The sequence below is a fragment of the Pelophylax lessonae genome (genome assembly GCF_965119305.1).
Source record: "Pelophylax lessonae genome assembly, chromosome: 11".
In the NCBI taxonomy this organism is placed as follows: domain Eukaryota; kingdom Metazoa; phylum Chordata; class Amphibia; order Anura; family Ranidae; genus Pelophylax; species Pelophylax lessonae.
The window spans coordinates 212,923,954-213,491,453 of NC_138778.1; the positions used below are offsets into that span (position 1 = coordinate 212,923,954).

Below are 567,500 nucleotides of genomic sequence, written 5' to 3' on the forward strand. Positions count from 1 at the left end.
CAAAATGCAGTCTGGGGATGTGTGTTTTGTGAATGGTCAGTAGGAGTGGGGGCAAAGACACAATCTAATGCTGGGGTCTATGAGACCTCTGTAGCGCTTACACCCAAGCGGCCTGGATGTATATCTAGAGCTGTACTAATCCTGCCATGTGAACTAGTAGATTTGCCTAACATATAAGAAAGCCTGCATTAGGAGAGTTGCTTTTCAGGGAAAGGAAAGGCTGCAGCTCACAGTAGGGATCCGGTGCATCCCTGTTCACCGATTCAGGTGAGAATCAGGTTCAAAATTGCCTAAATTTGCACCTGAAACGGAGCCAAAGACGCACAGGACCCTTTTCCAGTGCGGACTGCGACTGTCCCAGAGCTGTGTGAACAGGCTCCATTGAAAGTCTGTCATGCGAATTGGATGCGGGGAAACTCGCATCAGTGTGAACCCAGCTTAAGGCTGGGTTCACACTAATGTGATTGCAGACATCGCAGTTTGTATAGCTGAAATCGCATTCGCACCAAAATGGGGAAGAACCCTTTTTCTTGGTCCGCACTGGAATCAGATCGCAAGAGGGCACACAGGAGTCTGGGCAGCATGGGGAAACCTATGGTGCACAGGGAGGGTGATTGGTGCGACAGAGGGGCTATTACTGGAATTGATCCCTTGTGTGGCTCTCTCTGCAGCAGCTGAAAGCAGGGCCATCTTACCGAATGGGCACGCTGTGCAGTTGCCCGGGGGCCCCACTTGCCCGGGGGGCCCCACCTGCCCAGCAACCCAGCCCCAGCCAAGCATTAATCCTGATTCCCGTGTGTATCCCGCCACCGAACTTAGCAGATGGCAAGTGCCTGTCGGCCCTGCGCTGCTCCCAGGCCACTTGGGCCGTGGAGGGGGAGCTCACAACCGCAGGAATGCCTGTCTGCCTCCACAGGAACAGGTACACACAGGACAGTCAAGTCTGACTCCTGTCCATGTGTGTATTCACCGGACCCAGCCGTCGAACTTTGAAGCGGTCATTAACATGGCACTGCTGTACCAATAAATATCGCCTTATCGATAATTTGCATATTTATTCTCGTGGGTGATTGTGTAGGCCGGGCCACAGTGCAATGTATTGCCCGGGGCCCTTTAATGCTCTTAAGATGCCCCCCCCCCCCTGCACTTACTGCACCGATCACCCTCCCTGTTCACATCTGATTTACCCTGCTGCCTGGGCCCCCATGCTGCCCCGGGCCCCAAACAGGAGGACCAGTGGTACCCCCTTATCCACAGCCCTGGGCATGGTAACCCAAATTTTTCATACCTCCTGCTCTACAAATTCCATATACGTGATACTGTAGGAATCAGTGATGTTCTGGTTTGGTATGTGTCACAGCCCCATGCTGTCTGCATCTATTCATATCGTATTCGTGTAAAGTGCCATAATGCATTGCTTCACTAACTGTTCACGTGTTCAGAAGCACTTAGGGATAGATCATGGAAAATAAAGAAAGTATAGAGGAGGTGGAGAAGTGTAATAATCTGCATAGTGCATCCGGAAAGTATTCACAGCGCTTCACTTTTTCCACATTTTGTCACCAGGTACATGGCGCTGCGGGAAGTGCAAATTTTGCGAATGGATCTACGAAAACCAATCATTATATCTACCTAATGGACAACTTCATTCTATAAAACATTATGTTGATTGTCAAACAATAGGCATAGTATATATTATGTTCTGCGACTGTGGCGCATACTATATAGGAAAAACAAAACGAAATTTCTGGCGCCGTATCAAGGATCATATAGGATACGGAAAAAATAATCTTTTGTCTACACCCATTGGAAGACATCTGGGGGTGTATCACAAAAATAATACAAAAGTAGTGAAATTCGCAGCCTTAGAACGTATATTGGAAAACCCGAGAGGGGGGGAATTTGATAAAATTATACTACAACGCGAAGCACGTTGGATTTATTTGTTAAAAGCTACAATAAGTCCAGGACTAAATGAGGCACTAAGTTTCAAACCTTTCCTTTGAGGGGCTTCTCTAGAAGGGCCCCCCTGAGGAAATAATAATAAACCCCCCCCCCCCCCCCCCCCCCCTCATATGCGGAATCCTTCTTCACAGATAAAATAAAATAAGCCCCCCAAAAAAACAACTTTTTTTTAAAATGATTTTTGGGGTGATAAGAGACATAATAATTATGATGTTATCCAATCTCTTTTATTTCCCTCTTTCTCCTTTCCTCTCATTGTTTTTTATTATACGATGTATTTGTAGCAATGATTTTCTCCTTGACTTCCTGTAAAGAGTCCTAGATACAAGCCATATCCATAATGTAAAAATACCTTTCAAAGAATATTAATTCAAATGTTGATATATGATGTATATGCAAGTTATAACTAAAAGTACTATAATACGCCTCAGAATAAACAAATATAAAATGTTCTCTCAATAGAGTGGATATATAGATTATAATATGCATTAAAAGTGCAAATGACATAATGATAATTTGACCCCTCTCTTTTATGCAGAAGCCGTTGTTATACTGGTCACAGCGATCTTATTTTGCATTCTGAGCCAGTAAGGACCTATCTGCCTTTAGTGACAGGGCGGCGATGACCCACCCTCTTACGAGGTTGTTGGTGAGCGCACGTCACTTCCGCAGATCTTTCCTGGCTTCATTGACGCTTCCGGCGGGTGTTCTTCCGCCGAGCGTCATGACCGGATGTAAACAAAGGACGCACTTCCGGTTGCGTCCTAAGGTAAGAGACAATGGCGGGAAAGTGACGCACTTCCGGTGCGCGGAGATAACAAACAAACACCAGATCACAATTCATTAGGTAATGATCAGGTATATATGTGACACATGCACACACCTAGGATATGGCGGGATACGAACAGGCTGATGGAGGCTCTTGGCGCAGTAAGTTTTTTGAGCTTTTTTAAAACTATCTACCTCAATCTTGGCAATATAGTCCAACTAATCTAGACATGCTCTTCTATTGAAATTGTCTTAGGTCGCCCCCTTTTGAACCAGATGATTATACCTTTTCTATCCCTGGGAACTATATTCACAAGCAATTTCAGCTGCAATATTCATAATACCATTGTTTTACACTGGAATATACTCTACTATGTAAGTAATAAAATATATGTATATATGAATATATACACCAACATAAGGGATTTAAATTGAGATATATACCCCCTTTTTGTGAATATAATCTACTATTATCTGATTACACCCTAGCGGATACACTACAAATCTGGGGGGAACTTTTCCATCTAACGTCACAAGACACCAATATCTACTGCTATAAGGGGACTGGGTCCCAATATGGTCTAAGATTAGACAGAAGGATACAAAGGTAAAATGAATTAATTTGGAGATATATTTATAAGTATAGAACCTTGTGGTTTTATGTTTTTGTCTCTCCATTTCTATTGAATGGATGAGATGGAAACAAATAAATATATACACTACTTCTTTTACTAGACCTTCATGTGATACAGCCAATAGCAGCCTCCATATCACTACTCTGATCCCGACCTGAATCCTCGATAGATTCCAGTGTGGGAATTTGAGGTAAATACAACATAAATCATTACTAATATTTGAGGATATTGAAATACCTTTTTGAGATTTATATGTTTTCCCCTTTGCCCCATATATATAGGTGGCCCATTCCACCAGTTTTTGGGCCTTTTTTTCTCCCTCTTCACTTCCCGCCTATTTTTACTACTCTATGATCAATATGATATACTGATACTGATGACCATGGATCACACGGTTTTTCTGCATTTTGAGAGGTGTGTTGTTTTGATTAACAAATTAATAAAAGATATAGGAATAAAATGTAACATAAAATGCTTTGTACTAATTGCATGTTTTCTGTTTCTACTAAAAGAGATAAAATTGTATATTAGCGTCTGAGGTCCAGAAGAAGCTAAGGCGAAACGCGTCGACCTCTTCAGACCACGATCCTAATACTCACAAAGTGTAACTACTACAATATCTGTGTATCTAATATTTTGACCTATAGATATGATGAATGTTCTTATTTCAAATAATATGTATGTCATTGTATAGTTTTGCTTCTCGAACTTTTGTTCTATTTTTTTTAAAAAAAACTTTGGTTAAATAAAAGAATATATGTTTTTTATACTTATGGTAGTCTTTTGCCTACTTAATATGTGCCTTTAAAGTCCACTAAACCTTTATCTCCCTGAGCAAACTTGTTTTGTATCATGGAGTTCCTTTTTCTCTAATTAATAGGATTATGGCACACAAGGGTCAGCTCAACCAAAAACCCCCCTCTTTTCTATAGTAGATATAGGGTGTTACCCACCCATTTTTTCAAGAGCTTTCCCACTTATTTCAACTCTGTCTCTTTTTTGACAAGAACGGAGAAGACCTTTGTTGTAAAAAAGATATATTGTGAAGAAATCTCAAAAAGTATATATATAGATATATACATATTCTATATATGCGTGTGTAAACTATATACACACGCATATATAATGGCGGACTATCTAGGCACATCTTGGGAAGGACTGATGCAAAAGGCACAAAAAGGTACTAAGGAGGAAGGCCTGAGTAATATAGACATCAATGACTTCTTTTTCAAACTAAAAAAATACTTGATCAAAAAATCAAACCTCCACTGGCACATCAAATATTTTGAGCGCTATAATGAGGAGGGATTAAACCCCATAGGCTTAAGAGTGCAGATCTTTCCAAACCTTAGAATAATATCACCTGAATTTAGACAAAACTGGGAAAATACCCTCAAATTATGTTCAAAACAGATGATTACCCAATTATTGGAACAATATAGGGCTGAAATGCTAGAGTTAAATGATGAAATTAAAACGATCTATTCCAAAAACCAGGATATTCGGTCACTCCCAGAATATTTGGTGCGCAATAATGCGCTCCAGACTTTCTTGGAGAAATATAATGGAGAGATTGTAGATAGAAAGGAACAAAAGTATCTCCGGGACAAACTAGCCTTTAACAACAACATAGCATATAGGTGGCCAGTAGGGGGTTTTAGACGGCCTAGGACGTTTAAACAAAACATAAGAAATAGAGATTTTGAAAAAGGAGGCCATGAATCTGACTCATCAAACACGTCTAATATGTCTCACAATTCACATTTTTCGCACGGTAACCACTGGAAATATCGACAGACACGTAAACGCTCAAAATCGGGTGATGGCAACACACAAGGCGGCGGTAAAAAACGCACTATTGAACATGCAAATAAAAAAGCTACACCTATTTCACAAAATGCACAAATTCCATCTACCTTAATGCACGTATTTCACGGGGATGGGTCAGTACGCCCCAAAACGATGTCCACTACACCCAATACACACAATCACACAGCCGAACCACTAGAGGATGATGGTTTTTTAGATCTAATGAACAGTCAATTGGATCTATCCAAACCACAAACAGATCTCACATTAAACCAAAGCACGATAGACAGATTCACAATCAAACTGAACCAACTACAGGCCTAGATATAATAAATATATCATCTTATGTCCTTACGAAAAATGAAAAGGAAGTTCTTTCCTTAGGTCTTACTTTCTGCCCAATTCAGGAGATGAACCTCTTTGAAATTGTCAAAGATCTAAACCTTTTTGGAAGGAAATTAACTTACAAATATTTATTTGATGAGGAAAGAAAAAAGAGGAAACAGGACCACATATTAAAAGAACAGTGGAAGGATTTCAAAGTAAGGGACTTCAGGGCTCTCAAAGACCTCATGGATCTCCTTGAGGAAAATGAGACCGCTGATTTGTCCTCACAAGCAAGTGGAATAGAACTCTCTAATATGAGAACATCTAATGACAATACAACAGAGACACCTACCCTAAGAGGAAAAGATTTGCCAATTCACAAAGTGAAAAAGAAATCAGAAAAATTCCCCTCTCTACAGACGAATCCCAATATTGCAGCATTCATAACGCAGGTGACAAAACAAATTGAGGCTATTCAGATACCAAAAAATAGTAAAAACAATCTTACCCAACAGCAAAAACAAGCCCTGTTGTCCCTGAGTACCAACGACAAAATTGTGGTGAAACCTGCCGACAAAGGCGGCAACATTGTCGTAATGGATGTGGAACAGTACAGAGACATGTGCTTAAATATTCTAAATAACAGGGAATGGTACAGGCTGATAGAATCAGAAATGATAAATACACTACAAAAAGATTTTGCTCAGTTACTCTTCAGAGCACAATTTGGAGGCCTTATAGATAAGGATACTTACCAGGCGATATATGTTAAAAATCCTAAAGTTCCAACTTTCTATGCGCTACCGAAAACGCATAAAAATTTAAGATCACCCCCGGGTAGACCGATAATATCAGGAATAGGATCATACACAGAGCCAACCAGCCAGTACATAGATTTAATTCTTAGAGAACATGTTACCTCTCTGCCATCATACATAAAAGATACTCCGGACCTTCTCAAACGTTTAGAAGGCCTAGTGGTACCACCGGGCACGGTCTTGGTGGCCGTTGATATCGAGGCCTTATATAGTAGCATACCGCATACCAGGGGTCTGTCTGTGATAGAGGAATTTCTGTATGAACGTCCCCTCAAACAGAGGGGCTATATTGATTTCATTCTGGAGGCCTTGGCCTTTATTTTGACAGGGAACGCCTTCGTCTTTGATCGCTCCCACTACCTCCAGGTGCAGGGGGTGGCGATGGGGACCTCCTGTGCCCCATCGTATGCCAACCTGTACCTGGGGGGGTGGGAGCGAACCCTCTTCTCAGACGAAGGCCTAGCCCAATTTTTTCCGCATGTCCTCCTCTGGCTCCGCTACATAGATGACGTGTTCATGTTGTGGTCGGGGCCGGAGGAGGACCTGCGGAAATTCCTCAAATCTTTAAACAATAACCAATTCAACTTGAAATTTACTAATCAATGGAGTCACAAATCTATTCCCTTTCTTGATATCACAATATCCATCACAGAAACAGGAAAAGTAGAGACAACTCTGTACCGTAAACCAACAGCTGGAAACACTGTGCTCCATGCACATAGCTTCCATCCAAAATCACTGGTACAAAGTATACCGTACTCGCAGTACCTGCGACTTCGACGAATATGCTCAAATGATGATCAGTTTCGTCTGGAAGCAAACAAACTTAGAAATAGGTTGCGAGCAAGGGGATATACAACCACAACATTACGAAAAGCGTATAACAGGGCATTCCAAAAAACGAGAGAGGAAACTCTCTTTTACAAAAAAGATAAAAATCAAGAGGGAAGGGTACGTATTATCACTCCATATCATCGTCAACATCACCTAGTTCGCAATATCCTACAGCAACATTGGTACCTGCTCAAAAATGATAGTATTTTAAGTAAATATGTGAACGATTACCCAGAGATTACTTTTAAAAAAGTTAAGTCAATCAGGGATAGAGTCATCAGAAGCCATTTTGATGATAAAAGAGATAAACCAGTCGAGGATATACCAGGTACATGGCGCTGCGGGAAGTGCAAATTTTGCGAATGGATCTACGAAAACCAATCATTATATCTACCTAATGGACAACTTCATTCTATAAAACATTATGTTGATTGTCAAACAATAGGCATAGTATATATTATGTTCTGCGACTGTGGCGCATACTATATAGGAAAAACAAAACGAAATTTCTGGCGCCGTATCAAGGATCATATAGGATACGGAAAAAATAATCTTTTGTCTACACCCATTGGAAGACATCTGGGGGTGTATCACAAAAATAATACAAAAGTAGTGAAATTCGCAGCCTTAGAACGTATATTGGAAAACCCGAGAGGGGGGGAATTTGATAAAATTATACTACAACGCGAAGCACGTTGGATTTATTTGTTAAAAGCTACAATAAGTCCAGGACTAAATGAGGCACTAAGTTTCAAACCTTTCCTTTGAGGGGCTTCTCTAGAAGGGCCCCCCTGAGGAAATAATAATAAACCCCCCCCCCCCCCCTCATATGCGGAATCCTTCTTCACAGATAAAATAAAATAAGCCCCCCAAAAAAACAACTTTTTTTTAAAATGATTTTTGGGGTGATAAGAGACATAATAATTATGATGTTATCCAATCTCTTTTATTTCCCTCTTTCTCCTTTCCTCTCATTGTTTTTTATTATACGATGTATTTGTAGCAATGATTTTCTCCTTGACTTCCTGTAAAGAGTCCTAGATACAAGCCATATCCATAATGTAAAAATACCTTTCAAAGAATATTAATTCAAATGTTGATATATGATGTATATGCAAGTTATAACTAAAAGTACTATAATACGCCTCAGAATAAACAAATATAAAATGTTCTCTCAATAGAGTGGATATATAGATTATAATATGCATTAAAAGTGCAAATGACATAATGATAATTTGACCCCTCTCTTTTATGCAGAAGCCGTTGTTATACTGGTCACAGCGATCTTATTTTGCATTCTGAGCCAGTAAGGACCTATCTGCCTTTAGTGACAGGGCGGCGATGACCCACCCTCTTACGAGGTTGTTGGTGAGCGCACGTCACTTCCGCAGATCTTTCCTGGCTTCATTGACGCTTCCGGCGGGTGTTCTTCCGCCGAGCGTCATGACCGGATGTAAACAAAGGACGCACTTCCGGTTGCGTCCTAAGGTAAGAGACAATGGCGGGAAAGTGACGCACTTCCGGTGCGCGGAGATAACAAACAAACACCAGATCACAATTCATTAGGTAATGATCAGGTATATATGTGACACATGCACACACCTAGGATATGGCGGGATACGAACAGGCTGATGGAGGCTCTTGGCGCAGTAAGTTTTTTGAGCTTTTTTAAAACTATCTACCTCAATCTTGGCAATATAGTCCAACTAATCTAGACATGCTCTTCTATTGAAATTGTCTTAGGTCGCCCCCTTTTGAACCAATTTCAGCTGCAATATTCATAATACCATTGTTTTACACTGGAATATACTCTACTATGTAAGTAATAAAATATATGTATATATGAATATATACACCAACATAAGGGATTTAAATTGAGATATATACCCCCTTTTTGTGAATATAATCTACTATTATCTGATTACACCCTAGCGGATACACTACAAATCTGGGGGGAACTTTTCCATCTAACGTCACAAGACACCAATATCTACTGCTATAAGGGGACTGGGTCCCAATATGGTCTAAGATTAGACAGAAGGATACAAAGGTAAAATGAATTAATTTGGAGATATATTTATAAGTATAGAACCTTGTGGTTTTATGTTTTTGTCTCTCCATTTCTATTGAATGGATGAGATGGAAACAAATAAATATATACACTACTTCTTTTACTAGACCTTCATGTGATACAGCCAATAGCAGCCTCCATATCACTACTCTGATCCCGACCTGAATCCTCGATAGATTCCAGTGTGGGAATTTGAGGTAAATACAACATAAATCATTACTAATATTTGAGGATATTGAAATACCTTTTTGAGATTTATATGTTTTCCCCTTTGCCCCATATATATAGGTGGCCCATTCCACCAGTTTTTGGGCCTTTTTTTCTCCCTCTTCACTTCCCGCCTATTTTTACTACTCTATGATCAATATGATATACTGATACTGATGACCATGGATCACACGGTTTTTCTGCATTTTGAGAGGTGTGTTGTTTTGATTAACAAATTAATAAAAGATATAGGAATAAAATGTAACATAAAATGCTTTGTACTAATTGCATGTTTTCTGTTTCTACTAAAAGAGATAAAATTGTATATTAGCGTCTGAGGTCCAGAAGAAGCTAAGGCGAAACGCGTCGACCTCTTCAGACCACGATCCTAATACTCACAAAGTGTAACTACTACAATATCTGTGTATCTAATATTTTGACCTATAGATATGATGAATGTTCTTATTTCAAATAATATGTATGTCATTGTATAGTTTTGCTTCTCGAACTTTTGTTCTATTTTTTTTAAAAAAAACTTTGGTTAAATAAAAGAATATATGTTTTTTATACTTATGGTAGTCTTTTGCCTACTTAATATGTGCCTTTAAAGTCCACTAAACCTTTATCTCCCTGAGCAAACTTGTTTTGTATCATGGAGTTCCTTTTTCTCTAATTAATAGGATTATGGCACACAAGGGTCAGCTCAACCAAAAACCCCCCTCTTTTCCTGCATTAGGAGAGTTGCTTTTCAGGGAAAGGAAAGGCTGCAGCTCACAGTAGGGATCCGGTGCATCCCTGTTCACCGATTCAGGTGAGAATCAGGTTCAAAATTGCCTAAATTTGCACCTGAAACGGAGCCAAAGACGCACAGGACCCTTTTCCAGTGCGGACTGCGACTGTCCCAGAGCTGTGTGAACAGGCTCCATTGAAAGTCTGTCATGCGAATTGGATGCGGGGAAACTCGCATCAGTGTGAACCCAGCTTAAGGCTGGGTTCACACTAATGTGATTGCAGACATCGCAGTTTGTATAGCTGAAATCGCATTCGCACCAAAATGGGGAAGAACCCTTTTTCTTGGTCCGCACTGGAATCAGATCGCAAGAGGGCACACAGGAGTCTGGGCAGCATGGGGAAACCTATGGTGCACAGGGAGGGTGATTGGTGCGACAGAGGGGCTATTACTGGAATTGATCCCTTGTGTGGCTCTCTCTGCAGCAGCTGAAAGCAGGGCCATCTTACCGAATGGGCACGCTGTGCAGTTGCCCGGGGGCCCCACTTGCCCGGGGGGCCCCACCTGCCCAGCAACCCAGCCCCAGCCAAGCATTAATCCTGATTCCCGTGTGTATCCCGCCACCGAACTTAGCAGATGGCAAGTGCCTGTCGGCCCTGCGCTGCTCCCAGGCCACTTGGGCCGTGGAGGGGGAGCTCACAACCGCAGGAATGCCTGTCTGCCTCCACAGGAACAGGTACACACAGGACAGTCAAGTCTGACTCCTGTCCATGTGTGTATTCACCGGACCCAGCCGTCGAACTTTGAAGCGGTCATTAACATGGCACTGCTGTACCAATAAATATCGCCTTATCGATAATTTGCATATTTATTCTCGTGGGTGATTGTGTAGGCCGGGCCACAGTGCAATGTATTGCCCGGGGCCCTTTAATGCTCTTAAGATGCCCCCCCCCCCCTGCACTTACTGCACCGATCACCCTCCCTGTTCACATCTGATTTACCCTGCTGCCTGGGCCCCCATGCTGCCCCGGGCCCCAAACAGGAGGACCAGTGGTACCCCCTTATCCACAGCCCTGGGCATGGTAACCCAAATTTTTCATACCTCCTGCTCTACAAATTCCATATACGTGATACTGTAGGAATCAGTGATGTTCTGGTTTGGTATGTGTCACAGCCCCATGCTGTCTGCATCTATTCATATCGTATTCGTGTAAAGTGCCATAATGCATTGCTTCACTAACTGTTCACGTGTTCAGAAGCACTTAGGGATAGATCATGGAAAATAAAGAAAGTATAGAGGAGGTGGAGAAGTGTAATAATCTGCATAGTGCATCCGGAAAGTATTCACAGCGCTTCACTTTTTCCACATTTTGTCACAGTCTTATTCCATAAAGGATTGAATTCATTCTTTTCCTCAAAATTCCACAAACAATATACCATAATGACAACGTGAAAGAAGTTTGTTTGAAATCTTTGCAAATTTATTAAAAATAAAAAAACAAAACAATCCCATGTACATAAGGCTACATTCACATGTGGGCACAGCGGATCACGGGCAGAATCACCGCGATTCTGCCCGCGATCCGGAATCATTGCAAATCGCGGGACGCCTGTGTGATGCCCGTGATTTGCAATGGCACCCCAAACGCTGTGCGATGTTGCCGCGATTTCCTCCTGCCGAATCCCGGTAACATCGGGCAAACAGAATCTGCCCAAAAAGGTACAGGAGCTTCTTTTGTGCGTCATGCATCCCGCGATTCTGTTTGCGCGATGTTACCGCGATTCGGCAGGCAGAAATCGCAGCAACATCGCACAGTGTTTGGGGTGTCATTGCAAATCACGGGCATCGCACAGGTGTCCCGCGATTTGCAATGATTCCGGATCTCGGACAGAATCACGGTGATTCTGCCCGCGATCCTCTACGCCCACATGTGAACGTAGCCTAAGTATTCACAGCCTTTGCTTAATACTTTGTTGAAGCACCGTTGGCACCAATTACAGCCTCAAGTCTTTTTGTGTATGACGCTACAAGCTTGGCACACCTATTTTTGTGTCGTTTCTTCCAGTCATCTTTGCAGGACCTCTCAAGATCCATCAGGTTGGATGGGGAGTGTCGGTGCACAGCCAGATTTCAGATCTCTCCAGAGATGTTCAATCGGGTTCAAGTCTAGGGCTCTGGCTGGGCCACTCCAGGACATTCACAGAGTTGTCCTGTAGCCATTCCTTTGTTATCTTGGCTGTGTGCTTAGAGTCGTTGTCCTGTTGGAAGATGAACCTTCACCCCAGTCTGAGGTCCAGAGCACTCTGGAGCAGGTTTTCATCAAGGATGTCTCTGTACATTGCTGCATTCATCTTTCACTTGATGACTAGTCTCCCAGTTCCTGCTGCTGAAAAACATCCCCACAGCATGAGGCTGACACCACCATGCTTCACTGTAGGGATGGTATTAGCCAGATGATGAGCGGTGCCTGATTTCCTCCAGACATGACGCTTGCCACTCAGGCCAAAGAGTTCAATCTTTGTTTCATCAGACCAGAGAATTTTGTTTCTCATGGTCTGAGAGTCCCTCAGGTGCCTCCAAACTCCAGACGGGCTGTCATGTGCCTTTTACTGAGGAGCGTCTTCCGTCTGACCACTCTACCATACAGGCCTAAATGGTGGAGTGCTGCAGAGATGGTTGTTCTTCTGGAAGGTTCTCCTCCCTCCACAGAGAAATTCTGGAGCTCTGTCAGAGTGACCATTGGGTTCTTGGTCACCTCCCTGACTAAGGCTCTTCTTCCCCAATCGCTCAGTTTGGCTGGACGCCTCGCCCTAGTAAGAGTCCTGTTGGTTCCAAACTTCTTCCATTTATGGATGATGGAGGCCACTGTGCTTTTTGGGACCTTCAATGCTGCAGAAATGTTTCTGTACCCATCCCCAGATCTGTGCCTCCATACAATCCAGTCTCGGAGGTCTACAGACAATTCCTTGGACTTCATGGCTTATTTGTGCTCTGACGTGCACTGTTAACTGTGGGACCTTATAAAGACAGGTGTGTGCCTTTCCAAATCACATCCAATCAACTGAATTTACCATACATGGACTCCAATCAAGTTGTAGAAACATCTTAAAGAGGTTGTAAACCCTCTCTTATAACTTGTACCTATTGGTAAGCCTTTAATACTTTAATAATAGCCTATAGGTACTGTAAATATCTTCTAAACCTGCACCGTTCATCGGCGCATGCGCTCTAAAGGAATGGCCACCCGTGCTGGCCAATCAGATGGCCGGGGGACGCGAACCAGAAAGCAGGACGGCCGAACATGTTGGCCATGTCACCGCTGAGCAGGCAGCATTTCGGGGGCTTCGTTCTAAGGTATTTCATAATGAGCTAGTATGCAATGCATGTCTTACAGGGTTTTTTTTTTGGGGGGGTTTACAACCTCTTTAAGGCTGATCAGTGGAAACAAGATGCACCTGAGCTCAATTTTGGGTGTCATGGCAAAGGCTTTGAATACTTATGTACATGTGATTTTTAAATTTTTTTTTATTTTTAATAAATTTGCAAAGATTTCACACAAACTTTTTTCACGTTGTCATTATGGGGTATTATATAAAAATAAATACTCGCGCTATGGTGAAAATAAAGTGAAAAGGGAATTATTAGCAGCAGCTGTGCACCAAGCGTTAATCACTTGTAAAAATGAAAAAAAAAAAAAAAAACTATATATATATACAGTGGGTACGGAAAGTATTCAGACCCCCTTAAATTTTTCACTCTTTGTTATATTGCAGCCATTTGCTAAAATCATTTAAGTTCATTCTTCTTCCTCATGAATGTACACATAGCTCCCCATACTGACAGAAAAACACAGAATTGTTGACATTGTTGCAGATTTATTAAAAAAGAAAAACTAAAATATCACATGGTCCTAAGTATGCAGACCCTTTGCTCAGTATTTAGTAGAAGCCCCCTTTTGATCTAATACAGCCAGGAGTCTTTTTGGGAAAGATGCAACAAGTCTTTCACACCTGGATTTGGGGATCCTCTGCCATTCCTCCTTGCAGATCCTCTCCAGTTCTGTCAGGTTGGATGGTAAACGTTGGTGGACAGACATTTTTAGGTCTCTCCAGAGATGCTCAATTGGGTTTAAGTCAGGGCTCTGGCTGGGCCATTCAAGAACAGTCATGGAGTTGTTGTGAAGCCACTCCTTCGTTATTTTAGCTGTGTGCTTAGGGTCATTGTCTTCTTGGAAGGTAAACCTTCGGCCCAGTCTGAGGTTTTTCTCCAGGATATCCCTGTACTTGGCCGCATTCATCTTTCCCTCGATTGCAACCAGTCGTCCTGTCCCTGCAGCTGAAAAACACCCCCACAGCATGATGCTGCCACCACCATGCTTGACTGTTGGGACTGTATTGGACAGGTGATGAGCAGTGCCTGGTTTTCTCCACACATACCGCTTAGAATTAAGGCCAAAAAGTTCTATTTTGGTCTCATCAGACCAGAGAATCTTATTTCTCACCATCTTGGAGTCCTTCAGGTGTTTTTTAGCAAACTCCATGGGGGTTTTCATGTGTCTTACACTGAGGAGAGGCTTCCGTCGGGCCACTCTGCCATAAAGCCCCGACTGGTGGAGGGCTGCAGTGATGGTTGACTTTCTACAACTTTCTCCCATCTCCTGACTGCATCTCTGGAGCTCAGCCACAGTGATCTTTGGGTTCTTCTTTACCTCTCTCACCAAGGCTCTTCTCCCCCGATAGCTCAGTTTGGCCGGATGGCCAGCTCTAGGAAGGGTTCTGGTCATCCCAAACGTCTTCCACTTGAGGATTATGGAGGCCACTGTGCTCTTAGGAACCTTAAGTGCAGCAGAAATCTTTTTGTAACCTTGGCCAGATCTGTGCCTTGCCACAATTCTGTCTCTGAGCTCTTCAGGCAGTTCCTTTGACCTCATGATTCTCATTTGCTCTGACATGCATTGTGATCTGGAAGGTCTTATATAGACAGGTGTGTGGCTTTCCTAATCAAGTCCAATCAGTATAATTAAACACAGCTGGACTCAAATGAAGGTGTAGAACCATCTCAAGGATGATCAGAAGAAATGGAAAGCACCTGAGTTAAATATATGAGTGTCACAGCAAAGGGTCTGAATACTTAGGACCATGTGATATTTCAGTTTTTCTTTTTTAATAAATCTGCAACAATGTCAACAATTCTGTGTTTTTCTGTCAGTATGGGGTGCTATGTGTACATTCATGAGGAAGAAGAATGAACCTAAATGAATTTAGCAAATGGCTGCAATATAACAAAGAGTGAAAAATTTAAGGGGGTCTGAATACTTTTCGTACCCACTGTATATATATATATGACCGCGCTAGCATCATATAGACATATATATATATATATATATATATATATATAAGAGAAAAAAAAGTGATATAATCAATATCAAGTGCTCTTGTGCTCCAATTTTCTTAAAAGTCCTGAAGTGCTCCACATATATTCATTCTGTGATGTGACACACACACCCTTTTGTGTCCCCTACTTACTAGAAACAATGGACCCCCCAGTCTATTAGTCTGGGAGCAGGCTTGATTAAAATAAGACGGATGGGTCACAATTAACTGATCAAGAACTCCCCAGTAGCCTCTAAGATGTTCCAGTGATTCTCAAGTGCGGAACAAAAAGAAGGAGCGAATAGTGAAGTACCGTAGGGTTGCAGTTTAATAGCGCAATAAAAACATTCTTACAAAATGGTAGTAATAAAACAGCATGTAAACAGCAATATGCTTCCGCGAACGCCGTAACCACCATGTGTCCCATGACAACTGGAAGGGACATCGTTACAACTCTATACCAGAAATTACGTCAACGCGTTTTGCCCTCCTACATGGCGTCATCAAGGTCTATATGAATATATGTGGAGCACTTTAGCACTTTTAAGAATATTGGAGCACTTTAGCACTGTACATTGATTATACCACTTTATCTGGACTTTTATATATATGTTTTTATGAGGCTAGTGCTGTTTTATTTTATATATATATATATATACTAACAAAATTATAACCGCAACACTTGTTGTTGCCCCCATTTTTCATGAGCTAAACTCAAACATCTAAGAAAACTCAGATTCATCCGTGAAGAGAACACCTCTCCAAAGTGCCAGACACCATATGTGAGCATTTGCCCACTCAAGTTGGTTAGGACGATGAACTGCAGTCAGGTGGAGACCCCGATGAGGATGACGAGCATGCAGATGAGCTTCCCTGAGACGGTTTCTGACAGTTTGTGCAGAAATTCTTTGGTTATGCAAACCGATTGTTGCAGCAGCTGTCCGGGTGGCTGGTCTCAGACGATCTTGGAGGTGAAGATGCTGGATGTGGAGGTCCTGGGCTGGTGTGGTTACATGTGGTCTGCGGTTGTGAGGCCGGTTGGATGTACTGCCAAATTCTCTGAAACGCCTTTAGAGACGACTTATGGTAAAGAAATGAACATTCAATTCACGGGCAACAGCTCTGGTGGACATTCCTGCAGTCAGCATGCCAATTGCACGCTCCCTCAAAACTTGGGACATCTGTGGCACTGTGCTGTGTGATAAAACTGCACATTTTAGAGTGGCCTTTTATTGTGGCCAGCCTAAAGCACACCTGTGCAATAATCATGCTGTCTAATCGTCATCTTGATATGCCACACCTGTGAGGTGGATGGATTATCTCTGCAAAGGAGAAGCGCTCACTAACGCCTCGTAGACACGATCAGAGAATCGGACGACTTGTTGCATGATACTAGTATCTAATTCTACAATGCGTACTAAACGTATGATTTTTTTCGCACGATTCTGGAAAAGCTTCCTGGTTGCATAGCTACGTATCCGATAATGCAAAAAAAAAAAAAAAAAAAAAAAAAAAATGGCAGCCAGGCTTTTTCCGGGTTATCTTCACGTTTCTGATCTGGTCTTTGTTTTTTGGATTTTTAGCGAACACATATACTTATTAAACGATTGTCGTTCGCTAGGCTATCGTACGACAAAAGTTTCCATGTTTGTCCCTTCAGATTTTGTTGGACGAAATGTTGTGATTGGGTGTCGAAAGCTGTGTACTAGCAATCAGATTATTGTGCGATTAATTCGAAAGCAATTTTTTTGTCTCATTATTCGATTGTGTGTACGAGGCATTACACAGATTTAGACAAATTTGTGAACAATATTTGAGAGAAATATGCCTTTTGTGTACATAGAAAAAGTCTTAGATCTTTGAGTTCAGCTCATGAAAAATGGGGACAAAAACAAGTGTTGCGTTTATATTTTGGTCAGTATATATATATATATATATATATATATATATATTTTTTTTTTTTTTTTTTTTCCATTATGGGGTATTGTATGAAAAATGGGGACAAAAACAAAAGTGCTGCATTTATATTTTGGTCAGTGTGTGTATATATATATATATATATATATTTTTTTTTTTTTTTTTTTCCCCATTATGGGGTATTGTTTGTAGAATTTTGAGGAAAAAAAAAAAAGAATTTAATCAATTTTGGAACAGTGGTTGTAACATAACAAAATGTGGAAAAAGGGAAGCGCTGTGAATACTTTCCAGATGCACTGTACATAAACAATAATTAAGAAAAAGAGATAATCAAAAATGACAAGATTTTTTTGGAAACAGAAATTCGTAAAAATATATCCTTAGTTTGCTTTTGTTTTTTATGCAAAGTTGTCCCTGAAGCATTATGCAGGTGAAAATGGTGATCAGGGGTGCCCAGTTTAATTTTAATCACTCAGGGGCATTTCTTTACGCAGCTCTGCAGATGTCATGAGCTGGCAGAGGAGTGAGGGACGGAGTTTGGCAATGGCTGACTACTACTGGGCAGGCACGGTTTTGGTCTGCTGCCATATCTCCAGCAGGTCTCCCTTCCTCTTCATCACTCACCTTCTACAGATACTTCCCGGCTGCGGACGAGGTCTGTCTTATTCCCGACTAGGATGATTGGAATGTTTTCATACTGACGTGTCCGTCTCAGCTGGATCCGTAATTCCGAGGCGCTTTCGAAGCTGGAGCGGTCGGTGACCGAGTAGACGATGATGTAAGCGTGACCTACACACATGGCAGCGCTGTCACATCCCCCTTCAGATTTCTAAAAATAAGGAGGAAAAAAGAAAGTTAACGCTGGCTGAGAAGGCGTAGTGTGATACATTGTGTCATAGAAATGGTTGTGGTGTGACTGGCAACTCCGCCAGTACTTGTGATGGGTGCATCAGGCGCATTCCCACGCGCATGAGCACTGGCAGAAGATTGGCGAATGGGCGTATGCTGGTTCGCCACGCATTACACCATAGAAGCGTCCATTTGCTGGCCTATATAAGACTTCTGCTCAGCCCATCAAGTTGCTGGATTGTCTTCAGCTTTCCCTGTGTCCTGAGAATTCGCTACCTTCTTTGGATTTCCAGTTGTGACCCGGCTTGTTCCTGACCTGTCTGCTCTCCTCTCCTGGTTTGACCCTTGGCTTCGTCTCACCTTCCTTGCTCCAGTTTTGGCTCTTCAATATTTGGCCCACAGACTTGCTATCTATCTGCCTGCCCACCGATACTTGACCTTGGCTTGCTTAACAGACTTTGCCTATGCCTTCTTCCTGCCCTCTTGTTGTGACCTTGGCTAAGTTCCTGTTGCCACTACCTGCCTGAGCCCCTGGACTGCTTCACCGTGTTTGACCCTCTGCTAGTCTCTTCACCTGCTGCCTGGTTGCCCAGTTGTCAAGTCCATCTGAAGACTCCAAGAGGACTACTGCCCAGCATCCTTCTGGAGACCACCGGTCTACTCCTGGGACCCTGTTGGCAACCAGTGCTTCTGTGGGCGCTACATCTTCTGTTCCAACCTCAGGGGTGTACCGCACTCAGCCGCAAGGGGAGCCCTCTCTTCATCTCGGCCTCGGATAAGGTACATGATACATTGTTACACTGTTTACCTTGTTCGTACATTGAGAGCCGGTGTTCTAAAATTTTGTCGGACCCGTGAAAATTCCGGGCCTCGTCACTTCCGGGGACGCTACGTCATAACCCAGCTGGTGCGAGCCCCGGTTGCGCATGCGCACAAGACAGTTTTCAAGGTCCGATGAAATTCTAAGACTTAGGGAATAGCTGACTCAGAGGAGGAGGGGCTGAGGTGGGACGCAAACACCGCTGCGGGAACATTTTAAAACACGTGAGGCGGAAAGGAAGTGAATATATACTTCCTTCCCCCTCCTCTAAGTCAGCTCTGCAACGTGTTTTAAAATTTTCCCGCGGCGGTGTTTGCGTCCCACCTCAGCCCCTCCTCCTCTGAGTCAGCTGTTCGATAAGTCTTAGAATTTCATCGGACCTTGAAAACTGTCTTGTGCGCATGCGCACCAGGGCTCGCACCAGCTGGGTTAAGACGTAGCGTCACCGGAAGTGACGAGGTCCGGGAATTTTCACGGGTCCGACAAAATTTTAAGCAAAAATAAACAAAGTGAAAAGTGAAGGTGTTTTTATATTTTATTTATTTATTTTTGCTCTTTTGAAGTAGAGGCATCTACCTATGTTATTTTAGTCTTAGCGCGAGAGATTTGCATTATCTCTTGTTTGTACATTATTGAAATGTCACAAAATGACATTTCATTCAGCTCTATACACCGCAGCGTTTGCGTTGTGATGTAGTGCATCGCAATGCGCCATAATACATAAAAATGTAACCTGTCATCCATTTTTTTTTTTTAGCGCATGTCAACGCAGCACAGCTGTGTGAGCTGAGACAACAGAACATAAGGCGAATTGCCTTGTCTATGTTTTGGGACTACGTGCACAAATTTGGGAGATTACCGGAGTGAAAACCCCCCAGTACCCTACAATGACGGCCACAAAAAAGGAGACATGTTGAATAAAATCATAACATTTTTATTATTAGACCAGTTTAAAATATTTCGAAAAAAAAGTTGTAACATTCCAGCAGGGGAAAAGATATCATACAAAAAATATATACATAATAAAATCAATATATAAATAATACAATCCATACAGTGGTATTATATGGGGTTGTCTGCAGGGCTGCTGTTAGAAATCATGGGGGCCCCATATAGCCTACCTGGCAGGCACCCCCGAATATATCAAGACAATTCTTTCACTAAAAATACACTAAAATCATTATTAGCGGACACAAACATAACAGAGAAACTGTGTGAATTAGCCGTTTTTAATTGTTTTTTAAATTTTTATTTTAAAAATGTAGAACTTTTTTTTTTAAATGTTAAAAATGTTTACAATTATTTTATTTTACAATTTTTAAAAAATTGTACAGGACAGGGAAGCTATCAGCGATGCGGTGGTGGTGTTACATTGAAAGGGGGGCACATGGAAGCGGGGGTCAGAAGCAGACAGAACAGGGACGGTGATCGGTGTCAGAGAAGCAATTACGGGAATGATGCCCTGTGTCTGTGTCTCTTCCGGCAGCAGGTGAAAGTTGGCAGGAGGGGGAGAAACTGGCTTTCAGCTGCTGCATAGAGCCACACAGGGCTTCATTCTGTAGCTTAGCCTCTGCTCCGACCGCACGGTTCCCCGTGCTGTTAGGGCCCCCCCTTGTGCCCGGACACCCTACAGGAGGACTGGTGGCCCCCCCTACCGTATCAGCGGCCCTGGTTGTCTATGCAGTCTGTCTGTGTGGTCAACGTTTCGCCACTAACTTGGCTTTTAAAGAGGTTGTAAATCCACTCTTATAACGTGTACCTATAGGTAAACCTTTAATAAGGCTTACCTATAAGTAATGTAAATATCTGCTAAACTTGCACCGTTTAGGAGATATTTACTTTTAATGCAGCCGATGAGGTCATCGGCAGATGCGCTCTAAAGGAACGGCCACCCATGCCATTCCTTCAGAGCCCTTTGCCGCGAATGCGCGGGTGTGATGTCATCGCCTCCAGCCAATCAGATGGCCGGAGGACACGAACCAGAAAGCAGGACGGCCATGTCACTGCTGAGCGGGCGGCATTTCGGGGGCTTCGTTCTAAGGTATTTCATAATGAACTAGTTTGCGATGCATGTCTTACAGGGGTTTTTATTTTTAATTTTTTTTTTGGGGGGGGGTTACAACCTCTTTAAGGATGATCAGTGGAAACAAGATGCATCTGAGCTCAATTTTGGGTGTCATGGCAAAGGCTTTGAATACTTATGTACATTTTTTTGTTTTTTATTTTTAATAAATTTGCAAAGATTTCAAACAAACTTTTTTCACGTTGTCATTATGGGGTATTATATAAAAATAAATACTCGCGCTATGGTGAAAATAAAGTGAAAAGGGAATTATTAGCACCAGCTGTGCACCAAGCGTTAACCACTTGCCGACCGCCGCAAGTACATATACTGTGGCGGTCAGCCCCTCCTGAGCAAAGTGACGTATCGGTACGTCACTCGCCCGCGAGCCAATAGGGGGCGAGCGCGCGCCGCCGGAGGCGCGTTCCAGCTCGTTCACTACCATCACCGCGCGAGTGACAGGCGGCTCCCTTGACAGTTAGAAGCACGCCCCTAGGGACACACTTAACCCCTGGATCTCTAATAAAGTTAACCCCTTCCCTGCCAGTGTCATTTTTACAGTAACAGTGCATATGTATAGCACTGATTACTGTAGTAATGTCACTGGTACCCCCAAAAGTGTCACAAATGTCTGTCAAGGGTCCGATCTGTCCAGCGCAAAGTCGCAGTCCCACAAAAAAAAAAAACGCAGATCGCCACAATTACTAGTTAAAAAAAAACAATCAAAATACGCGTATTGCAATTTTTTTTCACCATAAATATGTAGCAGAAAACAAGTTGGCCTAAAATGTTAAAACATTTTCATTTTTTACATTTTTTGGGGGGAATTTCATATAAAAAAATGTGAAAATATATATATATATGTGTATCAGGGTTTTCTTCTTTCATTTTTAAAAGCGATTAACCACCTAAGCCCCGGAGGATTTGGCTGCTCAAAGACCAGGGCCTATTTTGCGATTCGGCACTGCGTGACTTTAACGGACAATTGTGCGGTTGTGCGCCGCTGTACCCAAATAAAATTGACGTCCTTTTTTTCCCACAAACAGAGCTTTCTTTTGGTGGTATTTGATCACCTGTGCGATTTTTACTTTTTGCGCTATAAACAAAAAGTGAGTACACCCCTAAGTGAAAAATTACCAAATTGGGCCCAAAGTGTCAATATTTTGTGTGGCCACCATTATTTTCCAGCACTGCCTTAATCCTCTTGGGCATGGAGTTCACCAGAGCTTCACAGGTTGCCACTGGAGTCCTCTTCCACTCCTCCATGATGACATCACGGAGCTGGTGGAGGTTAGAGACCTTGCGCTCCTCCACCTTTTGAGGATGCCCCACAGATGCTCAATAGGGTTTAGGTCTGGAGACATGCTTGGCCAGTCCATCACCTTTACACTCATCTTCTTTAGCAAAGCAGTGGTCATCTTGGAGGTGTGTTTGGGATCGTTATGTTGGAATACTGCCCTGCAGCCCAGTCTCCGAGGGGAGGGGATCATGCTCTGCTTCAGTATGTCACAGTACATGTTGGCTGTACAAGCTGTACACTCACTACTTTACATTGTAGCAAAGTGTCATATGTAGCGCACTCATTAACCCTGCACTCTGTACACAACACATCCCTGAGCTCTGCACTCTGTACATGGGGCACCCCTAAACTCTGCACATAATGTACTCTTGGTATTTATTGCGCCATTAAGATACACCCACTGTTCCGCTTATAGTGGATCATCGGGGGGAGGAAGTGGTTGAGTTCCTGCACCTATTCTATCAGACAAAAAGCCTTGGGTAAATTGATATAGTCTTACACATTCAACTGGCCCTTTAAGGGCAACCATAATGCTGGTGCGGCCCTTGATAAAACTGAGTTTGACACCCCTGCCATAGATGGTTCCATTTTTTTTTTCATTAAATCTGTGGATGGGGGAATCACTGCTGCTAAGCTATTGTGTTCTGAGAGTGGGGAGACTTTACCACCATCAGAATGCACTGATCAGCTCTTCCGGCTATAGACGACAGCACCGGTTGAAACGGCATTCATCCAACAGCCTGGTAGACTGGTAGATCAATCTGTACAATCACTGTCTCCTACATGGATCATAATTCAGCAGGTTCCTGCTGAAAAGGCTGAATTTCGATCCATGTATAGCTGGCTTACGTTGTGTGTCAGACATGAGTAGCTGCGACTTTGCTGTGTATGCCGGTGTCTGTTCTTGCTGAGCCACCTGAGAGGCTGGACAGCTCCCTGAACTATTCCTTGAACAATCTTGCCTTGAACCTTGTTTCTCTTAAACCTTGAAGCCTTTGCTCCTCCCATGAACTTCCTATTTTAGCCATGCCTTGGCACTTCCTGTTTGCCAGTATATTCTGTCACGGTCAGGGGTCAGGCTCAGAGACCAGTAGCTACAGCAGTAGAAAGGCTCCCACCGACCGGCTGGATAAGTGCAGCAGCAGGTCACCCTGGTGAATGACACAGGCTCATCGAGGTGTGGAGTCTAAGCACTAACTGGTGTTCACCACCAGAGCTCCTGATAGTGGAAATGGGTTTTTCTGTGTGTTAGTACCAGGTCACTGTTCCCAGGGTCACTCCACCAGAAGGTGAGCAGGCCTGGGTCCAGAAGCTGATATAGCAGGTTCGGTTCAAGCAGAAGTGTAGTCTGTAAACAAGCCAAAGGTTGGTAACAATTGGTTGCAAGTGGGGATCAAGCAGAAGAGTAGTCAAGGAACAAGCAAAAGGTAGCTAATGAGTGGAAGCGGAGATATGGACAGCAGCAGGAGTGACAAGAGCGACATATTGGCTGGAGAGAGCACAATAATCTGGCAAACAGGCAGCACAAAGGCATGGCTAAAAGTGGAAGTTCATGGAAGCAGCAAAGGGTTCAAGGTTCAAGAGAAACAAGAATCAAGGCAAGATCTTTAAGGAATTGTTCAGGATGCTGTCCAGCATCCAAGGTGGCTCATCAAGAAGAGACACCACCAGACATAGCAGAAGTCCTAACCAGGGTTGGCCCTATCATGGGTCCTGCTGGGCCCATTGGACCCAGGCAGAACTTTGAGAGGGGCAGCAAATTGATGCCCAAGATTTTTTTGCAGCAGTTTTGTGTGTCCTAAGTTTGCAGGGCATTTCCCCATCTCATACTGCCACCCGTAGTGCAAACTGATGAGTATGAGGAAGCAGAGCATCTCCTCTGGAGAACGTCTCTCACGTGATTGCATTGTGCACAATGATGTCAGACATCAGCGCACTCCATCTCAAGCAAGGCAGGCTGGGATTCCTAGGGTGGTGGCCGCGGCAGACAAAGGAGCAACAGGAGGACTGAGTACAGACAGTGGGTGTTTGGTGGACCCGTCTGGTAGTTATGTAAGAAAACACTATGTATAATATTTTCATATTTTCTAAACTATTACACACTATTACACACACAATGCAGCCCCTTACAAATTTTGCATATAGACAAGGTGCTGTTGCATGCAAATCTGACTTCCTGATAAATGTAATTTTAGTTTTAGTTATCATGATATCAAATAATGGATGTGGGGGCCTTTTGGTCAGTGTGATTTTTTTTTTTTGGGGGGGGGGGGGCATTTCATTCTTTGCCCCAGGCAGCACAATGTCTTGGGCCAGCCCTGGTCCTAACACAAATGCTCCCTCAGACCTAGAAATAGTAGATATTTGCTCTAGGTTGGTAGCACTGATCAGAGCGATGTAGGAGCAAAGGAAATCTAAGTCTGAATGCTGCTGGGAAATGGAACGTGTAAAAGCAAAGCACTTATTGGCAGGCTGATCAAAGTTAAGGTTTACGGATGTATAACAGGAAGCAGCTTTGATGAAGCTGGTTGGGTTGCAGCAGAGAATAGGAAGTTCTCCAACATTTGAAACTCACTATGTGATCTATCCACAAGCAACAGCCTCCTCCATTGCTCCTCACCGAAGTTGTATTGTGTATACATTCCATACATACGCAATAGACAAAAAGCAGTAAAAGTGCCAAGTGAGTTTGCCAAACCTTGAGACTTATATGAAATCCAAAGAGATAGGATGTTCTGTTCAGAAGTCAGAACTAAGTGGCTTACCTGAACTTCACAGATGTCCATCAAGAGAAGGCTGGTGTCCTCGCCATCCACGCTCAGCGTGCACTTGTAGAACTCTGAATGAAAGGGTTATGTGTTATCGAAGAGGCAGAAAGCAACGTGTTATTATAGGCCATACCAATAAAAACACAACATTGTTTTGCTGATATTGTTTTTATGTTCTTCTTATAAAATACCTTGTATCCCTTCTGTGCTTTACTCCAGCGATGACGGGTTCAGGCACCTAGGACCCCTTCATCAGGCCCCTATTACATGCCTGACGAAGGGGTCCTGCGTGACTCAGAATCTTTGCACTTTTCCTGATGTGATGTGATCCCTTTGCAATAAAAAGTTTCTTTTGACTGCTGTGCAACATCCATGATGTGCTGGCAAACATGTATGTTTATCTGTGATAGATCCAGTGTCCAGCTGGTGATCGCTGTAGCACCCACAACAGATGTGCCTATACCTAGGAAGGTGTGCAATGGGAATATGAACTTTTCGGGTTCAGGCACCTGTCACAGTTGCGTCCGTACCGCCGATATCTCTGCTGCCAATATTGAGGCAACCCTCTTCAGTGGTTGGGTGGTCACTGATAATGTAACTCCTGCACATCATCCCCAGAACTTGGCCCAGTGAGTCGAGTTTACTGCACTGCCCCTGTGCTGTACAGTGTACACAGGAAATAAAATATTGCTAGGGGAAGGAGGAAGAAGTTTTCTTGGCAGAAAATATCTTGCTCATCCATCTGATCTGCAGATGAATGAAACCGAGTAAACACAAAGTAGCAATAATGTTGCTTTGTATCTCTAAGGCCACTTTCACACAGGCGATCCGATCCACCTGTCAGTTTTTCAGGCGGACCTGATCAGATGCTCCATGCATCCTTATGGAGCAGGAGATGTCAGCGTAGACATGTCTGCTGACACCCGCTGCTATCCGATCCTGTCCGTGAAATCCGGACGGATGGAAACCCTATTTTCCATCCATCCAGCGGATCGGATGAGAACGGACAGGCGGACCATTCTCATCCGATCTCCCCATAGAGGACAGCGGGGAATCTGACAGCTCCGTCTCCGCACACAGAGCGGAGATGGAGCTGTCATACACCTGCTCAGCGGGGATCGGCAGATAGATCCCCCCGCTGAGCAGAACGGACTCCGTCGACAGAACGGACCGTGTGAAAGGACCCTAAAGCTAGCCATTCATTACACAATTTTTTCATCTATTTCAATTTATTTACCTTCAACTATGTAGCGCAATGGCCTGCCTGATTGCATACAAATAGAAAGTGTTTAGGTTTCACCTCATAAATGGTTTTGGTAAATCTAAAGGACAATTGTGCAAGAAAGCTGTATAATGTATAGCCAGCCTGAGTCTGCACAGTGTTTATTAACAAGGTACATTATTGACCACAGTGCCTAGAGCTGGCTGCTGTATTTACACAGCAAGTCCTGGTTGTCATTTTGACAGCCGGGCATTGCTAGGTCAAGTGGCAGGGGGAGCAGCAGCGGGGGGGGGGGAAGGAGAGGGCATGCTACATAAATACTGTATACTTTAGAGAAGTTATTTTTGGTCGTACGTTGCATGCCTAAGGTACAAGAGTGGTTGAAAGTATAATAATAAAACGCATAAAAATGCACACTATCAGGGTGTTGTGCTCCTCACAACCTTAAAAGAGAAGTATGGATTTTTGTTTTTTTTATGAACCATATTTACCTAGGGGGATGCGGCATTGGTCAGGTGCTGCATCTGTCCCCCGCCAACTCTAACACTGAGAACCGAGTGGTCAAACACCACCAATCACTCAGTTTTCAGAACTTCCCGAGCAGAGAACTGGTGGCTGTCAGTCAGCGCTGTCCGTTCTAGCCCCCCCGCACTCACTGGAGGGCTGGGCTGTGGAGCAGGCGGGAGTGGCCGGCTCAGGCGCTCAGCGGCTTACTGAGAGGCTGAGCCAGGTGTCAGTCCAGGCATGTGGGGGGATCCCGACCATATGGTCGCCAACTTGCCTGAGTCTAGCCCGCTGTCTGCTGGAAAGGGGTCACAGGAGATGCAGAACGAACTGCACTCCTGTGATTCATGGGAGAAGTACAGCCAAAAGAGCTTTGCCTATACTTCTCCTTTAATGTTTTGTGGCAAGAAAATCTTGATATTGTGTATTGCACTTTTGGAGTGGTAAAATGATGGGTGTAGCCTGGTAGGTGTGCAGCGTAATAGAGCAATGGCAATACATCAGAGCAAGCACTTACTGTATATAAGTCAATGAACATTTCTCAAAAGTAAACCATATTTACCTAGGGATATGCAGCATTGGTCGGATGCTGCATCTGTCCCCTGGCAGCTCTAACACTGAGAGCAAAGTGATCAAACATCCCCCTCTGATCGATCGGTTCTCAGTGCTTCCCTAGCAGAGAGCTGGTGGCTGTCAAGTTACCGCTGTCCGCTCTGCCCTCCCTGCACTCGCTGGAGCGCTAGGCTCTGTAGCGGGCGGGAGCAGCAGGCTCAGGCTCTCAGCGGCTCAATGGGAGGCTGAGCCGGGTGTCAGTAAAGGCATGCAGGGGGTTCCTGACCATATGGTCGCCAACTTGCCTGAGTCTAGGACGCTGTCTGCTGGAAACAGGTCACATTAGTGAAGAACGTACTGCACTCCTGTGATTCATGGGAGAAGTACAGTCAAAAGAGCTTTGCCTATACTTCTCCTTTAATGTTTTGTGGCAAGAAAATCTTGATATTGTGTACTGCACTTTTGGAGCGGTAAAATGATGGATGTAGCCTGGTAGGTGTGCAGCGTTATTGAGCAACGGCAATACATCAGAGCAAACACTTACTGTATGTAAGTCAATTAACATTTCTCAAAAGTTAATCATTTTTTTCACTGTTGTTTAAAGTGGACCTGTTAATAGCTGTACAAGTTTGCATGAATAAATTCCTAAAATGTCCAATATACCATAACATTATTTTCCAAACAATCTCCAGCTTTTATTATTAAAAAGCATTGCCTAGGCTGAAATGATCTCATCGGTCTGCTGCAGGTAGGAGGAAGCATTACCTGTTTTCTCTCCCCCCAGTAATCAGACTTGCAACATTGTAAAAAGTCAAAAGGTGAGAGGCTGCAGCAAGGTCTGATCTGTGTCGGGCAATTTGTGAACACAGCCAAGAGCTGTACAAGCACCAGAATTTACATGATTGTGTCATTTCTGTCCCAGTCCAGGAAGTAGATGGAGGCCCTGGATGAAACCTAAACAGACATGTGTTGTCCTTCTTGAGAGAAAAGCAAGTGCAACACTGACATTACATAGCATGGATGTACATAACATGAAAAATAGATCTTATGCTAGGTTCACTTTAACCCACAAGAGCACTGCTCCAGTACTGGAAAATGAGTGCTCTTGTCCTTACCTTGTTGCTGATCTGGTGTTTCTCTGTCCTGCTCTCTTCTGAAAATTCCCACCAAGCTGGTCTTTCCAACCCCTGGGTCTCCCAGAAGAACCACCCTGAAGATGCCATCCCCTGTTCCATTGGTACTTTCGGATCCAGCTGATTCACTGCTGCACGCGTCAGGCGTAGGCTGAGAAGGTGGTGGTGCACGTACCTCCATTATAGGGTTACTGTTCTGTGAGCGGATCTGATGGGCACAGGGCAGGGGCGTGCTGGCTCTTCTCCGGAGGGGGGCACGAGCGGCACACATCTGAACCCGTATAAAGAGAAATAATTTGTTATCCCGCTAGCTGCTACAGTTGCTAGACAACCAACAGATAGATATTAAAGGATTGCCCCATTTTCTACATTGCTCTGGGGTCTTCAGTCCTGCCCCTACAGCCCCGACCAATAGATTGCAACCTTGGAAGCCTGACTGCCAACTGGGGCATTTGGGTGGGCTTCCCCTTTGCAACTGGAGAAGGAAAATGTACTGGAAGGAGGTCAGTGACTGGAGGCTGCAGGTCATGAATGGCCAGCACATAAGGGATGCACAATCTACTGCAAAATTCGAAAGCAATCCACAGGCCTATTTATAAGTGTTCACAGTCAATATATTGATTCCAACTCTTGCTCCTATTTATAAAGCTGCTCTGGGCAATGTATTCATGCAGCCTGGCTGTGTATGTTGTTTAATGGTGCACAATAATCCAACAAAATCTAATTATATATAGAATTTGACAGTTTAGACGCGCTATCTGCCCATTTTGTAACAAAGTGCTTTTGTGTAAATTAAATTGGCTATGGCCACTCCTCACACTAACCTTTACCAAAACCAAAACCTCCACCAACATACCTGTAAACCCAAACTGTACACTAACCTCCCAATAACACCAAACTACACACTAACCCCCAACTCTCACCGTAATCTCTTTGTAAACCCAACCAGCACACCAGCCTTCCTTCTAACCCCAACTAGCACACTAAATTCTATGTAGACCCAACCTGCACACCAACCACCGTGTACCACCAAACTACACAGCAACCTCGCTCTAACCCTCGTGTAACATCAATCCACGTACAAACCTCCATTTAACCTATACCTGTACACTAACCTCAATGTAACTCCAATCTACGCACTAACCTCCATGTAACTCCAATATACACACTAACCTCCATGTAACTCCAATCTATGCCCCGATCTTCATGTAACTCCAATCTAGGCACTAACCTCCATGTAACTCTAGTCCACGCACTAACCTCCATGTAACTCCAATCTACGCACTAACTTCCATGTAACTATAATCTACGCACTTACTTCCATGTAACTATAATCTATGCACTAATTTCCATGTAACTATAATCTACGCGGTAACTTCCATGTAACTCCAATCTACGCACTAACCTCCATGTGATTCCAATCTAGGCACTAACCTCCATGTAATTCCAATCTAGGCACTAACCTCCATGTAACTATCTAGGCACTAACCTCTATGTAACTCCAATCTACGCACTAACCTCCATGTAACTCCAATCTACGCACTAACCTCCATGAAACTATAATCTACGCACTAACTTCCATGTAACTATAATCTACGCACTAACTTCCATGTAACTATAATCTATGCACTAACTTCCATGTAACTATAATCTACGCGCTAACTTCCATGTAACTCCAATCTACGCACTAACTTCCATGTAACTCCAATCTACGCACTAACCTCCATGTAACTATAATCTACACACCAACTTCCATGTAACTCCAATCTACGCACTAACTTCCATGTAACTCCAATCTACGCACTAACCTCCATGTAACTATAATCTACGCACTAACTTCCATGTAACTCCAATCTACGCCCTGACCTTCATGTAACTATAATCTACACACCAACTTCCATGTAACTCCAATCTACGCACTAACTTCCATGTAACTCCAATCTATGCACTAACCTCCATGTAACTATAATCTACACACCAACTTCCATGTAACTCCAATCTACGCACTAACTTCCATGTAACTCCAATCTACGCACTAACCTCCATGTAACTATAATCTTCGCACTAACTTCCATGTAACTCCAATCTACGCCCTGACCTTCATGTAACTATAATCTACACACCAACTTCCATGTAACTCCAATCTACGCACTAACTTCCATGTAACTCCAATCTATGCACTAATCTCCATGTAACTTTAATTAACACACTAACCTCCAGGTAACTATAATCTACGCACCAACTTCCATGTAACTCCAATCTACGCACTAACTTCCATGTAACTCCAATCTACGCCCTGACCTTCATGTAACAATAATCTACACACCAACTTCCATGTAACTCCAATCTACGCACTAACTTCCATGTAACTCCAATCTATGCACTAACCTCCATGTAACTATAATCTACACACCAACTTCCATGTAACTCCAATCTACGCACTAACTTCCATGTAACTCCAATCTATGCACTAATCTCCATGTAACTTTAATTAACACACTAACCTCCAGGTAACTATAATCTACGCACTAACTTCCATATAACTCCAATCTACGCATTAACCTCCATGTAACTCCAATCTACGCACTAACTTCCATGTAACTCCAATCTACGCACTAACCTCCATGTAACTATAATCTACGCACTAACCTCCATGTAACTTTAATTAATGCACTAACCTCCAGGTAACTATAATCTACGCACTAACCTCCATATAACCCCAATCTACACATTAACCTCCCTGTAACCCTCATAGAAGGTCAATCCACACATTAACCTCCATGCAACCCAAACTTGTACACTAACCTCCATGTAACATCAATCCACACACTAACCTCCATGTAACGTCAATCTACACACTTACCTCCCTGCAACCCTCATAACATCAATCCACACACTAATCTCCATATAACCCAAACCTGTACACTAACCTCCATGTAACTCCAATCTATGCACTAACATCCATGTAACCCTGACACTCACAGTAATCTCCCTGTAAACCTAACCCAACCAGCACACCAGCTCCCCTTTAAACCCCAACTAGCACACTAATTTCTATGTAGACCCATCCCGCACACCAACCAAAATGAACCCCCAAACCGCACAGCAACCTCGCTCTAACCCTCACGTAACATCAATCCACATGCAAACCTCCATGTAACCCAAACCTGTACACTAACCTCCATGTAACTCCAATCTATGCAGTAACCTTCATGTAACTCCAATCTACGCACTAACCTCCATGTGACCCCGACCCTCACAGTAATCTCCCTGTATACGGAACAGGTAAACTACCCTCCTTGTAGCCACAACTGACACACTGGCCCCCATGTAACCCCAATCTACACACTAGCCTCCCAGTAACCCTCATATGACGTCAATCCACACACTAACCTCCATGTAACCCAAACTTGTACGGTAACCTCCATATAACATCAATCCACACACTAACCTCCCTGTAATCCTCGCATAACGTCAATCCACACACTAATCTCCAAGTAACTCCAATTCACACTCTAATCTCTAAGTAACCCAAACCTATAAACTAACCTTCATGTAGCTCCAATCTATGCACCAACATCCAGGTAACCCTGACCCTCACAGTAATCTTCCTGTAAACCCAACCAGCACACCAGCCCTCCTTCTAACCTCCCTTTAATCTCCATGTAACGTAAATTCACATACTAACCTCCATTTAACCCCAGTTTTCACACCAATTTCCATGTAACTCCAATCTACACACTAACCCCCCCTGTAACCCTCATACACGAACCTTCATGTAATGCAAATTTGTACACTAACCACCACGTAACATCAATCCACACACTAATCTCCATGCAACTCCAATTTACACACTAATCTCCATGTAACCCAAGCCTATACACTAACCTCCATGTAACTCCGACCCTTGCACTACTCTCCCTGTAAACCAAAAACAGCACACCGGCCTTCCTTTTAACCCCAACTAGCACACTAACGTCTTTGTAGATCCAATCTGCACACTAACCACCATGTACCCCCAAACTACACAGCAACCTCGCTCCAACCCTCATATAACCTCAATCCACATGCAAACCTCCATGTAACCCAAATATGTACACTAACCTCCATGTAACTTCAATATATGCACTAACCTCCATGTAACTCTAATCTACGCACTAACCTTCATGGAACTCCAATCTATGCACTAACCTTCATTTAACCCCGACCCTCACAGTATTCTCCCTGTAAACCCAACAGCTAAACTATCCCTCCTTGTAACCACAACTGGCACACTGGCCCCTATTTACCTCCAATCTAGACACTAACCTCCCTTTAATCTTTATGTAACGTAAATTCACACACTAACCTCCACCGAACCCCAGTCTACACACCAATTTCCATGTAATTCCAATCTACACACTAACCTCCCTGTAACCCTCATATAACCTCAATCCACACACTAACCTCCATGTAACCGAAATTTGTACACTAACCTCCATGTAGTGTCAATCCACACACTAATCTCAATGTAACCCAAACATGTACTCTATCCTCCTTGTAACTCCAATCTATCCACTAACGTCCATGTAACCCTGACCCTCACAGTAATCTCCCTGTAAACCCAAACAACACACCAACCCGCACACTAACCACCATGTACTCCCAATCTACACACTAACCTCACTCTAACCCTGACCTATACACTAACCTCCATGTAACCCCAATCCACACGCTAACATCCATGTAACCCCAATCCACACACTAACCTCCAGGTAACCCAAACTTGTATACTAACATCCATGTGACCCCAATCCACACACTAACTTCCATGTCACTTCAACCCACACACTAACCACAAAGTACCTTCAAACTACACACTAACCTCTCTCTAAGCCACGTGTAACCTCAATCCACCTTTTAACCTCCATGTAACCCCAAAGCTCACAGTAATTTCCCTGCAAACCTAACCATTACACTAGCCCTCCTTGTAACTCCAACCCCCACACGAACCACCATGTAACCCCCAATCTACACAGTAACCTCCCTCTAATCCTAATCTTTAAATTAACCTCCACGTAGCGTCAATCCACACACTAGCCTCCATGTACCTCAATTTACACACTAACCTCCATGTAACCAAAACCTGTACTCTAACCTCCATGTAACCCAAACCAAATCTGTTATCTAACCTCCGTGTTAATCGAAACCAAACCTGTACACTAACCTCCCTGTAACCCAAACCAAACCTGTATTCTAACCTCCATGTAACCCAAACCAAATCTGTTATCTAACCTCCATGTTAATAAAAACCAAACCTGTACACTAACCTCCATGTAACCCAAACCAAACCTGTATTCTAACCTCTGTGTAACCTAAACCAAACCTGTACACTACCCTCCATGTAACCCAAACCAAACCTGTATTCTAACCTACGTTTAACCCAAACCAAACCTGTACACTAACCTCCATGTAACCCAAACCAAACCTGTACACTAACCTCCATGTAACCCAAACCAAACCTGTATTCTAACCTCCATGTAACCCAAACCAAACCTGTATTCTAACCTCCGTGTAACCTAAACCAAACCTGTACACTAACCTCCATGTAACCCAAACCAAACCTGTACACTAACCTCCATGTAACCCAAACCAAACCTGTATTCTAACCTCCATGTAACCCAAACCAAACCTGTATTCTAACCTCCGTGTAACCTAAACCAAACCTGTACACTAACCTCCATGTAACCCAAACTAAACCTGTATTCTAACCTACGTTTAACCCAAACCAAACCTGTATTCTAACCTACGTTTAACCCAAACCAAACCTGTATTCTAACCTACGTGTAACCCAAACCAAACCTATATTCTAACCTCTGTGTAACCCAAACCTGTACACTAACATTCATACAACCTAAATCAAAACTGTACTCTAACCTCCATGTAACCCAAACCAAACCTGTATTCTAAACTCCGTGTAACCTAAACCAAACCTGTACACTAACCTCCATGTAACCCAAACCAAACCTGCACACTAACCTCCATGTAACCTAAACCAAACCTGTATTCTAACCCAGTGTTTCTCAACTCCGGGCCTCGGGGCACACTAACAGGCCAGGTTTGCAAGAAAACTGAAATACATCACAGGTGATATCATTTGCTGCTCAGTGATTGCAGTATTCTAGTCTGCATCTCCCCAAGGTAATACTTAAAATCTGGCCTGTTAGTGTGCCCCGAGGACCGGAGTTGAGAAACACTGTTCTAACCTACGTTTAACCCAAACCAAACCTGTACACTAACCTCCATGTAACCCAAACCAAACCTGTACACTAACCTCCATGTAACCCAAACCAAACCTGTATTCTAACCTCCATGTAACCCAAACCAAACCTGTATTCTAACCTCCGTGTAACCTAAACCAAACCTGTACACTAACCTCCATGTAACCCAAACCAAACCTGTACACTAACCTCCATGTAACCCAAACCAAACCTGTATTCTAACCTCCGTGTAACCTAAACCAAACCTGTACACTAACCTCCATGTAACCCAAACTAAACCTGTATTCTAACCTACGTTTAACCCAAACCAAACCTGTATTCTAACCTACGTTTAACCCAAACCAAACCTGTATTCTAACCTACGTGTAACCCAAACCAAACCTATATTCTAACCTCTGTGTAACCCAAACCTGTACACTAACATTCATACAACCTAAATCAAACCTGTACTCTAACCTCCATGTAACCCAAACCAAACCTGTATTCTAAACTCCGTGTAACCTAAACCAAACCTGTACACTAACCTCCATGTAACCCAAACCAAACCTGCACACTAACCTCCATGTAACCTAAACCAAACCTGTATTTCAACCTCCGTGTAACCCAAACCTGTACACTAACCCCCATGTAACCTAAACCAAATCAGTACACTAACCTCCTTGTAACCCAAACCAAATCAGTACACTAACCTCCATGTAACCCAAACCAAACCCGTATTCTAACCTCCGTGTAACCTAAATCAAACCTGTACATTAACCTCCATGTAACCTAAACCAAACCTGTATTCTAACCTCCGTGTAACCTAAACCAAACCTGTACACTACCCTCCATGTAACCCAAACCAAACCTGTATTCTAACCTACGTTTAACCCAAACCAAACCTGTACACTAACCTCCATGTAACCCAAACCAAACCTGTACACTAACCTCCATGTAACCCAAACCAAACCTGTATTCTAACCTCCATGTAACCCAAACCAAACCTGTATTCTAACCTCCGTGTAACCTAAACCAAACCTGTACACTAACCTCCATGTAACCCAAACTAAACCTGTATTCTAACCTACGTTTAACCCAAACCAAACCTGTATTCTAACCTACGTTTAACCCAAACCAAACCTGTATTCTAACCTACGTGTAACCCAAACCAAACCTATATTCTAACCTCTGTGTAACCCAAACCTGTACACTAACATTCATACAACCTAAATCAAACCTGTACTCTAACCTCCATGTAACCCAAACCAAACCTGTATTCTAAACTCCGTGTAACCTAAACCAAACCTGTACACTAACCTCCATGTAACCCGAACCAAACCTGCACACTAACCTCCATGTAACCTAAACCAAACCTGTATTTCAACCTCCGTGTAACCCAAACCTGTACACTAACCCCCATGTAACCTAAACCAAATCAGTACACTAACCTCCATGTAACCCAAACCAAATCAGTACACTAACCTCCATGTAACCCAAACCAAACCCGTATTCTAACCTCCGTGTAACCTAAATCAAACCTGTACATTAACCTCCATGTAACCTAAACCAAACCTGTATTCTAACCTCCGTGTAACCCAAACCTGTACACTAACCTCCATGTAACCCAAACCAAACCTGTACACTAACCTCCATTAACCCAAACCAAACCTGTACACTAACCTCCGTGTAACCCAAACCAAACCAGTATTCTAACCTCCATGTAATCTAAACCAAATCAGTACTCTAACATCCATGTAACCCAAAAATTAGAGTACTCTAACCTCCATGTAACCTAAACCAAATCAGTACTCTAACCTCCATGTAACCCAAACCAAATCAGTACTCTAACCTCCATGTAACCTAAACTAAATCAGTACTCTAACCTCCATGTAACCTAAACCAAATCAGTACTCTAACCTCCATGTAACCTAAACCAAATCAGTACTCTAACCTCCATGTAACCTCAAACAGCAAACTAAGCCATCCAACCCATAACCCCAACCCCTGCACTTACCTCTGCCCCACAGCTGACTCAACAACAATGCCCTCTGTATTTTGCAAGCAATCTCCTCTCACCGAACTGCTCCTAGTTCTGTTTTGTTGAAATGAGTTTCTGGGTATCTTCAATAATTTACTCTTCTGTTGGAAAATAATATCTTGTGAAACTGCAAAATCCAAGACTGGTCCTTGTGTTCAAACTGACAGTCCCTGTAGTCCAGTAGTCGCTGTACGCTCATTCAAATGTCTCCAAAATCCACTTGATGGTTCTTGTTTTCAGAGTCCAAGTGTGTTCACAGAAACCGCAGCAATATCTCAGTTTTTGTGTTCTCTGTGCTCTCAGAAACAGTCCTTGAGTACCCAGAGTTGGTTGTCTTTTTTTTATAACTCCATGCTCCTTTTGCTCTTGAACTCCCTTGAGAGTCCTTGCGCTTTGAAACTTTTGTTCTCACAGAACTGTTCTCATGGACTGTCCGCCCGTCCTTGCAGTCCTGTGGTTTTCACAGTCAAGTCCGATAATACCGCAGCCTTTGTCTCTGTCCCTAAATTCTCACTTAGTCCTGCTCTTCAGGCTGTGCTCTGAAAAACAGTCCCTAAGTTCCCACCAACAGTCCTTGTAATATCACAGTCCTTGTGTCCTCTTTGGTACTGTTTGAATAGACTGAAAAGCCCACGGTTTCCAATGCAAAGTTCTTGTAGTAATACGGTTCTTTTGTTTTCCTGGACAGTCCCTGTTTTCTCACAAGGAATCCCACACTTAAAGCTGTTCTACATCTGGCAGTTCCTTCATTATTCCTGCTGACAGGCCCTGTCCTTCTATTGGTTCATGAGTTGTCTCTGCATTTCAGATGTTCTACTCACTCAGCATCTGGCTCCGGAGCTGACAAATGAATCCTGAGCAATCATCCAGCTGTGTTTTATAAGACAGGCTCTCAGTGGTGCGGTCCCTCCCCCTGAACACAACAGTGACCACTCTACAGAAGTTGGCTGTGCAACCAAAGCTACAGCAATCATTAGACAACTGCTTTGCAGGGACAAAATGAAAATGTCGTTGATATTATTATAAAGTGCCGTATGTAATCATATTTAACCACTTTACCACCGGAGGATTTTGCTGTCTTACGTCCAGGCCACTTTTTGCGATTCGGCACTGTGCGAATTTAACTGACAATTGCGCGGTCATGCAACGCCGTACCCAAACGAAATTTACGTCCTTTTTTTCCCACAAACAGAGCTTTCTTTTGGTGGTATTTGATCACCTGTGCGATTTTTACTTTTTGCGCTATAAACAAAAAAATAGCGAAAATTTTGAAAAAATAATATTTTTCACATTTTTTTATATGAAATTCCCCCCAAAAAAATGTAAAAATCAAAAATTTTTATCATTTTTGGCCAATTTGTTTTCTGCTACATATTTTTGGTAAAAAAAAAAAAAATTGCAATCGTATTTTGATTGGTTTGCGCAAAAGTTATTGCGTTTACTAACTAAGGGAAAGATTTCTGTCATTTTTGGTGTTTTTTTTTAACGAGTAATGGCGGCGATCTGCGATTTTTTTTGCGGGACTGTGACATTGTGGCGGACAGATCGGACCCCTGACTGACATTTTTGACACTTTTGGGGGTACCAGTGACATTACTACAGTAATCAGTGCTATAAATATGCACTGTTACTGTAAAAATGACACTGGCAGGGAAGGGGTTCATTTGGTGCTTACTGACATGTGTGGGGGGAGGTGACAGTGACACAGGGACAGATTGCAGGTTCAGCTATGCTGAACCCTGCAATCTGACCCTGCCTGTCACTTAGGAGATCCGCCTGCTCTGTTTACACAAGCGGGCGGATCTCCACACTCGATTCCCCGACGATCGGGGAAGAGCAGCGGCGATCGCCGCTGCTCCTCCCCTGGCCCAACTCCTGCTGTGAATGAATACAGCGGGAGCGAGCGCGTTTCGAGGCTTAGCCTCTTCCTACAAAGGCTCTGAGGAAGAGGCTATGCCTCGAAACGTGTAAGCCTTTCCAGCTTCAGAGGACAACACACCCTTTGATCTTGATGCTGATGGCAACATACCTATTTGATATGCTTGTACCAAGGAACTCGTTTGTGAGTGTTTTTATACCTTTTATTAAAAAAAACTTTTTTAGAGGATAATGCACTAGGCCGGTGCGCCCTTGTGCTTGTTTTGTTACATAAGTGTCACAGCCTTTGCTCAATACTTTGTTGAAGCACTTTTGGCACCAATTACAGCCTGAAAGTCTTTTGGAGTATGATGCTACAAGCTTGGCACGCCTATTTTTGGGCAGTTTCTCCCGTTCTTCTTTGCAGGACCTTCTCAAGCTCCATCAGGTTGGATGGGAAGCGTCGGTGCACAGCCATTGTCAGATCTTTTTAGTAGTGTTTAATCAGGTTCAAGTCTGGGCCACTCAAGAACATTCACAGAGTTGTCCTGTAGCCACTCCTTTGTTATATTTTCTGTGTGCTTAGGGTCGTTGCCCTGTTGGAAGATGAACCTTCGCCCCAGTCTGAGGTCCAGAGCGCTCTGGAGCAGGTTTTCATCAAGGATGTCTCTGTACATTGCTGCATTAATCTTTCCCTCAATCCTGACTAGTCTCCCAGTTCCCCCTGCTGAAAAACGTCCCCACAGCATGATGCTGCCTCCACCATGCTTCACTGTAGGAATGATATTGGCCAGGTGATGAGCGGTGCCTGGTTGCCCCCAGACATGACGCTTGCCATTCAGGCCAAAGAGTTCAAAATTTGTTTAATTGGACCAGAGAATTTTGTTTATTATTGTCTGAGATTCTTTTTAGGTGTCTTTTGGCAAACTCCATGCCTGGCCACTCTACCATACAGGCCTGACTGGTGGAGTGCTGCAGAGATGGTTGTTCTCCTGGAAGGTTCTCCTCTCTCCACAGAGAAATGCTGGAGCTCTGTCAAGAGTTACCATCGGGTTCTTGATCACCTCCCTGACTGAGACCCTTCTCCCCCGGGCGGCCCGCTCTAGGAAGAGTTCTAGTGGTTTCACTTCCATTTATGGATGATGGAGGCCACTGTGCTCACTGGGACCTTCAATGCTGTTAAAAAATTTCTGGACCCTTCCTCAGATCTGCGCCTCGATAAAATGTTTCGGAGGTCTACAGACGATTCCTTGGACTTAACGGCTTGGTTTGTGCTCTGACATGCATTGTTAACTGTGGGACCTTCTATAGACAGGTGTGTGTCTTTCCAAATCACATCCAATCAACTGAATTTACCACAGGTGGACTCCAATCAAGTTGTAGAAACATCTCAAGGATGATCAGTGGAAACAGGATATACCTGAGCTCAATTTTGAGTGTCATGTACATTAAATTTTTTTGTTTTTTTTATTTTTAATAAATGTGCAAAGATTTCAAACTTCTTTCACGTTGTCATTATGGGGTATTGTTTGTACAATTTTTAAGGATATTACACATATAATTTCCTAACAACTCATCATACTTTTGGCCAGCACTAGGACAATGGAAACGCCAACAAAATAACCCCATTTTGGAAAGCAAACACCCCAACACATAATCTAGGAGGCATTCTTTTGAAAAAGGTCATTTTTTTCCACAAGTTTTTGGAAAATGTGGAAAGCAAATGAAAACGCATTTATTTGTTTTTTTACACAAAGTTGTCCTTTTATAAGATATTTCTAACACATAGCACGTACATAGCATTTCTTTTTGTGGTATTTAAACACATCTGCATTTATTTTTTGCACTATAAACAAAAAAATACCGACAATTTTGAAAAAAAAAACTAATTTTTTTTATTTTCTGCTTTAAAACACATCCAATAAAAAAAAAAAAAAAAAATCAAATGTTTTTATCAATTTAGGCCAATATGTATTCTGCTACATATTTGTGTTAAAAAAATCCCAATAAGCGTATATTGATTGGTTTATGCAAAAGTTATAGCATCTACAAACTAGGGGATATATACTGGAATTTATTTTTCTTACTGGTAATGGCGGCAATCAGTGGCTTATAGCGGGACTACAATGTTGCGGTGGACAATTGGAAACTAACTGGCACTTTGTGGGAACCAGTGACACTGAACCAGAGTCACTGTACTAATAACGCCCTATATAAGCAGCAAAGATGGCTGACAGTAAAGTAAACCTATTGTTTGCCCAGAATAGGTAAAATACTGGTGCCTTTTAAGAAACATTCGGTATGATTTTTTTGTTGTTTGCATGACCAAGGTCACATTACGCATCTTGAAGGTCGTGTCCTTTGATGGTTGTTCTAGGCCTCTCCCAGGAGCTATACAGGCATTTTCTGGCTGTGGGGGATATTGAGAACCATATCTTCATCAGGAGAGCAACTGAAAAGAGGAAAAAGCCTACTAATTAGACCTACATTTACAGTGCTAGATATTCAGTTGTCCTTGGACCGCTGACACTCACATGGAAAATCGACAGATACGAGTAATACTAAATACATTAAAGTAATTGTAAACCCTTCATTAATAAAACATATTATACTTACCTGCTCTGTGCAATAGTTTTGCACAGAGCAGCCCCCGATCCTCCTACTCTCGGGTCCCCGGCCGGCGATCCTGGCTCCTCCCCCTGCTGAGTGCCCACCATGGCAAGCCGCTTGGTATGGGGGCACTCGTGCAAGGTTGCTCCATGACACACAGAGAGCTTCTCTGGCCAACCGCCCACTCCCTCCTCACTGGCTGTGAATGACAGCAGTGGAAGACAATGGTTCCCGCTTCCGTCTCTGAGCCTTTGAGGAGAGAGAGAGCCACAGGATCGAGATTGGGCTCAAGTAAGTATAAGGTAAGGTAGAAAAAATAAAAATATTAAAGTAGCATGGATCTAGTGCCAGGAAAATCTAATGCCTCATACACACGCAACGATTATCGGCCGACCGATCGTCCGACTTTTGTCCAGAGTGGTGTTTTGTTGGTTGGAATGTGCCTAGACTGCACACGAATTTTCTCGGCCAACAAAAATCTACTTCAGAAGTGATGTCATGTGCTGGTTAACTTTCCGTGTGTTTTTTCTTGCCCAGTCTTGCTCATTAGATTTTTCCCTGTCGAAATCTGTACTGACTGATGGAAAATCGGCCGTTCTGTTGACGGCCAACAAAAATTTTATAGCATGCACACCAGATTTTTTTTCGGCCGAAAAGTCGGAGTCGGTTGTCGGAAGCATCATACTAACAAGCCAAAAAACGGCCGATCGGACGTTGGCCGAAAATTCCCGGCCAATAATCGATGCGTGTGTACGGGGCTTAAGGCTGTCTTGAGAGCAAAAAAGTGTAAAAAAAAAAAAAAAACCTGCAGCCTTTAGAACCACTTTAGGACAGGTAAATATACAAGTATAGGCAGTCACAGTAATTCAACACTAATTCTTGCATAGGCTACCAATCAGGGATGCTCAAACTACGGCCCTCCAGCTGTTGCAGAACTACACATCCCATGAGGCATTGTAAAACTCTGACATTCAGACATGACTAGGCATGATGGGAATAGTAGTTTCTGAACAACTGGAGGGCCATAGTTTAAAGACCTCTGGGCTACCTAATATGATGGAGATATACTGTATACAACAATAAGTATAACATCAGATACGTGCTCACCTAGGTTTGCCAAGAAGAAGGTCTCTGCAAAATCTGTCTTTCTCCTCCTTCCAAGACTTACACAGGGAGTCTCCTGATTCCTGCAGATTTAACACCTCATCTTGCAGCATCACCACCATCTGTAGTAAGATTTTAGAACTTAAAGTGTATTTCTGGTCAAAAACTAAAATGACTTACTGTATATACTGTAAATGTCCAAAGATATTACAGTGTTTTCAGTTTACATTTATAGCATGAAAATACCCATCACTCTTTCCATAGAAAGCTACTTCCTGCAACAGTGGCTACTCTCTACCAGGTTGTCTAAATATTTGACCAGTGTAGCCACCCTATAAATTGTTTCTCCCTACATAATATACTACTCCTGCTGACGTTGCCTTATCACTTTCTGCCCCGCTCTTCTCCCACAACATCCCAGTAGACCATGGGTGTCCAACCTTTTGGATTCTCTAGGCCACATTTAGTGTAGAGACATTTTCTCGGGCCGCATATAAAATATATACTATAGTTAAGGTATATAATTAATAAAATGCCGCCGTGCCCTTCCCGCGCGGCCGCACCCCCCCACACTAATTTAACACAACTAGAGGATGATCAAATGAAATGGAATCAGTATACGGAGGTTTACTTCTTCTGAGAGATATTAAAGGAACACTCTAACCACCATTACCACTTCAGTGATTTGAAGTGGTCATGGCGGTAGGAGTCAGAAACTCTGCACATGCTCACCTCCCCCCCCCTCCCCTCCGAGGCAGCCTCTGCCTACGTTAGTTGGAAGCCGCTGTGGCCATGCCCCCAACCCGACTTCCTTCCTCCCCAGCAAAAAAAAAAAATTGTCAGGGGGCAGTGGGCCGCATTGCCTGGAGTTCCGGGCCGCATGTGGCCCCCCCGGGCCGCAGGTTGGACATGCCAGTAAAGCTCTAGCTCCAACTTTTACACCACGGAGACTGACTGGAAGAGGCATCTCCCATTACCACAATGCATATAGAGATTTTAATACCCCATCTGATGCTGCAACAGTGATGCTGGCACTTTAGGGCCAAAATGAGAGGAAAGCAGTGGCTGTAAGCACATGCAGAAATAATTTCTACTAAACATAGGTATATCAGGAGCTGTAAATTCTATTGATTACCTTACATGTCTCATGTGTTTTAAAAAAAGAAAACATGATGTTTGAGAAAGTATGGGAGCCATGGAACAGATATCCAACTGGTGACTCTTAGCTTTGTGGCCGGCGGCCTGGGTTCTGGGACTGTGGGGTTCGGAGTGTAGAGTCTGGTCCAATTCATTTTCTCTCTTCTTTCATCTTTACTCTTTTCCTTTTCTTTTTTTTCTCTACTCTAAAACTCTGAGGTTATCATTACTGGGTTCTCCCAATTGTCAAGCTTGCATGTGGAAGTGATGCCTGTCCTTAGGGATGGGGTCATGACACGCATTGATATCATTTTGTTTTCTTGTTCAGCAACGAAAGTTTGGTGTGCCTTATTGTATTCTATACAAACATAAACAGAGAGCCGGTTCACATTACCGCAACCAGAAAGTCGTCCCATGAAGGAGCGACTTTTTAGCGTGACTTTGAAGAGACTTTTGAAGAGACTTTGAAGAGACTTTGAAGAGACTTTGAAGAGACTTAAATGATAGGTGACTTTGTCTGTGGGGAATGCCTGGGTAATCTTTTTCTTCTTCCTGGAAAGTCTGATCACAGTCGCTTGAAAATAGATAAGGATCCGACTTAGAGGCGACTCCCATTGAAGTCTATGTGCACAAGTCGGATAGAGGTCGCCTTGAAGTAGTACAGGAACCTTTTCTGAAGTCGGAGTGACTTCAGTAGTGCATATTAAGACGGTTCTCATTCATTTACATTGAATTTGTAATGACAAGCGACTTGGGGCGACTTGAGGTCGCACAAGTCACGCCCCAAGTCGGAGTACTGTGAACCGGGTCTTACTCAGAATAGAAGATAGCCCACAAGGGTGGAATGTTCCATACAGTTTGGGAAAATTTTCATTGCCTCAAGAAGATTTCTTGGCATAAACTGGTGGGCTTTTGATATATGTTAGACAATTGGGGAAGACATGTTCTTTTTATTATCTCCTTGTACTTTCTTTGTTATTGTGAAATACTTTAATAAAAACATTGAAACAGGAAAAAAAAGAAAACATGTCTCTCTCCACCATAGACTCCACCGTTGTTTCCGATCTTGGGCAACCCCAACTTTACCTGAGGCCTCCAGAATCTACTGTTTCAAAAACTACGTAAGCTAGGACATTTCCAAGCCTCCCACTTTCTTACAGCAGGAGAATGGCAATCGATCGATCAGCTGATGGAGGAGCAAGGCCCCTTTAAGCTAACTTTCTGGGGTGCTCTCTCCAAATTCACCACTTCCTACATTCCCTTCCCAATCAGGGGGGATATGAACGCAACCTCGCAACTATTAAGGAACTCTGCTCAGAGGCCGTAAGGGCGCGCTCTCTAAAACGTACAACCTCCTGATTATGCCGGAGGAGGGATTCCAGCTGCCCTGGCTGAGAAAGTGAGAGGCAGACTTAAACTCTACATTCACACCCGCCCAACAACAAAACATCATCACACTCTCACTCACATCTTCTACTTGTACGAAAATGCAGGAAACAAACTACAAAATCCTGACAAGATGGTACCGCACACCCCAAACACTGCATAAAATTTTATCCCGACCAATGCTGGAGATGCCAGGAAGAGACAGGTACTATACTACATATATTCTGGTCTTGCCCTAAACTTTGGAGAGAGGTTGGGGAAATTCTCAAGGAATTCACTGACAATGAAATCTCATATGATCCAGCCTTTTTCCTTCTACATGCAAGGAAAATTAAGACACTATAAGCGATCCATTATTTGCCACCTTCTAAATGCAGCTAAGTCCTGTATTCTGTTATACTGGAAAAAACAACAACCCTCAACAGTTAAGGACTAGATACATAGAGTAGAAGACTGTAACGGAACCTCAACCCACACTGTACTTGTGGTCTTCAGTCAGTATACAGCTTCCTTGCAGTCATGAACATAGATTTAAAATCCTAGCCGCCCCCATACAAAGCTAGCCAACAACTTAGCTTGTACTGGAATCTCTCTTTATTGAACAGTCACACAGAATTTATATACAGCATGGACCCCCCCCCCGATCAGATTACCACACACAGGTCAGGGGTTGCCTGATTACATTATCATATGCAGATTAAATTGTATACAGAAATAGAATGAACATATCTAAAGAACAACCAACACAAACAGTATACTATTTCCACTCAGCAACTAACAGAGGACAATGATTCAATCAACTTGAGCCAATTAACTAGCAGGCTTTCCGTCCTCGCGCTCCTGAAATACAATACACATTATCTCAATACACAAACAATAGGGAAAGCCTGTCTCTGACATTGAAGGGCATAGAACAGAAGCCAATGTAATTATCTCTTTCAATGAACATGTTCAGAATCAAACAGGAAAAGTCCTCACATATTTCTCGAGATACATGGCTAACAAATATTACTGTCCCACTTGAAGCAAACTAAACCATTAAGTATCTGTCTTTCACTCCCAGTGATGGTGAGTACCGTCACAAAGACATCAACAAAATGGAAGACCTCATGCTAACAGCCCAACACAAAAGAGAAAAATACAAGACCTGGAATGAGTTTGTCCTCTCGGAAAGGGGGAAAAAACCTTGTTGGCCCACTGACGTAAGGAACCATAAGAATATACTAAAGTGCCCCTGGCAAGCCCTGCTAATCAATCTTGTGACCATCCCGACCTATCCCCCCCCCCTTTTCTTTTTTTCTTCTCTCTTCCCCCTGCTCCCACCTCCCCCTCTAACCTTCACCCCTCTACTTTACCCACCTTCCTACTCCTTTTTTTGTAATTCATAATACTAACCCTTCTGGAAAAGAGGACGAATGGGTAATGTTGCCTCACATACGACACCTACTATTATCTCTTAATAAACTATTATATAAAACAGTACCATTAAGACGACACAATATGTTACAATATACTGGATACTGTGCGAAATATGTGAAGCTGTCTGTGTATATTCTTTCTTCTTCTCATTACTATATGACCATTCTTGTATTGTTGTTGCATTGCCTGTTTGTACCTCAAAAAAAATATATAATTTGAAAAAAAAAGAATAAGAAAAAATGTGGTTTATGACTTTAGATATCCTGGAAATTAGATGTAAACCCTTGTAGGGCATCAATAATACCACTTTTTGCGACTCTTGGCTGCATCCATCAGTTGTGGGTGGAGTGCCCCAAACAGGGCCTGTCTTCTACCCAAAATGCTCATGCAGTACAAGTATAGGCTGCATAACAAATCCTATTTTTCCAAGTTGGCTACATCTCCTGCCACATGACAACCAAAAAACTAAGCATGGATCAGTTAGGCCCCTTTCACATTTGTGCGACTTGTCATGCAATTTGGGACTGCAAAATCTCATGACAAGTCATTCTCCATTATTTCCAATTAGTACCATTCATATCTGTGCGACTTGAAGTCGCACCGACTTCAAAGTAGTCACTGCACTACTTTGGCACGATTTTGAAGCGTCTTAAGGCCAAAGACATTCAAGCCCAGTCAAACTCGCATCAAAATCGCGGCAACAAAGTCGCGGCAAAATCGCGGTAAAATTGTGCGACTTTGAAGTGAAAGGGGCCTTATTGGTAGAAATTTGTTTTTATTTCAGATATTAAAAAAAAAAAACATGAACCAGTTAGACAAGTCCCACTGACCTGCTGATAGGCCTGAATTTCTTGCTTCATCTCCTGGTTCTGCAGACACATTCGTCTCAGAGACAAAGGCAGACACTCTATGTGTTGCTGTTGGAAAAAGTTAAAGTCCAGACATAAGTAACAGGCACAAATTAATGCAGCTCTCTACACACTTGGGCGACTTTTCCTGCGATTTGGGACTGCAAAGTCGCATGACAAGTCGTACTCCATGATTTCCAATAAGTACCGTTCATATCTGTGCGACTTCAAGTTGCAACGACTTCAAAGTAGTCCCTGCATTACTTTGGTCCAACTTTGATGCGTTTTGAGGTTCATAGACATAAGCATTGCTTCAAGGCCAGTCAAAATGGTAAAATTGCTTCAAAATTGCATGACTTTTAGGTCACACAAGTGTGAAAGGGGCCTAAAAACATCATTAAATGTATTTTAAAAATGCAAGTTGTGTAAGTAGCTATAAAAATTGACCTGGTATTAGCCTGCTGAAGTCGTCTGTATAGAAAGCGCAGACTGAGAGGGGAAGAAGCAGCTCAATGAGCCAATCAGTTGTGCTTCAGGGCTAATGTTCCGGCAAGGAACATGACAAAAGCAGAAAAGAGCACAGCGACTGATGGGCTTATCATTCTGCTGCCTTCATTTCATTGTCCTGTCACAGGTTGAGGTAAGAACAAGACCTGAAAAATGTTACTCTAAAGCGGAGTTCCACCCAAAAGTGGAAGCTCCGCTTTACTGCTTCCTCCCCCCCTCCGGGCACCAAATTCTTTTTTGCTAGAAAATTACTTAGAACCCCCAAACATTATATATACTGTATATATATATATATATATATATATTTTTTTTTTTTAGCAGAGACCCTAGAGAATATAATGGAGATCGTTGCAATATTTTTTATCACACCGTATTTGCGCAGCGGTCTTACAAACGCATTTTTTTCTGGAAAAAAATAAGAAAACAGTAAAGTAAGCCCAATTTTGTTCTATAATGTGAAAGATAATGTTACGCTGAGTAACCAGATACCTAACATGTCATGCTTCAAAATTGAGCAAGCTCGTTGAATGGTGACAAACATTGGTACTTAACCACTACATGGCCGCCCACCGCAGATCTACTGCGGCAGGCAGCCGCTCCTGGGCAAACCGACGTAGCACTATGTCGCTCGCTCAGGTGACTCTAGGGGGCGAGCGCGCTCGTCAGCCAGGGAGCCAGTGCGTGTGACAGGCGGCTCCGATGGCCGCCGGCCACTCGCGATCTCCCGCCGCTGAGAGAGAAGGACAGACGGCTGATGTAAACACAGCCCTCTGTCATTCTCCCTGAAGTGATCACAGAGGCTATGTGATCCTGCTATGTAGGATCAAATGTCTCTGTTAGGACATTACAAGCCACGCCCCCTGACAGATAGAATCACACCCCTAGGGACACATTTAACCCCTTGATCACCCATACTGTTAACCCCTTCCCTGCCAGTGTCATTATTACAGTAACAGTGCATATTTTTAGAACTGATTACTGTAGTAATGTCACTGGTACCCCCAAAAGTGTCAAAAATGTCAGTTAGGGGTCCGATCTGTCCGCCGCAATGTCGCAGTCCCGCCAAAAATCGCAGATTGCCGCCATTACTAGTAAAAAAAAAAAAAAAAACACAATAAAAATGACATAAATCTTTCCCGTAGTTAGTAAACGCAATAAGTTTTGCGCAAACCAATCAAAATACGCTTATTGCGATTTTTTTTTACCAAAAGTATGTAGCAAAAATTGGCCTAAAATGGTAAAAAATTTTGATTTTTAATTTTTTTTGAGAATGTCATATAGCAGAATGTGAAAAATAGTTTTTTTTTTCCATAATTGTCGCTCTAATTTTGTTTATAGCGCAAAAGATAAAAATTACAAAGGCGATCAAATACCACCAAAAGAAAGCTCTGTTTGTGGGAAAAAAAGGACATCAATTTTATTTGGGTACGGCATTGCACCACCGCGCAATTGTCCGTTAAAATAACGCAGTGCCGAATCGCAAAATAGGACCTGGTCATTATGGGGGCAAATCCTTCTGGTCCAGAAGTGATTGTAAAGTAATTTTTTTTTTAATAATAAACATGTTATACTTACCTGCTCTATACAATGGTTTTGCACAGAGCAGCCCCGATCCTCCTCTTCAGGGGTCCCCTGTCGTTACTCTGGGCTCCTCCTCTATGCCGTGTGCCACCACAGGAAGCCGCTTCCTATGGCAGCTCACATGCTGCGGGTTGTGACATGGCGGATCATTAGCTATAGTGGTAGATGCCTTTTTACGTGAGTTCACGTCAGTCAGGAACTACCCTCACCGGCCACTTTATTAGGTACACCTGTTCAATTGCTTGCTAACACAAATTGCTAATCAACCAATCGCATGGCAGCAACTCAATACATTTAGGCATCTAGACGTGGTGAAGAGGACTTGCTGAATTCAAAACCAAGAATCAGAATGGGTGAGAAAGAGGATTTAAGGGACTTTGATCGCGGGATGGTTGTTGGTGGCAGACGGGCAGGTCTGAGTATTTCTGGGATTGTCACACACAACCATCTCTCGGGTTTACAGAGAATGGTGGGAAAAAGAGAAAATATCCAGTGAGCGGCAGTTTTGTGGAGGAAAATGCCTTGTTGGTGTCAGAGGCCAGAATGAGAATGGGCAGACTGGATCAAGATGATAAAAAAGCAACAGTAACTCAAATAGCCACTCGTTCTATCCAAGGTATGCAGAATAACATCTCTGAACCCACAACAAATCAAACCTTGAAGCAGATGGGGTACAGCAACAGAATACCACACCGGGTGCCACTCCTGTCAGCTAAGAACAGGAAACTGAGGCTACAATTCACACAGGATCACCAAAATTGGACTATAAAAGATTGGAAATTGTTGCCTGGTCTGATGAGTCTCGGTTTCAGCTGCAACATTCAGATGGTAGGGTCAGAATTTGGCATAAACAACGTGAAAGGATGGATCCATCCTGCCTTGTATCAACGGTTCAGGGTGGTGGTGGTCCTGGTGGTCATCGTAGTGGTCAGCACAGTGGTGTAGTGGTTAGCACTTTTGCCTAGCACCAAAAGGGTTGCTGGTTCTAATCTCCACAATGACACCACCTGCATGGCGCTTGCATGCCCTCCCTGTGCCTGCAATGGATTACTCCCAGTACTCCAGTTTCCTCCCACACTCCAAAGACATGCTGGTAGGCTAGTTGGCTCCTGTCTAAATTGGCCCTAGTATGTGTATGTATGAATGTGAGTTTGGGACCTTAGGGTTGTAAGCTCCTTGAGGGTAGGGACTGATGTGAATGTACAATCTAAAGCGTTGCATAAATTGATGGCACTATATAAGTACCTGAAATAAATAAAATATTTTCTTGGCACACTTTGGGCCCCTTAGTACCAATCCAGCATTGTTTAATCACCATGGCCTATCTGAGTATTGTTGCTGACCATGTCCATCCCTTTCTGACTACAGTGTCCCCATCTTCTGATGGCTCCTTCCAGCAGGATAATACACCATGTCACAAAGCTCCAATCATCACACCACTGGTTTCTTCACCATGACAATGAGGTCACTGTACTCCAATGGCCTCCACACTCACCAGAGGTCACCGTACTCCAATGGCCTCCACACTCACCAGAGGTCACCATACTCCAATAGCCTCCACACTCACCAGAGGTCACGGTACTCCAATGGCCTCCACACTCACCAAAGGTCACGGTACTCCAATGGCCTCCACACTCACCAGAGTTTACCGTACTCCAATGGCCTCCACACTCACCAGAGGTCACCGTACTCCAATGGCCTCCACACTCACCAGAGGTCACCGTACTCCAATGGCCTCCACACTCACCAGAGGTCACCGTACTCCATTGGCCTCCACACTCACCAGAGGTCAGCGTACTCCAATGGCCTCCACACTCACCAGAGGTCAGCGTACTCCAATGGCCTCCACACTCACCAGAGGTCAGCGTACTCCAATGGCCTCCACACTCACCAGAGGTCACCGTACTCCATTGGCCTCCACACTCACCAGAGGTCAGCGTACTCCAATGGCCTCCACACTCACCAGAGGTCAGCGTACTCCAATGGCCTCCACACTCACCAGAGGTCACCGTACTCCAATGGCCTCCACACTCACCAGAGGTCACCGTACTCCAATGGCCTCCACACTCACCAGAGGTCACCGTACTCCATTGGCCTCCACACTCACCAGAGGTCACCGTACTCCATTGGCCTCCACACTCACCAGAGGTCAGCGTACTCCAATGGCCTCCACACTCACCAGAGGTCAGCGTACTCCAATGGCCTCCACACTCACCAGAGGTCAGCGTACTCCAATGGCCTCCACACTCACCAGAGGTCAGCGTACTCCAATGGCCTCCACACTCACCAGAGGTCACCGTACTCCATTGGCCTCCACACTCACCAGAGGTCAGCGTACTCCAATGGCCTCCACACTCACCAGAGGTCAGCGTACTCCAATGGCCTCCACACTCACCAGAGGTCACCGTACTCCAATGGCCTCCACACTCACCAGAGGTCACCGTACTCCAATGGCCTCCACACTCACCAGAGGTCACCGTACTCCATTGGCCTCCACACTCACCAGAGGTCACCGTACTCCATTGGCCTCCACACTCACCAGAGGTCAGCGTACTCCAATGGCCTCCACACTCACCAGAGGTCAGCGTACTCCAATGGCCTCCACACTCACCAGAGGTCACCGTACTCCATTGGCCTCCACACTCACCAGAGGTCAGCGTACTCCAATGGCCTCCACACTCACCAGAGGTCAGCGTACTCCAATGGCCTCCACACTCACCAGAGGTCAGCGTACTCCAATGGCCTCCACACTCACCAGAGGTCAGCGTACTCCAATGGCCTCCACACTCACCACATCTCATCCAATAGAGCACCTTTTGGGATGTGGTGGATCTGGAGATTCCCATCATGGATGTGCAGCCGACAAATCTGCAGCAACTGCGTGATGCTATCATGTCACTATGGAGCAAAATCTCTGAGGAATGTTTCCAACACCTTGTTGAATCTATGCCATGAAGAATGAAGGCAAAAAGGGTCCAACCCGGTACTAGCAAGGTGTACCTAATAAAGTGACCAGAGTGTATATTTAGGGGTCTGGCAGCCCATGTTTTAAAAAAAAAAAAAAAAGCAAAAACAAAACAAAGTCCAACATAAGCTTTCCTGCACAGGGGTTCTTCTCCAGCAAAATACACAAAATCCTTAACCACTTGCCGACTGCCTAAGGACGATTTACGTCAGCAGTCAGCCCCTCACAGGCAAAGCGACGTAGTACTACGTCGCTAGCCTGTGAGGCTCTAGGGAGCGGGCGCGCTCCGGCTCCCGCACGGACCCCCCCCCGCACGTGTGCCCGGTGGACCCGATGTCGCGATTGTCCGTTACAGCGGGAGAAAGTCAGGCGGCTAATGTAAACAAGCCGCCTGTCATTCTCCCCTGTGTAAGAATGGTGATCAGACGGTTCTGCTATGTAGGACCGTTGATCTCTGTTCTTACACCTCAAGCCACATCCAATCACAGTTAGAATCACGCCCCTAGGGACACATATAACCCCTCCCTCTCAAAAAAAAGTTAACCCCTTCACTGCCAGTGTCATTTTTACAGTGCATATGCATAGCACTGATTACTGTAGCAATGTCACTGGTAACCCCAAAAGTGTCAAAAATGTCAGTCAAGGGTCCGATCTGTCCGCTGCAATGTCGCAGTCCCGCAAAAAAAAAAAAAAAAAAAATCGCAGATCGCCGCCATTACTCGTTAAAAAAAAAAAAAAAACAATAAAAATGACAAAAATCTTTCCCTTAGTTAGTAAACTCAATAACTTTTGCGTAAACCAATCAAAATACGCTTTTTGCGATTTTTTTTACCAAACATATGGTAAAAAAAAAAATTGGCCTAAAATATTAAAAAATTTTGATTTTTACATTTTTTTTTTTTAAGAATTTCATATAAAAAAAATGTGAAAAATATTGTTATTTTTGCAAAATTGACGCTTTTTTTTTTGTTTATAGCTCATGATCAAAAAAAAGTCACTGGTGATCAAATACCACCAAAAGAAAGCTCTGTTTGTGGGAAAAAAAAGGACGTCAAATTCGTTTAGGTACAGCGTCGCACGACCGCGCAATTGTCCGTTAAAAGTCACGCAGTGCCAAATCGCAAAATAGGCCCTGGTTAGGAAGGGGGTAAAATCTTCCGGGGCTTAAGTGGTTAATGTGCACAGCCTCAGTGTCCTCAATCCGGGGACTGTCCCTGGAAACCGAGGACGTCTGGTCACCCTATCTTACAGCCACCAGCAATTCTTCCTCCATCAACCATGGGCATTTGTCTTACCGTCCCTTAGCACTTTCTTTTATGAAGATCTAAACAGAGAGGGTGACCTAGAAACATCCATGTGGCTGAGGCCTCACCTGACCTTGTCTGTATTGGCTCCCACAGATTTCTGGTCTGATTTATCAAATGCTGGACAGAGCCGGTTTCTTTTGTCAACTTCTGTCACATACCTTGATAAACGCGGTTTGGAATTAAGATAGGTGCTTCCAAATATTGGTCAGTGGATTTAAGTCCTTTTTTGGAGTGCTGCTGGAAGATTTACTGCAGGGAAGAATGCAGCTTATAGAAGAGGCTCAGCAAGGATCCTGTATGGAACATGCCAGACATAACTTCATGAAGAAAGGAGATCCCCTGATAACACAGCCTTCCCAGCACAGATATGGGAGACAAAGGAGCTCTTCTACATAACTATAGAAGCTTCATCATTTGTTTTTTTATTATCAATAGAACACCCACGATGTTATCCTTAACATAAAAGTATATAAGGAGATGTGGAATGCTGGATGTGTTATTAAAGTTCAGCTTTCCAGTTCTTGGATGAGGTATCTGAACAGAGGCGGAACTAGAACCTTCAGGGTCCCTGGTGCAAGACACCATGGAAGGCCCCCTAGACCCCTGGCCGGGGCCCTTCCCTTCAAACCCGGGGCTCTTCCCAATGATCCAGGGGGCCTTTACTCGCGTTGGGGCCCTTTATTACTGTCCCGAAGCGGAACCCTTTTACAAGTTCTGCAGTGGGCCCCACTTCTTGCCATCTTGGGGCCTCCCCACGATAGTGGAATGCCAGGGCCCGGTCGCAAGTGTGACCTTTGCGATCCTTGAAGTTCACCCACTGGTGTCAGTAGTTTTTATTTTTTGGTATTTTAATTGTATTATTTTTTATCATTTTATTTAATTTTTTTACAATGTCACTGACTATGACTCTGTCCATTCAGAAAAGGAAGGAGCTGGTAAATTACATATTTACTGACCCCTTCCTGGTTCTCTATTGTGACACATCCCCTGCAGCAGCCGGCAGGAGAGGGGAGGGAGGGGGTCCAGGGGAGCACACAGGGGCCCAGAGACAGCAGAACACAAGTAAACTGGATAGGAGGAGAGATAGGGGCAGCATTCAGAGGAACTAATCTCCTCCATTTTCTTCCTGCAGCTACAGGAGGGAAAAGGACAGTGATTTCTCTACATGCTGCCCCCGCCCCTCCTATCCAGGTGTACAGGGGAGCCGCAGAGGCCCCCTGAAACATGGGGCCCGGTTGCAATTGCACCCCCTGCAACCCCTGTAGTTACGCCCCCGTATCTGAATTAATTTTCCTTCCTCTTTTCCTTTCGCCTGGCCTTTCTGCCAGCACTTCCTTTCCTACCTGGAAGTGGAAGTAATGATTTTAGGCCGCGTTCATATGGGGTGTATTACAGGATACGCCCGTCCCTACAAGGGCCATGTTTACCCGCATAGGGATGCCCAGTTGTTCCATGCATCCCCATGCAGTCAGTCCCATTGATGTCAACTAGTCTGCAGCGGCTGCACCGACACAGCCGCTGCTCTCAATTTGATATCTGTGGGCCCCGTGTGAACAAGGCTTTTGTCTACATCAACTTTTCTCAACCTGTTAAACATTGTTAACCCTTGAAATAATGTGTAGGTCTCAAGGAGACGCTAGTAAAATTATTATATCTACAGCTCTTGCTACATTAGCATGATCTGCGAATTGTATATATAGGAAAAACAGCTCAAGGTTTTTTACCTTCATGCATTCTATGTGCAGCAGCACCCCCAGGCCCTCCTAATACTTACCTGAGCCCCATTACGATCCAGCGATGTGCACGAGAGCCTCGACTTTCCGAGGACTCTCCCACCCGCAGTTGTCAACCACAGCCAGTGAGCCAATGAGGAGAGGGGGGCAGGGCCAAGCCGTTGCTTTGTGTGTGAATGGACACGCAGAGAAGGCTTGGAAGCGAGTCTGCTATGGTGCCCCCATTGCAAGCTGGGGGCACTCGGCAGGAGGATAGGGCCAGGAGCACTGGCAGGGGACCCAAGAAGAGGAGAACAGGGGCCGCTTTGTGCAAAACCACTACACATAGCAGGTAAGTATAAAATGTTTGTCATTTTTAAAAAATTGCCTTTAATATTACCTTAAAGAATAGAGAATGTGGTGTTTACTTGGCATGTTGGGTCAATTCTTAACACCCCTTGTGCTATACAACAAAATTATTGGTATAAATATTGGTCAGAAATTAAACTCAAGACAATGAAAAAAATTGCAGTGGTACTTTACATGGTGGTAAGTAGAAAAAAGCCCCCCTAATATGTTGGTCAGTGAAAAAGTGCCCCCTTACTTTGGCTGTGTGAGGGAAGGTTTGCCCATAGTACAAATGGTGTTCCAAGGCGCATACGTTTATACAGGCAACTATGCCGGTGTGCACAGACGTGTGCATATGCACACGCGCATGCCCGGGTGTGCACAAGCCCGTCACTAATACTGGTGCCAAATTAACTGTTTAAAACCGGGCTGCTGCACTAGCTCACTGCTGTCTGATCTACACCATTCCCGTGTAACCTGCTACTTGCTTCTGTACTTAACACATTGTTGCTGACCCGGCTTGCCTTTGACTACATCTGAACAGTGAACACCATCCCACCCTGACCCCGGCTTGTCTCTGGATTCTGACTCTGCCTTCTGCTTTAATTGATCTGCTCCACTGTTGCTGACCTTGGCCTGGGATCCAACTACTCGTTTGACTGCTGTTATCCTTTATCTGCTCATCTGTTTCTGAGCAGGCTTGTCTGATCCTGCATCCTGCTTTACTCTGTCTGTCAAGTGCCTGATGACTGGTCCTCTTCTTACTCGGTCCTCTCCTGCCTGCCAAGCATCCGCCAGCCTTCTGTCCTCCAGCCCCGGTCTGCTAGCGTCTACCTGCTACCTGCTGTCTTTACCACCTGGCACCTGCTGTCTTTACCACCAGGAAGCACAAACTACCTACCTGCACAGATCTTTGAACAAAATACAGGGACTTATGCTCTCGTGGCCACTGTCTCACTACCAGGGGCCCCTGAGCCAAAGCTGTAAGCCCTGGTTCACACCGAATGAGGCTTTGAAATCGAGCTACTTCAGTGCAATTTAAAGCCGCCGGTCGGTGCAATTTCATGTGCGGCTTGCTGAAATCTGTGGGACTTCATACACAGATGTCAGTACAAGTCACACATAAAATTACAAAAAATAGTGCAGGAACCTTTTCAAAGTCACACCAGTTTGAATGGTTCCACAGCCAAAAATAGGGTGCGACTTGTCACGTGACCTCGATCTGTAAAATCGCATGACAAGTTGCACCAGGGTGAACGAGGGCTAAGAGAGGCCTACCTCTTCACATCAGGCTCTACCACCACGTACATGAAAGGCTGTCAGTAGAAAAGTGCCCCTGTACAATGGGGGAGGGGGAAGGGGGGTCAGGGGGTGAAGGTCCACCTTATATTAGTGGACAACAGGAGGAGGACACATGCACATTAGTGATAAGGAATAATTGTTCTGTTACATTTGTTTTTAGGGTAAGGAATGCCCTGTTACATTAATGCTCTGTGTAATGCCCCCCCCCCCCCCCTTATGCTCAAAAATACGAGTGCTGGAGTCCACACATATTTTGCAGATTTCATTTATTAAAAATTCAAGTGGTCCAGTCTACAGAAGAAAGCCAACGTGTTTCGGCTTACAAGGCCTTACTCCTAGTGTCCTCTTATGATCTTATGGGTCCCAAGCCTCTAGCTCGGCCAAGTTAGCACCAGAACTGTAAAGGCAGAAGACTGATCCATTAATGCCCACAGCTCAAGAAACTCCTAGAAACCTCTGGAGGAACCCTAGGACTCCACCGAACCCTGGTTGAGAAAGGCTGGTCTACATGTACACAGCTCAAGAAACTCCTAGAAACCTCCGGAGGAACCCTAGGACTCCACCGAACCCCTGGTTGAGAAAGGCTGGTCTACATGTACACAGCTCAAGAAACTCCTAGAAACCTCTGGAGGAACCCTAGGACTCCACCGAACCCTGGTTGAGAAAGGCTGGTCTACATGTACACAGCTCAAGAAACTCCTAGAAACCTCTGGAGGAACCCTAGAACTCCACCGAACCCTGGTTGAGAAAGGCTGGTCTACATGTACACAGCTCAAGAAACTCCTAGAAACCTCTGGAGGAACCCTAGGACTCCACCGAACCCTGGTTGAGAAAGGCTGGTCTACATGTACACAGCTCAAGAAACTCCTAGAAACCTCTGGAGGAACCCTAGGACTCCACCGAACCCTGGTTGAGAAAGGCTGGTCTACATGTACACAGCTCAAGAAACTCCTAGAAACCTCTGGAGGAACCCTAGAACTCCACCGAACCCTGGTTGAGAAAGGCTGGTCTACATGTACACAGCTCAAGAAACTCCTAGAAACCTCTGGAGGAACCCTAGGACTCCACCGAACCCTGGTTGAGAAAGGCTGGTCTACATGTACTGTTAAGCCTGGTAATGCGGCCACAACCAATCCCTACTGCACTGCCATGGTAGCATATGAACAGTATGAAAGCACACAAGGTAACAGTTGTGCGATTATTTCCAAAATACAGTGACTACCTTTCCTAACACTGCAAAACACACACTGGTGTGTGTTACATGAAATCATACTGAAGGGAATATAAAGACTTCCACTGCTGTTGTCCTGAAAATGCTGTGGCTTCAAGAATTTCTCATTACAGGACCTGAAACAAGCCAGGAGCCAGAACTCCTGGTCTGTATATTGTTTCTCGTCAGCCCTGAAGCCATGGGATAATCATGAAGGCCAGGAAGCTAGCATTGTGACCTAGGGTGCCGCTCCAAGCAAGTGTGTAATATGATGTGGTTCCCTACGGGTGCTCAAGAAAGAGGGTGCTGTCATCCAGTTTCACACATCCAGTCGGTAAGAAAGGTATAGGATGCCGTTCAACCAACCTGATCCAGGTTAGGTGTGAATGATGGCCTCAGCCAGCGCTGCTCCCCTGATCACATATCTGACGCATTTTGTCCTGCCCGCCGTGGTCATAGAGGAAGCTAGCATTATCAGAAAAGATCAAACCCCATTTCCTTACCTCAATTACAGCCTGTAGAGCATCCTCCATCACTTTCTGTTGATCCTCAAGCAATTTCTGAAGCTCTGTTTGGGCTAAACCTTCCACATCAACTGCCTGGTCCTGTGTAAAATCAAAGCAAGACAAAAAGTTATCAATGTGGCCATACAGAGGGCAATGACTGACCATTATAGTTCCAGCTCAGCACCTCGGATGACTATTCTTGCTAGTTCATTGGATTACTCACATAGTGTATAGACATGTCTACCACAACAGAAGAGCTGAGGAAAAAATGAGCATCACTGTCCAGAATATGAGTATATTCGCAGTAAAGTAACATAATAAAATCGGTCTGTTGCAAAGCAAACCACCTCTGTAAAACTCTCAGATGGAAGCTGCTATGCTAGTTCTGGGATAGCAACGTCACATCCAGAGAACATGAAAGCATTCGGTTTCACTGCCAAGTGGCCTGAAGTCAAGGCACCAGGACTGCTGTTAGATATAATGGAGCGCCGTACAGCATACCTGGCAGGGCCCCCTCTCCCGAATTTATCAAGACAATATTTTTACTAAAAATACACTAAAATTATTATTAGCGGACACAAACATAACAGAGAATGTAAAGAAAAAAAATTATTACGGTATTTTGTTTTTTAAATGTTAACAATTTTATTTTATTTTACAAATTTTTTAAATTATCTATTACAATGTTTAAAGATTATTATTTTCTTTTTTACAGGACAGGGAAGCCTGCAGCGCTGCAGGGAGGGGGGGGGCATCACAGTGAAAATGGGGCACACGGGGAGCAGGGATCTGAAGCAGGCAGAACAGGGAGGGGGATCGGTGTCGGAGAAGCAATTACAGGAATGATGCCCTGTGTCAGTGTCTCTCCCTGCAGCAGCTGAAAGCTGGCAGGAGGCGGAGAATCTGGCTTTCAGATGCTGCAGAGAGCCGCACAGGGCTTCCTTCTGTAATTGCCCCTGTGCTCGACCGCACCGATTCGCTGTGCTGTTGGGGCCCCCCTGTGTGCCCAGGCCCCCTACAGAAGGACTGGTGGTTCCCCCCCTATCAGCGGCCCTGCAAGGCACCATTGACACTTTACGTAGAGGGAACTTGCGTTCCTGCTCACGACTTTGTGTGAGCGATTTTCACGTGATTCCAGGTGTCACGCATAGCGCAGCCCATTCACTTCAATGGGCTGCCCTATGCGCGTCTGTTGCCCAAAAGAAGCTCCTGCTCCTCTTTGGGCAACAAGCGTCACACCCCCTTATGTCCCTTTTGCCGCAATTACAGGAGGATGCTGTCGTGCAACAATATCGCACCACATCACATCCACCCGCCAGTCCAAATTGCCAAATGTGAATAGGGCCTAAGACTCGGTTCACACCTATGCAGTTTGCTTCTGATAGTTTCTGCAGTGCTTTTTGCTGTGCGTTTTTGCACACGCAATTTTACAGCAATTTGCGTTTTGCATTTTTTAAGCTTTTTTTGGGCCAATTTTTTGGATAGATTAAAAAAGGCAAAACGCAAATTGCAGCAAAAAATGCATTACATGCTTTTCTGCAGCTTCTCCATTGAAGTCTATTGAACCAAAAAAGCCCCAAAAAAAAAAAAAAAAAAGCACCGTTTTGCATTTAATAAAGTCCCTGACCCTTTCCAAAAACTCAGTGGCTGAAAAAAGCATAGATGTGAACGTGTCCCATAGGAAACCATGTTAAATGCAAAAAAAGCACCAAAAAAACGCATAAGTGTGAACCTAGCATAAAGCAGCAACTATATGATGCTTTTACCATGGGAATTTTGCTTTGTGACCAAATTGTGATTGCTATGGGGGAATGATAGATATATTTCACTTGCGCCAATGGATATAGTATAGTCAATAAATAAATAAGTAAATACTAAAGTGTGATAAAAGCAGCTGCTATGAACCAAAATTTAAATAGATGATAACAGTGCGTATGCCTATTGCACCCTTCCCATGGCGCTTGCTACTAGTGCTTGTGGTACAAATCAATTAACACATAATGATTGATAAAAACTATTGTGCAATAGGTTTTAAAAATTCCTTCAAGTGACATAAAGTGCATACATAAAAAAAATTAAATAAATAACATCAAAAAATTAATAAATTCATAAATGTGGTATAAAGTGCATAAATGGTATATGGATATAAATTTAAATAAATAGCTGTGTGTATAGCAGTAAAAAAGCTGAGTAAAAGTCCATCACACTCAATTAAAGTGCTAAAACATATAAAGTGCTCCGTGATAGTAGAACTGAGGGAATCTTATAGACCATCCACCAAACAGTCCTTCTAGTGGGTATATGGATGATAGCGAGAGGATGAGGACGTCACTTCTTGTGACGAAACGCGTAAGTTTGGAACGCACACGGTGACGTCAGTAAACGTGGTTGGAACGCATACCGGAAGGGTCTTGCGTTCCTGCTTTCAGCCCTACAGTTCCCGGGATAGCAGTGAGACGCTACACAGATCCTATTTTTGATATTGCCTGATCTTTTACGTTGCATCCTATTCAATTTTAACCCGGAATTGGGAAATAAACCGTTGCGGAATTCACTATGAGGAGTCCAGTCTCCTTTTTTTTCCCATTTGTCTAGCCAAGGAGTCACCGATCTAAGAAATCAGGAAGCAGCAGGATTTCCTTCCCGGGGGACGTTCAATTTTGGTCACGGTGACCACACAAGCTCATGTGTGATCTTACTATCTGGTGAGTAGGCAATTTACCTATCTCACTAGCACCTATGGGGGAATGCATGCAGTTTTATCCCCCCCCCCCCCCATATTTTACGCATCAGCTTCATGCCTGTTTAATTTCATTCCTTCCATGTCTGTCCCCACCTCCTCTCACCTGATGGGTCTCACTGAGTATACGCAGCTGTCTCTCCAGGTCTGCAGCCTGCAAGACTGCCACAGAATGCCCACGGTCCCTGTACTCCCGCAGCTGCTGCACATGCTTCTGGGCCTCCTGTACCTTCTCCTCACAGGCCTGTAGCTGCACATTGAGAACTGTAAATGGAAGGCAGACAGTAAGGGTCAAACACAGCCAGTTTAAAGAGAACCAGTTAGGCATCCCATACATAAGTCAATAAGCGGGTTCATCAAAAAAAATTAAAAAATGGACCCGATTTCCCCATCAACACTTCATATGGATGGGGAAATCCTCCTGCTGAGTATTCTGACAACAGGGAGTCCGAATTACTGACCACAGCTGCAAAGTTTTCTATTTTTGGTTTAAGCTGCTGAACACATAACTGTTTTACTAATCTATACTGAACAAAATTATAAAAACGCAACACTTGGTTTTGCCCCCATTTTTCATGAGCTGAACTCAAAGATCTAAGAAAACCGGGATTCATCCGTGAAGAGAACACCTCTCCAAAGTGCCAGATGCCATAGAATGTGAGCATTTGCCCACTCAATTCGGTTACGACGAAGAACTGCAGTCAGGTTGAGACCCCCATGAGGATGACGAGCATGCAGATGAGCTTCCCTGAGACGGTTTCTGACAGTTTGTACAGAAATTCTTTGGTTATGCAAACCGATTGTTGCAGCAGCTGTCTGGTTGGCTGGTCTCGGAGATCTTGGAGGTGAAGATGCTGGATGTGGAGGTTCTGGGCTGATGTGATTACACGTGCTCTGCGGTTGTGAGGCCGGTTGGTTGTACTGCCAAATTCTCTGAAACGCCTTTGGAGACGGCTTATGGTAGAGAAAGGAACATTCAATTCACGGGCAACAGCTCTGGTGGACATTCCTGCAGTCATCATGCCACTTGCACGCTCCCTCAAAACTTACGACATCTGTGACATTGTGCTGTGTGATAAAACTGCACATTTTAGAGTGGCCTTTTATTGTGGCCATCCTATGGGCTCTTTCACATGGTCCGTGCTGCTCAGCGGGGATCGATCCGCCGATCACCGCTGAGCCGGCGGATGACAGCTCCGTCTCCGCTTGCAGTGCGGACAGGGAGGTGTCACAGCTCCCGCTGCTCTCTATGGGGGATCGGATGAGAGTGGACCGCCTGTCCACTCTCATTCGATCCGATCCCTGAACGGATGGAAAAATAGGGTTTCCATCCGTCCAGATTTCACAGACAGGATCGGATACGGATGGCAGCGGGTGTCAGCGGAGGTGTCTCCGCTGACATCCGCTGGCCCATAGAGCTGCATGGAGGATCCGATCAGATCCACCTAAAAAATCGGATCTGATCAGATCGCCCGTGTGAAAGTGCACTAAGGCACACATGTGCAATAATCATTCTGTCTAATCAGCATCTTGATATGCCACACCTGTGAGGTGGATGGATTATCTCCGCAAAGGAGAAGCGCTCACTAACACAGATTTAGGCCCCTTTGACACAGTGGAGTCCGTCAGCAGACTCAGTTTTTCTCAGTGGGGGATCGATCCGCCGATCCCCCACTGAGCAAGCGGATGGTAGCTCTGTCTCCGCGCTGTGTGCGAAACAGAGCTGTCAGGTCCCCGCTGTTCTCTATGGGGGAATCGGATGAGAACGGACCGTCTGTCCGTTCTCATCCAAACCGATCCGCCAGACGGATGGAAAATAGGGTTTCCATCCGTCCAGATTTGACGGATCGGATGTCAGCGGACATGTCTCCGCTGACATCTGATGCCCCATAGAGATGCATGGGACATCCGTTCAGATTCGCCTGAAAAACGGACAGGCGGATCTGAACGTTCCGCATGTGTGAAAGGGGCCTTAGACAGATTTGTGAACAATATATAAGGGAAATCGGCTTTTTGTGTACATAGAAAAAGTCTTAGATCTTTGAGATCAGCTCAAGAAAAATGGGGGCAAAAACAAAAAAAAGTGTTGCGTTTAGAATGTTGTTCAGTATATAAGCGTTATGTATTGACAATGAACTGCGTTCAGATCCGTAAAAAAAGACAGTGTATGTGTAGTAACTGCGGGTATAAACTGTACCATTTTATCAGACAGGAGGTCGGCCAGTGTTGCCCACAGTGAATCACTAATGCCTCGTACACACGCAATGATTATCGGCCGACCGATCATCCGTCTTTTGTCCAGAGTGGTGTTTTGTTGGTTGGAATGTGCCTAGACTGCACACGATTTTTCTCGGCCAACAAAAATCTACTTCAGAAGTGATGTCATGTGCTGGTTTACTTTCCGTGTGTTTTTTCTTCTCTGAGCATGCCCAGTCTTGCTCATCAGATTTTTGTCTGCCGAAATCTGTACTGACTGACGGAAAATCAGCCGTTGTGGTGACGGCCAACAAAAAATTTATAGCCTGCACACCAGATTTTATTCGGCCGAAAAGTCGGAGTCGGTTGTCGAAAGCATCATACCAACAAGCCGAAAATCGGCCGATCGGACGTTGGCCGAAAATTCCCGGCCAATAATCGATGAGTGTGTACGGGGCATTAGGCTGCATTCACATCTAGGCGTTTTGAATCGCGGGCAGTTTTGTCACAATTCTATAGCGCCAAGGTGTAAATGATAAATCGCAGAAAGCACATTTGAGATGCTATTCATTTAAATGGCAGTGCGGTTCTGCCGCGATTGTCATGCTGCAATCACGGCAACCCACAACGTGTGAAGCTCGTTGCCCAAAAAAAGTTCAGAAGCTACTTTTGGGCAACATGCTTCACACGATGCGGGTTGCCGCGAATACAGCGTGATCTATCACGCCAGAACCGCACGCCGATTTTAGGTGCCATTCATATGAATGGCATCTCAAATGTGCTTTCTTCGGTTTGACATTCACTCCTTGGCGCTTTGCGATTCACGGGCAGAATTACGGCAAATGTGAATGCAGCTTTAGGATGCTCTTTACTTGTAGGTAAAATCAAACCGGATAAAAAGCAGAAAATAAATAATTAAAGCACATCTCTGGAAACAGAAAATGAAGCAGTAAGGAATTAAGCAGCTCAAATTACCTGTCATTTGCCAAGAAATAATTCTGTCTGCTGACTTCTTAAACCCGTATTTGTCTGAGCTATTATGTTTCTTCTTAACAGTTGCAGAACGAGTTCAGTGAAATAAATAGAACAAGAAAATCACTAGTCTCTCCGACCAGGATTAGATCTGCCAAGGAGCTTTCAATAGCAGAAGTCCTTATATAAATCTATATAAAAAAGTATGTTGGGTTGGAGTGAGCTTATTTCCTAACATTGCGCCCATCTGCTACTACATGCAATATGCGATTTTTATGTGAATTGCCTGTTCATACATGAAAAACGTAAGTTGTTTACTTTTGCATAAATTCATTTTTTTGGATGGTATCCCACTATGTGCAGCATTTTTGTTTTTTTGGAGCACTTTAACCTCCCTGGCGGTGACTCGGGGTGGATTTTTTAGTCTAGGATCGGTATCCCCGAGTCACGCTCGGGGTAGATGTGCAGAGATCGCAGCGGTGTCTCTTACCTTCTCCTGGCGATCCAGCGATGATCTCTCATTGCTGTGACCGCCAGCCGAGAGTCCCGCCGCTCTCCGTCGGTGTGATGACTTCCTAGTTCCATTCCCTGCAGCAGCAATGCTGCATGGGAGCGGAACTGGGAGGGAAATTCAAACGTTGCACCAAACACAAACACAGAACACACTTATATTATATATATGTGTATATATGTGTGTGTGTGTTCATGTGACTCTATGGTAACAACATTGGAGTCCATCATCTCCACACCTTAAAGCGGAGTTCCGGCCTCGGGGGTCAATTTGAGCTAAAAATACCCCCGGTACAGTCAGGGTTAGTACATTCCATAATGGATAGCCTCTGTACTGTCCCGGGTCGCACTTACCTGTAAGAAGAAATACTTACCTTGAAAATTTCTTCTCCAGCGCTGCCATCTCAGGTGTGGGCAGCTGAAGCCGCAGCGTCCCTCTTCGTGTCCTCTTCGTGACGTCGGAGTCCCACAATGCACTGCACCGGCCCCGCTCGTCAGTTCCGGTGCAGGCGTGGCATCCCTGCACAGCTTCTGGGCATGCCATGTTTAGCAGGGAATTCCGCGCCTGCACCGGAAGTGACAAGCGGGGCCGGTGAAGGCACATTGATACCTGGGAGCGATGACGTTCAGCTCCCAGAAATCATCGCAAACCAGAAGTGACGGCGCGGGCCGCGGCCGCAGAGGGAGGAAGTGGAAGGAAGGTGAGTATATTTTCTTCTATAATAAGGTAAGTGAACAAAAAAAAAATCTCCAGTATCCATTTCTTTTTCAGGTTCCCCTTAGCAAGTGGATGGCCCAAAATCGATTTTACCCCCTTCCTGCCCAGACCAATTTTCAGCTTTCATCGCTGTCATATTTTAAATGAAAATTGCGCGGTCATGCTACACTGTACCCATATGAAATTTTTTTCACACAAAATACAGCTTTCTTTTGGTGGTATTTAATCACCTCTGGGTTTTTTTTCTTACAAAAAAAAAGTTTTTCTTATTTTCTGTGAGTAAATCTTGAAAATAAGTATTTTTTCTCCTTGATGTGCACTGATAGGCTGCACTGATGGGCACTGTTGAGGTGGCACTTATGGGCACTGATGAGGAGGTACTAATATGCCGCACTGATGGGCACTGATAGGTGGCACTAATTAACACTGACGGGCGGCACTGATGGACACTGATGGGCAGCACAGATGAGCAGGCACTGACTGGCAACGCTATGGGCACTGATGGTGGGCACTGTTTTTGAGTTTTTCTACTAATTTCCGTTATTAAAGGCACTGATGATCAGTACCCCGATTACCTTTTCTTGGTTCCCTTTTGAGGAGGAGCCACTGATCGGCTCTCCTCGCCACACACTCTGACAGTGACAGTGACTCTGACATCCCTCCTGAGGACTGACGACCAGAACTGGACAAAATACTACAGATGCGGTCGGACCAGAGTTTTATAAAGTGGAAGGATTATAGTTTTATCTCTGGAATACATCCCTTTCTTTATGCATGCTAATATTCTGCTGGCTTTGGCAGCTGCAGCTTGACATTGCATGCTATTGCCTAATAAAGTGTATTGTGCTTTTATGTTTTTAGTCCCCAAGTGCTAAACCTTACACTTCTCCACATTAAACCTCATTTGCCATGTCGTTGCCCACTCTGTTATTTTGTTCAGGTCATTGTTATTTTAAAAAAAAAAAAATCCTTTAAAATTGGCATTGGCAATGCATATGTTTACATTAAAATCCTTTTTATTATCATCTGGCAAGGACATTTATATGCCTCGTACTAGGTATCGACCGATTATCGGCAAAGCCAATATATCGAGGGCCGATATGCACTTTCCCCGATATATTGGAATCGGCCCCGGAGGTTACCGATATTTCGGAAAGTGCTGTACCGGAGTGTTACCTGCAGCCCAAGGCATCACCCCGGTACTGGCGTCCATAGCCGACGGTCGACTGTCTTGTAATGACAACTGATGCGGCTTAGAAGCCGTTCGGCTGTCATTACAAGGAGCGGGAGGGGACATCTCTTCCGCGGCTCGCTCGGGAGACCCGGGCAACCAGCCTGCACGGCCACCGAAGACCCGATCACATCACTTCTGGGTACTCGGCACCAGATTTAAAAAAATGACAACATTCAAAACAGCCAAACTTGGCGTTTTGAATGCTTTTAAGTGCAGAGGAGGGGTTTGGGGTCTTTTAGAACCCCAGCTCCCTCCACAAGAGTACCTGTCAAGTGAAAAAATATATATATATTTTTTTTAATATACGAAAATATCGGCCCATATCGGCTGATACCGATACGCAATGACCAAAATATCGGTATCGGCAATCAAAAAACGATATTGTTCAATCATTACCTCGTACACACGATCAGATAATCGTAATAAAAAAATCGCTTTCTAATTGATCGCACGATAATCTTATCGTTAGTATACAATTTTCCACAGCCGATCACGACATTTCATTCAACAAAATCCAAAGGGACAAACACGAAAACTTTTGTGGTAAGATATCCTAGTGAACGACAATCGTTTAATCAGTCCAGTATGCGTCCAATAAAAATCAATAGACAAAGACCACGCATGATCAGAAACACTAAAATAACCCTGAAGAAGCCTGGCCGCCATTGTTTTTGTTTTGCACTATCCAATACGTAGCTATGCAACCAGGAAGCTTTTCCAGAATCGTACAAAAAAAAAAAAAAAATCATACGTTTAGTAGGCATTGTTGAATTCGATATTCGTATCAGGCAACAAAATGCTATCGATAAGTCGTCCCATTATCTGAAAAAGGACTGGAACCTCCAAAAAAATTTATTGTTGGATTCCCCCCCCCCCCCCCGTTAAGACCTCCTTTGCCAGTTCCAGGGAAAGTTTATTAATCAGGGTGTAACAGAAATCAATAGAAATCTGGACATGGCCGCCTCGTCAAAAAGATAGGGAAGCGTAAATCTCCTGCACAGGATTACTGGAAGTCTTGCTACTGCTGCTGAACTCTGGGGATTACCATTCTGCTGTCAGATCTCTTCTTGATAAATTGTATTGCCATAGGTACAATTGTAAGCATGCAGTGATAACATTTCACACAAGCACTCATTCCTCCGATATTCTCACCAGTTAAACGTTCCTGTCTTTCTGCTCTGGTCTTCTCCACATCTTGTTGAGCATCCCGAATCTGGCGGTCAGCCCAAAGTTGAACCGCTAGGACATTACTCTGAGGGAAGACAGACAGACAGAAACTGCTAGGACATTCTTTTGAGGAAAGGAGGACAGATCAAGCCACTAGGACTAGGCTATAGATCAGTGATGGCGAACCTTGGCACTCCAGATGTTTTGGAACTACATTTCACATGATGCTGAACTACACTGCAGAGTTCACGAGCATCATGGGAAATGTAGTTCCAAAACATCTGGGGTGGCAAGGTTCACCATCACTGCTATAGATACCATCTTAGCAGGACTCACCCCAGCTCTGTCATACTGCAGCAAGCGCTGGGTGGCGCTCTTCATGCTCCCATCTTCCATATCAGTAATAGTTTTCAGCAGTGCGGCATTGTCCTGCTCTAGGCGCTGGCAGCGGGCATGCAGCGTAGACATTGATGTTTCATTATAGGGCTAGATAAAGTAGAGGGCGGAAAAAACTGAAATTAGCTATGGAGAATAACAAAAGAAAACTCACAGCAACTATTTAGACTCCAATTCGTACCAATGAAATGTCAAATATAATTGGCTTCTATGGGTTACTGCGTGCTGTTTTCATAAAATAATGCTTTCTCTAAGGCCTTCTCCAAATAGATCCAGAAAATTCCAGGATTAAGCAGCCAACTCATATTATGTACCACACAGAGGCGTAACTAGAACCTACCCCAATGCATGAAACCATGAAGGGCCCCCGGACCCCTGGTCGGAACCCTTCCCTTCAAGCCTGGGGCTCTTCCCACTGATCCTGGGGCCCTTTACTCTCGTTGCGGGGTCCTTTTGTTACAGTCCCGCAGCGGGACCCTTTCACAAGTTCTGTAGTGCGCCCCCTTCCTGCCAACTTGCGGCCTCCCCATGGTGGTGGAATGCCAGGGCCCGGTTGCAAGTGTGACCTTTGCAATCCTGGAAGTTCACCCACTGGTGACAGTAGTTTTTATTTTTTGGTATTTTAATTGTATTTTTTGTTATCATTTCATTTTATTTTTTTACAATGTCACTGACTATGACTCTGTCCATTTAGAAAAGGAAGGAGCTAGTAAATTACATATTTACTGACCCCTTCCTGGTTCTCTATTGTGACACATCCCCTGCAGCAGCCAGCAGGAGAGGGAAGGGAGCACAGTGGGGGGGGGGGGGGACTGGGGGAGCACACAGGGGCCCAGAGTAAGGAGAACACAAGTGAACTGGATAGAAGGAGTGGCGGGGACCAGGGGAGCACACAGGGGCCCAGAGACCGCAGAACACAAGTGAACTGGATAGAAGGAGTGGCGGGGGGGGGGGGGTGCCAGGGGAGCACACAGGGGCCCAGAGTAAGGAGAACACAGGTAAACTGGATAGGAGGAGAGATAGGGGAAGCATACAGAGGAACCGATCTCCTCCATTTTCCTCCTGCAGCTACAGGAGGAAAAAGGAGGACAGTGATTTCTCTACATGCTGCCCCCACCGCCCCTCCTATCCACAGGGGAGCTGCACAGGCCCCCTGGAGCATGGGGCCCGGTTGCAATTGCAACCCCTGCAACCCCTGTAGTTACGCCACTGGTGCCACACATTACAATACTGCTAACATCGCTTGTACTCCATTTATACCCATTATATACAGTCAGGCCTGCTGATAGGGGGACCACCAGGCACAAGGGGGAGCCCCCAAAAGCACGGGAAATCGTGCAGTCGGGCAATTACAGAAGGAAGCCCTGTGCGGCTCTCTTCAGCAGCTGAAAGTCAGTTTCTTCCCCATCTGCCAACTTTAACCTACTGCGGGGAGAGACACAGACACAGGGCATCGTTCCTGTAATTGCTTCTCCAACACCGATCCCCCTCTCTGTTCTGCCTGCTTCTGACCCCCCCCCCTTCCCGTGTGCCCCCCCTTTCACTGTGCCCCTCCCCCCCACCATGCCAGTGCTGCTAGCTTCCCTGTTCTGTAAACACTTTTGTAAGCTGGGTATCTTTGGGGATCTGTCCATCCCTTCTAGTGCTAAGAGATTCCTCCGTATTCTTTAGTTTTAGGCAAAGAAGTCCCTACTAATATCATGGAAGGGATCGATATTTTTAACCACTTGCCGACCAGTCACTGGGACTGTACTGCGGCAAAGTGGCTCGATTCCGTCCAGCTGGACTCCTCCCCCTGTAGGCGTCGCTCGCGTGCCGCCGGAGGCTCGCTCCCGCTGTTTTCAGTCACAGCGGGAGTCGGGCCAGGGGAGGAGCGGCGGCGATCGCCGCTACTCTTCCCCGATCGTCGGGGAATCAAGTTTGGAGATCCATCCGCTTGTGTAAACAGGAGCGGCGGCGATCGCCGCTACTCTTCCCCGATCGTCGGGGAATCAAGTTTGGAGATCCGTCCGCTTGTGTAAACAGAGCGGGCGGATCTCCTAAGTGACAAGGAGTGACAGATTGCAGGGTTCAGCATAGCTGAATCTGCGATCTGTCCCTGTGTCACTCAGTCACCTCCCCCCACACACGTTAGTAAGCACCAGGCATACATTAACCCCTCCCTCTCCAATAAAGTTAACCCCTTCCCTGCCAGTGTAATTTTTACAGTAACAGTGCATATTTATAGCACTGATTACTGCAGTAATGTCACTGGTATCCCCAAAAGTGTCAAAAATGTCAGTCAGGGGTCCGATCTGTCCGCCGCAATGTCGCAGTCCCGCAAAAAAAAAAAAAAAAAAAAACGCAGATCGCCGCCATTACGCGTTAAAATAAAAAACAAACACCAAAAATGACAGAAATCTTTCCCTTAGTTAGTAAACGCAATAACTTTTGCGCAAACCAATCAAAATACGCTTATTGTGATTTTTTTTTACCAAAGATAGGTAGCAGAAAACAAATTGGCCAAAAATTTTAAAAAATTTTGATTTTTACATTTTTTTGGGGGGAATTTCATATAAAAAAAATGTTAAAAATATTATTTTTTTTAACACTCTTTTTTTGTTTATAGCGCAAAAAGTAAAAATCGCACAGGTGATCAAATACCACCAAAAGAAAGCTCTGTTTGTGGGGAAAAAAGGACATAAATTTCGTTTGGGTACGGCGTCGCACGACCGCGCAATTGTCAGTTAAAGTCGCACAGCGCTGAATCACAAAAAGTGGCCTGGACGTAAGACAGCAAAATCCTCCGGTGGTAAAGTGGTTAACAAGATCTCTGTGGTTAAAACTGGTCAATGACTCACTTCTGCTATATAAGCTTACCTTTGAGAATAGGAAAATAAATAAAAAACATTTCACAAAATATGGGATTGGTGGATTGCCTGTCCTCTGACCCTAAAGCCCCGTACACACGTACTGATTGTCGGGCGAACGATCGGCCGTCTTTTGTCCGGTGCTGTCGTGTCTGTTGAAAACTGCTAAAGACTGCACACGAATTTTGTTGGCCAACAACAGCCGACTGCAGAAGTGATGTCATGTGATGGTTAACTTTCAGTGTGTTTTTTCTTTTCTGAGCATGCCCAGTCTTGCTAATCTGCTCTTTGTCGGCCGAAATCTGTACTGACTGGGAAACAATCGGACGTTCTGGTGACGGCCAACAAATATTTTAAAGTCTGCACGACAGATTCTGTTCGGCCGAAAATGCGCTGTCGGTTGTCGGAACCATCATACTAACAAGCCTACAATCGGCCGATCGGTTGGCGGCCGAATATTTACGGCCGACAATCGGTACGTGTGTACGGGGCTTTACTCCTGAATTGCCACGAGTATAAAAATGTCTTTATATATCACTACCTATACGTCACACTTTGAAAAATGGCGTACTTGCTTATGGTGAAACTGTAGGTGAAGTTGTGTACATTCTATGTAATCACTGACTGTAAATTTTACATGTAAAAAATTATTAAAAAGGGTTAGTTCACACAGGTTCTGTTATGTTTGTGTCTGCTAATATTGATTTTAGTGTATTTTTTGTGGAAATATTGTCTTGATAAATTCAGGGGGGGGGGGGGGGGCTGCTAGCTAGGCTGTACGGGGCCTCGTGATTTCTAAAAGCAGCCCTGTATACAGTATGAAGCAATGCTTCTAAGTAGCAAGAACAGTGGACTTTGGTCACTGTTATAGTAGATAATATATTTATTGTACATTGCTGACATCTAGTGGTCATTGCAAGAACTCCATTTAGAGTATAATATGGTCTAATTCTCTGTAAGATTTCGAAAAACCAGGTTTAGGTTTATTGAAAAAACTAAAGTAAATCCAGGGCTTTTTTTCAGCGGGAACACGGGGGAACGCAGTTCCGGAACCTCCAGTCTGAATGTATGCAATGGCAAAGGGGTGCTGGGGCCAATGGGGTGTGCTGAAGGGCCTACTGATGCTGGCTGCTGGGGGATCTATTGTTGCTGGGATGAATCTATTGTTGCTGGCCGGAATTATGTTGTGGGTGGGGCTTTTTTTGCACTGGAGGATTTTTTGTTGCTTGGGGGAACTATTGTTGCTGGGGTGAGCCCATGACATCCTGAGCTCAGAGGAAGTGGGGTGAGCCGATGACAGCCTGAGCTCAGAGGAAGTGGGGTGAGCCAATGACAGCCTGAGCTCAGAGGAAGTGGGGTGAGCCCATGACATCCAAAGCTCAGAGGAAGTGGGGTGAGCCCATGACATCCAGAGCTCAGAGGAAGTGGGGTGAGCCCATGACATCCAGAGCTCAGAGGAAGTGGGGTGAACCCATGACATCCAGAGCTCAGAGGAAGTGAGGTGAGCCCATGACATCCTAAGCTTAGAGGAAGTGAGGTGAGCCCATGACATCCTGAGCTCAGACGAAGTGGGGTGAGCCCATGACATCCTGAGCTCAGACGAAGTGGGGTGAGCCCATGACATCCTGAGCTCAGAGGAAGTGGGGTGAGCCCATGACATCCTGAGCTCAGAGGAAGTGGGGTGAGCCCATGACATCCTGAGCTCAGACGAAGTGGGGTGAGCCCATGACATCCTGAGATCAGAGGAAGTGGGGTGAGCCCATGACATCCTGAGCTCAGAGGAAGTGGGTGAGCCCATGACATCCAAAGCTCAGAGGAAGTGGGGTGAGCCCATGACAGCCTGAGCTCAGAGGAAGTGGGGTGAGCCCATGACAGCCTGAGCTCAGAGGAAGTGGGGTGAGCCCATGACATCTAGAGCTCAGAGGAAGTGGGGTGAGCCCATGACATCCAGAGCTCAGAGGAAGTGGGGTGAGCCCATGACATCTAGAGCTCAGAGGAAGTGGGGTGAGCCCATGACATCTAGAGCTCAGAGGAAGTGGGGTGAGCCCATGACATCCTGAGCTCAGAGGAAGTGGGGTGAGCCTATGACATTCTGAGCTTAGAGGAAGTGGGGAGAGCCCATGACATTCAGAGCTCAGAGGAAGTGGGATGAGCCCATGACATCCAAAGCTCAGAGGAAGTGGGGTGAGCCCATGACATTCAGAGCTCGGAGGAAGTGGGGTGAGCCCATGACATCCTGAGCTCAGAGGAAGTGGGGTGAGCCCATGACATCCTGAGCTCAGAGGAAGTGGGGTGAGTCCATGACATCTTGAGCTCAGAGGAAGTGGGGTGAGCCCATGACATCCTGAGCTCAGAAGAAGGGGGTGAGCCCATGACATCCTGAGCTCAGAAGAAGGGGGTGAGCCCATGACATCCTGAGCTCAGAGGAAGTGGGGTGAGCCCATGACATCCTGAGCTCAGAGGAAGTGGGGTGAGCCCATGACATCCTGAGCTCAGAGGAAGTGGAGTGAGCCCATGACAGCCTGAGCTCAGAGGAAGTGGGGTGAGCCCATGACATCCTGAGCTCAGAAGAAGGGGGGTGAGCCCATGACAGCCTGAGCTCAGAGGAAGTGGGGTGAGCCCATGACATCCTGAGCTCAGAGGAAGTGGGGTGAGCCCATGACAGCCTGAGCTCAGAAGAAGGGGGGTGAGCCCATGACAGCCTGAGCTCAGAGGAAGTGGAGTGAGCCCATGACAGCCTGAGCTCAGAGGAAGTGGGGTGAGCCCATGACATCCTGAGCTCAGAAGAAGGGGGGTGAGCCCATGACATCCTGAGCTCAGAGGAAGTGGGGTGAGCCCATGACATCCTGAGCTCAGAAGAAGGGGGGTGAGCCCATGACAGCCTGAGCTCAGAGGAAGTGGAGTGAGCCCATGACAGCCTGAGCTCAGAGGAAGTGGGGTGAGCCCATGACATCCTGAGCTCAGAGGAAGTGGGGTGAGCCCATGACATCCTGAGCTCAGAAGAAGGGGGGTGAGCCCATGACAGCCTGAGCTCAGAGGAAGTGGGGTGAGCCCATGACATCCTGAGCTCAGAGGAAGTGGGGTGAGCCCATGACATCCTGAGCTCAGAGGAAGTGGGGTGAGCCCACGACAGCCTGAGCTCAGAGGAAGTGGGGTGAATAATGTCGGCAGTCATGCACTCTGGAAGACTGAGGACATCTTGTGGTGGAAAAGAAGTACTGTATTCTGAGCTTAACAGCACAAAGAGGGTCCTTAGCACATTTTGTGCTCTGGACTAAAGGGGACTATTGCAGCAAATTTGTTTTTTTTTATTTTTAGTTCTAATGATCCGTTTTTCTTTTGGGCCTCACCCTTTTGGGATGTTCTGTGTGAGGGATCAGCAAGAAAATTGGACAACTTTTTCAGAAGCCAGCACTGAAATATTTCTCAGATTACAGGGTAACTTTAAAGGAATACAAGTAATACCTACTAGCAGAAAGTGACTGCTACGCGTGTCTCTTGTCCTATGATGTTTCTTGTCTAATCGCCGGTCTGTTGTTGCGCCTGGAGGTTTGCCCCTTGTCCTTTTTGGACTGTCAGTTCCGATACGTAGAAAACCTAATAAATACATACATTAAGACTTATAGGGGGAGATTTACCAAAACTGGTGCACACAGAACCTGGTGCAGCTGTGCCTAATAACCAATCAGCTTCTAAAACGTCAGCTTGTTGAAATAAGTTTTGAGAATAAAACCTGGAAGCTGATTGGTTACTATGCACAACTGCACCAGATTCATTGGGCACCAGATTTAGTAAATATCCCCATAGTGAATAAACAAAGCAATAACTAAAGGATCTGAACTCCAGGTATTTTTTTATTGCATAGTTACATTGGTTCAGCTTGGACCAAATGTAAGTAAACACATTCCATATATGTGGGACTGTTGTGGAAGCGCTGAATCATGTTGCCACTACTACAGTGATAGCCTCGGTCTTCTGAATCCTGTTCCGGACTGCCATTTATTATTTTTTTAATACAAGGAGTTTTCCGATTGGATGAGGTTGAGATTGTGACATCACCACTCTGCTTCTCCATGATGTCCAATCAGAGAACACCTTATATTCTTTAAAAAAATACAGGGCGTTTTGTATATTCCTTTCTCAACTCTAACAGTGCCTCTCTATCCTACGTGCTTAAGTGGGAGTAAGACCTGTCCCCTATTGACCTTGCAGACTGGAGCACGGACCTGGTCCAGCATAGCAAAGTGCTCCTTTAACCACTTGCCCTCCCTTCCATTTTTTGTGATATGGCACTATTACTTTAACCACTTCCGGACCGCCCACCACATATATACTGCGGCAGGGCGGCCCGGCTGCGCAAAATCATGTATAGGTACGTGATTTTGTGCAGGGGCTCTCGGGGGCGCGCGCGCTGCCGAAGCACTGCTCCCACTGTGATCAGATACAGAGGGAGCCAATCAGCGGGAGCCACGATGGCCGACGACAACCCGCGATCGTGCAGAGGAATGACAGAATACCTTGCAAACAAGGCAGACGGCTGTCCTGTCACAGAGGCAGAGAGAGATCTTGTGTTGCAATTTACCTGAAACACAGATCTCTATTTTCCTCTAGCACATCCTTGGCACCCCAGATGTTTTGGAACTACATTTCCCATGATGCTCAACTACACTGCAGAGTACATGAGCATCATGGGAAATGTAGTTCCAAAACATCTGAAGTGCCAAGGTTCGCCATTATTGGCCTAGGAGCACACTTAACCCCTTGATCACCCCTAGTGTTAACCCCTTCTCTGCCAGTGTCATTTATACAGTAACAGTGCATATTATATAGTACTGATCACTGTACTGGTGTCACTGGTCCCCATTAAGTGTCACTAAGTGTCAAGATTTTTCCACCGCAATGTCGCAGTCCCGTTAAAATTCGCTGATCGCTGCCATTACTAGTAAAAACAATTAAAAAAAAAAAATTCCAAAAATCTATCCCATAGTTTGTAGATGCTATAACTTTTGCGCAAACCAATCAAAGCACAATTATTAAGATTTTTTTTAACCAAAAATATGTAGCAGAATACATATTGGCCAAAAACTGATGAAAAAATTCAATTTTTTAAATCTTTTTTTTATTAGGGATGTTTTATAGCAGAAAGTAAAAAATATTTTTTTATTTTATTTAAAATTGTAGGCTTTTTTCTGTTTATAGCGTAATAAATAAAAACCGAAGAAGTGATCAATACCACCAAAAGAAAGCTCTATTTGTGGGGTAAAAAAAGACATCCATTTTATTTGAGTACAGCGCTGCACGACCGCGCAGAAAATGGCCTGGTCATTAAGGGGGTAAAACCTTCTGGAGCTAAAGTGGTTAACTAACAATTGTCCGGTCGTGCGACGCTGTACCCAAATAAAATTGATGCCCTTTTTTCCCTACAGATAGAGCTTTCTTTTGGTGGTATTTGATCACCTCTGCAGTTTTTATTTTTTGCGCTATAAACAAAGAAAAGACCGACAATTTTGGAGAAAAAAAATATTTCTTACTTCTGCTATAAAACAAATTCAATAATAAAATGTAAAAAAAAAAAAATCAAATGTCTTCATCAATTTAGGCCAATATGTATTCTGCTACAAAAAATCCCAATAAGCGTATATTTATTGGTTTGCGCAAATTTATTGCGTCTACAAACTATGGGATAGATTTAGTGACTTTTTAAAATATTTTTTGCTAGCAGTGGCGGCGATCAAACTACAAAAACATACATTTTTTTTTATTGTTACAAGTAATGGTGGCAATCAGCAACTTCTAGTGGGACTGCGACATTGCGGCAGACAAAACGGACACCAAATGACACCTTTTGGGGACCAGGGACACTAATACAGTCATCAGTGCTAAAAATATGCACTGTCACTGTACTAATGACACTGACAGGAAAGGGGTTAACATCAGGGGTGATCAAAGGGTTAAATGTGTCCCTAGGGAGTGCTTTCTAACTGTGTGGAAGTTGCTTGTACTGTGGAAAGGCAGAGATCCGTGTTCCTGCTTTGCAGAAGCACAGGGTCACTACCTTCCTTTCTCACAGAACGGCAATCTGTCTTGTTTACATAGGCAGACCGCCGTTCTTTCTCTCTCGGGAACGATCAGCGGGTCCTGGCGGATATCGCGTCCACCGGAGCCGCTGAGTCCAATCACAGCAGGAGCATGTCAACGGCAGTGCGTGTGTGCACCCCAGACCTAGAGGTGCAAGATCATGTACAGGTCCTGCGTAGAGGAGCTGCTTTGCCGCTGTATGTATATAAATATATCATTGAAGTCAATGCAGGTCGCTCCGGGTCGCCCCAAAGAAGCTCCGGACCCTTTTTCTAAGTCGGAGCGACTTGTGTCGCTCCTATTAGAACGGGTCCACAGCTTCTCTATGGCAGGCGACCTACGGCGACCTGTCAGGCGACCAGGTCGCCTGACAGGTCGCCCCAGTGTGAACGGGGTCTTAAGTTCATTGACGGACACAGCTCCTGATGCATATCAGTAGGGTTATGCTGCCCCCTACAGGAGTAGGACACTAGACAGAAAAAATGTTCTGGCTATGCCTATGGGCACTCCCGGAGGGTACACCCTCTATCTTCCTGCAAAGGATGTCAGTTTTGTATCAAAGCAGTGTCAGAGAAGTACCACCAACCCAACTCAAAATAGAGGGGCGGGTACTGCGTCCGTCAATGAACTTAAGAGAAAAGGATTTTACGGTAAGTCAAAGTTCCAGTTTTCTCTATCGTTCATTGACGGACGCAGTTCTCTCTGATCCATATCAGTAGGGACGTCCCAAAGCAGTGCCATAAAATGAGGGGTGGGAACAGAAGAAAAGAACAAGTCCCAAAGGCTAAACATAGCCAACCAGGCAACCTAGGACTCATCAGAACAAAAGATGAGGCCCACCTGAAACAGTAAACACCCTCAAGGAAGGCCAAAAAGCCCTCCAGACGGCAGCCAGCAAAAACTTTGCGGCCAAAAGAGGCATCTGCAGATGCCAGCTCATCCACCTTATAAAATGGTATGGCAGGGCCAAAGATCCCAGCAATGAACTAGGTCCTTACTCCTAACTAGGCAGATTAAAACTGACATCCTATGCAGGAAGAGAGAGGGTGTACCCTCTGGGACTGCCATAGGCGTAGCCAGAACTTTTTTTCTGCCTAGTGTCCTACTCCTGTAGGGGGCAGTATAACCCTACTGATATGCATCAGGAACTGCGTCCGTCAATCAACAATAGAGAAAAATGAATGCATCTATTTGCCATTTAAATGCTTCATCTTTTTCTAGCTGGGAAAATGTCAGTTGTAGCCTAACTGGTTGCTTGCTATACATAGCATATACAGTTTCACTTTCTGCCACCTCTAGAATATATAAATGTTACCTATAGGAGGCAGGCTTCTTGCAGTGGTCTCTATCACACCCTTATGGTGCTGGACACATGGGCCCTTTGAGGTCTTGCAGGCGGCACAGCTGTGTCCATTCATTGTTCTCCTCTGCCACTTGCTGTAATCCTGGCGGACAAAAAAAAAACGGAATTTTTGTAAAATCTTACCGTAAAATTCCTTTCTCTGAGTCCTCCGACAGTCGCCGCCCACTCACAAGTCTTCACCAATGGGTATTGACCTTTGCTCCGCAGGAGTAGCTAGGCAACAAGAATTGTTAATAACAAAAGCTTTAGGCATAGACACACCCCTAGGGGCTGTCCCCTCAGTCAATACCTCCCTGCACCAGCATTCCCAACTCAGTTTGGTAGCATAGCAGTAAGAGTACATAAAAACCCCAAAAGAGGGGCGGGGGGCGGCGACTGTCGGAGGACTCAGAGAAAGGAATTTTACGGTAAGATTTTACAAAAATTAAGTTTTCTCTTACGTCCACCGACAGTCGCCGCACACTCACAAGTCTTCACCAATGGGATGTCCGAAAGCAGTGTAGACATGAGGGGTGGGAGACGCAACCGTAGAAAAGGCAACGCAGTACCCACATCAGAGAAAGGAACCTTACCACAGTAAGAGAACCAACTGGGCAACAGGAAAACATGCTCAACAGGAACAACAACCCAGGAAAACAAGTAACCCAGGGGTAAAACACCCCAAAAACCAAGGGCCCAAAAAAACAAGGGTCCCTAAGAAACTGCCGCACTGAGAACTTTACGGCCAAAGGAGGCATCGGCCGATGCCTGAACATCCACCTTATAAAATTTAGAGAAGGTGTGAACGGACGACCAAGTCGCCGCCTTACACACCTGGGCCACAGACGCCTGATGTCGGTAAGCCCAAGACGTACTCAAAGATCTGGTAGAGTGCGCCTTCACAGGGAAGGGAGGAACCTTCCCCTTCAAAGCATAGGCTTGCTCAATGGTCTGTCTGATCCATTTGGCGATGGTCGCAGCCGACGCCGCCATGCCCTTCCGTGGTCCCTAAGGAAGGACAAAGAGGGAATCCGACTTGCGAAAAGATTTAGTGGACGACAGGTAAACCCTGATAGCCCGGACAACATCCAAGGAATGCAAGGCAACCTCCTTCGGATGCTTAGGCTTCGCGCAGAGCGAAGGCAAGACAATGTCTTCATTAAGGTGAAACTCTGAGATCCTTTTCGGAAGAAAAGAGGGGTTAGGTCGCAAGACCACCTTATCCTTGTGAATCACCAGGTAGGGAGAGCTGCAGGACAAAGCCGCCAGCTCCGACACCCTGCGAGCCGAAGTGATCGCCACCAAAAAGGCAACCTTTTTGGACAATAGAGACAACGAGATCTCCCTGATCTTTTCAAAGGGAGCCTGTTGCAACACGGACAGAACCAAGTTCAAGTCCCATGGAGGCAAAGGTTCCCTCCTAGGAGGGACCAAATGTCGCACCCCCTGAACAAAGGTGCGAATCAATGAATTAGACGCCACAGGGCGTTGAAAAAGAACGGCCAGCGCAGAAATCTGACCCTTAATCGTGGCCAGCGCCAAACGCTGGTCCACTCCAGTTTGAAGGAAAGCCAACACTCTCAACACCGAGTATGAGCGAGGGGAATACCCCCTGGACTCACACCAGGCAAAGTACGCTTTCCAAGTACGGTAGTAAATTTTTCCCGAAGAGGCTTTTCTAGCCTTGATCAAAGTGGGAATGACCTCAGGGGAGAGACCCCTATCCTTCAGGACCTGGCTTTCAACAGCCAGGCCGTTAAAGCCAGCGATTGTAAAGCAGGATGGAATATCGGTCCTTGAGACAGAAGGTCTTCCCGAAGCGGCAGGTGCCACGGAGCGTCGACTGCCAGATTGACGAGGTCTGCGTACCAAGACCGGCGAGGCCAGTCCGGTGCCACCAGAATCACCGTATGCGGTTCCGAGGTTAACCTGCGAAGGAGCCTGGACAACAGCTGAATCGGTGGAAAGGCATACATCAGACGATACTGATGCCAGGGCGCCACTACCGCGTCCGAGGCGTCCGCCCGCGGATCGCGCGTTCTTGCCACGAACCTTCCCACCTTGTTGTTTAGACGAGACGCGAACAGGTCCACATATGGGGAACCCCAGTTCGCGCACAACATCTGGAAGACATCCGGGTGAAGGGACCATTCCCCCTGGTCCAGGGACTGGCGACTCAGATAGTCCGTCTGCCAGTTCTCCACCCCCGGTATGTGAACTGCCGTTATCGCCGGGACGTGCGTCTCGGCCCAAGACAGAATGTCGGCCACTTCCCGAGCCGCCCGGGCACTCCTGGTGCCCCCTTGATGGTTGATATAGGCCACCGCGGTGGCATTGTCCGTCTGAACCCGAACTGGACGGCCCCCGAAGCCGGTCCGTCCATCGCAGAAGACAAAGCTTTATCGCCCTCAATTGCAGAATGTTGATCGGAAGGGAGGACTCCTCCTCCGACCAAGTTCCCTGGGCGGACAGAACGCCCAGAACACCACCCCAGCCCGACAGGCTGGCATCCGTGGTGATCACCGTCCATAATAATGGACGAAAAGACTTGCCCCCCGACACCGCCGGGGACTGGAGCCACCACAGAAGATCCCTTCTGGTGCGTTGGCTCAACGAGACCCGCAGATCCAGGGATTGCGGCCGCCCGTCCCACACGGCAAGAATCTCCGCTTGGAGACCCCGCGTGTGAAACTGGGCAAAGGGGATCGCCTCGAAAGCCAAGACCATTAAACCTAGACATCTCATGCATGTCCGGAGAGACGAGCGTCGGTAGTCCCTGAGGGACCTGACCTCGACCTGAAGTGTCCGGAGCTTGTCTTCCGGTAGGAAGACCTTCGCTTGAACAGAGTCCAGAATCATTCCCAGGTAGGGAAGACGAACCGAAGGACACAGAGTCGACTTCGGAATGTTTATGGTCCAACCGAACTCCTGCAGTGTCCGCATCGTGGTGGACAGGTCGGTCACCAGGCTCTGACTGTCATTTGACCTTATCAGGATATCGTCCAGATACCCCAAGACAGCAATGCCCTGTGCTCGTAACAGGGCCAGAACCGGCGCCAGCACCTTGGTAAAAACCCGCGGAGCCGAAGCGAGACCGAAAGGCAACGCAGCGAATTGGTAGCGATCCTCCGCAATGGCGAATCGAAGGTACCTCTGGTGACCCTCGAAAATGGGGATGTGTAGGTACGCATCCTTCAGATCGATGGAGGCCATGAATTCCCCCGGACTCAGGGCAGCCACCACCGAGCGCAGGGATTCCATGCGGAACTTGCGAACCCGCACGAAGCGGTTCAGAGCTTTCAAGTCCAGAATCGGACGCACCTTGCCCTCCTTTCTGGGCACAGTGAACAGATTGGAGTAAAACCCCCGAAATCTGTCCCGATGAGGCACCGGAACAACCACCCCTTGGGCCCGCAGGTCCCGCACCGCCAGGTGCAGATCCTGCAAGCGCTCCGGAGACAGCTGAAGATTTGAGGGAAAAAATCTGCCCGCCGGCCGAGAGACAAATTCGATCTTGTAACCAGATCGAACGATTTCCTGAACCCATCTGTGGGTCAGCCAAGGTTGTAGGAAACCGCGCAGACGTCCCCCCACCCCAGAAACGGGTGAGGGCGCCCCTTCAGGCGGAATTGGCGTGGGAAGTCGAACCGGCTGGCCGGACTTCTGCTTACCCGCCCACGGCTTCTTCTGGGAGCCTTGGCCTTTGAAGGGCTTGCCCTTGGATTGCGACCGAAAGGCACGAAAGGACCCCTGAGAGGGCCCAAACGAGGAACTCAGTTTTCCACGGAAGGACTTATGCTTGTGAGACTGGGGCAAAAGAGTACTCTTGCCCCCGGTAACTCCTTTAATCAGAGTGTCCAAAGCCTCGCCAAAAAGGCGAGATCCCGCGTAGGGAAAATCCGCCAGCGTCTTGTGAGAAGATTTTCAGCCATATCAGACGACGGTTCAGTATCGCCACGTTGGACAGTCGCGCAGCCAAGGGAGCTAAATTCAAGTCCGCATCACACAAGTACATGACACCTTGATGGATTTGATCCACCATAGCCAACGTGGTAGGCGGAGCCGAATCAGCCACCAGGGTGCGCCTGAGCACCTTCGTCCAATCTGCCACAGCCTGGGCCACCATAATGGAAGCAAAAATCGGCTTCAGCATAGAACCAGCAACCATATAGGCATGACGGGCAAGAGACTCCAGCCTCCTGTCCGTAGGGTCCCGGAAAACCGGGGTATCCTCAGAAGGAACCGCAGTAGCCTTGTTCAAAATGGCCACCGCGTGATCCACCTGAGGCGCCACACACCAACGCTCGTCGGTGGAGGGCGCAAACGGATAAAGCAGTTTACACCTTTTTCGGCACTGTAAATGGTTTCTTTAAATTGCGCCACTGCTCATTAACAGTATGATGAAATTCTGCAGGGCAGGGAAAAACCTGCGCTGATTTGCAGGTTCTCTGCGTTCCAAAGGAGGACACCCTAGCAGGAGGAGTAGGCTCATCCTCTAGGTGCAGTGTCTCCTTGATAGAAGTAATCAGCTCATCCATGAGTGCAAGCTCTTCAGGCGAGCCAGGGGGAGAAACATCAACCCCCTCCACCTCTGCCTCCCCCTCAGACCCCATAAGGTCCAGAGATGAGCGAGACCCCGAGAAGGGTACGCCAGCCACAGCAGCCAAATCGCCCTCTGAATCAGAGGAAATGGATAACCTGGCCCTTTTTGCGAATCGATCAGCCATCAGCATCTGCACCTGAGAAACCAAGGACACCACTACCGTGGCCAGATCAGCCCCCTCGGGGTGTGCAGCAGCCCCCAGGTCCCCCACCAGGGCGGGGGGAAACTTGCTATCCTGAGAATCCATGCCCCAGCAATGAAGGGAAAAAAAGGCACTGGCCCTTTAACACCACGGCGAGCGCAGCCCACCGAACACTACTGTATGTACTGATCCCGCAGGGATAGAGAACACTGAGCCAGGAATGACAGGACAATGAAGGTAAAAACCTGGAGAGAGCACAAACAGGCTGCTGCCACCGATCGCTGTTCCCAGAGAAAGAGGAAGTGATGCAATAGCTGGCTGACTGATATAGCCTATGAAGGCTCCGGCAAAATGGCCGCTCGGCTGAGGGATGAGGCTACAGGAAAATGGCGCCGACATGTGCCCGAACTAGCGCGGCCCGCCAAAATGGCGGCGAATGGCGCCAAAACACGGCGCTGTACAGGGACAGGGCCGGTCACAGCATATATGCAAAAAAATGGCGGATCGCAGCAGCGGCCACCGCACAACACATGTCTGTACCTATATCTGCACCCAGAGCAGAACTCACAGCAGAGCAGGATGGCCCCCCCTCGCAGCCCACAGGCAATGCATCCATACAGGGATCTGACAGGGAGCCCGCATTTACACAGACATGGGGGTTCTACACAGCCACAGACTGACACCCACACAGAAGGTCCCCACACAGAAGGTGCTTACCGTACCAGATGGCGTGGGGAGCCGTCTCCAGCGACAAACCGCTATCAAGGCAGACAGGGAGTGCTGCAGCCAGGACGCTTGTGGACCGCAGCCATAGACCGCAGCATGGCGTCCAGTGAGGTAGCCACCTCACAGGCAGCATCCCTGCAGCGAACAGGGATGGGTCGTTCAATGTGCCAGGGCAAACCTAAGCTGAACCCTCGATAGCAGGCTGGGGATCCATCTGGCTCTCAGCCCTGGGATCCAGGGCGGCCAGTCCGAGACCCAGCTCCGCATGAACATCTTCATCCGAAGAACCCTAAACTAAAGCTGACAAAATAACAGCTAGTGAAAGGAAAGAAAAATACTTTGAAATAAAATAAAAAAAAAGGGTAGAAGGCTGAGACTGAAGCCCCAGCACAGGAAAGCCTGCTACTCCTAAGCTAGGCAAGATCAAACTGAGTTGGGAATGCTGGTGCAGGGAGGTATTGACTGAGGGGACAGCCCCTAGGGGTGTGTCTATGCTAAAAGCTTTTGTTATTAACAATTCTTGTTGCCTAGCTACTCCTGCGGAGCAAAGGTCAATACCCATTGGTAAAGACTTGTGAGTGGGCGGCGACTGTCGGAGGACGTAAGAGAAAAGAGAACATTAACAAGTTTTATCTGGAGCAAGAAGTTTACACAATCTAGCCGAGGGTTCTATAAAACAAAGTATAAAATAGAGTGCCAGCAGGTAGGATAACAAGTAAAATATTTTTTTAGCCATCATATGAAGCTCCTAATTATAAACTCTTACATACCCCCAGTGAAGTCACTGGCCTCAGGTGATACACAGAGATGACATAAATCCTCCTACATAAGTTGTACCCGTTTATCTGAGGCCCTTTTGTAACGTAACCGCAACCCACACTGTGCTTGTGGACTTCCATCAGCATACCGCTTCCTCCCAGGCTTGAACATAGATTTTAAATCCTAGCCGCCCCCATACAAAGCTATCCGACAACTTAGATTGTACAAGTTAAGGAACCTTCCCCTTTATTGAACAACTCCCACAGTTTATATAAAGCAAGGCCATCCCCCCTCCTGATCAGATTACCCCACACAGGTCCGGGGTTGCCTGATTACATTATCATATGCAGATGAACCAGGCACACCGTTTTCCTCCCACACTCCAAAGACATGCTGGTAGGTTAATTGGATCCTGTATAAAAATAATGGCCCTACTGTGTATGTATGCGAGTTAGGGACCTTAGATTGTAAGCTCCTTGAGGGCAGGGACTGATGTGAATGTGCAATGTATATGTAAAGCGCTGCATAAAATTGAAAGCGCTATATAAGTACCTGAAATAAATAAATAAATGAAATTGTATACAGAAATGCAATTAACCTGAACTAATTATCTAGCCATCTGGACAGAAACAATATGTGAGTTCATTAACAATTAACAATGGGACAGACAGGCTTAACAGAATCCACATCACACCTCAATACACAGACAATAGGAGGGACCACCAGTGACAGACTGTCTGTCTCTGACATTTGAAGTACAATACACATTATCAGAAGTGTAAACACAGAACACCCAGTAGATAACAGATGACTATATCAGCATATTCAACGACGTGTGGAAAATAGGTGGTTGAACTGATATTAGCATCTGTTATAAGTCTGATTGTGTGAAGCACTCTTCACATGTTTCTTGAGATAAATATCCCTGTCCCATTTGAAATAATCCAAACCATATTCTCAGTGTCCATTAAGTACCTGTCTTTCACTCCCAGTGACGGTGAGTACCATCAAACCTTTCTTCTCCAGAGCCGTTCAAAGTACAGAAATAACAAAGCATTTCTGAGTTCCAGAGGCAGGAGGTGAGATCTGATATCACACTTTTCATAGCACAGAGCTGAGTGTAAGGGAAAGGATACCCCCTCTACACAGTCTCATCTAGAAACATGCACAGCTGAGGCTGGCAATCACCTGTTGTGTAACGAAAGGGGGGTTGGGCCGTCCCTGGGATTCCTTGGTGCCAGCGTAAACTGTCAGAAGTGACTTATGCTGATAGCATAGGAAGGAGACAGCAACCACTAGGATTGAGGCAAGTATACACTATACAAGGATATACTTTGTTCATTTTTCATTTCAAAGGTTTACAACCACCTTAACTGGTGCTCCCGTCTATTCTCATGACCCCTTTTTTCAAGTGCCAACTGTTCTCTTTCCATTAAAGTGGAACTCTGGGAAAAATTTTAAAAAAGACAAATATAATGCAGGTTGTCAATAGAAGTTGTTATTTTGTGTCCCTGTATAATGCAACCTAATCTAACATCTGGGTACAGGAATTCAGTCACGTAAACTATCAAACACAAGACCCACGGGCTGAATCCGGCCCACCAGGCCATTTTATGTGGCCCTCATACCTCTCCTGCAGCACCCCCTTGTCTCTGCCCTCACCTTTTCTCAGCAGTCGGCAGCAGAGAGGAGGACAGAACTCCTCCACCAAATCCTGCACTTCTCTGTGCAGTTATGGAAAGACTCGTCTCTGCCACCTCCATCTAAGCAATCGGCAGGAGCGAGAAGGACAGAACTACTCCTACAGATCCTGTGCAACCACAGCACCCCCTTGTCTCCACCTCCTCTGGTCTTAGCATTCAGCAGACTCCGGCAGTGGACTCCAATCCTCCTCCAAACGCTGCACTTTCTGCTTCCCAGCTGCGCCTCCAGCTTCTTCCCAGCATCACCACAAGGTAAAGCGGTACACTTTGATGTAAGGGAGGGTGGGGGACTCTTGACTTCTGATGGTGGGGGGCACTTGACACAGACGTCATCTGTGTCATGAGAGGGCGGGGCCTCCCGATGAGGTAATCGGGAGGCCACGCCCCTAATGGCTATATAACAAGCTGCAGAGACGGGAGACCGGCATAATCACCGGGGACAGTGTTGGAGGAGGACCGGAGGAAGAAGAAGAGCCGAGGGCAAAAGAGCAGAAGATTGGATAGCAGAAGAGCGGACAGCAAAAGAACAGAAGACAAGAAGAGCGGAGAGGGAGAAGACCAGAGCGGAGAAGTCCGGATGAAGATTTTTAATAAACTTTCCAAAACGTCTCCTGTCGTTATTTACATACACTGCCTTTTATGAGGTGAATGGGTAGGGGTACAGTGTACCCCATACCCATTTACATAGGGGGGGGTCCGGGATCTGGGGGGTTAAAGGGGGTTTCCAGATTCCGATGAGCCCCCTGCCCGCAGACCCCCACAACCACCGGCCAGGTTTGTGGGGATGAGGCCCTTGTCCCCATCAACATGGGGGCAAGGTGCTTTGAGGTGGGGGGGGGGGTGCAGAGCTCCCCCTGCCCCAAAGCACCAACACCCCCCCATGTTGAGGGCATGTGGTCTGGTATGGTCCAGGGGGGGTGGGGCCGCTCACTTGCCCCCTCCCCTTTCCTGCCCTACCGGGCTGCGTGCTCTGATAAGGGTCTGGTATGGATTTTGGGGGGGACCCCACGCCGTTTTTTCGGCATGGGGCTACCCTCAAATTCCATACCAGACCCGAAAGGGCCTTCACGTAACGTACTTCATCACGTTCGGTTGCGTTCAGTCCCGTCTTTGCGTTTGAAACGCCGGGAAACACACGTTTGAACGCAAACAATTGCGTTCCAAAAAACGTCCCTGAACTCAACTGCCTGCAAATGACTGTAAACGACCCTGTGTACATGAACAGATAAGATAACATGCAGGTGGGTTCAGGGGCTTCTGAAAAAAAACACCCAACTGCTCCTAAACGGCCATTTACAACGTCCCGTGTACATGGAGCCTTAGATGATGATCAGATCACATTTGAAGAGCGTCTGCAATCGCTTGATTTATTCTCCCTGGAGAAGAGACGCCTGAGAGGGGACATGATAGCAATTTATAAATATCTCAATAGTGATCTCAGCATAGAAAAAAAGCTATTCAGTCGAAAGGATTGCATGAGGACTCGAGGGCAGACAATGCAATTAGAGGAGAAGCATTTTAACCTCAGGCAACGTGGGGGGGGGGGTTCTTTACTGTTAGGGCTACAAGATTGTGGAATTCTCTACCACAAGAGGTGGTTTCTGCGGGAAGTATGGTGGCTTTCAAAAGACTCTAATGCCCCATACACACGTGCAGATTATCTGCAGACTTTTGTCTGCAGACTTACCAAAACCATATAATATGAGGTCAAACCTTAACACTTTCAATTTGTATGCAATCCGGCAGGCCCTTGCACTACATAGAAAAGGTAAGTCTGCAGACAAATGTCTGCAGATAATCTGCACGTGTGTATGGGGCATTAGACGTACATGTCAATGATCAGAACATTCAGGGCTATGCGAGATGATTACAGCCACACACACCTACACAGGTTGAACTGGATGGACTATTGTCTTTATTCAACCTCACCTACTATGTAACTATTTATGACCGATTTGTGCAGAAATCCATATCATTCCAAAGGGTTCACATACTTTTTCTTGCAGCTGTAAATGATCCTCAAATCTTGTCCAAAGGTTTTTATTGCAGAAAAGATCACATCAGAAGAGCAAGTGCAACGTTTCAGAGCCTCTGAGGACCCTATCTTCAGGCATGTGATGACGAAGGGGTCCTGCGAGGCTCCAAAATGTTGCATCTGCTCGTGTGATGTGATCTTTTCTGCAATAAACACCTTTGGATACCATTTGAGGATCCTTAAGCCTCGTACACACGCAACGATTATTGGCCGATCGATTGGCCGTCTTTTGTCCAGTGTTGTTGTGTTGGTTGGAATGTGCCTAGACTGCACACAAATTTTCTCGGCCAACACCAACCAACTTCAGAAGTGATGTCATGTGATGGTTAACTTTCCGTGTGTTTTTTCTTCTCTGAGCATGCCCAGTCTTGCTCATCTGATTTTTGTCGGCCGAATTCTGTACTGACTGACGGAAAATCGGCCGTTGTGTTGACGGCCAACAAACATTTTATAGCCTGCACACCAGATTTTTTTCGGCCGAAAAGTCGCAGTCGGTTGTCGGAAGCATCATACTAACAAGCCGAAAATCGGCCGATCGGACGTTGGCTGAAAATTCACGGCCAACAATCGATGCGTGTGTACGAGGCATTAGTACCGTATATACTCGAGTATAAGTCGACCCGAGTATAAGCCGAGGCCCCTACTTTTACCACAAAAAGATGGGAAAAAAGATTGACTCGAGTATAAGCCTAGGGTGAGAATACATGGCGGCGGGCATGGTACAGGAGAATGCAGGGCGGCGGGCATGGTGTACAGGAGAATGCAGGGTGGCAGGCATGGTACAGGAGAATGCAGGGCGGCGGGCATGGTGTACAGGAGAATGCAGGGTGGCGGGCATGGTACAGGAGAATGCAGGGTGGCAGGCATGGTACAGGAGAATGCAGGGTGGCAGGCATGGTACAGGAGAATGCAGGGTGGCAGGCATGGTACAGGAGAATGCAGGGTGGCAGGCATGGTACAGGAGAATGCAGGGTGGCTGGCATGGTACAGGAGAATGAAGGGTGGCTGGCATGGTACAGGAGAAGAGAATGCAGGGTGACTGGCATGGTACAGGAGAATGCAGGGTGACTGGCATGGTACAGGAGAATGCAGGGTGGCTGGCATGGTACAGGAGAACGCAGAGTGGCTGGCATGGTACAGGAGAACGCAGAGTGGCTGGCATGGTACAGGAGAACGCAGGGTGGCTAGCATGGTACAGGAGAATGCAGGGTGACTGGCATGGTACAGGAGAACGCAGGGTGACTGGCATGGTACAGGAGAATGCAGGGTGACTGGCATGGTACAGGAGAACGCAGGGTGACTGGCATGGTACAAGAGGATCCGGGTTGTGGGCATACTAAAGGAGATGCAGTGCTGTTGGCATGGTACAGGTGGACCATGCCCGCAGCACTGCATCCCTTGTAGTATGCCCGCAGCCCTGCATAATGGCAGGTAGTGCAGCTGTTTCACTTACCTGTTCCAGAGGCGCCTTCATTTTAAAAATGGTGCCGCCCGGCGCCGACACGTCATTGCGCACGCTCGTATACGTTCGGCTATTCCCGGCCAGTCCCAATCGGCGGCGGCGGCATTTTTAAAGCTTAAGCACGTCGGAGCGGCCAGGGACTTTTTTTTTTTTCCTTGACTCGAGTATAAGCCAAGGGGGACGTTTTCAGCACAAAAAAATGTGCTGAAAAACTCGGCTTATACTCGAGTATATACAGTATGTGCATTTATCGGTCACATGACCACAACGCCTATGCTTTTAGAAACACAACTTGAACCGTAGTAAATCTGAAGCAGCAACTTCTCCAGAAAAAGTAAAAAATCCAAGTAATTCAATTACTCTGCATATATATGCATATCAGCGAGACGGAATATTTAAAGTGGATGAGTCGCGACGACCATTAAAACCATCTGCTCCCTGCAAGCCAAGGGGCTCGCAAATGTGCTAAGCAATGGCAGATTTAATAAAACTGAATGCATAAATAACATTTATTCCGCTACCCCGCTAAGTATGGGGCGCACAAAGACGCGAAGGGATAATAGATGGAGGGGGCTGCAGACCTTCAGGCGAGGTAATTATTTCCCTGCTGACATGTGCATGGCTGGCAGCTAACACAATCTAAAGTTCTGCAGTGTTACATAATTTAGTTATGTTTCAGACTGTCTGTACAAAATGTTCTTACTACTGTATTCCTCCAATCGCCGACACCATCTTGTGGAGATGGATGGTACTGAGAATTCCCGACTCCTCCACTAAATGGCTGGAGGGAAAAGCTGCTCCGCTCGGATGTGATAAGACTTTATCATCAAATAAAAAGTGATATAAAAAGATCTCTGCAACCAGAATGAGATCACAGGGAGACGTCCTTGTATCTTACCATAAACAAGGCTGTCAGCCTCAGAGCCGCTCTTTGTGTCTGTGGGATGACTTTGGCCGGTGTTTAGACTGCCGCTCCGGAATGCAATCAGGAAAGTGCAGCTCTCTGTGATAGCCTGTTAGTAAAGATACAGAACTTTATATTTATAGATCCAACAGTGAGTCTCCGGAGATACAGTCTTCTACATCTCCAGATCTGACAGTGTGTCTCCAGAGTCACAGTCTTCTACATCTCCAGATCTGACAGTGTGTCTCCGGAGTCACAGTCCTCTACATCCCCAGATCTGATAAAGTGTCTCCGGAGTCACATTCCTCTATATCTCCAGATCTGACAGAGTGTCTCCGGAGTCACAGTCCTCTACATCTCCAGATCTGACAGTGTGTCTCCGGAGTCACCGTCCTCTACATCTCCAGATCTGACAATGTGTCTCCGGAGTCACAGTCCTCTACATCTCCAGATCTGACAGAATGTCTCCGGAGTCACAGTCCTCTACATCTCCAGATCTGACAGTGTGTCTCCAGAGTCACAGTCCTCTACATCTCCAGATCTGACAGTGTGTCTCCGGAGTCACAGTCCTCTACATCTCCAGATCTGACAGTGTGTCTCCGGAGTCACCGTCCTCTACATCTCCAGATCTGACATTGTGTCTCCGGAGTCACAGTCCTCTACATCTCCAGATCTGACAATGTGTCTCCGGAGTCACAGTCCTCTACATCTCCAGATCTGATAATGTGTCTCCGGAGTCACAGTCCTCTACATCTCCAGATCTGACAGTGTGTCTCCGGAGTCACAGTCCTCTACATCTCCAGATCTGACATTGTGTCTCCGGAGTCACAGTCCTCTACATCTCCAGATCTGACATTGTGTCTCCGGAGTCACAGTCCTCTACATCTCCAGATCTGACATTGTGTCTCCGGAGTCACAGTCCTCTACATCTCCAGATCTGACATTGTGTCTCCGGAGTCACAGTCCTCTACATCTCCAGATCTGACAATGTGTCTCCGGAGTCACAGTCCTCTACATCTCCAGATCTGACAGAGTGTCTCCGGAGTCACAGTCCTCTACATCTCCAGATCTGACAGAGTGTCTCCGGAGTCACAGTCCTCTACATCTCCAGATCTGACAGTATGTCTCCGGAGTCACAGTCCTCTACATCTCCAGATCTGACAATGTGTCTCCGGAGTCACACTCCTCTACATCTCCAGATCTGACAGTGTGTCTCCGGAGTCACAGTCCTCTACATCCCCAGATCTGACAATGTGTCTCCAGATCTGACATTGTGTCTCCGGAGTCACAGTCCTCTACATCCCCAGATCTGATAATGTGTCTCCGGAGTCACAGTCCTTTACATCTCCAAATCTGACAGTGTGTCTCAGTAGTCAGTCCTCTACATCTCCAGATCTGACAGAGTGTCTCCGGAGTCTCAGTCCTCTACATCTCCAGATCTGACAGAGTGTCTCCGGAGTCACAGTCCTCTACATCTCCAGATCTGACAGTGTGTCTCCGGAGTCACCGTCCTCTACATCTCCAGATCTGACATTGTGTCTCCGGAGTCACAGTCCTCTACATCTCCAGATCTGACAATGTGTCTCCGGAGTCACAGTCCTCTACATCTCCAGATCTGATAATGTGTCTCCGGAGTCACAGTCCTCTACATCTCCAGATCTGACAGTGTGTCTCCGGAGTCACAGTCCTCTACATCTCCAGATCTGACATTGTGTCTCCGGGAGTCACAGTCCTCTACATCTCCAGATCTGACATTGTGTCTCCGGAGTCACAGTCCTCTACATCTCCAGATCTGACATTGTGTCTCCGGAGTCACAGTCCTCTACATCTCCAGATCTGACAATGTGTCTCCGGAGTCACAGTCCTCTACATCTCCAGATCTGACAGAGTGTCTCCGGAGTCACAGTCCTCTACATCTCCAGATCTGACAGAGTGTCTCCGGAGTCACAGTCCTCTACATCTCCAGATCTGACAGTATGTCTCCGGAGTCACAGTCCTCTACATCTCCAGATCTGACAATGTGTCTCCGGAGTCACACTCCTCTACATCTCCAGATCTGACAGTGTGTCTCCGGAGTCACAGTCCTCTACATCCCCAGATCTGACAATGTGTCTCCAGATCTGACATTGTGTCTCCGGAGTCACAGTCCTCTACATCCCCAGATCTGATAATGTGTCTCCGGAGTCACAGTCCTTTACATCTCCAAATCTGACAGTGTGTCTCAGTAGTCAGTCCTCTACATCTCCAGATCTGACAGAGTGTCTCCGGAGTCTCAGTCCTCTACATCTCCAGATCTGACAGAGTGTCTCCGGAGTCACAGTCCTCTACATCCCCAGATCTGACAATGTGTCTCCGGAGTCACAGTCTTCTACATCTCCAGATCTGACAATGTGTCTCCGGAGTCACAGTCCTCTACATCTCCAGATCTGACAATGTGTCTCCGGAGTCACAGTCCTCTACATCTCCAGATCTGACAGAGTGTCTCCGGAGTCACAGTCCTCTACATCTCCAGATCTGACAGTGTGTCTCCGGAGTCACAGTCCTCTACATCTCCAGATCTGACAGTGTGTCTCCGGAGTCACACTCCTCTACATCTCCAGATCTGACAGTGTGTCTCCGGAGTCACACTCCTCTACATCTCCAGATCTGACAATGTGTCTCCGGAGTCACAGTCCTCTACATCTCCAGATCTGACAGTATGTCTCCGGAGTCACAGTCCTCTACATCTCCAGATCTGACAATGTGTCTCCGGAGTCACAGTCCTCTACATCTCCAAATCTGACAGTGTGTCTCCGGAGTCACAGTCCTCTACATCTCCAGATCTGACAATGTGTCTCCGGAGTCACAGTCCTCTACATCTACAGATCTGACAGAGTGTCTCCGGAGTCACAGTCCTCTACATCTCCAGATCTGACAGTATGTCTCCGGAGTCACAGTCCTCTACATCTCCAGATCTGACAGTGTGTCTCCAGAGTCACAGTCCTCTACATATCCAGATCTGACAGTGTGTCTCCGGAGTCACCGTCCTCTACATCTCCAGATCTGACAATGTGTCTCCGGAGTTGCAGTCCTCTACATCTCCAGATCTGACAGAATGTCTCCGGAGTCACAGTCCTCTATATCTCCAGATCTGACAGTGTGTCTCCGTAGTCAGTCCTCTACATCTCCAGATCTGACAGAGTGTCTCCGGAGTCTCAGTCCTCTACATCTTCAGATCTGACAGAGTGTCTCCGGAGTCACACTCCTCTACATCCCCAGATCTGACAATGTGTCTCCGGGGTCACAGTCCTCTACATCTCCAGATCTGACAGAATGTCTCCGGAGTCACAGTCCTCTACATCTCCAGATCTGACAATGTGTCTCCGGAGTCACAGTCCTCTACATCTCCAGATCTGACAGAGTGTCTCCGGAGTCACAGTCCTCTACATCTCCAGATCTGACAGTGTGTCTCCGGAGTCACAGTCCTCTACATCTACAGATCTGACAGAGTGTCTCCGGAGTCACAGTCCTATACATCTCCAGATCTGACAATGTATCTCCGGAGTCTCAGTCCTCTACATCTCCAGATCTGACAATGTGTCTCCGGAGATACAGTCCTCTACATCTCCAGATCTGACAGTGTGTCTCCGGAGTCACACTCCTCTACATCTCCAGATCTGACAGTGTGTCTCCGGAAGTCACAGTCCTCTACATCTCCAGATCTGACAGTATGTCTCCGGAGTCACAGTCCTTTACATCTCCAGATCTGACAATGTGTCTACGGAGTCACACTCCTTTACATCTCCAGATCTGAAAGTGTGTCTCCGGAGTCACAGTCCTCTACATCTCCAGATCTGACAGAGTGTCTCCGGAGTCACAGTTCTCTACATCTCCAGATCTGACAGTATGTCTCCGGAGTCACAGTCCTCTACATCTCCAGATCTGACAGAGTGTCTCTGGAGTCACAGTCCTCTACATCTCCAGATCTGACAGAGTGTCTCCGGAGTCACAGTCCTCTACATCTCCAGATCTGACAATGTGTCTCCGGAGTCACAGTCCTCTACATCTCCAGATCTGACAATGTGTATCCGGAGTCACAGTCCTCTACATCTCCAGATCTGACAGTATGTCTCCGGAGTCACAGTCCTCTACATCTCCAGATCTGACAGAGTGTCTCCGGAGTCACAGTCCTCTACATCTCCAGATCTGACAGAGTGTCTCCGGAGTCACAGTCCTCTACATCTCCAGATCTGACAATGTGTCTCCGGAGTCACAGTCCTCTACATCTCCAGATCTGACAATGTGTCTCCGGAGTCACAGTCCTCTACATCTCCAGATCTAACAATGTGTCTCCGGAGTCACAGTCCTCTACATCTCCAGATCTGACAGTATGTCTCCGGAGTCACAGTCCTCTACATCTCCAGATCTGACAGTGTCTCTGGAGTCACAGTCCTCTACATCTCCAGATCTGACAGAGTGTCTCCGGAGTCACAGTCCTCTACATCTCCAGATCTGACAATGTGTCTCCGGAGTCACAGTCCTCTACATCTCCAGATCTGACAATGTGTCTCCGGAGTCACAGTCCTCTACATCTCCAGATCTGACAGTATGTCTCCGGAGTCACAGTCCTCTACATCTCCAGATCTGACAGAGTGTCTCCGGAGTCACAGTCCTCTACATCTCCAGATCTGACAATGTGTCTCCGGAGTCACAGTCCTCTACATCTCCAGATCTAACAAAGTGTCTCCGGAGTCACAGTCCTCTACATCTCCAGATCTGACAATGTGTCTCCAGAGTCACAGTCTTCTACATCTCCAGATCTGACAGTGTGTCTCCGGAGTCACAGTCCTCTACATCCCCAGATCTGATAAAGTGTCTCCGGAGTCACATTCCTCTATATCTCCAGATCTGACAGAGTGTCTCCGGAGTCACAGTCCTCTACATCTCCAGATCTGACAGTGTGTCTCCGGAGTCACCGTCCTCTACATCTCCAGATCTGACATTGTGTCTCCGGAGTCACATTCCTCTATATCTCCAGATCTGACAGAGTGTCTCCGGAGTCACAGTCCTCTACATCTCCAGATCTGACAGTGTGTCTCCGGAGTCACCGTCCTCTACATCTCCAGATCTGACATTGTGTCTCCGGAGTCACAGTCCTCTACATCTCCAGATCTGACATTGTGTCTCCGGAGTCACAGTCCTCTACATCTCCAGATCTGACAATGTGTCTCCGGAGTCACAGTCCTCTACATCTCCAGATCTGACAGAGTGTCTCCGGAGTCACAGTCCTCTACATCTCCAGATCTGACAAAGTGTCTCCGGAGTCACAGTCCTCTACATCTCCAGATCTGACAGTGTGTCTCCGGAGTCACAGTCCTCTACATCTCCAGATCTGACAATGTGTCTCCGGAGTCACACTCCTCTACATCTCCAGATCTGACAGTGTGTCTCCGGAGTCACAGTCCTCTACATCCCCAGATCTGATAATGTGTCTCCGGAGTCACAGTCCTTTACATCTCCAAATCTGACAGTGTGTCTCCGTAGTCAGTCCTCTACATCTCCAGATCTGACAGAGTGTCTCCGGAGTCTCAGTCCTCTACATCTCCAGATCTGACAGAGTGTCTCCGGAGTCACAGTCCTCTACATCTCCAGATCTGACAGTGTGTCTCCGGAGTCACAGTCCTCTACATCTCCAGATCTGACAGTGTGTCTCCGGAGTCACACTCCTCTACATCTCCAGATCTGACAGTGTGTCTCCGGAGTCACACTCCTCTACATCTCCAGATCTGACAATGTGTCTCCGGAGTCACAGTCCTCTACATCTCCAGATCTGACAGTATGTCTCCGGAGTCACAGTCCTCTACATCTCCAGATCTGACAATGTGTCTCCGGAGTCACAGTCCTCTACATCTCCAAATCTGACAGTGTGTCTCCGGAGTCACAGTCCTCTACATCTCCAGATCTGACAATGTGTCTCCGGAGTCACAGTCTTATACGTCAACTTCAGGGACAACAAGTTCACTTGCTGCCTTATATATCCCATCCACTTTCAGCTGCTATTGTAACTAGATATTCAAGTTATTCACTTTACCTCTCCGTGGTCAAATTGTTATGGCTGATCGGTGTATTTGTACCTCTATGTCACCAGAGCTGACAGTCATACAGAACTCCCCATTCATGGCTCTGCTGGGAGGCAAAAGGAAATTATTATTCTTACGAGAGTTTCCTCACATAAACAAACTCCATGTCTGTCTGTCTGTCTGTCTCTGGGAGGCTGTCTGTCTGTCTCTGGAAGGCTGTCTGTCTGTCTCTGGAAGGCTGTCTGTCTGTCTCTGGAAGGCTGCCTGTCTGGCTGTCTGTCTGTCCGTCTCTGGGAGGCTGGCTGTCTGTCTCTGGGAGGCTGTCTGTCTGTCTCTGGAAGGCTGTCTGTCTGTCTCTGGAAGGCTGTCTGTCTGTCTCTGGGAGGCTGTCTGTCTGTCTCTGGGAGGCTGTCTGTCTCTGGGAGGCTATCTGTCTCTGGGAGGCTGTCTGTCTGTCTCTGGGAGGCTGTCTGTCTGTCTCTGGGAGGCTGTCTGTCTGTCTCTGGGAGGCTGTCTGTCTGTCTGTCTCTGGGAGGCTGCCTGTCTGTCTGTCTGTCTCTGGGAGGCTGTCTGTCTGTCTCTGGGAGGCTGGCTGTCTCTGGCTGTCTGTCTGTCTCTGGGAGGCTGTCTGTCTGTCTCTGAGAGGCTGTCTGTCTGTCTGTCTGTCTCTGGGAGGCTGTCTGTCTGTCTCTGAGAGGCTGCCTGTCTGTCTGTCTGTCTCTGGGAGGCTGGCTGTCTGTCTCTGAGAGGCTGTCTGTCTGTCTGTCTGTCTCTGGGAGGCTGTCTGTCTCTGAGAGGCTGTCTGTCTGTCTCTGAGAGGCTGCCTGTCTGTCTGTCTGTCTCTGGGAGGCTGGCTGTCTGTCTCTGGGAGGCTGTCTGTCTCTGGGAGGCTGTCTGTCTGTCTATGGGAGGCTGGCTGTCTCTGGCTGTCTGTCTGTCTCTGGGAGGCTGTCTGTCTGTCTCTGGGAGGCTGTCTGTCTGTCTCTGGGAGGCTGTCTGTCTGTCTCTGGGAGGCTGTCTGTCTGTCTGTCTCTGGGAGGCTGCCTGTCTGTCTGTCTCTGGGAGGCTGTCTGTCTCTGATAGGCTGCCTGTCTGTCTGTCTCTGGGAGGCTGTCTGTCTCTGATAGGCTGCCTGTCTGTCTGTCTCTGGGAGGCTGTCTGTCTCTGATAGGCTGCCTGTCTGTCTGTCTGTCTCTGGGAGGCTGGCTGTCTGTCTCTGGGAGGCTGTCTGTCTCTGGGAGGCTGTCTGTCTCTGGGAGGCTGTCTGTCTGTCTCTGGGAGGCTGTCTGTCTGTCTCTGGGAGGCTGTCTGTCTGTCTCTGGGAGGCTGTCTGTCTGTCTCTGGGAGGCTGTCTGTCTGTCTCTGAGAGGCTGCCTGTCTGTCTCTGAGAGGCTGCCTGTCTGGCTGTCTGTCTGTCTGTCTCTGGGAGGCTGGCTGTCTCTGGCTGTCTGTCTGTCTCTGGGAGGCTGTCTGTCTGTCTCTGAGAGGCTGCCTGTCTGTCTGTCTGTCTCTGGGAGGCTGTCTGTCTCTGGGAGGCTGTCTGTCTCTGGGAGGCTGCCTGTCTGTCTGTCTGTCTCTGGGAGGCTGTCTGTCTGTCTCTGGGAGGCTGTCTGTCTGTCTCTGTGAGGCTGTCTGTCTGTCTCTGAGAGGCTGCCTATCTGTCTGTCTGTCTCTGGGAGGCTGTCTGTCTGTCTCTGGGAGGCTGTCTGTCTGTCTCTGGGAGGCTGGCTGTCTGTCTCTGGGAGGCTGGCTGTCTCTGTCTGTCTGTCTGTCTCTGGGAGGCTGTCTGTCTCTGATAGGCTGCCTGTCTGTCTGTCTGTCTCTGGGAGGCTGGCTGTCTGTCTCTGGGAGGCTGTCTGTCTCTGAGAGGCTGTCTGTCTGTCTCTGGGAGGCTGTCTGTCTGTCTCTGGGAGGCTGTCTGTCTGTCTCTGGAAGGCTGTCTGTCTGTCTCTGGAAGGCTGTCTGTCTGTCTCTGAGAGGCTGCCTGTCTGTCTGTCTGTCTGTCCGTCTCTGGGAGGCTGGCTGTCTGTCTCTGGGAGGCTATCTGTCTCTGGGAGGCTGTCTGTCTGTCTCTGGCAGGCTGTCTGTCTGTCTGTCTCTGGGAGGCTGTCTGTCTGTCTCTGGGAGGCTGTCTGTCTGTCTCTGGGAGGCTGGCTGTCTCTGGCTGTCTGTCTGTCTCTGGGAGGCTGTCTGTCTGTCTCTGAGAGGCTGCCTGTCTGTCTGTCTGTCTTTGGGAGGCTGTCTGTCTGTCTCTGGGAGGCTGTCTGTCTCTGGGAGGCTGCCTGTCTGTCTGTCTCTGGGAGGCTGTCTGTCTGTCTCTGGGAGGCTGTCTGTCTGTCTCTGAGAGGCTGCCTGTCTGTCTGTCTGTCTCTGGGAGGCTGTCTGTCTCTGGGAGGCTGTCTGTCTGTCTCTGGGAGGCTGGCTGTCTCTGGCTGTCTGTCTGTCTCTGAGAGGCTGCCTGTCTGTCTGTCTCTGGGAGGCTGCCTGTCTGTCTGTCTGTCTCTGGGAGGCTGTCTGTCTGTCTCTGGGAGGCGGTCTGTCTGTCTCTGGGAGGCGGTCTGTCTGTCTCTGGGAGGCGGTCTGTCTGTCTCTGGGAGGCGGTCTGTCTGTCTCTGGGAGGCGGTCTGTCTGTCTCTGGGAGGCGGTCTGTCTGTCTCTGGGAGGCTGTCTGTCTCTGGGAGGCTGTCTGTCTCTGGGAGGCTGTCTGTCTGTCTCTGGGAGGCTGTCTGTCTCTGGGAGGCTGGCTGTCTCTGGCTGTCTGTCTGTCTCTGGGAGGCTGTCTGGCTGTCAGTCTCTGGGAGGTCTCTCAGTCTTTCTGTATATGGACCTCACATTCGTCTTCTCCGGTCTCTCTCCAGGAGTTCTCACTCTCACACGTGTTGTAATCCGTTCCCCTGGCAACAAGGTCCCAAGACGCCCCCAGCCGCCATCTTACCACACCCAGCCGTCCCAATATGGCGGCCCGTCCTAACCTTAGTGAGGTTTAGGCCATGGCCAGAAGAGGGAGCCCGCATGCAGCGCCGAGCTCTGGTCACGTGGTGCTGAGCGCGAGGCTCGTGTGAGGTGAGGCGTGAAGGCGCGCGGTGCGGGGGTGTGTTCTGTCGAGGGGCGGGGAGAGTCTGGGGTGTCCCGGTGTACCTCACCATGGCAACAAGAAAGAGGAAACTTGTCCTAACACAGAGTTCTCTCCAATCACAGGAGTATTCAGTGTCAGAGGAAAGGAAGGGCTGACATTTATCACCCTTGTGGGGATTTCACCTTATTAAGGTAATTATGGCTGACAGGAGAAAGTGACGGTGAGGTGACAGTCTGATGGAACTTCCACACACACACACAGGGGATATTTCTGGATGAGAGCCTGAGGTGTAATGTTCCTGTATATACATGATATCAGAGACCCCGCCCACCTCTATTCATACAGGGAAGAGTCATGTCTGTCAGATTTCATTGCTGTCCATGGCCCCATTGTAGATTCACACTCACTTCCTGTCATGAAGGGAGATTTCCTGTCATTACTGGAGATTAGACCTCACTCCCTGTTATGACGGTGGAGATTCACACTCACTTCCTATCATGACGGGAGATTTGCACTCACTTCCTGGGATGACAGGAGATTCGCCCTCACTGTCATTAAAGTGAAGATTCGCCCTCACTTCCTATCATGACGGGAGATTAGACCTCACTTCCTGTCATTAAAGGAGATTAGACATCACTTTATTCATGACGGTAGATTTGCACTCACTTCCTGTCATGACGGGAGATTCGCCCTCACTTCCTGTCATGACGGGAGATCAGACCTCACTTCCTGTCATTAAAGTGAAGATTTGCCCTCACTTCCTGTCATGACGGGAGATTAGACCTCACTTTATTCATGACGGTAGATTTGCACTCACTTCCTGTCATGACAGGAGATTCGCCCTCACTTGCTGTCATGACGGTGGAGATTCACACTCACTTCCTGTCATTAAAGTGAAGATTGGCCCTCTCTTCCTGTCATGACTGGATATTGGCCCTCACTTCCCGTCATGACGGGAGATTCGCCCTCACTTCCTGTCACGACACGGGAGATTCGCCCTCACTTCCTGTCACGACACGGGAGATTCGCCCTCACTTCCTGTCATGACGGGATATTGGCCCTCACTTCCTGTTATGACGGGATATTGGCCCTCACTTCCTGTCATATCGGGACCTCTATCCCAAAAGCAACTGCCTACAAAATATTAGCTGAAGTTTGGCTTCAATTTGCTAGTGTATCTAAATCTGCTAGTACATCCAAAACCCCCCCCCCCCCCCCGCCAGACTGACAATGCTGATGTCCAAAAGTGCCCCCTGTGCTCCTTCATCCAGAGTGGGGGGGGGCTCTAAATACAGGAGGTGTGTTACTGGCCAGATCACCAGGTGAAAACAGAGGGGGGGGGGGGGGAGACTAAAAAAATAAAATGAATGCAGCCGCTGTTCTATCAGATTCTGACGTACGGACTAGAACAATGGACTGCGCATGCGCCATGCATTCCAACATGGCCGCTGTGCATTGCAATACTTTTCCTAATGTGACAGAACACAAAGCAGAGGACATCTTCCTACACCCACACAAGTCCTGAATTCTACATTTATTTTAGCAATAAACTCTCCTTATAGACTGACATAGACACCGCGACCGAGTCAAATACCCCATTCTACTCTGCACAATCTCCAGGCACCCCATTCTATTCTGCACAATCTCCAGGCACCCCATTCTACTCTGCACAATCTCCAGGCACCCCATTCTATTCTGCACAATCTCGAGGCACCCCATTCTATTCTGCACAATCTCGAGGCACCCCATTCTATTCTGCACAATCTCCAGGCACCCCATTCTATTCTGCACAATCTCCAGGCACCCCATTCTATTCTACACAATCTCCAGGCACCCCATTCTATTCTACACAATCTCCAGGCCCCCCATTCTATTCTGCACAATCTCCAGGCACCCCATTCTATTCTGCACAATCTCCAGGCACCCCATTCTATTCTGCACAATCTCCAGGCACCCCATTCTATTCTGCACAATCTCCAGGCCCCCCATTCTATTCTGCACAATCTCGAGGCACCCCATTCTATTCTGCACAATCTCCAGGCACCCCATTCTATTCTGCACACTCTCCAGGCCCCCCATTCTATTCTGCACAATCTCCAGGCACCCCATTCTATTCTGCACAATCTCCAGGCACCCCATTCTATTCTGCACAATCTCCAGGCCCCCCATTCTATTCTGCACAATCTCGAGGCACCCCATTCTATTCTACACAATCTCCAGGCACCCCATTCTATTCTGCACAATCTCGAGGCACCCCATTCTATTCTGCACAATCTCCAGGCACCCCATTCTATTCTGCACAATCTCCAGGCACCCCATTCTATTCTGCACAATCTCCAGGCACCCCATTCTATTCTGCACAATCTCCAGGCACCCCATTCTATTCTGCACAATCTCGAGGCACCCCATTCTATTCTGCACAATCTCGAGGCACCCCATTCTATTCTGCACAATCTCCAGGCACCCCATTCTATTCTGCACAATCTCCAGGCCCCCCATTCTATTCTGCACAATCTCGAGGCACCCCATTCTATTCTGCACAATCTCCAGGCACCCCATTCTATTCTGCACAATCTCCAGGCACCCCATTCTATTCTGCACAATCTCCAGGCACCCCATTCTATTCTGCACAATCTCCAGGCACCCCATTCTATTTTGCACAATCTCCAGGCCCCCCATTCTATTCTGCACAATCTCGGGGCACCCCATTCTATTCTGCACAATCTCCAGGCCCCCCATTCTATTCTACACAATCTCCAGGCACTCCATTCTACTCTGCACAATCTCGATGCACCTCATTCTATTCTGAAATATCTCCAGGCACCCCATTCTATTCTGCACAATCTCCAGGCACCCCATTCTATTCTGCACAATCTCCAGGCACCCCATTCTATTCTGCACAATCTCCAGGCACCCCATTCTATTCTGCACAATCTCGAGGCACCCCATTCTATTCTGCACAATCTCCAGGCTCCCCATTCTATTCTGCACAATCTCGAGGCACCCCATTCTATTCTGCACAATCTCGAGGCACCCCATTCTATTCTGCACAATCTCTTCTTCTACTTGCTAATGTGACCCCAGTGCTGATGGAGAGGGGAAGAGGAGGAGCAAAACAAGGATTTGATGCAAGCACCTGTCATTCTTCTTATCAACCAGTGATGTCATTGATTGTCAGGATGCCATTGGCTTGACCCACATGGTGCCCAGGATTGTAATGCTGCAATGTTAAAACCTGTTTCAATTTGTTGCAATTTTTAGGCATTTTGCCAAGGTACCCCTGAAGAACCCAGCAGGCACGCCTGGGCCACCGCCGCACCCTGGTTGAAAAAGGCTGGTATACCGTATGACATTTTTGGCTTTGGGTTGGATACCGCTTTAATAATTATACCAGCCTTTATCAACCTTTTCAACACAGAGGAAGCCTAGAAATACATTTCTGGTCTCGGGGAACTTCTTGCTAAAAATGAAAAATCTACAACTCATGAGAGACAGACGTTGCCCATTGCTCAAGGAACCCCCAGCAACCTCAGGAGGAACCCTAGGCTTCCATGGAACCCTGGTTAACAAACCCTGACTTATACCATTATTTGAGGTTCTCACTTGCACTTGTTTGAATTTTTATGCATTGTATGTGTAGCACTACTCCCTTGGGAGCTGCTTGAAGTGGGTTCCCCTGAGTTACCCATAGCAGCAACATGCACATCCTTAGTACTTTAGGTTCTTGGCTCAGTCAGAAAACAGTCCACAGGAATTCATTTTTTTGTTGTTTATTGTAGAACTTGGGATAGGAGAAGGGATGAGTGGGATACTCCAACTAGATGAACTATGCACAACTTGAGGACTTCTAGCAATGATGAATGCGGCAAGGCCGCTGCTACACCTTGCCACAGTAGTGAAGTATGAGATAAGCAAACTATACAGTGAATCACTCTTCAGGGCCCCGCTTGGTACCCCCTGTGACAGAACCCACTGTCACTGTGTGTTTTGGAGGGGACTGTGCGCAAGCCTCCTACCGACAGACTATGGGCCAGAAGATACTGGAGACCTGGGGACATGCTGGCATTGAGTTAATGTAATGTAATGCTACAGCCCTTCTCCCCCACCCCGCCCCCTCCTCCTGTTTCTGTGTCTAATTGTGTGGATTCATGACACATAGACAATGGTCTGGACTGGAGACATCTCTCTGCAGGGGGTGTGTATTGAGAGACTGCCTGTTTACCATAAGCTCATTAGGTTATCTGTAGCCTGTTTCAATGTACAAATGTTCAGTTCCCATTGGTTGTTCCTTGTCCCCTTCCCCCCTTTGGCAAGGCTAAGGGGAGTGTACCATAACTGTGTGTAAAACTGTATGTCTTGGAATTTAATAAACAGTTTTTAAGCTCTGCATGGTTAACCCTCAACACCTGTGTGGATTGTCTCGTGATTGAGGGGTTAAGGGCTGGGTATGGCTTCTCCGCAGGCTGTGGGTGCGTTTGGCGGACAGGAGACACAGGTCCGGCGGATGTGCCCACCTGGGGTACTAAGATCCGTTACACCCCCTTTGTCCTTACTCTTCAGGGTCACGTTTGGCACCCCCTTTTACTCTTGCTAACCATGTGAGCTGACTGTCTATCCTCTGACTTCCCTGGAGCGGTCCCCTCGGCAAGCCCCCTGGTACTCACGGACAGTGTTTTTCCCAGAGGACTCTGCCTGCAACTCCACCATCAGCTTTCCAGGATCCTTCTGGCTCAGCTCCACACCTGGCTCACCAGGCCGATTGCCTGTGACCACCTTCCTCAGACAGCAGGAGGAGAGACAGCCGTCTTCCTCCTCCTGGGACTCTGCTTCCCGCCAAAGACGCCCTGTCACATGTGCCCTTGGCTTTTATGGTCAATCCCAGGATGCACTGCAATGGTGCCTTCCCACTGGGACTGCCACAAAAGCCCTTTTGCCACTGGCCAGGTTTCCTCCACTGTCCAACAGGCTCCCCTATTGGATACAGTGGGGACACTCCCTCAGACCAAATGACTCACACCTGGACACATATAACAGGCATAACTAACAGATCAGGCTCCCCTGATAAGCAGATGGAGCATAACAATGCTTTTAACCTAGCACCTATCTAGGAGGGTGCTACATATAGGTAGGACACTGTAGCAAATTCTATTTTCGGGAAAAGGGAGAAACTGGGAATAGGTCACTGACCAGGAGTCCGCAGGAGACTTAGGAAGTAATAGGGTGGGCGTCCGCCTATTACCAAGATATCTGTTCTACGTAAATACATAAATCTTTTTTTTCCTTTTTTTTTTTTTTAACTACTTCCTGCCCGCGCTATAGCCGAAGTACGGCTACAGCGCGGGCTCTAATTTCCGGGAGGCAGTCTTTATACGGCCTCCCAGTAACAGGCTCCCCACGAGCGCGCATCGGGGAAAATCTGTGTCGGCCGTGTCCCTTGGACACAGCCAATCACAGATCGTGGTGAATGGCCAATCACAGCAGCCATTTACCATGTGATCGGACCGTGCAATGAGAGATGATCTCAAATGTAAACATATGAGATCATCTCTCATCGCCAGCTCTCCTTCCTCACACAGAGACTTCAGTGTGAGGAAGAGGAGAGCGATTCAGCGGTAAGGGGACACAGAGGAATGTAATCAGGGCACTGATCACCAGTGCCCTGATTACAGAAAAGGGGAAAAAAATCCCAAAACTGCCCACAGTGCCCGCCATCAGTGCCCACAGTCAGTGCCCATAGTGCTGCCAGTCAGTGCCCATCAGTGCCTGCTCATCGAGGCACTGATGGGCACTGACTAGCAGCACTATGGGCACTGAGTGTGGGCACTGATGGTGCTGCCCATCAGTGCTGAATAGTGCCACCCGTCAGTATCCATCAGTGCCACCCATCATTGTCACCCATCAGTGCAGCCTCTCAGTGCCCATCAGTGCCGCCTCTCAGTGCCCATCAGTGCCGCCTCTCAGTGCCCATCAGTGCCGCCTCATCAGCGCACATCAGTGAAGGAGAAAAATTTATTTTCAAAATAAGAAAAACTTTTTTTTTTTCAAAATTTTCTGTCTTTTTTCTTTTTTTTTTGTAAGAAATAAAAAACCCAGAGATGATTAAATACCACCAAAAGAAAGCTCTATTTGTGTGAAAAAAATGATAATAATTTCACATGGGTACAGTGTAGCATGACCGCGCAATTGTCATTCAAATCGTGAGAGCGCTGAAAGCTGAAAATTGGCCTGGGCAGGAAGGGGGTGAAAGGGCCTGGTAGGCAAGTGGTTAAATAAGATCTTACATTGAATACCAACTGATACATAAGACTGTTAAATAATTTTTATTATTCTAAACGCCACATATAATATTTTCTGTGCTCAGACTTCTGCAGAGGGATGTTGGACCAGGCGCAGTGATGGCGAACCTTGGCACCCCAGATGTTTCGGAACTACATTTCCCATGATGCTCAACTACACTGCAAGGTGCATGAGCATTATGGGAAATGTAGTTCCAAATATGTGCTCATGGTGCTTCCTTGTATACAGGTAAAGGAACCTTTCCAGAGAGAGAAGGACGCTGCCATTGCTGCCTTCACAGTCTGCAATTGCTAGTTGCCTGGCGCTCCAAGAAGGCGGACATGTACTAGCAATTCAACCAGAGGAAGGTCAGAGGTGTTAGCATTATATATTTCTCAGAAAAGGTTTGCTTCAGCAGTGTAGGTTCTGGTCTTCTGGGCACAGACTCGTATGGTCAGACGCAGTGTTTCCCAACCTGTGCAATGTTTCTTCTAAGAGGAGTCTGTACACAATCTAGCTCAGTAGTGGTCAATATATTAGACTTTCTGGAGCATCAGTTGTGGCCCTTGACATCCTAAGGGGGCAGTTTAGGACTCAGGATCCAAGAGCTAGTACCAAAGGGCATCAAGGTTGAGGAGTCCTCATACCTTCTAAACACAGTCCCTAAGATTTTAGGGGGGCTGTTGTGTTGCCAGTGGGATTAATAAATAACTCAGGCTTAGTGAAAATAAGACAAAAATGACCTAGCACCTGTGGTCAGTGTAAGGAATAATGCCCCATTGTTGGTGTCAACATTGGTGTCAGTGGAAGGAATAGTGCCCCATCATTGGTGTCAACATTGGTGTCAGTGGAAGGAATAGTGCCCCATCATTGGTGTCAGTGGAAGGAATAGTGCGCCATCATTGGTATCAGTGGAAGGAATAGTACCCCATCATTGGTGTCAGTGAGAGGAATAGTGCCCCATCATTGGTGTCAGTGAGAGGAATAGTACCCCATCATTGGTGTCAGTGAGAGGAATAGTGCCCCATCATTGGTATCAGTGGGAGGAATAGTGCCCCATCATTGGAGTCAGTGTGAGGAATAGTGGCCCATCATTGGTGTCATTGGAAGGGATAGTGTCCCATCATTGGTATTAGTGGGAGAAATGGAGCCCCATCATTGGAGTCAGTGTGAGGAATATTGCCCCATCATTGGTGTCATTGGAAGGGATAGTGCCCCATCTTTGGTATCAGTGGGAGGAATAGTGTCCCATCTTTGGTGTCAGTTGGAGGAATAGTGGCCCATCATTGGTGTCATTGGAAGGGATAGTGCCCCATCATTGGTATCAGTGAGAGGAATAGTGCCCCATCATTGGTATCAGTGAGAGGAATAGTGCCCCATCATTGGTATCAGTGGGAGGAATAGTGCCCCATCATTGGTATCAGTGGGAGGAATAGTGTCCCATCTTTGGTGTCAGTTGGAGGAATAGTGCCCCATCATTGGTGTCAGTGGGAGGAATAGTGCCCCATCATTGGTATCAGTGGGAGGAATAGTGCCCCATCATTGGTATCAGTGGGAGGAATAGTGCCCCATCATTGGTGTCAGTGGAAGGAATAGTACCCCATCATTTGTGTCAGTGAGAGGAATAGTGCCCCATCATTGGTGTCAGTGGGAGGAATAGTGCCCCATCATTGGTATCAGTGGGAGGAATAGTGCCCCATCATTGGTATCAGTGAGAGGAATAGTGCCCCATCATTGGTGTCAGTGGGAGGAATAGTGCCCCATCATTGGTATCAGTGGGAGGAATAGTGCCCCATCATTGGTATCAGTGAGAGGAATAGTGCCCCATCATTGGTGTCAGTGGAAGGAATAGTGCCCCATCATTGGTGTCAGTGGAAGGAATAGTGCCCCATCGTTGGTATCAGTGGGAGGAATAGTGCGCCATCATTGGTATCAGTGGAAGGAATAGTGCCCCATCGTTGGTATCAGTGGAAGGAATAGTGCCCCATCATTGGTGTCAGTGAGAGGAATAGTGCCCCATCATTGGTGTCAGTGATAGGAATAGTGCCCCATCATTGGTGTCAGTGGGAGGAATAGTGCCCCATCATTGGTGTCAGTGGGAGGAATAGTGCCCCATCATTGGTGTCAGTGGAAGGAATAGTGCCCCATCATTGGTATCAGTGGAAGGAATAGTGCCCCATCGTTGGTATCAGTGGAAGGAATAGTGCCCCATCATTGGTGTCAGTGGAAGGAATAGTGCCCCATCATTGGTGTCAGTGAGAGGAATAGTGCCCCATCATTGGTGTCAGTGATAGGAATAGTGCCCCATCATTGGTGTCAGTGGGAGGAATAGTGCCCCATCATTGGTGTCAGTGGGAGGAATAGTGCCTCATCATTGGTATCAGTGGGAGGAATAGTGCTCAATCAGTGGGGGGTAATTGTGCTCCATCACTGGTATTAGTGGGAGGAATAGTTCACCATTTCCGATGTCATTGGAAAAATTGGTGCCCCAACGGCTGGATAATTACAGGTTAGGGGCTGCAGTTTGGGGATCACTGGTCTCTGTGGTAAATAGAAGTTCTTGCTGTCATTCAAGCAGGCCTGATGCCTAGGCTTAACCTAAACTTGTCTCTGGGACAGGAAATGATGCATAATCTTCTCATGGGGACACAAAAAAAAAAAGGAACCTGATGGAGCTTCCAATCCTTCTATTTTAAGCACAGAGAGTTTTGTTGTTGGTATATGACCGATCTAAAGTTTGGGAAACACAGGTCTACCATTATAGCCAGCACTGGATTGGAGGAGTAGCCAGCTCTTGTACAGCACATCGCCTTATGCTGGCTCCTGTTTGTCGTCTTCTTTGAAGTCAATACTTTTCACCATCTCAGTAATTAGCTCTTGCAGGACTTTTGATCTTTGCTTTCCCACTTCCAGGACGCTTGTGTGATCCACCGACTCCACCATCTCATACGCCTGGGCCACGCGGTTCGTGATCAGAGAGAGGCCAAACACTCGCATCCCACAATGCTTTGCAACCACCACCTCGGGGGCTGTGCTCATACCTGCAAACAAGAGGTAATTTTTACTGAAACATTCATCATAGCAAGTCAGTTGCTTAAAGGGGATCTTTGTGGGGGAGTTCTTATCTTGGACTACAAAATGATTAAAGTTTATGATGTGGAGATCTGAGACTGGAATTAGTTTAGCAAAAAATAAAAAAACTGGGCAGGGCTGACACCATTTAAATAAAAACTGTGTGTTGTCAGAAGATCAAAAGTCATTTCCCTGTATTTGCAGCGTCTTTAACCGGTTGCCGACCGCCGCAAGTACATATACTGCGGTCGTCAGCCCCGGCCAGGCAAAGTGACGTACCGGTACTTCACTAGCCTGGAAGCCAATAGCGGGTGGGCGCATGCCGCTGGAGGTGCGCTCCCGCCTCGGCTCGTTCACGGACACCTCCGTGCGTGTGACCGGCGGACCCGATGTCCGCCGGTCACTGGTGATCGTCTGCTGTGAAGGGAGAAAGGCAGGCGGCTAATGTAAACAAAGCCACCTGTCATTCTCCCCTGTGTAAAAGCACAGATCATACGGTCCTGCTATGTAGGGCACGCCCCTAGGGACACACTTAACCCCTCCCTCTCAAATAAAGTTAACCCCTTCTCTGCCAGTGTCATTTTAACAGTAACAGTGCATATGTATAGCACTGATTACTGTAGTAATGTCACTGGTAACCCCAAAAGTGTCAAAAATGTCAGTCAAGGGTCCGATCTGTCCGCCGCAATGTCGCAGTCCCGCAAAAAAAAATCGCAGATCGCCGCCATTACTCGTTAAAAAAAAACAACAAAAATCTTTCCCTTTGTTAGTAAACGCAATAACTTTTGCGCAAACCAATCAAAATACGCTTATTGCAATTTTTTTTTTTTTACCAAACATATGTAGCATAAAACAAATTGGCCAAAAATGTAAAAAAAATTTGATTTTTACATTTTTTTGGGAATTTCATATAAAAAAAGTGAAAAATATTGTTATTTTTGCAAAATTGACGCTCTTTTTTTTGTTTATAGCGCATGATCAAAAAATCGCACAGGTGATCAAATACCACCAAAACAAAGCTCTGTTTGTGGGGAAAAAAAGGACGTCAAATTTGTTTAGGTACAGCGTCGCTCGACCGCGCAATTGTCCGTTAAAGTCACGCAGTGCCAAATCGCAAAATAGGCCCTGGTCAGGAAGGGGGTAAAATCTTCCGGGGCTTAAGTGGTTAAAGGATAAAACTAGGGAAAAGGTGCATGCATTGCAGAGATGCACTGTATGTGTTTTTATTTTGCCCTGACATACACAATCTCCTGTCTTTTCATGGAATACTGTCTATTTAAATTGTGACCATGATCCTCCTATGGCAGCTGCTCCTCTTTCAAAATATATAGGGGGCATTGACCATTTCAGGTGCGCAATGTTTATAAAGTTCAGCCTTGACAGGTATCTGTCTGAGCAAAATGACCATAGATGTGTCACAACAGACACAAGACTACGGCCGGCCGCTGATCTCACTGATACCGCTATCTGTGGATCCTGTGATAGGACAGGGAAGAATACCTTATTCCACTATTATGGTTTCTCCTGAAATAAGTCGGTACCAGAGCCATCCGCATTATGTCTTCCTTGCCCCTCTGCAGGGGCTAAACAGGAGCAATCAGTCAAGCTGAGCATTTGTGTTCAGAGGCAGGCCAGCAAACACTGGGGCCTGAGGGTGGAAAGGCCGTGCCTGCAGGGCCCTATTGTGTCTACGGGCACCTTTTCAGGGTAGTTGAGCACAAATTGACTACAGGCGGTCCTCAGGTTACAAACAAGAAAGGGGTCTTTAGACTTGTTTTTAACCACTTAAGCCCCGGAGGATTTTCCTGCTCAAAGACCAAGCCCTATTTTGCGATTCGGCACTGCGTGACTTTAACGGACAATTGCGCGGTCGTGCGACGCTGTACCCAAATAAAATTTACGTCCTTTTTTCCCCACAAACAGAGCTTTCTTTTGGTGGTATTTGATCACCTGTGCAATTTTTATTTTTTTGCGCTATAAACAAAAAAAAGTGTAAATTTTGAAAAAATAACAATATTTTTCACATTTTTTTATATGAAATTCCCCCAAAAAATGTAAAAATCAAAATTTTTTAACATTTTAGGCTAATTTGTTTTCTGCTACATATTTTTGGTAAAAAAAAAAAAAAATCGCAATAAGCGTATTTTGATTGGTTTGCACAAAAGTTATTGCGTTAACCACTTAAGCCCCAGAAGATTTTACCCCCTTCCTGACCAGGGGGTATTTTGCGATTCGGCACTGCGTGACTTTAACGGACAATTGCGCGGTCGTGCGACGCTGTATCTAAATGAATTTGGCATCCTTTTTTTTCCCCACAAACAGAGCTTTCTTTTGGTGGTATTTGATCACCTGTGCGATTTTTATTATTTTTGCGCTATAAACAAAAAAAGAGCGTAAATTTTGCAAAAATAGCAATATTTTTCACATTTTTTTATATGAAATTCCCCCCAAAAAAATGTAAAAATCTAAATGTTTTAACATTTTCGGCCAATTTGTTTTATGCTACATATGTTTGGTAAAAAAAAAAATCGCAAAAAGCGTATTTTGATTGGTTTGCGCAAAAGTTATCGCGTTTACTAACAAAGGGCAAGATTTTTGTCATTTTTGTTGTTTTTTTTTTTTTAACGCGTAATGGCGGCGATCTGCGATTTTTTTTGCGGTACTGCGACATTGCGGCGGACAAATCGGACCCTTGACTGACATTTTTGACACTTTTGGGGTTACTGCAGTAATCAGTGCTATACATATGCACTGTTACTGCAAAATTACACTGGCAGTGAAGGGGTTAACTTTATTTGAGAGGGAGGGGCTGTGTGTGTCCCTAGGGGCGTGATTCTAACTGTGATTGGCTGTCTGTTGAGCTGTAGAAACAGTGATCAACGGTTCTACATAGTAGAATCGTGTGATCACAGTTTCTACACAGGGGAGAATGACAGGCGGCTTGTTTACACAAGCTGCCTGACTTTCTCCCTCTGCAGCGGCGATCGCAGAGTGACCGGCAGACATCGGGTCCGCCGGTCACATGCGCGGGGGGGTCCGAGACCACGTCGCTTTGCCGAGCCCTACGTCGCTTTGCCTGTGAGGGGCTGACTGCCGACGTAGATAGTCGTGCGGCGGTCGGCAAGTGGTTAAAGAGGTTGTAAACTTAAAAAAAAAATTTATAAAAAAGAGAAAAACCTGAAAGACAAAGGCATAATGAGCTAGTGTGCATTGCATACTAGCTCATTACGAAATACTTACCTTAGAACGAAGCCCCTGCAGTGCCGCCCGCTCACCGGTAACACGGCAGACATGTCCGGCTGTCCTGCTTCCTAGTTCGCGTCTTCCGGCCATCTGATTGGCTGGAGGTGCGATGACATCACTCCTGCGCATGCGTGCGGGAGCCGCCGTTCACGATGGACACAGCAGGAGCCAATCAGCAGGTCTGGCGGACATGATATCCGCCGGGACCCACCAACCTTTCAGGAGAAAGGCAGACCGCCGTTCTGTGGGAGGGGAATGTGGTTATCCTGTGTTCCTGCTAAGCAGGAACATAGATCTTTACACTCCCCCAAAGCACATCTCCCACAGTTAGTAATCACTCCCAGGGAACACAGTTACCCCTTTGATCGCCCCTGATGTTACCCCTTCCCTGCCAGTGTCATTAGTACAGCAACAGTGCATATTTTTAGCACTGATAACTGTATTGGTGTCACTCGTCCCCATAAAGTGTCAAAAGTACCAGTTAGGTGTCCAGTTAGCAGTCCCACTATAAGTCGCTGATCGCTGCCATTACTAGTAAAAAAATAAATAAAAATATACCATAGTTTGTAGGTGCTATAACTTTTGCGAAAACCAATCAATATACACGTATTGGGATTTTTTTTTACCAAAAATATGTAGCAGAATACATATTGGCCTAAATTGATAAAGAAATTTGATTTTTTAAATTTTTTTATTGGGAATGTTTTATAGCAGAAAGTAAAACATTGTTTTTTTTTCTTTCAAAATGTTCGGTCTTTTTTGTATATAGCACAAAAAATAAAAACTGCATAGGTTCCGCGCAATTGTCAGTTAAAGTAATGCAGAGCCGTATAGCAAAAAAATGGCCTGGTCATGAAGGGGGGTAAATCTTTCGGAGCTGAAGTAGTTAATGTCTGCTGTAATCCAAACTCACCCACAGCATCAGCGCCCAGCCGCTGCAAGAATCTGGCTTCTGCGACCGACTCAAAGTTTGGTCCCCCTACCATGCAATACACCCCTTCATGGGTGAACTCTGCGTGGCCGAGGCGGCGACTGATTTCCAAGGCTGTGGAGCGCAGGCCCTGATCGTATGTGTCCCAGAGGGAAGGAAAGCGAGGACCGAACCTGCAACACAAAAAAGGAATATTACTTCTTTTCATTTATTAAATGCAGAACATTCCAGATCCAGACATGTTCTATAAAAAAACAGACATCAGAAAGTCCCCTTAACCACTCCTGTACTGGAAGGTTTTACCCCCTTAATGACCAGGCCATTTTTTGCGATTCGGCACTGCGTTACTTTAACAGACAATTGCGCGGTCGTGCGACGCTGTACCCAAATACAATTGATTTTCTTTTTTTTCCCACAAACAGAGCTTTCTTTTGGTGGTATTTGATCACCTCTGTGATTTTTATTTTTTGCACTACAGAATAAGAAGAGATACTGAGAATAACACCCAGCATACAGGACAGGAGAAGTGGTACTGTGCAGAGTCTATACATACAGAATGAGAAGAGATACTGAGAATAACACCCAGCATACAGGAGAAGAGAAGTGGTACTGTGCAGAGTCCATACATACAGAATGAGAAGAGATACTGAGAATTACACCCAGTATACAGGACAAGAGAAGTGGTACTGTGCAGAGTCCATACATACAGAATAAGAACAGATACTGAGAATTACACCCAATATACAGGACAAGAGAAGTGGTACTGTGCAGAGTCTATAAATACAGAATAAGGACAGATACTGAGAATAACACCCAGCATACAGGAGAAGAGAAGTGGTACTGTGCAGAGTCCATACATACAGAATGAGAAGAGATACTGAGAATTACACCCAGCATACAGGAGAAGAGAAGTGGTACTGTGCATAGTCCATGCATACAGAATAAGAAGAGATACTGAGAATTACACCCAGCATACAGGAGAAGAGAAGTGGTACTGTGCAGAGTCCATACATACAGAATGAGAAGAGATACTGAGAATTACACCCAGCATACAGGACAAGAGAAGTGGTACTGTGCAGAGTCCATACATACAGAATGAGAAGAGATACTGAGAATTACACCCAGCATACAGGAGAAGAGAAGTGGTACTGTGCAGAGTCCATACATACAGAATAAGGACAGATACTGAGAATTACACCCAATATACAGGACAAGAGAAGTGGTACTGTGCAGAGTCTATAAATACAGAATAAGGACAGATACTGAGAATAACACCCAGCATACAGGAGAAGAGAAGTGGTACTGTGCAGAGTCCATACATACAGAATGAGAAGAGATACTGAGAATTACACCCGGCATATAGGAGAAGAGAAGTGGTACTGTGCAGAGTCCATACATACAGAATGAGAAGAGATACTGAGAATTACACCCAGCATACAGGACAAGAGAAGTGGTACTGTGCAGAATCCATACATACAGAATAAGGACAGATACTGAGAATTACACCCAGCATACAGGAGAAGAGAAGTGGTACTGTGCAGAGTCCATACATACAGAATGAGAACAGATACTGAGAATTACACCCAGCATACAAGAGAAGAGAAGTGGTACTGTGCAGAGTCCATACATACAGAATGAGAACAGATACTGAGAATTACACCCAGCATACAAGAGAAGAGAAGTGGTACTGTGCAGAGTCCATACATACAGAATAAGAACAGATACTGAGAATTACACCCAGCATAAAGGAGAAGAGAAGTGGTACTGTGCAGAGTCCATACATACAGAATGAGAAGAGATACTGAGAATTACACCCGGCATACAGGATAACAGAAGTGGTACTGTGCAGAGTCCATACATACAGAATGAGAACAGATACTGAGAATTACACCCAGCATACAAGAGAAGAGAAGTGGTACTGTGCAGAATCCATACATACAGAATAAGGACAGATACTGAGAATTACACCCAGCACACAGGAGAAGAGAAGTGGTACTGTGCAGAATCCATACATACAGAATAAGAACAGATACTGAGAATTACACCCAGCATACAGGAGGAGAGAAGTAGTACTGTGCACAGTCCATACATACAGAATGAGAAGAAATACTAAGAAGTACACCCGACATACAGAAAACTACAGCGGCCGAAGATTAAAAAGGAAAGGTAATTTGTAATAACATTCAATAACAATATGACTTGTTTTGCAATTGTATACACTATATTGTTTTTTCGTTATTTGCTATTTTTTTCCCCCATGAAAGTGGAGTTACCCTTTAACCACTTGCCGACCGCCCGCCGCAAATTAACTACGGCAGGATGGCTCGGTTGCACGAACTGACGTATGGGTACGTTGGTTTGCGGGGAGCGCCGCCCCCACTAGGCAGCGGGGATTCCTATCCACAGGGCCGGCGGCAATCGTGACACCCGTGATCGCTCCCCGATGAGAAGGACGGTCTGCTGTTGTAAACACAGCTAACCGTTGTTCGCTCTGAAATGATTACAGAGCGCCTGTGATCCTCCTATTTCGGCTCACAGGTCTCTATGATCATTTCACAAGTCCCTCCCCCATACAGTTAGAAAACACTCCCCTAGACTCACACTTAACCCTTTGATCACCCCTGGGTTAACCCCTTTCCTGCCAATGTTAATATTAAAGTAACAGTGCATATTTTTAGCACTGATTACTGTAGTAATGTCACTGGTCCCCCCAAAAGTGTCAAAAATGTCAGTTAGGGGTCCGATCTGTCTGCCACAATGTCGCAGTCCCGCTAAAAATCGCTGATCGCCGCCATTACTAGTAAAAATAAAATTTTAAAAAATGACAAATCTTTCCCCTAGTTTGTAGACTCGATAACTTTTGCGCAAACCAATCAAAATACGCTTATTGGGATTTTTTTTACCAAAAATACGTAGCAGAATACAAATTGGCCTCAAAGGATGAAAAAATTTAGATTTTCACATTTTTTTTTTGGGAATGTTATATAGCAGAATGTGAAAAATATTGTTTTTTTTTTTTTCAGAATTGTCGCTCTTTTTTTTGTTTATAGCTCAATAAATAAAAGTGTGAAAGGGGCCTTAGTGTTCATTCACCCTAGTCCGACTTGTCAGGCGACTTGGTAAGCCTGACAAGTCACGCACTGTCGCGGTCCATTGACTGGTACAGGAGCCATTCTAATAGGAGCGACACAAGTCGCTCCGACTTATAAAAAGGTTCCTGTACTACTTCGGGGCGACCTGGAGGCGACTTGCATAGACATTCATTTTATGAAGTCCGTGCAAGTCGCGCCGAAGTCGCGCTGCACGCGACTTCCCAGGTCGCCCCCTAAGTCGGAGCAACGTAGTGTGAACCGAGCCTTACACTCCCTGAGACTAAATAGTTTATTTTGTATGCTGGGATCACCATTGAGGTATTTGTAAATTGCTATCATGTCCCCTCTCAGGCGTCTCTTCTCCAGGGAGAATAAATTTAGTGCTTGTAGTCGCTCCTCCAATCCCCTCATTCATTTAGTTGCCTTTCTTTGGACTCTCTCCAGCTGCAGCACATCCCTCCTGAGGACTGACGACCAGAACTGGACAGAATACTCCAGATGTGGCCGGACCAGAGTTTTATAAAGTGGTAGGATTATAGATTTATCTCTGGTGTATATCCCCTTTTTTATGCATGCCAATATTTACGCAGCGCTTTACATATAAATTGCACATTCACATCAGATAAGAAATATAAACTATTACACTACATACAAAGTATCATCCACTGCCCAATGCATTTATAATGGAAGCAAAACAGCCCTTCTCTCTAGAATATTCCTCACCTCTCGTCGTTTGGCCCTCTCAGGGGGTTTAGGGCAGCCAATCCCGGCATATTGATGTGATCTCGGATAATCATGAGGTCCCCTGGGCTGTACGTCTCACATAGTGACCCCGCAGCGTTTGTCACCATCAGGACCTTGACCCCCAGAAGCTTAAACACTCGGATGGGGAGAGTAACCTGAAAAGACATTGTCAGAATGACGGCGACCAATGGGGTAAAAGGTGTGCCGTCCAAGGCTGTACATCCTATACAAAACACAGATAAGAGTTAGCCTTGCGTTCATGAACTGGAGTGAGCCATTACAGGAATCCCATACACTATACAGGACCAGAGACTGCCCAGTACTGACCCTTCATAAATGCTGGAGTTCTAATATACAGAAAAAGAGATCTGATACTGTGCAAAATTACATAATCTCTATGTTCATTTATATAGAACAGGAAGAAAAACAGACCAAGCAAACAGAGCAAGAGAAGTGGTACTGTGCAGAGTCCATACATAGAGAATAAGAACAGATACTGAGAATTACACCCAGCATACAGGAGAAGAGAAGTGGTACTGTGCATAGTCCATGCATACAGAATAAGAAGAGATACTGAGAATTACACCCAGCATACAGGAGAAGAGAAGTGGTACTGTGCAGAGTCCATACATACAGAATGAGAACAGATACTGAGAATTACACCCAGCATACAGGAGGAGAGAAGTAGTACTGTGCAGAGTCCATACATGCAGATATTGAGAATCACACCCAGCACACAGGAAAAGAGAAGTGGTACTGGGAATTACAACCAGCATACAGGAGGAGAGAAGTGGTACTGTGCAGAGTCCATACATACAGAATGAGAACAGATACTGAGAATTACACCCAGCATACAGGAGGAGAGAAGGAAGTGGTACTGTGCAGAATCCATACATACAGATATTGAGAATCACACCCAGCACACAGGAGAAGAGAAGAGGTACTGTGCAGAGTCCATGCATACAGAATAAGGACAGATACAGAGAATTACAACCAGCATACAGGAGGAGAAAAGTGGTACTGTGCAGTGTCCATGCATACAGATATTGAGAATTACACCCAGCATACAGGAGAAGAGAAGTGGTACTGTGCAGAGTCCATACATACAGAATGAGAACAGATACTGAGAATTACACCCAGCATACAGGAGAAGAGAAGTGGTACTGTGCAGAGTCCATACATACAGAATAAGAACAGATACTGAGAATTACATCCACAGGGTCGGTCACACTGTGGCTGATGGTACACTGCTCTCTAGGCACTGACAGTTAGGAACTTTGTAGCAGTGCAGTTGGTATTGAAGTAAGAAGTAGGCGGCACAGTACAAGGGATGTAATTCTCAGATAGAATATCCAGGGTCAGTTATTCTCCTGTCACATGTGTACATCCCAAACTCTTACTTTCCACAGCGGATATCCTTCGTAGACATGGAAGCGGCCTTTCATAACAACGCATGATTTGCCTTGAAGGATTCCAAACACCAGCTGTCCTGAATGCCCAACCACTGGAATGACAGAGAATACAGAATAATAAGAGGTCTTAGTAAATAAGAGGCAGTGACACAGGTCAAATGAAGAATTGGAGGAAGTGGCCATTTTATTTGGAGAATGAGCAGAGAATGTCCATTTTTGTGAAGCTTTCAAAGCAACCATTGGGGGAGATTTACTAAAACTTGAGCACTGTGCATGGTAGCCAATCAGCTTCTAACGTCGAAGAACAGAGAGGACTAGCCGCTCAGGTGAAGGAGCTCCAACAATCAGAGGTGTCAGATCCGGAATCTCAGTATAGCAACACACACACAGGGCGAAGGCCCGCATTCCGATTTGAAAAAATGAATTAATATTTCTTCACATCTGGTGGTTCCATAAGACAGACACATGACATCCAGGAGACAGATCACAAAGGTTGAAGCCTTTCACGAAATTATATTTGCTTAATCATAACCATAATGGTTTAAGCGATTAAGCGAATATAATTTCATCCTGTATGTGTGCAGCTTCTAACGCCAGCTTGTTCAATTAAGCTTTGACAATAAAACCTGGAAGCTGATTGGTTTCAGCAGAGCAGCACCATTGTGTGCAGTGAATTGGTGGAAGCTGACATTTTTTTATGGACTATTTTAACCACTTGCCGTCTGCTCACGTTGAGCCTACTGCGGCAAAGTGGTTCGTTATCGTCTGGCGACGTAGACCTACATCGCCAGACACTCCCCTTTCTCGGCGGCGCGCGCGCCGCCAGAGCCTCACTCCCGCTGTGTTTAGTCACAGCGGGAGTCGGGCCAGGGGAGGAGCAGCGGCGATCGCCTCTGCTCTTCCCTGATCGCCAGGCAATCGAGTGTGGAGATCCGCCTGCTTGTGTAAACACAAGCGGGCGGATCTCCTAAGTGACAAGGAGGGTCAGATTGCAGGGTTCAGCATAGTTGAACCCTCGATCTGTTCTTGTGTCACTCAGTCACCTCCCCCCACACACGTCAGTAAGCAGCAGGCATACATTAACCCCTCCCTCTCCAATAAAATTAACCCCTTCCCTGCCAGTGTCATTTTTACAGTAACAGTGCATATATATAGCACTGATTACTGCAGTAATGTCACTGGTACCCCCAAAAGTGTCAAAAATGTCAGTCAAGGGTCCGATCTGTCCGCCGCAATGTCGCAGTCCCGCAAAAAAATCGCAGATCGCCGCCATTACGCGTTAAAAAAAAAAACACCAAAAATGACATAAATCTTTCCCTTTGTTAGTAAACGCAATAACTTTTGCGCAAACCAATCAAAATACGCTTATTGTGATTTTTTTTAAAAAATTTGATTTTTACATTTTTTTGGGGGGAATTTCATATAAAAAAATGTTAAAAATATTGTTATTTTTTCAAAATAAACGCTCTTTTTTTTGTTTATAGCGCAAAAAGTAAAAATCGCACAGGTGATCAAATACCACCAAAACGCACGACCGCGCAATTGTCAGTTAAATTCGCACAGTGCCGAATCGCAAAAAGTGGCCCAGACGCAAGACAGCAAAATCCTCCGGTGGTAAAGTGGTTAAAAAGCAGCCATTTTTTTGTGGAGAATTTTACAAGCGGCCATTCTCTGTAGAGATTTTTATAATTTGGTCATATTGTAGAAGCCCCCACATACCTGTGCTCGTAGGGAAGTGTGGGATTTGGCTGTAGTCGAAGGTCTTTGCATCAGTCAATGTATCAGCGAGAAGCCCCAGACCGGAGCCGCAGATGATGGCCATCACGGGAGGGGACTGCACACGGTCCAAGAGCCAACGAGCTGTCTCCTCGCAGTCCTCATACCTGTCCGAGTAATGGAAACTACTGTGAGTCAGACAATGTTTTTTGGGGGTTTTAAGCTAAAAAGATACATACAGTACATGGTCAACCACAGGGGAGGACTGGGCCAGGGGGCAGGGGGGCAATTGCCCTGTAAAAAGGCTGCACTGCTTCTGCCACAGACATGCCTAAAGGATTCCTGGTGAAGAGAAGTAAAAAATCTCTGCCACTGACCTACTGAGTGCGGGATGAAGACAAGGCCTCCCCCCCAGCATGGATGGTGTAAACTGTGTTTGAGCAGAGGCCGGTTCCATGCCCCACTTGAGACTCTTCTACCCTGGCCAGCCCCAACCGAGCTGTCCCAGCCCCCTCTTGGTTAGGTTGGGAACCCAGATTCAGCCGGTAAGTAGAGAATACCTGGAGCAGGGTTTTAGCCTGGAATGGGGGTCAGAAGGAAGACGGGAAGAGGGAGAGTGGGAGGGGGATCGAGTCGCTGCACCATGGGCCTCTGGTTTGTACTTGTCCCTTGGGCTTAGGGTTGCCAGTCTGCCCCTGGTCAACCAGTAGGGCAAAGGATTCCAATGGTTTGTAACAACAACATTGCAGAAATACACACAGCAGTGCGAATGGTTGGTTCTGGGATGGAAGAGAGAGGTTGAGGGAGGCTAGGCAGAGGAATTGACATTGTGAGGGGAAGGTCAAGGTGAAACCTAAGGTGTTAGGTGGGAGTATATAGAAGGATTGGGAGTTTCTGAAGTAGGGATCCCAGGGGATTGCTAGAACCATTGGGGTAAGGGGAGGAAGCAGGGGCAAGAAAGTGGGGGGGGGGGGTTGGTGGCTAGAAGTAAAGTAGGGATAAGAAGGGGTGTTAAAGGAAGGAGAGAGGGTACCTAGGAAGGAGGGGGAAAGGGGAGGAGAGAGAAAGGAAGAGTTAGGTGTGAGAACTTGGGAGTCACCCAGTACGTAGACTGAAAGTAAAGAACATTGGCAATTGGTAAGTCTAGAACAGTGGTCCTCAAACTGCTGCCATGGGGCCCGATGCAGCCCTTTGCTTGCCTTTTATCGGCCCTTGAGACATTATTTCTACCACTGACAGTGGGGCACTATTCCCGCCACTGACACCAACAATGGGGCACTATTCCATCCACTGACACCAGCGATGGGACACTACTTCACCCACTGACACCAGCGATGGGACACTATTCCACCCACTGACACCAACGATGGGACACTACTTCACCCACTGACACCAGCGATGGTACACTATTTCATCCACTGACACCAACGATGGGACACTACTTCACCCACTGACACCAGCGATAGGACACTATTCCACCCACTGACACCAGCGATGGGACACTATTCCACCCACTGACACCAGCGATGGGACTCTATTCCACCCACTGACACCAGCGATAGGACACTATTCCACCCACTGACATCAGCGATGGGACACTATTCCACCTACTGACACCAGCGATGGGATACTATTCCTCCCACTGACACCAACGATGGGATACTATTCCACCCACTGACACCAACGATGGGACACTATTCCACCCACTGACACCAGCGATGGCACAAACTGTTTCTCCCCCTAATACCAAAGACTGGGCATTGTTTACTCCCACTGGGCACAGTCCGTCCCCCCTAAAGTCTGAAGGACAGTAAACTGGCCCTTTCTTCAGAAAATTTGGAGACCCCTGGTCTAGTATATGACATCCAGGGGTGTGTATAAGATAGAAGTCAGTTTCCCATTGACCATTGTGCCATTGATCCACCCCAAAGCCCACAGAGGGAGTGCTCCAAACCCTAGCGATGGTCATTTTGGGTCTTTTCGGGCTGGAAAAAGGACAGGATATATTTTTTAGGCAGTGCTTCCCGTGGGTTTTTATGAAAGTTCAAATAGAGTTGTGAGCAAATGAGGTTATAAACTCTTGTCCATAGTCTACTTACACAGCGACAAATCCACTGGGTATGTGCCATTTTACCTGGCTCAGTGCAACCCCTAAAGCATGATGTAGATGTATTTGGCCAGGCATTGGAATGCAATAACATTTGTAAAGAACTTTATAAGAATTTAACGATGAGTGGAAAAGCAGAAAGGTACGGCTTACTGTAAACTTCCAGTTCCTTAGCATCTCCTATACTCCATGCCTAGTATGAGCATACTATGTACTCTGCATGCCATGTATGTGTATATCATACCAGCAAGTCACAGCTTTATTTTCATTTGAGGATAGGATTAGTTGCTTCGGCTCTTCCTCCATTGTACAGATAACTTCTGGGCATAGGCTTGCGCAGGGGGTGTGTCAGGTGTGCCTGGGCACATCCTAATCACTCTGTTCAGTGTCGATTTCCCTTACTGCCCCCCGTGTTGCGCCCCTCTACTACAGTGCTGCCAGCTTACCTCCGAGTGCTGCAGGGGTTCAGGAGGGAGAGCGGGGAAAGGGGCTAATCAATAAGTTATTTACTGGCCCCTAAATGAACACACACACTCACTGTGTTCAATCATAACTGAAGCATAGTAAACTGTGTTTACTATGCTTCCGCTTGTGATTGAACAGGAAGCCGCTCAGCACAGAGCACTTCCCATTCATTCACTGTCTGGTGAAGCTGAGGCTGCAGAAAAAGGCATGTGTGTTTGAGCTTTGGGTTGCACACCCTGATGCAATAGGCTGCTCACACCTAAGCCTCTTTCACACTTGTGCGACCTAAAAGTTACCGCAATTTTGACTGCACTTGAAGCAATGCTTGTGTAATCTTCAGGTCTATGGACCTCAAAACGCATCAAAGTCAGACCAAAGTAGCGCAGGGACTACTTTGAAGTTGTTGCAACTTGAAGTCGCACAGATATGAACGGCACTCATTGGAAATCATGGAGTACGTCTTGTCATGCGACTCTGCAGTCCCAAGTCACAGGACAAGTCGCACAAGCATTAGTACTGCAATCTCTGCAAAAGGTAATAAATACCTGGAAGTGTAACACATGTTACTTTGTAAGCATGCACTTGAAAATTTAAAATCAGTTAAATTGGTTCAGTAACCAATGGGGACCTCTACACTACTAAAAATGACATATCGGGTCCAATGTCAGTACAGGTTGCTGTACTTATAATTGTTCTTTGCCCTCTTTTAGGCCCTTTTCCCACTTGTGCCACTTATCCTGCGATTTGAGACTGCAAAGTCGCATGACAAGTCATACTCCATTATTTGCAATGAGTAACATTCATATCTGTGCGACTTCAAGTTCCAACTTCAAAGTAGTCCCTGCACTACTTTGGGCTAATTTTAATGCGTTTTGAGGTCCAAAGACATAGGCATTGCTTCAAGTCCAGTCAAAATCGTGGCAAAATCTCGCGACTTTTAGGTCGCACAAGTGTGAAAGGGGCCTTACTGGGGAAAAAAAAAATAATCTGACAGCTTTCAGATACAAGGGGGTAAACTTACTAAAACTGGAGAGTGCAAAATCTGGTGCAGCTGTGAATGGTAGCCAATCAGATTCTAACTTCAACCTACCGCCCCCCAAGTTCACACCTGAGCGATTTTCAGCTCGTAAAACGCTCAGCTCTGAAGCTCCAAACGCCCAACAAGCAAAATCCCATTCATTTCAATGGCCCCTGTTCACATTTGAGCGTTCTGTCGCCTGAAGCAAAAACGCCAGAAGCTCAAAAAAGTACATGAGCTTCTTTCTGGCAGATTACAGGCGTTTTTGGTCTCAAAGACTTCAATAGAAACGCCTGACTTGAGCAGAAAAAATGCTCGTAACCCTCAAATAGCAGCTCTCCACCCCTAATTTCCTCTCCCCTTCCTCCCCCTAGTGCTTTCTAACAACGCCTGAAGCTGTAAAATGCATGTAATACACTTCTAAAATGCTTTCAAAAAAAGCTGCAAAAAAGCTGCAAAAAAGCTTTAAAAAAAAAAGCCCCGAAAAACGCCAGTAAATCGCTACGCTCAGGTGTGAATGGAGCCTAAAGCTGGATACACACTATACAACTTTTGTTGGCAGATTTCCTTTGAATTTGCCTTCAGCTATGCAGTGCAAGGGCCCGCCTGATTGCATACACATTGAAAGTGTTTAGATTTGATGTAATATTATACGGTTTTGGTAAATTGAAAGGAAAAAAATCTAAAGACAATTGTATAGTGTGTATGGCCCATTAGGCCCCTTTCACATGGGCTTTCCGATCTGATCCGCCTGTCAGTTTTTTAGGCGGACCTGATTGGATGCTCCATGCACCCCTATGGAGCAGCAGATGACACCCGCTGCTATCCGATTCCGATCCTGTCTGTGAAATCCAGACGGATGGAAACCCTATTTATTTTATTTCATTTATTTATTTCAGGTACTTATATAGCGCTGTCAATTTACGCAGCACTTTACATATACATTGTACATTCACATCAGTCACTGCCCTCAAGGAGCTTACAATCTAAGGTATCCATCTGTCTGGAGGATCAGATCGGATGAAAACGGATTTCATCCGATCTCCCATAGAGGAGAGTGGAGCTCTGACAGCTCCGTCTCTACAAAGTAAGCGGAAACTGAGCTGTCATCCGCCTGCTTAGCGGATCGATCCCCCACTGAGCAAAACTGAGTCCCCCAGGCGGAAAGGCCGTGTGAAAGGACCCTAAAGCTTTGACAAAACAAATCCTGGAAGCTGATTGGTTTCTATGCAGAGCTGCACCAGATTTTGCACTCTCCAGGTTTAGTAAATCAAGCGCTGTATGTCAGACAAATGCACACACAGAGCGGCTAGTTTTAGGAGGACAGGCCAAGTACTGGATTTGCTCCCAGTAAGTAATATCCACTCACCTGAGATCTTCTTTGCTCTGCATGGTCTTCTTGTCTCCCATCTGTCAGCTGCTGTTGAAATGTGATGTGGACCAGATATATAAGGATGTCTTGTATTGCCTGGGGCTGCAGTTAATGATTTGCACGGGACAGCCGGCGGTTGAGGGGGGGGGGGGGGGGGGTCAGTGGGCGTTGTGGTGTCTTCTCCCATCAGTCAGTCATGAGGTATGAGGCTGGAATTACTTCCTAGACTTGCAGTAACTGGTAACTATACTACATACCTGATAGGTTAAATACCAAGCTGGTGATGATGACCAGCATGGGATAGCAGTGCTGGAACAAGGTTCTTTATCACCTGAGACAAAAAGGTAAAATTGAACCCTATTCCCCCAAGAACCTCTGAACTACCTTAGCAGCAAAGGTCGCAGGTCCTGCCTTTTTTTGCACCATCTTCTCTTCTTTTGAAGCACCCAAAGTGGCCTCCTCTTCTTTCCACCCTTCAACTCAGACCTGTCTGATGACCTTGCAGTGAGGATTTGTTGCCTTGCTTCCGAATACTCAAGATGGACCTAAATTATTTAAGTAAAGCCCCGTACACACGTACCGAATGTCGGCTGAACGATCGGCCGTCTTTTGTCCGTTGCTGTCCTGTCGGTTGAAAAGTGCTAAAGACTGCACACGAATTTTGTCGACCAACAACAGCCGACTGCAGAAGTGATGTCATGTGATGGTTAACTTTCCGTGTGTTTTTTCTTCACTGAGCATGCCCAGTCTTGCTCATCTGCTGTTAGTCGGCCGAATTCTGTACTGACTGGCGAACAATCGGCCGTTCTGGTGACGGCCAACAAAAATTTTATAGCCTGCACACCCGATTCTGTTCGGCCGAAAAGTCGGAGTCGGTTGTCGGAAGCATCATACTAACAAGCCGACAATCGGCCGATCGTTCGGTGGCCGAATATTTACGGCCGACAATCGCTACGTGTGTACGGGCCTTTAAGCTGGATACACACTATACAATTGTCTTTAGATTTTTTCCTTTAGATTTACCAAAACCATATAATATGAGGTCAGATCTAAACACTTTCAATGTGTGTGCAATCAGGCAGGCCTTTGCACTACTGGATACTGTGTATCCAGCTTAAGGGTCCTTTCACACTGGCTTTCCGCACGGCGGACTCCTTTTTACTCAGCGGGGGATCGATCCGCCGATCCCCGCTGAGCAGGCGGATGACAGCTCCGTCTCCGCTTACTTTGTAGAGATGGATCTGTCGGAGCCCCGCTCTCCTCTATGGGGGGATCGGATGAAGATGGACCGCCTGTCCGTTTTCATCCGAACCGATCCTCCGGATGGATGGAAAATAGGGTCACCATCCGTCCGGATTTCACAGACCGGATCGGATCGGATAGCAGCGGGTGTCATTGGACATGTCAACGCTGACATCCACCGCTCCATAGGAGTGCATGGAGCATCTGATCAGCTCCGCCTGAAAAACTGACAGGGACCTGACCGGAAAGCCTGTGTGAAAGGGGCCAAAGAATAAATCGGCACATATATGAGGTGCGGGAAATGCAGTGATACCTGAGCGTTTCCCATACCTCATTCAAATCACACACCATTCATTCATTCACCATTCATTCATGCGATCTGCCACCAGTGTCAATGTGTGGGAGTAACGTGTGCGTTGGCATTTGCGCAAAAGCACGCGGGGATGGGGGTGCTTTAAATTTTTTGAATTTTATTTTATACACATTTTTTTTTTTTTTACACTTTTTTTTTTTTTGGATTAACTTCCCCTGTGACAGCATGGGCCATGACAGGTCCCCTTTTTAGGCTGCATTTAAATGTCAGCGTATGATCGCGGGCAGAACCGCCGCGGTTCCGCCCGCGATTCGGAGATTTATTGCAAATCGCGGGACGCCTAGCGTTGCCCGTTGATTTGCAATAGCCCCCCAAACGCCGAGCGATGTTGCCGCGATTTACGCCCGCCGAATCGCGGCAACATCGCGCAAACAAAATCACGGGACGCAATACGCTCCAAAGAAGCTCTTGTACTTTTTTGGAGCGTATTGCGTCGCGCGATTTTGTTTGCGCGATGTTGCCGCGATTCGGGGGGCGTAAATCGCGGCAACATCGCTCGGTGTTTGGGGGGCTATTGCAAATCAACGGGCAACGCTAGGCGTCCCGCGATTTGCAATAAATCTCCGAATCGCGGGCGGAACCGCGGCGGTTCTGCCCGCGATCATACGCTAACATGTGAATGCAGCCTTAGAGAAGTGAAAATGATTTGGTGCGCTACAATGTGTTAAGATGTTTAAATAAACAATAAACTTGTAAGGAACATTTACATATAAACAATGCAATTGTTGTGAAGTCCACCAAGTGAAAAAAAATCCAAACAAGTGCTGAGCAAAAAAGTGATAAATGTCCGTACAAATGCTGAACAAAAGAATATTAATGTCCAAACAGGTGCTGAACAAATTTCTGATTTTTTTCCAAAGAAAATTCAGGTGTAAAAAATGTGACAAATTAAACTGGTGATGAAGTGATTTCAGCAAGATTGTGACAGTTTCCCACCATCTCTTGAATATACTTCTTACCAGAGTGAAAGATAAAAAGGGCATAAATGTAATAATCGTTCCAAAGAAACCTCTGATGACACCTCAAAAACTCAGGGTGAATCAGTTATACCTTCACCGCCCACCGACCGCCGCACGAATATATACTGCGGCAGTCAGCCCCGGCCAGGCAGAGTGACGTACCGGTACGTCACTTGCCTGTCACTTCCTTGTGAGCCAATAGCGGGCGAGCGCGCGCCCGCCGCGGCTCGTTCACAGGGAAGTTAGTGCGTGTGACCGGCGGACCCGATGTCCGCCGGCCATTTGCCGATCGTCGGTACAGAGGGAGAAAGTCAGGCGGCTGATGTAAACAAGCCGCCTGTCATTCTCCCCTGTGTAGAAACAGTGATCACACGGTTCTACTATGTAGGACCGTTGATCAGTGTTCCTACACTAGTAGCCACAGCCAATCACAGTAGAAAGCACGCCCCTAGGGACACACTTAACCCCTCCCTCCCCAATAAAGTTAACCCCTTCCCTCCCAGTGTCATTTTGCAGTAACAGTGCATATGTATAGCAATGATTACTGCAGTAATGTCACTGGTACCCCCAAAAATGTCAGTCAAGGGTCCGATCTGTCCGCCGCAATGTCGCAGTACCGCAAAAAAAACCGCAGATCGCCGCCATTACGCGTTAAAAAAAACACCAAAAATGACAGAAATCTTTCCCTTAGTTAGTAAACGCAATAACTTTTGCGCAAACCAATCAAAATACACTTTTTGCAATTTTCTTTTACCAAACATATGTAGCAGAAAACAAATTGCCCAAAAATTTTAAAAAATTTTGATTTTTACATTTTTTTTGGGGGGAATTTCATATAAAAAAATGTGAAAAATATTGTTATTTTTGCAAAATTTACGCTGTTTTTTTGTTTATAGCGCAAAAGGTAAAAATCGCACAGGTGATCAAATACAGCCAAAAGAAAGCTCTGTTTGTGGGAAAAAAAGGACGTCAAATTAGTTTAGGTACAGCGTCGCATGACCGTGCAATTGTCCGTTAAAATCACGCAGTAAAAAATCGCAAAAAACCCCCTGGTCGGAATGGGGGTAAAATCTTCCGGGGCTTAAGTGGTTAACAGGTGGCCTCTTACCGGATATAAAGAAATGAAGAGCGTTTTAAATCATTCCTTTCTCCCTGTACTTGTAGTGATGGAAAGGTTTCTCCTGACACTTGCACTCGGTTTAGCATCCATAGCAATTCCACATATGAGAAAAGAGCCAGGAAGGCCACAAATAGTGCATTATCCGCAAGTAAATTTATTGTATAAGGTAAATACACTTACATTAATCTTGAAAAAAAGTGCCTGTAACAATATCGGTATCCACGGATTGTCTGCAGTACAATACCAGCGGTGTAATGAGTGGCGGCGCGGCTCCTCCTTCTTCTGACGCGGCGTTTCTCCCCAATAGGCTTCCTGTCTCCGTGGAAGCCTATTGGGGAGAAACGTCGCGTCAGAAGAAGGAGGAGCCGCGGTGGTGCAAGATGGCGGCGCAAGGGGATCTAAAGCCTGGTGAAGGATTGGCTCCAGTGAAGCTGGCAGTGCTGATCACTGTTTGAACACTCACCATCAGCCTGTCATTGCATTGTTTGGACTGAGCAGCCGCACACCTGTCATTCTAGCTGCAGCAGTCCGCAGATTCTTGCTGCTGTAATACACAGTGTGTGCTAATCGCCCATGTAAATGCACCCTAACTGAATGACATTTAGTTTGCTCCAGCACTGTGCATCATAAACATATATTCGTTTTTAAATATAAAATACCTCTTTTTATCAATCACTAATATAGGGTGACCAGATGTGACGGTACTCACCGTCACTGGGAGTGAAAGACAGATACTTAATGGTTTGAATTACTTCAAGTGGGACAGTAATATTTGTCAGCCATGTATCTCGAGAAATATGTGAGGATTATTCCTGTTTGATTCTGATCATTGAAAGAGTTAATCACATTGGCTTCTGTTCCATGTCCTTTAATGTCAGAGACAGGTTTCCCTTTTGTTTGTGTATTAAGATAATGTGTATTCCATGTACTTTAATGTAGGAGACAGACAGACTGTCATTGGCAGTCTTGTCCTATTGTCTATCTATTGAGGTATGATGTGGATTGTGTTAAGTCTGCCTGCCCCATTGTTAAATGTTAATGATCTCACTTTGTTCTGTCCAGATGGTTAGATAATTAGTTCAGGTTATTTCTGTTTCTGTATACAATTTCATCTGCATATGATAATGTAATCAGGCAGAGGGGAGTGATTGTGTACACTGTATGGGAGTGACTCTGTTTTTATTGGATAGTGAATTTCATGTCCTTTTCCCCACAAGGTCCACCTGGATGGAAACCTTGTGGGGGAAAACTGTATAAAAGAACAGCTGTACCATTAAACCTAGAGTTCTACTTCACCCTCAATCTAGAGTCCTGTCTCTTATTGGGGGGATCTGCTACAAGGGATTGCTATGCTCTTCATACTTACTTGAATAATCACTTAGCTCTTATAAGAGATTGTTCCTGTTCCTGCTTCACTCTCTGCAGAAAGAGAGGTTCACCTACTGGAACCTGGAGCCTTGTCGTAGGTCCAGGGTGGGTAGGAGACGGTGAGACCCAACCAAACTGCAGCGGTTCGTGGGGTCTGCGGTGGTTATGGTGTCTGGTGGAGTGCTTGGTGCTTCTTCCGGACCACCCGCCGCAGATATACTGCGGCAGACAGCCCCTCCTGCACGAACCAAAGTAGTCCTACGTCGGTCGCGCGCCTCCTGCTAGGGGGCGAGCGCGCGCCGCCAGTGGTGCGCTCCCACTTGGCAGCGGGGACTGCGATGCACAGGGCCAGCGGCTCCGATCGCCCCCGGCCACCCACGATCACTCCCTGCTGAGAAAGAACGGTTGTAAACACAGCTGACTGTTCTTCTCTCTGGAATGATCACAGAGTGCCTGTGATCCATTTTATATAGGATCACACGTCTCTATGATCATTTCAAAAGCCCCTCCCCCCACAGTTAGAAACACTCCCCTAGGCTTACATTTAACCCTTTGATCACCCCTGGGTTAACCCCCTTCTCTGCGAGTGTCATTATTACAGTAACAGGGCGTATTTATAGCACTGATTACTGTAGAAATGTCACTGGTCCCCCCAAAAGTGTCAAAAATGTCAGTTAGGGGTTCGATCTGTCGCAGTCCCGCTAAAAATCGCAGATCGCCGCCATTACTAGTAAAAAAAAACCAATAAAAATGACATAAATCTTTCCCGTAGTTAGTAGATGCGATAACTTTTGTGCAAACCAATAAAATATACACATATTACATTTTTTTTTTTTACCAAAAATATGTAGCAGAAAACAAATTGGCCTAAAATGTTAAAAAATATTGATTTTTAATTTTTTTTTTTTTTTTTTTTCAACAGAAACATTTTTATTGATTTTAAGAACAAGTCACAAACAAAGATACAGTGCTGTGTTCACAGTAGACAATATCATAGGCAAGCAAAAAGGCAAGGTACAACATACGCAAACAGTAACAGAAGATCTCCTGCACGGGCAACAGAGGCACAATACAGTTTGAAGGACTCCCTCCACCTCCTCACCCAGGCAGCCACACCCCCCCCAGACAGGGCCATCCACCCCCCGGAGGAACCAACAGCCATTAACAACACCAGCTAGAGGGACACAAAGTGAAGGATGACACCACCCAGTAAAGGGACCACAATCAAGAGAGAAAAGGAGGAAGGGGAAGAGAGAGGGGGGAGGAGGAGAAAGGAGAGGGGGGGGGGGAAGGGGGGAGAAAAAGGCCGAGCATATAGCAGAATGTGAAAAATATTGTTTTTTTGTTTTTTTTATGAATTGTCGCTCTTTTTTTGTGTATAGCGCGAAAAATAAAAATTGCACAGGTGATCAAATACCACCAAAAGAAAGCTCTGTTTGTCGGGAAAAAAGGACTTCAATTTAGTTTGGGTACAGCGTCGCACGACTGCGCAATTGCCTGTTAAAGTCAAGCAGTGCCAGTTAAAAAAAAAGTGGCCTGGTCATTAAGGGGCAAATCCTTCCGGTCTTAAAGTGGTTAAGGGAGATTGTACAAAGACTGTACAGTCACGTGTGTGGTGAGTTTTATACAGAAGTGCTGATGTTACCGGGAGCAGGGGTGGACTGACAACTCATGAGGCCCCCTGGGCAATCAGAGCTCATGGGCCCCCCTGTGTCCACACTCAAGCCACACAAAGCCCCACCTACAAATTGCAGCTCAGCCACATAGAGTGGGCATTTAAATATCTACCACAGCATAGCCTGCATGGAAGTTCCTGGTTTTTTTCTGTAGTGTGTAGCCTCTCATGGGACCCCCTACTGACCCTGGGCCCTCGGGCAGTGCCCTAATCCCCAAATGGTCAGTCCGCCCCTGACCGGGAGTATTAAACATTAGAGCTCTCATCAATAAGAATCCTCCATAAATATGAGTGTAAAACCCATTCTAGATAAAGAATTCAGCTTCTAATTGCTCCAGCTCTCTTCCAGAATGATCCTGTGCTCTGATTTAATTTATTTATTAAACTTCAGCTCCCACTGCGTTCCTCGTCAGGAAGGAGAAGGAGCTTGTGCCTCCAATTATAAAACACTGGCTGGATTGTTGTGTGTGCAACTTCTATTAAAGCCATACTCCAGTAAATATCCGCTTCCACGTTATAAGCGTATAATGTAATTTTGCACCTACAAGTATACAACAGGAGACGGGTTAAAGACCGTCGGCATGCTACAAGAGATGGTAAGGGAATGGGAACATGTTATAGGAGTTGTTGTAGACATGCTACATGAGGCAATCATTAGCTGGGGACACATTACATAGAATGCCAGAAATCACTGCTATTACAACCCCTTTATAAATCAATACTTCCACATTTGTGCTTCCTGTAGACTCCCTTAAACATGGCTTGTGCCACATCCTCTCCGCAAGATCAGAAAAGAAAAACATAAGGAGAAAGGGGATGGATGGCACAGAAAAAGGTAAGATTGTGTCATTTGTGTTCTATTTTCACGAATATAATATATTTCCTTCATTATCTTGAGTAAGCAGACTACTACCTGCAATGGACGCATACAGCCCCCAGCCTGCAATTTGGGCACCAGGAGCGCCTTTTTTCAGGGGATGGACAGTGGTTCCAAACCATTTAGGGGAACCCCTTAATGGTTTTACTATAGAGCCCTATCACACATTATTACGGCTGGGCTCACACATTTGCCTTAAAGTGGAGTTCCGATCTATTTTGCAACTTTAGTGATTCCTGGAGTGCTCGCTATGCTGATCAACAATTGGGCATTTTCAATTTTTTTCGGGGGTCCCTTACCTTGTTTTCAGGGCATTTTTTATTGTACTTCCTCCTCCTCCCCCCTCTGTGGCCATGGCCACCGATATCACTTCTGCCTTTGCATTGCATCCTGGGAGCTGTTTGTCATCACTCCCAGGAGGCTGGAATCAGGAAGAACTCACAGAACACTCCCTGGAATCAGGAAGAAGGACACAGCAGATTACACTGTGGCTTCAGATGCCAACATCCAAGATGGCCGCGCCCAGACAGCGTTTTTAAAAGTAAGATTTTGACTAAAATCCAATACTGTACACCTTGTAAGTATGAGAATAGCGGTTCTGTAAAGGGCGATGGATTATAGGGGTATTTTTAGTTAAAAAAGGTATTTGAGGCTGGAACTCCGCTTTAAAGCGTAACTCCACTTTTTTTTTGTTCCATAGGTTTTTATTAGTAAAAGAAAAAAAGATTACAAAACAACTTATGCCTCGTTTCCACTGAGCGGAACGGTTCGGGTCGGTACAGTTTGGGAGAGTTAGAATGGTCCGGCCTATTCGGGTGAGCGTTTCCACTGCAAGTCGGACCGCCAGGGGCCATGCAGGGTTCACACCAAACGTGGTGTTTGTTTTGTGCTTTCGTTTGACATGAGCATTGACATTTTCCTGTCCACCAACCAGTGGAATGTATCGTGTGACGCCAGTAGCTCCGCCCTAACCGTACCGTACTATTTCCTATGGCCCTACATCTGAAGGAGGACCAGGAATGGTGCGGTTCGGTTCGGTTGTATGGGCCACTTTCATAATGGAAACACTTAAATAGCGTACCGTACCGAACCGACCCGAACCGATCCGCTCAGTGGAAACGAGGCATTAGTCTTCAAACATTAGTAGAACACAACATATTCGTCGAGTATATACAAATTACATTGAAAAAGATAGGTCGCGTGTACATAACCAGGGGAGGACTGGGCCATGGGGGCAATTGCCCCCTGGGCCGCTCTGATGCCCCATAAAAAAGGCTGCACCGTTTCTGCCACAGACATGCCTAAAGGATTCCTGAGTGCGGGTTGAAGACAAGGACGGAGCGCAGCCCCCCCCCCCAGCATTGATGGTGTAAACTGTGTCTGAGCAGAGGCCAGTTCCATGCCCCACTGGAGACTCTTCTTTCCCAACCGAGCTGTCCTAGCTCCCCCCAACTTCCCCCTGCTGGCCAGGGCAGCCGGTAAGTAGAGAGTATCTGGAGCAGGGCTTCAGCTTGGAATTGGGGTCAGGAGGAGGATTGGGAGAGTGGGAAGGGGGGGTGAAGGAGAATGTGAGAGGGGGCGAGTCGCTGCACCATGGGCCTCTCGTTTGTATTTGCCCCCTGGGCCAAAAGTTGCCAGTCAGCCCCTGTACATAATCAATCAAGAACATATAAGTGGGCTTTCAACCGATATGTTAAATCCTGCAAAAAGTGTAACTCCACTTTTGTTGGAAAAAACACATTCCCCTCTGGGTGATCTCTGTACATTGCAAGGATTATAACAAACTTTGTTGCAGATTTCTACCTTTTGTTATTCTGAAGAAATCATTGTTTGTTCCTCTGTGCTGAGTGGGTCTAATCGGAGTGGTTTCATAATTATCAATCAGCTGTGGCAGCTGCAGGGCTCCAATGAGGAATTCTGCTGGGCCTGCATCCCTTTAGACGTGTTCCTATTGGGAGGATCTCACCAAAAATTACATTTGTGTTGCAGGGGATGCCAGAAATCTGACTTGTATCTTAGTGCAGACTTCTGGGAAAATTGGTGAGCCAATCACACAAGCAGGAACTGATGTTTCTGGGGGTGTGGTCAGTATACATTCTGTGTACAGAACAGCTCCAGGCGGCCATATTGCATTTTCAGAAAAATACAACAGCTGCAGATAGAAAAGGAAAGTTCATTTTAAATAACATTCAATTACAATTTGATTTGTGTCGCAATTGTATACGCTCTATTGTTTTTTCTTTATGTGCTGATTTTTTTCCAAAAGGTGAAGCTCCACTTATCTGCCCCCCCCCCCGGTACCACATTTGGCACCTTTTGGGGGGGGGGGGCGGCTACCTGGTTTTGACAGGTACCCGCTTCCATTGCCAGTCAGATGTTCCTCAGCAGTCTTTGGCCCCCCTCCTCCTTCCTCTGCCTCCAGGCCATTCGCGCATGGGCGGTAGGGAACCGGCTGTGAAGGCTTCATTGGCGGTTTCCCTCAGAGGCAATGGTGGTGGCAGCACGCAAGAGCCAATGGAAAAATCTGCTTGGGTGAAAGCACCGCAGGATCCCTCGACAGGTAAGTGTCTTAATATTAAAAGTTTAATTTTTTTCTGAAGGAGCCTCTTTAAAGGGTAAAATAAACTTTCTTAAGCGCTATTCATTTGAATGGACCTTGTTTGACGGGTATAATTTCTGCCATGGCTGCAAAGCCTAGCCACTGTCTCAGTTCCTAAAGGGGGTAGTGGTTGGTGGGCAGTAAAAACGCAGCTCAACCATGGGGGTTTTACCATCGCCAACCTCGTGAACTTGTGAATGAGCCCTAAGGATTGATTTCAGTGTATTTTTAGCGAAAATATAATTTGACCCAGGCAGAACTTGGAAAGGGGCAGCAAAATTTACATCTCAAGCTTTTTTTTTCCAGCAGTTTTGTGTGTCATCAGTTTGCGGCGCATTATGGGCGGCATTTCCCCATCTCATACTGCCGCCCGTAGTGCAAACTGATGAGTATGAGGGGGTGGAGCGTCTCCTCTGGGGAATGTCCCTCGCGTGATTGCGGTGTGCGCAATGACGTCAGACATCAGCGCACTCCATCTCATGCTGGGCAGGCTGGGTCTTCCAGGGCGGTGGGCACGGCAGACACAGGAGTGACAGGAGGACTGAGGACAGACAGCGGGTGTTTAGTGGACCCGTCTGGTGGTGAGTTATGGAAGAAGATAACAGTATACATAATATTTTCTAAAGGTTATATTTATATAAAATAATAGATGTGGGGGGCTTTTGTTGGGTGTGATTTTTTATTTTTTTTTTGGGGGGGGGGGGCAGCATTTTATTCTTGGACCCAGGCAGCACAATGTCTTGGGCCAGCCCTGCCTTGGCCCCATAGACTGCTATGGGGCTGGTAGATGGATTGGCTCCTATCTTCCTCTCCTATAACAGACTTTGGAGCAAGAAACCAACAGAGGAATGAAAACAATGCTTCTGTCCTAAAATCAGGATCTTGGTAAGTATATTGAGAGGGCTAATCCCTCATAGGGGGTGATAACATGAGTAAGGGAAATTTGTGTGAAAGCCGGTGTTCCGTGAGAATTACCTACCCATGAGATAAACCTACCCCACGTCACTTCCGGTGCACGGCACTGTATGTAATGCAGTGGTTACATTAAAACCGCTGTGCTGCAATACGAGTGATCTCCGCTCCTGTCCCGGTCACTTCCCTGATCTCGGCTAGTAAATATAAAAGCGGCGGCGGCTGTATGAAAACATAAATCACGGAGCCGAGACCCGCTTTTATATTTACTTGCCGAGAGCAGGGAAGTGACAGGGACAGGAGCGGAGATGACTCGTATTGCAGCACAGTTGTTTTATGTAACCGCCGCGTGGGTAGGTTTTTTTCATGGTACACCGTGATCTCTTCATACTAGTGCGCATGCGCACTAGTAAGCTCCTCAGTTGTTCCTTTAGGTATCCGGGGCTGTGAGCATGCGCACTGCTGCGCTGCTCAGCTGTTCCTGGCCGGAAGTGACGAGGGTAGGTTTTTCTCACGGGGTAGGTAATTCTCACGTTACACCGGACCAATGAATTATGAATAGTTGCTATAGTTAGTATTTTGCAGTGCACTTTACATGCCACTGTCTTTACCCATTCTTCTTTATTTGGTACAGCAATGGTAAGCACTTAGGTGATGTGTAATAGCAGGTAGCAGCCAATCAGTTTTCATATTTCTTTAGCAAGATTAGGTAAAGTGTTTGTTACGCTAGCATTTCATATTGCTAATATGTAACTGCTGTACCATGTACTTGTATGAGAGAGTCTCCTGTTCTCTTTGTATTGCTTTGTTTGTTTGCAATTCCTGCTGTTCCTGCCAGTCCCTCTGTTTTTCTATTAAAAACTGACCACACTAAACACAAGAGCACAGCATGGTCATTTCTCTAGCTATTCTGGGAACTCAGTGTACTCTCCTCCAATGATCAGACATGTATGGATACGCCTCCGCTGCACAGCCAATCACTGGGAAGCTCAGTGTGATGCTGCTTCTCCTTCCCTAGAAATGCTTTCATTTCTATTTTTAAACTGAATGGGTTGTTTTACAAGGTGATCATTTACAATCACTTTAACCTCTTAGTCCCGGTTCACACTTGTGCGATGCGGGAAGGCTGCGAATTCGCAGCCTGTTCCCGCATCGCAAACGCACATCTGGCAGTTCACACTGCCATATGCGATATGCTGGGGGTGTCAATTAAATGTTAACGACACCCCCAGTTTGATCGCATATCGCAGTGCGATCTGACAGTTCACACAGGATCGGATCGCACAAATGTGAACCTCTGTGCGATCCGATCCTGATGCGGCTGGAAAAAAGGGTCCTGTGCGAGTTTGGTGCGGATACAGTGAGAATTCAGCCATACAAAGTGTATGTCTGAATTTGCATCCGCACATCCGAGCGCATGTAATGAAGGAGCAGTGCGCTCCGATATTACATGCGATCGCCGCACTCGCAATAATGTCAACCGGCCCTTAGTGCCGGTGGCTCCCGGTGCTTTAACCACATAAGCCCCGGAAGATTTTACCCCCTTCCTGACCAGGCCCTATTTTGTGATTCGGCACTGCGTGAATTTAACGGACAATTGCGCGGTCGTGTGACACTGTACCCAAATGAAATTGACATCCTTTTTTCCCCACAAACAGAGCTTTCTTTTGGTGGTATTTGATCACCTGTGCGATTTTTACTTTTTGCGCTATACAAAAAAAGAGCGACAATTTTGAAAAAATAACAATATTTTTCACATTTTTTTTATATGAAATTCCCAAAAAAAAAAAAATGTAAAAATCAAAATTTTTTAACATTTTAGGCCAATTTGTTTTCTGCTACATATATTTGGTTAAAAAAAAATCACAATAAGCGTATTTTGATTGGTTTGCGCAAAAGTTATTGCGTTTACTAACTACGGGAAAGATTTCTGTCATTTTTGGTGTTTTTTATTTTAATGAGTAATGGCGGCGATCTGCGATTTTTTGCGGGACTGCGACATTGCGGCGGACAGATCAGACCCTTGACTGACATTTTTGACACTTTTTGGGTTACCAGTGACATTACTACAGTAATCAGTGCTATACATATGCACTGTTACTGTAAAAATGACACTGGCAGGGAAGGGGTTAACTTTTTTGGTGATGCAGGGGTTAAATGTGTCCCTAGGGGCGTGCTTCTAACTGTAAAGGGATGTGGCTAGTGATGTAAGCACAGAGACATACGATCCTACATAGCAGGATCGTATGATCTCTGTTCTTACACCAGGGAGAATGACAGGTGGCTTTGTTTACATCAGCCGCCTGCCTTTCTCCCTCTCCACGGGGAGATCGCGAGTGGCCGGCGGACATCGGGTCCACTGGTCACACACGCGGACTTCTTAGGGAACGAGCGGGGGCGGGAGCGCGCCTCCAGCGGCGCGCGCTCGCCCCCTAGAGGCTCACAGGCTAGCGACGTAGCCCTACATCACTTTGCCTGTACGGGGCTGACCGCCACAGTAAATAGTCGTGCGACAGTCGGCAAGCGGTTAAAGGATTATGGCGCCAAAAGGTGGGGTAGGGCTTAAGATTACGTGACCGCTGTGATTGGCTGTCACGTGGTCCGAAAACTCCAGATCTAAACGAGCGATCGGGACATTTCGGTTAGGGGGGGCGGTAATTGTGCAGGGCGCACGCTCTCAGCACCGGTGTATACACAGCAATTCACACAAATATGCGTCCCCTCGGCGCTAAGGACTAGGCACCAAGAGGCCACATATATGCGTATGGCCGGTGCCAAGGAGTTAAAATGATTGTAAAGCTTTAATTTTTTTCATTAAAATAACAAACATGTTCTACTGTACTTACTAGTGATCGACCGATGTCGGTTTTTCGTTACCGATACCGATATTTTGGCCAATGCATATCAGTATCGGATGCTATTTTTGTACATTTTAAAAAAAAAAAATGTTTTTTTTTTTTTTTGACATTTTAAAATTGAATGCTGTCATGTTTTTTAATCTTGTGCCAGACAGTACCCGGAAGTGATGTCACTCATGACATCACTTCCAGGTTTTTGCATAGAGACCTGATCAGAGCCGAATGCGGCTTTTATCGGGTCTTCGGGGGCCGTGCAGGCTGGTTACCTGGGTCTCCCGGTGGGACGGGAGACCCGGGCAAGCCTCAGAAGGCGGCGGGAGGGGGGGGGGGGGCGTCCCCTCCCGCTCCTTGTAATGACAGCTGAGCAGCTTCTCAGCCGCATCGGTTGTCATTACAAGACAGCCGACCATCGGCTATGGATACTGGTACCGGGGTGATGGCTCTAGCTGCAGGCATCACTCCGGTACAGCACTTTCCGAAATATCGGCAATATCGGTAACCTCAGGGGCCGATTCCGATACATCGGGAAAAGTGCATATCGGCCCTCGATATATTGGCTTTGCCTTTAATCGGTCGATCCCTAGTACTTACCTGCTGTGTGTAGTGGTTTTGCACAGAATGGCCCAGATCCTCCTCTTCTCAGGTCCCACACCAGCACTCCTGTCTCTTCCCTCCTGTGGGGTGCCCCCACAGCAAGCAGCTTACTATGGGGGCACCTGAGCCGCTGCTCTGTGTGTCTATTCACACATAGAGCTAAGGCTTGGCCCGCCCCCCTCATCTCCTGATTGGCTCACTGGCTGTGATTGACAGCAGTGAAAGCCAATGGCTCACGCTGCTGCCAATAGCCAATCAGGAGTGCATGTCCCTGGAGAGGCAAGGCTCTTGGGGACATCACTGGATTGAGAGGGTGCTCAGGTAAGTATGAGCCGCTGCACACAGGAGGTTTTTACCTTCATGCATAGAATGCATAAAGGTAAAACACCTTGTGCCTTTACAACCACTTGCGATTTTTGATTGGTCCTATCAAACCAAAGCCAAATCATTGGAATATACAGTATCTCACAAAAGTGAGAACACCCCTCACATTTTTGTAAATATTTTATTATATCTTTTCATGTGACCACACTGAAGAAATGACACTTTGCTACAATGTAAAGTAGTGAGTGTACAGATTGTATAACAGTGTAAATTTGCTGTCCCCTCAAAATAACTCAACATACAGCCATTAATGTCTAAACCTCTTGCAACAAAAATGAGTACACCCCTAAATCAAAATGTCCAAATTGGGCCCAATTAGCCATTTTCTCTCCCCCATGTCATGTGACTCGTTAGTGTTTCAAGGTCTCAGGTGTGAATGGGGAGCAGATTAATGTTAAAATTATGTTATGAAAATGTTAAATTTGGTGTTTCGCTCTCACTCTCTCATACTGGTCACTGGAAGTTCAACATGGCACCTCATGGCAAAGATGGCCTAGGCTATAAGAAGATTGCCAAGATCCTGAAACTGAGCTGCAGCATGGTGGCCAAGACCATACAGAGGTGTAACAGGACAGGTTCCACTCAGAACAGGTCTCACCATGGTCGACCAAAGAAGCTCAGCATCATATCCAGAGGTTGTCTTTGGGAAATAGACGTATGAGTGGTGCCAGGATTGCTGCAGAGGTTGAAGGGGTGGTGGGGTCAGCCTGTCAGTGCTCAGACCATACAGCACATACTGCATCAAATTGGTCTGCATGGCTGTCGTCCCAGAAGGAAGCCTCTTCTAAAGATGATGCACAAGAAAGACTGCAAACAGTTTGCTGAAGACAAGCAGACTAAGGACATGGATTAGTGGAACCATGTCCTATGGTCTGATGAGACCAAGATAAACTTATTTGGTTCAGATGGTGTCAAGTGTGTGTGGTGGCAACCAGGTGAGGAGTACAAAGACAAGTGTGTCTTGCCTACAGTCAAGCATGGTGGTGGGAATGTCATGGTCTGGGGCTACATGAGTGCTGCCGGCACTGGGAAGCTACATTTTATTGGGGGAACCATGAATGCCAACATGTACTGTGACATACTGAAGCAGAGCATGATCCCCTCCCCTCGGAGACTGAGCTGCAGGGCAGTATTCCAACATGATAACGACCCCAAACACACCTCCAAGACGAGCACTGCCTTGCTAAAGAAGCTGAGGGTAAAGGTGATGGAATGGCCAAGCATGTCTCCAGACCTAAACCCTATTGAGCATCTGTGGGGCATCCTCAAACAGAAGGTGGAGGAGCGCAAGGTCTCTAACATCCACCAGCTCCGTGATGTCATCATGGAGGAGTGGAAGAGGACTCCAGTGGCAACCTGTGAAGCTCTGGTGACCTCCATGCCCAAGAGGGTTAAGGCAGTGCTGGAAAATAATGGTGGTCACACAAAATATTGACACTTTGGACCCAATTTAGACATTTTTACTTAGGGGTGTACTCACTTTTGTTGCCAGCGGTTTAGACATTAATGGCTGTGTGTTGAGTTATTTTGAGGGGACAGCAAATTTACACTGTTAGAGCCGGTCCACACTAGCGCGAGTTGTCAGCCTGACAAGTCGCGCTCCCTCGCGGTCCATTGACTGCTACAGGACCCGTTCTAATAGGAGTGACACAAGTCTCTCCGACTTAGAAAAAGGGTCCTGTACTACTTCGGGGCGACCTCGGAAAGACTTGCATAGACTTCCATTATGTGAAGTCCCTGCAAGTCGCTCCGAAGTCGTGGTGCATGGGAATGCACAAGTCGCCCCCGAAGTAGTAAGGAGTCGTGTCGCCTTAGTGTGAACCGGCTCTTATACAAGCTGTACACTCACTACTTTACATTGTAGCAAAGTGTCATTTCTTGAGGACCGGTTCACACTGGGGCAACTTGTTAGCGCTCCATTCGCTCAGTATTGTCACATGAAAAGATATAATAAAATATTTACAATAATGTGAGGGGTGTACTCACTTTCGTGAGACACTGTATCCATTTGTTTTGCATGGGATTTTAGGCTGTGACTTTTTTCATATTTTGCATTACCTTCCAACCAAATCCAATCCGATGATAACTACTATGTATGTATGAATGTGAGTTAGGGACCTTAGATTGTAAGCTCCTTGAGGGCAGGGACTGATGTGAATGTGCAATGTATATCTGCGTAAATTGACAGCGCTATATAAGAACCTGAAATAAATAAATAAAAAATAAATTAGGAATTTCAACAGCCTTGATTATTATTTTTAATAATCATAATCTTGGAAAAATTTGACTGCCTGGAAAAAACAAAAAAAGAATGTAGCATTGATGAATGTGTGGCTAGCATAAAGGCATCATGCAGCTATAAGAAGCAGGACCTTGCTGGGTCTTTTAGTTCCTTTGCACGTAGCAGGCATTGTGCATGCCATCATCCAGGAGTGACACACCGCAGGTGACCGTCCCCTCCCACCCGCGACATGACACGTGCTGGCAGTCCCCTCCACCACACACAGTCTCTGGGCTGTAGCTGTCTGAGCTGCTCCCCTCTCTTGGCTCATTAACGAGCTGGTGCAGACTTAGAACCGCCCAGCAACCAATAGCTGCTCAGGAGAAGAATATGGTTATGGAAGGGGGGGAGATGCAGACTTGTGTTTACACCGACCCCCCCAGACTGAAGTGGGGAGACAGGCAGTGAGGCAGCGTCTGGGACACAGCAAAGGATGAGAGAGAGAGAGCAGAGCAGAGCTATAGACAAAGGAAGGGAAGAGGAGAAGAAACACTGAAAACTCCTGGGCACTGATTGGGACTTATGACCTTCTCCTGCTGTGCCAGCTTCCAGTGCCAGAATTCTGCTGCCCTGCTTCCTGTCTGCAGGTATTTCTCTGCTAACCCTTTCATAACCTCCTGACTCTGCTCTGCATCTTCTGTATTGCCCTCTGCAGCATCCTTCCACCTCTGTGCCCTCCTCACCACCCACGTGCCCATCCTGCCTTCCAGACAGTCTAGTGATGCCACTGTGCAGCACCTTCTCCTAGGAAAACTCAGCATGGTTCAACATAAATCTGTTGGGGGCAACCCAAAAAGCCAAGATGCTGCCCCTGGGGGCCCCAGCTGGTGCAAGACCCCCAGCGGGCATATCAAGCGTCCGATGAATGCCTTCATGGTGTGGTCTCAGATCGAGAGGAGGAAGCTGATGTCTCTGTGCCCCAACATGCACAACGCTGACATCTCTCGCAGTCTCGGCCAACGGTGGAAGTTACTGGAGGACACAGATAAGATCCCTTACGTCCGTGAAGCTGAGCGCTTACGGCTCAAGCACATGGCCGACTACCCCAACTACAAATACCGGCCACGCAGGCGCACACGGGATCCGGCGGGCAGGACACGCGCTAGGCTGCCCCGGACCACATCAAGGTGCCAACCTGCTTCCTCTCCGTGCCAGTCGGAAGTGAATCTGGGATCCAGAATGCACTGGGGGGAGGAAAGCTCCGAATGGGGGGGGCAGAAAGTCGGCCAATCAGAGGAGACGCCGAATCAGGAGTCGTCAGAACGCAGCCCGGAGGTGCCCCCCTACTCTTCTGCCCAGCCCCCCCATGCCCGCTCCCTGCCATCTTCACCAGAGCCAGTGGAGGAAGATGAGGGACTGGACGAAAGTCTGCCCGGGCTTTGCTCTGGGTCGCTCTACATCCCATCGGACAGGGACCTCCTGCCCAGCAGCGGGTCTCACTTCGAGTTTCCTGATCACTGCACTCCGGAGGTGGTGGAGATGATCTCCGATAGCGGTCTTCTCGGAAGTGTCTCTGACCTGGTGTTCTCCTTCTAGAGCGATTTTGAGAGGACCCCGGCAGCAGGCAACACCTTGTTGAACTGTATACAGACTTTTTTTTTTTTTTTTTCCGAGCAACGAGAAAAAAGGTGAATTCGCATGGAACGTTCTCTCTCCGCAAGTCTCTCAGCACTATCCGTCTTAACTGTCTCTCTTCGAACACTCATAATCCAGTTTCTCAGGGTGCTCTCTGCTGTCTGCCTAAGCTTTCTGACTCTCCAAGCTGTAACTTGACGTTGCCATCTGATTTTCCTGGCTGTCTCTTTTTCAAGCACTCTCATGCTGTCTCTCTCAGTGCAAACTCACTAAGCTGCCCCTCAGAACGAGCTGTCACTGTGGTGGGAGCGCTCTCTGTTGTGCTGACCTCCTCTCCGCCTAATACTAATACAGACAGACAGACATACTGTGCACACTTCTGTTAGCTCTATGCATGCATCAGTGTCTGTCTGTCCATCTCGCTGTCTCTGATTCTGGGAGTCCAGCCCGGTGCAGACCCCCCCGCCATCCGAGCCGGGGTCACCCCAGCCAGGTAAGGACATGCATACCTCTGTGTATGTGTGTGTATGTGGGCCTTTAATGGACCGATATCTGTCTGTCTATGTGTATCTCTATCTATCTCTATCTATCTATCTATCTATCTATCTATCTATCTATCTATCTATCTATCTATCTATGTCTATCTATCTCATATTACTGTATTGAGTCTGTCTATCTATCTATCTATCTATCTATCTATCTATCTATCTATCTATCTATGTCTATCTATCTATGTCTGTCTATCTCATATTACTGTATTGAGTCTGTCTATCTATCTATCTAATCATCTACGTATCTATCTATCTACAGTATCTATCTATCTATCTATCTATCTATCTATCTATCTATCTATCTATCTATCTATCTATCTATCTATCTATCTATCTATCTATCTATCTATCTATCTATCTATCTATCTATCTATCTATCCTCAGGACAGTTGCCACTCCCTCCTCTATACAGCGATAAACCTCAGGACATATCTCAGGACACCTGCCCTGTATTCCAGGGTCTCCGACACCTTCAATAAAGAGCCTCAGGACCCCCCCTGTGCACAGAAACCCCTCCCCTTATGTCTCAGTTTATCCTCAGAAGCTCTCAGGAACCAAATGACCTCAGATTCCCTCCTCTAGAAAGGGGGGCTACCAGCCACTCTCCACCTCCCCACAGCCTCAGCAATGTCTGAATGTGTGTGTCTGCCTTCTCTGACGTGTCTGCGCAGATGAGCGTTTGCTTTCTTTCTGTGAATCTCTGAATGTATGGCACTCAGCATACGTCTGAGCTGCACTTCACCCACACAGCACACTCGCAGCCTTTTTCTTCAGGCCCCTTCGCCTACTCAGTCTTTATATAATTACACAGCGGACTAGAAGGTCAGCTCAGCAGAGAGTGCTACTGAAGGGCACCGATGCATTCCGCTGGGTGGGGGGGGGGGGGGGGGGATTGGGAGATGTATTCCTAAAAGGAGAGCTCCAGTCAAAGAAAAAAAAAATAGATAGGCCCATTCTTAAGCCATAATAATATCCACCTCCTGCCTGTACAATTTTTTCTTTAGGCTGAGCAGTCAGATTCCGCCTCCTTCCTTTGTACTTCCATTTACTGAACCTGCTCGTTTGTCAGCGATACTTACTGAAGAAAGAACAGACTGCCTAGAGGATTCGGTTTTTGAAGAGGTTCTCAAGGAAAAAAAAAAAAAGGAAACTCCTTCCACTTATCCGCAAAGGGATTCACATCCTTCAGCTTGTTCATTTCCATAGTACTTGGCTTTACTGTGAAAGCTGAGGGCTGCGTGAAACCTGGACATATCTGAAATCAAAGACTATCTAGAGGTGCTGGAGTAGATCAATAATCAGCCTCTACGTTCAGAGAGTTTAAAGGATAGACAACCTTTGATATAGAAAAGCAATACCTTATATAATATATGCAGGTAAAGGAAAGCACATTCGTGAACATGACCTTTTATCTTACCCTTAGTGGTCTTCAAAAGCCCAGTTCAGGTTTTCTTATTAAGCCCCGTACACACGATAAGAAATTCGGCCGGGAAATTTCGTCCGACGACCAATCTGACGATTTTCGGCTTGTTAGTATGGTGCTTCCGACAGCCGACTCCGACTTTTCGGCCGAAAAAATTCTGGTGTGCAAGCTATATAATTTTTGTCGTCCGTCAACGCACGTCCAATTTTCGTCTTATTAATACAGATTTCTACGGGGGAAAAATCTTATGAGCAAGACTAGGCATGCTCAGAGATGAAAGAACACATAGAAAGCAATCCAACACATGACATCACTTCTAAAATAGAATTCTGTCGTACGGGAAATTTTTTGTGCAGTCTAGAGCACATTCCAACCAACAGACACGCACTCTGGACAAAAGACGGACGACCGGTCGGCGGAAATTCGTTGCGTGTGTACGAGGCTTTAGTCTTCAGACATACTTGAGGTAGGTTTGAAGGCATTTTTTGAACATGACCTTTTATCTTACCCTTCGTGGTCTTCAGATGCCCAGTTCAGGTTTTCTTATTAGTCTTCAGATATACTTGAGGTAGGTTTGAAGGCATTTTTTGAACATGACCTTTTATCTTACCCTTCGTGGTCTTCAAAAGCCCAGTTCAGGTTTTATTATTAGTCTTCAGACATACTTGAGGTAGGTGTGAAGGCATTTTTTGAACATGACCTTTTATGTTACCCTTCGTGGTCTTCAAAAGCCCAGTTCAGGTTTTCTTATTAGTCTTCAGACATACTTGAGGTAGGTTTGAAGGCATTTTTTGAACCTGACCTTTTATCTTACCCTTGGTGGTCTTCAGAGGCCCAGTTCAGGTTTTCTTATTAGTCTTCAGACATACTTGAGGTAGGTTTGAAGGCATTTTTTGAATACTAGGTAGCCCACAAGTGACAGGCGAAGATTTGCCAACAGGAAAGCAAGGCCATATTGCTGCTGGAAGTGGTTTTCTTTTTTCGGGAAGGTGGGAGGTCATTTCATTTCAAAATTCTCTGCTTCCTACTGCTGCCCATTGGTGCCATGAAACCATGGCTCCTTGAATTGACTTTGTGAAGAGTATAACGAAAAATATGACAGGTGCTCATGATAGGCCTTGTTCACACACAGGGTATACTAAAGCATTTGCCCCTGGAGGGCCGTGTTTACCCACACACCGTGTGCGTTTGGGGACATGCACCTGCACCCACACAGTTGTCAAATTGGGTCCATGCAGCTGCTGCTTCCCAATTTATTTTAATGGGACTACCTACACAGGGAGGCACGGAACACCTGTGCATCCATGTATGGGTAAACACAGCCCTCCATAGGACTATGCATTCGTAAGGTAACACAGCCTCAAAGTTGAACTCCCTGCAAACTGCTAAACACATATTGGGGTTGATTTACTAAAACTTGAGAGTGCAAAATATAGTGCAGCTCTGCATAGAAACCAATCAGCTTCCAGGTTTTTGTTGTCAAACCTTAACCACTTCCAGACCGCCCACCGCATTTTTACGTCGGTACTTTGAAATGAAATACCAGTGTTATGGCAGCAGATAGCTGCCATATCCCCGGTATTTTCGTACAGGGCGGGCGGTCCTCTTTCACATAATAGTGGTCCCAGCAGCGGATTTGCCACGGGATCATTTTATGGGCGGTGGGAGAGGTGACCCCGCCGCTTTCCAGTCGCTTTCCCTGATTACCAGAGCCGTCGGTAGCGGGGGAAACTGATCCAGTCCTCTTAGGTGCTGTGCAGGAAGTTGAGTGAGGGCAAGATGGCCCCCACTCGACTCTATGGCCTTGGAGGACCGGAACAATGCCATACGTCGCTTCCTCTCAGCCGCCTTAAAGAGCCCATTTTTCTTCTTGCTTTTAAGTGTAGATGTGAGATCTGAGGTCTTTTTGACCCCAGATCTCACAATAAAGAGGACCTGTCTTGCTTATTTCTATTACAAGGGATTTTTACATTCCTTTTAATAGGTATAAAAGCTTCTGTGCTCGCGCGCCCATATTTGTAAACGGTGTTCAAACCACACATGTGAGGTATCGCCACCATTGTTAGAGCGAGAGCAATAATTCTAGCCTTAGACCTCCTCTGTAACTCTAAGCTGGTAACCTCTAAAGCATTGCCTATGGAAATTTTTTAAGTACAAATGTTTGTCGCCATTCCACGAGTGTGAGCAATTTTGAAGCATGACATGTTGGGTATCTATTTTACTCAGCATAACATTATCTTTCACATTATTGAAAGAAATTGGGCTAACTTTATGGTTTTCTTATTTTTTTAATTAAAAAAACAGTTTTTCCCCAAAAATTGCGTTTTGTAAGACCGCTGCACAAATACGGTGGGACATAAAGTATTGCAACGATCTTCATAGGATCTCTGCTAAAAAAAAAATATATTTATATATATATATATATATACATACATACATATATGATGTTTGGGGGTTCATAGTAATTTTTCAGTAAAAAATACTGATTTTACCTTGTAAACAAGTGTCAGAAATAAACCTGGTCCTTAAGTGGTTAAAATATAACCAAAGGCAAAACTTTTTTTAGTTTTGGAGTGGGGTTAGACCACCTGACATTTTTTATTGTAGTCTGTCCCCATTAGGGAGATTCACCCTTTCTATTTGTCCTCTTTACCATTATCATTGAAAGTGAAAGAAAATCCCAAATTTTGGGTTGTCCCCAGAAAAGTAATAGTTGGGAAATGCTCTAATGGGGCACTAGTTATGGTAAATTGGGGTCCCTAAGGAATTCCCTTAATTTGCAGGGATTTCCACTCACTTCCTGTTTTGGCTATGGGACAGGAAGTAAAGGGAAATATCCCCTATGGGATACAGATGGCAAAAAATAACCTGGCAGGGGTTATGCCCCACCTTTACTTTATCCAAAATGAAAAAAAAAAAGTTTTGCCTATAGTTCTACTTTATTGGATCAAGCTGAAGTTAGAAGCGGATTGGCTACCATGCACAGCTGCACCAGATTTTGCACTCTCTAGTTTTAGTAAACCAACCCCATAGTTATACTAGTAATTGGGGCCCATTCACCATTATTTGTTGTGGCATTGCGCGATTAAATACACGCATAATGTACATTGCCACAGCATATATCATCACACCTTTGAGCAGTGCGTTGCAGTGCCATTCATTGGGAATGGTTCCCCAATGCACTGTACATTAGAGTGAAACTTTCAGTAGTACACCACAACACACATACCATGCGTTTTGGTTGTGCTGCATTTTGAAAAAAGGATCATGCATGTTTTTTTCATCCATTGTGGCGCATTGGCAGCCCATTCATATTGATTGGGCAGCGTTAACATGTGCCCTAACTTGTGTGTGTTAATACACTGCAATGGTGCAAATGGGTCCTAAAATTCAAATGTGTGTTTAGCCGCCTGCCTGGGGTTCTTCTTTAAAGCTGAACTGAAAGCGGAGCTCCAGTCGTTTTTGTGTTTATTAAAAGTCAGCACCTACAAAAAGCGTAGCTGCTGACTTTTAATAAACACACACTCACCTGTCCTAGGGTCCAGCGATGTGGTCGCCCAAACCTTCGCTTCTCTCCCTCTCCATGCGCTGGCATAACTCTGGGCACCCGGCTGTGAAGCTACAAGCTGTGTGCTGCGCCTCCTGATTGGTCGGGCAATCTTCTGAGACCAGTGATGTGTCCTAGAAGATTGCAGGGGGGAGAACTAAGTTGAGGTGGGTACCTCTCACAACTTGGTACCCGCTCTCCCCCCCAAAAACAAATGCCAAATGTGGCATGGGGGGGGGGGGGTGTGCTTAAAGTGAAATGTCCCCTTTTGGGCGGAGCAACAAACAATATATGCCATTAAATAATAATAATTAATTTTAAATAGCCAAAGTAAGCTCACCCATCCACCCATGTCTCCATCTGTGGCTTTATTTTGTTGAGAAATCACTTTGAATAACACCTCCCTAGCGTTTATAGCTGTGGCCATCTTTAATAAGGGCAGATGATTCATGTAGCATTTACTTACTGGAATCCATTTGCCTTTAGCTCAGGCATGCAGGCAGATGGGGTGCTTAGCTGAGAAAGCCCCTCCTCCCCTTTTTTAGATAAAAAAAAAAACTCCATAAAGACTTCTGGGATGCATAACATCATTTTAGCCTAGGCCAGAAACCAGGAAGCAACTGAAGAAATGTAAAAAAAAAAAAAAAAGTTTAAAACAAGTAAATATATTATACCTTTCTATTTATTTACTAATGCTAGCTGCATACGTTTTTATAGCTGTGGCCATATTTATTAAGGGCAGATGATTCATGTAGCATTTACTTCCTGGCATCTATTTGCCCTTAGCTCAGGCATGCAGGCAGATGGGTGTGCTTAGCTGAGAAAGCCCCTCCTCCCCTCTTTTATATAAAAAAAAACTCCCATGAAGACTTCTGGGATGTATGACATGACAAAACAACTCCCATGAAGACTTCTGGGATGCATGAAATCATTTTGGCCTAGGGCAGAAACCAGGAAGCAACTGAAGAAATATAAAAAAAAAGTTTAAAACAAGTAAATACGTTATACCTTCCTATTTATTTACTAATGCTAGCTGCATAAGTTTATAGCTGTGACCATCACATGGCACCACAAACAGAATATGCCATTAAATAATAATAATTTGCTGGCAGATGATTCATGTAGCATTTACTTCCTGGAATCCATTTGCCCCTAGCGCAGGCATGCAGGCAGATGGGTGCACTTAGCTGAGAAAGCCCCTCCTCCCCTCTTTTAGATAAAAAAAACAAAAAAATTCCCATGAAGACTTCAGGGATGTATGACATGACAAAAACAACTCCCATGTAGACTCCTGGGATGTATGACATGACAAAAACAACTCCCATGAAGACTTCTGGGATGTATGACATGACAAAAACAACTCCCATGTAGACTCCTGGGATGTATGACATGACAAAAACAACTCCCATGAAGACTTCTGGGATGTATGACATGACAAAAACAACTCCCATGTAGACTCCTGGGATGTATGACATGACAAAAACAACTCCCATGTAGACTCCTGGGATGTATGACATGACAAAAACAACTCCCATGAAGACTTCTGGGATGTATGACATGACAAAAACAACTCCAATGTAGACTCCTGGGATGTATGACATGACAAAAACAACTCCCATGTAGACTCCTGGGATGTATAACATGACGAAAACAACTCCCATGAAGACTTCTGGGATGTATGACATGATAAAAACAACTCCCATGTAGACTCCTGGGATGTATGACATGACGAAAACAACTCCCATAAAGACTTCTGGGATGTATGACATAACAAAAACAACTCCCATGGAGACTCCTGGGATGTATGACATGAAAAAACAACTCCCATGTAGACTCCTGGGATGTATGACATGACAAAAACAACTCCCATGGAGACTCCTGGGATGTATGACATGACAAAATCAACTCCCATGTAGACTCCTGGGATGTATGACATGATAAAAACAACTCCCATGTAGACTCCTGGGATGTATGACATGACAAAAACAACTCCCATGTAGACTCCTGGGATGTATGACATAACAAAAACAACTCCCATGGAGACTCCTGGGATGTATGACATGACAAAAACAACTCCCATGTAGACTCCTGGGATGTATGACATGACAAAAACAACTCCCATGAAGACTCCTGGGATGTATGACATGACAAAAACAACTCCCATGTAGACTCCTGGGATGTATGACATGACAAAAACAACTCCCATGGAGACTCCTGGGATGTATGACATGACAAAAACAACTCCCATGTAGACTCCTGGGATGTATGACATGACAAAAACAACTCCCATGGAGACTCCTGGGATGTATGACATGACAAAAACAACTCCCATGGAGACTCCTGGGATGTATGACATGACAAAAACAATTCCCATGAAGACTTCTGGGATGTATGACATAATTTTGGCCTAGGCCAGAAACCAGGAAGCAACTAAAGAAATGAAAAAAAAAATAAATAAAAAAAAAAAAGGTTTAATACAAGTAAATATATTATACCTTCCTATGTATTTACTAATGCTAGCTGCATAAGGATAAAAAAAAATAGTTAATATTCATTGATAGAGTTTAATTCCGCTTTAACTGTCTGGAGAACATCTTCAATCGCTACTTTTTTTACTTTAATTTTTATTAATTTTCAAATAATTTTACAACATAATCACACACTAAAAAAGAAACAACATATTTATATGATATACCCTCTCCTTACTAATAACCCTCCCCAAAAAAAGAAGAAAAAAAAACCCTTATTTAACTTCAATCAAGCAGACAGTGGGAGTGACCACGTTGGAGAGGAGGAAGAGAGCAGTAGTGATTGAAGATCCTCCCCATCCAATAGGATCTTCAATCACTATTGCTCTCTTCCTCCTCTCCAATGTGGTCACTCCCACTGTCTGCTTGATTTGAAGTTTCATCTGATGTGCAGCAAACAAAGCCACTGTTTTCTCTGTGAAAGTCTTACCTCTTCTGGGCTATCTAACAACCAGTGCACACCAGTGCATAAAGTAGATGAAGACCAGCTGCTGGTTGCAGGGACTGAGGGTATCCATTGTCTCAGTCACTCCTGTTCTTTGCCTTCTCATTTTACCAGTGCAGACGTTGGAACCAGTGTGTAAAAGATGCTGTTGCTGATTGGACGACACCCAGCACTTCGTAGTTTTCAGTCACTAAAGATATGGATCAAATGGAGTATTCTTTTTTTTTTTTTTTAATTGCCTGGAGTTCTCCTTTACTGGTGGGGGGAGGGTGATGTATTTTTTGGGGGTGGGGGGGAGGGGGGTGGGAGTCCAAGCTGGGGTTCTCTCTTTGATGCTGGGGTATGCCTCTTGGGGGTAGGGTATTTTTATCTCTTTTTTGACCCCTCCCTCTTGGGAAACTCTCAGACTTGCTCAGGAACTGAAGATTTTAGTGCAGGGAATTCCTATTTGATTGTAAGGACCATGGGCGTCGGGTGACATTGACCAAAACTGACAAAACGAAAGCTTGTGTTCCAATGATGCCAGCAGGGCGGAGACACTGAGCAGTTGGACTTCCATCAGGTGTGGGGCTTTTTTCGGGGGTTCGGGTTACCAGCGAACAGTGTTATAATGTCCCCCCCTGGGATCACGCTATTTGCACATTTTTTGGGGTTTACTTGGAATGGAGCCAAGTGGTGACTTTTTACGGGCCAACTTCCCTGAGCCCTTGACCTTGTATGCCGGCCAAGCAGTAAAGGGAACGGGAATGGGTGGGGAGGGGAGGGGGGGGAATAAGGGCAAGTGATTGGGTGGGAGGGATATACGGGTTTGATCTCACGTTGGATAATGAACATTATGTGGAAAATAAAATGCAAACATCAAATTGTGTTTTGTGTCTTTCTTACAGTACATGTCAGGGATTGTGGAAGCCGAAGGAAAACCTAATATAGCCCATTAATTCCTGCGTCTGTGGTGCCATGACACTGGGGCAGGAAGAAGGGGTAAAATTCCACAAATGGGGACACAGACAGCAATGAAACATTGACAGATACAGTCTCCTGCACTCCAGTGCTGTGTTAAAGGGACGGATGTTTTGTTGGCTTCTAGGATCTTGCTGCCCTCTCAGGATGATGGGTATCCATATAGACCAGGGGTCTTCAAACTATGGCCCTCCAGTTGTTAAGGAACTACAATTCCCATCATGCCTAGTCATGGCTGTGAATGTCAGAGTTTTACAATGCCTCACGGGATGTGTAGTTCCGCAACAGCTGGAGGACCGTAGTTTGAGGATCCCTGATATAGACTGAAAACATAGAAAACAAGAGAAGGGCCCACCGACCTTGTGCAATATCACAAGACATTTATTGAGAGATTAAAAGACATGCCATACATTATTCTCACAAACGTATGCTAAAGGTAAGCATAAGAAAGGTTTCTTTTTGCAATCCGGAGACCAGAAAAATAGTGCTTTTCTGTAAAACAGGAGGACTGGAAGGCGTCCGGGGTGATGGGGCTGACACGTTTCAAGGGAGAACCCTCTTCATCATGAAACAGGAGGACTGGAAGGCATCCGTGGTGATGGGGCTGACACGTTTCAATGGAGAGCTCTCTTCATCAGAGCCCTCATGATGAAGAGGGTTCTCCCTTGAAGGAGGACTGGAAGGCATCCGTGGTGATGGGGCTGACAGGTTTCAAGGGAGAACCCTTTTCATCAGAGCGCTCATGATGAAGAGGGTTCTCCCTTGAAACGCGTCAGCCCCATCACCACAGACGCCTTCCAGACCTCCTATTTTACAGAAAAGCACTTTTGTTCTTGAGGTCTCCCGATTGCAAAAAGAAATCTTTCTTATGCTTACCTTTAGCATACGTTTGTGAGTATAATGTATGGCATGTCTTTTAATCTCTCAATAAATGTCTTGTGATATTGCACTAGGTCGGTGCGCCCCTTTTCTTGTTTTCTATGTTTTCAGCAATGAAACATTGACAGAGGTTATAACCCTTCTCCACCCTTTACAAAAGAAGTTTGGCTGTTTATTTTCCCATTCACAGGTGACTTCTATCAATGTCTAGTTAAAAGAGGGGGAGGAGTTTTCATTCTCCCCCAATTGTCCAAGGAGGATGCAGGGCCCCTGACCCCCTTGTCTTGACAGTGCTGATTGGCCCTGTGCTGATCACATGCACTCTCCCAAGAAGAAAAAAAAAAAACTCTAGCAATACACACGAAACTGAGCATTGGCAGCTCGCCCCCAAGGCTCTGTTCTATCAGGAAATTGTTTGGGGACAGTTGAAGAAGGGGAGGATCCGAGAAGCAATTATTTTAGTAAGTGCAAACTGCTAAATACTTTTTCACATCAGCAGTGTATAGCAGTCCTGTGACTTCTATTAGTGCCTGGTTAAAGCTTGTAGGAGGAGTTTTCATACTGCACAGGCTGTCCTATGAGGCTGCAAGCGCCCTGACCCTCTGTCTAGACAGTGCTGATTGGCCCTGTGCTGATCACATGCCTTCTCTAGTAATAAACACCAAACTGAGCATGTTCAGTCTGACTCCAGTAAGTCTGTTTTATCTGCACATGTTATGGGGACAATGCAGGAAGAGGAGGATCTGTGCATACAGGATCAAACAGCCTTTTTACACAATGCAGAGGTTAAACCTGTTCCACAGTGAGTATAACAAGCATGCTTTACTGCATATACACACTGATTTCACTGTTGTGGGTTTAGTAACACTGTTAACATTTGAATAGAATTGGCCCCTTTTGCCCCTGTCACCCCCCCCCCCCCCCTAAAAAAACACACCCATTGATACCATGCAAACTGTTGGCACTATATAAATCCTGTATAATTATATTAATAATAATACTCACCTTCATTTGTCTATTGGAGGGTTGGAGTCTTTGGAAATGCCTGTTACTTTGGGGTATGACGCAACACAAGACAATTTTGTAGTACAGTTTATTGAGGCCCCCACTAGAATTGATGCTCTGTTGGACCTGGTAATCTCAAACCATGCAGAGCTTATTAATAATGTTCATATAAAAGAACATCTGGGTAGCAGTGACCATAATATGATTTCATTTAATGTTAGCTGTAAGCAAAAAAGCGCATACAGGAAATACAAAAACACTTAACTTTAAGAGAGCAAATTTTCCAAGGATGAGGGCTGCTCTCCAGGATTTAGACTGGGAGGGAATATTGGCATTGATGAGCACAGAGCAGAAATTTTTCAAAAAAGACTTTATGCAAACTCACTGCAAAGTATATTCCCATGGGTAATAAGTTTAAAAGGCTAAAAATAAAACCTATGTGGCTCACGGCCAAAGTTAAAAAAGCTATAAATAATAAGAAAAGAGCTTTTAAAAAATAAAAAAATTAAGGAACACTATCATTGTTTAATTGTTACAAAGAATATAACAGAATATGTAAAAAGGAAATCAAGGTTGCAAAAATTCAAAATGAACGACAGATTGTAAAAGATAGTAGGACAAACCCCCAAAAACTCTTAAAATATAATAATAGTAAAAAGGTCAGATATGAGCATGTAGGCCCTTTACAAAATAATCAGGAGTGGGTGACTGGGGACAAAGAGAAGGCAAAATTATTAAATACTTTCTTCAGCTCTGTATATACAAAGGAGCATGGGGGAGCGCATGACCATAATGAGGATGGTATTGACACAGCCCCAAATGATCCACAATGGCTCAAAAGTGAATTGATCCAGAAATATTGAGACAGAATAAGGGTGGATAAAGCGCCTGGACCAGATGGCATCCGCCCACGCATCCTAAAATAATTGAGCGCTGTAATTTCTAAGCCTTTGTTTCTAATTTTTAGGGACTCGTTAAGGACTGGAATAGTACCACTGGATTGGCGTAGGGCCAATGTGGTGCCTATGTTTAAAAAGGGATCAAAGTCTTTGCCAAGTAACTATAGACCTGTTAGTTTAACTTCTATAGTCGGGAAGATATTGGAGAGTTTAATAAAAGACCACATAGATGAGTTCTTGCTGGAAAAAAATATTTTGAGTAACAGACAGCATGGATTCATTGGAGACAGAAGTTGTCAAACAAACCTGATTTCTTTTTATGAGGAGGTAAGTAAAACCGTGGACAGAGGGGTGGCTGTGGACGTGGTATACTTGGATTTTGCAAAAGTGTTTGACACAGTTTCCCACACATGGCTAATGTGTAAGGTAAAGTCTACAGGCTTGGAAAGATCGGTTTGTAAATGGATAGAAAACTGGCTAAAAGAATTCAGAGAGTAGTGGTTAATGATTCTTACTCTGAATGGTCTAAGGTTATCAGTGGTGTACCCCAAGGTTCAGTGTTGGGACCCTTACTTTTTAATATCTTTATAAATTATATTGGGTCTGGGATTAAAAGTACCATTTCAGTCTTTGCAGATGGCACCAAGCTTTGCAGTGGAATAACTTCCTTACAGGATGTCTCCAATTTACAAGCTGACCTCGATGCACTGTTTCATTGGGCAACTATGTGGAAAATGAGGTTTAATTTTGATAAATGCAAAGTTATGCACTTGGGGGCTAAGAATATACATGCATCGTACATACTAGGTGGAGTAGAACTGGGGGAATCCATAGCAGAGAAGGATCTGTGTGTTCTGGTAGATCATAAGCTTAATAATAGCATGCCATGCCAAGCTGCGGTTTCCAAAGCAAGCAAAGTCATTTCTTGTATTAGGAGAGGCATGGACTCCAGAGAGAGAGATATCATTTTGCCCCTGTACAGATCATTAGTAAGACCTCATCTGGAATATGCAGTTCTAATTTGGGCACCAGTTCTTTAAAAGGATATCGGGGAACTGGAGAAAGCGCAGAGAAGGGCAACCAAACTGATAAGAGGAAAGGAGGAGGAACTGAATTTATTCTCTCTTGAGAAGAGGAGATTAAGGGGGGATATGATCACCATGTATAAATACATAAGGGGTCCATATAGTGAACTTGGTGTTGAGTTATTCACTTTAAGGTCATCACAGAGGACAAGGGGGCACTCTTTACGTCTAGAAGAAAACAGATTTAGTCTCCAAATACGTAAAGGTTTCTTCACCGTAAGAGCTGTGAAGATGTGGAATAGACTCCCTCCAGAGGTGGTTCTGGCCAGCTCACTAGACTGCTTTAAAAAATGCCTGGATTCTTTCCTGGGTGTATATAATATAAATCGGTACTAACATTTATAGGTAGAATTGATCCAGGGAATATCCGATTGCCTCTCGGAGGATCATGAAGGAATTTTTTTCCCCTGCTGTAGCAAATTGGATCATGCTTTCCTGGGGTTTTTTCGCCTTCCTCTGGATCAGCTGCGGGTATAGGATTGTGTATTGGGGTTGTATGTTTGGGTTTTCAATACTGTTTTTTTTTTTGTTTTTTATTGGTTAACCTCCCTGGCGGTATGATTATGTCAGGAATTACATACCAAAAGCGGTACAATTCTTTTCATGGAAATTTGGCGTTATGTATTAAAGGCCTACAATTCTTAGTAATTACTGACTTAAACCTGACCAAAACAAGAGTCTAGTAGACATCCCAGATGTGATAAATTTGAAACACAAACACGTGAATTATAATCTAATCAATAATATAATTTTATTATTTAATATATAATATATATAATAAAATTATATTATTGATTAGATTATAATTCATGCATTATATATTATATATAGATATATGTGTGTGTGCATATATATATATATATATATATATATATATACATATATATATATATATGCATATATATATATACCGGTGTGTATATATATATATATATATATATATATATATATATATATGCGCATATACATATATATATATATATATGCATATATATATATATATATATATATATATGCATATATATATAATATAAAATGTGTTTTATGTTTTGTGCAACGTTTTTTTTTTTTTGAATTTCCCTCCCTAGTTCCGCTCCCATGCAGCATTGCTGCTGCAGGGAACGGAACTAGGAAGTGATCAGAGCGACGGAGACCGACGGAGGAGCGGCGGGACTCTCGGCTGGCGGTCACAGCAATGAGAGATCATCGCTGGATCGCCAGGATAAGGTAAGAGAACACCGCTGCGCTCTCTGCAATCCACCCTGAGCGTGACTCGGGGTTACCGCTCCTGATATGAAAAACCAACCCCGAGTCACTCTCGGGATTACCGCTAAGGAGGTTAAGCCAGATGGACTTTTGGTGTCTTTTTTCAACCTGACTAACTATGTAACTATGTGACTATGTGACCTTCTTCCCTTCCTCCCAGGATGCACAGCTCTGGCCTGAGAAGTCAAAAGCCAGGACAGAACTCTGTCACATGGTGGAGAGAGGAAGGTCTCTTTTATTTTCCTGAGGCCTCCAGTGCAGTGCAGTGAAGGTTAGTGTCAGTGGGTGAGTGGTGGCCTTATAAGAATATCTGTCACTTTGTCCCGAATGGTGAAAGTGACAGATTTTTCTCAAGTACAGGTCAACTGTAAAGGCTCATTCACACCATATTTGTTGAGTTGCATTATTCTGCATTAAACAACGCAAGGGGACATAGAAAACAACTGTTTCCTGTGTGCCATGTTGACACCACGCATTAATGTGTCAAACACATGCTAACTCATTTCAAGGGTGAACCCCCTTCCTCAGGGCCTTGGGGAAAAGGGTTCAACCCATTAAAATACATCGGCACTCTGCACTTGTGTGTCAGTGACTGTGTTGTTAGAGGGGCTTACCAGCTGGTCATCTGTATCCAGTGCATTGAGGGAGCTCTGAGGCTCCATTCACACTCGTACGACTCCAAAGTTGCACTGACTTTTCAGTACAACTTTGATGTGATTTTGGATGGGTGCAACCTGGATACGACTTTGGCTTTGACCAGCGATAATGGACAACTGTTGCACCACTGTTGAATTGTATAACATTCAGGAATGACTTTTATGCAAATTTTGAGAGTTAGCATTGAAGTCTATGACCCTCAAGTTGCATGAAAGTCGGCCCAAAGTAGTACATTAACTACATTGAAATCGCTGCAACTTTAAAGTGATTCTAAATCCTCGGTTTTTTTTTTCTTTAAATAACAAACATCCCCAAACTTACCTGCTTGGTGTAATGGTTTTGTACAGAGTAGCCCCCATCCTCTTCTTCTGGGGTCCCCCGCTGGCGCTCCAGGCCCCTCCTCTTCATCGGGTGCCCCCACAGAGTCCCTCTGCTGTGTCAATTGATTCAGACAGTGGTACTCAACCACTGCCCCTGCTCCCATGTCTATCACAGCTTTTGATTGCCAATGGCTCCTGCTGCTATCAATCTGTCCAATGAGGAGGTCAACAGCGGCTGGAGCTGCTGCGCTTGTGCACATCGTTGGATTGGATTGGGCTCAGATAAGGAAAAGGGGGGGGGGGGAGCCGCAGCACAGAACGTTTTTCACTTTAATGCATAGAATGCATTAAGGTGAAAAACTTTAAGGCTTTACAACCACTTTAAGTCACACATATATACAGTATTTAACAAAAGTGAGTACACCCCTCACATTTCTGTAAATATTTTACTCTATCTTTTCATGTGACAACACTGAAGAAATTACACTTTGCTACAATGTAAAGTAGTGAGTGTACAGCTTGTATAACAGTGTCAATTTGCTGTCCCCTCAAAATAACTCAACACACAGCCATTAATATTAAAAAAGAATAGCGCAACCATGCAAAAGAAATGACTATCAAATATGGAGACCATCCATAAATAAAAATGGGGATTTAGTTCCACCATATGGCCATATCATGCTCAAGCCCACCACTGCGTCAAAGTACCCCATTATCGGTGGGTCCTACACTATCCATAAAAAAGGGGTGAATCCAGCCTCTCTTACCCTTGGAGACAACGCTCCTTGCTGGGAAGGTGTGCTAATGCACTGCAGGGGACTCCTCCTATATCTACTTGATAGAGGGTACCAATAGAGTACAGGTGTGTGTGGGGGATGGGATGCTCAACCCCATAAGTCTGGTCAGACCGAATACATAATAAACAAGCAAAAAATTGGGGGAGCAAACCCTGAACATGTATATCTAAAGCCGGTGCAGCTATGGACCAAGCAACATGTATATTAAAAAAGAATAGCGCAACCATGCAAAAGAAATGACTATCAAATATGGAGACCATCCATAAATAAAAATGGGGATTTAGTTCCACCATATGGCCATATCGTGCTCAAGCCCACCACTGCGTCAAAGTACCCCATTATCGGTGGGTCCTACACTATCCATAAAAAAGGGGTGAATCCAGCCTCTCTTACCCTTGGAGACAACGCTCCTTGCTGGGAAGGTGTGCTAATGCACTGCAGGGGACTCCTCCTATATCTACTTGATAGAGGGTACCAATAGAGTACAGGTGTGTGTGGGGGATGGGATGCTCAACCTCATAAGTCTGGTCAGACCGAATACATAATAAACAAGCAAAAAATTGGGGGAGCAAACCCTGAACATGTATATCTAAAGCCGGTGCAGCTATGGACCAAGCAACATGTATATTAAAAAAGAATAGCGCAACCATGCAAAAGAAATGACTATCAAATATGGAGACCATCCATAAATAAAAATGGCCATTAATGTCTAAACCGCCATTAATGTCTAAACCGCTGGCAACAAAAGCGAGTACACCCCTAAGTGAAAAATGTCAAAATTGGGCCCAATTAGCCATTTTCCCTCCCCAGCTGTTGCGGAACTACACTTCCCATGAGACACTGTAAAACTCTGATATTCACAGACATAACGAGGCATGATGGGATTTGTAGTTCCTGAATAACTGGAGGGCCATAGTTTGAAGACCCCTGATATAGAAGATATTCACTGTACTAACAGGTATGTCTTCTTAAAGGCTTACCTGTAGATACAAGTGAAAAAGCAGAGTTTACTACCACTTTAAAGTGACTGTAAAGTCTCATTTTTTTTCTATTAAAATAACAAACTTAAGATAAAAAACATTCTGTGTGCAGCAGTCCCCTCAGCCCCCCCCCCCCCCATACTTACCTGAGCCCCAGAAATGTCCACGAGTGCCTCGGCCATCCGGGACTCTCCCTCCTGATTGGCTGGGACACAGCAGTGGAACCATTGGCTCCAGCTGCTGTCATTCAAACTCAGTTAGCCAATGAGGAGAGAGAGGAGGCGGGATACACGGAGCTGCGGTTTAGCTCGAGACTTTACAATCACTTTAGGGTTAGGATTAGTAGTTGGGGTTAGGGCTATTTATTTATTAGGGGTTAGGACCTCAGTGATGGCGTACCTTGGCACCCCAGATGTTTTGGAACTACATTTACCATGATGCTCTACTACACTGCAGAGTGCATGAGCATCATGGGAAATGTAGTTCTAAAACATCTGGGGTGCCAAGGTTCGCGATCACTGTGTGGTCAGAGTGCTAATAATATTACTACTACTAATAATTATAATTATAATAAATAAAGGAATAAATAAATGTCAAATAAGTACACAAAAAAATAAAAATATTCATAAATAAATAATAAATACATTCAATAAGTGAACACTAAGAGGTAGATTTAATAAAACTGATGCACTTCGAATCCGGTGCACCTGTGCATGGTAGCCAATCAGCTTCTAACTTCAGCTTGTTCAATTAAGCTTTGGCAATAAATCCTAGAAACTGATTGGTTACTATGCAGAGCTGCACCAGATTTTGCACTCTCCAGCTTTAGTAAATAACCCCCTAAGTAATAATAAATAAATAATTAGCCCCTAACCCTTAAAAAAAATAATAAAGAGCTAAACACCCTAACCCTAACACAAAATAAATAAATAATTTATTACTATTATTATTGATAGTATTTTTTTTGTTCAGGTTTGAGTGTTTATGCATTATTAATAACAATATTCATTTATGTAATAATTTTTAGGTTAGGGATTAATTCTTATTAATTTATGTATTAGTACTTATTATTAAATAATTGTATTTATGACGATTTTTAGTCATTTGTGTATTTCATTTACATTTATTTATTCATATATTTTTACTATTTAAATATAAACTTTTTCCATTTCAGCTGAAAATCGTGCAAAAGCACACAACAAAACACGCGAATGCGCACAAAAATGCTTAAACTGCACATTTCCATTTATTTCTATGGGACTAAAAACGTGCCTGAAACGCTCACATCCACCCCGATTCAAGCTACAAAAAAAAGCTCCAGAACTTTTTTGAGCTTCTGGCGTTTGGCTCCAGGCAGCCTGGAGTGGAGATGTGAACCGTCTCCATAGAGAATAATTGATTTTTTCTCCTCCAGCGTTTTGGAGCTTCGAGCTTCCAGCTACAAAACGCTGAGGTGTGAATGAGGCCTGATAGAGTTTGACAAGCAGCAGGCAAGCAGTGCCCACAACTAAACGCTGGAGCCTTATGTACCAGGCTCATTACCCAGTGTGCATTGGGTCTTGGATGGGTCATTTATAATTTGGCAATGCCTGTTACAATGTAAGACTGCCTTCTGTTGCTTAAGTTTGGCCTACAGCACCAATGTATAAGGGAATCATTTTAAAAAAACTTGCAAAGTGCAGTGACCCATTGCAGCCAATTATCTTTTGTTTCTCATGGTTATGTTTTTCGGGAGAGACAACTACTCTATTCATCTTCCAGTACAAGCAAAAATAGGCTCTGAAAGATTTCTTTGAAAGATTTTGCAAGATCATATGGAACATCTGAAGCAGAAATGTTTCTGCAGTAAGACTGCAGGCCTTCCAGGAGAGAGTTATGTGTAATGTAATGAATCAGCTTCCGTCTCCTGCCTGTCTTGCTGTGATCAAAGTGCGGCGTCCTTATGTCAAGATCATGCAGTATTATTCCGCAGTCTCTTTTCAGAGACCTGAGCACAAAGGCATTAATGTCTGCACTGTCATTGCTGCATTAGCTAAGAAGGAGCAGTGCTGAAGGTGGAGGGGGAAGGAGGGGAGCAGGGTGAATCTAGGACCTTAAAGGGAACTTGTCAGGACAACTGCTAGCTGTCCAATCCAGTGCTGGAGAGTGACGCTGTCTGATTCCTGGAAACAGTGCTAATTCTGGGGCAGAGCACGTCACTCCATGTAATGTGGCAGACGGTCGTCTGCCTGTGTACTAACACTACGTATCGGAGTGAGACAATGGCAGCTGGGGAATTTTTATATATAATATTTTTTTTTTAATTGTTTTCTTGCTTTTTTATATACGTGTGAATTTCATCAGCTTAACGACGAACTCTCCTTTGCTGTTAAAAAAGAACTCTGCTAATCATAAAACATAAATGCAGGCCCATACATTTACGTTTAAATACCTGTATTGGTTCTCGGTTAAACAGAATTGGAATGTGACCAAAATGCCTTCTTTTTACCTTGCTTTCCAGATTCTCTGCTCCTCCCTTGATAGAAGCCCAATTTGTGGTGATAATGAAACCTGAGCTCAGCTGCTACTGCCCCCTGTTCAGTGAGTTAGCCTGGGCGAGGGGGCATGTTGGCTAAAGGGCTTCTGCCCGTTTTCTCAGTACCTCCCCCTCTTGCCAGGATGCCTTCTTTTTACCTTGCTTTCCAGATTCTCTGCTCCTCCCTTGATAGAAGCCCAATTTGTGGTGATAATGAAACCTGAGCTCAGCTGCTACTGCCCCCTGTTCAGTGAGTGAGCCTGGGGTAGGGGGCATGTTGGCTAAAGGGCTTTTGTCCATTTTCTCAGTACCTCCCACTCTTGCTAGGAAGCCTTCTTTTTACCTTGCTTTCCAGATTCTTTGCTCCTCCCTTGATAGAAGCCCAGTTTGTGGTGATAATGAAACCTGAGCTCAGCTGATACTGCCCCCTGTTCAGGGAGTGAGCCTTCGGGAGGGGGCATGTTGACTAAAGGGCTTCTGCCCATTTTCTCAGTACCTCCACCTCTTGCCAGGATGCAGGCACCAGGCTACCTAGGATCCTTGGTTGCTAGGATGCAGGAGGCCCCTGCTGCCTGTCATCCCTGGTTGCTAGAACATAGGCAGCTCCTGAATCCTAGAGCTGCCTTTGCCTTTCATTGTAAAATTTCATCAGCTTAAAGACAAACTCTCCTTTACTGTTAAAAAATAACTCTCATAATCATAAAATATAAATAAATGCAAGCCCATACATTTACGTTTAAATACCTGTATTGGTTCTCGGTTAAACAGAATTGGAATGTGACGAAAATACCTTTTTTTTACCTTGCTTTCCAGATTCTCTGCTCCTCCCTTGATAGAAGCCCAATTTGTGGTGATAATGAAACCTGAGCTCAGCTGCTACTGCCCCCTGTTCAATGAGTGAGTCTGGGGGAGGGGGCATGTTGGCTAAAGGGCTTCTGCCCATTTTCTCAGTACCTCCCCCTCTTGCCAGGTTGCAAGTACCAGGCTACCTAGGATCCTTGGTTGCTAGGATGCAGGAGGCCCCTGCTGCCTGTCATCCCTGGTTGCTAGAACATAGGCAGCTCCTGAAGCCTAGAGCTGCCTTTGCCTTTCATTGTCAAATTTCAGCTTAAAGACGAACTCTCCTTTACTGTTAAAAAATAACTCTCATAATCATGAATCATAAAAAAAATGCAAGCCCATACATTTATGTTTAGATACCAGTATTGGTTCTCGGTTAAACAGAATTGGAATGTGAAGAAAATGCCTTATTTTTACCTTGCTTTCCAGATTCTCTGCTCCTCCCTTGATAGAAGCCCAATTTGTGGTGAATATGAAACCTGAGCTCCGCTGATACTGCTCCCTGTTCAGTGAGTGAGCCTGGGGGAGGGGGCATGTTGGCTAAAGGGCTTCTGCCCATTTTCTCAGTACCTCCCCCATTTGCCAGGATGCAGGCACCAGGCTACATAGGATCCTTGGTTGCTAGGATGCAGGTGGCCCCTGCTGCCTGTCGTCGTTTTTTAGCGGGACTGTGACATTGTGGTGGACAGATCGGACACCTAACTGACATTTTTGACACTTTTGGGGGGACCAGTGACATTACTACTGTAATCAGTGCTAAAAATATGCACTGTTACTGTACTAATGACACTGGCAGAGAAGGGGTTAACCAAGGGGTGATCAAAGGGTTAAGTGTGAGCCTAGGGGGTGTTTTCTAACTGTATGGGGGAGGGACTTGTGGAATCAACACAGAGACCTGTGATCCTAAATTGGAGGATCACAGGCTCTCTGTGTTTATTCCAGTGAGAACAATGGTCTGCTGTGTTTACAACGGCAGTCCATCGTTCTCTCTCAGCGGAGAGCGATCGCAGGTGCCCGGCCGCAATCGTGGCCGCCGGCCCCGTGGATCGGCGAATGAAAGTGAAAGGGAATCCCGATTTTTGGGTTGTCCCCAGAAAATTAATAGAGGGGAAATCTTCCAATAGGGACACTAGTTCTGGTGACCTGGGGGGCCCCCAAGGAATTCCCTTAATTTGCAGGGATTTCCTCTCATCTCCTGTTTGGCTATGGGACAGGAAGTGAAGAGAAATCTCCAAATTGGGACACAGATGGTGAAAAAAAAAAAATCGGACAGGGGTTATAACCCTCCTTTTCTGTATCCAAAATGAAAAAGATTCTACTTTATCTGAACAAGGTAAGGAAAGAAGATTATTGGTTGCCATGCACAACTGCTCCAGTCTCTCTGCTTCAGTTTTGATAAATGTCCCCCCTAGTGTCCTAGGTTTTTAGGACGCAGACCAGTCCTGACGCCTAGCTTTCTTGGTTGCTAGGACGCAGGTGGCCGGGGTGCAATGGGGTTGATTTACTAAAACTGGAGAGTGCAAAATCTAGTGTACCTGTTCATGGTAGCCAAACAGCTTCCAGGTTGTTGTTTTTTTTTTTTTAATCAAAGCTTAATTAACCACTTCCTGCCCACTGTATAGACAAATGACAGCGGGCAGGGTACTCTCTTGCTCATATGATGTCGTCCCACTCTTGCCGCACTGGCGCTTAGTGACGAACCCCGGACATGGTGCATCGCCGATCTCGGTAAAGGGACAATGACGTGGCACTTTACCCATGTGATCAGCTGTGTCCAATTACAGCTGATCACATGTAAACCATGAAATGGCGGTTATCCGCTTTCCTCTCCTCAAACTGACAGCGTATGAGGGGAGGAGAGTCGATCAGCAGCATTTCCTCACAGGGGAGACCTGCACAGATAATAAGGACACTGATCATCAGTGCCATGAATATCAGCCCCAGTGGTGCCTATCAGTGCTGCCTATCAGTGCTGCATATTAGTGCCTCCTCATCAGTGCCCCTTCAGTGCCGTCTCATCAGTGCCCATCAGTGCTGCCTATCAGTGCTCATCAGTGCTGCATATTAGTGCCTCCCCATCAGTGCCCCTTCAGTGCCATCTCATCAGTGCTGCCTATCAGTGCTGCATATTAGTGCCTCCCCATCAGTGCCCCTTCAGTGCCATCTCATTAGTGACCATCAGTGCTGCATATTAGTGCCTGCCCATCAGTGCCCCTTCAGTGCCGTCTCATCAGTGCCCATCGTGCTGCCTATCAGTGCTGCATATTAGTGCCTTCCCATCACTGCCCCTACCAGCGCCATCTCATCAGTGCCCATCAGTCCTCATCCGCGCCCATCAGTAAAGGAGAAAAATTACTTATTTACAAAATTTTCTAACAGAAACTAAAAACAACTTTTTTTTCTTCAAAATTGTGTCTTTTTTTTTTTTTTTTTAAGCAATGAGCAGTAACCAATAAATAGACAGAGGGGGTAGAACAGGGAAATTGACCTAGTGATGTCGCTTGTCTCAGGGAAGCACCTAGTTCCTGAGAAAAGCACTGTCAGTCATAGATAAACCTTTTTGCTCCTTGCTAGATGCGTGGTCGGAAAGCAGTGGAGGGGGTGGGGCGCTGTGGACCAGCAATGACACAAGCTCCTTGAGGGCAGTGACTGATGTGAATGTACAATGTATGTGTAAAGCGCTGCGTAAATTGACAGCGCTATATAAGTACCTGAAATAAATAATAATAAGCTTGAGAGATAAGATAAAGCGCTACATGTGCTTTGCTGCCTAGGGATAGGAGCAAAAAAGTGTAGTCAAGCTTCAGTGCAATTCTTCACCCAATCTACGTTCTTACTGCCTTGTGTCTGTGTTTAGTTTACAAATACATACCGTAGGTACATACACTCACCGGCCACTTTATTAGGTACACCTTGCTAGTACCGGGTTGGGCCCCCTTTTGCCTTTAGAACTGCCTTCATTCTTCGTGGCATAGATACAACAAGGTGTTGGAAACATCCCTCAGAGATTTTGGTCCACAGTGACATGATAACATAATGCAGTTGCTGCAGATTTGTCGGCTGCACATCCATGATGCCAATCTCTCATTCCACCACATCCCAAAGGTGCCCTATTGGATGAGATGTGGTGACTGTGGAGGCCATTGGAGTACAGTGACCTCATTGTCATGGTGAAGAAACCAGTGGTGAGATGATTGGAGCTTTGTGACATGGTGCATTATCCTGCTGGAAGGAGCCATCAGAAGATGGGGACACTGTAATCATAAAAAGGGATGGACATGGTCAGCAACAATACTCAGGTAGGCCGTGGTGATTAAACGATGATCAGTTGATACTAAGGGGACCAAAGTGTGCCAAGAAAATATCCCCCCCCACCATTACACCACCAGCCTGAGCCGGTGATACAAGGCAGGATGGATCCATGTTTTCATGTTATTTATGCCAAATTCTGACCCTACCATCTGAATGTCGCAGCTAAAATCGACTCTCATCAGACCAGGCAATGTTTTTCCAATCTTCAATTGTCCAATTTTGGTGACCTGTGCAAATTGTAGCTTCAGTTTCCTGTTCTTAGCTGACAGGAGTGGCACTCCGATGTGGTCTTCTGCTGCTGTAGCCCATCTGCTTTAAAGAGGAAGTAAACCCAGTGTGTTCCCCCCCCCCTGAAAAGTAAATGCATAATGTGCTAGTATGCATAGCACACTACCACATTATGTGACACTTACCTCCAAACAAAGCCCTCATCGTCCCCACTGGGGGGCCGCATCCATTTTAAGCCATCTTCCTTCCTGGTCTGTGGACTCCGGCTATGCTACTGGCCGGGAGGTGCATGACGTCACTCCCGCGCATGTGCATGGAAGCCGCCGGTCACGGCACAGGGCTCTGAAGAAACGGCACGGGCAGCCGTTTCTTTAGAGCGCATGCGCCAATGACGTCATTGGCTGCATGCAATGTAAATATTTCCTAAACTGTGCAAGTTTAGGAGATATTTACAGTACCTTATTATAGGCTTACCTATAGGTATAACTTACAGAGGGGGGTTTACAACCACTTTAAGGTTCGATGTGTTGTGTGTTCAGAGATAGTATTCTGCATACCTTGGTTGTAACGAGTGGTTATTTGAGTTATTGTTGCCATTAGTCTGCCCATTCTCCTCTGACATCAACAAGGCATTTTCCTGCTCACAACTGCCGCTCACTGGATATTTACTCTTTTTCCCACCATTCTCTGTAAACCCGAGAGATGGTTGTGTGTGAAAATCCCAGTAGATCAGCAGTTTTTGAAATACTCAGACCAGCCCGTCTGGCACCAACAACCATGCCACCTTCAAAGTCACTTAAACCCCCTTTCTTTTTCATACCTATTCTGATGCTCAGCTTGAACTTTAGCAAATCGTCTTTGCCATGTCTAGATGCCTGAATGCATTGAGTTGCTGTCATGTGATTGGTTGATTAGCAATTTGTGTTACCAAGCAATTGAACAGGTGTACCTAATAAAGTGGCCGGTGAGTGTGGTTGTTTATTGTGTACTGATCCCGGGTTTTAATTGATTTTTCTGACTTCAGGGCTCAGGGGCTGACTGGCAACTTTCGGCCCAGGGGGCAAGTACAAACTAGAGGCCCATGGTGCAGCAACTCGGCCCTCCTCCCACTCTCCCTCTTCCTGGCCTCCTCCTGACCCTCATTCCAGGCTGAAGCTCCACTCCAGGTACTCTCTACTCACTGACTGAATCTGGCCAGCAGGGGGCATTTGGGGGGAGCTGGGACAGCTCGGTAGGGGCTGGCTGGGGGATGAGAGTCTCCAGTGCGGCATGGAACCGGCCTTTGCTCAGACACAGTTTATACCATAGGTGTCCAACCTTTTGGCTTCTCTGGGCCACATTGAGTGTAGAGAAATTTTCACGGGCCGCATATAAAATATATACTATAGTTAAGGTATATAAGTAGTAAAATGCCGCCGCGCCCTTTCAGTACCACCGCGCCCCCCCACACTAATTTAACACAACTAGAGGATGATCAAATGAAATGGAATCAGTATACAGAGGTTTACTTCTTCTGAGAGATATTAAAGGAACACTCTAACCACCATGACCACTTCAGTGATTTGAAGAAGTGGTCATGGTGGTAGGAGTCAGAAACACTGCACATGCTCGCCTCCCCCCCCCCCTCCGAGGCAGCCTCGGCCTACCGTTAGTTGGAAGCCGATGTGGCCATGCCCCCGACCCGACTTCCTTCCTCCCCAGCAAAAAAAAATTGTCAGGGGGCAGTGGGCCGCATTGCCTGGGGTTCCGGGCCGCATGTGGCCCCCGGGCCACAGGTTGGATATGCCTGGTTTATACCATCCATGCTGGTGGGGGGGGGGGGGGGCTGTGCTCTGTCCTTGTCTTCAACCCAGACTCAGTAGGTCAGCGGTGGGGGACTTTTTACTTCTCTTCACCAGGGATCCTTTAGTCATGTCTGTGGCCTTTTTACGGGGCATCAGAGCAGCCCAGGGGGCAGTTGTCCCCCTGCCCCCTCGGCCAGTCCTCCCCTGTCAGGGCTGAGCCCACCTCCAGCTCCAGTTCTGTAAGAGTGCTTTAGTGATCAATAAGGGCACGCTTGCTGGACAAGGGGGAGGCAGTATGATAAGGCTTAATGTTGAAGTCAGACCCCAAGGGACAAAGTGGTAACGATTTCATAGGGGTTGTGTGCTGGTTTATTCTTTGGCAGGACTTGTACATGTTGAAAATGATGGACGGGATCACTTCAAAGCTGCCGTGGCATAGTTACGTACCTTGGAAGGGCCTGTGCATCCTGGCTTGCTTTTGTAGTTACTGACCCAGAACAAACATGCAGCTGGAGTAATGCCAGCACTCCTGATGTGCACAATATTCTGGCCAGCAAATCACCAAGCAAGGAGTCTGACAACCTTGGAGCCGAACTTTCTAACCACTTTTAGGTGCTCATTTAGCAAACCAAAATATTGCAGGCATTCAGCATTTTGTAGCCCCTTGACAGTTGCATGTATTTATTCTAGGGTTACTGCAGACGTCATACCATTCAAAAATAAACATATGTAGCTGCCAGAGGCTTATTCATTTTGCACACATTTACAGCTCCTTGAAAAAGTATTCATACCCTTTGAAATTTCCACATTACAACCAAAAACGTAAATGTATTTTATTGGGATGTTATGTAATAGACCAACACAAAGAGGCACATAATTGTGAAGTGGAAGGAAAATGTATTTTTAATATATAATATAATATAATTTGTCTCCCACCACGTGCCCCTTCCCCTGATCGCTCTGGCACAACTATCAGCCCATCCCCACATGCCAAGGTCCTAGCTGTAGTCCTGGACTCTGAACTCTCCTTCAAGCCCCACATCCAATCACTGTCCAAATCTTGCCGCCTCAACCTCCGCAACATCTCCAAAATACGCCCCTTTCTAACCAATGATGACACAACAAAGCTCCTAGTTCACTCCCAGGTCATCTTGCGCCTCAACTACTGCAATTCCCTTCTCATTGGCTTACCTCTACACAAGCGTCTTTGAGTTAGGACTGTGAAAATTTGTGGCACAGTACATTAAAAACTTACATGGAAGTAAGTACATGCACGTGATCCGGTGTCCGGGGTCTGCAAGGGGCCACTTCTTGGGTCGGCTGTACTCGCTCGTCTCGAGTTCCTGTCTGGCAGGAAGTGGTGATGATGTAAGAAGATGAGTCCGAGGCCTGGATGAACTGCAGCGTCTGCCATCTGGGAACCACTGGCATGCTAGCGACGCGTTTTGGAACATGTGCACTGCGGTGGAATACCAGCACGCACTCCTTCGTCAAGCTCCGAAACGCGTCGCGAGCACGCTGGTGGTTCCCAGAGGGCAGATGCTGCGGCTCATCTTGCAGTCCAGGTCTCAGTCTCATCTTCCTACGTCATCACTACTTCCTGCCGGCCAGGAACTCGAGATGAGCGAGTACAGCCGATCCAAGAAGTGGCCCCTTGCAGACCCCGGATCCCCTGTGCACCTGCATTTACTTACTTCCATGTGAGCTTTTAATGTACTTTGCCACCATACATTTGCACAGTCCTAACTCAGAGGCGCCGGTCTTTTCTCTGTTTTCTTACATGTTTGGAGACTGCTTCCACTCCCCACTAGGCTGGCCCTGAGCTAAAAGACTGTTCCCCACATACAACAAGGGCAACAAAGGTAGTCTCTATGACTTCCCTATGGACATTTCTCAGGTTCCTTACACCTTTTTGCTTGCGCCACTATGTATATCTTTTTTTTTTTACCTCTACATAGGCTAACCCCCCTTCAGTCCATCATGATTGCTGCCGCCAGATTCATCCACCTTACCAATCCCTCAGTGTCCGCTACTCCTCCCTGTCAATCCCTCCACTCGAAAAATTCTAACAACTTACAAAGCCATCCACAATTTAGCCCCCAGCTACATCACTAGCCTAGTCTCAAAATACCAGTGAAAAAATGAAACAGTCCACTTACAATGTGGCATAGAGTGTATACAACCAACACAATAAGAGCCGGTTCACATAGGTGCGACCCGACTTGCCGGGGCGACCTGTGAAGTCGCGGTGCACAGCTCGCACCGCGACCTCGGAGCGGCATGCACGGACTTCATATCATTGAAGTCAATGCAGGTCGCTCCAGGTCGCCCCAAAGAAGCTCAAGACCCTTTTTCTAAGTCGGAGCGACTTGTGTCGCTCCTATTAGAACGGGTCCTGTGCTACTCTATGGCAGGCAACCCACGGCGACAGGTCACCTGACAAGTCGCCCCAGTGTGAACGGGGTCTAAATCATATAGTGATACTGAACCACACAGTGGTGATAAAAAACATAAAAAAATAAATGCATCAAAAGTCCATTTAAAAAAGCAATCTCTCAAAAGAATGCATAAGCGTGATAACACACAAAGAGTCTTTTAAAGAAAGAAGTGTCTTCCAATTGGACCGATGTGAGACGACAAATCGGTGACACAAACGTGAATAAGATGGCCCCTTACCGACTGGTAACAAGAGCCAGGTGCAATGAAATATAACCTCCACTCATGCACAAAACTTGTCTGGTGTCACCCAAGTGGTATGCGTGGCTTCTTACCAGAATTCTAAAGAGGGTAGGCCTGGAACCTCTGTTGGTATATGGGTAGTGTGGACAGTATCCAAAGTCAGCTTCCGACCATAAGGAATAGGTGTCTATCCCTTCCCAGGGGCATATCACTCTCCTTTAAGGACCGAGGCTGGATATAGCTGTCTCAAATAAAGCTCCCCCAAAGTGGAAAAGAAAAATGGCCAATAGTGCGTTACCCTTATTAAAACACTTTATTTAAGTGTGATATTGCACTTACATGGCATCAAATGGATAAGACAATAGGTTCCTGTAGCAGAACGTGGCCGACTGCAGCGCGGTCCACGTGGCGTGATGGCGTGGCGGCTCCCTCCGACTAGTCTCTCCTTACTAGGCGTCAGCTGGGACTGGAGCAGAATACCAACCTAATCGCTCTCTTCGTTCCTATCAAAACCTCCTGCTCTCTAGTTCCCTCATCACCTCCTCCCATATTCACCTCCAGGACTTTTCCAGAGCCTCTCCAATCCTATGGAACTCCTTACCCCAATCTGTCCGATTATATCCTACTCTATTAGCTTTTAGACGATCCCTGAAAACCCTCCTCTTCAGAGAAGCCTATCCCACCCACACCTAACAACTATACTTCCATTTTCTCTATCAGCCCATCCCCCACAGTTATTGCCTTCTGTTTCACTTGACCCTCCCTTCTAGATTGTAAACTCTAACGAGCAGGGCCCTCTAATTCCTCCTGTATTGAATTATATTGTAACTGTATTATCTTCCCTCATATTGTAAAGCGCTGCACAAATAATAATAATAATAATGTTTACAAATAAATCTGTGAAAAGTGTGGCGTGCATTTGTATTCAGGCCCCTTTACTCTGATACCCCATAACTAAAATCTAGTGGAACCTATTGCCTTCAGAATTCACCTAATTAGTAAATAGAGTCCATCTGTGTGTAATTTAATCTCAGTATAAATACAGCTGTTCTGTGAAGCCCCCAGAGGTTTGTTAGAGAACCTTATGCCTCGTTTTCACTGATCGGTACGGTTCAGTTCCGTACAGTTCAGTTCGGTACAGTACACCTTGATCAGGCTTGCGTTTTCACCACCAACAGTACTTTAGCTCAACAGTACCTCAACAGTGTAGCTCCACCCTGTTGGTACGGTACTAATGTGCTTGGTACCCCAATGAAATGGTACCAAAAAAGTGGTACAGCACGGTTCGGAACTAGGATACCGTTCACAACTTTTGACAATGGAAATGGCAAAAATTGCTTACCCTACCAAACCGAACCATACCGCTCAGTGGAAACGAGGCATTAGTGAACAAACAGCATCATGAAGGCCAAGGAACACACCAGACAGGTCAGGGATAAAGTTGTGGAGAAGTGTAAAGTAGGGTTAGGTTTGAAGGGGAAAAGGGAACAGCCATTTTATTTATCAAACATTTATTTATGATTATCAAACATGTATTTATGATTAAGCAGATATATTGGCTGTACTGTATATGTTGTTAGAAGTCATATTGTATAACGGCTGTTGTGTTCAAAAGCCATTTTCAACTCCAGCTGTATAGATTGCTATCAATGCTTTTGAAGACCTTTTCCTCCAAGGAGCCAAACTACTGGAAGTGACAAGTCTATGTGAACAACTATTCCGCATTTCCATCAGGATGTGACTTCAAAGAAACTTTAGATAGATAGGTCCCACCCTTTGTAAAACACATAAATTGTATTAGCCAGATAGAGCAATTGTTTTTAAACCAACACAATGTAATGTGACTGAATTGCTCTCCAAACATGTCTTTATACCTACACATTTGTAAAATAAACACATTTTTCAATCTGGCTTCAATAGTCAAAATGTTACTGAAACCCATGAGTTTTGGGGTTTCCTGTACAGGTTATAAAAAAAATATCCCAAGCTTTAAATATCTCAGGGAGCGCTGTTCAATCCATCATCAGAAAATGGAAAGAGTATGACACAACTGCAAACCTACCAAGACATGGCCGTCCACCGAAACTGACCGGCGGGGCAAGGAGAGCATTCATCAGAGAAGCAGCCAAGAGGCCCATGGGAACTCTGGAGGAACTGCAGAGATCCACAGCTCAGGTGGGAGAATCTGTCCACAGGACAACTATTAGTCGTGCACTCCACAAATCTGCCCTTTATGGAAGAGTGACAAGAAGAAAGCCATTGGTGAAAGAAAGCCAAAAGAAGTCCCGATTGCAGTTTGTGAGAAGCCATGTGGGGGGAACAGCAAACATGTGGATTGTGGAAGAAGGTGCTCTGGTCAGATGAGACCAAAATTGAACTTTTTGGCTTAAAAGCAAAACGCTATGTGTGGCGGAAAATTAACACTGCACATCACCCTGAATACACCACCCCCACTGTGAAACATGGTGGTGGCAGCATCATGTTGTGGGGATGCTTTTCTTCAGCATGGACAGGGAAGCTGGTCAGAGTTGAGAAGATGGATGGAGCCAAATACAGGGCAATCTTAGAAGAAAACCTGTTAGAGTCTGCAAAAGACTTGAGACTGGGGTGGAGACTCACCTTCCAGCAGGACAACGACCAGAAACATAAAACCAGAGCTACAATGGAATGGTTTACATCAAAGCATATTCATGTGTTAGAATGGCCCAGTCACAGTCCAGACCTAAATCCAATTGAGAATCTGTGGCAAGACTTGAAAATTGCTGTTCACAGACGCTCTCCATCCAATCTGACAGAGCTTGAGATATTTTGCTAAGAAGAATGGGCAGAAATGTCCCTCTCTAGATGTGCAAAGCTGGTAGAGACATCCCCAAAAAGACTTGCAGCTGTAATTGGAGGAAAAGGCGGTTCTACAAAGTAATGACTCAGGGGGTTGAATACAAATGCATGCCACACTTTTCACATATTTATCTGAATAAATGTTAAAAACAATTTATCATTTTCCTTCCACTTCACAATTATGTGCCACTTTGTGTTGATCTATCACAAAAATCGTTTACGTTTTTGGTTGTAACATGAAAAAGATTGAAAAATGTCAAGGGGTATGAATACTTTTTCAAGGCACTGTAAGAGGCTAAACACATTATCATGAATATTTATTTATTTTATATATATAGCTCTTTGCTGCTGACGTAATCTGCTTGCATTAGAATGGTGACCTACATAGGGCTGCAGTGATCTTAGTCTCCCACTAGGTGGCACAAGAGCTTCTATAGATTGGACTGCTATGGAAGATATATGTTCTGCTGTCTGAACAGCCCAAAACAGCTTACATAACTGGCTGTCTAGCACGTGTTAACCCATCAGTGCACTTCAGCGTATGCTAAGGAGAAATCAATCATCTTGTTTTTGTTTTTACAAACCTGAACACCACCCACATGCCTAATAATCTACCATAGGTTAGGCCTTTCAATCAGTTGTTCAGCACAAGGAGAAAAATTGATTTGGTCAAATAAACTCGACTCTCTGCCAAGATGATCCTTCCTTTTCCGATGAAAGCGATCCTGTTGATTTAGCAAATAAGGATATGATTTTTTCATGTAGCACTGCCCCCTTAAGGACTGCTGGATTTTCACACTTTCCGGTCCCCCTGGGTTACCATTAGCAACAATGACATTACAGTCTATCACTTTACTTCTTGGCTCAGTCAATAATTAATCCAGGGGTATGTTGTTGTTTTATTTTATTTAATTAGGGATGGGAGAAGGGAATAGTGGGATACTCCAGTTTAACTAGGCACAAAGTTTGGAGGACATCTATCTGTTGATACAGCCAGGCTGTTGATCAACCTTGCCACTTAGGTGGATTTAGGATCATCATCAGATGACTTGATGAACTAAAGTTATCTTCAGGACACTCTCCTAGTATCCTCTTTCTTGACCACTGACACCCGTCCACTGACTATATTACTCCGAGGTGGCCTCCCCTCAGGTCAGGCCCCCCGACACGATCCCCTGTACTCCCGATACTGTTTTCCAGGGTCTCCAGTGTATCCCACTCAGTCAGCCTTTCTGGACCTCTGGGTTCAGCTCCGTTCCTCTGGCCATAGGTGTGCGCAGCCTATAGCATTAGGGTGTGCACCCCAAAGCTCAAACACACTTGGGTGTGTGTCTACATATATATGACCCTGGCACATAGATCTCCCTGCCGGCACAGTAAAAGAGAAATGCGTAAACACTTCTCTTATGGCAGAGCTGATAAGAGGGAGATCTTTCCCATCTTCCTACCGGCACACAGAACAATACTACTAATGCGCATGGGGTGATTAAGGTGTGCCCAGGCACACCCTGCACACCCTGTGCGCACGCCTATACCTCTGGCCCTTAGGACGACCTCCTGATGCCACGTACCACTGCTACAGAGGATAGATTCCCCCAGTAAAAGTCTTTGGAGACGAAAGGTACGTCGGGTTAAGGGTTACAGTGAACCTACCACCCTATTGAGTTTGTACCAACTGATTGTGATCACTATGCATTGCCGTTTTTCTTCTTCTACACTGTAAGTTTTCTACTTTTAATAAATATACTTATCCATACGTTATTACACCATGTGGAGGCTTTCTTTTGTTTTCTGAGCACCTGAGTCCTGGGGAAAGGACGCATATTTGAGTGAATTGGTCTACCAGGAGAAGGTTATCAGTGATGGTCGTTTTCTACGAGACCTTTAACCTATTGCTTGCATGACTCTGTGCCAAAGGCATAAAGAGTCCACATGTTCCGGTAAGTGCTCCTGAGTCTATTGTGGTGGCAGCTACACTGGTGGAGGTTTACCTGCTCTTCCACTTGGAATTACACTTGGTGTATTTGGTGGACATACACTAGGAGATCAACATTCCCACTCTTTGGACACTTTTTCTTCACTAAGTTGACTTTACAATTGCACCTTAAAGTGGAGTTCCGGCCTATTTTGCAACTTTAGTGATTTCTGGAGTGCTTGCTTTGCTGATCAACAATTGGGCATTTTCAATTTTTTTCGGGGGTCCCTTACCTTATTTTCAGGGCATTTTTGATTGTACTTCCTCCTTCTCCCCCCTCTGAGGCCACGGCCACTGACATCACTTCCGCCTTTGCGTTGCACCCTGGGAGTTGTTTGTCATCACTCCCAGGAGGCTGGAATCAGTAAGAACTCCCAGAACACTCCCTGGATTTAGAAAGAAGGACACAGCAGATTACACTGTGGCTTCAGATGCCCACATCCAAGATGGCCGCACCCAGACAGCGTTTTTAAAAGTAAGATTTTTACTAAAATCCAATACTGTACACCTTGTAAGTATGAGAATAGCGGTTCTGTAAAGGGCGATAGATTAGTATTATAGGGGTATTTTTAGTTAAAAAAGGTATTTGAGGCTGGAAGTCCGCTTTAATATAAGTTTTTAATTTGTTTTGGTGGAATATCACATTTATACTGTTTTTGTGCGAGCTGTCTCCAAATTGTGGAGGTGGTCACTACTCATTGAGAGGTACAGTGACCCCCACATTGGATAGGACATTGATACCTTGATGACTTTGCACATTAATATTTTTTTTTTTGCACAGTATGCACTAAGCCCTTTTCTATTCTGTTTACTAACCAATTATCTTTAACCACATAACGATGCCAACCGCAGATTTACTGCGGCAGGCAGTCGCTCCTGGGCAAACCGATGTAGTACAACGTCGCCCCCTCAGGAGACTCTAGGGGGCGAGCGCGCGCCGGCGGCCGCACGCTCGCGCTCGTCAGCCAGGGAGCCAGTGCGTGTGACCGGCGGCTCCGATGGCCGCCGGCCACTCGCGATCTCCCGCAGCTGAGAGAGAAGGACAGATGACTGATGTAAACACAGCCATCTGTCATTCTCCCTGAAGTGATCACAGAGGCTATGCGATCCTGCTATATAGGATCGCATGTCTCTGTGGTTACTTCACAAGCCACGCCCCCTGACAGTTAGAATCACACCTCTAGGGACACATTTAACCCCTTGATCACCCATACTGTTAACCCCTTCCCTGCCAGTGTCATTATTACAGTAACAGTGCATATTTTTAGCACTGATTACTGTAGTAATGTCACTGGTACCCCCAAAAAGTGTCTAAAATGTCAGTTAGGGGTCCGATCTGTCCGCCGCAATGTCGCAGTCCCACAAAAAAACGCAGATTGCCGCCATTACTAGTAAACAAAAAACAAAAATGACATAAATCTTTTCAGTAGTTAGTAAACGCAATAACTTTTGCGCAAACCAATCAAAATACGCTTATTGCGATTTTTTTTACCAAAAATATGTAGCAGAAAAAAAATTGGCCTAAAATGTTAAAAAATTTTGATTTTTACTTTTCTTTTTTTTTGAGAATTTCATATAAAAGAATGTGAAAAATATTATTTTTTTCAAAATTGTCGCTCTTTTTTTGTTTATAGCGCAAAAAATAAAAATCGCACAGGTGATCAAATACCACCAAAAGAAAGCTCTGTTTCTGGGGAAAAAAGGACATCAATTTCGTTTGGGTACAGTGTTGTTAAAGTAACGCAGTGCCGAATCGCAAAATAGGGCCTGGTCTTTGAGCAGCCAAATCCTCCGGGGCTTAAGTGGTTAAGGGGGTAAAACCTTCCAGAGCTGAAGTGGTCAAAGAGAGGTTCTCTTTAAAACGCATACTTTTGATACATAGCAATAGGGAATAGGCACATGTGATGGGAGGTGAGAAGTACAGCTCCACAATTTTTACCCCAGAGTAAAAATATTCTTCATATGCTCATACATTTCAGGTAAGCTGAGCTTTTATCATTTGAATCCATTTGATGATTTAGGATCTGCAATTTTTCTGTGATCGGGATCTGATCCTTCAGCCCAAAGCAGAACCAGTTTCTCAAGAGTGCCCTCTAGTGACAGTTGGGAGCACCTTCAGCACAACAGAAGACTGTAAACACAAGCTGAATACAGAGCACACACACTGATCTAAGTAAGATGTGCTTTTATATTAAAGGCTATTACTGACAATTTTTTTTTTTTTTTAAATCCTAATTTTTATTTAAAATTTTTTGTTTTTTATAAACAAGGTCAATACATGTTCATACAATAATCGTTAGCAAACATCGAATGAGATACAGTGGAGTGTGATAAATCTGATGAAGCTTGGAATACATACATTATATGGATCTTTATTGAGCATATTGTGTCTGGAGGAAAACAGATTTCGTCTACAAATACGGAAAGGTTTCTTCACAGTAAGAGCTGTGAAAATGTGGAATAGACTCCCTCCAGAGGTGGTTCTGGCCAGCTCACTAGATTGCTTTTAAAAGGGCCTTGATTCTTTCCTGGGTGTACATAATAGAAATGGGTACTAATATTTATATTAGTTGATCCAGGGAATATCTAATTCCCACTCGGGGGATCAGGAAGGAATTTTGGAAATTTTTATATTGTGTATATGGGAATGTATGATTTTTTTTTTTTTCTCTTTTATTGGTTGAACTACAGTGCATCTGGAAAGTATTCACAGCGCTACACTTTTTCCAGGTTTTGTTAAGTTACAGCCTTATTCCATAATGTATTAAATTCATTATTTTCCTCAAAATTCTACAAATAATACTCCATAATGACAAAAGTGAAAGAAAAAGTGAAAAAAGTGAAAAGAAGTTTGTTTAAAATATTTGCAAATTTATTAAAAATAAAAACCAAAATCCTGTGTACATAAGCCTTTGCCATGACACTCAAAATTGAGCTCAGGTGCATCCTGTTTCCAATGATCATGCTTGAGATGTTTCTGCAACTTGATTGGAGTCCACCTGTGATAAATTCAGTTGATTGGACGTGATTTGGAAAGGTACACACCTGTCTATATAAGGTCCCACAGTTAGCAGTGCATGTCAGAGCACAAACCAAGCCATGATGTCCAAGGAATTGTCTGTAGACCTCCGAGACAGGATTATATTGAGGCACAGATCTAGTGGGAAAGAGTACAGAAAAGTTTCTGCAGCATTGAAGGTCGCAATGAGCACAGTGGCCTCCATCCCCTGTAAATGGAAGAAGTTTGGATCCACCAGGACTCTTCCTAGAGTGGGCCACCCAGCCAAACTGAGTAATCAAAGGAGAAAGGCCTTAGTCAGGGAGGTGATCAAGAACCCGATGGTCACTCTGACCATCTCTGCAGCACTCCACCACTGTGGAGGGAGGAGAACCTTGCAGAGAAACAGCCATCTCTGCAGCACTCCACCAATTAGGCCTGTATGGCCAGATGGAAGCCACTCCTCAGTAAAAGGCACATGACAGCCTGCCTGGAGTTTACCAAAAGGCACCTGAAGGACTCTCAGACCATGAAAAACAAAATTCTCTGGTCTGATGAAATAAAGATTGAACTCTTTGGCCTGAAACATCATGTCTGGGGGAAACCAGGCACGGCTCATCACCTGACCAATACCATCCCTACAGTGAAGCATGGTGGTGGCAGCATCATGGTGTGGGAAATTTTTTCAGAGACAGGAACTGGGAGACTAGTCAGGATTGAGGGAAAGATGAATGCAGCAATGTACAGAGACATCCTTGATAAAAACCTGCTCCAGAGCGCTCTGGACCTCAGACTGGGATGAAGGTTCATCTTCCAACAGGACAACGACCCTAAGCACACAGCCAAGATAACAAATGTGGCCCAGCCAGAGCCCAGACTTGAACCCGATTGAACATCTCTGGAGCTGTGTCCGTCAGTGAACCTCAGAGAAAAGGATATTACGATAAGACAAAAATCCAATTTTTACATGTAGGAGAGGAATGCCAGAATTGGCCAGGTATGGAAGTGGTTAAGGTGAAGAAAAAAAGAGGGGGGGGGGGGGAAATGCACTGGAAAGCATCAAATACGCACTGGAAACGCATCAAAAAAACATAAAAAATGCACTGGAAACGCATCAAAAATGTGCATACAGAATTGCATCTGGAACGCATTCGGACTGCATTTCTATGGCGTGAACTGGCCCTTAAAAAGAAAACGAATGCAGCCACCACATCTAATGAATGGCAAGCTGCATTATATGACATTTTTGGGTCTGGGTGTAATACCGCTTTAACCCACCAGGATGTCTTAGCAGTGCTAGAAGAAAGCATTGTAACTGGAGGAACCCAAGGCAAGCACAGGGAGAACATGCAGACTTCATACAGATGGTGTCCTGATCTGTGTAAGATGTGTAGAGCTTTCAGTAGATTGGACAGGCTGCAGGGACAAGATTAAGTTACCCTTTAATATATGACTGGAGGGTGTTTTTGCCTTCATAGATAGAGAGGCATTTAGTCTTCAGGATAACAGAATGTTCCATCACACAGATTAGCAAAGTGAATGAAGTCACTTGGATTTGGAGAAGCAGGTACAGTATACGGCCTTGTATGACCTCTTTAAAGGGGATCTATAATTAAACATTGACATGGACCAGTCTGTAATATCAGCATTACAAAATATACACTGATCAGCCATAACATTATGACCATTGTGGGGTTTGAATGACTTTGACATGGGCCAAGTTGTACTGGCTGGATTTCTGGGTCAGAACAACTTTAAAACTACAGCTCTTGTGAGATGTTCCCGGTCTGCAGTGGTCAGGACCAACCAAAAGTGGTCTAAAGAAGGAAAACTGGAGCAGCAGAGTCATTGTGTCAGGAAAGGTTTTACCTGTCAGTGGAACTGTGGCTCCCAGATCTATGGGCTGCAGTTCTGATGTCCACCAGCGGGTGTCCCTCAGCAGTCAGAAGCTCACATCATCTCATGCAATCAGTCATCACCTGATGCTGGTTGCAGGACGTGTATTTAAACCCTGTCCATGCTCTTCATTCCTGCCTTGGTGTTCTGTCTCCATGTGCCCCTGACCTGCATTTCAGGGTTTCTGTGTTCCTGCAACCTGCTTCCTGGACCCTGTCCCAACCCTGCAGCCTAATCCCTTTCCAAGGACTGACTGGCAACTTTCGGCCCAGGGGGCAAGTACAAGCCAGAGGCCCATGGTGCAGCAAATCAACCCCCCTCCCACTCTCCCTCTTTCTGGCCTCCTTCTGACCCCCATTCCAGGCTGAAAATCTGCTCCAGGTGCTCTCTACTCACCGACCGAATCCGGTTCCTGACCTGGCCAGCAGGGGGTGGTTTGGGGGAGCTGGGACAGCTCGGCTGGTGCTTGCTGAGGGAGGAAAGTCTCCAGTAGGGCATGGAACCGGCCTCTGCTCAGACACATATTACACCATCAATGCTGGGGGAGGCCTACGCTCTGTCCTTATCTTCAACCCACACTCAATAGGTCAGCAGCAGGGACTTCTTACAGCCTTTTTATAGGGCATCAGAGAAGCCCAGGGGGGGAAATTGTCCTCCCCTGTCCCTTCCCACCTGTTTTCTGCGTCTCCTGTTACCCTCTCCCTGTCCTACGTTGCTCCCACCTCCCTCTGCTTGATCTCCCATGTTTGACCCTGGCTTGTTATGACTAAGCTTTGCAATCGGTACTTGCTGTATATATTTGGTCTATGCAGTTGGTCATTGTGTGTCACTGTTGGTTTGGTTCTCTGGTTTGTTTTACACAGTGTGATATATTGGAGGTGCGTTTTACATTTATGTTGTTCACTTATTTTTTAATATATTACATTAGTTTACACTGTGCTTGTGTCTGGTATTCTTTGTGGCAGTCCACACATTTCTGGTCACACTGGGTCCTGACAACACCAAGGCCAGTCCTGTCCAGAAATGGCTGCATAGGGAAGCCATCTTGTTTTTTTGTGGCAAGATGCATCCTGAGGAGGTTATATACTTTTCTTCGCTAGTGACAGAGGAAAGAAAATACTGCTGCCAGATATTGACGAAGTGGGCCAGTGACCAGCTGTTTGATTGTATTCCCTAGTTGATCAGGGCAGGATGTTGTTTGGTGACGTTCAGCCATTGATTCAAGTTTGTGCAGAATTGGCTTTGTCAAGTACTCCTAAAGGCAGTGATGACCTTTCTCCCCCTTCAGTATGGTTTAAGTAGAATCACTGGTATGGTTATTGGAGGATGACTCTGCTTTTTTCTTTGAGCACTATTCAGCAAGTTCCCAACAGTTGCTAGTAGAGTGTATTAACGCAGTGCAGTCTCTTGTCAGACAAGCAAAGTGTAAGCTGAATTTTGTTCAACCATTACTACAAGCATGGTCAGATATATTACACTCAGCCTCAGTCAGTTTGCAACAATCCATTCCTGCTGTTAGACACCCGCCTTCTCAATTATCTCTCTCTCTGTCACCCACAGCAACCACAATTGCAGCCCAGTATACCCTACTACCAACTATATGTCAGTACCCTGTTTCCACTCGCTGCACCTACCCTGCCTTTAACCCCTTGAAGATTACTTCTTCTCTGCCTACGGCAATTCCTCAGAAATCCTCCTTAGCAACTGCTCCCTCTTTTTCACCATTCCTCAGCTCTTCTCTTCTATCTGCTTCTCCCCCTACTCACACAGCCCTGCGTTCACATGCAGAACCTCAGAAGAAACAAAAGTTTTTTCCAACTCGTACAAGCTTGCCACTATCCAATCCTACCTCCACGCCAGCCGATCTTCTCCAGTCTGCCTCCACGCCAGCCGATCTGCTCCAGTCTGCCTCCACGCCAGTCGATCTTCTCCAGTCTGCCTCCACGCCAGCCGATCAGCTCCAGTCTGCCTCCACTCCAGCCGATCAGCTCCGGTCTGCCTCCACGCCAGCCTATCTTCTCCAGTCTGCCTCCACGCCAGCCGATCTTCTCCAGTCTGCCTCCACGCCAGCCGATCTTTTCCAGTCTGCCTCCACACCAGCCGATCTTCTCCAGTCTGCCTCCATCCCCCGCTGAGAAAAACGGAGTCCGCCGACGGACTCTAAAGCCCCGTACACATGATTAGATTATCGAAAGATCTGTCGTCCGTTTTTTGTGACATGCTAGTCTGATGTAGAAAGTAAAGAGGTTTTTTTCATACAAATTTTCCCGTACGACAGAATTCTACTTCAGAAGTGATGTCATGTGTTGGATTGCTTTGTATGTGTTCTTTCATCTCTGAGCATGCCTAGCAGTGGCGGCTGGTGCTCAAAATTTTTAGGGGGGCGCAAAAAGAAAAATGTAATAGGTATTGCTTTGCGGCAAAAAACGCGGTAAAAAAATTGCGTGACTTTGAGGTCATGGCACAGGCATGGCACATGCATGGCACAGGTGATGGTATAGGCATGGCACAGATGATGGTACAGGCATGGCACAGGTGATGGTATAGACATGGCACAGGTGATGGTATAGGCATGGCACAGGTGATGGTACAGGCATGGCACAGGTGATGGTATAGGCATGGCACAGGTGATGGTATAGGCATGGCACAGGTGATGGCACAGGTGATGGCACAGGTGATGGCACAGGCATGGCACAGGTGATGGCACAGGTGATGGTATAGGCATGGCACAGGTGATGGTATAGGCATGGCACAGGTGAGGGCACAGGTCGGCTTCAATCACTTACCTTCTGACGGCGGCGGGATGGCGGGATTCCGGGAACCGTCCACGGCGCTGCTCGTCTCCCCCCATTGCGACGTCAGTGATCGGATGTCCTGGATGATGATTGGTCCAGGCTGGAGATTGGACCAATCACAGCCAGGATATCACGAAGGTGGGGGTGGCCCAGCGCTCTTTCCTGCGCCTAGGTTACGCCCCAAGAAGGCAGCCAATCGGCGCCTCTTCTGGGTCGTAAACCCCACCCCCCCTTTAGCCACCACATAGGCCGGCGAACGCGATTTTTTTTTTCAAAACTTTATTGTTCTTTTTGTCATTTTTTTTCCCCTTTTTTTAGGGGGGCGGCGCCCTGGCGCCCCCTATGCACGGGCCGCCACTGATGCCTAATCTTGCACTTTTTTTTTTTTCCGTTGAAATCTGTACTAATGAGACGAAAATCGGACGTTGTATTACGGATAACAAAAATTTTATAGCCTGCACATCAGGATTTTGTCAGCCAAAAAGTCGGAGTCGGCTGTCGAAAGCACCATACTAACAATCCGAAAATCGGCAGATCGGTCGTCGGACGAAATTTCCCTTCAGAATTTCTTATCGTGTGTATGGGCCTTAAGTGTAAAAGGGGCCTAAGGGTTAAGGTTAGGTTTTAATATTAGTGTTAGGGTTTAAAATTAGAGGTAGGGGTTTATATTAGGGTTTAGGATTAGGATTAAAGTGGTTCTAAAGCCTTAAAGCGGAGTTCCACCCAAAAGTGGAACTTCCTCTTCAAGGCCTCCTGACCCCCTAACATGTCACATTTGACATGTCATTTTTTTTTTTTTGGAGTGGGGGGGCGGGTACCTAGATTTGACAGGTAACCGCTCCCACTTCCGCTGGGGATGCCTAGGCTGCTTGAGCGGAAGTTCTCCTCTCCCCCTCCCCCCCTGAAATTGCCTGGCCATCCACGATGCGCAGGGCGACTCGGCAAAGCACAGTGGGCACCCGGCTGTGAAGCCGCAAGCTGTTACAGCCGGACGCCCACACTAAAGATGCCGGCGCTGCTGAGAGGAGAGGGTGAGGAGCGACGCTGGATCGTGGGACAGGTGAGTGTGTGTTTATTAAAAGTCAGCAACTACACTTTTTGTAGCTGCTGACTTTTAATAAACACAAAAATGGCTGGAACTCCGCTTTAAAGAGGAAGTAAACTTCCTCTGCGAACATTTACCTTTAGGTAAGCCCAGGGCTGGACTGGCCTACCGGGATAGCGGTAAAAATCCCGGTAGGCTGCTTGCCCTGGGGCCGCCTTGAGCTGTGGCTGCGACCGTTTCATATTTTGGAGACACTGGCGATCTGCCTCTAGAGGTCTAACAGCGGCCTGCAGTGTTTGGGTATTGCCACCATTTTGTTGTAGTCGCCGGCTCACTGTACAGAAGAAACTCACGGCGGCAGCACGGCATGGCATGGCGAGGATCTTCAGAGGACTGAAGTGCTTGCGGGATGCGGTGCAGGAGTGTGGGGGACTCTGGTTAAGGGCTCATTTCCCAGGCAGGTATGCGGAGCACTCGGTTTATGAAACCAGCTTTGAAAGTAGTGACTATGCCCCCTTCTGGGAAATTCAAAAAAGCATGAAATCCAAACTCAAATTGATTCTTTCAAATCAGTAAAGAGACATTTTTCTAGGAGGATTAAAGAAATGAAAAAAAAAGCAGACATCATCTCCTAGAATGCTACCAGATGTCCTTACCTACCCTAGGAAGAATAACTAAAGAAGCTTTAACTTTATGTACTTTAAATGCTTAGCCACTTGAAAAATTAAAATAAATGCATATTAACATAAATAGTACAAAATGGGTATGTACCTATGACCACCTCTTGTACCATGTCCGCACAGCCCCTGACATCTCCTGTACCATGTCCGCAAAGCCTCTGACATCTCCTGTACCATGTCCGCACAGCCTCTGACACCTCCTGTACCATGTCCGCACAGCCTCTGACACCTCCTGTACCATGTCCGCACAGCCTATGACATCCCCTGTACCATGTCCGCACAGCCTCTGACCTCCTCCTTTACCATGTCCGCACAGCCTCTGACCTCCTCCTGTACCCTGTCAGCACAGCCTCTGACCTCCTCCTGTACCATGTCCGCACAGCCTCTGACATCTCCTGTATCATGTCCGCACAGCCTCTGACACCTCCTGTACCATGTCCGCACAGCCTCTGACACCTCCTGTACCATGTCCGCACAGCCTCTGACATCTCCTGTACCATGTCCGCAAAGCCTCTGACATCTCCTGTACCATGTCCGCACAGCCTCTGACACCTCCTGTACCATGTCCACACAGCCTATGACCACCTCCTGTACTATGTCCGCACAGCCCCTGACATCTCCTGTACCATGTCCGCACAGCCCCTGACATCTCTTGTACCATGTCCGCACAGCCTATGACCACCTCCTGTACTATGTCCGCACAGCCTCTGACATCTCCTGTACCATGTCCGCACAGCACCTGACATCTCCTGTACCATGTCCGCACAGCCCCTCACATCTCCTGTACCATGTCCGCACAGCCCCTCACATCTCCTGTACCATGTCCGCACAGCCTATGACATCTCCTGTACCATGCCTACACAGCCTATGACATCTCCTGTACCATGTCTGCACAGCCTATGACATCTCCTGTACCATGTCTACACAGCCTATGACATCTCCTGTACCATGTCCGCACAGCCTCTGACACCTCCTGCACCATGCCCGCACTTTTACCATTTTTAACCTGAATTTGCTCTTACATATATAAAGCCCTATGTGTTTTCGTATCTGTCTTATTTATATATAATACACTCTTCACGTGTGCTCTAAAATGCATGGTTTTCCCTTTTATGAAGAAGAAATAATGGCGTTATGCCATTGGGCTGATATAATAATGCTATGGGGCTGATATGAAATTATTTCCAGGGCTGGTTTTTATTCCCAGTCCAGCCCTGGGTAAGCCTATAATAAGGCTTACCCATTGGTAGTGTAAATATCTCCTAAACGTGTACCGTTTAGGAGATATTTACATGGTATGCAGCCAGTGACATCAGTGAACGGCGGCTCCCGCGCTATGATTGGCCAGAGCCACAATGACGTCACCCGGAAGAAAGTACGGGGAAAATGACAGATGTGACAGCGGTGTGCGGGGCTGCTGGAACAGCTTCATTCTAAGGTAAGTATTACATAATGAGCTAGTACGCGATGTATACTAGCTCATTATGCCTTTGTCGTACAGGGTTTTTTTTTTATTTTTTTATTACAACCTCTTTAAGGTTTTTCACCTTATTGCATTCTATGTATAAAGGTGAAAAACCTTCTGTGCTGCAGTTCCCGCCCAGACACGCCCCCCCCCCCTTTTTTTCTTACTTGAGCCCAATCTTATCCAGCGATGTGCACCAGCACAGCGGCTCCAGCCGCTGTTGCCCTCCTCATTGGAAAGATATACAGCAGCGGGAGCAATCAAAAGCTGTGATACGGGAGCAAGGGGCGGGGTTGAGTCCCGCTGTCTGTGCTAATGGACGCAGCAGCGGGAGTTGGGAGCGATCCCACACAGATGTCCCCAAGGAAAGCGGCTTTCTGTGGGAGCACCCGATGAAAAGAACGGGCCTGGAGCGCCAGCGGGGGGGGGGGGACCCCAGAAGAAAAGGATTGGGGCTGCTCTGTGCAAAACCGTTACAGAGCAGGTAAGTATACCATGTTTTTTTTTTTTAATAAAATTGAACGTTTACAACCACTTGAAGTTTTTCATTTATTTAATTATTTTTATCATTTATTTATTTTATTTGCTATTTATGCATTTTATATTTATTTATTATTGTTGTCATTAATGTATTATTTATTTTCATTTAATTATTGCATTTGAGCAGAAAAACGCGCAACAAAACACTAAAGCGCTCAAGCGTTTCCATGCATTTCTATGGAACAAAAAAACGATTAAAAAAGCACCAATCTGCCCAATTTGAGCTACAAAAAAAGCTTGAGAACTTTTTTAAGCTTCAGGCATTTGGCTTCAGGCGACTTGGAGTGGAGATGTAAACCGTCTCCATAGAGAATAATTTAATTTTTTACTCCTCCAGCGTTTTAGAGCTTCAAGCTACAAAACAAAACGGTGAGGTGTGAATGGGGTCCAAGTCTGGCAGGATCCATGTCCTAAAAGCAGAACTCCAACTGAAAAATAAAATTAGCCTTTTCTGAAATACTCACTGTTAACCACTTGCCAACCGCGGAAGCGGTGCTGGGTGCGAGCGCTCCCTCTAGGCAGCGAGGATGCTGATCCACGGGGCCGGTGGCCGCGATTGCTGCCGGGCACCTGCGATCGGTCCCCACTGAGAGAGAACACCGGTCAGCTGTTGTAAACTCTGAAATGATCACAGAGCGCCTGTTATCCTTCTATATAGAATCACAGGTTTCTGTGGTCATTTCACAAGTCCCTCCCGATTGAGGCAGAAGGGATTCCAGCCATCTTAGTGGCCCCCGGACTGGCCTCGTCGAGCTTAGTACACCAATCTAGTGTGGCTGGTCACCGCCGTTCCTTGGAAGCTTCCTCTCAGGGAGGATCTGCTATCCCAAGGTCCAATCTTCCATCCTCTTCACAGTCGCTGGCTTTGACAGCTTGACTGTTGAATGCCAGGTGCTGATGGATAGAGTTTTGTCTGAGTCAGTGATTCCAATGCTGTTAAAAGTTAGGAAGATCTACTATCGTACGTGGAAGACGTACATTGCGTGGTGAGCCTATTGGGGTTCATCCTTGCTCTTTTTTGGTGGCTCGGATCTTGACCTTCCTTCAATGGGGGGTTGAGCAGAAACTGGCCTTGAGTACTATCAAGGGTCAGGTGTCGGCTTTAGCAGTCTTCTTTCAGTGGTCCTTGGCCACATACTCCCTGGTACGTACTTTTCTTCAGGGAGTTAGGCACTTGACCTCTCCAGTGCAGTCTCTGTTGCTGCCTTGGGACCTTGATTTGGTGCTCTCGGTTTTCCAGAAGCCTCCTTTTGAGAATCTTCGGGAGATTCCCCTGCTTATGCTGTCTCAGAAGGTGGCCTTTTTGGTGGCTATCACCTCTGCGCACAGGGTGTCGGAATTGGCGGCGTTATCCTGTCGTTCACCTTTCTTGGTGGTTCACAGATATAAGGTGGTTCCTGGCCCCGTCCGTTGTTCCTGTCTCAGGTTGTCTCTGATTTACATTTGAATGAAGACCTTGTGTTGCCTTCCCTGTGTCCCAGGCCATAACATTTGAAGGTAATTGCTTTGCATGCCTTGTATGTGGTCCTAGCAATTAGGTTGTACGTGGCAGCTACGGAGTCTTTTACGAAGTCAGACTCACTATTTGTGCTCACAGATGGGCCTCGGAAAGGGTTGTCTGCTTCCTCTGCAACCATTTCCACATGGATCAGACATACGGCGGTTCAGGTCTATTCCGTCAAGGGTCAGGTTCTTCCTTTCCCGGTCAAGGCACATTCTACTCAGGGGCTCAGTGCCTCCTGGGCCTTGCGTCATCAGGTGTCAGTGACGCAGGTTTGCAAGGCGGCCTCCTGGTCCTCGGTGCACACTTTCACAAAGTTCTATAAAGTGGATGTGTTGGCATCTGCCGCAAAGTTTTACAGGCTGCTGTTTAGGGGACCTGGTCCTCATGGAGGGTGTATTTTGTTTTTCAGTTGAGCTCCAGTTGTTTTGGTTTGAGCTCCTGTTTACCTGGTTGTCTATAGTTAGCCTTGGGAGTTTCTTTTTCGCTGTTCCCACTCCTCATCCTTTGGGACGTCCCAATGCTTAAGAAGATCAGGAGCTGTGTCCGTCACTGAACGAAAGAGAAAATGGGATTTTTGACTTACCGTAAAATCCATTTCTCTGATGTTCATTGATGGACAGCACCCACCCCTCTGTGGAGTTGTAATTCTTCTGACACTACTTGTAACAAAACTGAGTACCTATAGCAGAGAGAGGGAGTATACCTCCTGGGAAGGCCCATAGGCGTAGACAGACATTTTTTCTGCCTAGTGTCCTACTCCTGTAGGGGCAGTATAACCCAATGGTTACGAAGATCAGGAGCTGTGTCCGTCAATGAACATCAAAAATCAAATTTTTCCGTCCGTCTGGAGGAACGGATCAGATGAAAACGGACAGGCGGTCCGTTTTCATCCAATCTCCCATATAGGAGAGCAGGACTCTGACAGGTCTGTCTCTGCAAAGGAAGCTGAGCCGGATACTGTCTTCCCGCCTGCTCAGCAGGGATCGGCAGATCGATCCCCGCTGGGGAAAACAGAGTCCGCCGGGCGGAACGCCATGTGTAGGGACCCTTAGTGCAGTGGTGTATTTAGGTTTTGTGCTGCCATAGGCTTGACTAAACATCTGCACCCCCTAATTTAAATATGACCCACCCCTTCCTGTAAAGGTCACACCCTTTCCTGTTTATGACCCACCCTGTCACCTGTAAACCACAGACCATAACCACAGTCTGTCAGTGCCTATCAGCATAGCTTTATCAGTTCCCATAAGTTCAGCCTCATCAGTGCAGCCTTATCAGTGCCGCCTCTTTACTGCACATCAGTGCAGCATATCAGTGTGGCCTAATCAGTGGTCACCAGTGCAGCCCCATCAGTGGCCATCAGTGCAGCCTTATCAGTGCCCATTAGTACAGCCTTATGTCATGGGATTAGTAAGATTACTCTTTTAGGATATTTGGACTTGTGTTTGCTGCCACTGATTGTAATTATAGGATTATTTCACTTATTTGTATAATAAATAGGAAGTCCATAGTCATTATACAAATAATGAAATATTTTTTCTTTTGCTGCCCCCCTCCAAAGTGCTGCCCTAGGCCTGGGCCTTGTTGGCCTAGGCCAGGATACAGCACTGCCTTAGTGGCACAGAGGTGAAGCTGAAAAAGTGATTTCCATGGATTCCCCCAAACCCACGCTTAAGAGCATTGATGGAGGAATCTCCCCTGCCAGCTCTTTTGTCGATACGACAGTCACATTGCCAGTCGATGTGACTATCAAAATGCCTAATGGCCAATGTCAAAATGGCTGCTCAGCTGAGAATTTCTGGACAAGTCCTTTCTTTTTCAGAAGGAAGTTTGTCTAGCTGGGTGGTGCCGACAGGGCCACACAAGGTAGGAATTTGGCAGATTCAGCAGGAATCAGCTGAAATTGGAGCCCTGCTGCTATTTCTTTGGATTAGATAACAGCTGAGACTGAGGAAACAGAAGAAGCACAAAACAAAAACTTGTGTGCAGTTTACTGCTTCCCTCTACACAGCTCATACAGCCATCGTGGTCATGGCAGAGAGTTTCATATATACTTCTAGAAAATGTAATAAACCATTTCTGAATGGGGGCTTGCATAGGATTATCACAAATATTTATCATTTCTATTGCTGTCACAATGCTGATGGTATAAAATGAAAATGTATGCTGTCACTATAGGTCTCCTTTAAAGTGGAAGTAAAGTGAGAATTTCAAAATACGCCAACAGGCAGGGTTTGTATAACAGAAGAGACCCTAGAGGTCTCTTCTGTCGGAAATCTCTCTCCTTTCTTGCCAGCGATAATGTGATCTGAGCTTGCACATGCGCAGCTCAGACCACATTTACGACCCGCTCCGTGTGCCACTGCGGTGTGACGACGCCGCGGCTGGGCCATTCAGGTGACTGAGCTTACGAAACCCAAAAAGAAGACCAGGCGAAGATGGAAGCAGCGGGGGAGCTGAGACAGAGCATCGCTGGAGGGCTCTGTTTGCAGGTACAGCAAGTCTGTCATAATGTACTAGTATGCGGTGCATAATATTAGTCACATTATGACTTAAAATGGTGGCAGGGGAGGGAGCTCCAGCTGATTGGCTGTTTCTGTGTGCTGTGTGAAGGGGGTGTGTGTCCCTTCCCTCCAATCAGCTCTCAAAGCTCTCCTCACTGAGCTGTGCAGAGTGTAACTTGAACACTTTGAACAGTTGTAGAGAACACTGTAGATAAACAGGTACAACTTATGTTGGGAGTATTTGTTTCATTTCTGTGTATCACTGAGGCCAGTCACTTCACTGGGTATATGTTATGCTCCCCCATAGCCCCGGGTAAATTCTGGCTAGTTTTGCCGGAGTGTAGTAGATCCTATGCAGGAATTTGAAATTGATTTGCCAATCCCTCGCCGATACCAGGTGAGTAAAGGGGAAGCTCCACATATCATCCCATTCCTCCCCTCCAAGATCTGGGATCTCTTCCACCCACTGCTCTCTACACTTAACCACCAAGGGAGGAGGGACAGGGAAAAGTTCTTTATATAGCTCAGATAGATGAGTCCATGAAAAAACCTCTAATAAAATGTTTTCTACGCTGGGCGGCTTAATTTCCACCTTGACAGAGCCAAATTGGGAGGTAAAAGCCGCAGCTGTAAGTATCTAAAGAGAGAGGTATTAGGTAGATTATATCCGAGTTTGAGGTGCGCAAAGGATAACAATTCAACCCTACTAGTGATATCCCCTAATGACTTTATGAGGTCTTGAAAAAGAAGAGTCAACACTGCAAACATTGGCTCTATGCATAAACTTCATGTATGCATCCTTGGTGTCTATGCAAGCTAAAAATTCCTCTTGCCGCAGGGAGGCCATGACTGAGTGAATCAATTCCATTCAGAAAGAACTAATGTTTAGAAATTGGTTCAGAGCTTTGAGATCCAGAAAAGGTCTCACATCTCCGTTTGGCTTGGGGACTACAAAAAGGTTTGAGTAAAACCAATGAATCTTTCGTCCTCCGGAACCTCTGTAATCACTCTTTGGAACCTTAAATGGTCCAGAGCCAGAAAGAGACCTCCTTCGTTTTAGAGGATCTGCAGGTATGTTTGACTTTACAAACCAAGGATGCGGGAACATCCGAAATTCCAGTTTGTATCCCCGCGAGATAGTGTAAATAACCCAGTTGTCCTGAATTATTTTTACCCAGACCCCTGAGAACTGTAGCAGCCTCCCCCCCACCCGACTGAGTGGGGGGCGCCCCTTCACAAGGTAGGTTTATAGCTAGACTTAGTAGGTCTCCGGGCCCAGGGTTTCTTCTGCTCTCGCCCTGAAGGCTTGGTTCTAGATCCAGATGGCTGGGGCTGTCACAGCTGTCTGGGATTAGAAGCATTGGGAGTCTGAGTGCTGGGAATCTTAAAAGGAGAGCATTTGCTTTTCCCCTTAACAGGTAGCAGCGCACTCACCCCCCCCCCCCACCACCACCCCAAATCTTTTGGATATATTTATCAAGATCACCACCAAATAGGCATTATCCGTGAAAGGGAAAGCCAGCCAGCAACTTTTTACATGGTAATTCCGCAGACCGGCTTTTTAGCCAAAGGATCTTGCGCATACGCACTGTCAAAAGAGCAAACCATGACAGGTGCTGTATGGAGTCTTTAACCACTTGCCGACCGCCGCACGACTATCTACGTCGGCGGTCAGCCCCTCACAGGCAAAGTGACGTAGGGCTACGTCACTAGCTTGTGAGGGTTTAGGGAGCGAGCGCGCGCCGCCGGAGGCGCGCTCCCGCGTGGTCACGGACCCCCCACCGCGCATGTGACCGGCGGGGGAGAGGGAGAAAGTCAGGCGGCTTGTGTAAACAAGCTGCCTGTCATTTTTCCCTGTGGATGAAGGATGATCATACGGTTCTACTATGTAGAACCGTTGATCACTCTTCATACATCTGAAGCCACAGCCAACCACAGTAGAAAGCACGCCCCTAGGGACACACATAGCCCCTCCCTTTCAAAAAAAGTTAACCCCTTCACTGCCAGTGTATTTTTACAGTAACAGTGCATATGTATAGCACTGATTACTGTAGAAATGTCACTGGTAACCCCAAAAGTGTCAAAAATGTCAGTCAAGGGTCCGATCTGTCCGCCGCAATGTCGCAGTACCGCAAAAAAAAATGCAGATCGCCGCCATTACGCGTTAAAAAAAAACAACAAAAATGACAAAAATCTTTCCCTTTGTCAGTAAACGCGATAACTTTTGCGCAAACCAATCAAAATACGCTTTTTGCGATTTTTTTTTACCAAACATATGTAGCATAAAACAAATTGGCCGAAAAGGTTAAAAAATTTTGATTTTTACATTTTTTTGGGGGGGAATTTCATATAAAAAAATGTGAAAAATATTGCTATTTTTGCAAAATTTACGCTCTTTTTTTGTTTATAGCGCGTGATCAAAAAATCGCACAGGTGATCAAATACCACCAAAAGAAAGCTCTGTTTGTGGGAAAAAAAGGACACCAAATTCGTTTAGGTACAGCGTCGCACGACCGCGCAATTGTCCGTTAAAGTCACGCAGTGCCGAATCGCAAAATACCCCCTGGTCAGGAAGGGGGTAAAATCTTCCGGGGCTTAAGTGGTTAAACACTTGCCGACTGCCGCACAACTATTTACGTCGACAGTCAGCCCCTCACAGGCAAAGTGACGTAGATCTACGTCGCTAGCCTGTGAGGGTCTAGGGAGCGAGCGCGCGCCCCCCCGCTCCCGCGTGGTCACTGACCCCCCCCCCCGCGCGTGTGACCGGCGGACCCGATGTTGATTAGTGTTCCTACAGCTCAAGCCACAGCCAATCACAGTTAGAATCACGCCCCTAGGGACACACACAGCCCCTGCCTCTAAAAAAAAGTTAACCCCTTCACTGCCAGTGTAATTTTACAGTAACAGTGCATATGTATAGCACTGATTACTGTAGAAATGTCACTGGTAACCCCAAAAGTGTCAAAAATGTCAGTCAAGGGTCCGATCTGTCCGCCGCAATTTCGCAGTACCGCAAAAAAAAAAAAAAATCGCAGATCGCTGCCATTACGCGTTAAAAAAAAAAAAACAACAAAAATCTTTCCCTTTGTTAGTAAAAGCGATAACTTTTGCACGACCGCGCAATTGTCCGTTAAAGTCACGCAGTGCCGAATCGCAAAATACCCCCTGGTCAGGAAGGGGGTAAAATCTTCCGGGGCTTATGTGGTTAAGAGCATCCACTGCAAAACAAAGTGCGAGGAAGATCCGTCAAATCTTCCATAGACTCTCCTTGAGAAAGAACCTGCAACAGCAAAGGAGATTTTTTTTAGCAAAGATTCCAACTTCTTATCAGCTGGATCTTTAAAAACCTGGGCATTATTCACAGGACTTTTGTTAACAGAAGGAATGGCAGCATCCACAGTAGGTATACTCCCATTTTCTTATGAACTTTCCCTCCATAGGATACAATAGAGAAAATCTTTTGGGAGTAACAAAAATCCTATCAGGATGATCCCAATCAGCATACATTACCTGCCCCAAGAGCGGATGTAAGGGAAAAGCCTGAGGCATGAGCCTAGAGAGGAAAAAGAGACTTCAGACATCTCTAAGGGAGGTAATTTAAATCCAGACCGAACCATTTCAGTGAGAGACTGAATTAAAAATCTGTGGGATTGAGATGCCAGGTATGACTCCTCAGGTCCTGACTCCCCAGAAGTGGAAACCTCAGCTTGCCCTTCTATAGGGTTATTTACAGCTACTTCTTCCACATCCTCTGCCCAATCCTGAACTAAATCTGGGGGTGACTCTTGTGAGGGGGGGGGGGATCTATCTCGTTTCCTCCCTCCTTGCGATGCTGCAATCATGCCAGCAATCTTACCCTCAAGGGTCACAGCAGGTGTACAGACCCAGGAACTCAGCACAGGGCTGGGGGAACCCCTCATAATGGGCTCAGCAGGTGTACAGAACCGGAAACTCAACACAGGGATGGTGGGAACCCCTCATAATGGGCAGAGCAGGTGTACAGACCTGGGAACTCAGCACGGGGATGGTGGGAACCCCTTATAATGGGCACAGCAGGTGTACAGACCTGGGAACTCAGCACAGGGATGGTGGGAACCCCTCATAATGGATAATTTCATTTTCCAGCAGGACTTGGCAGCTGCCCACACTGCCAAAACTACCAATACCTGGTCACATGATCATGGTATCACTGTGCTTGATTGGTCAGCAAACTCGCCTGACCTAAATCCCATAGAGAATCTGTGGGGTATTGTCAAGAGGAAGATGAGAGACATCAGACTCAACAATGCAGACGAGCTGAAGGCCGCTATCAAAGCAACCTGAGCTTCCATAACACCTCAGCAGTGCCACAGAAGCCCCAACCAAGTATTGAGTGCATGCATACTATACTGTACATGGACATACTTTTCCGTAAGCCAACATTTCTGTATTAAAAACCTTTTTGGGTGAAAAATATAAGTGTTCCTTGAGCACAAAAGTTCAAGAAACTTCGTTTAAAATAATGACGCAATGGTACATTACCCCAGTACAACTTAAACTTTGGTCACCGCAGGTCTCCGACAGACGCTGGAGATGTTTAAAAGAGAGAGGAACATTTTTGCATTTGTGGTGGTCTTGCACTATCATCCAAAAATTTTGGAACAAAGTTATTCAACTCATAAAACTCATCACCAACACCTCCTTAACCACTTAAGCCCCGGAGGATTTGGCTGCTAAAAGACCAGGGGTTTTTTTGCGATTTTTTACTGCGTGACTTTGACGGACAATTGCGCGGTCGTGCGACGCTGTACCTAAACGAATTTCACGTCCTTTTTTCCCCACAAACATAGCTTTCTTTTGGTGGTATTTGATCACCTGTGCGATTTTTTGATCATGCGCTATAAACAAAAAAAGAGCGTAATTTTTGCAAAAATAACAATATTTTTCACTTTTTTTTTTATATGAAATTCCCCCCCAAAAAAATGTAAAAATCAACATTTTTTAACATTTTCGGCCAAATAGTTTTACGCTACATATGTTTGGTAAAAAAAAAAAAAATCGCAAAAAGTGTATTTTGATTGGTTTGCGCAAAAGTTATCGCGTTTACTAACAAAGGGAAAGATTTTTGTCATTTTTGGTGTTTTTTTTTTTAAGGAGTAATGGCGGCGATCTGCGATTTTTTTTGCGGTACTGCGACATTGCGGCGGACACATCGGACCCTTGACTGACATTTTTGACACTTTTGGGGGTACCAGTGACATTACTGCAGTAATCAGTGCTATATATATGCACTGTTACTGCAAAAATGACACTGGCAGGGAAGGGGTTAACTTTATTGGACAGGGAGGGGTTAAGTGTGTCCTAGGGGCGTGTTTCTAACTGTGCAGGGACATGGCTATTGGTGTAAAAGCAAAAATCAAGGGTTCTACATAGTAGAACTGTCAGATCTTCATTTTTACACCAGGGAGAATGACGGGCGGCTTGTTTACATAAGCCGCTCCGCCTTTCTCCCTTCACAGGAGCGATCGTAGTGTGACCAGCGGACATCGAGTCCGCCGGACACACGCACTGACTTGTCTGTGAACGAGCCGCCCGCAATAGGCTCGCAAGTCAGTGACAGGCGAGTGACGTATCGATACGTCACTCTGCCTGGCCGGGGCTAACCGCCGCAGTATATAGTCGTGCGGCGGTCGGCAACCGGTTAAATATGGATGCTGCCTGCTGTCTCCTACATGTACACAACTTCTCATTTAAGATATATAAACAATCTCTTTCTAGACATTTGATTAACGCAGCAAAAGCGATCGTACCCCTACATTGGAACTCACAATCGAACCCCTCTATAAAAGAGTGGATAGACAGAGTAAAAATTTTTTACGAGATGGAAGAGATCTTAGCCATTAAAAAAGAAAATGATTCCGCTTTCCACAAAACATGGCGTCCTTGGATAGAATTTACCTTGTCTGATACATACAAGAACCTTACTATTCACTAGGCTAGTACTCATTCCCCGACTGGTCAATCTTTTCTGGGCTGAATTGGTTAACACCTTTTGACATATAACCGCTGGTTCACCTTGGTCTCACCCCTTCTATCCCCTCCCATTTTCCCTTACCCTCATTCCTACTATTCTTCTTTCCCTCTTCCACTCTTTTTCTTTTCCTATTGGCGGCTCTTAGCCGCAGATGTGGGCCTTGGCCCTTAGATTTAGGATTATGCTTAATATTTTTTGTCACGCTATGTGGAACAGATCTCACTGTATTGTGACCCCATTTAATTCACTGATCTTTGAGAATATCGTTCTCCAATTTAATACGCATATATCCTGTATCTGTTTTGCTTCAGTACGGTTTTGAAGCCTATGTTTGTTTAATTATTTTCAATAAAGCTTTATATTAGGAAAAAAAAAACCTGTTTTTTTCCCCTCAAGAAACAGCCAGATGGCTGTTCACAGTACACAGAGTTCTGTGTGTTTGTAAACACAGAACTTTGTGCGTGATTGGCCACGGCAGTGAAGTGACAGCTTCCTGGCAGGACTGCCACTTAGGTCGGTTTGGACTAGGATTCGAACATGCCTGAGCTCATCCCTATTGGTGGGTGACTCAGACAAGCAGACTTTTGAACATGATAAAATACCTCTTAAAAAGACCCCTGTAAAAATAATTGTATGTAACTGACGCCGAGCTGAACCGTGCCCAACTTGTGATACCTCCATAGGCGTTGGCTGTGTCCCAGCTCTACTTTAGCTGGCTTCACACTTGTTCATTTCCGCCACTTCACATTAACGTGCGGTACCATGTGTGCTGTGAACCCCTCATAATGGGCACAGTAGGTGTACAGACCTAAGAACTCAGCACAGGGAGGGTGGGAACCCCTCATAATGGGTATAGCAGGTGTACAGACCCGGGAACTAAGCACAGGGATGGTGGGAACCCCTCATAATGGACACCGCTGGTATGCACACCTGGGAACGCAGCACAGGGATGGTTGGAACCCCTCATAATGGGCACAGCAGGTGTACAGACCCGGGAACTCAGCACAGGGATGGTGGGAACCCATCATAATGGGCACAGCAGGTGTACAGACCCGGTAACTCAGCACAGGGATGGTGGGAACCCCTCATAATGGGTAAAGCAGGTGTACAGACCCTGGAACTCAGTACAAGGATGGCAGGAACCCCTCATAATGGGCACAGCAGGTGTACAGACCTGGGAACTCAGCGCAGGGATGGTGGGAATACCTCATAATGGGTACAGCAGGTGTACAGACCCAGGAACTCAGCCCAGGGATGGTGGGAACCCCTCATAATGGGCACAGCAGGTGTATAGACCTGGGAACTCAGCACAGAGATGGTGGAAACTCCTCATAATGGGTACAGCAGGTGTACAGACCCGGGAACTCAGCTCAAAGATCTCAATGATAGTCCTCAAATAAAAGAGCAATCTGTAAGGTTGTTGAATTTTTAAGCATTCACCACAAACTGAGATATGGGTTTGGGTGGAGAGACACTCTAATATCAGAAAAAAGGTGAGATATTGTACACTTAAACACAGTAATAGTGGGTGGAGGTACCAATATACAGTGGGAAGACACAATAAGGACACCTCGGAGGTGGTGTTAAATATTTATCATAAAGTGAATCAGAATTCTGTACAGATATACACAGGTTAGTAATGTGACAACCTCTTCTGCCCGTCACTGGAAGCGTAGAACTGTGCCCGTGTTGCACCTTGTAGCATCCTAAGTAATACAAGCACTCGGGTGTCCGCCTCAAGAGTTTATAGTGGCAAATAGTGACGTGTGATGTATAGTAGACCGCATGAAAATGAGGAACAAGAGGGGACAAAGGCACTTTCATCCACCCCTGTGCGATGATGGAACAATCCTGTCACGGAAAAATCTGCAGTTCAAATTTGGGTGCCCACTCCAGCGCGCTCTTTACCACCGCTAACGCTGCGGCCCCCAGAGCCACCGTCAGCCCCATGACCGCTAGCTTCACCAGTCTGTTAGTGCGGGGTTTGGTAAGGACGGACTTGGCTGCGTGCTCTGGACGGACAGAGTCTCTGAAACGTCGGCGGAGGACCATATCCGGCCTCTGCTGTGTGGATGCCAGCTCAAAGTCTTTAAAGGTGGACACTGCCGTCCTGCAGGAAGAAAGAGATGCAAGTTAGTGCCAATCTATGCGACATGTTATAGACCAATTGTTGTTTCAGTGTAAATGAGCTAAATATATTCCAAGTACATCCAAACAAAAGGTGTGCAAAGTCTTACAGCTTCTTTTTCTTTGTTTAACCACATACCGACCGCCCACCGTGGATTTATGTCGGTCCTTTGACGCTGAATACCGGGGTTATGGCAGCAGATAGTTGCCATAACCCCATTATTTTTTTAAATGGCAGGCGGTCCTCTTTCAGATAAGGGTGGTCCCAGCGGCAGATTCGCCGCGAGATCACCCTTACAGTGCGGCGGAAGAGGTGCCCCTCCCGTGCGTCCCGGTCGTTTTCCCGGCTTACCGGCCCCTTGGAAGCGGGGAAAACCATCGGGTCCCCACTCCTCACAGACAGGAAGTCAAGTGAGGGCAAGATGGCCCCCACTCAATTCTATCAAGTAAGGGAGCAAGCGCTGGTGATAGTACAAATGAAGGGAACAATGGGGAACAGAACGCTGGACTGTAATATATGTAAAAAAGTCCTTAAAAAGAAGTCCAAAAAGTAAAGTCCCAAATAAAGTAGTATACCGGTGCAATAAATGGTAATTGCTGCTGTAAGATCTAGCTCCAGGAATCACAGTGAAGTCAACGCTGTGGGTACATGTAGAAAGAAGAGAGAGACAGAGCGCCTCTAAGTGCAGCAATTTATTGTAAACTGGACATCACTATATAAAAGCAACTCACTAGACAGAAGTATAATCAAGCTTGTAGTCTCCGGTGGTAGATCGAAGTGTTGTCTGGACCCCATTTAGTGTTTTTTACATGCCTCTATGCATCTCTTTACATATTGTATACATATAATTTCCCATATTATTATTAGGATTTTTCTACATTTTTATGTATATATACAGACACTCATATTTACTTGTACAGTATTTTGTATTTTATTTTTAGTTTTGTTTTTTTGCATTTTTGTCCTGCAAAATGTATCCAGTATAGTTTAGCGTATGGTTCCGTTTCAATGGGCATATTAGAACTTCTAGTAGTCACCTCCCCCTTTTTAGCTCTGCCCTGCATATATACGGCTTGTCTCTAGAACATCTCCCTATTCTGCACTTGAAAAAAGAGCGCCCACACATTGAGTAGTGCACAAGCTCTGAAACACGTCGTGCCATTGGTCCATCTCCGGTGACGTCACGCAGCGTGCGCTGCGTTCCAGCGTGGTCCTTGGACGGTCAGCCACACTGTGAACCCAGAAGACGCAAGGATCCTCTGCCTAGCTTCCTACTGTCCACCCGACCAGCACGGAGCATTCTACCCTGCGGCACCCTGGGGACTACAGCTACACTTCGATCTACCACCGGAGACTACAAGCTTGATTATACTTCTGTCTAGTGAGTTGCTTTTATATAGTGATGTCCAGTTTACAATAAATTGCTGCACTTAGAGGTGCTCTGTCTCTCTCTTCTTCCCACTCGATTCTATGGTCTTGGAGGACCGGAGCGACGTCAAACGTCGTTGCCTAGCAACCGGTTTGAAAGGGCCGATTTTTTTTCAGCAATTTTTCTCTTTTTTAGTGTAGGTGTGAGGTCTTTTTGACCCCAGATCTCACAATAAAGAGGTCCTGTCATGCCTATTTCTATTACAAGGGATGTTTACATTCCTTGTAATAGGAATAAAAATGATCAACATTAAAAACTGTGTAAAAATAAGAAATAAAATAAATAGGTAAAAAAAAAAAAAAAATGAAAGCGCCCTTTCCCCGTTAGCTCGCGCGCAGAAGCGATTGCATACGCAACTCCCACCTACATATGTAAACAATGTTCAAACCACACGTGAGGTATCCCTGCAATTGTTAGAGAGCAATAATTTGAGCCCCAGACCTCCTCTATAACTCTAAGCTGGTAACCTGTAGAAATTTTTAGTGTCGCCTATGGGGATTTTTTAAATACCAATGTTTGTTGCCATTCCGCGAGCGTGCGCAATTTTAAAGCATGACATGTTGGTATTTATTTACTCGGCGTAACATTATCTTTCACATTAAGGAAAAAAAATTGGGCTAACTTTACTGTTTTCTTATTTTTTTTATTAAAAAAAGTGAATTTTTTCCAAAAAAATTGCGTTTGGAAGACCGCTGCACAAATACGGTGTGATAAAAAGTATGGCAACGATCTCCATTTTATTCTCTAGGGTCTCTGCTAAAAACAAATATACAATGTTTGGGGGTTCTAAGTAGTTTTCTAGCAAAAATAACTGGTTTTAGCTTGTAAACACCAAGTGTCAAAAATAGGCTCGGTCTTAAAGTGGTTAAAATTACTCACAGCGGAATGCAAATATGTGGCCTCAGCTTTAAGGGGTTGTACTGGGGTGATATGCAGCTAGAGGCATCACCCCGGTACCGTTGTTTAGAGCCGATGGTCGGTTTTCTTAATAATGACAAACGACACAGCTGAGCAGCCGCTCAATTGTCATTACAAGGAGCAGGAGGGGACACCCCCCACTCCCACTCCCGCCACCTTCCACGGCTCGCCTGGGTCTCCCGTCCCACTGGGAGACCCAAGCAACCGCCCAGCACGTCCGCCAGCTGGCTGAAGTCCCAAACGAAGCCGCATTTGGCTCTGATCAGGTCTCCGATGTGAAAATCTGGAAGTGATGTCATGCCATCACTTCCGGGTACTGAAACCTAAAAGGCGCCAGGTTTAGAAAAAAATGAATCCATTCAAAAAACAGCCAAACTTGGCGTTTTGAATACTTTAAAGTGCAGAGGAGGGGTCTGGGGTCTTTTAGACTCCCGATCCCTCCATAACGAGTACCTGTCACTGCCTATTACTGTCACAAGGGGTGTTTACATTCCTTGTGACAGCAATAAAAGTGATAACATTTTTTTTAAAAAGAATAGTGTAAAAATAAAATAAAATTAAGAAAAATAAAAAAAAATTGAGGTGCCCCCTGTTCCTCTGTGCTCGCGTACAGAAGCGAACGCATACGCAACTCGCGCCCACATATGAAAAACCACGCATCCCTCTGATGCCTAGTCATGTCTGTGAATGTCAGAGTTTTACAATGCCTCATGGGACATGTAGTTCCGCAACAGCCGGAGGGCCGTAGTTTGAGGATCCCTGGACTTTTTTATCCAAATGCATTTTATGCGTTAGGATAAAAAGCCTTCTGTGTGTAGCAGTGGCCCCAGCCCCCCCTAACACTTGCCTGTGCCCTATCTCTGTCTGGTGATGTCCATGAGTCCCTTCACTGTCCAGGACTCTCCCTCCTGATTGGCTGAGACATACCCTTGGCGCCCTTGGCTCCTGCAGCTGTCAAAGTCAGCCAATTAGAAAACAGAGGGGGTGGAGCCCAACTGCAGCTTCGTGTCTGAATGGACACACGGGAGCTGCAGCTCAGCTTGGGTGCTCTAATAGCAAGCTGCTTGATGTGGGGGCACTTGATAGGAGGGAGGGGCCAGGAGCAGGAACGAGGGACCCAAGAAGAGGAGGATCCGGGCTGCTCTGTGCAAAACCAACTGTAAATATAACAGTTTTTTTTTTATAAATAACAAAACAAGATTTTACAATCAATTTAATGTCAGAGTTGTTCAGTAAGCAGGGAGCATGGTGCTTTGATGACTTAGTAGGAGGCTGTCAGACCTCTTCAGAGGGATCACTGCTACCACACAGACAGCAAGGGCTGCTTTAGAAAACAATGGGCTGTAAAGGCTTGTTTACATTAGTGTAAGAGCGATACATAGTGAATAATGTTTAGAGAGCATTTGACGTGTGTGCCATCTAGTGGGCAGTTTATTAAAATGTTATAGCTCACATTAAAGCGGTAGTATACGGCTTTTTTCCACTTTTAACTACAGGTAAGCCTATAATAAGGCTTACCTGTAGGTACAATTAATATCTCCTAAACCGGCACGGTTTAGGAGATATTTGCACTGCATGCAGCCGCTCACGCGAGCGGCGCATGTACTCTGAAGGTCCGGCGGACCTTCAGCTTTCCTTGCCGGGAGCTTGCCGGAAAATGACGTAATCGCGGCTCCGGCCAATCACAGCTCCGGAGCCGCCGAACCCGGAAGAGACGCCGAAGGATCATGTCAGCTCCCACAGCGGTGTCCGGGGGTCCGTGTCGGGGCTTCGTTCTAAGGTAAGTAATTCATAATGAGCTAGTATGCAAAGCATACTAGCTCATTATGCCTTTGTCTTGCAGGGTTTTTTTTTTTTTAGGTTTACAACCGCTTTAAGTACATATTTGGCCAAATGCAAAATCTGCATAGGTGTTCCAGTCCCGACAATGACAGCAAATTACGGGCACAGTTTGCTGAAGACAAGCAGACTAAGGACATGGATTACTGGAACCATCTCCTGTGGTCTGATGAGACCAAGATAAACTTATTTGGTTCAGATGATGTCAGGCGTGTGTAGCGGCAACCAGGTGAGGAGTACAAAGACAAGTGTGTCTTGCCTACAGTCAAGCATGGTGGTGGGAGTGTCATGGTCTGGGGCTGCATGAGTGCTGCCAGCACTGGGGAGCTACAGTTCATTAAGGGAACCATGAATGCCAACATGTACTGTGACATACTGAAGCAGAGCATGATCCCCTCCCTTCTGAGACTGGGCTGCAGGGCAGTTTTCCAACATGATAACCACCCCAAACACACCTCCAAGATGACCACTGCCTTGCTAAAGAAGCTGAGGGTAAAGGTGATGGACTGGCCAAGCATGTCTCCAGACCTAAACCCTATTGAGCATCTGTGGGGCATCCTCAAACGGAAGGTGGAGGAGTGCAAGGTCTCTAAATCCACCAGCTCCGTGATGTCATCATGGAGGAGTGGAAGAGAACTCCAGTGGCAACCTGTGACGCTCTGGTGAACTCCATGCTCAAGAGGGTTAAGTCAGTGCTGGAAAATAATGGTGGCCACACAAAATATTGACACTTTGGGCCCAATTTGGACATTTTCACTTAGGGGTGTACTCACTTTTGTTGCCAGCGGTTTAGACATTAATGGCTGTGTGTTGAGTTATTTTGAGGGGACAGTAAATTTACACTGTTATATAAGCTGTACACTCACTACTTTACATTGTAGCAAAGTGTCATTTCTTCAGTGTTGTCACATGAAAAGATATAATAAAATATTTACAAAAATGTGAGGGGTGTACTCACTTTTGTGAGATACTGTATGTAATTAATGTGAGTTCTAACATTTTTAATAAACTGCTCACTAGATGGCGTTTTTCACACACACACACACACACACACACACACAAGGAAAATCGCATGAGATTCGGACAGGAATCGCATTGCATTCTCAAAAGTTTAAAACGCAGCTCAACCACTTGTTTTTACCACCCCGCAACTGCAAGTGTGAACGAGGCCTTAGGCTTTGCACACCTTTTTGTTTTGATGCACCTGGAATGTATGTAGTTGAATAAAACTGAAGGGTCAATTGGGCTTTAATCTTCAATCTGTTACTGCAGTTCAACAAATCTGGCAACTGTTCTTTAAAGTTTATGTCTTGGCATAGAAAAAAAAAAAACACATCTCTGCAATACGCTCGCATTTCCCAATGTTTTATCCATTTAAAATGCTGCAAATACAGAAAATCAACTATTGATCTGCTAGATTTAATGGCAGGTACTCTTGTTCCCTGCAGCAATTAGTGTTTTCTCTTTAGAAGGTAAACCAGGGGATTTCAAACCTTTGCAACAGAAACTAAATATCAATATCCATAAGAAGATTAATATTTGCTAAATCTCCAGACTATGATGAATGCACTAGCAGAAGCAGAAGTGCTCCCTGACACTCAGATACTGTACATATATAGCTGAGAACCAGTGAGCTAGAGATGTGGGAACACCTCGAATGTAATAGGAGGGATGAGATACCAAAGGTGGGCAGGAACATGGGCTCTACAGTGAGGAAATCTCATTGTGCGAATCCCCCCCCCCATATTCAGCAGATGACTGGACTCTACCTACATGTGAACTATTGCTATACAGGCGGTCCCCGGGTTACAAACAAGATAGGGTCTGTAGATTTGTTGTTAAAGCGGAGTACCACCCCCCCCTCCAAAAATTAAAAGTCAGCAGCTACACATACTGTAGCTGCTGACTTTTAATATTAGGGACACTTACCTGTCCTGGAGTCCAGTGATGTTGGCACTGCAGCCAATGTTTCCATCGGCTGTCGGGTGCTGCCGCCGCTGTTGCCTGTAAGGGAATCCGGCAGTGAAGCCTTGCAGCTTCACGGGCGGGTCCCTACTGCGCATGCACAAAGCGCGCTGCGCATTCGGATTGGTTTGGCAGCAGGGGGAAGGAGGAGGGGCCAAACTTTCCAAGGGATGCCGCTGCGGCGCCGTCTCCCGGAAGTGGGGAAGGGTACCTGTCAAAAACAGGTACCCGTTCCCCCCGCTCCCCTCCGGTGCCACATTTGGCACCTTTCAGGGGGGAGGGGGGGACGGGTACCTGTTTTTGACACCTACCCATCCCCACTTCTGGGAGAGACAGCGCCGGTGGGGGGGGGGGGGGGGGGGCAAAAGAGCGGAAGTTCCACTTTTGGGTGGAACTCCACTTGAAGTTGAATTTGTTTGTAAGTCGGAACAGGTACATTTTTTTTAAGTGTAGCTCCAGCCAAAAAAAAAGTTTTTGGATAGCATAGGGAAGGGTTAACACCCCTGTACCATTTGTTTTGCTGTGCCCCTGTTCAGAAGATTTCACCTGACTTTCTGTCCCTGTGACAATTGGATTTTAAAAATGTTAGGTTGTCGTGGAAACAAGGATTGGTGATAAAGCTTTAGTGGAGACACCTTTATCCCAAGAGAGCTCTTACAGGAGTGAATTTCCCATCCTAGGGGTAGATTTCTCCCCACTTCCTGTTGTCTCCCTCCGTTTGTAAGTAGGAGTCATTTGTAAGTCAGAGGTTTGTAACCTGGGGACCGCCTGTACGGTGTACTGAACTTCCATCAACAGGAAGTGACATCATTGTTCCAAGATGGTTCCCGCTCTTACCTCTCAGCCTTGTGCTGCTGGGCGGCTTCCCTAGACAGCTCAGAAGGTGGAAACTGAACAAAAAGGTCCCCGGCTCTGCTGATGAGGGTCTCGTAGGGTAGATCTTGAGGGATCTGTGACAACAGGTGGTGTATGGAAGCCATGTCACATTCACATTCCAGTACCTCTTCCTCTCTGTGCAGTACAATCTGCAGAAAATAACATAGGGGACCTCATTTATCAACAAGCCTCAAAGTACTACTTGTGTTGGTCAAAGCAAACAATCATATTCTCTCCCAGAACCTCCAAAATGTCTACATGTCAGGTCTACTTCCCAACTCGGTGCCTCAAAGTGTGGATACCTGGCAATAAGAACCCCTTCCGGACCGCCCACTGCAAATATACTGCGGCAGGGCGGCCCCGGCTGCGCAAAATCACATACAGTGCATTGAGAAAGTATTCGGCCCCCTTGAACTTTTCGACCTTTTGCCACATTTCAGGCTTCAAACATAAAAGATATAAAACTGTAATTTTTTTTGAAGAATCAACAACAAGTGGGACACAATCATGAATTGGAACAAAATTTATTGGATATTTCAAACTTTAACAAATAAAAAACTGAAAAGTTGGGCGTGCAAAATTATTCAGCCCCTTTACTTTCAGTGCAGCAAACTCTCTCCAGAAGTTCAGTGAGGATCTCTGAATGATCCAATGTTAATCTAAATGACTAATGATGATAAAAATGGATTTTTGTAAAATCTTACCGTAAAATCCTTTTCTCTTAGCTCATTGACAGACGTAGTCCTCGGTGATACAGCACCTTCGGGTTATGTTGCCTCCACAGGAGTAGGACTAGACAGGAAATTAAAATGCTCTGGCCACACCCTAGGGGCAGTCCCAGAGGGTATATCCTCTCTCTCTCTGCCTCAGCAAATCAGTTATGTCAAAAAGCAGTCTTTAGAGATTTTAACCCAACCCAACTCAAAAACAGAGGGGCGGGGACTACGTCTGTCAATGAGCTAAGAGAAAAGGATTTTACGGTAAGATTTTACAAAAATCCATTTTTCTCTATCGCTCATTGACAGACGTAGTCCTCGGTGATACAGCACCTTCGGGACGTCCCAGAGCAGTATCACAAATGAGGGGTGGGAAAATGAAAATCAAATCCCAATCTAGAAGGCCCAACCGGTGCCAACTAGAAGTTTACAATGCTCATCCTTAATGATGAGACTCAACAAAAAAGAAAAATTTTTTTTTTTTTTTCAAACAGAAAAAACCCTCGAGGTAGACCACCGGTCTCCTCAAATTGCGGCCTGCAAAACCTTGCGGCCAAATGAGGCATCCGCCGATGCCGTCACATCAATTTTATAGAATTTTGTAAAGGTATGTACCGACGACCAGGTGGCCGCCTTACATACCTGGACCACTGACGCCTGATGGCGAAAGGCCCAGGAAGTACTGAGCGCTCGAGTGGAGTGCGCCCTAACAGGGAACGGAGGACTCTGACCCTTAATAGAATAAGCCTGTACCACCGTCTGTCTAATCCATTTGGCAATGGTCGCGGCAGATGCAGGCAAACCCTTTCTGGGGCCATCCGTGATCACAAAAAGTGAATCCGTCTTACGGAATGATTCCGTAGCTTTCAGGTATACCCTGATTGCCCGAACCACATCTAAGGAATGCAACGCATGTTCCCGATGATGCTTGGGCTGAGGACACAAGGAAGGTAGTACAATATCTTCATTCAGATGAAAATCTGAAACCACCGTAGGAAGAAAGGATGGCTTAGGATGAAGTACTACCTTATCCCTATGAATCACTAGGTATGGGGACTGGCATGATAATGCAGCCAGTTCTGACACCCTGCGAGCAGAAGTGATAGCCACCAAGAAGGCCACGACAAAACTAAATTAAGATCCCAGGGCGGTAAGGGCGCGCGGACTGGTGGAGCCAGGTGCCGCACCCCCTGGATGAAATTCCGCACCAAGGACTTGGTAGCTAAAGGTTTCTGAAAGAAGATTGCTAATGCTGAAACTTGACCCTTGATGGTGCTCAAGGCTAGCTTCTGCTCAACCCCTTGTTGCAAAAAAGCCAATATTCGAGTCACCGAATAGGTACGTGGAGGAAATCCTAAAGATTCGCACCACGCAATATAAGTCTTCCATGTGTGATAATAGACCTTGCTGGAAGTCGCTTTCCTTGCTTTAATAAGGGTAGGAATGACTGAAGCAGACAAACCTCTGTCCTTCAGTACTTGGGTCTCAATGGCCAGGCCATTAAAACCAGCGACTGTAAAGCACGATGGTAAATTGGTCCTTGAGACCACAGACACTCCCTGAGACGAAGTTCCCACGGAACGTCTGCGACTAGCATGTCCAAGTCGGCCAGGCCGGCTTGACGAGGCCAGCCTAGAATTTCTAGGACCACTGGCGCTGATTGGATCTGAACCAGGCGTCCCTAGAGGTATCTGGCCCCGACCATCCGAGAAAGTCTGGTCGTTTTCTGTTCCCACACATTTATCAGATACCTGATTCCTATCAGGAAGGGTGATCTTTTCTGGTTGAACCTCAGGGACCGAAGTCACCCGACTAGAGGCTTCTTGGCCTGTCTGGTCAACCAGATCCGATTCCTGTGGGGAATTGGGACTAATTTTAGGAAAAGGTAAAGGAAAAGATCTATTCAGGGAACGGTAACTACCGCTCCCTGTAGTACTTAAATGTTGGAAGGGAAGAATCGCACCGGTAGTAGTAGTTGATGCTCGATCTAATGTCCTGAATACCGGTGAAAACGTCCCCCCACCCTGAAACCGGGTGGGGGCGCACCTTCAGGCTGTGTACTCCTTTGCTTCGGGTTTGGCTGAGTTGGTCCTCTGTTTGTCCGACCAGCCCTTCTTGAACCCTCCTGGAGGAGTCTTGCCTTTCCCGCTTGTTCCAGCCGGGCGCCCTTTATGGGCGGTAAAGAAAGGTCCTCGCTTGTTGCGAGGTCCCTTAGCTTTAGCAGCCTGTGGCAAAAAAGTGCTCTTGCCCCCAGTGGCATCCTTAATGATTTCATCTAGGGTGGCCCCAAATAGACGATTCCCCTGAAAGGGGAGATTTGTCAAGGTCTTTTTGGAACCTAGGTCAGCTGACCAGCATTTTAACCACAGCACACGTCTGAGGATAACCGCTGACATAGATGCATGCCCTAATAGGGGAGTAGTGTTCAAGGCTGCGTCACAGATAAACTGTAGCCCTTGTATAATCTGTTCCATCAAATCAGATGTCTCCTGGGGAATATCTTTTCCCCTAAGGTCTTGGCGTACCATTCTCGCCCATTCCGTAAGTGTCTGGGAAACTAGACCAATAACAATTACTGGTCTAAATGCTGACCCTATCAGAGAGAAGATAGTGCGGGACTCTGCTTCCATCTTTCGATCCACCGGATCCTTAAAGGACGAAGTGTCCTCCACTGGGATAACCGTGGCTTTATTCAGCCTGGAAATAGGTGGATCCACCACTGGTGGTACCGTCCATTTCTTAATGATGGATTCCTCAAACGGATAGCGTCTAGCAATACGCTTGGAAATAGTAAAGGTACGTTTAGAATGCTCCCATTCTCCTTTAATCTTATTACCAAAACACTTGGGTACAGGAAAAACCTTCACCGTTTTGATGGGCTTGTTAGTACCAAAAGGAATCTCTGTTTCAGTTGCTTCTGCTGGTAAAACCTCAAGTTTTAAGGTTTCCTGAACTGCCACAACTAGTGCGTCCACCAATGCTTCTTCCTGAATTATAGCGGGAGAAGAAACGTCCTCCTCACTGTCTGAGGGAGCTTTACCTGAGGTAACAGCCCTTGCAGAGGGACCTGCAACTGCAGTGACCATCTCTGAATCTGAGTCAGAGGTGTCAGATAGTATAGGGGTAGGCGGGGGTCGCTTCCTTGACCCCCGTCCCTGACAGGCCGCCTCCACCCGAGCCACCATAGACTCCAAAATTGCTGTAAATGCCTCTACACTCTGTGCACCGGCGGGTCCCGTGGCCCCCTCGAGGGAAACAGGTGGGGGAATATGTGTGGCAGGGTCCATGATAATTCCAGTCACTTCCTGGATAATATAATTCAAAAATAAAAAACTTTTTTTTTTTTTTTTCAGACCCCCAGCGCCACAAAAGCCCCTTAGTGTTACCTGCTAGGGATCCCTATCGATCGAGAGAGAGAAAGAGAGATAGACCCCCAGGCTCACCACTTGATGCTCAGAGTTTAACTGCAACAGGTTACAGCGCTGTCTTGACAAACAGGAAGTCTTTTGGCTGGCTGCCCAGGAAGAAAGGAGGCGGCTCCGCCCCTCTGCACGCCTTCCGGCGCCTCCCCTAGCTCCACGAGGTGTTTGGATCACCTCAAACATGGCCGCCCCCATGCTGGAGACACGAGGCTACGCCAAAATGGCGGCTCGTGCAATCCAGCAAAAAAAATGGCGGCGGCCTGTACTGAATAGCGGTGTGCTGCAGGGCACACAACACTCTCTCTGCATGGGGATTTGGCGTGGTTGGCGGTACCGGCCCTAGCGGACCGCATGGCCGTTCGGAAGGCCTGCTTATAGCTGGAGATCTGATTTAGGAAGGCAGTCTACATGTCCGTGGCTTCTGACTGGTAGGTACCTTATTCTTATCACAGTAAGATTCCCAGAATGCCACTGATTACAATCTTTTAAACATGTATACAATTAGATTGTTAGCTCCCAAACCAAGCCTCCTGGCTCTTTGCACATAAAATCACACTCAAAGTAGGGGGATCTGTGTCATGTTATAGGATAGAGGGGGACTCTATCTTACCATACAGAGAGGGGCCCGCGTTCACCACAAGACCCGTCAGGGGAAAAGGGGGAACATACTACTCACCATACCGGAACCAGGCGGGCACCAACTCCTGACAGTACCCCTCTCCACCGGGGCGGGAGGGCTGTCGACCGATACGGACGCCGTGACTCATGGTCTTTGGCGTTTCAGCGAGACGTTTAACTCGCGGGGTCAGTCCCTTAATGGGACTTTGTCGCGGCCGACCCAGCGCAGAGCTATGGCCTGCACGCGCTCGTAGGCTGAACTGGGGTGACCACCGGATCTCAACATCCAGCCCGTCGCCCAGTTCAGCTTTCTTGCTTGAAGATCTCACAGGAACACTGGAGAAAAAAAGCTGTCTAAAAAATCTTTTAAGAAAAAAATCTTGCCAGGACCGAAGATCCCAGCAAGGTATCTAGGTCCTTACTCCTAACTAGACAGAAAATAACTGATTTGCTGAGGCAGAGAGAGAGAGGATATACCCTCTGGGACTGCCCCTAGGGTGTGGCCAGAGCATTTTAATTTCCTGTCTAGTCCTGCTCCTGTGGAGGCAACATAACCCGAAGGTGCTGTATCACCGAGGACTACGTCTGTCAATGAGCGATAGAGAAATAGAATCCACCTGTGTGTAATCAAGTCTCCGTATAAATGCACCTGCACTGTGATAGTCTCAGAGGTCCGTTTAAAGCGCAGAGAGCATCATGAAGAACAAGGAACACACCAGGCAGGTCCGAGATACTGTTGTGGAGAAGTTTAAAGCCGGATTTGGATACAAAAAGATTTCCCAAGCTGTAAACATCCCAAGGAGCACTGTGCAAGCGATAATATTGAAATGGAAGGAGTATCAGACCACTGCAAATCTACGAAGACCTGGCCGTCCCTCTAAACTTTCAGCTCATACAAGGAGAAGACTGATCAGAGATGCAGCCAAGAGGCCCATGATCACTCTGGATGAACTGCAGAGATCTACAGCTGAGGTGGGAGACTCTGTCCATAGGACAACAATCAGTCGTATACTGCACAAATCTGGCCTTTATGGAAGAGTGGCAAGAAGAAAGCCATTTCTTAAAGATATCCAGTGTCATTTAAAGTTTGCCACAAGCCACCTGGGAGACACCAAACATGTGGAAGAAGGTGCTCTGGTCAGATGAAACCAAAATCAAACTTTTTGGCAACAATGCAAAACGTTATGTTTGGCGTAAAAGCAACACAGCTCATCACTCTGAACACACCATCCCCACTGTCAAACATGGTGGTGGCAGCATCATGGTTTGGGCCTGCTTTTCTTCAGCAGGGACAGGGAAGATGGTTAAAATTGATGGGAAGATGGATGGAGCCAAATACAGGACCATTCTGGAAGAAAACCTGATGGAGTCTGCAAAAGACCTGAGACTGGGACTGAGATTTGTCTTCCAACAAGACAATGATCCAAAACATAAAGCAAAATCTACAATGGAATGGTTCACAAATAAACATATCCAGGTGTTAGAATGGCCAAGTCAAAGTCCAGACCTGAATCCAATCGAGAATCTGTGGAAAGAACTGAAAACTGCTGTTCACAAACGCTCTCCATCCAACCTCACTGAGCTCGAGCTGTTTTGCAAGGAGGAATGGGCATAAATTTCAGTCTCTCGATGTGCAAAACTGATAGAGACATACCCCAAGCGACTTACAGCTGTAATTGCAGCAAAAGGTGGTGCTACAAAGTATTAACTTAAGGGGGCTGAATAATTTTGCACGCCCAATTTTTCAGTTTATTTGTTAACAAAGTTTGAAATATGCAATAAATTTCGTTCCACTTCATGATTGTGTCCCACTTGTTGTTTATTCTTCACAAAAAATTACAGTTTTATATCTTTATATTTGAAGCCTGAAATGTGGCAAAAGGTCGCAAAGTTCAAGGGGGCCGAATACTTTCGCAAGGCACTGTACATGTACGTGATTTTGTGCAGGGTTTTTTTGGGGGTGCGTGCGCCGCCCCAGCTGTAATCTGGGCACAGCGGGAGCCAATCAATGTGTCCGGTGGCCAGTACCGTCTTTAACACAGGACAAAAGGGGCCGCTGCCCTGGGCACAGTCATTGTTGTAGGGCCCAAGGCAGCTTCTCCTTGAGCCCGCACTGCCCGCAAATAGTTGATAAGTGGATTCCAAAGGGCCAAAGAAAATGTTTGCCCAGGGTCCAATCAATATTAAAGATGGCCCTGCCGGCGGCCACCGATCGTTCAGCAGAATGACAGAACAGCGGTCTGCCTATGTAAAGAAGGCAGACCGCTGTTCTGTCACAGAGGAAGAGAGAGATCTTGTGTTTCAGCTAACCTGAAATACAGATCTCTCTTTTCCTCCAGTAAATCCACTCCCCCCACAGTTAAAAAGCACTCCCTAGGAGCACACTTAACCCCTTAATCACCCACAGTGTTATTCCTTTCCCTGCCAGTGTCATTAGTACAGTGACAGTGCATATTTTTAGCACTGATCACTGTATTGGTGTCACTGGTCCCCAAAAAGTGTCACTTAGCACTAGATTTGTCCGCCGCAATGTCGCAGTCCTGCTAAAAAAATCGCTGATCTACACCATTACTAGTAAAAACAATTTTAAAAAAAGTCCATATGTGTATCCCATAGTTTGTAGACGCAATAACTTTTGCGCAAACCAATCAATATACACTTAAGATTTTTTATTTTTTTTTTTTACTAAAAATATGTAGCAGAATACAAATTGGCCTAAATTGATGGAAAATAATTAGATTTTTTAATTTTTTTATTGGGAATGTTTTATAGCAGAAAGTAAAAAATATTGTTTTTTTTCTTCAAAATTATGGTCCTTTGTTTATAGCGAAAAAATAAACACCGTGAGGTGATCAAATACCACCAAAAGAAAGCTCTATTCGTGGGGAAAAATAATAAAATTTGGGTACAGCGTCGAAACGACTGCACAATTGTCAGTTAAAGTAACGCAGTGCCGTATCGCAAAAATTGGCCTGGTCATTAAGGGGGGAAGGGGGGGGGGTAAAACCTTCCGGAGCTGAAGTGCTTAATATCCTAGAGAGAGGACTGGAGGGAGTGCTCTTAACCACTTGATGCCCAGGGCATTTTTTTCTATTCAGCACTGCGTTACTTTAACTGGCAATTGTGCGGTCATGCAACACTGTATCCAAATAAAATTTATATCTTTTTTTTCACATTTGAGCTTTATTTTGAAGGTATTTGATTACCACTGGGTTTTTTTTAATTGTTTTTGAAATAAATGAATGAAAAAAAAACAATAAATTTTCATTTTTTTATAAAACATATCCAATAAAAAAATCAAAAGTTCAAATTTATTTATAAAATAAGGCCAAACTGTATTCTGTTACATAGTTACATAGTAGGTGAGGTTGAATAAAGACAATAGTCCATCCAGTTCAACCTGTGTAGGTGTGTGTGGCTGTAATCATCTCACATAGCCCTGAATGTCTTGATCCTTGAGATGTACGTCTAATGCCCCATACACACGTGCAGATTATCTGCAGACTTTTGTCTGCAGACTTACCAAAACCATATAATATGAGGTCAAACCTAAACACTTTCAATTTGTATGCAATCCGGCAGGCCCTTGCACTACATAGAAAAGGTAAGTCTGCAGACAAAAGTCTGCAGATAATCTGCACGTGTGTATGGGGCATAAGAGTCTTTTGAAAGCCACCATACTTCCCGCAGAAACCACCTCTTGTGGTAGACAATTCCACAATCTTGTAGCCCTAACAGTAAAGAACCCCCTGCATTGCCTGAGGTTAAACCGCTTCTCCTCTAATCGCATTGTATGTCCTCGCGTCCTCATGCAATCCCTTCGACTGAACAGCTTTTTTTCTAAGCTGAGATCCCCATTGAGATATTTATAAATTGCTATCATGTCCCCTCTTAGGCTTCTCTTCTCCAGGGAAAATAAATCAAGCGATTGTAGACGCTCTTCATAATCAAGGTCCTCCAACCCCCTAATCAGTTTAGTTGCCCTTCTCTGGACTCTCTCCAGCTCCAACACATCCCTCCTGAGGACTGGCGACCAGAACTGGACAGAATACTCCAGATGCGGTCGGCCCAGAGTTTTATAAAGTGGAAGGATTATAGTCTTATCTCTGGAATACATCCCTTTCTTTATGCATGCTAATATTCTGCCTGCCTTGGCAGCTGTCGCTTGACTTTGCATGCTGTTGCCTAGTCTATCATCAACCAAGACTCCCAGATCTTTCTCCATTTTTGATTCCCCCAAGGGTTCCCCTCCTAATGTGTATTGTTCTTTTATGTTTCTAGTCCCCAAGTGCAAAACCTTACACTTCTCCACGTTAAACCTCATTTGCCATGTCGTTGCCCACTCTGTTATTTTGCCCAGGTCATTCTGTAGGATATCTGCTTCATGCTGTGCAGTTATTGCCCTGCCCAATTCTGTGTCATCTGCAAAAACTGATATTGAACTACAGATCCCGTCCTCAATGCTGTTTATGAATAAATTGAACAAGGTTGATCCCAGGACTGAGCCTTGGGGGACCCCGCTTACTACCTCAGACCAGTCTGAGTATGCGCTTTTTATTACCACCCTTTGGACACACCCTTTTAGCCAGTTCCGTATCCAAGAGCAAACCCTGCTGTCGATACCTGCAGACCTTATTTTATAAAGTACACCACATCCACTGGTCTCCCCCTATCTAGCTCACAGCTCACCTCCATGTCTGGAAAAAAAATAGTAAGTGTATATTAATTGGTTTGTGCGAAAATTATAGCATCTACAAACGATGGTATGTATGTACACTATATTACCAAAAGTATTGGGACACCTGCCTTTACACACACATGAACTTTAATGGCATCCCAGTCTTAGTCCGTAGGGTTCAATATTGAGTTGGCCCACCCTTTACAGCTATAACAGCTTCAACTCTTCTGGGAAGGCTGTCCACAAGGTTTAGGAGTGTGTCTATGGGAATGTTTGACCATTCTTCCAAAAGCGCATTTGTGAGGTCAGGCACTGATGTTGGACGAGAAGGCCTGGCTCGTAGTCTGCGCTCTAATTCATCCCAAAGGTGTTCTATCAGGTTGAGGTCAGGACTCTGTGCAGGCCAGTCAAGTTCCTCCACACCAAACTTGCTCATCCATGTCTTTATGGACCTTGCTTTGTGCACTGGTGTGCAGTCATGTTGGAACAGGAAGGGGCCATCCCCAAACTGTTCCCATAAAGTTGGGAACATGAAATTGTCCAAAATGTCTCGGTATGCTGACGCCTTAAGAGTTCCCTTCACTGGAACTAAGGGGCCAAGCCCAACCCCTGAAAAATGACCGCACACCATAATCCCCCCTCCACCAAATGATTTGGACCAGTGCACAAAGCAAGGTCCATAAAGACATGGATGAGTGAGTTTGGGGTGGAGGAACTTGACTGGCCTGCACAGTCCTGACCTCAACCCGATAGAACAACTTTGGGATGAATAAGAGCACAGACTGCGAGCTAGGCCTTCTCTTCCAACATCAGTGCCTGACCTCACAAATGCGCTTCTGGAAGAATGGTCAAACATTCCCATAGACACACTCCTAAACCCTTTGGACAGCCTTCCCAGAAGAGTTGAAGCTGTTATAGCTGCAAAGGGTGGGCCAACTCAATATTGATCCCTACGGACTAAGAATGGGATGCCATTAAATTTAATGTGTGTGTAAAGGCGGGCGTCCCAATACTTTTGGTAATACAGTGTATATGCTTTACTGGTAATGGCGGTGATCAGAAACTTATAGTGGGACAGTGATGGGGTGGAGGGCAATCTGGCACTAACAAACACTGACATCGCTAATGACACTAATACAGTGATCAGTGCTAATACACTGACACTATACTAATGACACTGGCTGGGAAGGGGTAACATCCAGGGCCAATCAAGGGGTTAACTGTGTACCTAAGAATGTGTAATATGGCTTACTTTTACTTTCTGATCTGACTGTTTTTTCTCCCTGCTTTTCAGGGAAAAGAAACAGCCAGATCACAGTTTCCTGTAAACACAGACCTCTGTGTGTGATTGGACACAGCCAAAATCACTGGCTGAAATGTGCTGTCAAACTCGTGCTCCATTCACACCACGGAAGGCCGGTCACGTACGTGACTGCCTGTACCTGAAATTGGAAACAGGTGCGCTGCTCTAAACAGAAAGAAAGTGACTATATAATATGGGAGTTGCAGCTCCCACTAAAACAAGCACTCATAAATCTTGTCCAATACTACAGAAGAGCGGGACAGGTGAAAATCCCCGTCTTCTGATTACATCTACATTAGCCTTCAGGCATTTGGCTTTATCACGTCGGTCTGGGAAGGTGACTCACAGAGTTAATGTGAGAATTCTAAACTTGTCATAAAGAAAACTTGTTGGCCGGGTAGTAGAGAGACTTTAAGGTTCTGAAAGAGTTGGGAGTCCCAGATCGCCATTCCATTACGCACTGATGCACCTTGAAGAAGGAGTCCATAGGATGGTAAGGGAGCCCTAGGTGGATCATCCGATTAATTATTGGCTGCACACTTTGTGTGCTGGAGGTGAGCAGCCATTGTACACAGGGGTGATTGCTGAGTTTTTGTGAAAGGTTTTTTTGGCACGTTTTCACCATTTGTATATATCCAGTTTGCTATATTATTCACCGTCATTGTTTGAAGGCTATACACATATTGCACATCTTTGGAGAATAGACTTCATCCAACCCTTTTTATTCACTATATTCATTTTTTATTGGTGGATGAACTTTTCAGTTGTTGTATGAATTAATGTGTATATATATATATATATATATATATATATATATATATATATATTTATATTAGGGATCAACCGATTATCGGTTTGGCCGATATTCACTTTTCTGAAAGTATCGGTATCAGCCACAAACTTGGCCGATATGACCGATATTTTCTTAAGGTAGGGCTGTAAAAGTATTCACCGTCACTGGAATTTAAAGACAGATAAGTAATGGTTTGGATTGCTTCATATTTGCCAGCAATATCTCCATATAGAAATATTGAGATTTGTTCCCATTTGCCATGAGGTCTCTGACCAGGAAGTACCACTCCTAATATGGTCATTCCAGGAAGTTCAATGAGGAGACTGACTGTCTAACAATGCTGCTTTTGTCGGAGGTGGCTTTCCATTCACCTATTGTCGGGTGTGCTAATGAACTCACCTGTTGTCTGCTAAGGGATGTATTGACACTCAGAGTAATGTGCATTGGGGGCTCGTTATGGAACCATTGTTCTGTGTCTGGCTATTGTGTACATTGATTGTCCCCTGGGGGTTTCTGTCTCATTACACATAACAGTCCTTCTAATCAAGCTATCTGACCAATCCCTGCTGACTCATTTTCAAGTCCTCATTTCCATGGCTAAGGAGGACCTGAAGGAGAACGGCATGTACTGTGCAATTGACCAATGGGAAAGCGGTTGTTGGGGGCAGGATGTTCCAAATTCTGTATAAAAGTGTGCTGTGTACTTCCAATAATTTGTCTTCCTGTTTGAACTTACATACAGCCTGCTTGGTGTTTGTTCTAATGGATTCCGAACGGCACATAGTTGTAGTTCGGATCCCGGAGCCTTGGTTGACCGAACCATCAGACGTTGCGACCTGCAAGCTGACTCACTAGAAACAGAGGAGTGTCGGGAGAGCGGAAGCGAGTGAGCAAGGGTCTCGTCACAATGGCCTATTGGGCTTCCCCAGGAGGGGAGGGGGGGGGGGGATTATAGCGCCGCCTGATTACACAGAGCAGGGTTCTTCTGCTTACCCGGCGCTCTCATACGAAGTCCCGTCTCATGGACCGGCTCACACCTATGATAGACAGCACACTGGTGACGTCTATCATAGGAGCCGGTGAAGGAGGCTGGACTTCGTATGACAGCGCCTGCTCCGGGTAAGCAGAAGAACCCTGCTCTGTGTAATCAGGCAGCGCTCTTATCACCATGCACTGGTCACTCTGCATTGGATGGGGGCACTGGTCACTTTGCATTGGATGTATGATTGAATGTGCAGAATATCGGCTGATACCGATATTTTGGTCGGCCCTGGAAAAACCATATTGGTCTATCCCTATATATATATATATATACATACACACACACCGTATTTTCCACCGTATAAGACGACTGGGCGTATAAGACGACCCCCCTAATTTTCAAGTGAAAACATAGGTTTTGGGCTATACTCGCCGTATAAGACTACTCCCCTTCCGAAGCAAGGCAACACCATTGAAAAACATCAGATTTCTCATAGATCTCCAAGGTACCCCAAGTACTGTAATACATGTAATCTCTCATAATATCTCCAAGGTACCCTAAGTATAAGTATTACCAGTAGATGCAATCTAAAGATGCTGGCTGTGCAGGAATCCTGTACCGGTATGCCGTATGTACCGTAGCTTCGGCTACATACAGTATACCGGGCTGAGCCAATCACAGTGAGTGATGTATTCTATTATTGAATGGAAAGCCTGCTCGGATTGGCAGAGTCAGAGAGGCGGGCTGATGTTACTCCGCCAATCCGAGCAAGCTTTGCATTCAATAATAGGATACATCGCTCTCCCTGATTGGCTCAGCGCGGTACACTGTATGTAACCGAAGCTACGGTACATACGGTATACCGGTACAGGATTCCCACACAGCCAGAGTCTTGAGAGATTACATCTACTGGTAATACTTATACTTAGGTTACCTTGGAAATATTATACTCTGAGTATAAGACAACCCCCCATTTTTGGGGGATTTTTTTGAGGTTCAAAAGTAGTCTTATACGCCAGAAAATACAGTATATAATTTTTGTATTTATTCCTTATTTATTCACTGACTGTACCTGTTACCCGATCGCAGTATATTTACAGCGAGTGGTTGGCAGGAGGCTAAAGCGTCACTGTATAAAAGTGCAGATATCCTTTAGGATATGGGTGGAAGCGGGGCCATGCTCTTGACCAAAGCAGCTGGTCTTAAATTTGTATACCAGAAGACTACCAGTTTCATGGCACCCAAACATACAGTGACCACAAGTTATGTTTTCCCCAATTCAGGTCTACCTTAAAAGGTCTGTTCTCCCAAAAAAGTATTTCAGCTAAAAGGTGAATGCTAGTGCAAAGAATCAAAAGGGAATCCACTGTCAAATATGCTATAGTGGGGTTTTCTACCTCTTGCATGATAGAATGTACACATTTATTCTGCAACATGAATAGTCTTGAGTTTTCTATGTTGAAAAAGTCCAGCAGGTGAGTGAACTTGGGAGATCTAACTACAGGGCAGCCATGATCTTATCCAAATTCAAACTTTTTCTTTGATGGACCAAAACTGGAGCTGTTACCAGCAGTAATCAACCAAAGTAGCCTTCTCTATCTAGAACAGTGCCTGGGCTAGATATAACAGCAGCACTGAAGTCTCTCTCAAGATCACAGTAGATCCTTACCACAGCAGCGAAATAGATGGGCATGAGCGGGTGACAGGCCAGGAAGAAGTCATACAGCCTCACCACATGCCTGAAATCAGACAAGACGTGCCCAAACCAAGTGATGAGCCAGCTCAAGGCAAATATGGTGCCCACCTCCGCACTGCCAGAGAAACAAAAGACAGGGTAAGTAACTTCAACATACAAAGATGGCGGATTGAGAGGGATGGCAATCTGGCTGCACTCACCTTTGCATGAAGTCGTGCAACACTGGGTTCACCAGTTCTATAATAGGCATCAGGTAGTTGAGAATGTGTTTAGTGTTATCCATACTAGGATCCATGAAGTCCCTATTAGAAGACAAAAGGTCAGTCTGCCAAGTAGAGTCAATGCTGAATATTATAAGCAAATGCTGAGTGGGCTTTCATATGATGGCCATTTTCTACATCAGCCTTACTCAACCAGGGTGCCCAGGCACACTGGGGTGCCCTGAGGGTTCTTCAGGGGTGCCTTGGCAAATTGCATAAAAACTGATCAAAATTGTATACAAGCCAGCAGGTTGAAGCCTGTCTTTTTGTTGCACAAAGCCACATGTTTTCATTATGCACCCTTAAGACTGTCTAGACACTGGCATCCTAACAACCAATGAGATCATCATTTAACAAGGAGGATGTCTGTTACCTTCACAGCATCCTTGTTTGACCCTCCTGTGCCCCTTACCCTCAGCACTGGGGTGACATAAGCTCACTGATGGGAGAGAAACATTGGAATACTAGACAGTACCAGTGTGCAAAAGTGTATTTGCTTTGGAAGAATAAATCACCTCTAGGATTGGGTATCCCACGTGTGTGGATGTTGTTACATTATGTAAAGCTATTAGAATAGTCATTTACAATTTAGAACGGGGTGCCTTGAGATTGTCCATAAATTTAAAGGGTGCCTCGACTGAAGAAAAGGTTGAGAAAACTGGATTTTTGACTTACCGTAAAATCCTTTTCTCTTAAGCTCATTGACAGACGCAGGACTGATATCTTGATATCCGTAGGCTTATATTGCCCCCTACAGGAGTAGGACACTAGGCAGGAAAAAAGTTCTGGCCACGCCTATGGGCAGTCCCAGGGGGTATATCCTCTCTCTCCCTGCATAGGATGTCAGTTATGTAACAAAGCAGTGTCAGAGACTCATACCAACCCAACTCAAAATAGAGGGGCGGGTACTGCGTCTGTCAATGAGCTTAAGAGAAAAGGATTTTACGGTAAGTCAAAAATCCAGTTTTCTCTGTCGCTCATTGACAGACGCAGGACTGATATCTTGATATCCGTAGGGACGTCCCAAAGCAGTGCCATAAATGAGGGGTGGGATAATAGAAATAAAATCCAATCCAGAAGGCCAAAAAGAGCCAACCAGAAGAACAGAGGACTCATTGAACCAAGCAGAGGAGACCCACCTGAAAAAAACAAAACCCCCGAGGTAGACCAAAGGTCCCCTCAAACAGCGGCCTGCAAAACCTTGCGGCCGAAAGGGGCATCCGCCGATGCCAGCACATCAACCTTATAAAATTTTGTAAAGGTATGAACCGACGACCAGGTCGCCGCCTTGCAAACCTGAAGCACCGACGCCTGATGGCGGAAGGCCCAGGAAGCACAAAGAGCCCGAGTAGAGTGCGCCTTAACAGGGAATGGAGGAACCCGACCCGTAATAGAATAAGCCTGCACCACCGTCTGTCTGATCCATCTGGAGATAGTCGCGGCAGACGCAGGCAACCCCTTTCTAGGGCCATCCGTGATCACAAAAAGTGAATCAGCCTTACGAAAAGAGTCAGTAGTAGCCAAGTACACCCTGATCGCCCGAACCACATCCAAGGAGTGTAACGCAAACTCCCGAGGATGACTGGGCTTAGGACACAGGGAAGGTAACACAATATCCTCATTCAAGTGAAAGTCGGAAACCACCTTAGGAAGGAAGGTTGGATTCGGACGAAGAACCACCTTATCCCTATGAACCACCAGATATGGTGAACGACAGGACAACGCGGCCAGTTCTGACATCCTGCGTGCAGAAGTGATAGCCACCAAAAATGCCACCTTCTGGGATAAGGTAAGCAAGGGAATCTCCCTAATATTTTCAAAGGGAGGTTTCTGGAGAACCGACAACACTAAATTAAGATCCCAGGCGGCAAGGGCGAGCGCACCGGAGGAGCCAGGTGCCGCACCCCCTGGATGAAATTCCGCACCAGAGAATGAGTAGCCAGTGGCCTCTGGAAGAAGACCGCCAATGCTGAAACCTGACCTTTGATAGTGCTCAAGGCCAGCTTCTGCTCAGCTTCTGTTGCAGGAAGGCCAATATCCGAGCCACCGAGTAAGAACGTGGAGGAACCCCGAGGGACTCACACCACGCGATATAAGACTTCCATGTGCGATGATAGATCTTTCTGGAAGTCGCTTTCCTCGCTTTAATCAGAGTAGGAATAACTGAAGCAGACAAACCCCTGTCCTTCAGCACCTGGCTCTCAACAGCCAAGCCATCAAAGCCAGCGATCGTAAAGCAGGATGGAAGATCGGTCCCTGAGACAGCAGATCCTCCCTGAGAGGAAGTCGCCAAGGAGCGTCCAGTCCGCAGCCACAAGGATGACTGGAATTCCCTCCGCCTCTATCCTGCGAAGAAGTTTTGGCAGCAACTTGAGAGGAGGAAAGGCATACAGCAGCTGATACTGCCCCCACGAAGAAACCAGCGCGTCTGCGGCATCCGCCCAAGGATCGCGGGAGCGGGCTCCAAACCTTTGCACCTTCCTGATGAGCCGAGATGCCAACAGATCCACGTCCGGGGTGCCCCAATGAAGGCATAACTGGTGAAACACCTCTGGATGAAGAGACCATTCCCCTTGATCCAAGGTCTGACGGCTGAGAAAGTCCCCCTGCCAATTTTCCATGCCCGGAATGTGAACTGCGGAAAGAGCCGGAACAAACCGTTCCGCCCAATGAATTATGCCGGCCACTTCTACGGCCGCCAGAACACTCTTGGTGCCCCCCTGGTGATGGACATAAGCCATGGCCGTGGCATTGTCCGACTGAATCCGAACCGGGTAGCCCCGAAGATGCTCGATCCAGTGAACCAGGAAAAACCTGATCGCTCTCAGTTCCAACACATTTATCGGCCACCTGGATTCTTCCAGGGACCAGAGCCCCTGAGCAGCCAGAGACTCCCTGGTCCGCTCGCTCAGCCGAATCCGATTATCCAGGGAATCGGGATTCCGGTTCCATTTGAGAAGAATCTACTTTTGGAGAGCCCGCGTATGAAACTGAGCCTGCGGAGACTCCGTACCAAGGAGGAGGTCGTCCAGGTAGCCCAGGACCGATATGCCCCGCAGCCGCAACAGCACCAGAACTGGGGCCAAAACCTTTGTGAAAACCCGGGGAGCAGAAGCGAGACCAAAGGGTAACGCCACAAACTGATAATGGTCCTCTCCCACAGCAAAGCGCAGAAACCGCTGGTGTCCTGCGTAAATGGGAGCATGAAGATAGGCATCCTTGATGTCTATGGACGCCAGAAAAACCCCCTGATGCAGGGAGGCCACCACTGTGCGACTGGCCTCCACTCCTTGTTGCATGAAGTCCTGCACTGCCCCCAACAGAGCCTCTAGGCGATTCTGGGACAGTCGCATATTGGAAGGGAAGAACCGCACAGGTGGAGGTGATCGAAACTCGATCTTGTATCCCGACAGTAGGACATTGTGAACCCATTTGTCTTGAATCCTGGAGATCCACGGGTCCGGGAACGGGCGAAGACACCCCCCCCCACCCCTGATATGGGTGGGGGCGAACCTTCAGGCTGAAGCGGTCTTATCCTCAGGTCTGGAAGGACCGTATTTTTGCTTACCAGACCAGGGTCTCTTGAAACCCCCCAGGGGGGCTTTGGAGGGCTTCGCCTTGTCGCCCGCCCCGGAAGAGCGAAAAAACTTCTTGTGAGCTGAAAAGGAAGGTCCCTGTCTGCGACGAGGTTCCTTACCCTTATTAGCCTGTGGTAGAAAGGTGCTCTTGCCCCCAGTGAGATCTTTGATAATCTCATCCAAGGTAGCACCAAACAGGTGATCCCCCTGAAAAGGGAGATCAGTCAAGGCTTTTTTTTGGAAGCTTGATCCGCCGACCAGCACTTCAACCATAGCATGCGCCAGAGGACCATCGCCGAGATCGACACACGCCCCAGCAAAGGAGCAGCGTTCAGTGCGGCATCACAAACAAACTGTAGCCCCTGCACCATCTGCTCCAGCAAATCCGTCACGGCAGGGGGGAGACTTCTCCCCTCCAGGTCATGGCGTAACAGCTTGGCCCATTCCGTCAACGTCTGCGAAACCAGAGCAATGGTAAACACTGGCCTCAAGGCCGACCCTGCCAGGGAGAATATGGAACGGAACACAGATTCCGCCCTACGATCAACCGGATCCCGAAAGGACGGGGAATCCTCCAAACGGGATAACAGTAGCCTTATTTAGTCTGGAAACCGGCGGATCCACCGAAAGTGGCACTATCCATTTCTTAAGAAGGGACTCTTCAAAACGGGTAGCGCCTAGCAATCTGTTTGGGCATCCCAGGGGGTCGTTTTGGACAAACCCACTCCTTAATGATATCGTCAAAGCATTTGGGAAAGGGAAACACCTTCGCCACCCTGGAGGGCTTGCGAGTGCCAAAGGCAACTTCCGTATGAGCTGCATCCGCAGGTGCAACCTCCAGTTTTAGGGTCTCCCGGACAGACACAATCAGTGCGTCCACCAGTGCCTTGTCTTGCGCTATGGCGGAGGCAAAAAGGTCATCCTCACTATCAGAGGAGACGGGGCGCGAGACAGCAGCCCCAGAGGAGGAACCCATAGCAGCAGCGATTGGCTCAGGATCAGAATCTGAGGCATCAGACAAGACAGGGGTAGGCGGGGGTCGCTTTTTAGCCCCCCGTCCCTGACAGGCCACCTCCACCCGGGACACAAATGACTCCAGGACCGCCGAAAGCGCATCAATGGTGAGCGGAGAATCGGAGGGCCCTGCAGCCACCTCGAGGGGATCAGGTGGGGACACATGTGCAGCAGGGTCCATGGCAACACCAGGGGAATGCGTCAGCAAAATATGACAAAATTGAAAAAAAAAAATAAACTTTTTTTTTTTTTTTGCAAAATGTCACCCAGCGCTGCAGAGCCCCTCAATGGTCAGACAGCGTGCCTAGAGACCCCCGCAGAGAGAGAGAGAGACCCCCAAAAGGCTCACCACACGATGCACCAGAGTTCAACAGGACTGCTCTCAGCGTTTGTCTGCATGACAAAGAAGTCCTGTGGAGCAATCTTCCAGGGTCTAGGGAGGGGCTCGCCCTCAGTAACTCCCACAGCTGCCCAGCTCTGCAAACAAAACAAGCTGGGTGTAACAAGATGGCCGCCTCATGAGCCACATGAGGGACTCCAAACAAATGGCGGCCCCGTGCGCTGAGGGGGGTCCCCACATTCACTAACAGACGATCGATCGACAGGTAGGCCCTGGGAAGCCAGGGAGGAAGCCCCCCGCACAACAGCCGTCCGCACTCGGGACCCCCCCACCCCCTTAGCGGCTTGCATGAACGGCGAGCCACCCCACACACAAACCCCCCCCTCGTAGGGGGGAAGGGAGGGGGGAGAGGGACACCACGGGGGGAGGGTGCACAGGGGAACCCAGATTAGTGTGGGTCCGACCTCCCCAGGGAAGGGCCCGGGTCCACCCCAGAGTGAGCCATGAGGAGCAGTGGGGGGGGGGGGGGGTGTGTCGGCCAAAGGAGACGCTGCGACTCGGCCGTCGACCGGTTGTATGCGACTCGGCGGGAAGTTTAACCCGTGGGCCAGTCCCTGTCCAGCGGGACTATGTCGCGGCCGACCCAGCACGGAGCTAGGGCCTGCACACGCTCGTAGGCCGGCTGGGGTGACCACTGGATCTCAACATCCAGCCCGTTGCCCGGAACCGGCATAATTGCTTGAAGATGTCACAGAAACAACTGGAGAAAAAAGCTAACTAAAAAAAGATTTATCTAAAAAAGCTTGCCAGGACCAGAGATCCCAGCAAGGAACTTAGGTCCTTACTCCTGACTAGGCAGAAAAAAACTGACATCCTATAGCAGGGAGAGAGAGGATATACCCCCTGGGACTGCCCATAGGTGTGGCCAGAACTTTTTTCCTGCCTAGTGTCCTACTCCTGTAGGGGGCAGTATAACCCTATGGATATCAAGATATCAGTCCTGCGTCTGTCAATGAGCGACAGAGAAATACTGTTTTACATCACAAGAGGCACACAAACCTTATGTACCCATTTACACGGGTCAAAGATGCTCACTCTACATTTAAATAACATTAAAAGAATTCTAAATTCTAAAAAGGAAAAAAAAAATTTTTTTTTCACTTAATGCAGTTTTTGCATTAAAGTGGTTCTAAAGGCATTTTTTTTTTTTTTTTTTTCTTAATGCAATCTATGCATTATCTCCCTGGCAGTCTGATTATGTCAGTATTTTTGATTGTCAAAGCAGTACATTGTTTTGCATGGAAATCTGTTGTTTTATATTGTAGGCCTGTAATTCCTAGGAATAACTCACCTAAATCTGTCCAAACAAGAGTCTAGTAGACATCCCGGGTATGGTAAAGTTTGAAACAAAATCATAAAAATATAATAATACATTATTTAATAACTTAAACCAAAAACACTGAAATTTGTCCAAACTGTAATACTAAACACTGCATATTGGTTTAGTAAACATCCCAGGAATGAAAAATTTTCAAGCATGGGACTGTACAAAGTCTGACGTCACAATCGGGACAATGGAACCTGGTTTCCTTTCTGATTTTCCTTCCACTGTCATCTCTCTCTCTCTCTCTCTTTGTTACCACTCATATCCTTGTAGGTGCTGACTTTTTCTCGGTTGGTGGGATGTAGTCCATGAAGTGACGATCAGTCAGGCTTTCCGTGCCAACAGCACGACGTCCAGCTCTTTTCACATCCATTGATGGTGTTTGGTGGTTCACAAAGATACGTTCGGCAATTTTCTAAATAAACTCAGACAGAATTCAGGCTTGTCCCTTTTTTGAGCAGAATGTAGGCATTCAACAAGCATTGCTCAAGATGTCTGAAGATCTTCTTGTAGTACTTCTTTTGCCGTTTCCTCATTGCTGGGTAGAATGTCATTGCTTGGTCGGCTCTTTCGACACTTCCCATGGTGTTATTGTAGTCTATCACTACTTGTGGCTTAAATTCTTTCCCACCTTTCGCGCATACCATAACAGTGAAGGGATTATAAACTCTACTCATTAGTTACACATCTTTCTTGTCACGCCATCGCAGTACCATCATTTTGCCTTTCTGCCAGGCAACCATTTCTTCAGTCTTAAGATTCTTATTGCCAACTGTTGGCGGCATGTCGTGCGGTTAGCCCTAACGGTTCCATAGGCATCTGTTTTGTTTTCCAGAAAAAACTCAAAAGTTCAGGAGACGTATAAAAGTTGTCGGTTGTTACACAATAGCCGTGATTTAGCAATGGCTCAGTGAGTGAAAGAATGGAAGATGTTGCCATTCCATAGTTGCTGTATTTTGGATTGAATTTTGTTCCTTTTCCCGTGTATATGACTGAATTTCAAATGTAGCCAGTTGACGATTCGCATAGCATCTAGGATTTTACCCCAAATCGTGCCCTCTTTGATGCAATGTATTGTACCCTGCTGAGCCTTCCCTTGTAGGCCATTAGACTTTCATCTATGCCGATATCTTTCTGGCACATAGTTCCGTTGGAAATTCTTTAGAATCATTTGAGATCCTTCCCAAATTTTCATTGGTTTTTGTGCAGGATGAGTCGTTCCATCAAATTCTTTGTTGTTTTCGAAGTGTAAATATTTCATGATCAGGGAAAAACTGTACTATGACATGACTGTGCCAAAGAATGGAGTGGCAAGTAATGTATTAGTTGTCCAATACCACTTCTGCAGGGGTTTCACCACCACTCCCTGAAGTATTATTAGGCCCAGAAATTTCCAAATGTCCTCTTTGGTCACTGGTTCCCACTTTCTGCTTCTTGGAAACTTCCGATGCAGGAGTAGCTAATTGTTGCTCTTTGTGCCGGTTTGTCTCAGTAACTATTTTTTCAATAACTTCATCGGTCAGAAATAATTGTAAGTATGCCAAAGGGTTGTCGTGTGCAACAACCACTCCCTGAAGTATTATTAGGCCCAGAAATTTCCAAATGTCCTCTGGTCACTGGTTCCCACTTTCTGCTTCTTGGAAACTTCCGATGCAGGAGTAGCTAATTGTTGCTCTTTGTGCCGGTTTGTCTCAGTAACTATTTTTTCAATAACCTCATCGGTCAGAAATAATTGTAAGGATGCCAAAGGGTTGTCGTGTTCAACATCTACTTTCATACCAGGCACTCCAGTAAATGGGAATTTTGGGGGCGGTGCCTGATCCGTACCGCAGTCAATAGAGCACCAACATCACACATGACTGAGCTCAGTCGCAGAATCGTCGCTGTCGTCACTTTCAGTGTCTGATGACGAATTTCTTCACGAATCACTGTTGCTCAATTCTTCATGTAATTCCAATTCACTATCGCTGTTTTCTAGCTGGTCTAAAACCTCTTTGTACCTAAAGGAATGCTTTTTGGACGCCATGGACGTTCTCAAGTTTCAAGGCAGAAAGAACAGTAAAAATGCAGGCAGGGTACTGGACAAAGCACTAGGGACCAAACTGAGGTGAAATGGTTTTAGACAGTAATGTAATCCTGACAGATTACGATGTATTACAATGTGTATGTGTTTTGTTTATTTTTTTTAAATTCCCGCCGGGTTCCGCCCCCCTGCACCGCTGCGCTTGCAGGGAAGGGAACCCGGAAGACGAATGCCGGCATCGGCGGGAGGACACAGCGGAAGGACATTGGGGGATCGCAGGGACAAGGTAAGTATCACTACAGGGTAATCCCGATTGTGGCTCGGGTTACAGCTTTTGATACTGAAAATTAACCCAGAGCCACACTGGGGATTACCGCCAGGGAAGATGAGATAAAAAACCTTCTGTGTGCGGCAGCCCCCCTAATACTTACCTGAGCCCCATCTCAATCCAGTGATGTTGCACGAGAGCCTTGGCTATCCGGGACTCTCCCTCCTCATAGTCATCACTGGCTCCTGCTGTTGTCAAAGTCATTGAGCCAATGAGTAGAAAGAGGGGGCAGGGCCAAGACACAGCTCCATGTCTGAATGGACACACGGATCTGCAGCTCGGCTCGGGTGCCCCCATAACAAGCTGGTTGCTATGGGGGCACTTGGCAGGAGGCAGGGGCCAGGAGTGCTGGGCGAGGGACCCAAGAGGAGGATCGGGGCTGCTCTGTGAAAAACCACTACATAGAGGAGGTAAGTATAACATGTTTGCAAATATCAACGGATCCTGCGAGCTACTACGACCAATACTATTTCAATCAAGCCAGCTGCAAGCACTGATCACCATCTAATACTAAAGTGTATAGTGCCATAATAAAACAAACCTTTGTGCTGCACTAAATAATATCATATAAAACAATCAAAAATTATTGAACAATAACAACTGCTAAAACCTCAATTGTGACAAGTGTGTGCTATACTATAAATACATTTGAATTATTATTACTTGTGATAAAATCAGATGCTTCTTTAAAAACAAAGTCCACAACTATGCAAATTTTATGTAAATATATTGTGATGATCCTTCCCGCCACTGACATCTGTGTTGTATAGGGTGCTCACTCTTCCTTCTCCTTTCGTGCAGTTAAATGAACATATCCACGTGCCACCACGATGAGTGCCCCCCCTTGTACAGTGCATTGCGAAAGTATTCGGCCCCCTTGAACTTTTCAACCTTTTGCCACATTTCAGGCTTCAAACATAAAGATATAAAACTGTAATTTTTTGTGAAGAATCAACAACAAGTGGGACACAATCATGAAGTGGAACAAAATTTATTGGATATTTCAAACTTTGTTAAATAAAAAACTGAAAAATTGGGCGTGAAAAATTATTCAGCCCCTTTACTTTCAGTGCAGCAAACTCTCTCCAGAAGTGACCTAAATGACTAATGATGATAAATAGAATCCACCTGTGTGTAATCAAGTCTCCGTATAAATGCACCTGCATTGTGATAGTCTCAGAGGTCCGTTTAAAGCGCAGAGAGCATCATGAAGAACAAGGAACACACCAGGCAGGTCCGAGATACTGTTGTGGAGAAGTTTAAAGCCGGATTTGGATACAAAAAGATTTCCCAAGCTTTAAACATCCCAAGGAGCACTGTGCAAGCGTTAATATAGAAATGGAAGGAGTATCAGACCACTGCAAATCTACGAAGACCTGGCCGTCCCTCTAAACTTTCAGCTCATACAAGGAGAAGACTGATCAGAGATGCAGCCAAGAGGCCCATGATCACTCTGGATGAACTGCAGAGATCTACAGCTGAGGTGGGAGACTCTGTCCATAGGACAACAATCAGTCGTATACTGCACAAATCTGGCCTTTATGGAAGAGTGGCAAGAAGAAAGCCATTTCTTAAAGATATCCATAAAAAGTGTCGTTTAAAGTTTGCCACAAGCCACCTGGGAGACACACCAAACATGTGGAAGAAGGTGCTCGAAGGTGCTCTGGTCAGATGAAACCAAAATCAAACTTTTTGGCAACAATGCAAAACGTTATGTTTGACGTAAAAGCAACACAGCTCATCACCCTGAACACACCATCCCCACTGTCAAACATGGTGGTGGCAGCATCATGGTTTGGGTCTGCTTTTCTTCACTTAAAATTGATGGGAAGATGGATGGAGCCAAATACAGGACCATTCTGGAAGAAAACCTGATGGAGTCTGCAAAAGACCTGAGACTGGGATGGAGATTTGTCTTCCAACAAGACAATGATCCAAAACATAAAGCAAAATCTACAATGGAATGGTTCACAAATAAACATATCCAGGTGTTAGAATGGCCAAGTCAAAGTCCAGACCTGAATCCAATCGAGAATCTGTGGAAAGAACTGAAAACTGCTGTTCACAAATGCTCTCCATCCAACCTCACTGAGCTCGAGCTGTTTTGCAAGAAGGAATGGACAAAAATTTCAGTCTCTCGATATGCAAAACTGATAGAGACATACCTCAAGCGACTTACAGCTGTAATTGCAGCAAAAGGTGGCGCTACAAAGTATTATCTTAAGGAGGCTGAATAATTTTGCACGCCCAATTTTTCAGTTTTTTGTTAAAAAAGTTTGAAATATCCAATACATTTCGTTCCAGTTCATGATTGTGTCCCACTTGTTGATTCTTCACAAAAAATTACAGTTTTATATCTTTATGTTTGAAGCCTGAAATGTGGCAAAAGGTCGAAAAGTTCAAGGGGGCCGAATACTTTCGCAATGCACTGTAATTGGGTTCTCACCTCAAATGATGTGACCTCGCACCTAAGCTCAGTCTAAAAAAGCCTTTTTGCCTCTACCCAGCCTAGGGATGAGCATCCAGTTAGCCCCAATACGTACTATTTGTCTTCTCACTCCACTCCTCCACAGCACCGTTGCAATGCCACATAAGAAGAAAGAATTCAATAGTGCTTATACCCTTAAAAGCATATCTTTATTAAAAACAATAGTATGGGTACTCACATTTTGCCAGTGCTTCCAGCGCACCAGTCTAAACATACAAAATATCATCCAACAGCAGTTTCAGTGGCCCAATAGAATATTTCCCTGATGAAGACACGTGACCCTGTGTCAATACGCGTAGGGGAGGAGCAAGGACAGTGACGGCTCCCGGCGGCTAGGGCGAACCAACTCCCAGGAGTGTAGACTGACCGCTTGCAGGTATAGATGAAACTGCTGTTGGAGGATATTTTGTATGTTTAGACTGGTGCGCTGGAAGAACCGGCAAAATGTGAGTACCCATACTATTGTTTTTAACCACTTAAGGACCGAGCCCATTTTTGACACATGTTGTTCACAAGTTAAAAAAATCAGCATTTTTTGCTAGAAAACTACTTAGAACCCCCAAACATTATATATTTTTTTTAGCAAAGGCTCTGGAGAATTAAATGGCGGTCATTGCAATATTTTTTGTCACGCGGTCTTTCAAGCGCCAATTTTTTGGGAAAAATTACATTTTACTGCATTCAAATAACTAAACAGTAAAGTTATCCCATTTTTTTTTGTATATTGTGAAAGATGATGTCACGTTGAGTAAATAGATACCCAACATGTTACGGTTTAAAATTGCGCACACCCGCGGAATAGCGACAAACTACGGTCAACAAAAATCTCCATAGTCGACGCTTTAAAAATGTTTAACGGTTACCAGATAAGAGTTACAGAGTAGCTCTTTTTTTTTTTTTTTAATTATTGCTCTCACTCTGGCAATCGCAGCGATACCTCACGTGTGGTTTGAACAGTGATTTAATTTGCGGGCGCGACTTCCGTATACGTTTTGTTTAGTGCACGAGCTCACGGCGACAGGGGGAGCTAAAATTTTTTTTATTTTTTTCCTATTTATTTTAATTTTTTTTTTTAATTTTAGTACAGGTTTAAAAAAAAAAAAAAAAATCTGATCACTTTTATTGCTGTCACAAGCAATGTAAACATCCCTTGTGACAGCAATAGGCAGTGACAGGTACTCTTTATGGAGGGATCGGGGGTCTAAAAGACCCTAGACCCCTCCACTATACTTCCATGTATTCAAAATGCCGAAAACAACATTTTTGAATACTGTCACTCTTTAAATTCGGTGCCTTTAGCAGCCGAGTAACCCGGACGTGACGTAATGGACACCCCCTCCAGGTTACGTCATCGGAGACCCAATCGAAGCCGCATTCCGGCTTTAATCGGGATTCCAACCAGCTGGCGGACACACCGGCTGGTTGCACGGGTCTCCCGGTGAGACGTTAAGGGTATACCGCCGGAAAGCCGACCGCTGGCTCTAAAAAAACGGTACCGGGGTGATGCTTCTAGCTGCAGGCATCACTCCAGTACAACCACTTAAATGCTGACGTAGACCTACGTCGGTTTGCGTTAAGTGGTTAATAAAAGGTATGCTTTTAAGAGTATAAGCACTATTGAATTCTTTCTTCGTATGTGGCATTGCAACAGTGCTGTGGAGGAGTGGAGCGAGAAGACAAGCAGTACGTATTGGGGCTAATTGGATGCTCATCCCCAGGACGGGGAGAGGCAAAAAGGTGTTATTAGACCGATCTTAGGTGCGAGGTCTCATCATTTGAGGTGAGAACCCAACTATAAGGGGGAGCACTCATCTTGGTGGCACATGGATGTGTTCATTTAACTGCACGAAAGGAGAAGGAAGAGTGAGCACCCTGTACAACACGGATATCATCACAATATATTTACATAAAAGACAATATGTTTTTAAAAAAGCATCTGATTATATCACAAGTATTAATAATCCACGTTATCTATAGTATAGCACACACTTGTCACAATTGAGGTTTTAACAGTTGTTATTTATTCATTTTTTACTGTTTTATATGATATTATTTAGTGCAGCACTAAGGTTTGCTTTTAGTAAAGTATAACATGTTTGTTGTTTTTTTTTTAAAAAAAAAGGCTTTAATCTCACTTTAAAAAAGGTAAAAAAATTGGATTTTGGTCTTACCGTAAAAACTTTTTCTCTGATGTTCATTGACGGACACAGCTCCAGAATATTCTTGACCATTGGGTTATGCGACCCCCTACAGGAGTAGGACACTAGGCAGAAAAAAGCTTTACCACGCCTATGGGGCAGTCCCAGGGGATATACTCCCATTTCCCGCCATAGGCACTGCGGTTTTGTTGCAAGCAGTAACATAAACCAACTCAAACATCAGTGCGTGTCATATATCAGGTTGTTGAATCATGGATGACAACCAATCAAAAGTTGTACAATGCGTTTACTCAAGAGAGGATGAAGAGAGAAATATGGAGAAAAAAAAAAAAAAGGAAAAAAAAAAAAAAGAGAGAAAAAAGGTAGAGACGAGAGAAACAGAGACAACGGGAGGGGGGCCGTAATCACTTCTGCCTCAAACCTTTGCAGCAATCTTGGCAGAAGTTCTAGAAGAGGAAAGACATATAGCAGACGATACTGGCCCCAAAGAAGCCACCAGTGCGTCTTTGGCATCGGCCAGAGGATCCTGAGAAGGTGCCACAAACCTAACCACCTTCCTGTTGAGACAAGAGACCAACAGGACCACCTCGGGGAGTTCCCCACTGGAGACACAACTGATGAAAACACTTCTGGAAGAAATGTCCGTATGTCGATCGGTTGTCTGGATTCTTCCATAGTCCAGACCCCCTGAGCACAATCCGTGCCAAAAACACCACCCCACTTGGACAGGCTGGCATCCGTGGTAACCACCGTCCAGTACAACAGAAGGAAGATTTGCCCCGTCGAAGCACCGGAGAGCGAAGCCACTGAATCAGAGACCCTATCGTACCCTGGCTCAACAGGATCAGATTGTCTAGAGACTGTGGATTATTGCCCCACATGGCAAGAATCTCTCTTTGCAGAGTTCTCATGAGGAAAAGTGCAAACGGAACTGTCTCGAAGGTAGACACCATCAGACCCAGCACCGCATGCCAGTCCTGAAAGACGACAGGAGCCAAATTCATCCTGCATATTTGCATATTTTGGACTTGGTGGACAGGACCAGAGCCAATACCTGGAAATGTAATTTCCAACTTAACTCCTGCAGAGTCCGCACAGTAATCGCCCGGTTGTCTGTCAGCAGTTGTAGACTCTGCTCGATGAAAAAGATCATCCAGTTACTCCAGTACCGCAATCCCCCGCTGGTGCAAAAATGTCAACACTTTGTGAAGACCCGAGGTGCCCAGGCAAGACCTCTTGATAATGCTCCCCGCCCACGGCAAGGAGGTGAGGAGTGTCCTTGATATTGGTAGAAGATCCCACTGATGTAGGGATGCCACTACCGTACGAATGGACTCCATTTGCAACATCTGTACCCGCGCAAACAGTTTAGAGCTTTGAGGTCAAATATTGGATGTACCTCGCTTTCCTTCCTAGGACCTGTAAACATGTTTGAATAAAACCCATGAAAAAATGTTCTGATTCTGAGACCGGAACAATCACTCCTTGTAGTAGCAAGTCTTGCAACACCCCAGAGAGACCTCGTACTTGGTCTGGGGATTAAGGCATGTAGGAAGGAAAGAACCTTTCTGGAGGCTATGTCTTGAAATCCTGCTTAACGATATCATCCAGGGAGGAGCTCAACAGGTGATCCCTCATAAAGGGAAGATCAAATAAAGGCTTCTTGTCCGCAGACCAGCATTTCAGCCATATCCTGCGCCGAAAGACCACTGCTGTCACGGACAGCCTAGAGACTTAAGCCCCGTACACACGTACCGATCGTCGGCCGAACGATCGGCCGTCTTTTGTCCGAGGGCTGTCTTGTCTGTTGAAAAGTGCAAAAGACTGCACACGAATTTTGTCGGCCAACAACAGCCGACTGCAGAAGTGATGTCATGTGATGGTTAACTTTTCTTGTCTTTTTTCTTTTCTGAGCATGCCCAGTCTTGCAAATCTGCGGTCTGTCAGCTGAAATCTGTACTGACTGGCGAACAATCGGCCGTTCTGGTGTTGGCCAACAAAAATTTTAATGCTTGCACGACAGATTCTGTTCGGCCGAAAATGCGCTGTCGGAAGCATCATACTAACAAGCCTACAATCGGCCGATCGGTCGTCGGCCGAATCTTTACAGCCGACAATCGGTACATGTGTACGGGCCTTAAGAGACACGCATCCAGAGAGACATCACAGACGAACTGAAACCCCTGGACCAACTGGTCCACCAGCTCTGCAAAGGCAGGGAGAAGCTGTTCCCCCCTTGAGATCCTGGCGCAAAAGCTGTGCCCACTCCGTTAAAGTCTGGGACATCAATGCTATGGTGACAGTAAACATGTGGCAGACCAAAGTCTCGGCTCTACTGTCAAATGGATCTTTTAAAAACCAGAGACTCCTTCACCAGAATTAGGGTGGATTTGTTCAGCCCGGAAACATGAGAGTCCACCACAGGTGCAACTGCCCAATTATTCAACAGAAACTCCTCAAGGGATACCGTCTATCGAAACGCTTAGGCACCGCCATATAGCGGTTTTGTCACGGTAGGCGGGAAAATCGTTGCCGCTTTAGAGAATCTGCGGGCACCAAGGGGGCAGGGGCCTGAGACACAACAGTAGCTGCATCCCCCCATGTTTAAAATTTTTTACACAGATACAATCAGTGCATCCACTGGCGCTTTTTCATGCGCATATGCGGTAAAGGAGGAATCATCCTATTAGAGCACTCGAAGTGTGTGGACGCAGACCCAGTAGGGTAGCTATATACTAAGCTCACCCTGAAAACATATCAAGCAGAGGACATAATAGGACACAGATGCGCAGAGTACCCTCGCCCACACAAGAATAGCTGCTACACTGTCACTAAAATGAAGCACCCCCACGACGCCACTCGGTTCAAGGAAGGCGCCAGGCTGACCATATGGCCGAGCAGGTCGCAGGCTGCATGGTAAATTTCAGTGGAGGCCCAGCCACATTTGCCCAGATTCACAGTCTGGCAGATGGCCAGGGAGAGAGTTGGGGGGCTTCAGCTAAGCCCACTGAGGCTGCCCTCCAACGGCGGATGCCCGTCAGCAACTCTGTCAGCGTCAGCAGCTCAGACAGCTTGAATCGCCGCGAGAAGGCCACAAAGGTGTGGCCTAAATGTTTTGCCCGATCCGGCCGCGTGAGGCTCGTACCCGCGGATGATAAAACATCCGCTACCCTGCTTGCTCAGCAGCTCAGACAGCTTGGTCAGTACTAGGGGAGGGGAGGGGGGGTGGGTTGGAGGCCCAACAGTGACTGTTTAGAGTAGCTGGGGGGATGGAAGGGAACCCGGAGTTTCGACAAAACCCAGGGAGGGGCCCACGTCCACCACGATAGACCACCAAGGCAGAGGGGAGACCGTAAGGACCTAGAATATCCAGTGCCTCGCCCAGTCCGGCAGTTGATTGTAGTTCTCACAGGAACAGAAAATAATAAAAGAGGAAAAAAATTAACTTAAAAAGAAAAAAAATGCTAGGACCAAAGATCCCAGAAAGGAAGTAGGTCCTTACTTCTGACTAGGCAGAAAAAAACTGAGTGCCTATGGAAGGAAGTGGGAGTATATCCCCTGGGACTGCCCCATAGGCGTGGTAAAGCTTTTTCCTGCCTAGTGTCCTACTCCTGTAGGAGGCAGCATAACCCAATGGTCAATAAGATTCTGGAGCTGTGTCTGTAAATGAACGAAAGAAAAAAACTTTTCAAAATCTGTCCCCACAGCCCCACACAGAGAGTTCTCTCTCGATCTGGATCAGGGAGACTCTGCAGCAGCTGAAGCCAGTGGATATCAAAACTTGTGTGGAGGGAGCGGGGCTGCGTTGTGTGCATCTATAGATGCACAAAGCCTGGCTCAGGATTGAGCCCGCATGAGTGCCCCTTTAGTAAGCGGCTTGCTATGGCTCCCCTATGCGACAGGAGAAGTTGACAGTGCCAAGGGGGACCCCAGAAGAGGCGGTTCGAGGCTGCTCTGTTTAATACCATTACAAAGAGCAGGCAAGTAGAACAGGTTTTATTTTAGGACAAAAAAAAAAAATAAATCGAGTTTTACAATCACTTTAAGAAAGGTGTTTAGGGGGTTAGGAGGACCAATGAAATGCTTCATGCACTTGACACCATATTAGTAACATGAGAATCTTTAGTTGTAATAGGTTTACCTTTCACCCATTCACATCACCGAGGTGTTAAAAGACACAGAGAGCAGGGAGTTTTGCAAGATGCTGCATTGTTGTTGTATATTATATAACACATTACCACAGCTGACACCCGTTGTGGAACTACAAGTCCAAGATCAGCCCAGCAAGCTAGACAATTGCAGCTCCACAATTTCTACAAGTTTATGTTTGGTGAGTGACTGCAGAGTATGATGTGGATATTATACAGGGTGCACAGAAACCCACCTTAGGTGATGTGTGGACAGTTTATCCACCAGCAGAGTGGCCAGCGGCCCACCCACCACCAGCAGGAAAGTGACGACAATGTCGTGATATCCCTGGTAATAGTGTAACTGGGAGTTTCGAGCCAAAACCTGTAGAATGATGTCAATCAGTTGCTCCTGCAAATCTTCCCGTTCCTTTAAAGGCATTCCTGAGAGGCAAAACCAGATAGAGTACCCCATAATTGATAGCAAAGACCCCCAACAGTTACCCCTCCCAGCACCAAGACAAACAGCAGGGATGAGGCAGCTTCCGTCACTTTGAAAAGGCACGCTGCATTCAAAATTGAAAAGCAAGCCTGGAAGTGAGTGGTGTATTTTCAGGACCACCATATAGAACACAAATGTCATGTCTAAAAGACCCCAGATCTGTCCTCTACCCTTGAAAGCATTGGATCAAATAAAATAAAAAAGCTCATGAATCTGATTCCCCCCCCAAAACAAAATGTCAGTGTTTACATCTGCCCTAAACCCGGAAGTGAAGTCATGACGTTGCTTCTGACTTCCTAGATCAGAAGTCTCCAAACTTTCTAACCAAAGGGCCAGTTTACTGTCCTTCACACTTTAGGGGGGGGGGGACTGTGCCCATTGGGAGTAGAAATTGTCCTGGCATCTGTAGGAGTAAACAATGCATCTTTGGTATTAGGGGGGAGAAATAGTGCCCCATTGTTGGGATCAGTGGGTGTAATAGTGCCCCATTGTTGGGATCAGTGGAAGGAATAGTGCCCCATTGTTGGGATCAGTGGGAGGAATAGTGCCCCATCATCGGTGTCAGTGGGAGGAATAGTGCCCCATAATAGGTGTCAGTGGGAGGAATAGTGCCCCATCATCAGTGTCAGTGGGAGGAATAGTACCCCATCCTCGGTGTCAGTGGGAGGAATAGTGCCCCATCCTCGGTGTCAGTGGGAGGAATAGTGCCTCATCATCGGTGTCAGTGGGAGGAATAGTACCCCATCCTCGGTGTCAGTGGGAGGAATAGTGCCCCATCCTCGGTGTCAGTGGGAGGAATAGTGCCCCATCCTCGGTGTCAGTGGGAGGAATAGTGCCCCATCCTCGGTGTCAGTGGGAGGAATAGTGCCCCATCCTCGGTGTCAGTGGGAGGAATAGTGCCCCATCCTCGGTGTCAGTGGGAGGAATAGTGCCCCATCCTCGGTGTCAGTGGGAGGAATAGTGCCCCATCCTCGGTGTCAGTGGGAGGAATAGTGCCCCATCCTCGGTGTCAGTGGGAGGAATAGTGCCCCATCCTCGGTGTCAGTGGGAGGAATAGTGCCCCATCCTCGGTGTCAGTGGGAGGAATAGTGCCCCATCCTCGGTGTCAGTGGGAGGAATAGTGCCCCATCCTCGGTGTCAGTGGGAGGAATAGTGCCCCATCCTCGGTGTCAGTGGGAGGAATAGTGCCCCATTGTTGGTGTCAGTGGGCGGAATGCGGTCTTGTATCAGTTGGAGGAAAAGTGTGTCAAGGGCCTGAAAAGGGGAAACAAAGGGCCGCATCCAGCCCCAGAGCCAAGGTTTGGAGACCACTGCTCTAGATCATAGAGATGATCAGAGACAATCTGATCTCTCTTCACCCCTATGGCCAGCCGCCGGATAATTTCCCAGGTTTACCGGTGAGAATGGTAAGCCAGAGAAAAACTGGAGAGCTGCGGGAGGAGGCAAATGGGCGACCCCTTCTGCTGCTTCTAAAAGCAATCTAGCGGTTTATCAGCCACTCGGATCGCTTTTAGCAGAAACGGAATCGCCAGCTGAAAAAAACAATACCAGGGTTATGACTAATAGTTACAGCCATGGTCCCGGTAAAGCACTTGAAAACCTCAACGTGTATATATATATATATATATATATATATATATATATATTGCAATCTTGAAGTGGCTAGGCGAGCATGAGGGGCGGTCACAGGGCAGGGACACAAAAAAATTACGAACAGATAGAGGGTTTTTTGTTTTTTTTTTTTACAGTGAAGGGAAGGTGGTCTTTTTTAAGTAACATATATTCACATATATTTTTTCGTATTTGCACTATTCTTCTCTATTAGCCAGTTTACAGCTGGTGTGGACTGACGAGTCTCTCTGTCCCCTGACAGTCAATTATACACAAAGTCATGTGGATGACGGCCAGGAGACGGCACTGGGGACCGAAGCTGCCCCATCCCTGTTGTACAGATTCACCCCCCGTGATCCCAACATTCACCCACACGCTTTACCTGGAGGGAATCGTCGCAGCGAGCGTCTAACATCTAGCAGGACTTGCTCGTAATCTTTATTGTTGACCCGCAGCTCAGGCCCTGCAGAGATCAGGTTATATGGTAATTAGCAATGTACCACATACACATACAAAATAAAACCTTCTGGCTGCAGTTAGGTTGGGGTACCTGGGGGCGGGGGCAGCTCGTCGGTATTGACGTTGAGGAGTTTAGGCCAGACTTGGCAGCGGATCTCGTCAGTTAGCAGCCCTCCCTCGCTGATCGCCATCCTCCGCAGGGTGGGTACATCGGGGGGGTCTTTGCTTAGGGCTTTCTGGATGTCGGTGAGCTTACGGCGCCGGCGGAAATCACTGCCTGATAACACAAAAAACATGAACAACAAACACTTCTGGACCATAAAACTGTATTTAGTGCCAAACGTTTTTTTTTTTTTTTGAAAAACAGTGACTTTATTGAACAAAATCATATACAAAATAATCGCATAAGAACAACAAACAGTAACAAGAACTGTGCATACAAATAGAATCGGAGCAGTGCATGCCTACAGTGCATATCTCAAGTGCAAAGGAAACAAATAATCCATAAGTATTATTCAGCGTCCCGGTGGGGCAACACCCATAGATATAAAGCACCTCAAGAACAGGTATCCGGGCTCTGGACCCATCTATCCCAGATCTTAGTAAACTTAGCTAGGTTGCCTCTGTTTTTGTACATAAGTTTGTGGTATGGTATGACATTATTAACCTCTGCCTTCCATGCGCCAAACGTGGGCGGGCTGTCCCGCATCCACCGCCTGGCAATCAGCTTCTGAGCTAGAAACAGTGTGGTCTGCAAGAAGATAAGGAGATACTTGTCCATGTCCTCATCCGGGTAAATACCCAAGAGGCATTGTTTAGGGGCCAACTGCACCGATTTCCCATTTTGTCATGTAGAAATGTGATGATTTGTTTCCAATATCCCTGGAGCAGAGGACAACTCCAGAGAAGGTGGAAGAAGGTGCCCACAGCCGTCCGGCACATCGGGCAATTAGGTGACAGCTCAGGTCGGAAGCGTGTTAGGCCTAGGGGAGTTAGATATGTGCGGTGCAAAAAAAACAGTTGGGTCAGTCTGTCAGACAGCCTAGGGGACACCACCTTACACGTCCCCAGGGTGTCTACCCAATCCTCGTCATCCATGTCAACCACATCCGCCTCCCAAGTGGTCTTGACAGCATAGGCTATAACAGTAGAAGAGGGGGTGTGGAGTTCCGCGTAGAGAACGGAGATCAGGTGTTGGGGATCAGTACTCTTGATAAATTCAATCAGGGCCAAACATTTTTATTTAGTGTTTGGTACAGTATGGAGGGGATAAACCCAGTGACAAGTGTCTGATAGACATTTCCTTACCTTTCTTAAGTGTATGGAAGCAGGAAGTGTCAGAAAAACTCCCCAATGGGATGCCAATCACCTTGTCAAGGATGATACCATTTACCACCCAGTGCCCTATATACCCTGTAGTCGAATTCCTGGCATATGGCCAGGAATATATGGCATATATCCTGTAGCATCTCAATTTCCAGAACATCAGTACCCAGAATGTCCCCCTGAAGTGTCCTAGTACCCAGCATATGTCCCCCTGAAGTGTCCTAGTACCCTGCATATGTCCCCCTGAAGTGTCCTAGTACCCAGCATATGTCCTCCTGCAGTGTCCTAGTACCCAGTATATGTCCCCCTGAAGTGTCCTATTACCCAGCATAAGTCCCCCTGTAGTGTCCTAGTACCCACCATATGTGCCCCTGAAGTGTCCTAGTACCCAGCATATGTCACCCTGTAGTGTCTTGGTACCCACTGTGATGGACCCCGTGCTCAAGAAGAGTATGTCTGCCATATGAGCTTCCCTTGCCTGGTACCAGCCCGTTCCAAGATCCCTTAGCCCACCCAGTCACCTGTCGAGACATCAGATATTTTAGCCATAATATACAAGTCTAGCCGAGAATAGCTTGTATAAGATCTGGAAGATTTATTGAACAAACTCACACCAAATATATACCCCATCAGGTCAGGTGCCTGATTACATTATCGTATGCAGATGAAATTGTACACAGGACAGAAACAATAGGTGATAATTAACAATGGGATAGACATGCTTAGCAGAAAACACCTAACACCTCAATACACAGACAATAGCAGGAGACCACCAGTAGCAGACTGTCCGTCTCTTACATTGAAGAACATGGAACAGAGGCCAATGTGATTAGCTCTTTCAATGAACATGTTCAGAATCAAACAGGCCAGGCTTAAAAAATGTAACAAAAAAAAAAAAATCTAGCAATAACAAATAACAGGGTGAATGTGGACAGAAAAGGTCCACCATATGTCACACTGAAGAACCCCAATACCAGCCATATGTCATCCTGTAGGTTCCTGGTACCCACCATAAGTGACCTTGTAGTATCCCGGTACCCACCACATTACATTGTAGAATCCTGGTACCCATTATATATAGCCTGTACTCCCTCTGTACCTGGCATCTATCACCCTGTAGTGCTCTGGTGTCCAGAATACAATGCCTTGAAATGTTCCACATTTTGTCATGTTAAAACCAGAAATTTTATAGGGATTTTATATAAAAGACCAACACAAAGTGGCACATAATTGTGAAGTGGAAGGAAAATGATTAATGGTTTTCAACATTTTGTACAAATAAATCTGAGAAAAGTGTGGCGTGCATTTGTATTCAAATTCAATACTTCGTAGAGCCGCCTTTCCCTGCAATTACAGCTGCACGTCTTTTTGGGGATGTCTCTACCAGCTTTGCACATCTAGAGAGGGACATGTTGCCCATTCGTCTTTGCAAAATAGCTCAAGCTCTGTCAGACTGGATGGAAAGCGTTTGTGAACAGCAATTTTCAAGTCTTGCCACAGATTCTCAATTGGATTTAGGTCTGGACTGTGACTGGGCCATTCTAACACATGAATATGCTTTGATGTAAACCATTCCATTGTAGCTCTGGCTGGATGTTTTCGGGTTGTTGTCCTGCTGGAAGGTGAACCTCCCCCCCCGTCTCAAGGTTTTTGCAGACTCTAAAAGGTTTTCTTCTAAGATTGCCCTGTATTTGGCTCCGTCCATCTTCTCATCAACTCTGACCAGCTTCCCTGTCCCTGCTGAAGAAAAGCATCCCCACAACATGAAGCTGCCACCACCACCAGTGTTCATTTTCCTCCACACACAACGTTTTGCTTTTAGGCCAAAAAGTTCAATTTTAGTCACATCTGACCAGAGCTCCTTCTTCCACATGTTTGCTGTGTCCCCCACATGGCTTCCTGCAAACGGGACTTCTTATGGGTTCTTTCACCAATGGCTTTCTTCTTGTCACTCTTCCATAAAGGGCAGATCTGTGGAGCCCAAGACTAATAGTTGTCCTGTGGACAGATTCTCCCACCTGAGCTGTGGATCTCTGCAGCTCCTCCGGAGTTCCCATGGGCCTCTTGGCTGCTTCTCTGATGAATGCTCTCCTTGCCCGGCCGGTCAGTTTAGGTGGACGGCCATGTCTTGGTAGGTTTGCAGTTGTGCCATACTCTTTCCGTTTTTTGATGATGGATTGAACAGCGCTCCCTGAGATGTTCAAAGCTTTAAACTTCTCCACAACTTTATCCCTGACCTGTTCCTTGGCCTTCATGATAGTTTGTTCACTTAGGCTGGCTACACACTATACAATTGTCTTGTTCAACTTTCCTTTATATTTACCAAAACCATATAATAGGAGGTCAAACCTGAGCCTTTTCAATTTGTACGCAATCAGGCAAGCCCTTGCACTACATAGTTGAAGGTAAATCTCAAGGAAATTGAATCAGAAAATTGTATCGTGTATGGCCAGGCTAAAAGGTTCTCTAACAAACCTCGGAGGGCTTCACAGAACAGCTGCATTTATACTGAGATATAATTACACACAGGTGGACTCTATTTAATAATTAGGTGATTTCTGAAGGCAATTAGTTCCACTAGATTTTAGTTAGGGGTATCAGAGTAAAGGGGGTGAATACAAATGCAAGCCAGGCTTTTCACAGATTTATTTGTAAAACATTTTGAAAAACATTTATCATTTTCCTTCCACTTCACAATTATTTGTCACTTTGTGTTGGTCTATCACAGGGTTTCTCAACCAGGGTTCTGTGGAAGCCTAGGGTTCCTCCTGAGGCTGCTAGGGGTTCATTGAGCAATGGGTAACTTCTGCCTCTCAGATAAGTTCCCAATGACACCCTTGTTCCTTTTATTTATCTGTAAGGGGGGTAATTCTTCCCAATGATGAGCAGAGTAAGGAGCATTCTTCCCCCTGACTGTCACTCTAATGTGTCATAAGTTGTAGATTTTTAATATTTAGCAGGGGTGTTGAAAAGGTTGAGAAAGGCGGCTCTATCACAGAAAATCCCAATAAAACACATTTACGTTTTTGGTTGCGGTATGAAATACTTTTTCCTGGCACTGTACTTCGCCCTGTAGTTTCTTGGATCCTGCATATCACCCTGTAGTACCCCAGTATCTGGCATTATTCACCCTGCATTACTGCTGGACCTGGCTTGTGTCCCCCTCTACTGCCATGGTATCCAACATGCCACCCTGTAGTACCCCAATACCTGGCATATGTTATCCTGTGGTACCCTGTTACCTGTCATGCGTCACCCTATAGTACCCTAGAACCTGTCATCTGTCACCCTATTGTACCCCAGTACCTGTCACCCTCTAGTACTCCAGTGCCTGTCATCTGTCACCCTCTAGTACCCCAGTGCCTGTCATTCTCTAGTACCCCAGTACCTGTCATCTGTCACCCTCTAGTACCCCAGTACCTGTCATCTGTCACCCTCTAGTACCCCAGTACCTGTCACCCTCTAGTACCCCAGTACCTGTCACCCTCTAGTATCTGTCACCCTCGAGTACCCCAGTACTTGTCACCCTCGAATGCCCCAGTAGCTCTCATCTGTCACCCTCTAGTACCCCAGTGCCTGTCATCTGTCACCCTCTAGTACTCCAATACCTGTCATTCTCTAGTATCCAGGTACCTGTCCCCTGTTACCCTCTAGTACTTCAGTACCTGTCACCATCTAGTACTCCAGTGCCCATCATCTGTCACCCTCTAGTACCCCAGTGCCTGTCATTCTCTAGTACCCCAGTACCTCTCATCTCTCACCCTCTAGTATTCCAGTACCTGTCATCTCTCACCCTCTAGTACTCCAGTACCTGTCATCTCTCACCCTCTAGTACTCCAGTACCTGTCACCCTCTAGTACTCCAGTGTCTGTCATCTGTCACCCTGTAGTAACCCAGTACCTGTCATTTGTCACCCTCTAGTACCCCAGTACCTTTCATCTGTCACCCTCTAGTACCCCAGTACCTGTCACCCTCTAGTACCCCAGTACCTGTCACCCTCTAGTACCACAGTGCCTGTCATCTGTCACCCTCTAGTACCTGTCACCCTCTAGTACTCCAATACCTGTCATGCTCTAGTATCCAGGTACCTGTCCCCTGTTACCCTCTAGTACTTCAGTACCTGTCACCATCTAGTACTCCAGTGCCCATCATCTGTCACCCTCTAGTACCCCAGTGCCTGTCACCCTCTAGTACTCCAGTGTCCGTCATGTGTCACCCTGTAGTAACCCAGTACCTGTCATCTGTCACCCTCTAGTACCCCAGTACCTGTCATCTGTCACCCTCTAGTATTCCAGTACCTGTCATCTGTCACCCTCTAGTACTCCAGTACCTTTCATCTGTCACCCTCTAGTACCCCAGTACCTGTCACCCTCTAGTACCCCAGTACCTTTCATCTGTCACCCTCTAGTACCCCAGTACCGGTCACCCTCTAGTACCCCAGTACCTGTCACCCTCTAGTACCCCAGTACCTGCCATCTGTCACCCTCTAGTACCCCAGTACCAGTCGCCCTCTAGTACCCCAGTACCGGTCACCCTCTAGTACCCCAGTACCGGTCACCCTCTAGTACCCCAGTACCGGTCACCCTCTAGTACCCCAGTACCTGTCACCCTCTAGTACCCCAGTACCTGCCATCATCTGTCACCCTCTAGTACCCCAGTACCAGTCGCCCTCTAGTACCCCAGTACCGGTCACCCTCTAGTACCCCAGTACCGGTCACCCTCTAGTACCCCAGTACCGGTCACCCTCTAGTACTCCAGTACCTTTCATCTGTCACCCTCTAGTACCCCAGTACCGGTCACCCTCTAGTACCCCAGTACCTGTCACCCTCTAGTACCCCAGTACCTGTCACCCTCTAGTACCCCAGTACCTGTCACCCTCTAGTACCCCAGTACCTGTCATCTGTCACCCTCTAGTACCCCAGTACCTGTCATCCTCTAGTACCCCAGTACCTGTCATCTGTCACCCTCTAGTACCCCAGTACCTGTCACCCTCTAGTACCCCAGTACCTGTCATCTGTCACCCTCTAGTACCCCAGTACCTGTCACCCTCTAGTACCCCAGTACCTGTCATCTGTCACCCTCTAGTACCCCAGTACCTGTCACCCTCTAGTACCCCAGTACCTGTCACCCTCTAGTACCCCAGTACCTGTCACCCTCTAGTACCCCAGTGTCTGACATGTTACCCTGTGGTACCCCAGTACCTGTCATCTCTCACCCTCTAGTACCCCAGTACCAGTCGCCCTCTAGTACCCCAGTACCGGTCACCCTCTAGTACCCCAGTACCGGTCACCCTCTAGTACTCCAGTACCTTTCATCTGTCACCCTCTAGTACCCCAGTACCGGTCACCCTCTAGTACCCCAGTACCGGTCACCCTCTAGTACCCCAGTACCTGTCACCCTCTAGTACCCCAGTACCTGTCACCCTCTAGTACCCCAGTACCTGTCACCCTCTAGTACCCCAGTACCTGCCATCTGTCACCCTCTAGTACCCCAGTACCTGTCATCTGTCACCCTCTAGTACCCCAGTACCTGTCATCCTCTAGTACCCCAGTACCTGTCATCTGTCACCCTCTAGTACCCCAGTACCTGTCACCCTCTAGTACCCCAGTACCTGTCACCCTCTAGTACCCCAGTGTCTGACATGTTACCCTGTGGTACCCCAGTACCTGTCATCTGTCACCCTGTAGTACCCCAGTACCTGTCATCCTGTAGTACTCCAGTGTCTGACATGTTACCCTGTGGTACCCCAGTACCTGTCATCTGTCACCCTCTAGTACCCCAGTACCTGTCATCTGTCACCCTCTAGTACCCCAGTACCTGTCATCCTGTAGTACTCCAGTGTCTGACATGTTACCCTGTGGTACCCCAGTACCTGTCATCTGTCACCCCCTAGGATCAGATACATCTGTCCCCCCTCCATCCTGTGTACACCCATCACCCCCCTCCCTGTACACAGCACCGCGCTCACTCCAGTCTCCACTCGTATTACCGTGCTTCCCCGGCTCCGCCCTCATGCTCGTACGGGGCGGGGGTGGAGTCACCGGCCCCGTTACCGGCTGCACTTCCCGGATACACTTCCGTACTGCAGCCTCATGATGACGTCACGTGACCCGAGCCTGCGCCGTGAGCGATCAGCTGCTGACCCCGTGACCAGCTCTCAGCCCGCCCCCGGAAGGGATTGTCAGCCTCATAACCACGCCCACTCACCTGGTCAGTGTAGCAGAGTGCTGGTGTGCCTGTAGTGTGACTTCTCTGCTCCTCTCCACCCATATACAGATTTTATGGCAGGGATATGCAAACTTTGGCCCTCCAGCTGTTGCAAAACTACAAGTCCCATCATGCCTCTCTCTCTGGGTGTCATGCTTGTGGCTGTCAGAGTCTTGCAATGCCTCATGGGATTTGTAGTTCTGCAACAGCTGGAGGGCCACAGTATCTATATGGTTTTCTTTATGGTTTGGATGGAGGAGGAAGGGGGAAAGGACAGAAACATGTGTCCCCATTGGTAGGCTTTCTCTAATCTCCTGTTCTGTGACAACAGATTTCGCATCACTTCCTGTACTGGTGACCACTGAAACAAATAGAGGCTGAATCTCCCCTGTGGGGACACAGGCAGCAATAAACACCTGAGAGGGGTTCTAACCTTTCCCGCACTCCATCCAATATGTAAAAAAAAAAAAAAAAAGCTTTAACAACACTTTCATCATTTATTCCACATTTTAAATATTCTTTATCTGGATTCCATAAAAGACACAAATTAATGCACATCTGGAATCATCATTAAATGTATTTCCTTCAATATAAGTATGAATGGAACCTGATAGCCTACTGTACAGCAGAGCTTAGACTGAGAGAGAGACAAGCACCACAGGGAACCAAACAGCTGTGCTGCAGTGCAAGACCATGCGGATAGGAGGAGAAAACAGAGCGACAAAGAGAGGAGCTCATCAGTCTGCTGCTTCACTGTCCAATCACAGGTTGGGGGAGGGACAAGACCTGTAGGTGTTACTCGAGTGCAACAAACCCACATTGTGGTGCCGTTCATTTCCAGTGCCAACCTGATGCCTCTCCACACCTGCACTGCAATGAACCGCAAAGCATTGAGGTACATTACTTTACCCCCACACCAAAATAAAAAGTTGTCGGGTCCCTCTAAAATTCATGCAATGCCCATCTAGAAAATAACCGTGAAGTTGGCCCAAAAAAGGGTACATATATCACAAAATAGAGAAAGTTTGGGTTTTAAGGGCCTAATTGAAGAAGGAAAACTAAGAATCCATAATTCATAAAAAATTGAACATTTTATTTATTTTGATCATAAAATTATTATAGTATATGAGGGACTGCTAGAAGAGAAGAAATAAATCCCCCATATATTAACCAAAGAACATTAAAAACCACAGCACAGAAATATACCCCTGGTAGGGGGCTAATACATGCTTCAAGCTGATGTTGGTGCAAGAAGTCTCTGTTGATATTCGGTTTGAGGGTCCCAATGAGCCAACGCGTTTCGCATCGGGCTTCGTCAGGGCCAAAGAGACCGAGCAATACCGATATTTATTGCTGTATGTAAATACATACAATGCCCTTCAGTCTGTTATGGATTTTAAGGGGATGCACATGCCAAAAAAATGGCAGAGTCCCCTTCAAAATCTATACCAGACCCTTACAGGGAAGGGGAGAGGGGGAGCAAGCCCCTCTTCCTGAACCAAACCAGGCCACATGTCCTCAAGGTGGGGGTGCATGGGCTTCTTCCTCACAACCCTGGCCCGGTCATTGTGGGGGGTAGTTAATCAGCCCCCAGGTAACGCCCACCCCCCCCCCCCACCCCCCATGTGTATGAGTATGGGGAACATAGTACTTATTTACAATAGAAAAACAAAAAAAAAAAAAAGGGCCTGGTATGGATTTTGGGGCCCTATGCTGTTTTTTTTTTTTAATGGCTCTTTTGTTTACATTCTGCTGACAGCGGGAAATCCCCCACTGACAGCAGGGATGACTTGTCGTTGTTGAAAAGCTGACAGGTGCCGCCTCCTTAGCAGCAGGGATTAGTCACTGGTTGTTAGGATGCCAACAGTTGCCGACTCCATAACCACCGATGATTCAGCAGCAGGGATGAGTCACTGGTTGTTATGATGCCAGCAGTTGCTGACTCCATAACCATCGATGATTCAGCAGCAGGGATGAGTTACTGGTTGTTAGGATGCCAACGGGTGCTAGATCTTTAACAACCAATGACCCAGCAGCAGGGATGAGTCACTGGTTATTAGGATGCCAGCGGGTGCCGGCTCTGTAACAACCGATGACTCAGCAACAGGGATATGTTACTGGTTGTTAGGATGCCAGCGGGTGCCGGCTCTATAACAACCGATGACTCAGCAGCAGGGATGAGTCACTGGTTATTAGGACGCAAGCGGGTGCCAGCTCTGTAACAACCGATGACTCAGCAACAGGGATATGTTACTGGTTGTTAGGATGCCAGCGGGTGCCGGCTCTATAACAACCGATGACTCAGCAGCAGGGATGAGTCACTGGTTATTAGGATGCCAGCGAGTGCCGGCTTTGTAACAACCGATGACTCAGCAGAAGGGATCTGTCACTGGTTGTTAGAATGCCGTCAGGTGCCAGCTCCTTAACAAACGATGAGATAGCAGCAGAGATGAATCACTGGTTTTTAGGATGCCAGCGAGTGATGGCGAAGACTCAGCAGCAGAAATAAGTCACTGCTTGTTAGGATGCCAGTGGGTGCCGGCTCCTTAACAACTGATGACACAGCACCAGGGATGAGTCACTGGTTGTTAGGATGCCAGCGGGTGCCAACTCCTTAATCACTTGCCTACAGTGCACTTTCACCCCCTTCCTGCCCAGGCCAACTTTCAGCTTTCAGCGCTGTCATGCTTTGAATGACAATTGCGTGGTCATGCTACACTGTACCCATATGAAATTTTCATCATTTTTTTCACACAAATAGAGCTTTCTTTTGGTGGTATTTAATCACTTCTGGGGTTTTTTATTTCTTACAAAAAAAAAGTTTTTCTTATTTTCTGTGAGTCAATTTTGAAAATAAATAATTTTTCTCCTTCACTGATGTGCGCTGATAAGGCGGCACTGATGGGCACTGATAGGCTGCACTGATGGGCACTGATGAGGTGGAACTTATGGGCACTGATGAGGTGGAACTTATGGGCACTGATGAGGAGGTACTAATATGCCACACTGATGGGCACTGATAGGTGGCACTGACAGGCGGGCACTGATGAGCACTGATAGGCGGCACTGATTAACACTGAAAGGCAGCACTGATGGGCACTGAGAGGTGGCACTGATGGGCACTGAGAGGTGCCACTGATGGGCACTAAGAGGTGGCACTGATGGGCACTGACAGGTGGCACTGATGGACACTGACGGGTGGCACTGATGGGCACTGACGGGTGGCACTGATGGGCAGCCCCATCAGTGCCCACAATCAGTGCTCATAGTGCTGCCAGTCAGTGCCCATCAGTGCCTAGATGAGCAGGCACTGATGGGCACTGACTGGCAGCACTATGGGCACTGATTGTGGGCACTGATGGCGGGCAGTGTGGGCACTGATGGTGGACAGTAATTGGCAGTTTATTTACATTTTGTGTAATCAGGGCACTGATGTTCAGTGCTCTGATTACTTGTCCTTGTCTCCCCTATGAGGAGGAGCCGCTGATCGGCTCTCCTCGCCTCACACACTGACAGTGTGAGGCGAGGAGAGCCAAATAACGGCACTTCCTCATTTACATGTGACCGGCTGTGATTGGACAAGGCCGATCACATGGGTAAAGAGTCATGTCATTGACTCTTTACCGAGATCGGGGTCGCGCCGTGTCCTAGCAACACGTCGAGGTCATGATCACCGATCCGCGCGCCCCTGACAGAGTCTGTTCTGGTGCACCAGAACAATAGCTGCACCGCTCCGCCGTCATTTGACGGTGGGTAGCAAGTGGTTAACAACTGATGACTCAGCATCAAGGATGAGTCACTGGTTGTTAGGATGTCAGTGGGTGCCGGCTCCTTAACAACTGATGACTCAGCATCAGGGATGAGTCACTGGTTGTTAGGATGTCAGTGGGTGCCGGCTCCTTAACAACTGATGATTCAGCATCAGGGATGAGACACTGGTTGTTAGGATGCCAGCAGTTGCTGGGTCCTAACAATCAAAACCCAGGAAGCTGGCAAAATAACAAAGGGAAAATGCACTGGAGCGCATTAAAAATGCATCAAAATCTCATCAGAACAGTGCATGCAGAAACTCATCTGGATCACAAAAGTGTGGTGTGAACCTCCCCCTAATGTAAAGATTCTGTTACAGAATCAGCAGATGAGAGTTCCCGGAATGACGAGAGGTGCTCTGATGTCAGTGATGGGCGACATTGTTCTCCTCTAGCCTAGACAAGTAGAAGACCACAGATCTTCACTATATAAACCCCACACTTTGACAGGGTAATATCTGAAGTAGATCTGTGGATTCTGTTCTCTATATACAGTTTTATTATTTTTACCTTTTTTTTTATGTGGGTGGCTGGAAACCAACCAAGCTCCTTCTGCCTTGGGCTGCTTTGTCAGGAGCAGGCTTTATCCTTTACATGGGCTCAGCAACACATCGGCCAAGTAAAACACTCCCAGGGAACCCTGAAAAACACTCCCAGGGGCAGGGGGGGATTCCGCTTGCAGAAGGAGATTGTCCAAGTAACCCAGTACCGTGATTCCCCATTGGCGTAGCAAGGCTAGCACCAAAGCCAACACTTTTGTGAGTACCTGAGGAGCAGATGCCATCACCGTTGGAATTTAGTCCATTCTGTACCCACACAAAGCAGTTTAGAGCCTTGAGGTGCAGGATTGAACGCGCTTTGCCTTCCTTCCTGGGGACTGTGAACAGGTTTGAGTAAAAACCCTGAAAACTTTCCGAAATCGGAACTGGGACAATCACCTCTTGAAGGAACAGGTCTTGTACCACCTCCAAACACAGAGGCGTAACTAGAACCTTCAGGGCCCTGATGCAAGAAACCATGAAGGGCCCCCCAGACCCCTGGCCAGGGCCCTTACCTTCAAGCCCGGGGCTCTTCCCACTAATCCTGGGGCTCTTTACACTTGTTGCATGGCCTTTTATTACGGTCCCGCAGCAGGATTCTTTCACAGGTTCTGCAGTGGGCCCCCTTCCTGCAATCTTGTGGGCCCCCTTCCTGCAATCTTGGGGCCTCCCCAGAGTGGTGCAATGCCAGGGTCCGGTCGCAAGTGTGACCTTTGCGATCCTGGAAGTTCACCCACTGGTTTGCTACCGGGCCCCCTGGAGCATGGGGCCCGGTAGCGATTGCAACCCCTGCAACCCCTGTAGTTACGCCCCTGTCCAAACAGACCCTGTAACTGGTCTAAGGACAGGCACAGGTTGGAAGGAAAAAACCTTGCCGGGGCACAAGAGCAAAACTTGATCTTGTAGCCAGACCAAATGACTTTGTGGACCCACTTGTCTTGTACTAGTGAAGTCCATGGGTCCAGAACCAGCAAAGGCATCCCCCTCCCCCAATACGGGTGAGGGTGCTCCTTTATGCAGAAGGAGCCTTGTCCGTGGGTCTGGAGAAGCCCACTCTTTGCTTACCAGACCAGGTTAGTTTGGATCCGCCAGAGGAGGCCCTGAAAGGCTTTGAGCCCTTGTCAGTTGACCATGAGGGCCTAAAAAAAGAATTTTTATGAGCCCAGAAGAAAGGACCACATTTACGACGGGGTTCCTTGCCCTTAAAAGCCTGCGGAAGAAAGGTACTCTTCCCCCCTGTGAGACCTTTAATAATGTCATCCAGGGTGGCTCCAAACAGGCGGTCTTGAAAGGGAAGATAAGTCAAGGCCTTTTTAGATGTCTGGTCCGCAGACCAGCATTTGAGCCAAAAGACACACCGAAGGACCACTGCCAAAACAGAGAGGCGAGCCATCAGCGGAGCCGTGTCCAAAGAGGCATCACAGATAAACTGCAGCCCCTGGACCAGCAAAGGCAGGGGGGAGCTGTTCCCCCTCCAGGTCACGGCGTAGGAGCTTAGCCTACTCATTCAGAGTTTGTGACACCAGGGCGATGGTAAATACCAGCCTCATTGCTGAACCAGCTAAGGTGTACATAGTGTGGGCCACAGCCTCCGCCTTTCGGTCAGCCGGGTCCTTAAAGGCTGGGGACTATTCAACCGGAATCATGGTTGCCTTGTTTAATCTGGAAAGCAGAGGGTCCACCACTGGTGGCACAGTCCACTTCTTAAGAAGGGACTCCTCATAGGGGTAACGCCTAGTAAAATGCTTAGGAACACTATGGGGACGTTTTGGTCGTCCCCACTCTTTAGCGACAATTCTGTCATAATAGGCGGGGAAAGGAAACACCTTTGCCTCTCTGGATGGCTTGTGAGTGCCAAAGGGTACCTGCGCTTCCATCGCAGCTTCAGATCCTTCATCTTCAGGGTCACACGCACAGATAGAATCAGTGCATCTACCTGCCGCTTTTCGTGCGCGGTCGCAGACATGGAGGAATCATCCTCATTAACAGAGGATTCCAGGTCTTGGTCGCAGACTCAGGAAGGTTGACCCACGTCCACGGTGGCTGAATCAGATTTAGGATCTGATTAGACAGATAAGGCAGGGGAAGGCGGGGGGTGCTTTTTCTAACCTGGCGCCCGCAAGCCGCCTCCACCCGGGAAACAAGGGACTCCAGGACCGCCGTCAGTGCATGGCCCGGAAGGCCCTGCAGCCTCAGAGAGGGGATCAGGTGTGGAGAGGTGTTTCAAAACAAAAAAGTGTAACACCACCTGGTCACCAAGCACAAGGCACAGAGCGATCCTCAGGAGAGAGAAAGAGGACCCCACCCGCCGACACGGGCACCTGCAACCACCAAGAGAATATGCACTACACATGCGGTGATCAGGAAGCTAAATGATCCAGGAGTCAGCACCAGGGCACCAGGGGATAAGGAGGGACTCCCACTGCCAAAATTGCCGCACGTAGGGCTCCACTGTCATGGCCCCCGCTGTTTGCAATGGAAAACCACAAGAAAATGGCCACTGGACTACACAAACATGGCCGTCTTGTATAGGAATACCTAGGCTACAACAAAATGACGGCCTTGCGTGGCACCACAAAGCATACAGGGACCCAGAATTGGGAGACCAGGCCTCAGGACAGATTCAGGCAGGAGCCCCCACCAGGTACAACCCCCCCCCCCCCCCCCCGCACAATAGATAATCCGGTCGCCGGCCGTGAACCCCCCCCTGGCCCCCATCGCCAGTTAGCGCCCTGCCCTCACCCCAGGAAAGTGGCCAGACCACCCCAAAAGAAAAACATCCTTAGCGTATGTGGAGGGGGGGGAGCAGGATGAGGGATTTGGCAGGGGGGGGTGCCTGTGGGAAGAAGGGGAACCCGGGGGTCCGACCATCCCAAGGAGGGGCCCACGTCCACCCCAAAACCCTCCAGGGGTAGTGGGGGGACAGCTACTCACCATACCCGGAACCACGTGGGCACCGCTCCAGACAGATCCTCCTCTCCATCGAAATGGGGGGCTGTTGGCCAGGAGGAACGCTGTGACTCAGGCTGAGGCCAGATGTTTAACTCGCAGGGCCAGCCCTTGTCCAGTGGGGCTATGTCGCGGCCAAACTAGCATGGGGCTGAGGTCTGCGTGCGCTCGCTAGCCAGACTGGGGGGATCACTGGATCTAGATTATCCAGCCTTGTCCGGCAGTTGATAGTAGATCTCACAGGAAAAATCCAAGAGGAAAAACATTTCTATCTAAAAATTGCTGCCAGGACCAAATATACCAGCAAGGAACTACTCCTGACTCAGTGGTGGGATTCAAAAATTTTAGTAACCAGTTCCGACTTTCCCAGCAGAATGACCAGCGTGCCCCCTTTTAATGCAGAATGACCAGCGTGCCCCCTTTTAATGCAGAATGACCAGCGTGCCCCCTTTTAATGCAGAATAACCAGCGTTCCCCCTTTCAATGCACAGTGACCAGCGTGCCCCCTTTCAATGCACAGTGACCAGTGTACATGCCCCCTTCAATGCACAGTGACCAGCGCGCCCCCTTTCAATGCAGAGAGACCAGCGTGCCCCCTTTCAATGCAGTGACCAGTGTACATGCCCCCTTTAATGCACAGTGACCAGCGTGCCCCCCTTTCAATGCACAGTGACCAACGTGCCCCCTTTCAATGCACAGTGACCAACGTGCCCCCTTTCAATGCAGTGACCAGTGTACATGCCCCCTTTAATGCACAGTGACCAGCGTGCCCCCCTTTCAATGCAGAGAGACCAGCGTGCCCCCCTTTCAATGCACAGTGACCACAGCATTGCCCCCAATCATTGCAGAGTGCCAGCCACAGCATTGCCCCCAATTGCAGAGTGCCAGCCACAGCATTGCCCCCAATTGCAGAGCGCCAGCCACAGCATTGCCCCCAATGATTGCAGAGTGCCAGCCACAGCATTGCCCCCAATCATTGCAGAGCGCCAGCCACAGCATTGCCCCCAATCATTGCAGAGTGCCAGCCACAGCATTGCCCCCAATTGCAGAGTGCCAGCCACAGCATTGCCCCCAATGATTGCAGAGTGCCAGCCACAACATTGCCCCCAATTGCAGAGCGCCAGCCACAGCATTGCCCCCAATTGCAGAGTGCCAGCCACAACATTGCCCCCAATTGCAGAGCGCCAGCCACAGCATTGCCCCCAATTGCAGAGCGCCAGCCACAACATTGCCCCCAATTGCAGAGTGCCAGCCACAGCATTGCCCCCAATTGCAGAGTGCCAGCCACAGCATTGCCCCCAATGATTGCAGAGTGCCAGCCACAACATTGCCCCCAATTGCAGAGCGCCAGCCACAGCATTGCCCCCAATTGCAGAGTGCCAGCCACAGCATTGCCCCCAATTGCAGAGCGCCAGCCACAGCATTGCCCCCAATTGCAGAGCGCCAGCCACAACATTGCCCCCAATTGCAGAGTGCCAGCCACAACATTGCCCCCAATTGCAGAGTGCCAGCCACAGCATTGCCCCCAATTGCAGAGCGCCAGCCACAACATTGCCCCCAATGATTGCAGAGTGCCAGCCACAGCATGCCCCCAATGATTGCAGAGCGCCAGCCACAACATTGCCCCCAATTGCAGAGCGCCAGCCACAGCATTGCCCCCAATTGCAGAGCGCCAGCCACAACATTGCCCCCAATTGCAGAGTGCCAGCGATCCCCGCGAGACCCATGCACTTACCTCACGGACGGTCTCGCAGTCGGCTCCCCGCGTCTCCGAGTCCTCCCGCGGCGCCTCCTCCTCGTCCAATGGCACGGTGTTTGCCTTTCGGCCAATCAGGAAGCGGGAGGACCCGCTCCCTGATTGGCCAGGAGGAGGATCATGTGACAATAGCGAATTCTCATTCGCTATTGTCACGGAATGGGCGGGTCGGGCGCACTGCTCCGCCCCCCGGCCACCACGTCTGCCCGAGCGCGGGACATTCAATTGTCCTGCGCGTCCTCAGACACGCAGAGGGATTCAGCCGGTTCTGCGAACTTGCAGAAAGTTAGCCACCGGTTCTATGGAACCGGTGCGAACCGGCTGAATCCCACCACTGTCCTGACTAGGCAGAAAAAAACTGAGCGACTATAGCAGGAAGAAGGAGTATACCCCCTGGGACTGCCGATGGGTGTAGTCAGAAGTTTTTTCTGCCTAGTGTCCTACTCCTGTAGGGGCAGCATAACCCAATGGTCAAGAATGACAGGAGCTGTGTCTGTAAATGAACGAAAGAGAAACATTTTATTTAAAAAGATGGAGGTAGAGGGCCAGGGACAGGCCGGGAGTGCTCTGTCCTGCCCTCTCCCTTTCCCTGGGGGTTTGGGATAGGCTGTCGGGCAGACACTCCTTTAAGTCCCTCCATGCTCCGCTAGCACCCCTGCTGGGCAACCCTTTGTTCCCGCCGGACCTAACCCCTGTGACATTTGAATGGTGGACGAATAAGGGGCTTCTCAGGTTGGCAGATTTATGCGACCACCGGGGACTACTTACCAAGTCCCAATTACAGGGGAAGTATTCCCTCCCTGAGGGGGAGTATTTTCGCTACGCCCAGATCTCCCATTTCGTGGCCTCCCTCAAGCGTAAGAGCGACATCTCTACCTCCACACCTATGGAGTACCTTTGCCGCACACTTGACAAACAAAAAAACTATATATCAACAATTTATAATATACTCCATGGAGACGATAGTAAATTAACGTATATGCTACGCTGGGAGGAGGATCTGGGAGAATCTCTGGACCGGGCGGAATGGAACACTTTAGCGCAGTTTAATTCTAGATCCATACTCAACACTTCCTTGATAGAAGCAAACTTCAAGGTATTTTTGCGTTGGTACATGGTTCCGGTCAGGCTGGCGGCGGCGGTGAGCACCGCATCCCCCAACTGTTTTCGGGGATGCGGACAGGCGGGCACGGTGCTCCACACGTGGTGGACTTGTCCAAAAGTCCGACGGTTTTGGATCCGGGTCTATAATTTTGTTTACTCCTTGACCCAAGTCAACTTGATAAAGGATCCCCAAAATGCCCTTTTGGGTAAACCGGTGGAGGGGGCTACTAAACCCGCCAAGCGCCTTATCGCCTTCGTGTTCACGGCCGCCAAAATAGCAATAGCCCGTTCATGGCGAACCCCAGTAGTGCCTTTCGAGCTTTTAAAAGCCAAACTGACCTGGATCATGATAAACGAACGGATGGTGGCGTTGTTGAATGACAGGATGCGTATGTTTGACAAAACATGGGACCCCTGGATAAGGTACCTGGCGAGCCCCTCATAGGGGCGGTTGGGAGCATGGGTAACCTTGGACGAGATGTTGGGGAAATCTCCCCCTTAGGGAGTGAGCGGGATCTGGGTGTCGACCCTCTATTTTTCCACTGACCGCTGATGTTTCTTTCCTCTTTCCCATCTTCCCACTCCTGCCACCCTCCTCTGCTGTTGTCTCCTTTCTTCCCTGTCTTGCCCTTTTCCCCCTATTCCTTCTTTTCTTACTTTTTCTCTGGTACTATCTGACAGTGCACGGATGACAGGCTACGCCCCCCCACTGGTAGAGGGCCTGGTATGGGGGTTGGGGGCCGTCCTCTCCCAAGGGCGCAGTATGTTCCCGTAGGGGCGCCGGGGGGGGTCGGGCCCAGACCTCCAGCCCTTCAGCATGCAATGGAGGGGGCACTGTCTCTACGACTCTATGTTTTTTGCTCCATTAGCTGGATGCCCAACCTGAGCTTACCGTTCCTGTTACTGATTTATTGGTTTCTCATTTTTGATATTGTAATTTTCTGAATTGGCACCATTGTATTTCGTGTATTATGTGATATTTAATGCCCTCAAAGACAATGATTGAGCCATGTTGGCTCCTTGTGCGCTGTTATATCTTTTTCTTACAAAAAATCTAATAAAAAACATTGAAACATAAAAAGATGGAGGTAGTTTATGATACACAGTGGGTTAGCAAGGTAAATGGTATTTAGCTGGAGTGTAGAGAGACATAGCAGTAAATACCTGACTGAATTTCTAACCTTCCCCCATTTTATACAAAGCTAAAAAAAAAAAACGTTTTGGCTGCAGTCTTGCTTTTGGACAAGGAATTGCTGCAAATAAATTTATCCTGGCAGTAAAAGTGGTAAACAGAGGAAGTTACTTTGTAACCTAATCTGTACAAAATGTAATATTTAAACCACAAGATTAAAATTGACCCCCTGTAGGCTGCAGAGCAGAAAATATCAGTTCAATGATCTAGAAACAAAATTAACTTTCCTATTTTTTTTATTTATCATTATCGAAGCTCTGATGAAGAGGGTCCGCCTAGGAAAGCATTCAGCGCAGTGGCGGAGCCAGAGGGCTAGCTGGGGTGGCAATTGCCACCCCAGACGAAGTCCTTGCCACCCCTGTTGCCACCCCGCTGAAAACATTAAACTGTTTGCAGGGCCACCGGCCCTACAAATTACACTGGTCCGGTTGCCGGGCCGCCGTCTCTGTCTCGGCTGCAGAGTGTCTCACTGTCATTGTACCTCCCTATGCTGCTGAGTGGGCGAGCGGCAATGCCAGTGTATACCGGCATTGGTTTGGAGCAGCATGGATGGGCGGGCTTGTGGGGCGGAGCCAGAGCAAGAGCGTTGCATGGGTTAGAGAGCGGAGCAGCTTTAAAGGGCAGGAGGCAGCACAGTACAAGAACCCACTTACCACAGCATTGTAAGAAGGAAAGACTTTGCTGGTGAGTTCTAAGAGATCTAGTTAATAATGTGAGTCAGTGTTGTACATACAGTATGTAAGTAATTTGCAGTAAAAACTAGTTGTACCCGCCAAAACATGCCTATGCTTTTAATATCCAAATTAGTTCCATGTCTAATCTACCAGATAAAAGTTGTATGACTTATGGCTCTCTGGTGGCTATATGGCTGGCATTGTGGTGACCTATAAGCAGAAGTGAGGGCAGTAGCTGTAGGCCAAAGGGAGACCAAAGGTAATGGAGATTCCACAAAATAGTTGAGAAGATTGCTCTCAAATAGGGGGGAGGTTCCCAAATTATTTGGTAATATATTCATGTACTAGTTTATACTATGACATTTTCAATCATCGTCTTTTGACTTGTTTTGCTATCCTCAAACCTTGAAATAAACATACCGTATATTCAACCTGGGGAGAGGGAGGGGGAGGAGAGTTATGGACTCATCAAAGGCAGCAAAAGTGCTCCAATTTTATTTTTACAGTATGGATGGAAGTGTCTCTTTATACTGCATGTAAACTCCCTGTTTTGGGTAAAATCTACATGCAGAATCATAACAAGCCCAGGAATAAACTTGCACACCTTTACTTTAATTGTGTACTGCCAAAGGTCCAAATTTCCTAATAGCTAAATGCCAAAAATCGAAAGCCCCCCTTATTCACAGTAGAGATGTTGCTAGTGCTACCCCTCAGCTATGCAAATGAGTCATGTGGTATGATTGCTACACTGACAAACTTCACATTGCCCTCATTCATCCTGCCCAGCCCCTTATTATTAAAAGGTCAAAGTACACAAGTAACATTTCCAGAACAAAAGCAGGAAGAGAATGTAAAGATTGCTAGAATACAATGCACTGTATGTAATGGGACTGAAATGAAGGATGTATGTATGTGCATTTCATGCAATGCCAGTCCTACCATGGGTCCGGCTGGGTTCATTGGATTTGCCGCCAAATATTTTTTTTCAGCAGTTTTGTGTGTCATCCAGGGGTGGCCGATCCACTGTCCTTTAAAAAAGCTGCTCTGCTGCCCGCAACATGCATACTCATAGTTTTCGGGCCCGAGGGTGCTCGCACACAGTCTAACACCTGCTGTTAAAGACCCAAACACACATGAAGAGCTCAGGTGTGTGTTGCCGGGGGTGGGGTACCCAGGGGAGACAGGGAGCATTAAAAGATCCCTTCCCCACCGGCTCTGCCAGCAGCCAATATTTGGCCACAGCTTGCGAGGCTTGCATTTTTATTGGGTGGAACTGGAGGAGGGGGTGCGGCCAGCCTCTAGGCTGACCCGTCCCGGCCCGGCCAGCCTTCTTCTGCTCTGGTGCATGCATGAGGCTAGGCACTGAAGACTGTGGGAGCACTGGGAGAGAGCAACAGAGAGGTAATATAAGTTAGTTTTGTGTGACAGGACAGAAAAGGAAAATAAACAACTGTAATTTAATCTATATACATTTTGTGGAAAATAACTTTTTTTTAGTGTAATTGAACACTTTGTATATTGACCCCCCAAAATAATACCTTGCCACCCCTTTGCCACCCCTGTTTTAAAAGTCTAGCTCCGCCACTGATTCAGCGGTAATGCATGCTGGAACAGCGGCTGCATGATCGCTAACAGGGTCCATTATAGGGATTTTCCCACAGACCACCAATATAAGGGACATTTTTGCCACCGATCTCCAATGTAAGGGACATTCTTCCCTTGACCACCAATGTAAGGGAAATTCTTCCCACTGACCACCAATGTAAGGGACATTCTTCCCACTGACCACAAATGTAAGGGACATTCTTCCCACTGACCACCAATGTAAGGGAAATTCTTCCCACTGACCACCAATGTAAGGGAAATTGGGGTGTTTGATGCAGGTCCATCCACATTGCTCTGATGATCTGGTAGCACCTCTGTCAGGGGCTTTCCCTGCATGACTGCACTGGGTTTCTCTACAGCAGGAACTCCAACAAGCAGCTGTTTGCAGAGCTTCTTCTCACCTGGGACACCCTCCACCACAGCAGGTGGGGCAGACTAATGTCTAATCACAGCGGGAGCGCGACTCTGGTGGCGCGCGCCACACCCAAACCGCGTGCACATAATCACTTAAATCTACGTGATTATGCGCCGCTGAGCCACAGTATACCTGCGTTAACCACTTCCGGACCGCTTACTGTATATTTATTGTGGCAGGCTGGCTCGTACAGGCAAAATTATGTATATCTACGTCGCTCGCCTGGGAGCAGCTAAGGGGCGGGGGCGCACCGGCGGTGGCACACTCCCGCCCCCGATTGTCAGCGGGGAAGCCGATGCGGGTGTCAGGCGGCTTTGATTGCTGCTTGACACCCGCGATCGCTCCCCGCTGAGAGAGAACGGTCAGCTGTTGTAAACACAGCCGACCGTCCTTCCCCCTGGGATGTTCACAGAGCTCATGTGATCCTAATATATAGGATTGCATGTCTCTGTGATCATTCCACAAGCCACCCCCCCCCCCCCCCACAGTTAGAATCACTCCCCTAGGCTCACACTTAACCCCTTGATCACCCACAGGGTTAACCCCTGTGCATATTTTTAGCACTGATTACTGTAGTAATGTCACTGGTACCCCCAAAAGTGTCAATCTGTCCGCCGCAATGTTGCAGCCTCACAAAAAATCGTAGATCACCGCCATTTTGGGGGGGGGGGGTCTGGAGCTCCTCTTTAACCAAAAAAGGTGTAAGGGGGTGCTTTTGTGATCTCTAATGTGAGGGAACTGCTTTTCCTTTCTGCCCATTATAATTACTTTGTTTAATTTCGTTATTACTGAAAATCATTGTGTCGTATAGAGAAGTCCTGGGTGTCAAACACTGTAAAGAAAGTTCAGCTTTAGCACGTTACACCCATATTTAGTACCATGTACTGCCAGTATCGCACACCAGCAACCCTAAAGTGGTTGTAAACCTCAGACATGAAATATGAACAAACCACTAAAGCTGGCCATAGACGAGAGGAACATTCTGTCAACTGAAAAAACAAAATTGTGCATACATTGGTGCTGGCGGTGCCGATGCGGGACCCGCACAAATACGGGCAGCCGCAACCACCCACACAGAGAAATGCGAGACCCCTGGTCCTAATGGCACACCTCCCGCAGTGGAATTCGCACCAATACTGGGAACCTCCTGTGTGGGCTGCGATTTAAAAATTAGTGCAGGTGTCACGGAACACGGGAGCCCATTCAAATGAATGGGGTCTCGTGCCCGCGCAAACCCCTTGGCTCGCGCGGCTGCACAGGTGTGAACCTAGGCTAGAAAAAAAAAAAAAACCCAGAATGTTGGATCAGGCACTTTCAATTGCGGCACGAAAATTGTGTGTCACAGCTGACGCACTAATCCGAAAACTGAACGACCTGACAATCCACAATAATTTATGTTCGATTTTCGACTTGTCTTTGGCCTGCTTAAAGTAGAACTATAGGCAAAACTTTTTTTTTTTTCATTTTGGATAAAGCAAGGGAGAATTATAACCCCTGTCAATTTTTTTTCCCCATCTGTGTCCCATAGCGGAGATTTTCCTTCACTTCCTGTTCCCATAACCAAACAGGAAGTGAGAGGAAATCCCTGCAAATTAAAGGAATTCCTTGGGGACCCCCCAGGCCACCAGTGTCCCTATTGCAAGATTTCCCCTCTAATACTTTTCTGGGGACAACCCAAAATGTGGGATTTTCTTTTACTTTCACTTTCTATGATAATAGTAAACAGAACAAATAGAGAGGGGGAATCTCGTTAACGGGGACACAAACAGCAATAAAAACTGACAGGGGTTCTAATCTCTCTCCACTCCATCCAAAACTAAAACTTTAGTCTTTAGTTAAAATGTAAGTGTTATTTCTGTCTGCTGCTTTGTTCCTCTGCTATCTTCTGACTAGTTTTCCTGACACCAAGAGAAAAAAAAGGGGGAGGACAGGGGAGGAAGCTCCAACACACAGCCTGTGATTGACAGCCACAGCTTTGTTCCTGTGTGCTGTGTGAAGAGGTGTGTGTCCCTTCCCTCCAATCAGCTCTCAGATCTCTCCTCATCAATCTCTGCAGAGTGTATCTTCAGCTCCCTGCCCTCTTTTTGCTGACAGCTCAGACATGCTTTATAAATTCTGCACTTTGAACGGCTCTAGAGAAGAGAACCCTGCAGAGAAACAGGTACAACCTATGTAGGAGGATTTGTTTAATCTCTGGGTATTTATGAGGCCAGTCAATGCACTGGATATATGTAAGGGTTTACAACCACTTTATCCTCATAAGGACCGCAGATATACTGCAGCAAGGCAGCCTCCTGCGCAAAATCACGTACCTGTATGTGAGTTCCTGTAGTGGGTCTGGGGCACGCAACCCGCTCCCACTGTGATTGGGCACAGCGGGAGCCAATCAGCGGGTCCAGTAGACGTAATGTCCGCCGGGACCCACCGATCGTTCTCAGGAGAGACAGAATGAGGATCTACCTATGTAAACAAGGCAGACCACTGTTCTGTGAGAGGAGAAGATGGAGATCTTGTTCTTCTGCTAAGCAGGAACACGGATCTCTGTCTTCCTCCAGTCAAAGCACCTCCCCCACACAGTTATAAAGCAACCCCTAGGAGAACACTTAACCCTTTGATAGCCCCCCCCTGATGTTAACCCCCCTCCCTGCCAGTGTCATTAGTACAGTGACAGTGCTTTTTTTTTTTTTAGCACTGATAATAAGTAATAATGTCACTGGTCCCCAAAAAGTGTCAGTTAGATGTCCGATTTGTCCGCAGAAATGTCGCAGTCCCGTTAAAAATTGCTGATTGCTAGTTAAAAAAAAAAAAATTTCCATGAATATACCCCATAAATTATAGACGTTATAACTTTTGCACAAACCAATCCCGCTACGCTTTTTGGGATTTTTTTTTTACCAAAAACTTGTAGCAGAATACATATTGGCCTAATCTGATGAAGTAATTCGATTTTTTACATTTTTTATTGGATGTTGTTATATTTATAGCATAAAGTAAGAAATATTGTTTTTGTTTTTTTTTTTCAAAATTGTAAGTCCTTTTTGTTTATAGCACAAAAAATTAAAAACCGCAGAGGTGAACAAATACCACCAAAAGAAAGCTCTATTTGTGGGGAAAAAGGACAACAATTTTTTTGGGTACAGCGTTGCACGACCACGCAATTGTCAGTTAAAGTAAAGCAGTGCTGTATCGGAAAAATTATCTGGTCAGGAAGGGGGTAAAACCTTCCGAGGCTGAAGTGGTTAACGTAGAAACATCTCATGCAGAGAATGAAAGGCGGTGTACGTCAGTGCTGCAGGTAACAATAACAAATCTGGGGTGGAATTTATAGTATTTTTCCTCATATATTTTCCAGCCATTTGTGGCTGTTTGTGTTTATTTTATCCCCAGCAATGTTAAAGCAATGAGAAATTCGTATTGATTAAGGCTGCATTCACATGTCAGCGTTTGGATTGCGGGCAGAATTGCCGCGATTCCGCCCGCGATCCGGAGATTATTGCAAATCGCGGGACGCCTGTGCGTTGCCCGTGATTTGCAATAGCCCCCCAAACGCTGAGCGATGTTGCCACGATTTCCGCCTGCTGAATCGCGGTAACATCGCGCAAAAAAAATTGCGGGACGCAATACGCTCCAAAGAAGCTCTTGTACTTTTTTGAGCGTAATGCGTCCCGTGTTTTTCTTTTGCGCGATGTTACCGCGATTCGGCAGGCGGAAATCGCGGCAACATCGCTCAGCGTTTGGGGGGCTATTGCAAATCACGGGCAACGCACAGGCGTCCCGCGATTTGCAATAATATCCGGATTGCGGGCGGAATCGCGCCGCAAACCATACGCTGACATGTGAACGGAGCCTAAAGATTTCCTTGCCAATCACTCGAGACAGATTTCATTTTAGAGAAGGTTCACACTGGGGCGACCTGTCAGGCGACCTGGTCGCCTGACAGGTCGCCGTAGGTCGCTCGCCATAGAGAAACTGTGGACCCGTTCTAATAGGAGCGACACAAGTCGCTCCGACTTAGAAAAAGGGTCCGGAGCTTCTTTGGGGCGACCCGGAGCGACCTGCATTGACTTCAATTATATGAACTCCGTGCCGGCCGCTCAGAGGTCGCGGTGCGAGCTGCGCGCCGCGACTTCACAGGTCGCCCGGCAAAGTCGGCTCGCCCCAGTGTGAACGGGGCCTTAATGATTTTTTTTTAGTTTATATAAATATAAACATATTATGTAAACACAGCCGACCATTCTTCTCCCTGGAATGATCATAGAGCCCCTGTGATCCTTCTATATAGGATCACAGGTCTCTATGGTCATTCCACAAGCCACGCCCCCCCCCCCCCCCACAGTTAGAAACATGCTCCTAGGTACACATTTAACCCCTTGATCACCCAAGGTGTTAACCCCTTCCCTGCCAGTGTAATTATTACAGTAACAGTGCATATTTTGAGCACTGATTACTGTAGTAATGTCACTGGTCCCCCCAAAAGCATAAAAAATGTCAGTCAGGAGTCCGATCTGTCCACCGCAATGTCGCAGTCTCGCAAAAAAATCGCAGATCGGCGCCATTACTAGTAAAAAAAAAAAAAAAAAAAAACAATAAAAATGACATAAATCTTTCCCGTAGTTAGTAGACGCAATAACGTTTGCGCAAACCAATCAAAATAAGGTGGCACAGTGGTGTAGTGGTTAGCACTTTCACCTAGCAGCAAGAGAGTCGCTGGTTCAAATCCCAACCACGACACTACCTGCCTGGAGTTTGCATGTTCTCCCTGTGCCTGCGTGGGTTTCCTCCGGGTACTCCTGTTTCCTCCCACACTCCAAAGACATGTTGGTAGGTTAATTGGATCCTGTATAAAATTGGCCCTACTGTGTATGTATGTGAGTTAGGGACCTTAGATTGTAAGCTCCTTGAAGGGCAGGGACTGATGTGAATGTGCAATGTATATGTAAAGCGTTGCGTAAATTGACAGCGCTATAGTACCTGGAATAATAATAATAATACGCTTATTGCGATTTTTTTTTACCAAAAATATGTAGCAGAAAACAAATTGGCCTAAAATGTTAAACATTTTTGATTTTTACATTTTTTTGGGGGGGAATTTCATATAAAATAATGTGAAAAATATTGTAATTTATTCAAAATTGTCGCTCTTTTTTTCTTTATAGCGCAAAAAATAAAAATCGCACAGGTGATCAAATACCACCAAAAGAAAGCTCTATTTGTGGGGAAAAAAGGACATCAATTTTATTTAGGTACAGCGTCGCACGACCGCGCAATTGTCCGTTAAAATAACGCAGTGCCGAATCGCAAAATAGAGCCTGGTCATTGAGCAGCCAAATCCTCCGGGGGTAAAGTGGTTAAAAGAAATGGAATTTACAAGTCGCCCTAATTTCTTTTAACATTGCAGAGTAATTGTATCTGATATTTATTTCAGATGGACTGCTCCTTTAAATGCATAACCTACATGCATAGACAGTGCTGTGCCGGAGTTATGTGGTGGTGATATTTACAGTATTGTGTTTCCTGCTGATAATTGCTCTTCTAGTTCCTCTTTTAACCTTCCTTGTTGCTGCTGCAGAACTTCGTGCAGCTCGAGGTGTGATGAGAGCAGCCAGCGATGCGGTAAGTGACTCTTTGGTCTCATATTTCCGAACCGAATTGGGGGGGGGGGCTTTAAAAAAACACATTATGATGAGGGCCAACGTTCTATACCCCCCCCCCCCAAAGTGGACTTTCTCTCTGCTTTCTGTTCCATCTGAGACCCCACTGCAGTGTTCTAGCTTACAACCATGCAATGCAAATTAATAGGGGTTGCGGGGAATAGATTTAAACAAACTTTATTTAAAAGAATACATTTCATGCCTGCAAAGATGAGTAAAAAAAAAGTAAAAATCAGGCGCAAAAAGAGTTCTGAACCGCCCTGGGCAAATAGCACTTAGCATTCTCTCTAACTGCAGGTTCAGCTCACAAAGCAAAGGTCACTTGGTAAAATGGAATGCACGCCTGTTATTTCCAGCCGTAAGATTGTTATATTCACTATAGACAAGTAAAATCTCCTGCACTCAGGTGCTGCGTTATAGGGAAGGCTGTGTTGCTGGCATCTAAGCCCTCTCAAGATGATGGGTATCCACGTGGACTAGAAATATAGAAAAACAAGAGAAAGGCACACTGACCGAGTGCAATATCATAAAACATTTATTGGAAAGAAAAGAAACGCCATACATTATACTCACAAACGTATGCTGAAAATATGCATATAAAAACTCCTTTTGCAATCAGGAGACCTCCAGGACTGGGATACTTTTCAGTAATGCAGGAGGACTGGAAGGGGTCCGTACTGATGAGGCGCTGGCGCGTTTCAAGGGTCTGATGAAGAGGGTTCTCCCTTGAAACACTTCAGCCCCATCAGTACGGGCGCTCTGAGGAAGGGAGCGTGTCTCCCGAAACACGTCAGCAGTCCAATTACAGGGATATGTTCACTTCCACATGTGGCATACTCATTCAATGCGATTTTTGCCCTTCATGTCTGTCTGTGAGTATGTTTTTGGCATTTTAATAAAAAGTTTTAAAGGTGTCCAAGGGTAATGCACTAGGTGTTTGCACCTCCTTTTCTTTTTCACATGCTCTCCATCAGTACGGATGCTTTCCAGTCCTCCTGTATTACTGAAAAGTATTCCAGTCCTTGAGGTCTCCTGATTGAAAAAGGAGTTTTTATATGCATATTTTCAGCACACGTGTGTGAGTATAATGTATGGCATTTCTTTTCTACTTTCCAATAAATGTCTTATGATATTGCATTAGGTCAGTGCGCCTTTCTCTTGTTTTTCTCTTGTATTCACTATACTATACTAGATATTAGGGATCGACCGATTATCGGCAAAGCCGATATATTGAGGGCCGATATGCACTTTTGCGATATTTGTTGGAATCGGCCTTTTATTTACCGATATTGCCGATATTTCGGGAAAGTGCTTGTACCGGGGTGATGCCTGCAGCTAGAAGCATCACCCCGGTACCGGTGTCCATAGCCGACGGACGGCTGTCTTGTAATGACAACCGATACGGCTGAGAAGCTGCTCAGCTGTCCTTCCAAGGAGTGGGAGGGGACGTCCTCCCCCTCCCGCCGCCTTCTGCGGCTCGTCCTGGTCTCCTGTCCACCCGGGAGACCCGGGCATCCTACCTTCACCGCCGCACCGCCGCCGTCTGACCAAGTCTCCATTTCTTGACATGTCATCACTTCCGGGTACTGGCGGCGCCGAATTCAAAAACTTACAGCATTCAAAACAGCCAAACTTGGCGTTCTGAATGCTTTAAGTGCAGAGGAGGGGTTTGGGGTCTTTTAGACCCCCAGATCCCTCCACCAGTGTACCTGTAGACATTAAAAAAAAAAAAAAATAATAATTTTAATGTCCGAAAATATCGGCATCCTTCAGTAAAAAACAAAACAAAAAAAATTAGAAAAATCTGCTTTTGTGGTCAATAATTTACGCCTCATGTGCGCATTTTCGCGCATTTGCGTAAAATATCGCAAACGCATGTACAAAGTCTGAAAAAGTAGATGCTCAGAGATCAAGAGGAGTATCGTGTGCAAGAGGCCTTAGGGTGTAACCACTTGAGTACCCTTATATTTTACTCCTTCCTGTCCTGGTCATTTTTCTGTTTTCAGTGGTGTGACTGACAATTACTCAGTCACGCAACGCTGTGCCCCAGTGATTTTTTTTTTTTACAGAACCCTAGTAAATTTTATATCACTTTATAGAGACCGATCAAGCTTTCTTTTGTTCACATTTAATAAACTATGTTTTTTTTAAATCTTCCTATTTTACCCACTTCATGACCAGGCCATTTGTTGCTATTTAGCACTGCACTACTTTAAGTCCCCATTCACACTAGCGCGACTCGTCAGGCGACTTGGTCGCCTGACAAGTCGCGGTGGGTCACTCGCTATTGAATAGTACAGGAACCGTTCTAATAGGAGCGACACAAGTCGCTCCGACTTAGAAAAAGGGTCCTGTACTACTTTGGGGCGACCTGGAGGCGACTTGCATTGACTTCAATGATATGAAGTCCGTGCATGTCGCGCCAAGGTCGCGGTGCGCGCTGTGCACCGCGACTTCACAGGTCGCCCCAGCAAGTAGCGTCGCCCCTGTGTGAACGGGGTCTAACTGGTAAACGCGCAGGCATGCAACACTGTACCCAAACAAAATTTATATAATTTTTTCACACAAATAAAGGTATTTTTTTATTATATAAATGAAAAAAGACCAAAAATGTTGAAAGAATGTATTTAATTTTTTTCACACAAATAAAATTATTGCCCACCCGAGTGTGTATGGCCAGTTATTTCCCATATGTATGCTGCCATGGAGTCTGTCAGGAAAACTTTTGTATCAAATACATACTGTAATTTTCCTTTCCTGATGGACTCCATGGCAGCATATGTATGGGTTAACCCCGCCTCCACTCCTCCCCTATAGCAGTGGTCCTCAACTCTGGTCCTCGGGGCCTACGGCGCTTTTCCACTGCATGGAACCGAATGGTTCAGCTCGCCTTTGTGCTTTTCCACTGCTGGTACCGCATGGTACGGTGTAGGAACGGTTCGGTACGGTACGGTGTCGATTTTCCACTGCGTGGAACCGAATGGTACGGCTCTCAAAAACAGTACCACCTCGATTGTGGTTCCAAGAGGTACCATACGCGGTACCATATCCCACAATCCTTTGCATGCAGTCACTACTAGCCACTGATTGGTCAGAGAATCCCACCCACCCCGTTGTTATCCCAGCCACTTAACTTTAGTACTACTTTAGTGGAAAAGCAAACCATGCCGTACCGTACCGAACCGTTCCAACACCGTACCATGCGGTACCAGCAGTGGAAAAGCAAACCGGGCCAAGCAGGGCCGAGTAGAGCGGAGCCGGTACTTGCAGTGAAAAAGTGCCATAATTAAAAGGCCAGGTTTGCAAGGTAACTAAATTACATCACAGGTGATCTCATTTGCTGCTCAGTGATTGCAGTATTCTAGTCTCCATCTCCCCAAGGTAATACTTAATATCTGGCCTGTTAGTGTGCCCCGAGGACCGGAGTTGAGGACCACTGCCCTATAGGACCCCACTCCCATAAATCAGAGGTCGCGTTCACTAACTAGCCTACTCATGACTCTGGGAGGGAACTCCTGCTGCCATGGAGTCCATCAGGAAAGGAAAATTACGGTAAGTATTTGATAGGAAATTTTCAGTTTTCCCAACAGACACCATGGCAGAATACATATGGGAAATAACTAGCCATACACACCCAGGTGGGCAATTGCAGAACCAAAGAAAAGGGTTTAATTGACACTGTCAACCGACAGGATTTTAAACCAAAAATTAACAGAAGATAAAGAGGCCGGCTCTACACAATAATGAGCTATACAAATACTGACCGGGGGACCACAAGGCCACCCTAACGAATACATTGAGAACCACATACTGCAAAGTCCCCCAGCATGTGGACGCCCTCCTGGTCGAGTGAGCAGTCACCATCCCCAAAGGAGCCAAGCCCTAGGCTCTGTGGATGGCCCAGACAATCCATGCCTCAATCATCCTAGATGAGACATGTTACCCTTTGTCCTTTCCGGCAAAAGAATAAACAGGCGTTCTGAAACTTGAAGGAAGCTCTAGCTTGTAGATATAACTTCACAATATCGAGAGATTCCTAGAACCAAAGGAAAGCACTGCTGAGGATTCCCTGTTTATAGACAGGCGCTTTAACCAACTAAGTCACAGCGCAACCTCTCCCACGTCTAAAGGATGCAAGTTAGTACTCCAAAGGTTGGCAGAACAATTTCTTGGTTCCCATGAAAGACTGATGTACCCTTGGGAATTAAGTCAAGCATAAGTAAAAGCACCTCTCAAACTAGAAGAACGTTACGAAAAGTTCTCCATGACCAGTTAATCAATCTTTCAGGCTTTTTATACCGACTTGATAGCCAGGAAAAAGGCAAACATGACTGTAACGGAACCGTCGACCCACACCGTACTTGAAGCCACATACTGATGAAAGACCACAAGTACGGTTTGGGTCGACGGTTCCGTTACAATGACAAAGACAGAGACAGCTCTAGAACTCTCCGCTCTTATTCCCGAGAAGGAAGTTGAGAAGAAGAGGGAGATTCCATTCAGAAAACCTCCGCTTACTCTGAGGTCTGAACCTAGTTGCTCCCTTGAAGAATTGTTGGACAAGAAAAGATGCCTAGAGCTGGAAGCACCTGTGAAGGCCGATAAAGCTGACACTTGTACTCTGAAGGAGCTCATCGATAGAGCCAGATCTAAATCCGAATGGAGGAAGCCCAGAATATTTAGAACTTCTAAATCAGTACACGATCTGTCAGCAGCTGACATGTATTGCACAGACTTTGACCAGATTCTCCCGTAAACTTTGTTTGTGTTCACCCTCCTAGCATTCGAGAGAGTGTAGTAGAATTTCATATTAACCGATGTATTTCATATTATAATTATTAATTTGCATATGCTATTATTATAGTTATTATCATTAATTATTAGGATATTTATATTATTATTATTATTATTGTAGTAGTAGTGGTATTATTGCCAATATTATTATTAGTTCAACATTAGGCAAAAGTTATTTGTTTATAGAAGTTCATAATTTACTATTTATAATAAGAAAACTTGAATTGTTGACCACTGTTTAGAAAGAAACCATTTAGACAACAGTTGGGAGTATCAGTATAGCCTGATAAGATAACATTCCTTAAAGGTAATAAAACAACCATTGACAAGAAAAAGTAATAAAACTTCCTATACTGTTGGTTTAAAGTAAGCATGTGGTATATGGGAGAGCATGCGGACAGCATTAGCGGAGTCACCTGTAAGGCGAGGCAGCAGTACACAGCAATGGAACCAGACACAGCGAGCCAGCACACAAGGAGCAGGCCCGGGGACATCAGTTTTAGAGGTGGCACTAGTAGTAGAGCAGTTCAGCTCAGCTGTAAAATAAATTCGGTCAGCATGTCAGCCCACACTGTCATTTTCAGGGGTGTGTGAGGGTGGTATGAGATGCAAATGTGCAGTGGACTCACTGTGAGTCCATTGCACATTTGCATCTCATACCACCCTCATACCCCTGAAAATGACAATGTGGGCTGACATGCTGAGTATGCTGACAGAATTTTACAGCATTCCTCAGCTGTAAAATTCTGTCAGCTCAGCATGTCAAGCACTGTCCACATTGACAATTGTTGGGTGTTGTGAGGGTGGTATGATGCATAACAAATAATGGGCAGTGAGTGGACTCACCTCCCAGGCAGGCTGAGGCTGCCACCTCTAAGCCGATGCCGGCCTGGCCTGCGGCTGCTCCTCGTGTCCTGGTGGCTGGCTCGGCTCCTCAGAGTCCTCCACTCCTCTGTATGTACTGGCACTGGCTTGCTGGCTTGCTGCTTGGCTTGCTGGCTCACTGGCTGGGCTGGCATATGCTTGCTGCCAGTCAGTGTCTTGCCTCGCGCCGCCTCACCTCACCGTGTGGTCCGGTCACATCCCCGACAGACACACAGTGGACTGTGTGTGGACAGACTGCTGACACGTGACGCCAGTCACTCCCACGCGCGCTTTTGGCCGGGCTGGCGCTTGGTCCCTATGCTGACGTCATGCCGCTACAAACCAACCGGCCTACCCACCGGAGCCCTGCGGCCCGCCGGCCTGTGTGTTTTTGTAGAGGCGCTGCGCGCGGCGCGACGCGAGACAGAAGAATCCATTACCATTGTAGTGTGTTGTTGTGCACATAATTAATTGGGGGGCACATGGGGGGCACAGACTAATTTTGGGGGGCCATGGCCCCCTCTGCCCCCCCCCCCCCAGTGACGCCACTGACTACTTTTTCAAATCGCATGCACCACTTGAGGTTAATCGCCCCGAATCATTACAATATATATATAATATATATATAGATAGATATATATATATATATATATAGCACCACTTGAGGTTAATCACCCCGAATCATTATTACAATATATATATAGATATATATAGATATATATATCTATATATAGATATATATATATATATATGTGTGTGTGTATATATATATATATATATATATATATACAGTGGGTACGGAAAGTATTCAGACCCCCTTAAATTTTTCACTCTTTGTTATATTGCAGCCATTTGCTAAAATCATTTAGGTTCATTCTTCTTCCTCATGAATGTACACATAGCACCCCATACTGACAGAAAAACACAGAATTGTTGACATTGTTGCAGATTTATTAAAAAAGAAAAACTGAAATATCACATGGTCCTAAGTATTCAGACCCTTTGCTCAGTATTTAGTAGAAGCCCCCTTTTGATCTAATACAGCCAGGAGTCTTTTTGGGAAAGATGCAACAAGTCTTTCACACCTGGATTTGGGGATCCTCTGCCATTCCTCCTTGCAGATCCTCTCCAGTTCTGTCAGGTTGGATGGTAAACGTTGGTGGACAGCCATTTTTAGGTCTCTCCAGAGATGCTCAATTGGGTTTAAGTCAGGGCTCTGGCTGGGCCATTCAAGAACAGTCACGGAGTTGTTGTGAAGCCACTCCTTCGTTATTTTAGCTGTGTGCTTAGGGTCATTGTCTTGTTGGAAGGTAAACCTTCGGCCCATTCTGAGGTCCAGAGCACTCTGGAGAAGGTTTTTGTCCAGGATATCCCTGTACTTGGCCGCATTCATCTTTCCCTCGATTGCAACCAGTCGTCCTGTCCCTGCAGCTGAAAAAAACCCCCACAGCATGATGCTGCCACCACCATGCTTCACTGTTGGGACTGTATTGGACAGGTGATGAGCAGTGCCTGGTTTTCTTCACACATACCGCTTAGAATTAAGGCCAAAAAGTTCTATTTTGGTCTCATCAGACCAGAGAATCTTATTTCTCACCATCTTGGAGTCCTTCAGGTGTTTTTTAGCAAACTCCATGCGGGCTTTCATGTGTCTTTCACTGAGGAGAGGCTTCCGTCGGGCCACTCTGCCATAAAGCCCCGACTGGTGGAGGGCTGCAGTGATGGTTGACTTTCTACAACTTTCTCCCATCTCCTGACTGCATCTCTGGAGCTCAGCCACAGTGATCTTTGGGTTCTTCTTTACCTCTCACCAAGGCTCTTCTCCCCCGATAGCTCAGTTTAGCCGGACGGGCAGCTCTAGGAAGGGTTCTGGTCGTCCCAAACGTCTTCCATTTGAGTATTATGGAGGCCACTGTGCTCTTAGGAACCTTAAGTGCAGCAGAAATCTTTTTGTAACCTTGGCCAGATCTGTGCCTTGCCACAATTCTGTCTCTGAGCTCTTCAGGCAGTTCCTTTGACCTCATGATTCTCATTTGCTCTGACATGCATTGTGATCTGGAAGGTCTTATATAGACAGGTGTGTGGCTTTCCTAATCAAGTCCAATCAGTATAATCAAACACAGCTGGACTCAAATTAAGGTGTAGAACCATCTCAAGGATGATCAGAAGAAATGGAAAGCACCTGAGTTAAATATATGAGTGTCACAGCAAAGGGTCTGAATACTTAGGACCATGTGATATTTCAGTTTTTCTTTTTTAATAAATCTGCAACGATGTCAACAATTCTGTGTTTTTCTGTCAGTATGGGGTGCTATGTGTACATTCATGAGGAAGAAGAATGAACTTAAATGATTTTAGCAAATGGCTGCAATATAACAAAGAGTGAAAAATTTAAGGGGGTCTGAATACTTTCCGTACCCACTGTATATATTAATAGTTAGACGATATTCAATAAAGCAGTTAGCTTTGTACATATATATATATTTATATAATATATATTCAATATAGTGCCTAACTGCCTATTTATGTAGCCAATATATGAATACACACATAGGACTGTATAGTTAAAAACTATAAGACTTTTAACACATAAGGTGGGGTGATTGCAAGTTTATTTTCCCAAAGTCGTAAATATGTTATCCTTGAGTTGGTGAATTCTTACCAAAATAAGAAGGGTTTGATTTAACATGACTGGGTGCCATACTGTCTCTGCACAAGTATTTTAAACTGGTAAAGCTATAGACAAAAACTGTTATAAATTATTTTATTAAACATATAGGAATTGGGGGAATGAATACGTTTGTCTGGTTGTATGACAGGTGTCAGATTTATGAAATAGTTACAATGACGTAGATGTTAGCAACCAATCATGTTGTACCTAATATGCTTGCATTGTAAGAAACGGTATAAATTATACCTGAATCTTGCCATGCTTCGAACATGAACCTGTATGTTCCCAGCTGTTGTTAATAAACCTGCATTACAGTCCTGCCTGGTCTGATAAATAGGGAGTGTTTTGGCGCTCTCAGGTGGTGCTGTCAATGGGGTGGCTGCAAATTGTGGACAGGTTTCAGGGTAAAACCAAAAGGAAGCACCAACACATGGGAGATATATCATTAAGAGCCTGGGCACAAGGGGGGGATTTAAAGTCTGTGTGCAAGTTCCTAGACAGACAGTGATGGTGTGCGCTCTTCAAATCCAGAGGGGAGGGGGGAGAGAGAGAAATCCGAGGTTGACCCTGGGATGGATGGATGGAGGGGTTGTTACTCAGGGCAGCTGACCGGAGGAGTGAAGCAGCTCTGTATCAGAAATATAGAAGAGAGGAAAGCGCCTCTTGAGTGTTGTAAACGATTTAATGACAAAAATGATAGTAGTGACTCACATTAAGGTACTCGTTATCGTGTGTGGCGTTGTGCTCCGGAGGCTGGATGTCTGCTCAGTTCAAGTCGGTGGAGGAACTTGGAGGAGCTCAAACAGCGGCCGGCAGTGTCTGACGTCACATGTGCAGAGAAGGGCAGTGAGGGCAAACTGGGCTTCACAACGCGTTTCGGAGCATACGTCGATGCCAGGTTTGGGCATGCGCACTCCTTTCTCAAGTGTCATGTGTGAAACGCGTTGTGAAGCCTGGTTTGCCCTCACTGCCCTTCTCTGCACATGTGACGTCAGACGCTGCCGGCCGCTGTTTGAGCTCCTCCAAGTTCCTCCACCGAGTCTACCCGGAATTCGGCAGAGCAAGCCTCCAGAGCCCACCCGGACGATTAGACCGACTTGAACTGAGCAGACATCCAGCCTCCGGAGCACAACGCCACACACGATAACGAGTACCTTAATGTGAGTCACTGTCACAACCCACCTGGGGTCTTGCAGTGGAGAGGGAACCCAGTTGCAGTGGAACAGCACTCCCTTACAATCACGACCCTCAGGAGTCCCTGGAAGTGGGAACAGGGCCCCGTAGGGTCTGTGGTGGCACGGAGGCCTTTAATGAAGAGAAGGAGGTAAGGTCGACAACTCTGGAGTCAGGTCTGGCAGGCAATCAAGGAGTATCCACCTGAGGGAGAAAGGATCAGGAACCAGGAACCCAGGCAATGCAATTAGCAGACACACAGGAGCAAGGAAAATAACCAAGCACTGACTGGAAGGTGTGCTTGGTTTATATAGGGAGCCAGGATCACATGACCCGACCACCTCCCACCAGTAGGTGGGGCTGCCAGCGGCTATAAAGGGAGGTCAGAGACCCAGCGCCATCTTGGTTTGCTTCATAGAACCTGATCTTACCAGATCTTCAACTCTCCTCTCTCCCTCTGTGTAAAACACTGTAACCGCATGGCGACCGCCATCTTGCCATGACAGTGTGCCGCTGCAGGCCTCAGAGGTGAGGGGAGGAGAAGGAGCCACCGCAGACCCAGAGGGGGTGTCTCTGCGACCGGCAAGCACCGAGACTCTGTTGCGAGAACGCCGCAGGCGCCCAGACGCAGGTGAGTACGCGGCAGTGCCGTGACAGAGCCCCCTTCCTAAACGCGACCTCAGGGCGCGAAATAGGGTTGGTCGGCCAGGGTGTCTTCTGTGGAAAGCTCTAACCTTGGCAGGTGCATGAACATTCTTAGCTGGCTCCCAGGATCTTTCCTCTGGGCCATACCCTTTCCAGTGGATGAGATACTCCAGATTTCCCCTACGACGTCTGGAATCAAGAATCTCTTGGACTTCAAACTCTTCAGAGCCATCCACAACCACTGGAGAGGGTGGAGCCACAATACGGGAAGGAAATCTGTTGGGTTTCCAAGGTTTTAGGAGGGATACATGAAAAACCGGATGTAACCTGTAGGTGGAAGGGAGATCCAGGCGGACGGCCACAGCAGATAGGATCTCGGTGATAGTGAAAGGCCCTATGTAACGTGGTCCCAACTTCCGTGAGGGGCAAGACAAATGCATATGTTGTGTGGACAGCCAGACTTTGTCCCCTGGCACATAGGTGGGTGCTGGGGACCTTTTCTTGTCTGCATATCCTTTGTAGCGTTGTTGTGCTATTTTCAGGGTCTGGTACAACATAGGCTTAAGATGTCTAAGTTTGTTCAGTTGTGAGGCTACATCGGGCACTGTGTTTGGACAAGGTAGCTCTGGAAGGGCACATGGATGGATACCATAGTTGGCATAAAAAGGTGTCATCTTGCTGGAGTGGTGCATGTGGTTGTTGTAGGAGAACTCTGCTATGGGAAGCAGAGATAACCAGTCGTCTTGCAGATGTGTAGTGAAACAACGAAGATATTGTTCTAGAATCTGGTTGGTACGTTCTGTTTGGCCGTTGGTCTGAGGATGGTAAGCCGAGGATAAACATCGTTGGATCCTTAGATGACGACAAAAATGGGACCAGAAATGGGGGGTGAACTGGGACCCACGGTCAGTGATGATGGTTTGGGGTAATCCATGTATCCGAAAGATGTTTTGCAGGAACAAGGAGGCAGTCTTTGAAGCAGATGGAAGTCCTACAGAAGGAATGAAATGTGCCATTTTTGTGAATCTATCCACTACCACCATGATGGTGTTGTGTTTGTGTGATAAGGGTAGATCCACAATAAAGTCCATGGCTATGTCGGTCCATGGTCCTCGAGGAACTGCAGGAGGTTGGAGAAGACCCACAGGTTTTATCTTTGGGGTCTTTGATCGAGCACATATATCACAAGAAAGGACATAATCCCTGACGTCCTATTTAATAGAAGGCCACCAATAATAACGGCTAATGTTTTCAAATGTCTGGGTAATTCCTCCGTGACCTGCTGAAAGGGTATCATGGAACTGGCCAATTACCTCAGACTGGAGTGAAGGTGGTATATACAGTTGTTCACCATGGTACCATAAGCCTTGTTTCTGGATCAGAGGAGGTATCATCACCGGTGGTTGGACCGATGAATTGCGTATACGGTCTAGGAGTGATACCTGTATTGCTAGGAATTGGTTTGGAGGTAGGATGGTGTCTTGGGTTTGACCTGTTGGGTTTGTCTTTTCATACATGCGTGATAGAGCATCTGCCTTTTGATTTTTTGACCCAGGGCGGTAGGTGATCTGCAAATTAAATCTGGAAAAGAATAAAGCCCAGCGGGCTTGACGGGGGCGCAGTCTCTTAGCAGTACGTAGGTACTCTAGATTACGGTGGTCTGTATATACAGTTACAGGTAAGGGTGCTCCTTCAAGGAGATGGCGCCATTCCTCTAGAGTGTTTTTGACAGCAAGAAGTTCCCTTTCGCCCACGTCGTAGTTTATTTCAGCGGGCAGGAGTTTTCGTGAGTAGAATGCCACGGGGTGAAGTCGATCATCCCTCTCACCTCTTTGGGACAGGATACCCCCAATGGCAATATCGGAGGCATCAACTTCAAGGAAGAAGGCCTTTGTAGAATCGGGCTGGATGAGAATAGGAGCCTGGGTAAACAGTTCTTTTAGTTTCTCAAAGGCCTCTTGAGCTTGGTTGGTCCATGTGAACAGGTTGTGGCTTTTTGTCAGGGCTGTAATGGGGGAGCATACCTGGGAAAAACCTCTGATAAAACGTCTATAGAAATTGGCAAACCCAATGAAGTGCTGTACAGACTTCTTGTCCTTAGGGATAGGCCACTCCAGGATAGCTGTGATCTTACGAGGGTCCATTTGTATTTGCCCCGGAGAGATCAAGTACCCCAGGAATTCCACAGATTCTGTATCAAAAACACATTTCTCCAACTTGGCATAGAGTCTGTGCTCACGGAGACGGAGAAGTACCCTTCTCATATGCTCATTATGTTCAGCAGAAGAAGAGGAGAAGATCAGGATGTCGTCTAGATATATTACGACAAAAGAATCCAGTATATCACGGAAGACATCATTCAGAAAGTGCTGGAATGTGGCCGGGGCATTGCAGAGCCCGAAGGGCATGACGAGATATTCAAAATGTCCGTAGCGTGTCCTGAATGCTGTCTTCCACTCATCCCCCTTGCGTATGCGGACCAGGTTATATGCCCCTCTTAGGTCTAGTTTCGAGAAAATCTTTGCTTTCCTTAATCGATCTAGGAGCTCAGGTATCAGAGGTAAAGGATATCGATTTTTAATAGTGATGTTATTCAAGGCACGGTAGTCAATACATGGGCGAAGACCTCCATCTTTCTTACCAACAAAAAATATACCTGCTCCTGCTGGTGACGTGGAAGGTCTGATGAAACCTTTGGCGAGGCTGTCAGAAATGTACCCTTTGAGGTGCGCGAGTTCAGTTTCCGACAGAGGGAATACACGTCCATAGGGGATAGGGGCACCTGGGAGCAAATCGATTGGACAATCATATGGACGTCTTGGGGGCAACTGATCTGCATTCTGTTTGTTGAAGACATCCTGGAATTCTTTGTATTTGTCTGGCAAGATAACTGGAGGGTCAAGGTTTATCGTGAGTAGATGCGTGGGTGCCTCTTTTAAGCAAGTGGTGGTGCAAAAGGTGGAAGAGAAGGTGAGAGTACCCTTAATCCAGTCTATCGCTGGATTGTGGGCGCGAAGCCAGGGAAGGCCGAGGATGAGTGGGAATATTGGTGAGGGTACAATATCCAAATTGATAGTCTCTTTATGGTGACCAAGTAGGAGACAGATGGGACCGGTTTCATGTAGTACGGGTCCAGTTTTGATAGGAGTCCCATCTACCACGAATAGGGATAACGGCCGTGACTTAAGTTGCATAGGCAGATGATGTGATCGGACCAAGGTCTGGTCTATGAAACACCCGCTGGCTCCGGAGTCGATGATGGCCGTAATCTGGAGATCTCTACTTCCCCACTGGAGAGAAAGAGAAACAGACAAGTAAGAAGAGTTGGCTGGAACAGTAGAAGTCCAGGAAGAAGGGGCTAAGGAACCCTTACCAGGTGAGGTTGTGGGTCGGACGGGGCATGACCGGAGTTGGTGATCGACTTTCCCACAATAGAGACAAAGTCCTTGAGAACGGCGTCTCTTGCGTTCTTCTTCCGTTAGTGGACGGCGAACCATGCCTATTTGCATAGGTTCCTCGGATGAGGAAGAGGACGGAGAAGCAGAAGGCATCGGGCCTGGGGAATCCAAGGACCGGAGATTAGCTGGAGCCTGTCTCTCACTTCTTCGTTCACGGAAGCGTCGGTCTAATTGGGTGACTAGGAGGATCAGATCCTCCAAGGAAGGGGGTACCCCAACTCTGGCTAATTCATCTTTTAAGGCCTCGGATAGTCCTAGTCGGTACTGTTCTATCAGGCCAGTTTCATTATAACCAGTGTCAGACGCCAACTCCCGGAAATCCGTGGTGTAATCCTCCACAGGTCTTCTTCCTGGCCGGAGGGAACGGAGGGCTGAGCGAGCAGCGGAGGGTCTCAAAGGGTCATCATATAATGTACGCATAGCTGCGGCAAAAGAGTCCCAGGTCTCCAGTATTGGACTCTTTGAGTGCAGGAGTTGGTGTGCCCAGGTTTGTGGTTGACCTGACAGCAAGGCAATGGTTGTGCGGACCTTCACGTAATCATTGGGGTAGGTGCGTGGTTTTAGGACGAAGAGTAGTTCACAAGCTGTGATGAATGATCGCAGTTCAGACTTCTTTCCAGTAAACTTGTCAGGCATAGGAATGGCTGGTTCTGGGAATGCAGTTAGTACTGGACCAGTGGCTGGGGGTGAGTCTGGAAGGGGTACAGACTGAGCCCTTCTTTGTTCATATTGAAGAAGCATAGCGTTACTGGCTTGTAGATCTTGGACGGCTTGAGCCAAGGCTGTCATCTGTTGGGTGAGAGCAGTAATAGCTTCGGCTGTTCCTGCGGGTTCCATTTTTGCGGCTTGGTTATTATGTCACAACCCACCTGGGGTCTTGCAGTGGAGAGGGAACCCAGTTGCAGTGAAACAGCACTCCCTTACAATCACGACCCTCAGGAGTCCCTGGAAGTGGGAACAGGGCCCCGTAGGGTCTGTGGTGGCACGGAGGCCTTTAATGAAGAGAAGGAGGTAAGGTCGACAACTCTGGAGTCAGGTCTGGCAGGCAATCAAGGAGTATCCACCTGAGGGAGAAAGGATCAGGAACCAGGAACACAGGCAATGCAATTAGCAGACACACAGGAGCAAGGAAAATAACCAAGCACTGACTGGAAGGTGTGCTTGGTTTATATAGGGAGCCAGGATCACATGACCCGACCATCTCCCACCAGTAGGTGGGGCTGCCAGGGGCTATAAAGGGAGGTCAGAGACCCAGCGCCATCTTGGTTTGCTTCATAGAACCTGATCTTACCAGATCTTCAACTCTCCTCTCTCCCTCTGTGTAAAACACTGTAACCGCATGGCGACCGCCATCTTGCCATGACAGTGTGCCGCTGCAGGCCTCAGAGGTGAGGGGAGGAGAAGGAGCCACCGCAGACCCAGAGGGGGTGTCTCTGCGACCGGCAAGCACCGAGACTCTGTTGCGAGAACGCCGCAGGCGCCCAGACGCAGGTGAGTACGCGGCAGTGCCGTGACAGTCACTACTATCATTTTTGTCATTAAATCGTTTACAACACTCAAGAGGCGCTTTCCTCTCTTCTACTATACTGCCTGGTCTGATACGCCATTATTGTACTTACATCAAGAGAGAGAGAGATGACTCTGGGGGATCAGCCGAGGACCTCCAATCTGAAGAACCAAACCGTCAGACGTAACCGTGCTGGACATGGATGTAGAAATGCACCCAGTGACAGAAGGTCTGTGCTGATGAGAAGGGGCACTGGGTTCCAGTAGCTGAACAGTGCCAGCAAGAGGAACCATGGCCTAATTGGCCAATAAGGCATCACTGCCACTACCTCCACAACTTCTGTTCAGGGTTTTCGTAGAAACCCGAGAATGACCAGGACTTGAAGAAATGCACATGACCCCCTGCATTACCAATGATTTGTTAGGGCATCTGCGCCTGAAAAACCTCCACATGTAGAGACCTTTCCTTGTTGTCAAACTGGACTCTGGAAATAAAGTCTATTAGAATATTCTGGACTCCAGGGAAATAAGCCTCTAAGATGTAGGCTCGATTCTTCCTAAGCCAAGACATAATTGGCTCCGCTTCCAGTAATAGAGAACAGGCTGTGAGTCCCCCCTTTTCTTTTAAAGTAGGAGACCGCCTAAGAGAACTGACGCTCCCTTCGTTATATGGTGAAAGGTCTGTAGGGTGCAGAAGGCTGCCCGTAGGTTAAGAAATTGTTCAACACAATCTTGTGAAATTGACAGCCCCGCCTGCCTTGAGCTATCCCTGACAGCAAGCACCCCCATCCCAAATTGATGGAATCGGACGTGATTGTGAACTAGGAAATTGGGCAATGGAATGGTATATGAGCCAGTTTCTCCATTGCAGCCACCAGGGGACTCACACTCATGACTGAGGTTATGTAGATGACCTGAATTCTGCTTCCTGGCTCCCACTGCTGGAGAAACACCTTCCGGAAAGGCAGCCTTCTCCGGAGCGTCCCCTTGACCATCGGACATGTAGACACCATAGTGTCGATCATTTTACACACTAAAAGGCATGGAGGCTGGAAGAAGACAGGGCCAGGAATATTCTGTTCCAGAACATCAGGATCCAGAGACAAAGCAATGGTCCTCTTGATTATATCCAACTGAGCCCTGAAGCACACAAGAGACAGAGGGGGCTCCAGGTGTCTCTTTTCCAGAATCAGCCGCCAGCCGAATTTTGAGGAGCAACTGCCCTCTGTCTTGGGACAGTAGGAGAAGAACATCCAAATAACTATAAGACCAGCAAAAATTGGTATACAATAATGGACAATTCGCATGTGTGCACATAAACGGATCCAAACCAAATTACTGATCCTATGTCACTGCGATGCAAGGTCCGTTTCCTGAAGCGGTGTTACTTACAGGATCTGTGGAGGGGCAGGGTTTTTTCTATGTTTTCTGCTTATATTTGTAATTTACTGTCACAAGGCACAGAGCCTTTCTGATTGGCTCTGGTTGCAGATGTGGAGGGGCAGGGTATGTTTATGTTTTCTGCTTATATTTGTAATTTACTGTCACAAGGCACAGAGCCTTTCTGATTGGCTCTGGTGGCAGATGTGGAAGGGCAGAGTTTGTTTATGTCTTTTTGCTTACATTTGTAATTGGCTGTCACAAGGCACAGAGCCTTTCTGATTGGCTATGGCAGGAGATGTGGAAGGACTTATATTTGGAATTAGCTGTCACAAGGCACAGAGCCTTTCTGATTGGCTCTGGTGGCAGATGTGGAGGGGGCAGGGTTTGTTGATGTTTTTTTGCTTACATTTATAATTGGCTGTCAAAAGGCACATAGCCTTTCTAATTAGCTCTGGTGGCAGATGTGGAGGGGCAGGGTTTGTTTATGTTTTCTTCTTATATTTGTAATTAGCTGTCACAAGGCAGAGAGAATTTCTGATTGGCTCTGGAGGCAGATATGGAGGGGCAGGCTTTGTTTTTGGTGTCTGCTTATATTTGTGTCAGGAACTAGCCGGAGAATAGTCACTCACAGACCTGGCACATTAGCCATGTCCCAACATGGCCGCACCCGCACGAATACGCGCACACATATTGCAAATGCACGTTCGCCTGGGCGAAGACATGTGCGCGCTGGCTCACGCAATGGACATCAGATCCCAGCACCAGTGCCGGGACAAGGTCATCCAGCGCTCAGGGCAAATATGCCAAACTGCGCCCCCTCCTTACCTTAGGGTTAGGGTCAGGGCGCCCCCATCCCTGCAATAACCCATTGCACCCAGGGCAGCTTTCCCTCCTGCCCACCCCTTGTCCTGGCCCTGCCCAGCACCCTCAGGCCTTTAAAAGAATGTCTGTGGCACATGGACATTGCTGGCTGGTCTTCAGCTTCCTGTTCCTTTGTTTGCTGCGGCTTCTGATCACCTGTTGTCAACCCAGCTTGCTCTTGGATTCCTCTTGTCTCGCTCCCAGCTCTGACCTCAGATTGTTCACGGATCTTCTCTTGTCTTCTGCCCTGTGTATGACCCCAGCTTGCCTAACCATGACTCTGCTATCTGATCTGCTGAACACTGGCTTACTGACCTCTGCTTCCCGTCCCCGACTACGCCTTCTGCTGTGCCTTGTCTTCTGTGACCTGCCTTGGTGCCCATCTGCTGTACCCAGTTTACAGTACCTATCTTCAGTACTTACCTGTTGATCCTGCCTGCTGCACTTTCCATTTGCAAACTACTTCCAGCTACGTGCAGTCTGCACCATCCTCAGTGCTGGGACCTAGTGCTCACCTGCTCTGGTGTCCAACTGCAGAGAGATCTCCCTATCACCAACCCTCCTCTATGGTACTACTGGCAATCCCTGCTACTTTGGGCTTCCTGTTACCACCTTCAGGGACACTGAGCACTCAGCCGAAAACAGAGCCCTCTTAGCATTTTGGCAGCAGGACCAGGTATGTGACAATTTGTAATTGGCTGTCACAAGGCACAGAGCCTTTATGGTTGGCCCTGGTGGCAGATGTGGAGTGGCAGGGTTTGTCTGTGTCTTTTTGCTTACATTTGTAATTGGCTGTCACAAGGCACAGAGCCTTTCTGACTGGCTCTGGTGGCAGATGTTGAGGGGCAGGGTTTGTTTATTTTTTCTGCTTATATTGGTAATTAGCTGTCACAAGGCACAGAGCCTTTCTGATTGGCTCTGGTGGGAGATTTGGAGGGGCCTATATTTGTATTTAGCTGTCACAAGGCACGGAGCCTTTCTGACTGGCTCTGGTGGCAGATGTGGAGGGGCAGGGTTTGTTTATTTTTTCTGCTTATATTGGTAATTAGCTGTCACAAGGCACAGAGCCTTTCTGATTGGCTCGGATGGCAGATGTGGAGGGGCAGGGTTTGTTTATGTTTTTTGCTTACATTTATAATTGGCTGTCACAAGGCACAAAGCCTTTCTGGTTGGCTCTGGTGGCATTTGTGGAGGGACAGGTTTTGTTTATGTTTTCTGCTTATATTTGTAATTAGCTGTCACAAGGCACGGAGCCATTTTGATTGGCTCTGGTGGCAGATGTGGAGGGCCAGGGTTTGTTTATGTGTTTTTGCTTACATTTGTAATTGACTGTCATAGGCACAGAGCCTTTCTGGTTGGCTCTGGTGGCAGTTGTGGAGGGGCAGGGTCTGTTTATATTTTTTGCTTACATTTATAATTGGCTGTCCAAGGCACAAAGCCTTTCTGATTGGCTCTGTGCTGTATAGAAAGCATGACCACATGCATTGTGCGTGCTCCTGAGTTTCAACACATGAGTTTTGAGGGATTGCCTAAAGATGGCCAGAGTAGGAGACAGTCGAACAGATTGAGGTAGAGGGTTCCAGAGGATGGGAGAGACTCTGGAGAAGTCACATCAATACTGCTTTTCTCCTATACTGAACAACGGTAACAGAAAAGCAGCTCAGCGGCAGGTCAGAAGAAGCATCTCAATTGCATCACAGATGAACTCGATAGTATTCTCAGTCTGTCCATCCACACAAGCTGTGAGTAGTTAGATAAGTGCAAAACAAAATAATTTGTTTTGTTTCGTCTCAAATCGTTATTTACATAAAATTTTTTCGTTAATTTCATTGAATTCATTTTCCGAATTCGTTTAGTGTATTTGAGTTCAAATCAATTTAAATTTTCCGAATTCGCTCAACTTGAACTCAATTCAATTTGAGTCAGAATTCCATTCTAAATTAAATTTATTCTATTCGAAAATCAAATTTTTGGAAGATGGTTACATTCTTTCTATTCCATTCTATTCTATTGTTTTTTTCTATTCTATTCTTTTCTATTCTATTCTTTTATTCTCTATTATATTTTATCTTTTTCTATTCTATTCGAATTTGAAATTATTCTATTCAAATTTTTCTATTCAAATTTTGGAAGATGGTTATATTGTTATACTGTTTCTATTCTATCGTTTGTTTTATGCTATTCTATTATTTTATATTCTATTTGAATTCAAATTTTTTCTATTTGAAATTCAAATTTCGGAAGATGGCTATATTCTTTCTATTTTATTCTATTCTATTGTTTTTTTTTCTTTTCTTTTTTTAAGAAAATAAACTTTTATTGAGCATAAGAATAGCAGTGTACAAACATCAATTTAACAAAATAACTTCTATTCTATTTGAATCTCGAATTCTAGAAGATGGTTATGTCCTATTTTATTTATTTATTTATTTCAGGTAATTACATAGCGCTGTCAATTTACGCAGTGCTTTACATATACATTGCACATTCACATCAGTCCCTGCCCTCAAGGAGCTTACAATCTAAGGTCCCTAACTCACATACATACACAGTAGGGCCAATTTTTTTTTTTTTTTTATACAGGATCCAATTAACCTACCAGCATGTCTTTGGAGTGTGGGAGAAAACCGGAGTACCCGGAGGAAACCCACCTAGGCACAGGGAGAACATGTAAATCCAGGCAGGTGGTTTTGTGGTTGGGACTTGAACCAGCGACCCTCTTGCTGCTAGGTGAAAGTGCTAACCACTACACCACTGTGCCACCCATATTTCTATTCTATTTTATTCTGTTCTTTTATTTCTATTCTATTTTGTTCTGTTTTACTCTATTATTTTTTTATTTTTATATTTTTTACAATTTTATTCTTTTCTATCCTATCCCTTTATTTTCTATTTTTTCTATTCTTTTATTTTCTGTTCTGTTTTACTCTATTGTATTCTATTATTTTATGTTCTATTTCATGATATTCTTTTCTATGCTATTCCTTTATTTTTCTATTCTATTTTCTTTTCTTTTGAAATTCGAATTTGATTAGAAAATTATTTGAATTTGTTTTGAAAATAATTTGAATTGAAATCTCGTCCGAAATTTTGTTTCGTTATTTTGGATTAGTTTATATTCATTACTGTTGTAATTCGGATTTCCGAAGAACGAAAAATTTGTCTGAATTTCAATTTGGAACGGAACGAACCACACATGTCTATAAGTAGTTCACAAAGTGTTTTTTGGCCCTTTTGTAGGGGGTCATTCACAGTGGTGTGGTCACCCAGTAATGGCACCTTGTATGAACGTTTTGGAACATCACAAGACAGAAAAGTAGCAGATCCGTGTTGTGGTGCAATGCCAGCCCAATCAGTAGCGGTTCACACTGATGCCATGCAGGAAACTGCGTGTGATTCGGACAGGACTCACACTGCATTCCTTTTCAAATCAAATGTGATTATTTGCAGTGCAATTTGAGCCTATTCATTTTGAACTGCTCAAATCACACCCCACCCGCATGAAAAACTTGCATGCACCTGCTGCACTGGAATAGTAAAAACAGCTATGCGATCCGATTCAGCCAATCGCACTGCTTTTTATAACCTGTTTTTGGGATGTGGTTAACCTAACATTGACACTCACAGTGCGATTGTGATGCGCACAGGAATTGCTCCGAATCCCGCACCGCATCAGTATGAACCAAGACTCAAAATGGAAGAAGGCCTTGCACTCAATGCAAAGTCATGGGGACTTGTGCTATGATGGGGGGTGATAATTTGCGCTGGAAGGGGGAAATTTAGAGTGGGGTAGGTGGGATTTGTGCTAGGAGGAGAATTGTTTTTTTGGGGGGAGGGGGATCAAATATTTGTGCTGAGAGGGGAGGTTTCAGCAAGGGGGTAGATTTGTACCGGGAGGAGAGAGAATTTATGTTTAGATTAATGCTCAATTTTTTTTCGGGGGGGGGGGGGGATTTTTGCTGACACGTAATGCCTTGGGGGGGGGGGCGCAATTTGGCATGTTCACCCTGGGCTCTAGATGACCTTGTCCTGGCACAGGATTCGGGAACCCCGAACAGGAATGGGGCTGGTTCCCGTCATTGCCATCTTGAGAGTAATTAAAGGGCCCCGGGCAATGCAGTGTACTGGGGCCCGCCTACACAATTACCCACGAGAATAAAAATGCTAATTATTGATAAGACGATATTTATTGGTACAGCAGTGCCAGGCTAATGACAGCTTCCAAGTTGGGCGGCTGGGTCCGGTGAACACACACACGGACGGGAGTCAGACTCGACTGTCCTGTGTGTGCCTGTTCCCATAGAGGCGGACAGGCATTCCTGCAGTTGTGGGCTCCCCCTTCCATGGCCCAAGTGGCCTGACAGCAGCGCAGGGCCCACAGGCGCTTGACACCTGCTAAGTTCGCTGGGGGATGCATACGGGAATTGGGACTAATACTTGGCTGGAACTGGGTGCCCGTTCGGTAAGATGGCCCTGGTTCCCGCATCGCATTTGTGTGAACCGAGCCTTAAAGCGGAGTTCCACCCAAAAGTGGAACTTCCGCTCTTTTGTTTCCTCCCCCTCTCCGGTGCTACATTTGGTACCTTTCAGGGGGAGGGGGGAACGGGTAACAGGTATCCCTTCCCACTTCCGGGATACGGCACCGCGGCGCCGTCTCTCGGAAGTTCGGCCCCCTCCTCCCTCCTCCGCCCCAGAGCCAGTAGGAATGCACAGCGCGCATGTGCAGTAGGGACCCACCCGTGAAGCTGCAAGGCAATTGTGGCGGCAGCACCCGACAGCCGATGGAAACATCGGCTGCGGTGCCGACATTGCTGGACTCCAGGACAGGTAAGTGCCCTGATATTAAAAGTCAGCAGCTACAGTATGTGTACAGTATGTGTAGCTTCTGACTTTTAATTTTTTGAGGGGGGGGGGGGCGGAACTCCGCTTTAAGCAGAACTCAACCTCATAGAAAGGTTGGGAACCCCAGAAATGCAATGTACCCTTCTCCAGTGATGGAAGGGCTGCCCTCTGTCTTGTCTCCACATTGCCAGCACCTCCATCTTTGCCCGGTCACCATCCAGGTTCTAATGCCATCTTCACTGGCTGGGACAGAATGACGAAACTGCGCAGGTGTGGCTCAGTGTGCACTTAGGAGAAAAAAAAATACAGATAAGATGGGAAAAAAAATTACGGCAGATTTCTCTTGTCATACAAAATTCTACCTGCTAGCACTGACTTCATTTCTAATTTAACATTAACCACTTGCCGACCGCCGCAAAATCCATTTACTGCGGCGGTCAGCCCCTCCTGGGCAAAGTGACGTAGTACTATGTCACTCGCCCAGGAGCCTGTAGGGGGTGAGCGCGCGCCCCCGGAGGCGCACTTCCACCCCCGCTCGTTCACAGGCATCCCCGAGCGAGTGACCGGTGGCTCCGATGTCCGCCGGCCACTCGTAATCTCCCGCTGGAGAGGGAGAAAGGCAGGCGGCTGATGTAAACAAAGCCGCCTTCATTCTCCCTGATGTAACTACAGAGATCATACGATCCTGCTATGTAGGATCGTATGTCTCTGTGGTTACATCAAAAGCCACGCCCCTTTACAGTTAGACGCACGCCCCTAGGGACACACTTAACCCCTGGATCTCTAATAAAGTTAACCCCTTCCCTGCCAGTGTCATTTTTGCAGTAACAGTGCATATGTATAGCACTGATTACTGTAGTAATGTCACTGGTATCCCCAAAAGTGTCAAAAATGTCAGTCAGGGGTCCGATCTGTCTGCCGCAATGTCGCAGTCCCGCAAAAAAATCGCAGATCGCCACCATTACTCGTTAAAAATAAAAACAATAAAAATGACATAAATCTTTCCCGTAGTTATTAAACGTAATAACTTTTGCGCAAACCAATCAAAATACGCTTATTGCGATTTTTTTTTTTACCAAAAATATGTAGCAGAAAACAAATTGGCCTAAAATGTTAAAAAATTTAGATTTTTACCTTTTCTTTTTTGAGAATTTCATATAAAAAAATGTGAAAAATATTGTTATTTTTTAAAAATTATCGCTATTTATTTGTTTATAGCGCAAAAAATAAAAATCGCACAGGTGATCAAATACCACCAAAAGAAAGCTCTGTTTGTGGGAAAAAAAGGATGTCAATTTTGTTTAGGTACAGCGTCGCATGACCGCGCAATTGTCCGTTAAAGTCACGCAGTGCCGAATCGCAAAATAGGCCCTGGTCTTTGAGCAGCCAAATCCTCCGGGGCTTAAGTGGTTAAGATAAACTGCAGGGAACAATCAATGAATAAATATTGTAAAGTTTTTGGTGTGTTGGTTGAGGATTGTTGATAAGCTCAGTCCTAGCGCCACAAAGTACAGCTCCATTGGAGGTCAGCCATAAAGATTATTATTTTTTTCTCTCTTGGTCACACAGAGTCCGTCTGTCTCTCTCGCCCCTCAACTTCTGCTTTTTCGTTTGCTTTTTTTCGGAAGCTACTTCTGTGAAGCAATTTCATGTAAATGCAGTTTATAAAAAGAGAAGTTGTCACCCACTCAGGGGGGTCAGCCCAGTTTTTGCAATTTGCTGTTTTTTTTTTTTTGTCACCGGCTTTCCCTAAATGACAAGTCGTTGTGTTTCGTTGTAGATAACTGGTGTTCTGACAAGAAGAGATTCTGCAGGAGCTTCGGTGGAAAAGGAGACCTTTGATCATCCTGGAACTGGAAATGGAACTTCTCTGAGAATGCTGACTACTTTCTTGTCTCTGTAACGCATTCCACTTCCCTTTATCGCTGTCAGTCCCTCACTCGTTGTCTCCTATAATTCTTCAACATGGGCTGCATGCAGGCAAAGCCATCCACCAATGTGTCCTCCAAGGTGATCGATTCCCCTAACAAAGCAGACGTCCCCCCCCACTATGTGAGAGACCCTACTTCAAATTATCCTCCGGTAAGTAGAAGGGGACGGGGGGACTGGGAGGTTTGGGTATAAGTTTAAAGTGGAAGTAAACCCAGTGTTTTTTTTGGGGGGTTTTTTCCCCCCTGAAAAGCATACTGTGCTAGTATGCATCGCATACTAGCACATTATGAAACACTTACCTCCAAACGAAGCCCTCGTCGTCCCCGCTGTGGACTCCGGCTATGCTACTGGCTGGAAGCCGCGTGACCTCACTCGCACGGAACCCGCCGGTTACGGCACAAGGCTCTGAAGAAACGGCACGGCGACCTTTCCTTCAGAGCGCATGCGCGATGACGTCATCGGTGCACTATATAGTAAATATCTCCTAAACGGTGCACGTTTAGGAGATATTTACAGTACCTATAGGTATGCCTTTTTATAGACTTACTTATAGATACAACTTACAGAGGGGGGTTTACAACCACTTTAAGTGAGGTATTGGGTTGAGGCGCGCGCTGCCCTATACATTAACCTTTGATGTTATTGTGCAAATGCCGTAAAGTGCACTGAACATTGCAATATATCTCAAAATGTAATTGCTAACTATTTAAATGCTGTAAAGTGCACTGAATATTGCAATATATCTAAAAATGGAATTGATAACTATTTAAATGCTGTAAAGTGCTAAACGTGTTACATAAAAATCATATAAAAATCACCATTTTGATCATTACAAATTCATAAAAAATAATGTGAAAAATATCACAGTCTCGTGCAAATATCGCAAAAAAACAAAAACAGAAACTAAGTGCAAAAATGCAAAAAAAAAAAAAAAAAAAAATGCACATGCAAAGTGTCCAAAATGTATTATTTATTCATCCAAATTTTTTATGTGTCCATAAAAAAAACCTCTAAAATCAAATGTGTAATTGTCTTAAAAAATGTTGCTGGGCTTGCTGGTCCTTATAGTGCAAGTGATAATAGTGTGTGCCAACAGGGGCGGACTGACCATACGGGCATTTAGGGCACTGCCCGGGGGGCCCGGGGCCAGTAGGGGGCCCCATGACGCTCGACCATCTTACTATATTCAGGGAAGTTGTCAGCATGGTAGTGAAGCCGAGTATAACACGGATGGACTATTTGGTGTGAGCTGGAGCAGGCACGGGGCAGAGGAACACACAGCAGCTCTGTGCTCCGAGGTTGTGTTACACTTTGAGCTAAGGGAGAGTAAAAACAGCATCTGATGTGGAAGTGCAGAGACAGTATTTCAGATTTGATGGACCTGCAAGCTGGAAGTAGAATTGAAAGTCGGTAAAGCTCTCTGCTCTCTGTATGACCGCTCTGACTTGCTGACATCCGTGGAAGAGCCCTGAGTGTTAACCATTGCTTATCTGCTACACTGCTGCTATCCTCTGTTCTTGCATTAAAGCATATGTAAAGTGAAATTCTTCCCTCTGCTCACTGATTTTCTTACACTGAGCATAAAAAGCTGACTTGCTATATGCTTGCTGACAGAGGCGTAACTAGATCTTTCAGGGCCCCAGTGCAAGAACCCATGGGGCCCCCCTGACCCTCAGCCTGGGCCCATCCCACTGATCCCTGAGGCCATTTGCTCCCATTTCAGGTTTCTTTATTACAATCCAACAGCAGGACCTTTTCACATGTTCTGTAGCGGATCTCCTTCCTGCTGTTTTGGTCCCCCCCCCCCCCCCCCCACGGTAGCAAAACACCAGAGCCTGGTCGCATATGCGACCTTTGCAACCCTGGTAGTGTCAGTCAGTAGGGCAATGGATCGTATCAGTAAGGCCATGGACAGTGTCCGCAGGGCAGTGGACAGTGTCAGTAGGGCAGAGGATGGTGTCAGTAGGGCAGAGGATGGTGTCAGTAGGGCAGAGGAAGGTGTCAGTAGGACAGTGGAATGTGTCAGTAGAGCAGTGGAATGTGTCAGTAGAGCAGTGGAAGGTGTCAGTAGAGCAGTGGAAGGTGTCAGTAGGGCAGTGGAAGGTGTCAGTAGGACAGTGGAAGGTGTCAGTAGAGCAGTGGAAGGTGTCAGTAGAGCAGTGGAAGGTGTCAGTCGAGCAGTGGAAGGTGTCAGTCGAGCAGACGACAGAGTTAGTAGAACAGTGGACGGTGTCAGTAGAGCAGTGGATAGTGTCAGTAGAGCAGTGGTTGGTGTTAGTAGAGCAGTGGTTGGTGTTAGTAGGGCAGTGGACGGTGTCAGTAGGGCAGTGGACGGTGTCAGTAGGGCAGTGAAAGGTGTCAGTAGGGCAGTGGATGGTGTCAGTAGGACAGTGGATGGAGTCAGTAGGGCAGTGGAAGGTGTTAGTAGAGCAGTGGACGTTGTTAGTAGAGCAGTGGTTGGTGTTAGTAGAGCAGTGGATGATGTCAGTAGGGCAGTGGATGGAGTCAGTAGGACAGTGGATGGTGTCAGTAGGACAGTGGATGGAGTCAGTAGGGCAGTGGAAGGTGTTAGTAGAGCAGTGGACGTTGTTAGTAGAGCAGTGGTTGGTGTTAGTAAAGCAGTGGATGGTGTCAGTAGGACAGTGGATGGAGTCAGTAGGGCAGTGGAAGGTGTTAGTAGAGCATTGGACGTTGTTAGTAGAGCAGTGGTTGGTGTTAGTAGAGCAGTGGATGGAGTCAGTAGGGCAGTGGAAGGTGTTAGTAGAGCAGTGGACGGTGTTAGTAGAGCAGTGGTTGGTGTTAGTAGAGCAGTGGACGGTGTCAGTAGGGCAGTGGATGGTGTCAGTAAGGCAGTGGACGGTGTCAGTAGAGCAGAGGACTGTGTCAGAAGAGCAGTGGACGGTGTCAGTAGGGCAGTGGACTGTGTCAGTAGGGTAGTGGATGGTGTCAGTAGGGCAGTGGAAGGTGCCAGTAGGGCAGTGGAAGGTGTTAGTAGAGCAGTGGACGTTGTTAGTAGAGCAGTGGTTGGTGTTAGTAGAGCAGTGGATGGAGTCAGTAAGGCAGTGGAAGGTGTTAGTAGAGCAGTGGACGGTGTTAGTAGAGCAGTGGTTGGTGTTAGTAGAGCAGTGGACGGTGTCAGTAGGGCAGTGGATGGTGTCAGTAAGGCAGTGGACGGTGTCAGTAGAGCAGTGGACGGTGTCAGAAGAGCAGTGGACGGTGTCAGTAGGGCAGTGGACTGTGTCAGTAGGGTAGTGGATGGTGTCAGTAGGGCAGTGGAAGGTGCCAGTAGGGCAGTGAATGGGGTCAGTAGTCTTTTATTTTTGTTAATTTTTGTACCAATTTATTTTATTATTTTGTTTTACAATTTTATTTTTTATTACTTCATACAACTTTTTTTAGGAGCCCAGTTGGGAGGCTTTGGTGATATACCAGGGTTCTAAATAGACCTCTGATCTTTCACCTTGGAGAGAAAATAAGAAAGAAAGAAAGAAAGAAGATTGAGGACACAGCCAGGGCTGGTGCAAGGATTCTTGACACCCTAGACGAAACCACATTTTGCCGCCCCCCATTGGCTCTGCCCGTGACTCCACCCCCTTTTCCCTGCCCATGTATACGGTGGCAGGGGGTGAAGATTTTTTTGTGACGCCTCTCTACCTATTTCTTCAGCCATCGTCCCCAGGCCTGCACCTGCTCTTCTGGGCCCAGGCTGGGGATGTATACGGACAGGCTGGGGATGTATACGGACAGGCTGGGGATGTATACGGACAGGCTGGGGTGGTATGTTCACAGGCTGGGGATGTGTACGGACAGGCTGGGGTGTGGCTTGAGTGTGGATGGGGACACAGGGGGCCCCATGATCTATTGCCTGGGGGCCCCATGAGTTGTCAGTCCGCCCCTGTGTGCCAATGACAACACAATGCAGTTAGTGTCACAGCAGGCAGTGATATAAAAATCATATAAAAGTCACCATTTTGATCATTACAAATTCATATAATAATGTGCAAAATATCACAGTCCTGTGCAAATATCGCAAAAAAACAAAAACAGAAACCAAGTGCAAAAGTCGCAAAAAAGTGCACGTGCAAAGTGTCCAAAATGTATTAATTATTCATCCAAATTATTTATGTGTCCAGAAAAAAACTCTATAATCAGACGTGTAATTTTCTTGAAAAATGTTGCTGGGCTTGCTGGTCTTTATAGTGCCATCCGTGAAGTGACAAGAGTGTGTGCCAACACAATGCAGTTAGTGTCTCAGCATGCTGTGAGCCTCGGTGTCTCCACTCGCGCCCCCCACCTGGTATCGAACTCTCCAGAAATCCTACCCCTTTCAACAGGGGGGTATCACTTTATGGGTAAATGTAACTGGTGCTTGTGCCTTCTCCACGTCCGTTCCCTGGTGTTCCCCCTTGTTATGTCATCCTGTTGTTCTCAGTGTGATATAAAATCCACTTACATAAAAGTAATGAAAACTGCGCTCGTAAGTCACGAGAGGTAATGTTGGGGACGCTTCTGCATTCCATGGTTGAAAACCGGAAGTTGCGTAATGACGCTAGGCTCCGCCCTGCGCGTTCCGTCACTCCGACGTCATCTGGAGCCGGTAACTCCACGTTCATGGGGAAAAAAAAAATAGAAAATAAAGAAAAAATAATATAGCGTATACGATTGTGACACAGGTCATATTGTAATTGAATGTTACTTTCCTTTTCAATCTGCAGCTCTGTAATTTTCTGTAAAATGCAATATGGCTACTTGGAGGTATTCTGTATACAGAACACCCCCAGAAACATCATTTCCTGCGTGTGTGATTGGCTCACCAATTTTCCCAGAAGTCTGCACTAAGATACAAGTCAGATTTCAAGCATCCCCTGCAACAAAAATGTCATACTCCCAATCAAGGAAATCACATGTAAAGGGATGCAGGCCCAGCAGCTTTCCTCCTTAGAGCCCTGCAGATGCACTGCTGATTGATAACTATCCTCCTCAGCCCCGGAAAGGTTTACCCCCGTTCCTGACTAGGCCATCTTTTGCAGTATGGCACTGCATTACTGACAATTGCACGGTTGTGCGATGCTGTACCCAAATAAAATTGATGTCCTTTTTTTCTCACAAATATTGCTTTCTTTTGGTGGTCTTTGATCACCTTTGCGTTTTTTTTTTTTTTGCGTTATTAAAAAAAAACATATTTTTTACTATATGCTATAAAACACATCCAATAAAAAATAAATAAAGAAAATCTAATTTCTTTACACCAATGTGTATTCTTCTACATGCTTTTGATAGAAAAAATCCCAATAAGCGTATATTGGTTGGTTTGCCCAAAAGTTAAAGCGTCTACAAACTATGCAATATATATATGGAATTTTAATTTTTTGATTGTTTTTATTAGTAATGGCGGCGATCAGAGATTTTTAGGGGGACTGTGACGTTGTGGCGGACAAATGTGACACTTTTTGGGTACCAATGACAGCAATACAGTGATCAGTGCTAAAAAAAATGAATTGTCAGTGTACTAATGACAGTGTACCAATGGCAGGAAAGTGGTTCACATCCGGGGCAATCAAAGGGTTAAATGTGCTCCCTGGGAGTGCTTTCTAACTGTGTGGGGGAGGTGCTCTGACTGGGGCAAGACATAGATTTGTGTTTCTGCTAAGCACATAAATGCCACATATCAGTGTCCATCAGTGCTGCATATGAGTGCCTCCTCATCAGTGCCACCCCATCAGTGCCCTTCAGTGCTACCTCATCAGTGCCCAACAGTGCTACCTCATCAGTGCCCAACAGTGCTACCTCATCAGTGCCCATCAGTGAAGGAGAAAAATTACTTATTTACAAAGTTGTCTAAAAGAAACTAAGAACATTTTTTTTGTTGTTTTTTTTTAATTTTTGGTCTTTTCTTGTTTTTTTTAGCAAAAAATAAATAAAAAACCCAGTGGTTAATTTTGGTAAATACCACCAAACCAAAGCTCTCTTTGATGTGAAGAACATTTTAAAAAATGTGGGTACAATTTTGCATGACTGCGCTATTGTCAATCAAATTGTGACAGCACTGAAAGCTGAAAATTGGCTTAGGCAGGAAGGGGGTGAAAGTGCCCGGTATTGGGGTGGTTAAAAAGATTGAAAACAACTTTTGAAATGAACATGTTAGATCCTCTCCGAAATTCTAATGATGACAACTCAGTGTGCGCATATTTCCAGCCCCCCACCAGTCTTGCTCGCAGGTTGAGGCCAGTAACATATGCTTGTCTCAAAGATTAAAGCCAGGGGTGTCCAAACTTTTTTCAAAGAGCGCCAGACTTGATGAAGTGAACATGCGTGAGGGCCGTACATTTTGCCTGACATTAGAGCAGGCCAGGGTCCCCCTCCCATTATAGATCCCCCTTAGAGCAGGCCAGGGCATGTCCCTCCCCCATAGAAAAGAACTGATCCATAGTGAGTACTGTAGTGAGTGACTCTGTCTTGACTTCAAGACAGTTCTCTTCTTACTTTGCCTACCTTAGGCTGTTGTCTTGAGTCCTCCGGTCCAGCCTTTCTCTCCAGTCTCCAAGAATTTATTCCTCCAGAGTCTAAATCCTCCCCCCATCCAGTTCTCCTCCGTGCTTTGGCGGCGGTGCTGCAGTGCACACTAGGGAGTCCACTCCTCAGTCTCAGTCCCTCCCCCAGCCAGGGCTCAGAGATCACTCCGTAGTCACGCAGTCGCGCAGTGGCGCAGTCGCACAGTCACACAGTCGCGTGTCTCTCACCGCCCCCACTTCCCTTGTGGGTGACGGGTGGAGTGGCCGAGCCGAGCTGCCGAGGGAGGCCCCGCCCCTGAGCCATTGCATCGGGACGGGGATGTGATGAGAGACATTGAGAAAAGTCAGCGGTGTCCCTGGGGCTGTATTAAACTGAAGCACGGGCCAGACTTTGGATATGTCTGATTTGAGCCATGCAAGTGTAACATGACTGGTACAAGTGAAACTGTGAATGGCTCATTAAACGCTAAAAATAAAATAAAGCACCTCCATCAGCTTCAGACAACTTTGTACTCGGTAGGATAAGCAGGAAGCTGTATACAAATATGTAGAATGTGCCAATCAAAAGGAAATGGGAGTTTTATCAAAAACCACAAAGTCCATTGACGTCAAGGTGCACCTTTGTAACCTGGTGGATTTTTTCCAGCAGAAAGCTATATAGAGGTGTGTTGAGTAGAAGGAGGGACTGGGAATATTAGCACAGTCACATGAGTCCAATGACCTTAGGATGTTATCCCTATCAGTCAATACAAATATCACTAGTAGTAGTAGTATTAGATACACTCACACATATCACCTAGGAGGAAACGGAAGAATTGGCACAATCTCATTTAACAGGGCTCAACAACTTACTTGCCTATAACCAGTGGCGGCTGGTGCATATGGGGCGCAGGGGTGCACCTCCCTATCTATGTGTCTGGCCCCCTAATCTATTGTACATGCGGGATGCCAGACATATGGAGTTCAATGGGGCTTTTTTTTTAAACATCTGATTAGAGCCAGAGTCTCTCACAGGCTAAAAAAAAGGGTGTGCTTGGGGCAGAGAGCACTGCGCCCCGAGCCCACCCAGTTGTGTGACAATAGCAAATGAAAATTCGCTATTGTTACACAGATCCTCCTCCTGGCCTATCAGGAAGTGGGTTCTGAGACCCGTTTCCCGATTGGCCAAAAGGAGAAGCCATGCCATTGGGCATGGAGGAGGAGGAGAAGGGAGGAGACGCAGAAGACAGGGGGAAGAAGCCACCGCCGCTGTCGCCGTCGCTGATGTCCAGGCAGGGTGAGTTATCCTGTCCTGGGGGTCCTGTCCTGTCCTGGGGGTCCTGTCCTGTAGGGGGGAGGGTGTACGGTGCATGGTGCGGTCCATCTGGAGCCCCCCCCCCGGTCCATGGAGCACCAGCCGCCACTGCCTATAACAAGAATGCTGCGCATGCGCATGCAAAATCCTCTAACGCCCTCTGATGTAGACATCAGAGGATTGCACATGCACAGCTTTCTTTCCCAAACCTGTCAACTCACTGGCCATGAGCAAGCGCTGACATATTGAATCTTATTACGCCCCCCCCCTCACTTAATGGAATATTACATATGTGGGGAAAAATTCATCAATTAGAAAAACAGGAATTTTGTCAAAATAGCTGGGTCAGCCGTACAAGTAACTACTAGCCATCAGCCACATAGAGGACAATATTTTCTTTTAATTTGAACACCAATAGTCCTCCCTGCACAACCAACCCACGTGGGTTGGATACGTTTTTTCAATTTTGAATGACTACTGTTTGGATACACTTTTCATTACTCTGTATTCAGCCACTGCATATAAACGGCTGGGTGGGAGTTCTGTTGTTCTGAGTGGACGTTCACATACATCCCTCAGAACGAGTGCCTGCTCGCGGCTGCACAGCAGCGCGATCCCGTGAAGGCTGTAATCACAGGACACAGCCAAGACTAGATCAGAGTATGGGAACCGTGATTGGCCCTCCCGATCACGGGATTGCTGTGTCCAATCCAGTGGCGGCTGGTGCTCCATGGGCCGGGGTGGCGGCCCCAGACCACACCAGGCCGCACACCCCCAGACCACAGCATGACAGTACAGGACCCTCCCAGCATGACAGTACAGGACCCCCCCCAGCATGACAGTACAGGACCACTCAGTACCCGGCTCACTCAACCATCTGCAGCAGCAGGCGACAGCGACAAGCGCTGCTTCTTCCCCATCTTCTGTGTTTCCTCCCTCCTCCTCCATGCCCAATTGCATGGCTTCTCCTTTCAACCAATCAGGAAACAGGTCTCAGGACCCGCTTCCTAAATGGCCAGGAGGGGGATCCATGTGACAATAGAGAATATTCATTTGCTATTGTCACACAACTGGGTGGGCTCAGTGCGCAGTGCTCTGCGCCCTGAGCCCACCCTTTTTTTTAGCCTATTAGAGCCTCTGGCTCTAATCACATGGCAAAAAAAAAAAAAAAAAAGCCCCATTGTAGTCCATACGTCCGGCAGCCCGCATGTAGATTAGGGGGCCGGACGCATGGATAGGGGGGGGGGCAGCGCCCCTGCGCCCTAATGCACCAGCCTCCACTGGTCCAATCATAGCCTTCACAATGTAAACAGAGACGCTTGTCTCTGTGACAGTTCTCCATGCTAAGCTCAGTGAAAGCTCAGTGCGGAGAGGGGGAGGGGGGAGCAGGGGGAATCTGCTGCAAGATCTGTGACAGTTCTGTGTGTAAAGATGATTTTATACACAGAGCTGTCACAGATCCCCCACAGTACGCCAAGCACCACTGTCACCCCTGTCCCCATACACATATATCAGTGTCCCCATAAAACATCTGTACCAGTGCACAAAACATCTGTCAGTCCCCCATCACATCTGTACCAGTGCACAAAACATCTGTCAGTCCCCCATCACATCTGTACCAGTGCACAAAACATCTGTCAGTCCCCCATCACATCTGTGCCAGTGCACAAAACATCTGTCAGTCCCCCATCACATCTGTGCCAGTGCACAAAACATCTGTCAGTGTCCCCATAAAACATCTGTACCAGTGCACAAAACATCTGTCAGTCCCCCATCACATCTTTACCAGTGCACAAAACATCTGTCAGTCCCCCATCACGTCTGTACCAGTGCACAAAACATCTGTCAGTCCCCCATCACATCTGTGCCAGTGCACAAAACATCTGTCAGTCCCCCATCACATCTGTGCCAGTGCACAAAACATCTGTCAGTCCCCCATCACATCTGTGCCAGTGCACAAAACATCTGTCAGTCCCTCATCACGTCTGTACCAGTGCACAAAACATCTGTCAGTCCCCCATCACATCTGTGCCAGTGCACAAAACATCTGTCAGTCCCCCATCACATCTGTGCCAGTGCACAAAAAATCTGTCAGTCCCCCATCACATCTGTGCCAGTGCACAAAACATCTGTCAGTCCCTCATCACGTCTGTACCAGTGCACAAAACATCTGTCAGTCCCCAATCACATCTGTGCCAGTGCACAAACATCTGTCAGTCCTCCATCACATCTGTACCAGTGCACAAAACATCTGTCAGTCCCCCATCACATCTGTACCAGTGCACAAAACATCTCTCAGTCCCCCATCACATCTGTGTCAGTGCACAAAACATCTGTCAGTCCCCCATCACGTCTATACCAGTGCACAAAACATCTACAATAATGCACCATTGTGACATCAACATCTGTCAGTGTCCGCCGGTGGCTGATCAACATCTGTCAGTGTACCACCAATAAATAAATAAAACATTTAAAGTGCCCCCATGCTCGCGTGTAAAGGCGAGCGCACGCGTTGGTCCCGTACTCATACGTAAACAGCAATAACACCACACATGTGAGGTATCGCCGCGAACGTCAGACTGAGAGCAATAATTCTTGCACCAGACAGGCCACCTGTGTAACTTTAAACTGGTAACCAATAAAGGATTATAAAGCGTAGCCTATGGAGATTTTTAAATACCGAAGTTTGGCACCATTTCACTAGTGTGGGCAATTTTAAAGTGTCATATGTTTGGTATCTATTTACCCAGCGCAACGCCATATTTTACCAAAAATGTGGGTATTATATTGTCTCTGTGTGCATTGAAATGTATTAAAATGTACTTATGCATTAGTGTGTAAAATTGCGTTGGAAAAAAACTGCTGTGCAAATACAGCGTGACATCAAAATTTGCAAAACCCACCATTTTATTCTCCAGGGTCTCTGCTAGAAAAATATATAATGTTTGGGGGGTTCTAAGTCATTTTCTAGCAAAAATACAGATTTTTACTTGTAAACAAAAAGAGTCAGAAGAAGGCCTGGTCTTAAAGTGGATAATGGCTGAAGGTGCTATTTGGATGTTGCGCTTTTCTATGTGGCCAGGCTGTGAAAAGTCTCTAACATGTGGTATCGCCATACTCAGGAGGAGTAGCAGAATGTGTTTTGGGGTGTAGTTGCAAGTATGGCAATGCAGTGTGAGAGAAATAACTTGTTGATGTGACATTTTTGTGAAAGAGAAAATAAGAATAATTTCTTAATTTTCCAAAGAATTGTGGGTAAAAATTACAACTGCAAAAAACTCGCTGTGGGGGGTTCTTGACATGTTAGGGCCTCAAGAAATGAGATAGGCTCCTTTCACACGGGCGGCTCACCCGGTGGACTCCGTTTTGCTCAGCGGGGATCGATCCGCCGATCCCCGCTGAGCAGGCGGATGACAGCTCCGTCTCCGCTTACTTTGCAGAGACGAAGCTGTCAGATCCCCGCTCTCCTCTATGGGAGATCGGATGAGAACGGACCGCCTGTCTGATCTTATCTAATCCGATCCTCCAGGCAGATGCACTAACCTGATCTCAAAATATCAACCTAGCCGCTCTCTTCGGTCCTCCCAAAACCTCCTGCTCTCTAGCTCCCTTGTCACCTCTTCCCATGCTCGCCTCCAGGAGTTTTCCAGAGCTTCTCCCATTCTTTGGAACTCTCTACCCCAATCTGTCCGACTGTCCCCTAATCTATCCATCTTTAGACTATCCCGGAAAACCCTTCTCTTTAAAGAAGCCTACCCGGCTACTAACTAATAACGCTGTTTCACTTGCTCCATCAGCCCATCCCCCACAGCTATTGCCTTTTGTATCAATTGACCCTCCCTTTTAGATTGTAAGCTCTAACGAGCAGGGCCCTCTGATTCCTTTTGTTTCAAATTGTAGTGTAAATGTAATGTCTGCCCTCATTTTGTTGATCGCTGCGCAAACTGTTGGCGCTATATAAATCCTGTATAATAATAATAATAATAATAATGCATAGTTGCCAACATTTGAAAAAAATTTCCAGGGACACTTTGCAGCGCAGCTATCAATTACTTACCACACCCACTTCCCCGAAGCTCTGCCCACTCCGCATAATTAATCTCCGCCTACTTATCAGATTATAGGGTCTACTTCATAAAGAGAGAATTACAGGAAATTGAAAAGGGAATTGAAAACTTAAGGCCAAAGTAGCAGAGTTGGAATAATTCTCCCATTCAGCTGCACTACTTCTGCCTAAAGTTTAAAATTCTCATCACAATTCCCTGCAATTCTAAAGTGTGAAATGTGCTCAGGAGTGACCATACAAAAAATGGAATATGGAAATATAAATAAAGTGCAAGGTGTAAATAAGTACGATTATACTATCTGGTATAATTAGGTTTTATTGTACTTATTTACACCTAATACTTTATTTAGATTTACATATTCCATTTTTGTATGGTCACACCTGAGCACATTTCACACTTTATTCACCTGTCTTTGAATTCAGCCCTCTGTAGGGTGATAATTTTAATTTACATAAAACAATGTAGCATCCTTTCCTTCCTAACACATTACCCAGTCCATACCAGTATAGATCCTAACACATTACCCAGTCCATACCAGTATAGATCCTAACACATTACCCAGTCCATACCAGTATAGATCCTAACACATTACCCAGTCCATACCAGTATAGATCCTAACACATTACCCATTCCATACCAGTATAGATCCTAACACATTATCCAGTCCATACCAGTATAGATCCTAACGCATTACCCAGTCCATACCAGTATAGATCCTAACACATTACCCAGTCCATACCAGTATAGATCCTAACACATTCCCCAGTCCATACCAGTATAGATCCTAACACATTACCCAGTCCATACCATCCTAACACATTACAGAGTCCATACCAGTATAGATCCTAACACATACCAAGTCCATACCAGTATAGATATCCAGCATGAGATTTTTTCCATTGAGGATTGAGGTCTGTTTTCATTTTTTTGAGCAATATATATATATATATATATATATATGCACACACATACACATACACGGATATGTACACACATTTATCTAGAGCTAGAAAACGATATATATGTATCAATTAACAGGTGTTAAATTATATCTATAAAAAAACATTATTGATAGTAGTAGTGTGAGGCCTCCAGCTTGTCGGAAGGTGCTCTGCCTCCCCCTGCTGGCGGATTTTGGAAAGTGCACCATGCTGACACCCTGCCTCCGGTGACACGTTAAATTTGCGACAGACGGGAAGAGTGAGTGGGCACAGAGAGAGAGACAACCTGCTGCCAGAACTACAACTCCTAGCTGGGGTGAGAGCGACACTGTGTGGCACAAAATTTTTTGTGATTTACATTGTCCCTGATTAACAGGGACACTGTAAAATACCCGGGACAGGCTCCTATTTGCCGGGATTGTCCCGGGAAAAACGGGACAGTTGGCAGGTATGCAGATGGAAAATAGGGTTTCCGTCCGTCCGGATTTCACGGACAAGATCGGATCGGATAGCAGCGGGTTTCACCTCTGACATCCACCGCTCCATAGATGTGCATGGAGCATCCGATCAGGTCTGCCTGAAAAACTGACAGGCGGACCGGATCGGAAAGCCGTGTGAAAGGGGCCATAGGCTGTCAGTACATCAGGTGTGATCAATTTTCAGGGTTTGGTACCATAGCTTCTAGACTATAAATTTCACACAGGCCAAATAATATTCCCTGATTTGGGTTTTTTTTTTTTACCAAAGAACTGTAGCAGTATAAATGTTGGTCAAAATTTATGAAGAGAAATTACTTATTTGCAAAATTGTATAACAGAAACAAAGAAAAACAATTTTTTTTTCAAATTTTCTGTCTTTTTTTCATTTGTAGCGCAAAAAATAAAAACCCCAGTGGAATAAATACCACCAAAAGAAAGCTCTATTTGTGTGGAAAAAAAAATGATAAAAATTTAATTTGGGTATAGTGATGCATGACCGCGTAATTGTCATTCAAATTGTAAGAGCGCTGAAAGCTGAAAAGTTGGCTTAGGAAGGAAGGGGGTCAAAGTGCCCAGTATTGAGGTGGTTGAATCAGTTCAGGGGCTTTGGGCTTCAGCAAAATGGCAGCCTCCAGCAAAAAGAAACAGGAGCAATGCCAGAGGCAAGTTACAGCATATACTAATTTTGGTAGCATACTTATTAATGTGGAATGAATGGTCCTTGCTAAAGAACATTCTTTTTTATCAAGTTGTTATGTGTTCTGCTTTAGAGTAAATAATTATTGCATGCTTTTTAAAGCAGAACTAAACCCCCCCTATCATTTTCAGCCAAGGATGCTGTCATCTTGGCCTATCTTTGATCTGCTACTGCCATGATGCTGCGCATGTGATCAGTTATGACACCAGCCATTTGATGGTTTGACAGTTTGGTCGAGAGCACAAGCAAATGTGACAGTTAGCATTCCCAGCATGCCAGAAATGTAACTGTTTTTTTTAAACCGTTAAATTGATGGGTTTAGCACCACTTTAAGATAATAAAGGAGAACTAAACCCTCCTCTTCTTTGACAGCTCAGCTGGGAGGACAACCAATGTAACAGTTATCATTCATGGCGTGCCTTGAATGTCACGGTTTTGGGGTAACCGGAAAACTGAGGTTTAGTTCCACTTTCTAGAATTTCGTTTAATACAGAAAAAAAAACTTTATAAACCATTACATAAAATAGTGCTCTATCAAAACAATGCTACAAAAAAAAAGGACAGAGCACCCCCAAACTGGGCCCATCCACATCAATATTGCAGAGAAGATGTAGCATCAAAATCTTTACAGTATAAGTACAAATACGTGTAAACCTTTTGTTGGGTTCAAAACACCTTGACGCTTTTTGCGGACAATCCATTTGTTCAGGATTAATTTTTATAAATTAATTCCAGGTATTGTAAATTTTTATATAGTTACATTGGTCCAGCTTGGACCATTACTATGTATATATTATACCTGACCGATGTATAGTAGGGATCGACCGTCTATCGGCAAAGCCGATATATCGAGAGCCGATATGCACTTTCCCCGATATATCGATATTTCGTAAAGTGCTTGTACTGGAGTGATGCCTGCAGCTAGAGTCATCGCCCCGGTACCGGCGTCCATAGCCGACGGTCGGCTATTTTGTAATGACAACCGATGTGGCTGAGAAGCTGCTCAGCTGCCATTACAAGGAGTGAGAGGGGATGTCTCCCTGCCACCTCCTGCGGCTCACCCGGGTCTGCCGTCCCACCGGGAGACCTGGACAACCAGCCTGCACGGCCGCCCAAGACCTGATCAAAGCCGCATTCATGACATCACTGGTACTGGCGCCAGATTTTAAAAAATGGCAGCATTCAAAACAGCCAAACTTGGTGTTTTGAATGCTTTTAAGTGCAGAGGAGGGGTTTGGTGTCTTCAGATCCCTCCACAAGAGTACCTATCAAGTCAAAAAAAAAAAAAAGATTTTTTGAAATCTACGAAAATATCGGCCCATATCGGCCGGTACCGATACGCGATGGCCAAAATATCGGTATCAGCAATGAGAAAACGATATCGGTCGGTCCCTACTGTATAGGGTCATCTACTACAGTGATCTCCAGTTGCTTCGGGGTCCCGTGCTGAGTAGCTGACCCAATGCATTGTGATCACAGGAGGTCAGCCACTGAGCATGGGCACCATTGAGTGAATGTTTTGCATTTTCTAAATCAGGGGTGCCAAACTCAATTTCATCGTAGGCCACATCAGCATTATGGTTGCCCTCAAAGGGCCAGATGCATTTGTAAGACTAGATGTCCAGAGCATCCACCCCCCCCCCCCCTACATCAGATGTCAAGAGCTCCCCCCACCATCAGAAGTCATGAGTCCCCCCACACTCCCTTACATCACAGTGCACCCCCTTACCATGTGCTGCTGCCAGTAAGGAGCCAGGGGTGGAGCTGTGAATCAAAAAGTGTCACAGAGAGGTGCAGGATCTCTATGAGCAGTTCTGTCTTCCTCTCTGCTACTTACTGCTGAGACGGTGTGGGGGATTGAATATGAGTCTCTGTGCAGCTGCACAGAGAAGCGCAAGATCTGGCAGAGGAGTTCTGTCCTCCTCTCTGTTGCCAACTGCTAAAACATGGTGGGGACAGAGATAAGGGGGGTGCCGTTGCTGCAGGAGAGGGGTGAGGGCCACATGAAATGGTTTGACAGGCCGGATTCAGCCCCCGGGCCTTGTGTTTGACACCCGTGTTCTAAATGCATGCAAGGCGTTCTGTGATTGGAAGAGACAAATAGGCAGGGTTGAAACATCACATATGGAGTCCAGTGCTGAATTATTCTAACAACATTTTTGATACCCAATTGCGTTAATAAAAATTCCCTCCAGAGTTTTACTTTACATTTCTCTGCAGCAACTAAATAATGTGGTATCAAAAATGGGCGGAGCTTTACGAGAAAGCACCATCATACACATGTCCCTAGAGGGGCCAGAACCGGTCATACAACACTGAGTGTGTAGGAGAGCGGAAAGTGCTAAATATAGATGGTATGTGTTCAAAATCAACATCCCGGCCTTTTTTTAGTTTAGTTTCGTCACATGGTATAACATTTTTCTTTATACTTTTTCATTACTGTGATGCATTTTTCCTCTTCATACCTCCAAATAAACACTCTGGGGTATCTTTAGTAACTGCTGGGGGGTCATTCAGCCGAAACTGAGGATTTTTGCCTCCGGTACTGTAGATGCTGAAGAGATAACATTTGTATTCGTTTCCCACGGTGGAAGAACAGAGCAAGCAAAAAAAGACAACGTGACTTCCTCTTATGCAGCAAAAATCAGTTTTGGATGGACTTTCCCTGTAGAGAGCTCCCCTAAGTACTGTTAGAATGTAAAACGGCCCTACACTGTTCCCTTAGTGGCGTTTTAGAAAATCTCCACCAGAATAATACAGATTACTATGTCTGCACGTGTATTTGGCACCTACAGCTATAACAGCTTCAACTCTTCTGGGAAGGCTGTCCACAAGGTTTAGGAGTGTGTCTATGGCAGTGATGGCGAACCTTGGCACCACAGATGTTTTGGAACTACATTTCCCATGATGCTCATGAACTCTGCAGTGTAGTTGAGCATCATGGGAAATGTAGTTCCAAAACATTGGGGGTGCCAAGGTTTGCCATCACTGATCTATAGGAATGCTTGCTCATTCTTCCAGAAGAGCATTTGTGAGGTCAGGCAGTCATGTTAAACGAGAAGGCCTGGCTCCACTCTAATTTATCCCAAAGGTGTTCTGTCAGGTTGAGGTCAGGGCAGTCAAGTTCCTCCACCCCAAACTCACTCATCCATGTCTTTAACCACCTCAATACTGGGCACTTAAACCAATTTTCAGCTTTTAGCGGTGTTGCATTTTGAATGACAATTGCGCGGTCATGCAACACTGTACCTAAACCAAATTTATGTAATTTTTTCCCCACAAATAGAGCTTTCTTTTGGTGGTATTTGATCACCGCCAGGTTTTTTCTTTTTTGGTGCACAAATAAAAAAAAGACCGAAAAGTTTTTTTGTTTAGGTTATAAAATTTTGTAAATAGATACATTTTTTCCTGCACTGATGAGCACTGATGACGCTGCACTGACAGGCACTGATGAGGAGACACTGATGGGGTGGCACTGATGGGGTGGCACTGATATGCAGCACTGATGGGCACTGATATGCAGCACTGATGGGCACTGATATGTGGCACTGATAGATAGCACTGATATGCAGCATTGGTGGGCACTGATAGGCAGCACTGATGGGCACTGATATGTGGCACTGATGGGCGGCACTGATCGGCACTGATGGGGGGCACTGATGGGCACTGATAGGCAGCACTGGTGGGCAATAATGGGCACTGGTGGGGGGCACTGATAGATGGCAATAACAGGCACTGGTGGGCAGCACTGATAGATGGCATTGGTGGGCAGCACTGATAGGGGGCACCACTGGCAGGCTCTCTGAGCCCTGTTTGCCATCCCTGGTGGCCATGGTGGGCATCCCTGGTGGTCATGGGTGGGCATCCCTGGTGGCTCTAGTGGCACCCCCTCCCCCCAGGGCTGCAATGGTAATCAATCATCTGATTACCAGCACAGACCCCCCCTGTGATCAGTGAGTAATTGGAAATACTCACTGATCACCCCGGCTGCAGAATCGATCCTCTCCTCTTCTCCTCACTGACAGGATCTGTCAGGAGGAGAGGAGATCGAAGCCGTTACAACGGCTGTATTGACATTACATGACGGCTGTGATTGGACACAGCCGTCATGTGATCAGAAGGGCCAATCACAGGGCCCTCCTGCCGAGTCTTGTTGCACTGTGTCCTAGGGATACAGGCACATCGAGATCTGAGCGTGCCCACAGCGGCGCGATCTCTCTCCTTCTGAAGGACGTTCCGGAACGTCCGATCAGAAGGACGAGACTCCCACCCGGCCGTTTATGTACAATGGCCCGGGTGGGAGGTGGTTAAAGACCTTGCTTTGTGCACTGGTGTGCAGTCATGTTGGAACAGGAAGGGATCATCCCCAAAACTGTTCCCACAAAGTTGGGAGCATGAAATTGTCCAAAATGTCTTGGTATACTGATGTCTTAAAGCGGAGTTCCGGCCACAGAATTGTTTTTTTTATATCAATACCTCCCAAACTGTCACCCCCCCCCCCTTTCATACATCAACTAATCCTGTTTTTTACAGTATAATAATCGATTGGCAATTAGAAAATCTTACTTTTGTGTCCTGAGTGCCGCCATCTTTGTCCAAGTTCCCCTGAAGCCGCTGTGTGTTAAAATGCCCTGCTTCCTGGTTCGAGATGGAGAGGGGCCGGTGAATGCAGCGCGAAATCTCGCGCATGCCCAGTACTATGCGATCGGCATAGTATAGGGATGCTTATCATCGTGTTATTTCCTGTTTGCAAATAACGCGATGAGAGGAGCGGCCGGCCGCCTACGTCACTGCCCATTGCATCCTGGGAGTGATGAGTAAGAGCTCCCAGGAAGCATTGCGGGACAGGAAGTGACTGCGCGGGCCGCGGCCGCAGAGGGAGGAAGTGGAAGGAAAGGTGACTATATTTTCTACAATAATAAGGTAAGTAAAAAAAAAAAAAAACGTAACTACCCATTTGTTTTTCAGGTAACAAATAGCAAGCGGATGGCCCCAAAATCGATTAGGTCGATTTTGTGGCCGGAACTCCGCTTGAACTGTTCTCTTTACTGGAACTAAGGAGCCAAGCCCAACCCCTGAAAAACAACCCTACACCCTAATCCCCCCCACCAAATGATTTGGACCAATGCACAATCCAGTCCATAAAGACATGGATGAGCGAGTTTGGGGGTGGAGGAACTTGACTAGCCTGCACGGAGTCCTGACCTCAACCCGATAGAATACCTTATGGATAAATTAGAGCGGAGACTGCAAGCCAGGCCTTCTCACAAATGTGCTTCTGGAAGAGTGATTCATAAATCAATTACATTCTGGCACACTCCACGCATGCTGGGATGACTGCACTCCTGTGCTAGCATGGTATTGACATAATCCCGTGCTAGCCTATCCAGACAACCAAAGGCCAGCACCTGGAAGCAGCAGGAAAGAAGATGCTGGCAAAGGAACTTTGCGGGTATTGGACCATTGGAGCATAAGTGAGTGTTTGTGTTCTTAGTACAGCTTTAACACTCAGCTGACGCATACCCAGATAGCAAGGATAACTTGCCCCAAATTTGTGGCAGTTTTGAACATAGAGTAAAACCTTGGTTTGAGAGTAACTTGGTTTAAGAGCGCTTTGCAAGACAAGCAAAATTTTCAAATAAATTTTGACTTGATATACAAGCGATGTCTTGATATACAAGTAGCCTCAAGTCACAGCTGAGTATAAAAGAGAAGAGAGGCGCCTCTAAGTGTAGCAATATGGTTACATTTAATGAAGGTACAACATTTAGCAACTCACATGGTTGATGATTGGAACAGGCACATTTAAGGATGCAGGCATCAGGGGTAAAGCTGTCCAGATAGGACCATCCTCCGCACCATCATCTACGTCATCCCTTCCATGCAGCCCCTCGCTTTCAGATCGCTTTACTGCAGGGTGGTCTTCCTGGTCAGGATTACAGACTGGCAGCCGGCGGTGCAGAAGATAGTCTATGTGGACAGCTTTACACCGGATGCCTGCATACTTAGATGTGCCTGTTTTATTCATCAATCATGTGAGTTGCTAAATGTTGTACCTTCATTATATGGAACCATATTGCTACACTTAGAGGCGCCTCTCTTTTTTTTGATACCCTGTAACTCCTGCTGGATTTTGCTTCCAATCCCCTTGTGGAAGCGGCTATTTGTGGATGGACATTTTATGGTTACAAAACCATATCGCAATGCTATAATCTTTTCATATGGACTATAAATTGAAGGATTTATGAATAAATGGTTGTGGAACGAATCATCCGAGTTTCCATTATTTCTTATGGGAAAATTCGCTTTGATATAAGAGTGCTTTGGATTACAAGCATGCTTCCGGAACGAATTATGCTCGCAATCCAAGGTTTTACTGTATCTCTCAACTTGTAAATGGCAGACTGACATCCCTACTTTGACAGACGATAATCGGAAAGACTGTGTACTCCAATTTCTACAAACTATGATATCCTCTAGGGATCGGTTCCTTCAATTGAAGTTTCTTCATAGGGTTTATTATACACCCCAATGATTGTCTCGCATATACCCTGGGACATCAGACACTTGCCTTCCTTGTAGTAAAGAGGCGGGCACCTACTTCCATGTACTTTGGTCTTGCTCAGCTTTACATTGTTACTGGAAAGGTGTGGTAGATACAGTTAATGACGTGAGTGATCTCTATCTTCCACTGGATCCACTCATTTGGCTACTTGGCCTTGTGGAAGGAGTGGTACCTGCCAGGTACACGACTCTTTTGGCACTTTTCCACTGCAAGTACCGGCTCGGCTCTACTCGGCCCTGCTTGCCCGGTTTGCTTTTCCACTGCTGGTACCGCATGGTACGGTGTTGGAACGGTTCGGTAAGGTACGGTACGGTTTGCTTTTCCACTAAAGTAGTACTAAAGTTAAGTGGGTGCGATAACAACGGGGTGGGTGGGATTCTCTGACCAATCAGTGGCTAGTAGTGACTGCATGCAAAGGATTGTGGGATATGGTACCAGTTTGGTACCTGTTGGAACCACAATCGAGTAGTTACTGTTTTTTCAGAGCCGTACCGTACCGTACCGTACCGTTCGGTTCCATGCAGTGGAAAATCGCCGCCGTACCGTACCGAACCGTTCCTACACCGTACCATGTGGTACCAGCAGTGGAAAAGCACAAAAGCGAGCCGAACCGTTCGGTTCCATGCAGTGGAAAAGCGCCATTAGTGTTCTACTCTGCATACTATACACCATGGGTGTCCAACCTTTTGGCTTCTCTGGGCCACATTTAGTGTAGAGAAATTTTCTCGGGCCGCATATAAAATATATACTATAGTTAAGGTATATAATTAATAAAATGCCGCCTCGCACCCCCCGCACTAATTTAACACAACTAGAGGATGATCAAATTAAATGGAATCAGTAAACGGAGGTTTACTTCTTCTGAGAGATATTAAAGGAACACTCTAACCACCATGACCACTTCAGTGATTTGAAGTGGTCATGGTGGTAGGAGTCAGAAACACTGCACATGCTCACATCCCCCTCCCCTCCCATCCAAGGCAGCCTCTGCCTACGTTAGTTGGAAGCCGCTGTGGCCATTCCCCTCGAACCGACTTCCTTCCTCCCCAGCAAGAAAAAAATTGTCAGGGGGCAGTGGGCCGCATTGCCTGGGGTTCCGGGCTGCATGTGGCCCCTGGGCCGCAGGTTGGACATGCCTGCTATACACGTAGACAAATTCTCCCATGGTGGAAAGCTTCATCGCCTCCCACTGTGAGTGGATGGAAGATGACCATTAAGAACACATTTTCCTTTTATAAGTTGACCTACGCTAGTAGAAACTGCCCACACAAGTTTGATAAGATCTGGAGCTGTTGGGTTGATGGGCAAGGTGACACTGTTTATGTCATGCCTGATTTTGGCCTGTTGTGTAACCTCATGGTGTGGGCTTTCAACCTGCTTATGACCTTTTTGTCCCCCCTTCCCTCCCCTTTTTCCTTTCCTTGTTGGTGTATGCAGAGTAGTTGTTAACCTCCATTGGGCATATTATTATTGTTTTGTGATGGTACCACACTTTGCTGTTATACTGCAAACTCTGATTATCCCCCTTCCTTTTTTCGGGAAAGCATGCATTCCCCAAGTGCGGAGATCTGAACCTAGCCTTAGCTTTCTGTATTAGCCTGCGCCGTAGGACTGGGGGAGGACGTGGCAATGTTGGGAGCCAATCAGAATCTGCTGCTTTGCTTAAATCTGTTAAGGCTGCTGACAGGAGGAGGGTGCGGGGTGATGACCTCATAGTTAGATACATAGTAGGTGAGGTTGAATAAAGACAATAGTCCATCCAGTTCAACCTGTGTAGGTGTGTGTGGCTGTAATCATCTCACATAGCCCTTAATGTCCTGATCCTTGAGATGTACGTCTAAGAGTCTTTTGAAAGCCACCATACTACCTGCAGAAACCACCTCTTGTGGTAGAGAATTCCACAATCTTGTAGCCCTAACAGTAAAGAACCCTCCTCGTTGCCCGAGGTTAAAACGCTTCTCCTCTAATCGCATTGTATATCCTCGAGTCCTCATGCAATCCCTTCGAATGAACAGCTTTTTTTCTAAGCTGAGATCCCCATTAAGATATTTATAAATTGCTATCATGTCCCCCCTCAGATGTCTCTTCTCCAGGGAGAATAAATCAAGCGATTGCAGACGCTCTTCATAGTTAAGGTCCTCCAAACCCCTAATCAGTTTAGTTGCCCTTCTCTGTACTCTCTCCAGCTCCAACACATCCCTCCTGAGGACTGGCGACCAGAACTGGACAGAATATTCTATATGTGATCGGACCAGAGTTTTATAAAGTGGAAGGATTATAGTCTTATCTCTGGAATACATCCCTTTTTTATGCATGCCAATAATCTGCTGGCTTTGGCAGCTGCCGCTTGACATTGCATGCTGTTGCCTAATTAGCATACTGCTCCTTCTTTCTCCTGCAATCAGTCAGTCGGTTCATTGACCAAACTGTATTGCTTAACCTACAGTGGAGAAAATGATGAGGCCACTAGCCTGGCGCTGTTGTTTGGCAGGGGTGTCTGGATCGCAAGACCAGCAGAATACAATGACTCATTCTTTGGCATTTTTAACTTATTTGTATAATGACTAAATTGACTATACTTGTATATTGACTAACTGTGTGTTTTTTCTCAAGAACATGTTGGGTAAGTAGGGAAATGGTAAAAGTTAAAAACGATCACGTGATCCAGGTTCCCTTTTTTAATATGTAATATGGAAAGTAGTGTGACTTTTTCTGACGGGTCCAGAAGCAAATCATAAGCTAATTCCTGTGTTTGGGCAGCATTCAACAAGCAACAATGGTCCTCTTTTATCAACTTTTCTTTTGTTAAAGGACTGTCTATATTTACTGGTAACAGCCAATAATATTCAGGCTGCACAGGAAAAAGAGACATGGAGAATGATTGTTTACATTTGATTGGTTGCTAGAGAGTTCTTTTTAAAAAATTTGGTGTAAATGATAATAAGCCCCGGTTCACACTAGGGCGACCTGTGAGGCGACCTGGTCGCCTCACAGGTCGCCGCAGGTCGCGTCCTATAGGGAAGCTACGGACCCGTTCTAATAGGAGCGACACAACCTAGAAAAAGGGTCCGGAGCTTCTTTGGGGCGACCCGGAGGCGACCGCCATAGACTTCAATGCTATGAAGTCCATGCCGGCCGCTCCGAGGTCGCGGCGCGCTGCTCGCACCGCAATCTCGGAGGTCGCCCCTGAAAGTAGCGTCGCGCCAGTGTGAACCGGCGCTAAAAGTTATTGATTTTTTTTTGTTTGTAAACAACAAAAAAAGTTATTGCTTTTTTGTTTTTTGGAAAGTTTTTTTTACCGTAAGTGCCCGTTCACATACGAGTGACACTACTTCCAGGGGCAACCTCCATAACATTGAAGTCTATGGCGGTCGCCTCCGGGTCGCCCCAAAGAAGCTCCGGACCCTTTTTCTAAGTCCGAGCTATTAGAACGGGTCCGCAGCTTCCCTATGGAAGGCGACCTACGGCGACCTGTGAGGCGACCAGGTCGCCTCACAGGTCGCCCCAGTGTGAACGGGGGCTTAGTGCCGGTTCACATTTGTGCGGCTTGCGAGATCGCATGTAATTCGGAGCGCACTGCTCCTTCATTACATGCAATCTCATGTGCGGATGCAAATTCAGCCATACATTTTGTATGGCTGAATTCGCACTGTATCCGCACCAAACACGCACAGGACCCATTTTTTCAGCCGCATCAGGATCGGATCGCACAGTGGTTCACACTTGTGCGATCCGATCCTGTGCGAACTGTCAGATCGCACTGCGATATATGCGATCAAACTGGGGGTGTCGTTAACATTTAATTGACACCCCCTGCGTATCACATATGGCAGTGTGAACTGCCAGAGGTGCGGATGCGATGAGGGATCACGCTGCATATTCGCAGCGTTCCCGCATCGCACAAGTGTGAACCGGCACTTAGTGCCAGTTCACACTAGGTCGCTCCGACTTAGGGGGCAACCTGTGAAGTCATGTGCAGCTCGACTTCGGCGCGACTTGCACAGACTTCATAAAATTAATGTCTATGCAAGTCGCCTCCAAGTTGCCCCGAAGTAGTACAGGACCCTTTTTCTAAGTCGGAGCGACTTGTGTCGCTCCTATTAGAACGGCTCCTGTACTACTCAATGGACCGCGACGGTGCACAACTTGCCAGGCTGACCAAGTCGCCTGACAAGTCGTATTAGAGTGAACCGGCACTTAGGGCTCTTTCACACAGGCAGACCGTTCAGATCCGCCTGTCCTTTTTTTTGGCGGATCTGAACGGTCCCCCCATGCATCCCTCTGGGGCATCGGATGTCAGCGGAGGCATCAGCGGTCCATTCCCATCCGATTCCCCCATAGAGATATATAGGGCTCTGACAGCTGTCATCCTCCTGCTCAGCGGGGGATAGGCGGATCGATCCCCCGCTGAGATAAACGGAGTCAGTCCGATGGACTACATGTGTGAAAGGGGCCTTAGGGTCCATCCACACACTAAGTTTCGGTTCATACTAGCGTGGCTTCAAAGCTGTCTGACTTTGAAGCTGCACCGCACAGCGCTACTTCATCACGGCTTGTAAACGACTTCTTTAACAGAAGTCAATGCAAATCGCTCTGAAGTCGCCCCCCCCCCCCCCCCCCAGGTAGTGCAGGAACCTTTTTCTAAAACTTGAGTCGCTCCGATTAGAATAGAACTGTTCCGTTGCACAGAATGGGGCGTGAATTGTCAGGGGGCTAAGTCCTCTGACAGGTTGCCCCAGTGTGAACCGAGCCTGTGGCTGCATTCACACCTGGGTTTTTGAGCATTTTTCTGGTGTTTTTTTTCCATGTTTTTATGTGTGTTTTTGGGGCGTTTCTCACAACTTTTTATACAGCGTTTTGCTGTATAAAGCTGTCACCTGCCTGCTCAGCGGGGATCAGTGTATCGATTCCCAGCTGAGCAGCACGGATCCGCCTACGTGAAAGAAGCCTAAGGCTACATTCACACCTGAGCGTAGCGTTTTTCGCGCGGTTTTTACCGCGATTTTACCGCGATTTTTGCGGCGTTTTTTACCGCGATTTTACCGCGATTTTTACCGCGATTTTTGTGCAGGCTTTTTTAGATTGAATAGAGATCAATGGAAAACGCCTGTAATCTGCCCAAAAAGAAGCTCATGTACTTTTTTGAGCGTTGGGCGTTTTGTATACAGCGTCAAAACGCTCAGATGTGAACAGGGGCCATTGAAATGAATAGGATTTGTCTTGTTGGGCGTTTTGAGAGCTGATCCTAGAGCAGAAAAACGCCCCAAAAACGCCCCAAAACGCCTAGATGTGAACGGAGCCTAAGGCTACATTCACACCTGAGCGTAGCGTTTTTCGCGCGTTTTTTACCGCGATTTTACCGCGATTTTTGCGGCGTTTTTTACCGCGATTTTACCGCGATTTTTACCGCGATTTTTGTACAGGCGTTTTTAGATTGAATAGAGATCAATGGAAAACGCCTGTAATCTGCCCAAAAAGAAGCTCATGTACTTTTTTGAGCGTTGGGCGTTTTGTAAACAGCGTCAAAACGCTCAGATGTGAACAGGGGCCATTGAAATGAATAGGATTTGTCTTGTTGGGCGTTTTGAGAGCTGATCCTAGAGCAGAAAAACGCCCCAAAAACGCCCCAAAACGCCTAGATGTGAACGGAGCCTAAGTGATAATAAAAAAATAATTACAGTAACTCATAACCTTAACCCTAACCCTTCAAAAAATAAAATAATAATAATTAAAAAAATAATATTAAAAAACTAAACACCCTTTCCTAACACAAAATAAATAAATACATTCTTATTATTATTATTATTATTATTATTATTATTATTAACATTAATAATAATTTATTTGACTATTTTTTAAGGTTAGGGGTTAATTAATATTTATGTATTATAACATATTATCAATTTATTTTATTATTTATCTATGATGATTTTCATTTATTTGTGTATTTATTTTACATTTATTTATTCATATTTTATTACTGTTTTATTTTTTATATTTTTTTCACTTGAGCAGAAAACTGCACAAAAATGTGCTAATGCGCACAAAAACTTTTTCATTAAAGCGGAGTTCCACTCAAAAGTGGAACTTCGCTGATCTGCTTCCCCCCCTCCGGTGCCCTATTTGGCACCTTTCAGGGGGGAGGGTTGGAACGGGTACCTTTTTTTGACAGGTACCCTTTCCCACTTCCTGGGAGACAGTGCCTCGATGCTGTCCCTCGGAAGTTCAGCCCCCTCCTTTTTCCTTCATCGCCGGGCCAATTACAAAGCGCAGCGCGCTTTGCACATGTGCAGTAAGGGTTCCCTTACTCTGGATGGCAGCGGCGGCACCCGAGAGCCGATATGTAAATGAGCTTCGGGTGCCGGCATCGCGGGCTCCCTGGACAGGTAAGTTCTACTATTTAAAAGTCAGCAGCTACAGTATTTGTAGCTGCTGACTTTTAATTTTTTTAAGGGGGGCAGAACTCCGCTTTAATTTCTACTGCTTAGTAAAAACAGCACACACAGTAAACATTGTTAAGTACACAGTTAACCCCTTGATCGCCCCTGATGTTAACCCCTTCCCAGCGAGTGTACTTAGTACAGTAACAGTGTATAGTATTAGCACTGATCACTCTATTAGTGTTAGTGGTGATGTCAGTTAAGGCCCGTACACACGAGTCGAAATTCGGCCAGGAATTTTCGACCCGACGACCGATCGGCCGATCTTCGGCTTGTTAGTATGGTGCTCTCGACAACCGACTCTGACTTTTCAGCCGAAAAAATTCTGGTGTGCATGCTATAAAATTTTTGTCCACCGTCAAAACACGTCCGATTTTTCGTGCAGTCAGTACAGATTTCGACAGGGAAAAATCTTATGAGCAAGACTGGGCATGCTCAGAGATGAAAGAACACAAAGAAAGCAAACCAACACATGACGTCACTTCTGAAGTAGGATTCTGTTGTGCGGGAAAATTTGTGTGCAGTCTAGGCACATTCCAACCAACAGACGCCACTCTGGACAAAAGACGGACGATCGGTCGGCGGAAATTCGTTACGTGTGTATGAGGCTTTAGTTTTTAGATTGGCCGCCGCACTATCACAGTTCCATTATAAGTCGCTGATCACCGCCATTACTAGTATAAAAATGAAATAAATATAAATTCCAGTATATATATATCATATGGCACTTTTCCACTGCAAGTACCGGCTCGGCTCCACTCACACTGCTTGGCCCAGCTTGGCTCAGTTTGCTTTTCCACTGCGTGGTACGAGTCGGCACCGTTCGGCACTGTATAGGCTCTACTCGGCTCGGTTTGCTTTTCCACTGCGTGGTACGAGTCGGCACCTTTCAGCACTGTATAGGCTCTACTCGGCTCGGTTTGCTTTTCCACTGCGTGGTACGAGTCGGCACCGTTCAGCACTGTATAGGCTCTACTCTGCTCGGTTTGCTTTTCCACTGCATGGTACGAGTCGGCACCTTTCAGCACTGTATAGGCTCTACTCGGCTCGGTTTGCTTTTCCACTGCGTGGTACGAGTCGGCACCTTTCAGCACGGTATAGGCTCTACTCGGCTCGGTTTGCTTTTCCACTAGTAGTAAGTGGGTGGGATTACAATGATTCTCTGACCAATCAGTGGCTAGTAGTGACAAACAATCAAGGCTTCATGCAAAGGATTGTGGGATATGGTATAGGTACGGCCTGCTTGGAACCCAAACCGAGTTGGTACTGTTTAAGCGAGCCGTACCATGTAGTGGAAAAGCGCTGCCATACCAAACCATTCTAACACGTACCATGCGGTACCATGCAGTGGAAAAGCGCCAAAGCGAGCCAAACCGATCCATTCCATGCAGTGGAAAAGCGCCATTAGTTTGTAGGCGTTATAACTTTCACACAAACCAATTAATACATACTGATTGGGATTTTTTTTTACCAAAGATACGTAGCAGAATACATTGTGTTTGCTCGAAAATTCTTTTTGGTGTATTTTTTCCTTGAAAATATGCATTTGATAGACAGCTGAACCAATATCGTGCAACATAAACAGTTGCAACTACCACAATTATATTCTCCAGGGGCTCTGCTTTCAAGAAATACACTATATTACCAAAAGTATTGGGACGCCTGTCTTTACACGCACATGAACTTTAATGGCATCCCAGTCTTAGTCCGTAGGGTTCAATATTGAGCTGGCCCACCCTTTGCAGCTATAACAGCTTCAACTCTTCTGGGAAGGCTGTCCACAAGGTTTAGGAGTGTGTCTATGGGAATGTTTGACCATTCTTCCAGAAGCGCATTTGTGAGATCAGGCGCTGATATTTGAGGAGAAGGCCTGACTCGTTGTCTCTAATTCATCCCAAAGGTGTTCTATCGGGTTGAGGTCAGGCCAGTCAAGTTCCTCCACCCCAAACTCGCTCATCCATGGCAGTATGCTCTTTTCATTTATCTTGTATTGGAAAAAAGCAGCATAGGAAGGGAGACTCATAACAATTGAGGGCAGAGCTGGAAACTGAGACCCCCTCATAACTACAGCATCACTTTTGCATGAGCAGACCCTTGAAATGCAAACTTTGAATACCTGACTGGAGTGAACCTTGAAGACAGTAGTGTGGTTTATGCAAACATTACGTGTGAATTCCTCAAAAGCCTCGCTGCTTCCTTGTGCTGCACGTTAATGAAACGGCAAAAGGTTTCCTTCTACGTAACCAGCACTGTTTCCTCATTCTTATTGCATTGACTACACCATGACCTTTCTCACTTCCAGTCAATGATTTACTCCAAAATATTACAAATTTATTTTTCTGTTCAGGTGAATCGTTGTTTTTCTGTTTTTGTTATATTAAAAGAGGTTATAACATTTTCACTGAACTGTAGCTAGACTCTGGGTAGAGTATGGAAGGGTTAGAACCTCTTATTGGCTTTAAAGCTGAACTCCGGCCTTCCCTTCAGTCTTGCACAGTTGTACCGGCTCCTCTCCTGTACTGAAATGGCTTACTCTGATTTCACCGCACACTGTGAGCTTCTCACAATGTGCATTAGAAGCTGCAGCAAGTCAGATAGAGCATGTTACATTTCCTGACCTGAAGTTGTCCAGCATCATCTAGCACTGTCCTCCTGAGCCTGACTGTCCTTGGCACATCCCTTTCAGGTATTGCTCATTCTCCTCTCCCCCTCTCCCCTCCTCTCTTCTTTGGTTCCTAATTTTTTACATTTCTCCTAATCCTAGAAATTGCTTAGGTTTCACCTATTTCTATACGCTGCCTTGGTTTCACCCATTCCTATTGGCTTCACACATTCCTATAGGCTGTCTAGGTTTCACCTTTTCTTGTAGGCTGCCTGGGTTTCACCTATTCCTTTAGGCTACCTTGGTTTCACCCATTTTTTTCCCGCTTTCTTGACTTAACATATTCTTAATGGTTGTGTAGGTTTTACCTCTTCCTATAGGCTGCCTAAGCTTCACCTATACCTAAAGGTTGCCTAGGTTTCCCCTACTCCTATGGCCTGCCTTGGTTTCAACCCATACCTATAGGCTGCCTAGATTTCAACTATTCCTAGAGGCTGCCTAGATTTCACCTATTCCCAGAGGCTGCCTAGATTTCACCTATTCCCAGAGGCTGCCTAGATTTCACCTATTCCTAGAGGCTGCCTAGATTTCACCTATTCCTAGAGGCTGCCTAGGTTTCACCTATTCCTATAGGCTGCCTAGGTTTCTCCTATTCCTATGTTGTCCAGTTGTTCAGCATCATCTAGCTATCACGTACCTGGAGATGAGCCTGATACTGTGAGAAAGGCCTCTCTTGCGCCTCCGACTCGGGACCCCTGATAGTGCAGACAGGGGGCTCCGGAGTATAGAGTAGCACAAGCGCCTGGAGGTTTGCTTGAAGCGGACGATGGCCACTGGTGAGGGTAGTCCGGTGAGCAGGGTGATGAGCAGGCAGCAGGTGCTGGAAGCAGGAGTTCCTGGGTAACAGGAAGAGCCTGATGAGCCTCCTGGGCAGGATGGACGGATCTGGGAATGACAGAAGATTGGTAAGAAAAGCCGGGTCAGGAGCCAATCGGCCAGTAGGAGCAGACAGGTAGAGAGGTCACAGGACAAGCCAAGGTCGGTGCTCCTATTCCTATGTTGTCCAGTTGTTCAGCATCATCTAGCTATCACGTACCTGGAGATGAGCCTGATACTGTGAGAAAGGTCTCTCTTGCGCCTCCGACTCGGGACCCCTGATAGTGCAGACAGGGGGCACCGGAGTATAGAGTAGCACAAGCGCCTGGAGGTTTGCTTGAAGCGGACGATGGCCACTGGTGAGGGTAGTCCGGTGAGCAGGGTGATGAGCAGGCAGCAGGTGCTGGAAGCAGGAGTTCCTGGGTAACAGGAAGAGCCTTATGAGCCTCCTGGGCAGGATGGATGGATCTGGGAATGACAGAAGATTGGTAAGACAAGCCGGGTCAGGAGCCAATCGGCCAGTAGGAGCAGACAGGAAGAGAGGTCACAGGACAAGCCAAGGTCGGTGCAGGCGGAGAGCAGAGAATCGTCAGGACAAGCCGGGTCTGGAACTAGGAACAAGATGCAGGTAAACAGGTAACAGGTATCCAAGGCTGAAGACAAAGCAGCACTAGAGCAGTGTAAGGGCTGGGTTTAAATAGTCCCTTTGGCACCAATGTCTAACGCACGTTTGTGTACTCGAGAACGTGCGTGCGCGGTTGCTCAAATTCGCGTGTGCGCATTGGCCATTGTCAGGTTTCTGACGGGAACACGTCTTTGCACAGCAAACGTTCTCTTACACTAGCACTGTCCTCTTGAGCCTGACTGTCCCTGGCCCACCCCTTTCACCCATTGCTCTTTCTGCTCTCCCCCTTCTCTGCTCTTCTCCTCTTTGGTTCCTACATTTTTGCATTTCTCCTAATCCTAGAAGTTGCCTAGGTTTCACCTATTCCTATATGCTGCCTTGGTTTCACCCATTCATTTAGGCTACCTTGGTTTCACCTATTTTATTTGCTTTCTTGGCTTAATATATTCTTATAGGTTGTCTAGGTTTCACCTCTTCCTATAGGCTGCCTAAGCTTCACCTATACCTAAAGGTAACCTAGGTTTCCCCCACTCCTATAGGCTGCCTTGGTTTCAACCCATACCTATAGGCTGCCTAGATTTCACCTATTCCTATAGGCTGCCTAGATTTCACCTATTCCTATAGGCTGCCTAGGTTTCACCTATTCCTATGTTGTACCAGTTGTCCAGCATCATCCAGCATTATCCTCTCAAGCCTGACTGTCTCTGCCCCACCCTTTCACCCATTGCTCTTTCTGCTCTCCCTCTCTCTCCACACTTCTTTGGTTCCTACTTTTTTGCATTTCTCCTAATCCTAGAAGTTGCCTTGGATTCACCTTTTCCTATACGCTGCCTTGGTTTCCCCCATTCCTTTTGGCTTCACCCATTCCTTTTGGCTTCCTTGGCTTCACATATTCCTATAGGCTGCCTAGGTTTCACGTCTTCATATAGGCTCCCTTGGCTTCACCTATTCCTAAAGGCTGCCTAGGTTTCATCCATACCATTAGACTGCCTGGGTTTCACCTACTCCTATAAGCTGCCTTGGATTCACACATTCCTATTGGCTTCCTTGGCTTTACTTATTCCTATAGGCTGCCTTGGTTTCACCCATACCAGAAAGCTGCCTAGGTTTTACCTCTTCCTATAGGCTTTCTTGGCTTCACTTATTCCTATAGGCTGCTTTGGGTTTATCCATACCTATAAGCTGCCTAGGTTTCATCTACTCCTATATCTGCATTGGATTCACCCACTCTTTATGGCTTCCTTGGCTTTACCCATTCCTATAGGGTGCTTTGGCTTTACCCATACCTATAAGCTGCCTAGGTTTCACCTCTTCCAATCGGCTGTCTTGGCTTCACCTATTCCTATAGACTGCATTGGGTTTACCTATTCATATGGGCTTCCTTGACTTCACCTATTCCTATAGGCTGCCTTGGTTTCACCCATACCTATAGGCTGCCTAGGTTTCACCTCTTCCTATCGGCTGTCTTGGCTTCACCTATTCCTATAGACTGCATTGGTTTTACCTATTCATATGGGCTTTCTTGTCTTCACCTATTCCTATAGGCTGCCTTGGTTTCACCCATACCAGAAAGCTGCCTAGGTTTTACCTCTTCCTATAGGCTTTCTTGGCTTCACTTATTCCTATAGGCTGCTTTGGTTTTACCCTTACCTATAAGCTGCCTAGGTTTCATCTACTCCTATAAACTGCATTGGATTCACCCACTCTTTATGGCTTCCTTGGCTTTATCCATTCCTATAGGGTGCCTTGGCTTTACCCATACCTATAAGCTGCCTAGGTTTCACCTCTTCCAATCGGCTGTCTTGGCTTCACCTATTCCTATAGACTGCATTGGGTTTACCTATTCATATGGGCTTCCTTGACTTCACCTATTCCTATAGGCTGCCTTGGTTTCACCCATACCTATAGGCTGCCTACGCTTTACCTTTTGTTTATTTTTTGGGGGATTTTTATTTTTTATTCTTATTGGCTACCTTGGTTTTACATATTCTTATACAGTATATTGCCTAGGTTTCACCTATTCCTATTGGCTGCCTAGGTTTCACCCATACCCATAGGCTGCCTAGGTTTCACCTGCTCCTATAGACTGTCTTGGTTTCACCTATACATATGGGCTTCCTTGGCTTCACCTATTCCTATAGATTGCCTTGGTTTCACCCCTACCTATAGGCTAAGTTTTACCTTTTCTTTTAGGCTGTCTTGGTTTTACCCATTTTATTGACTTCCTTGTCTTCACATATTCCTATGGGCTTACCTTGTTTTCACCTATTCCTATAGGCTGCCTGGGTTTTCACCCATCTATCATGGCTTTCTTGGCTTCACATATTTCTATGGGTTGCCATGGTTTTAGCTTTTAATATGGACTGCATTGGCTTCATCTATTATTATAAAGTGCATTAGCTTCAACTGCTCCTGTAATCTGCCTTGGTTTTACCAATTTCTATAGACTGCTTTTGATTCACCCATTCCTATAGTCTACCTTGGTATCCCCCATTCCTATAGGCTGCCCTGATTTCCCTTGTCTTTAGGACATGTTCATTTCTGGAAATCCCCTGGGGAAATCTAGAAAGTTCCATGTGGAGATCACCTCTATTGTTTTGGGAAGTTGCTCAAGATGTTGCTTCATCATCATGTTGCAGAATACATGGTAGGAACTTGCAGGGCTGTATTACATAGGATGGGAAGTGTTGACACTTCTTTGGTTCCTATTTTTTTGCAGTTACAGGAAATTATTAAATTAAGTTTTTTTTGTCAGATACAAGCTAGGAAGGCAGCTTAAAGCAGAACTAAACTATCTTTTACAGCAACTTTTTCGGTCCAATGCACAAGTAACTGTGACAGTTATTCACGGCATGGCTTGAATGTAACTGTTTTGGGAAACAGTTAAATTGATGGGTTTAGTTCCACTTTAACCCTTGTGAATCAGTACTTTGCCCCTTCCCATCCGTACATACCTTTCCTTCACCCCCTCCGCTCTGTTCAGCATCCTGAAACAAGAGAAGGTACCCTGTGGTCCTCAACCATCGCTTACCAAGGGCTAATGTAAAATGAAAAAGGTCGTGCATGTAAAAGAAAACCGTTAATATTTCCTTCTTCCGCTGCCGTGTCATAGATCTTGCTCTTCGCCCCTGCCAAACTTCTGGCAGTATCAGATACTTTGGTCTCCCCCTGAGTTCAGGGGTTCCTTCAGTCAACCCCTGTGTCACTAGAAGTCATAGAGAGGAAACACAGAGCACAGAGGTAGAAGAGACATCTGACTAGAGATGCACGGTTCGTTTCGTTACGTATCGAAATTCGTACAAAATTCTTAATATTTGGAGATTTGGATGTATCTGAATAACAATAGTAATGAATTCCAGTGAGACTGAAATATATTATAACGAAGCAACGAAATGAATTTGTTACATTCGGATGTTTGAAGTAACAAATGATCCAATTTGATTTGTGAACAGCTTGTTGTTAACCACTTGCTGACCGCCGCAAGTAGATATACTGCGGCAGTCAGCCCCTCACAGGCAAAGTGACGTAAATAAACGTCACTAGCCTGTGAGGCTCTGGGGAGCGAGCGCGCCGCCGGAGGCGCGCCGCGCTGTCACGGACCCCTCCCGCGCGTGTGACTGGCGGAACCGATGTCCGCCGGTCACTCTGCGATCGTCGATGCAGAGGGAGAAAGTCAGGCGGCTAATGTAAACAAGCCGCCTGTCATTCTCCCCTGTGTAGAAACACTGATCATACGGTTCTACTATGTAGGACCATTGATCATTGTTCCTACAGCACAAGCCACAGCCAGTCACAGTTAGAATCACGCCCCTAGGGACACACACAGCCCCTCCCTCTCAAATAAAGTTAACCCCTTCACTACCAGTTTATTTTTACAGTAACGGTGCATATGTATAGCACTGATTACTGCAGTAATGTCACTGGTAACCCCAAAAGTGTCAAAAATGTCAGTCAAGGGTCTGATCTGTCCGCCGCAATGTCGCAGTACCGCAAAAAAAATCGCAGATCGCCGCCATTACGCGTTAAAAAAAAACAACAAAAATGACAAAAATCTTTCCCTTTGTTAGTAAACGCGATAACTTTTGCGCAAACCAATCAAAATACGCTTTTTACGATTTTTTTTACCAAACATATGTAGCATAAAACAAATTGGCCGAAAATGTTAAAAAATTTTGATTTTTACATTTTTTTTGGGGGGAATTTCAAAAATGTGAAAAATATTGTTATTTTTGCAAAATTGACGCTATTATTTTGTTTATTGCGCATGATCAAAAAATTGCACAGGTGATCAAATACCACCAAAAGAAAGCTCTATTTGTGGGAAAAAAAGGACGTCAAATTCGTTTAGGTACGGCGTTGCATGACCGCGCAATTGTCCGTTAAAGTCACGCAGTGCCGAATCACAAAATACCCCCTGGTCAGGAAGGGGGTAAAATCTTCCGGGGCTTAAGTGGTTAAGGAGCAGGCAGTCGCCGCGTCCTTAACAACTATGACTCATCTGCTGTCAGCAGGCTCCCCCTCTGACAGCAGAATGTAAACAAAACAGCCCAGAATAGCTGGTTGTTTAGGAGCAGGCAGCCGCTGTCATGACTGTAAACAAAAGAAGATCCGGCATTAAAAAATGTTAAAAAAAACAACGAAGGTCCATACCAGTACCTTTAGGCCCCACCTTCGTGTTTACCTGTCATTGGCATGTGGCCTTGTGTGGTTTCCCCTTTGTCCCCCCCCCCCCTTTCCTGGCCTGCAGGGCTGCATGCTTGGATAAGGTTCTGGATTATATTGCAGGGGGGAGACCCCACACTATTTTTTGGGCGTGGAGTTCCCATTTAAATCCATACCAGATCCAAAGGGCTTGGTATGGATTAAGGAAGGAACCCCCTGCTGTTTTTATTTATTTTCTAATGCCGGCTCTTCTTTTGTTTACATTTTGCTATAAAAGATGCGGCAGCCGCCTGCTCCTTAACAACCAGCTATTCCAGGCTGTTTTTGTTTACATTCTATTGTCAGCGGGGAAGCCTGCTGACAACAGATGAGTCATAGTAGTTAAGGACGCGGCAGCTACCCTCTTCTTAACAACCAGCTATTCTGGGCTTTTTTGTTTTTTTCAAATGACATAACGAAAAATTTACGAATTGATTCGGAACAACAAATCCGAATAAACAAAAAAAAACTTCCATTAAAAAAAAATCATTTTACCATAATCTATATGATTTACTTAAAGTGATTGTAAAGACTTGTTTTTTTTTTTTAAATAACAAATATGTTATGCTTACCTCCACTGTGCCGTTTTGCACAGAGCAGCCTGGATCCTCCTCTTCTCTGGTCCCTCATTGCTGCTCCTAGCTCCTCCCTCCTGTCGAGTTCCCCCACAGCAAGCAGCTTGCTATGTGGGCACCCGAGCGAGGCTGCAGCTCCGTGTGTAAATTTAGACACGGAGCTGCCATTTGGTCCCACCCCCTCTCTCCCTTGATTGGCTAACTGACTTTGATTGACAGCCACGAGAGAAAATGGCACAGCCAATCAGGAAGGAGAGTCTTGGACGGCCGAGAGACTCGTGGACATCGCTGGATAGAGAGGGGACTCAGGTAAGTATTAGGGGTGCTGGGGCGGCTGCTACACACTGAAGGCTTTTTATCCTAATGCATAGAATGCATTAAGATAAAAAACCTTCTGACTTTACAACTCCTTTAACGCATGAATACGAAACAAAACAGATTTTTCCTTGTGTACATCTCTTCCGACCCATCCGAAAGTGTCAGGTGCCAAAGTCTTTTCAGGCAATGTTAGGTCTTTGACAGAGGGAAGATCTGTGGCGCAAACAGCTGAATAGGTAAGAATCAACTGTGTCCTTTTACAGGCAGGACACTGAAGTGCCAGTTCACACTATTGTGATGCGGGTGCCTGACCTCACAAATGCACTTCTGGAAGAATGGTCAAGCATTCCCATAGACACACTCCTAAACCTTGTGGACAGCCTTCCCAGAAGAGTTGAAGCTGTTATAGCTGCAAAGGGTGGGCCAACTCAATATTGAACCCTACGGACTAAGACTGGGATGTCATTAAAGTTCATGTGCGTGTAAAGGCAGGCGTCCCGATACTTTTGGTAATATATTGTATGTACTGATGAAAAAGAAAGCCCTGTGTACATATATAATATAGAAGTTAGGTTAAAAAAACACAAAAAACACATTAATTAGATTATTTATGTTAAGCTGATAACATTCAGCATGCAAAACGATGATTTTTTGGAATTTGTGCTCTATTGGGAATGAGGAAATGACGTTGTGTGTTGTATTTTTTTTTTTTTTTCAGAAAAAACCTAAGGAGAGCTCAGGCAGTGGAGGTAAGTGCTCTAGAGTGTATCTAGAACCCCAATAGCCCCCTTTGTTTCTGCAGAAAGCCAATCCAAAATGTATGTTTTATTTATTGGTGGAGCCACACAGACCCCTAATATGGGTGTCCTGACAATATGTTTGTCTATCTGTTGTCTTACAGGGGAAGAGGCTGATTTGGTGGCTCTCTATGACTATGATGGGGTCCATCCTGAAGACCTAACGTTTAGGAAAGGCGATTATTTCCAGTTACTGGAGGAGTAAGTATTACCAGTTCAGTCACCACTTGATCGCTCAGATCCAAAGGAAAGTGTCTGTGTTGCCTGAAGAAGTGGTAAAAGCCAACGTCAGTTTACTTTTTTAAAGGAGTCAAGCTCTTTCTAAAATAAAAATGTGCCTTTTGCTGAAATACAGTGGGGAAAATAATTATTTGATCCCCTGCAGATTTTGTAAGTTTGCCCACTTACAATGAAATGAAGGGTCTATAATTTTTTATCATAGGGTTTTTTTTTAAATGATAGAGACAGAATATCAACCAAAAATCCAGAAAAAAACACATGATACAAATGCTATAAATTGAGTTGCAGTTCAGTTAGTAAAGTATTTGACCCCCAACCAACCAACCAATAATAATTCTGACTCCCACAGACTGGCTACAGTAGGTGCTCATGTGGTACACAGATTAGTCCTGTTAATGTAAGAAGGAGCTTCTAACAACAACTCGTTATGTGTATAGAAGACACCTGTCCACAGAATCTCTTTCTTCCATTCAAACCCATTCACGAACAAGACCAAAGAGCTGTCAAAGGACATCAGGGACAAGATTGTAGACCTGCACAAAGCTGGAATGGGCTACAAGACCATCAGCAAGAAGCTTGGTGAGAAGGAGACAACTGTTGGAGCAAATATTTGCAAATGGAAGAAATACAAAATAACCATCAATCGCCCTCGGTCTGGAGCTCCATGCAAGACTTCGCCTCATGGGGTAAGACTGATCATGGGAAAAGTGATGGATCAGCCCAGAACTACACGGGAGGAACTTGTGAACGATCTCAAGGCAGTTGGAACCACAGTCACCAAACAAACCATTGATAACACAATCCGCCGTCATGGTTTGAAATCCTGCAGCACCCACAAGGTCCCCCTCCTCAAGAAGGCTCATGTACAGGCCCGTCTGAAGTTTGCCAATGAACATATAAAGGATTCTGAGAAGGATTGGGAGAAAGTGCTGTGATCAGATGAGACCAAGAAAACAATTGGTAAAGACTGAAATTCTGCAGTATCCGCAAGGTTCCTCTGCTCAAGAAGACACATGTACAGGCCCATCTGAAGTTTACTAACAAACAGCTGAATGATTCAGAGGAGAACTGGGTAAAAGTGTTGTGGGTAGATGAAACCAAAATCAGGCTCTTTGGCATTAACTCAACTCGCCCTGTTCGGAGAAGGAGGAGGAATTCTACCTATGACCCCAAGAACACCATCCCCCACCGTCAGAAATGGAGGTGGAAACATTATGCTTTGGGGGTATTTTTCTGCTAAGAGGACAGGACAACTTCACTACATCAAAGGGACGGGGCCATGTACCATCAAATCTTAGGTGAGAACCTCAGTCAGGGCATTAAAATTGGTCATGGATGGGTCTTTCAGCATGACACTGACCCAAAACACATGGCCAAGGCAACAAAGGAGTGGCACAAGAAGAAGCACATAGCCAATCTCTAGACCTTAATCCCATAGAAAATATGTGGAGGGAGCTGAAGATTTGAGTTACCAAATGTCAGCCTCGAAAGCTTAATGACTTGGAGAGGAGAGGGACAAAATCTGGTGGCCAACTACAAGAATTGTCTGACCTCTGTGATTACCAATGAGGGTTTTGCCACCCAGTACTAAGTAATGTTTTGGGAAGGGGTCAAATACTTATTTCACTGATTAAGATGCAAATTAATTTATAACTTTTTTGAAATGAGTTTTCCTGGATATTTTTGTTGTTATTGTGTCTCTCACTGTGAAAATAAACCAACCATTAAAATGATAGATTATAGATATAGATAATTTCTTTGTCAGTGGACAAACATACAAAATCAGCATGGGATCAAATACTTTTTTTCCTCACTGTAGTGTTAAATGGTTTTTCACATCTCTGTAACTGATACCTTCTGCTGGAGAGCTTGTTCTTTTGTAAAACAACATACATACTGGCTGGATCACCAGATGATAATAGAAGAAAGAAAGCCTAAAAAGAAAACAAATGCAGCCATCACATCAAAGAAATGGTAAGCTGCAATATAATAAATGTTTGCTTTTGGGTTTAATACCGCTTTAAGCTTGACATACAGTAGATGCTAAGGAAGACATCTGACCATTGTCAATGGTGCTGCCTTTTCTCATATGACTCTCCCTAATGGACCAAAGGTGCACAAGTGTGGATAAAACCTCAACTGAGGACAGGTAAGGCATAGAATCAGGCAATCTGAAAATTTTCCATCATAACAACTTGAGATGAAAGCAGTGACATACAGTATAACTACCTTCTGTTCTAAGAAGGCAATTCTGTACAACTTTCACACAAGCCAGCTAGAATCTGGTTGGCCATTATGGGCAATGCAGACACTTTCTTGTATTTTTTTTATAAATCCAATCTGGAATAATGAAGTCCTCCATGAACAGCCATTTCTCTGCAATCACAAAGTTCATTTGTTGTCTTTGTAGGTCCGGGGAGTGGTGGCATGCACGCCTAATACACACAGGAGAAGAAGGTTTTATTCCCAGTAATTATGTCGGAAAAGTTAATTCTCTGGAGTCCGAAGAGTAAGTTACATCTATAGTTTATTTTTTTTCCCCAATTATCCATGGATTAGTTGTATGTGCTGGAGCACCTGGAAGTGGGATTTTGCTGTTTTCCTACAACACCTCCTTTTTTTATTTGCCTTTTGACAAAAGATCAGAGCTGCTGGTGGCAACAAGTATGACGTTGTCCCTGTTGGGGAGATTCATCCTCTCTATTTGACCTTTAATGGCATCCCAGTCTTAGTCCGTAGGGTTCAATATTGAGTTGGCCCACCCTTTGCAGCTATAACAGCTTCAACTCTTCTGGGAAGGCTGTCCACAAGGTTTAGGAGTGTCTATGGGAATGTTTGACTATTCTTCCAGAAGCACATTTGTGAGGTCAGAGACTGATGTTGGTCAGGCACTCGCTTATCCATAATACCCCCTCCACCAAATGATTTGGACCAGTGCACAAAGCAAGGTCCATAAAAACATGGATGAGCAAGTTTGGGGTGGAGGAACTTGACTGGCCTCAACCCAATAGAACACCTTTGGAATGAATTAGAGTGGAGACTGCAAGCCAGGCCTTCTCTCCAACATCAGGGCCTGACCTCACGAATGTGCTTCTGGAAGAATGGTGAAACATTCCCATAGACAAACTCCTAAACCTTGTGGACAGCCTTCCCAGAAGAGTTGAAGCTGTTATAGCTGCAAAGGGTGGGCCAACTCAATATTGAACCCTACAGACTAAGACTGGGATGCCATTAAAGTTCATGTGCGTGTAAAGGCTGGCGTCCCAATACTTTTGACAATATAGTGTAATATTTTAGAACTAAACAGCTCCATTTTCACCTGGAATTCCATATTTATAGTAGTTGTTTGGAAATAGGAAATAGCTAGGGATGCTTTAAACATAATATTCTCCTCTCGCCCTGATGAAGGAAGGTGATATATTACTAAATTTTATTTTTCAGATGGTATTTTAAGACAGTTGGAAGGAAAGAAGCAGAACGGCAGCTGCTGTCACCTGAGAATCAGATTGGAGCCTTCATGATACGGGACAGCGAGACTATGAAAGGTGAATGAATGATATATTGTGGAATTAACTCGGTACTTCCTCATTTTAGATCAGGCAGCATTGTGACTGTTTCCGGATACTTTTATAATAAGGCCAATTTACAAAAGTTGGAGACCTTTCCCATCTCTCAGAGATACGATTTGGTGCTATTACTGTCTCCAGTTGTTTTATATCCTCTTCCTTGTTTTTCAGGCTGCTACTCGCTATCTGTCAGAGACTTTAACCCTCAGACTGGAAACGCAGTTAAACATTACAAGATTCGCACCTTGGACGATGGCGGATTTTATGTTTCGCCGAGGAAAACTTTCAAAACTCTGCACGACCTGGTCGACTATTACAAGAGTAAGATCCACTTCTCACATATACTGTATAATCAGCTTTTAATCATATAATCAGATTTTTTTTGCTAGAAATATATTTAAAATCCTGAAACATTATAAATAATGTGTTTTTAATTAGAAGCCTTAGGGTCCTTTCACACGGGCGGTCCATTTGGGAGATTCCGCTTTATTCACCGTTGAACGGTGAAAAACTTCAGTACATTAAAGCGGAGTTCCGGCCTCAAAATCGACAAAATCGATTTTGGGCCATCCGCTTGCTATTGGTCACCTGAAAAACAAATGGATAATTATGATTTTTTTTTTTGTTTACTTACGTTGTTATTGAAGAAAGTATACTCACCTTTCTTCCACTTCCTCCCTCTGAGGCCGCGGCCCGCGCCGTCACTTCCTCCTTGCATTGATTCCTGGGAGCTGAACGTCATCGCTCCCAGGAATCAATGCGCCTGCACCGGCCCCGCTCGTCAGTTTCAGTGCGGGCGCCTCATTCCCTGCTAAACAGCTTCTGGAACAGCTTCTGGACATGCCCAGAAGCTGTGGAGGGATGATGCGCCCGCACTAGCCCTGACTGTCCCGGGGGTATTTATATCTAAATTTCACCCCCGAGGCCAGAACTCCACTTTAAATTATCCATAGGCAACGCTTTAAAAGCTTTTTACAGGTTACTAGTTTAGACTTACACAGGAGGCCTGGTGCTAGAATGATTGCGCTCACTCTGATGTTCACGATGATACCTCACATGTGTGGTGCGATCGCTGTTTACATATGTGTGCGGTTTTGACGCTTGGGTTCATCTTTGCGAGCCCGGACTTTGGAATGGAGGTGCTTTAAAAAAAATAAATGCTTTTTTTATTTTTTATTTTTTACACTGTCTTTTTAAATTTTTTTTAAACAACTTTATTGCTATCACAAGGGTAGAACAACATTGACAGTGACAGCTACTCTTTACTGAGTACTCTTTTACTGAGAGATCTGGGTTCTATTAGACTCCACATCTCTCCTCTGCCCTTAAGAGCATCAGATCAAACCAAGGTCAGTTTGATCCCATGCTTTCCCAAGCCAGGAATCGTTTGTTTACATCCTGGCGAAACCGGAACAGATAGACCATAGAGAGACCATAGATAGACCATAGATAGAGATAGACTACAGAGATGATTGTGGATGGTCCGATCCTCAGTAATCTCTGGCTTCAGTCACCGGTTCACACATATGCGATGTGGGAACCCTGCGGATCCACTGTGGGTTCCCGTATCGCATTCAACTTGCAGGCAGTTCACACTGCCATATGCCAATCAACGCCCCCAGATCAGTTTGCATATCGCAGTACGAACTGTCAGTTTGGACAGGAATCTGATCACATAGGTGTGAACACCCATGCGATCCGATTCTGGTGCGGACCCAAAAAAGGGTCCAGTTCGAGTTGTATCCGAATGCGATGCAAATTCAGCCATACAATCTGTATGACTGAATTTGCATTGCACCGACATTGCATGTGATTTGCAGTGCAGTGCGCTCAGAATCACATGCAATGTTTGTCATCACATATATGTAAACCAGCACTCAGTCATCGACTCCCTGGTGGGATGGGAGAGGCCGGGAGTGGAGGGACCCCCTTCCAGCACCTGTAAAAGCGATCCTGCTGCTAATTAGCCCCAAGGATCGACTTTACAACAAAGAGCATTGCCGACTGAAAAAAACATACCTGCATGATGCCTGTTTCCAACCCCTGAAGTGGTCAAGATAATTCAAAACCTTCTAACTTTTGGATGGAGTGGTACTTTATTTGCAAATTATTTATTTTGCTATACTGTATCCTCATGTTTTTGGAGTACTGTGCTACTCATCTGAAACCTCTTTATTATGTGAGGAAAATGTCCTTTGTTCCCTCTTTTTTTACACTTACTGATTTTTTTGTAGACAACCTGGATGGCTTGTGCCAGAAACTTACTACAGCGTGCAAGTCCGCCCGTCCAGAGAAGCCATGGGAGAAGGATGCCTGGGAGGTTTCGAGAGATTCGTTGAAACTGGAAAAGAAGCTCGGCGCTGGGCAATTTGGTGATGTTTGGTTGGGTAAGCCATACATTTTATTGTGCTTTAAAACTCCAAAAATGAAAGAAGCCCCCAGAGGCGTACCTAGGGTCCCCAGCGCCCTTGGCGAGGAGCTGTATCGGCGCCCCCCGGAGAGAGGGTTTGACAGAGAGAGAGAGAGAGAGAGGGGGTGACAGAGAGAGAGAGAGGGAGGTGACAGAGAGCGAGAGAGAGAGGGGGGTGACAGAAAGAGAGAGGGGGGTGACAGAGAGAGAGAGAGAGAGAGGGGGGTGACAGAGAGAGAGGGAGGTGACAGAGAGCGAGAGAGAGAGAGAGAGAGAGGGGGGTGACAGAAAGAGAGAGGGGGGTGACAGAGAGAGAGAGAGGGAGGTGACAGAGAGCGAGAGAGAGAGGGGGGTGACAGAAAGAGAGAGGGGAGAGAGAGAGAGAGAGAGAGAGGGGGGGGTGACAGAGAGAGAGGGAGGTGACAGAGAGCGAGAGAGAGAGGGGGGTGACAGAAAGAGAGAGGGGGGTGACAGAGAGAGAGAGAGAGAGAGAGGGGGGGTGACAGAGAGAGAGAGGGAGGTGACAGAGAGCGAGAGAGAGAGAGGGGGGTGACAGAAAGAGAGAGGGGGTGACAGAGAGAGAGAGAGAGAGAGGGGGGGGGTGACAGAGAGAGAGAGAGAGGGAGGTGACAGAGAGCGAGAGAGAGAGAGGGGGGTGACAGAAAGAGAGAGGGGGGTGACAGAGAGAGGGGGGTGACAGAGAGAGAGAGAGAGAGAGAGGGGGGTGACAGGGAGAGAATGAGAGTGGGGGTGACAGGCAGAGAATGAGAGTGGGGGGGTGACAGGGAGAGAGAGAGAGAGGGGCTGACAGGGAGAGAGAGAGGTGTCCCCTGGTCAGCTTGTCCTGGAAGTGGAAAGGATTTTGAAGGTGCTGGTCGGTGGTATGGGCTCCTCTGACAGCCTCATGTGTGGGCGGAGACAGAGCTCCGAAGAGCCCACACTGACACCGCCTGGAGTGGACACAGGGCTCCGGTATTGGAGCCGTTTGCTGCCTGGGGGCGCAGGCTGTGAGGAGGGTGCAACAATTACTGCTAACACTTCCAATTTTTTTGTGCCCCCCCCTCGGCCTGCGCCCCTGGCGGGCACCAATCTAGCCAACCCCTTGGTACGCCCCTGGAAGCCCCCTATAATGAGCATTACTATCTACATCTGCGATTCCGAAACAGTTCCAGAGATTCACCAATAGTGCAGATCCTCTAGGTAACCTCACCACCTGTATGGATCTCTAATTAATACAATAATACAAGCTGTTGGTGACATTTGGGCTGTTTTTTAAAAAATGAAAGTGATTCTAAAAGACAGAATTTTTTTTTTTTAACCTTAACCACTAAGACCGGAAGGATTTGCCCCCTTCCTGACCAGGCCCTATTTTGCGATTCGGCACTGCGTTACTTTAATGGACAATTGCGCGGTCGTGCGACGCTGTCCCCAAATAAAATTGATGTTCTTTTTTTCCCACAAATAGAACTTTCTTTTGGTGGTATTTGATCACCTGTGTGATTTTTATTTTTTGCGCTATAAACAAAAAAAAAAGCGACAATTTTGAAAAAAAAAAGAAAAAACAATATTTTTCACATTCTGCTATATCACATTCTCAAAAAAAAAAAATGTAAAAATCAAAATTTTTTAAAATTTTAGGCCGATTTGTTTTCTGCTACATATTTTTGGTAAAAAAAAAAAAATTCCATTAAGCGTATTTTGATTGGTTTGCGCAAAAGTTATCGCGTCTACTAACTATGTGAAAGATTTATGTCATTTTTGTTTATTTTTATTTTTTTACTAGTAATGGCAGCAATCTGCAATTTTTTGTGGGACTGCGACATGGCGGCGGATAGATCGGACCCCTAACTGACATTTTTGACACTTTTGGGGGACTAGTGACATTACTAATGCCAAAAATATGCACTGTTACTGTAATAATGACACTGGCAGGGAAGGGGTTAACATTATGGTGTTCAAGGGGTTAAATGTGAGCCTAGGGGAGTGATTCTAACTGTGGGGGGGGGGTGTGTGGCTTCTGAAATGACCATATAGACATGTGATCCTATATAGAAGGATCACAAGGGCTCTATGATCATTCCAGGGAGAAGGACGATCGGCTGTGTTTAGAACAGCTGCCCGTTCTTCTCTCTCAGCGGGGAAACGAGCGAGGGTGTCAGGCGGCAATCAGAGCCGCCTGCCCGCTGCATCGGCTTCCCCACTGACGAGGGGGGGCGGGCGCTCGCCCCCTTTCGCCCCCTAGCCTCCTACGTTTGCCCAGGAGTGGCTGCCTGCCGCAGTATAACTGCGGCGGGCGGTTGTTAACCGGTTAATGCAATAAGGTGCAGTTGCTCTGGAGCTTAGTAAATGAGATAAAGCTTTACTTTGCAAAAAATACCCACTCATGTACAAGGAAAATAAAAATAAAAATAATTTTTGCTTGCACATAATTGGATGATGGAAGTCAGCAGAGCTTCTTCTCATTTACTAAGCTCTGGAGCAACTGCACTTGTAAAGTGCACAGTCTATTTGCCTTTAGTAAATCAACCCCAGAGTGTGCACTCACACAGGTGCAGTTGCACTTTGCAAATGCAGTTGCTCCAGAGCTTAGTAAGTGTTTTTGTTATTTTCCTTGCACCTGATTGGGTATTTTTTTGTAACGTGAAGCTTTACCTAATTTAATAGGCTCTGGAGCAACTGGATTTTCAGAGTGCAACTGCACCTGTGCAAGTGCATAGTCTATTTACCTTTAGTAAATCAACCCCTATGTGTCAATTGGCACACAGGGGTTGATTTACTAAAGGCAAAAAAACTGTGCAAGTGCAGTTGCTCCAAAGCTTAGTAAATGAGGCAAAGCTTCACTTTGCAAAAAATACCCAATCACATGCAAGGAAAATAAAAAAAAAAACAGCATTTTTGCTTGCACATAATTGGATGATGAAAGTCAGTAGAGCTTCCCCTCACTTATAAAGCTCTGGAGCAACTGCACTTGCAGATTGCATCTACACTTTGCAAAGTGCACAGTCTATTTGCCTTTAGTAAATCGACCCCACAGAGTGGGGCTCAGGAGCGAGCATGCACAAGTTCCTCCATAGCAAGTGGCCTGCTATAGGGGCACTTGGCAGGGGGGAGGGGTCAGAGAAGAGGAGGATTAAGGCTGCCTTGTGCAAAATCATTGCACAGAGCAGGTAACTATGAAGTTTGTTATTTAAAAAAAAAAAAAAGACTTTATAATCACTTTAAGCCAGATCAATGATAAAGACAAAAGAGGGAAATGAAAAAAAAAATAATAATAATTAGGAAACCCTAACACTAGTCAACTAAAAAGCAATGACATCCTTATGATGAATTAATTCAGAGCCCCAAGTTTTTTTTTTTTTTCTAACATAGATTCATGATAATAATAAAGATGTATATTTTATGTAATTGAATCATCCCTTATACAGTCCTTAGAGTCCTATCTACCAGCAACACACGTAGAACACCTGGCAGTTTTTAGTTCTTGGCTGTTTTCTCTGCATGTCGTAGTTAGGTAGGCCTGAACCAAAATAAAAAATCTCTGTCTTACTCTAGGTTCATATCTATGCGGTTGCGGTTAATGCAATTTTCTGGAGCGTTTCGCGTTTTTGCACGCTTTTGTTTTTTCCTTAACGAACTGCGAATTGCCAGTTGTTAGGAGCAGGCAGCCGCCATGTCCTTAACAATGGATGATTAATCAGTGAAGAAAAAATTGCTTGCAAAGAAAAAAAAAAAAGGGACGTGAGGTCCACCCTTCCAATTCATACAAGGCCCTTTGGGTCTGGTATGGATTTTGAGTGGAACCCCACGTCAAAATTGAAAAATAAATGGCGTGGGGTCCCCACCAAAATCCATACCGGATCCTTAAGGGAGGGGGGGGGGGGGGCGAGCAAGCGGCCCTGCTGAACCTTACCAGGCCACATGCCCTCCACATGGAGGGGGGGTGTTCTGGCAAAAGCATGTTGTCCCCATGTTGTCCCCAGGGGCCTCCTACCCACAACCTTGGCTGGTGGGTGTGGGGTACTGCGGGTGGGGGGGCTTATTGAAATATGGAAGCCCCTTTAACAAATGGGCCCCCAAATCCTGGCCCCCCTCTGCATGTGAATAAGTATGGGGTAAATGGACCATGTTAAATTGACTGTAGTGCGTTTCTGCAAACCCCAAAATGCACTAAAAAATGCATAGACGGAAACCTAGCCTTAGGGCCAATCTATGCTCTTCTATACCTGGACATTCTAGATATTTTCTTTGGTCTGCACGGGAGGGAAGGGAGAGTATGTTCTGCTGGGCAGTAGGTATTAAAGCTTAATTTCAGCCTTCCCTTTAATCTTGCCCAGTTGTTCAGGATCCTCTCCTGTATTGAAATAGCTAACTCTGATTTTACTGCACACTGGGAGTTTCCGCTGGTGACTGTCAGTCACCGCTGTCTACTCTGCGCCCCCCATGCACACCAAGGGGCTGGGCTTTAGAGGGGGCAGGTGCGGCGGGCTCAGGCTCCCAGTGGCTCACTGAGAAGCTGAGCCAAGTGCCGGTCCAGGCACGTGGGCGTATCCTAACCATATTACCTCAGCTCCGTTACGTCAGCCGACAGCGGGCTTCAGCTTGCTGTCTGCTGAAAACGGGTCACAGGAGTACAGCTTTGGCTGTACTTCTCCTTTAAAGGATCCTGATGTATTATAGAGTGAGACAGAGAAACAGAGGAGGTTGTCGACCTGGCCTGGTCCTATAAGCAGCATTAGAACTGACCGCATAGCACAACCCAATGCAGATTTGAAAGCGCAACAGCCTATTTTTTTTGTGGAAAGTTACTGTTTATGGTTCCCATTTTCTAAAGGTCATACAGATATGAAATGATTAGGAAATAAAAAATATGAGCCACTTCTTTTTTCTTTTAGCATGTGAATGGTGGGGGCAGACGCACACACGACCCATTGCAGACCAGACATGGAATCAAATGATTTGGGGCGTCTGTTTTAGGAGATCAGCTGATTTTCATATTAGAAGTCTTCACAGCCTTATGGACAAAGACACAATTGTTTATAGATAATATTTAGACACGTAAACCATCAAAAACATTTAAAAATTGTTTTTCTCTTTCGTTCATTGACGGACACAGCTCCTGTCATTCTTAGGACACTAGGTAGAAAAAACTTCTGGCTACACCCATGGGAAGCCACTCCCTCTCTCTGCTATAGTCACTCAGTTTTTTTCTGCCTAGGCAGGAGTAAGGACCTAGTTCCTTGCTGGGATATTTGGTCGTAGCAAAATTTTTTAGATAGAAAATGTTTTCCTCCTGAAATTTTCCTATGAGATCTACTATCAATTGCCAACAGGCTGGATAATCTAGATCCAGTGGTCACCCCAGTCTGGGCAGCGCGCGTGCGCAGGCCTCAGCTCCGTGCTAGGTCAGCCGCGACATAGCGCCACTGGACAGGGGCTGGCAAGGTCTCATACGACCTTGCCTCGGCCTGAGTCGCAGCGTTTCTCCTGGCCGATAACCCCCCTATTTCGATGGAGAGGGGGGATTTGTCTGGAGCGGTGTCCACCTGGTTCCGGGTATGGTGAGCAGCTGTCCCCCCTCTACCCCTGGAAGGTTTTGGGGTGGATGTGGACCCCTCCTTGGGACGGTCGGACCCCTAGGTTCCCCTCCTTCCCGCAGGCACCCCCCCCCCTTGCCAAGTCCCTCATCCTTCCCCCTCCACATACGCTGGTGATGGTTTTTTTTATGGGTGATCTGCCGATTCTTCTGGGGTGGGGGCAGGTTGCTAACTGGCGATGGGGCTGGGGGGGTGCACTGGCAGCAGCCGGACGACCGATTGTGCAGGGGGGGCTTGTACCTGGTGGGAGCTCCTGCCAGGGCCCCTAATCCTTCCTGGATCTGTCCTGAGGCCTGGTCCCCCCATTTTGGGTCCCTGCATGCCTCGTGGTGCCGTGGAGGGGCCGCCATTTTGTTGTAGCCTGTGTGGTTTTCTATACACGGTGGCCATGTTTGTGTAGTCCAGCGGCCATTTTCTTGTGGTTTACTATTGCAAATAGCAGCGGTCATGACAGTGAAGCCTTGTGGGCGGCGATTTCGGTGGTGGGAGCCCCCTTCTTATCCCCTGGTGGTGATTCCTGGATCATTTAGCTTCCTGATCGCCGCACGTGAAGTGCAGAATTTCCTGGTGCTTGCAGGTGCCTGTGTCAGGTGGTGAGTCTGGTAGCATCCTCTCCCTCTCTGCTGAGGATCACTTTGTGCCTTGTGCTTGGCGCCCAGGTGGTGCTGCCAACACGGTGGGGGTTTTCCCTTAGCAGTGTGTTACACTTTTTGTGGAGTCCCCCTGGTGACTCGTGGAATTTCCCCACCTGATCCCCTCTCTGAGGCTGCAGGGCCCTCCGGGCCCAACTGTCCATCCATGCACTGATGGCGGCCCTGGAGTCCCGTGTGTCCTGGGCGGAGGCGGCTTGTGGGCGAGAGGCTAGCAAAAAGTGCCCCCCGCCTTCCCCTGCCTCATCTGTCTCATCAGATCCTGAGTCTGATTCGGCCACTGCTAACTTGGGTCACCCTGCTGGATTCCCAGCACCAGGAATCCTCTGATAGTGAGGATGATTCCTCCACGTCTGTGACTGCTAACTAAAATGCACTGGCGGATGCACTGATTGTATCTGTGCGGGAGACCCTGAAGATGGAGGATGCGGCGGAAGCTGCAACAGAGGCCCAGGTTCCCTTTGGCACTCACAAGCCATCCAGAGCGGCAAAGGTATTTCCTTTCCCTGCCTATTTTTACAGAATTGTCGCTAAAGAGTGGGAATGACCAAAGCGTCCCTGTGGGGTTCCTAAGCGCTTTACTAGGCATTACCCTTATAAGAAGCAATTTCTTAAGAAGTGGACTGTGCCACCGGTGGTGGATCTCCAGTTTCCAGATCAAACAAGGCAACCATGATTCCAATGGAAGAGTCCCCGGCCTTTAAGGATCCAGGTGACTGCAAGGTAGAGGCTGAGGCCCATGTTATGAACACATTAGCGTGTTCGGCAATGAGGCCGGTATTTACCATTGCCCTAGTGTTGCAAACTCTAACTGAGTGGGCTAAGCTCCTATGCCGTGACCTGGAGGGTGAACAACTCCCTCCTACCTTTGCTGAGCTGGCAGACAAGCTGGTCCAGGCATTGCAGTTTATCTATGATGCCTCCTTGGATGCGACTCCCCTGATGGCTCTCTGTTTTGGTGGTGGTCCTTAGGGGTGTCTTTTGGCTTAAATGCTGGTCTGCGGACCAGACTTCTAAAAAGGCTTTGACTGATCTTCCCTTTCAAGGAGATCGTCTGTTTGGAGCTACCCTGGATGACATCATTAAAGGTCTCACAGGGGGGAAGAGTACCTTTCTTCCACAGGCTGCTAGGGGTAAGGAACCTCGTTGCAGACGTGGGCCTTCCTTCTCGGCTCATAAGAAGTTTTTTTGTCCCTCAGGGTCGATTGACAAGGTCTCGAAGCCTTTCAGGGCCTCCTCTGGCAGCTCCAAACGAACCTGGTCTGGCAAGCCGAGAGTGGGGTTCTCCACACCCGCGGACAAGGCTCCTTCAGCATGAAGGCTCGCCCTCACCCATATCAGGGGTGGGGAGACATCTTCGCTGGTTTCCGAACCCTTCGACTCACCTGGTGCAGGACAAGTGGGTCCACGAAGCTATTCGGTCGGGTAACAAGATTGAGTTTCACTCTTGTCCCCCCAGCAAGATTTTTTTCCTTCTAACCTGTGCCTGCCCACAGACTGGTTACGGGGTCTGTTTGGGGCGGTACAATACCTTTTCCTTCAAGGGGTGATTGTTCTGACTTCAGAACATTTTCAGGGTTTTTATTCAAATCTATTCACAGTCCCCAGGAAGGAATGCAAAGTGTGTCCAATCCTGGACCTCAAGGAGCTGAACTGCTTTGTGCAGGTACAGAAGTTCAGAATGGAGTCCATTCAAACAGGGTGGCATCCCTGCATCAGGGGGATTTTCTTGCCTCTATCTATATCAAGGATGCTTACCTTTACATTCCAATATGTGCCAGTCACCAGCGATTTCTCCGCTTTGCTGTGGGAGAGATGCATTATCAGTTTGTGGCATTACCCTTTGGTCTTGCCTCCGCTCCTCGGGTCTTCACAAAGGTGTTGGCTCCGGTGTTAGCTTTGCTACACCAATGGGGGATTGCGGTACTGGGCTACTTGGGTGATCTCCTTCTGCGAGCGGAGTCTCCATCTGCTCTTGTGTAGAACCTGGAGATCACTATACGAACTCTGTGGGATTTCGGCTGGATTCAGAATGTTCAGAAGTCTGCCCGGGTTCCATCCACAAAGCTGGACTATTTGGGCCTAACTCTGGACTCGGCCGTAGTCAGAGTGCTCCTTCCTCTGGATAAACTCCAGAAATTGCAGGCTGCATTCCGCCTCCTGCTGTCCAAAAAATGGTCATCCCCCTGGACTTGCTGGGCCTAATGGTATCTACCTTCAAGGCAGTCCCATTTGGGCTATTCCATACGAGGTCCCTGCAACTGGACATTCTGACCAAATGGTACAAGACTCCACAGTCTCTGAACAATCAGATCCAGCTGAGTTGAGTCCCTGATATGGTGGCTTCACTCTTCGGCGCTTTGGCTGGGAAAATCATTCCTCCCCTTGTATTGGACTGTGATCACCACAGATGCCAGCCTGTCTGGCTGGAGAGGCATCCTCGGCAAGAATTCTGCTCAGGGGATCTGGACGCTGGAGGAGTCCAGACTACCGATCAATGTCCTGGAACTGCGAGCGATCGGACTGTGTCTGGATCATTGGACGGATCATCTTCAGGGATGCTCAATGCTCATTGAATCAGACAATGCCACGGCCGTGCCTTATTTCAACCAAGGGGGCACAAGAAGTGCCCTGGCAGCTCTGAAGGTAGCCAGCATTCTAAGGTGGGCAGCACGGCTCGGTCCAGCCCTCTCCGCCGTGCACATTCCCAGGGTGGAAAATTGGCAGGTGGATTACCTCAGTCGGCAGGCGTTGGACCAAGGGGAGTGGTCCCTTCCTCCCGGAATTGTTTCATCAGCTGTGTCTCTGGTGGGGCACTCCTGAGGTGGATCTGTTGGCATCTCGGCTCAACAGAAAGGTGCAGAGGTTTGTGGCTTGGTCAAGGGATCCTCTGGCGGATGCCACATATGCACTGGTGGCTCCGTGGGGGTCAGTATCATCTGATTTACGTCTTCCCTCTTCTCAAGCTTCTGACAGGACTTCGACGCAGGATCGAGGCAGAAGGGATTCCAATCATCTTAGTGGCTCCGGACTGGCCTCGCCAGGCTTGGTACACCAATCTAGTGCGGCTGATCCCCAGTTTTCCTTGGAAGCTTCCTCTCAGGGAGGATCTGCTGTCCCAAGGACTGATCTTCCATTCTGCTTTACAGTCACTGGCTTTGACGGATTGGCTATTGAATGCCAGGTGCTGAAGGATAGAGGTTTATCCTACACTGTTAAAAGCTAGGAAATCTACTTCTAGGAAGATCTACCATCATACGTGGAAGATGTACATTGCGTGGTGTGAGTCTCTTTGGGTTCATCCTCGCTCCTTCTTGGTGGCTCGGATCTTAACCTTCCTTCAATGGGGGGTTGAAGAGAAATTGGCCTTGAGTGCCATCAAGGGCCAGGCATCGGCCTTGGTGGCCTTTTTCCAACGACCTTTGGCCACACACTCCCTAGTGCGTACTTTTTTCAGGGTGTCAGACATTTGGTTCCTCCAGTGCAGGCTCCGTTGCAGCCTTGGGATCCTAATTTGGTGCTTTCAGCTCTACAGAAGCCTCCCTTTGAAAATATTTGGGAGATTCTCCTGCTTATACTGTCCCAGAAGGTGGCCTTTTTGGTGGCTATCACCTCGGCATGCAGAGTGTCAGAACTAGCGGCATTATCCTGTCGTTCACCTTATCTGATACACAGGGATAAGGTGGTGCTTCGCCCCTGTCCGTCTTTCCTTCCTAAGGTAGTCTCTGACTTTCATTTGAGTGAAGACATTGTGTTGCCTTCCCTGTATCCCAGGCCTACACATCCGAAGGAAATTGCCTTGCATGCCTTGGATGTGGTCCTGGCAATTAAGGTGTACCTGGCAGCTACGGAGTCTTTCAGGAAGTCAGACTCTATTTGAGCTCACGGATGGACCTCGCAAAGGGATGTCCGCTTCCTCTGCAACAATTTCTAGATGGATCAGACAGACGGTGATTCAGGCCTATTCCGTCAGGGGTCAGGTTCCTCCTTTCCCTGTCAAGGCGCACTCTACTAGGGTGCTTAGTGCCTCCTGGGCCTTCAGTTATCAAGTGTCAGTGACGCAGGTTTGCAAGGCGGCCACCTGGTCGTCGATGCACACTTTTTACAAAGTTTTATAAAGTGGATGTGTTGGCACCTGCGGATGCTTCCTTTGACCGCAAGGTTTTGCAGGCTGCTGTTTAGGAGGACCTGATCCTCTTTGAGGGTGTATTGTTTTCTTCAGGTGGGCTCCAGTTGTTTTGATTCAGCCCCTGTTGCCTGGCTGGCTAATGTTTAGCCTTGGGAGTTTTTTTGCTGTTTCCCAACCCTCATGTTTAACACTGCTTTGGGACGTCCCAATGGTTAAGAATGGCAGGAGCTGTGTCCGTCAATGAACGAAAGAGAAAATGGGATTTTTGACTTATCATAAAATCCATTTCTCTGATGTTCATTGACGGACACAGCACCTACCCCTGTGTGGAGCTATAATTCTAAGTGACTATAGTAGGAAGAGGGAGTATACCCCCTGGGACTGCCCATGGGTGTAGCCAGAAGTTTTTTCTGCCTAGTGTCCTACTCCTGTAGGGGGGCAGCATAACCCAATGATCAAGAATGACAGGAGCTGTGTACGTCAATGAACCTCAGAGAAATGGATTTTACAGTAAGTCTAAAATCCAATTTTTTTGCTAAGACAATAATTTGCGTTATATGTAAAGCCTAAAAACGTACTACTATTTGCTCCCTTTTGGTCTGTTAAACACCATTGAAAGCCATTTGTCATATCTAGTCAGCATTTGCAAAAATACCTTTTGGTTCTCCCTAAAATACATTGCTGTCCTGTGCAGTTTTCAGTCTTTTCCTTAGCAGCCTTATTGACTCCGCCCAGTTTACCTTTGTGAACTACAGAACACCTCCTGCTCATGTTATGGAAATTGGGAAAGGAGAGGTGTCCTGTAGTTCTGTCTTTGGGTTCCAATGCTGTTCCTTCATAGATACAGTAGAGAGAGTGAGCATTATCACCCTAGGGCAGGATGTGTGTTGCTGGCAGGATCACTCGGTGAAAATGAAGGGGAAAAAGCTTAAAAAAAAAGAAAACAAATGCAGCATTACAGCTAAGGACTGTAAGGTAAAAAATGTTTAGGCATCAGCATCCCCCCTCTCCCCCCCTTTTACTTACCCGAGGTCTCATTCGATCCAGCGCTGTGCACGTCTGCAACTCTTCTCTCCCCTCACTTCCGGGTCTCACTGGCTTTGCTGGGGAACCAGAAGCCATTGGCTCCCAGTGCTGTCAATCAAAGCCAGTGAGGAGGGAGCAGGGGGACGGGGCAGAGTCCTGCTGTCTGTGTCAATGGACGCAGCAGCAGGGCTCGGCAGGGAGCATGCACGAGTGCCGCCATGGGAAGCGGCTTTCCATAGGAGCAATGGACAGAGAGGAGGGGTGAGGAGCGCCGGTGGGGGACCTGAGAAGAGGAGGTATGTGGCTGCTCTGTGCAATTCCATTGCACAGGGCAGGTAAATATAGACATGTTTGTTAATTTTTTTAAAAAGAAATTTGTACCTTTACAATCACCTTAAAATGCTTGGAAGCCCCTACAGGTCATCAGTTTAGAGTTACGCAGGAGCACTGGTGCTAAAGTTATTGCTCTCACTCTGGCGTACGTGCTGATATATAAACAAATGTGTGGCAATCTGCGTTTTCATATGTAGGTGCCCAATGCACACATCACATATTTGTAGGTGCGTGTGTGGGGAGAGGGCTCTAAACTTTTTTACATTTTTAAAAAAAAAAATGAATGTGTCTCTTTATATGCTTAAAACTTTTTTGTTTATTTTTTCATAACTTTTATTGCTATCATATAGGGGACCAATGGCCCCTATGTGATTGCATATAGGTGACAGGTTCTTTTTATGAAGGCCCCTCGGGTCTATTAGACCCCAGATGTCTCCCCTATACTCCACTGCAGCTGTTGGAACCCAGTCTGTGCTCCATGAGCTGCTTACCCCAGCTCTGTCTGCACATGTCTGCAGCACTGTTAAAAATCAGAATCTCTAGCAAGTGGCTGGGGATACGGATTTTACTCCCACCCACCACCAGTATCCTGGCACGCACCCTGGCTGATGCCGGCCCTGTGTGCATTAGGCATAGTACCATGCTGGGATGATATTTGTGCAAAGGTGCTGGGCAAGAAACTTTATTTAGACCAGGGATAAAGGTAAGCAGTTTATTGTGTAGGCTACACTGAAGGAGGTGGGTATATTTACAAAAGTTGTTCTTTAACCTCCCTGGCGGTATGATTATGTCAAGAATTATGTACCAAAAGCGGTACAATTTTTTTCAGGGAAATTTGGCGTTATGTATTATAGGCCTACAATTCTTAGTAATTACTGACTTAAACCTGACCAAAACAAGAGTCTAGTAGACATCCCAGATGTGATAAATTTGAAACACAAACGCACGAATTATAATCTAATCAATAATATAATTTTATTATATAATATATAATATATATAATAAAATTATATTATTGATTAGATTATAATTCATGCGTTATATATTATATATATATATATATATATATATATATATATATGTGTGTGTGTGTGTGTATATATATATATATAATATATAACACATGAATTATAATCGAATCAATAATATAATATTACATATATATATATTTATATATATATATATATATATATATATATATATTTATATATATATATATATATATATTTATATATATATATATATATATATATATATATATATATATATGTGTGTGTGTGTGCATATATATATATACATATATACACATATATACATATATATATATATATATATATATATATATATATATATATATATGCATATCGATATATATATATATATATATATATATATATATATATATATATATATATATATATATATATATATATAATATAAAATGTGTTTTGTGTTTGTGTTTTGTGCAACGTTTTGAATTTCCCTCCCTAGTTCCGCTCCCATGCAGCATTGCTGCTGCAGGGAACGGAACTAGGAAGTCATCACACCGACGGAGAGCGGCGGGGATCTCGGCTGGCGGTCACAGCAATGAGAGATCATCGCTGGATCGCCAGGAGAAGGTAAGAGACACCGCTGCGCTCTCTGCACATCTACCCCGAGCATGACTCGGGGATACCGATCCTAACCTAAAAAATCCACCCCGAGTCACGCTCGGGATTACCGCCAGGGAGGGTAAATCATTTGTGTTATGAGTTTTTAAAAAGAATTGAGTTATTCTGATAATATAATACTCCCACGTTTACAAAAAACAACCTACAAATGTATTTTCTGTGCTTGGCTGCATCTTGCCCCAGGGCGCTACCAACTAACTTTCCTCTCCACTCCATTTAGCCACATACAACGGGCACACTCAGGTGGCAGTGAAGACAATGAAACCAGGAACCATGTCTCCGGAGGCCTTCCTCGAAGAGGCGAACATGATGAAAACATTGCAGCACGATCGCCTGGTGCGTTTGCATGCTGTGGTGACACAGGACGAGCCCATATATATCATCACCGAGTACATGCAGAAGGGCAGTTTGTTGGATTTTCTGAAGAGCGATGAAGGAAATTCTCTCAAGGTGCCACAGCTTATCGATTTTGCCGCCCAGGTAAGATGCTGGGAATTAGGGAAATTTTTTTAAAGCGTAGTCTGCATAAAATCTAAACCAGTGGTCAATTCACGAAGTATGGGGGGTGGCGTCACATGTGGCTCCTGAAAGCACCAAAGGGTTGCATATAATATTTAGACACTGCAAATATCCTGGAGGATGTGGCAGGGCTGGCCCAAGACATTGTGCTGCCTGGGTCCAAGAATGAAATACTGCCCCCCTCCCCCCAAAAAAAAAAAAATCATGCCCACCAAAAGGCTCCTACATCCATTATTTTATATAAATATAACATTTCGAAAATATTATATATACTGTTATCTTCTTCCATAACTCACCCCCGGACCGGTCCACCAAACACCCACTGTCTGTCCTCAGTCCTCCTGTCAGTCCTGAGTCTACCACCGCCCTAGAAGATACAGCCTGCCCTGCGTGAGATGGAGTGCACTGATGTCTGACGCTCCACCTCCTTATACTCATTAGTTTGCACTACAGGAAATATGAGATGGGGAAATGCCGCCGTAAGGTACCGCAAACTGATAACACACAACTGCTGGGAAAAAAAACTTGGGAGTTAATTTGCCGCCCCTCTCTAAGTGCCGCCTGGGTCCAATGGAACCAGCGGGACCCATGGTAGGGCCAGCCCTGGGAGGTACTAAAAGTCTGTAGACATGCTGATAATAGACGTGGCATGGGGGACTGTATTTTTTTTAAATTAAAAATGACAAACATGTTATACTTACCTGCTCAGTGCAGTGGTATTGCACAGAGCAGCCCAGATCCTCCTCTTCTCGGGTCCCTGGCCGGCACTCCTGGCCCCTCCCTCCTGTTGAGTGCCCCCACAGCAAGCAGCTTGCTATGGGGATCCCAAGCCGAACCACAGCTCCCTGTGTTCATTCAGGCATGGAGCCGCAGCCCGGCCCCACCCACTTTCTCTTCTCATTGGCTGACTGACTTTGAATGACAGCAGCAGGAGCCAATATCCCCACATTGCTGTCTCAGCCAATGAGGGGAGTCCCAGGCAGCCGAGACGCTCTTGCAACAAGTAGTGAAGGCACTCACGGGTCTTGAGCAGGAGTATGTGTCCAAACAAGAGATTTTTTTTACTTTTTTTAATTTGAACCTTTCTTAACAAGTCAAAGCAGCTCAATGGACCTCAGAAGCAGGTCAGAAACTCACAAGTATCTGAAATACATGAGCACCTGACTCTATGCTATTCACATAACCTGGCCGTACAATCTGAATTCTTTGAGATTTACCAATAACTACGTAGACCTGGTTGATTATACATTGAATAGATTGTTTAGGCATTGAAATAAATAACTGATAATAAATCCAAAAGAGCAGATTGTATAATAAAATAATATTAAGCAAGCCAAGTTTTAATGATTGGAAAGTCTAAAGGAGTTGGGAAATCTAAAGGAGATGAAAACATTTCCCCTGTTTCACAGATTGCAGAAGGAATGGGGTTCATAGAGCAGAAGAACTACATCCATCGTGACTTGCGAGCGGCCAATTGCCTGGTGTCCTCCACTATGGCATGTAAGATTGCCGACTTTGGTCTGGCCCGTGTGATTGAGGACAGCGAGTATACAGCCAGAGAGGGTAAGTACACCCCACCCTACAGTATGTACTAATTAGTGTACTACCATACCCTAAATGGTCAGTTCACCCAAAACGGTCTTTTGCTGATAAGATAATTTAACTGGCTTATCTCTCGGAGACTCCAGTGGTGAGATCTCTTCTCTGTTTTCTGGCGTCTGTATACCCACGGGACTTTTATGAGGAGTTCCCACTTATCCTTCTGGGTTTTTAAAAGAGAAGTATGGGGTTTTTTTTCCCAGATTCATACTTACCTAGGTGGATGCACCATTGTTCCCCTGCTGGCTCTAAGACTGAGAACTGAGAGATCAAACACCGCTGATCACTCCGTTCTCAGGGCTCCCTGGTGACTGCCAGTCATGGCTGTCTGCTCTACCTCCCCCCATGATTACTGGAGCGCTCTCTGAAGAGCGATCCAAATGCTGTCACTTCTTTAGAAAGCAAAGCACTTTTGAACATGTCGTTCATTTTTTTTCAAATCATTTTTTAGAATTTAATTTTTTTTATTATTTTTAACTGCCCTGCTGGGGGGCTTTGGTGAAATATCAGGGGTCCAAACAGACCCCTGATGTCTCACCTTTAGGACAGAGAAAGAGACTGAGGACAGAGAATCCCCAGTACCTTTCTCTGCAGCCTGAGCTGCACTGGAAAGTGAATGATTTGGAAGCACTCTGAGGCTTCCTGTTTATTCACACAGTTTACTATGCTTCAGTGATGAATAGACACAGGAGCGATTGCTACTGATCGCTTACTATGTTCATTCAGGAAGGGAAGGGGTGGTAAATAGGCCATATATACCACCCTCCGCTCTCCATCCTGAAACAATGCCCTTGTGTGCTTGCAGCAGGTGCCAGCGGGAGAGGACAGGAGGAAAGCCCACAGTGCTGCAGGGGATGGGGAACACAGAGGGGGGCCTGGACAGCAGGGGGGGTGGGGGCGCAGATACTAATCCCCCTGCAGTGCAGCCGGAGGAAGAAAAAGCAGGAGAAACTATCTATGCTGCAGGGGGAGCCACAAGGGTTGGCAATAAGGTAGTACAGCCAGCCCTCATGCTCAGCAGGTGCTGGCCCCCTTTTTTTGTTAACTGAGGGGGCCCGGACCCGGTACAGGAGGGCCGGCTGTACTGCCTTATCAGTGGCCCTGACTATTCACTACACATCTTCACTTTCTGCCTCCTTCTTCCTTCTCAGTGACTCAGAACATGTATAAGTCAGATAGTCAACAAAACTGCCAGCCAACTAGCATTTTTAGAAGGAGCTCATCAATGTTTCAGTGTATCTCATTCAATCTAGTCATGTGATCATGTGATGTATTGTTTTTGTTTTTTATCAGGAGCCAAGTTCCCAATAAAATGGACCTCACCCGAGGCTGCCAACTACGGCTCCTTCACCATAAAATCCGATGTGTGGTCCTTTGGCATTCTTATGACTGAGATAATTACCTATGGAAGGACGCCATATCCAGGTGAGGGTGCTGTATTCCCTACACAGGGTCAGGCAGCTTTGGAGATGGCATTCATTTAAACCTACTAAATAGAACTGCTGTTGGAAACGATTGCAGGGACAGTCCAGACGTGTCTGTGTCTTACCCTGCAGCAGCTGAAAGCTGGCAGAAGGGGGAGAAATTGGCTTTCAGCTGCTGCAGAGAGCCACACAGGGTTTCCTTTTGTAACTGCCCCTCCTCCCGACCGCACCAATACCCTGTGCTGTTGGAGCCCTCCTGTGTGCCCGGGCCCCCAACAGGAGGACTGGTGGTCCTCCCCTATCAGCGGCCCTGATTGCGGCATTCCAGAGCAATAAAACCATACAACAAATAAAGACATTTCCAGGAACAGTTGCTTTCTGTTTCAATATTTTCATTGAAGTTTCAAAGAAAAGGAGAGAGCAATACAGCCTTAAACCTTTCATCATGAATCAAAATAAATCTCTCAGTGCAGGCGGAACACAACCGAAAGAACATACTGTACAATACTCGTTAAGGTGCAGCAAACTTATAAGGGTCAAAGTAGCCTTGTTAGGAATCCACCCAAGACTATCAAAAATGAACTAAAAATGAGTGAGCTGGATCAAAAGACAGAAAAAATAAGCTGAAACCAAACATCTGTTCCATGCAGCTCAAGAGAATAGCAGGCACAAAGCCAACATGGTAAATAACGACCCTGTCTGTTCAGAAGACTTAAAGGTGGGAAGACAATGTAATAGAGCAGCACGAAATGCCAGCAGAATGCTTGGATGTATAGGGAGAGGTATAAGCAGTAGAAAGAGAGAAGTGCTTATGCCGCTGTACAGAACACTGGTGAGACCTCACTTGGAGTATTGTGCGCAGTACTGGAGGCCATATCTCCAGAAGGATATAGATACTCTAGAGAGAGTTCAGAGAAGAGCTACTAAACTAGTACATGGATTGCAGGAAAAAACTTACCAGGAAAGGTTAAAGGACCTTAACATGTATAGCTTTTAAATACATAAAGGGAATCATCTCGGTAAAGGAGGAGAGCATATTTAAAAGAAGAAAAACTACCACAAGAGGACACCGTTTTAAATAAGAGGGGCAAAGGTTTAAAAGTAATATGAGGAAGTATTACTTTACTGAGAGAGTAGTGGATGCATGGAATAACCTTCCTGCAGAAGTGGTAGCTGCAAATACAGTGAAGGAGTTTAACCTCCCTGGCGGTATGATTCTTTTGGATTTTAGGTGCTGAAAGCGGTACCATTATTTTAGGTGCTGAAAGCATGTAATTCTTGTGAATGAGCAGCCCAAACCAACTGTATACATTTATTATACATATTATATATATATATATATATATATATGTATGTATACATATATTATGTATACATATATTATATATATATATATATATATATATATATATATATATATATATATATATATATATATATATATACATATATATATATATATATATATATATATATATAATGTATACACTTGGTTTGGGCTGCTCATTCACAAGAATTACGTGTATATATATATATATACATATATATGTGTATATATATATATATATATATATATATATGTATATGTGTGTATATATACGTATATATATATATATACTGTATATATATATGTATATATATATACATATATACATATATTTACATAAAAAGTTCAGTAAAACTGCAGGAAAGGGCACTGGGGGGTAATGTAATGTGATTTTATTTTATTTTGAACGATATCAGTGTGTTTGGTGCATTTTACATTCGAATTTGCCGCCGGTTCCACCCCCCGGCGGACGTCACGTCGCTGGAGACGGAAGCCGGGGCTCGCAGACGATCGGGAGAGAGCTCCGCCGCCGCACACCGCTCGCAGTCTTCGCTGGATCCCGGAGAAAAGGTAAGTAAAACCTCCTCCAGCATCCAGCGATCTTCCTAGCGCTACCCCGAGTGTGACTCGGGGTTACCGCTTTTGGCACTAAAATCTTACCCCGAGTCACACTCGGGAATACCGCTAGGAAGGTTAAGCATGCATGGGATAGGCATAAGGCTATCCTTCATATAAGATAGGGCCAGGGACTATTCATAGGATTCAGATATATTGGGCAGACTAGATGGGCCAAATGGTTCTTATCTGCCGACACATTCTATATTTCTATGTTTCTATGTCTGAATACTAAAATAATTGTTATCCCATCAAGGGGATAGGAAGAAGGGGGAAAAAGAGCCAGTAAAGAAGTGCTGTCCTCCCGAGTGCCAAAAGCCAAACCCACCCAACCCATCAGAAATAATTTAGGAAAGGGGTTGCATATAGCTAGTCCACAGGTCCCAAATCTGCTCAAACCTTGTGGAGGAGTTTACGTAATATGCTAATCATTTTTTCGTTGATCATTATCCACATGATGTTTCCTCAGCAATAAATCCACTATTGGGCTCTTCCAAGAAGTTGCGGTAGCGATTTTAGCTGCTAAGAACATGAAATATATCACGGCCTGAGTAGACCTGGGAACCCTTTCTATGGGTTTATTAAGCAATGCCACTTTGACGAGATTAATCATGATCACTGCAGAGCAGTTGCTTTCATTTATAGTCTCATCTAAGTGTACAAGAGTAGCCTTAAAAAAAGAAGGAAAAAGGTAGAGCTGCAAGACATGTTGAAAGATGCACCAAAAACATGAACTCTACTGTCCCCCTGGGCATTGCAACAATTTCATGCATATAAGTTCCCTCGGATTTAGACCTGGGGTGTCAAGCCATGGCACCCACAGCTTCTCAAATTTACCAGGACAACCTCTATGTAGGTATATGTAGTATTCTAACAATAGAGTGTTACCTATATTAGTTACCCATGCCTTGTGAGAGGGTGGGTCAGGGTTTTTTTATAGAGCTGCAAGATGAATTAATTGGTTGAAAGAGCAATTCCTTGGGTACCACATTGCTTAGAATACCCAGATGGCAGCATTTTAGCCTGAAACACCCTATTAGGTGAATCCAACACCCCTTCCAGTAGAGGTGCAGCTTGGGGCAACACCATAGTAGATTAATCAGGTCACCATGATCTCTCCTGCATCTTCAGCAGAGCAGGTCAGCAAGGGAACCCGTTTTGTAGAGTGGTAATGGAGTATAGTGAGTAGGCTATACATCCGTTAAAATAAATATTGAACACTTCACCATTTTTCTAGGTAAATATATTTCTAAGGGTGCTATTGACATGAAATGTTCACCACATGTGGGTAACAACCCATGCAATCCATACATACAAAGAAACCAAAACAAATAAGTTCAGAAATTAAGTTATCTGTAATAAAATGGAATGACACAGGGATAAAGTATTGAACACATGAATAAAGGGAGGTGCAAAAAGGCATGGAAAGCCAAGACACTGGCTGAAATCTATCAATATTTAGAAAGCAATCCTGCCCCTTGTCAGTGCAAATTAATATTAGCTGGTTCAGTCTCAACTGATAGCCTATAAAAAGGTTTCTCATTACCAAGGTAGCACACAAGAAACATCTCATGATGGGTAAAAGAAAAGTACTCTATCGATACCTTTGCAACCTTATTGTTGCAAAACATATTAATGGCATTGTTTACAGAAGGATTTCTAAACTTCTGAAGGTTCCAGTGAGCACTGTTAGGGCCATAATCTGGAAGTGGAAAGAACATAATTTCACCCTAAACCGTCATTAACCACTTAAGCCCCAGAAGATTTTACCCCCTTCCTGACCAGGGGGTATTTTGCGATTCGGCACTGCGTGACTTTAACGGACAATTGCGTGGTCGTGCGACGCTGTACCTAAACGAATTTGACGTCCTTTTTTTACCACAAACAGAGCTTTCTTTTGGTGGTATTTGATCACCTGTGCGATTTTTTGATCATGCGCTATAAACAAAAAAAGAGCATCAATTTTGCAAAAATAACAATATTTTTCACATTTTTTTATATGAAATTCCCCAAAAAAATGTAAAAATCAAAATTTTTTAACATTTTCGGCCAATTTGTTTTATGCTACATATGTTTGGTAAAAAAAATCGCAAAAAGCGTATTTTGATTGGTTTGCGCAAAAGTTATCACGTTTACTAACAAAGGGAAAGATTTTTGTCGTTTTTGTTGTTTTTTTTAACGCGTAATGGCGGCGATCTGCGATTTTTTTTGCGGTACTGCGACATTGGGGCGGACAGATCGGACCCTTGACTGACATTTTTGACACTTTTGGGGTTACCAGTGACATTACTGCAGTAATCAGTGCTATACATATGCACTGTTACTGCAAAATTACACTGGTAGTGAAGGGGTTAACTTTATTTGAGAGGGAGGGGCTGTGTGTGTCCCTAGGGATGTGATTCTAACTGTGATTGGCAGTCTGTTTAGCTGTAGAAACAGTGATCAACGGTTCTACATAGTAGAGCCGTGTGATCACAGTTTCTACACAGGGGAGAATGACAGGCGGCTTGTTTACACAAGCCGCCTGACTTTCTCCCTCTGCAGCGGCGATCGCAGAGTGACTGGCGGACATCGGGTCCGCCGGTCACACGCGCGGGGGGGTCCGTGACCGCGCGGGAGCGCGCCTGCGGTGGCGTGCGCTCGCTCCCTAGACCCTCACAGGCTAGCGACGTAGCCCTATGTCGCTTTGCCTGTGAGGGGCTGACTGCCGACGTAGATAGTCGTGCAGCAGTCGGCAATTGGTTAACCGGGTGCTCCTTGCATGATTTCTGACAGAGGAGTGAAAATAATTATCAGAAGAGTTGTCCAAGAGCCAAGGACCACTTGTGGAGGGCTTCAGAAAGACCTGGAATTAGCAGGTACTGTGCACTTGTTTCAAAGAAAACAATAGTAATACAAAAGTAATTCACTCAACTGCCATTCACGCTCACCACGCAAGACTCCATTGCTGAAGAAAAAGCGTGTTGAAGGTCATTTCAAGTTTGCTGAACAACATTTAGGTAAGCCTGTGAAATACTGGGGGAATATAGTATGGTCAGATGAGACCAAAACTGAAACCTTTGGATGCCATAATACACACCATGTTTGGAGTTCAAATGGCACATCACCCCAAAAACACCCCAATACCAACAGTGAAGTTTGGAGGTGGGAACATCATGGTGTGAAGCTGTTTTTCAGCACACAGTACTGGCAAAATTCATATCATCGAAGGAAGGATGAATGGAAAAATGTACCAAGACATTCTTGATAAAAATCTGCGGCCATCTACCAGGATAATGAAGATGAAATGAGGATGGACATTTCAGCAAGACAATGATTCCAAACACAAAGCCAAGAAAACTCTCAATTGGTTTCAAAGAAAGATAATAAAGCTGCTAGAATGGCCCAGCCAATCACCTGATTTGAATCCAATAGAAAAATCTATGGAAAGAACTAAAGATCAGAGTTCATAGAAGAGGCCCACGGAACCTTCAAGATTTGAAGGCTGTTTGTGTAGAAGAATGGGCCAAAATCACACCTGAGCAATGCATGCCACAAATTTTTTCCATACAGGAGGCGTCTTGAAGTTGTCATTACACACAAAGGATTTTCTACCAAGCATTAAATAGATTTCAGTTAGCGTGTTCAATACTTTATCCCTGTGTCATTCCATTTTATTACACATAACTTAATTTCTGAACTTATTTGTTTTGGTTTCTTTGTATGTATGGATTGCAAGTGTTGTTACTGACATGTAAAAAAAAATGACGTGAGCACTAATAGGTTCATATAGAGCGAATTTTTATTTATGTTTTGCTTCATAATTTTCAGGTCAGAATTGCTTGTTTGATATATCACTTATATTCGTTTTTTGAGGACTAAGAGGTTCACTTTAGAGCAGGGGTCTGGAACCTTTTTGGCTGAGAGAGCCATGAACACCACATATTTTCAAATGTAATTCCGTGAAAGCCATACACTATATTTCAGGGGTTGGGAACCTTTATTTAATATTCATATTCATGGCCCGCAGCTATACAGTGAGTAGATAAAGCCGTGTGAAAGTGCCTGGAGTCCGGTCGGGAAGAGAGCAGAGCAGGCAGGTATGCAATGAGGCCGGAGTGGTGAAGCGCTTACAGGCCTGCAAGTGATGGAGGCGAGTATAGACCCTGAGAAAATGGCGGCAGGCCACTGAAGGCCTCAGAAGTGTAAGTGAGAGGTAGCTCCCGCGGGTCCCCGGGTGTCAGAGGGGAAGGAGATTGTGTCTGTCGGGGCACAGGGAGCGGATGGCAGGTCTCCTTACCGGGCGGTGATTGCCAAGGCCCTCAGTTGCACAGCACATGAGCCAGCGGCGGTACCGCGAATAGGCCGCGGGGTCCGTAGCCCGGCAATCTGGTCACCCAGAGACGAACTGAGGGTAGCGATGGGTAGCCCACAAAGTGTACCGTCGATGGGTGCAGAAATCTCCTTGGCACCGGGCACAGCTATGCTGATGGCACTGGATTGAGTGGTAGACGTGGCGGAGCTCTGGGACTACACATCCAGCGCGGCTCACGTCCGGACACGCCCCCCCTTTATTAAAGATTAGTCTGCGAGCCAGATGCAGCCATCAAAAGAGCCACGTCTGGCTCGCGAGCCATAGGTTCCCTACCCCTGCTTTAGAGTGTTCTATTTATTTCACTGTTTGCGCTGTATTTTTTACATTTTTTCTGTTACTGACATGTGGTGTCAGTTCACCATACATCTCTATGGGGGAAATCGGATGGGAACAGACCGTCGGTCCGTTCTCATCAGATCCCATCCGATCCGCTGGATGGATGGAAAATAGGGTTTCCATCCGTCCAGATTTGACGGATCGGATCGGATGTCAGCTGACATGTCTCCATAGGGATGCATGGGGGGACCGTTCAGATCCGCCAAAAAAACGTACAGGCGGATCTGAACGGTCCGCCTGTGTGAAAGAGCCCTTAGGGTTACCACCTCATCCCTTTAACCACTTAAGCCCCGGAGGATTTGGCTGCTCAAAGACCAGAGCCTATTTTGTGATAACTTTAACGGACAATTGCGCGGTCGTGCAACACTGTACCCAAATGAAATTGACGTCCTTTTTTTGCGGGACTGCAACATTGCGGCGGACAGATCGGACCCCTGACTGACATTTTTGACACTTTTGGGGGTACCAGTGACATTACTACAGTAATCAGTGGCTTTTGATGTAACCACAGAGACCTACGATCCTACATACTACATAGCAGGACCGTATGATCTCTGCAGTTACACCAGGGAGAATGACAGACGGCTTTGTTTACATCAGCCGTCTGCCTTTCTCCCTCTCTAGCGGGAGATCGCGAGTGACCGGCGGACATCGGAGCTGCCGGTCACTGGCGCGGGGATTCCAGTGAACGAGCGGGAGCGGGAGCGCGCCTCCGGCGGCGCACGCTCGCCCCCTATTGGCTCGTGGGCGAGTGACGTACCGGTACGTCACTTTGCCCAGGGGGGGCTGACCATCGCAGTATATGTACTTGCGGCGGTCGGCAAGTGGTTAAACCAGGACACACATTAATTACACAGGTTCTGCGGCTGATTAAGATTGTAATTAATACATTCTGGACGGGAAGGATTTGCCCTCTTAATGACCAGGCCATTTTTTGTGATTCGGCACTGCGTTACGCTGCTGAGTGGGGGCGGGAGCGCTAGCACCAGGCGCGCGACCGACGTAGTCCTACGTTGGTTCGAGCAGGAGGGGCTGCCTGCCGTAGTAAAACTGCGGCGGGCGGTCCGGAACTGGTTAAACTCACTTAGTGCCTTATCTGCATTACATTAGCCTCAGAACCTGTGTAATTAATATGTGTCCTGGATTAAAGGGATGAGGTGACAACCCTAATTGCAATACATGTTTAAGCTGGCCAACTGCATCAAAGTAATCCCTCTTTAGCCGCTGGGAAACACAATGCCAAACTGGAACAAAAAGACAACATTGGGGAGAGCTACAAGGTTCAGGTCTGGCCACTGACCTGAAATACAATAGAAATAAGATATACCTGTGCTCAGATCCCAATAGCTTGTACATGTATATAATCTACCAGGTGCTAAAGGGGTGAGACCACATGAACACTAAAAATACTGGATGAACCTGCTGCACACTGCTGTATACCTAATTAATATAGTCGTGACAACTTCTGAGATACATTAAGGTAACTTATTATCACAGATTGAAATGACTCGACTCATTGGTCTCCTGTAAATTGGATGGTCTTCACTTCAGCCCCAGCCCGGTGGTCTTCACTTCAGGGGGCCCCCTTAATGACCAGGCCATTTTTTGTGATTCGGCACTGCGTTACTTAAACATAAAATTGCGCAGCCGTGTGACGCTGTACCCAAATACAATTGATGTCCTTTTATTCCCACAAACAGAGCTTTCTTTTGGTGGTATTTGATCACCTGTGTGATTTTTCTTTTTTGGGCTATAAACAAAAAAAGAGCGACAATTCTGAAAAAAGATATACAGTATATATTTTTCACATTCTGCTATATAACATTCCCAATAAAAAAAATGTAAAAATAAAACTTTTTCATAATTTTAGGCCAATTTGTATTCTGCTACATATTTTTGGTAAGAAAAAATCCCAATAAGTGTATTTTGATTGGTTTGTGCAAAAGTTATCGCGTCTACAAACTAGGGGAAAGATTTGTATAATTTTTATTTATTTTATTTTTTTTACTAGTAATGGTGGCGATCTGCCATTTTAGCGGGACTGCGACATTGCGGCAGACAGATTGGACCCCCTAACTGACATTTTTGACACTTTTGGGGGGACCAGTGACTTTACAACAGCAATCAGTGCTAAAAATATATACTGTTACTGTAATAATGACACTGGCATGGAAGGGGTTAACCCAGGGGCGATCAAAGGGTTAAGTGTGAGCCTAGGGGAGTGTTTTCTAACTGTATGGGGGAGGGACTTGTGGAATCAACAGAGACCTGTGATCCTAAATAGAAGGATCACAAGCGCTGTTTTCACAAGGCTCTGTGTTCATTCCAGAGAAAACAATGATCTGGTGTGTTTACAACAGCAGACCGCCATTCTCTCTCCACGGGGAGTGATCGTGGATGCCCGGTGGCAATCACGGCCGCCAGCCCTGTACATCGGCTTCCCCGGTGCCTAATGGGACGCCACCTCCCCCCCCCCCCCAGGAGCGCTCCCGCGAATTGATGTACCTATACGTCGGTTTGCACAGCCGAGCCAGCCTGCTGCAGTATATCTTGCGGTCGGCAAGTTGTTAAGAAATTCAGATAGCAGCATATTATAACATTGTGAAATAAAACCTATAGAGCTATCAGCAGACTGGATTCAATTGAATACCTGGGTAGGATGACTGCATGTCTCACCTGTATAAAATAATAATAATACATGTGTGAAGGTAAAGAGAAGGTTCCCTACATTGCAGAGAAGGATAATAAAACCCCATCTTTAACCACTTAAGCCCCGGAGGATTTGGCTGCTCAAAGACCAGGGCCTATTTTGCTATTCGGCACTATGTGAATTTAACGGACAATTGCGCGGTCGTGCGGCGCTGTACCCAAATGAAATTGACGTCCTTTTTTCCCCACAAACAGAGCTTTCTTTTGGTGGTATTTGATCACCTGTGCGATTTTTTTTTTTTTGCGCTATAAACAAAAAAAGAGCGTCAATTTTGAGAAAATTATATTTTTCAAATTTATTTATATGAAATTCCCCAAAAAAATGTAAAAATCAAAATTTTTAACATTGTAGGCCAATTTGTTTTCTGCTACATATTTTTGTTAAAAAAAAATCGCAATAAGCGTATTTTGATTGGTTTGCGCAAAAGTTATTGCGTTTACTAACTAAGGGAAAGATTTATGTCATTTTTATTGTTTGTTTTTTTATCAAGTAATGGCGGCGATCTGCGATTTTTTTTTTGTGGGACTGCGACATTGCGGCGGACAGATCAGACCCCTGACTGACATTTTAGACACTTTTGGGGGTACCAGTGACATTACTACAGTAATCAGTGCTATACATATGCACTGTTACTGTAAAAATGACACTGGCAGGGAAGGGGTTAACTTTATTAGTGATCAAGGGGTTAAGTGTGTCCCTAGGGGCGTGATTCTAACTGTGGGGGGGGGGGGGCGTGGCTTGTGATGTAACTACAGAGACATACGATCCTACATAGCAGGATCGTATGATCTCTGCTGTTACACCAGGGAGAATGACAGACGGCTTTGTTTACATCAGCCGCCTGCCTTTCTCCCTCTCCAGCGGGAGATCGCCGGCGGACATCGGAGCCGCTGGTCAGTCACGCGGGGGTACAGGGGAAAGAGTGGGGGGCGGGAGTGCGCCGCCAGCGGCGCGTGCTCACCCCCCTACAGTCTCCTGGGTGAGCGACGTAGTACTACGTCGCTTTGCCCAGGAGGGGCTGACTGCTGCAGTAAATATACTGTGGGCGGTCGGCAAGTGGTTAAATATATGGTACAGGTGTGTTACCCCAAACTCCCTCCATCCAATACTCTGCTGTAGTTTTGACAACTCATAAGTGCTATTATGCCATATAGGACTGTACTGTGTAAAACCCAGAACCTGCTGTAGCTGTTTAGATTTCTTCCATATTTTATGAATGAGATTATATTTCCGAAATTGTTGGGTTTTCCAAATGGCTTATGGGTCATACACACTATACAAATGTCTTTAGGCTCCTTTCACACGAACAATCCGATCAGATCCGCCTTTTTTTAGGCTGATCTGATCGGATCCTCCATGCATCCCTATGGGGCATTGGATTTCAGCGGAGACAAGTCCACTGACACCCGCTGCCATCCGCATCCGATCCTATCCGTGAAATCCGGATGGATGGAAACCCTATTGTCCATCCATCCAGGGGATCGGATGGGATAAATCCTTCAGATTTACCTTTTCTATGTAGTGCAAGGGCCTGCCAGATTGCATACAAATTGAAAGTGTTTAGGTTTGACCTCATATTATATGGTTTTGGTAAATCTAAAGGAAAAAGTCTTCAGAAAATCTTATAGTGTGTATGGCCCATATGGCTCCTTTCACATGGTCCGCATTCCATCGCGGACCGTGCTCTGCTTAGCGGGGGATCGATCTGCCGATCCCCGCTGAGCAGGCGGATGACAGCTCTGTCTCCGCTCTGTGTGCGGAGAGGGAGGTGTCAGAGCCCCGCTGCTCTCTATGGGGAAACGGATCGATCCCCCGCTAAGCAGAGCACGGTCCGCAATGGAATGCGGACCATGTGAAAGGAGCCATATGGGCCATACACACTATAAGATTTTCTGAAGACTTTTTCCTTTAGATTTACCAAAACCAGATAATATGAGGTCAAACCTAAACACTTTCAATTTGTATGCAATCTGGCAGGCCCTTGCACTACATAGAAAAGGTAAATCTGAAGGAAATCTAACCACTAAAGTTGGATAGTGTGTATCCAGCTTTAGATTTTTTCCTTTAGATTTACCAAAACCATATAATATGAGGTCAAATCTAAACACTTTTAATTTGTATGCAGTCAGACAGTCAGGCCCTTGTACTACATAGTTCAAGGTAAATCTAAAAGGAAATCTACCAACAAAAGTTGTATAGTGTGTATCCAGCTTTAGATTCAAGTTTCTCTGGGATTGATTCATGGGAGCTCATCCTACCAGCTTCATATCGTAAACAGTGAAAGATGTTCGGATTTAGTGGTTAGAGTGGGTATTGCCAACATCCCTGAAGTCATAGAACTAAAGAAAAATACCCTGGGGTGTGAGACTTTTAAGGCAATAACCAGTCTTTGAGTAATTATCGTAAAACATATGAGTAATTTTATTAATGTTATACAAAATATGAAAAATTGTACAATTCAAAAAAAGGAAAATGAGACATTAAAAATACATGTGGCCATAAGTTACATCACTGGAACGTGGAGTGGCCGAGAATTCCAATGAATGACTTGACGCGTTTCGGACTTTGGCCATTTTCAGAGGTCAAATGAAGGTATATCTCAGACACTGATGCCAATCCATGGCAATCCATCCACTATTTTAAAAACAGACGAAAGGTGTTATGCATCCAAAAGGACTGCTATAACCTTGACAAGGCCAGTTAATATGGCTCAATGACAAGAAAAAAGAGAATAAATTGCCACGACTAAATGGGGAAAGAGATGACAAGCCGTCATTTCATGGCAAAGATAGCCACCCTCTACCAATGGTTCCCACGAGGATCCCTGTGATCGGCCCCAAATGGGGCGTTATATAACATGTGTGAGTATATCACAGTCTTGATAGCATGTAAGCCTTGAAGTATAACTGGGGTGGCTGCTTTAATGGTCCTCTAAGGAGAGATGTAGTTTTAAGATTCCATAGCCCAAATTACTTAATTTGATGATGCTGCATGTGTGGTTAGATGGATTCCTATGGCGGTACGATTTGTTATTGCCTGAAGAGCCAGTTCACACTGAGGCGACACGACTTCGGGGGGCGACCTGTGAAGTCGCATGCACCGCGACTTCGGCACGACTTGTAGGGACTTCACATAATGGAAGTCTATGCAAGTCGCTCCGAGGTCGCCCCAAAGTAGTACAGGACCCTTTTTCTAAGTCGGAGCGACTTGTGTCACTCCTATTAGAACGGATCCTGTATTACTCAATGGACCGCGACCGACCGCGACTTGTCAGGCTGACAAGTCGGGGCAGTGTGAATGGGCTCTAAAAGTCTCACACCCAAGGGGATTTTTTTTTCGTTTTTTTTCATATCGTAAACAGTGACCACGAGCATTCACATTGCTGAGGGCGCTAAGTGAGCATGCTCCAAGCACAGAACAGTGACGCTGATAGTATCCGTGTACAGTATTTGGCAGCACAGCAAAAAAAGCCCACTACTGTAATGTCACATACACTATATTGTCAAAAGTATTGGGACGCCTGCCTTTACACACACATGAACTTTAATGGCATCCCAGTCTTAGTCCGTAGGATTCAATATTGAGTTGGCCCTCCCTTTGCAGCTATAACAGCTTCAACTCTTCTGGGAAGGCTGTCCACAAGGTTTAGGAGTGTGTCTATGGGAATGTTTGACCATTCTTCCAGAAGCGCATTTGTGAGGCCAGGCACTGATGTTGAACGAGAAGGCCTGGCTCGTAGTCTCCACTTTAAATAATCCCAAAGGTTTTCTATCGGGTTGAGGTCAGGACTCTGTGCAGGCCAGTCATATTCCTCCACCCCAAACTCGCTCATTCATGTCTTTATGGACCTTGCTTTATGCACTGCTCCAAATCATTTGGTGGAGGGGGGATTATGGTGTGGGGTTGTTTTTCAGGGGTTGGGATTGGCTCCTTAGTACCTATGAAGGGAACTCTTAAGGCATTAGCAACATTTTGGACAATTTTATGCTCCCAACTTTGTGGGAACAGCTTGGGGATGGCCCCTTCCTGTTCCAACATGACTGCACACCAGTGCACAAAGCAAGATCCATGAAGACATGGATGAGTGACTTTGGAGTGGAGGAACATGACTGGCCTGCAAAAAATCCTGACCTCAACCCGATAGATCACCTTTGGGATAAATTAGAGTGGAGACTGCGAGCCAGGCCTTCTCATCTAACATCAGTGCCTGACCTCACAAATGCACTTCTGGAAGAATGGTCAAACATTCCCATAGACACACTCCTAAACCTTGTGGACAGCCTTCCCAGAAGAGTTGAAGCTGTTATAGCTGCAAAGGGTGGAGCCAACTCAATATTGAACCCTACGGACTAAGACTGGGATGCCATTAAAATTTATGTGTGTGTAAAGGCAGGCGTCCCAATACTTTTGACAATATCGTGTATATGTGCATTGCTGGTGGCCACAGGTTAAACACAGCCTTTGCTTTACAAATAAATATTTATTGTATGAATAAAGATTCCCAAAGCACCATGATGTAGCTAAAAAACATTGCAGATGAGATTTGTTTGATAAAACCAAGATTTTCTTTCGCTTCCTGTATGGCAGCGTTGTCACGGGGACAGGATATGAGGGGAAATCTCCCCACCAAAGCCTTTGACAGCAATTAAAACTAGACATTTTTTAATCATTCTGTATCCAAAAAAACTAAAAAAAAAAGTATTGTTTTGGCTGGGGTTACACTTTAAAACAGTAATTGAAACTCTGCTTTCTTTCCAGGTATGTCAAATCTGGAGGTGATCACAGCTCTGGAACGTGGCTATCGCATGCCATGCCCAGGAAACTGTCCGCGGGAGCTGTACAACATCATGCTGGAATGTTGGCAGCAGACGCCTGAACAGAGACCAACCTTCGAATACCTGCAAGGTGTATTAGAAGATTTCTTTACTGCCACTGAACACCAATACCAGCAGCAGCCCTGAGGGGGTGCCAACCTGCACCGCCTAGCATTTAGGAATGCATGCAATGCCAACTCTGTGTTGGACTTACAGGCCAACCTTATCTTCACCAAGTTTTTAGCATTTCATCTACGCCAATTCATGGCATAAGGAGAAAACAGTTTTGTGCCATTTTATAAATAGTCAAATTTATTCCTGAAATATTAATATTTTACACCCGCTTTCTTATCGCTGTGAAGGTTACAGCGAGTCTTACAGAAAGGACATTGGCACACAGTGCCTCTGGAAGGTGCTGTTAGTAGATACATTTTCATACACAATTTTATTATTTCTTTTACACATGGAATAGGAGAGACTGGACCGGCACTGTGCACATTGGAAGCTGTGAACCAGCACTGTACACACTGAAAACTCTGCACCAACGCTGTGTACACTGGAAACATTGCACTAGAGATGAGCCTGGGCATCCTCCAAGTTTATTCCATTCTGGACTGCAGCTTATTGAAGTACAAAAAAGTGGGAGTTCGGAGGATGCCTGAACCCATCTCTGCTCTGCACCAGCATTGTGCACCCTGAAAACTTTGGATCAGTACTATGCACACTGGCAGCTCTGAATCGGCACTGTGTGTGCTGAAAATTCTGCACCAGCCCCGTGCACACTGCAAACTCTGCACCAGCACTGTGCACACTGCAAACCCTGCACCAGCACTGTGTACATTGAAAACTCTGCACCAGCACCGTGCACACTGCAAACCCTGCACCAGCACTGTGTACATTGAAAACTCAGCACCAGCCCCGTGCACACTGAAAACTCTGCACCGGCACTGTACACACTGCAAACCCTGCACCAACACAGTGTACATTGAACGCTCTGCACCAGCCCCATGCACACTGCAAACCCTGCACCAGGACTGTGTACATTGAAAACTCTGCACCAGCACCGTGCACACTGCAAACCCTGCACCAACACAGTGTACATTGAAAACTCTGCACCAGCCCCGTGCACACTGCAAACCCTGCACCAGCACTGTGTACATTGAAAACTCTGCACCAGCACCATGCACACTGCAAACCCTGCACCAGCACTGTGTACATTGAAGACTCTGCACCAGCACCATGCACACTGCAAGCCCTGCACCAGCACTGTGTACACTGCAAACCCTGCACCAGCACTGTGTACATTGAAAACTCTGCACCAGCACCGTGCACACTGCAAACCCTGCACCAGCACTGTGTACATTGAAAACTCTGCACCAGCACCATGCACACTGCAAACCCTGCACCAGCAATGTGTACATTGAAGACTCTGCACCAGCACCATGCACACTGCAAACCCTGCACCAGCACCATGCACACTGCAAACCCTGCACCAGCACTGTGCACACTGCAAACCCTGCACCAGCACTGTGTACATTGCAAACTCTGCACCAGCACCCTGCACCAGCACTGTGTACATTGAAAACCCTGCACCAGCACTGTGTACATTGCAAACTCTGCACCAGCACTGTGCACACTGCAAACCCTGAACCAACACTGTGTACATTGCAAACTCTGCACCAGCACTGTACACTAAAAAAAAAAAAACTGTAGCCACACTGTGCTCATTGAAAACTCTGCACCATCACTGAGCATGCTGAAAACTCGACACCAGCACCGAGCACACTGAAAACTCTGCACCAGCACCGTGCACACTGCAAACCCTGCACCAACACTGTGTACTTTGAAAACTCTGCACCAGCACTGTGCACTAAAAAAAACTGTAGCCACACTGTGCTCATTGAAAACTCTGCACCAGCACTGAGCGCACTGAAAACTCTGCACCAGCACCGTGCACACTGTAAACCCTGCACCAACCATGTGTACATGGAAAACTCTGCACCAGCACTGAACACACTGAAAACTTTGCACCAGTACTGTGCACACAGCAAACCCTGCACCAGCACTGAGCACACTGAAAACTCTGCACCAGCACTGTGTACTTTGAAAACTCTGCACCAGCCCTGTGCTCACTGCAAATTCTGGACCAACACTGTGTACAATAAAAACTGTAGCTGCATTGCACGCATGGAAAACTCTGTACCAGCACTGTGCACACTGAATATTTTGCACCGGCACTGTGTACATTGGAAACTCTGCACAACACGGTGCCACTGAAAACTCTGGACCAGCACTATGTACACTGAAAACTGTAGCAGCATTGCATGCATGGAAAACTCTGGACCAGCACTGTGTATGCTGTTAACTCTGGATCAGCACCGTGTACACTGAAAATTCTGCACCAGCATTGTGTGTGCTGAAAACTCTTGATCAGCATTGTGCACACTGAAATCTCTGCACCAATAATATGTACCCTGGAAATTCTCCACCAGCACTGTGTGCTCTAAAAACTCTGCACCAGCAATGTGTGCTCTGAAAACTCTGGACCAGCACTGTGTACACTGAAATCTTTGGATCAGCGCTGTGCACACTGAAAACTCTGCATTGCACTGTGCTCACTGAAAACTCTGCACCAACAATGTGTACATTGAAAACTCTGCATCAGCATTCTGTACACTAAAAACTATTAGTACTATGCACACTGAAAACTCTGCACCAGCACTGTGCATACTGAAAGTTTTTACACAGCACTGTGTGACCTGTACTCTGTACGGTGGCAACTGAACCAAATAAAAAATGATTAAAACTGTGTGCATGTGTTGATCTACAGTCGGTGAAGGAAGGTCATTGGTCAATGTGGACAGAAGAGCTGGCCAATCACAGGGTTATGGTTCCAAATTAGCGCTTTTCTGTATCAGTTCAGTGAGTGATAACTGCAGGGAAAGGACTCCATGTTGTTATTTATATGAACTCGTTAGTGACTGATGAGCGAATCGATTCTCGAGTCATTTGTTGAACTCATTGCAAAGTCTGGAATTTGCAAAAACTCTACTCCGTAACCGATTGAAAGTCAAGGGGGGGGGGGGGGTGGTAAATCTGGAAAAGCAGCTGGGCACTGCCATGGATGACATAGACCAAAGCAAACTTTTTTAAATACCATTTATCAGGCAAAGGGTCCTCCTTGTTAGGCAACTTTGGAGGCAACATGGGAAAATTACCGCTTCTGTCTAATAAATGCTTAGGAGATGCCTGCAAGCTGTATGTCGTGTTATGAAACAGTACAAATCTCATGGACAGTGACGCCGTATTCTGGTATGACGTATTTTGCATGTGTAATTTGATTCCCTTCCACTTGAGAAAGTGGGAACTTGGGTAGTTTTGGTTACAATACCTGATTTTTTATTAAATGGTAATAGGCCTGAGTAAGGTTTCGTTCACACAAATGCTAATTGGATGCCTTTAAAACCGCATCCGATGTGCATGACATGTGAATGAAGCCGGCACTGTGGTGTGGTTCAAATGCAAATTCCAGGCTCATTGCCTGCTATGGGAACGCATCTGAATTGCACATCTCAGCCCAATCCATACCAGGCCCTTAGGTCTGGTATGGATTTTGAGGGGACCCCCCACGTCAAATTTTTTTAAAAGAAATGGTGTGGGTCCCCCCCCCGAATCCATACCAAACCCTTAGGTCTGGAATGGATTTTGAGGGGACCCCCCACGTCAAATTTTTTTAAAAGAAATGGTGTGGGTCCCCCCTACCCCCGAATCCATACCAAACCCTTAGGTCTGGAATGGATTTTGAGGGGACCCCCCCACGTCAAATCTTTTTTAAAAGAAATAGTGTGGGTCCCCCCTACCCCCGAATCCATACCAAACCCTTAGGTCTGGAATGGATTTTGAGGGGACCCCCACGTCAAATCTTTTTTTTTTAAATGGCATGGGTTCCCCCCCCCCCCTGAATCCATACTGAACCCTTAGGTCTGGTATGGATTGTGAGGGAAACCCCCATACCAAAATGTTTTTAAAAATGGTTTGGGTTCCCCCCCCCCCAAAATCCATACCACACTACCAGACACTTGTCCGAGCATGCAGGAAAGGGCGCCCCCCCCCCCAAACCATATTAAGCCACATGCCCTCAACATTGGGGGTTGTTTTGCCCCCACTCCAAAGCACCTTGTCCACATGTTGATGTGGACAAGGGCCTCTTTCCCACAACCCTGGCTGGTAGTTGTGGGGTCTGCGGGCAGGGGGCTTATTGGAACCTGGAAACCCCCTTTACCAAGGTGGCCCCCAGATCCTGGCCCCCCTATATGAATGATTATGGGGTACATAGTACCCCTACTCTTTCACCCAAAAAAATGTCAAAAAGAAATAAAAACACAGAGACCGTTTTTGACAATTCCTTTAATAAAAAAACAAAAACCCGGCGTAGATCCAGCATCAATCATGATGAACGCTGCTGTCATCGCCGCTAACCTGAAAAAAAAAAGCTTTGCAGCTGTCCCTGGCTCCCGCCATCTGCCCACTCCACCATCTGACAGTTCCTAAATAGCTAAGGAATGGAGCCTGACACCGCCCCCTTGTGACACGGTCAACTGGTGCATGCTGGCTCAGTGACATTGACCCATATCTGAACTTGCAGCTGAACCGCTGAACAGCTGCTTTGGAAAGTTGCAGTGAAAACGCAGGGGAAATTCGCATAAGACATGTGTGAACCTAGCCTAACTGTCACAACAGACCTAAAAGCTAACAGACAGTTTTATAAAGATTATATTAGCAAACGGGTAAAAGTCAATACAGTCCCAGGAGCTGGGAAAACGAAGCCCCCCTGGGCAGAAGAAAATATATAAAACATAGCAAAATATCTAAAACAGAGTGCATAAAAACCTCAGCAACGAGGCAGTTGTTTTGCAGAAATAAAAATGACAGTGCCGGAGACAATAGCCACATATTTAGTGCAGTGGCCAGAGAGTGTGTTATCAGCTTTATTTGGCTGCAATGTAAGAGGCAGTTTTTATTATGAAATACAAATCTAAGTGTGTGTTTTCAGAGACAACAGCCAGAAATATTGTATAGACTGACTGCATTATGTAAATAGGTTTACTAGGCTGCAATTGAAGAGGGAGAGATGAGACTTGTTTTTACCATGAAATAAAATTTAGTGTGTATTATTTCTGAGACACAATAAATATGCTGTATTATACAGACTCTATGCAGGCTATCATTCAACATCCTGCCCTGCACAGTTGCACACAGTATTTTTAGAAGGGTGCATGACCAACTTTGGTACCGTATGAATCCAAATTTAAGAAATAGTCAGCAATTCCTAAACACTGTGTAATAAAAAACAAAGGTGTTAGTTGTATATTCTTTTAAATCTGTCTTGAGGCCCTCAACCCTGGCCTACAGGGCCCACTAACAGGCCATATTTTAGGTATTACCTTGGGGAGATGCAGACTAGAGTACTGCAATCACTGAGCAGCAAATGATATCACCTGGGATGTATTTCAGTTATCTTGAAAATCTGGCCTGTTAGTGGGCCCTGTAGGCCAGGGTTGAGGACCACTGCTCTAAGGGACACTTCCCATGGGCTTTCCGCCCGGCGGACTCTGTTTTGCTCAGCGGGGATCCATCTCCGCTGAGCAGGCAGATGACAGCTCCATCTCTGCTGTCTGTGTAGAGACAGAGCTGTCAGATCCCCGCTCTCCTCTATGCGAGATCGGATGAAAACGGACCACCTGTCCATTTTCATCCGATCCTATCCGATCCTCCAGATGGATGGAAAATAGGGTTTCCATCCGTCTGGATTTCACGGACAGGATCGGATCGGATAGCAGCGGGTGACAGCGGAGATCCGCTGCTCCATAGGGGTGCATGGAGCAAACGATCAGGTCCACCTGAAAAAAGTGACAGGCGGACCTGATCGGAAAGCTCATCCGAAAGGGGCCTATTTGTGACAGTGTGGGACAGGATGATGAATGTAAGTTACTTTTGATGTGACTGTCACTAGCACCCCAAAATTATTTATGCTACCCACTGCTACCCACGCTTAGGACATTCAAAAACCATTGTAAATTTCTTTGCTGACTAGCTTTGTGTATTGCAAAAATGTACCATGCCTTAAAAATGGACAATTTCCTATCAAATACTTACCACGTGTCTCATTTTCTGATGCACTCCATGGCAGCATACTTATGGGTTTACTCCGCCTCCTCTCCTACTCTATAGGATCCCACTACCATTAAAGTGGAGTTCCGGCCTATTTTGCAACTTTAGTGATTCCTGGAGTGCTCGCTAAGCTGATCAACAATTGGGCATTTTCAATTTTTTTCAGGGGTCCCTTACCTTATTTTCAGGGCATTTTTTATTGTACTTCCTCCTTCTCCCCCCTCTGTGGCCGCGGCCACCGACATCACTTATGCCTTTGCATTGCATCCTGGGAGCTGTTTGTCATCACTCCCAGGAGGCTGGAATCAGGAAGAACTCCCAGAACACTCCCTGGAATCAGGAAGAAGGACACAACAGATTACACTGCGGCTTCAGATGCCCACATCCAAGATGGCCGCACCCAGACAGCATTTTTAAAAGTAAGATTTTGACTAAAATCCAATAACGTACACCTTGTAAGTATGAAAATAGCGGTTCTGTAAAGGGCGATGGATTACTATTATAGGGGTATTTTTAGTTAAAAAAGGTATTTGAGGCCGGAACTCCGCTTTTAATTTTGGCTCAGAGGCCACATTCCGTAACTAGCCTACTCATGACACTGAGAGGGTACTCCTGCTGCCATGGAGTAAATCAGGAAAGGAAAATTATGGTAAGTATTTATGTGTGTTTGTACATATGTTTGTTAGTGTGTGTTCGTGTGTCTTTATGTGTGCATATATGCATGTGTCTGTATGTGTGTGTGTACATGTGTTTGTGTGTATGTGTCTGTGTGTACATGTGTCTGTATGTGTGTGTGTGTGTGTGTGTACGTATGTTACTTTTAATCCTGACCCTGACCGCCTATTCCTGTACCTTCAGAACTGCTTTTGTAGGGCTTGTGTGTGATAGCAGCAAGGACAGCTGCTCCTCTGAAAAGCAATCCATGCTCAGATTGCTTTTCAGAGGCATTTAAAAGGTGGTAAAGAGGCAATATGTTGCCTCCTCACCACCTGTTTTAAGCCCGTAAATGCAGCATTACCAAACCGCAACTGTGCAATGCACACAGTTGCAGGGTGGTTGCAGTGCAGCCCCATTCACTCTGGGTTTACCTCCAGCTGCAGCCACAGAATGTGTACACCCCCAGCTGCTGCCTCTGCAGTTAAAGGGGGAGAAGTTGGGGGTGGTAAAAACATCTCAACCATGTGGATTTGCGGCCCCTCCAACCTGACATGTGAACAAGCCCTTGGTTCACATCTGTGTGGCTGCGTGCGGCGTGTAGGGCAGCCCATTCATTTCAATGGGTTTCCATACCCACAGAAAGAAGTCCCTGACCCTTTTTTTTTTTTAAATTGCGCTGCACCAAAAGAACCCTATGCTTTACAATCTGTGGGGTACCGTAAGAATTAACGGTACCCCTAAAGAGCAGAGCATTCATCTGTGTGTCAGGAACTAGCGCGATTTCGCTCATGTTCTGTGAGCTCCCGCGACACACAGTAACTTGAACCAAGCCGTGGACACGGGTACCTCAAGACTGAAATTACTATTCAAGGGCCCCCAGACTGGAAAAAGGTTGAGAAACTCTGCTCTACACAATAGTGAGCCATGAAGGTATCGATCGAGGACCAAGAAGCTGCTCTACAGATTACATCAGGTGCTACATGCCACAAACCCGCCCAAGATGTAGACGCACTCCTGGTGGAATACGTTGTCTCTGCCTCTGGAGAAGGCACAAGCTCTTAGCCCTGTGAGCCTGTTGGATAGACTGAACAATCCATGCCACAATCATCCATCATGAGGCATGTTTTCCTCTGTTCTTTTCGCTAAAGAGAACAAACAGATAATTTGAAACTCTGAAGGAAGCTGTAGCTTGTAGATACGTTAAAGTCTCACCTACATCCAGACAGGGCCGTCTTTAACACAGGGCAAAAGGGGCAGCTGCCCCGGGCCTAGCCATTGTTGTGGGGCCCAAAGCAGCTGCCCCTTGAGCCAGCACTGCCCCACAAATAGATAATAAGTGCATTTGGCAGGGCCCAAGAATATATTTGCCCAGGGTCCAATCAATACTAAAGACGGCTCTGCATCCAGATGATGTACATTGGCACTCTCCAGTACTCTGAAGTTTATCAGGACGATTTCTGGCCTGGATACTCATGAAAAATCAATGTAACTTTGGGGTTTGAATCAAGCATAGGTATCGGCACCACTCAGTCTGGGAAGAACGTTAAGAAAGGTTCTTCATGCCCAAGGGCTCCAATTTTGGAGACTGTTTTTGCCGATGTGATGGCCATGAGGAAGGCAAACTTGTTAGAAAGGTCCTTAATGGAGACTGACCTTGCACACTGACAGCTGCAGCATCCATCCCAAGCATTCCACCCGCTGCAGCATCGATCCCGAGCATTCCACCAGCTGCAGCATCCATCCCGAGCATTCCACCCGCTGCAGCATCCATCGCGAGCATTCCACCCACTAATAGCAGGGCAAATTGGCCAATGGCATGGCTCCAGATCTTCAGCAGCAACAAAACTTGTATGCCCTCCTCTACCCCACTGATATCTGGGAATCACTGGAACTATCAAGGGTCGTTTCACCCGGCAACCCTTTGAACAAGACCTACACACTGAACTACCAGACCCTGGCCACAAACGCTATCATTTTAGCAGAAAAAAAAAGGTAAGGAAGCAACTTCCAACCAACAGGTCCCATGAGGACAAAAAAGGAACGTGGCCTCTAGCTGTGACCCAAAATTTATGGGAGTATAGAGTGGGAGAGGAGGCGGAGTAAAGCCATGCATATCCTGCCATGGAGACTGTCAGGAAAAGTTAGGCATTGCTGAGACACACTGGAGGTCTTCAGCTTGTTACATACTTAATCTGGTTGAAAATAGACACAACAAGACCAAACACACACAAATCGAAAACCTCCATATACACTATCCTATACTCACAGTTGATCCAGAAGAAGGCAAAAAACTCTTCTTGATCCCCCAAGCAGTAGGATTTTCCCTGGATCAACAGGCACCCATGACTATGGTGCCTTGAAAAGGTATTTATACCCCTTGAAATTTTCCACATTTTGTCATGTTACAACCATAAACGTAAATGTATTTTATTGAGGCTTTATGTGGTAGACCGACACAAAGTGGCACATAATTGTGAAGTGGAAGGGAAATGATAAATGGTTTTTAACATTTTTTTCCAACTAAATCTGTGAAAAGTGGAGTGTGCATTTGTATTCACCCCCCTTTAGGGCTCTTTCACACGGTCCGCCTCCGTAGGCGGATCCGTGCTGCTCAGCGGGGATCGATCCGCGATCCCCGCTGAGCCGGCGGATGACAGCTCCGTCTCCGCTTGCAGAGCGGAGAGGGAGGTGTCTCAGCCCCAGCTGCCCTCTATGGGGGATCGGATGAGAGCGGACCGCCTGTCCGCTCTCACCCGATCCGATCCAATTACTGAATGGATGGAAAAATAGGGTTTCCATCCGTCCAGATTTCACGCACAGGATCGGAGGTGTCTCCGCTGACACCCGCTGCCCCATAGAGCTGCATGGAGGATCCGATCAGATCCACCTAAAAAACTGACAGGCGGATCTGATCGGACCGCCCGTGTGAAAGAGCTCTTACTCTGATACCCCTAATTAAAATCTAACCACAAAGATCCTCAATGAAAACGCTGAGGGATTCTATAGGTCTGTGCAGCCACAAACCAGTGTTGTGAAAGCTGGTAGCTGGTAATTGTAGTTCCACATAAGTGAAAGACCAAAACCACAGTTAATGCAAACATATAAAATGTTTATTGGTCCAACCAGGGCTGCTGTCAGAAATTAGGGGGCCCTATAAAGTTTACCTGATAGGGCCCCTTCCCCATCCAAAAGTGACTGAGGACATAGATTTATCAGTCCCTTTCCCTGTAGCCTCAGCTGCACAGATGAATGAATAGGAAGTGCTCCTGCTCATTCACAAATTGAAGCATAGTAAACACAGTTGATGAATAGTCACAGAAGTTATTGGTACTGATCACTCATGGTGTTCATTCAGCAAAGGAAGCTGCTGCGGGCACACAGGGGGAGGTTTCAAGATGAAAAATGGGGAAAGGGGGCCATTAAATATGTAATTTTACTTGCCCCTTCCCCCATTCTCCGTTTTGAAACATCCCCCTGTGTGCCCGCAGCAGTTGCTGGCAGGAGAGGAAAGGAGGGAAGCCGGAAGAGCTGCAGGAGAAAGAGGCACACAGGGGAGCCCAGACAGCAGATGGAAGGGGGTATGTACTAGAAACAATCCCCCTGCAGTGCAGCCAGAGGGGGAAAGAGGAGGAGAAGCTGGTAGCGCTCCAGGGGTAGGCAGAAGAGGATTAGTGTCTGCAATAAGACAGTACAGCCGGTACCTCCTTCTGAACAGGTGCCCGGACCCCCCTTTTGAACTGATGGGGCCCAGTACAGGAGGGCTGGCTGTACTGCCTTATCAGCGGCCCTGGGTCCAACAACAAACCTAAAAAAGATAAAAAGGCTCCTGTGTGAACAGACTGGACTGAGTAAAGCCACGTACACACGATCAGATTATTGGACGAATTTTCGCCCGTTTTTTGTTGCATGCTTGTCTCATATGGAAAGTGAAGAGGTTACTTTCATACGAAATTTCCCGTATGACAGAATTCAACTTCAGAAGTGATGTCATGTGTTGAATTGTTTTGTATGTGTTCTTTCATTTCTGAGAATGCCTAGTCTTGCTCTAACAATTTTTTTCGGACGAAAACTATACTAATTAAATGAAAATTGGACTTTGTGTTCACTTACGATAAAAATTTTAAAGCCTGCACATCCAGTTTTTGTGGTACGAAAATTCGTAATCGGCTGTCGAAAGCACTAAACTAACGATCCGAAAGTCAGCAGATCGTTCCTCAGACGAAATTGTACGGGCCTTTAGTGTCAATCACATGTTGCCATAATCCCACATGGACGTGACTTGAAAAGCTGAAAACACATACCATTAATCAAGCAGGTGTCGGAGAGGAGAGAGGAGGTCGTCTTCCCAGGTAACACCACTCGTTCTCCCAGATGGAAAAAAACAGATGCCGTATAAAGGATATGGGGAAGAGCCCAATGTGTAGCGCTATAATAGATATGGTAAAGAGCCCAATGTGTACCACTATGATAGATATGGTAAAGAGCCCAATGTGTACCACTATGATAGATATGGTGAAGAGCCCAATGTGTACCACTATGATAGATATGGTGAAGAGCCCAATGTGTACCACTATGATAGATATGGTGAAGAGCCCAATGTGTGCCGGTATGATGGATATGGTAAAGAACCCAATGTGTACCGCTATGATGGATATGGTAAAGAGCCCAATGTGTACCACTATGATAGATATGGTGAAGAGCCCAATGTGTACCACTATGATAGATATGGTGAAGAGCCCAATGTGTACCACTATGATGGATTTGGTAAAGAGCCCAATGTGTACCACTATGATAGATATGGTAAAGAACCCAATGTGTACTGCTATGATGGATATGGTAAAGAGCCTAATGTGTTTCCCAGTATGATGGATATGGTAAAGAACTCAATGTGTTCCACTATAATGGATATGGTAAAGAGCCCAATGTGTGCCGGTATGATGGATATGGTAAAGAACTCAATGTGTGTCGCTATGATGGATATGGTAAAGAGCCCAATGTGTGCCGGTATGATGGATATGGTAAAGAACCCAATGTGTACCACTATGATGGATATGGTAAAGAACCCAATGTGTACCACTATGATGGATATGGTAAAGAACCCAATGTGTGCCGGTATGATGGATATGGTAAAGAGCCCAATGTGTGAAGTTATGATGGATATGGTAAAGAGCCCAATGTGTAGCGCTATGATGGATATGGTAAAGAGCCCAATGTGTGAAGTTATGATGGATATGGTAAAGAGCCCAATGTGTAGCGCTATGATGGATATGGTAAAGAGCCCAATGTGTACCGCTATGATGGATATGGTAAAGAGCCCAATGTGTACCACTATGATGGATAAGGTAAAGAGCCCAATGTGTACCGCTATGATGGATATGGTAAAGAGCCCAATGTGTGCCGGTATGATGGATATGGTAAAGAACCCAATGTGTACCACTGTGATGGATAGGGTAAAGAGCCCAATGTGTAGCGCTATGATGGATATGGTAAAGAACCCAATGTGTGCCGGTATGATGGATATGGTAAAGAGCCCAATGTGTGCCGTTATGATGGATATGGTAAAGAGCCCAATGTGTGCCGTTATGATGGATATGGTAAAGAGCCCAATGTGTGCCGTTATGATGGATATGGTAAAGAGCCCAATGTGTGCTGCAATGATGGATATGGTAAAGAGCCCAATGTGCGCTGCTATGATGGATATGGTGAAGAGCCCAATGTGTGCGGCTATGATGGACTACTGGCACAATGTGGAAAAGCCAGGGATGTATTTTGCAGGCAAGGATGCAAAAAAGCACAAAAAGCCAGGGCTGTATATGGCAGCCAAAGATGACATGAGGCTGTGGAGAAAGGCCACGGACTCGCCGATCAATCCCAGGACAATCCTGGGAGACTCAGGCAAAGGATGGGTAGCCAAAGCTTCTGGATGGTGCACCACATGCGATGTCACGGCCGCTGAGGTCACTTGATGTGGGTGGTGCGCGTTGGGACAACGGGATAGCAACAATGTTCTGTGGAGCATTCTTAGAAGGCTGTCCTCGGGACGATGCGTTTCAGGCGTGGCTCATCTTCAGGTCATGTCCTGGTGTCCCAACATGCACCGCATCCAGTGACCACATTGGCTGTGACATCGCATCTGGTGCACCGTCTGGAAGCTTTCGCTACCCATCCTTTGCCTGAGTCTCCCAGGATTGTCCTGGGATTGATCGGCGAGTCCGTGGCCTTTCTCCACAGCCTCATGTCATCCTTGGCTGCCATATACAGCCCTGGCTTTTTGTGCTTTTTTGCATCCTTGCCTGCAAAATACATCCCTGGCTTTTCCGCATTGTGCCAGTAGTCCGTCATAGCCGCACACATTGGGCTCTTCACCATATCCTTTTTACAGCATCTGGTTTTTTCCATCTGGGAGAACAAGTGGTTTTACCTGGGAAGACGACCTCCTCTCTCCCCTCCGGCACTTGCTTCACTGATGATACGTGTTTTCAGCTTTTCAAGTGACGTCCATGTGGGATTATTGCAATATGTGATTGACCTTTACACAGTCCAGTCTGTTCACACAGGAGCCTTTTTATCTTTTTTAAGTTTGTTGTTGGACCAAAAAACATTTTATATGTTTTTGGTCTTTCACTCATTTGGAACTACAATTACCAGCCACCAACTTTCACAACACTAACTAAAATCTAGTGGAACCAATTGCCTTCAGAAGAAAAAAGGGGGGATTTGAGACTTTAAATGAGATGCATGGTGGGATTTGCCGTGCATCTCCATCCCTATTCAATGAATTGAAAAAAGAGAGGTTTGGGACTTTAACCACTTGCTGACCGCCGCACGACTATATACTGCGGCGGTCAGCCCCTCACAGGCAAAGCGACGTAGGTCTACGTCGCTAGCCTGTGAGGCTTCTAGGGAGCGAGTGCGCGCCGCCGGAGGCGCGCTCCCACGCGGTCACGGACCCCCCCGCGCGTGTGCACGGCGGACCCGATGTCCGCTGGGCACTCGCGATCGTCCGTGACACCGGAAAAAAGGCAGGCGGCTGATGTAAACAAAGCCGCCTGTCATTCTTCCCTTTGTAAGAATGGAGATCAGACGGTTCTACTATGTAGGACCGTTGATCTCTGTTCTTACACCAGTAGCCATGTCCAATCACAGTTAGAAGCCCGACCCTAGGACACACTTAACCCCTCCTTCTCCGATACAGTTAACCCCTTCACTGCCAGTGTCATTTTTACAGTAACAGTGCATATGTATAGCACTGATTACTGCAGTAATGTCACTGGTAGCCCCAAGAGAGTCAAAAATGTCAGTCAAGGGTCCGATCTGTCCGCCGCAATGTCGCAGTCCCGCAAAAAAAATCACAGATCGCCGCCATTACTCGTTAAAAAAAAAAAACACCAAAAATGACAAAAATCTTTGCCTTAGTTAGTAAACGCAATAACTTTTGCGCAAACCAATCAAAATATGCTTATTGTGATTTTTTTTTACCAAACATAGGTAGCAGAAAACAAATTGGCCAAAAATGTAAAAAAATTTTGATTTTTACATTTTTTGGGGGGGAATTTCATATAAAAAAATGTGAAAAATATTGTTATTTTTTCAAAATTTACGCTTTTTTTGTTTATAGCGCAAAAAGTAAAAATCGCACAGGTGATCAAATACCACCAAAAGAAAGCTCTGTTTGTGGGAAAAAAAAGGACGTCAATTTCGTTTGGGTACGGCGTCGCACGACCGCGCAATTGTCAGTTAAAGTCGCACAGTGCCGAATCGCAAAATAGGCCCTGGTCAGGAAGGGGGTAAAATCTTCCGGGGCTTAAGTGGTTAAATGAGATGCATGGTGGGATTTGCTGTGCATCTCCATCCCTATTCAATGAATTGAAAAAAGAGAGGTTTGGGACTTTAAATGAAGGACATGAAAGGCTGGCAGGGAATTATGAAATGGCATTTAATGATGTATACAAATGTAAACACATGAAAAATTGACAAAACCATAGTCATCAAAATAGTACACAAGTATAAAATTATAAAAATGTCCTCAAATACAGTTGCATAATAATCAACATGGCTGATTCCAAGGAGTATTAGAATGATGATGACATCAAAAAAGTACATATTCCTAACGGAGTAATGTAGTCTATAACCAACATCATAACCTCAACGCGTTTCGTGCAGTGTTAATTTCGTTGACTAAAACCGACTAAAACGTTTTCGTCGACTAAATTAACACAATTTTATGCCCCATACAAACGTGCAGATTATCTGAAGACTTTTGTCTTCAGATTTACCTTTTCTATGTAGTGCAAGGGCCTGCCGGATTGCATACAAATTGAAAGTGTTTAGGTTTGACCTCATATTATATGGTTTTGGTAAGTCTGCAGACAAAAGTCTTCAGATAATCTGCACGTGTGTATGGGGCATTAGTCTACTAAAATACGACTAAAACTAAAACAATTCAGATGACTAAAATACGACTAAAACTAAAATGGCATTTTAGTCTTAAGACTAAAATACAACTAAAACTAAAATGGCATTTTAGTCAAAAGACTATACCTAAAACTAAATCGAAATCTGCTGCCAAAATTAACACTGGTGCATGCTCAAAGCTTAATACCATAAATAATAACATATATTAGATTTTTCACTCCAGGACCAACAGTAGTATATAATGAGTTTGGAAATTGTAGAGAAATGCTTAAATAATGCATTACAAATTACAATTGAACTACACCCATTCGATTATAGATGACTAAAATTAGTTATAGTCGACTAAAATGTAGGACGTTTTAGTCGACTAAAATGTAGGACGTTTTAGTCGACTAAAATGTAGGACGTTTTAGTCGACTAAAATGTAGGACGTTTTAGTCGACTAAAATGGACTGGAGTTTTAGTCGACTCAATACGACTAAAACTAAAACACTTGCAGAAGACTAAAATTGGACTAAAACTAAAATGCCATTTTAGTCCTAAGACTAAGACTAAAACTAAATTGAAATTTGCTGCCAAAATTAACACTGGTTTCGTGGACCCAAATCGCCACTTCATCAGGAGTCGATGTGTGTAAAAAATCTATAGAAATAAGGGATAAGGAATATAAGCACAATGAGGATGATTGCAATTGAAGGGGGAAAAAAGAAACAATAATGATAAAATAAAAAGAACAAGGGGGAAGAAAAGGGGAAATAAGCCCCAAACAAACTTCCAACCTTGCATAGCAGCTCACATATTGCGGCATTGAATTTGGAGAGCCTCAGATGCCTACCACGGGAGCTGAGGGCGCACAGGCGGGCAGGCTGGATAAAAACACGCCACACACATGGTGAGTGTGGGCACAGGGGGTTGAAGTGAAGAACTGTAGATATGGCGGCCGTATACACTTGTCTGTAAAAAATATATAGTATAAATATATATCAAAAAGGGGAATGTAGTATATAATAATAGATGGGTGTATACGGATATAAGCTGCCAAAAGAGGTGTATGGTATACAATGGGTGTGACCGGATAGAGAGTGCCAAGGTGTTCCTAAGAAAGTGTAAAAGAAACAATAAATAAGCATGTTGTGACGGGAGTGCACAAGTGCAGTAAACCCACAGTGTGAATAAAGACCTATATGCAAAAGTGTAATGAAATCAAGAAAATGAGTATAACGTGAAGTAACAGAAATGGGATAAAAGAGAGAGGCAATTTGAGAAGGGTGCCCCTACAGGAGAATTGGGTAGGAGAAAGGACCCCAAGGAAGATCCAATACACCGGGGTGAAGTAGAGACCATATCAGTAAAGAGAAAGAACAAGAGAAGTGCAGAGTGAGCAGAGTGCAAAGATCAAGGGTAATACCATGCGTGATGTCCCAGACTCCAACAAGTAGTGCTCCGTGTTCACCAGAGATTAGCCCTGCACTGTGAGCCCAGCGTCACGGCAGTGTATGGAAGACAGTATCGCGGAAACGGAGAACACTAAGGTATGACCGTCCGATGAGCTGTCTATTATACACTGCAGATGGATAATCAAACCGCCGGCGCGTTGGCGCCAAAATTGCCTTCAGAAGTAGCCTAATTAATAAATAGAGTCCACCTGTGTGTAATTTAATCTCAATATAAATGAATCTGTTCTGTGAAGTCCTCAGAGGTTTGTTAGAGAACCTCAGAGACCAAACAGTTTCATGAAGGCCACGGAACACACCAGACAGGTCAGGGATAAAGTTGTGGAGAAGTGTAAAGCTGGGTTAGGTTAACCACTTGCCGACCAGTCACTGGGACTGTACTGCGGCAAAGTGGCTCGATTCCGTACAGCGACGTAGACCTAGGCCGCGCGACTCCTCCCCGTGTGGGCGGCACTCGCGCGCCGCCGGAGGCTCGCTCCCGCTGTTTTCAGTCACAGCGGGAGTCGGGCCAGGGGAGGAGCGGCGGCGATCGCCGCTGCTCTTCCCCGATCGTCGGCGAATCGAGTGTGGAGATCCGCCCGCTTGTGTAAACAAAGCGGGCGGATCTCCTAAGTGACAAACAGTGACAGATTGCAGGGACAGACGATCTGTCCCTGTGTCACTCAGTCACCTCCCCCCACACACGTCAGTAAGCACCAGGCATACATTAACCCCTCCCTCTCCAATAAAATTAACCCCTTCCCTGCCAGTGTCATTTTTACAGTAACAGTGCATATTTATAGCACTGATTACTGCAGTAATGTCACTGGTACCCCCAAAAGTGTCAAAAATGTCAGTCAAGGGTCCGATCTGTCCGTCGCAATGTCGCAGTCCCGCAAAAAAAATCGCAGATCGCCGCCATTACGCGTTAAAAAAAAAAACACCAAAAAATGACAAAAATTTTTCCCTTAGTTAGTAAACGCAATAACTTTTGCGCAAACCAATCAAAATACGCTTATTGCAATTTTTTTTACCAAACATAGGTAGCAGAAAACAAATTGGCCAAAAATTTAAAAAAAATTGGATTTTTACATTTTTTTTGGGGGGGGGGGGGGGGGATTTCATATAAAAAAATGTGAAAAATATTGTTATTTTTTCAAAATTTACGCTCTTTTTTTGTTTATAGCGCAAAAAGTAAAAATCGCACAGGTGATCAAATACCACCAAAAGAAAGCTCTGTTTGTGGGAAAAAAAGGACGTAAATTTCGTTTGGGTACGGCGTCGCACGACCGCGCAATTGTCAGTTAAATTCGCACAGTGCCGAATCGCAAAAAGTGGCCTGGACGTAAGACAGCAAAATCCTCCGGTGGTAAAGTGGTTAAAGAAAAATATCCTAAGCTTTGAACATCTCACGGAGCGCTGTTCAATCCATCATCCGAAAATGGAAAGAGTATGGCACAACTGCAACCCTACCAAGACATGGCCGTCCACCTAAACTGACCGGCCGAGCAAGGAGAGCATTCATCAGAGAAGCAGGCAAAAGGCCCATGGGAACTCTGCAGGATCCACAGCTAAGGAGGGAGAATCTGTCCACAGGACAACTATTAGTTGTGCTCTCCACAAATCTGCCCTTTATGGAAGAGTGGCAAGAAAAAAGCCATTGTTGAAAGAAAGACATATGAAGTTCAGTTTGCGAGAAGCCATGTAGGGGACACAGCAAACATGTGGAAGAAGGAGCTCTGGTCAGATGAGACCAAAATTGAACTTTTTGTTCTAAAAGCAAAGCTCTATGTGTGGCAGAAAACAAACACAGCACATCACCCTGAACACACCATCCCCACTGTGAAACATGGTGGTGGCAGCGTCATATTGTGGGGATGCTTTTATTCAGCAGGGACAGGGAAGCTGATCAGAGTTGATGAGAAGATGGACGGAGCCAAATACAGGGCAATCTTAGAAGAAAATCTGATCGAGTCTGCAAAAAACTTGAGACTGGGGAAGAGGTTCACCTTCCAGCAGGACAACGATCCTAAACGTACAGCAAGAGCTAAAATTGAATAGTTTAGATCAAAGTATATTCCTGTGTTAGAATGGCCCAGTCAAAGTCCAGACCTAAATCCAATTGAGAATCTGTGGCAAGACTTAAAAATTGCTGTTCACAGACGCTCTCTGTCCAATCTGACAGAGCTTGAGATATTTTGCAAAGAAGAATGGGCAAATCACTTTTGCTTGCTGCCTGCATAGACCTCTGTTTGGACCTGACTACTCTTTTGCTTGCTGCCAGCATAGACCTCTGCTTGGACCTGATTATGTTTTTGCTTGCTGCCTGCCTAGATTTCTTCTTGGACCCGACTACTCTTTTGATTGCTGCCTGCCTAGATTTCTACTTGGACCCGACTAGTCTATTGCTTGCTGCCTGCATAGACCTCTGCTTGGACCTGACTACTCTTTTGCTTGCTGCCTGCCTAGATTTCTTCCTGGACCTGACTACTCTTTTTCTTGCTGCCTGCATAGACCTCTGCTTGGACCTGACTACTCTTTTGCTTGCTGCCTGCCTAGATTTCTTCCTGGACCTGACTACTCTTTTTCTTGCTGCCTGCATAGACCTCAGCTTGGACCTGATTATGTTTTTGCTTGCTGCCTGCCTAGATTTCTTCTTGGACCCGACTACTCTTTTGCTTGCTGCCTGCATAGACCTCTGCTTGGACCTGACTACTCTTTTGCTTGCTGCCTGCCTAGATTTCTTCCTGGACCTGACTACTCTTTTTCTTGCTGCCTGCATAGACCTCTGCTTGGACCTGACTACTCTTTTGCTTGCTGCCTGCCTAGATTTCTTCCTGGACCTGACTACTCTTTTTCTTGCTGCCTGCATAGACCTCAGCTTGGACCTGACTACTCTATTGCTTACTGCCTGCATAGACCTCTGCTTGGACCTGATTAAGTTTTTGCTTGCTGCCTGCCTAGATTTCTTCTTGGACCCGACTTCTCTTTTGCTTGCTGCCTGCCTAGATTTCTTCTTGGACCTGACTATTCTTTTGCTTGCTGCCTGCATAGACTTCTGCTTGGACCTGACTACTTGTTTGCTTACTGCCTGCATATACCTCTGCTTAGACCTGACTACTCTTTTGCTTGCTGCCTGCCTAGATTTCTTCCTGGACCTGACTACTCTTTTTCTTGCTGCCTGCATAGACCTCAGCTTGGACCTGACTACTATTTTGCTTACTGCCTGCATAGGCCTCTGCTTGGACCTGACTACTAATTTGTTTGCTGCCTGCCTAGATTTCTTCTTGGACCTGACTACTCTCTCGCCTACCGCCTGCCTAGACCCTTGCCTGGACCTGACTACTCTGTGCAGCACTGTAAACAATATCCAAACTGTAATCTCTCTGTTCCAGCCACCCCTTGGTGGGGAGATCCTGAGGGCTTAGACCTGGTGTCAGTTTGCAGCAAAGTAAACCAGGACCACTAGGGTTCCTGACTAATGTCTACCATTTGGCGAAGACCAACTTTCGCTTAGATGCCTGGGGGCACAGTAACGCATGCTGCTCATTATTTAAGCTCTGGAACAGACGCAGTCTCTGATTCATATCAGTAGGGTTATGCTGCCCCCTACCGGAGTAGGACACTAGACAGAAAAAAAGCCCTGGCTATGCCTATGGGCAGTCCCGGAGGGTACACCCTCTCTCCCTGCTATTGGATGTCAGTTTTAATCTGTATAGTCAGGAGTAAGGACCTAGTTCCTTGGGGATCTCTGGTCCTGGCAAAGTTTTTTCTAGATAATTTTTTTTTTAGTTAGTTTTTCTCCAGATTTTTTTCCTGTGAGATCTACAAGCAACTATGCCGGATCTGGGCGATGGCCTGGATGTATAGATCCAGTGGTCACCCCAGCCGGCCAACAAGCGTGTACAGGCCTTGGCCCCGCGCTGGGTCAGCTGTGACATAGTCCCACTGGACGGGGAATGGCCCCGCGAGTTAAACGTCTCGCCAATGTGGGGGAACTGGTGGTCATGTTATGGTCTCGATACCTGGCCTAGTGGAAATTGTGTGAAACTGGTGGCCATGTTTGCCCTTAGTACCTCACATTATGACATAGTTACATAGTAGGTGAGGTTGAATAAAGACAATAGTCCATCCAGTTAAACCTGTGTAGGTGTGTGTGGCCGTAATCATCTCTCATACCCCTGAATGTTCTGATCCTTGAGATGTACGTCTAAGAGTCTTTTGAAAGCCACCATACTACCTGCAGAAACCACCTCTTGTGGTAGAGAATTCCACAATCTTGTAGCCCTAACAGTAAAGAACCCCCCACGTTGCCTGAGGTTAAAACGCTTCTCCTCTAATCACATTGTATGCCCTCGAGTCCTTATGCAATCCTTTCGACTGAATAGCTTTTTTTCTATGCTGAGATCACCATTGAGGTATTTATAAATTGCTATCATGTCCCCTCTCAGGCGTCTCTTCTCCAGGGAGAATAAATCGAGCGATTGCAGACGCTCTTCATAATTAAGGTCCTCCAATCCCCTAATCAGTTTAGTTGCCCTTCTCTGGACTCTCTCCAGCTCCAACACATCCCTCCTGAGGACTGGCGACCAGAACTGGACAGAATACTCCAGATGCGGTTGGACCAGAGTTTTATAAAGTGGAAGGATTATAGTCTTATCTCTGGAATACATCCCTTTCTTTATGCATGCTAATATTCTGCTGGCTTTGGCAGCTGCCGCTTGACATTGCATGCTATTGCCTAGTCTATCCTCTACCAAGACTCCCAGATCCTTCTCCATTTTTGATTCCCCCAAGGGATCCCCCCTAATGTGTATTGTGCTTTTATGTTTTTAGTCCCCAAGTGCAAAACCTTACACTTCTCCACGTTAAACCTCATTTGCCATGTCGATGCCCACTCCGTTATTTTGTCCAGGTCATTCTGTAGGATATCTGCTTCATGCTGTGCAGTTATTGCCCTGCCTAATTTTGTGTCATCTGTAAAAACTAATATCGAACTACTGACCCCGACCTCAATGCTGTTTATGAATAAATTGAACAAGGTTGGTCCCAGGACAATGTGGGGGAACTGGTGGTCATGTTATGGTCTCAATACCTAGTATGGTGGAAATGGTGTGAAACTGGTGGCCATGTTTGGCCTTAGTACCTGGCCTAATGACAATGTGGGGGGACTATTGGTCATATTATGGTCTCAATACCTAGCCATGTTGAGTTGCTGAGATATAGGTAATGATGGCTATTATTGAGGACACCGTTCTATGACCACACTGAGGTATGAGGCACTGACAGTCATTGTGTTGGGCACTGTTCTTCCACTGCACTAAGAAATGAGGCACTGACATGTATTATATAGGACACCGAGGTATGAAGCACTGATGGGCATTACACTTACTATCCACTTTATTAGGTACCCCTGGCTAGTACTGGGTTGGACCCCCTTTTGCCTTCATTCTTCGTGGCATAGATTCTATAAGATGTTGGAAACATTCCTCAGAGATTTTGCTCCATAGTGACATGATAGTATCACGCAGTTGCTGCAGATTTGTTGGTTGCACATCCATGATGCCACCACATCCCAAAGGTGTTCTATTGGATGAGATGTGGTGAGTGTGGAGGCCATTGGAGTACAGTGACCTCATTGTCATGGTGAAGAAACCAGTGGTGAGATGATTGGAGCTTTGTGACATGGTGCATTATCCTTCTGGAAGGAGCCATCAGAAGATGGGGACACTGTAGTCATAAAGGGATGGACATGGTCAGCAACATGACTCAGGTGGGCCGTGGGGTTTAAATGATGCTCAGTTGGTACTAAGGGGGTCCAAAGTGTGCCAAGAAAATATCCCCCACACCATTACACCACCACCAGCCTGAACCCCCCCCCCCCCACACCAATACACCACCACCACCAGCCTGAACCCCCCCCCCCCCCACACCAATACACCACCACCACCAGCCTGAACCGGCAATACAAGGCAGGATGGATCCATGAGCCAAATTCTGACTCTTCCATCTGAATGTTGCCGCTGAAATTGAGACTCATCCGACCAGGCGAGGTTTTTCCAATCTTCTATTGTCCAATTTTGGTGATCCTGTGCCAATCGTAGCCTCGGTTTCCTGTTCTTAGCTGACAGGAGTGGCACCCAGTGTGGTCTTCTTCTGCTGTAACCCATCTGTTTGTAGGTTCCATGTGTTGTGCATTCAGAGATGGTATTCTGCATACCTTGGATCTAACGAGCTGTTATTTGAGTTACTGTTGCCTTTCTATCATCTCAAACCAGTCTGCCCATTTTTCTCTGATCTTAAGGCATTTTCCTCCACACAACTGCCGCTCACTGGATATTTTCTCTTTCTCTCAATCCCGAAAGATGGTTGTGTGTGAAAATCCCAGAAATACTCAGAGCAGCCCGTCCACCACCAACAACCATCCCGCGATCACAGCCACCTAAATCCCCTTTCTTCCCCATTCTGATGCTCAGTTTCAGGTCCCTGAGGTATGGGGCACTGACGTATTATATAGGATACTGAGGTATGAGGCACTGACGTATTATATAGGACACTGAGGTATTGGGCACTGACATGTATTATATAGGACACTGAGGTATGAAGCACTGACATGTATATAGGACACTGAGGTATGAGGCACTGACATGTATTATATAGGACACTGAGGTATGAGGCACTGACATGTATTATATAGGACACTGAGGTATGAGGCACTGACATGTATTATATAGGACACTGAGGTCTTAGGCACTGCCAGGCTCAGTCAGTGATGACAGTCGGTGCCTCATGCCTCAGTCCTGTCAGAGAAGTGGACACTCCGACGGTTGCCATGACAATAAACCCGGCTGGGCCCAGGGAAGAGTCACTTCCGCTGACGTCACCAGGGACACGTGGATCCAAGATGGCGGCCGCTGGGGTGAGTGTTCGGCTAAGGGAGCTCCGGGGGCCCCGGGGAGGAGAGAGGGGACCCCGGGGGAGTTGGGCAGAGGCGGGGGCCGGGTGAGGGCGGAGGGGTGAGCGGGAGGAGGGGGGCACCGGACGGAACCGGAAGTCGGTGTCAGGGGGGCTGACATCCCGGAAGTGCAGAACCATAACAGCCCCTACTGTGTAAAGGCGATGGGGCCCCCAGAGAGTACTGGGGGGCCCCTGATACTGAGTGTGAGGTGTAGAGGGGGGTAAAAGATGCCCCATTACTGCCTCTTCCTGCTCAGGCTGGACGGGGGGCCCCTGACCATAATATAACATTAACAGGAGAGCTCCTCCCTTCTTTTCACCCAGTGTATGGGGCCCTGACTGTATTGGGGCCCCATCCATACACACACAGGGTCTGCAGTGGATCCAGTGTATGGGATCCTGACAGTATTGGGCCCCAGTAGATCTAGTGTATGGGGCCCCAGCCATATATATATATATATATATATATATATATATATACACAAGCTGCAGATGATCCAGTGTATGGGGCCCCTGACGTATTAGGACCCCATCCTTATACACACGCGGGGTCTCCTGAGGATCCAGTGTATGGGGCCCTGACAGTATTAGGGCGGCTCCAGCCATAAACACACATAGGAACTGCAGTGGATCCCATGTATGGGACCCTGAGAGTATTGGGGCCCCATCCATACACACACAGGGTCTGCAGTGTATGGGGCTCCTGACCCCAGCTATACACACACAGTCACCCCCCCCCCCCCATACACTGGGAAAGACAACAGGTGACAGCTTTGGGGCCCTTCCCCCAGCCTGATACACAAGTTGGGGCTGACAGCAGATCCAGATCCAGTGTGTAACCCCCCCCCCCCCCCCGAGGTCAGAGGTGTAAGATGGGATTGGATATATAGTATGTGATCTATCATGGTGTGAGATGGGATTGGATATATAGTATGTGATCTACTATGGTGTGAGATGGGATTGGATATATAGTATGTGATCTACTATGGTGTAAGATGGGATTGGATATATAGTATGTGATCTACTATGGTGTAAGATGGGATTGGATATATAGTATGTGATCTACTATGGTGTGAGATGGGATTGGATATATAGTATGTGATCTACTATGGTGTGAGATGGGATTGGATATATAGTATGTGATCTACTATGGTGTAAGATGGGATTGGATATATAGTATGTGATCTACTATGGTGTAAGATGGGATTGGATATATAGTATGTGATCTACTATGGTGTAAGATGGGATTGGATATATAGTATGTGATCTACTATGGTGTGAGATGGGATAGGATATACAGTATGTGATCTATCATGGTGTGAGATGGGATTGGATATACAGTATGTGATCTACTATGGTGTGAGATGGGATAGGATATATAGTATGTGATCTACTATGGTGTAAGATGGGATTGGATATATAGTATGTGATCTACTATGGTGTAAGATGGGATTGGATATATAGTATGTGATCTACTATGGTGTGAGATGGGATTGGATATATAGTATGTGATCTACTATGGTGTAAGATGGGATTGGATATATAGTATGTGATCTACTATGGTGTAAGATGGGATTGGATATATAGTATGTGATCTACTATGGTGTGAGATGGGATAGGATATACAGTATGTGATCTATCATGGTGTGAGATGGGATTGGATATACAGTATGTGATCTACTATGGTGTGAGATGGGATAGGATATACAGTATGTGATCTATCATGGTGTGAGATGGGATTGGATATATAGTATGTGATCTACTATGGTGTGAGATGGGATTGGATATACAGTATGTGATCTACTATGGTGTGAGATGGGATTGGATATATAGTATGTGATCTATCATGGTGTGAGATGGGATTGGATATACAGTATGTGATCTACTATGGTGTGAGATGGGATAGGATATACAGTATGTGATCTACCATGGTGTGAGATGTGATTGGATATACAGTATGTGATCTACTATGGTGTGAGATGGGATAGGATATACAGTATGTGATCTATCATGGTGTGAGATGGGATTGGATATATAGTATGTGATCTATCATGGTGTGAGATGGGATTGGATATACAGTATGTGATCTACTATGGTGTGAGATGGGATTGGATATATAGTATGTGATCTATCATGGTGTGAGATGGGATTGGATATATAGTATGTGATCTACTATGGTGTGAGATGGGATTGGATATACAGTATGTGATCTACTATGGTGTGAGATGGGATAGGATATACAGTATGTGATCTACCATGGTGTGAGATGTGATTGGATATACAGTATGTGATCTACTATGGTGTGAGATGGGATAGGATATACAGTATGTGATCTATCATGGTGTGAGATGGGATTGGATATATAGTATGTGATCTACTATGGTGTGAGATGGGATTGGATATACAGTATGTGATCTACTATGGTGTGAGATGGGATTGGATATATAGTATGTGATCTATCATGGTGTGAGATGGGATTGGATATATAGTGCATCCGGAAAGTATTGACAGCGCTTCACTTTTCTCTTTCGTTCATTGACGGACACAGCTCCTGATTCTTCTTGGCCATTGGGTTATACTGCCCCCCCATACAGGAGTAGGACACTAGGCCGGAAAAAGCTTGATGACGCCTATGGGGCAGTCCCAGGAGGTATACTCCCTCTCTCTGCTATAGGCACTTCGTTTCTTTCTGCCTAGTCAGGTAAGGACCTAGTTCCTTGCTGAAATCTCTGGTCCTGGTAATTTTTTCCTATTTTTGTTATTTTGTTCCTGTAAGAATCTACAATCAACTGCCGGACTGGGCGACTGACTGGATAATCTAGATCCACAGAGTCCCTCCAGTCTGGCCAGGGAGTGCGCGCAGGACTCAGCTTCGCACTAGGTTGGCCCCGACATAGCCCCACTGGACGGGGGCTGGCCTGTGAGTAAAGCCCCATACACACACGCAGATCGTCGTCATACAAATGTTCGTCTTTTCTCCCCGGGATATCGGTGTCTGTTGAAAAGTGCAAAGACAGCACAAGGACAGCACAAGAATTTTGTCCGCAGACTTCAGCTGACTGCAGAAGTGATGTCATGTAATGGTTAACTTTCCCTGTGTTTTTTATTTTCTGAGCATGCCCAGTCTTGCAAATCTGCTGTCTGTCGGCTGATTTCTGTACTGACAGGCAAACAATTGTCCGTTCTGGTGTCCGCAGACAAAAATTTTCATGTTTGCAAGAAAGACTGTCGGAGGCACCATACTAACACGCATACAATCGGCAGATCTTTCGTCCGCCGACGTTTGTATGACGACGATCTGCGTGTGTGTATGGGGCTTTAAACGCCTCGCGAGGACGCATACAAGAACTGGCTTCGGCCTGGGTCCTCCTTGCCGACAGCGACAGCACCAACATTCCGATGATTTGGTGGTCACTGTGGGTCTTCAGCCCCCCTCCCTGGGTGAGGTTATAACTTATAAGCAGGCTTTTGGGCTTTTGTCATATGCTCCTAAGGGGGGGGGGGGGGGCTTGTTTTAGAGTTGCTGCTGACCCGGTTTTTCCTTGTGCACAACAGGGGGTTAAGTAATGTTCCCCTGCTACCCTGGGGGCTTTTTCCTATTGTGGGGGCCCCTATGGAGGAGCTCAGAGGGCGACCCCCCCCCACCCTTGTTTTTTTGTGGGGTCCAGTAGGTGGTCCTTTTGTGGATCCTGGGTCGACACCCCCGTTGCGGGATCGCAGTCAGTGACCCTCCCCTGATTGTTTTTTTTCCGGGTGATCTTATTATATGGCGGCCTCTGCCCTCCCCTGCCTCATCTGTTTCATCCGATCCTGAATCTGTTTTGGCCGCCAGTCACCCTACTGGGTCTGCGTCCACGCAATATCCTTACAAGGATTCCCTGCTTAAAAAGTGGATGGCCCCACCTGTAGTGGACTCGCCGGTTTCCAGGGTAAATAAAGCTACCCTACTTCCGGTTGAGGAGACCCGGCCTTTAAAGATCCGGTTGATAGGAGGGCGGAGGCTCTGGCCTGCCATATGTTCACTGTGGCTGGTTCGGCTATTGCCTTGGTGTCGCAAACCGTGATGAGTGGGCTAAACCTTTATGCCGAGACCTGGAGGGGAAACGACTTCACACTGCCTTTGCAGAGCCGGTGGATCAGTTGATCCAGGGGCTACAGTTTTTCTGGGATGCTTCTGGTTGCGGCTTCTTTTGATTCTAGGCAGTCTGTATCAGCAGATGTCCTTCGGCGTCTTATCTGGCTGACAATGCTGGTCTGCGGACCAGACTTCTAAGACAGCCTTATCTGATCTCTCTCTGATTGGAGCTTCCTTGGATGACATCATTAGTAGACATGGGCCATTCTTCTTGGCTCATAAGAAGCCTTTTTTTTCATCCCCCAAGGGGTAAAAGTCCTTCAGGGCCACCCCCGTGATTCTAAGAGGACCTGGTCTGGCAAGCCACGAGGGGCTCTTGCAGACCTGCGAACAAGGCTTCCTCTGCATGAAGGGGCGCCCTCACCCGTATCTGGGGGGGGGGGGGGGGTGGGACGTCTTCGCTGATTTCCAGATCCGTGGACCTCTATGGTACAGGCCAAGTGGGTCCACAAAGTCATTCGGTCCGGGCTACAAGATAGTTTTGGTCTTTTCCTTCGAAAGGTTCTACCCTTCCAACCTGCACTTGTCTCCAGATCGCTATGGGGTTACTTTGGGGCAGTGCAAGACATTTTACTTCATGGGGTGACTGTCCCAGTTCCGGCTTCAGAATATTTCCAGGTGTTTACTCAAACCTCTTTATAGTCTCTGGAAGGAAGGCAAGGTACCTCCCTGTTCTATACCTCAAGGTGCTAAACTGCCTTGTGCAGGTACAGAACTTCTGAATGGAGTCCATCCGCACGGTAGTGGTGTCCCTACATCTGGGGGATTTTCTCGCTTCTATCGACATCAAGGACACCTACATTTACATTCCAATATGTGCCGGTCACCAGCGATTCCTCTGCTTTGCCGTGGGCGAGGAGCATTATCAGTTTGTGGTGTTTACCTTTCGGTCTCGCCCCCGCTCCTCGGGCCTTCACAAAGTGTTGGCCCCGGTGCTAGCATTGTTGCTTCAGCAGGGAGCACAGTACTGGGGTACCTGGACGATCTTCTTCTGCGACCAGAGTCTCCGACAGTTCTGATGGACACCTTGGAGATTACTCTGCAATCTCTGAGGGAGTTCGGTTGGATTTTGAACCTTCAGAAGTCTGCTCTGGTTCCGTCCACAAAACTGGACTATCTGGGTGGATTAGGCCTCAGCCAGAGTGTTGCTTCCTCTGGAAAAACTCCAGAAATTGCAGGAGGTAATTCAGCTTCTGTTGTCCAGCAGACGGTCATCCCTCTGGGCTTGCATGCGGGTGCTGGGCCTAACGTCTACCTACGTGGCGGTTTCGTTGGCACAGTTCCACATGAGATCTTTGCAAAAAAAGAGATTCTGGAGAAATGGGACAAGAATCCACAGTCTCTAGAGGTTGCTTCGTTCTCCGGCACTTTGACAGGGAAATCCTTCTCCCCCTGTACTGGGCGGTTATCACCACGGATGCCAGCCTGTCCGGGTGGGAGGGCGTCTTCAGCACAGCTTGTGCTCAGGGGGTCTGGACTCGGGAAGTGTCCAGACTGCTGATCAATGTACTGGAACTCCGAGCGATCAGACTTTGTCTGGATCATTGGACCTTCGTCTTCAGGGGTGTCCAGTACGAATTCAATTGGACAATGCCACGGGCGTGGCATATGTCGATCACCATGGGGGCACAAGAAGTGTCCTGGTGGATCAGGAAGTAGCCAGCATTCTAAGGTGGGCAGAACGATCGTTCCAGTCCTCTCTGCTGTACACAATCCATGGAAGGTACAGAGGTTTGTGGCATGGTTTCGGGATCCTCTGGCCAACGCCGCAGACATATTAGTGGCTCCTTGGCGTCAGTATCGTATGATTTATACCTTTCCCCCTCTCAAACTTCTGCCAAGATTCATGTGCAGGATTGAGGCAGCAAGGGATTCTGGTCTTTCTAGTGGCTCCAGACTGCCTTCGCCGTTCTTGGTACGCCGATCTGGTACAGCTGGTCGTCGATGCTGCTTGGAGACTCCCTCTAAATGAAGATCTGCTGTTTTTAGTGAACAATCTTCCATCCTGCTTTACAGTCGCTGGATTTAACGGCTTGGCTGTTGAATGCCAGGTGCTGAAGGATAGAAGTTTCTCTGAATGGGTGATTCCTACACTGTTAAAAGTTAAAAAATCTACTTCTAGGAAGATCTACCGTCGTACTTGGAAGATGTATGTTGCGTGGTGTCTTTTGGGGTTTTCTTTTGCTCCTTTTTCGGTGGCTCGGATCTTGGCTTTCCTCCAACGGGGGGTTGAGCAGTACCTGGCCTTGAGTACCATCAAGGACCAGGTTTAGATCTTGGCGGTTTTCTTTAAACGTCCATTGGCCACACTTTCCTTTGGTGCATACCTTTATCCAGGAGCTCGACACTTGGTTCCTCCAGTGCGGTCTTCATTACCACCATGGGTCCTCAAATTGGTGGTGTCAATTATCCAGTAATCTCTCTTCGAAAATATCGGGAGGTTCCCCTGCTTACGTTTGTCCCAGAAGGTGGCCTTTTTGGTGGCTATTACTTCTGCGTGCAGAGTGTCGGAGCTGGCGGCGTTGTCTTGTCGTTCACCTTGCCTGGCGGTTTACAGGGATAAGGTGGTTCTTCGTCCCTGTCCGTTGTTCCTTCCAAAGGTTGTCTCTGATTTACATTTGAATGAAGACATTGTGTTGCCTTTCCTATGTGCCAGGCCTAAACAAGGAAATTGCTCTGCATTCCCTGAATGTGGTTCGGGCAATCAGGGTGTACCTGGCAGCTACAGAGTCTTTTAGGGAGTCAGACTCCCTATTTTTACTCACAGTTGGACCTCGAAAAGGGTTGGCCGCTTCTGCTGCGACCATTTTCAGATGAATCAGGCAGACAGTGATTGAGGCCTACTCAATTAGGGGTCAGACTCCTCCTTTACCTATTAGGGCACATTCTACTCGGGTGCTTAGTGCCTACTGGGCCTTCCAGCATCAGTTATATAAAATGGATGTGTTGGCATCTGCGGATGCTTCTTTTGGCCGCAAGGTTTTGCTGGCTGCTGTTTATCGGACCTTTGTCCTCTTTTGAGGGTGTATTGTTTTTTTCAGGTGAGGTCCAGTTGTTATGGTTGAGCTCCATGTTACCTGGTTGGCTATGATTATCCTTGGGAATTTTTTTTCTGCTGTTTTTCCCCATCCCTCATGTTTACAACTGCTTTGGGACGGCCCAATGGTTAAGAAGAATCAGGAGTTGTGTCCATCAATGAATCTGATGTTCATTGATGGACACAGCACCCACCCTCTGTGGAGTTGGCTTTCTTCTGAAACTGCTTCTAACAAAACTGAGGGCCTATAGCTGGGAGTGGGAGTATACCCCCTGGGACTATCCATAGGCGTAGTCAAGCTTTTTCTGCCTAGTGTCCTACTCCTGTAGGGGCAGTATAACCCAATGGTTAAGAAGAATCAGGAGCTGTGTCCATCAATGAACATCAGAGAAATGGATTTTACGGAAAGTCAAAAATCACATTTTTCCACATTTTATTATGTTACAGCCTTAATCCAAAATTGATTGAATTCATTATTTTCCTCCAAACTTCTACAAAAAATACCCCATAATGACAGCACGAAAGAAGTTTGATTGAAATCTTTGCAAATGTATTAAAAATAAAAAAGGAAAAAATCACATGTACATAAGTATTCACAGCCTTTGCCATGACACTCAAAATTGGGCCCAGGTTCATTTTGTTTCCACTGATCATCCTTGAGATGTTGGAGTCCACCAACTTGGAGTCCACCAACTTGGAGTCCACCAACTTGGAGTCCACCAACTTGGAGTCCACCAACTTGGAGTCCACCAACTTGGAGTCCACCAACTTGGAGTCCACCAACTTGGAGTCCACCAACTTGGAGTCCACCAACTTGGAGTCCACCAACTTGGAGTCCACCAACTTGGAGTCCACCAACTTGGAGTCCACCAACTTGGAGTCCACCTGTGGTAAATTCAGTTGATAGGACATGATTTGGAAAGGCACCACACCACGTCTATATAAGGGCCCACAGTTAACAGTGCATGTCAGAGTACAAACCATGAAGTCTAAGGAATTGTCTATAGACCTCCGAGACAGGATTGTATGGAGGCACAGATCTGGGGAAGGGTACAGAAACATTTCTGCAGCATTGAAGGTCCCAATGAGCACAGTGACCTCCATCATCCATAAAGGGAAGAATTATGGAACCACCAGGACTCTTCCTAGAGCGGGCCGCCCAGCCAAACTGAGTGATTGGGGGAGAAGAGCCTCAGTCAGTGAGGTGACCAAGAACCCGATGGTCACTCTGACAGAGCTCAAGCTTTTCTGTGTGGAGAGAAGAGAACCTTCCAGAAGAGCAACCATCTCTGCAGCACTCCACCAATCAGGCCTGTATGGTAGAGTGGTCAGACGGAAGACACTCCTCAGTAAAAGGCACATGACAGCCCACCTGGAGTTTGCCAAAAGGCACCTGAAGGACTCTCAGACCATGAGAAACAAAATTCTCTGGTCTGATGAAAGAAAGATTGAACTCTTTGGCATGAATGGCAAGCGTCATGTCTGGAGGAAACCAGGCACCGCTCATCACCTGGCCAATACCATCCCTACAGTGAAGCATGGTGGTGACAGCATCATGCTGTGGGGATGTTTTTCAGCGGCAGGAACGTGGAGACTAGTCAGGATTGAGGTAAAGATGAATGCAGAAATGTACAGAGACATCCCTGATGAAAACCTGCTCCAGAGCGCTCTGGACCTCAGACTGGGGCGAAGGTTCATCTTCCAACAGGACAACGACCCTAAGCACACAGCCAAGATAACAAAGGAGTGGATACGGGACAACTCTGTGAATGTTCTTGAGAGGCCCAGACTTGAACCCGATTGAACATCTCTGGAGAGATCTGACAATGGCTGTGCACCCACACTCTCCATTCAACCTGATGGAGGTTGAGAGGTCCTGCAAAGAAGAATGGGAGAAACTGCCCAAAAATTGGTGTGCCAAGCTTGTAGAATTATACTCAAAATACTGGAGGCTGTAATTGGTGCCAAAGGTGCTTCAACAAAGTATTGAGCAAAGACTGTGATAGTTATTTACATGGGATTTTTTTTTTTTGTTTTTTTTTTTTAAATAAATTTGTAAAGATTTCAATCAAACCTCTTTCATGTTATGATTATGGGGGATTGTAAAAGAAAATAATGAATTTAATCCATTTTGGAATAAGGCTGTAACATAAAATATGGAAAAAGTGAAGCGCTGTGAATACTTTGGATGCACTGTATGTGATCTACTACAGAGTCAGAGGTGTAAGATGGGAGAGGATATGTAGTATGTGATCTACTATGGAGTCAGAGGTGTAAGATGGGAGAGGATATATAGTATGTGATCTACTACAGAGTCAGAGATGTAAGATGGGATAGGATATGTAGTATGTGATCTACTATAGAGTCAGAGGTGTAAGATGGGAGAGGATATATAGTATGTGATCTACTATGGAGTCAGAGGTGTAAGATGGGAGAGGATATGTAGTATGTGATCTACTATGGAGTCAGAGGTGTAAGATGGATAGGATATATAGTATGTGATCTACTATGGAGTCAGAGGTGTAAGATGGGAGAGGATATATAGTATGTGATCTACTACAGAGTCAGAGATGTAAGATGGGATAGGATATGTAGTATGTGATCTACTATAGAGTCAGAGGTGTAAGATGGGAGAGGATATGTAGTATGTGATCTACTATAGAGTCAGAGGTGTAAGATGGGAGAGGATATGTAGTATGTGATCTACTATGGAGTCAGAGGTGTAAGATGGATAGGATATATAGTATGTGATCTACTATGGAGTCAGAGGTGTAAGATGGGAGAGGATATATAGTATGTGATCTACTACAGAGTCAGAGATGTAAGATGGGATAGGATATGTAGTATGTGATCTACTATAGAGTCAGAGGTGTAAGATGGGAGAGGATATGTAGTATGTGATCTACTATGGAGTCAGAGGTGTAAGATGGATAGGATATATAGTATGTGATCTACTATGGAGTCAGAGGTGTAAGATGGATAGGATATATAGTATGTGATCTACTACAGAGTCAGAGGTGTAAGATGGATAGGATATATAGTATGTGATCTACTATAGAGTCAGAGGTGTAAGATGGATAGGATATATAGTATGTGATCTACTATGGAGTCAGAGGTGTAATATGGATAGGATATATAGTATGTGATCTACTATAGAGTCAGAGGTGTAAGATGGATAGGATATATAGTATGTGATCTACTATGGAGTCAGAGGTGTAATATGGATAGGATATATAGTATGTGATCTACTATGGAGTCAGAGGTGTAAGATGGATAGGATATATAGTATGTGATCTACTATGGAGTCAGAGGTGTAAGATGGATAGGATATATAGTATGTGATCTACTACGGAGTCAGAGGTGTAAGATGGATAGGATATATAGTATGTGATCTACTATGGAGTCAGAGGTGTAAGATGGATAGGATATATAGTATGTGATCTACTATAGAGTCAGAGGTGTAAGATGGGAGAGGATATGTAGTATGTGATCTACTATAGAGTCAGAGGTGTAAGATGGGAGAGGATATATAGTATGTGATCTACTATAGAGTCAGAGGTGTAAGATGGGAGAGGATATATAGTATGTGATCTACTATAGAGTCAGAGGTGTAAGATGGGAGAGGATATATAGTATGTGATCTACTACAGAGTCAGAGATGTAAGATGGGAGAGGATATGTAGTATGTGATCTACTACAGAGTCAGAGATGTAAGATGGGAGAGGATATGTAGTATGTGATCTACTATAGAGTCAGAGGTGTAAGATGGATAGGATATATAGTATGTGATCTACTATAGAGTCAGAGATGTAAGATGGGAGAGGATATGTAGTATGTGATCTACTATAGAGTCAGAGGTGTAAGATGGATAGGATATATAGTATGTGATCTACTATAGAGTCAGAGGTGTAAGATGGATAGGATATATAGTATGTGATCTACTACAGAGTCAGAGGTGTAAGATGGATAGGATATATAGTATGTGATCTACTATGGAGTCAGAGGTGTAATATGGATAGGATATATAGTATGTGATCTACTATGGAGTCAGAGGTGTAAGATGGGATAGGATATGTAGTATGTGATCTACTATGGCAGTGATGGCAAACCTTGGCACCCCAGATGTTTTGGAACTACATTCCACATGATACTTATGCACTCTGCAGTGTAGGTGAGCATCATGGGAAATGTAGTTCCAAAACATCTGGGGTGCCAAGGTTCACCATCACTGTACTGTGGAGTCAGAGGTGTAAGATGGATAGGATATGTAGTATGTGATCTACTATAGAGTCAGAGATGTAAGATGGGATAGGATATGTAGTATAATGGATAAAGGGAAAAAAATTTGGCGCTAGATTTCTCAATGGGTGAACTAATATTAATGAAAAATAATATTAAATGTAGAGTGTTGATGCTGATCTCAATGAGTAAGGCTCAAAATATATAATAATTGGTAAATATTCAATGTGATGAAAAAAATATATAACTAATAATAAAATGTGTAGAATCTGTACAGAGTCAGAGATGTAAGATGGGATAGGATATGTAGTATGTGATCTACTATAGAGTCAGAGGTGTACAGTAAGATGATAATGGATATATAGTATCCTGAGGAAATCGGTATCATGGTATGTTTATATCCTGAATAAAGTGCATTGAACTTCCTGATGCAGAGTAAAATATATGCAAAGATATGCAAACAAGTACAGTGCAATAGGCAGATAGTGCAGGATATATACATTCTTTTGGTTCTCTTATTATTTTGCCAGACTTACCTTTTAGTTTTTCTGTTGTTCATCCTTCCAATTAAAGAGGAAATAAACTCTTCCTTTTTTTTTTTTCTTCCCTGCAAAGTAAATGCATAATGTGCTAGTATGCATCGCATACTAGCACATTATGCAACACCTCCAAACGAAGCCCTCATTGTCCCCGGTGGCGGCCGCATCCATCTTCTGCCATCTTCCTTCCTGGTCTGTGGACTCCGGCTATGCAACTGGCTGGGAAGCCGCGTGACGTCACTCCCGCACATGTGTGCGGGAGCCACCGCTCACGGCACAGGGCTCTGAAGAAACGGCCGCCCAGATCGCATGCGCCGATGACGTCATCGGCTGCATGAAATGTAAATATCTCCTAAACGGTGCAATTTTAGAGGATATTTACAGTACCTATAGGTAAGCCTTATTATAGAGGTAGCTATAGGTACAGCTTACAGAGGGGGAGTTTACAACCACTTTTATAGTGCCAGTTTAAAGTTATAACAGACAGTCCCCAAATTATTATTTGTGCTGGTGATAAATAATCGCTAAAAGAGCTATACAATATTTTCACACACTCCATCAGGCGGACTCCGTTTATCTCAGCGGGGGATCGATCCGCCGATCCCCCGCTGAGCAGGCGGATGGCAGCTCTGTCTCCAGGCTGTGTGCGGAGACACAGCTGTCAGGTCCCAATTCTTCTCTATGGGGGAATCGGATGGGAAGGGACTGCCTGTTCGTTCTCATCCGATCCGCTGGACGGATGTAAAATGGGGTTTCCATCTGTCCAGATTTGACGGATCGGATGTCAGTGGACATGTCTCCGCTGACATCCGATGCCTCATAGAGATGCATGGGGTGACCGTTCAGATCGACCTGAAAAACTGACAGGCGGATCGGTAACGGTGCACCTGTGTGAAAGGGGCCTAAGTGGCCGAGGCATTTCTTGCAGCCGCACTCCTGAGATTCAATTCTCAAGCACAATGAAAAGTATTTGTAGCACAATTCACGCACTTGGCTGTTTGTAAACCTATCGGAGCGTATTTATAAAGCAGGAAATGCGACTTTCACCCAACAGAATTCCAGGTTATATTTAAATCTGATATTCACCAAATATTCACTGCAGGTGAATTTTCCTGGTCCAGGTGTTTTTTTTTTTTTTTTTTAACAAATTCTAGATGTGGATATATTTACGTAGTTATATTGGTCCAGGTAACTATGCATATACCATACCTGTGGCATCCCTCTAGAACAGTGGTCTCTAAACTGTGGCCCATGGGCTTTTTTTATTTTTTGTCTGGCCCTTGGATCACTAAGCCACTGACACCAACGATGGAGCATAATTTCTCCCACTGACACCACAAGGAGGCACAATTGTTCCCAATGACACCAACAGTTTGGTTCTATTCCTCCAAAAGACACCAATGATGGGGCACTATTCCTCCCAAAGATATCACTGATCGGGCGCTATTCTTCCCAGTGATGCCACCGATGGGTCACTATTCTTCCCAGTGACACCATCAGCGATGGGTCGCTATTCTTTCCAGTGACCCCACGGATGGGTCGCTTTTCTTTCCAGTGACCCCACGGATGGGTCGCTTTTCTTCCCTGTGACCCCACGGATGGGTCGCTTTTCTTCCCAGTGACCCCACGGATGGGTCGCTTTTCTTCCCTGTGACCCCACGGATGGGTCGCTTTTCTTCCCAGTGACCCCACGGATGGGTCGCTTTTCTTCCCTGTGACCCCACGGATGGGTCGTTTTTCTTCCCTGTGACCCCGCGGATGGGTCGTTTTTCTTCCCTGTGACCCCGCGGATGGGTCGTTTTTCTTCCCTGTGACCCCGCGGATGGGTCGTTTTTCTTCCCTGTGACCCCGCGGATGGGTCGTTTTTTCTTCCCTGTGACCCCGCGGATGGGTAGTTTTTCTTCCCTGTGACCCCGCGGATGGGTCGTTTTTTCTTCCCTGTGACCCCGCGGATGGGTCGTTTTTCTTCCCTGTGACCCCGCGGATGGGTCGTTTTTCTTCCCAGTGACCCCGCGGATGGGTCGTTTTTCTTCCCAGGGACCCCGTGGATTTGTCGATTTTCTTCCCAGGGACCTCGCGGATGGGGCGCTATTCCTCCCAGTGACGCCACAGATGGGGCGCTATTCCTCCCAGTGACGCCACAGATGGGGCGCTGTTCCTCCCAGTGACGCCACAGATGGGGCGCTATTCCTCCCAGTGACGCCACAGATGGGGCGCTATTCCTCCCAGTGACGCCACAGATGGGGCGCTATTCCTCCCAGTGACGTCACAGATGGGGCGCTATTCCTCCCAGTGACGCCACAGATGGGGCGCTATTCCTCCCAGTGACGCCACAGATGGGGCATTGTTTTTTCGCCGATTTATGCCAGGGTATTTTCTACTCCCACTGGCCACAGTCTGCCCCCCAAAGGACAGTAAACTGGCCCTTTGTTCAGAAAGTTTGGAGACCCCTGATCTAGAAGCTGGAAATCACTGTAGTAAATGCCACTCCAGTGATCTCTCCCCCCCCCCCCCCCTCCCCACTAGCTTCCGGGTCCCATGCCTAGTGTCTGCCCTGCTGTATTGTGAAGAAAGCAGGTCAGACGCTCTGCACGGGTGCCATTCAGAGATCGCTTTGCATTATTTCTATGCATGCAAAGCTTTCCCTGATTGGATGAGACAGAGAGGTGAGGCAGTGACATTTCAATTTCCACCTTTTCCATTCAGGGAACAATTGTAAAGCGAAGTCAGAATGATACCCGTGCCGAGCGGTTGACCTGTGTTCAGCTGCTCAGTAAAGGACATGGAAGCTAGCCTAGTACCCGGTACGTGACTCAGAACTTCAGTTATTGTCCGACTGTCCCCCGCAATATTGCAGTTCCGCTATAAATCGCTGATCGCCGCCATTATTAGTAATAAAAATAAAATGATCCCATAAATTGTAGAAACTATAACTTTTGCGCAAACCAATTAATATACGCTTATTGGGATTTTTTTTACTAAAAATATGTAGCCGAATACATATTTGCCTAAATTGAAGAAATTTTTTATTTTTACATTTTTTTATTTTTTTTTTATTTGATGTTTTATAGCACAAAGTAAAAAAAATAGTAAAAAAATATATATACAGTGTCTCACAAAATCACTGTGTGCTATTTTTACTTAGGGAAACAAAATCCAACACATCTCCACTGACAGGATGGAGCTCTTCATTGTTTACATTTGCAGAGCCCCGTCCTGACTTTCTCCTCGCCGATCAGCGGGTGGCGGCTGACATCCATTGGCCGACACCCGCTGATCGGCTTCTGTGACTAATCAGAGCAGAAGCGGCGCTCCTGATACCCAGAAGTGCTGGAACAAGTATGTGATCCGGCACAGGACCGGACTTGGCCGCAGTATAACATTGTGGTTAAAGCGGAGCGCCAGAATCCTTCAGAAAAAAAATTAAAAGTCAGCAGGTACAAATACTGTGAGAAAAAAATTATTTGATGGTGTTGGTGCCAACAAAAACCCGCGCAAAGGAAGTGATAAAATATATCTATAAATGTAAAAAAATGTGAAAAGTGTAGGATAAAATCCAATTATAGGAGCTGCAATAAACACGTGAATACGTAGAATATGAGAAAGAAATAAATATTACTAGATATAAAATTGCGCTCCACTAAAAAACACTGGTGCAACAATAAATACCTTATAAAAAGGCAAAGACAAAGTGCATATTATAGTGCAACAATAAACGTGAAATGGTGACTAATCATGTGCAATCATAAACTCATTATAAAGTGGACTAAAACAATAATACAAAATAAATAAATAGTCCATAATCATAGCAATGAATGTCCAATTTGAAATTTGATGGTGACAATAATGGCAGCACTTGCTAAGCTATGTACACCTCCACCAAATACACAGGAACACCCGGTGTGTAGTCAAGGCTTACCGGATGCAATGGACCCCTTAAATTACAGGGGGTCAATAAAGGCAGACTCAGGACACCGGAGATATGGACACCCAATACCAAGGCAGGCACCACTTCCAATATACTCCAAAACATTCCTCCTTTAATTCCACTAGAACTGGGGATGGACTCCCATATAGCGTACCCAGAAAGGAACAAGAGGACTCGAATAGTGAAGTATGTACAGAAAGTGTGATTTTTTTAAATGGTAGATGCACTTACATGGTACAGATATTAACAGGGCATAACAGAAGCACAACTGCGTTCTCCGGTTATGGAACGCCGCTTCCGCATTCCACCGGGAGCCGGAAGTGACGTGGTAGCGCGATCACGATCCTGCGTCCCGACGCGTTTCGTCAGCTTGTATCTGACGTCATCAGGGTCATCAAATGCAAATACTGTAGCTGCTGACTTTTAATATAGACACTTACCTGTCCAGTGATCCCGCGTTGTCTTCACCCAAGCCAATTTTTCAATCGGCTCTCTGGTGCTGCCGCCATCTTGGCTAAGGGAAACCAGCAGTGAAGCCTTGCTACTTCACAGCCAGTTCCCTACTGTGCATGCTTTGTGAATGGGGAAAAAAGGGGGGCAGAACTTGCAGCTGAGATTGGGGCAGCAAAGTCAGCCAGAAGTGGTAGCCGGTACCTGTCAAAACCATCTACCCGCTCCCCCCGAAAGGTGCCAAATGTGGCAGCGGAGGCTTTAAAACACACAGACCTGGAAGATTCACCAACATTGAATGTTTAATCAGATTCACTGCTTTATAACTATATACCAGTTGTGGTTTGTGTTGATGCGTACCACATGCAGTCTGTTTGCTGTTCAATGAAGGATCAGTGGAAAAATAAAGAAGGATGGAAAGAAATCCACTGTTCCTTCAGTGCAGTCTGAGAACACGGACACAAGTTCTATTTTTTCGAATGCTTTGGAACGATTACCCCGTGCACCAGAGGAATGTTGTAAGAAATCTGAGTTGGGTGGGGAGGGGGAGTGTTGGTGAAGCTGTTATAGAAATCTGATTCACGGTGCAAAAATACAGAGGAAGTTCTTCTGTCTTGTTTTGAAAGAGGCTGAGACTTCAAACTGACGTTTAACCACTTGCCACCCAAGGACGTCCCTGTATGTTGTTGACTTGCAGTGGTTATCCACTTGCCCTTTGGAAAATGTATCCCCCTTCATGACCAGACCATTTTTTTCCCGATACGGAACTGTTACTTTAACTGGCTATTGTGCGGTCGTGCGACACTCTACACAAATTGTATGTCCTCCCCCCCCCCCCCCCCCCCACAACTAGAGATTTCTTTTGGTGGTATTTGATCACCTCTGCGGTTTATTATTTTTTGCGCTATAAACAAAAAAACGAACCACAATTTTTAAAATATATATATATATATATATATATATATATATATATATATATATATATATATTAAAAATATATATTTTAGACTTTCAGCTATAAAACCCATCCAATAAAAAAATGTAAAAAAAAAAAAAAAAAATCTAATTTCTTCCCAAATTTAGGCCAATATGTATTCTACATGTTTTTGGCAAAAAAAAATATAAATCCCAATAAGTGTATACTGTTTGCTTTGCGCAAAAGTTATAGCGTCTACAAACTATGGCGTATATATAATGGAATTTTTTATTTATTTTTTATACTACAGCCAGGCCAAACGTTTTGAGAATGGCACAAATATTAATTTTCACAAAGTCTGCTGCTTCAGTGTTTTTAGATATTTTTTTGGCAGATGTTACTATGGGTATACTGAAGTATAATTTACAAGCATTTTATAAGGCTTTTATTGACAATTACATGAAGGTTATGGAAAGAGTCAGTATTTGCAGAGTTGACCCTTCTTTTTCAAGACCTCCACAATTCCCCCTGCCATGCTGTCAATCAACTTCTAGGCCAAATCCTGACCGATGGCCGCCCCCAATTCTTGCATAATCAATGCTTGGAGTTTATCAGAATTTTTTGGGGTTTTTTGTTCTCCCTCCTCTTGAGGATTGACCACAAGTTCTCAATGGGATTAAGGTCTGGGGAGTTTCCTGGCCATGGACCCAAAAGTTTGAGGTTTTGTTCCCCAAGCCACTTAGTTATTTGCCTTATGACAAGGTGCTCCATCATGCTGGAAAAGGAATTGTTCCTCACCAAACTTTTTTTGGATGGTTGGGAGCAGTTGCTCTCGGAGGATGTTTTTGTACCATTCTCTATTCATGGATGTGTTCTTCAAAACGTATGAGTGAGCGCACTGCCTTGGCTGAGAAGCAACCCCACACATGAATGGTCTCAGGATGCTTTACTGTTGGCATGATACAGGACTGATGGTAGCGCTCACCTTTTCTTCCCTGGGCAAGGTTTTTTTCTGGGTTGTCCTAAACAATCCGAAAGGGGATTCATCACTGAAAATGACTTTACCCCAGTTCAATCCCTGTTCCTTTTACAGAATATCAGTCTGTCCCTGATGTTTTTCCTGGAGAGAAGTGGCTTCTTTGCTGCCCTTCTTGACACCAGGCCATCCTCCAAAAGTCTTCTCCTCACTGTGCGTTCAGATGTACTCCCACCGGCCTGCTGCCATTCCTGAGCAAACTCTGCACTGGTGGTGCCCCAATCCCACAGCTGAATCTACTGTAGGAGACGGTCCTGGCGCTTGCTGAACTTTCTTGGGCTCCCTGAAGCCTTTTTCACAAATGCAGTGGAAATGTTTTTATGGGATTGGGTTCATTTTCATGGCAAAGAGGGACTTTGCAATTAATTGCAATTCATCTGATCACTCTCCAGAACATTCTAGAAAATATGCAAATTGCCATCATAAAAACTGAGGCACTAGACTTTGTGAAAATTAATATTTGTGTCATTATCAAAACTTTTGGCCACGGTTGTGTATGAATCATATGTAAAGCAATACCGTCCTATTAACTGTGATGATATATTCAATCAAAAAAGTTCCAGAATAAGGTGTATTCCAATGAGAGAAAAAGTGGTGTCTTGCAGTGTCCAAAGAAAACCTTCTACCTTAAATCTTAACACAGGGTTCGACAAATCCTAGGCGCCAGGTCTCCATGGCGACATGAAATTGTGTCCAGGCTCTCTGGATTCTCCCCATGTGCCCCCCCCCCCCCCACAGGTGTATTGACTAAAGCCTCGTACACACGCAACGATTGTTGCCCATGAATTTTCGGCCAACGTCCGATCGGCCGATTTTCGGCTTGTTAGTATGATGCTTCCGACAACCAACTACGACTTTTCGGCCGAACAAAATCTGGTGTGCAGGCTATAAAATTTTTGTTGGCCGTCAACAGAACGGTCGATTTTCCATCAGTCAGTACAGATTTCGGCAGAAAAAATTCAGATGAGCAAGACTGGGCATGCTCAGAGAAGAAAAACACACGGAAAGTAAACCAGAACATGACATCACTTCTGAAGTTGGTTTTTGTTGGCCGAGAAAATTTGTGCGCAGTCTAGAGCACATTTCAACCAACACAACAACACTGGACAAAAGACAGCCGATCGGTCGGCCGATAATCGTTGCGTGTGTACGAGGCTTAAGTGGTCGGGCTGGCCGGTAATTGAGGCCGCGGCCTGCTGGAGCTGGATACACACTCCTTTCTGGTAATCGGAGTCGCCCTCTGGTGGGCAGGGCTGTGATGGGCATTACTGAGGGCTTCCCCTGCTTCCTCTCACTGCCCGCCCACCTCAGACATCTCCCTCCTAGTGTGACAGCTGAGTGATGGGGTTTCGGGCTTGATCTGTTGCCTTTTTATTACCGCTGGTGAGTAGACGAGGAATGCATATTAGTGCCAGCTCATCCGTGCAGCCTCATCAGCGAAGGAGGAAACCTACTTATTATTTTTTCGGTCTTTGTTCGTTTTTACACCAGGCAAGAGCAATTCCTATTGCCCTATGCCCCGGACATGCAGTTCCGAGCACTGGGCAGCTGAGCTGGCTCCTAACTCTTTAACTGGCTCCTAGATTCAAAGCAGATTTGTCAAGCCCTGTCTTAACACGCCACCACTTGTGCTAATAATAAGTGCCGTTGTTTTGCAGAGGGGAGCGTCACGCTGTATGGAAAGCGAATCCTCACCACATAGAGCCACACCAGAGCGTCTCATATATAGTGTAGTAATTTTTTACAATGTAAAGAATCCACATAAAATCACATACATCCAAAAGAATAACCTGACATAAAAACAGCAATTCAAATCCACTTACTAAGATGGTTGCCAATTCTGATCATCGAAAATGGCAGTGTGACGTCAGCTCGTAATCCAGCCCTAATGCATTTCGTCCAAGGGCATATCCTGAGGGCATTTGGTACATTTTTGGCCTAAATTTATGAAGACATTTGATTTGTTTTTTAATTTTTTTTTTTTATTGGATGTTTTATAGCCAAAAGTAAAAAATAACTTTTATTTTCTCTATCGTCCATTGACAGACGCAGCTCCATAATCTTCTTGACCATTGGGTTATGCTGCCCCCTACAGGAGCAGGACATTAGGCAGGAAAAATCTTTACCACGCCTATTGGGCAGTCCCTGCAGGCATGCACCCACTCACTCTGCTATAGGATTCAGTTTAAAAGAGAAAATATTCTCTGAGGGTGTATGTTTTTTTCTTGGTGAGCTCCAGATGTTCCTGGTTAAGCTCCTTGTTGCCTGGTTGGCTAAGTTTAGCCTTTGGGAAATTATGTTCTTTCTCTGCGTTGTTTTCCCACCCCTCATGCAAATACTGCTTTGGGACGTTCCAATGGTCAAGAAGAATATGGAGCTGCGTCTGTCAATGAATGATAGAGAAAAATGGATTTTTGACCTACCGTAAAATCCTTTTCTCTGAAGTTCATTGACAGACTCAGCACCCGTCCATCTATTTGAGTGGGATGGGGTTTTTTATTCTAAACACGGCTTGCAACAAAACAGAATCCTTTAGCAGAGTGAGAGGGTGTATGCCTTCAGGGACTGCCCCATAGGCGTGGTAAAGATTTTTCCTGCCTAGTGTCCTACTCCTGTAGGGAGCAGCATAACCCAATGGTCAAGAAGAATATGGAGCTGCGTCTGTCAATGAACGATAAAGAAATCTGGATTTTTGGCTTACCATAAAATCCTTTTCTCTGAAGTTCATTGACAGACGCAGCACTCACCCCTCTGTTTCTGAGTCGGATGGGGTCTTTTCTTCTAAACACAGCTGGCAACAAAACAAAGTTCTATAGCAGAGAGTGGATGCATGCCTGCAGGGACTGCCCAATAGGCGTGGTAAAGATTTATCCTGCCTAGTGTCCTACTCCTGTAGGGGGCAGCATAACCCAATGGTCAAGAAGAATATGGAGCTGCATCTGTCAATGAACTTCAGAGAAAAGGATTTTACATCAAGTCAAAAATCCAGTTTCTTTTTTTCAATCTTATTTTTTTGTTTATTTAATAAAAATAGAAAACTGCAGAGGTGATTACCACCAGACGAAAGCTCTATTTGTGTGAAAAAAAATTAATTTGAGTACAGGGTCGCATGACCGCGTAATTACCAAAGTAAAATAGCAAAAAATGGGGGTAAAACCTGGAGCTCCACTGGTTAATATTGTAATGAGGACAATAAAGTGTAAGCGTTCCATACTTATGGCTTTGTTTTGACTCTGGTTTTATCTTTTTTCTGTTAGGTGACGTATGCGTGGCTGCTGATTGGTCTCTGCCTACTTTATGGGACAGGTGCCTTCTATGTACCCGGTGTGGCACCCATAAATTTCCGCAAGGATGCCCCTGTGGACATTAAGGTGAGAAGCCTTTCATATAATCTGTGTGATAATAAATAATGGCTGCTGCTTGTTGTGATATGTCCTCTTGCTTTCTCTATTAGGCTGTGAAGCTTACCAGCTCCCGGACCCAGCTGCCCTACGAATATTACTCCCTTCCTTTCTGTCAGCCAGACGAGGTCACGTACAAGGCGGAGAATCTTGGTATGTTTAACCTGGAGGTACCAGTGTGGAAGGTATAGGGCCAGCCTATTTCTACCAGGGGTCCCTCCAGAGGTTTCTAGGGGTTCCTTGAGTAATGAACAATTTGTGACTGTCGGATAAATAACCACTGACACCAGTGATCTCTTTAGTTATCTGTAAGAGGGGGAGTATTCTTCCCACTGCCAGTTATCATTATTTACCATTAGCTGTAGATATATTAATTTTTAGCTGGGGTTTCCGAAGACTGAAACGTTAATGCAAATATACCTCTGTGTTCAAAAGGCTGAGGCCCCGTTCACACTGGGGCGACGCTACTTCCCGGGGCGACCTCACAGGTCGCGGCGCGCTGCTCGCACCGTGACCTCGGAGCGGCCGGCACGGACTTCATAACATTGAAGTCTATGCAGGTCGCTCCGGGTCGCCCCAAAGAAGCTCCGGACCCTTTTTCTAAGTCGGAGCGACTTGTGTCGCTCCTATTAGAATGGGTCCACAGCTTCTCTATGCGAGGCGACCTGTCAGGCGACCAGGTCGCCTGACAGGTCGCCCGAGTGTGAACGGGGGCTTAGAAGAGCGCTCCTTCTTATATCAGAAATCATATATTACCCCCTTTGAGTCAGCGCCTCCCAGCCCTTTAAGGGGTATAGGATTGCGGTAGGCGGGGCTTATGAACATGTGACCGCCATGATTGGCTGTCGTGGCGCTCACATGATCAGAAAGCTGGCGATCGCAAGAAGCGATTGGCGGCTTTCCGTTAAGCGCCGGTAACAGTGGCAGGAGGGCATAGCTGTATTCACACCTGAGCTTATTTCAGCTCATAAAGCGCTCATCTCTTAGGTCTTAACACGCCCAACAAGCAAAATCACATTCCTTTTAATGGCCCCTGTTCACATCTGAGCATTTTGTCGCCTGACGCAAAATGGCTGAAGCTCAAAAAAGTACATGAGCTTCTTTTTTGGGCAGATTACAAGCGTTTTTGTTAGATGTCAATGCCTGCCACCAAACACCTGCAAAAAACTCCTGGAAAAACTGCCTGGAAAAAAATCCCCAAAAAACGCGTGCCACTGATACCGCGTGCACATGTTTACGTAGATCTCCGTGATTATGCACAGCCGAGCCACAGGAAATCTGCGTGGGGCGGTTGGTAAGACGTACAGTATAATAACCGTTAGAATTCAGACTTCTCAAAGTTGATATCTAATACCTGGGGAAAGAACCGTGACTCATTGTATGCTTTTATATCTCTTATTTTGTGATCCAAGCAAGCTGTATATACATTTGTCAGTTTAACCACTTTACCACCGGAGGATTTTGCTGTCTTACGTCCAGGCCACTTTTTGTGATTCGGCGCTGTGCGACTTTAACTGACAATTGTGCGGTCATGCGACACCGTACCCAAACGAAATTTACGTCTTTTTTTCTCCCACAAACAGAGCTTTCTTTTGGTGGTATTTGATCACATGTGTGATTTTTACTTTTTGCGCTATAAACAAAAAAAGAGCGTTTATTTTGAAAAAATAACAATATTTTTAACATTTTTTTATATGAAATTCCCCCCCCCCCCTCAAAAAATGTAAAAATCTAAATTTTTTTAAATTTTTGGCCAATTTGTTTTCTGCTACATATGTTTGGTAAAAAAAAAATCACAATAAGCTTATTTTGATTGGTTTGCGCAAAAGTTATTGCGTTTACTAACTAAGGGAAAGATTTCTTTCATTTTTGGTGTTTTTTTTTTTTTACGCGTAATGGCGGCAATCTGCGATTTTTTTTTTTTTCTTTGCGGGACTGCGACATTGCGGCGGACAGATTGGACCCTTGACTGACATTTTTGACACTTTTGGGGGTACCAGTGACATTACTGCAGTAATCAGTGCTATATATATATATATATATGCACTGTTACTGTAACAACGACACTGGCAGGGAAGGGGTTAATTTTATTGGAGAGGGAGGGGTTAATGTATGCCTGGTACTTACTAAGGTGTGGGGGGGGAGGTGACTGAGTGAGTCAGGGACAGATCGCATGTTCAGCTATGCTCCCTGCCTGTCACTTAGGAGATCTGCCCGCTCTGTTTACACAAGCGGGCGGATCTCCAAACTAGATTCCCCGACGATCGGGGAAGAGCAGCGGCGATCGCCGTCGCTCCTCCCCTGGCCCGACTCCCGCTGTGACTGAACACAGCGGGAGCGAGGCTCCGGCGGCGCGCGCGTGCCGCCCACAAGGGGCGGAGTCCAGCGACGTAAGTCTACGCCGCTGGACGATAACGAGCCACATTGCTGCAGTAGCAGCAATGTGAGCGGAGTTAAAGTGGTTAATTGTATTTTATTGCTATACAATGAATATGTTGCCAGGTGTCAAATAATTAAACGCACCACATTCCTTAATAATCAGAACTATTTGAGAAATTGAAAAAAATGGGATTTTATAGGTGCCAAAGAAAAACCAATGTTGTATAAAAGAGATAACTTAAATTTTTATTGAGACAATTAAAATCAATTTTACATATGATAAAAACCTAGCACAATAGTCATACGAATAATCTATGCATGCAGTAACTGCCGCTCAACATGTCAAATAGCAAAAGATAGCCTTATGGAAGGGGTAAAATCTTTCCGAGCTGAAGTGGTTAAACCAATGAAGTGATGTTAAAGGTTCGCTCAGAGAGCAAACACACTCCCTATGTTTGCTGCACAGCACCAGTATTGCGATCACATGATTATGTGAATAGTACGCCACTTGAGTTCCTCTACATGCGTTTAATCTGTGAATTTATATGTTTGCACGGAGCTATTTTATAACAGTTTTTCTCCCATTAGGTGAGGTGCTCCGCGGTGACCGCATAGTCAACACACCGTTCAAGGTGTCGATGAACAATGATAAGAAGTGTGAGATTTTGTGTAGCACTTACAGCAAGCCCCAGGTGCTGACTAAGGACCAGAGCAAACTGATCGCCGAGCGCATCCAGGAAGATTATTATGTCCACTTGTGAGTTGGCACTCTGCCCATCAGATACTGCATTTCCTTCTTATAATAGATGTTTTTGTTTCTTTTTTTATTATTGCAGAAACAAAATGTTAATTTTTCATTATAATATTAAAGGAAAAATTTTGAGAGATTGATTAGAACACCAGTTGGGGACATTCACCCCCGCTTAAATAAAAAGTAAAGTAAAAGAAAATCACAAATTTTATATTGTCCCCGGAACAGTATTAGAGAGGAAATTTTCCAATGGGGACTTTGGGGGGGGGGGGGGGGGCGCAATGGATTCCCCTAATTCCCCAATGGATTCCCCTAATTCCCCAATGGATTCCCCAATGGATTCCCCTAATTCCCCAATGGATTCCCCTAATTCCCCAATGGATTCCCCTAATTCCCCAATGGATTCCCCTAATTCCCCAATGGATTCCCCTAATTTGTAGTGAAGGTGAATCTCCCCAGTGAGACACAGATTGCAAAAAAAAAAAAAACACCCAAAAAAACCTGAAAGGGGTTATAACCTTACTATATCCAAATGGGGGAAAAAAATAAGTTTTGCCTATATTTCTACTTTAACTGCTTGCCTGCTGGGCCAATTATGACATTTCGGTCATACATGTAGAAAAATCTGCATTTTTTTTTGCTAGAAAATTACGCGTAACCCGTACATGTATTTTTTAAGCAGATTCCCTAGAGAATAAAATGGCGGGTGTTGCAATTTTTAAATTTTTTTTCAAATGCAAATTTTTGGAAAAAATACACTTTTTAATGACTTTTAGCGAACACAAACAAAATATGATACCCACTTTTATCATAAAATATGAAAGATTGTTACGCAGAGTAAAAAGATACCCAAATTAAAATTACGCATGTCCGTAGAAGGGCGCCAAGCTATGGTACCTAAAAATTTCCATAGGTGACACTTTAAAAGTCTTTCCGGGTTACCAGATTAGAGTTACATGGAAAGGCTGGTGCTAGAATTATTGCTCACTCGAACGTACGCGATGATACCTCTCATGTGTGGTGTGATCAGTTTCCATATGCGTGTAGGACTTGCGTATGCATTTGGGCAGGGGCGTTTTTAAAGATTTTTTTTTTTTTTTTACACTTTCTTTAGAATTTTTTTTCGTATAAACTTTATTGCTATCACAAGGGATGAACATCTATTGTGATATTATGGGCTGTGACAGATCCTCTGTATGGAGAAATCTGGGGTCTATTAGACCCCATATCTCTTTTCTGGCCTCCAAAGCATCTGATCAAATGGAGATTGAGTTTGATCAGATGCTTGTAATGGCTGTTAAACAAAGCGCAAAGCGGAAGTAACAAAATCCTTGTCGCTTTCTGATCTCACAGTGAGGGAGGAAAGTCAGTTTCACTCTCTCTGTTCAATCCACAGGATGCCCCCGGTCAGAGGGGACCCAGGCTCACCTGAAAGGCAAGGGGAAGAGGGAGGCACCCCCTTCCACCACCTGTAGAAGAGATCGAGTGGTGTATAGCCACTTGAATCACTTCTACATGAAAGAGCATCACTGGCTGAAAATGTTGATACCGGAATGATGCCTGTAGCTGTACCTGATGTCAACAAAGTGATTAAGCTAGCTCACTAAAATTGTATGTGATCATTAACATGTAAATGCCATTTTAAGATTAACCACTTAACGACCAGCCACGTAGATCTACGTCGGCTGACTTTGAGTGGTTATACCGGGATGATGCCTCTAGCTAGAGGCATCATCCCGGTACCGTTGTTTGAAGCCGGCGGTCGGCTTTCCGTCGGTAACGATCGATGCGGCTCGGGAGCCGCTCGATCGTTACCCGGGGGGGCGGGAGGGGACGTCCCCCCCCCCCCTCCCGCCGCCTTCCGGCCGTCCGGTGGGACGGGAGCCCCGAGCACCCAGCCGGCACGTCCGCCGGCTGGATGGAGTCCCGATGAATGCCGGAAACGGCATCGATCGGGTCTCCGATGACGTAACCCGGAGGCGGCGTCCATGACGTCACATCCGGGTTACCGTGCCGCAAAAGGCGGCAGATTTAAAAAACGGCTGTGTGCAAAAATGCCGTTTTTGGCGTTTTGCATACAGGGAAGTGTAGTGGAGGGGTTTGGGGTCTTTTAGACCCTCGATCTTTCCATAAAGTGTACCTGTCACACATATTGCTGTCACAAGGGATGTTTACATTGCTTGTGACAGCAATAAAAGTGATCAGATTTTTTTTTTTTTTAAAAAACCTGTAATAAAGTTAAAAAAAAAGAAAAAATAAATAGGAAAAAAAAAAAAATAAAAAATTTAGCCGCCCCCGTCACCGTTAGCTCGCGCACAAAAAAAAACGTATACGCAAGTCGAGCCGCAAATGAAATCGCTGTTCAAACCACACATGTGAGGTATCGCCGCGATCGCCAGAGCGTGGGCAATAATTTAAAAAAAAGAGCTACACTCTAACTCAAAACTGGTAACCGTTAAATAAATTTAAAGCGTCGCAGATTGAGATCTCTATTGACCGTAGTTTGTCGCCATCCCACGGGGGGGCGCAATTTTAAACCGTAACATGTTTGGTATCTATTTACTCGGCGTGACATGTTCTTTCACAATATACAAAAAAAATGGGCTAACTTTACTGTTTAGTATTTTTTTAAATTAGTGAAATGTGATTTTTCAAATTTTTTCCAAAAAAATGGCGTTTTAAAGACCGCTGCGCAAATACCGCGTGACAAAAAATTTTGCAATGACCGACATTTTATTCTCCAGAGTCTTTGCTAAAAAAATATATATAATGTTTGGGGGTTCTAAGTAGTTTTCTAGGAAAAAATACTGGTTTTAACTTGTGAACAAAAAGTGTCCGAAATAGGGCTGGGGGTAAAGTGGTTAATTTTAATATTTATAGATTTGTAGCTTTTAATTAAATATTATCTGGCAATCTGGGTCAGATATGCCAGCTGGAACACTAGAGAAGCCCGTAGGACATGTGGGGTAAAAAGTCATTAAATCTGATGAGGGAGGTCTGGTGACAGCCCCCGCTCATCGTTTTTAAAGCGGAATTCCACCCAAAAGAGGAACTTCCGCTTTAAATAGTCCTAACACCCTGACATGCCACATTTGGCATGTCATTTTTTTTTGGGGGGGGGGAGCGGGTACCTAGTTTTGACAGGTACCCGCTCCCACTTCCGCCCGGAGCGCCGCGGTGCCCTGAGCGGAAGTTCTCCTCTCTCCCTCCCTCCCTGCAATCTCCCTCCCAGAAGATTGCCGGCCAATCACGACGCGTAGCACAACTCGCGCATGCGCAGTGCGTACCCGGCTGTAAAGCCGCAAACTGTCACAGCCGGGTGCCCACATCAGTGATGCCGGCGCCGCAGAGAGGGAGAAGACGGCACATCGCTGGACAGGGGGACAGGTGAGTGTGTGTATAGGCTGGAACTCCGCTTTAATAACTTCTTTACTCTGTAATTGCAGTTCCGCAAACTGTCAGTTCTAGGTCCTTGCCTGCCCCAATGTGACTGCATTTTGTCTACCTCTGTGGTGCACCCTTCATCTCCCTTTTATCTGGTGGGTTCCAGTCTGCCCCTGCTAGCAATCCTGCCATGTAGGTCCTTTCTTAGACACATTCTGTTATAGCATGGTTGGACTTTATAGGTGCTGAAAAATCACCTCCCAGAATAATTACCAATACATATATAGGGAAAATGATGATGATTTTATTACATAATAGGATAAAATAGACAAAATAAGGGATTTATTCCCATTAAAAGCATTCATTTATCTCCACACATATGGCTCCAACCAAGACACCCCTGAAGATAGAGGTCCTTCCCTAGGTGTATACTGTACAAGAGGTCCTTCCCTAGGTGTATACTGTACAAGAGGTCCTTCCCTAGGTGTATACTGTACAAGAGGTCCTTCCCTATGCGTATACTGTACAAGAGGTCCTTCCCTATGTGTATACTGTACAAGAGGTCCTTCCCTAGGTGTATACTGTACAAGAGGTCCTTCCCTAGGTGTATACTGTACAAGAGGTCCTTCCCTATGCGTATACTGTACAAGAGGTCCTTCCCTATGTGTATACTGTACAAGAGGTCCTTCCCTAGGTGTATACTGTACAAGAGGTCCTTCCCTAGGTGTATACTGTACAAGAGGTCCTTCCCTAGGTGTATACTGTACAAGAGGTCCTTCCCTAGGTGTATACTGTACAAGAGGTCCTTCCCTAGGTGTATACTGTACAAGAGGTCCTTCCCTAGGTGTTTACTGTACAAGAGGTCCTTCCCTAGGTGTATACTGTACAAGAGGTCCTTCCCTATGTGTATACTGTACAAGAGGTCCTTCCCTAGGTGTATACTGTACAAGAGGTCCTTCCCTATGTGTATACTGTACAAGAGGTCCTTCCCTAGGTGTTTACTGTACAAGAGGTCCTTCCCTAGGTGTTTACTGTACAAGAGGTCCTTCCCTATGTGTATACTGTACAAGAGGTCCTTCCCTAGGTGTATACTGTACAAGAGGTCCTTCCCTAGGTGTATACCGTACAAGAGGTCCTTCCCTAGGTGTATACTGTACAAGAGGTCCTTTCCTAGGTGTTTACTGTACAAGAGGTCCTTCCCTATGTGTATACTGTACAAGAGGACCTTACCTTGGTGTATACTGTACAAGAGGTCCTTCCCTAGGTGTATACTGTACAAGAGGTCCTTCCCTAGGTGTATACTGTACAAGAGGTCCTTCCCTAGGTGTATACTGTACAAGAGGTCCTTCCCTAGGTGTATACTGTACATACATATATTATGGCGTAAATCAGCCTTTTTCAACCAGGGTGCTTTGGGGCTTCTTCAGGGGGGCCTTAGCCTAAAATTGGGGCTTCTTCAGGGGTGCCTTAGCCTAGATGCCTAAAAACGTATCAAAAATTGTACACAAGCCAGCAGGTGGATAAAGTTTGCCTTTTATTTACACAAAACCACAAGTTTTCATTATGCACCGTTACGACTTTCTAGACACTGGCCTCCTAACAAGCAATTGTGTCATCAGTTGATAAGGAAGATGTCTGTTGCCTCCACAGCATCCTTGTTTGACTCTCCTGTGCTCCTCTCCCTCAGCACTGGGGTCACATTAGAGAGAGAAATTGAGAGAAAAGAGAAACATTGGGATACTAGTCAGTACCAGTGTGCAAAAATGTATTTGCTTTAGAAGAAAAAAATCACCTCTAACATTTGGGTGTCCTACGTGTGTGGATGTTGCTGCCTTATGTAAAACTGTTAGAATAGTTTTTTACGTTTTACAATGGGGTGCCTCGGGACTGTCCATAATTTTAAAGGGTGCCTTGACTGGAAAAAGGTTGAGCAGCACTGGCGTATATAATATTGATGCGAAAATACACATTTCAAAGTAGGAAAGGATGACTCATTTTCAATTACAATAGGGATGTGATGCTGAAGTTTCAGCCAGACTCATGTCTTTATAACCAGGGCTTTTTTTCAGCGGGAATGCGGGGGAACGCAGTTCCGGCACCTCCAGCACTGAATGTATGTAATAGCAAGGGGTGTGGGGTGTGTTGGAGGGTCTCTTGATGCTGGCTGCTTGGGGATCTATTGTCACAGGTAGGGATCTATTAAAGTGTGAGGGTCTATTGTTGCTGGAGGGTCTTATGTTGTTGGTAGGGATCTCCTGTTGAGGTAGAGGTCTATTGTTGGCTGATATATTGATACTGGTTGCTGGGAGAGCCGTTGTTGCTACTGGAGGGGGTCTAATGTTGCTGGGGTGGATCTTTTGTTGCTGGGTGAGGTATTTTGTTGTGTGTAGGAGGTGGGTAGAGGGTGGAACCAAGGGACAATGCTCAGATGTGGGTAGTGGATGGAGAGAAGGGGTGAAGGAGGGAGTTCCTGCACCTATTCTCCGAGAAAAAAAGCCCTGTTTATAACATTCTAGTATAGGGTGACAACCTCTATTTCTCCGAGTGTTTATTGGAGAGTATAGCACCCCACTTGTAATTGAAGTGAAGGCTCACAGATTATTTGTTTTTTCTTTCAGTAGTGTTCACTAATTCAAAAAAAGGAACTTTTGAATTTAACTACGTGTATACTTCCCTAACGTGTGAACTATCTACCTGTGTGTGTATCTAGAATAGCGGATAACCTGCCGGTAGCGACTAGACTAGATGCCCATCTTGGCCACGAGGAAGATGAGAAGAAGAAGGAGCGGGAAGTCCAGTTTGAACATGGATACAGGCTGGGGTTCACTGACAACAACAAGGTAACTATACAGTTATTGATTATCACTCATAACATAAATCCTAATGCTTGGTGTACTCATTGCATAATGTATGTAAATCTTCACAATGGACTTCTCTTATTTGGTCCCTTTTGGTCTGTTAAGTAAACCATTAAGTGTTTTATTATATCTGCAATAAAATTACTTTGCCTGTATTATACCTAGCATTCATCCCAAACCTGCTTTGACTAATTCTCTGTTAGAGAGTTGAGGAGACAGTGAGGTGTGGTGTAGTTCAGGACAGGTTTGTAGTCTCTGTTAAAGTGGAAGTAAACCCCCCTATCGTTTTCAGCCAAGGAAGCTGCCATCTTAGCCTCTGTTTAATTTGCAACTGCCTTGATGCTGCACATGTGATAAGTTATGCCACCAGCCATTGGATGGTCTGACAGTTTGGTTGAGAGCACAACCAATGTGACAGCTAGCATTTCCGGCATGCCGGGAATATTAACTCTTTTTTGAAACTATCAAATCGATGGGTTTACTTCCGCTTTAAGCTTTTAATTGTGGTATATCAAAAATGAGGATGCCCAAACTATGGCTATACAAATAAGTGGCCACTGCCCCCACCTAGAACTGGTCTATAGCAGCAAGGATCACTGGAACGGCAACGTATGTCAGGCAAATACAAAGAGATTTCCAAGCTCAAACTTACCAACCAGCCAGCGACCAACCAAATTGACCTGTCTAACAATATTCATTAAGAACAGATGCTTAGTCTGCACACATTTGCAAATACATGTGTAAGCTACAGGCCCTGGCAAGGCACCCTGTTTTCTGCAGTCCCTAACTTCTGTGAGTCTCCACAATGGCAGCACATGCATTTTATAATGAATAGATGGGGACAGATGTTTTCTGCGGTCCCTAACTTCTGTGAGTCTCCACAATGGAAGCACATGCATTTATAATGAATAGATGGGGACAGATGTTTTCTGCGGTCCCTAACTTCTGTGAGTCTCCACAATGGAAGCACATGCATTTATAATGAATAGATGGGGACAGATGTTTTCTGCGGTCCCTAACTTCTGTGAGTCTCCACAATGGAAGTGCATGCATTTATAATGAATAGATGGGGACAGATGTTTTCTGCGGTCCCTAACTTCTGTGAGTCTCCACAATGGAAGTGCATGCATTTATAATGAATAGATGGGGACAGATGTTTTCTGCGGTCCCTAACTTCTGTGAGTCTCCACAATGGAAGCACATGCATTTATAATGAATAGATGGGGACAGATGTTTTCTGCGGTCCCTAACTTCTGTGAGTCTCCACAATGGAAGCACATGCATTTATAATGAATAGATGGGGACAGATGTTTTCTGCGGTCCCTAACTTCTGTGAGTCTCCACAATGGAAGTGCATGCATTTATAATGAATAGATGGGGACAGATGTTTTCTGCGGTCCCTAACTTCTGTGAGTCTCCACAATGGAAGTGCATGCATTTATAATGAATAGATGGGGACAGATGTTTTCTGCGGTCCCTAACTTCTGTGAGTCTCCACAATGGAAGCACATGCATTTATAATGAATAGATGGGGACAGATGTTTTCTGCGGTCCCTAACTTCTGTGAGTCTCCACAATGGAAGTGCATGCATTTATAATGAATAGATGGGGACAGATGTTTTCTGCGGTCCCTAACTTCTGTGAGTCTCCACAATGGAAGTGCATGCATTTATAATGAATAGATGGGGACAGATGTTTTCTGCGGTCCCTAACTTCTGTGAGTCTCCACAATGGAAGCACATGCATTTATAATGAATAGATGGGGACAGATGTTTTCTGCGGTCCCTAACTTCTGTGAGTCTCCACAATGGAAGCACATGCATTTATAATGAATAGATGGGGACAGATGTTTTCTGCGGTCCCTAACTTCTGTGAGTCTCCACAATGGAAGTGCATGCATTTATAATGAATAGATGGGGACAGATGTTTTCTGCGGTCCCTAACTTCTGTGAGTCTCCACAATGGAAGTGCATGCATTTATAATGAATAGATGGGGACAGATGTTTTCTGCGGTCCCTAACTTCTGTGAGTCTCCACAATGGAAGCACATGCATTTATAATGAATAGATGGGGACAGATGTTTTCTGCGGTCCCTAACTTCTGTGAGTCTCCACAATGGAAGCACATGCATTTATAATGAATAGATGGGGACAGATGTTTTCTGCGGTCCCTAACTTCTGTGAGTCTCCACAATGGAAGTGCATGCATTTTATAATGAATAGATGGGGACAGGTGTTTTCTGTGGTCCCTAACTTCTGTGAGTCTCCACAATGGAAGCACATGCATTTATAATGAATAGATGGGGACAGGTGAGCCTGGAAGGAGCCCACCCATCCTTAAAGGTACAGGGGCACACTAAACACCCAGCACATAGCACTATGGCAGCAAGGGTGTCAGTGCGTTGCCTTACCATGGCTAGCTTTGAACATACTAATAAAGATTGTTTACATACATGTTAAGGGGCTTACTAAGTTCATTGTCTGTTTTTGTTTTTCCAGTTTTACTTGCACAATCATTTGTCCTTCCTCTTGTACTTCCATCGGGAGATAGTGGAGGAGAATCAGGAGCCCACGTTTAGGGTGGTGAGGTTCGAGGTGATACCACAAAGCATCACAGTGGAAGGTAATAATGTGTGTCTATTAGTGAACCTTAAAAAGAAAAACTTTTGATTGAATTTGTGAAGCTCCCATAGATGCACAGATCTATCATTCAGAAAGTGAGGGAAAATCTCAGCAAAGCATAGACTCGTGTATTTATCATTTCTAAGGAGACCTGCATACTGCCACATTCAATGGATCCTATCATCCATTTAAATGTCAGTTTGTTAGTGAACTCTTTCCAGGTCCCTTGACTTATCCTGATGTGATCCTAACTTAGTCATATAGATTTTATAAATAACGGAGCAATGCTGCATTGACCTGTACCTATTTGTTTTTCTCAAATCTGTGCATTAAGGTAAAAAACATTCTGTGCGTAGCTTCCCCCCCCCCCCACGAGTTCCCCTATTTAAAAAAATAAGTCTTTCCATTTTCCTTAAGTCAAAGCTATAATCACAACCCAGGCGCTCCTGGGGTGCATGTAGGGTGGAGGGATAGACGTGAGCCTGTGAGGTTTCCCAGCGGCTGTTCTGCTAATGGCTCAGTGAAGAGATTTGCACCCAGGGCAGCCATACGAAAAAATCCAGTCCAGAAGTCAAAGCAATAATCACAAATCAGGCGCTCCTGGGGTGCCTTTAGGGTGAAGGGATAGCAATAAGCCTGTGAGGCTCCCCAGTGGTTTTTCTGCTGCTAGCCAACGAGCATAGGAAGGGTGCTGATGGGGACAAAAGTATATGAGGAAGGCAGCGCATGAACCACACCGGGATGCAATGGATAAAGAAGTCAGATGAAGATCCAGTATAGAAAGGATTAACAGTTTATTGGTATTGATAACCGAAAAACAAAGTACATAAAATGCTTACATCCCCCTGGGCTGGAGTGGACAAGGGCACCTGGCAGCAAGCAACACGAGCGCGAGCAGGTCAGTCTCCCAGGACCAATGAGTGGTGTGTGCACAAAGCCGGAAACCAGCTGGCACGAGGAACTACAGCAGAGTCCTTTCATCCTCGTGGCGGCTGGTTTCCGGCTTTGTGCACACACCACTCAGTGGTCCTGGGAGACTGACCTCCTCCCACTCGTGTTGCTTGCTGCCAGGTGCCCTTGTCCACTCCAGCCCAGGGGGGGTGTAAGGATTTTATGTACTTTGTTTTTCGGTTACCAATAAACTGTTAACCCTTTCTATACTGGATGTTCACCTGACTTCTTTATCCATTGCATCCCATTGTGGTTCATGCACTGCCTTCCTCATGTACTTTTTTCCATTTTCCTTGCATACCAAAACATGAGGCTGGCTTTAGTTGACTTGCTGGAGCTTCTAATGCACACGGTGAAAAGCTCAGTGTGCAGGAAGTCGGAGTAAGCTATTTCAGTCCAGGAGAGGAGCCGGTACAACTGTGCAAGACTGAAGGGAATGCCCGGAGTTGGGCTTTTAAATAATCCATGGTGATCTTGCCATGAAGGTCTTTGTTCAGACATTCCCTCTGCAGGAGATCTGCAGCACAGAGATGCAACAAAGAATTAGAATAGGGCGAGGACAGGGGATTTTATTTAATAAGGGGTAAGTATTTTACCTAAACGTAATCCAGTTAGGACTTAAATTTACTTTGATTTATTCTTGTTTTGTCTCAGATCTGAAGGGGACGGATGGCGAGGCCTGCACAGTAAAAGAAAGCTCCAATTCTGCCCCCCTGGAGATCGACCCCGCAAAAGAGAATAAAGTACTCTTCACATACTCTGTGCACTGGCAGGTAGAAAAACAGCGAGATGCGGTGCTAGCTTGGTAAAGGGGATTATGGGTAACACAGCTCTTGCTCAGTTGTCACCTTTTTCTGCCATTTAGGAAAGTGACATCAAGTGGGCATCTCGTTGGGACACTTACCTTACCATGAGCGATGTTCAGATTCACTGGTTCTCCATCATCAATTCTGTGGTCGTTGTCTTCTTCCTGTCAGGTGAGCAGGGGAGGGGACTGGGGCAATTCTCCAGGGGGCTTATGGAATAATTGGTGAATCCAATCCTATACCTGACTGCCGCTTATCTTCAGATGTTAATGTTTGTCTTCTATTTATCAGGTATTCTCAGCATGATTATAATCCGAACACTGAGGAAGGACATTGCAAACTATAACAAGGAGGATGATATTGTAAGTGTCTTGTCTGATGCCGGTTTGCCTCTGTCATGTGACCTTCCTGTTGGCTGATGCTGGTTTGCCTCTGTCATGTGACCTTCCTGTTGGCTGATGCCGGTTTGCCTCTGTCATGTGACCTTCCTGTTGGCTGATGCTGGTTTGCCTCTGTCATGTGACCTTCCTGTTGGCTGATGCCGGTTTGCCTCTGTCATGTGACCTTCCTGTTGGCTGATGTTGGTTTGCCTCTGTCATGTGACCTTCCTGTTGGCTGATGCCGGTTTGCCTCTGTCATGTGACCTTCCTGTTGGCTGATGTTGGTTTGCCTCTGTCATGTGACCTTCCTGTTGGCTGATGCCGGTTTGCCTCTGTCATGTGACCTTCCGGTTGGCTGATGCTGGTTTTCCTCTGTTATGTGACCTTCCTGTTGGCTGATGCCGGTGTTCCGTGAAAAAACCATACCCGTGAGAAAACCATACCCTCGTCACTTCCGGAGGGTATGGATTTCTCACGGAACTTACACTTGCCGCGGTTACCAGAAAACAGCTCCTCTGCAACATAAATCATCTCCGCTCCTTCCCCTCTCACTTCCCTGCTCTCGGCTAATAAATATAAAAGCGCATCACGAAGACGAGATACACCCGCCAACGCTTTTATATTTACTAGCCAACATCAGGGAGGTGACAGGGATAGCAGAGGAGATGATTGATGTTGCAGCCGAACTGTTTTTAAGTACCCGCCGCAAATAGAAGATTTTCCACACTTCCGTAATATTTTCATACCCTCCGAGCATGCGCACTTCTAAACTTCACAGCTGTTCTATGCTGTTTTCGGGGCGGAAATGACGAGGGTATGGAAATCTAACGAGGTATGGAAATCTAACGTTACACCGGTTTGCCTCTGTCGTGTGACCTTCCTGTTGGCTGATGCCGGTTTGCCTCTGTCATGTGACCTTCCTGTTGGCTGATGCCGGTTTGCCTCTGTCATGTGACCTTCCTGTTGGCTGATGCCGGTTTGCCTCTGTCATGTGACCTTCCTGTTGGCTGATGCCGGTTTGCCTCTGTCATGTGACCTTCCTGTTGGCTGATGCCGGTGTAACGTGAGAATTACCTACCCCGTGAGAAAAACCTACCCTCGTCACTTCCGGGCATGAACAGCTGAGCAGCGCAGCAGTGCGCATGCTCAGAGCCCCGGAGACCTAATGAAAAAGATAAGGAGCTGACTACAGGGCATGCGCAGTAGTATGAAAGTATTAGGGTGTCCGTGAAAAAAACCTACCCACGCGGCGGTGACATGAAAACAGCTGTACTACAATATGAATCATCTCCGCTGCTATCCCTGACACTTCACTGATGTGGGCTATTAAATATAAAAGCGGCTGGCGGCTCCGTTATGTATCTTCTCATACACCCGCCGCCGCTTTTATATTTACTAGCCGACATCAGTGAAGTGTCAGGGGAAGGAGCGGAGATGATTCATATTGTAGGGCAGCTGTTTTAATGTAACGGCCGCGTTATACACACTGAGGGTGCACTGGAAGTGACGAGGGTAGGTTTTTCTCACGGGTAGGTAATTTTCACGGAACACCGGTTTGCCTCTGTCATGTGACCTTCCTGTTGGCTGATGCCGGTGTTCCGTGAGAATTACCTACCCGTGAGAAAAACCTACCCTCGTCACTTCCGGTGTACGAAAGTGTCTGTAACGCCGCGGAATTACATTAAAACAGCTCGCCAGAAATATCATGTGATCTCCACTGCTATCCCTGACACTTCCCTGGTCTTGTCTACTAAATATAAAACCGGCGGCGGCTGTATGACAACATAAATCACGGAGCCGCCAGCCGCTTTTATATTTAGTAGACAAGATCAGGGAAGTGACAGGGCAAGGAGCGGAGCTTACTCACATTGCAGTACAGCTGTTTTAATGTACCCGCAGCGATGGTAGGTTTTTTCCACGGAACAGTCATCATTTCAGACTAGTGCGCATGCGCACTAGGGGCTGTGAGCATGCGCACTGCCAGGGTAGGTTTTTCTCACGGGGTAGGTAATTCTCACGTTACACCGGTTTGCCTCTGTCATGTGACCTTCCTGTTGGCTGATGCCTCTCGTGTCCTCTTCTCTGCAGGAAGATACAATGGAAGAATCAGGTTGGAAGCTGGTCCATGGCGATGTCTTCCGACCACCCCAGTATCCCATGATCCTCAGCTCTCTCCTAGGCTCTGGAATTCAGCTCTTCTGCATGGTGCTTATTGTCATCTGTGAGTATGCAAAATCTGTGCTTGGGTCATAAGATGAAAATAAAATAATGCAAGGAAAGCTTGCTAGCACGGTATCTTGATACCAGATGTCAATCAATATGCATGTAATGTGCAGCGCTAACCACAAACTCAAAATGTGAGATATGTGTAAACAAAAACTGCAGTGTTGTGCAATACGCAATACCACTAACATACATAATAAATGTGCATAAATTGAACTATGAAGAAAATGCAAACTATAAAGCATAAACCACACATGATGCCAAAAATGTAAATCTCATATTACACAAGGGATAGCCGCTCTTCAATCAATGAGCAGTCACTACAGTGAAGAAAAATCCACAAATGTGTGGTGACGGACATATCCTTATATTTTGACTGAAGCAGTATCGGTGAGTTAAGTGAATCCCATTAAGACAAAGCCCTAAGTGCATAGACACCATCACTGTGCACACTAAGGCCCCTTTCACACTTGTACGACCTGAAATTTATGCGACTTTAAGCAATGTCTTTGTAACGTTGAGGTCTTTTGACCTCAAGTCGCATTAAAGTCGGACTAAAGTAGTGAAGGGACTACTTTGAATTTTGCACAAATATGAATGGTACTCATTGGAAACCATGGGCTACGACTTTTTATGCGACTTTGTAGTCCCAAGTTGCAGGACAAGTGTAAAAGGGGCCTAAAGCAGCATACCGGAGCTGCATGATCCTCATCCAAAGAATGTCAAAATAGCCCAGACTGGCAAAATGCTCTTCAGGTCACAGAGGGGTCCTCCCACGCTCGCCTGGTGTACAAATGTGCCCAAGGGATCAAAAAAACAGAGAACACTTTATTGTGCAAAAGCACTCTGCGTTTTATTAAAAGCACTCACGTTGCACAATGAAAAAACAGCAAAAAGTCATAAATACCAGGGGGATCACATTCAGTATAGCAGCCGAACAGCCAGCATCTAAGATGGCGTCCGCTTCCTGGCTCTGCCCTATGTGTTTCAGCGGAGCCAGGAAGTGCTGACACCATCCATGGTATTTATGACATCGCTTATATCAGCTAAAAATCAATTTGAGTCTGACAGGTGCAGCAGCTGCGCATATCTAATGGCGTACTTGCATGCACGTACATATACTCTTCTGTCCTTGTATGCAAGTACAGATCTGAGACTATTCAGTCTTAAAATGTAACTCCAGTTTTCTTGGGTAATCTCTGTACATTGCAAGAATTTTACCAAACTGTTGCCCATTCCTATCTTTTGTTATTCTGAAGAAATCATTGTTTGTTCCTCTGTGCCCCTGTGCTTAGTGAGTCTAATGAGAGTGGTTTCATAATTATCAAGCAGCTGCTGCACAATTAGGGACCTAACGAGGAAAGTTGCAGGGTCTGCATCCCTTTTATACGTTATTTCCTAATGGCGGGTATCTTAGCAAAAATGACATTTTTGTTGCAGGGGATGCCAGAAACCTGACTTGTATCTTAGTGTAGACTTCTGGGAAAATCAGTGAGCCAGGCAGCCATATTGCATTGCGCTTTACATAAAATGACAGAGCTGCAGATTGAAAAGGAAAGGTCATTTTTATTAACATTCAATTACAACATCACTTGTGTTGCAATCGTATATGCTATATTATTATTATTATTATTATTATATATATTTTTTTTTATTTGCAATTTTTTTTTCCAATTAAAGTTACCCTTTAAGCTAAGACTTCTTTATCTCTGTTTTTTACTGCACAATCCGCCATAAATTTGTCATCAGTGGGCATTTGTTATAATTTGTAAGTGCGCCCGTGCTTAAAGCAGAGTTCCACAAATTTTTGTGTTTGTGTTCGCTGCTGACTTTTAATAAACACACACTCACCTGTCCCACGCTCCAGCGATGCGGCCGGCCGAAGCCTCGATCCTCTCTCTCTCCTCCTCCTCCTCGGCAGCGCCGGTATCTCTAGTGTGGGCACCCGGCTGTGACAGCTGCGTGTTGTGTATTGCCGGGAAAACTTTGGGACCTGTGATGTCTCCCAGAAGGATTGCAGGCAGGGAGGGAGAGAGAAGAACTTCCGCTCGAGCCGCATAGGCGGCTCGAGCAGAAGTGGGAGCGGGTACCTGTCAAATTTAGGTACCCGCCCCACCCCACCACCACCAAAAAAATGACATGCCAAATGTGGCGTGTCAGGGGGTCAGCAGTATTTAAAGTGGAAGTTACACTTTTGGGTGGAACTCCACTTTGACCCATGCAGACTGCCTCAGGTGCGCTTTTTGATCTTTGCTTCACTCCATCATTTTCCATTTATTCAAGTAAAAATGACTTGATTCCCCTGTAATGGTGACTCAATGGCTGCTTTGTCAGATGTAATGGGTTTTATGTTAGCAAATATTAGATATTTTGTAATGATTTGTGATGTCTTTGTCTTGTAGTTGTGGCCATGCTGGGAATGTTGTCTCCATCCAGTAGAGGTGCGCTTATGACCACAGCCTGCTTCCTGTTCATGTTTATGGGGTAAGATTGGCTACAACGTTAACATTCTGTATGGTTTGAAACCTATATTACTGTTAGGCCCCTTTCACACACGGAGTCCTTCAGGCGGACTCCGTTTTTCTTAGCGGGGGATCGATCCGCCGATCTCCCGCTGAGCAGGCGGATGACAGCTGTGTCTCCACGCTGTGTGCAGAGACAGAATTGTCAGGTCCCCATTCTACTCTATGGGGGAATTGGATGGGAACGAACTGTCTGTCCGTTCTCATCCGATCCGCCAGACGGATGGAAAATAGGGTTTCCATCCGTCCTGTTTTGACAGATCGGATGTCAGCGGACATGTCTCCGCTGACATCCGATGCCTGGGGCATCCGTTCAGATCCGCCAAAAAACTGACAGACGGACTCCCTATGTGAAAGGGGCCTTATGCATCAGGAAACATGCTCTGAATTTTAAAGCTTCCCATGCACACCTGTATTCTCAAAACATATTGATTTGATTTTCCTGTCCATTAAGGCAAGTATTAAAGTTGAACTATGGGTCCAATGCTCGTTTAATGAAAGGGAAATGTAATCAAATTATTTACCGTCTTCCTTGGTCCCACAAAACCACCTTCCTTGTCTGGTGGTGCGACACTCCCGCTCTGATGTCATTATGTACATCGCAGATCAAGACAGCTTCTATTATTTTTGTTTTCAAAAGTTTAAACCTGTGTCCAGACCATGAAAACCCCAAGCATTACACCAGTGTTAATGATTGGAAATCAGTACTCTGAACCTGGCGTATACCTTCTGCAAAGGGCTGTAAAATATCAGGACACTACTGTCTTTTATTTCTCCAGGAGAGTCCCGGGCAAGTGATGTTAGCCACCCCCCACTCTCCCTAGATTCAATGCCTGAGCTTTTACTCTGCTCCTGGTCCAGAAAGCACTCTAAAGCTGGCCATATACCTGCCGAAATATCGGGCAAATTCATTTTAGAAAAACGAATAATCGGCCCTGAGAGCAGACAATCGTGCCATTATGTAATGACCGAATTTGGAACGATAAATCGTTCAATGGACATAAATGAATTCAGTTTGTCACATATACCTAGTGCAAACAGGTCGGCCGAGAAACACTTTAACCTCTCAATTTATCGATCGGCCGGCAGATTTTCAAAACTGTTCCTTCGATTTTTCGGCTCTGAAAAGTTGAAAACGATTTTCTATTTGTGCCCATTAACTGGAGCAAAAATGGACGATTGGACCAAATGATGATTTTTCGGCAGGTGTATGGCCAGCTTAAAACGGGAATTGTATTACTGGCATTATCACCAGGTGAAAGTAAAGGGAAAAAAAATATTATTATACAGGATTTATATATTGCAAACAGTTTTACGTAGCCCTTTACAATAAAAAGGGGAACAGTAAAATGACAATACTGTTAAATACATAGGGAATAGGGGGGCCCTGCTCATGGAGCTTACAATCTAAAGGGAGAGGGAGGTGGTGCAAATGGTAATAGCTGCTGGTGATGATCTGATGATCAATGGATCAACTTTAGTACAACCAACCCTGCCCATAGATCAGGGGTGTCCAAACTATGGCCCTCCAGTTGTTCAGGAACTACAATTCCCATCATGCCCAGTCATGTCTGTGAATGTCAGAGATTTACAATACCTCATGGGACGTGTAGTTCCGCAACAGCTGGAGAGCTGTAGTTTGGACACCTCTGCCCATAGATGGATCCAATCTCATACGGTCCCTGCTGAACCAGCCAAGACTTGATCCATCTATGGCCAGCTTTAGATTACCACGATGATAATCAGACTGTAATGAAAAGGCTGCAGAAACATAAATGGGAGGAGGAAAGAGCGGGCTTAGAAAGTCATGCACAGAATAACTTGAATGCAGGTCGCTCTGGATGTTAAATTCCAGAAAGACCGCTCAGTTTTGCATTGTTTGGAATCCAGAAGAACCTGTTTAATCATATTTTTATTGCTTGTTAAGCACATCTAAATGGTTGTATGTCTGTAGGCTGGTTAAAGGTTCACAAAAGGTTTTTTTTTTTTTTGTATCCCCTTCATGATTTTTTTATTGTTTTTGCAGCGTGTTTGGTGGGTTCTTTGCTGGACGCTTGTATCGCACACTGAAGGGGCACCGGTGGCGCAAAGGAGCATTTTGTGTGAGTAATCTGTTTTCACAATGTAATAATAGCCTTATTTATAAGAGGATAGCCAGTAAGTAGAAAGGTTTGCTGCTCTCTCTAGGGGTTATACCCCGCTGCACAGGTAGCAAAGGTCAGTTTACTGTAGCAAGACCTCATGCACACAGGACATTTTGCAAACTCTCCTAGTAGCCTTTCCGCCTGGCAGCAGCAGCAGCTTTTTTGGCAATGCCTGACACTTGTAAAAGTATAACAAAAACAAAACAGTGCAGCGCATATCAAAATCAATAAGGAGAAATGAGTGAATAGATAAAACTTAATAAAGTCCATAAATAATGTAGAATTCAGCCTCTTGTAGAAAGGAGTGATTCCAAAAAACATGCAGAAGTGCAGGGGTCTTCAAACTTTGGCCCTCCAGTTGTTCAGGAACTACAATTCCCATCATGCCTAGCCATGTCAGTGAATGTCAGAGTTTTAAATGCCTCATGGGACTTGTAGTTCTGCAGCAGCTGGAGGGCCACAGTTTGAAGATCCCTGGAGTAGTGTATGGTGAAAAGCAGCCCATCCACCAAGGCAAACACTTCCTCTCACCTCACATATTCGACCCTAAGGCCCCTTTCACACAGGCGGACCGTTCAGATCCGCCTGTCAGTTTTTTTGGCGGATCTGAACGGTCGCCCCATGCATCTCTATGGGGGATCGGATGTCCGCTGACATCTGGTCCGATCCGTCAAATCTGGACGGATGGAAACCCTATTTTCCATCCGTCCAGCGGATCAGATGAGAACGGACCGACGGTCCATTCCCATCCGATTCCCCCATAGAGATGTATGGGGCTCTGACAGCTCTGTCTCTGCACAAAGTGCGGAGAACAGCTGTCATTCTGCTCAGCAGGGGATCGGCAGATCGATCCCCTGCTGAGATAAATGGAGTCCGCCCACGGAGTGGATAGTGTGAAAGAGCCCTAATAAGGATCACGAAGCCAAATTCCAAGATAACTAGTAATATACTTGAAGTAGGAATTCCAGAATGTAGAAGGAATCTTTGTACAGCTCCGTATGAATAAAAGGACAGGAGACAGATCTAGACCCCCTCCTCCCCTCACTATCGCAGTCCCCTAGTCACTAATCACTGCCGTTTAGTAGTTTAAAAAGTAAAAAATAAAAATTCCAGTATTTATACACCATCCTTTTGTAGACACACTAACTTTTATGCAAAGCAATCAATATACTCTTATTGGGATTTTTATTTTACCAAAGACTTGTAACAGAATACATTTTGGCCAAAATATTTGAAGAAATTAGATTTTTTTTTATTTTTTGGATGTTTTTATAGCAGAAAGCATTAGATTATATTGGTTTATATTGCAAAATAAATAAAACACCCAGTGATGATGAAGTACTACCAAAATGGCCTGGTCAGGAGGGGGGGGGGGTAAATCTTCCAGAGCTGAAGCAGTTAAAGGGGAAGTGTTCCATAGTCCAGTAGAAAAAAACTGGGCAGGGCTAGCATCACTGCTTAGCATTTCAGTGAAGGGTTAATTTTGGCAACACGTAGTTTAACACCCAACCACTTAAAGAACTTTGTGGCATCACTGCCAGAGTGTGTGGCTGCGGTTATCAGGAACAGCAGGGGCCCCAACACACCTTTGGTGCCGGTTCAAACATATGCGATGTCAGACATCGCATGTGATCCGCAGCACACTGCTCTGCAAATCACATGCGATGTCTGTGCGTTGTGAATTTAGCCATACAGATTGTATGGCTGATTTTGTGTCGCACAGGACCCTTTTTTTGGTCTGCACCAGAATCTGACCGCATGGGTGTTCACACCTATGCGATTCGATTAATGTCCGAATTGACAGTTCGCACTGCGACATGTGACCTCATCTGGGGGTGTTGTTAACTTCTGTATTGAAAACCCCCAGCGATTCGCACATGGCAGTGTGAACAGCCTGCGAGTCGAGTGCGATGCGGGAACCTGCAGTGGATTTGCAGGGTTCCCGCATCGCATATGTATGAACCAGCACTGAGAGCCGGTTCACACTACCACGACCAGAAAGTCGCCCCGTGACTTGAAGAGACTTGTTTAGAGACTTGTTTAGAGACTTGTTTAGAGACTTGTTTAGAGACTTGTTTAGAGACTTGTTTAGAGACTTGTTTAGAGACTTGTTTAGAGACTTGTTTAGAGACTTGGAAGAGACTTGTGCACTACTTTGAAGAGACAGGCGACTTTGTCTGTGGGGAATGCCTGGCTAATCTCTTTCTTCTTCCTGGAAAGTCTGATAACAAGTCGCTTCAATTAAGATAAGGAGGCGACTCCCATTGAAGTATATGGGACAAGTCGGATCACAGGTCGCCTCAAAGTAGTACAGGACCCTTTTCTGAAGTCGGAGCAACTTCAGTAGTGCCAATTAAGACGGCAGTGATTGATTAACATTGCTTTTGTTATGTCAAGCAACCTGGGGCGACACAAGTCGCCTCACAAGTCGTGCTAGTGTGAATGGGCTCTAAAAGTGATACTAAAATCTTGTTTTATTTTTTTTCTTTAAAAATAACAAACATTTTATACTTTCCTGCTCTATGTAGTGGTTTTGCACAGAGCAGCACCGATCCTCCTTTTCTTGGGTCCCTCGCGGGCTCTCTTGTCCCCTCCCTCCTGACGAGTTCTGCCACAGCAAGCAGCTTGCTATAGGGGGAACCCAAGCTGAGCCCCTGCTCTGTGTTTCCATTCAGACACAGAGCCGTGGTTTGGCCCCACCCCCTCTCTCTCTCTCTCCTCGCACATATGTTTAATGTGTAATTCTTCCTTTGTCTCTATAGAAGGAGAATTGACCTCGGGCACCCTTTTCTAGCTGATCCAACTTGCTGCTGTGGAATTGTCTTTGTTCACTTGCCTTAAATTTCCCCTCCCTTGATTATAAATTGATGAGTTGCATGGAAAATTGTCTTTGCTTTAATAACAATGAAACTTTGTAATTTCAGACGGCTACGCTCTACCCTGGAGTGGTCTTTAGTATTTGTTTTGTGCTGAACTGCTTTATCTGGGGGAAACATTCTTCAGGCGCAGTAAGTATGTTTTCAGAGTTTGTCTTTAGAATAGCACACCTTACTTGGTTAGCTAACACCACTGTGTCTCTCCAGGTACCGTTCCCCACCATGCTGGCACTACTGTGCATGTGGTTTGGAATTTCACTCCCGCTAGTCTACCTTGGCTATTACTTTGGCTTCCGCAAGCAGCCTTATGACAATCCCGTGAGAACCAATCAGATCCCACGGCAGATCCCAGAACAGCGTTGGTACATGAAGAGGTTTGTGGGGTAAGTTCCTTTTATGAAAGGATTCCTGTTGCAGTTTTTCTTAGAAACTTTTCAAGTGCAAAGTGTTTTGAATCGTGCGTATTAACCACTTCAATACTTAGCACATTCACCCCCTTCCTGCCCGGGCTAATTTTCAGCTTTCAGTGCTGTCACACTTTGACAATTGCACGGTCATGCAACACTGTACCCAAATTACATTTTTTTAAATATTTTTCACACAAATAGAGCTTTCTTTTAGTGGTATTTATTCACTGGCAGTGATTTCCAAAAAACAACAATATCTCTCCTGCGCTCAAGTGGTATGCGGGAAGGTGAATCTTCTAGGCGGTTTTATGACACAAAAGAAGTGGTCTTGCTGCCCCCCTCAGGAACAAGGGTATCCAAAAGGCACTACAAGAAAACAACAAGGGCGCACGACCTTGTGCATTACCACTTAAAAGTTTATTAAAATCAAAGAAGGGTAGCGTACAATATACTCACAAACGTAGCATATGAACAAGCATATAGGAAATGGGCACCGCTCGCTTCCAGGACACTTCTCTACTGCTGGATAGTATGATGGCGTCCTCAAAACCCGATGTGTCTTACGTGTTTCGAGGGAGGACCCTCTTCCTCAGAGCCAAAATCGCCACTCAGTCAGCACTGCTGGGGCTGTACTGTAATTAGGGCACTGATGATCAGTGCCCTGATTACCTGTACAGGTCTTCCCTGTGAGGAGATGCCACTGATCGCCACAGAGTGTGAAGTGAGGAGAGCCGATAAACGGCACGTCCTTGTTTACATGTGACCGGCTGTAAGTGGATACAGCCGATTACATGGGTAAAGAGCTGCGTCATCGCCTCTTTACCAAGATCGGAGTTGTGCCCTGTCTTAGGACCACGATCGCCGTGCTGCACGCCCTTTACTATTCGGCGGTCAGGAAGCTGTTGAAGCAGATCTTCACTGCATCTGAGCTCCACAAACCAATATTATTTACTTAATTTTTAATATCAGCAAATTCCCCCATCCGTGCTTTATTTATAAAGCGTGCAGGCAGGAGGGTGTGCTTAGCTGAGAAAACTAGAGGAAATTTGGTGCGGAAACCCAAAATGCAGGATGCACTTGGCTGAAAACCGGGACGGAAAAATAACAGTTTTTTAAAAAATATATATTTTTTATATGTAATTGTATTAAACTTTTTAATTTAATATCATGAATTTAAATGAATATGAATTTATTTTTGGCTATTATTGCCACTTTTAGTGCAAGAAAAGTTCAAGAAAAATACATCCCTTTAAATTCTATGTATGTCTTCACACTGGTCCACTGCGCTTCCATTGTGGCAATAAAAAGTTTGCTTGCTGCATTTTTTAAAAAATCACGTGCGTTTTCGTTGCGATTATCAGCACCTTTTTCTCTTATCTGCAAAATACTGATAACACCATTTTCAACTGGATTTTGGGGGGGACCGCGTGGGGCTACCCTCAAATTCCATACCAGACCCGAAGGGCCTGGTTTGGAACCTGGGGGGGACCCCCACGCAGTTTTCTTCCCATTTTTGGCGAGGAGTTCCCCCTCAAGATTCTCACAGCGCAAGTCGGATCATCCTGATCCGACTTGCGGTGCGACTTCCATTCAAATCAATAGGCTCCCATAGGGAACCATTGATTTTGAATGGAAGAAAAAAAAAACGTATAACGTAGCTGAACGTACTTCATCATGTTCGTTCACGTTCGGTCCCGTTTTTGCATTTCAAACACCAGAAAACACACGTTCGAACGCAAATAATTGCGTTCCAAAAAACATCCCTGAACTCAACTGCCTGCAAATGACTGTAAACGACCCTGTGTACATGAACAGATAAGATAACATGCAGGTGGGTTCAGGGGCTTCTGAAAAAAACGCCCAACTGCTCCTAAACGGCCGTTTACAACGTCCCGTGTAGATGGTGCCTAAAAGAGCCGGTTTATTTTAATGCCGCCCTCCCCAGCAGCGCTTTGCTGCTTTCTCTGTTCAACTCCTCACCATAAATCCTGCTACCTGAACTGCATATGTTCTGTAGAATTACTGCTAAGCATCCTAATAATCTGATTTTCTTTCAGGATCCTTATGGCTGGAATTTTGCCTTTTGGTGCCATGTTCATTGAACTATTTTTCATCTTCAGTGTAAGTACATTGATTTGGTATTTTGATGGGGTAGAACAGGCATGATTAACTAAAAATAAAACCATGGTAAAATGGGTAAAATAAAAACTATACTGGGAGGTCTTCAGTTGATAATAGCCAAATAGAAAATTAGAGGGTACTTCAAATTCCTCCTGTAGCTGAGAGAATGATTTCAATTCTTGATAGGAATATAAGTGGCAGACATTATACCACATGACGGCCATCTTTATGTTTGGGATAGACAAGAGGGGTTTGACCATAGGGGGTTATGGGGGGGCTTTATCATTGTTCCCCAAAGAAGCATTTAATATGGAGAGGGAAGTGCGTAGTATGGTTGTTCCCAGAAATGGGGGTGCTTTATGTCTACTTACTATGGTGTGTAGGGATTCATAAGCACCGTTATGACAGCCTCAGTTGCGGTGCAGGTATTTGCCGGTGTTGGATTGAGCCAGTCTGTCCTATTCACATCCACAATGTATGAGACCAGCATCTTAAAACAATGAGCTACCACCCCTTATGTATTCTTGCTTTCCTCCCCAGTGTATTTGTTCTAATGTTTGAAGTCCACTACAGACCCCTTGATTTTAATTACTTGAAACTGTTAATAACTCTAATAGGGCTCTTTCACACGGGCGATCCGATCAGATCCGCCTGTCAGTTTTTTTAGGCGGATCTGATCGGATCCTCCATGCAGCTCTATGGGGCAGCAGATGTCAACGGAGACACCTCCGCTGACACCCGCTGCCATCCGCATCCGATCCTGTGCTTGAAATCTGGACGGATGGAAACCCTATTTTTCCATCCGTTCAGTAATCGGATCGGATCTGATGAGAGCGGACAAGCGGTCCGCTCTCATCCGATCCCCCATAGATGGCAGCGGGGGCTGAGACACCTCCCTCTCCGCTCTGCAAGCGGAGACGGAGCTGTCTTCCACCTGCTCAGCGGGGATCGCGGATCGATCCCCGCTGAGAAACACGGATCCGCCTACGGAGCGGACCGTGTGAAAGGGCCCTAAAAATTATTTTTTTTGCTAGAAAATTACTCGGAAACACACACACACACACACACCATTTTAGCAGAGATCCTAAAGAATAAAATGGCGGTTGTTGCAACTTTTTAAGTCGCACGCTTTTTGCGCAGCAATTTTTCGGGGAAAAATACACTTTAATAAATTAAAACAAAACATAATATATACCCCTTTTTTATAGAATATGAAAGAAACCCCAAATCTTTCATCTACCCTTAAAAGCAAAAGATCAAAATAATTTTTTTTTTTTAAATCTTTTTTTTAAATCTTTTTTTAAAAAAACCCCCATGTTTACATGGCCTGAGAACCAGATGTCGCTCTGGTTCTCCATGGGCATAGGGATGAGCGGTGGCCATCTTGCCATTGCCTATTTCTATGGCAAGCCGGCATCGGATAATTCCCGGGCTCAGCGATCAGTAATGTAAGCCCAGGAACTATCATGCGGGGGGGGGCTACCTCTCCTGCCACTTTTAAAAGTATTCATGCGGCGAATCTGCTGCTTGGACCACTTTTATTTAAAAAGCCAGCCGCCTAAGGGAAAAGAAAATACCAGGGTTATGGCATCTAACTACAGCCATAATCCTGGTATTTAACGTCAAAGTAATGATGTAAATTCCCAGTTAGGCAGTCAACAAATGGTTAAGTATTCCATTACAACTTTCAGGTGATAGCAGGAGAAAGGTAAGAATAGTTGAAGGGCAAGATTTCATTCTTATATAATGCACTAAAACTTGTCTGTTTCAGGCTATCTGGGAGAACCAGTTCTATTACCTCTTTGGCTTCCTGTTCCTGGTCTTCATTATTCTCGTGGTGTCATGCTCCCAAATCAGCATTGTCATGGTTTACTTCCAGCTGTGTGCAGAGGTGAGATAACTGGGTAATGGGGCGATGAACACAATATTTTGGCTGTCCAGAGAGAAGATGCAAGCCCTCTTCTTTTAAAGCGAAGAAACAATAGCTGCTCCGTGTGCCAGTGCTGTTCAGTATTTTAAAATGGCCCAGTTTCATCATTGCATTACTTGTATCACGCTTTATCATCAGGCCATATCAAGAGCCGTACACATGGCCAGTTTTTAAAATATTTTTTGCATTTAATAGCAAGCAGCTTTCTTGGAGGGTTTAAAATTATACTAAAGGCTGTTTTTTTGGGGGGGGGTAAAAGAAGAAAAAAGGTTTTACTTAGCTCATGGGTATTTAACCTGGAGCCCTCCAACTGTTGCAAAACTACAAGTCCCATCATGCCTCAACCTTTGGGAGTCATGCTTGTAACTGTCAGCAACTTCCTATGCCTCATAGGACTTGTAGTTCTGCAACAGCTGAAGGGCCAAAGGTTGACCACCCATGCTTACCTGCTCTGTGTACGGTGCTTACGTCCTCTTCTGACATTCCCCTGCCCATGCTGTCACCTTCTCAGAGTGCCTCCTTAGTAAGCGAAGTGCTAAGGATGCACCTGTGCGCTTTTACGCTCCCAAGCCGGGCTGTGTGTGTCCATAGACATACACAGAACCGGTAAGCTACATTCTCTCCTCACAGGGGTTTAACTGACAGCAGGAGAATCCTATGGCTCCCCTGCCTTCAGTGTCTCTTTTGAGACCAGGAAATGAGGGGGAGTGTGCTGGAGCAGAGACAGCGCTGGAGTGTAGGACAGGCAGCGAGGCATTTTTTACCTTAATGAAGTAAATGCTTTAAAAACGTTTTTACTTTAGAATCACTTTAACCACCTACCGACCACTGACAGTAAATACACTGCGAACGGGCGACAGCTACAGGCACAGTCACATACATGGATGTGATTGGACACCGCACAAGTTTGGCAGAAGATTTCAGCCAATGACTTTGGCCTAAACTTATGAAAGAGGTTGTAAACCCCCAACATTTTTTTTTTGCCACCTGCAAGAGAAACACATAATGAGCTAGTATGCATCGCATACTAGCTCATTATGCAATACTTACCTTAGAACGAGCCCCCGCCGTGCTGTCCGCTTACCTGCACGACGGGCGACATGTCCAGTCGCCCGTCTTCCGGGATCGCGGCATCCGGCCATCTGATTGGTCGGAGCCGACGGTCACAGCACGGGGCTCTGAAGGAACGGCACCAGCGGCCGTTCCTTCAGAGCGCATGCGCCAGTGACGTCACTGGATGCATCTAAGGTAAATATCTCCTAAACGGTACATGTTTAGGAGATATTTACAGTATCTATAGGTAAGCCTTATTATAGGCTTACCTATAGGTACAAGTGTCAGAGGAGGGTTTACTTCCTCTTGAAGACGTTTTGATTTTTGTTTTATTGGTATATGTTTTATAATAAAAAGTAGAAAATATTGTTTCTCTTTCGTTCATTGACCGACACAGCTTCTGGGATTCTTAACCATTGGGTTATACTGCCCCCTACAGGAGTAGAACACTAGGCAGAAAAAAATTCTGGCTACACCCATGGGCAGCTGAGCTGGGGTACTAGAGTGTCCCTGATTTGGTGGCTTAGTTGTCCGGCGCTCTGGCAGGGCAAAATCCTTCCCACCCTTGTATTGGACAGTGGTCACCACAGATGCCAGCCTGTCCTGGTGGGGAGGTGTCCTCGGCAGAAGTTTTGCTCAGGGGGTCTGGACCCTGGAAGAATCCAGACTACCGATCAATGTCCTGAGTTACGAGCGATCAGGCTGTGCCCGGAACATTGGATGGATCGTCTACAAGGCTGTCCAGTGCACATTCAGTCTGACAGTGCCATGGTTTATGTCAATCCCCAAGGGGGCACAAGAGGTGTCCTGGCAGCTCTGGCGGAAGCTGGCATTCCCAGGTGGGCAGAATGTTTTGTTCCAGCCCTCCCTGCTGTTCACGTTCCCGGAGTGGAACATTGGTAGACGGATTACCTCAGTTGGCAGGCGTTAGACTAGGGGAATCAGCTTGAAGTGTTTCATCAGTTGTGTCTCCAGTGGGGCACCCCCAAGGTGGATCTATTGGGGCCTCGGCTAAACAGAAAGGTACATAGGTTTGTGGCTCGGTCACGGGATCCTTTGACGGATGCCACAGACGTGCTGGTGGCCCTGTGGGGTCAGTATCATCTGATTTACGCCTTCCCTCCTCTCAAGTTTCTGCCCAGACTCCTACGCAGCATCGAGGCAGAAGGTATTCTGGTCATTTTAGTGGCCCCAGACTGACCTCGCTGGGCCTGGTGCGGCTGGTTGCCGACGTTTCCTTGGAGGCTTCCCCTCAGGGAGGATATGCTGTCCCAAGGGCCAATCTTTCAGCCTGCTTTACAGTCGCTGGTTTTGACGGCTTGGCTGCTGAAAGATATGGGATTGTCTGAATCAGTTATTCCTACGCTGTTAAAAGCTAGGAAATCTACTTCTTGGAAGATCTGCCATCGTACGTGGAAGATGTACATTGCGTGGTGTTAATCCCTTGGGGTTCCTTCTCGCTCTTTTTCGGTGGCTCAGATCTTGACCTTCCTTCAATGGGGGGGGGGGTTGAACAGATGTTGGCCTTGAGTTATCAAGGGCCAGTTGTTGGCCTTGGCGATCTTCTTCCAACGACCCTCTGCTACAGCTCTGTTGTGTACCTCTCTTCAGGATGTTCAGCACTTGGTCCCTCCAGTGTGGTCTCCTTTGCTGCCTTGGGACCTCAATTTGGTTCTTTCGGTTCTCCAGCAGTCTCCCTTTTGAGAATCTTCAGGAGTTTCTCCTGCTTACGCTGTTCCAGAAGGTGGCCTTTTTTTGGAGGCTATCACCTCTGTGTGCAAGGAGTCGGACCTGGCGGTGTTATCCTGTCCACCTTTTCTGGTGATTCACAGGGATATGGTGGTGCTTATAGATGGCTCAGAGAGATGGTGGTTCAGGCCTATTCCATCAGGGGTCAGGTTCCTCCTCTCCCTGTCAAGGCGCACTCTACTAGGGTGCTTAGTGCCACCTGGGCCTTCCGTCATCCGCCGTCAGTGACGCAGGTTTGCAAGGCGGCCACCTGGTCATCGGTGCACTTTTTTACAAAGTTTTATAAAGTGGATGTGTTGGCACCTGCGGATGCTTCCTTTGGCCGCAAGGTTTTGCAGGCTGCTGTTTAAGAGGAATCGATCCTCTTTGAGGGTGTATTGGTTTTTTTTCAGGCAGGTTTCAGTTGTTTGTGTGAGCCCCTGTTGCCTGGTTGGCTAATGTTTATCCTTGGGAACTTTTTGCTGTTTCCCACCCTTCATGTTTAACACTGCTTTGGGACGTCCCAATGGTTAAGAATACTAGAAGCTGTGTCCGTCAATGAAAGAAGAGAAAATGGGATTTTTGACTTACCGTAAAATCCATTTCTCTGATGTTCATTGATGGACACAGCACCCACCCCTCTATGGAGTTAAAATTCTCCTGACACTGCTTGTAACAGTGGCCTGGCTATAGTAGAGAGAGGGAGTATACCCCCTGGGACTGCCCATGGGTGTAGCCGGAATTTCTGCTACTCCTATAGAGGGCAGTATAACCCAATGGTTAAGAATACCAGAAGCTGTGTCCGTCAATGAACATCAGAGAACTGGATTTTACGGTAAGTCAAAAATACCATTTTTGTTCAAAATTTTTAGTAATTTTTCATATAATAATAAAAAAAAACAGTGGTGATCAAATACCACCAAAAGAAAGTTCTCTTTTTGGGAAAAAAAAATTATATAAATTTTAATTTTGGGTACAGTGCTGCATGACTGCGCAATTGCTAATTAAAGTAGTGCAGTGCTGAATAGGAAAAAATTGCCCTGGGCCTGAAGGGGGTTAAAACTTCAGAGGTTAAGTGGTTAATGCGCCGGTCAGCTCTATACTGGGAGCTCTCAGTACACCAAATTTGAAAGGCTTTATAAGCTTTTACCTGCACTGATCAGTTAATATCCCTCTCCCAGAACAGAAACCTTTTCATTGAGCAATCTATGAATATGCCTGTGGTTTTGTTGTCTGCATCTCTGGTAATGAACATTTATAACAACTGTATCCTAGGACTACCGCTGGTGGTGGAGGACATTCCTGGTGTCCGGTGGATCTGCGTTTTACGTCTTGATTTACGCCGTATTCTACTTTGTAAATAAGGTACGTGCGTGGCTTTATCTCTTTTGTACAAGGAAGAAAAAAAAATGTCCACACTTCCGTCTTAGTTACATAGTCAGGTTGTAAAAAGAAACGAGTCCATCTGGCTCAACCAATAAAAAGCAAAAAAAAAACGGTAAAGAAAACCCAACCATACAATCCTATATACACAATCCTATACCCGCAGTCTTGTAACCAAAGGGATGACTGCAGGTGCATAGGCACTTAACCCTTTCACGCCAACGTAACGCAAATATGTGGCCTCGGCTCCAAGGGGTTGTACCGGGGTGATGCCTGCAGCTAGAGGCACAGCCCCAGTGCTGTTTAGAGCCGATGGTGGGCTTTCTTGTAAATAACAGCTGATGCGGCTAAGCAGCTACTCGGTTGTTATTACAAGGATTGATCTAGGTTAGTGTTTGGGTCAAGTAAGGGTCAGAGGTCAGGGTCAGTATATTTTGGGCAGGATTATTTTATTTTTTTAGGTGTGTTTTTAGGTAGGACAAAAAAAAGCAAAATGTGCACTATTGTTTTTGGGGTGTACTACGGCTACTCATATACACATATGTGGTATCGCTGCGATCGTAAGGCGCAGGAGAATTTATTTAGCGTTGTTCTTTGGTGGTAGGTTATGTTAGAAGCAAGAAAAATACAGCTACATTTTTAAAAAATGTAAATAGTTTTCTAATAAAAAAAAAAAAAAGAGGAAATATCGATAACCATTTTGCCTCCAAATGAAAGCCCAATTTGTCCTGAAAAAAACACGACATGATCCACCTGGATGCACAAAGTATTTGTGATGATATGTATGGTTTTACTAACACATTGTCAAAGTTGTAAAATTGTGCTTAGGCATGTAGAAATTGTTTTCCCTTAGGCGTGAAGGGGTTAAGGATAAAATGAGACCAACGTCAATCAAACTAAAGCTCTCATAAACCTCTTACAGTTTTTATTTCAGAGGAAAGTAAAATAAACCTCAAGCAAGGGAGAGAAAAAACTTCCCTGACCCCCACTAAGCATGTGGATGGGTTCAGAGTACCAAGAAATGGCAATCAGTGGTGCAAAATATCCAAAATGTGTTTTGGAACACACAATATGTATAATGATAATGCCTACTTGTATGATGCCCGCCGCTTAAAAAAACAATGCATTCGTTTCCTGGACCACAAACACTGCCCTTAGTAAATATACTCCTAGGGGTAGATTTTACAAAGCAGAGTGAAGGCCATTCTCCCGATCCACGGAGTGGATGAAGCAGGAGCAGGGAGATCCTTGCGCTGCTGTTTGTCAGGGACAGGTACCTCTCCAGCAAGAATAATGAGCAGCAGGGTAGTTACCCAGGCCTACTCTGAATCTGGTGAGACTAGCACAGCGGCCATTAACCAGTGGTCCGTGGACCAATGATGGTGCACAAGAAAATGTAGTAGTCCCCAGGTGTTCTACCGCAAATGTAATGGATGTATAACGCCCGATGTGGTTTCCAGCGTTCTTCGCCCTGATAGTCAATACTGTCGGCGGGTATTGATACCTGATGCCTCCTCTATAGTTCCGGCTCCTGTGAGCTCAGAGGGAGGTGCCAGGAGTAGTGTAGAGAGTGGGAGGTGAAGGAGGAGGAGGGTACTTACAATGGCAGTGCTGATCACAGACTGGGAGAGAGCACGGAGCTGGATAAGGAGGTGAGATCCAATGATGATGAGTCTGTGTAAGTCAGTAGTGTGATGCGGCCAGCGGGAGAGGGAGGGTGCCGAGAGCCAGAGCATTGTGGGGGTATAAGGCATGTATAATTCATAGTAGTGGTCCTCGGCATTCACAATTGTGAGTTTAGTGGTCCATGAGGTCTGAAAAGTTGGTAACCACTGCCTTAGATAACACTGCAGATACACAGCTATGAGGCTTAGGACACAGCAGTGCACTGCTATTTTTCAGGAGATTTTAAAGACAATAGGTTGGCCTTTGTGGGAGGGGCTTATACACAACTAACATTTTTAGTTGTTCTCTGTAATCTAGCAAGCGCTCACTTTTTGAGGTAAAGTGGGTGTAAACCCTTACATATACCCAGTGAAGTGACTGGCCTCAGGTGGTACATTGAGATTAAACAAATCCTCCTTTATAAGTTGTACCTGTTTATCCAGGGGCTTCTCTTTTTTCTACATTTGCTCACAGTCCATAATTGATAAAGTTTGAGCTGTCAGAAAACCGGGTGGCGGAAAGCTGAAATTACAAACTGCGGAGCTCAGTGAGGAGAACTGATTGGAGAGAAGGGACACCCCCCCCCCCCTTCACACAGGAACAGAGATGAAGCTGTCAATTCCAGGCTGTGTTCTGGAGATCCCTCCCCTGTCACCTTTTTTCTCTTGGTGTCAGAAGTGATTCATGCTGATGGCAGAGGAAGGAAGCAGCAGACAAAAATAACACTTAGTGCTCTGGACTGATTGCAGAGGAAGGAAGCAGCAGATAAAAATAACACTTAGTGCTCTGGACTGATAGCGGAGGAAGGAAGCAGCTTGGCAAAAATAACAGTGCTCTGCACTGATAGCAGAGGAAGGAAGCAGCAGACAAAAGTAACACTTAGTGCTCTGGACTGATAGCAGAGGAAGGAAGCAGCAGACAAAAATAACACTTAGTGCTCTGCACTGATAGCAGAGGAAGGAAGCAGCAGACAAAAATAACACTTAGTGCGCTGCACTGATAGCAGAGGAAGGAAGCAGCAGACAAAAATAACACTTAGTGCGCTGCACTGATAGCAGAGGAAGGAAGCAGCAGACAAAAATAACACTTAGTGCTCTGCACTGATAGCAGAGGAAGGAAGCAGCAGACAAAAATAACACTTAGTGCTCTGCACTGATAGAGGAAGGAAGCAGCAGACAAAAATAACACTTAGTGCTCTGCACTGATAGCAGAGGAAGGAAGCAGCAGACAAAAATAACACTTAGTGCTCTGCACTGATGGCAGAGGAAGGAAGCAGCAGACAAAAATAATACTTAGTGCTCTGCACTGATAGAGGAAGGAAGCAGCAGACAAAAATAACACTTAGTGCTCTGGACTGATAGCAGAGGAAGGAAGCAGCTTGGCAAAAATAACAGTGCTCTGCACTGATAGCAGAGGAAGGAAGCAGCAGACAAAAGTAACACTTAGTGCTCTGGACTGATAGCAGAGGAAGGAAGCAGCAGACAAAAATAACACTTAGTGCTCTGGACTGAGAGCAGAGGAAGGAAGCAGCAGACATAAATAACACTTAGTGCTCTGCACGCATAGCAGAGGAAGGAAGCGGCAGACAAAAATAACACTTAGTGCTCTACACTGATAGCAGAGGAAGGAAGCAGCAGACAAAAATAACACTTAGTGCTCTGGACTGATGGCAGAGGAAGGAAGAAGCAGACAAAAATAACACTTAGTGCTCTGGACTGATGGCAGAGGAAGGAAGCAGCAGACAAAAGTAACACTTAGTACTCTGCACTGATAGCAGAGGAAGGAAGCAGCTTGGCAAAAATAACACTTAGTGCTCTGGACTGATGGCAGAGGAAGGAAGCAGCAGACAAAAAAAACACTTAGTGCTCTGCACTGATAGCAGAGGAAGGAAGCAGCAGACAAAAATAACACTGTGCGCTGCACTGATAGCAGAGGAAGGAAGCAGCAGACAAAAATAACACTTAGTGCTCTGCACTGATAGCAGAGGAAGGAAGCAGCAGACAAAAATAACACTTAGTGCTCTGGACTGATAGAGGAAGGAAGCAGCAGACAAAAATAACACTTAGTGCTCTGCACTGATAGAGGAAGGAAGCAGCAGACAAAAATAACACTTAGTGCTGTGGACTGATAGCAGAGGAAGGAAGCAGCTGGCAAAAATAACACTTAGTGCTCTGGACTGATAGCAGAGGAAGGAAGCAGCAGACAAAAATAACACTTAGTGCTCTGGACTGATAGCAGAGGAAGGAAGCAGCAAACAAAAATAACACTTAGTGCTCTGGACTGAGAGCAGAGGAAGGAAGCAGCAGACATAAATAACACTTAGTGCTCTGCACTGATAGCAGAGGAAGGAAGCAGCAGACAAAAATAACACTTAGTGCTCTGGACTGATAGCAGAGGAAGGAAGCAGCTGGCAAAAATCACACTTAGTGCTCTGGACTGATGGCAGAGGAAGGAAGCAGCAGACAAAAATAACACTTAGTACTCTGCACTGATAGCAGAGGAAGGAAGCAGCTTGGCAAAAATAACACTTAGTGCTCTGGACTGATGGCAGAGGAAGGAAGCAGCAGACAAAAAAAAAACACTTAGTGCTCTGCACTGATAGCAGAGGAAGGATGCAGCATACAAAAATAACACTTAGTGCGCTGCACTGATAGCAGAGGAAGGAAGCAGCAGACAGAAATAACACTTAGTGCTCTGCACTGATAGCAGAGGAAGGAAGCAGCAGACAAAAATAACACTTAGTGCTCTGGACTGATGGCAGAGGAAGGAAGCAGCAGACAAAAATAACACTTAGTGCTCTGCACTGATAGAGGAAGGAAGCAGCAGACAAAAATAACACTTAGTACTCTGCACTGATAGCAGAGAAAGGAAGCAGCTTGGCAAAAATAACACTTAGTGCTCTGGACTGATGGCAGAGGAAGGAAGCAGCAGACAAAAATAACAGTGCTCTGGACTGATGGCAGAGGAAGGAAGCAGCAGACAAAAATAACACTTAGTGCTCTGGACTGATGGCAGAGGAAGGAAGCAGCAGACAAAAGTAACACTTAGTACTCTGCACTGATAGCAGAGGAAGGAAGCAGCTTGGCAAAAATAACACTTAGTGCTCTGCACGCATAGCAGAGGAAGGAAGCAGCAGACAAAAGTAACACTTAGTGCTCTGGACTGAGAGCAGAGGAAGGAAGAAGCAGCAGACATAAATAACACTTAGTGCTCTGCACTGAGAGCAAAGGAAGGAAGCAGCAGACAAAAATAACACTTAGTGCTCTGGACTGGGAGCAGAGGAAGGAAGCAGCAGACATAAATAACACTTAGTGCTCTGCACGCATAGCAGAGGAAGGAAGCAGCAGACAAAAATAACACTTAGTGCTCTGGACTGATGGCAGAGGAAGGAAGCAGCAGACAAAAGTAACACTTAGTACTCTGCACTGATAGCAGAGGAAGGAAGCAGCTTGGCAAAAATAACACTTAGTGCTCTGGACTGATGGCAGAGGAAGGAAGCAGCAGACAAAAATAACACTTAGTGCTCTGGACTGATGGCAGAGGAAGGAAGCAGCAGACAAAAATAACACTTAGTGCTCTGAACTGATGGCAGAGGAAGGAAGCAGCAGACAAAAGTAACACTTAGTACTCTGCACTGATAGCAGAGGAAGGAAGCAGCTTGGCAAAAATAACACTTAGTGCTCTGCACGCATAGCAGAGGAAGGAAGCAGCAGACAAAAGTAACACTTAGTGCTCTGGACTGATAGCAGAGGAAGGAAGCAGCAGACAAAAGTAACACTTAGTGCTCTGGACTGAGAGCAGAGGAAGGAAGCAGCAGACATAAATAACACTTAGTGCTCTGCACGCATAGCAGAGGAAGGAAGCAGCTTGGCAAAAATAACACTTAGTGCTCTGGACTGATAGCAGAGGAAGGAAGCAGCAGACAAAAATAACACTTAGTGCTCTGGACTGATGGCAGAGGAAGGAAGCAGCAGACAAAAATAACACTTAGTGCTCTGGACTGATGGCAGAGGAAGGAAGCAGCAGACAAAAATAACACTTAGTGCTCTGGACTGATAGCAGAGGAAGGAAGCAGCAGACAAAAATAACACTTAGTGCTCTGGACTGATGGCAGAGGAAGGAAGCAGCAGACAAAAGTAACACTTAGTACTCTGCACTGATAGCAGAGGAAGGAAGCAGCTTGGCAAAAATAACACTTAGTGCTCTGGACTGATGGCAGAGGAAGGAAGCAGCAGACAAAAATAACACTTAGTGCTCTGGACTGATGGCAGAGGAAGGAAGCAGCTGGCAAAAATAACACTTAGTGCTCTGGACTGATAGCAGAGGAAGGAAGCAGCAGACAAAAGTAACACTTAGTGCTCTGCACTGAGAGCAGAGGAAGGAAGCAGCAGACAAAAATAACACTTAGTGCTCTGGACTGATAGCAGAGGAAGAAAGCAGCAGACAAAAGTAACACTTAGTGCTCTGCACTGATAGCAGAGGAAGGAAGCAGCAGACAAAAATAACAGTGCTCTGGACTGATAGCAGAGGAAGGAAGCAGCAGACATAAATAACACTTAGTGCTCTGGACTGAGAGCAGAGGAAGGAAGCAGCTGGCAAAAATAACACTTAGTGCTCTGCACTGATGGCAGAGGAAGGAAGCAGCTTGGCAAAAATAACACTTAGTGCTCTGGACTGATGGCAGAGGAAGGAAGCAGCAGACAAAAATAACACTTAGTGCTCTGGACTGATGGCAGAGGAAGGAAGCAGCAGACAAAAATAACACTTAGTGCTCTGGACTGATGGCAGAGGAAGGAAGCAGCAGACAAAAGTAACACGTAGTGCTCTGAACTGATGGCAGAGGAAGGAAGCAGCAGACAAAAGTAACACTTAGTACTCTGCACTGATAGCAGAGGAAGGAAGCAGCTTGGCAAAAATAACACTTAGTGCTCTTTACGCATAGCAGAGGAAGGAAGCAGCAGACAAAAGTAACACTTAGTGCTCTGGACTGAGAGCAGAGGAAGGAAGAAGCAGCAGACATAAATAACACTTAGTGCTCTGCACTGAGAGCAAAGGAAGGAAGCAGCAGACAAAAATAACACTTAGTGCTCTGGACTGGGAGCAGAGGAAGGAAGCAGCAGACATAAATAACACTTAGTGCTCTGCATGCATAGCAGAGGAAGGAAGCAGCAGACAAAAATAACACTTAGTGCTCTGGACTGATAGCAGAGGAAGGAAGCAGCAGACAAAAATAACACTTAGTGCTCTGGACTGATGGCAGAGGAAGGAAGCAGCAGACAAAAGTAACACTTAGTACTCTGCACTGATAGCAGAGGAAGGAAGCAGCTTGGCAAAAATAACACTTAGTGCTCTGGACTGATGGCAGAGGAAGGAAGCAGCAGACAAAAATAACACTTAGTGCTCTGGACTGATGGCAGAGGAAGGAAGCAGCAGACAAAAATAACACTTAGTGCTCTGAACTGATGGCAGAGGAAGGAAGCAGCAGACAAAAGTAACACTTAGTACTCTGCACTGATAGCAGAGGAAGGAAGCAGCTTGGCATAAATAACACTTAGTGCTCTGCACGCAAAGCAGAGGAAGGAAGCAGCAGACAAAAATAACACTTAGTGCTCTGGACTGATAGCAGAGGAAGGAAGCAGCAGACAAAAATAACACTTAGTGCTCTGGACTGATGGCAGAGGAAGGAAGCAGCAGACAAAAGTAACACTTAGTACTCTGCACTGATAGCAGAGGAAGGAAGCAGCTTGGCAAAAATAACACTTAGTGCTCTGCACGCATAGCAGAGGAAGGAAGCAGCAGACAAAAGTAACACTTAGTGCTCTGGACTGATAGCAGAGGAAGGAAGCAGCAGACAAAAGTAACACTTAGTGCTCTGGACTGAGAGCAGAGGAAGGAAGCAGCAGACATAAATAACACTTAGTGCTCTGCACGCATAGCAGAGGAAGGAAGCAGCTTGGCAAAAATAACACTTAGTGCTCTGGACTGATAGCAGAGGAAGGAAGCAGCAGACAAAAGTAACACTTAGTGCTCTGCACTGAGAGCAGAGGAAGGAAGCAGCAGACAAAAATAACACTTAGTGCTCTGGACTGATAGCAGAGGAAGGAAGCAGCAGACAAAAGTAACACTTAGTGCTCTGCACTGATGGCAGAGAAAGGAAGCAGCAGACACAAATAACAGTGCTCTGGACTGATAGCAGAGGAAGGAAGCAGCAGATAAAAATAACACTTAGTGCTCTGTACTGAGAGCAGAGGAAGGAAGCAGCAGACATAAATAACACTTAGTGCTCTGGACTGAGAGCAGAGGAAGGAAGCAGCTGGCAAAAATAACACTTAGTGCTCTGGACTGATAGCAGAGGAAGGAAGCAGCAGACAAAAATAACACTTAGTGCTCTGGACTGAGAGCAGAGGAAGGAAGCAGCTGGCAAAAATAACACTTAGTGCTCTGCACTGATGGCAGAGGAAGGAAGCAGCTGGCAAAAATAACACTTAGTGCTCTGGACTGATAGCAGAGGAAGGAAGCAGCAGACAAAAGTAACACTTAGTGCTCTGCACTGAGAGCAGAGGAAGGAAGCAGCAGACAAAAATAACACTTAGTGCTCTGGACTGATAGCAGAGGAAGGAAGCAGCAGACAAAAGTAACACTTAGTGCTCTGCACTGAGAGCAGAGGAAGGAAGCAGCAGACAAAAATAACACTTAGTGCTCTGGACTGATAGCAGAGGAAGGAAGCAGCAGACAAAAGTAACACTTAGTGCTCTGCACTGATAGCAGAGGAAGGAAGCAGCAGACAAAAATAACAGTGCTCTGGACTGATAGCAGAGGAAGGAAGCAGCAGACATAAATAACACTTAGTGCTCTGGACTGAGAGCAGAGGAAGGAAGCAGCTGGCAAAAATAACACTTAGTGCTCTGCACTGATGGCAGAGGAAGGAAGCAGCTGGCAAAAATAACACTTAGTGCTCTGGACTGATAGCAGGGGAAGGAAGCAGCTGGCAAAAATAACACTTAGTGCTCTGCACTGATAGCAGGGGAAGGAAGCAGCAGACAAAAGTAACACTTAGTGCTCTGGACTGAGATAAGCACACACTATAGGGAGATATGCGTTGTTCATATTTCATGTCTGAGGTCTTACACCCACTTTAAGGTCCATTTGATTTATTCACCTGCACTTTGTTTCTTGTTCTCCTTCAGCTGGATATTGTGGAATTCATCCCATCCCTCCTCTATTTTGGCTACACCACCCTCATGGTTCTGTCCTTCTGGCTCCTTACCGGCACCATTGGCTTCTACGCCGCCTACATGTTCATCCGTAAGATCTACGCAGCGGTCAAAATAGACTGATGCCAGGATTCCCTCACCATACAAATCCAGCACAAGGCAGAGCCGGTCTCCTCCTCCAAAAACGCCACTACCAGGGAGCCGCCATCCAATCAAAACCCATCCACATCCAGAATGTAACGTTTGGTACAGTGTCCGTGGACAAGGGGTGTGGGGGAGGGGAGTGAGGAGATTCATGCAACTGCATTTTTTTTTTTTTTAAGCCTCTCTGATATTCCCTTATCTCCAGTGGCGGTTTTTACTTTTTAGCCGAAATCATTCCCGTCTTTATCATTCACTTTTTCTTTTCTCTTTTTTTTTTTTTAAATTATTACTGTTGGGAAGGGGAAGAGGTCAAGTGGGGATGGTTTGTATGGTGATATTGGGGGGTGACCTTGGGTGGTTGGGTGCCTGTAAACCTCAAATCATTTGGCCCAGGTATCTACACCAAGCCAGCACCAATCCTTGATCTGGAACAGAAAGTTGGTTCTGTTATTCCTATTTTCTTTGCATGCCAACCCTGGGAAGCATGATCTGAAGGCCGGTGTACATGTGGCATACGCCAGCTCTGATAACGGATGCCAAAAAACTGGCACAGCCATATTCTCGCTGGATACAAAAAAAGAAAACCGTATGCCAAGGACTCTAAGCACTGTGGATGTTGGACCAATGGCACTGCTACGGCTTCTCCTTGGGTCGGAGTTAAGTAACGGAATTTAACCGGCTCATGGTTAGGACGGATGAAGGAACAGTTATTATTACTCTGAATGGTTTGGTTTTGTTCATAAAATACTTTTTTTGCCACAAATCATGGCATGGGAATTGTTTTTTGGGTCCTGTGAAGCACATGACATCCTAGTTAAAGCTGAACTCCAGGCAGAAAAAAAAATCATTTAAAAGCCATAAAAAATTGAATCAAGTCAACTTTGTGTTCACCAAATGCCTTTGCGAACACAGATATTACCCTGTTAAAGTTGCAGTGATATCATCACTGTGCTGCGGGGCTGCTGTTAGAAATCATGGGGCCCTGTACAGCCTAGCTGACAGGAACAGTAAACCAAGCCTAACAGGCGGCTCTGGCTGCATGAACAAACCACTCATTCCTGCAACCAGAATGCCTGTGAGAATGAGCCCTTAATTATGTTGTTTTTTTTTTTTTCTTAATTATTGTTTACAACTTTACAGCACTGTGGGGGTTGGTGAAATATCAGGGGTCTAAACGGACACCCAACATCTCATTTTTGAGAAAGAGATTGAGGACACAGATTCCTCAATCCTTTGTCTGCAGCCTCAGCGCTCTGTACAGAGGCTCCCTTTTCATTCACAAGCTGAAGCATTGTAAACACAGGGATGACCACGGGGGAATTGGTTCCAGTAATTGTGCCCACTCCTGCTGCTCTGGGCCCCCCCTGTTGAACTTATGGGGCATGTGGAGGGCTGGTACTACCCACTTATTAGCTGCCCTGCTGTGCTGCCTGGAGCCACTCCTGCTGCTCTGGGCCCCCCTGTTGAACTTATGGAGCATGTGGAGGGGAGAGCAGGTGCTACCTACTTATCAACAGCCCTGCTGTGCTGCCTAGAGCCACTCCTGCTGCTTAGAGCCACTCCTGCTGCTCTGGGCCCCCCTGTTGAACTTATGGGGCATGGGGAGGGCAGATGCTACCCACTTATCAGCAGCCCTGCTGTGCTGCCTAGAGCCACTCCTGCTGCCCTGGGCCCCCCTGTTGAACTTATGGGGCATGTGGAGGGCTGGTTCTACCCACTTATCAGCGGCCCTGCTGTGCTGCCTAGAGCCACTCCTGCTGCTCTGGGCCCCCCTGTTGAACTTATGGGGCATGGGGAGGGCAGGTGCTACCCACTTATTAGTGGCCTTGCTGTGCTGCCTAGAGCCACTCCTGCTGCTCTGGGCCCCTCTGTTGAACTTATGGGGCATGTGGTGGGCTGGTTCTACCCACTTATCAGTGGCCCTGCTGTGCTGCCTAGAGCCACTCCTGCGGCTCTGGGCCCCCCCTGTTGAACTTATGGGGCATGGGGAGGGCAGATGCTACCCACTTATCAGTGGCCCTGCTGTGCCATCTAGAGCTTGTACAGAGCTGGGGGAGGGACCCAGCAGATTCACCCCACAACAGGCTGCCTGCAGAAAATTACAGGAAGGGGCGGAGACAAGACCAGTCACCCTGCACAAGGAGCGAGAGCAGCAACGACTGGTCTTTATTCCAGGAAGCTCCTACACAAATCAAAGGTTCATAGTAGTTTACTGCAGGGATCTGGAAGAAATACACAAAGCACACTATAATTCAAGTAAGAATACACATACTGAATGTATTTAGACACTATTTTCTTATCCTGGAGTTCAGCTTTAAATGTCCACTATGTTGAAGGTGGTTTTATGTAAAAAAAAATTGTTCATAACGTTCACCCATATGTAAAAGCATTTTGAGAACTGTGATTATATTAAAGTAAGATAGTATTCCCCTATGGAATTTAGCCACTCCCAAGTAACAATAGGCTGCACAGACATTTAAATGTATTGGGGTTGATTTACTAAAACTGTGAGGGTTCGAAATCCGGTGTAGCGGTGCATAGAAACTAATCGGCTTCCAGATTTTAGCCGACGTTCACATTGGTCCAATTTGACATGTCAGGTAATGGCACTGACCGAATCGTTGTGATGCCGACTTTGCGGCGCCGCACTGATTCCTTAAAGTGGAGTTCCAGTCTCGTAGCCAACATTGCATTAATAGCATTGCAGAGATCGTTGTAATTCCTGATAAGCATAATGGAAAATGTTGCCCATGTACACATTGCATCTACTTACAAACTGCTTATTTTTCTTTTGCCCCTTCGATTCTCGCTGCGGACATGCAGGGTTTGGGCAGCTGAAGCCGGCCTGTCTTCCTTTCCTGGATTTTGTGCAGCTGGCTACCCAGCACGCACCTCAGAATCTTGCGCCTGCGCAGTAACAACACTTCGGCGCACTTTGTGTAATTGCATTAGACGCCTGAAGACTTCTGGGATTGATGACATAGATATCCTAGGAGTCAATGGGCCTGGTTGATGACGTGATTGCCTAGGCAGCTGCGACCAGAAGTCGCGGGGTACACTACTAAAAAAAAAAGGTACTTTCTGCAGACATTTCAACACATCAATATCCAAATCTTAATCCACTAGCGATCTACATTACAATGTGGGTAATTCTTAAAAATGACTGGAACTCCACTTTAAGGTAGTTTCTTTACTACTTTTGGCGATTTCCATAGACCTCTATGCAGGAAGTCGCGAAGATGTCTGTGAAATCGCCCCCGAAGTCGGACTGAAATGCCAGCTTGAAATCATGTGAGTTCAGCTTAATTCGCACAAATTTAAAACAGCCCCAGTGTGAACCTGGGCTTATATTGTCAAAGCTTAATTGAACAAGCTGAAGTTAGAAGCTGATTGGTTACCATGCACAGCTGCATTAGATTTTGCACTGTCTTAAGGGCCATACACACTATAAGATTTTCTGAAGACTTTTTCCTTCAGATTTACCTTTTCTATGTAGTACAAGGGCCTGCCAGATTGCATACAAAGTGAAAGTGTTTAGGTTTGACCTCATATTATATGGTTTTGGTAAATCTAAAGGAAAAAGTCTCCAGAAAAATCTTATAGTGTGTATGGCCCATTAGTAAGGCTCCTTTCACACTTGTGCAACTTGTCATGCAACTTTGGCCATCAGAGTTGCATGACATGTTGTGCCCATGTTTTCCAATGATACCCATTCATATATGCGCAACTTCAAAGTAGTTCATGCACTACTTTGGTCCGACTTTCATGCAACTTGAGGGCCAAACACTTCAATGTTAACCTCTCAGAAGTTGCATGAAAGTCATACCTGAATGTTATACAATGCAACTTGTGTGCAACAGTTGTCCATTATCACTGGTCAAAGCCAAAGTCGTATCCAAGTTGCACTCCAAAGTCGGCGCTACTTTGGAGTCGTACAAGTGTTAAAGGGACCTAACTCAACCCCCATTGTTCTCATGTTAAAGTGGAGTTCCACCCATTTTCGTAACTTTAGATGTATGTAATCCCCTTTAAATGACTTTTACCAATGGAAACTTTTTTTTTTTTTTGCTAGTAAATACCTTATTTTCTTGTTTATTCCTGCTCTCCTCACTTCCGGTCCGATGACGTCATTCGGCGATTCGCAGTGTGTGCTGGGATGTATTCCATGCCAGAAATCTCGCAGTATTACCCAGGAGTTGAGCTGTACTGTGTGTATTGAGGCAGTGACCTGCCCCGCCTCCGCCCCGCCTCCTCTCAGTGAGTTGTACTGTATGCATTGTATTCAGCCCGTGCTCTGCCCCTCCTCTCAGTGAGCTCAGTGAGGATATAATGCTTTCAGTCCTCGCTCACTGAGAGGAGGTGGGGCAGAGCACGGGCTGAATACAATGCATATACAGTACAACTCACTGAGAGGAGGCGGGGCGGAGGTGGGGCAGGTCACGGCTCAGTACAGCTCAGCTCCTGGGTAATACTGCGAGATTTCTGGCATGGAATACATCCCAGCACACACTGCGAATCGCCAAATGACTTCATCGCCGATCGGACCCGGAAGTGAGGAGAGGAGGAATAAACAAGAAAATAAGGTATTTACTAGCAAAAAAAAAAAAAAAAAGTTTCCATTGGTAAAAGTCGTCTTAAAGGGGATTACATACATCTATGTAATCCAACGTATTAAAAATGGGTGGAACTCCGCTTTAAGGGAAGCTCATGAGATTGCCATCTCTCCTAGTTGCCCGTCTGTGACGCCGATCCTGCGGTTTCAGTCGTTTTCTGAGGCAGTGGCCTGGAACAAGCATACATCTTACAGGTCAGCAGCTCAAAACGAGAGACAGGCAGACTATCCATTTTTTTTTCTCGGTACAGGTCCCCTTTAAATACCTGATTTACCATGCAGGTATTTACAGGAGTTATATACATACTGGTTTTACTGGTTAGAATAAAGTTTTCTTGTTAGGTTTTGAGGTCCTTTAATGTGGATTGGTCACTTGCACAACCAAAAAAAATAAATAAGCCTACTGACTATCAAGGTTTGACAAATTTCAGCCAAGGCATGTCTTGCCTCGTGCCTCGCTGGCTTCATCCAAAACTAGTGAATAGATCGGCTGCCCCTTTTCTATTAAAAAAATAAATAAAATAGGCGTTTCAGCCTGCACTGTTGGTCTAGTGTGTAGGTGACTCATAAGGGTTTAAATTATTTTCCTGTTTTAAATGAGCATATTCCTGAAGAAATTACTGATTTGTCTGTTTTTTTTTTTTTGATCTCTGTATATCCATCTTTTTGGTCCTTTTTGTAAATAAATGGCCCTTCTGGTGTTTAAGTATGTATAGTTACTAAGACTTTGTAATACAGAGAATGTATTATGTGTGGGGGATGGGATGTTAGGATAATTTCAACCTTTGGAGGTATCATCTCTTACATGATGTGTATATTCAGAGATGCAGAAGAGTGGGACTTTATAGATATCTCCAATGGTATAATAAAAGCAGACAATAGAACAATTAAATATTAACACTTTATTATAATAAAAACCTATCCATTAAAAATATTTAAAGCCATGTGTACAAGTTAGCCCTTTGAGATTATTTTGGCCTTGAGATCAACTTATGAAGGTTGACGTGTTTCGTGAGAAACTCCACTTCATCAGGACCTCGGCTCTCAATATGGAAGTGCTGTAACAATACACATACGTCAATTCTCATACAAAATCTCAAAAATACATGTCGGATGTCACAATCAATAAAAAACAGTTCATCTTTATCATACACACTCTGGATAGAAAAAAGGATGAGGAAAGAAATCCTAGAACTTTACCACCAGTCTTTTATGAGCTTGTTTAAACTTGAAGATTTTTTGATGAATATTATTGCCTTATACAGAATCGTACAGGTTCATCTCAAAACATTAAAATATCATCTAAAAGCTAATTTATTTCAGTAATTCAATTCGAAAAGTGAAACTCGTATATTTTATAGATTCATTACCCACAGAGTGATATATTTCAAGCATTTCTTTCTTTTTAATTTTGATGATTATGGCTTACAGCTAGTGACACCCAAAATTAAGTATCCCTGAAAATTTTAATACAGAAATGTTGGCTTACTAAAAAGTCTGTCCATGTACAGTATAGAATGCACTCAATACTTGGTCGGGGCTCCTTTTGCATGGATTGCTGCAGCAATCTGGCGTGGCATGGAGGTGATCAGCCTGTGGCAATGCTGAGGTGTTATGGAAGCCCAGGTTGCTTTGATAGCGGCCTTCAGCTCATCTGCATTGTTGGGTCTGGTGTCTCTCATCTTCCTCTTGACAATACCCCACAGATTCTCTATGGGGTTTAGGTCAGGCGAGTTTGCTGGCCAATCAAGCACAGTGATACCATGATCATGTGACCAGGTATTGGTAGTTTTGGCAGTGTGGGCAGGCGCCAAGTCCTGCTGGAAAATTAAATCTGCATCTCCATAAAGCTGGTCAGCAGAGGGACTGAGGGGCTGTGCTGACTTTGGACTTGATAAAACACAGTGGACCAACACCAGCAGATGACATGGATCCCCAAATCATCACTGACTGTGGAAATGTCACACTGGACCTCATACAACTTGGATTCTGTGGCTCTTCACTCCTCCTCCAGACTCTGGGACCATGATTTCCAAATGAAAAGCAAAATTGACTTTCATTCGAACAGAGGACTTTGGACCACTGAGCAACAGTCCAATCCTTTTTCTCCTTAGCTCAGGTAAGACGCTTCTGACGACGTCTCTGGTTCAGGAGTGGCTTGACACAAGGAATGTTGACAGTTGTAGCCCATGTCCTGGATACGTCTGTGTGGTAGCTCTTCAAGCACTGATACCAGCCGTAGTCCACTCCTTGTGAATTTCCCCCAAATTTTTGAATGGCCTTTACTTTACAATCCTCTCAAGGCTGCGGTTATCCCTGTTGCTTGTGCACCTTTTTCTACCACACCTTTTCCTTCCACTCAACTTTTCATCAATATGCTTGCATGCAGCCCGCTTCTTTAGCAATGACCTTTTGTGACTTACCCTCCTTGTGGAGGGTGTGAATGACTGTCTTCTGGACAACTGTCAAGTCAGCAGTCGTCCCCCATGATTGTGTAACCTACTGAACCAGACTGAGAGACCATTGTCAGCAGTCGTCTCCCATGATTGTGTAACCTACTGAACCAAACTGAGAGACCATTTAAAGGCCCTGTAAACCTTTTTATAGATGTTTTGAGTTAATTAGCTGATTAGAGTGTGACACCATGGGGTTTAATTACTAAAGCTAGAGAGGGCAAAATTAGTCACAATTCTGCAGAGAAACCAATCGGCTTCTAACCTCAGCTTGTTTAATTAAGCTTTAGCAATAAAACCTGGAAGCTGATTGGTTTCTCTGCAGAATTGTGACTAATTTTGCCCTCTCTAGCTTTAGTCTACAATATTGAACTTTTTCACAATATTCAAATTTTACGAGATACTGAATTTTGGGTTGTCACTAGCTGTAAGCCATAATCATCAAAATTAAAATAAAGAAATGCTTGAAATATTTCCCCGTGTGTAATGAATCTATATATAATGTGAGCTTCACTTTTTGAATTGAATTACTGAAATAAATTAAAGTTTTTCATATTTCTATATATGATATTCTAATTTATTGAGATGCACCTGTACATGTCCCTTCCTTTTTTGAATTTCTTTCCTCATCCTCTTTTTCTATCCAGAGTGGGTATGATAAAGATGAACTGTTGTGGTTTTTTTTTTTTTATTGTGGCATCTGACACATGACATGCATTTTTGAGATTTTGTATGATAATTCACCTATGTGTATTGTTACAGCTCTTTCATATTGAGATCCAAGGTCCTGATGAAGCGGGGTTTCCTGTGAAACGTGTCAACCTTCATAAGTTGATCTCAAGGCTATATGAATTTAGGATGGCTAACTTGTACACATGGTTTTAAATATTTTTAATGCATATGTTTGCAATATACTAAATGAAGTGTTAATATTTTATTTCTATTGTCTGTTTATAATATACCATTGGAGGTATATATAAAGTCCCACCATTTCTATGTAAGACTTTGTAATGATATGCCTGTTGCTGTACAGGGTTGATGCAAAAAAAGACCATTCCCATCATGCAATGGGAACTGTAGCCATCAATGGAAGTGATTTTAGGGGCAATGGACTTGGAGTGAATGTGGACGGTGGGTGGGTTTGTTGATGAACCTTGAACCGGCTGTAGATTAGTGGGCGGGACAGACTAGGGATTTGAGACATCCGGATCCTCCCACTACAACCAGCGATGCTAAAATTAAGTTACTGCTGATAGAAGGAGCTCCTGCGGGTTTGCTACAAAACCAGTGACCTGGGGAAGGAGCAGCACAGCGGCCACCCGTCTTATAAAGAGGAAATGAGGAACACAGAGCCCTTATGATGATGGTTTCTATTGGTGATTTCACAGTGGCGTACTAATGAAGAATGTATTTGTTGCAGGTGAGCAATTTGTTTTACAAAAATCTTTGAAAAGCATCTGCTTGGAGTTCAGCTTTAACCTGTGCTTTGTCTATGGAGGGCAAATTAATCAGTTCACATGGAGACACTCCTGTTAGCTCACACCTTCCAATAGTCCACTCAATTTGCCCAAGCACTGTCACATGTGAGAGGACCCCATTCCTGGAATCCCTTCTCCATTAGAACAACAGAGGGGGGGGACTCCAATGGAGCAGAAAAGGGAGGCACTGTCCATTTGCCCTGAATGGACAAAGTGACGGAGTCTCTTTAAGGGTAACTCCACTTTCGTGGGGAAAAAAATATATAGTGTATACAATTGTGACACAAGTCATATTGTAATTGAATGTTATTAAAAATTACCTTTCCTTTTTTAATCTGCAGCTGCTGTAATTTTCTGAAAATGCAATGCAAAATGGCCACCTGGAGGTGTTTTGTACACAGATGGTATACAGAACTTCCCCAGAAACATAATTTTCTGCTTGTGTGATTGGCTCACCAATTTTCCCAGAAGTCTGCCTAAGCTACAAGTCCGATTTCAGGCATCCCCTGCAAAAAAAATGAATTTTCTCTTTTGTTCAGTGACAACCACAGCTCCTGATATTAATAAACAATGGGTTATACTTCCCCCTACAGAAGTAGGACACTAGGCAGAAAAGAATTCTGGCTACACCCATGGGCAGTCCAAGGGGGGTATACTCCCTCTCTCTGCTATAGCCACTCAGTTTTTACTGCCTAGTCAAGTGTAAGGACCTATTTCCTTGCTGGGATCTTTGGTCCTGGCAACAGTTTTTGGTAGAAAATTTGTTCTCCTTTTTTTTTTTTTCTGTGAGATCTGCAATCAACTGCCTGACTGGGCAACGGGCTGTATAGTAGCTCTAGTGGTCACCCCAGTCTGGCCAGCGAGCACACGCAGACCTCCAATCCACGCTAGGTCGGCAACAACATAGCCCCACTGGACAGGGGCTGGCCTGCGAGTTAAACGCCTCGCAAGGTTGCATACGACCGGGTCTCGGCTTGAGTTGCAGCGTTCCTCCTGGCAGATGACCCCCCCCATTTTGATGGAGAGTGGTTCTGTCTGGAGCGGTGTCAGCCTGGTTCCTGGTATGGTGAGTAGCTGTCCCCCCTCTCCCGCTGGAGGTTTTTCGGGTGGATGTTGGCCCTTTCTTACCTCAGGCACCCCCCCCCCCCAATTGCTAAGTCCCTCATCCTGTCCCCCCTCCACGCTGGGGTTATTTGGGCCACTTTCCTGGGATGGGGGAAGGGCGCTAACTGGCAATGAGGGCTGGGGGGTGCGCCGCCGGCGACCGGACAATCGATTGTGCGGGGGGGCTCCTGCCAGGGCCCCCGTCCTGCCAGGATCTGTCCTGAGGCCTGGTCTCCCTCCCTTCTAAGCCTTGTGGTGCCACCATTTTGTTGTAGCCTGTGTGTTTCTATACATGGCGGCCATATTTGTGTAGTCCGGCGGTGATTTTCTTGTGGTTTGCCATTGGAAATAGTGACGGCCATGAAAGTGGAGCCCTGTGGGCGGCAATTTCGGCGGTGGGAGCCCCCTCATCCCCTGGTGCTGACTCCCGTTCGCCGCACGTGGAGTGCAGACTATCCTGGTGGCTGCAGGTGCCTGTTTCTGTGGGTGGTGAGTCTGGTGGGGTCCTCTCCCTCTCTGCTGAGGATCGCTTTGTGCCTGGCGACCGGTGGTGCTGCCAGCACGGTGGGGGTTGTCCCTTAGCAGCGTTTAGCACTTTTTGTGGGGTCCCTCTGGTGACTCATGGAGTCTTTGTAGCACATTTCCCCACCTTATCCCTTCTCTGAGGCTGCGGGGCCCTCCGGGTCCCAAACAACCATCCATGCACTGACTGCGGTCCTGGAGTTTCTTGTGTCCCGGGGGGAGGTGACTTGCGGGCGACGGGCTAGCAAAAAGAGCCCCTCGCCTTCCCCTGCTTCATCTGTCTCATCAGATCCTGAATCTGATTTAGCCACCATGGACGTGGGTCACCCTGCTGGGTCTGCAACCACGCGCCTGGAATTCTCTGATAGTGAGGATGACTCCTTCACGTCTGCGACCGCGCATGAAAAGGCGCTGGTGGATGCAGTGATTGCATCTGTGCGTGAGACACTGAAGATGGAGGACGCAGCTGAAGCTGCGACGTAGGCCCAGGTGCCCTTTGGCACTCCCAGGCCATCCAAAATGGCAAAGGTGTTTCCTTTCCCTGCCTATTTTGACAGAATTGTTGCTAAAGAGTGGGGACGCCCAAAACGTCCCCGTGGGGTCGCCCAAGCACTCCTATGAGGAGTCTGTTCCTAAGAAGTGGACTGTGCCACCAGTGGTGGATCCTCCCGGTTTCCAGATTAAACAAGGTAACCATGATTACGGTTGAAGAGCCCCCTGCCTTTAAGGATCCGGCTTACCGGAAGGGGGAGGCTGTGGCCCACACTATGTACACTCTGGCTGGTTCGGCAATGAGGCCGGTATTCACCATTGCCCTAGTGTCTCTGACCGAGTGGGCTAAGCTCCTACACCGTTACCTGGAGGAAGAACAGCTCCCCCCTGCCTTTGGCAAGCTGGCAGATTAGCTGGTCCAGGGGCTGCAGTTTATGTGTAATGCCTCTTTAGATGCGGCCCCCCTGATGGCTCACCTCTTTTTTGGCAGTGGTCCTTCGGCATGTATTTTGGCTCAAGTGCTAGTCTGCGGATCAGACTTCAAAAAAAGGCCTTGACTGATCTTCCTTTTCAAGGAGATTGCCTGTTTGGAGCTACCCTGGATGACATCATTAAAGGTCTCTGAAAGAGTGTATCAACGTGCCTTACTGAAATATTATATTTTCATAATACATTTCAGCTCATGCCCACTTTCCAATGGAATGTGGTCACTTGTATTTTGCATATAGACGACAAGACATTGATAGGTATTTACATTTTAAAAACCTCTCCATTCATTCGTTTGGACACTTAACAAGTTAAGGCTTAGCATAGAGATTACTGACACCACCTAAACACAATTGACAATTGCTTACATTAACACATCAGATAGCTGAACACAGACGGATCGGCTCTCCCACAAAACACAATTCAAGACAGGAGACACCTCACATTGACAAAGATGGATGGGGAACACAAGGACCTTTTTATGTATTGTTTCTGTGAGATATGTTCTATTGATAAGTTGACCCATGAATTGTAACTGGTTTAAACAGGGTTTTGCTGCCCAAATTTCCTTTAAATGTGTGAGCGAAACTTGAAATAAACTAGATGTACTTGAAATAAACTAGATGTGTCTACGCTTTGCTTAAGTGCTCTGTGTCGTCGCATGTCCTGGCCAGCGGAGAGAGAATTCACTATACAGGGAGAGTTGGGACTGAAGGGCCGTATATCATCTTGTAAATTGCCTCCTGATAAGATTGAGCTAACAGTCTCTCAGGGGGGAAGAGTACTTTCTTCTCAGCTCAAGTTTTTTCGCCCCTCAGGGTCGACTGAAAAGGGCTCGAAGCCTTTCAGGGCCTCTTCTGGAGGATCCAAACTAACCTGGCCTGGGAAGCCAAGATCGGGCTTCTCCAGACCTGGGGACAAGGCTCCTTCTGCATGAAGGTGCGCCCTCACCCATATCGGGCGTGGGAGATGTCTTCTCTGGTTTCCGGACTTGTGGACTTCCCAGATGCAAGACAAAGTGGTCCACAAAGTCATTCAGTTTGGCTACAAGATCGAGTTTTGCTCTTATCTCCCGGCAATGTTTTTTCCTTCCAAATTGCGCCTTACCCTAAACCGCATATAGGGCCTGTTTTGGGGCGGTACAAAACCTGTTCCTTCAAGGGGTAATTGTCCTGGTTCCGACCTCTGAACATTTTCAGGGTTTTTGCTAAAACCGGTTTACAGTTCCCAGGAAGGAAGGCAAAGTGCGTCCAATCCTAAACCTCAAGGCGCTAAACTGCTTTGTGCGAGTACAGAAGTTCAGAATGGAGTCCATTCGAAGGTGGTGGCAGCCCTGCGTCAGGGTGATTTCCTCACCTCTTTCAATATCAAGGATGCCTACCTTCACATTCCAATATGTGCCAGTCACATGCGTTTTCTCCGCTTTGCTGTGGGAGAGGAGGATTATCTTTTGTGGCATTACCTTTTAGTCTTGCACCTGCTCCTCGAGACTTCACAAAAGGGTTAGCCCCGGTGCTAGATTTGCTACGCCAACCGTGGATCGCAGTACTGGGCTACTTGGACGATCTCCTTTTGCGAGCATAGTCTCCCTCTGCTCTGGTGGAGAACCTGGAGATCGCAATACGAACTCTGTGGGAGTTCGGCTGGATCTGAATTTTGTAGAAGTCTGCTCTGGTTCCATCTACAAAGCTGGACTATATGGGCCTGACTCTGGACTCTGCCTCAGCCAGAGAGTGCTCCTTCCTCTGGACAAACTGCAGAAATTACAGGCTGCAATTCGCTTCCTGCTGTCCAACAAATGGTCTTCCCTCCGGAACTGGCATGTGGGTGCTGGGCCTGATGGTATCTACCTTCCAGGCGGTTCCGTTTGCACAGTTCTATACGAGGTCCCTGCAAAAGGAGATTCTGACCAAATGGGACAAGACTCCACAATCTCTAGACAATCAGATCTGGCTCAGTCGGGGCACGAAGGAGTCCCTGATATGGTGCCTTTTTTTTCTGGCGCTTCGGCTGGGAAATTCCTTCCTCCCCTTGTATTGGACAGTGGTCACCACGGATACCAGCCTGTCCCACTGGGGAGGCGTCCTCTGCAAGCATTATGCTCTGGAGATCTGGACTCTGGAAAAGTCCAGACTCCTGATCTATGTCTTGGAACTCCGAGCGATCATTGGACAGATCGTCTTCAGGGTTGTCCAGTGTGCATTCAATTGGACAATGCCACGGCCTTATGGCTTATGTCCATCACCAAGGGGGGTCAAGAAGTGTCCTGGCGGCTCTGGAGGTAGCCGGCATTCTAAGGTGGGCAGAATGGTTTGTTCCAGCCCTCTCCGCAATACACATTCCCAGGGTGGAAAATTGGCAGGCAGGCGTTGGACCACGGGGAGTGGTCCCTTCATCCGGAGATGTTTCATCAGCTGTGTCTCCGGTGGGGCACTCCTGAGTTGGATCTGTTGGTGTTTCGGCTCAACAAAAAGGTGCAGAGGTTTGTTGCTCGGTCAAGGGATTTTCTGGCGGACGCCACAGACACGCTGGTGGCCCCGTGGGGTCAGTATCGTCTGATTTACGCCTTCCCCCCTCTCAAGCTTCTGCCAAGACTTCTACGCAGGATCAAGGCAGAAGGGATTCAAGTCATCTTTGTTTCTCTGGATTGGCCTCGCCGTGCTTGGTACGCTGATCTGGTGTGGCTGGTCACCAATGTTCGTTGGCAGCTTCCTCTCAGGGAGGATCTGCTGTCCCAAGGACCGATCTTCCATCTTGCTTTAGAGTTGCTAGCTTTGACGGCTTGGCTGTTGAATGCCAGGTGCTGAAGGATAGGGGTTTATCTGAGTCGGGGATTCCTACACTGTTGAAAGCTAGGAAATCTACCTCTAGGAAGATCTACTATCGTACATGGTAAATGTACTGTACATTGCGTGGTGTGAGTCTCTTGAGGTTCTTCCTCTGTGGCTCGGATCTTGACCTTCCTTCAAGGGGGGCTTGAACAGAAATTGGCCTTGAGTACCATCAAGGGCCAGGCGACGGCCTTGCCGGTCTTCTTCAAATGACCTTTGGCCACACTCTCCTTGGTGCATACTTTTCTTCAGGGTGTCCGACGTTTGGTCCCTCCAGTGCGGTCTCCGTTGCCGCCTTGGGATCTTAATTTGGTGCTTTTAGCTCTACAGAAGCCTACCTTTGAAAATATTCGGGAGATTCCTCTGCTTACACAGTCCCAGAAGGTGGCCTTTTTAGTGGCTATCACCTCTGCATGCAGGGTGTCCAAACTGGCGGCGTTTATCATGTAGTTCACCTTACCTGGTGGTTTTTCGCCCCTGTCCGTCGTTCCTTCCAAAGGTTGTCTCTGATTTTCATTTGAATGAAGTCATTGTGTTGCCTTCCCTGAGTCCCAGGCCTAAACATCTGAAGGAAATTGCCTTGCATGCCTTGGATGTGGTCCGGGTAATTAGGGTGTACCTGGCAGCTACGGAGTCTTTCAGGAAGTCAGACTCCCTCTTTGTGCTCACGGATGGACCTCGAAAAGGGTTGTCTGCTTCCTTTGCGACCATTTCCAGATAGATCAGACAGACAGTGGTTCAGGCCTATTCCATCAGGGGTCAGGTTCCTCCTTTCCCTTTCAAGGTGCGCTCTACTTGGGCGCTTAGTGCCTCCTGGGCTTTCCGTCATCCGGTGTCAGTGACGCAGGTTTGCAACACTTTTACAAAGTTTTTTAAAGTGGATGTGTTGGCATCTGCGCATGCTTCTTTTGGCTGCAAGGGTTTGCAGGCTGCTGTTTAAGAGGACCTGATCCTCTTTGAGGGTGTGTTGTTTTTTTTATTTTGTTTGTTTTTTTTTCTTCAGGTGGGCTCCAGTTTGGTTGATCTCCTGTTGCCTGGTTGGTTAATATTTAGCCATGGGAATTTTTTTGTTGTTCCCACCCCTCATGTTTAACACATTCATATTATGAATATCAGGAGCTGTGTCCATCAATGAACGAAAGATAAAATAACTGGATTTTTGTCTTACCGTAAAATCCTTTTCTCTGAGGTTCACTGACTGACACAGCTCCATGTCTTCTAGACCATTGGGCTTTATGCTGCTCTCTCTAGGAGTAGAACTAGGCAGAAACTTTTTTGGTTACGCCCCTGAGGCAGTCCCAGAGGGTATACAATCACTTCCTGCTATAGGACTTCAGTTTGTAACAAGCAGTGGCAGAAGAACACATAACTCAACGCAAAAGAGGGGCGGGTGCTGTGTCCATCAATGAACATCAGAGAAAAGAAAAGAATTTTATGGTAAGACAAAAATCCAGTTTTTCCTCTTTCGTTCACTGAGGGACACAGCTCCATGTCTTCTAGACCAGTGGTCCTCAACCCTGGCCTACAGGGCCCACTAACAGGCCAGATTTGCAAGATAACTGAAATACATCCCAGGTGATATCATTTGCTGCTCAGTGATTGCAGTACTCTAGTCTGCATCTCCCCAAGGTAATACTTAAAATCTGGCCTGTTAGTGGGCCCTGAGGACCGGAGTTGAGGACCACTGTTCTAGACCATTGGGCTATCCCAAAGCAGTGCAATTTGAGGGGTGGGAAAAACACAGCAAGAGATATAATTCCCAACAAGGCTAAAAGCCAACCAGGTAAAACAGGAGCTCCCCACCAGGAATAAATCACACCCTCAAGAGGCGGAAGCAAGTGCATCCACCTTATAAATCTTTGTGAATATGTGTACAGATCACCACGTAGCTGCCTTGCACACCTGAACCACTGACGCCTGATATTGGAAGGCCCAGGAGGCACTAAGCGCCCTTCTAGAATGTGCTTTAACAGGCAAAGGAGGAATCTGATCCTTAATGAAATAGGCCTGATCCACTTGGAAATGGTCGCAGCAGATGTGGCCTGCCTCTTACGAGGTACATACATAAAAACAAAGAATCAGATTTTCTAATCGGCTCAGTCACCACCAGGTACACCTGAATCGCCCTGACCACATCCAAGGAATGTAAAGCAATTTCCTTAGGATATTTTGGCTTAGGACATAAGGATGGCAACAAAATATCCTCATTCAAATGAAACCCTGAGACAACCTTGGAAAGGAACGCCTGACAGGGTCGCAACACCACTTTGTCCCTATGAATCACCAGGTAAGGCGACCGATAGGACAACGCAGCCACTCCGACACCCTACGTGCGGAAGTAATTGTGACTAAAAAGGCTAACGTTTAGTTAGAGCAGAGGAAGTTCTCGACAGTACCAAATTGAGGTTCCATGGAGGTACCAGGGGTCTCACCAGCAGAGCCAGATGGCAAACTCCCTGCACAAAAGTGTGAACCAAGCACTACGCCACCAACAGTCTTTGGAAAAATATAGCCAAAGCAGAAATCTGGCCTTTAATGGTCCCAGAGCCAAACACTGGTATATACCTAGTTGTAGAAACTCCAACAAGCAAGACACAGAAAAAGAATGGGGAGAACCCGCCCCCCCTCCCTAGTCTCACACCAAGTAATGTACGCCTTCCAAACTCGATGGTAAACCATTCTGGAGGTAGATTTCCTTGCATTTAACAGTGTAGGAATCACTGACTCCCAACAGCCCTCTGTCCTTCAGCACCTGGCTTTTAATAGCCAAGCCGTCAAAGCCAGCGACTGTAAAGCAGGATGAATGATTGGTCCCTGAGACAGAAGATCTTCCCTCAGAGGAAGTTTCCAAGGGACGTCTTACCAGGCCTGCATACCAAGAATGGCGATGCCAGTCTGGTGCCACCAGAATGACTAGAATCCCTTCTACCTCGATTCTGCATAGCAGTCTCGACAGAAATTGTATTGGAGGAAAGGCATAGATCAGACGATACTGACCCCAAGGGGCCACCAGGGTGTTTTCCAGAGGATCCCCAGACCTTGACACGAACCTCTGCACCTTCCTGTTGAGACAGGAGGCTAGCGGGTCCACATTGGGAGGTGGGGCCCCCCCACCGAAGGCACTGTTGATGAAACACCTCCGGGTGAAGAGACCATTCTACCTGATCCAACGTCTGCCGACTAAGATAGTCCGCTTGCCAATTCTCTACCCCCAGAATGTGCACAGCAGAGAGAGCTGGACAATATTCCGCCCACCTCAAGATACTGGCCACTTTCCGGGCGGAAAGGGTACTCTTTGTGCCCCCTTGATGATTGACATATGCCACAGCCGTTGCATTGTCTGATTGTATCCGCACAGGATGTCCCTGCAGATGATCTGTCCATTGAGACAGACAAAGTCTGATTGCCCAAATTTCCAGGATGTTGATCAGCAGCCTGGACTCCTCTCGAGTCCAAACACCTTGGGCCGAGTACACTCCCAAGACTTCTCCCCATTCGGACAGATTGGAATCCATGGTGATCACAGGCTGGGAAAATACTCTCTTCCCCTGTATTGGACTAAGGACCAGGGAATGGAGCCACCATAGCAGAGACTCTCTCGAACCCTGACTCAGCAGGATCAAATTGTCCAAAGCCAGCGGATCCTTGTTCCATTTGGTCAGAATCTCTCTCTTTGCAGAGGTCTGGTATAGAACTGCACAAACAGAACCGCCTCGAAGGTGGAAACCATCAGATCCAGCACTTGCATGCAAGTCCTGAGCGACGACCGACGGTTGGACAACAGGAGCCGAACCGTATCCTGTAGCTTCAGAAATTTTGCCTGAGGAAGAAACACCCGGGCTGACGCTGAGTTCAGCGTCAGACCCAAGTAGCCCAGCTTGGTGAACGGAGTCAGTTAATTTCTGAAAATTCAGTGTCCATCTGAACTCCTGTATAGTTCGCACAGTAATGTCCAAGCCAGCCTCTAGAGCGGAGGAAGACTCTGAATGCAGAAACAGATCGTCCAGGTAACCCAGTATCGCGATCCCTTTCAGTCGTAGGAAGGCCAAAACTGGGGCCAAAACCTTTGTGAACACCTGAGGAGCTGAGGCGAGACCAAAAGGTAATGCCACAAACTGATAGTGCTCCTCCCCCACAGCAATATGAAGAAAACGCTGATGCCCAACATATATTGGAATATGAAGGTAAGTGTCCTTGAGATTGATAGAAGCCAGAAGATCCCCTTGATGAAGGAAAGCTAATACCGTGCAAATAAAATCCACCCGAAATTTCTGAACCAGCACAAAGTGGTTCAAAGCCTTGAGATCCAAGATCAGATGAACCTTGCCTTCCTTCCTGGGAACTGTAAAAAGATTTGAATAAAATCCTTCAAAACTTTCCGACTCTGGACCCAGCACAATAACTCCTTGTGTGAACAGGTCCTCCACTGCCCCATAGAGGCCCTGTAGTCGCTCGTGAGACAGGCCCAAATTGGAAGGAAAGAACCTTGCCGGAGGCAAGGGCCGAAACTCAATCTTGTAACCAAATCAACTCGCGGACCCATCTGTCCTGAATGAGCAAGGTCCTGAAGCGGGTTAGGGTGCCCTTTCAGGCTGCTGAACGTTTGTCCACGGAACCAGAAGTGCCCACTTTGGACTTACCATTCGAGGGTCTCTTTGAGCCTCCTGCAAAACTACGGGTGGATCGTGAACTCTCTTCCTGCTATCCAGACGGACGAAAGGCCCGCTTGTGAGCCGAGAAGAAGGGACCACGTTTACGACGAGGTTCCTTGCCCTTAGCAACCTGCAGAAGTGATGTACTCTTACCTCCTGTAAGACCCTTAATGATCTCTTCCATAGAGGCCCTGAACAAACGGTCACCTACAAAGGGTAGATCTATCAGCACCTTTTTAGAAGCTGGGTCGGCCGACCAGTACTTCAACCATATCATGCAGCGAGGAATCACTGCTGTCACAGATACCCTGCCCGCCAAGGGGGCTGGATCCAAAGATGCATCACAAATGTACTGTAAGCCCCTAGATCAACTGATCCGCCAGCTCAGGAGCGTGTTGACTCCCTTCCAGATCCTAGTGTAAAATCTTAGCCCATTCCCTTAAGGTCTGAGATACCAAGGTGATAGCAAACATCGGTCTCAAAATTGAACTAGCCCCTGTGAAAAGGTACTGGACCAGAGCCTCAGCTCTCTTGTCCACGGGATCCTTAAAGGATGGAGAATCTTCCACCAGCAAAAGTGTGGCCCTATTTGGCCTGGAAACCCGAGTCAACTGACGGTGGAAGTCAGTTTCTTCATAAAAGACTCCTCGAAGGGATATCTTCTAGCGAAACACTTAGATATTCCAACCAAGCATTTTGGGGAACCCCACTGACAAGTGACAATCTACCTTGGATAGAAGTTACCAGAGGGTCCCGCAGCTTCCAGGAATTGGTCAGGTAGTGATAAATATGCTCCAGAGGCTCCATTGCCAACAAAGGGTTAAGCGGAGCCGTACACAAACGAGAAAAAAGTGTTTTTGTTTTTTTTCAAAAACGGGGGATCCCCCTCCCCCCTGCACTGCTGGAGCACCACAAGAATCAGCACACCCATGGCGCTGTATATAGCAGAGGAAGGATCAAATGCCCCCAGAGACTCCCCACCCCAGAGCTGGAGAGCGCCAAACAACCTGTCACACTGCGATGGTAAAGGGAGAGGAAGTGCCGACACTGACACTAGGGACACCCACAGGACATCACCGCACTCTGACTACAAGAAAATGGCCGCCGTTACTCTCTATGGGAAACCCAAAACATTGCCGCTGAAACCCGGAATGCAGAGACTACAGCAAAATTGCGGTGCTGCACGGGACCCCACTGGACCCTAGGGAAAAAGTCATACACCAGGAGGGGACCCCCGCAGCACCCTCACCTACCAAAGGGAAGGCCGACAGCAGCACCCACCCACAACTCTCTGGCCCAACACCTGACAAGCCCCCCTCCTACCCAATGCACCCGTGCCCCCTTAAGGGGGGGGAGATAGGGGGCCGGTTAGGGCACCTATGCAGGGGAACCCTGCTGTGGAGATAGGGGAAAGAGCAGGAGGAGGGAGGACACAGGAAGGGTGGCCTACCATCCCCAGGGAGGGCCTGTGACCACCCCAGCAATTCTGTAAGAAGGGAGGGGGGAACACTACTCACCACACTACGGCACCAGGCGGGCGCTACTCCCAGCAGTCTAACTGAGGTACGCTGCGACTCCGATAGTGACTGCTGTCGTGACCAGGGCTATGCGACCATGCGAGGCGTTTCACTTGCCGGCCAACCTAGCACGGAGCTAATACTTGGGTCGCGCTCGCAAGCCAGACTGGGAAGAACATAAGGATTTAGGATATCCAGTGCATTGCCCAGTCTGGCTGTTGATTGTAGTTCACACAGGAACAAAAATAATAAAGAAAAGGTAAAAATTCCATTTAAAAAGGAAAAAATGCCAGGACCGCAGATCCCAGCAGAGGGGGCAAGGTCCTTGCTCCTGACTAGGCAGAAAAAAACTGAAGTCCTATAGCAGGAAATGATGGTATACCCTCTGGAACTTCCCCAGGGGCGTAACCAAAAAGGTTTCCACCTAGTCCTACTCCTAGATAACGCAGCATAAAGCCCAATGGTCTACAGTGGTCCTCAACCCTGGCCTACAGGGCCCACTAACAGGCCAGATTTGCAAGATAACTGAAATACATCCCAGGTGATATCATTTGCTGCTCAGTGATTGCAGTACTCTAGTCTGCATCTCCCCAAGGTAATACTTAAAATCTGGCCTGTTAGTGGGCCCTGAGGACTGGAGTTGAGGACCACTGGTAGAAGACATGGAGCTGTGTCTGTCAGTGAACGAAAGAGAAATAAATGTTAATGTAAAACTATAGACTACGTTATACTAAAATGAATATACATCGATAAAGGTCCCGGGCTCTGTAATGATAAGATTGAGTTTATATATCTGTGAATGAGATTTATGCATAAAGGTAACTTGTAATTCTGCTTCATAATCTCACCTGAAAGGATTACTCCAGGGAAACATAAGAGTAGGATGTTTGGGTACAAAAAATAAATATATACACACACTCACACAGAATATTACCAAAAGTATTGGGACGTCTGTTTTTTCACGCACGTGAACTTTAATGGCATCCCAGTCTTCGTCCGTAGGGTTCAATACTGAGTTGGCCCACCCTTTGGAGCATTAAATTGTCCAAAATGTCTTGGTAAGCTGACCCCTTAAAAGTTCCCTTCACTGGAACGAAGGGGCCAATCCCAACCCCTGAAAAACAACCCCACAACAGAATCCCCCTCCACCAAATGATTTGGACCAGTGCACAAAGCAAGGTCCATAAAGACATGGATGAGAGAGTTTGGGGTGGAGGAACTTGACTGGCCTGCACAGAGTCCTGACCTCAACCCAATAGAACACCTTTAGGATGAATTAGAGCACAGACTGCAAGCCAGGCCTTCTCTCCAACATCAGTGCTTAACCTCACAAAGGTGCTTCTGGAAATTTGTCTTTAAAAAACAAATCGTTTTTTGTCCAGGGTTGCTCATCTGTCCCATTCTGCAGGTAATTGCTCCATGTGTGATAAGTTGCAGCCAACTGTGGAGCCTTTTGGCCTCAGCACCCGCAGCTGAATGTAAACTGCTGTCTGTACTCACTGCAGAAACATGCTAAACCTGATGGTGATTGCGCCCTGATGGCCCAGTATCAGGGACTCCATGTGAGCTTGAGAGGGTTCTTTTTCTTTTTTTGGCCAGGGGCAATTTGGAGTTGTAAGCTGCAATTTGAATATTGATGCCACCTATCCCCATAAAATAAAGGATCCAGTAGAGATGGTGAGAACCCCTCATAATGGGCACAGCAGGTGTAAAGACCCGGGAACTCAGCACAAGGATGGTGGGAACCCCTCATAATGGGCACAGCAGGTGTACAGACCCGGGAACTCAGCACAGGGATGGTGGGAACCCCTCATAATGGGCACAGCAGGTGTACAGACCCAGGAACTCAGCACAAGGATGGTGGGAACCCCTCATAATGGGCACAGCAGATGTACAGACCCGGGAACTCTGCACAGGGATGGTGGGAACCCCTCATAATGGGCACAGCAGGTGTACAGACCCAGGAACTCAGCACAGGGATGGTGGGAACCCCTCATAATGGGCACAGCAGGTGTACAGACCCGGGAACTCAGCACAGGGATGGTGGGAACCCCTCATAATGGGCACAGCAGGTGTACAGACCCAGGAACTCAGCACAGGGATGGTGGGGACCCCTCATAATGGGCACAGCAGGTGTACAGACCCAGGAACTCAGCACAGGGATGGTGGGAACCCCTCATAATGGGCACAGCAGGTGTACAGACCCAGGAACTCAGCACAGGGATGGTGGGAACCCCTCATAATGGGCACAGCAGGTGTACAGACCCAGGAACTCAGCACAGGGATGGTGGGAACCCCTTATAATGGGCACAGCAGGTGTACAGACCCAGGAACTCAGCACAGGGATGGTGGGAACCCCTCATAATGGGCACAGCAGGTGTACAGACCCAGGAACTCAGCACAGGGATGGTGGGAACCCCTCATAATGAACACTTGGGTGCAGAGCTTGGAACCCAAAGATCCTAGCAACAGAGGTCTCTAAATCCTGGTAGGTAATTTATCTCTTTACAATCCTCCAAACACTGAAATATCAGTCTTGGGTGGAGTGACCCTTTAAGTTGCTCATTATCGCCTGAGGCTGAAATAAAACACACAAAACTGAATGCTCTCTAGTAAATTTTTATTTAGCAAACTTCACTCTTTAAACCAAAAAAAAAAAAAATAGAATATTGTATTCCCCCCCTCCCCCCCATCTGTATTAAAAAAAACAAATTGTCTGAAATCTACTATTCAGGCAAACTATCAATTTCAAAGTGCTACAATGTCAGTGATTGGTCCACAGTGTGAAGTGATACTGCTGGTGCCCAAATTAGAAGGCAAAGAAGGACAGGAACAGAACAGGGGATGGAACGGGTTATTCAGTAAGGTTGAAGAGCAACGTGCATGATATGATGTAACCAGAACTGACCTTTCACAGATCTGAAGCCTGGTCACTATAGCTTACTGCACCTTGCCTTATATAATAAATCTGCATGTGCAGAAAACAGTCCCGGGCCTGTGCTGACGGGATTTTGTGGGTTCCAATGCAAGTCTATAGGAATGCAAAACCCACTTGGGATTTAGGATGTAGTGGCCCAAGGGATTTGGCTGCAAAGGCTGGTTAAAGACCTCATTGGGCATCTTGGGAGGTCCATTGCCCAACTAATTCTGAATGGTCTCAAGCTCGGTTCACACTGCCGCCACCTGAAAGTCGTGACGACTTGGCGATTTGCTAGCGACTTTCAGGGAATGCCTGGATAATCTTCCTCTAATGTCTGATCCAAAGCACATCAATATAAATGTGAGGATCTGACTCAGAGGCGACTTCAGTTAAAGGCTCTGGGCACAAGTCGGATCGAAGTCGCATTGAAGTAGTACAGGAATCTTTTTCAAAGTCAGAGCAACTTCAGTAGAGCTAATTACGACCGCTCTCATTGACTAACATGGGATTTCACGTCATGCGACTTGGGGTCTCACAAGTCAGATCCCAAGTTGCGGCAGTGTGAACCGTGCCTCAAACTGCTGTCATTGACGCAAGCCCAAAGCCCCGTCAACATAGGCCCTTAATGAAAGCATTTTACCTATATTTACAATTGACAGCCAATCAAATTGGATCTGTTTTACTGCTAAAATTCCTGCTGTCATTTTCTTGTGTAAGTTAGAAAATTAAAAATACAATGTAAATGGCACGACTGGTTGGATTAATGCTGAGAACTTGAAGGATGAAAGCTGTACACAGCACATGGCTTTAGTTCAGTGTCAGGACCTACCGAGTTTCCCAAAAATAAGACCTACCCCGAAAATAAGACCTATTTCTGTTTTCTATGATTGCTGCAATATAAGCCCTACCCCGAAAATAATCCCTAGTTGAAATCCTTGTAAAATCATGTAATCTGTGCTGTAAAAGTATTATCTAATGTCCAGTGTGTGTCTTTATGTAATATAATTGTAGAAAATAACTTATTTAGAGCGCTGGGTGCTCGTGTGACCCGCCAGAGCACTCCTCCTCCTCCCAGCTGACGTCAATGTCCCCTCCCCCTGCAGTGCTTGGAGCAGGGCTGACGTCAGCGGGGATCCCGCATCTCCCTCAGCAGTGCTTGGAGCAGGGCTGACGTCAGCGGGGATCCCGGCATCTCCCTCGGCAGTGCTCGGAGCAGAGCTGACGTCAGCGGGGATCCCGCATCTCCCTCAGCAGTGCTTGGAGCAGGGCTGACGTCAGCGGGGATCCCGGCATCTCCCTCGGCAGTGCTCGGAGCAGGGCTGACGTCAGCGGGGATACCGGCATCTCCCTCAGCAGTGCTCGGAGCAGAGCTGACGTCAGCGGGGATCCCGGCATCTCCCTCGGCAGTGCTCGGAGCAGGGCTGACGTCAGCGGGGATCCCGGCATCTCCCTCGGCAGTGCTCGGAGCAGGGCTGACGTCAGCAGGGATCCCGGCATCTCCCTCGGCAGTGCTCGGAGCAGGGCTGACGTCAGCGGGGATCCCGGCATCTCCCTCGGCAGTGCTCGGAGCAGGGCTGACGTCAGCGGGGATCCCGGATTCTCCCTCAGCAGTGCTCTGAGCAGGGCTGACGTCAGCGGGGATCCCGGAATCTCCCTCGGCAGTGCTCTGAGCAGGGCTGACATCAGCGGGGATCCCAGAATCTCCCCCAGCAGTGCTCGGAGCAGGGCTGACATCAGCGGGGATCCCGGCATCTCCCTCAGCAGTGCTCGGAGCAGGGCTGACGTCAGCGGGGATCCCGGCATCTCCCTCGGCAGTGCTCAGAGCAGGGCTGACATCAGCGGGGATCCCGACATCTCCCTCGGCAGTGCTCAGAGCAGGGCTGACGTCAGCGGGGATCCCGGCATCTCCCTCGGCAGTGCTCGGAGCAGGGCTGACGTCAGCGGGGATCCCGGCATCTCCCTCGGCAGTGCTCGGAGCAGGGTTGACGTCAGCGGGGATCCCTGCATCTCCCTCGGCAGTGCTCAGAGCAGGGTTGACGTCAGCGGGGATCCCTGCATCTCCCTCGGCAGTGCTCAGAGCGGGGCTGACGTCAGCAGGGATCTCCCTCGGCAGTGCACAGAGCGGGGAAGAAGAGCTCCGGCGGGTCACGTGAGCGCCCAGCAACGCTCTAAATAAGGTATTTTCTATAACATTACATAAAGACACACACTGGACATTATGTAATCCATTTACAGAGCAGATTAAATGATTTTACAAGGACTTTACCTAAAGTTTATTTTGGAGATTACAGAGATGCTGACAGGGAGGGAGAGAAGACAGGCGACAAATAAGACATCCCCCGAAAATAAGCCCTAATGCATTTATTGTACCTAAAATTAATATAAGACCCGGGCTTATTTTTGGGGAAACACGGTAGGTGTACAGAAACAAAAAGTCAGAGAATCTCCCAGGACAGGAAATAAGAGGGCGACACCGGACAAAGGTAGCTCTTGCCTGCCGAATCCAAAATGTACCTGAATCTGGGTGCCGCTGCTGTGCTTTATCCTGCCAACCTCAGTCACTACAGGACTTCGTATAGGTTGGTAGGAAGAACCTACAGCAAGGGGACACACCCAGGGGTGTCAAACTGTGGCTCTCCAGCTGTTGTGGAACTACAAGTCCCATGAGGCATTGCAAGACTTACAGTTACTAGCATGACTCCCAAAGGCATGATGGGACTTGTAGTTCTGCAACAGCTGGAGGGCTGCAGTTTGACACCCCTGCAAGCACCTGGAGCTATTCAACGCACCACCATCTAGAAAGGTCCACCCCCTGAGAAGGTCACTTCTAAATGAGATATCTGTCAATCCGATTCTCTCTGTGAAATACTCATAAAAGATTTCCTAACTATTAAAGCTTAAGTTTGATTTAGGTAAGGTTCCTCCTGTCCCCTTCATCATTAGGCTTGTGAAATGTTTTTTTTTTTCCGTTTTCATTGCATACCTAATTTTAGACCCAGTGATGTCATCACTAGGTGCCTGTGCTTCTCTATACAATGCAGGCAGATCATGGCTGGTGGGAGGGGCCAGCAGGGTGCTGCATATAGGTACCTAAAATATCACAGCACCCTGCCCTCAGTATCTGGAGCTTGCATCAGGATTGAGGACTCAAAAGTCCTCAATCCTGATGCAAGCAGCGGGCTGGCTCTTGGGAGGAGTTCTGCAAATATCAAAATGCTTTGATGGGTGAATGCAGCAGGCTGTATTTCCATGCAGGCCCCCACCGGTGATGCTGAGCCTCCATAATGGAAAGAACCTGAAATCCAGTGAACAAATTGGGCGGGCCAATGACAGTTCTCCAGCCTAAGGCGGGCTCTCTATTTGGCTTTCTGCAGTTTCTAGTGCACATTGTGAGAAGCTCACAGTGTGCGGTGAAATCAGAGGAAACCATTTCAATCTAGGAGCAGCCGGTACAACTGTGCAAGCCTAGAGGCCAGGTTTAAAGTTCTATATCTGTCATTCTCATATAATTTTCGGTTACCTGGAGGAAAGGGTATGCTTGGCGTTATTAATTCTAAGTTAACTTTTGGTTTGGTTTATTTTATTTTTATAATATTTTTTCAATGGATATTAATTATTAATATAAACAATTATTTTTCAAACAAAAATATTGTACCATAAGCTCCCACCGCAAAGCCTTATGGGATTTCTAGAGGGAAAGAGCAGAGAGTGTTTGCCTTCAGACTGTCACTCTCTGATTGAAACTCCACAACTGAGCAGGCAGGGAGGGGGGGAGCAGTCACGACTCTGACTCCTGTAGTTGTGTGTTTACTCAACTTCAGCATTTGACCTCCATAAATAAAAAAGCAGTTGTGAATAGTCAGGGAAAGCGTGAAAGAGATCCTAAAAAAATATTTATATATATTTTGCAATTCGCTTAATAAAAATCCCCTCCATATTCCCTCTAAGTGCTATTCTTCCCTGTATGATGGGGACGGACGAGGTAAACTGGATTAAATGGTGTAGCCCATAGCAACTGTATGGTACGGGCAACATACTTTTCCTTACATTTCCCATGGCCTGTCATTTACTGAAATGTCCAAGATATGACCCCTGCGTGTCTGACCGTGATTAGATTAAAGCCTTTGTTATAAAATGGCAGTTGGGATCTGAAAGAAGGTTCCAAATTTAGAAGACCTGAGAAGGGAGGATCATTGTAACCTTTATCAGGCAAATGCTCCAAAGATCTCTGAAGTCCTGAAACAGGAAGTACATTAAATGACAGTTGGGATCTGGTAAATGACAGTTGGGTTCTGGAAAGTACCAGTTGGGATCTGAAAGAAGGTTCTAAAGTTTGAAGATCTGAAAAGGGAGGATAAATGTAATTTTTATCAGGCAAGTGCTACAAAGAATTCTATATTACTGAAACAGGAAGTACAGCAAATGACAGTTGGGATGCGAAAGAAGGTTCTAAAATTTGACGATCTGAGAAGGGAGGATCAATGTAATCTTTATCAGGCAAGTGCTACAAAGAATTCTATATTCCTGAAACAGGAAAAACAGCAAGCACAGCAAATGACAGTTGGGATCTGAAAGAAGGTTCCAAATTTAGAAGACCTGAGAAGGGAGGATCATTGTAACCTTGATCAGGCAAGTGCTACAAAGAATTATATATTCCTGAAACAGGAAGTACATCAAATGACAGTTGGGTTCTGGACAATACCAGTTGGGAGCTGAAAGAAGGTTATAAAGTTTGAAGATCTAAGAAGGTAGGATCACTGTAATATTTATAAGGCAAGTGCTACAAAGAATTCTATATTCCTGAAACAGGAAGTACAGCAAATGACAGTTGGGATCTGGAAAATGACAGTTGGGGTGCGAAAGAAGGTTCTAAAGTTTGAAGATCTGAAAAGGGAGGATCAATGTATTTTTTTTATCAGGCAAGTGCTACAAAGAATTCTATATTCCTGAAACAGAAGTACAGCAAATGACAGTTGGGTTCTGGAAAATGACAGTTGGGATCTGAAAGATTCTAAATTTAAAAGACCTGTGAAGGGAGGATCATTGTAACCTTTATCAGGCAAGTGCTTCAAAGATCTCTGAAGTTCTGCAACAGGAAGTACACTAAATGCGAGTTGGGATCTGAAAAAAGGTTCTACAGTTTGAGGACATGAGAAGGGAGGATCACTATAACCTCTATCAGGCAAGTGCTGCTAAGAATTCTATATTTCTGAAACAGGAGATACATCAAATGACAGTTGGGTTCTGGAAAATAACAGTTGGGATCTGAAAGAAGGTTCTAAAGTTTGAAGATCTGAAAAGGGAGGATCAATGTAATTTTTATCAGGCAAGTGCTACAAAGAATTCTATGTTCCTGAAACAGGAAGTACAGCAAATGACAGTTGGGATCTGAAAGAAGGTTCTAAATTTAAAAGACCTGAGAAAGAGGAGCATTGTAAGCTTTATCAGGCAAGTGCTACAAAGAATTCTATATTCCTGAAACAGGAAGTACAGCAAATGACAGTTGGGATGTGAAAGAAGGTTCTAAAGTTTGAAGATCTGAAAAGGGAGGATCAATGTATTTTTTTTTATCAGGCAAGTGCTACAAAGAATTCTATATTCCTGAAACAGGAAGTACATCAAATGACAGTTGGGTTCTGGAAAATGACAGTTGGGATCTGAAAGGTTCTAAATTTAAAAGACCTGTGAAGGAAGGATCATTGTAACCTTTATCAGGCAAGTGCTTCAAAGATCTCTGAAGTTCTGCAACAGGAAGTACACTAAATGACAGTTGGGATCTGAAAAAAGGTTCTACAGTTTGAGGACATGAGAAGGGAGGATCACTATAACCTCTATCAGGCAAGTGCTGCTAAGAATTCTATATTTCTGAAACAGGAAATACATGAAATGACAGTTGGGATCTGGTAAATGACAGTTGGGTTCTGGAAAGTACCAGTTGGGATCTGAAAGAAGGTTCTAAAGTTTGAAGATCTGAAAAGGGAGGATCAATGTAATTTTTATCAGGCAAGTGCTACAAAGAATTCTATATTCCTGAAAAAGAAAGTACAGAAAATGACAGTTGGGATGCGAAAGAAGGTTCTAAAGTTTGAAGATCTGAGAAGGGAGAATCAAAGTAATCTTTATCAGGCAAGTGCTACAAAGAATTCTATATTCCTGAAACAGGAAGTACAGCAAATGACAGTTGGGTTCTGGAAAATGACAGTTGGGATCTGAAAGAAGGTTCTAAAGTTTGATGATCTAAGAAGGGAGGATCATTGAAACCTTTATAAGGCAAGTGCTACAAAGAATTCTTTATTCCTGAAACAGGAAGTACATCAAATGGCAGTTGGGTTCTGGACAATACCAGTTGGGAGCTGAAAGAAGGTTCTAAAGTTTGAAGATCTAAGAAGGGAGGATCAATGTAATTTTTATCAGGCAAGTGCTACAAAGAATTCTATATTCCTGAAACTGGAAGTACAGCAAATGACAGTTGGGATCTGGAGAATGACAGTTGGGATGCGAAAGAAGGTTCTAAACTTTGAAGATCTGAGAAGGGAGGATCAATGTAATCTTTATCAGGCAAGTGCTACAAATAATTCTATATTCCTGAAACAGGAAAAAAAGGAAGCACAGCAAATGACAGTTTGGTTCTGAAAGAAGGTTCCAAATTTAGAAGACCTGAGAAGGGAGGATCATTGTAACCTTGATCAGGCAAGTGCTACAAAGAATTCCTTATTTCTGAAACAGGAAGTACATCAAATGACAGTTGGGTTCTGGACAATACCATTTGGGAGCTGAAAGAAGGTTCTAAAGTTTGAAGATCTAAGAAGGGAGGATCTCTAATATTTATAAGGCAAGTGCTACAAAGAATTCTATATTCCTGAAACAGGAAGTACAGAAAATGACAGTTGGGATCTGGAAAATGACAGTTGGGATCTGAAAGAAGGTTCTAAAATTTTGAAGATCTGAGAAGGGAGGAACAATGTAACCTTTATAAGGCAAGTGCTACAAATAATTCTATATTCCTGAAACAGGAATTACAGTCTCGCAGAGTTTATATCACGGAGCAGGAGGTGTATTAGGATTGTGCTGATCTCTAGTGCCGAATTCCCTGTTTGATATAAAAAGACTGAAATCCCCCGAGGAACCTCATGTGACCGTTTTCATAATGTGTCAGTGTAAATATTTAATACAGTACTCTTCCTGACAATGGGGTTTTTATCTCTCCAGAAGGCCAGCACCATCTTTGTTTCCGGCATCATCCATGGTTACTATTACTTCCTGGACTGAAATGCCGGCTCAGAGATGACACAATAGTGGAAATTGTGGTGCCTGTTCTTTTCCAAATGTCTCTGCTGTAGCCTCTTTCCCTGTGAACCTGCTACAACGTTATACTGTACAGTCTGAGTCAGGGATCTTCAAACTACGGCCCTCCAGCTGTTGCAGAACTACACGTCCCATGAGGCATTGTAAAACTCTGACATTCACAGACATGACTAGGCATGATGGGAATTGTAGTTCCTAAACAACTGGAAGGCCATAGTCTGCGTGATCGCTTACGGAGAGGCAATGCTTCCTGCAGCAGAATGATGTCCTCTCAGCCTAGGCCAAGTCAGTAGATGGGAGATGAAGGCTTTTTAGAGGTTTGATCCTCTATAAGAGGAGTCTCCTGCACTGCAGGGCACAGACTGGAACAGGAAGGGGGCCGCACAGTGAGCACCGATTCAGTGCACACTGCTGCCCCTCTAACACTGGGAACTTGCTGAGAAGAAAGCATAATGAAGTTGCAGTCCAGGGCCTGTGGGGAGGGGCTTTTGTTAGCATCAAACAGGTTTTGCATTCATATACAAGTCTATGGGAATGGAAACCTTGCTTGAAGCAGCTGAGATGCAAGTCAGAGGGAGGTGAAGTGCAGGTCACCCCCACCTGTCTAGGATTGATCTCAGACACCAAAACCCACCAACACAGATCCCTCGGGTTCACTCGCACTGGGTCTTCGAAGTGCGATTTGCATGTGGATTACACTTCAGAGAGCATTTGGCAGGTGGTGGCCGGGCAGGTGGAGCAACGCGGCAAGTGACAAACACCGCGCCGCTCCCTCTGGTGGCAGCCGCCTGGTGACCCGCACACAGAGAGGACCTCTGGAATAGGATTTAAGTGCTACCAATGGGATGCCATTTCTGTGCCCCCCCCCCCCCCCCCCGATTCAGCACGCTTCCTCCGCTCTTGCCTCTCCAATTTGGAATGAGGAAGGAAATACCTGGGGGAGAAGCATCAGACGCAAACTGCCATCGGATGCCTCATGAAGGGAGATTTACTAATGGTGCCGCTGTGCATAGTATCCAATCAGCTTCCAGGTTTGAGTCTGGTTAACACTGGGGCGATGCAGACGCCACCGCATGTGATTCACAACGCCTTCCTGTGCACGTCACATGCGATGTCTGTGCGATACCATTTCAGCCGTACATTTCCTACAGCTGAAATCGCATCGCTACCCCACCATTTTTCTCCCCCGCACCTGAATAGCATGGCATGGGGGGGGGGAGGTTGATCCGTTTCTGGGTGTCGTTAAGGCCCCTTTAACACTTGTGCGACTAGTCCTGCGACTTGGGACTGCAAAGTCACATGACAAGTCGTTCTCCATGATCTCCAATGAGTACTGTTCATATCTGTGCGACTTCAAATCGCAACAACTTCAAAGTAGTCCCTGCACTACTATGGAGCGATTTTAATGCGTTTTGAGGTCCAAAGACATAGGCATTGCTTCGACTCGTGTCAAAGTCGCGGTAAAATCGCACGACTTTTAAGACGCACAAGTGTGAAAAGGGGCCCTTAGAAGACACTGACACACGCAGCAGATCGCATGGACGCCGCGCGATTGCGATGCAGGAAACGCACAGGATCTGCTGCCTTTCCTGCATTGCATCAGTGTGAACCAGGGTGTTGTCAGAGCTCCATTGAGCCAGCTGAAGGTAGGAGCTGATTGGTTACTTGGCACAGCCGCTCCGGATTCTGTCTGCTCCAGTTTCAGGACTGGTTTACGGTTCGCTTTTCATCTGTTTCTGCAGTTCTTTTTGCGGTGCATTTTGATGTGTTTTTTATGTTTTTTGCCAATTTGTTTTTGGGCAGATTAACCACTTGCCGACCAGCCACTGCAGTTATACGGGGGAAGGTCAGCAGGTTCCCCCGAGGGCCGGTGGCCGTGATTACCGCTGGGCACCCGCGATCGCTCCCTGTGAAGAGAGAACAGCGGTCTGCTGTTGTAAACACAGCAGACCATCGTTCTCTCTGCTATCAACACAGAGCCCCATTTATTCCTCCTATTTAGGATCACAAGTCTCTGTGTTATTACAAGCCCATCCCCCCCACAGTTAGAAAACACCCCCTAGGCCCATGATGGCGAACCTTGGCACCCCAGATGTTTTGGAACTACATTTGCCATGATGCCCAACTACACTGCAGAGTGCATGAGCATCATGGGAAATGTAGTTCCAAAACATCTGGGGTGCCAAGTTCACCATCACTGACTAGGCTCACATTTAACCCTTTGATCACCCCTGGTGTTAACCCCTTCCCTGCCAGTGTCATTATTACAGTAACAGTGCATAATATTTAGCACTGATTACTGTAGTAATGTCACTGGTAACCCCAAAAGTGTCAAAAATGTCAGTTAGGGGTCCGATCTGTCCGCCGCAATGTCGCAGTCCCACTAAAAATTTGCAGATCGCCGCCATTACTAGTAAAAAAAAAAAATGACAAATCTTTCCCCTAGTTAGTAGATGCAATAACTTTTCCGCAAACCAATCAAAATACGCTCAATGGGATTTTTTTTACCAAAAATATTTAGCAGAAAACAAATTGATGAAAAAATTGGATTTTAAAATTTTTTGGGGAATTTTATATAGCAGAAAGAAAAAATGTTTGTTTTTTTCAGAATTGACGCTCTTTTTTTTGTTTATAGCGCAAACAAATAATCGCAGAGGTGATCAAGTACAGGGTCACACGACCGCGCAATTGTCCGTTAAAGTCACGCAGTGCCGAATCGCAAAATAGGGCCTGGTCATTAAGGGGGCAAATCCTTCCGGTCCAGAAGTGGTTAAAAAACACCCAAAACACAGCAAAAACGCACTACATGCTTTTCTGCAGCTTCTCCATTGAACCAAAAATGAACCGTTTTAACGTTTAACTGCTTTAAGTCCGGAAGATTTTCCCCCCTTAATGACCAGGCCATATTTTGTGATTCGGCACTCCGTGAATTTAATGGACAATTGCACGGTCGTGCGACGCTGTACCCAAACAAAAATTGATTTCCTTTTTTCCCCACAAACAGAGCTTTCTGTTGGTGGTATTTGATCACCTCTGCGATTTTTATTTTTTGTGCTATAAACAAAAAAAGAGAGATAATTTTGAAAAAAAAAAAAAAAACAATTTTCACATTCTGCTATATAACATTCCCAAAAGAAAAATTAAAAAATCAACATTTTAACATTTTAGGCCAATTTGTTTTCTGCTACATATGTTTGGTAAAAAAAAAAAAAAAAAAAAAAAAAAAAAAATCGCAATAAGCGTATTTTGATTGGTTTGCGCAAAAGTTATCGCATCTACTAACTACGGGAAAGATTTATGTCATTTTTATTGTTTTTTTTTATTTTTTACTAGTAATGGCGGCGATCTGCGATTTTTTGCAAGACTGTGACATTGCGACGGACAGATCGGACCCCTGACTGACATTTTTGACACTTTGGGGGGGACCAGTGACATTACTACAGTAATCAGTGCTAAAAATATGCACTGTTACTGTAATAATGACACTGGCAGGGAAGGGGTAAATCCTATGAGTGATCAAGGGGTTAAATGTGAGCCTAGGGGAGTGTTTACTAACTGTGGGGAGGCGTGGCTTGTGAAATAAACAAAAAAAGAGCGACAATTCTGAAAAAAAAAATATATATATATATTTTTTTTTCACATTCTGCTATATAATATTCTCCCAAAAAAAAAAATTAAAAATCAATTTTTTTTATCAATTTGTATTCTGCTACATATTTTTGGTTAAATGTGAGCCTAGGGGAGTGTTTAATAACTGTGGGGGGTGGGGCTTGTGAAATGATCATAGACACCTGTGATCCTATCTAGAAGGAGCTCTGTGATCATTCCAGGGAGAAGGACGGTCAGCTGTGTTTACGACCGTTCTTCTGTCTCAGCAGGGAGCGATCGCGGGTGTCGGGCAGCAATCGGAGCCGCCTGCCCCGTGCATCGGAGTCCCTGCTGATGAGTGGGGGCGGGAGTGCGCCGCCGGTGGCCTGCGATCGCCCCCTAGCTCCTCCCAGGCGAGCGCCGTACATGTAGGGGACTTTGCCTGGGAGAGCCAGCCTGCTGCAGTACATCTGTGGCGGCTGGGGGTTAAAGTGGTTAAGGGGGCAAATCCTTCCGGTCCAGAAGTGGTTAAAAAACACTCAAAACGCAGCAAAAACGCAATACATGCTTCTCCATTGAACCAAAAACTAACAGTTTTGCGTTTAAAAAAAGTTCCAAAAAGCAGCGACTAAAAAAGATGCATAGATGTGAACAAGTCCCATAGGAAACCACCTTATATAGACTGTAATGCATTTCTGCGAAAAGCACTAAAAAACGCATAGATGTGAAGCCGGCCTTAGTAAATCTCCCCCATGGGAACATTTTATCTGATTTTATTGAGACAGATGCGGCCCGGAAGTCCGACAACCTGACAGCATCCATCAGGTGCTTCCAATGCCGATATTCTGATTGGCTGCTGGAGGCAACCACACCCAATTGCTCTGCAGCACAGAGTGTTTCGGCATCGGGGCGGTGCTGCGATTAGTACTAGGGGATGCTCCGATACCTCCCATGCTCCGATATAGGAGCAACTTGCATCACAAAGGTATCTCTGATACCTTTGTGGTGCAAGTTGCTCCTATACAAAATTAATCCGCTCAAATCACACTGCAAAGAATCGCATGCAATTTAAATACAGGAATACGGTGCAATTCCTGTCCGAATCGCATGCAGTTTCCTGCACTGATTGCTGTGTGAGCCCAGGCCGAAATCACTATGAAAAGTCTGGGCTCAGGCTCCATTCACACCAATGCATTTTTTTCATGCTTTTTGCAGAAACGCAGGACATTTTTTTTTTTAACATGGGTTCCTATGGGACACGGTCACATCCATGCGTTTTTGTGCCTCTGCGATTTTTGGAAGGGGTCAGGGATTTTATTTAACGCAAAACTGTGCTTTTTTTGGTTCAATAAACTTTAATGGAGAAGCTGCAGAAAAGCATGTAGTGCATTTTTACTGTGATTTGCGTTTTTGCATCTGCCCAACAAATCCCCCCCCCCCCAAAAAAGCATAAAAAACACAAATCGCAGTAAATTTGTGGCACAATTGTAAAAAAAAAAAAACACGTAGAAAGCACAGCAAAAAGCACTACAGAAATGCTCAAAAGCAATTCTTAGATGTTAATCAAGCCTCACACAGGCGTGGTGGGGAAACTACATGCGATTTGGACAGGAATCGCACCAATTGTGATTTGAACAGGTATGCGGTTTTTTAACAGGTTTGCGGTGCGATTCCTGTAGTGAGTTTTCCTGCACTGAACCCAGGCTGAAATCACTATGACAAGTCTGGGCTCACACAGGCATGGTGGGCAATCTACATGCGATTCACTAAGGAATCACACCAATTGTGATTTGAGCAGGTATGCGGTTTTTTAACAGGTATGCGGTGCGATACCTGTCATGCGGTTTCCTGCACTGCTGTTGTATGAAGAACCAAGGCTGAAATCACTATGACAAGCCTGGGCTCACACAGGCATGGTGGGGAAAACCGCATGTGATTCAGACAGGAATCGCACCAATTGCTATTCGAATAGGTATGCAGTGTTTGACCAGGTATGCGGTGCGATTCCTGTCTGAATCACATGCGGTTTTCCCCACCATGCCTGTGTGAGCCCAGACTTGTCACAGTGGTTACAGCCTAAGTTCACACAACAGCAGTGCAGGAATCGTACACCTCATACCTGTGCAGTGCAATTTCAGCCCATTCGTTTTGTATGGATGCAAATCGCACCACAGAGGATCGGTACTCGGTATCAGCGACTGAAGGTATCGGTACTCTCCTGTAATAGGGTATCGCTGCATCCCTGTGATGGGGGCAGAGCCCTGATTTGAATAAAGGGGTGGAGTTAAAAAGATAAGACAGCCATAGACGGATCGGAATTTGGCCGACTTTCTATCTATCTATGGGCAGGCCGGTTGCACTGAAGTTCTTCTATCAATGGACTTCATTATATTCAGCCTGTCGGTTTTTCTTGTGTGATCCCTGCCAGCGACTATTGCAGCCAGCAGTGATCATTATATAGTAGGAAAACCTCCCTCCATCAGAATACAATAGCGCAGGGGGAGGGATTATCCCAACACTGACTGTCTATGAGGGAATCAAGCAATTTTCCTTCCTTCAACCAATGGCTGAAGGAAAGGAAATTGTACAATCTATGGCTTGCTTTGATGAAAGCTGCAGTCTTCCCGCAGCACAGAGTATTTCAGGGGACTATCAAGCAACCTATAGGCCCTTGGATTTACACTCTGACGGGGATTTTGCTAGTATGACCGTGCATAAAATCCATACAAACATTGGTGTGGATGCTGTACATTGGATGTGGAAGATATCGCTGACACCGGAATCATCTGATTGGATAAAGAATACTGAATACATTCTGCATTAACACTGAGAGAAGCTATTCAACCATCCACAGCTCTGAGGCACTCTGTGCCCTTATCTGATATCACTGGACATTGGACAGACTGCTGTTTAATACGAGGCACAGGATACAATGGAATCAACTGAATTGTCCCTGGGCATAATAACTCTGGTGTGGGAAACCTTCACATAGTGGGCCCAGATCTGAGAATCCACATCCAAGTCTAATGCAGCCATTCTCAACCTTTGTACCCCAAATTTTGATATAGTTTTCAGGTCTGAAAGAAGAATGACCCCCACTTACATTGGTGACCAGTGGGAAGAATGTCATCCTTACATTGGTGGTCAATGGGAAGAATGTCCCTTACATTGGCATCCAGTGGGAAGAATGTCCCTTACATTGGCAGCCAATGGGAAGAATGTTCCTTACGTTGGTGGTCAATGGGAAGAATGTCCCTTACATTGGAGGTCAATGGGAAGAATGTCCCTTACATTGGAGGTCAATGGGAAGAATGTCCCTTACATTGGAGGTCAATGGGAAGAATGTCCCTTACATTGGAGGTCAGTGGGAAGAATGTCCCTTACATTGGAGGTCAATGGGAAGAATGTCCCTTACATTGGAGGTCAGTGGGAAGAATGTCCCTTACAGTGGAGGTCAATGGGAAGAATGTCCCTTACATTGGAGGTCAGTGGGAAGAATGTCCCTTACATTGGCGGTCAATGGGAAGAATGTCCCTTACATTGGAGGTCAATGGGAAGAATGTCCCTTACATTGGAGGTCAATGGGAAGAATGTCCCTTACATTGGAGGTCAGTGGGAAGAATGTCCCTTACATTGGAGGTCAGTGGGAAGAATGCCCCTTACATTGGCGGTCAATGGGAAGAATGTCCCTTAGATTGGTGGTCAATGGGAAGAATGTCCCTCACATTGGAAGTAAGTGGGAAGAATGTTCCTTACAAGGGTGATCAATGGGAAGAATGTCATCCTTACGTTGATGGCCAGTGGAAAGAGTGCTCAAATCCCCCCCCCCCCTCAAATTGGTGGTCAGTGGGAAGAATGCCCCTTACATTGGAGGTCAATGTGAAGAATGTTCCTTACATTGGTGTTCAATGGGAAGAATGTTCCTTACATTGGAAGTAAGTGGGAAGAATGTTCCTTACAAGGGTGATCAATGGGAAGAATGTCATCCTTACGTTGATGGCCAGTGAAAGAGTGCCCAAACCACCCCCCCCCCCTTACATTGGTGGTCAGGGAGAAAAATGTCCCCCTTAGATTGGTAGCAAGTGGGAAAGACGCTCCTTGCATTGATGGTCAATGGGAAGAATGCTCATTACATTGGGGGCTAAGGGGGGAAGAATGCCACCATTACAGACCACTAAGAAGGTATAGTACTAGGGCTATGTGGTATGTGACCCAGAACCATTCAGGCACCCATCAGTTGGGAGGCCAATCAGTCACATTGCCAAGGAAAACCTAGAAACCACTAGAGGAACTCAGGTTGAGAATGGCTGCTCTACTGAAAGTACCAAACAAACGTCCAAAAGAGTCAAAGTTTATAATGTTTGTGGTTCACAGCAGAACAAACTCAATGCATTTTGGGGGCCAAACATCCTCCACCATTCCCCAATTTTATCATTAATCTCTGAACATTTGTTGGGCACTCATAGCCTGTATACATTTCTGTTTAAGAGCCGGTTCACACTGAGGCGACACGACTCCTTACTACTTCGGGGGCAACTTGTGCAGTCCCGTGCACCACGACTTCGGAGCGACTTGCAGGGACTTCGCATAATGGAAGTCTATGCAAGTCGCTTCCGAGGTCGCCCCGAAGTAGTACAGGACCCTTTTTCTAAGTCGGAGCGACTATTAGAACGGGTCCTTTAGCGGTCAATGGACCGCGAGGGAGCGCTAGTGTGAACCGACTCTTAGGGATCAGTAACTTTAGATAATCCACAAACTGAATGAGCATTCACAGTAACCCGACCACTGTAGCATGTTTGACCTCAGATAAGGGTTCAGACGAAAACACAAACCAAAGCTTGCCTAATAGGCTGCATTCACATGTCAGCGTATGGATCGCGGGCAGAATCGCCACGATTCCGTTCGCGATCTGGAGATCGTTGCAAATCGCGGGACGCCTGTGCGTTGCCCGTGATTTGCAATAGCACCCCAAACGCTGAGCGATGTTGCCGCGATTTCCGCCTGCTGAATCGTGGTAACATCGCGCAAAAAATCGCGGGACGCATTGCGCCCAAAAAAGTACAAGAGCTTCTTTGGAGCGTATTGCGTCCCGCGATTTTTTTTGCGCGATGTTACCGCGATTCGGCAGGCGGAAATCACGGCAACATCGCTCAGCGTTTGGGGTGCTATTGCAAATCACGGGCAACGCACAGGCGTCCCGTGATTTGCAACGATCTCCGGATCGCGGGCGGAATCGCGGCGATTCTGCCCACGATCCATACGCTGACATGTGAATGCAGCCTAATAGGCTGAGAACTGTAACAGACCAGACAGGCCCCCCCCAGCAAGTAGTCTATCCCACTGCTGTGGATCCTCTGGGACAAGTCATGAAAACACTGAGTCGATAGGTACAGACAGAAGACATGGAATGAATACTGTTATGCTGTAATCCCGATAAACATAGGCAAGATATGTGTGCAGGACTTAACTTGAAACACTGTGGTCAAAACTAAAGCACTTCTTTAAAATGCCATCACGTGGGCACCAGAGCACCCTGGCACAGCTTGTCGTTCGTCAGAAGAACTATGTACATTGTAAACTGCATAGTGAGGTATTATGAGACGGGGGAGAGGAAGTGGACTCTACGACTGGGATTAGTACAACCATCCCACTGCCAGGGATTCAAACTGGTCTCCTCCGGAAGGGAATAAGTCTTCTTTTACGTAGATCTAGAAGAGGTAGATGAGACTTGGCACTGCTATAGTAACAGAGGACTCAAAACAGGTTCTCATTCAGAAGACCCATTCCTACACACATCCAGAGGTGGCCAAAGGGGAGGAGGTGCCAACGTAGGCTCGCTCGCCATCTTGTCCAACCCTCCGCCAATGCCACCAGTTTCACATTGTCGGGTATCTTTCTTATTTTCCACCAAATGTGGAAAGGTTTGGTCTCTGGTCCTGAGGTAAGATTCTCTGTTGCTCAACAACTGGGGGAAAAAAAACAAAAAACAAAACAGGTTTTTGCCAAAACTAGACAGGTAAGGGTCACCTAGGCCTTGATGGTGGCTAACGTGTTTGCTTGGAAGATGGCAACAAAATGAGGTAAGAATTGAAAAAACAACAACAAAAACAAATGTTTTCACCATGGTTACTTGAAGGCTTGGTGAAACTGAGGCAATGTGGTAGAATTAATGTCTGAGGTAAAATGAGGCATTGCCAGGTCTCCGGCCATGGAGCCCATTGGCATCTGCGCGTGGCCCAAAGAAGACAAAAATGACTGGTTTTCTCCCACCGTTGGTTCTGGGCCGGTGACCGGGAGGTTACACGGAGGGAAGTTAATGGGTAAAAATCCAAGAAAATGGCTGAAATCTACGCCCGAGGATAGAGGATCGCACAACGCCGAGAGGAAAGACTCATCCAAGGACGCTTGAGGTGGAAAAGAAGACAAATCGGTGTGGGGGAGGGCGAAGCCCCCAGATCCATCGGACATGTAAGGATCCATCTCACTTTTTGGAAAGTATGAGGTAGATGTGAATTGGAACCTGTTCGATGGCTCTGTTGAGAAGGTAGGTGCACTTTCGGTGGGGTAGTTGAGCCCTAAGGGCAAGGAATTTGGCATCAGAGATGGGGGAAGGGCAGGGCTTGGCATTGGCTGAAATGGTGTAGTGTACACTCCGGCTGCTATGTTATCTCGAGGCTGCATGCACATGACTGGCCCGTGCTCTTCCTTCACAATGGCTGGTCGGCAGCTCATGTGGCTGAAATCATCCGGGGGTTCCAGCTTGATCTGCACTTCCTCGCAATGGCTCTTTTTCATGTGCCGCGTCAGGTGGTCTTTGCGGCCGAACATCTGCGCGCAGCAGTGGCACTGGAAATCCTTCCGCCCCGTGTGGACCACCAGATGTCGCCGCACGTCTTTGCGGGTGTAGAAGCACCGATCGCAGTGCTCGCACGGGTACTTCTTCTCCCGGTTGCCCGCCGGCGGACGGTGGTTGTGACTCTTCAGGTGCTCCAACACCGACTGGCGGTCTCTGAAGACCTGAAGGCAAATGGTGCAGCTTAGGTCTCCCCGGGCGATGGCGTGTAAGGCGAGGTGGCGGCGGTGTCCGTATTTGGTGCTGTAGTTCTTGCTGCATTCTGGGCACTGGAGAGCCACGCGGTTTGGATTGTGGGTCTGCAGGTGGTTCTTCAGATGGTCCTTGCGGTGGAACATTTTGCCGCAGTGAAAGCACTGGTGTGATTTCTGCATAGAGTGTGTAGCCATGTGCCTAGAAAACAATTACAGAAAAATACATAAAATATATGCCAACACGGCCATTTCTCTTTTAATTCGAATCAAGATAAAAAGCCGTGCCAAGTCTTACAATTCCCTTTCTTTACAAAGCAGCCACCACCTCAATAGAAAGGCCTGTCCCCTGCCAGAAGGTGGCCCCTTGCTCTCTGTGTGGAAGCAGTGTTCTCTCTGCAGAGCTCCAACATGCCTCCTGTTGCATTCGATTTAGGGTCCTTTCACACGAATGATCCGATCAGATCCGCCTGTCAGTTTTTTAGGCAGACCTGATCGGATCCTCCATGCATCCCTATGGAGCAGCGGATGTCAGCGGTGACATCTCCAATGACACCCGCTGCCATCCGCATCCGTTCCTGTCCGTGAAATCCGGACGGATGGAAACCCTATTTTCCATCCGTCCAGCGGATCGTATGAAAAGGGAAAGGCGGTCCGTTCTCATCGGATTTCTCCATAGAGAGCAGCGGGCTCTGACACCTCCCTCTCCGCACACAGAGCGGAGACAGAGCTGCCATCCACCTGCTCAGCGGGGATCGGCAGATCGATCTCCGCTGAGCAGAGAACAGAGGATCGATCCCCGCTTAACAGAGAATGGAGGATCCATCCCCGCTGAGCAGAGAACGGAGGATCGATCCCCGCTGAGCAGAGAACGGAGGATCGATCCCCCCTGAGCAGAGAACGGAGGATCGATCCCCGCTGAGCAGAGAACGGAGGATCAATCCCCGCTGAGCAGAGAACGGAGGATCGATCCCCGCTGAGCAGAGAACGGAGGATCGATCCCCGCTGAGCAGAGAACGGAGAATCGATCCCTGCTGAGCAGAGAACGGAGGATCGATCCCCGCTGAGTAGAGAACGGGGGATCGATCCCCGCTGAGCAGAGAACGGAGGATCGATCCCCGCTGAGCAGAGAACGGAGGATCGATCCCCGCTGAGCAGAGAACGGAGGATCCATCCCCGCTGAGCAGAGAACGGAGGATCGATCCCCGCTGAGCAGAGAACGGAGGATCGATCCCCGCTGAATAGAGAAAGGAGGATCCATCCCCGCTGAGCAGAGAACGGAGGATCCATCCCCGCTGAGCAGAGAACGGAGGATCCATCCCCGCTGAGCAGAGAACGGAGGATCCATCCCCGCTGAGAAAAGACCCTTAGACTTCTCCAATTAGCAAAAGCTCATGCTGCCTACTGATTGGAGATCTCCAGCTCAGGGCACGTCAAGACCTCTGCAGAGAGACCGCTGCTTCCACACACAGCTCAATGATTCCTCTCCGCAGCATGCTGGCACAGAACAGACTTTTCTACTCCGGATGTGGCTGCTCCTTATGATAAACACTATAAGACTCTCTACATCTTTTGCTTTGATGCAATGGCGTTAACTGATTCTGCCCTAAGTCATGCGATTTGACAGATCAAAGTTGCATGACAAGTTGCACCCCATTTCTGGCTATGGAACCGATCAAATTGGTGCGACTCCAACTTTCACCGACTTTGAAACGTTTCCTGCACTATTTTTGGCAATTTCATGTGCAACTCGCATTGACACCTGTGTGTGGAGTCACAAGCCGCACACAAAATCGCACTGACCGGCAGCTTTAAAAATTGCAATGATATAGCGTGATTTCAAAGCCGCATTCGGTGTGAGCCGGGGCTTAGGGAAACTTCACACATGCCCCCGATTCAGTGCTCTGGCCGCACTGCATTGCCGGCTGATTAGGGAGGGCTGTATGGTGTACGATACGGCTCACCGCACCCCCCCCTTTTTTTTTGTACAAGCTTTATTTGAAGTGTACAAAATGTACACTTTATTCACTGCAAGGTCAGGAAGCGTGCTGTGCTGCCTGATACTGCAGTGCGATTCGAAAAAATGCAGACATGCTGCATTTTATCGCAGCACGGGGACAGGCTGATACCGCAGTGCGATTCCAGGTGTGACAGACATTTTTCGGTATGGTAAAATGTCTGTCGCCACAGGAAACAACTGTTTCCTATGTGCCCCATACACATTGCAATGCAGCCTAACGCCGTGCTGTGATAGAATGTATATATGCTGCATTTTATCACAGCACAGCGCTAGGCTGCGTTGCAATGTGAATAGGGCACATAGCCAACAATTGTTTCCTGTGTGTCTCTGCGTCGACGTTTTAAAGTGTGGTAAAACATCTGTCACCGCACGGTAAAAGTCACTGCACGGTAAAACATCTGTCACTGCACGGTAAAACATCTGTCACCGCACGGTAAAAGTCACTGCACGGTAAAACATCTGTCACTGCACGGTAAAAGTCACTGCACGGTACAACATCTGTCACTGCACGGTAAAAGTCACTGCACGGTAAAACATCTGTCACTGCACGGTAAAAGTCACTGCACGGTACAACATCTGTCACTGCACGGTAAAAGTCACTGCACGGTAAAACATCTGTCACTGCACGGTAAAACATCTGTCACCGCATGGTAAAACATCTGTCACCGCACGGTAAAAAATCTGTCACCGCACGGTAAAACATCTGTCACCGCATATAGTGTGAATTGGCCCTTACTGTAAATTGAAAGGTCAGTTGGGCTTTGGGATACACAAGCTGAAAACTGATGCCACCAAATATGCTGTCAGTTCCCGGCTTTCACATATGCATCAGCTTTGTATTCAGAATTCCGACTCGTTGACCCCAGAATCCGCACATCTCTGCCGGCATTTGAAGCCAGGTTTTCCTATGAAACATACAATGGATATAAAAAGTCTACACACCCCTGTTAAATTGTCAGGTTTCTGTGATGTAAAAAAAATATGAGACAAAGATAAATCGTTTCAGAACTTTTTCCACCTTTAAGGTGACCTATAAACAGTTGAACAACAAACTGAAATCTTTTAGGTGAAGGGAAGTAAAAATTAAAAACTAAAAAAAAAAATAAGGTTGCATAAGTGTGCACACCCTTAAACTAATATTGTTGAAGCATCTTTTGATTTTATTACAGCACTCAGTGTTTTTGGGTATAATTCTATCAGCATGGCACATCCTGACTTGGCAATTATTGCCCTCTCTTCTTTGCAAAAACACTCTAAATCTGTCAGATTGTGAGGGCATCTCCTGTGCACAGCCCTCTTTACATCACCCCACAGATTTTCAATGGGATTCAGGTCTGGGCCCTGGCTCGGCCATTCCAAAACTCTAATCTTCTTCTGGCTCGGCCATTCCTTTGTTGATTTGGATGTATGCTTTGGGTGGTTGTCATGTTGAAAGATGAAGTTCCTCTTCATGTTCAGCTTTCTAGCAGAAGCCTGAGGCTCCATTCACACCGGAGCGTATCGTTTTCAGGCATTTTTTGCAGGTGTTTGGAGGCAGACATTGACATCTGACCAAAAACGCTCGTAATCTGCCAAAAAAGCATCTCATGTACTTTTTTGAGCTTCAGGCGACAAAACACTCAAAACAAATATGTAAACAGGGGCCGTTAAAATGAATGGGATTTTGCTTGTTGGGCGTTTTGGAACTTCAGAGATGAGCGTTTTATGAGCTCAGGTGTGAACAGGGCCTTAAGGTTTTTTTCCAATATCGACCGGTATTTGGAACTGTTCATCATTCCCTCTACCTTGACTAAGGCATCCGTTCCAGCTGAAGAAAAACAGCCCAAAGCATGATGCTTCCACCACCATGCTTCACAGTGGGTATGGTGTTCTTTTGGTGATGTGGTTTTTTTTTTGCGCCAAGCATATCTTTTGGAATTATGGCCAAATAGTTCAACCTTGGTCTCATCAGACCATAACACATTTCCCACATGCTTTTGGGAGACTTCAGATGTGTTTTTGCAAAATTTAGGCAGGTTTGGATGTTTTTCTTGGTAAGAAAAAGCCGTCTTGCCCCCCATAGCCCAGATATATCAAGAATACGGGAGATTGTTGTCACATGTACCACACAGCCAATAAAGCTCCTTTAATGTTGCTGTAGGCCTCTTGGCAGCCTCCCAGACCAGTTTTCTTCTCGTCTTTTCATCAATTTTGGAGGGACGTCCAGTTCTTGATGATGACTTCACTGTGTTCCATGGTATATCTAATGCCTTGGAAATTCTTTTGTACCCTTCTCCTCCCTTATACCTTTTAACAATGGGATCCCTCTGACGCTTTGGAAGCTCTCTGCGGACCATGGCTTTTGCTGTAGGATGCGACTAAGAAAATGTCAGGAAAGACCTACTAGAACAGCTGAACTTTATTTGGGGGTTAATCAGAGGCACTTTAAATGATGCCAGGTGTGTACTGACTCCTATTTAACATGAGTTTGAATGTGATTGCTTAACACAGCTACATCCCCAGTTATAAGAGGGTGTGCACACTTATGCATCCATATTATTTTAGTTTTTTATTTGTACACCCCCCTTCCAAAAAAATTTAGTTTGTTGTTCACCTGATTTGTACAGTTTATAGTTCACATTAAAGGTGAAAAAAGTTCTGAAATGACTTATCTTTGTCTCATTTTTTTTACATCACAGAAACGTAACATTTTAACAGGGGTGTGTAGACTTTTTATATCCATTGTACATGTTTTGGGGGGGAACGGTAACAAAATACGAACAATCCTATGCCTGCCGCAATACGACCGCTACCTGCAGAGCTTGTACTTTGAGGCGAAGGTTTTGTCGCAGAGTAGCTGGGGGCAGGTGAAGCGTTTCTGGTCTGGCTGTGGCGGACTCTCCTGCTCGCTTGTACGCGGCACATCCTGTCCAGTGGCGCCCTGTAGAAACCTGCCCTGTGCCCGTTCCTCTCCGTGCTGAGGGTTGCCCTCCGGCTTCCACTCACCGCAACCTTCGTTAAGTGTGGCATTAAAGAAGAGCGTCTTCATGTCCGAACTGCTTGTACCAACGCTACGTCTGATGTCGTTTCCCCATTGGTGCCAAGCTGACGGCCGTTTCCTAGACGAAAAAACAGGATTAATAGTGGTAGAAAGAACTTTTTTTTGCAATGGTATTACAATGGATCTGTTCAACGTTCAAATTGTGTCTTGTTTTTTGAATCCCTGTGTCTGGAAATGTTCTTTCCATTAACCTCCTTGGCGGTATTCCCGAGTGTGGCTTGGGGTGGAATTTCAGTGCCGTGAGCGGTAACCCCGAGCCACACTCGGGGTACCACCAAGGAGCATCGCTGCATCCTGGAAGAGGTTACTTACCTTGTCCCCGGGATCCCGCCATGTGTCCCTGCAGCATACGGCGGCCGGATCTTCCGCCCGATGCTGTGAGCCCCGGCTTCCGTTCCCTGTGAGCATCACGTCGCAAGGGGGTGGAACCGGCGGCAATTTGAAAAGTAAAACACACAAACACACTGATATATTGTAATCCTATTGGATTACATTACTAAATAAAATAAACTGACATTAGTTTGCCCCCCGTGCCCTTGCCTGCAGTTTTACTGTACTATATTTATATATATATATATATATATATATATATACACATATACAGTGCCTTGCGAAAGTATTCGGCCCCCTTGAACTTTGCAACCTTTTGCCACATTTCAGGCTTCAAACATAAAGACATAAAACTGTAATTTTTTGTGAAGAATCAACAACAAGTGGGACACAATCATGAAGTGGAACGAAATTTATTGGATATTTCAAACTTTGTTAACAAATAAAAAACGGAAAAACTGGGCGTGCAAAATTATTCAGCCCCTTTACTTTCAGTGCAGCAAACTCTCTATAGAAGTTCAGTGAGGATCTCTGAATGATCCAATATTGACCTAAATGACTAATGATGATAAATAGAATCCACCTGTGTGTAATCAAGTCTCCGTATAAATGCACCTGCACTGTGATAGTCTCAGAGGTCCGTTTAAAGCGCAGAGAGCATCATGAAGAACAAGGAACACACCAGGCAGGTCCGAGATACTGTTGTGGAGAAGTTTAAAGCCGGATTTGGATACAAAAAGATTTCCCAAGCTTTAAACATCCCAAGGAGCACTGTGCAAGCGATAATATTGAAATGGAAGAAGTAGTCATGAGGGGGAGGAGCCTAACGGCGTGCACGTAGGCTGAAGGGGGAGAAGGCTATCTCCTACATGAAGGAACTGAGGATCCCGACCGCTCCCGACCCACCTGCGGCCAGACTCTAGAGTGCCTAAGCTGCCGGGGATGAGTGCGGGCACTGTGAGCGGTGAACCTCGCTGACCCCCCCTCGCCTGACGTCTCCCTCCATGGTCTGATACCACGCTCCGTGCAGCATCGATACCTGGAGGAGTTCCTTTCGCTTTGCAGTACACTGACGCCGATGCTGGTGAGTCCTGTCTCCTGCACGGCGATGCAGTCGGGCAGTTACGGCGGTGGTAGGCAGAGGTCTCTATGCTAACTGCTATCGCGGGAAGCTGGGTCTGGACAGTGAGAAGCGGGCCCCGAGGGAGCGGACCTCAAGAGAGCTGCCCGGTCCACCTGAGACCTGTGAGCGTTGTGAAGTCTACAGTGTAGCTGAAAAGGAGAGAAAGACTCCTTACCATCTTGCACCGTCTCATTCCATCCAGCACTGTCAGTCTGGAGACGCTGATGCCTTGATGCCTGAGGGCTGGGAAGCTGAGGAGGACAGGAGAGCAAACAGCCCACAGACGAACAGAAAGCATTTTAAAAGAGGACAGTCTACTAAAACCGTGAGTTACAGAGGAGTAAACCCTCTTTCCATATCATCTCTACTGTCATCCTACTGTTATTAGAGGGACTTATAAAGACTTTCTAGAGATAATATACAACAAAACAGCATGTTAAAAATATAAAGCTAGCACACCTGAGACCGATCTAGCCGCTCCTTGTCCAAACCAGTATATTCACATTAAGCGTCTTTTACTGGAGTAGCAGCTGCAACAGTTTCTTCATACTTTAAATCAGCATACGTCTATACCACATGGCACCCCGGCAGCCGGACCATTATATGCAGGTATATACGTATGTATAGCTAATTTAGCAGGTGAAGGAATGAAGGACCTACACAGAGACTTATAAGAAGAACTCAGGTGTAAATAAGGGCCTCGGAGCTGCATAAAATAATTAACATTTTCTCTGTGAAATAATACCTGGCACTGCCCAAGCATTTTGTATGCCATACAGCATGAGTCTCTTTGTTGCTCTTCTTTTTCTTTACTAACATTTGAGGATGAGATCCACCCCAGCTTGTATAAGGACTTGAGTAGGGAGGTGGAAGGCTGGAAGTGCCTCATACCTCTATTCTTTATAGCTGCCTGTTAATACGGAGTCAATATAGAGGTTACTCGGCCTTTCTGTGTCTCCCTCCTGTTTGAATGCAAACAAATTATATACTGAATATCAATACTGTATACCTAATTTTGAGTACCAACACATGGAGTTGTGAGATCTTATAAAGGAACCTCGGAACAACCTTCTACACAATGAGGGGTAAATCCACAAGAGGAGGAGCTATTGCAAAATCACCAAGGGTGACCTCAAGTCCTAACACAATTAGGAAATTTATGACACAAGAAAACCCCTCAGAAAAAACATCTCAGGAAAAACAACAAGGAACAGGGAAGAAAAAAGCGGAGAAAAGTCAAAAAGCTGAAGTAGCTAAATCACCAATCAGTTCAGCAAACTCTGAGTTAAGCCTAAGGACTGAAATTGATGAAGAGGAAGAGGAAGAACAGGGAGAAACAAAAGAACATGCCCCTACAAAAGGTGATATGCGAGAAATGTTCGCAGGATTGGAAAAATCATTAAAAATCTAATTGGTTAAAATCCAGACCGACCTAGGACGTGTCCAGATGGATCTGGGACACGCCCTGGGACGGATAGAAGAACTAGAGAAAAAACAAGAGGACCAAACAAAAATAATACAGGGAATGAGAAAAGAAATAAACGAGACTAAGAAAAAAGCCAGAGATCTAGCTTATAAACTAGAGGATCAAGAGAACAGAGCAAGACGAAAAAATTTGAGGATCCGAGGATTAAGGGATACAGCACAGGAAGAAAATTTAGGAGAAAAACTTCAAAAAATCTTAAACCCAGTATTAGGTAGAGGGGAAGAAGATCAATTACTGATTGAAAGAGCCCTATCCCTACCCAATTAAAATTTTATATGCAAATAAAAAACAAAGTAAAAAAAAAAAAGAAATGGAAGAAGTATCAGACCACTGCAAATCTACGAAGACCTGGCCGTCCCTCTAAACTTTCAGCTCATACAAGGAGAAGACTGATCAGAGATGCAGCCAAGAGGCCCATGATCACTCTGGATGAACTGCAGAGATCTACAGCTGAGGTGGGAGACTCTGTCCATAGGACAACAATCAGTCGTATACTGCACAAATCTGGCCTTTATGGAAGAGTGGCAAGAAGAAAGACATTTCTTAAAGATATCCATAAAAAGTGTAGTCTAAAGTTTGCCACAAGCCACCTGGGAGACACCAAACATGTGGAAGAAGGTGCTCTGGTCAGATGAAACCAAAATCAAACTTTTTGGCAACAATGCAAAACGTTATGTTTGGCGTAAAAGCAACACAGCTCATCACCCTGAACACCCCATCCCCACTGTCAAACATGGTGGTGGCAGCATCATGGTTTGGGCCTGGTTTTCTTCAGCAGGGACAGGGAAGATGGTTAAAATTGATGGGAAGATGGATGGAGCCAAATACAGGACCATTCTGGAAGAAAACCTGATGGAGTCTGCAAAAGACCTGAGACTGGGACGGAGATTTGTCTTCCAACAAGACAATGATCCAAAACATAAAGCAAAATCTACAATGGAATGGTTCACAAATAAACATATCCAGGTGTTAGAATGGCCAAGTCAAAGTCCAGACCTGAATCCAATCGAGAATCTGTGGAAAGAACTGAAAACTGCTGTTCACAAACGCTCTCCATCCAACCTCACTGAGCTCGAGCTGTTTTGCAAGGAGGAATGGGCAAAAATTTCAGTCTCTCGATGTGCAAAACTGATAGAGACATACCCCAAGCGACTTACAGCTGTAATTGCAGCAAAAGGTGGCGCTACAAAGTATTAACTTAAGGGGGCTGAATAATTTTGCACGCCCAGTTTGAAATATCCAATAAATTCCGTTCCACTTCATGATTGTGTCCCACTTGTTGTTGATTCTTCACAAAAAATTACAGTTTTATATCTTTATGTTTGAAGCCTGAAATGTGGCAAAAGGTCGCAAAGTTCGAGGGGGCCGAATACTTTCGCAAGGCACTGTATGTGTGTGTGTATACGTATATACACACATTATATATATATATATATATATGAATATATATATATATATATATATATATATATATATGAGCTGAGGGCCAGGAGCCACTCTGATATAGGTACAGGTCAGCATATTTTTTCTTTAACACAGGGACACCTATTGTTATATTACAGAGGGGATGAGATGATTTTATAATAAAAATAAGAGCAGCGGGGGGGGCGGGCACTGACGCGAGCTGACAGGCAAGGAGGGGGGAGAGAAGACAAAGAAGAGCTGCGTATGACGGAGGCACGTAAACTGACCATGGTATCAGGGCTCAGCAGCCATGATATACCGTGATTGGACACAGCTGGTCACATGGTAAAGAGCCTACGTCATTAGGCTCTGTACCGGGATCGGAGATGCGGTGAGTCAGATTGACACAGCTCACCACCGATCGCCGCTCTGCGCGCATCCCGGGGGCAGGCAGAGTGGTCTATCCTGTTGGATGTCATATGACGGCCAGTCAGGATAGAGCAACCACTTCCCGGCCGTCATTTTGCTATATGGCGGGTGGGAAGTGGTTAAGGGAACAGGATCTGTTTTTTTTGCTTTTCTGGGTAACAAACGCTTTAAAGCTCTCCTTGCCCGGCCGGTCAGTTTCGGTGGACGGCCATGTCTTGATAGGGTTGCAGTTGTGCCATACTCTTTCCATTTTCCGATGATGGATTGAACAGCGCTCCGTGAGATGTTCAAAGCTTTGGATATTTTTTTTATAACCTAACCCTGCTTTACACTTCTCCCCAGCTTTATCCCTGACCTGTCTGGTGTGTTCCTTGGCCTTCATGATGCCGTTTGTTCACTAAAGTTCTCCAACAAACCTCTGAGGGCTTCACAGAACAGCTGTATTTATACTGAGATTACATTACACACAGGTGGACTCTATTTACTAATTAGGTGACTTCGGAAGGAAATTGGTTTCACTAGATTTTAGTTAGGGGTATCCGAGTAAAGGGGGGTGAATACAAATGCACTTTACACTTTTCACATATTTGTAAGAATTTCTGGAAATGATTTATCATTTTCCTTCCACTTCACAATTATGTGCCACTTTGTGTTGATCTATTACATGAAATCCCAATAAAATACATTTACGGTTTTTGGTTGTAACATTACAAAATGGAAAATTGCAAGGGGTATGAATACTTTTACAAGGCACTGCATATTCTGGAAGCGTCTGGTGCAGATGTCACATCTGGTGTGCAGCATGGAGCAGCAGGAAGATGAGAACGCTATAGCCGATGGTAAGACCAGAGAGAGGACTGAGCGGCCGAGGATAAGCGCAGCTGGTAGACCGAAGCAGGAGAAACTAGAAAGGCCAGAGGTCAGTGATGGCGAAGCTTGGCACCTCAGATGTTTTGGAACTACATTTCCCATGATACTCATGCACTCTGCAGTGTAATTGAGCATCGTGGGAAATGTAGTTCCAAAACATTTGGGGTGCCAAGGTTTACCATCACTGCCATAGGTGGTGTGCAGCATGGGAGCAATATAGTAGGAGATGAGCACGAACCGGAGAGAGGAGGAGGAGCAGTAGAGCTGGGGGTTACTGCCGAGCGGGGGATCGGCAGAGCTGGGAGAGTTACTACCGAGCGGGGGATCGGCAGAGCTGGGAGTTACTACCGAGCGGGGGATCGGCAGAGCTGGGAGTTACTACCGAGCGGGGGATCGGCAGAGCTGGGAGTTACTACCGAGCGGGGGATCGGCAGAGCTGGGAGTTACTACCGAGCGGGGGATCGGCAGAGCTGGGAGTTACTACCGAGCGGGGGATCGGCAGAGCTGGGAGTTACTACCGAGCGGGGGATCGGCAGAGCTGGGAGTTACTACCGAGCGGGGGATCGGGAGAGCTGGGAGTTACTACCGAGCGGGGGATCGGCAGAGCTGGGAGTTACTACCGAGCGGGGGATCGGCAGAGCTGGGAGTTACTACCGAGCGGGGGATCGGCAGAGCTGGGAGTTACTACCGAGCGGGGGATCGGCAGAGCTGGGAGTTACTACCGAGCGGGGGATCGGCAGAGCTGGGAGTTACTACCGAGCGGGGGATCGGGAGAGCTGGGAGTTACTACCGAGCGGGGGATCGGGAGAGCTGGGAGTTACTACCGAGCGGGGGATCGGCAGAGCTGGGAGTTACTACCGAGCGGGGGATCGGCAGAGCTGGGAGTTACTACCGAGCGGGGGATCGGGAGAGCTGGGAGTTACTACCGAGCGGGGGATCGGCAGAGCTGGGAGTTACTACCGAGCGGGGGATCGGGAGAGCTGGGAGTTACTACCGAGCGGGGGATCGGCAGAGCTGGGTGTTACTACCGAGCGGGAGATCGGAAGAGCTGGGAGTTACTACCGAGCGGAGGATCGGCAGAGCTGGGAGTTACTACCGAGCGGGAGATCGGAAGAGCTGGGAGTTACTACCGAGCGGGGGATCGGCAGAGCTGGGAGTTACTACCGAGCGGGGGATCGGCAGAGCTGGGAGTTACTACCGAGCGGGGGATCGGCAGAGCTGGGTTTTACTACCGAGCGGGGGATCGGCAGAGCTGGGTGTTACTAGCGAGCGGGGGATCGGCAGAGCTGGGTGTTACTAACGAGCGGGGGATCGGCAGAGCTGGGGGTTACTACCGAGCGGGGGATCGGCAGAGCTGGGGGTTACTACCGAGCGGGGGATAGGCAGAGCTGGGAGTTACTACCGAGCGGGGGATCGGCAGAGCAGGGAGTTACTACCGAGCGGGGGATCTTCTAAAAGAAGGTACTAATAAGCTGGGGATCTGCTGAACAGGGGAACCAATGAGTGGGGATTCTACTGGGCCCCTTTACAAAACATAGAAAATCAACACACACGGCATTTGCCAAGCTTCATGAAAGTTGAATTGGTGATTTAATGTGTGAAGAAAGTGTAAATGAGCCCTTAAAGCACAGCCAAGTGTTCTATGGGTCTTAGGCTGAACACCACAGGATCATCTGATGCCTCCTGAGTCACTCTAGTATCACTTACCTGAGTGTGTGCGTTCCGGTTCACCCTGCAGGGAGACAATGCAACGACCCCCTCACCATCTTCCAACCTGCAGAGTGACAGAGAAGAAATCATAGGATGTAGAGGGACATGGCTTCTGTATAGAGGATGGATAGGAAGGGATTCTATTGGCCCCTGTGTGGTGCGGATGGAGGGCCCGGCCCCCGTGTGGTGCGGATGGAGGGCCCGGCCCCCGTGTGGTGCGGATGGAGGGCCCGGCCCCCGAGTGGTGCGGATGGAGGGCCCGGCCCCCGTGTGGTGCGGATGGAGGGCCCGGCCCCCGTGTGGTGCGGATGGAGGGCCGGCCCCCGTGTGGTGCGGATGGAGGGCAGGCCCCCGTGTGGTACGGATACAGGGCCCGGCCCCTGTGTTGTGCGGATGGAGGGCAGGCCCCTGTGTGGTGCGGATGGAGGGCAGGCCCCTGTGTGGTACGGATACAGGGCCCGGCCCCTGTGTTGTGTGGATGGAGGGCAGGCCCCTGTGTGGTGCAGAGGGTGGGCCCGGCCCCTGTTTGATATGGATACAGGGCCCGGCCCCTGTGTGGTAGGGATACAGGGCCCGGCCCCTGTGTGGTGCGGATGGAAGGCCCGGACCCTGTTTTTGGTGAGGATGAAGGGCAGGCCCCTGTTTGGAGCGGATGGAGGGCCCGGCCAATGTGTGGTGCAAATGGAGGGTACGGGAGGGGGTGATATATTATAGTGGGGGTACGGGAGGGGGTGATATATTATAGCGAGGGTACGGGAGGGGGTGATATATTATAGCGGGGGTACGGGAGGGAGTGATATATTATAGTGGGGGTACGGGAGGGGTGTGATATATTATAGTGAGGGTACGGGAGGGGGTGATATATTATAGTGGGGGTACGGGAGGGGTGTGATATATTATAGTGGGGGTACGGGAGGGGGGTGATATATTATAGTGGGGGTACAGCAGGGGGGTGGTATATTATAGTGGGGGTACGGCAGGGGTGTGATATATTATAGTGGGGGTACGGCAGGGGTGTGATATATTATAGTGGGGGTACGGGAGGGAGTGATATATTATAGTGGGGGTACGGGAGGGGGTGATATATTATAGTGGGGGTACGGCAGGGGGGTGATATATTATAGTGGGGGTACGGCAGGGGTGTGATATATTATAGTGGGGGTACGGGAGGGAGTGATATATTATAGTGGGGGTACGGGAGGGGGTGATATATTATAGTGGGGGTACGGGAGGGGGTGATATATTATAGTGGGGGTACGGGAGGGGGTGATATATTATAGTGGGGATACGGGAGGGGGTGATATATTATAGCGAGGGTACGGGAGGGGGTGATATATTATAGCGGGGGTACGGGAGGGAGTGATATATTATAGTGGGGGTACGGGAGGGGTGTGATATATTATAGTGAGGGTACGGGAGGGGGTGATATATTATAGTGGGGGTACGGGAGGGGTGTGATATATTATAGTGGGGGTACGGGAGGGGGGTGATATATTATAGTGGGGGTACAGCAGGGGGGTGGTATATTATAGTGGGGGTACGGCAGGGGTGTGATATATTATAGTGGGGGTACGGCAGGGGTGTGATATATTATAGTGGGGGTACGGGAGGGAGTGATATATTATAGTGGGGGTACGGGAGGGGGTGATATATTATAGTGGGGGTACGGCAGGGGGGTGATATATTATAGTGGGGGTACGGCAGGGGTGTGATATATTATAGTGGGGGTACGGGAGGGAGTGATATATTATAGTGGGGGTACGGGAGGGGGTGATATATTATAGTGGGGGTACGGGAGGGGGTGATATATTATAGTGGGGGTACGGGAGGGGGTGATATATTATAGTGGGGATACGGGAGGGGGTGATATATTATAGTGGGGGTACGGGAGGGGTGTGATATATTATAGTGGGGGTACAGGAGGGGGTGATATATTATAGTGGGGGTACGGGAGGGGGGTGATATATTATAGTGGGGGTACGGGAGGGGGGTGATATATTATAGTGGGGGTACGGGAGGGGGGTGATATATTATAGTGGGGGTATGGGAGGGGGGTGATATATTATAGTGGGGGTATGGGAGGGTGTGATATATTATAGTGGGGGTACGGGAGGGGGATGATATATTATAGTGGGGGTACGGGAGGGGGGTGATATATTATAGTGGGGGTACGGGAGGGGGGTGATATATTATAGTGGGGGTACGGCAGGGGTGTGATATATTATAGTGGGGGTACGGGAGGGGGTGATATATTATAGTGGGGGGACGGGAGGGGGGTGATATATTATAGTGGGGGTACGGGGTGATATATTATAGTGCGGGTACGGGAGGGGTGTGATATATTAAAGTGGGGGTACGGGAGGGGGGTGATATATTATAGTGGGGGTACGGGAGGGGGGTGATATATTATAGTGGGGGTACGGGAGGGGGGTGATATATTATAGTGGGGGTACGGGAGGGGGTGATATTTTATAGTGGGGGTATGGGAGGGGGTGATATATTATAGTGGGGGTATGGGAGGGGGTGATATATTATAGTGGGGGTACGGGAGGGTGTGATATATTATAGTGGGGGTACGGGAGGGGTGTGATATATTAAAGTGGGGGTACGGGAGGGGGATGATATATTATAGTGGGGGTACGGGGTGATATATTATAGTGCGGGTACAGGAGGGGGGTGATATATTATAGTGGGGGTACGGGGTGATATATTATAGTGGGGGTACGGGAGGGGGATGATATATTATAGTGGGGGTACGGGAGGGTGTGATATATTATAGTGGGGGTACGGGAGGGTGTGATATATTATAGTGGGGGTACGGGAGGGGGATGATATATTATAGTGGGGGTACGGGAGGGGGGTGATATATTATAGTGGGGGTACGGGAGGGGGGTGATATATTATAGTGGGGGTACGGCAGGGGTGTGATATATTATAGTGGGGGTACGGGAGGGGGTGATATATTATAGTGGGGGTACGGGAGGGGGGTGATATATTATAGTGGGGGTACGGGGTGATATATTATAGTGCGGGTACGGGAGGGGTGTGATATATTAAAGTGGGGGTACGGGAGGGGGGTGATATATTATAGTGGGGGTGCGGGAGGGGGGTGATATATTATAGTGGGGGTACGGGAGGGGGGTGATATATTATAGTGGGGGTACGGGAGGGGGTGATATTTTATAGTGGGGGTACGGGAGGGGGGGATATATTATAGTGGGGGTACGGGAGGGGTGTGATATATTATAGTGGGGGTGATATATTATAGTGGGGGTATGGGAGGGGGTGATATATTATAGTGGGGGTACGGGAGGGTGTGATATATTATAGTGGGGGTACGGGAGGGGTGTGATATATTAAAGTGGGGGTACGGGAGGGGGGTGATATATTATAGTGGGGGTACGGGGTGATATATTATAGTGCGGGTACAGGAGGGGGGTGATATATTATAGTGGGGGTACGGGGTGATATATTATAGTGGGGGTACGGGAGGGGGATGATATATTATAGTGGGGGTACGGGAGGGTGTGATATATTATAGTGGGGGTACGGGAGGGTGTGATATATTATAGTGGGGGTACGGGGTGATATATTATAGTGCGGGTACGGGAGGGGGTGATATATTATAGTGGGGGTACGGGAGGGGGGTGATATATTATAGTGGGGGTACGGGAGGGGGTGATATATTATAGTGGGGGTACGGGAGGGGGGTGATATATTATAGTGGGGGTACGGGAGGGGTGTGATATATTATAGTGGGGGTACGGGAGGGGGTGATATATTATAGTGGGGGTACGGTAGGGGGGTGATATATTATAGTGGGGGTACGGGAGGGGGTGATATATTATAGTGGGGGTACGGGAGGGGGTGATATATTATAGTGGGGGTACGGGAGGGGGGTGATATATTATAGTGGGGGTACGGGAGGGGGGTGATATATTATAGTGGGGGTACGGGAGGGGGTGATATATTATAGTGGGGGTACGGGAGGGGTGTGATATATTATAGTGGGGGTACGGGAGGGGGTGATATATTATAGTGGGGGTACGGTAGGGGGGTGATATATTATAGTGGGGGTACGGGAGGGGGTGATATATTATAGTGGGGGTACGGGAGGGGGGTGATATATTATAGTGGGGGTACGGGAGGGGGTGATATATTATAGTGGGGGTACAGGAGGGGGTGATATATTATAGTGGGGGTACGGGAGGGGGGTGATATATTATAGTGGGGGTACGGGAGGGGGGGATATATTATGCAGTCTGTAGGAGGCACTCTCACCTTACAGAACAATAGTGAGTCCACAAAACACAAGGATAATCCACACCCCACCATACAGTATACAGAGTCCAGTCCAGGACACTGTACACTGTATTCTGTATATTGTATACTGGACTCTGAATGTATACAGAGTCCAGTGCATAGAGTCCAGTATACAGTAGCCAGTGTACAAAGTCCAGTATACAGCATACTGTACACTGGACTCTGTATACTGTACAGAATGCAGTGTACAGTATACAGAGTACAGAGTCCAGTATACACAGTCCAGTGTACAGTATACAGAGTACACAGTCCAGTGTACAGGGTATAGAGTCTAGTGTAGAGTATAGAGTACAGTATACAGAGTCCAGTATAGAGTTTAGAGTACAGTATACAGAGCCCAGTGTACGGTATAGAGTACAGTAAATAGAGTCCAGTGTACAGTATACAGAGTACAGTATAGAGTCTAGAGTACAGTATAAAGTGTACAGTGTACAGTATAGAGTAAGTATACAGAGTCCAGTGTACAGTATACAGAGTCCAGTGTACAGTATACAGAGTCCAGTATAGAGTTTAGAGTACAGTACACAGAGTCCAGTGTACAGTATAGAGTTCAGTATACAGAGTCCAGTGTACAGTATACAGAGTCCAGTGTACAGTATACAGAGTCCAGTATAGAGTTTAGAGTACAGTACACAGAGTCCAGTGTACAGTATAGAGTTCAGTATACAGAGTCCAGTGTACAGTATAGAGTTCAGTATAAAGAGTACAGTGTACAGTATGAAGTAAGTATACAGTCCAGTATAGAGTCTAGAGTACAGTATACAGAATACACAGTCCAGTGTACAGGGTATAGAGTCTAGTGTAGAGTACAGTATACAGAGTGAGTCCAGTGTACAGGGTCTAGTGTACAGTATACAGAGTACAGAGCCCAGTGTACAGTATAGAGTCCAATGTACAGTATACAGAGTCCAGTATAGAGTCCAGTGTACAGTATACAGAGTCCATTATAGAGTATAGAGTACAGTATACAGAGCCCAGTGTACAGTACAGAGTCCAATGTATAGTATACAGAGTCCAGTGTACAGTATACAGAGCCCAGTGTACAGTATACAGAGTCCAGTGTACAGTATACAGAGTCCAGTGTACAGTATACAGAGTCCAGTGTACAGTATACAGAGTCCAGTGTAGAGTTTAGTGTACAGTATACAGAGTCCAGTGTAGAGTATAGATAACAGTATAGAGAGTACAGTATAGAGTGTAGAGTACAGTATACACAGTCCAGAATAGAATACAGTATACAGAGTCCAGTGTACAGTATAGAGTTCAGTATACAGAGTCCAGTGTACAGTATAGAGTTCAGTATAAAGAGTACAGTGTACAGTATGAAGTAAGTATACAGTCCAGTATAGAGTCTAGAGTACAGTATACAGAATACACAGTCCAGTGTACAGGGTATAGAGTCTAGTGTAGAGTACAGTATACAGAGTGAGTCCAGTGTACAGGGTCTAGTGTACAGTATACAGAGTACAGAGCCCAGTGTACAGTATAGAGTCCAATGTACAGTATACAGAGTCCAGTATAGAGTCCAGTGTACAGTATACAGAGTCCATTATAGAGTATAGAGTACAGTATACAGAGCCCAGTGTACAGTACAGAGTCCAATGTACAGTATACAGAGTCCAGTGTACAGTATACAGAGCCCAGTGTACAGTATACAGAGTCCAGTGTACAGTATACAGAGTCCAGTGTACAGTATAGATAACAGTATAGAGAGTACAGTATAGAGTGTAGAGTACAGTATACACAGTCCAGAAGAGTCCAGTATACAGAGTCCAGTGTACAGTATAGAGTTCAGTATACAGAGTTGAGTATATAGAGAGTACAGTCCAGGATATTGTATAGTGGAATGTGTTATTGTTCCTTGGTACCTCGGACTGATGATGTCACACACAGAGGTGTGATGTCATTGTCTGCTTGGGGTCCCTGTATATGTGCGGTGAGTTTATAAAAGGAGGGGGAGGGGTGTACAGATATTGAGGTGCATGGATAGAAAAGATGGGGGGGTATAGATATTATATATGGGGGAGGTATACATATATATTATTGGGGGAGATATATATAATTAGGTGGGGGAGGGGGAAGGTATATATAATTAGGAGGGGAAGGTTTGAGTATATAACTAGGAGGGGGAGAGGAAGGTATATATATATATATTATTAGGGAGGGGGAGGTGTACATATATATTATTGGGGGGGAGGTGTAAATATATTATTATGGAGGGGGGAGGGGAAGGTCTACATATATATTATTGGGGGGGAGGGGGAAGGTGTATATATATATTATTATGGAGGGGGGAGGGGAATGTGTACATATATATTATTAGGAGGAAGGGGAAGGTGTATATATATTATTATGGAGGGGGGAGGGGAAGGGGTACATATATATTATTAGGAGGAAGGGGAAGGTGTATATATAAATATATATATTAGTAGGGAAGGAGGGGGGAGGGGAAGGTGTATGTATATATATATTTATATATATTATTAGGAGGGGGAGGGGAAGGCCGCACTCACCCCTCTCTCTCTCTCCCGTTATCCCCGGAGGCCGGAGTCGCGGAGGATTGTGGGAGTGACGTGTCGGGCGCAGTGACCCGGATCCAGGTGTCGCTGTTCGGGGGATTCTCGGCACTCGGGTCACTAAGGGGTGTGGTCAGGCACCGTGCTATGTATCGGCTGTCCAATTCCCGGCCCGGGGGCCTGCTTCTGTCACTGGCCTCCCCCGTTCCTGCCTCTTCCAATATGGCGGCCTCCTCCCCTCTGCCACAACCAGCATGGCGGCGCCCGGAGGAGGACTTCCGGCCGGGATGGGGAGAGCTGCGGGCCCCGGGATCATCGTACTGCTCCTCATAGGGCTGAATGTGGAGGGGGGAGCCGGGGAACCGTCCGGATATCTTCTCTACTGTCCGTGTATGGGTGAGAGAGAAGGGGGGACACTGACCTCTGACCCTATAGAGAGAGAAGGGGGGGCACTGACCTCTGACCCTATAGAGAGAGAAGGGGGGACACTGACCTCTGACCCTATAGAGAGAGAAAGGGGGACACTGACCTCTGACCCTACAGAGAGAGAAGGGGGGACACTGACCTCTGACCCTACAGAGAGAGAAGGGGGGACACTGACCTCTGACCCTACAGAGAGAGAAAGGGGGACACTGACCTCTGACCCTACAGAGAGAGAAAGGGGGACACTGACCTCTGACCCTACAGAGAGAGAAGAGGGGACACTGACCTCTGACCCAACAGAGAGAGAAGGGGGGACACTGACCTCTGACCCTACAGAGAGAGAAGGGGGGACACTGACCTCTGACCCTATAGAGAGAGAAGGGAGGACACTGACCTCTGACCCTACAGAGAGAGAAGGGGGGACACTGACCTCTGACCCTACAGAGAGAGAAGGGGGGACACTGACCTCTGACCCTACAGAGAGAGAAGGGGGGACACTGACCTCTGACCCTACAGAGAGAGAAGGGGGGACACTGACCTCTGACCCTACAGAGAGAGAAGGGGGGACACTGACCTCTGACCCTACAGACAGAGAAGGGGGGACACTGACCTCTGACCCTATAGAGAGAGAAGGGGGGACACTGACCTCTGACCCTACAGAGAGAGAAGGGGGGACACTGACCTCTGACCCTACAGAGAGAGAAGGGGGGACACTGACCTCTGACCCTATAGAGAGAGAAGGGGGGACACTGACCTCTGACCCTATAGAGAGAGAAGAGGGGACACTGACCTCTGACCCTACAGAGAGAGAAGGGGGGACACTGACCTCTGACCCTATAGAGAGAGAAGGGAGGACACTAACCTCTGACCCTACAGAGAGAGAAGAGGGGACACTGACCTCTGACCCTACAGAGAGAGAAGGGGGGACACTGACCTCTGACCCTACAGAGAGAGAAGGGGGGACACTGACCTCTGACCCTACAGAGAGAGAAGGGGGGACACTGACCTCTGACCCTACAGAGAGAGAAGGGGGGACACTGACCTCTGACCCTACAGAGAGAGAAGGGGGGACACTGACCTCTGACCCTACAGAGAGAGAAGGGGGGACACTGACCTCTGACCCTACAGAGAGAGAAGGGGGGACACTGACCTCTGACCCTACAGAGAGAGAAGGGGGGACACTGACCTCTGACCCTATAGAGAGAGAAGGGAGGACACTGACCTCTGACCCTACAGAGAGAGAAGAGGGGACACTGACCTCTGACCCTACAGAGAGAGAAGGGGGGACACTGACCTCTGACCCTACAGAGAGAGAAGGGGGGACACTGACCTCTGACCCTACAGAGAGAGAAGAGGGGACACTGACCTCTGACCCTATAGAGAGAGAAGGGGGGACACTGACCTCTGACCCTACAGAGAGAGAAGGGGGGACACTGACCTCTGACCCTACAGAGAGAGAAGGGGGGACACTGACCTCTGACCCTATAGAGAGAGAAGGGGGGAAACTGACCTCTGACCCTATAGAGAGAGAAGGGAGCACACTGACCTCTGACCCTACAGAGAGAGAAGGGGGGACACTGACCTCTGACCCTATAGAGAGAGAAGGGGGGAAACTGACCTCTGACCCTATAGAGAGAGAAGGGAGGACACTGACCTCTGACCCTACAGAGAGAGAAGGGGGGACACTGACCTCTGACCCTACAGAGAGAGAAGGGGGGACACTGACCTCTGACCCTGTAGAGAGAGAAGGGGGGGCACTGACCTCTGACCCTATAGAGAGAGAAGGGGGGACACTGACCTCTGACCCTACAGAGAGAGAAGGGGGGACACTGACCTCTGACCCTACAGAGAGAGAAGGGGGACACTGACCTCTGACCCTATAGAGAGAGAAGGGGGGAAACTGACCTCTGACCCTATAGAGAGAGAAGGGAGCACACTGACCTCTGACCCTACAGAGAGAGAAGGGGGGACACTGACCTCTGACCCTATAGAGAGAGAAGGGGGGAAACTGACCTCTGACCCTACAGAGAGAGAAGGGAGGACACTGACCTCTGACCCTACAGAGAGAGAAGGGGGGACACTGACCTCTGACCCTATAGAGAGAGAAGGGGGGACACTGACCTCTGACCCTATAGAGAGAGAAGGGGGACACTGACCTCTGACCCTATAGAGAGAGAAGGGAGGACACTGACCTCTGACCCTATAGAGAGAGAAGAGGGGACACTGACCTCTGACCCTATAGAGAGAGAAGGGGGGACACTGACCTCTGACCCTACAGAGAGAGAATGGGGGACACTGACCTCTGACCCTATAGAGAGAGAAGGGGGGGACACTGACCTCTGACCCTATAGAGAGAGAAGGGGGGGACACTGACCTCTGACCCTATAGAGAGAGAAGAGGGGACACTGACCTCTGACCCTACAGAGAGAGAAGAGGGGACACTGACCTCTGACCCTACAGAGAGAAGGGGGACACTGACCTCTGACCCTACAGAGAGGGGGAGGGGACACTGACCTCTGACCCTACAGAGAGAGAAGAGGGGGACACTGACCTCTGACCCTACAGAGAGAAGAGGGGACTCTGACCCTACAGAGAGAAGGGGGGACACTGACCTTTGACCCTACAGAGAGGGGACACTGACCTCTGACCCTACAGAGAGAGAAGGGGGGACACTGACCTCTGACCCTATAGAGGGAGAAGGAGGGACACTGACCTCTGACCCTATAGAGAGAGAAGGGGGGACACTGACCTCTGACCCTATAGAGAGAGAAGGGGTGACACTGACCTCTGACCCTACAGAGAGAGGAGGGACACTGACCTCTGACCCTACAGACAAAGAAGGAGGGACACTGATCTCTGACCCTGCAGAGAGAGAAGGGGGGACACTGACCTCTGATCCTATAAAGAGAAAAGGGGGGGCACTGACCTTATAGAAAAGGGGGGACACTGACCTCTCACCCTATAGAAAGGGGGACACTAATCTAAGACCCTATAGAGAGAGAAGGGGGACACTGACCCTTTAAAAAGGGGGAAGGACACTGACCTCAGACCCTATAGAGAAGGGGTACACTGACCTCAGACCCTATAGAGAGGAGGGGGGACACTGACCTCTAAACCTATAGTGAGAGAAAGGGGGGGGACTGACCTCTGGCACTATATAGATAAGGGGGGCACTGACCCTATAGAAAAGGGGGTAACACTGACCTCTGACCCTATAGAGAGGGGACACTAACCTGTGACCCTATAGAAAAGGGGGGCTCTGTACCCTGACCCCAGAGAGAGAAGGGGGGACACTGACCTCTGACCCTATAGAGAGAAAGGGGGGCACTGACCTCTGACCCTATAGAGAGAGAAAGGGGGGGCTCTGACTCTATAGAGAGAGGGGGGCCACTGACCTCTGACCCTACAGAGAGAGAAGAAGGGAAACTGACCTCTGACCCTACAGAGAGAGAAGGGGGGCACTGATCTCTGACCCTATAAAGAGAAAAGGGGGGGCACCGACCTTATAGAAAAGGGGGGACACTGACCTCTCACCCTATAGAAAGGGGGACACTAATCTAAGACCCTATAGAGAGAGAAGGGGGGACACTGACCTCTGACCCTACAGAGAGAGAAGGAGGGACACTGACCTCTGACCCTACAGAGAGAGAAGGGGGGCACTGATCTCTGACCCTATAAAGAGAAAAGGGGGGGCACTGACCTTATAGAAAAGGGGGGACACTAATCTCTCACCCTATAGAAAGGGGGACACTAATCTAAGACCCTATAGAGAGAGAAGGGGGGGACACTGACCCTTTAAAAAGGGGGAAGGACACTGACCTCAGACCCTATAGAGAAGGGGGACACTGAACTCAGACCCTATAGAGAGGAGGGGGGACACTGACCTCTGACCCTATAGAGAGAGAAAGGGGCGGCTCTGACTCTAGAGAGAGGGGGGACACTGACCTCTGACCCTATAGAGAGAAGGGGGACACTGACATCTGACCCTATAGAGAGAAGGGGGACACTGACCCTATAGAAAAGGGGGGGCACTGGCCTCTGACCTTATAGAGAGAAAAGAGAGGACACTGACCTATGACCCTATAGAGAGAGAAAGGGGGGAGGACACTGAGCTCTGACCCTATAGAGAGAGAAAGGGGGACACTGAGCTCTGACCCTATAGAGAGAGAAAGGGGGGGGGACACTGACCTCAGACCCTAAAGAGAGAGAGGAGGGGGGGGACACTGACCTCAGACCCTATATAGAGGGGGACACTGACCTCTGACCCTATAGAGAGAAGGGGGGGGACACTGACCTCTAACCCTATAGTGAGAGAAAGGGGGGGGGGACACTGACCTCTGGCACTATATAGAGAAGGGGGGACACACCCTATAGAAAAGGGGGAACAATGACCTCTGACCCTATAGAGAGGGGGACACTAACCTGTGACCCTATAGAAAAGGGGGCACTGACTTCTGACCCTAATAGAGAGAGAAGGGGGACACTGACCTCTGACCATGTAGAGAGAGAAATGGGGGGCCTCTGACCCTATAGAGAGAGAAAGGAGGGACACTGACCTCTGACCCTATAGAGAGAAGGGGGACACTGACCTCTGACCTTATAGAGAGAAAAGGGAGGATACTGACCTCTGATGCTATAGAGAGAGAAAGGGGGACACTGATCTCTGATGCTATAGAGAAAGGGGGGTCACTGACCTCTGACCCTATAGAGGGGGGGGGGGGGCACTGACCTGTAAATCTACAGATATTGGGGGTTCTGTGTATTAAGCATACCATAGTGCTCTTAGTACATAATATTCAATTTGTGAAGCTGTACACAGGGATAGTGGCTTCGTTGTTGGCTGCCCTGGGAGCCCATTCGCCATTTATGGTGATTTTAGTGTGCTAGGGAGCCCATTCACAGTCTTCTGCTGCTCCTTGTCTTTGCACCGTACTCCCATCACTTCTCATATTTATCATTCTCTGTATTTATATAAAATTGGATTTTTTATGCTCAGTGAATGATCGGCACACCCTGCTCAGCCTAATCCGAGATGGGTGGAGAGGTCCCTGTACTCCCGGCACCATGGTGACCATTGTGTCCTCCACCCTCCTCTCCCCTCCAGGGATTTCCTCCTGCCAGAACTGCTCTTCACAGCCCAGATTAGTTAGGAAAAGAAGCAGTGTAGAATGTGATGGGAAATCCAATATTTTAGAGTTGTCACCAAAACAGGAATAAAGGGATCTCTTTTCAATGGGGACATCTGAAAAAAATGGACATTAGACGAAGGAGAGTTGGAGGAAGGAGCAAAGTCCTTCAGCAGTATAGAGCATTTCAGGAGAGGAGTGTTAAGCCCCGTACACACATACTGATCGTCGGCCGAACGATCGGCCGTCTTTTGTCCAGGGCTGTCCTGTCGGTTGAAAAGTGCTAAAGACTGCATACAAATTTTGTCGGCCAACAACAGCCGACTGCAGAAGTGATGTCATGTGATGGTTGACTTTCCTTGTCTTTTTTCTTCTCTGAGCATGCCCAGTCTTGCTAATCTGCTGATTGTTGGCCGAATTCTGTACTGACTGGCGAACAATCGGCCGTTCTGGTGACGGCCAACAAAAATTTTAACGTCTGCACGACAGATTCTGTTCGGCCGAAAATGCGCTGTCGGAAGCATCATACTAACAAGCCTACAATCGGCCGAATGGTCGTCGGCCGAATATTTACGGCCGACAATCGGTACGTGTGTACGGGGCTTTAGGTAGGGGAAGTACAAGAGTCCTCCAGCAGTGCAGAGAATTTCAGGAGAGGAGAGTTAGAAGAAGGAGCAGAGTCCTCCAGCAGTGCAGAGTATTTCAGGAGAGGTAAGGAAGATACAGGAAGGAGCAGAGTCCTCCAGTAGCACAGAGTATTTCAGGAGAGGAGAGTTAGAAGTAGGAGCAGAGTCCTCCAGTAGTGCAGAGTATTTCAGGAGAGGAGAGCTAGAAGAAGGAGCAGAGTCCTCCAGTAGTGCAGAGTATTTCAGGAGAGGAGAGCTAGCTACAGGAAGGAGCAGAGTCCTCCAGTAGTGCAGAGTATTTCAGGAGAGGAGAGCTAGCTACAGGAAGGAGCAGAGTCCTCCAGTAGCACAGAGTATTTCAGGAGAGGAGAGTTAGAAGAAGGAGCAGAGTCCTCCAGTAGTGCAGAGTATTTCAGGAGAGGAGAGTTAGAAGAAGGAGCAGAGTCCTCCAGTAGTGCAGAGTATTTCAGGAGAGGAGAGCTAGAAGAAGGAGCAGAGTCCTCCAGTAGTGCAGAGTATTTCAGGAGAGGAGAGCTAGAAGAAGGAGCAGAGTCCTCCAGTAGTGCAGAGTATTTCAGGAGAGGAGAGCTAGATACAGGAAGGAGCAGAGTCCTCCAATAGCACAGATTATTTAAGGAGAGGAGCATTAGAGGAAGGAGCAGAGTCCTTTAACCGGTTGCCGACTGCGCACAGTATATTTACTGCGGCAGTCGGCCCCGGCCAGGCAGAGTGACGTAGGTCTACGTCGCTCGCCTGTCACTCCTTCTAGAGCCAATAGCGGGCAGGCGCGCGCCCGCCTCGGCTCGTTCACGGAGGAGTGCGGGAGTGTGACTAGCGGACCCGATGTCCGCCGGTCACACTACGATCGCCGGTACAGCGGGAGAAAGACAGAGCGGCTTATGTAAACAAGCCGCCTGTTAGTTCTCCCTGTGTAAAAGTGAAGATCCGACAGTTCTACTATGTAGAACTGTTGATCTTTGTTTTTACACTAGGAGACCTGTCCCTGCACAGTTAGAATCACGCCCCTAGGACACACTTAACCCCTCCCTGTCCAATACTGTTAACCCCTTCCCTGCCAGTGTCATTTTTGCAGTAACAGTGCATATATATAGCACTGATTACTGCAGTAATGTCACTGGCACCCCCAAAAGTGTCAAAAATGTCAGTCAAGGGTCCGATCTGTCCGCCGCAATGTCGCAGTACCGCAAAAAAAATCGCAGATCGCCGCCATTACTCGTTAAAAAAAAAAAACACCAAAAATGACAAAAATCTTTCCCTTTGTTAGTAAACGTGATAACTTTTGCGCAAACCAATCAAAATATGCTTTTTGTGATTTTTTTTACCAAACATAGGTAGCGTAAAACAAATTGGCCGAAAATGTTAAAAAATTTTGATTTTTACATTTTTTTTGGGGGGAATTTCATATAAAAAAAAGTGAAAAATATTGTTGTTTTTGCAAAAATTACGCTCTTTTTTTGTTTATAGCGCGTGATCAAAAAATCGCACAGGTGATCAAATACCACCAAAAGAAAGCTCTGTTTGTGGGAAAAAAAGGACGTCAAATTCGTTTAGGTACGGCGTCGCACGACCGCGCAATTGTCCGTTAAAGTCACGCAGTAAAAAATCACAAAAAACCCCCTGGTCTTTTAGCAGGAAAATCCTCCGGTGGTAAAGTGGTTAACAGTGCAGAGTATTTCAGGAGAGTTGGAGGAAGGAGCAGAGTCCTGCAGCAGTGCAGAGTATTTCAGGAAAGAAGAGTTATAGAGGAAAGAGCAGAGTCCTCCAGCAGTATAGAGTATTTCAGGCAATGAGAGTTAGAGGAAGGAACAGAGTCCTCCAGCAGTGCAAATTATTTCAGGAGAGAAGAGTTGGATAGAGGAAGGAACAGAGTCCTCCAGAACTGCAGAGTATTTCAGGAGAGGAGGGTGAGATAGAGGAAGAAGCAGAGTCCTCCAGCCCTCAGGTGTGTCAGGAGGGAGGAGCTTCTCCTGCTGAGAATCTGAAGCTGCTCCAGGTGATCTGTGTGAGAAATCTATCCCAGCCCTCCTGGCTCCTTCCTGGGGCAGCCATGGGGGGCAGCGTGGCCTCTCCTGCTGGGAGCTAGCAGCCATCCCCTGGGCTGATGGGTGACATACCTGCTCCTCTACAAGCCATGACTGGTGATCTCTCTGCACCTGGTGAGGATGAAGGTGCCAAGTCCATTCTGGAGCGAGTGGTGGCCAAGATTAAGGTCCTGAATGAGGAGAGAGACAAGATCTACAAGCTCAGAGCGGAGTTGAAATGTCTGTGAAAGCAGCGTGAGGGCTTGTATAGCCAGAACCGTGGAACCATGGATTCAGGAATCCAATTGGCTAATGTCTGGGTGGAACACAAGGAAACCATTGTGGCCATGATGGAAGGCAGAGATGGGCCTTTCAAGGAGAAGTTTTGTAATGACCGGAGATTTACAAGGATGGCAAAGGTGGAGGAGGAGACCCCCAGTTCTGACCCCTTATCCCCTCAGGGTGAGGTAAGCAGCCCATTGCCTTCTCAGGGCTCAGGAGGCATGCTGAGACTGATCCAGGCAATGGAGTCCCCAATGCGGGGAGATCAGCTGGTGTTTGGTGGTGAGGAGAACTTACTTGACAATGTGCCTGATAAGGTAAAGCCTATTAAGCCCCAAGTAATGGATAAAACTATTTTTGTGCCATTTAGCACCATGACGAATACTGAGGGTTTGCCCAATGACACCCAGGCTGGTAACTTTATATCCAGCAATTCTTTGCCTGCTGATGTTTCCTCTCAGGAAAAACTGCATTTAAAAAATAAAATTTCAGCTGAGGGACTTCAAGTGCCAGCAGAACCTATTAACCCCTCCTTTTGCTGAGCCCAAAGCTTTTTGTCCAGTCACAGCTGCTGAGCAGGACTCTACAGCACAACATCAGGAGACATGTGGTACTGCAGCAGAAACTGTGACTTTACCTGATGCAATTGTTCCAGTACAAGTGTGATGGACCATCCCACCAATATGTGTGTAATGGACAATCGTACCCATATAGGTGTAATGGACAACCCCGCTGGCTCAGTCCAAGCAGTTAAGAATAATAATAATATTATACAGGCTAAAATTACATCAGTGTGGGGCCTTGGTCCTGATAAGCCTACATTTGCTCAGGTGGTGCGCCGTGCTCCCGGCAATATTATCAATCCAGGGCTACAGCCAAAGAGGAACTCCGCTTCCAAGCAGGGTTTTCCACCACAAGCTGCCACTTTGAGCACCCCTGGATCTGGTCTTGGGTCTCTAGCTTCTGCTGGGGGTCCAAGGCATAATGTAGTCATTCTTAAATGGGAAGGTGGTGCAATCCCTTCAGCACGGCGTGGGGTGGTAGACATGATTTTGGAGATAGGTTTTGGGGCAAAAGACCTCTATGCCCTAATACACGTAGCCGGGAGTACACAATTAGCTTGACCAGATTGTCTTGACTTGTTCTGAGAACAATATGAGGCTCTGTGCAGGTCAAGACCCCAATGGGAAGGTCTGGCACAAGTTGCTGTTTCACAAAGGTCAACTGTAAAAAAGATAACTATCATCCTCACTAATGAGAGTGTTCCTGCTCGGGACCTAGAGGTCTGGTTAAAGAATTATGGTGAGGTTTTGACAAGGCCAGATAAAATCCTTGATGAACATGGCATCTGGACTGGGGGTTGGTCGGTAAAGGTCAGGTTGGCCAGGGATGGGAATGCTGTCCGTCACCTGCCGTCCTCAGCTTTCATAGGGAGGGAAAGGATGACTATTTTCTATCCTGGTCAGCCAAAGCTGTGTCACTGCTGTGGAGAAAAGGGGCATTTTAGCTCCTCTTGTTCAGCATTAATGTTCAGTGTGTCGGGGACAGGGTCATGTGGCAAGTGACTGCACCCAGATGATAAGGTGCAACCTGTACCTGCGCCTTGGCCACCCCTAGAGCCGATGTCCGGAAGCCTGGCACAATATAAGGAAAGAGGTAATAGATGAACTGTTAAAGCTGGACAGGTTGGAGGATGAGGCCCCTGGTGTACCATCCTCCTCTGCGGTGATTGACTCCCCTGGTCCTGTCTGTCTCTGTGTCCCCTAAGCTTACTGTGAACTCGCTCCTCTTATTTAAGAACCTTCCAAGCCTGTGCCCCCCGAGTCAGTTATCCCCCATGAGTCTCCCCTCCTAAGTCTGACTTAAAGGAAGGCCCACCCCCCCCCCCCTCCCAGGAGTGGTAGAGGGTCCCAAAAAGGCTGCTTCTTGTGTAAAGAAGTCTTCTGTGAAGACTTCAACGAAAAAAGCAAGAGATGAAAACATCTCTGAGTCTGATCTGCAGTACCTGGAGGAGAGAAGGAAGGTTGTGAGGTTGGAAGAGACAGGCCGTGAGGACGGAACAGGGACAGGAAGCCCCAGTGCCCGTCTCAAACAGTTATAGGGCTTCTACTTTGGATATTTCCTCATCTGGGGCTTCCTCAGAGCAAAGTTCAGATTCTGAAATGGAGTTGGAGGAGGCCTCAAGAAAGAGAGAGGCTTCTGGTGATGAGCAGCAGAGGGGAGCTAAGAAGCAACCCACGCAAGTACCCAAATAGCGGTTCCCCCTCTGTTAAAAGTGGTGACAATAAATGTCACCAGCATTAAGTCAGTATGGCACTTTTCCACTGCAAGTATCGGCTTGGCTCTATTTGGCCATGCTTGGCCCGGTTTGCTTTTCCACTGCTGGTACCGCATGGTACGGTGTTGGAACGGTTCGGTACGGTTTGGTATGGTTTGCTTTTCCACTAAAGTAGTACTAAAGTTAAGTGGGTGGGATAACAATGATTCTCTGACCAATCAGTGGCTAGTAGTGACTGCATACAAAGGATTGTGGAATATGGTACCGGTATGGTACCTCTTGGAACCACAATCGAGGTGGTACTGTTTTAGAGAGCCGTACCGTTCGGTTCCATGTAGTGGAAAAGCGCCACCGTACCATACCGAACCGTTCCTACACCGTACCATGCGGTACCAGCAGTGGAAAAGCACAAAAGCGAGCCGAACCGTTCGGTTCCATGCAGTGGAAAAGCCCCAATGACCTTCTTTTTGTTCAGCCAATTAGATGATGAAATTTTATTTTTGCAACAGACTAGGCTCACCTCCTAGGCAGATATTCATATGGCCAAGAGAGAGTGGAGTTATGGTCCATCTTACTGGTCTCTTGCGGCCGAGCCTTGTGGCAGTGTTGTTTAAAACAGGCATGGTAACTGTCCTGCGGTTATTGAGGTGGAGATTTGGGAGATGTATGGTCTTTGACGTTCTTGTGGGAGGGCAGGACCTGCTGCGCCTAATTAATGTTTATGGACCGCACACAAAGAGGGGCAGTAGAGTTCTCTGATCACTGTATGCTATCTTTGGTCTTGAATGCTTCTGACTTTCCTCAAAAGGGCAAGGGCATCTGGAGATTAAATTTGACTCTCCTCGAGGAAGGACATGCTAGAGAATCCTTTGAGGAATTCATTCAGGCACAGGTGACCATCCTGAACTTTTGTAGCAGCAAGGCTGAGATGGGAGCTGACCAAAAAGAGGATTGCTGGATTCCTCAGGGGCCTAGCCAATAAAAAACAGTTTGATAGATACATGACCTACTAACGTTTGCGGAGAAAGCTGCATATTCTGGTCTCAAGAGGAGGAGATCCTAGGGCAATCTCTGTGAAAATCCTCAGGAGCTGTCAATATGACCGGCATGTCTCTGGTTCTGGGGAGGGACTATGGGAAGTACCACTCGCCTGACCCTTACCAGAACTGCAAACTAGGTGTAGCTGGTAAGACGATCATTAGCCTTAAGAATAGTACAGGTTCCTTGACCAATTGCAGATCAGGGATCCTGGAAATCGTAAGGTCTTTTTATGCTGAACTTCTTTGGAGGAAAGAGCTTGACCCAGACCAAGATGGAAAGCTTTTTGGACTCTACTCCAGGTCTAAATGGTGGAGATGTCCCATTGATGAATTTGACAGAGGAGATCACAGTTGAAGAGGTGATCGGGGCCATTAAACAGCTTGCCATCAAAAAGTCACCTGGACCGGATGGTCTGACGGCTGAGTTTTACAAATCCTTTAAGTCTATTCTGGCCCCACATTTGGTAGAGGTTTTTAACAGTTGCCTTACTGAGGGAATGCTTCCCCCTTCCATGAGACGCTCCGCTATGATTCTTCTTTCAAAAGGTAAAGATCCTTCGATGATTGAGAATTGGCGCCCCATCAGCCTTCTCGATGTCGATAGAAAGATGCTAGCGAAGATATTTTTCTGGCGCCTATCGGCAGTAGCAAAGTCTTTGCTTTCTCCCCATCAGCACTGTTTGATGCAGGGTAGGAGCACCTTCACAGCGGTTTTAGCTGTCCGGGAGGCCTTAGAGTAGAGCAGGGCTGCAGGCTGGGGAAAGTATTTACTGGCGTTGGATCAGGCAAAGGCTTTCTGGATGGGAAAGGAAGGCGAGGGGTTTGATTTCCCGGACACCTTTCCAGTGCCCCAGGAAAAAAATAAGATACTAGGCACTGAATTTGGACCCAGTGATTATGGTCTCAAAAACTGAGAAGGCAGGCTGGAAGTTGCCAATATTAAGGTGGTCAGCTGGAGGAGATGGAAGTTATCTCTGAAGGGAAAGAATTGATCTGATTAAGACTTCTGATACCGATCTTCTTGTTTGTCAGCTTTATCTGCATCTTGCCAGTGTCTCTCTGTGCTAGGATCTATAGTGTGTTCTTCTGGATGCTGTGGGGGAACAGACTGAACCTCATCAAGAGGAATGTCCCCTATCTATCCAGGAGGGAGGGTGGCTTAGGTATAATCAACCCCGTTCTTTTCTTTTCACTGCTATTTCTAAAGTTTTAACATTGGTAATATACTTGCACAGGGCTTGACAAATTTGCCTGAAATCTAGGAGCCAGCTAAAAAAGTTAGGAGCCAGTTTTTTTTTTTTTAAACTAACAACCAAGCTTTATTTAATAAAACGGATACTAAATTTACACATAAATACGACTAGAACCCCACTCTCCTCTATAGCGCAATTGGATGGAAACAGACTATCTCTCTTTTTCCATCCGATGCCATCTGATCCGATCCTCAGATTACCGCTCCATAGAGGAGAATGAGGGGTCCGATCAGGTCTGTCTGAAAAACTGTCAGGCGGACCCGATCAGACAGCCCGTGTGAAAGGGGCCTTCGGCTGTGGCACGGCGATGAGGAAAAAAAAAAAATATATATATATATATTATATAACATTTTTTTTTTTTAATAAGAATTGAAAAAAAAAAAAAGAATGTTTATATTTATTTATTTATATATATATATTATAAACATTCTTTTTTTTTTTCAATTCTTATTAAAAAAAAATGATATATATCTATATCATATATTTTTTTTTTATAAGAATTGAAAAAAAAAAAAAAAAAAGGTTTTTTTTTTTTTTAATAATTAAAAAAAAAAAGAAAAAATGTATTATTATTTATTTTTTTTTAATTTAAAAAATAAATTAATAATAATAAAAACACTCCCTGTCCACTTACCTTTAAGCAAAGGTAACTGGAGAGAGAGATGAAGCCTGCAAAAACTTCCCATCTCCTTCCAAAGAGCAGATAAGAAGGAAGGCATTGAAAGCATGCATTACTCCCGGCCACCACAAGAGGGCGCCAGTTCCCCTAGCCTCTCATCTAACAGAAGAAGGCCGAAAAGCCGGGGCCTCAATTTATGGATGGCGTGGAAGTCCGTGCACTCGGGAAAGAAGGTGGGGGCGCAAAAGGGACAGGACAGCTCCTGCAGGGCCCCCCAGGCGCCAGGTCGCTAATTCTAGTCGCAAATGCGACCTGGCGCCCGGGGTTTGTCGAGGCCTGTACTTGCAGTGGAACCTCCTGGATGGGCAGGCATGTTTAGCTCTTGGTTTAGGCCTTTTCTATGACTTTGGGAAGAAGGTGGCCAAGTGGAGAATCTCAGGGGTCATCGTGGCCAGCTTCCAGCCTATGTCGCGCTGTGTCTGACGTTGCTGCAGCAGTGGCGATTGTCAGCTGAAGATCTCAGATCCACTCCAAGGAAAGTCCTTATGAGCCGAGTCTTGAGCAAAGTCTTTAATGACCCACTGGCCTTAAGGGATTGCCCAGGCCCAACTTTGAAGGAAGGGTTAAGACTGATTATTTGGCTAGAGTCCAATTTAAATTTAGGGATCTGGCCTGGTTGTGCTGCCATGGGAGGCTCTATGTTCGGGGCAAATTGAAGTACCGTAGTGAAATGGATCTTGTTTGTCCTCGGGAGGAATGTGCAGGTGAGGAGGAGACTATGGGCCATTTCCTGCTTCGCTGCCCTTTTAACATAGAGGTATACAAACAGGTGAGTGGGTGTACGGAGCATTCAATACCGGTGGGGGCTTTTGTTTGGATACACTTTTTTTTAGTTAGCTTAGTAGTCCGTTATTACACATGGAACGCACAATGTCAGGTCACCACTCGGCATAAAATCCTTCCTGTTCAGGTGGTGGTGTGTGACGTTCTGCATGATGTGGGAAAGATTCGGGTGCTTGAGAGAGACAAGTGGGGTTAGGGGGCTTGGCTGAAGGCGTGGAGGGGTTTCAAGCCTCCCTGACTGCCAGGAGTCTCTTTCCCAGGTGGCTGTCTGTCTCTTATCACCCTAGATTTTTTTTTCCTTATGCTTAATTTTTGATAAATGGCTGCATACATAGGTGATGGGTTGTGCCTCTCAGGCCCTCTCTGCTGCTTTATGTAAATAGTTTTCAAAAAACTTTTGGTATTGGACTATGTGTATATTGTATTTTATATATTCTGAACATGGATGTGTATTTCTTTGTTTTCTGTTGAAGTATTGTACTATGGTTTTGTTTTTTACTTTTGTATAAAAATTGTTGCTGATTATTTTCAATAAAAGATCAGCAGAGTTATGCAGCAGTGCAGAGTATTTCATGAGAGCAGAGTCAGAGGAAGGAGCAGAGTCCTCCAGCAGTGCAGAGTATTTCAGGAGAGGAGAGTTATAGAGGAAGGAGCAGAGTCCTCCAGCAGTGCAGAGTATTTCAGGAGAGGAGAGTTATAGAGGAAGGAACAGTCCTCCAGCAGTGTGGAGTATTTCAGGAGAGGAGAGTTGGAGGAAGGAGCAGAGTCCTCCAGCAGTGCAGAGTATTTCAGGAGAGGAGAGTTGGAGGAAGGAGCAGAGTCCTCCAGCAGTACAGAGTATTTCAGGAGAGGGGAGTTGGAGGAAGGAACAGAGTCCTCCAGCAGTACAGAGTATTTCAGGAGAGGAGAGTTGGAGGAAGGAGCAGAGTCCTCCAGCAGTACAGAGTATTTCAGGAGAGGGGAGTTGGAGGAAGGAACAGAGTCCTCCAGCAGTACAGAGTATTTCAGGAGAGGAGAGTTAGATAGAGGAAGGAGCAGAGTCCTCCAGCAGTACAGAGTATTTCAGGAGAGGAGAGTTAGTAGGAGGAGACAGTCATTCATAGGATAGTATGATGAGGTTCCTCGTAGTCGGTTGCAGGTAGGGTTGCAGTGTAAACCATGTTCTAGCATCTGATATGTTGTGCTTTTTGCGCAGGACGTTTTGGCAATCAGGCGGATCATTTCCTCGGTACTTTGGCGTTTGCAAAGTTGGTGAACCGGACTCTGGTGGTCCCTCCCTGGGTTGTGTATAATCATCATCGCCCTCCTTTCAGCAATGTGAGTACTGGAGACACTATTATAATGTCAGAATGATTATAATAAAGAAACATACAGTAGATGACATTTTACAGATAAACTACAACCTAGGAACTGACTTTAAAGCGTTTGTTACCCCGACACTTCATATTCCCGATATGTGTCTGTTGTACCATGTACCTGTATGAGAAAGTCCCCTGTTCTTTGTATTTCTTCCTTTATGTGAAATCCCTGCTGTTCCTGCCAGTCCCTCTGCTTTCCTATTAAAAACTGACCACGCTAAGCAGGAAAGCACACCATGGTCAGTTCTCTAGCTATGCTGGGATTTCAGCCTGCTCTCCTGTAATGATGAGACTTGCCCTGACACGCCCCCGCTGCATATCTATTCACTGGGAAGCTCAGTGTGTTGCTGTTTCTCCTACCCCAGCTCTCATGCAGCTGAGAATAGAGGGAATGTAATCACTTATAATAAAGGAAAAGAAAGGTATTTATGATGTATTTTTTTATATCTATACGAAAATGTTTTGCCTTTAATTTCAAATTGAAACGAAATGGGTTGTTTTACAAGGTGATCGTTTACAATCACTTTATTTGATCTATAATGGCAAACGTCTGCTAGGAACATATATGGGTGTACGGCAATGTGCCGATGGTTATGTCAGAATCTTTACCGCTAACATGCGGTTGTTGCGGGGTGCCCCTTTATCCAGATTTAGGTGCAAGTCCCTTTAACTCAACTCCCCACAATCCTCTGGGCTCCCAGCATCCCCTGAGCTCCAGGACACGCCCAGGGGGTGTAAATGCCAGCTCCTCCCAGCTTCCTGTGTTCAGAGAGATCCTGCCTGATGGGACAGCAGTGAGTGGGCAAGTGAGCTGTCCCCAGGTGCTGGGTCCTCCCCTGTTATGTCTGGTGTGCGGGCCACCAGCAGTGAGCACAAGAGCACGCAGTGTCTGTCCGAGCCCCGGTCACTGGAGAGGACTCTGTTACAGTCCATTCGGAGAAGCTGTCCATGCTGTGGGATGGTCCTATCTTCAGCCCCCAGAGCCACCTGACTAAAGTCAGCATCAGCAGTGCCAGTGTGAAGTCTGTGCCAGCAGGAAATCCCCTCAGCTCACAGCCTGTTGAATGAACGATTACTATCTTGGACATGTGAGATTCTTTACTCTCTATTCTATCAGTAAACTGAACTAAGAACACTCTGCTGCCATCCAACGGCCATTAGTAGAACTACGGTATAATTGTTTTCATATGTTCTAACCCTGTTTTCCCTACTGTTCATATTACCGTTTTGTACTAGAAACCCCTGTTCACATGATCTCTTGTGTAATCTAAGTTGATTTCCATTGTTAAGTAAAGTAGAAATTGAACATCACCACTGGTCTGATCATTTGGTCGATACTGTTACATGGTCACACCACTATATATATATATATATATATATATATATATATATATATATATATATATATAATATACACAGTGCCTTGCGAAAGTATTCAGTCCCCTTGAACTTTGCGACCTTTTGCCACATTTCAGGCTTCAAACATAAAGATATAAAACTGTAATTTTTCGTGAAGAATCAACAAGTGGGACACAATCATGAAGTGGAACGAAATTTATTGGATATTTCAAACTTTTTTAACAAATAAAAAACTGAAAAATTGGGCGTGCAAAATTATTCAGCCCCCTTAAGTTAATACTTTGTAGCGCCACCTTTTGCTGTGATTACAGCTGTAAGTCACTTATGGTATGTCTCTATCCGATTTGCACATCGAGAGACTGAAATTTTTGCCCATTCCTCCTTGCAAAACAGCTCGAGCTCAGTGAGGTTGGATGGAGAGCATTTGTGAACAGCAGTTTTCAGTTCTTTCCACAGATTCTCGATTGGATTCAGGTCTGGACTTTGACTTGGCCATCCTAACACCTAGATATGTTTATTTGTGAACCATTCCATTGTAGATTTTGCTTTATGTTTTGGATCATTGTCTTGTTGGAAGACAAATCTCCGTCCCAGTCTCAGGTCTTTTGCAGACTCCATCAGGTTTTCTTCCAGAATGGTCCTGTATTTGGCTCCATCCATCTTCCCATCAATTTTAACCATCTTCCCTGTCCCTGCTGAAGAAAAGCAGGCCCAAACCATGATGCTGCCACCACCATGTTTGACAGTGGGGATGGTGTGTTCAGGGTGATGAGCTGTGTTGCTTTCACGCCAAACATAACGTTTTGCATTGTTGCCAAAAAGTTCGATTTTGGTTTCATCTGACCAGAGCACCTTCTTCCACATGTTTGGTGTCTCCCAGGTGGCTTGTGGCAAACTTTAAATGACACTTTTTATGGATATCTTTAAGAAATGGCTTTCTTCTTGCCACTCTTCCATAAAGGCCAGATTTGTGCAGTATACGACTGATTGTTGTCCTATGGACAGAGTCTCCCACCTCAGCTGTAGATCTCTGCAGTTCATCCAGAGTGATCATGGGCCTCTTGGCTGCATCTCTGATCAGTCTTCTCCTTGTATGAGCTGAAAGTTTAGAGGGACGGCCAGGTCTTCGTAGATTTGCAGTGGTCTGATACTCCTTCCATTTCAATATTATCGCTTGCACAGTACTCCTTGGGATGTTTAAAGCTTGGGAAATCTTTTTGCATCCAAATCCGGCTTTAAACTTCTCCACAACAGTATCTTGGACCTGCCTGGTGTGTTCCTTGTTCTTCATGATGCTCTCTGCACTTTAAACGGACCTCTGAGACTATCACAGTGCAGGTGCATTTATACGGAGACTTGATTACACACAGGTGGATTCTATTTATCATCATTAGTCATTTAGGTCAACATTGGATCATTCAGAGATCCTCACTGAACTTCTGGAGAGAGTTTGCTGCACTGAAAGTAAAGGGGCTGAATATTTTTGCACGCCCAATCATGATTGTGACCCACTTGTTGATTCTTCACAAAAAATTACAGTTTTATATCTTTATGTTTGAAGCCTGAAATGTGGCAAAAGGTTGAAAAGTTCAAGGGGGCCGAATAATTTCGCAAGGCACTGTGTATGTGTGTGTGTGTGTGTGTGTGTGTGTGTGTGTGTGTGTATATGTATATATATATATATATATATATATATATATATATTTGGATTTAATCACAGCACTTCCCCAATGGCTGATAATCTTCCTGTTTTCCAGGTTCACGTTCCCTATAAGGAGTTCTTCCAGTTGGCTCCTCTACGAAAGTATCACCGAGTGGTCAGCATGGAGGAGTTCATGGAGAAGCTGGCCCCCAAACTTTGGCCTGCCGACAAGCGTGTGGCCTATTGCTTCACAACGGCGGCCCAGAGGAGCCCTGACAAACAGTCCTGTCCAATGAAGGTGAATGAAGAGTACCTGTCAGGCAGACAGTAACATCAGTCAGTAACCCAATGCTATCCAGAAAGTCTGAATGTTTATGGGATGTATTTAACCACTTGAACCCCAGAAGGTTCTACCCCCCCCCCCCTTAATGACCAGGCCATTTTTTGCGATACAGCACTGCGTTACTTTAACTGACAATTGTGCGGTCGTGCAACGCTGTACCCAAATAGAATTGGGTACAGATCCTCACAGGCTGTGCAGAGGTTTTGATGATTATTTCTTTTTTTTTTTTGTAAGGACGGCAACCCATTTGGTCCATTTTGGGATCACTTTCACATCGATTTTATCCGCTCCGAGCTCTTTGATGGGATTAACTTCAGCACTTATTACAAAGACGCTTGGATGAGCAGGTAAGCTGAATGCTTTGTCTATGGCAGGGTTGTCTAACTCCATTTAATCTTGGGCCGTATCGGCATTCTGATCGCCCTCAAAGCCTGTTATATCTGTAGCCCCCCACCATCACCCTCCCTTACATCACAGTGCACCCCCTTACCTTGTGCTGCTGCTGCCAAGAAGTAGCTGGGGGTGGAGCTAGAAAGCAGAAACTGCAGGATCTGGAGGAGGACCAGAGGAGGGCTGGAGGCAGCTGCATGAATGCTCAATGCTGAGGCCAGAGATTATGTAAATGAAGGGGTGCTGCGACTGCACAGAGAGGTGCAGGATCTGTAGGGGGAGTTCTGTCCTCCTCTCTGCTTCTGAGACATGGTGGGGGCAGTGATGAGGAAGGTGCAGCAGCTGCAAGAGAGGTGCAAGGGCCTCAAGCTGCCTGCGCGCGATCACCCCCTAGCTGCCTGTGCGTGACCCATGTATACGGCAGTCCGCGCAGGAGCGGCTGCCTGCCACAGTAGAACTGTGGTAGGCGGTTGTAAAGTGGTTAACGCTCACTTGCTGTACATGCAACCTTGGGCTGCTGAGGAACCTTTCAGGCTTTAGGGCTACCGGCTCCCGATTATCTGACCGACCACTGTGACAGCCATTTACAGTAGTCACATTGGGGTTAATATTGGCACTCAAGGTAGAGTACAAAGAAAGGAACAATTGGTTGCTCTCACACGCCCATTCATCAGCACATAAAATCTTCACCTTTCCATCTCCCCGTACACTTGAAAAAGGAGTGCGCATGCCCAGTGGGGCCGTCGCGCATGCTCTGAAACGCGTTGTTCCCCTTCCGCCTGTTTGGTGATGTCACGACCTACGTTGCAGTCCAAGCTGGTCCTACAGTCAGCCAACCCGGAAGACGCAGAATGCAGGCACTCTCCTCCCCTCCAGCTACCATCTAGGCCTCGGTCCTGGATCATGGACACACCACGCTACGCCACCATCTGATCCTTTTCCATCTGATCAGCCTTAATTGAACTACTCCATGTGAGTGTGCATTTGTGGAGTTTAAATATCCAATAAATATTACTGCACTTAGAGGCGCTCTTCTTGTCTCTCCTTTTACCTCCATCTACAGTAGTCCCATGAACAGGCAGTCCTTCCCTTTACTGCTCCCTGTGCGGAAAGACCCATTTAATTACTTCCTGTCTGCGCTATAGTGGAAAGACGCTTACAACCCAGGCTTATATAAAAGAAAAAGAACAGGGCACAAACCCTGCGTGTGTTCATAGGATAGAAACACATAAATACTCAATAGTGCGATACACCATTAATATGAAGAAACAGTCAATAAAAATAAGTGTGACCATACAATCAAAGTAATATATAAAAAGGATACCCCTCAGAGTCCTCCCTTGCATCAGAGAATTCCCTCAGAGTCCTCCCTTGCATCAGGGAATTCCCTCAGAGTCCTTCCTTGCATCAGAGAATTCCCTCAGAGTCCTCCCTTGCATCAGGGAATTCCCTCAGAGTCCTTCCTTGCATCAGGGAATTCCCTCAGAGTCCTCCCTTGCATCAGGGAATTCCCTCAGAGTTCTCCCTTGCATCAGGAAATTCCCTCAGAGTCCTCTCTTACATCAGGGAACCCTCGCAGAGTCCTCTCTTACATCAGGGAACCCCCTCAAAGTCCTCCCTTACATCAGGGAACCCCCTCAGAGTCCTCCCTTACATCAGGGAACCCCCTCAGAGTCCTCCTTTACATCAAGGACCCCATCAGGTTCGCTTACATAAGGAATGAAGATCACAAACAGCCCCTGCTAACCCTAAAGTGATTGTAAACGTTCGTTTTTTTTTTTGTTTGTTTGTTTTTTTCTTCTTTCTTTCTTTCTTTCTTTCTTTTGTATGTATTACTACAGAATTTTTTTTTATTTTTTTTTTATTGGGAGGATGCATGTGATCAGCACAGGGCCAATCGGCACTGTCCAGACAGAGGGTCAGGGGTCATACAGCCTCATAGGATAGTCAGAGGAGAATGAAAACTCCTCCTACACGCTTTAACCAGACACTAATAAAAGTCAAAAGACTGATATATACTGCTAATGAGAAAAGGTATTTAGTAGTTTATATTTAATGAAAAAAATGCATTTCCATGTTCTGTGTACTGTGGGGGAGCGGATATAGTGACTGCAGGGTCCTGGGTTTAGTAACCCTTTAAGTTTACTGTTTATGTATCTTGATAGAACAATCTACAGATGGCGCTTTTTCTGCTGTTTTATCAGGTATCCTTCTTCTACACACCCGGTTCTGGCTCTCCCCGGAGCCCCTGCACAGTTTCCTGTCCTGGAAGAGCATCGAGGGTTGCAGAAATATATAGTATGGTCCAAAAAGATTGTTGAAGAGGGGGACAAGCACATCCAGAACTTACTCATTAGACCCTTTATGGGGGTTCATCTGAGGATTGGATCGGACTGGGTAGGTGATGACATTCAGTATAAAGGTTATTTATGCTTTGACAGTCTAACCAATCCTCCTCCATTGCAGCATATTATTAGATGTGAAAGGACGGGTAAACTTTAAAGCTCATTCAAAAGTGATATTGTTTCATTTCAGTTTCCAGTTAGTATAAGATGTTGTATTATCTTCCTGTAATTCCCTACACAGACTGAGAGAAGGTGGGAGACTTCTGTGAACCAATAAGACGAGTTGTTCGTTTTTTATACTTGGAGCTTGCAGGGGATGGCAATGTAATAATTAGTGTAGTGACCATCAGTCAAGGTCCAGTCAGATGGCTGGGGGCGTGTCTGTGACCAAGCTGTTTGTCTTCACTGCATTGGGGAAAAATAAGGTCATAGACTTTGCCCTGCTCTTTGCTGATGTGCCTGGATCACAAAACCCACCATACAGAATCACAGACCCTATGGCACTTAACCACTTTAAGACCAGGCCTTTTCCTGACATTTGTTTTTTACAAGTAAAAACCATTTTTTTTGCTAGAAAATTACTTAGTGTCCCCCAAACATTTTATATATATATATATATATATATATATATATATATACACACAGTGCATTGCGAAAGTATTCGGCCCCCTTGAACTTTTCGACCTTTTGCCACATTTCAGGCTTCAAACATAAAGATATAAAACTGTAATTTTTTGTGAAGAATCAACAAGTGGGACACAATCATGAAGTGGAACGAAATTTATTGGATATTTCAAACTTTGTTAACAAATAAAAAAAGCTGAAAAATTGGGCGTGCAAAATTATTCAGCCCCCTTAAGATAATACTTTGTAGCGCCACCTTTTGCTGCGATTACAGCTGTAAGTCGCTTGGGGTATGTCTCTATCAGTTTTGCACATCGAGAGACTGAAATTTTTGCCCATTCCTCCTTGCAAAACAGCTCGAGCTCAGTGAGGTTGGATGGAGAGCGTTTGTGAACAGCAGTTTTCAGTTCTTTCCACAGATTCTCGATTGGATTCAGGTCTGGACTTTGACTTGGCCATTCTAACACCTGGGCATGTTTATTTGTGAACCATTCCATTGTAGATTTTGCTTTATGTTTTGGATCATTGTCTTGTTGGAAGACAAATCTCCGTCCCAGTCTCAGGTCTTTTGCAGACTCCATCAGGTTTTCTTCCAGAATTGTCCTGATGGAGTTATATATATATATATATATATATATATATATATATACTTATTTATTTTTTTATTTAACAGAGGCCCTAGAGAATATAATTGTGGTTGCGGCAATATTTTATGTCCTATTGTATATGCGCAGCAGCCTTTCTTTTTTGGAAAAAATACACTTCAATAAAAAAAAAAAAAACAGAACAGTAATGTTAACCCATTTGGTATAATGTGAAAGATGATGTTACGACGAGTAAATAGATACCTAAAATGTCATGCTTTAAAATTTTGCACACTCGTGGAATGGCAACAAACTATGTTATTTTAAACTCTCAATAGGCGACGCTTTAAACAATTTTACAGGTTACCTGTTAGGAGTTACAGAGGAAGTCCAGTGCTAGAATTATTGCTCTCACTCGAACGATCATGGCAATACCTCACATGTGTGGTGCGAACACCGTTTACACATGTGAGCTCTACTTACATATGCGTTTGCTACTTTTTATTTATTTATTTTTTTTAAATGTTTTTCTTTATTTTATTTTTTTCGCACTTTTATTACGATAATAGAAATAAGTACGACAGATCCTCTTATTGAGAGATCTGGGATCAAATAGACCCCAGATCTCTCATTTGCCTTTTAAAAGGAAAAAATATATATTTTACCCCCCCCCCCCCCTTCTTGCCCAGGCCAATTTTCAGCTTTCAGCGCTCTCGTACTTTGAATGATAATTACATTTTTATCATTTTTTTTCCACACAAATAGAGCTTTCTTTTGGTGGTATTTAATCACTACTGTTTTTTTTTTCTTTTTTTTACACTACAAATTAAAGACAGAAATGTTTGAAAAAAAAATAAGTTTTACTTAGTTTCCTTTATAAAATTTTGCAAATAAGTAACTTTTCTTCATAAATTTTGAAGAAACTATACATTTCTTTGCTAAAAATAACCCAAATCCATATACAGGTATACCCCACTTTTAAGTACACAATAGGACCAGAGCATGTATGTAAAACAAAAATGTACTTTAAAGTGAAACAATACCTTTTTTCACAATGTATGTAAATACTTTAGCTGTATGGGAAATCTTGGTCAGCTTGACATGGCACTGCTCCTGGTTTTTACCATTTAATATTGGCGTCTATGGGAAATCTTGGTCAGCTTGGCATGACACTGCTTCCGAACCATAAGGGACAGGGACACCAAACTTGGGGAGCACCTAGAGGGTACCCAGGACATGGTATATTACCTAGGCTAGCTGGTCTACCCCAAATTGGATATGTTGTAGTTCTGGGTCCCCTTAAAGGAGTTGTAAAGTCAGTGAGGTTTTATTATCTTAATGCATTAAGATAGCCTTCTGTATGCAGCAGCCCCCCCCCTCCAGCACCCCCTAATACTTATGAGCTTCATCTCTATCCAGCGATATCCATGGCCGTCCTGGGACTCTCCCTCCTGATTGGCTGAGATACGGCCGCAGCGCCATTGGCTTCCGCGGTTGTCAATCAAAGTCAGTGAACCAATCAGGAGAGGGGGCGCGAACGGCAGCTCCATGTCTGAATGGACACACGGAGCTGCAGCTCGGCTCAGGTGCCCCCATAGCAAGCTGCTTGCTGTGGGGGCACTCGATAGAAGGGAGGGGCCAGGAGCAGGAATGAGGGACCGAGGAGGATCCAGGCTGCTCTATGCAAAACCAACTACACAGAGTAGGTAAGTATAACATGTTTGTTATTTATTTATTTTTTTAAACGACCCTGATGTAAGGCGGGGGGGGGGGGGGGGCGGGACTCTGATGAGCTGAGGAATGTGGAATTTCTGCAGTAGGTAAATCTTATCCTTTCATTTATAGAAGGGATTTTCCTGAGTATTAGGAAAGTGATTCATATTTGCCGGTCAGTAAAGATTTGTTGTTTCCTCTGCAGGTAAATGCTTGTAAGATGGTGAGCGACGGCACAGCCGGTCCCCATTTCATGGCCTCTCCGCAGTGCGTCGGCTATGACCGCCAAAAGGCCACGCCCCTCACTATGAACATGTGTCTCCCGGACCTCCGAGAGATCAGACGTGCCGTGACCCTCTGGGTGAAGAAGACCAAATCCAGATCCGTGTATGTGGCCACTGACTCCGCCTCCCACACCGCCGAGTTACAGAGAGCCTTGGGGAAGGAGGTATGAGGTTCCTGGTAGGCCCCTTCCAGTGCTGATCACATGTTGTCTTCCAGCTCCTGAGTGTGCACGACTTTCCCAAACCATGGCCCCCAAATACTGACTTTTTCTTTTTTCCTTGTTCCCCTCCAGGTGAAGGTGGTCAGCCTCCAGCCAGAAGTAGCCCAGATCGACCTCTACATCCTGGGCCAGAGCGACCATTTCATCGGCAACTGCGTCTCGTCCTTCACCGCCTTCGTGAAGCGGGAACGGGACCTACAGGGGAAGCCGTCCTCCTTCTTCGGGATGGACTCGCCTGGCCGGAGTCAGGATGAGTTGTAAACCGGACGGGGAGATGTGACACATTCCTTAATAAATGACTTTTTAAAGAGACTTTAAGGGGTGAAATAATCGAGGGGGGGGAATGTGACACATTCCTTAACAAATTTATTTTTAAAGAGACTTTAAGCAGTGAAATAATCGAGGGGGGGGAGGTGTACAAGGACGGGACAGAGTTACCCCGTAGTGATCATTAATAGCCCTCTGCCCAGGACTAAGGCCTGCGCCATTTAAAATTAAAGAGGAATTGTTGCTTAATCGCAAAACTAAAAGAAGGCGGAGTCCCTCACCCCAGCTTTGTGAACCCCCCCGCTTGTGAAATGTAAACTGCATTTTGTACATCTCATTTCTACTGAATCAAGTGTCCTTGTCTCAGAACCTGGTGTCTTCCTACAATTGGGGAGATTTCCCCTCACTTCCTGTCCTGGTGACCCAACAGGAAGTGAGGGAAAAATGAAGGAACAGCCCCACCTAGACAGGTTTCCCCTTTTGGAATGTGGGCACATGTGGGCGTTACCCAGGGCAGTCTGCCTAGCAAAACATGTAAACTGCATTTTGTACATCTCATTTCTACTGAACCAAGTGTCCTTGTCTCAGAACCTGGTGTCTTCCTCCCCCGTACTTTGTCTCCTTGGGGAGATTTCCCCTCACTTCCTGTCCTGGTGACTCAACAGGAAGTGAAGGAAAAAATGAAGGGACTGCCCCACCTAGACAGGTTTCCTTTTTTTTGCAAGGTTTGCTCCATTCCTCCCATTCACTCACCACTGTCCAGTAGTCGCCAGGACAAACTGAGAGGATTAATCACCCTAATGGGGGACGCAGATGGCCATAAAAATCTGACAGGGGGACTAACACTAATGCAGATCTTATCTCCTGCCTTCCCTCCAGTCTTGCACATTTGTACTGGCTCTTCTGCTGGACTGAAACGGTTTACTCAGATTTCACTGCACACTGCAAGCTTCTCACATTGTGCATCAGAAGCTGCAGTAAGTCAAAGCCAGCCTCATTTCCTGGCTGGAGGACTTCCAGCATCATCCAGTCATTTCCTTCACAGCCTTAACTGCCCTTGGTCCGCCTCTTTCATTCATTGGATTTCGGTTTTCAATCATTTGGGCGCTTGTGTTACATGTGGGCGTTATCTAGGGCAGTCTGCCTAGCAAAACATGTAAACTGCATTTTGTACTTCTCATTTCTACTGAATCAAGTGTCCTTGTCTCAGAACCTGGTGTCTTCCTCCTCTGTACTATGTCCCCTTGGGGAGATTTCCCCTCACATCCTGTCCTGGTGACCCAACAGGAAGTGATGAAAAAATGAAGGGGAGGTGCAGGTTGTGCCCCCCCCCCCCTGAGCTCGCACATCATGAACGGGAAGGGGGGTGGGGGCACAGTTTGGCGACTTAGTGACCTTGCCCCGACACTGTACAGCACCCTGCCAGCCCCTCCCACCAGCCATGACCTGCCTGCATTGTATAGAAAAGCACAGAGACCTAGTGATGACATCATTAAATTTAAAATAAGTAATGAAAACAGGTTCTGTTTTGGTTTTATTGGCTTGAATATTGATGGGGAGGTAAAATAATGGCGTAAGATGCACTTTGAAGCTCCACACTCCTGTAAGTCATTGTGATTAATGGCTAGACTATATGATCAGACTGTTTTTCTAATTACGGTGTCTTCAGTCGCTTTTCAGCATCTGTTTTGCCTTCCGATGACATAATGCTGCTGCCTATAGGCTCATTCACTGATCAATATGTGATCTGTGCAGCCGCCAACCTCCCGTTGGCTGCACACAACCTCCCATTGGGCGGACACAACCTCCCTTTGGGCGGTCACAACCTCCCTTTGGCCGCACACAACCTCCCTTTGCCCAGACACAACCACCCTTTGCCCGGACACAACCACCCTTTGCCCGGACACAACCTCCCTTTGGCCGCACACAACCTCCCTTTGGCCGCACACAACCTCCCGTTGTCCGCACACAACCTCCCGTTGGCCCGGACACAACCTCCCGTTGGCCCGGACACAACCTCCCGTTGGCCGGACACAACCTCCCGTTGGCCGGACACAACCTCCCGTTGGCCGGACACAACCTCCCGTTGGCCGGACTCAACCTCCCGTTGGCCGGACTCAACCTGCCCGTTGGCCGGACTCAACCTGCCCGTTGGCCGGACTCAACCTGCCCGTTGGCCGGACTCAACCTGCCCGTTGGCCGGACACAACCTCCAATTGGGCGGACACAACCTCCCGTTGGCCGCACACAACCTCCCGTTGGCCGCACACAACCTCCCGTTGGCCGCACACAACCTCCCGTTGGCCAAACTCAACCTCCCGTTGGCCAAACTCAACCTCCCGTTGGCCAAACTCAGCCTCCCGTTGGCCAAACTCAACCTCCCGTTGGCCAAACTCAACCTCCCGTTGGCCAAACTCAACCTCCCGTTTGCCGGACTCAAGCTGCCCGTTGGGCTGACACAACCTCCCGTTGGGCTGACACAACCTGGGCTGAAACAACCTCCAATTGGGCGGACACAACCTCCCATTGGCCTGACACAACCTCCCATTGGCCGCACACAACCTCCCTTTGGCCGCACACAACCTCCCATTGGCCAGACACATCTGTGTTATTGTGGTGTCCATGGGTTTGTATACCTGGCTAATATTTTTAGGAACACCTTTATATGGAGGAAAAAACCCTCCACCAAGGCCTGAGCGCTACATCCTTGGAGAAAGAGAATAAGGTCACATGATCCCCCATGCAAAAAGCTAATTAGTGATGTATCAAGAGAATCTGTCCTTTCATCTTGAATCAGCAAAATGACAGTTTTTCTTTAAAAACTGAGTTTTCAGGGCCCCTATTTGCTCTGTGTGGCATTTATTAAGCAGGAGACATCCAAGTATAATTTCAGATGACAACTGTAACACATGGGAATAATGCCTGGCTGGGGTTTGGTGTGCTTTTAGGCTTTTGAAGTGTCCATCTACCAGGGAGATGGTCTGCATGGGATCCAATGTCTGCAGCTCACACCCAGCACTGAGCGCTAGTCACTCCTCTTCCTCTGGGATTGGGGGATACTTCCAGAGTCTGTACAAGAATACAGAACATTGCAGATAATAGATCTACTGATTTCCCAGCCATAGGATATTGGAAAATCATATCTAGTAATTACCGTCCTTTTCCTTTCCTGGTGCCAATCCGCGGCATCGTACTGTAACGTGTGTGGAGCCAGGATGGCACATTTGTCGGGTGGAGTTACAATTCCTTCAGTCTAAGGCACATAATGAATCCTAACGTTTACCATGAAGATTTTCTACCAGTTATTTTGTATCGATTTGTATAATAAAATATCTCAAAGTTTACACTGCGTGTTTTTTTTTTTTTTCTATTTATAGAAATTCTGAGGTACCTTGGGAAGTAGACTTCGTGGGGTGTTGGGGTAGGTAGATGTAACCCAATTGGTAATCTCCGATAAGCTCCAAAGCCTACCTTGGGGACTTATCAAAAAAACACCCTTGAAGTGGGCTGTTGAGGGCTTTCAGGGGGTCGGGGGGCATTATGGAAAGGGGGGGTGCTGGGGTCTCTTGGGGAGCTCTGGGGGGTGCTCAAGGGGTTTGGGGGCTCTGTGGGTGGTTGGGGTGACTGAGGGCTTTTGGGGCACTGTGGGAGGTTGAGGGGTGTTGAAGGCTCTCAGTAAGAACTGTGGGAGTTTGGGGGGGTGCTGAGAACTCTCAGGGGGTCTAGGGGAACTGTGGGTGGTTGGGGGGTGCTAAGGGCTCTTGGGACATTGTGGGAGGTTTAGGGGTGCTGAGGGCTTTCAGAGGGTCTGGGGGCTCTGTGGGAGGATTTGGGGGTGCTGAGGGTCCTAAAGGGGTCTCTGGTCACTGTGGGTTGTTGGGAGGTGTAACTGAACAGTGACCCACACTGTGTTTGTGGGCTTCCGTCAGAATGCCACTTACTCCAGTCTGAACATAGATATCAGATATTCTAGCCACCCCCATACAAAACTAGACGGAACATAGCTTGTATATAACTGGAACCTTTATTTGAACAAACTCACACCAAATACATACCTCACAGGAGGACATCCCCCTCCTGATCAAACTACCACACCAGGTCAGGTGCCGGATTACATTATCATATGCAGATGAAATTGTGTACAGAAATATAATTAACCTGAACTAATTATCTAAGGAACCACCAACACAAACAGTATTCTACTTTTCTACCAGTAACTAATAGATGACAGTGATTCAATCAACCCGAGCCAATTACCTAGCAGACTGTCGTCCTCGATCTCCTGAAGTACAATACACATTATCATAAGTGTAAACACAGCCCCACAGTAGACAACAGGTGAGTAAATCAACATATTTAACAATCTGCTATGAGTCTGACTGTGTGAAGCAGTCTCTTAATGGCAATAGGCAGCTAGGCCTTAACATGAATCCTAGGCCTAGAGTCCCAGAGTCTTCATATGTTCCATGAGATATATTGTTGATAAATATTACTGTCCCATTTGAGTAATCCAAACCATATTCTCAGTGTCTATTAAGTACCAGTCCATCATTTCCTTGGTCACCGTGTCCCTAATAGACACAGAGTGACTTACACATAACAGGGGCCTAGGGGGCTGAGAGAGGCATTTCCCAACCTCTCTTAGGTAAGCTGTGTTCCACGGGCCCTCCAACCAAAGTAACTCCCGTCACGGGGGGGTACTAAGGGCTCTTGGGGCATTGTGGGAGGTTGGGGGTTCTAGGGTCAATGTTAATGGTTGGGGGTGCTTTGGGTCCTTAAGGGGTCTGGAGGCTATCAGGGCACTCTGGGAGGTTTGGGGGTGCTGAGGCTCTCAAGGGGTCTGGGGTCTCTGTGGGTGGTTGGGGGGTGCTGAGGGCTCTTAGGGAGTCTGGGGGAACTGTGGGAGGTTGGAAATGCTGAGGGTCCTTAAGAGGTCTGGGGGCTCTGTGGGAGGTTGGGGGTTCTGAGGGCTCTCCATTGGTCTGAGGGCATGGTGGGAGGGGGGGTTCTGAGGGCTCTCTATGGGTCTGAGGGCATGGTGGGAGGGGGGGTTCTGAGGGCTCTCTATGGGTCTTTGGGCACGGTGGGAGGGGGGGGTTCTGAGGGCTCTCGAGGAACTGTGGGAGGTTGGGGGGTGCTGAGGGTCCTCAATGGGTCTGTGGATGGTGCTGAGGGCCTTTGGGGCACTGTGCGAGGTTGTGGAGGTGCGCTAAAGGCTCTGGGGGGGGGTCTGAGGGAACTGTGGGGGGGGGGGGTGCTGAGAACTCTCAGGGATTTAGGGCAACTGGGAGGTTACCTTGGGTGGTTGGGGGGTTCTGAAGGCTCTTAGAGAATTGTGGGAGGTTGGGGGTTCTGGGGTAGCTGTGAGTGCTTGGGAGGGGGGGTAATGAGCGTCCTCAAGGGGTCTGGGGACTATAAGGGCACTCTGGGAGGTTTTGGGGTGATGAGGTTCTCAAGGATTCTGGGGTCACTGTGGGTGGTTAGGGGATGCTGAGGGTCTTCAGGGGGTCTGGGGGCTATGTGGGTGGTTGGGGGTTGCTGAGGGCTCTTGGGTCACTGTGGGAGGTTGAGGGGTGCTGAAAGCTCTCAGGGAGTCTGGGGGCTTTGTGGGAGGTTTGGGGGTGCTGAGGGTCCTCAAGAGGTCACTGTGGGTGGTGCTTAGGACTTTTGTGGCACTGTGGGAGGTTGGGGGTTCTAGGGTCACTGTATGGTTGGGGTGCTGAGGGTCCTCAAGGGATCTGGGGGCTATCAGGGCACTCTGGGAAGTTTCGGGGTGCTGAGGGGTCTGGGGTCACTGTGGGTGGTTGGGGGTGTTGAGGGCTCTCAGGGGGTCTGGAGGCTCTGTGGGAGGTTTGAGGGGTGCTGATGATCGATCCTCAATAAGTCTGGGGGCTATCAGGGTCCTGTAGGAGGTTGGAGAGTGCTGAGTCTCTCCAGGGGTTTGGGTGCTCTGTGGGTGGTTGGGGGATGCTGAGGGCTCTTGGGGCACTGTGAGAGGTTTGGTGGTGGTGAGGACTCTGACGGGGACTGGGGGCTCTTTAGGAGGTGCTGGGGGCCTCAAGGGGTCTGGTGGGGGCTATCAAGGCACTATGGCAGGTTGCTGAAGGTTCTCTTGAGGTCTGGGGGCTTCGTGGGAGGTTTTGCTGAAGGCTCCCAGATGATAGGATAACTGTTGGAGTGCTGTTGGCTCTCAGGTGGTCTGTGGCCTCTGTGGATGGTTGAGGTCTGCTGAGAGCTCTCAGTGGGTCCGGGCCTCTGTGGATGGTTGGAGGGGTGCTGAGAGCTCTCAGTGGGTCTGGGGCCCCTGTGGATGGTTGGAGGGGTGCTGAGAGCTCTCAGTGGGTCCGGGCCTCTGTGGATGGTTGGAGGGGTGCTGAGAGCTCTCAGTGGGTCCGGGGTCCCTGTGGATGGTTGGATGGGTGCTGAGAGCTCTCAGTGGGTCCGGGGCCCCTGTGGATGGTTGGAGGGGTGCTGAGAGCTCTCAGTGGGTCTGGGGCCCCTGTGGATGGTTGGAGGGGCGCTGAGAGCTCTCAGTGGGTCCGGGCCTCTGTGGATGGTTGGAGGGGTGCTGAGAGCTCTCAGTGGGTCCGGGGTCCCTGTGGATGGTTGGAGGGGTGCTGAGAGCTCTCAGTGGGTCCGGGGTCCCTGTGGATGGTTGGATGGGTGCTGAGAGCTCTCAGTGGGTCCGGGGCCCCTGTGGATGGTTGGATGGGTGCTGAGAGCTCTCAGTGGGTCCGGGGCCCCTGTGGATGGTTGGATGGGTGCTGAGAGCTCTCAGTGGGTCCGGGGTCCCTGTGGATGGTTGGAGGGGTGCTGAGAGCTCTCAGTGGGTCCGGGGTCCCTGTGGATGGTTGGATGGGTGCTGAGAGCTCTCAGTGGGTCCGGGGCCCCTGTGGATGGTTGGATGGGTGCTGAGAGCTCTCAGTGGGTCCGGGGCCCCTGTGGATGGTTGGATGGGTGCTGAGAGCTCTCAGTGGGTCCGGGGTCCCTGTGGATGGTTGGAGGGGTGCTGAGAGCTCTCAGTGGGTCCGGGGTCCCTGTGGATGGTTGGATGGGTGCTGAGAGCTCTCAGTGGGTCCGGGGCCCCTGTGGATGGTTGGATGGGTGCTGAGAGCTCTCAGTGGGTCCGGGGCCCCTGTGGATGGTTGGAGGGGTGCTGAGAGCTCTCAGTGGGTCTGGGGCCCCTGTGGATGGTTGGAGGGTGCTGAGAGCTCTCATGGGTTCTGGGGCCACTGCAGGCTACTATGAAGAGTTGAGGGGCACTTTGGGAGCTGGGTGGCACGGTGGGGGTGGGGACATCTGCAGTTGGCTGGAGGCCATGGAAGAGGGGGGCTGTGGCCTGGTGGATGGGAGGGGACAGCAGGAAGGGGTTAATGAAATTTGAAAAGTAATGTTAATTTTGGTTAAATCTGCAGCTTTCATGAGATGACACCCAGGTGATCCTGCCTGATAGATTGGTGCCCTAGCCCTTCCTGGTATAGGGTGACAACACTATCCTGGTCTTCCAATTGTGTTGTCACCCTATCACACAGGCTTCCAATGGGCAGCCAGGAACTATTGGCATAACAGCCAGGCAACTGGCTTTTCCAATAGGAGATCTCAGTGATGGCTGTCTGTGTATTCCCTCGCACCTATGTCCAAACAATGGCCCTTAAGCTGTTCAGGAACTACAATTACCATCATGCCTAGTTATGTCTCTGAATGTCAGAGATTTACAATGCCTCATGGGAATTGTAGTTCCTTAACAGCTGGAGAGTGTCTGGATTGAGTTAAAAATTCTCTCTGTGACTCCATTAGGGAGGTTTTCCCTGAATTCCTGTCCCTGTGACACACCATAGAAGTAAAGGGGGAGAGGTTGTCACCCAGGCCGGAAGTGAGAATAATTCTCTCTAAGGGGACATTTTACAGAGTTTCTAATTCTCCTCTGCTGCATGCAAAGCATTATTACCGCTGGGCTGGTAGGTGAGTTCTCACTCTCAGCGAATTTTGAGGGAAGTGCGGGGCGGGGGTCTCCTTGCTAAGCATCACCTATTCCAGCAAACAGAGAAAAACCAGGCTCCGCCCCTCAGAGCCAAGCCGCCCTGCCTAGCCCCGCCCACCAACGCTACGTAACCCCGCCTCTCAGAACTGAGCCTTCCTATGTAGCCCCGCCCCTCCAAGCATAGCCGCCTACTGTAATCCCGCCCCTGTAAGCAGAGCCACCACCCTCTCTAGCCCCGCCCTGTGGCTCTGCAGTGCGGGGGGCGGTGCCTGTTGCTAGGGAAGTGGATTGTGCGGCCTGTTGACCGTTGCTAGGGAAGTGGCGGTCCGGCGGTCGGTCGGCATCCGGCGGTGCTGGGACAGAGGGACGAGGACATCGGTGGGGATGGCAGGTGAGGGGGAAGGGGGCGTAGAGGGGCCCCACCCGCTGTGTGTATGGGGAGCCACACCGGCATGGCCTCCGCTGATCTCATCCCATCCCCGGCCGGTGTACACACATCCGGGCCTCATACACACCGGTATGGGGGAGGGGAAACCCCGGACTGAGCACCGATTATAGATGACTGACAGAGAAGATCCATCCACACACTGACTACAATGTATCATAGGGGGGGGTCATCATAGAGATGTATACATTGTATAGGAGATCCATCCACACACTGACTACAATGTATCATATGATGAGGGAGGGGGGGAAGTCATCATAGAGATGTGTAGAAGATCCATGTCAGACACTGACTACAATGTATCATATGGGGGGGGGGGTCATCACAGAGATGTATACATTGTATAGAAGATCCATCCACACACTGACTACAATGTATCATATGAGGGGGTGGGGGGCATCATAGAGAAGTATACATTGCATAGAAGATCCATCCATACTCTGATTACAATGTATCATATGAGGGGGGGGGGGGGGTCATTATAGAGATGTATACGTTCTATAGAAGATTCATCCACACACAGACTACAATGTATCATATGGGGGGGGGGGGGTCATCATAGAGATGTGTATAAGATCCATGGCAGACACTGAGTACAATGTATCACCTGCAAGCGGTCAGGATGTATAGAAGGTGTTGCCCAGACACTGAATACAATGTATCATAGGAGAGGGGGGGGGTCATCATAGAGATGTACACATTGTATAGAAGATCCATCCACACACTGACTACAATGTATCATATGCTGAGGAGGGGGGGGGGAGGGGATAATCATAGAGATGTGTATAAGATCCATGTCAGACACTGAGTACAATGTATCACCTGCAGGCGGTCAGGCTGTGTATAGAAGGTGTAGCCCAGACACTGAATACAATGTATCTGTACAGTATGGTGACGGCTGATCGGGGCACCGTATACATAGAAGAATTGTGCTGATATTTACAGATCCATACAATGTATAGAAGATTTCTATCACACACAGAACAATGTGTCATATGGTGGGGGGTCAGCTCATGTCAGGACATCAGAGATGTGTAGAAGATCCATATCAGACACTGAGTACAATGTATCATATGAAGGGGGGGGGGTCATCATAGAGGTTTGTAGAAGATCCATATCAGACACTGAGTACAATGTATCATATGAGGGGGGGGGGGTCATCATAGAGGTGTGTAGAAGATCCATATCAGACACTGAGTACAATGTATCATATGAGGGGGGGGGGGTCATCATAGAGGTTTGTAGAAGATCCATATCAGACACTGAGTACAATGTATCATATGAGGGGGGGGGGGGTCATCATAGAGGTGTGTAGAAGATCCATATCAGACACTGAGTACAATGTATCATATGGGGGGGGGGGGTCATCATAGAGATGTGAGTACAATGTATCACCTGCACTGATGGCTGCTCAGGCTATTATACAGTTATCAGTTTGATGACATTGTTATACAGATGCTCTATGGATCACCTATCAGGATAGACCAGGCCAGGTACCTGGACATCATAGAGAAGTATAGAAGGGCTAACCCAGACACTGAGTACAATGTAACCGTCTTCTGATGTGGGTGTGTCAGGACAGCATAGTGATGTATATTGAACACCCATCCAGGATGGCTCATTATCTGTGCTGTGTTATGATGGGGGCTCGGGGTGTCATACAGATGTGTACAGTTCATATACAGTATCTCACAAAAGTGAGTACACCCCTCATATTTTAGTAAATATTTTATTCTATCTTTTCATGTGACAACACTGAAGAAATGACACTTTGCTACAATGTAAAGTAGTGAGTGTACAGCTTGTATAACAGTGTAAATTTGCTGTCCCCTCAAAATAACTCAACACACAGCCATTAATGTCTAAACCGCTGGAAACAAAAGTGAGTACACCCCTAAGTGAAAATGTTCAAATTGGGCCCAAAGTGTCAATATTTTGTGTGGCCACCATTATTTTCCAGCACTGCCTTAACCCTTTTGGGCATGGAGTTCACCAGAGCTTCACAGGTTGCCACTGGAGTTCTCTTCCACTCCTCCATGACGACATCACGGAGCTGGTGGATGTTAGAGACCTTGCGCTCCTCCACCTTCTGTTTGAGGATGCCCCACAGATGCTCAATGGGGTTTAGGTCTGGAGACATGCTTGGCCAGTCCATCACCTTTACCCTCAGCTTCTTTAGCAAGGCAGTGGTCATCTTGGAGGTGTGTTTGGGGTCATTACCATGTTGGAATACTGCCCTGCGGCCCAGTCTCTGAAGGGAGGGGACCATGCTCTACTTCAGTATGTCACAGTACATGTTGGCATTCATGGTTCTCTCAATGAACTATAGCTCCCCAGTGCCAGCAGCACTCATGCAGCCCCAGACCATGACACTCCCACCACCATGCTTGACTGTAGGAAGACACACTTGTCTTTGTACTCCTCACCTGGTTGCTGCCACACACGCTTCACACCATCTGAACCAAATAAGTTTATCTTGGTGTCATCAGACCACAGGAGATGGTTCCAGTAATCCATGTCCTTAGTCTGCTTGTCTTCAGCAAACTGTTTTCAGGTTTTCTTGTGCATCATCTTTAGAAGAGGCTTCCTTCTGGGATGACAGCCATGCAGACCAATTTGATGCAGTGTGAGGCGTATGGTCTGAGCACTGACAGGCTGACCCCCCACCCCTTCAACCTCTGCAGCAATGCTAGCAGCACTCATATGTCTATTTCCCAAAGACAACCTCTGGATATGACACTGAGCATGTGCACTCAACTTCTTTGGTTGACCATGGCGAGGCCTGTTCTGAGTGGAACCTGTCTTGTTAAACCGCTGTATGGTTTTGGCCACCATGCTGCAGCTCAGTTTCAGGGTCTTGGCAATCTTCTTATAGCCTAGGTCATCTTTATGTAGAGCAACAATTCTTTTTTTTTTTTTCCGATCCTCAGAGAGTTCTTTGCCATGAGGTGCCATGTTGAACTTCCAGTGACCAGTATGAGAGAGTGAGAGCGATAACACCAAATTTAACACACCTGCTCCCCATTCACACCTGAGACCTTGTAACACTAACGAGTCACATGACACCGGGGAGGGAAAATGGCTAATTGGGCCCAGTTTGGACATTGTCACTTAGGGGTGTACTCACTTTTGTTGCCAGCAGTTTAGACATTAATGGCTGTGTGTTGAGTTATTTTGAGGGGACAGCAAATTTACACTGTTATACAAGCTGTACACTCACTACTTTACATTGCAGCAAAGTCTCATTTCTTCAGTGTTGTCACATGAAAAGATAGAATAAAATATTTACAGAAATGTGAGGGGTGTACTCACTTTTGTGAGATACTGTAACACCCATCATGTGTGCTGTGTTGTGTATATAACACCCATCATGTGTGTTATGATGGGGGCTCAGGGTGTCATACAGATGTATACAGTGTATATAACACCCATCATGTGTGTTGTGTTATTATGGGGGCTCGGAGTGTCCTACAGATGTGTACAGTGTATATAACACCCATCATGTGTGCTGTGTTATGATGGGGGCTCAGGGTATCATACAGATGTATACAGTGTATATAACACCCATCATGTGTGTTGTGTTATTATGGGGGCTCGGAGTGTCCTACAGATGTGTACAGTGTATATAACACCCATCATGTGTGTTATGATGGGGACTCAGGGTATCATACAGATGTATACAGTGTATATAACACCCATGGAGTTGCAGCCCAGACACTGCATGCAATGTATTACCTGTATTATGTTGTGATGGATGGCCGAACCTCACACAGTTGTTAGCATTGCTGGGAGGATTAGGTGGACAGTTCTCTGCAGTAGATGACAACGGCCTGACATTTCAGGTGGCACCTGCCATGAGGATGTATGTGCTGCCCCCACCAGGTGGGACATGGGAGATGTGGGACAATTTACTAATTGTGGGCACTGGTCTGCAGAATGAGGCAGACCTGATTACTATATATGGACTGTATACCTGGATTGAAGACAAATGAATATGTAAAGCTGCCCATACATGGTTCAGTTTTTTGGGGATTTTTTTTCGTTCAGCTAGCGGGCTGAATGAAAACAACTGCACCGATTCGCCCAGACCTGAAAAAGAACCATGTTCTAGCCGGAGTTCTACTTTACAAACACGTTAGCGCCCCACCTTGCTGGAGCTTTATTTACTTTGATTGTTCTCCATCCCATAATGAAATCCTATACCGTTGTATTTGGTCGGTTACACCGATCGTACACCTTATCCTTCTCATTGTGCAGAAAATCAATACGAAATGTCACATCACAATATCTGGAATTATGGATTCGTGTATCAGATGGATTTTCTGGTTAGCCAGGCTGACACTTCAGATTTCTTTTCGGTCATCGAGAAGGAATCGTTTTTGGCTGCAGATTTTTATTTTTCCTTCGTAAATAAATGGATGTACATCTTGTGTAGTTGGGCCGGTAGATGAAAACTGAGAATGATGGGAGGTGGGATTGGTGGGTTCTCATATAGCCCTGATGGGTCACTCCATGCCAATCTGCACATCAAATAGCTGCGTATAGTCAATGTATACCTGCGTATAGTCAATGAATATCTGCGTATAGTCAATGTATACCTGCGTATAGTCAATGTATACCTGCGTATAGTCAATGTATACCTTGCGTATAGTCAATGTATACCTGCGTATAGTCAATGAATATCTGCGTATAGTCAATGTATACCTGCGTATAGTCAATGTATACCTTGCGTATAGTCAATGTATACCTTGCGTATAGTCAATGTATACCTTGCGTATAGTCAATGTATACCTGCGTATAATCAATGTATACCTGCGTATTGTCAATGTATACCTGCGTATAGTCAATGTATATCTGCGTATAGTCAATGTATATCTGCGTATAGTCAATGTATATCTGCGTATAGTCAATGTATATCTGCGTATAGTCAATGTATATCTGCGTATAGTCAATGTATACCTGCGTATAGTTAATGTATACCTGCGTATAGTCAATGTATACCTGCGTATAGTCAATGTATACCTGCGTATAGTCAATGTATATCTGCGTATAGTCAATGTATACCTGCGTATAGTTAATGTATACCTGCGTATAGTCAATGTATACCTGCGTATAGTCAATGTATACCTGCGTATAGTCAATGTATACCTTGCGTATAGTCAATGTATACCTGCGTATAATCAATGTATACCTGCGTATTGTCAATGTATACCTGCGTATAGTCAATGTATATCTGCGTATAGTCAATGTATATCTGCGTATAGTCAATGTATATCTGCGTATAGTCAATGTATATCTGCGTATAGTCAATGTATATCTGCGTATAGTCAATGTATACCTGCGTATAGTTAATGTATACCTGCGTATAGTCAATGTATACCTGCGTATAGTCAATGTATACCTGCGTATAGTCAATGTATATCTGCGTATAGTCAATGTATACCTGCGTATAGTTAATGTATACCTGCGTATAGTCAATGTATACCTGCGTATAGTCAATGTATACCTGCGTATAGTCAATGTATACCTGCGTATAGTCAATGTATACCTGCGTATTGTCAATGTATATCTGCGTATAGTCAATGTATACCTGCGTATAGTTAATGTATATCTGCGTATTGTCAATGTATACCTGCGTATAGTCAATGTATATCTGCGTATAGTCAATGTATATCTGCGTATAGTCAATGTATATCTGCGTATAGTCAATGTATATCTGCGTATAGTCAATGTATATCTGCGTATTGTCAATGTATACCTGCGTATAGTCAATGTATACCATAGTCTGTGCTATGCAGTGGTTGCATAGCTCAAACTATACACAACTATAATGCACAACTGTTAGGATAACAAAAACAAGCCACACCGGGATTGCATTGGTTTGAATGAGTTGTCTAACAGTTAATATAGAGACAGAGCAATTCCACTGAGCTATTGAGGGCTCCCTCTAATGGCTTATCTATAGATCTCTACATTTAATAAGCAGATAACTACATTGTACATGCAAAGCCATTTCTACAGATCCAAATCTTGTTCTTTTTCCTATAAAATTGGTTTCAACCAATAAGCGATATACCGCTCAGGTGAGTATATTCACAGAGTCTCAAGTGGGTGCTAGCCCCTTCTCGCCACCGCATATACAGGGTTAAGTACGGAGGCTGGTTAGCAAGTGGTTAAACAGTTTGCATCATCGTGTCCCTGTTAGAGAGATTTCTCCTCACTTCCTGTCCTGGTGACAACTAACTCGGGGACAGGAAGTGAGGGATAGTGTTAATGGTGCAAAACAAACTTGGCAGGATTCCTAATTTTTCTCTACCCCACCCACAATAACACTTTGCCTATAAATACACTTTAAAAAAATAAGAGACCACAGGAATGTATAATGTGCTGGTCAGGTTGAGAATACAGAAGTGGCTGCAGACATGGACCTGCTATAAATACACGAGGACCCTTCTACGTTCAGGCGTATGGGTGGGAAATGGTGGCAGTCACTATCACGGAACGTGTGAAGCTGTGAACGATTCCGCTCCTCTCCTGAGTGTGAAAAGTTCAGACAGCTGTGTTTGCCTTGGCAGGGTCGGGGTCGCCGATCAGAGTACAGAATCCAACAGGCCCTGTATGTATTTAGGTGATCGGTGACACGCCGCGTGGGAGCTGTAACATAGCAATGTAAGAGCAAACAAATATACAACAGAACTCCGGACAGATATAAAAGACACAAATTAAAGCAGAACTAAAAGACAGAGTTTAGAGTTCCGTGCACAAGTGCCACCAGCTTCTGATGGATGGGCAATATAGCGCCCAGTGGCATTTGTGCACATGCACAGCAGAGGCGCTGCTTAGTAACCCACCGCCTCCTGGGATAGCTGTGTAGTAACAATCCCATGAAGCAGTGGGGCACAGGGCCATGTGTTGTGTGTAAATCTTGGGTAACTGTAAAAGAAAAAAATCAGGTCTCCTCCCCTGGCCTACAGGGCTGTGCTTTTAGGGCAGAGTTGTGTAAATCTCAGGACTGGATGGATTGGGGAACACCTGTTTGGGTCGGTCATGGGTAAGGGAATGCCCATCTGGGTCGGTTGAACCGTCTGGGTTCGTTACGGGCGGGGGAACGCCCGTCTGGGTTCGTTACGTGCGGGGAACGCCCGTCTGAGTTCGTTACGGGCGGGGAATGCCCGTCTGGGTCGGTTACGGGCGGGGGAACGCCCGTCTGGGTCGGTTACGGGCGGGGGAACGCCCGTCTGGGTTAGTTACGGGCGGGGGAACGCCCGTCTGGGTTTGTTACGGGCGGGGGAACGCCCGTCTGGGTTCGTTACGGGCAGGGGAACGCCCGTCTGTGTTCGTTACGGGCGGGGGAACGCCCGTCTGGGTTCGTTACGGGCGGGGAATGCCCGTCTGGGTCGGTTACCGGCGGGTGAACGCCCGTCTGGGTCGGTTACGGGCGGGGGAACGCCTGTCTGGGTTAGTTACGGGCGGGGGAACGCCCGTCTGGGTTAGTTACGGGCGGGGGAACGCCCGTCTGGGTTCGTTACGGGCGGGGGAACGCCCGTCTGGGTTCGTTACGGGCGGGGGAACGCCCGTCTGGGTTTGTTACGGGCGGGGGAACGCCCGTCTGGGTTTGTTACGGGCAGGGGAACGCCCGTCTGTGTTCGTTACGGGCGGGGGAACGCCCGTCTGGGTTCGTTACGGGCGGAGGAACGCCCGTCTGGGTTCGTTACGGGCGGGGGAACGCCCGTCTGGGTTCGTTACGGGCTGGGGAACGCCCGTCTGGGTTCGTTACGGGCGGGGAACGCCCGTCTGAGTTAGTTACGGGCGGGGGAATGCCCGTCTGGGTCGGTCACCGGCGGGTGAACGCCCGTCTGGGTCGGTTACAGGCGGGGGAACACCTGTCTGCGTCCGTTACGGGTGGGGAAATGCCCGCCTGGGTCCGTTGCGGGTGGGGGGAAATTTTAAGAAAAAATGCCCAAGCAGAGGTGACTTTTAGTAATCTCTGAATACCAATACAAAAAGTCAAGTCAAGCATTGCCCTCCCCTTTTTAGCCTCTCAAGCCTCCCTAATGAAACTGTAATGCGATTGGTGGTCTCCTTGACCAGTAAGGAGGCTGTTTCTTTTCTGTAAAAGTTTTTTTATGGCCCTACTATCTCCCATCTCTTTAGGGGTTGTTGGATTGAACTTAACAATACAGGGAATGGGCAGGGCAACGCATGACTCCTGCCCAAAGAGTCAAATTGTCAAACTCCAGCTGCCTACATCCCTAGATCTACTGATCATTCGGACATGAAGGTACCTTGTTCTGGAATTTATTCATAATATAATCAGTTAGAATTAGTCAGATTTGCATTAAATTGATCTGCTGGATCTTCATTTGGACTAATAGGATCTTTAATTAAAAACAAAAATAATTAACCCAATGCAAGTATACATATGACAAACCTTGAAATGTAATGCATAACGTTACATGTTTTTGTATATTGGAGCTGATCAGTTTTATTCAGAGTATTATTATATGAATCAGGACAGTGCACAGAGGATTCCTCTATCCATGCCTCCCCCTCCTCTCCTGAATCATCTGCCCTGACCCACTTTGCCAACACACTGACCTTGACGCATGCAGCATGCCAGGAAGGGTGCTTGCTGCTCCAGTGACAGATGTGCTGCGGGATTCCAAACATCCCACAAATATCAGTTTTCGTAAATAAGCTACAGGCTTTCCAGAATGGAATACAAGGAGACCTCTCCATACTGAGAATTTTATTATTTGCAATGTGAAAATATGAGTGTTACTTAAAATAATGTGCTAACTACTGGTTTTCAGTTGAGAAGTAACAACCATTCCGTAATCAAAAGTACAAAGAGGTGATCCTTCGTTTTTAAGCATTGGAAAATGTTTAAAATTTAAATCCATGACTTGTTGGGAAAAAGAAAAATAATTTATGTCTAGAGCTGAATATGCAGTAGCTAGAGGTATTTGGAGAATGTTGGTAGAACAGATGCTCTTGAGATTTTCAACCTAAAATACCAGCTGAATCCTTTATTTTTCCTTGTTTTTCATTTAGGGTGGTAAATGGATAACCAGAGAAGAGTCCTAGAGGGTGCCAGATCGACCGCACCAAAGATGTCGAAACCCAAGAGCTCAGAGACTGTGAGGGTGGTGGTGCGGTGCCGGCCTATGAACAGCAAGGAAATTGCCTCCGGTTTTGAAAAAGTGGTTGCAGTGGACGTGAAGCTCGGGCAAGTGTCAGTGAAGATTCAGAAAGGGTCCGGTAATGAGTTGCCAAAAACATTTACGTTTGACGCGGTTTACGACTCTAACTCTAAGCAAGTGGAGCTTTATGATGAAACCTTTAGGCCGTTGGTAGATTCTGTCTTGCTAGGCTTTAATGGAACCATCTTTGCCTACGGCCAGACAGGAACTGGGAAGACTTTCACGATGGAAGGGCTACGAGGTGATCCTGAAAAAAGAGGTGTAATACCAAATTCTTTTGAACACATCTTCACCCACATATCCCGTTCCCAGAATCAACAGTATTTGGTCAGGGCTTCTTATTTAGAAATCTACCAGGAAGAGATCAGAGACCTTCTTTCCAAAGATCAGTCGAAACGTCTAGAACTTAAAGAAAGACCGGACACTGGTGTCTACGTCAAGGACCTGTCCTCTTTTGTCACCAAAAGTGTGAAGGAAATAGAACATGTCATGAATGTTGGCAACCAAAACCGCTCCGTAGGTGCCACTAACATGAATGAACACAGCTCCCGCTCCCATGCCATCTTTATGATCACCATTGAGTGCAGCGAGATCGGTTTGGATGGCGAGAACCACATCCGAGTAGGAAAACTCAATTTGGTGGACTTGGCTGGCAGTGAACGTCAAGCAAAAACTGGAGCCCAAGGGGAACGGCTAAAAGAGGCTACAAAAATTAATTTGTCTCTCTCAGCACTAGGAAATGTCATATCTGCCCTTGTGGATGGCAGAAGCACACACATTCCCTACCGAGATTCCAAGCTTACTAGGTTACTGCAGGACTCATTGGGTGGCAATGCCAAGACGGTTATGGTGGCCAATATTGGACCTGCCTCCTATAACGTCGAGGAGTCCCTGACAACTCTACGCTATGCCAATCGTGCCAAAAATATCAAGAACAAGCCTAGAGTGAATGAAGACCCCAAGGACGCATTACTCCGGGAGTTCCAGGAGGAGATTGCAAGGCTGAAAGCGCAGTTGGAGAAGAAGGTGGTGGGGAAAAGACGAAGGAGAGGTAGGAGAAGGCCTGGGGTAGATGGAGCAGCAGATGATGAGGAAGACGGGGACTCTTATGAAGGAGATGAAGATGGTGATGACAAAGACTACTGGCGGGAACAGCAGGAGAAACTCGAGACTGAGAAAAAGGCCATTGTCGAAGATCACAGTTTGGTGGCGGAAGAGAAACAGAAGCTTTTGAAGGAGAAAGAGAAAAAAATGGACGATTTACGAAGAGAAAAAGAGGCCATGGAAATGCTGACATCTAAAGTTAAGGTAAACCTAACCAGTAGCATCCAACTGTGATCAGATATGCAGGCATTCCATAGCTGCTAAAAGTTTATTCTGACAAAAGGTCTTTCTATAAACATACATTCTTAGACCAACTAAGTGTGCATGTTTATGGATTAGTAGGGAAAAGGTGGAAAAGACACCTCTGGGGTCAACTTAACTGTGCAATTAACTGTGAAGCTCCAACTGGTCAATGGATTCTTCCCTCGAGAAGGATTGACATTGAATACAACTGCTACGATACGGCTGGGTCAGAACATTATTTAATGCATATGGCCTCAGCTAAATTTACAATTTGCTGTCTAGTCTGTTTGGTTTTCAATAAACCATATATAATGGTTCTGGTTATGGTTGGTATCTATAATGATATAGATACCAACTTCTCGATGATTTTTTAGCTGTTTATCCCTATGATTTTTATTAAATATAGGGCATAGGTATTGGTTCATCTTCTAACCATAGGTTCCCAAATTCTCAGTTCATGTAGGATAAGGCCAGAGAATTAGAAATCTTATCTTTGAGTGTTCTTGAATAGGGAACAGAATGCTGATCGGATGGTTTAAACATCAATGCTTTGTTCTCCGCAGAAGGAATAAAGAACTTCCTATAGAAATAGTTGTATTAGCTTAGAACAGGGGTCTCCTAGCTTTCTAAACAAAGGGCCAGTTTACTGTCCTTCACACTTTAAGCAGGGCTGGACTGTGGACATCAGGAGAAGCAAAGGTCCCAACATCAGTAGGAATAAACAATGCCCCATCTTTGGTGTCAGGGGGATAGTGCCCTTGTTGGTGTAATTGGGAAGAATTGTGCCTCCTCTTTAGTGTCATTGGAAGGAATTGTGCCCCATCATTGGTATCAGTGGGAGGAGTAGTGCCCCATGATTGGTGTTAGTGGGAGGAATATTGCCCCATCATTGGTATCATTGGGGAGGGATAATGCCCCATCATTGGTATCAGTGGGAGGAATAATGCCCCATGATTGGTATCAGTGGGAGTAATAATGCCCCATGATTGGTATCAGTGGGAGGAATAATGCCCCATGATTGGTATCAGTGGTAGTGATAGTGCCCCATCATTGGTATCAATGGGAGGAATAGTGCCCCATCATTGGTATCAGTGGGAGTGATAATGCCTCATCATTGCTATCAGTGGGAGGAATGGTGCCCTATCATTGCTATCAGTGGGAGGAATAGTGCCCCATCATTGGCATCAGTGGGAAGAATGGTGCCTCATCATTGGCATCAGTGGGAGGAATGGTGCCCCATCATTGGTATCAGTGGGAGGAATGGTGCCCCATCATTGGCCTTAGTGGGAAGAATGGTGCCCCATCATTGGCATCAGTGGGTGGAATGGTGCCCCATCATTGGCATCAGTGGGGGGAATGGTGCCCTATTATTGGCATCAGTGGGAGGAATGGTGCCCCATCATTGGCATCAGTGGGAGGAATGGTGCCCCATCATTGGCATCAGTGGGAGGAATGGTGCCCCATCATTGGTATCAGTGTGAGGAATGGTGCCCCATCATTGGCATCAGTGGGAGGAATGGGACCCTATCATTGGTATCAGTGGGAGGAATGGTGCCCTATCATTGGTGTCAGCAGGAGGAATAGTGCCATATCAGTGGGAGGTATAGTGCCCCATCATTGATATCAATGTAAGGAATTGCCTTATCTTTGGTGTGAATTCTGCCCATTCATTGATGTCAGTGAGGGGGAATTATTGCCCCATTGTTGGTATTAGTGGATGCAAACCGTGCCCCAAAGACAAGATAGAATCAAGTAGAAGGCAGCATCTGGCTCCCTGGGCCGCAGTTTGGAGACCACTGGCTTAGAGTTTGGCCAGTAGTGTGTATTCTGGGACAGCTCTTCTATCTCATGCAGTGAATAAAATATTGGATGTCCGGCAGGAGAGCAGTGGAGAGGTAGTCTAGTAACCCTCACGGTTGTAGCAGGGAGGAGATGGATATCCTAGGGAGGGATATGGAAGGTTAGATGGCAAATAAATGAAGAGCGATGCTCAAATAGCCTGAACGTAGATGTAGGCCAAGTGTATCAATAAAGGAAGCTTAATAAAGCAGATCATATTTCTGGGACTGTCAACCTTATAAAGGCACAAATCCTCTGTACAGCTTCATTTTGATTAGGTTATTTTCAGCAATAAACACCCATGACTGGTATGTCCACCATTTTCTAAAAAAAAAGATCCAAAATTGATTATTAACTTTGACTATGATGTAAATGTTACACAGTATTTCTTTACTAACGAATCTACTTTTGCAGGCCATGGAAAGTAAGCTTCTTGTTGGGGGTAAAAACATTGTTGACCATACCAATGAACAACAGAAAATCCTCGAGCAGAAGAGGCAAGAAATTGCTGAACAGGCAAGTTGCCGGTGTTTTATAGAGACTTGGTCATATTTTTATTAATATTTGTTAAAGTTTCAGTATATTGGCAATGGATACAAGAGAATAAAGAAAGATATATGTGGGGGAACCACGTGTCCATTCAGCTCATTGCTGACAGTTTACTTACACATAATGATGGCACGCCAGAAATACTCACGGCTTCTTTATTAACTTAAAAAATTGGCAAAATGGCAAACCACAGGAGGGAGACCTCTTGCACATTTCACACACAAAGGTGCTTGTTAATAGACTTATATAGAGAAGTGGTGGTGAGCTTTCTTGATATGAGGGGCCTTAATTGTGACCCCCCAACATCACCGAAGGGCTGTACATAAAATTCAGTGTCAGAGACAGCAGACATACAACAGGATATATTCCAAAACTATGGGCATGATACAAGAGATGGGCGAAGACTGTGGACATAATACAGGAGATGGTGAGTGATTGTGTGCACGATACAAGAGATGGTCAGAGACTCCGGACATGATACAAGAGATAGTCGGAGGATGCGGACATGATACAAGAGATAGTCGGAGAATGCGGACATGATACAAGAGTCAGTGATTGTGATACAAGAGATAATCTGAGACTGTGGACTTGATGCAAGAGATGGTCAGAGACTGTGGACTTGATACAAGAGATGGTCAGAGACTGCGGACATGATACAAGCCATGGTCAGAGACTGCGGACATGATACAAGCCATGGTCAGAGACTGTGGACATGATACAAGAGATGGTCAGAGACTGCGGACATGATACAAGCCATGGTCAGAGACTGCGGACATGATACAAGCCATGGTCAGAGACTGCGGACATGATACAAGCCATGGTCAGAGACTGCGGACATGATACAAGCCATGGTCAGAGACTGCGGACATGATACAAGCCATGGTCAGAGACTGCGGACATGATACAAGCCATGGTCAGAGACTGCGGACATGATACAAGCCATGGTCAGAGACTGCGGACATGATACAAGCCATGGTCAGAGACTGGGGACATGATACAAGCCATGGTCAGAGACTGCGGACACGATACAAGCGATGCTGAGAGACTGCGGACACGATACAAGAGATGATCAGAGACTGCGGACATGATACAAGCCATGGTCAGAGACTGCGGACATGATACAAGCCATGGTCAGAGACTGCGGACATGATACAAGCGATGCTGAGAGACTGCGGACATGATACAAGCGATGCTCAGAGACTGCGGACATGATACAAGCCATTGTCAGAGACTGCGGACATGACACAAGTGATGGTCAGTGCTTGTGCGCATGATACAAGCGATGGTCAGAGACTGCTGACATGACACAAGCGATGGTCAGAGACTGCGGACATGACACAAGGGATGGTCAGACACTGCGGACATGATACAAGAGATGGTCAGACACTGCGGACATGACACAAGAGATGGTCAGACACTGCGGACATGACACAAGAGATGGTCAGAGACTGCGGACATGACACAAGCGATGGTCAGAGACTGCGGACATGACACAAGCGATGGTCAGAGACTGCGGACATGACACAAGCGATGGTCAGAGACTGCGGACATGACACAAGCGATGGTCATAGACTGCGGACATGACACAAGCGATGGTCATAGACTGCGGACATGACACAAGCGATGGTCATAGACTGCGGACATGACACAAGCGATGGTCAGAGACAGCTGACATGACACAAGCGATGGTCAGAGACAGCTGACATGACACAAGCGATGGTCAGAGACTGGGGACATGCTGCAGGAGACTGTCAGAGACTGTAAACACACTATAGGAGTTGTTGGAGACTGGGGACATGTTTCAGGAGACCGCCGCCTGGAGACATATTACATGAGACTGCTGGAAATCAATACTATAGCAGGGCAATGGGGAAACAGATTAGCAGAGGCCCTAAGGGCTGCACAAAAAGTGCCAAAGGGCCACATGCAGCCCCCTGGCCACAGGATGAACACCAGGGCTCTAGGGCCAAGGCATTGGTCACATGGTCTATGCCAATGTAGATTAGTAGACTGATGTTGAGGCAGAATGAACCTTTTAGAGAATCTACAAAAACACCAATCCTTTCCTTTGCAAGAAACTTTGTAGCAATCGCCATGAAACAGAACTGGAACAATGAATGGACAAGGGTCATTTTTTTTAATGACTTTTTGCTTTTCATAACCAGAAAAAAAATGTTAAGAGTATAGATCTGCTGTAAAATGTGTGTGCAGATATGGTTCTACTTTTGTGCCTTTCCTAAATTTAATATTGGTTTTGTATGGAATAGACATTATAGCTCCGGGTCTAATGTTTGTCGGTCATTTAGAAACGGCGAGAACGAGAAATGCAGCAACAGATGGAGAGCCGTGATGAAGAGACTTTGGAGCTGAAGGAGACATACAGTTCATTACAGCAAGAGGTCGATATAAAGACCAAGAAATTGAAAAAGGTAAATTCTGGAAGCGCATTTTCCTTTGTAATTACCATCGTATTACGAAGGAGAAGGGTTCATGTCTGCTCGTGACCTTTGCTTCTGTGTTGCTAATATTTGCCTATTACCATGGCAGAGTGGATCTTTCATTATTAAAGTAACACTAAAGGTTCGTTTTTTTTTTTTTTTAATTCAAATAACAAACGTGATATACTTACCTGCTCTGTGCAATGGTTTTGCACAGAGCAGCCCTGATCCTCCTTGTCTGTGGTCCCCTGCCGGCGTTCCAGGCCCCTCCTTTTCAGCGAGTACCCCCATGGAATGTTGCTTTCCATGCGGGCTGGCTCTCAAGCCGCCCTGTCTGTGTCTATTGACACAGCCCGGGCAACTCGGCCCCGCTCCCTCACAGCATTTGATTGACAGCATCAGGAGCCAATGGCAGCAGCTGCTATCAGTTTGCCCAATGAGGAGGGAGACAGCGGCGAGAGCCACTGTTCTCGTGCACATCGCTGGATCAAATGGACTCAGGTAAGAATTTTGGGGGGGGGGGGGGACTGGGGTGATCCTGCAACAGAGAAGGTTTCTTACCTTAATGCATAAAATGCATTAAGGTAAAAAAAAACTTGAGGCTTTAGAACGACTTTAAGGCATTCTTGAGATTAGTGTCTTTGCCTAGGGCCTGAGATGACATCACCAGTCTGCTGCAGGCAGGAGAAAACGTTTCCTCAGTCTCCTTTTCCCCAGTAAACACTTCAGGCACAGTTCCACGAAGGATAGGGCATCTTGATGCTGGGGACCCAACACAGGTAGGAAGGTAGCCCCATCCTTGTGGCTGCTGATTATGGCTTCTGGGGCTTGATTGCTATGCCGATTTTTTTTTTTTTTTTTTGAGATCAACTCTTTCTCAAGCCTTGAGAAAGGGCTGATCCTGAACTGTGCCACGCAATGACGCTGCTGAATTCCATCCTGTGGTGGGTCCCCGGCATCCAATTCTGCTGTCTTTAGAGGGGGCTGTGCCTGAAGATGAGCCAGACTACTGGCCACAACAGATTCTGAAACACCACCCAAAGGCTGTGAAAAACGCAATCCATTTACTTTCCATTCTGAAAGCTGTGTGTTTTGTGACCCTCACTGCTGGGCTCCTTTGGGGGAATGCACCACTCTTCCAAGCTGAAAAACTAGGGCAAATTCTGCCACAAGTAGAAAAAAAAAGGGGCAAGCTCTTTAGCTATCTCCTCTGTGTTTTATGCTGTATCTGTGACCGACACTGCACAGACCAATTCAGCTGGAGTTTCATTCTCTGATCCCTCGCCCCTGCTCAGCTTAGCATAGGTGGAAAGGGGGAGGGTTGTTAAGCTTGCAGACTTGGCTCGTGCAGTGTAATCGCCACATGAGCAGAGAGGGATGTGACCTGCTGACAGCTCATATCCTGTATCCCAGATTTGAACTAGTGGGGATCAGCGGCATTTTTCTTTGCTGTAGGCCTCGTTCACACCACGGTGCAGAGACGTCAGTTTTTCTGCACGCGTTC

At 46.2% G+C, this 567,500-nt stretch overlaps 10 protein-coding genes and 2 long non-coding RNA genes across 14 annotated transcripts in view; 6 read left to right on the top strand and 6 right to left on the bottom strand.

Annotated features, from left to right (window-relative positions):
* The window catches only part of REM1 (RRAD and GEM like GTPase 1), a 46,460-nt gene extending 9,271 nt beyond the window's left edge, over nucleotides 1–37,189 (bottom strand). The window contains exons 1-4 of the mRNA XM_082273052.1: nucleotides 36,918–37,189; nucleotides 28,647–28,935; nucleotides 25,251–25,324; nucleotides 18,079–18,283 (exon numbers count right to left, since the gene is read on the bottom strand). Coding sequence (XP_082129178.1) covers nucleotides 18,079–18,283; nucleotides 25,251–25,324; nucleotides 28,647–28,935 — 568 coding nt within the window. The 5' untranslated portion in view covers nucleotides 36,918–37,189. The remainder of the gene's footprint in view (nucleotides 1–18,078; nucleotides 18,284–25,250; nucleotides 25,325–28,646; nucleotides 28,936–36,917) is intronic.
* A 3,991-nt stretch (nucleotides 37,190–41,180) lies between these two features.
* LOC309566499 (uncharacterized protein C20orf96) lies at nucleotides 41,181–100,192 on the bottom strand. Its single transcript, XM_082271671.1, has 12 exons — nucleotides 100,163–100,192; nucleotides 97,347–97,438; nucleotides 91,271–91,385; nucleotides 78,916–79,045; nucleotides 74,992–75,119; nucleotides 68,614–68,763; nucleotides 68,263–68,362; nucleotides 61,587–61,744; nucleotides 58,738–58,839; nucleotides 47,285–47,371; nucleotides 42,516–42,634; nucleotides 41,181–41,250 (listed from the first exon to the last, which is right to left on the bottom strand). Exons 3-12 carry the CDS (start codon nucleotides 91,271–91,273, stop codon nucleotides 41,190–41,192), a joined length of 1,038 nt encoding a protein of 345 aa, XP_082127797.1. The 5' UTR covers nucleotides 91,274–91,385; nucleotides 97,347–97,438; nucleotides 100,163–100,192; the 3' UTR covers nucleotides 41,181–41,189.
* On the top strand, nucleotides 59,639–457,125 carry TM9SF4 (transmembrane 9 superfamily member 4). Of its 2 annotated transcripts, XM_082271653.1 has the most exons (18): nucleotides 392,964–393,018; nucleotides 414,594–414,707; nucleotides 414,791–414,890; nucleotides 417,705–417,873; nucleotides 423,962–424,091; nucleotides 426,608–426,731; nucleotides 428,336–428,454; nucleotides 428,547–428,658; nucleotides 428,779–428,849; nucleotides 430,956–431,088; nucleotides 433,493–433,574; nucleotides 435,639–435,714; nucleotides 438,681–438,764; nucleotides 438,840–439,015; nucleotides 441,097–441,160; nucleotides 442,932–443,051; nucleotides 447,147–447,236; nucleotides 456,107–457,125. In XM_082271653.1, exons 1-18 carry the CDS (start codon nucleotides 393,004–393,006, stop codon nucleotides 456,254–456,256), a joined length of 1,929 nt encoding a protein of 642 aa, XP_082127779.1. In that variant the 5' UTR covers nucleotides 392,964–393,003; the 3' UTR covers nucleotides 456,257–457,125. The 2 variants fall into 2 exon arrangements, with proteins under 2 accessions (XP_082127780.1, XP_082127779.1); XM_082271654.1 differs by lacking the exons at nucleotides 392,964–393,018; nucleotides 414,594–414,707; nucleotides 414,791–414,890 and adding an exon at nucleotides 59,639–59,646 and having other exon boundaries at nucleotides 417,704–417,873.
* On the bottom strand, nucleotides 109,347–125,971 carry LOC309566501 (purine nucleoside phosphorylase-like). The gene is made up of 6 exons (XM_082271674.1): nucleotides 125,857–125,971; nucleotides 120,901–121,064; nucleotides 119,170–119,273; nucleotides 117,749–117,924; nucleotides 113,916–114,106; nucleotides 109,347–109,728 (listed from the first exon to the last, which is right to left on the bottom strand). Exons 1-6 carry the CDS (start codon nucleotides 125,895–125,897, stop codon nucleotides 109,499–109,501), a joined length of 906 nt encoding a protein of 301 aa, XP_082127800.1. The 5' UTR covers nucleotides 125,898–125,971; the 3' UTR covers nucleotides 109,347–109,498.
* On the top strand, nucleotides 143,335–145,252 carry LOC309566502 (transcription factor Sox-12-like). Its single transcript, XM_082271675.1, has one exon. The coding sequence runs from the start codon at nucleotides 143,861–143,863 to the stop codon at nucleotides 144,635–144,637; it is 777 nt and encodes a 258-aa protein (XP_082127801.1). The 5' UTR covers nucleotides 143,335–143,860; the 3' UTR covers nucleotides 144,638–145,252.
* TBC1D20 (TBC1 domain family member 20) lies at nucleotides 201,205–250,744 on the bottom strand. The gene is made up of 8 exons (XM_082271421.1): nucleotides 250,578–250,744; nucleotides 243,354–243,539; nucleotides 243,186–243,266; nucleotides 240,948–241,134; nucleotides 223,190–223,291; nucleotides 222,963–223,104; nucleotides 208,743–208,930; nucleotides 201,205–201,736 (listed from the first exon to the last, which is right to left on the bottom strand). The coding sequence occupies exons 1-8, from the start codon at nucleotides 250,600–250,602 to the stop codon at nucleotides 201,481–201,483; spliced, it is 1,167 nt and encodes a 388-aa protein (XP_082127547.1). The 5' UTR covers nucleotides 250,603–250,744; the 3' UTR covers nucleotides 201,205–201,480.
* HCK (HCK proto-oncogene, Src family tyrosine kinase) lies at nucleotides 270,329–370,159 on the top strand. Its single transcript, XM_082271680.1, has 12 exons — nucleotides 270,329–270,451; nucleotides 294,467–294,768; nucleotides 332,029–332,059; nucleotides 332,212–332,308; nucleotides 334,758–334,856; nucleotides 335,789–335,892; nucleotides 336,085–336,234; nucleotides 338,148–338,300; nucleotides 351,946–352,205; nucleotides 353,654–353,807; nucleotides 355,137–355,268; nucleotides 369,368–370,159. Exons 2-12 carry the CDS (start codon nucleotides 294,652–294,654, stop codon nucleotides 369,568–369,570), a joined length of 1,500 nt encoding a protein of 499 aa, XP_082127806.1. The 5' UTR covers nucleotides 270,329–270,451; nucleotides 294,467–294,651; the 3' UTR covers nucleotides 369,571–370,159.
* Nucleotides 369,867–370,353, bottom strand: LOC309566509. Its single transcript, XR_014225883.1, has 2 exons — nucleotides 370,207–370,353; nucleotides 369,867–370,176 (listed from the first exon to the last, which is right to left on the bottom strand). It is a non-coding gene; the product is annotated as an uncharacterized lncRNA (long non-coding RNA).
* A 27,384-nt stretch (nucleotides 457,126–484,509) lies between the features above and the next one.
* On the top strand, nucleotides 484,510–486,359 carry LOC309566296. Its single transcript, XR_014225862.1, has 3 exons — nucleotides 484,510–484,864; nucleotides 485,162–485,902; nucleotides 486,177–486,359. It is a non-coding gene; the product is annotated as an uncharacterized lncRNA (long non-coding RNA).
* A 9,928-nt stretch (nucleotides 486,360–496,287) lies between these two features.
* On the bottom strand, nucleotides 496,288–509,758 carry PLAGL2 (PLAG1 like zinc finger 2). Of its 2 annotated transcripts, XM_082272399.1 has the most exons (3): nucleotides 509,691–509,758; nucleotides 502,094–502,399; nucleotides 496,288–497,483 (listed from the first exon to the last, which is right to left on the bottom strand). In XM_082272399.1, the coding sequence occupies exons 2-3, from the start codon at nucleotides 502,327–502,329 to the stop codon at nucleotides 496,364–496,366; spliced, it is 1,356 nt and encodes a 451-aa protein (XP_082128525.1). In that variant the 5' UTR covers nucleotides 502,330–502,399; nucleotides 509,691–509,758; the 3' UTR covers nucleotides 496,288–496,363. The 2 variants fall into 2 exon arrangements, with proteins under 2 accessions (XP_082128525.1, XP_082128526.1); XM_082272400.1 differs by lacking the exon at nucleotides 509,691–509,758 and having other exon boundaries at nucleotides 502,287–502,393.
* Nucleotides 509,759–516,547: 6,789 nt separating this feature from the next.
* POFUT1 (protein O-fucosyltransferase 1) lies at nucleotides 516,548–542,263 on the top strand. The gene is made up of 7 exons (XM_082271670.1): nucleotides 516,548–516,928; nucleotides 532,260–532,381; nucleotides 535,539–535,721; nucleotides 536,001–536,113; nucleotides 538,361–538,553; nucleotides 541,628–541,870; nucleotides 542,000–542,263. Exons 1-7 carry the CDS (start codon nucleotides 516,787–516,789, stop codon nucleotides 542,186–542,188), a joined length of 1,185 nt encoding a protein of 394 aa, XP_082127796.1. The 5' UTR covers nucleotides 516,548–516,786; the 3' UTR covers nucleotides 542,189–542,263.
* Nucleotides 542,264–550,438: 8,175 nt separating this feature from the next.
* The window catches only part of KIF3B (kinesin family member 3B), a 25,254-nt gene continuing 8,192 nt past the window's right edge, over nucleotides 550,439–567,500 (top strand). The window contains exons 1-4 of the mRNA XM_082271214.1: nucleotides 550,439–550,566; nucleotides 559,675–561,131; nucleotides 563,424–563,525; nucleotides 565,865–565,987. Of these exons, the coding sequence (XP_082127340.1) occupies nucleotides 559,683–561,131; nucleotides 563,424–563,525; nucleotides 565,865–565,987 (1,674 nt within the window). The 5' untranslated portion in view covers nucleotides 550,439–550,566; nucleotides 559,675–559,682. The remainder of the gene's footprint in view (nucleotides 550,567–559,674; nucleotides 561,132–563,423; nucleotides 563,526–565,864; nucleotides 565,988–567,500) is intronic.

Bases quoted from the DNA above. Each gene is read 5' to 3' on its own strand.
- PLAGL2 (XM_082272399.1), bottom strand. From the start codon at position 502,329: ATGAAGACGCTCTTCTTTAATGCCACACTTAACGAAGGTTGCGGTGAG. The intron at 497,484-502,093 runs GTAGCGGTCGTA...ATTGTTTTCTAG, and splicing joins TCAAAGTACAAGCTCTGCAG to GCACATGGCTACACACTCTA.
- POFUT1 (XM_082271670.1), top strand. From the start codon at position 516,787: ATGGCGGCGCCCGGAGGAGGACTTCCGGCCGGGATGGGGAGAGCTGCG. The intron at 535,722-536,000 runs GTGAATGAAGAG...TTTTTTTGTAAG, and splicing joins AACAGTCCTGTCCAATGAAG to GACGGCAACCCATTTGGTCC. The intron at 541,871-541,999 runs GTATGAGGTTCC...GTTCCCCTCCAG, and splicing joins AGAGAGCCTTGGGGAAGGAG to GTGAAGGTGGTCAGCCTCCA.
- LOC309566502 (XM_082271675.1), top strand. From the start codon at position 143,861: ATGGTTCAACATAAATCTGTTGGGGGCAACCCAAAAAGCCAAGATGCT.
- HCK (XM_082271680.1), top strand. From the start codon at position 294,652: ATGGGCTGCATGCAGGCAAAGCCATCCACCAATGTGTCCTCCAAGGTG. The intron at 353,808-355,136 runs GTAAGTACACCC...GTTTTTTATCAG, and splicing joins CGAGTATACAGCCAGAGAGG to GAGCCAAGTTCCCAATAAAA. The intron at 355,269-369,367 runs GTGAGGGTGCTG...CTTTCTTTCCAG, and splicing joins TGGAAGGACGCCATATCCAG to GTATGTCAAATCTGGAGGTG.
- TM9SF4 (XM_082271653.1), top strand. The intron at 424,092-426,607 runs GTAACTATACAG...TTGTTTTTCCAG, and splicing joins GGTTCACTGACAACAACAAG to TTTTACTTGCACAATCATTT. The intron at 431,089-433,492 runs GTGAGTATGCAA...TTTGTCTTGTAG, and splicing joins CATGGTGCTTATTGTCATCT to TTGTGGCCATGCTGGGAATG.
- TBC1D20 (XM_082271421.1), bottom strand. From the start codon at position 250,602: ATGAGGGCGGAGCCGGGGAAGCACG. The intron at 241,135-243,185 runs GTAAAGCGTGTG...TTTGCCTCTCAG, and splicing joins GCTGCGACGATTCCCTCCAG to GAATGCCTTTAAAGGAACGG. The intron at 223,292-240,947 runs GTGGGTTTCTGT...GTCTTCTAATAG, and splicing joins CTGTCCACACATCACCTAAG to GGACTTCATGGATCCTAGTA.
- LOC309566499 (XM_082271671.1), bottom strand. The intron at 68,363-68,613 runs GTGAGTCCTGCT...GTCTTCCCTCAG, and splicing joins TGCAGTATGACAGAGCTGGG to AGTAATGTCCTAGCGGTTCA. The intron at 42,635-47,284 runs GTCAGTGGGACT...ATCTTACTACAG, and splicing joins AAATTCAGGCCTATCAGCAG to ATGGTGGTGATGCTGCAAGA.
- LOC309566501 (XM_082271674.1), bottom strand. From the start codon at position 125,897: ATGGGAGACAAGAAGACCATGCAGAGCAAAGAAGATCTCAG. The intron at 117,925-119,169 runs GTAAGAGTTTGG...ATGTCTTTTCAG, and splicing joins AAGGATATCCGCTGTGGAAA to GTTACTCTCCCCATCCGAGT. The intron at 114,107-117,748 runs GTGAGGAATATT...TTTGTGTTGCAG, and splicing joins AGAGGGCCAAACGACGAGAG to GTTCGGTCCTCGCTTTCCTT.